The 440833-nt window shown below is 43.1% G+C and overlaps 9 protein-coding genes and 1 long non-coding RNA gene across 32 annotated transcripts; 6 read left to right on the forward strand and 4 right to left on the reverse strand.

Annotated features, from left to right (window-relative positions):
• Positions 1-214: 214 nt before the first annotated feature.
• On the reverse strand, positions 215-73226 carry DCAF5 (DDB1 and CUL4 associated factor 5). 6 transcript variants are annotated; one of them, XM_051791375.1, is made up of 9 exons: positions 72927-73226; positions 63099-63242; positions 59787-59823; positions 57283-57422; positions 52831-52960; positions 32914-33127; positions 18655-18721; positions 8688-8815; positions 215-2262 (listed from the first exon to the last, which is right to left on the reverse strand). In XM_051791375.1, the coding sequence occupies exons 1-9, from the start codon at positions 73138-73140 to the stop codon at positions 463-465; spliced, it is 2874 nt and encodes a 957-aa protein (XP_051647335.1). In that variant the 5' UTR covers positions 73141-73226; the 3' UTR covers positions 215-462. The 6 variants fall into 6 exon arrangements, with proteins under 6 accessions (XP_051647335.1, XP_051647340.1, XP_051647336.1 ...); XM_051791380.1 differs by lacking the exon at positions 72927-73226 and adding an exon at positions 72747-72805; XM_051791376.1 differs by lacking the exon at positions 72927-73226 and adding an exon at positions 72072-72462.
• A 9867-nt stretch (positions 73227-83093) lies between these two features.
• EXD2 (exonuclease 3'-5' domain containing 2) lies at positions 83094-95687 on the forward strand. Of its 7 annotated transcripts, none has more exons than XM_051791420.1 (9): positions 83094-83375; positions 84734-85142; positions 86053-86309; positions 87333-87459; positions 88205-88530; positions 90849-90955; positions 91175-91310; positions 92058-92414; positions 93146-95687. In XM_051791420.1, exons 2-9 carry the CDS (start codon positions 84804-84806, stop codon positions 93360-93362), a joined length of 1866 nt encoding a protein of 621 aa, XP_051647380.1. In that variant the 5' UTR covers positions 83094-83375; positions 84734-84803; the 3' UTR covers positions 93363-95687. The 7 variants fall into 7 exon arrangements, with proteins under 7 accessions (XP_051647380.1, XP_051647379.1, XP_051647378.1 ...); XM_051791419.1 differs by lacking the exon at positions 83094-83375 and adding an exon at positions 83387-83477; XM_051791418.1 differs by lacking the exon at positions 83094-83375 and adding an exon at positions 83428-83553.
• Positions 95688-114554: 18867 nt separating this feature from the next.
• Positions 114555-187667, forward strand: GALNT16 (polypeptide N-acetylgalactosaminyltransferase 16). 2 transcript variants are annotated; one of them, XM_051791425.1, is made up of 16 exons: positions 114555-114950; positions 150046-150221; positions 153046-153144; positions 157356-157423; positions 159907-159972; positions 161005-161126; positions 163199-163286; positions 164231-164315; positions 165330-165433; positions 169494-169620; positions 170545-170637; positions 173685-173768; positions 174767-174908; positions 176276-176392; positions 183946-184085; positions 186513-187667. In XM_051791425.1, exons 1-15 carry the CDS (start codon positions 114747-114749, stop codon positions 184081-184083), a joined length of 1713 nt encoding a protein of 570 aa, XP_051647385.1. In that variant the 5' UTR covers positions 114555-114746; the 3' UTR covers positions 184084-184085; positions 186513-187667. The 2 variants fall into 2 exon arrangements, with proteins under 2 accessions (XP_051647385.1, XP_051647386.1); XM_051791426.1 differs by lacking the exon at positions 114555-114950 and adding an exon at positions 116393-116410.
• Positions 187668-203681: 16014 nt separating this feature from the next.
• Positions 203682-210795, reverse strand: ERH (ERH mRNA splicing and mitosis factor). The gene is made up of 4 exons (XM_051791487.1): positions 210647-210795; positions 207551-207638; positions 206300-206420; positions 203682-204177 (listed from the first exon to the last, which is right to left on the reverse strand). Exons 1-4 carry the CDS (start codon positions 210647-210649, stop codon positions 204075-204077), a joined length of 315 nt encoding a protein of 104 aa, XP_051647447.1. The 5' UTR covers positions 210650-210795; the 3' UTR covers positions 203682-204074.
• Positions 210796-210889: 94 nt separating this feature from the next.
• On the forward strand, positions 210890-229826 carry SLC39A9 (solute carrier family 39 member 9). Its single transcript, XM_051791479.1, has 8 exons — positions 210890-211129; positions 211343-211460; positions 215265-215373; positions 218767-218958; positions 220458-220526; positions 221634-221719; positions 223608-223742; positions 225414-229826. Exons 2-8 carry the CDS (start codon positions 211365-211367, stop codon positions 225642-225644), a joined length of 918 nt encoding a protein of 305 aa, XP_051647439.1. The 5' UTR covers positions 210890-211129; positions 211343-211364; the 3' UTR covers positions 225645-229826.
• A 117-nt stretch (positions 229827-229943) lies between these two features.
• On the forward strand, positions 229944-298129 carry PLEKHD1 (pleckstrin homology and coiled-coil domain containing D1). The gene is made up of 21 exons (XM_051791427.1): positions 229944-239301; positions 247135-247228; positions 248138-248227; positions 248745-248821; positions 253329-253420; positions 256249-256301; positions 258562-258656; positions 259580-259673; positions 260943-261121; positions 261857-261989; positions 263789-263933; positions 265898-266047; positions 266642-268021; positions 274096-274236; positions 277284-277448; positions 293101-293243; positions 293600-293699; positions 293924-294067; positions 294149-294234; positions 295248-295374; positions 297281-298129. Exons 1-13 carry the CDS (start codon positions 239153-239155, stop codon positions 266800-266802), a joined length of 1512 nt encoding a protein of 503 aa, XP_051647387.1. The 5' UTR covers positions 229944-239152; the 3' UTR covers positions 266803-268021; positions 274096-274236; positions 277284-277448; positions 293101-293243; positions 293600-293699; positions 293924-294067; positions 294149-294234; positions 295248-295374; positions 297281-298129.
• On the reverse strand, positions 274128-292151 carry CCDC177 (coiled-coil domain containing 177). Of its 6 annotated transcripts, XM_051791413.1 has the most exons (4): positions 288832-291370; positions 279915-280007; positions 276272-276362; positions 274128-276134 (listed from the first exon to the last, which is right to left on the reverse strand). In XM_051791413.1, the coding sequence occupies exon 1, from the start codon at positions 291346-291348 to the stop codon at positions 289444-289446; it is 1905 nt and encodes a 634-aa protein (XP_051647373.1). In that variant the 5' UTR covers positions 291349-291370; the 3' UTR covers positions 274128-276134; positions 276272-276362; positions 279915-280007; positions 288832-289443. The 6 variants fall into 6 exon arrangements, with proteins under 6 accessions (XP_051647373.1, XP_051647371.1, XP_051647372.1 ...); XM_051791411.1 differs by having other exon boundaries at positions 274128-276362; XM_051791412.1 differs by having other exon boundaries at positions 274128-276362; positions 279915-280023.
• Positions 298130-304263: 6134 nt separating the features above from the next.
• On the forward strand, positions 304264-392552 carry SUSD6 (sushi domain containing 6). Of its 4 annotated transcripts, none has more exons than XM_051791460.1 (8): positions 304264-304413; positions 311499-311591; positions 343663-343844; positions 348326-348355; positions 380361-380558; positions 383535-383673; positions 384834-385255; positions 387051-392552. In XM_051791460.1, exons 3-8 carry the CDS (start codon positions 343724-343726, stop codon positions 387074-387076), a joined length of 936 nt encoding a protein of 311 aa, XP_051647420.1. In that variant the 5' UTR covers positions 304264-304413; positions 311499-311591; positions 343663-343723; the 3' UTR covers positions 387077-392552. The 4 variants fall into 4 exon arrangements, with proteins under 4 accessions (XP_051647420.1, XP_051647423.1, XP_051647421.1 ...); XM_051791461.1 differs by lacking the exon at positions 304264-304413 and adding an exon at positions 304835-305013; XM_051791462.1 differs by lacking the exon at positions 304264-304413 and adding an exon at positions 307817-308889.
• On the reverse strand, positions 369081-373076 carry LOC127472796 (uncharacterized). Its single transcript, XR_007905170.1, has 3 exons — positions 372885-373076; positions 370589-370717; positions 369081-370412 (listed from the first exon to the last, which is right to left on the reverse strand). It is a non-coding gene; the product is annotated as an uncharacterized LOC127472796 (long non-coding RNA).
• Positions 392553-408313: 15761 nt separating the features above from the next.
• SRSF5 (serine and arginine rich splicing factor 5) lies at positions 408314-412927 on the forward strand. 3 transcript variants are annotated; one of them, XM_051791453.1, is made up of 8 exons: positions 408314-408492; positions 408906-409060; positions 409275-409345; positions 409557-409652; positions 410000-410069; positions 411360-411433; positions 411765-411875; positions 412035-412927. In XM_051791453.1, the coding sequence occupies exons 2-8, from the start codon at positions 408935-408937 to the stop codon at positions 412282-412284; spliced, it is 798 nt and encodes a 265-aa protein (XP_051647413.1). In that variant the 5' UTR covers positions 408314-408492; positions 408906-408934; the 3' UTR covers positions 412285-412927. The 3 variants fall into 3 exon arrangements, with proteins under 3 accessions (XP_051647413.1, XP_051647414.1, XP_051647412.1); XM_051791452.1 differs by having other exon boundaries at positions 408323-408492; positions 408903-409060; XM_051791454.1 differs by lacking the exons at positions 411360-411433; positions 411765-411875; positions 412035-412927 and adding an exon at positions 410344-410971 and having other exon boundaries at positions 408322-408492; positions 408903-409060.
• The last annotated feature ends 27906 nt before the right edge of the window (positions 412928-440833 follow it).

Genomic DNA, 440833 nt, shown 5'->3' on the forward strand with positions numbered 1-440833 from the left:
GAAGCAGAATAAAGGGCCCAGAAAAGCTTCTTCCCTGTTTTCCTCAAAAAGAAACACACTCCCAAACTACCACCAGTGTGATCTAATTCCACCATTCTTCAGCCTGCCATGTGTAGTAAGTGTCAATACGGAAAACTTCCTCCTTAGATTAAACCTTAGAGCAGTCATCCTGGTTGGCTGGCTGAACAAATGACACATGTTCACACAAGAATAATTCAGTCAACCATCTTAATAAGGATTTACTTTAAACAGAACCTTGTATGGTACACTAGACTCAGTCTCATTAAGGAGCAAGTTGGATTTTTACACAGCATGAACCACTGGCAATCTAAACAGACCCACTTGAAGAATGGAATGGAGAATCAAACACAATGTTTCAGACCCAAGCTCTATGTGCCTTTAATACTTGCATTTTCCTTTTCTTTTTGAGAGAGTGCACACTACGACAGACATTTGCATTTATCATGTTTTTAACTTCTTTTCTAAGGAAGAACTCTCTGAATCTGCATCTTCCAACTCCACTCTGTGTCTTTTCAGTCCTCCAAGAGATTGAGTGCTCTCACTGCCCGCAGGATGCAAGTCAGCAGTATCCTCTCTTGTGCTCACATTGTAGCTGTTGGAGTCCATTTCAGACAGGCAGCAGTCTTTGTGCAAGGTCACACCCACCTGTACAAGGTTGCCATTATCAGCATTTGAGTGCACCTGTAATCCTTGCGTCACAGTCTCCTGCTCTCCAAAACTCTGTCCGTTGTTGAAACACGAAGGGTGAAGATGCAAGTGGCCATTATTGTAGTTAACACAGGAGGGGTCGAGGCTCCTCTCCTCACTGTCATCAGTCTGGTTTCTGGAGCAGTGACCTGACATGCTACAGATTGTGACAGTGGAGAATGGAGGGACCAGTGAATGATGGCTTGATGCTGGTTGACAATTCTGACTGTTTTTCTGTTCCACAAGTCCTGCAGTCTGAATGCAAGGTTCTTCGGTACAACTATTTAGCCCTTTGCAGTTAGCTTTTCCATTGAGCTTTTTAGTCTCAAAAGAATGCTCTGTACCTCCACTGCTAGTGTCTTCAGATGTGTTATCTTGACTCTCCATCCGTCGCTGATTGTCACATTCATGAGCTTGACCATTACTAGAATTTTCTATCACACCACATTCTTTTGAATTTTCTCTGCTTTCAGCAGAAAGAGCTGAGGAATCTTGAGGAATTACTGAACTTAAGTTCCTAGAATCTTCCTTAGTTAGTGAGCGTGATGCACTGTGCCTTCCACTGGTTCCTGGTTTCCCTTCATCATTCTCTCCATCTCCTCTGGAGGATTCACCATCTTTACTAGCTGAATATGATATGTAAGAATAATGAAGCCATTTGTAAGCTTTGTAAATCTTTCTCTCCACTGATTCACTGTCTGAACAAGGAGACGTCCTTTCTTTGAGAACTTGTTTGTTGGCCGAACTCCTTTCTGGTGAAGAAGCTGGAGAAGAAGAAAGATCATCTACTTTGATCTGGGGGTAATCATATATGTCCTCACCTATGTAGGTGGTTACATTCTCCGTGTTAGTGCTAGTCCTTTCCTCCTTTTGCACCTTCTGGCGTCGCCTCAGTGCATTGCGTTGCCTCATAGATGTGCGTCTTTCATTCAGTTCCTCTTCATCTTCTGTACTGCTGCTGCTGCTGGAACTGCTGGATTCGTTCTCAGGACTCGGGGACGGCGGCCGTGGGTAAAGGTCTGTATCTGGTTCTGCCTCACAGGTGTTGTCATCAGAGTCAGACTCATTGGAAAGGGCCAGAAGACGTTTATCTTGATACTTTCTCAGCGCAGATAGCCTCTGCTGACGGGAAGCTACGTCTTCTCTGGCTGAGGGGGATGCAGTCGATCTTAAGGCCCTTAAGTTATAGGCAGTTTCATCAGACTCTTCAGCCACATGTGGTGGGGAGTGATGCAAAGAGGTGGAGGACTCTGACTCGCTGTAAGCGGAGCGTTCACTTACTCCTGCATGGAGCTGCAGGATTGTGCTCTCACTGAGGTCGCTGTCTGAATCAGAACTCCAGCCCTCGATTTCCCGGCGTACAAGAGAGTCAAAGAAGGCCATCATCCGTGGGTCTTCTTGGACTGACTGGTTGGCATAATCATGGGACAAACCACTACCACTGTTCAACACAAGACTGATGTACTCTTCATGAGTGTAGAGGCAACGTGAATCATCCTCAATTCTACCATCCAGGTCCCCTGTGCAGTCAGGCTGCTTGTAGGGACTCCAGATCTGTAATGAAAAATGAAACATATATCTTTGAATGCATAAATTATTATAAGCTTTTAAAATGAAACAGTAGCTCAAATATCCAGAACAACTGCAAGTTGCAGATTGTTTTTACTAATTTTTACCTCTAAGACCCATACTTACAAGTATTGCAGAGATGCAGGATTTTTACTTCTCCTTTACAAATGTGTTTTTCCTGCATTTATTTCACCTATCCAGAACCTAAAAGCTCTCAGGCTGCAAATCATCCATCATTTCAGTAATTCATTGTATAATAATTTCTCCCAAATTGCAGGGCTGTATTTTTATGTAATGGGGCATGCTTATTCACCAACAGTAAGAATAGTTTGTTGCCTACAATACAATCTTAGCCCTAATGAAGGCACTAGTTTCCCAGGAAACTAGAGTTGCTTGTGTGGTGTAGAGTAATATTTCATCCAGCTGCATAGTCAGTCGCACCTAATGAGCAGGCAAGGAGCTGAATGTATGGGGATGAAAATCAGAGCTTTAGGGAACAGTTATGAAGAAAAGAAAGCCTCCAACATCCTCTGAAGACACAGCAGCAGTTTCAATGGGGAGAGCTGAAGAAGAGTTTTCCTGAAAGCTACTTTTGAAGAGTAATGATTTCACCAATAACAACAGTCTTGACTGTGCTGTTCATCTAGCCTTCTCTCAGTTTTCCTGGTGTGGAGAAGGAAAAAAATAAAGGCACACAAGAAGATCCACCAATATCCCTAAGAAAATGGTAATCCATAGCAAAAAAGTAGTTGGATCTCCTCATCTTTCTCAGTTTTACTCACAGATTTGGGGGCAACGTGATTATGGCAATCCATGGACAACCACTGTCTCTTCACTCTGGATCAGTGGTTAACTGGATGAACAAGGCCTTACCATAAGCAGAGCCATTATGTAGCTTAGTCACAAAAACGCCCTAATGTTCTGCTTATAAAACATCTGATTTCAGTCATGCTTTAGTTTTAACATACTAACAAGCTCAGAGAAAAAAAATTCTATGCCAGCTGTCTGTACCATGTTGGCCTTTTGGGATAAGCTTTGGCAAAAACATCTAACTCTTTTCCCAACAGAAATTAATCAAGTTTTGTTCCAAGTAGACAAAGCTGTTAATAAAAAGAGCGTTTTGCATGTCTAAATGGGATAATCAGCACTTATCTTACAGATGCCTAGTTAACACATGCAACATAATCTCACACTACTATGACAAGCAGTATAAAAAAAGCCCACAAGTAATTATGTAATCACTGAGATTTTCAACAGTGTGCAGTAAAACCTTACACCTTTAATAATGGAAGCAAAATGAAATAAGTTATCTTGCAACTACTTGTCCAGCACAGCCAAATTTAAGACGTACAAGTAAACTTCATTCTGGAATCCTCCCAAACCTGAAAGCCTTTACTTTGCATCCTTTGTAATTTATGTTTAACAGAGCTTCCACATATGATCTAGCTAGATAGATAAAAGAGATACTATTCAAAAACTAAAGTGGGCTGCAGATATAACTTCTTCTGCAGACAATCATCAAGCTGCCTTTCACAGCAAAGGTAAAGGAATTTTACATTGCATTAGTCTGTTCCTAGGAACATGCCTCAATATCAAAGTGTATTTGCTATTGGTACTTAATTGCTATTTTTATTATTTGCAATACTTAAGCAAATTCTCTTCCAGTACAGTTCATTAATATGACATTTGAAACCCAAATGAAGACAGTTTCTGTTGCTTGGTTAAGCACCGCACTTATGAGACACATAGCTCAAGGGACAAGCATCAGGCCCGGATGAAGATAACAAAACCCAGTCTAAGTCTACTATGTACAGAATTCCATGAACCATACTTAACCAGTTTTTTTAACTACTCAAGAGTACAGAAAGAATCTCTCTTCATTCTCTGTTTCCCAGGCTTCACTTTCTAAAGTCAATGTAGGAAAGAGCCTTCTCTCAGTGGATTCAAGAGAGAGATTGCTGATTTGTGGACACACCAAGATTTGGTAGACAAATAGAACTCTACTGCTCAAAGGACTATCCTTGAGTTGCTGCCTTCCTGATGATTTATTTAGCACGTGTTCAGTACCTTCTCTCACAACCTGTTGGATCTTTTCCCCCTTTGTCCCACTACTGAGCATATCAGTAAGCAGATCAGATCTTTTTGTGTTTAACAGCATATACCTTCTTTTCAATGCTTCATACTGTGGGCTTGGACAGACAGGCCAGCATGCCCCTTCCTAAAATAGCAGCATTAGATTGATCACTAAGTTTTATAAAACTCTATTTTTTTTTTTAAGCAAGAGAATTAGATTCTCTATGAACCAATATAAATGAAGAGTGGGAGTCTGCTCTGAAGTCCCTCTGGGAAAGGTCTGTTTTGTCATGAAGTTCATCTAAAAAGATACATAACGTGTGTGCAGAGGTATTCTACATCTTTGTTAGCACTACGACATCTTTCTGCTCACTCTGCATGCATCAGAGAAAACAGAGCAGTGTTAAATATTGACAAGATAGCTACAAAGACTTCACAGTGAGGCTTTTCCCTTCCAAGCTAGATTTGTTCACAGAGAAGGTGTAAATAAGGAGTAAATAATAAAGAGAAGTCAAGAGAATTCAGGAGAATACCTGTTTGTCTCTGGACAGACAGTTGTCTGGAGGATCAGTTGTCTCTGGAGAGACAATCCCTACAATTTAGATATTTTGCTATGAGGGAGTGCAAAGGCCTGCCAGAGTCCCAAAAAGAAACTAGACTAAGAATCTATCCTTGGCAGAACTGGGAGGTCTTTAAACTGACATCAACTGATCCAGTGCTCTTTGTGCATCTGAAATGGTCTTCATTGTAAATGGAATGCCTTTGTCTTTTTCTCATCCTCTGACTGATGCCATGTTGAGGAAGAATGTGAACAAATTGGTCAAAGTAAGTTGGCAAATCATCCCCCTGAAGCAACAATCTATCATGAAGTTCTTTCTCTGTCAGAAGATTGAGGAGTTGAATACTGATTGAGTGATGACCTGAGTACAGACATAAAAATAGGAACAATAACAGAAAAGGGGAATATAAAACTGGTTCTCTACTTCAGTAGAGATGCTTCAGACAGCATCTTTGAATTTTTGGCAACCCCCCAAATTTTAAAACAAAAAAGTAGTTATGCCTGTAGCATCAGAATAATTAAAACCAGCTATATTAGATTATCTGATTAGGCAGAGGCAACTAGTCACAATTATATTAATCTGTCACCATAGCAACATGTTCAAATAGACTTTGTTATCTCTGAGATACTGATGGCTTTTAAACAAATGGGACCTACAACATCTGAGCTCAGTTACACAGTATTACATTTCCAATACAAAACAGAATTTCTTTTTTAAAATTGCTATACACTTCATCTATTGTATCTTTCCTGGAACTGTCTTCTAACTGCAGAATTCTCTGTGTCCTTCCTCTAAGCCTCATACATCAGAACGAATGCCTCATTCATTTCTCCTGCAATTCCATCTGTTTTCCTGCCAGCACATCCCAATGTCTTGCACAATTAATTGAGGGGAAAGTGGTATTTTTCTATTTTATATTGCTTTTGCCCATCGTGGAGAATGCTTGCTGCAAATGTTAATTTGAGTTCACAGCTGTGCTTTTTCATACAATTTTACTGAGGTTCAAGTTTCTGAAATGGAGGGCAATGAGCAATTCATCTGGGTTGATATGTTCAGAAGACACTATATGGATCAAGGCTTCTAGTGTTCTTTATTAATGAGCTTGTCGAGTCTTATTTTTGTTCCTAGTAGAAATCACTGAGTTACTGAATTGTATTCTTATGGGTGCTTTAAAACAAAACAAAACTAAAGCAAAAAAAGCACAACCACAATAGTCAAAACCATTCTTGTGAATACTACTCTTTTCTACAGGGCTAGACCTGAGCTGAATTTCCATCTCATCTGCAATCAGCATTAAAATAGCAAGTGTGTTGGCAGAAGTACATGGAATTATTGAATGGCTTGTCTGTATTATGCCTTCATGCTGGTGCTATTAGTTTCTCCCTTCTTGAAGTACTAAATTTAGGCCAGCTAGTCTAAAAATTAAGGGTTCAGACAAACAAGTACTTGCATACACGTTTTAATTAATCCCAAAGTTTCTATAATTGAGGGAATAGAATACCAACCAACCACAGTGAAGTTATCTTCTGTGATTTAATTTCAGAAATTTTAGAAGACACTTAAAGGATAGTAAAAAGAAGGACACTTCTTAAGAAACTGATTAAAACAAACAAAAAAAAAACCCAAACAAAAATGAACAAAATAAGAAAACATAAAAAACCTAACTACTATTTTTATTTATGGCTCTTCCTCTTGTCATCTCAACTTCTCTAAGCAAGCACATCAAGCATTTATATGGGGGAAAGAAAGACAGCCATGCTAGTGAAGGACTTGTGTTCTCAGTTGTTTTCAATGCAGTAAATGGCCTCTCAAAACTGCTGGTTATGCTTTTCCTGTTTTACCCTTCTGCTAGTGGCAGTTACTAGTCTTCAGCCTATCTATAGAAGTAGCTGGAATAAACAAGAAATCACCATTGTATGGTCACCCACAAACTGCTGTTCACTAAAACAGTACCTTTAAAGACTGAAGCCATGCAGATCAGACAAGAGATGAGCATTAAAACAACCTGATCCCCAAACAAGGCACATTGCAAGCTGATTCAAAAGCACATACAACAAAAAGGTATGACGTTCTGGCTCGCTAATAAACTTAATACATTAAACACCTTTTCCTTAATTTGTTTCTAGCTCGCAGTGTTTGGGGAATTCAGTTCCTTCAAAGCAGCTACACGAGTTCCATTGCACATACTGCGACACAACAGGCGTTCTCTTCTAAGGAAGCATTGAAGCAGAGGTGCTTTGAAAGAGTTACACAACCTGTGACTGGAGCCTTAATCGAACTAACCTTTTAATCACTAGGCAAAACCCTAGCAGAAGTACACAAAAGGAACACAGGGGATGTTTATACCAATGCTAATCCAACAGTCTAAGCACACTCATGCAGGAAGGATTCACAGGGTGAAGGGTCAGCAGATCTAAAATCCAAAAGGGAAAATTTGGGCTGCATGAATCAGGGTCCCAAAACAAAAAAAAATGCCTCTGGCAAAACTGTTGTTAAACAGTGGGACTTTGACTGCTTGGAAATGGTAAAATCAGTGAACTGCTAAGACTGTTCAATGCACTTTTGTTCAAAACCTGTATTTAATAGATTTGTGATCAAACCTGTCAGGCAGACACAGATGAAGAACAAAGTAGAAAAGCAAACCAAAGTTCCAGTGGAAGACAGAAGAGAAGGAAAGCTGAACTACAGTCAGAACCCAAATGTTGATACTAGCTGTAATGGCAAGTGATGCAGTTGGGCACTGGGCCATGGTCCCAGGATTTTGGGCCAGTTCTGCTCCATAAGTTGCAGATCACTAAAACATTCCTTTGCAGGACAAGTTCACTCAGTCAACTTGTAGCTGGCTAAAGCATTTACTAATAATCTAACAACCTTATTTACAGACACATGCAGGTAAGATTTTTAGGAAGTTATTCAACAAATAGAAGCAGGAGCAGTTCTTCAAAATTAAATGGTTATGGCTTCTTTCATTCTGTTGATAGACCTAAACTATAGCAAAACATCTATGGCAGCAGAATGCAAATCACATTAGTATAGCATAATCCTCTGCCTCCCCACCTTCAAATAACAAAAAGATTTCTGCCTTGCTTACACAATATTGACTCTCTTTCTTTAAGGAGTTTCAAAACCTAACAAAGTTTCTTATCTCTTTCAGTTCCACAGAAAAAGGTAAAAATTGTCTAAAAATGGTATACATTGTAAAGGATTCAGAAAAGACATATTGTGAAAGGTGTTAAGAGTCTTGCTTCCTCTGGAAGCAGAGGAACAGAAAAGGTATGTTGAACTGATTCACTGAACAAATATGTACGACAATTATAGAAGGGCTCCTGAGGCATTATTTGGGCCAAATTCAACTGGGTCAGGCTAGGCTAAGGCTCAACGTTAGTCTCTGGAGATATTTTTATAAAATTTTAGACTAGAGTACCAAAAATTGTATGAGATCATGTTACACTTGTGATCATACTCTCCCAAGAAGGACTGTTTTCATGATACTTCAGGTATGTATGGAATTAAACTGGAGAAAAACTCCTTTCTCAAGATAAAAGGCCAGAAAATTCTGATCTTATCTCCTATCTCTGAAACCTTTAAAATTGAAATGAAGTTTAAAGGTGAAATGCCCAATTAAAAATTTGCATTGGTTTATCCAGCAAATGAGACATTTTACAAATGAATAAGATAAGAAGACAGGATGGGTGTGGAAAAGAATGACACTGAAAAAAACCAAAGCATTTCTTCCCAAAACATTGAAAGAACACATTTTTTGACAACTAATCTTACCTTTATAATCTTTTCAACACCAGAAGAACAGATCATGTAAGTGTGAGGATTAAACCGGACTTGGTTTACAATTGACCGATGACCTTTCAATACCATAAAAGCACCATTGACGACCCTGCCAATGCCACCTAGGGGAAAACAAACACACATGGACATGAGTAATTAAATCTTCATATTACTTTCATTCATAATCATGTAAAGTCATATTATATGCGCTTCAGCTTTATTTTTCTATATTTTAAGGCCTGTGTTGGGTGCAGAATTCCAATTTTATGAGCAATGCCCCTGTGAAAAGCTACGAGCTGGCTGAAAAGCATCCTTCCTGCAAATTAGGACTTGGAGGCTCACTTTGATTCATTTAAACAAACAATGAAGGTTTTTGACCTCATATGACAACTATGTGGATAAGAAGAACATACATAATGAACTCACCACTGAAACTGTAGTGCCAGAGGCATGGCACTACTCACAGTTTGGAAATTTGAAGAAGAGACAAATAAAGAGGTTGACTTTCAATAGTTATACTATTTTTCAAATTTATTTTTTAAATCAGCAATGTATTATTGTCACAGTTGACTCTAGTCTGATGGGTAGGAGGGACCTGAAATAACACATCTGAACAGCGGGTTATATAATTCTTTGTCACAAGGCAGTGAATTAGCCGAAGTGGAATGCTTTTGTGCTAGCGGTAAAACTCAAAACAGAAGGCAATTAACTTTTTTGCTTGGTCATTGACTCTTGCTAGGTCTATACACCAAAGCAGAAAACTGTCACACAGTAATTTTTTTATATTCATAGATTTACATGATTAAAATTCCAATTTGTTAGAAAGTACACCTGTGTATCTGAATAAACAAATGTCCATCAACATGCTATGATTAACATCTTCAGTGAAAGAAAACCAAACTTTCAGAAGATGGGAAATAAAAACACTTTGGAGGAAAACCATCTTGTCATTTACAACTTAAGCAGTTCTCCTATTTGGGTAGATTTTTTTCTGTGAAGGTTCAGAGGTACATTCTGCCTTCAGCCACTGGAGCAAGATTTCACCAGTGTAAGTAAATTTGACTGAGAAGTAACAGAGTGGAGAGCAAGTTTATTAAATGACGAATTGGGTTCTTTTGATTTTCTTTTCCACTTTATGAGATTTTTCATGTCCTTTCGTCCTGCTCATCCTGCTAGATACTTATGGCTGATGGCAAGTTGCCCTACTCCCACAGCATTCCTTCCAGCCAGATCAGAGTTGTCAATCCAATTGTATCTGTCAAGCCAAAGTAGATGGTTACATTAAGACCAGTTCTCAACATTTAACTTGACCTAGGTGACAAATGTTCCAGAAAAGAGACCTTGGGAATGAAGAGACAGTTTGCTTAGGAACCATTTCCAAGTCGGGAAGTAATGCCTAAAAAAGTGTTAACTATCCATGGACTCTGACTGCCTGAGTTCTGTACAAAACAAGAAATATGCCCTACAAGTCACTTACAAAAGAGTCAGAAGTTAAAAAGACAAAGAAAGAATTATAATGGAGATGAAATACAAATTTAAGGCATCAGTATCTTGGGCTGCATTTCTCAGTCATTCATTGGCCTTCCATGGTACTGTCAGCAGTGTGAATTAATCCATGGTTATTTTCCTAGCAGAACAGTGAAAAGAATTATTTAATGCCAGAAGACACTTCTTGAATGTTTATCAATACACTAAGAGCAATTGGTTGAAAAGTGCTCAGCATGCCATGTCTAGAACACAGGTCCCTAGGCTGTAGTCAAATTCAGCCAGTGTCTGAAACCCAGAAAGCCAACTGTATCTGGGGCTGCATCAAAAGCAGTGTGACTAGCAGGTTGGGGGACGTGATTCTCCTCTGCCCTTGTGAGACCCCACCTGCAGCACAGTGTCCAGTTCCAGGCCCCCTCGCACAAGAAAATATGTGAAGGTGTTGAAGTGGGTCCAGAGCGGGGCAACAAAAACGATCAGAGAGAAGGAACACCTCTCCTACAAGAAAGGCTGAGAGAGTTGGGGCTGTTCAGCCTGGAGAAAATAAGGCTCTAAAGAGAACTCATGGCAGTTTTTCAATAAAGGGGACTTTCTCAAGAAAGACAGACTTTTTTACCAAGGCCTATAGTGAAAGGAGAAGGGGCAACGGTTTTAAGCTGAAAGAGTGTAGGCTTATATTGGATATAAGGAAGGTATTTTTTTTTTAAATTAGGGTGGTGAGGCATTGGAACAGGTTGCTCAGAGAAGTTGTGTTCAAGATCAGGTTGGATGAGGCTTTCAGAAAGCTGCTCTCGTGGAAGGTGTCCCTGTCTTTGGCAGGGGTGTTGTAACTAGATGATATTTAAAGGTCCCTTCCAACCCAAACCATTCTGTGATTCTATGGTTTTATGACTCTGTGAAGGAACTGCAAAGCTTTCTGATTTAATATTGAAGTTGCCTAAATTCCTTTTAAGCAGCTAACAGTAAATTCAGAGGAAGCATAGTAATAGAACATACCTCACTCCTCTTAAAATGAAGGTGAAATTCCCTACAAAGCCCCTTAAAAGAACTAACTGCCCAATTACATGAAATTGCCTCAGGAGAAGTACAAATCTTAGCAGTCAGCTTTTACTAGTGGTATGGGAGGTTTTAATAATTTAAACCAGAAAGTACTGATTCCACCAATACTTTGATAATCTTTGTGTCAAATATAATAGACTGTCCTAGAACCTCATTGTTGGACAACTTCTTGCTTGATGCAATTTTAGTCTACAAATTCCTATGTAAGCAATTTTAGTCTACCAACTCCTATGTAATCTCTAAGTAAGTTCTTAATGCAAAGCCTTCCACAGCCTTATCCTGACTGTGGTTCCTTCATTTTATAGGAGCCCAGCAAAGTTGGCATCATATTACATTAGTATATGTATGGCAGATATCTGCCTGTGTCCAGACTTGTCTGGAATCCCCCTGGTCTCTCAGCAGAGGTTCAGCTGCAGCCATTCAGCTTTAGCCATCTCACAGTGTGAGTTAAGTTTGCTCATGTCTGCTGGCAAAAAAAAAGTGCATCTGTACATTAAGTGGAAACTGTTCAAATTCCTGAGGCTATCTTCCTTTTTTGCATGTAATAAATTCTATTTCTCTTCGCTGTCTTCACTTGAAATAGTATTTTCATTTGCATTGTTTCAGCAGAATTGACCTCTGCTATCCCAACAACACTCAAATTTTCCTTTTGAGGTCTGGGGTTTTTTTAGGGGAAGAGGGTGTTATTTGTTTGCTTTTAAATTTAATGGCATGCACAGGTCCTGCAACTCTTAGCATGGCAGCTTTTATATTCTTAGCTAGCTACCACAAGTATAAGCAGTGTTTATTCAGAGGCATGTTATTTATAATATATATAAAAAAACCCTTAAAATCTTCAGAGGCTGATTATGCCAATTTTAGAAAGTTTCTAACTTTACAACCTCTAACTACTGGATGGAAGGGATGAATATGTACTGGCTGTTTTTGCAATACTACCCCAAATTGCTATGCTTAATGGCAGTCCTGAGTGGTTTAGTGTTCTAGCTATGCTGATCAATGGGTTTTTTGGTCTGCTTTTATTTGATACACAAAGTGAAATGTCAAGGAAGTCCCTCTTCATCTATAGCCTGCAAATAAGTGTTCCAAAGAGGAGCAATACAAAAATTTCAAAAAATCCTTTAACTAATATCCTATTATGATATCTGACTAGCTGAAAGAAATAACTTATAAAAGGCTAAATCTGAAGTGTATATTTTAAAACAGACTTCCTGTACGCATTTGACAAGAATACCATGGCAACACAAGGCCTATCATACAGACAGAAGGAAGGAATAATACAATGCTTTGAAGTAGTTGATGTCTCCTAAGTAGTCAAAGTGAGTACTTCTTGTTTGCTTTACTATTTTGTGTTTTAAATGTTAGGCTAATGATATACTTCTTAATTATGTGGTTTTGTAAATATTTGTGTGAATGAACTGACATGACATATTGTGAACATGCTGGATGGTACATCCCAACACATTTTAAATAACTCAAGTAAATTGTAATGAAGGAGAGTGAGTTATTTGAACATCATTCTGACTTCCACTACATGAATTCTACAGTATGAAGCAGTGTTTAGAAAAATCCAGAATGAATTATTTGAAGGACAAGGAAAAAGTGAAAGTGATAAATTTTTAGGAAAGTGCTCTAATGCAGAAACCCTGTAAGAATGTAGAACAGTCTCTAAACTAATGGAAGATGCATTGTACCAAACATTAAAAAAACCCGTCAAATTGCCAGAGAACTTGTTGGGATAAGAAACTATCATCCACTGGCTCTGTAACAGATTAATTAAATGACTGCCTTAAGAAGTCCTTTTTATCTAGGACACTGAAAAAGAAGTTCCACTATTTGTTCATATATGGTAGAAAGATGCTCCACAGACTTAAGCAGAACTTCATACAAGCCTTGTTAAACTACGCAAAGTGCTGAAAACTCCTGAGAAGAACCAGATATTTGCAGCTGCTGCCAGTATGCCATAGCATACCATTCCACTGTAGTATTTGGCACTACAGTAGTAGCTCATTTAAAATTAATTTAGTTTTCATTAGTAATAATCCAGGACACATTTAGACCATAGGCCACTGCTTTGCATTTGAATCCTATGAGGTCACGATGTGCTAACAAAGAGAGACACTGTAGTTTGGAATGTAAATGCACAGCACAATGCAAGCCAATATGCATAGCATATGGGGCCTCTGCCTTCAGTGCAGCAGATTATGATTAGACTCCTTAAAAGTCTTTCTCTCGTCACACACCCACCCACCTGTGTTTGTTTCATACAGTGGATGCCAGCAGATGGCTTTGCTCCTTGGAAACCTGTCTGCAGAGAAGCTGGATTTAAACACATGCACTTACTTTTGCCCTGAGAGCACAGGGTGCTGCAGCATACCTTCTACTGGGATTGGGAATCTGACTCCCGCTCTGGCAGCAGTCCGAGGAACCGAAAGTTTCTCAGCAGCACAGGCAAAACTGACTTTGGTCACATTAAATATGGAGTGAGAACAGCAAGGGATGGCCAAGATCCCTTCTCCTCCCAGCATAGTAAAAGGAGACACAAATAGCACTACTTTCCATAAGAAAGCAGGTCCAACTCCATTGTTAGAGCTGGAGCTCCAACTGCTTCTTTTGTCACCTTTGAATATCCTCTTCACCTCCCAGGCCAGGTGAAAGGATCAGCATAGCCTTGCAGAGCTTCAGTGAAAGCACAGGGAGCAACTGGCTGACTTCAGCACCTGCCTCATACAACAAGCTCTTCTAAACAATCAACAACTTTGCCTGGCCTTTGCCTAGAACCAGCCCCACAGTGGTCTTGTACCTCTGTGGAGGTTCCAAAAGCCAAAGAGAAAAGTAATATTTAAACACGTAAAGACAATGCAGAAAGCTGTATGGTAGAGGCTATTTTTGGATGTATATTTTCTTCCTTCTTTTGTTGCTTCTAAATATCTGCCATATCTATCTACACCTTATCTATACCAATCCTCCCACTGTTGTTATCACCAGTACAGCTGAACAACAATATGAAAGCTAAGACAAAATTACTACAGAAATAAACTTTGGCATACCCTTTCCACTCGGTTCCCCTTCCTGGTTTGAGAGACACTGCTTTTTTGGTATGCTTAATAGCATAGGTTGCAATGCTTTTCACAATGTTATTGGAATGATGCAAATTACCCCCACCAATTATGCTTTCTGAACACAACAGAAATAAAGTAAATGAAATTATCATACAAACAATAGCTGTTTGTTTCTTGTTTGGTTGGGTTTTTTGTTTTGGTTTGGTTTTTATGTGGTTGGTTTTGGTTTTTTTTAACAGAAGTGTGAAAACTGCTTGCCTCTGCATTTCTTTTGTAATGGTAGCTGCAAACATGTTCAATACAATGAAGAGGAAGGATCTTTGGTACTATCAGATGGCTAGTTGCTAGGGACTAAAGCTTCTCTAGCCTCTCCCAGTGCTCAATGTTGCCTTCAGTTTTCGAAGACGCTGAATCTTCTCCCACTTGTCCACAGCACTACAAAGCACCCAACACTGCCTTGTTTTCTGATAGATGCCATCTAGCCAGTACATTCCACAGATCTGTGGTATTATTACAATCCACATGACATGAAAACCAGTTTCAATTTCACTGAATACAAGAACCTTTTCTACAGTGCCCCACCACTTACTTCCTGTGTTAATTAAACAACTGTTCCATAGCACACTATGGTCAACTGACTGACCTGAAAAAGAGACAAAATACCATCCTGAAAGTAAACCAGTTTAGATTCCAAGACCACACCTCAAAAAAAAAAAAATCAGATTTTTTAAAAAATACAAACCTTGTAGAGCATGCTCCCTATTGGGTCAGATGGCTTCCCTGCATCCCAACCCATGCATGTGTGCACATATATAAAATATCTCAAAAATAGGTGAAGACGTTAAGAAACATTCTATTATTTGTTATTTGTCTTCACTTATCCACCTGGGACTTTGAGAACTTAAACTGTCTCCAATGAGATAATCCTGTTCAAATATTGTGAAAAGATCTGTTGCTGAATTCTATTGCCTAAAGAAATGTCTGCATTTACAAAGACCAAGGGGGAGGAAACAAAAGGAAATAAAATTGCATCAGTTCTGCTGAAAAAATGTGCAATTACTTTAGTAACCAGACCACAATGACAGGCCCTTTCTTGCTTGCAGTTACAGTCAAGGACAGAATTAAAAAGAGGTTTTGAAATGCAGATTGCTGTTCTGATTTAGTGACAGCCTGCTCACATAAACTGAGGGATCCCCAGTTGTCTTCTCAATCACAAATAAATATTGTATCCCTCACAGAGCATCTTGGAGCAATATTTCAAAAGCAAGAGACAAGCTCTGAGTTGCAGAGATGATTCAGAGTAGCGAGTGAGGAATGTAAACTCCATTTTGCAAAACACTTGGTCTACTAAGCCCTCTATTACCCCACAAGACATGTCAGGTTCTGCCTTTAACTGGGGTTTTTTACCTTGTTTATAGGAGTTACATTTAAATAATGCCTGAAGTGCTTATATATTAACAGGCTTGCTGGGCAGGTCATGTAGGACTGATGTCTCTTCTCACTTACAACCTGCCTTGGAGTCAGGTAAAAGCTGTGGAAACTCAGGACTGCTTTTCTTCTGCCAGACTAATGTATTAACTTTGCTAGGAGGTGTCTCTGAAGAAAACTGGTACACTTTAAAGATGAAACTGGCTAAAAAATTCACCAAACATTTGGCAATTACTTCTGAAGTACAGTGGAAAGAAGGATAGTACTTGGATGGAGAAGAAAGTGGAAATATGAGCAAACTATTCCACCTTTAAGAAACCACAAAAGGTGGTAAAAAACCACCCAATCTTCTTGCATAGGAAATCCTGGCCTATTTAGAATAATCTAAGACTATGGAGAGAGACAGTCAGTAAAACTCTTCAACAGAATAGCTTTCTAAGCAATTTAGGAAATATCTTTTTTCACAGACCTCCCTGCCCAAATTCTACTCGCAAAATACCAACACAGGTAACCATGTTCCTCCAACTTGAAATGTGTTTGCAATTGTCTGACTGGTGTGATCCTTCACAATTTTCTTCATCTTTTGTGCACTAATGCTGCTAACCATTAGATAGCTAGTACTTGGTGCACCTGTACTTAAGCAAAATAATTTATTTCAGAGTTATTGTTAAGGATACAACTCTCTAAAAAGATAATATGTTTGTGAAAAGCTCACTATTTACAAATAACTGATACAATTTAAGAGTTGTATCATAAATATTTATAGCAACACAATGTCTGAATTCAACTGGAAGACAGAAAGCAGATAGAGAGATATTTTTGTTTAAAATACCAACAAATGGTACAGGACATTACATTACCCTGTCTAGTCTGTACACTATTTTAAGTGAAAGACCACATTCCACCGTCCCAGGTCACAGACCCTAAGGCACTCCTATTTTAGCTAGAACATAGGAACAAGGAGTTTTCCGCTGAAGCAAAAGCCTTCCAAAGTCTTCATATCCCTACAGCAAGGCTCTTTATCTAAGAAGAAAGCACAGTGACATCTCTGTCTGACAATTATTCTAAACAGCAGGAGGAGATTTAAGAAAGTGCATTTCATCACATTCAAAACAGGCACAGCCCTTCAAGAAGAGTTGAATGAAGAAAATAATAGCTTCAATAAGCCTATCACAGGTGATTTGGATGGCCAATGAGTTATTTGCCACCGAAGCGGAATCTTTAGGTCTAACAGAACAAAGCTCATTAGTTTTGCTAAAATGTTTCAAAAAGAGAACTGCTCAAGTTACAAGACACTAAGACATACACCCTCCTACGACAGGATCTTCTCATCCATTAAGCAACCATGGAGGGCAACCGATATTTAGTAATTCATTTTGTAATTGAAATGTTGCAAACGTACTGACATCCTTCCTCAGGTTACAAGAATCAGAAACAAAAAAGCTGAACAAAACACATATGACATTGTTTTGTGGTAAATCACATATTAAACTGTAAATTGGTTTGATTAAAATGTATCAGCTATTTGTAAATTGCAACTTTTTTTGTAAGCATTTATCTTTTTCACAGAGCTGCATCCTTAATAACAACTCTGAAATAGATAATTTTGCTTAAGTACAGGTGCAACAAGTACTAGATACAACTCTGTGCCAAAGTTCCAGATAAAAAGTTTGTAATTTGCAGCTGTCTGGGAAAAAGTTTTCAAGAGCATCACAGCTATATAGACACAAAATCTCAAATCCAGAATTTACAAAAGAAGTCTGGACAAGTATAGTGACATGGATAAAATGTAGTTCTATAGTCCACACAATAATCCTTAAGTAGCAGTAAAACAGTGAAGGCCAAGCTACTATATATTTAGCAGGACCATCTTCAGGACTTCTGGATTGCAATATGAAATGTTGGTTAAATAAACAAAACCCCCAAAATTAGAATGGCACTTTCCTCAAAACTCTGCCATTAACCAAATCTTTTAGAGGCTAGTCATCCTCTCAGCTGTGGATTACACAGCTGTGATTAACAACCTTGAAAATGAAACAAAGTATTTTCATTTTACCTGTAACCCAGCTAGTAATTGTCTCTCACTAAAGCACTCCAGATCACAGGATAGCACTCAGTTGTACTTAATACCACTAAAATGTAGAGTTTAAACTGCTAGAGCCATTAAAAATAGAAATACTAGTACATTTTCGAAAGTCTTGACTCTTTCAATTAAGATTTAACACCCTTGTAAAAGAGCAGTGATTTGTTTCAACAGAAGAGAGATGCTGACATTGTATGGTTTAGAGTGTCATACTGCCAAACTCTGCTAGACCATATCAAATTAAGCATTGACCCATTGTGGCATCAACAATACTACTGTTACATCTCCCACACATTGCTGCTTTTCTTTACTCCAACACCTCTCTCCTATAATTTCTTACAGGGCTGTGTCAGTGCTATTTGCTTAGAATGTCTGCCCCAGCATGGGAACGGGTCAGAAGTGAGTTAAAAGATACCATTTCCAACAGCTGAGAGCGCTCCTCCACTCAGAAAGTAAAAAAGCCTAACTCCTTTGCATTGGAAATCCTGGGAGGATTTTGGTGTAAGAGGAAAGAGAGAGAAGGAAGGCCAATGCACTGGAGCTATAAGGAGAACCCTGTGAACATTTTATGTTGCAAGCTTCATTGCAAGCAATGAATCATCATCATATGAGAAGGAAAATAAACAGAAAATCATTACAATAAAACGTTCAAATTACATTGGCCACTGTTACCCAGAGGCTGGATTAGGCATTTGTAAACTCTCCCTTATCCAGCTTTCCACAGAATTACTCTAGATTCACAGGGTGAGTGAGAAAAGCAATTCTTTCCAAAAAACAAGCTAGCATTTGTCAGACACCTGCCCCTCTGCCCCACTCCTCCCACAAATTCTAAACCAACAAAACTTACCTGCTTCTGGATCTGGAGGAATCCTCCACATATACAAATTGAAGTCATCAGAGCCCGAAAGGATGTACTGTTAGGAACAAAAATAAAAGCAGCTTACTACAAAGTATCACCAGAATTATGTTATTCTACTATTGATCTAGTTTCTCCAAACCAAAAATGAGAAAAAAAGGATAATTTGCATCATTCTTTTCACATCACTGATCAACTTACCTTTAAATGGTGGTGAGGTACCAGCACAAAAATGTTGTATGTGTATAAATGGATCAAAATTTAAAAGCATACTTCACTAATGCCTACGGCCCAAAGTATATGTTTGCTTTGCTAAATAAGGCTATGAATTTTAGTTGGCTTTAATACAAGCATGTCTAAATCACACTATCTTGCAGCCTGCAACTCTGGTCTTTTTTTAATGTTGAAGTATTTAATCCTTTTTTCTCATCTCCTGAACTACCAAGGAAAATGTCATGAAACATATACCTAAGAAGAGAGTATGTCCATTACACACAAGCACAACATGTCTGGCTCATCAACTCAGACCACCAAATGTCAGTCACTGAAGATAATCTTAAACACCAAACAAAACCAAAGCTAAATATTCACTGTCAGCAAGCCTCAAGTGATTTAAACCCCCCTCTCACATTTATCACACTATTAATTTTTTTCCTGGCCATAGTAACTCTGAAGAGATGAAAGGCTGCCCTTTTCAACAGTGCATGAATGATAGCCAATCTCTTTATTGTGCAGAACTTCAGGCAATATGCAATTTTAAGTACCTTAATACACTACAAACATGCAATGGAATGACAGGTGACATTTGACATGGTAAAATGCTTATGCCTCTCAGTTCTGAGAGGCCACAAACTGTGCCTTGTCTACAAATACTTACCCTCCAATAAATGACAGGGAGTACAGTTTATTTTTCTCCCAAATTAGAGATGAGATGACATGGCAGGACCTAAAGCAGATTCCAGTTCCAGTTATACTGGTGTAGACAGTGTAAATCTTTAGCTCTCACCTGACTTCAGGCTGCTGCTTAATCAATACAGTCAAGAAGCTGGATTTTTCATTTTATTATTGTCATTACATTAGAGGGAAGGGAGAAAAAGAAAGACATGGAGCAGATTTGTCCCTTTTCTAACCTTTGATACGAAACAAGTTCTGTTTTGCTTGGCAAAAATATAACTGGTTTCTGCCTTTCATTCACCAGGGATACATAAAATCATCAGGCAAACTAACATCAAGAAGTGAGAAGTCCTGGAATAGCACAGGACTGAGAAGCAAAAAATATATGCTAACACTGAGAAAATGGCTATAAATTTGCCATATTCTGTTTGCAATACTAATTACATTAGCGCAGTGTTTGGATGTTTTCAGTCACAAAAATGCAGTAACCAACCACTAAACCCCTTCTCTGGTTTCCTACTATCATAATCCAACCATTTTTTTTTCTCTCATTTTTAAGGATGCAGGATGTGAGTAAGCTCTTATGAATGCAATTCTGCTCATTTGCTGACAGGTAAGAGGCACTGATCAAACAAAAGGTCCTTTAAAAGCTTGTGCACACTAGTTCAGCATCACTCATGAATCCATACTTTCCAAGCCAGAAAGTTATTTCTACAAGTTCAAGCACTTAGGCAGTTTACCTTGCCAAACTGACCTGACGTTGCCAGGAATTTGTGCTTCCCCTTTCATTTGACTGCTCATAAATGTTAGCCCACAGCAGCCTGAGTCACTGTGCCAAAACTCCACATATTAGGGCTCATACAGGAAAGCTCCCAACAACGAGACAGAAAACATCTCTAATACGTTTTGTTAGAGAAGAAATGCTATGTGGAAAAAAAAGTCTCATTTATATAGAGACGTTGCCAATTGTTACTACTTATTACCAAATTGTGTTGTTGAAGCAGCAACCAGTTTGCCAAAGACATATGATGAAAAACAGAGACTTCTAACTAAAACACCTAGAAAGCTCAGTAGCTTGGATTTATGACCATGGCACCTTTTTTCCCCCTCCCCCAAACCAAACAAGTTCAAACAACTCCTCAATATGAGAGTAATTTAGCACTTTACTTCATAAACCAAACAAACCAACAATGACAGGGCCCCAAAGTGACAGATTTCAGATATCCTGCACCAGACACACAACACAGAAAAAACACATGTACATGCAGGGAAGGGAGTGTCTGTGAGGTTTCTTCAAATCTGCTTCCAAAATTATTTGCAGAGGAACACACTATTGTGTAGGAAATCTGGTGTATCACTGGCCACTGAACAAGAATATACTTGCTGCAAAGACCACTGATCCCAGTATATTCTGTCTTGCTTCAGAGACAGTAAAATTTAGAGTGCCTTTGCAGTGATCTGGACTAACGGCAATTTGATGCACTATCAAGAATGTAAACAGAAGGTCAAGACAAGCGATTATTCCCCTCACCTGGCACTTTTGAAGCCACAGCTAAGGTATTGTATCTGGCTTGGGTCTCTTAATACAAGAGTGACACTAACAAATCAGAGTGGACAAGAGGGCTGCTGCAGCTGAAGGCATGTGACCTGCAAGGAAAACCTAAGGGGAACTGGTCTTTTTTAGCCAGAAGAAGAGAAAGGGAAGGGACAGAGTGGACCTCAACAGTTTTTCTCTTGGAAGGAATACTGAGCAGCCAGCCTCCTCTTAGAGGCACGCAGTGGACACTCAAGAAGAAACAGTCACAAGCCACAGCAAGAGAAATTCCAGCTAAGCACAAAGGAACAGCATGTTCAGGAGGAGCATAACAAACACTGCAACTTAGCCCTAGGAAGGTGGTGGAATCTTTACTCATGCAAATCCAAAATTTACCTGAACAATTCCCTGAGCAACCTGACCTAACTTTCAAGATGCTCTCCAGCAGTCAGGTGATCTCCAGAGCTCTCTTCTGACTAATTTTTTTCAAAGATTGCTGGAGTAAAAAGGGAAATAATTGTCTTAGTGGATTGAAGTTGGGTTTTGGGTTATGGGGGAGAGGAAAGAGGAAGGGAGAAGTGGGCAGTGACAGGAAAATGCCCACCTGAAACCTCTACACTCCATCAGATATCACAGCTTCACGAAAACACCAATGGGAACACAAACACAGGCCACAGAGACAGAGACAAAAACTGCAGTTCAGCACAAAGTCTTGCATAAATTAAAGTGATCACAATCGGGGGAATTTAAAGAAAGAAATTTACAAAATGCCTAAAATAGGTCACAAAATCATAGAATGGTTGAGGCCAGAAAGGACCTTCGGAGGTCATCTAGTCCAATCTCCCTGCTCAAGCAGGCCCATCTAGAGCTGATTTCTCAGGACCGTGTCCAGATGGCTCTAGTATCTCCAATGGCAGAGATATTCAATCAAACTATCTCAAATTGAGATAGTTCATACCTACTTAAAAGGACCATGAAGTCCTTCACTTCATTATCATTTCCAAGCCTAATGACATTTGCATCAATCAAACACACTTGGCTAAAGTATTCTGGAGCGAATTAAGAGAAAAATAAGCAGGAATGAATAAAACATCTGCAATGCAATTATATTCAGTCCTAGAACAAGCTCAGTTTGGGACCTGAGCTCTTCTGGAAAAGTACTTATGGCTTTAATCTTGACACTGAGACACCAATCAGTTTGTGTGAAAAGCATCAATTGATAAAGTAATCTACACGAGTTTGATGTTGTAAGCAATGGCCTGCAAGTAGCAAACTTTTTATATATACTTAAATTTTATTTTGATGTTAGTTCTGACAATAAGTACCAGAAATTGATCATATTCCACAAAATGTTCAACTATTTTGTATCCCTGTGATTCCACTGCCACCATGGTAGCAGCCAGCATTGTTTTCTGCTCTCTTTCCCTGTTAGGATACCTCTAGGGTACATGTCTTCCTGCTGTTCTCACAATATAGAATTGAATCCCCAAATGCATTCCTTTTCTGGTGGTCCTTTTCTGTAAGACTAAGGGATGCAGGTCTGAGAAGTAGAAAGCGACTTTTCGGACCAAGACCAAGAGACTGCCAGAAGACCAACCTCATGACTGCAGCTACTGCAAGAACAAATTGCCACAAGAAGCTTTGAGAGCAGACACCCAAGCTGCTAAATTCAAAAACATGCCTCTTCCATGACATTTGAAAAAGAAACTCCATTCCAATTAGTACTCTCTGCACAAGACAATGGGAACATAAGGCCTCTGGAGAGTACAGCTGGCTTGATGTTACTAGGACATTTACATGACCATTTGTGAAAATTTTTCTTTGATGCATTTATTATTAATATAACAATAAGCCAATAGTTCTCCTCACTATTTCGAAGTTGGAGAATAAGGATTAAGAAAACGAAAAAGCCAGTCCCTAGTGCTAGAAAAGTCAAAAGTAATAATTACTATGAAGTGCACCAAACCATAGTTAATAAGGCTGAAATCCTGAGAGAATGGAAGGATTTTTAAAGGAAGGAAAAGAAAGAAAAGAAAAAGAAAGGGTTGGGGTGGGATAGATGAAAGAATGTCATACTGCATAGACTCCACCTTAATCATGAACAATGATTTTTGGTCCTGAGGGGATGTTGAAAACATAAGTCATAGCAGAGTACCTTCAATTCCCTCACTTTCAGAACAAAAGCCCAGATAATTAAATCACAGAGGCAAGCCAGGGGGAGACAAAAACATGTGCATTCACAAATACACCTAAATGGCTGAGACAGCAAGCACTCTCCTCCTTCCACCCTCCCTCCTAAAGACAAGCTCCAAGCAGAACATAACGTCAAGAACCACTGCAGTGCTGAATTAAGAATCAGACCAGACACTGTGCGAGGAGCTCAAATGTCTGGAGGGGACAGAACCAACATTAAACCCACATGTTTCATTGTCAGCATTTTTGCTGCTGTATCTGACCAGGACTTTTGAAATCAACATTTACAATATTCATATGTACATGAGATTAGACAGAAAAAACACTTGCTGTTAATATTGGAGTTTTTTTAGAAGGGCAGAATCAGCTTCTATGTCTAGCTGTTAGCAACAATGACAGGAAAAGGTTTCCAGATGACTATGAGCTGCTGATTCAGAAGTTTGCCTTAGAAGGAAGAAAACTCTCAGGCCTGGTTAGAATCTGCTGCTGGGAGAAAACACAAATTAAGTCTGAGTTTCAAGTACGCATGAAATGCTTAAAATGAACTACCATCAGGAATCTGAGAGAGTTATATTGGACTAGCGCTCCCCACTCATTCCACTGTAACTCTTCTCATTTTTTCTCTCCCCAAGGAAATTACAGCAGTTGATATAAATAGATGGAGATTTAATCTGCTGCTATAGTCTTGTAATAGTAGCATTAGCATTGCATTTTGCAGAGTACCACCACTCTGGAGAATTTCCTTTTTGTTCTCAGCACTGCCAGTTTGAAAGCTTTCAACATCCCATAAGCTACATCTCCTCAGGAGCTACTGAATGGATTATTTCAATAAAATTCCATCTAAATCAAACCTTATTTTACTTTGGAACATCCACATTCCCTGCTTCCATAAAATGTCCTATTACTTACGACATATATCAGAGAGATTTTCGAGCTTTTGGCTCTAGATAAGGGACTAACAGATATGGATCATTTTTCCAAAAGTATCAGCAAGTCTCTTGAATGGCCCTACTAACGTAGGGGAGAATAAGAAGAATGTAGGAGACTTTGTCTTAAATGCACAAACTAAAAAGCACCATCACCATATAATTTTAAATGGATGCACAAGACCATGGGTAATGGCACAGAAATTATCACCATTTAAAAAGTGATTGTTGCTAAGTTACTAACAGTAAAATGCTTGTTAGAGAGACTCAAATCCCATGCTGCTTTTTACAGCTTTGAAAGAGACTCAATTCCCACTCACTTGAGCATGTCTGTCCTTTACTGAGAGGGGCCAATGAAACATGGGGCAGAACAGATCAGAACAGGCAAATTTTTTCTCAGGCTTTTAGTGAGCCATCCCTTATCTTCTTCAAGTAAAAAGCTACATGCTGGGGAAGAAGCACAGAAGTATCCAATTTTGAAACAGTTATGCTGCTATGCACATATCCTTTAAGAGGCAGGATGTACAGGCCTTCCATATATTACCTGTAACATAATATAACTCAGAGGTGGGGTGTAGGCTTTTGGTTCTTTTCCTATGACAACAGATAAAGAATCTGGTTTAGTGGCAGTCTGCTAAGCTCAGGTATTAATTCCTCTAGATCACATGAGATGAGCTGCCTTGCACATCACCTCTGTGGTGGGATATACACTGATACTCATTGAGGAAACCACAGTTTGACATGAACCACCACTGAAGTCTGAAAAATATTGTTTGTCCAAAAGAGATTGAAATTCATAGCAACCAGCACTTTGGAGAAGGAATCAATTTACATGAAGAATATAAAAACTGTGTATTTTTCCAAGGAGGAAAGGTTTCCTAAGTAAACAGGGCTTATGGTATTTTGTTCTTTGTGGCAACTCTCCGTCTCCAAGAACTTTTAAGCCTAATGGCCAATTTCAAATTTGATAGAGGACCTGAGGATTTCAGAATTATGGACTGTTCAGAAATATTCTTTTGCAAAAGGGCAGCCATCACATAGAAGGGAGAGAGACGCGCTGTGATTAGCCACTGAGAAAAAAGCAGTACCATAGTTACACTCCACTAACTAAACATCAGGAAACCCAGATGTGAACTCATCTTTGAACCCAGCAAAGTCTCAGTGATATCATGACAATCTGCTTCCCATGGAACTATTCCAAGAGGGATAAGCGAGCTGTAAATAAAAAAAAGCAAAAATCAAGAAAGGTCTCCTTACATATACATGTTTAGTTACATGTGTTTGTACATATATATATCTCTCACAACCATGAACACAGGTCTTGCTATACAATACATACTTTACATGAAAAGTGTTTGACAAAACACAACCAAATTTTTTTTTTATAGCTGCTTCTGGACCTTTTGTGGTGCCAAGACTGCTCTACGCATCTTCCTTATAAATGAGACTTCCCTTGTTGTTTTTTCCATTTTAAAAAATGGCTGATAAATTAACCGTTTGATCATAATTTAGTGTTAAGTCTGCATTTCCTGCAGGTAGAAAACCCACAGATTTGTTTTCAATTCATCTTTCTATTGCTAGAGTACCCACTAACCAGAGGGGAAACAAGGTAAGGACATAACTGTGGAGGAGGAAAAGACTATTTCCTCTTTAAAAAGCATCAAGAAACAAAGAAGCAAGAAAAGATCAAGACCATACAGCTTGTTTGAGATGGGCAGTATCAGAGGAACTCAAGAAAAAACCAGAATCTCCCACAGAACAAAGCACTCCTTTTCTTAAACAATTAAGAAATAAACAAGAATTAGTCAGGTATTTCCATCTCTTTGCCATTCCTGATCTTTCTGTCAGGCTGGTACCTTTATGCTGATCAATTCACGTTTTTAGTAAAGAGTTCTCACTGAGAATAGCTTGAAAATCTGCTCTAATGACCATTGCTGACCTCCTCCATAGGTATGTTCCCACATACAAGCCTTGTGCCAGCATAGGAGTCCCTGACAGAGCAGGGGTCTGATTCAGTAGCTGCAACAGTAAAACCCCACACAGATTGCCACGAGTCATTCAATATAGTATTCTCACTATGTATTTCAGCCAGATTCTATAGGGGTCAGATGAGTGCGAGTACAGACCAAGGAAAGTACGGGGCCTCTCCTCTCAATAGTATACTGCCTTCTTTGTACCCTCAGACTGCAACTGCAGTCAGAGTGGCTGCCTCTTCTCCTTGTAGCAGCTCTCACTGTTACCAACTAAGAAGTTCTCTCCGAGACAGTTAACCAGGGTGTTCGGCTAGGAGGACAAAGTAAAGAGTAGTCACCCATTCAGGCTACTAACCTCTAATTCCTATCTTTCAAATCAAAAAACTAAAATAGGAAGAGAAATAACTGAGAAAGGTCTCTTTGAAATGTGTTTTCGAATACTCATGGCTAAGAAAATAATTCACCAACAAGAAAGGATATCTACACAAGCTTTTATCTTCCGCTTTTAATAACTTCTGGGATGCAAATGATGTCTTTTTTTTCAATATTTAATAAATTTAAAGAGGGTTCACAAAATTGTGATATTAAGAAATATATTTGCTTTGAAAACATATGTCCTTTTTTCATACTATCCAGGACAGCAGTTTGCAACCTCCACTGTTTGAAATGGTTTTTCAGGAAAGCCGGAACTGGCACAAAGAAGAGCTTAAAAGTTTTCCATCTCAGTCTGAAAATCAAACAGGTATATCCAAAGGCTTTTTCACAAGAGACGTTTTGCTCCTCAGTAAGAAGCATGCCTGTAAAAGCTGTGACACAGCAGACTGGAGAAGTACAAATTGCTTCTAGTACATAAAATTCAAAGCCAAAAATTTGTATTCCCACTCCCTAAATCCCTAATCTTATAAGCAGCCAACTCTGTGTGGGGCAGTTTTAAAAGCTTACAGAACCATCATTGGGAACAATCCATCAACATTTTTACAACTGCCTTTTTGCCATGCAGAAAGGCCACAACGGTAATTTTATTAATGAAAAAAAGCAACCTAGAAATCCTTACTCAGGATTCCTATGGCAGGGAAAATATTCCTATTACATTCCAAAGAGAGTAACCCGTTTATCTGAGCATATGAAGGAGACTCTTCTGTACATGGTTGAAACTGCATGTACCCCAATTGCTCTCTTCTGTCTTCTGCAGACATCTGCTACTTTACTTTTTCAAATATACATTAAATCAAATATTAGTCAAAATCCTCCAGAATTCATAGTTGCTTTTTCAGTGTCTACTAAAGGTCTACTTTTAACAGCTCAACAAGAAGAGCACCCATTGTGTGTCACTTTTAGCAGTGCATTCCTGCTCACTCACCTTCCCTCCCTCTCCCCAGTTGTGTAAGAGGTGCTACTAAACTGCAGATCTCCTGTGACTAGGAGGAACACGTAGTCTGCAAAAGTCAAAGTCTCCTGAATCAGAGTTCCATTCCACCAGAATTTAGCTTCAGTATGGGTCCTTTTGGACTTGTGCATTACTGTCTACATGTCTAAAAACCTCTGTCAAGGTCTACAGGGCTGCAGAAGAGAATGGAGACAGGAAATAGGGCTGGGAGGATGCACCAGGAATGGGAGAAGAGGCAATCAGAATAATAAGGGTTAAAAAAAAATTCATAGCACCTTCTGTCAAGACCCTGATTCTGGAGAGACATTTTCAGTATGACTACCCCATGTCGATTACCAAAAATAATGGGGAAGAAATTACTAAATAATTTCACAGCCAAATAAATCTCATGTATGCATTGTAAATGTATGTAATGTTATGTATATAGATGAGATTTAAACTGCTGTTTAGATGAAGCAAAAAGCAAAATACAATCTCAATAGTAATTCTTGGAAGAAACCAAATTTAAGACAGAGTAAGACACTGATTTTCTTTCTATCCAAGCACAGCAACATATTTGCACACCAAGTGCTTTTCATATTCTAAGAAATGCTGACTGCAATAAGCTACTATTCATTATGAAGTCTTCTGTGCACAGGAAGCCCACAATACATTCTCTAAAAAATAATTCCCTTTCTTCTTTTTAGTTCTTAAATCTAGACATTGATAAGCACCACCTCCCGAGATAAAAGACCTTTAATTTAGATGACACAAAGTACACCACTAAAGAAAAGTTCTATTTCTTTACAAAGGCAATATACCACGATACAAGACCACTGGCACCTATACAGCTAACCTTGTTCTTGGAAGAGTTACATTCGTGTAATAATTCTGTCCTGTGAAAAACTGCCTTGTCCCTAACCAGGGCTATTTAGAACACAGATTTCAACATAATGAAGGCTGTAACTTTATAGGGAGTTGGAGGAGTCTTGCAGTACCATGAGCAGTGCATTCCTGAAACTCTCCTATACCAGTGTAATGTCAACAGAAAAGGCTGAGTGGTGATGTAATGTCTGAGGGCATGCCAGAGTCAAGCCACTTTTTGTTGGATTCACAGGGTACAAGTTATTTCTCCCCACCCCCTCTCTTTTAAAGCAGGCAATAGGCAGTTGATTTTACAACCACAAGTGTTATAGAGCCTCATATTATCTACACGGGGAAAAAAAGGAATGAGCAGACAGCATTCATCATTGTGACACAGGCAACAATTCTTGAGCAAGAAAAGCTTTTGGTCTATTTTAGTTTGGAGGGTGATTGTGTTTTGTGGGTTTTTTTCTGGGCCTGTTTTTGCTGCTGCCCATCACTACGGTCTCTGAGCCTCCTCCACTTAAAAATGCATTTGGGTACCTGAAGCCCTTCAATACTTTCTGTATCCTCAGATACAAGAAGATATTTTCTATACCAGTCTAGCAACTAAAAATCCTTAGCATTTAATCAACATTTCCCAAATTCTAATGCTGACAAGAAGAATAGAAACTCGCCCAGTACCCTAGCATGACTCAAGATTCTCACATATTTAATATTTGTATTTAATCAAACCCTTGTGCACATTAGGGTAAAGTCGTGCACATTAGGGTTAAGTCAGTGGGACTAAGATGCATAAACAAACTGCTTTTAAAATTCTGGACCTGGATGCTCATACCAGAAGGAGGGATAAATTACAGTCTCACACAAATCTCTGCGGCCAACAAAGACAGTGGGAAGCTGAGTCATGCTTGATCCATCTAGCCTACATTACCCTTCCTCCCTTCCACAGCTGTGTGACTCAAGTGAGCTCCTGGACAATGCAAATGCCATACAATTTTGAACCTGTTTATCTACCACCATCAGAGCTCACCTTCAAAGAATAAAAAAAATCGGTTTCATGTAATGAGGTCATTACACTAGTGACATAGACAAAAGAGAGAGTTTGAGGGAAGCAAATGAAGGCAGTTATAAGTGGGTGCAAATAAAACACCAGTTCAACAGTGCCTCGCAAGCTTTGTTTCTCTTTGGGAGAAAAAAGAAAAGTATGGCTGCAGCATTCTTAGGAAAAGTGCTCATATATACTGTTCATTGATTTTCAAATGAGGTTCACAAGGACTAGGACAATAATGCTTTTGGAGGAAAATGATAGTTTGCAAGGCCACAAAAAGAAACAAAGCTGTTCATTCTTTAAGACCCCTGTCATTCAGTTTGTGTCCCAAAATACCTCAAAACCATAAAAGCACTTCAGAAGGCCTTCTTCTAAACTTAAAAAAACAAGAAGATTATTGGCGTTACCAAGTGAATCTTTCTGTGTTTTGTACCATAAAGCATTACTGGTATATAATTTTTTGCTAAGAGATTTCAATCCACTTGCATCAGAGATGCTCCAATAAAAGGAGATGGTATACAGCTTACTGCACACCTTCCCTCTAGAGTAACAAGTTGGGAGTTCTGGATCCAAGTCCTGTTGAGCACCTGTCACAATCTGCGAGCACTAAAAAAATGATACTGAAAAGATTAGTATAGAGTCTAACTGCCATCAACAGACAAAACAATCAAACTGTTCCTCAACTAGTAGTCTGTGCTTTATTTATGCAAAGAAATTGTATTAATTTAACACACGTATCTTTTCAAAGTAAGAGAACGCATCTGATCATTATGGGAACTTAAGTATTCGGTTTCTTAAGATAAAAGGGTGATCTCCAAGACAACTCTTATGTTGTGAGCTTGCAGTTCAAAATCTGCTCATTTCTGCCATACCAGAATCCAACAGCTCCATGTGCAACATGGTGTTATTTACAAAGGCTCACCCAAAACTAAGAGTTACAGGTTTTTAAACCATGATGGTCATGATTTATGAGAAAACTTCCTTTGAGTAAACCATTTTCTATGCACAAACTTCAGAGAAATATTAACAAAGGTTGTAGTTCTATGAGGAATTGAGTCTCACAAAGCTTAAAGGCCATCTCTCCACCTCTCACCCACCATCTGATCCCTTCCTTATATCACATTCAAATGCTCTGAGCCCTCTGAGTGTCAATACAAGTCATTAACCCAGAAAAAGAAGTAAGTGCTGCTGCAAAGTTAGGAAGTTGTATCAGTAAAAGGTCTTACATCACCTCTACTGGATGAAAGGCCTCTCCCTCTGAACAGTTGGGTTTTTTTTCCAATGCAACTGTATTCTAAGCACTGCTGAGTTAAGGACATCCCTCCCTCATTAGAGTTAAAGTATAGAATAGAAATGCAAAATTATCAGATGAACTACCTGTGCAGACAACACATAATAGTGAATACATAATTTTGAACACAGGAGAGTCACATTTTTAAATTACTAGGTTCTGTGTAAAGGGTTAAAACCTAATTAGTTAAGACAACTTAAAAGAGAAAAAAAATTAACTCAGCAGTTTAATAAAGATGAAAAATCGAAGACAGGGAACATCAGAGGTTCGATATGAAAAAATTGCTGAAGAAGCCTTCCTACCACAAGTGCCACTCACAATTTGAAAACAACCTTCTTATCCTTTGATCATTTAAAATAAGCCTTCACCCACACTAAGTTTTGATCCCACAAGGAAATACAAGCAAGGAATTCTATGAAGCTTACTTTGCATGGATCTCAAATAAAAGACATTTTTATTAAGGCATAGGACATCAATAGCAAAAGAGAGAGCAGACTAGAACCAGATTAAATTGGATACAGATTTATTTCTTCCTTTGATGAATTCTGATTTGCAGGGGTGAAGACTCATATATATTGTGCAAAAGCATACTAGTTGTATAGAAGAGCAAAACTCAAAAAATATTGCAATTTTTTTATTCATCTTTTCTATCTTATAGTCGGTTCCAAATCTAATCTTCTTTTCTTGATACACCTGGAATTGGAACTGGGTTCTCTGTAAAAGGCAGTCCTTAAGGACTATCCAAAGTGCTGACAATCTTAGTCACTGAATTTGAACATTACTGGACAGTTCTAGACACATAGAGTTAAAGCATATGTGGCATTTTCTGACTTCATTATCTTTTTTCCTTCCTTAGAAGCCTGTGTCTAAATGTCAAATTCCACATCTCTCTAACATTCCCTATTAAACTTCATCTCCCCTATTAGCTTCACATAGCTTTATAAGACAATATAAATGTCTTTTGCTCTCATTTCCAACTCATTAGCAGCATTATGTGCTGCTACTTATCTGAACAGAAAGTCAGTCAAGCCATCAGAATACCAAGTTTTTTAAAAATGCAGGCTCCTGAAGTATTGCATCAACCTGGTGCAGAACAGATATGTTCTTCCTGTTAAAATAATACCACACCCATAAGAAAATGGCTCATAAAGCAGAGTAACACATACTAGGGCTTTTATCTACATCTTTAGTAGCAGATGAGAAGCTAAACTATACATCAGAGTGTACACAGGTCTACACTGAGTTCCAGAGGAGAAGAATAATGAACCACAAATTGTCAGTGGTTTCCTTCTTAAAGTGTTTTCCCATTCTTTATAGCACTTTTATTTATAGCATTCCCATTAATTTTTTCTAAAGATGGTTTCGTTATCACATTTTCACACTCCTGTCGAAAACTATACAAAACTCAGAAACATTGCTCAAGTTCAGAGACGTAAATGTATTTCCTACTTGCAATCTGAAAGAAGCTCAACTCTGCCTCCTGCAGCAGCAGCAATAGAATGATCAAATTCTGACTGCAGGAATTTTGCTGATGACAGCAAAGAAATTGTTGGATCATATGAATTGCTGTTAGCCACTTTATATGTGACCTATTTATCTGCAATTAGTAGTAGGGACAAAGTCCTGCTTCAGTAAAGCAACAGACTATTCCTTCCTAAGCACCTGCCATCATCACTTACAGAACACTGAGCTACGAAGACCTATCCTACCTGATCCAGTAGTACAGTATTAAAAGAGAAACATTGTAATTTGAAATAAGAATCAATAACTCTATATATCCACAATATTTACATTCTGTGGCATTGCTACAGCACTCAGTAGCAATATTGAAATGCAAGTTAAATGCTTCCTTATTATATGTAGATGAGTAGAAAACATCATATTAATTGAACCCAAAAAGCCTCTGCAAATATTTTCCTTCTGAATATTATCTTCCAAGTAAGTATTAGATTGCATCAAACAAGAGGTAAAATTTATTATGTACTTTGTTATTTGTTTTCCTTCTTTCACAGCTCACATGGCAAAACAGTTCTGAAGAACCCTATATGTGTCTTGTCTCTTATTTTATCCCATGAATCAGAAAAAAGCCACCCTTTGAGGTGTTCTCAAATACTCATGGGAACTCTGGAGATTCGGGACAACATCACTTGCTTATTACCTGATCACGATCACCTGCAAAACAGCAGCTCTTCATAGTACATGAGTTGAAGTAGCCTTGGTTGTCAAACTGGAAGACAGGCAGCCGGCAGTGGATGTCGTAGAGGACTGGGGGAAGGCGCCGACGCAGAGCCAGCAGCTGGGTCCCATTACTGTTGAACCGGACACTCATGGCACTCTGAAGGGAGAGGTTTCCACCATAGCGAAGAAGTGAACTGGGGAAAAACAGATGAAATAAGTGAGATGGGCCATACATATAAACTGAACTGCTTCAAGACAGAACTTTCTTTAAACTTACTGAGTCATTTCAAACACACAAGTCCAGTAAACTATAATCTTATTTAGTTTCTGTTTCAAAGTATCAATTCCTGAAAAAACTTAATCCAAAACTTGAATGACAAACTATCAAAATGTATGACTCTAGAGTCTTCAGAACAATAAAATTAAGGACTATGAGTAGTTTTGTTAATAACAAACACATTTCCTGAATAGGAGCAAAGTCTGACGGAGCACTTAGCCTTAAAAAGGCTGTCCTTGTACTTCTGGGATGTCTGCCTTTGAAACTGACCCTACCAGCACCCAACCCTCTTTGTTAGCTGGTGCTTGAATCCAGACAGTTCAAACTTTTTTTTAACTCTGCTCTGGCACCAGATGGCAATTTCTCCTATTGTAGATGGTATGACCATTATCTCACTTCTGGTTTTATTTACATCTCTACAGGGCATGTGAGGATGTTTGAACTCTACAATCAGTTCCAGATGTCTTAAATAAGGTCATCTTATGAAGGAATTATTGCAAGAAATGCTAAATTAAGTCACTTAGCTAATCTCAAAGTGGCTTCATCTAAAAATACTGCCGAGTAGGCAAGACAATTATGCTGACAGTGTTACCTAAAACTCTCACATGCCTGAATTAGCTAGTTTCCTTGTCCCCTGTAAGGCTATATATTCAGAGCTGGAGTATTTGTATCTGTTCTTATTGACATACAGAAGACAAAAACAAAGGGCCACAGGTTTCCAGGCTCTCTCTTTAAAAAGTAACAGAAATGAAATTTGTTCCATCCAGGAGCCTAAAGATAATCACAGCATACCTGAAATGCAGCTTGTATTGTACAGAGTTCCTGGTTTTTTTCAAAGACTTTGTTCAATCCCTGTACTTGAAATGATTGTGTGTATAGAAAGGAAGACAGAGATGGAAGACATTTTGTCCCTTTTTGTTTAGTGATCACTGAAACCTCCCTAAGAAATACCAGAGCTCAACATTTTGTTAATAGGTTTTGAGCAATACCCATCAAATCTTGTTGGGAGCTGTGACTTTTATGCGCCTTCTGGACCAGAAAAAGCATGCCAGCACAGAATTTGCAAATTCTAGAGGGAAGTTTATTCATAGATTTTAATGCATAATACTTTCTGATGCAGCCCTCTGCCCAAACAACTACGAAAAATGAGTCACTCCACACTGATGGAAAGCCACATTCCATGCAGGTTGAAACATGCTTTATTACATGAGATACTGTAAAGTTAAAAAACCATTGTTCCTAAGCCAGAGCTAAACAAAACCAAAACAAAATAGAAGACTCCACATAATGAATGCACTAGAAATACACTGCTCTCACATACCTGCACTCTGTGAATAGAACAGTCAAATCCAGGGTACCAAAAAGGCACCAGAAGTCACATTTTCAAAGTCAGCTGAATAGTAAGACCTTCAAGCTGGCACCAAAACTTCTGAGCACCTGTATCAACATGAACAGCCCTGGTCTCTCATGTTCTCCTCCTCCCAGGCAAAGTTGCTGAGCTTCTCTTAATAGCATTAAAGGTTTTTAATAGAAACATGAAATAATGTGATAGTAGAAACTGTAACCTTAGAGACAAGGATTTAGGATCCCCCTCATCAGCCTTAGCTTCTGTTATTCAAGACCAATAAAGTATTAATCCAGCTCAAAATACTCAGTCGGATGTTAAAAAGCAAAGTAAAACAAGAAAACCAAAACACACATGACTGTTTTGCCTCCCTCTCTCCTAATATGTTTGAGTAAGCCATTTTTTTTTCCTATGGAAGTTTCCACTTCCTTAAAAATCCTGACAAATAAACTAAAACAACACAACACCCCAAAAACCCCAAACCAACCAAAACCTCAACTAAAAAACCAGGCAGAAGAAATAACCCCAGATTATCTTGGTTGAGAAAAATCATTTTTTCTATAAAAATATGTGAGTTCTCCAACATGGGTAAGAAGGTCATAACATACATGCACCACTCAGACCTAATGTTAAGGTGCAGCCCCTGCTGCACCAAGCTCCTCTACTCATTACCAGTTTTCCTCCTTAATCCAAACAATAACCCAGAATTCTCTCCTGCCTACAAATGAGTGAGCCTACCAGATGCCCTATACTTTCAAGTCTTCAGCCAAAGTTTCCATAGTTACTCTTATTACGCTCTGCCTGAAATAATTTGAGATTATATTTTATAGTAGCAGTACTGTAATATTAAACTAGCTTCCATGCTGCTTACTGATGTTTCACAAAGCTCCTGTGGCAGTCAAAGTTAGCAAAGCAAACACCTCTTGGAGTTGAATTCTGTCTTGTATTGCAGTAACTTTAGCGTAACAAAGCTCTAAAAGAGTATTTTACTTCAGAAAGCAAAGGAAGTAAGAGAGACTACAACTTCAGAAAAAATGATCATATACACAAATAAAAAGTCTAGAATTAAGGAGCTGCAGTGTTAACGCTCCTCAAAAGATCCATAGTTTTGACTACCTCGTACCCTTCCTCTTCCACATGATTGAGCCACACATGCAATGGAAATACAGCTCCTGCTGTAGTTCCTTGCACATTTGGCTCAGACAAAAAAAGAAGAAAACCAAAAACTTCAAACCCCACACTAATACAAAAGGTAGTGGGCTAGTTTGGCTGATGCAAACACTACAATAGTAATTTGTCTTACATTTGCAATGTAAGAGTGCAATGCTGATGACTTTCCCCACTTGCCTCAATTCTCATGTCTCCAAAAGTCAGACTCTATAGCTCCAAGTGCAGCATTTTGCAGTACTATTCACAAGACAATGGTTTTCTGTTTTCCCCACCCTGCTGTGTCTTGATTGCTTCCTCTCTGCCTCGTTGAAAGGGTTTGTTAAATTAACTGCACAGTGTTTTCCTTTAACAAGCTCTGAAAAGAGGGAGCAGGTAGTCAGGTAGAGATGAGATGAACAAACGGACACCAGTCCCTGCCAAACATCCATTTCCTGATCCAAACAGAGGAAAACTATTTGCTCTCTCTCCTCCTAGGACAGAACATGTGAGAGAGATGTTCAGGAATATGAGGTGGGATGTGTACAGAGGGAGTGCAGCTCATGGCTCCATCCTGGTGGAAAAGCTGTGCACCTACTTCTCAAATAGAGGACACATAAAGGATTTGAGAAATCTCTCTTGCTCTGCCTCCTACTGCAGGCAGTGTACATGGTAGCAGTACTGAGAACTGAGGAACCCCAAGACTTCGGTAGCTTCCATCACAATATTTAGTTGATTATAGAACAACCATGCTGGCTTTAGGAAAAAATACTAATTGCCTGAGACATCTTCTAGAGTATTCCATCTCCATAAAAATTGCAGGAAAAGGGCAGTGAGCCATATCCAAGAAAGAAGCTGGCAGAAGTTATTTTTTACCATATTAAACCACTATTAACACTCATTAGTATTAAGGAGGAGGTCTGAATCAAGAAGCCATAGAGATCTTCAAACTAATCAGAATCAGAGCTTTTGCATTTTATTTTTTTTATGTGTGGGGAGGGAAAAGGAAGGGGAGCGCTGTGCTTAAGCATGTTCAGTGCTCAAATTACTATCACCACTTTCCCAGTTGCCCTGTGGTGCTGCTCTATACCTTTGGTCAGTGATGCTTTTGGATATTTTCACATAATAGGGCAGTGTAGATGTGTTTGGATATGTTGCTCATGTTAAAGCCGCCACTTCTGTCTGCCCCTTATTGCATGCTCCAACAAAGAAATTTCAGAGGCAACACCTTCTTGCAGTTATTAAAAAGTTTACTGATGATCACACTCAGTCCTCTTCTCTTGAAGACACAGACCATGACAGCTAGTGAGAAATCTGAAGGCAATCCTAAAGGGACATCTCTGAACAAGATGGACGCCCTTTCTGCCAGAGGCATTATCTTTATGAATCCAGAGCCAGACTACTCGAATTTACTCTGCTTCCAAATTTGGCTCACTCAGACAGCTATGGAATGCTGATGTTGCCTGCCAACTCTGGAAGCAATACAGAGACGCATGCACATCTGAGTTTTTAAAAAAGTCATATTGTATGATTAAGAGAAATATTTAGTCCACAGATGGAACATTACAATCCAAACACACATGTTGGAGCTGGAGTGAGACCGAGGAGGGAGACAATGGACGGTTATATGCAATATGGTCATTTCCATAGCTGGTTATGCTGCACACAGGCAGCACACAAGTGTTAACTAAATACCAGCTCAGCCAAACAATGGAAGGCTTTCAATCCAAGAGTAGACCACTAATGTAAATAAATCAGTTTCTACTGGCAGCCAGTGGGATAAGGGAATAAGTAGTCTAACTGCACTCAGAATTTGCAGGAAATGTCTATACCTGAAACAAGAATTTGTCTCTCTTCCTCTCTCCTCTTTTCCAAACAAAGAAGCTGTTACATCCTTTTTTTGAAAAGTCGACTGCCTGACTGGGAACATAAGCTTAACCCAGGCTATTCAAAAGTGAGTTTGGCAGAAGACAGTGCCCTTTAAAACTGAGAGAAGATTAGTGGCTTGGTAGAAATAAAATAAATAGATGGATTAAATAAAACAATTGAATAGTTCCTACTGATAAGCTACAAATCTGACAATGAACTTCAGTACAGATACCATCCTTGGGAAACGGGTGCCATTTAAGAGGGAAAAGGAAGGAAGAAAATAAGGAAGAAAGTGTTGGTATCATAAACAGCAGTGAGTGAAACTAACTTAATGAAAGAATGACCTTAAAAGGAAAAAATGAACTGAATGCTCATAACTGATACACACCACTGCATACTGTGTTTGTCAGCAATTTTGTAACCACAAAATCGAGGAACTTTTAACTGTGCAGAAAGAGCTGGAATGAAACTTGACAAACAGAATTTTGGCTTGGAAAACTGTAAAAAAGTTAGGGGTTTTATTTGAAAGTTATTGTGTGTGTAAAAAGACACACAATTCATATTTAGTCTGAAGCAAACACTTAGAAAGGGTCAAATTAACCAATAACAGAGAAGTAAGCGCAATATCAATAATCATGCTGACGTTTTTAAAGTAGATTATGAGTCTCAGGATAATCTCAAGATAGTTTCTTTGAAAAGCAGATAAATTGTGTCAAAGTGTATGGAGTTTCTCTATAAGTATTCATAAGTGTTAACAAATCTGAAGGAAGTCCATCAGTGTCTTAAGGTTAAAAGGTACACAAGCGATACTCAAGATTTTATAATTTTTCACTAACAAGCTCATTTTTCTAAATTCTGCCATCACTACTTCTGATTACCTCACTACCTTTACAAGAACTGTTTCCAAGAACTATATCACCCAGCATCCTTAACAGGAAGTAAGAGGTATTTGTTTGGACAAAAGAATAACCAAATAAAATAAATGCTGTGTATTACTAGCAAAACTAAACATCTTTGCTTTCTTTCAAAAAGAAAATGCAACTAAAATAAACTGCATCCACCAAGATTGGAAAAGTACAGAATTCAAGGTGAAGATTCTGCATGTTCAAGAATGGGACATTCCTTCTGCTGTTTACTCTTAGCGTCAGGAATATGTAAACTAATAAAAAAAAAGAATCTCCCCATCATTAATAAACTTTCATGCGTGGCAAGCTCTAAGCTGAGCAAGCTCTAAGCTGAGCAGAAGCTTCACTTCTCCCTCCAAACCAGGAGGGCAATATTTTAATTTTTTTTTAATAAGTAAGGTTCTTATCTGATAACTGTCTTCAGAAACTGGAGCCTCAAAAATGTCGGACATCACTATTTATGTACCCAGAGCAGTCAGAACATGTAATAGCAAAGGCTTTCATGGTTTGGCCCTTACGACCTAACTGAATCACTGAATGTAGCTTCACCAGTGATCTCAGGCAGTTCTCCAGGAAGCATTATGTTTTCCTTTATTCTGCCTTTATACACAGGAAAATAATTCAAGAATTTCAGTATTTTGAGGAAGCTGGCAAGAGCAGAGGTGCAAAGTATACAAAGCTGTCCCTCTCATCTTTATTACTTTTATCCTTTCAGGATTTAAGGCTTACTTCTGCCATCACAGAGATTGAACAGTAGCAAATGATGACTACAATACATAAATGAACAAACAAAAATCCCCTGTTTGTCTGAATGTTTCACATCCTCCTGCAGCTCTAGCTCTAGCCAAAACTAGCACCTGTTTTAATCTTATCACAAACCTGTTCCCAAACACTCTCACTGTCCTAGGCTTGTCCTCACTACAGATCTGCAAGTCAGTGTCCTATTTTCATTCTCTGCTTGAATCATCTAGGTGTTACTGTAATGTAAGTAATAAGTGACATGTAGTAGGTACGAAAATAGTTTTTCAGGAAAAACAAAAGATAACCAAACCAAAACAAATTTAGCCAAACAAAAAAAAAGAAAGTAGAGAATACAATCTAAAAGTCAACTGTCCAACAGCTGCATGCAAGCTAGTTAAAACACCTGATCATTTCCATCCTTTTCTCATCCCTAAATTCTATGGTGAGAGTCCATTATTCAGCCTGTTCAGAAATAGTACCTTGAAGGATGGAGTACAGACTGTGACAGAGAAAACTGCTCAGCTAAATCCAGCAAAACACAAAGGAGTAGGTTCCATCAGATAACTAGATAGAGAAGATGCAAATACAGCCAGACATGGCATGGGAAGATGACTTTTAGGCCAAATAAAGGAACAGGAGCTGTTCCCAAAAGGAAGCATTCACCAAAAGTCATTATAACACAAAGAACAGGGATACCAGAGAATGTTACCTCAGAAAAATAATCCAATTGTAAAAGTTGGCAATTACTCCTGCAGAGTGAAATCGATTTTCACACCTTACTGTCTATGTAAAAGCAGTCACATGTCAATACTGCAGTCCTACAATGCATTTTTTCCTACACATTTATGAGCTGCAATTGTTGTCTTGCATTAGGAAAGCTGAGTAAACATCAGCCATAGACTTGTTCTCTTATCCAATAATTTATATATACTTACTCCCTTTCTTTTCTCTAGTGAAGCTGCATGAATTTTTAATTCTTAAAAGCTACACAAGCTGAAATTAAAGATAAGAGCAGCAACATGAAAGTTGCTTTCTTTTGACAGAAAAAGTGGTAAGATGCTCCTGCAGTAGAAGAGTCCAGTCTTGAATTAGTAAAGCTTTTGTCTCTAGCAGGTAAAAGATGAATGTAAATTGCCACGTAAAGCTAACTGAATGCAACTGCACACATAACTTTGGATATATCAAGTTGGTTCCACCACAATTTCCCTTGGACTGACGTTTCAAAGACTAATTCCCTTGTCTTACAATAGGGTTGAACAAACATTTCAAATGTTCCCCTAGTTAATGCACTAAGTGGATCTCCCCTTCGATTTCAGTCACCAATGGTTTTTTTGATTTTTTTTTTAGCAAGAAAAGGCTTCTCTTTTCATTCCCTCCACATTGAGCTGTAGAGGCGATTATGGCAAGACTTAGATGATTACAAACCTATTTTCTTAAGAAAGCAGGCTATAAAACCAAATTAAATCTGAGATTCTTTTGAACAACAGATTATACTTTTTAAATTTGCATTGGAAGGACAATACTTTGCACTTTAAATTTATGCTTTAGAAAGACCTGGGTGTGAAAGTATTTCAAAGCTAACAAAAAGATTAAGCATCATGAGGTTTTTGAAGTAGGCAGTATTCCCATTTCTCTGTACAGGAAAAACCCAGGGCAAGAAAGGTCAACCAACAGACCTACCCAGCACTGTGAAACAAAATCAGGTTTCTTGACTTCATGTTTACTGCATAAAGTTACACATAGTGTTGAAAATTTTAAACCTGAATAGCACTGCTGCTTCTAGGAGCAAGCTGGATCCGACAGAGTAAAGGGACAGTATCCAGCTTAAAGTGCCTGACCAGAACCAAAACATTGCTAACGTGGGGATGCTGATAGGTGTGAAAAAGTTTAATATTCAAATCAGAAAATCTCTGTGCATCTGATGGAGGGCTAACTATCAGCAATGGATAGTGTGATTTTAACTGGTGAAGTTTTGAGAAAACTAGTCAATCAAGAGGGAAAGCTGAACCAAAGAGTTACCATAGCCCTATCTGAGAACAATAAAGAACTAAAAGCTGAACTACTAACAACACCCACTCTCTTTTATTATAAATTTTGAACCTCAGTTCTCCAAAACTTGGTTGTGTGTCTGATCAACAGATCCAGGGATGCTAGAGAAAAGCCAAAAATCTTTCTAAATATACTCCACTGTCGTGGTTTGAGTCCCCCAAAAATCCAATTTCTGAGTCCAAGCCCCCCTCCCACAACTCACCCCAGTGTGAGAGGGGTTTTTCAGACACAACACAACATGGGGGGAAGGGAATCATATTACAATTATTACACAAATAAATATTATAATACCTTATATACATAATCCTAACTATCTCTCTTATGATAAAGCAGTATTTACATTGGATCAAATCTCTTTTCTCTCTAAGAAAAGTCCAGAAGGGAAGAAGGAAAGATCCTTTCCACTTTCAGGGTAGCAGTGTCTCTCCTCTCCAATGCAGCAGTCGTAGCTGGAGTTGTTGTAGCTGGATCTCTCTCTGCATTACACACAAAGGGGTCCCCTCTCATCCCTCTCAGCCCTTCGACTCCCAGCGAAGGTCTCTCTCCTCTGGACTGTGAAGCAGGGACAAGGTTCGCCTCACCACGTCAAATCACGCAGTGCAGGGGTCTTTGTGACAGTCCCTTCCTCAGGAGATTTACCCCCTGAGTCAGAACGTTTAGGGCAGCTTTCAGTTCAGTCCTCGCTCTAAGTGTTCTATCAGAGCTCCTTTGCTCTGTCTCTAAACTGCCTGTGTGGCAGCAGCAGCAGGGGGGACAAGGCCACTTCCCGCATTCCGTCTGGCTGTCCCGGTCTAGCTTCCAGGATGTCTTGAGCTTCTCAGCTCCTCTCTCCAGTGCTTGTTGCATTTTAGGACTTCCATCAAGTAGGAGTCCACCCCCTCCTCCTAGGAGGGGTCTCAAAGGGGTTTTTGGGGAATTTGATTCAGTTCTTACCCCAAAACTGTCTTTGTTGAGCTTAGTCCTCTCTCTCTCTCTGTTAGACATCTCTGTGTCTCTCTGCTTAGCTGCATGCCGTCCTTGCTGCTTGTTTCTTATCTTCTTGGCTTTCTGCCCCAGTTCTCTGCTCAGTGCTGTCTCTGCTGCTGCTCCTGCTGCCCACTCACAGTGGAGAAAGACTCCCTCAGCTCTTTAGTCACAGAACTTGGTCCAGTTTAACACTGTTTCCGAGTTCCTGCAGCTCCAGCCAGGGCTGGGGGGGGGGGGGGGGCCTTGGCCCCTGACGGGGCTTCTGGCCCTTCTCTCTCTCCTCGTGGTCTCAGAACATGGCCACTACTACTCCAACTACCTCATCATCCTTCTTTTCCGGTCTGGTGTGATATGTTTAAATTTTGCAGGGGCGCTGATTGGGTCAACATCAAGTGACACCATCCCCTCGGGGGTTACCATTTTTTTAACTCCAGGGGGAAAAACACTTTTTTTCCCTACCACATCCACTATGGGAAGGATACCAGCCTAAACATGGAGAAAGCTAAGATAAACCCTCTATCCCAAGAGGACTGATGAGGCCACGCATAAAGTGGGACTGCAAATGATATATGAAGTGTATACATCTAAAACAGAAACTAAGTGAGAGGGCCCGTACCATCCCAGTAAATTCCACAATAAGGACAAGACATAAAGGTGGGAAAAAGAGACTACACCACCTGTTTTTGCACATTTAAATACCAGGCAGTATTTAGCAGACTTGCACAGTTAAGTATTTCCAGACTATCTATTAGGTGGTGCTCACACCAGCAAGAGAAAAGATTTCTTGCTTCAGAGTAAAAATACTTAGCAATAAATTCACTAATTTACTTACTTTGCAACCTTAGGCCCCACTTCTGTCTTTAAAGAAAAAAAAAAGAAGAAAAAAGCATCAACTGACTGAAGGTGACAACCACAGAAAAAAGGGCTCAGTATGCAGGAAAGTCAGCAGCATGACTAAAGTCTTCCTTAATGACTGTCACTATCTCTCTTTGCCCAAAGTCAGAAAGGCTCATTTGCAAGTACTCTCTGTTTATCTTCAGTGAGAAAACAGAAAGAAAGGAGACTACCTTAGATATTTCTAGCCCTAAAGAAGTAATTGATTTTGGCTAAGCCTGCAGCAAACAGTTTGGAGATTTATTTATGGTTACAATAAGAAATAAGCCAAAAGCCATCTCAAAAAAACCACTCTCCCAGATACCATTACGGTTCAAATGTTCTGTCAACACACCTCGAAGATTCCCAGAGAAGAATAACTCAATCCCCTCAAATTTAAGCAACAGTCAGTTCGCTTTCTATCACATTAAAAGAAACTTTTAAGAAATAATGGAAGACAAATAGGGGAAAAAGTATCTAAGTTTAGGTTCTGTGTAATTTGGGGCAAATATGCCAAGTTAGACCCGGTTAAGAGAGCTTCAAATTCTAGGCTGGGAAACAAATTGGTTGAGCTGCCTCAGTAGCCACAGAAGCATAACAGATGAGAATGGTACAAGTGTAGGATGAGTTCTATTTCCAGTGTGAGAAGACAAATAGTTATTTGAACTATTTGAGGTAGTGTGGTTGACCCATACCAGTGAATGCCAAAATAGCACTTCAAATTTGTTATACTGTAACCTAGCTAAATGAATTACTTTGAGCAGGATCAAGTGAGTCAAAATTCACAACAAATGGTTCAGTGGGGAAGGGAAAGAAATGAACTGATAAGCCTGACAATAAAAAAGTGGTTGCCAAGATACATACATTTTTCCTGCAGTCATTAATACAGTGCTCTGCTCAGAGCAGGATTGACAAAGGTTTCCAAACAGAAATATTCAGCACACTTCTACTGTACTGAAATAATTTAAACAAGTAGTTGCCAATTCAATGATGCAGAGAACTCTTCCACCTTCAGGGGCTTTGGGAATCCCAAAGCATTCACACTGGAAGTGATGAGAATCACAAGCTTCTTTCCTTTACATGAAAAGTCAAAACACAAAACAGTAAAAGTAGAACCTTAAATGTCTTCATACTATTCTTGCCATCCCACTCCTGAGCCATCATGTAACATCTACAGATTCTACACTAAGAAAATACCCAATCCACTAGTTTTAGCTGAACTGTCAGAGCACTGAACTGTCAGAAGTAAACTCTGTGGTTGGCCCCTGAATTAATATCCCCTGCAACACGATCAGCAACAATACTGGATCCTGCACTTGCACTTTCCAGAAGCTCAGTATTTCATCCAGCATACCAGACATCTTGGTAACACACAGATAAAACTAGGCAACAGTTCCTTTGTGTAGTGAGCTCAGAAAGGTAAGCTTGAAAGAATAAAACTCAGCATGCGCATGAGCATTTCTCAGGAAATAACTGCTGTCTCTGTTCTTCTGGTATGATCTTTAAGAATCAAATATCTTGAAGGTATGAGCCTAATAACTAAAACTGGCAACGAGTGGAGACCTCAATCTATTGACTTGGACTGAGTTACAATGCTAGTTTTATGACCTTAGAATACCTTCCACATCACCACACAGGTTTTCTAAAGTCCTCTCTATGCAACAGGTTATAAATATCACCTGTGGTACAGAGAGAGATGCAAATGCTCATCACCTCCCTTTCCTCTCTTTTCTTTGCACATCCACTCATCAACAAAAAAAATGTAACAAAATAAACCATGCCTCTACTCAGAGGAAGTACTTGGGTCTCTTTTGCAAAGATGGTCTACCTGACATGCATCTAACTAAACTCCAAAGAACTGTTCCCAAATTGCCTGTACTTCTGGCAGCTACCACTTCTATTTCAAAACTGCAAAGGCCTCATGAACCTGAAACCTAGCTTTTCCAACTACATATCAGGGTGTCAATCTGACATACACCACCTGCAAGACTTTTATATCCAACAGTGTTTTTCCTCTTGCCATCAGAGACCACCGATTCAGAAAGAAAAAAGTAATACTCATTAGGTCTTTGAAAGGCTGGGAACGAAATGAAATAAGTGAAACTACAAGTCAAAGCAATCAGGATTTTCAAAAGAACTGAGTACCTGTGATTTCTGATACATGTGGACGAGAAGTTATGCATTCAATAAAGAGCTTTAAGAGTTGGATTGTGGATTTTTGCACAATGACTAAGCTGAACACCTAGTAATTAGCACTTGGCAGAAAAAGCTCTGTTCAAGACAAAGACTTTAGAGAACACAATCATTTGGAGACCAGCAGCACAGTGCACCCACATCTTCAAAGTCCTCCACACACTGGCAAGATTAACATACCTCAACATTTATAAACATGCTAAGAAGAGTCCTCCCTGGAGATCCCCCTGAATCTAATTAGTCTATTACAGGGAAGAAATTTCCATGTCTATATTTTGCTTACTATTTAATGAGCTAATCACTAGATGATTCACTGATATCTGAAGAGTATTCCTTATCCAGAACTTGGGAATTTGCTTCCTCTAAATTCTCAGTGCAGGAGGCAAATTTGTTGTTGGTTGAAGTCCACTAAGAAAGCTTTCTTGATTGGTGTTTTTTGAGACACAAATATTCATTTAATGTGAGATAAAAAAGTTTGCTAAAATAAGCTCTGAACTGCAGTTACTTCTCAGTAACTGTTTAGTTTTGTCCGTAAAGCCTTGATGGAAAACACTGAAATTGAAACTCCTTTAACTCCAGCTTATTATGATTTGTATGGTCAAATTAGCTTTTATAATATGCCATAAGGTTTACAATCACCAAGGAATACCAGGTGTGCCCAGATTGTCAAGGATTTTTTTAACTCATCATTGGGCTTTTTGAACTGACTTGTAACTATGCAGACAGCACAAGTCTCCTGAACTTTCAGAAGAATCTTGGAAAGGTCTATTGCATGTAAGCATTTATACCTCCCTCAGAGTTGAATTCAGTCCCCCTTGAGTTAGGGGGGACAAATGTATTCCCAGATCCCAAAACTCAAGTCTGGGGTCCTGGAACCCTATGTTGTACTCTAGGAACACAAAAAGTCAAGTGACAAGAAGAAACACTTTGTGCTTATAGTTTATTCTTATGAAACACGCAGCTCTGAAAGGTAAATCACCCCCAACTTTGGTTACGTTTCACTTCTGTTTTGTAAAATGCTTGTAAGGAACAGGCTGATAAGACAAAAAAGAGGAAGGTTAGTGTAGCAAAAGAAACTGAAGCAAGTAAACAGAATGAACAGAATGCCACAAACAGCTGAACATATCTAATACTTCACTGCTCCTCAAACGAGGAAGGTTTTGTTTCCTTCTCATGTACCATTTGCAGCCTTACAGGCCTCACTCTCCTCCATCATTTATGCTATCTACTGGGCCCTCCTCGAAGCAAGTACAACTTGCTAGGGCATAAGAAAGCTACAAAGCCTTTCCAGCTTCGTTTTCTAACTTCTAAACATGATGAGCTGGCTCAAAAAAACAGGTCAAACACAGAACTATGCAATGAACACAGGAATGAGGACCTATCTAGTTTTTAGATAAACCCATCCTAGGCTCACATAAAACGCCCCAAGACATGTATTTATGACCCAAGACTTAGCATTTTAACCCTTGAACTGGACACACAAATGGATCCCAATGTGTATAAAGTACATGCTCAACACTCCTATCACAAGCAGAACACACTTCTGTGAATAGCCTTTTTGTTACATGAAGACCAGTTTAAAAATATGTGATGGTCATTAATAGGACAAGACAATATAATTTTTATCTCAAAAACTTCCAGATTAGTTGCTGTGAGTCAGGGAACATAGGAAAAGAAAGCTTTAAGGGCATAATTATCATATTTTCTTAGAGGAAAAAAAAGCAGTCTTCTGATTTCAGTAAAAAGAAGATGAGCATGGGGCTCCATGGAAAAGGCAAAGGGAGAACATGAGTCCCTAAAAATAAGTGAAGTTACATAGTCTTTGCTTGACATATTTGCTTTTATTCCACCTTGCTGAGTTGCTCCCAGCAATCCTGTAACAATACACATTTGCAATACATATTTTATTGCGAACAATTTAAGAAGCACAGACCCGCCTTTTTCGATTTTCTTAAAAAAAGGTACAGCTTCCAGACCCCATCTAGCGGCACGAACGCCTTACAACAGCCTCATCATCCGAAACCATATTTAAGGCTTTTCAATGGGCTGTTTTTGAAAAAGAAACAATACACGTGATTTCAGTTTAACGTCCACCTGAAAGGCTAGAAATACTCACACGCTCTAAAAATAGCAAAATAATATTTCCTGAATCACTAGTCAACTTGTAATCATGCTGGAATTATATCAGTACTATATTAATAGCCCTTCATATGCTATTTTTGAGGAGCCAGCCTACCACATTCAAATCTTACTAGTTACTAGCGTAGAAGCAGGGAATCTCAATTGCTGCACTGAATCTGAGACAGAAGAGATATCAAGCTGTGAATGAACTTTGAGAAAATGTAAAATGAATCTGACTCTGTATCCTGACTCAGTCAGCAAGACTAATCAAATTATGACTATTTGAAATGAGCTAAACTTTCCACAATTCAGAGTTGTGCAACTGTCTCTAAATTTCTCCACGCATGCCAAGAAATGCTGGCTTTTCAATTACTTCCTTCACTGTACCAGCCAAGCATAAAGCACTCCCAGCTTCCCATTAGAAAGTTAACCAATTCCACAGCATATGAATAAAATCTGCTCATAATCAGGACTTTTTTCCTAGCCCTAAAAGTATTTCAGTTTTAATTTGTAGAGGTGTTTACTGTTGCCTGACTATAGAAGTGGGTAAAATCAACTTTACTGGCTGGAGGCATGTAACAGCAAGCTAAGACAAATTCTCCCAATAACCCAATTGGAGAAGAGCCACATAATTTAGAGCAAAGTACCCTGATGTAAAAATCCTCAGATTTTCTGGATAAATAAGTAGATACAGCTCATTTGTTTCTGACAAGCGGCGGAATCTATATTTGAATTCTCTAACCTGCAAGGACTTCACAACTCCATTCAATATTTTGAAGATTTAGAGCTATTAGTTTAAAAATGCACAACGAGCCATATTCCACTGACTGCCAAACAAGTTTAGAGGTTAACAGCAAATCTCCCCTTTTCTGACAGTGCATTATCAAGCCGAACAGAGTCAAAGAAAAACTTTACTTCACCTGAGGACCCCCTGCTGATTAGAACTGGAAATTCATCATCGAGCCTGATTCCCTTCAAATGAGTGAAATCCTGTGGATTTATCAAACCTCACCTATATCTGTAAAAAATATTGCCGCACCAGTGCTGTTGGCTGCAATACATGTTATGTGAAGGTATTGCTACCTACAGTAGTGCCACTGGCCACAGAAAGTCAGTCTTTGGAATTTCAAGCTTTTAATTCGCTGGATTTTGCAGCTGAGCAACAGCAGGATTCCTCAGAACAGCCTCCAGTTAGGAAGCACACCACATAGTGCCTGCATCAGTCTAACTCTGCCTCCATTCAAGAACTGACAGAGAACAGGACAGTAGTTGGGGTATGAGTTTTACATGAAGTGTTATACTAGCAGCAAATTATTAACTACACAGAGCCATATTTCCTGTACTGGAGGAGGGCTGCAGCCCTGCTTAACCCACTGGAAATTAAGACTTTGGCAATCCATAGCAAACACCTAAAATTATCTATACTTCTTCCCCTTCTTTTTACCCACTCAACCTCTAATCAAAATTCCACTACCACACATTGTGACAAAACAGCTGAAGCTTATCTGATCTACAAATTAATAAAATTTTTCCTCATAAGACATAATGAATTGGCTCAAAATACATTAAAAAACAAATTCCATATTTCTAGATTTGCATATTAGATCTACAGAGATCAGTGGAAGTTTTGGTAAATGCTTTGTTACTTTAAAAAAGACTAAAAATCCAGTCTAATTTCTTTAAATATGAGTGACTCTGGTTTTGGCAGCCCACTAGAAGGACGCGGATTATTCTGAATTGTCCTCTTTCCTGAGAGTTCCCTGGGAAAAAAAATGCAGTGGCAGCAGAGTAATTTAGGGTCATTTTCTTTAGGATAAGCCAAGCATATCCTGCCCACCATGTTTTGGGCACATCTCTATTAAGCAAAGGAGGAAAGCTAATGGCTGTCGCCGCAAAATGGCAGGTGAGGGCAGACTTATCCCCTGCATTCATTTATGTTACAGCTTGCTCAGCTCAAGTCTGAGACTCTAAATATAAGACAACAGCATATACTCTGTGAGGAGCAGCCTTTCTCTTACTATTCACTTTTCTGAAGGTAGGCTGCAGGCAGGAAGCATGTGCCTATTTTACACAATGTACCACATGTAGTAGGTGCAAAAGCTTTAAATTCAGTGTTTAAGGGAACAGCTGCCTGGTACACATGGTGTGTGCCCAGCTGTACAATAAGAGTGTTGCACACATTTTCCTACTTCGGGGAAAGTGGTATGACCTATCCACCTCAGAATTTCAGCTCTATAGTCACATCCACATTAGACTTTTTAATTGGACGGGTTTACTTCGAATAGATTAGGACCAGAAAAGGGTAGCTCCTGTCCATCACATGTAAATATACAAGCTTCAAGTAGTTTAATTTATTCAAGGCCTTTAAGATAACCTAGACATTAAAACATAAGAAACCTTTTCCTTTCTTCTTTCATCATTAAAAAAAAAAATCTTCTGATTTGTCAAATGCTATTAAGACTTTTATACTGGTGCTACTTACTTGCCAAGAAGCAATTAAATTCTGTTGTAATTATTTTATATTTGGCATTTAAAAGAACAATGCCACAATACAGCTAAAAATGCGTGTCCTTAAATTTGAGTACAGACTATTGTCCCATACAACAGTAGCCCCAACTAGCTCACAGTAAGCCTTTCACTTCGTGGTTAAGATCAAGGAAGAAGGCAGGATAGCATCCAGATTGGAGATCATCTGAGTTTCCATGACCTGATAGCTGCTAACACTCCAAGCAAATGCTCATTAACACTTTTACACAAATGATGAGAAACTTCTGGAGATCAGTGTCTTAGTAAGAATAGCTAAATATTATAGAAAGGTACTATTTCTGCTATTAGAAAGCAGCTGTTCAAATTTGTAATAGAAGAATTCCTTACTCAAGTAATGTGCTCCTGCATATACCAGTGTCAATGTTTATATTGTTAATGATATTTAGAATAGAATCATAGAATCACTTAGGTCGGAAAAGACATCTATGAAAAGTGAGTCCAAACATTAACCCAACACTGCCAAGTCCACCACTTAAACATGTCTCTAAGTGCCATGTCTACACATGTATTAATATCTACAGGGATAGATATTCCTGGGCAGCCTGTTCCAATGCTTGACAGCCCTTTTGGTGAAGAATTTTATCTGATATCCAATCTGAAGCTCCCCTGGTACAAACTTGAGGTCATTTTCTGTTGTTGTATCTCTTTTTACCTGGGAGAAGAGATCGACCCCCACCTCACTAAAGCCTCCTTTAAGGTAGTTGTAGAGAGTGACCAGGTCTCCCCTGAGCCTCCCTTCCTCCAGGCTAAATGAACTCAGCTCCCTCAGTTGCTCCTCACAGGACTCGTGCTCTGGACCCTTCACCAGCTTCATTGCCCTTCTCTGGGCACTTCCACTCTTTATTCCTGTTAGCCTTATATAACCTTTCCAGCTACATGGGTCGATGCTATTTCAATTTGCTACCCAAGTGAAAGACTTCATCTAAATTTTGCATTCATATAGGATTTACCAACATAATTCCTTTTATATTCCTACTCTGAGAATAAGTGTCTGGAAAGAGAAATGTTTTGGTGCAACTCCCTTTTGAAAAAGAGACCAACTCGTGGAAGTTCTTTAATCATAGAAATGAGGTAGAAGCTGAAAACCAAAAAATCCTGCAAAACCAGTATGACTTTGAGGGGGCAGGAGGTAGAGAATTCAGGAGTAAAATTAAGCCTTGGGAAAAAGGGAAGGGTGGGGGGAAGGTGGTTTTGAGTTTTTTTTTTTGTTTCTCATTACCCTCTTCTGACTAGATTGGTAAAAAATTCAGTTAATTTCCCCAAGTCAAGTCTGTGTTGCCCATCATGGTAATTGGTCAGTGATCTCTTCCTGTCCTGATCTCGATCCATGAGCCTTTCATTATATTCTCTCTCCACTGTTCAGTTGAGGAGCGGGGTGGTAAAGCAGCCTTGCTGGGAACCTGGCATCCAGCCAGGGTTAACCCACCACAGATTATTATGATAAAAAAATGAAAATTTTAAATCTGAAAGACAGATAAATACTTCAGCAGAACCTTAAATACTCATACATTCCAAACTCTGATATCGGACATTGCATACATCCACTTTAGAACCCAGTCTAATCACATTTCATGCTGCAACCTTATTCTCTTCATTTGTTTATAATTCTATTCAAATCTGGAAGTACATTATACAGCCAAACTGATTATCCAGGTGTCTGTATTGTTCAGGAAGTCATACAAAACTCATAAGCACTGAGTAAAAAGCTGCCTTGACCACAATCAGTCAGCCACTGAAAACTGAGCTGGGTAGGTGTCCTAGTTAGGACAGCTGAGATCAGTTCATCATGGTGGGTGTAACCCAAAACTGTATTCTATAGCCTTCCATGTCATTTCCCAGAAACTAGACTATTGTTGTCAATAGACTATTCACACCCTCTGCCCATAGAGCATGGTGGGTGTAACCCAAAACTGTATTCTATAGCCTTCCATGTCATTTCCCAGAAACTAGACTATTGTTGTCAATAGACTATTCGCACCTTCTGCCCATAGAGCCTGACTCCTCAGGCTATAAACTAGGTGTTAAGAGGCCTGTGAGATAGAAGGATGTTTCTGTCCTCACACCCTTTGTGAACTCCCCGCCCTGAGGAGAGTACCAAGCATTCCTGCCTGAACTGGAGGATATATAATCTTGGAGTTTTGGAACATTTTTCAACCCACTCGTGGGATCCAGAGGACGGCTGCATCTCATCGCTCTCAACCAGACTTAGACCACCACTGGACTGCGATCACCAGTTCTGGCCAGACTGCAGCAGCTCTCCCACCAGCAGGTTCTTCCCCTCTCCCTTTACTTTGGACTCAAACAGGGCCCAAGGAACACCACTTTGTTCAGGCCCCAGGGTACTGGGTTACACATTTGGGTTTTTGTGGGTTGAGACCAATTGTTTGTTTGTATTATTGTACTTACTGTATTATTTTAATAAATTGTTATTCTGACTTATAATCTCTCCTTTGAGTTGGGTTCATTCCCCCTGCTGGTTAACTTTTAAACCAGCACAGTAGGAAAAACAAACTGTAAACCAGGCAATGCCCACTGCAGCTTCTTCCAGTATTAGCAAGCCAGTGCTAAATATAATGATGAGAACTTGACACAACAATCCAAGTTAATCTGCAGTAGTGAGGCCAGGTAGCTCTGAAGAAAATCACTTACCTTAACATGAAGATCTAGCCCCATTTTAAATTTAATTAAATCACATATATGAAGAAGAATGTTAATTATGCAAAATAATCGATAACCAACATTGTTATTAACTTTGTTCTGAATCTTTTCTTACCACCATATGTTCTGATTTGAAAAAAAAAGAGTAGCATGTCATCACCTCTCAAGTGAAAGAAATAGCACAAGATAAGCACAGCCAGATCATACCTCTGAGGTTTACGAATATCCCAGAGTCCCACACCTTCCTTAGAGTTGGCGGTAGCCAGTAATCTGGGTTCTACTGGATTAAACATTACACTGTGAAAGGCTGATGGGTAGTGTGCCAAGCAGAAGGGCTCTGTTGAAAAAGTTGAAATTTCAGATATAAGAACAAACAATGCATACAACTGCTTTGACGCAATGACTTTGGCAGCCTAATATGGAAACAGCATAACAAGATCTGAAGATATGGAGGCATGTTCAAACCATTTCTCAACCTGACACATCCAAAGCAATATAAAACCTGAAGTTTTCAAATCCATCCATGTGCATCTTAACTCTGTCTAAATATGGGAAAGGATATATGCTGAATTTCAAGACATCATTTTGCTTATGGAAGGTTATGAGAGTTTAAAACTAGCTAGTCAAAGATCAAATACTTGAATCTTCTTAAGGTTCACGACCAAATGGTCATCTGATAGGAAGTAAGCATGGGGGGAGCTTCTGAAAGATTTCTGGCAATATATGCCTGAAAGCTTCCACAGTCACTGATGGATGACTGCCCAAACCAGAAATGTAGCAGCAATTGATTATATGGGAGAATAATATTACAAGAAGTGAAATAAGTTTGTATGGAACTCAGCTCAAAGCAAGCTGCCAACCCTGAGGAAAACAGGCTTGCCACCTCCTAAGTGCTGTACAAGCAGACAAGAAGGGCGTTCCTCTTGCATAAGAAAATGTTAACAGTTGGCTCTTACTATTCACACAGAGTAAAAAACATGCTCATTCAGACTCTCTCCTTCTCATCAAGAGTGTGTCCTGCTACTCTACCCTATTCATTCTGTCAAAATGCTGTCTCCAGGAAGAGTGGGGAAAAGCCTTGACTCTGTCATCCTTCTATCTTTCTGCTAGCTTTTACAGCTTTAGACACAGTCTAATTCTCTTTGCTGTGTGTATCTTTTATGGCATGCTGCCACTTTTTCAATCAACTAGGAAGCCAGAATCAATGCCTATTTTGAGCCAGGGATTATGCCAGACTTTCCCATTCACTGTTTGCTTTGATGCAACTCCTGTGTTGCTCATGTGCTTGGGAGGCACTTATCTGAGCCACCACGTGCAGGCACCCTTAGCCCTACAAGCACCTCCAAAGGTACTGAGTTTTCTTTCCTCATATACTCGTTATGGCATATAAAACATGGTTAAACAGACAATCCTCTCAAATTTCCAATACCTTATGAAACAATTGCCTATCAAGCAACTGAGACATAATGAACATTTACTTGTCTTGCCCCACCTGTATCCTCCTCCTCCTCATGTTCTATTGTGGCAGCCATTTCTTCCATATTCTATTACAAGCTTTTTCTTATAGGGACTTTCCTCTTCAGGGTTCATTTAACAGTGATGAAAACAAAGGTCTCTAACAACAGCTGAAGCTCCATGGTGCTATTAATTGTCGTAGGAGACAGAGGTAAAAAGCAGAACAGAAGCCAACTTCTGCTCTGCCAGCCTGCCCCAAGGCTTTAGAAATTGCTGTCAGTCTGCTGGCACTTCCAAATAAGGTTTAACACCAAAACTGACTTTTTTTTTTTTTTTTTCATCATCAAATCAGAATCCTGCTGGGACATAAGAGGCTGTGTTATTAAAATGGCAGCCCCCAGTGAGAGGCAAAGGTTTGCGTTAACTGAGTGGAGAGACAAACAACATCAGATTGCCAAATAAAGGAGTTGTCCTTTTTAAAATAAACTTTCAATTTATGTACATTTTTTTTGTCAAATTATTGTCACTAATTACTGGTGCTTTCCTTCACACCTTTATTATAAAGAGCCTGGCACCACAGTTTTCTTCTAAGACATCAAAAGTTTCAGCCTGTCAAAGGGAGATTACAGGAGCTAAAATAATGAGGCACTAAGTCATTTTAATGAAAAATAGGGGAATTACTTTTTTATTGTTCTTTATGCTCATTCACAATTGTAGCTTTTATACACTGGAGTATGAACATGTTTCTCAAGAGAGCAGCTAAACACCATCTCTAATGAAAATTAAATTGGGTTTATAAAAACTACTGCAAAAATCACTCAGCAGAAAAAGACAGGGAGAAAGAGAAGGGAACAAAACTCCTTTTCCAACCTCTTTTCATGCACTATTTTAAACTAGGAGGTTATTTGTAAGATTTTAATACACTGGCCACTCAGGGTAACTAACTGTACTCACACTAGCAGGTTTAGTGCCTATTCTCATGAAAACACCCATGCAGACAAGGGGATTACCCAGTGACAAGCATTATACTGCAGTAAACACTGGCAGGGCTCACATATAAATGCTGACTCCGAACTCCTATATAAGCATGCAAAAGCCCGTTATTTAAAATTCAGAGAACCTGAGACAGTACTCCAAAAAGCCTCAAACTACTATAACCAACACTGCACACCATATTCACGGGTGCAGCCTTCTCTTTCAAAGTCTTAACAACAGTAAAAGCAGTAACAAGGTTTAACTACAACAAAAAAATAAAAATTTAATTTCGTATAATCTCAGAAATTCTGATTAGATTGGACATTAGCTTACGATACTGAGCAGCTTCCTACAGATGCATTTAAGCATCCAGTCCTCCTGACCGTTGACATCCACTGTAGCAACAGGTAGTTGTCCTAACACAAACAGATCTTTATAGTGCAGAGTTTAGGAGAAGGCAATAAAGGAACATTTCGCCATTTTCAATTTGGAAACCATATTCAGTGTCTGGTCTTATCATTTGGATATTATGAAGACATAAAAGCAGGAATGAAGTGACACTTGCACTTTTTTTTACTTTATCAGAAGTAAAATAGTCACATCAGACTAGTTTAATCTCTTGTTTTGATAGAGTAACTGACCTTTTATACAGGGGAAAAGTGGTATATATATTGATGACTAAATTCTCATAAGTTATAGTATCAAGTTTAATTACAGGTAGTTGACACTAGCAAAGGGAGATGCATGGGGTAAGAAACTGGCTAAAGGGAAGTTAAATAGCACAGTTCACTTTGCTGAGGGACTTATGAGCAAGAGGGGTGTTATTAATGAGTTCATCAAAGACAGAAGAGACAATATAAATATTTTTATTAAAGTCTGCAATATATATTTATGGAGTGTGTACATTTCTTTCAGAATGTTTAATAAAATTACTACATGGGAAAAGAGATAAGGGGTAATACAACTGTGCAAGAGAACTGCACAAAATTGAATGCAGTGCTAGTATATTTAGTTTTTATTTATACTTATACAAAGGCAATATGCCTGGGGTAGGGAAAGTATCTATAAGCCGTCCCCTATGAGTATTCTGGTGGGGCTTAGCAAGACAGACCCAACTCTGGTTACTCATGTTCAATAAATCCTGCAGGATACTAGTGTCTCTAAAAGACTCCTATGAGACTATAAAGTATGTCTTGTTTCAACTTTTATTTCCTAGTCAAAAAGGGACAGTCTAGGAAAGTTATCAAACTCATTAAGTGTGGAAAGAGATAATTCAGTCAAACAGCAACTTTGACCCAACAACGTGTACAAATTGCCACAAAATACATTAAGCTGGATTTCACAGCCATAAACAATTTTCCTGTAAGACCAGTAGAAATTACAAGTTGAGGCAATTGCATTTAATCAGCTTACTAAAAAATATGGAATTTTCTTTCAGCTGTGAAGGAAGGGAACCATATTCTGTACTCCTGCAGATTGCTCTGTGTTCTTTAGGATGAGGTAAACTTGAAGCTTCATTTATTTAAGTGTTACTTAAGTATTCATACACTGAAATTCAATTACTGTGGTATTTCTCTCAAATTTATGTAACTATAGTTCTAAACTGAGATTCTTCAACCTCAAAACTGCAGCTGTAAAAACACAGGTCACGGTGTTTTGAGAAGCTGCAGGTTTGTTATATAAATCAACATTATTCAGTTCTGTTTCAGAAAACAAAGACTGAAGTAATAATTCAATTTCCCTGTTATCACATAAGGGCTCTAAGTTTCCATACAACCAGAAAACATTATGCATAAGTGTCTTAGGGTCACAGGGAAGTATATAATTAGCTTTGGAAAACTATTCAAATCAAAATGACAGCTTTCTAAACATCCAAAATTTCTTTTTAGTCCAGACTATAGGAAAAAAACCCAAACCCCATATTCCTAACTGATAGTAAGTTTTGAAAGATGTTGTCATTCCCTCCACTCCCCCTTTACTCAAGTTAAAACCTATTCAAACCAAGTTCTATGCTAGCCTGCACTATATACTGGTACTTTATGGAGTCATTTAAGACAGCAAGACTGAACTGAAAAGACTTGCCTATCACTGGGCAAAAGAACTATGCCTCACTTTCACCTTTTTCCAACACTCACTGTCTCAACTGTCCCTGATAAACATATTTTTTCTCTTCCCTGCCTTGCACAAACTCTTCCTCAATCAACGATCTTTTCCTTCTGGAGATCTTACCTCCATGGGAAGACTCTCGGATGTCCCAGATAAGAACTCGGCCATCATCTGATGAACTGGCAAAGATGTTGTCATTTACTGGGCTTACTGAAAGGCCGTACACTGCATCTTCATGGGCAAACACATCCAAGGTTTCAGTGCTGGAAAAGAGACACAGTATTATCATTCTTCCTTCTTTTGCTATTGTTTTAAAAAGCAAAGTATTTACAGCTTTATCTACCCAGTAACACTTAGTGATGAAGTTTATGCAACTTCCTAAGAAGACCCTTGTGTACAACTCAAGTGAAAACCAAACAAAATGCCCGTGTTCAGTGACCAAGACATCATGCTATGAGAAAAAAAAATATCTCAGACCAAAACCCAAACATTAAAAACTTCAGATACTGCAAGATGCTATGGAACTCTCGTTGTGTTAGATCAAGTCTGGGAGGAGGCAATGGGAAAGGGAAAGAAGCCTTGGGATCTGTGGAATAAATTTTTACTACTTAATGCAAAAAGGAAAACAAGACAGAAGTACACTCTTTAATACAGGCTTCTGTATTGTCTAGAAGTTCAGTTGAAGCTCACAAAAGACCAACTTTCCAGATGGCTTCTTAAGTAAGTTTTCTTGCTTTTTCTGCATAGACCAGACCTATATTTTTCCATGTAGAAAAACCAGAAAAAAAGAACAAAATTATTCCCCCCAAAGTACCTAGTTTTCAGCCATTCCACAGCTATATATAAAAAAAAGCCCATTCTCCATTCCTTCCCCATCTTTTTAGATCATTTAAAAAGGAGGAAATAGTGGTATGGAGAGGTCAAAAGCCAAAATACTGAGTCAGAATATTCTGGGATTGTTTTATTTCTTTGAAAAAGCTCCTTCATTTCACTAGGGAATACACTTTGTATGCTATCCCTGTACCTCATGGAAGCTCCACCATAGAGATCCACATAAAATCAGTGTTTTACTCACATGGCAATTGATGTTCTTAGTGACAGACTACTAACTCTGTCTCATGGACCATTAATAAAAAGGCAAAAAAAGCAGTAACAGAAAAAGTCATTTAAAATGATGAAAAAACAGTTGATGGACCAAGTGTCATCATTCAAGAAGACAGAGTAACTTTCCTTAGAAATCAATCACAATTTAGTGTGTCAGTCTACTAAGGTTTCTTTCAGAAGATCCCACTAATAACTTTAGAGGAAAGAATTATGTATATGTTACAACTGGACTTAGCATACCTAAAAAACCCCTGACAACAAAAGCACATTAAAACCACATACATATCAGAAAGACTAACATCTGAGCAAGACAGAGCAGGAAAAAATGTGTTATATAGAGAAGTGTCAAGGACAAAGACTTTGTAAAAGCTTAAAAAGTCAGAACGTGATAAACACCAGCATCTAAAATTTTGACATTTCCACATTTAATTAAAACAACAAGAAAAACAAAATGCCAAACAAAAAACATCTCCCAACAAACAAACACCTCTCCCAACCAACACTCATACAAAACACACACTCCCAAAAGCCTTACAACCAAAAAAAAAACAACCCCCAAACACCAAACAACACAATAATCCTAAGAAAGCATCAGAACAGTAGGAAAAAGTTACTTTTGCCCAACTACCATACACGACTTATGCAAGGAGCAGACACAAGGTATGATGGAAGGCAGATGTACACTGAAGAATTCAACGCAAAAGGCTTTGGACAAACATAGCAAGAAATATGTCCAAATTATGTTATTTAAGCAACTCAAAAAAAGTAAGGGTTTATATTTCTCTGTTCTTATATATACCTCTTCCTGCTTTTAATTTATACTTGATTTTCTTGAGTTCATGTTAATTAAATGGTCATTGCTTAGAAGTTATTAGTACAGACCAAAATGTTATAGTTTTTTTATACCTCAAATGAAGTAACCTCAAAAGACATGATGTCTAGAGAATTCCAGGTCAACATATAACCACTACTGTATTATTTATATTTTGACTAACAGCCTAATCTCAATGTAGCACAACAAAGCCTAATTCCCAACTGGTTTGTAATTTTGGTAAAAAGTAAGCATCAAAACAAATCTGTTTCACATTAGTGTGGAGAATCCGGCAGCTGCAGTCAAAGTTTTAAAGCTAATTAGGTAGGCCAAGCACTACCCATCTTAAATACAAGTCAGGTGAGTGTGTTGAAAAACAAAACATCTGTATGTGCCAACACTTGTATACGTGCCAGAATAATCTGGCTCTAAATCTACTCAGAACATACTATGCTGTTTGCAGGAGAGCATATATATTTAATAATCATTCTCTTCTCCGAGGTCAAAATGATACAAAACCCAAGTGCTGGAAAAAAAATGGAATTATGAGGAATACTTCATTCCCAAAATGAATTTAGATAAATAAAAAGCAGGTTTCAGGATTAAAACACCGTGCTCTTATCCTAGACCATTAATTAAAACAAAAAGTGCCTCCAGTGAGTTGACATTAAGCAACTTCTTAAAGCAGTGGAAATACAAACTGTGTATTTACCTTTCAACATCATGGAGTATAACTTGCTCATCATTTCCTAAAAAGAGAAATATAAGCACTTAACAACATGTTCCAGTGGTTAAAAAGCATTATAGTGAAAAAAAATCCAAACCAATTTTTTTTTTTAAATTTTCAATTTCAAAAACAAAACTGAAGCAGAGAGAAGACAAACTCAGTTTCCAAGTGGTTAGCTCTCTGCTCAGTTATGTGAGAGGCTCCATGTCACATTTCCAGTCATGACCAAATGTACCAATACGTTCCATCTGCTACTGCTCAGCAAATAATTCTATTTAACTATGCTACCAATCATTCTTTGTTCAGTTTGAGCTTGAGTTTTGGGACATCTGCAGTAAAGAGAAGAATATTCCATGAAGCAGCAGGACACTTTTAACTCTCATGAAAATACATCTTTCTTCCCACTCAAAGGATACTCCATAAAAAGATCATGGAAGTGAAAGACACTGGGCTCCCAGATCAAATACTGCCAGCTAACACTATCAGCGTCCAGGGTTTTGCAGCCATCATGAAGGCAAGAATGTGACAGCCAATGCAATTTCTTCTATATTAACAAAAACCAAATCAAGTAACCAGACAATCATGTCATTTTTCTTTTATCACATCCACTGAATACAATGGAAACTAACCACATGTGTGCAGGCTAAGAAGGTCAAAGCCACAAAGTAATTCCAATAGCTCATGCAGCGTTTTTCAATCTATAGCAGCAGAATATTTTTCTTTAGTCTCTGTGCTGAATATTAATTTACCTAAATTTGGCACCTCCTCTTTAGAAATATATAAGGACACACACACTTTTACATTTAATTCAGAAGAAAAGAACCCAGAAAGGCCACAAAGTCATATTTTTATGCTCTGTACGTCTTTTTAGTTGTGATATAGAGTTGTGAAGCTTTCCTAATGCACAACAAAGCTAGAGCTATCTGTCACATCAGGCCTTAGGGAAACAAATTCAGTTCCCTGTAGGTTTATTTCATCTTTTCATATACCTAACATTAAGTGCAAAATAGAAAAAGGTCCAAGCAGTTTACTAGGAGGGGATCTTTCATTTCAAATGTTGCTCTACTCTCAGTGTGTGTGGACAGAGAAGGGTAACAGTATTCTTCAGGGATGGGAACTTCTTTGGTACTTTGAGACAGTTTTTCTCCAGAGATTACATGCAAAACACTGTCCACTCAGTTCCTGCCTTCCATTTTTGTAATGGTTACTTGTGGTGCTTGCTCCTTCAAAGGAAAGAGCTCTGAAATTCCTTGGATGCAATCCAATTTCTAGTGAAGTGGAAAATCCCTTCTCCTCCGTTATCAAGAGCTGCTTTAGGGAAAGGTCATCAGATTCTAAGTCATTAGTCATTGGCAGTCGTTTATTTACAGAATAAACTGAGTTCTGTGTGCCTTGTGCTAGTTTCCATACTCTAATTCTTAGTTCTGGGGGTTTTATAAGTATTACAGTTTCCATAATTTAAATACAACTCCAAATTCAGGTGTGGGTGTCTGTGTATCTATGTGATAGATCTATAGTAGACCTTAAGTCCCACAATTATTTCAGACTTTTTAAGAATCTTCCAGAACATCACTGAGTGAATAAATATAGCTAGCCCCATTTTACTGACAGAGATAAAACAGATGGTACATTTAGGCCATGCAGCAAAATGACTCTTTACGAGGGATCCAAGAGTCAGACTCACAGCCCTTGCAGATGAGATCAATGAATCTTGATGGAGCAGCTGAAAGAGTTCCTGACTCCTCCAATGGAAATAATTTCTGGCAGAGGCACAGTGGTTTTATGTAAACTGGAGGAGGAAAAAGAGATGAGAATGGCCAGTTTGTCTGTGCATTGGCTGTCACAGCTCATATAACCTGGCATCTTAGCAAAAACCACCATAATTAATGATGTAAATCTTTAACTGCAGGTGTTAACTTCAGTGGCAAGGTATATTTAAGCCACTCTTTTGCTTTTCCTGTGAAAACAGCAGCCTCTGACAGCAGGGTCCAATGGACAGAGGGCTGAGCTGGATATGAGAAAATACCATTCCAGCTGGTCCAGCAAGATTTGGCACAGTTCACTCCTTGAATATTCATGTAAGGTTCCATTTGTATGAGTTCAAACTAAAGTAAAACAGACTTTTGCCCAAAATTTCATGCAGATACATTCATTTGAAGACAGCATGGAGTGCTCTTTCTCATAAAACAAACGGTAGTCCCCAGAATTAGAAGACAGGCTTCACTATTTGACATTTTTGGGGTTTACTCCACCTGAGAAGTGTATCTGAATCATTCCGTCCTTCAAATTTGACACCATCTTAAGCTTTGTCATGCCTTTTTTTCTAATGGATGTTATAATTTTAACACAGCATTGAAGGATGAGAAGCTTCCATCACTCACATGCACTTGGATTCAATTTCTAGCCTTGATTTACAGTTCACAAATCCTGGTTCAAAAAGGTAGCAAAGGGCTTTGACCAAATAGTCTCATAATATCCTAAAATAAGTCTAGCTGTATGTTAAAGGACATTCTGTACAAATTCTTGTCCTTCTGTTACCATTTCAGATAGAGGAAACGAAGTACTGCAGAAAATGACACTTGACTGCATTGACAGTCTTTTTCTTCTCAATTAAAATTTTCCTCCTTACCTCAACACTTTAAAAATCATGCAGTGAAATGAACCTGAATTATAGGGATTATTAACCCAGAACAAGTTTATGTCCACTTCCCTTACGTTAGTTTTAAGACTGAATTAAAATTTCTGTTAAAAAGCAGATTTATATTAAAAAGAGATGAAAAATATCAAGGCCTATCAGTGTGTGCCAACTGTTCTAAAAGGCAGGCGCTTACCTAGTGAGGACTGAAACGGGGTCTGAAAAAAAGTGATCCACCAATAGATGGCAATAGTCCTACATGAGCTCTCTAAGGGTGCATTAAAATCAGATTGTAGCAGCAAAGATTTTTAAGCATCAGGCTTGAGTGCCAGAGGGAATGCAGGGTCTGCTCTCAATACAGCTAAGAGGGAATATCAAAGACAACATTCCACAGTCTGCAGCACAAGTAGGGGCAAACTGAACCCAGGATTCTCATAACAGTTCAAGACAACAATGCAGTAACACCAGGGTTTGAGAAAAGAAGCATGACAAAATTGAAAATGTTGTGCTAATTAAAGAATTCCCTGTTTCCAAAGAAACTTCGGTTGCTGATTAAGAACACCTTCCAGATATCGCCTGGGGGAGGTTCTCACTCATGGCTTCTACCACAAAGTATTCACAACACATAGTCCTGTGAAATCAGGGTGCTCTTCCTCCCTTACCTCCAGAGAACACTTTTGTATTGCCACTGTTGAAAGCTAGGCAGAAGATATTAGAGTGATGCTCCCCTTTCAGTTGAACTGGTTTGACTCTTGAATGGATGGCTTCTTCCATATGCCAAAGTAAGACCCGGCGGTCATCTCCTCCTAGAAGAAAGAAAGGGAATGAGCATTACTGCCTGAGCCATGTGTAAACTGATGACATTATTTAACTGTGCAGCTATTCATAAAAGGCTTTGCTAAAACCCTATTTAGCATAAAAAATGTATACCTTTTTGGATATATAGACACACATTTACATTAAGATGTCATGCAGTCAGGTATTCCGTTAAAATAAATGAAAACATAGTAATCAGCATGAAAAGTTTGAATTAAACAGCTGCCATTCTGCCAACGCAGAGTGACAACCTATAGGAACCTGGAAACTCAAAAATGTACTGCTACATAAAACTCTGTGGCAAGCTATAGATGAATTACATGCCAGATTAACATATGCATGTTGGCAAAATGCTTCTATACCAACCCCTTGTTGCCAGCCTTGCTTACGCTATTCATAAAACAGAAACTTTTTCCCCCTTACAGTGACAACTATATCTCTTCTAGCAGTCTTTCCAAAGCCTTCATAGTATAGGTTGGCTCAGGACTGACATGTGGCCATAAAAAGATTTTACTGAGGCATTCAGAAGTCTTCAGCATGCACGGTCATGTCGTGCTTCTAGATCTGTAAAGGTTAAGACAGACATTTCTGAGGTGAACTCCTGACAAAGAGAGTACCTGGAGAAAAGAAGTTCAACTCTCTCTTGCTTTACAACTTGCTGTATGTACTTCTAATTGCTTGCCTAGATGCAGTTCTCAGTTCAGAACTCTAAACACAGATATACTGAAGTGCCTCCTTCTCTGTCTGATAAACAGTCAGATATAAAATGAGTATTAGACTGTTTGTGTTTCACTTGCATTAAACTACTATTTATTAGGAAAAAAAATCAAGATACTATTGTATTGGACAGCATTCTCCACAGCAATTTTGAATGCCTGTAAAATCTGAATAAAACTGCTTTAAGTCAGACTTAAAATATTTTTTTGGTATCTCTCTTTAAGAACAAATGAAAGTCATCGCAAGTCAAAAATGCCACTGGAAACATTCTGATTTCAGTTAAAACATTTTACTGCTTCTTTGCACAATCAAAAGCATAAACTCAGAGCCATCTGAGCTGCTATCCAGAGGGAAAAAGGCATGACATAGAGACAAAAAGAAACCAAAATCAATTGGTCTGCTGTTTACTTACAGAAAACATAAATGCATAAACAGAATTCATTACTACTATTGATAATCAGATTTCTTTAAATTTTTCACATCAGATGATACTATTAAGCATTTTTCCCATGGAACTGAGTTATGTCAAACATCCTATAAGTTAACAGTCTCTCAGCCTGTGAGTCTATTAACAGATTTTATGACACTTTGATGGACAGTACAGCTGCCTGTTATGCTTACCCATGCTCCTTGAGATTAATTGTGTATTCGTCTTCCTGATTTTGTACTTCACAGAGCAAACAAGAGTACATGACAAAAAGATTTGTGATGCATTTGATAACTACTGGGAATGAGTCAAATCTGATGGATCCAGAAACTCACAGTAATTTATGGTCAACTAAACTAATGGAAGTTTATATTTCTTTCTGTCTAGAAATAGGAGAGACAGTTGTATTTGCATCCTAGTGATTGCAGACATAATAAGTAATAAGGAGACACAGAAATACATGACCACATCAGTCAAGTTAAAATCAAGAAGTAACTGTCACATTTAAAAGTGGTTACTTCCCAAAGCTGCCAAAAGCCATATCCTATTGTTATCACTACCTGGAAAACAATTTAAGTAACATTTACGGCTAGTGAACACCAACATTGCTTCTATCAAACTTTATTTATTGCCTTCTGTAAAACACATTTCAGGGCAAAACATTACATATCGTTGTTAATTGTTCCCATAGCAAACCAATTTGCAAAACCACTGCAATAAGTTTACACATCCTCCTACCTGACAGCACAGCCAGCTAGGTGTCCCACTTTAACAGCAAACTCATAATAATTTTCACCAATCACTGCCCAGATACAAGAAAAATAATGAAGATATCCACAGAAAACAAACATTAGTGTGGTTTCCAGCACACATACAGTACAGTAGGAGAAGGATAAATTGTAACCTGTGCAGAAAAGTCTTTGACAGTGTGAAAAGTTGCCACTACCTTCTCTTTCAGAAGTTCCTATACCTTAGTGCCTGTTTCTTCTGCCTCCACTTTGGAAAGGACTCTTCCTATTGAATAAAAATGTTTCTCTCTTCCCAGTTACCTAGATCTCCATGAGACTTTGGTACAAAGGGTCCCACTATTGAGTACTCAACACTATAGCGGTCCAAGAACTATGTTTGCCTTTGTGGTGGCACAGTCCGCAGTTTAGGAGCTTTTAAATATTCCTCACACTCACGCAATTCTGTCCCTTCTCCATCTACATATTGTCTTGCACATACTTGTCTTTGAGGACATCTACACCTGTTTCACCCTCTCATACTCCCTGAGACATAAAAGTTTAATAAAATTATAATGTTAATTGGGTTGTAAGTCTCTTACCTTCTAACTCCAATTCAGCTATTCTAGAAATACTTCTGACTTATGACCAGTTCCACCAGGAAGAAAAAGTTACCCTATGTGTTGGGCCATAGAGGATTTATGGCAAAAAGGCACTTCAACAGTCTCTACATCCTCATACAAGAGAATAAGAAGTGTTAAGTCGCAGGTAATTATACCCAAGAAAAGGCAAGGTTTAAGTGACTGAAACTAGGAAAAGTGTAAACCAGCAAATGCAATCTTCACTACCCAAATCTGACTCTTACAATAAGAGGGAGAAAGGAGGGAGATGCACATGTACGGACAGGTATGAAGGGAGACAGCAAAGAAAATGTGAACATGCAGAGTTTTTACGCTCTGTAGAAAGGAACCATGATTCATTGCACACAAAGTGCATGCACATAAATGCAACATAAGTTACAAGTCTGAGAATTATAGGAAACTATAGCAGGTCTACAGCATTCATTCTGTACAACAGAACAGCAAATGCTGATTAACTAAAATGTTCTCCATTTACGGTGAATTTACTGTGCACATACATCAATTCTACGACAACGGAAGCAGAAGCCACTCAACACTTTTCAAAAACCACTGGACTCACTGAACAACCTTGTGATAACTCTACAATACTCCCCCAAAAGGAATAATGAAATAAGTGTGTATGGGAAGAGTACCTTCTTAACATGATACAGGGCATATACCAACAGCAATCCAAGTCCATGGCTTCATAAGAAAATACCTTAGTCAACAAGGCTCCACATGCGGATTTTCTAGAAACTGAAGACCTGCAAAGTCTTGAATTTGTAATTTTTCAGTCTGTGGTGTCAGAAACAGTAAGTCTGACAACTACAAAGTGGAAATAGCTTCACTTTTATCTTATTTTGCAGATTCTGTTTAGGACTGTATGACTGACAATTTGAAAAGTAAAAGTTTGTGTGACCCAGCTAGGAATTATACAACACCATTCTACAGTTACTTTTCTGAAAGGAACCACATTTAAAAGATTTAATTAGTCAAGTACCTCAGTGCTCATTATGGGTCAAACCTGTTTCTACATTCAAAACTAAAGAGAGACAGGAAGAGAAGTCTATCCTTTTGGGGCCTAAAATAGTTCAAAGGGGGCCAGAACATACCATCACCAAAGTAAATCTATTCCAATCAGTGTCTGCATAACTCATGAAACACACGAGTTCTTGAGTACTAACAGAAGCACTTCAAAATCATACCAGTCAGGACTTAAAAACTGCAATTTTAAAGAGTATTAACCTTGCTGATTGCAGACAAAGCTCAAGACCACTACTCCTCTTTGTCTCCCATATACCAGCTCCAGTCACTGAAGAACCTACATGGCAAGTGGACAACACTTCTAAATCATAACAAAAACTATTAGTCTTATTGTTCATACCTACTCCAGAGGTTGTATGAATCACAGAAAGTGGGACTGTATGGTATTTCAAGTTGATCACTTATTTGGCCCTGGACAAAGGCAAAAAGCTAGACTTTGTCAGAATTATTCCCAGTAGATACATCTCTAGTTTGCTCTTAAAAAATCAGCGATGAGGTAGATTTCATACCCTCCTTAGACAGCGTATTTCAGTTCCTCATTATCCTTGTCATTAGGCAGATTGCCCTAATATCTAGCCTGAGGGTGCATTTTGACCTTACATATAATCCCACCCCCCTTTACCATGTGCTCCTGCTATTTTCCCTTTCATTGAATTCACTGACGATTCAGGCAGGGATGAGTAGATTAAAGAAGCTGACCTGACAGAAAATCAACTGACGGACAAAAAAATCTCTTCCTCCCTATTCCATCCCCCTGATCAGATGCTTCCATCATACCAGTTTCTGACTTTAAATTACAAAAGTGCCACATTACAAGCAATGAAGAGGAGAAATAAGTGAATGAACTACAGAATGAACGGTAGGTGTAAGATCAAACAGCATCCTAAAATCTCTCTTCCTATAATTTTGGACTACTTCTTTGTCCTATTCCCAGTAGACAAAGAAGAGTTTACAACTTCATGTAATAATAATTAAGAACACCTTTATGCATCTTAGGACTTGCATCTCTACTCAGCTGTTCTCTCTGTAAACTAAATGGACCCCTTTCTTTCAGTCTTTCATTCTTCATACCCTCTTCTGAATTTTCTCTAGTTTCGGCACATTTTTCTCAAAACACAATGCCCAAAATTGAGCACAGCACTCCATTTGAGGCCCCAACAGCACCAAACAAAGCAGGTTTACTTCACACGCTTTATCACATCTGACAATATTTATGTTGTGATCTATTGCATTTGGATCCTCTTCTCTATGACTATGGCCTAGTTGCCATAGTGTATTTGTACAGTTGATCATTTTTATTCACATGCTATAGTTTGCACTTGTCCCTATCAAAACACATGATATTTTTCCATGTAATATATCTTAATTAACTTGAAATTCAACTCCTATCCTCTGAAATTATTGCTGCCTTATCCTGATATCTTTCCTGAGAAATTTTATCATTTCTCAGAAATTAATTAAAACATGATGTAGTAACTTGACGTAAGATCCTTCCTTACACAGAATTCTGTTGGATACAATGATATTAAAATCAAAGGTGTTCCTCTTTAAAACATACTTGATACACAATCCCCTTATTCAGAAGTAACATTCCACTACCTTTGCTAAAGTCACCTTGTTCCGTTCTTTTAGGCCCATGCTCCTTCAGATCAATTTCCAATACTTTCTTGCATCCTCACAAATTTATGATCATAGAACAGCTATTAATTTTTGCATTATCTGGTAGGAGGGAAAAAAAGCCAAGAGAAAAGGAATGCTGGCATGGATTAAGTAAGCCTCAGATTACAGTACTTCCCAGAAGTTATCTTGAAAGTGCAGTTTAAAGTCAGCAAAAAAGTGGGAGGTTCTGATAAAGATACTCATGTTTGTAAGAGATAGCAGGCATGAAAAATGAAAGATAAACAAATAGGAAAACATATCCACCAAACCTGAGGATGGGAGACAGACAGTCTATTACACAGACCAAGTAAAGTTGATTTTCAAGAAGTTAAATTGCAGAAGGAGATGCTTGGCAAATGTGAGGGAAGAAGTCAGATGCACACCATTGCATGGTGATTTTAATTTCCATGCATGGACGGTCATGTGTTTCTCAAACTGTTAAAAGAAAAAAACACCATCTAGTAAATGAAGCATTGCAAAGACACATTTTGCCCAATAAAATCTTTCAACTCTATCCAGCAACAAGTTTTAACCAATTTCAACCCACTTACACATTTCTTATATGTTAAGCTTTCCTCTTCCCTTGTGTCATTCTACAGATAGGCCTTTTCTACTTGTCACACTGCATCTTCTCCTGAGTGTCCACCTCCTCATTCCATTTATTTATTTTTTTTAAATTCTTGTCCTTATGTCTGTCTCTTCTAGCACTCATGTCCCAAACTATTAATCTCTCTCTCTTTCTCCCCCTCTATAAAGTGACACTGTTGAGTTCCACACAGGCACAGCAAAAGCCTACAAACTGCCCCCCAGCTCAACTTGTAGATCTCAACTTTTTTACTTGAAAATATGGTTATGGACAAATTTAATTACTATTAAATGCGCACTTTCCAATACAAGATTTGAAGAAGATACCTAAAAGTTTCAAACATGCTTTCAGAAGGCCTGCCAAGGCTTGTCTACACTGAAGTTCTCTCCAAAATCCTAGCAGGAAAATTATCTGGAACTGTAACATAAACTCTGTTTAAGCAGTTTAAATTGTTTACTGAAACAGTAATCGTTAGCCTTACAGATTTGCTTCTGGGAGATAGATTTAAAAAAAAAAAAAAAGGTGGGACACATACCTAAGGAAAGCATTCCAGCCAATAGTGATGAGAACAGCACTAATTTGGATGCAGGCTAGCATTTCAATGGCATCAGTATAGCCACTACCAATGCACTGTACCAGTTGCACTTCAACCATCTCTAACAAGGTCTAAGTTGTTAACAAGTCAATTAGCCAAAGCAGACTTCTTTAGATTAAGAATACAGATATTACGTAACACTGAACAACTGAAAAGACTGCTTGCACTCTCCCTTTTCACACATCCCAATATCCCTGTTAACTCTCTTAGCTGCTATAAGCACAGATGGAAGCATCTAACATCTCATCCTTACCTCAGCACGCTGACTATTTTGAGGGAAGAGAGACCCACATGACATCTATTCTAAGGCTTTATCTGCATTTGGAAGTCTTGTAAAGCAACTCTTCTACAAAACTTCAGAGTAGAGGCAGCTTATACCCTTCCTTTACCTTTCATCTGAGCTCTCATCATTGCTTTTTTCCTGCTGTTGCTATTTCTCAGAGCTTCAAGATCAAGTATGACCTTAAAAAGGAGTCTTTTGAGTGTAATTTTAATGAAGCTTGGTCTTATAATGACATGAAATTTAAGACTATTCATAAATCTTTTGACTTTTAATTTCTTGGTTTTGACTGAACCACAGAGCACCTGCTTGTTGTTCCTATGGCACATAAAACATTCTAAATCTTATGGTCACAGATAACATGAACATTTGTTAAGAAGTTACCATAATTAGAGTTCTTCATTTTCTCAGGGCATCAACACAAGGTCATGCTTAAGGTAGCCTGTTCTTGACTACTCCAAATATGTGCACTGCTAATACATGTAAATTAAGCCTTTTTTTTTTCACTTGCTTGCTACCATTTATCTCCTTGCTTGCTATTCATTTATCTACATATGGAGGAAAAGCTTACCCCCTTTGAACACTCTGAAGCTTTAGGAGAAGTTAGGAAATTGAAATCTGGACACTGTTTGAAAGCCTTCCTTTTAAGTATGCTTCTTTAGATGCCCAGTAGCTGGGAAATCTGCCTCCATTCTCTCACTGCACCTACTTTGACTCATGCAGTTTGGACAAAATTAATTCTTAAAAGTCTGTTCCAGTCCTCAACTTTTTATGCTTCTACCTAAAGAATGGATGTCAACATAGGTAAGTGCACTGATGATATGACAAGACCTGAAGTATCTCCTAAAGCCTTCTAGAGCAAGAAGAACAGAAAATACTGATGTTGTGTCCATCATTTATTATGGAAAACAAAAAAGAAACAATAGTTACACTTGAATTCTCTGTAGCACTTTAGAAGTAGAAATACAATGCTCTATTTTCTACTGAAGAAGGACCAGTGCAAACCGGCATGCCAACTCTAGCACAAATGGGAACTTTAGAATAGGTGAATCAGCATTCCCTTCCAATACACATTTATATACATATATATGTGTGCATGCATACACATGTATACTCACAAGATAAATGGATGCCTACCTCATAAGTTGCATGTGCATAAAGATAAAAGAATCCCCGACAGTAACACTAAGACCCTTCATGGACACACATTCCAGAAACCCCTGGACTTATGCTTGTAAATTACTTCAGGTAAGAATGTTAAATTTAGGAAGATTTCAGTGTATCACCTTCCACTCTATGTTTATGCAGTGTTTCTATTCTGTCCTTGCTTAAAAGTAACCAGTCATAATAACTTTTTATTGAATCCTCGTGTTATTTCTGCAGTTAATACTGATACCTTTGTGTGATACAGTCCACCTCTGCCCAGACACCACAAGAAGGCAGTAAGCTGCCCGCCCAGCCATACCCCCATCACGTTCCTTAGTAGCCTCTGTCGCTATTTACAGGGTGGCCAGGCAAAGCCGAGGCCCTCTCGCCCCTCCTCCACCCCGTGGTTGGTAACCAGGCCATCACCCTCCTGCAAGCGGAGAGACCACGCTCAACAAAGCTGCCACGGCCTTGTGCCAGGGAGCTCTGCGGTTCCCCCGAGGGCAGCCACTCCATACGACCAGGAGTGGGCCTTTCCCGCTGCTGCCCGGCCCCGGAGGAGGGAGCTGCCGGCAGCCCCAACCCCAGCCGGGGGGAGAGGGAAGGGAGGCCGCTCCTTCCAGCTCGCTCCCCCTGGGAGTGAGGGGCGGCCGGGACAAGACGGCCCCCGACCGCGGCCTGCGATGGACACCGCACTGGGCGGCCTAGCCCTGCCCGGGGCGGCGCGGCACGGGCGGTCCCTCCCGGACCGGCAGCTCTCTTCCCCCCCACCCGAAGGGTTCTGCCCCCTCGCAGCGGGGCGCAGGGGCCTCGGGTTCGGCGGGAGAAGGGCGCCGCGGCCCCTCAGCGCCGGAGCCCCCGGGGCGCCGCCGGCAGGATCGGCCCGCGATTCCCCGGCCTGTCGCTAAGAGCCGCCCAAGGAGAGCGCGGCCTGCAGCGCCCGGCCAGGCCCCGGCCTCAAGTTGCCTCCTTCCCCCGCCGCCCCTCCGAGCCCGGAGACGGGGAAGAAGGAAGAGGCACCTGCGCCAAGCGCTGCTGGGGTGGGGGGAGGCGGCCGGCCAGCGAGCCCCGCAGCCCCTCCCTGGCTGGGGGTACAGAGCCTTTCCCCGTCCTCGGTGTCGCAGCTGATGGCAAGCCCTCGCCTCCCTCCTAACTGACAGCATCTCCCAACCATGGGTCCCTCAGCCCCGGGCAAGCAACAGGGGGGATCCGAAGTCAAAAAACATCACCACAGATATAATTCTTCCCCTCCCCAAATGCGCCCTGCAAGGGGAGGGAGGAGAAACAAAACAAAACCCGACTCCCCTCCCCCAAAAGATGTGGTGGGGTGGCCCCAAAGTGACCAGACCCTCGATTAAACACATCCAGTTCCCCGCCCGATGCTGAGCGGGACTGCAGCTCCCCCGGCCAAACTCGGGGTCGCCGCCCGCCCCCGGCAGCGATCGCTGACCCCCGGCCCGGGGCACGGCGCTGACAAATGTCACCCGGCGCCCACAATGCCCGCCGCGGGGTGGTTTCGTCTCCGTCGTCGTCCCCCCGAAAATAAGAAAATCCCCTTATATGGGGAAAGACGAGCGAGCCATCAAATAAAAGGGCACCCCCAGCTTCCAGCCCCAGCGCCCGGGAAACACTCTAGTAAAAACTTTGTCCAGGGCTCCCCCTCCCCGATAATAGTAGAATTTAAAACCTGTCAACCATTTTAGATCCCTAGTTGGGAAAACATCATTCCCGGGCACCGGTGGATTTGGGAAACGTCTCTGAGCAGCGCCACCGCGGCTCCCCCCCCCCGGGCCGCGGGGGAGGCGGCCGGGCAGGAAGATGCTTCCTGGGGAGGGGGTGGCGGGAGGGGGCGAGGGACGGGAGCGTTGGCTTTACCTGAGACCAGCCACTGGCCTCCATTGTTGGAGAATTCAATGGCATTGACACAGCCGAAGTGGCCCAGGAGGTCCTTCTTGTAGAGGTTCCTGCAGCCCCGCAGGCGTCTTCGCTGGAAGTCTTGGGTGAGCAGGGGGTCCCCCTCCAAGCCCCGCTGGGACAGGAACCCCACCACCGACCGCATGCTGCCCCCCCGGCTGCCTCTCCTCCTCATGCTGCCGCCTGCGCCGCTCCCCGCCGCTCCTTCCCCCGCCGCCCCTTCCCCCGCCGCCGCCTCCCCTCCCCCGCTTCCCCCCTTGTTATGGTTATGATGATTTTTCTTTAGCCAGCCATGGCAGAGAGGTGTTAGACACTCCGCCGCTTCCTGATCCCGCTGGCTCCTCCCCGCTCCCCTCAGCAGCTGATCCTCAGCTGCAGCCCGCGCCTCTCGGCCCGGCTCTAGCGTGGCGCCGCCGCCGGTTAACTCGCTCCTGGAGCGGCGCGGCGGGACGGGCGCTCTCGCCACCCCGAGGAGCTGCGGGGACGTTAACGTTCGCCACTCCGGGGGCCTGTGGGGACGGGCACGGTCACCACTCCAGGGACCTGCGGAGAGTAGGACACGGTCGCCACTCCAGGGGCTTGCGGGGAGACGGACACACTCGCCGGGAACCTTTGGAGGGAAGGACGTGTTCGCCACTCCCAGGACCTGCGGGAGGGACGTTAACGTTCGCCGCTCCGGGGATCTGCGGGGACATGGGCACACTCGTCACTCGGAGGACCTGCGGGGGCCGGGCACACTCGTCACTCGGCAGCCCTCACTCGGGGCTCTGGCTGCCGCCTGCGGCCCCGCGGCTGGCAGGGAGGTGGCGGCGGGCGGGCAGGTGTTCCCGCGAACGGACGTCGTCCCTGATCGCGGTGAATGGGAAAGGAGCCCTCCGGAGCTCCGGCCGGCCCGCCCGCCGTGGGGTCCTGCGGTCAACGCACCGGAGGGAACATGAGGGGGAAAATACCCCAAGTGCGGGCGCGGTTTGCAGTGAGGCTTGTCCTCTGTAAATGCTGAATGATTTCTGCGGGAATCCAAAGCATTAGACTTCATTTAGAATTCATTTTGTTTAGGGGGTTTTTTTGTTGTTTTCTCTATGATGGTTTTTATGAGGCTGTCAGAGGTTTTACTGCTTGCTTTCTGCTCCTTCCCGAGCAACACTGAAAACAGGAGGGTTGCCCATCCGAAGTGATTAGACTCCTCTGCAGTCCCAGAAGACTGTTGGAAATATAGAAGAATTTTCTTCTCTTACCCTCCAGTATCAACTAAAACTCAAAAGACAGCCAGCTAAATAGGTGGAACTGATCTGATGTCCGCTGTTAAACAACATCCCAACCTTTATGTTTCTGGGGAAAAAAAAATCTTTTATCTTTCACAGGACCCTATACCTCACATGTAATATCTGATGCCATGTCAGACAGCAGGAGTGTCATTCAAAGAGTGATGTCTGTGAGGTGCTGCACAGAGCTCCCAGTCCCACCTTGCAATGTCTGACTGAACACTCTCTGCACACAAAGTCAGCAGCTTGAAACTTTCAGGTCTGCATTTCTCCATAGCCATGAGACATGGGTGAACTGGCACCAGTATCTAGGGGAGATACAGATTTTGGAAGGTGAGGAATTAGCTTGACAGTCCCAGCCATCTTTGTGTGCCGCTGCACCATCTGGGAATTAGGAATCTCTAATACAAGCAAACAGAAAAACCCTTCCTGACATAAACTGTGATATGGCAACATTACTGAGTACTGTTAGACTTCTGCCATGTTCCAGTGACAGTTTTTCAGTAGAAATTAAAATTATTTCATTATAGAAAGTCAGTTAAGTGCTTTGGCTTTCTTCCTGATTAAGAACATGAAATCCTATAAACCATGCCTTTTACTTGACAACACTATAGCCTTACTTTTCATCATCATGGCTAGGCTTTGCGAACGAAGATTTGGGGAGGGCTCTACCCACGTTTGTTACAAGCGCACTGGTGGCTAAAAAGGCCAATACGAGACAGGCACGTCCGGTTGCAAAAGGCACAGCAGAAAGACTCCTTAGGTGGTATATTCTGCAAGGCACAAATCTTTCTGCGTTTTCTTTTCTCCTCGAGAGTGATCCTGTGTGCTTTCTCAAAAGCATCAGCGGCGTTAAAGATGGTGTGTCTCCAGACCTCCCATTTGGAGGCCAGAGTAGACCAGTTATGTTGATCAATATGGCTGAGGCTGAGATGTTGTTTCAAGGAGTCCTTGTATCTTCTCTTCGGGGCTCCTCTCATGCGGCAGCCGGTGGCAAGTTCACCTAAAGCAAGATCTTAGGGAGGCAGTGGTCCTTCATCCTTGAGACGTGTCCTGCCCAGAGCAGCTGTGTTCTCAGCAACATGGCCTCAACACCTGTGACTGCTGCTTGTTCTAGAACAGATGTATTGGTCACATAATCTGACCAGTGGATGTTTAGGATTGTACAGAGACAGCGTTGATGAAAGCGTTCTAGGAGTTGCAGGTGGTGGCGGTAGATGACCCATGATTCAGATCCATATAAGGACGGTACCTACATTCGATACTGTACTGATGGAAGCCTTTTCAACCTAAGGCTACTGAAGGCCCATACTAAGACCTTAAACCATCTGGTCCAGGAACTGCTCTATGCTGATGACGCTGCCCTTGTTGCCCACACAGAAGCAGCCCTGCAGCGTTTAACATCCTGCTTTGAAAACACTGCCGAGCTCTTCGGGCTGGAAGTCAGCTTAAAGAAGACAGAAGTTCTCTATCAACCAGCACCTCAGGAAGTCTTCCATCATCCCCATATCAGTGCTCAAATCAGTCCAGCAGTTTAATTACCTAGGTAGCCTCATCTCCTCAAATGGTAAGATTGACAGAGAGATAGACAACAGGTTAGCAAAGGCCTATAGTGCCTTCGGAAAGCTTCATATAAGAGTTTGGCGAAATAAACACTTGAAGAAAAGTACAAAGATCAGTGTTTACAGAGCCATAGTGCTGTCTACTCTCTTATATGGATCTGAATCATGGGCCTTACTTTTAACACATAACAAAAGTAAATAACAAACTTTTCCTTCTAACTGTGGGGGGAGGGGAGAGAATGTAAGTAATTACTAACATTAACAATGTTAATATTAATAATTAACAATGTTTCATAATTGAAGTGAAAACAGAGGACAATCTCTTCTACATCTGAACTATACAAAAGGGTTTTTCTAGTTACAGTTGTTGATGGCCAACTATTGCTATATATCATGTCTAGCAACCCTCAATATAGAGAGGCAAAGACCTTGTCCATCATGGTTTGTGTTTATTACTTTAGCCTCAGACACAGGTAAATTGCGCTGCTATAAAATCATTTTTATAGCTCTTCTGTCTGCATGTCATGAAATTCTGTGCCATTACAATTATATCAGAAACTGTTGCTCACTTCTGAATTCCCAACACATGGTTCATTTTTTCCCCTTTCCTAAAGTATTGTTCAGGTTGAATATCTTTGAATATCTTTGGTTCCTGTATTGAAATAACACAATAAAATCTCCACTGTTTTTTCTCCATGTTCTGGATCCAGTCTCTAGGAAAGCTGTGTGCTTACATGGTCTTACATATTAATAAAATTATTTCCTAAACTCTCAGGGCCAGCATTTTTAGGAAAAATCTAACTGAATTTTGTTTGGGTTTTGTTTGGGTTTTTTTTAGTCACATTTGTAAGCAGATAGAAAGAAGATGTGTTGTCAGAATTTGAAAGAAAAATAATAGCAGATCGCCAATCTGTACTGCTCAGTGAAATATTCTCTCACATGACCATATCAGTTTAAAAACCAAATTGGTAAGCATTTTTTTCACTCTCTGATTCCTTTGTTTGAATTAATTTTGAATATAACACCTAAGGAAATTTTCATAGTCTATACTGGTAACATCTTGCTTTGAAAATGCCACTGCTGTTACTCTCCAGAACACATACACTGTTGTCCTGAGTCATGCTGAAGTAGCACCAAGGAAGCATCTTTGTCTACTTTAATAGGAACCTTCTGCAGCTTGGAATGGAATCAAGGCACTGACAGTAGTTACTCAAACAGATCTAACTTCATCAAATTGCTGTTCTGTGGGACATGTTAGCATGTGGGGTGCTGTACTGAGATGGAATGGTACAGACTAAATTGGATTGAGCCTGGACAGACTCAATGGGCAGAGGAAGTCAGGGTTTGTTTGTACGTGCTTCTTGGGCAGCTTAGTTCTGCAGGATGATTATAGTCTCCTCCATACCTCAAAACCACCATGAAATAAAGCCCCCCAAAAATGTGTTGTTTGGAATTTCAACAAATAGGCAGTAGAGGGGAGGAGTCAACTGGAAAGGAAATGAGAGACAATTAACAGAGTTGTAGACTTGTTGTAGATGCCCTTGGAAATGAAGGTAAGTAAATAATGTTTGATGCAATACCAAAGAGGGAACTAGGAAAATGCTTCAAATAGGGAAGTGATGAAGATGATCTACTGTCCTAGTTGGGACAGCTGAAGACCAGTTCATCATGGTGGGTGTAACCCAAAACTGTGTATTCTATAGCCTTCCATGCCATTTCCCAGAAATTGTTGTCAATAGACTATTCGCACCCTCTGCCCATAGAGCCTGACTCCTCAGGCTATAAACTGGGTGTTAAGAGGCCTGTGAGATAGGAGGATGCTCTTGTCCTCACACCCTTTGTGGAACTCCCCGCCCTGAGGGGAGCACTGAACATTCCTGCCTGAACTGGAGGATATATAATCTTGGAGTCTTGGAACATTTTTTAACCTACTCGTGGGATCCAGAGGAAGGCTGCAGCTCATCGCTCTCAACCAGACTTAGACCACCACTGGACTGCGATCACCACTTTTGACCAGACTGCAGCAGCTCTCCCACCAGCAGGTTTTTCCCCTCTCCCTTTACTTTGGACTCAAGCAGGGCCCAAGGAACACCACTTTGTTCATGCCCCAGGGTACTGGTTTATACATTTGGGTTTTGTGGGTTAAGACCAATTGTTTGTTTGCATGATTGTACTTACTGTATTATTTTAATAAATTGTTATTCTGACTTATAATCTCTCCTCTGAGTTGAGTTCATTTCCCCTGCTGGTTAACTCTTAAACCAGCACATCTACCTAAACAATCTTGAGTTGCAGTTTCAGATTTGCTTATTCCAAGGCTGTGCATAGTCCAGTCTCCCAGCAGTACTAAATTGATCTGGATCAGGTATGGACACGGTGTCACATTGCTTTCACATTAGCTTCTGTCCATGCTACAGAGTTTTTGTTCTTCCTCTGGAAGGACTGACAATAACTGATCTGGCTTTAATATCTGCTGGTACAAAGTTATCCCTTCAACATTTTTTCTGAACAAATTTGAATTGGTAGAATGAGTTAAATTCCAGTAGTCATTTCCATTTGATGTCTGTGGTATATTTGATTATTAATAGGAGGCCTATGGTCAGCTTTACTCTATTGTCAGATCATGACATTTAGAGCAGTCCATGGCTGTTGTGTTATGAGCTGTGTTGGTTAATGCTGTAGGGAGACGTATCAGGGCACTCTATGTATGTCAGCAAGAGAACTAAACAAGGCTTTTAGCTGCATGGATAGATCAAAGGACTTTGTCTTGGAGCTACCATATAGAAACATGTTTCCTGGGTGCTAGGATCTACAAAGAGGTTTCAGTCAGACCTGACAGTTGACAAACAAGCTTGAGTGGCAGGTAAATGCTATCCACACATACACACAATGAAGATAATAAGAGGGCTTTCAGGGAAGAGTTCTAGCTCTGATAAGCTCTAACTTCCTGCTAGTTATCCACAGAAGAGAGAAAAAGAGTATGATTTGAGCTTGGATAGAGAGAGATAGCTCTGGGGAAAGGAGCAGATCCACAAATCATCTGCAGAGAGATATTAATTTATTTGTATTTCAGATGAGATAACTCAGAGATAATACAAGAGCATAAAAGGAGAAGACCAAGGATACAGCTCTCTGAGAGGCTGTCAAACACTTGGAAGGCTTAAATAGGTAAAAAGAAAAGTAAGTGAAGCATGGTCGATTGTGTCAGGTTAGAGAGAATGAGCTTTAAATACACTTTTTTGAGTTCTGTTGAACTTTTGAATGGCTTTGGTTAATCTGGAGCGGAAACTGAGAAGTTTGGGCACTTATAGTTGGATGTCTGTGGACTGAGTCAGAGAGAGTGAGCATACAATTAGGAAAGTGGAGCAGAGTCAAGGCTTTTATTAATTTGTTTATTTATACTTTTTTTTTTGAAGGGAAATAGAAACAAATGGAGGGTAAACCAAGAAGACTGTATCACATTTTAGCCATATAATTTTTTAAAAATAATTGTCCTTGTGTTATTCCTTCTAGTGAAAATGTGATGGCTTCTAGGCTTTTTTCCTTTTGCTTACTAATTTCATGGACCAGAAAGATAGGAAGAACAAGGATTGTTCTCTCAAATGTATATTTGACTCATGAAAGTGTCCCAATGAATGCCAAAATCAGCACAGGCTAGTCTGGAGCGCCCAGATGAGAGCTGAGTTTTGGGAGTGGGGGGGATATCATACTCTTAGCAGCCATAAACTGTGAGGCTGACTGAATGTGCCTTCTGGGCTGAACCACTGGGATAAGTTAAGTGCTCTTCAAGAAATGGAATTGTGAAATTCCTCTTAGCTTCTACATAAATAGTGAAAAGAGTTAGCAATTAAGAAAGAAATACATTGATGATGATCGACGCTAATACAGCTCATCCTCATGGGATCTGGCAGCTTACATACCTCTGAGAGTGTTTTTTTCAAATTCTTTGCAAACCCTGCAAACTTTGGCAGATTCCTGCAGTGAGCAACCACTGACTCATCTTTTGGCTTAGGATGTAGTTTCACTGAGGTCTGGCTGTATGGTGAGTTACTACAAGGAGTTAAACCATGAGAAATCTCCTTTTTTTTCCTGTGCTAGCTGTCCACTCGCTTAATTCCTTGAATCAAACTGGCCACCAGCGTTTGCAGAAGTGAGGCTGTAGAAGAATGCCAACAGGTAGAAGAGGGAAGCAGAACTGCCTCTTCAACAGAAGCTAAACCTTCTATCCACCTTGTTGCAGTGTGAAACTCCACCTGTAGGATGTAGCTTCACAGTTGATTGAAACTGATCTCATTCTGACTTCTTGAGGAAAGAAGAAATCCTACTGTGCCTCCCCAGTATCAACCCTCTTAAAACAAACCTTGCTCAAAATGGCTTGTTTGCACATGTAGGTACGGGGTTACTAGCATCGACAGGAGAAAGATAAATCACACAAGGAGTTGAAATGCGAGTTCGGTTCTCTTTTGTAGCTTGGGATGGGGCCCCAAAGAGAGTGTTATTAATAAGCTACTGGGGACAGTAGGTACTGGGGACAATGAGCTCTCTGCTCATTGTCTGCTACCAGCAATTTAGTCTTGACTGGAGCCTCTTTCCTTTGATATTCCACAATCATTGATTTTCCTTTGAACACTGAGTCATTTACCCTGGTCTTCTACCTCCTAAAGGATGAGCTAATATAATTATAAAAATAATTTTTTTTCTGTGATCAGCAGAACAAGTGAAGCCTGGTTTCCTATGGACTTGTCCTGATGTGCCACTGCTGTGTGCATTCTCATATGTATATGCAGTGTCTGCACATGCTTGCCATTTTATCAGTGACAGCTTTATTACGACCTGTTTCATCGATTTGGCTTTTCATTTCACTTAAGTTACTTTTGTACAAATTTAGATGGAATTGAGCAATGGTTTAAACATGCTTTCTTGGCAAGAAAAGTGTGGGAAATAATGGGACCCACAGACAGAAACACCAACAGACAGTGTAATTGCATAAGCCTTCTTTCCTTAAGAAATCAGGCTAAAATTGAGTCCTTTGACAGAGACCTCTGCAGAGATCTCAGATTATGCTACAGAAACAGAAAAGTAAATCTTGCTATTTACCATGTAAGGGCTTCCAGTTACCTGCTGTAACAGATTTCTTCTAAGCCAGCAGTTGGTGTTTACTCACTTGGTTACCTTCTCTCAGCAATGCCCCCATCAGGTATTGGGAACTTGTTTTGTTGTTTGTTTGTTTGTTTGTTTTTGCCAGAGTACACTCATGCATCAGTTGCTTTCATTTATTTTTAATTCAATCTTTATACCTGAATAAATGGCTATGTAGGTAGCAAGACAAGCTGTTAAAGATACTTATGGTTTACAGGACTCTCTAATGTCAGTGATGACATGAAAAATAAATGCTTTAAATGCAACCAGGGATATAGTCCTGTTACTTGGAGAAAAGCTAGCATCTTCTCTTTTAGACTTTTATTATGTAATAAATGTTGCGGTATTTTATTGCTTTTTTCTCTATTGTAACTGTACACTTAAACTTCTATTACTTTAGAAACTAAAGTAAAAAATTTGTAAAAGGAAAAACTGGTCTATTTCAAAATTTTGTGTGGATGCCAGTTTATTAAAAATGGGTCTGGCTACAAACAATCTTTGCAGATTTGTTTGGTATTCTGAGCTCATCTTGAGCTTTGAGAGAGTTCTCTTAAGAATGCCTTACCTGCCCCACAACGAGGGACCTGCATCCTGGAGCCCAGACAAACCATCTTCTTAGGTCTCCTTCCAGTCACCTGGGCCTTAAACAAGTCTGTTGTGTCCCCAGGTGTTACCTTTTTCCCTTGAACTCGTTTACAGCCGGATTAGTCTCCGGATTCTCTGACCCATCATTACAGAAATGTGGGTGCTGGAGCAAGGGAGCAGGGAGCGAGCAGTCAAATCACAGGTACAACAGGAAATCTGGGACTATCCTTCCAAGTGGCCATCCAGGTTTATGCTAGACTACAATGAACAAATAGAACAAAGCATTATACCTTGGAGGGTGGGAGGTGTGAAGGGAACAGAGAGGGAAAGAAGGAGGCAGAACATGTCCACCCGACTACAGAAACTCAGTTACAGCCAGACCCCTCTAGTTTTCTCTCCTGAGCATCCATGTGATGCACTTTTCTTCTGAGCACAAGTTGTGTGAGGAGCTTCAGAGTAGTGCTGGCTCGTGCTTGGTGACCTCCATTTCAGCTGGTCAGCTGTCTGGTGCATTGGAGCATAGGGGATGGATGGAGAGGCTGTGTCCAGGTCGTGAGTGTAAGGCAGATGCGGACCTTCCCTGTTGAGGAGAATGAACCAGTGACAAGATGTGCGAGATTGCAATGCTTTGTAACCCCTAGTGGATTAATATAAAAAATGGATAAAAATCTCTTCACTGTAGAGGAGGATTGAGATGCTTTGCAGAAACACTTATTATACAGAAGCTGTAACTCTGAAGTATAAAGCATTTGTGCACTCAAAATACAGATACAAGTCAATGGAAAACAAACTTCACTGGTGTGACCCCACGACCAGTGAGACCTGACATGGTCACACCATGTTGGCTTAGACCAGGTCCTTAGAACAGTAGCTGCTCAACCTTTAATAGCCTTGTCATCTTCTTTCTGATTAAGGGGGAGGGCCTTATTTGCTCAGAAAAGGGCTCTTCTGGAAATCATTTGTGTTCCTTTTGTGCTATCAATAGGTCCATACAGCATTCTTGAGTTAAGAAATAAGAAGGGGGACAATAAAGATTGAGCATTCACTTAAAGATGGAAAAAAAATACTGCTTCTACAGAGATTTTCCCTGATGTCAGCCATTAGCTGCTTTGTTGCACTCCTTGGATAATGTGTCTGCTCAATGCCAAGTCTTTGCTAGGGAGATCCTCCTTCCCTGATGATTGTAAGTGTCAAAGTTAAAGCAACATTTGATGCTGTCAAATTGTTAAAGCAATCTTTCTTGTGGGTTTAATGTCTGCTTCAAACAGACTCTGCTAGCTGGAATTCTAACAGCACAAAAATTGGGAAATATTTGGAATTGTAAAGGAATTGTAAGAAATTGGGTGCTCAAATCCCTTAATTTGCAACAGAATTTGGTCTGGAAACGTGTTTGCTTTTTGACAATGATGGCCTCAAAACTTGATGATCATAACCTTGACCATAGCAGCTGCCTGAATACTCATTGTCCCTGTTCTGCAGTGTCACGTTTCTAACGGTCGTATTTTTCCACACACAAGGGAGGAACAATTGTCATGATTATTCCTCTGTTAACTTCTTGATAGTTACCCCTCGATTTCCCCCCTCTTTGTTTTCTTCCAGTTTGCCACTTCGAGGTGGCTACGCATTCCTATTTATTTTCCTGGCTGCCTTTGTTCTTCCCGTTCTCTCTGGTCCCTCCTGCCCGAAGGGCTCCCCTGTCCTCCGGGTCGGGTGGCTTCCACTGCCCCGCTGCGGCTCGCTCCTCGAGCCCTCCTAATCTCAGACAACAAGCCGCTCTTTTCACTCTCCTGAAAAGAGCTCGCTTTTCAGTATTTTTGCCGGTGCTCGCTGCCCCGGCTGAAGGTACGCTGACGCCTGTCCAGGTACACAGCCGCCCCAACACCAGCTGCCGTACAACATGGCGGCGCCCGCCGCCCGCCCGCCCCGCCGGCACAGAGGAAGCGTCCGCCGCTCTAAGCCTCCCGGTGCGTGTGGCGACTGCCCCGCGGGGGGTTCCTGCCGCCGGACGCAGCCGCTCCGCGAGACGCAGGCAGCGAGCGGGTCGGTGGGCGCCCAGCGAGGCCCGCGGGCGGGCGGCGGGGCCGGGCGCGGGGGGAGAGGCTGCTCCGCGCGTCCCGGGGGCGGCCGCGCCCGCAGGTGCCCCGGTACGCGGTCCGGTGCGCCCGCGGCCTCCCGCCTGCTCCCTCCGTGCCGGAGCGGCGTCCGGGCCTCTTCCCGGGATATCCCCGGGCGAGCCTAAGGCGGGCAGCGCCTTCGCCCTGGAGCCCTGGGCCGGCCCGCAGGAGCATTCGGCTCGGGCCCCCGACCTTGGCACCGCTGCCCCCGGGCTGGGCAGGGTCCGTGTTGTCTCATCGGGGCTTCCCTGCCCCGGCGGGATGGGGCATCCGCCCGAGGGGCTGCCTGGGATCACAGGCGGGAGGGGCTGTAGGGGCGCGTGGCCCTGCTTCTGTTCAGCCTTCCCGCTCTCTTTAAAAGGCAGGAGGGAATTACTGTCACTTCGCAGGCGTTTAGGCAGGTACCCGGCCCGTGATCGGGGTTCTGACAGCGGTTCTGCAGAGCTGTAGCAGCACCGACACCAGAACTTCTGCTTGTGTGGGAGAGTGCGTCAGGGCAGCCCTTTAGAAACTACGCGGTGGGTTGGGAAGGTGGGGATGCAGGGGCAGGATTGATTTCAGTTTACTGAAGGGGTACCAAGCTTTTGTATGATAGAGGGAAAGCTATGTTATGAATAGATGCTTCTTCTTTAGAGCTTTTCAGTGCCTGAAGAGCCTAGTATGGATGTGAATGTAATGGACAAATGCCTATTGTTTACTAATGCATGAACCGGCATGCTTATTCTGCAGCAATTCCATCTTGCCCTTGTTTAGGTTGATCTAGTTCCAAACTGGACTAAAAGATGTTGGTAATAACCATGCCTAGTTTATTTTTGGAATATCAGAGTTTGTGGAAGCATCCAGTTCCACCAGTATAAATTAATGCATTCCCTTTAAGGTTTTCCGTGGTGTAGTCAACAGCAGCATTCAGTCTCCTGTTACTGCTCAATCGACAACTGCAGTGGTCTGTCCCCAGACCCCCCAGTCTAAGTGGGTCCTAAGTGGATCCTGTCAGGATCACAAGTTGTGGCTAGGACCTTGCTATGTATACCATTGCATGTATTTAATATCTCTAAACACATTTAATTAAGTTGTCCTTAATTTCCAGCTCTCATTTTTCTTTGCAGGCCATGATGAAATCCTACAATGCCGTTTTGTGTGGGTGAAGTGAAGGGGTAGAAAAGGAAATTTAAAAAAATGCCCAAGCAAACAGCAGTGACAATAACTTTGGCGACCCTGCTGGGTGTTGCAGTGGGAGGCCTGGTTTTGTGGAAAGCAACCCAACGTCGGAAAGGAAAAGCATGCCATAGTAGTCAGCAAGAAGAAGCAGCTATAAAGTCGGGAGATGAGAAACTCATTAAGACAGAGGATAAGGAGGTGCTTTCCTTCTTCAGATCTCCCACCTTTTCCTGGGTAGAGAGGACCCTTGGTGCAGACATAGTGATAGTTTCAGAGCAGGAGGAGTGGAATCGTGTTGAACCATTGCTGAAGAAGGAGCTGGAGAAGTGGCCGGTGCTTGGAATTGATTGTGAGTGGGTGAGTGATCAAGAAGCGCCTCTCCTTTAGATTGCAAATTGCAACAGTGAGGGTGGGGTGATTCCTTTGTTTAAATGGATTTTCTAGGACTGTTGAAACTGCCTGTGGGATTGTCTATCCTGATAGCAGTGAAATAGCTGCTAATTTTGATTGCTCTTACCTTTAAGTATGCTATGTTTTTAATTAACTATTTACTGAGCTCCTGTGGTAAATCGACTTTACTAAATATAGTGATAATTGTATGGCTAAATATAGCCTTATGTGTTTTGTGTACTAGCTCTTTGAAGGTAATTTACTAGAAGTAGCTTGGGTTTACACTATTTTAAATCCGGCCACATTTTTAAGAAACAATATCTTAAGTATAATAAATCCAAAAAGAAGGATAATACTGATACGTAGATAAAACTCACCGGGACAACCAGAAAGTAGAGTTCGTCTTTTCCTTGTACATTTGCGTGTCTGATCTCTCAAAACAGGCTTTAAGCCATTTATAAAGCCTGTCTTTGCCATTGTTTTGGCTGGAAATTTATTCACCCCACAGTCATTACTACAAGCCACAGTTAAACAATGAATTTGCCACAAACATACATACGTGTGTATATATATATATGTAGTGGGTGGCTTTGTGCTGATGTGGATTAAGAAATGTGTCTGATTTCTTTCACCAGCTCAGCTATGAGGGGGAAGGATGAAAAGGGGAAAGATGATCTTGTAGGAGTGTGGCAAGAAGTAGCTTGCCACAGTAATACTGTGAAACAGATCACATAATTTGCAGTGAAATTTTAGAGACGTAACAACACTTGACTGATGAGTATTTCCTGTCTTCAGTGGCCTCTTTTGCAATTTACTCCAGCTCCCGCATTACTAACAATACTGTAACCTGGACTCCTCATTTTTTATTTCATTACAGGTATCTGTGGAGGGAAGAGCAAATCCTGTATCCCTGCTACAGATGGCTTCTTCCAGTGGCCTCTGCATTCTTGTTCGGTTGCCCAGGCTTGTTGCCAGTGGACAGACTCTCCCAAAGACCCTGTTGGACATCATGGCAGATAGTACTGTGTTGAAAGTTGGGGTTGGATGCTGGGAAGATGCTTGCAAGCTGCTTCATGATTATGGCCTTCCAGTCAAAGGGAGTGTGGATCTGCGGTATTTAGCCATGAGACAGCGGTAAGTGCCTGAAGACAGAGGCAGCTCTGTTGGAGGCATCATTTGAGTTGGAAATATTTTTAAAGTAATTTGCATATGCTGAATGATATCAGTCTGGTAGGTCTGAAGTTCTCAGGGTGACTTTAGAGAATGGGCATTGACAGCTGCAGCCCAAGAACATGTCATGCCTCTATTCTGTGGTCTTAATGGAAATGAAATCTTCATGAGGATTTCAATTGCTAATTGTGTCTGTTAGTCTTCTCATGCAATACCCTTATGCACTTTTCTGAGTATGGTGCTTCAGCTTTTAAGAAGTCCAAGCACAGTGATGTAATGCAGTGAAAGTGATCACTGTGTCAGCAGAATGTTTGAATGCCTAGAAGTGTGGGCTGCATGTGCCCAGAGCATGTAAGTAGAACTGCTGAATTTCAAGATTTCTTGAAAAATTACTAAATAAACCTGTTCTAATTTTCTCTTTTAATAAAAATGCTTCTGTGGAAAGGTTACAATTATGATGCCTTTTTTTTATCCTTCATTCTTCCTAAAACAAAATGTTTTACTTGCCTGTATTCTTCATGTACAGTTATATGGATGTCTAGGTGTGGTATTAGTGATCTGGGCCATGGGTTGGCTGACCTGATAGTGCCTTTTTATCACTGAGGATGGACTTCTTGTCTCTAGTGGCCAGGATTCCTCTGAGTCATTCCTGGCTCTTTGGTTCCTCGTGAATCCCTAGGGCAGGCGGTCCATCACTTTATGATGGAACTCTTTAGTTCAGAAGTGAGTATTTCAGAGGCAAACACTTCAGCCTTGACTGTTTTGCATACTGCAGACGCAAGATAATTACTAAATCTAGAAAGGACATTTTAATAGAGGGGAGGGAGAGGGCCTTTAAAGCTGACAGGAAGCTCTCTGCTGTTTGGGAGTCATGCATCATGTGCATTATGCTCTGGCAGGTTCAGGGTCTATGGGGCCATCTGAATTTATATGAGTGTATACTTTAATTTTTAATATGTTTGTTTCACTTTCTTTGTTAAACCGAAGGAAGGATCTACTTCACAACTGCCTTAGCCTTAAGTCTTTAGCTGAAAAAGTCCTGAACTGCCCACTTGACAAATCTCCTCACGTGCGTTGCAGCAACTGGGAGGCAGAAGAACTGGCACAAGATCAGGTGTGTCTTCCACTTCAGTTTGGTGTTTTGGGAGGAAAAGTAACCTTCTTAGTAGAAAAAGAGGCTTTACCACAGGGAGATCTGAACCCCTTCAAGGTCTGCCTCAAAACCTTATGTGTGACTGTGGTCTAAAGTTAATTTCAGACTCTCTACCTGCATTTCCGTTCTTCTCCTTGAAGATCATTTTCTACTGTTCTCCCTGGATACTTGACCGTTGTTTTCCTTTAGTCCTGAAAGAGCTATAAGTCAAGATCCCTGGAAGAAGTGTTTCCAAAACCTCACCTTTTTCTTACTTTCTTTTCTTCATTCTGTAGCAGTCAGTGCAGACACTGGAAACCTTCTTTAGAGCATTATAGTTTCCCTGATTGCTCAGTTTCTTTAGTCAAGCTGCAGATGTCTGCGATATCAGTGACCAGTAGAGGGAGTGACAGGACAAAGAACCACGCTGAATATTCGTAGCCAGGGGAGGGCTTGGTGGGGTAGGAGGGTGTTTTAGGGTCTGGCCGATCTGAATTTTTTCACTCCCTTGCAGTTCCTGGGGGCACCCATGAGTACTTCAAGTCTGACTGACCCTAAAAATGTGGGGTGTGGTGATGTTATGACAGTGTCACTCAACTGGCAAAACTTTGAACTTCAAAAGGAAATGAATGCAGCTTCTGGCTTTACTGTACCAAGTGTTGAAGACTAATAATGTTTGGCAGTATTTGCTGTTTGTCCGTATCTAGATGTCTGTGCTTTTCTGCAGATTCTCTATGCTGCTAGGGATGCCCAGGTCTCAGTGGCTCTGTTCCTCCATTTGCTGGGATTTGCTGGCCTCCCTGCTACATCTGAAGGTGAAAACTCTGTCGCTGCTTGGGAAAAAGCGTTGGGTAAATGCCGGGGCTTGGTGGATATCCCATTTAGAGGAAGAAAGAGTGGCAGCACAGGAGAGGAGAAGAGTGGAGATGGACACTCCCCTCAGAAGACAAAGAATCGGAAATCTTGGGTGAATGGCCAGCCCTCTGGCAATCATCAAGTGAGAGATCCACGGAGGCAGAAGCGAAAGCCTCTGGGTGTGGGATATTCTGCACGGTAAGTATATGAGCACACTTTACTCTTTGCACCGCAGATGGAAAACTTTGAATGTTGCCTCCTGCTCTATTCATTAAACAAAGTGGGTAATATGAGCAAGAAGGGAAATGCAGGACCTAACAGTCATGGGAGCCAGATCCTGTTTCTGTGTTCCTCATTTCTCTCTAGGTATTAGAAGCGGGGCAGCACTTGGATATGTACTAGGTCATGAGCAAGTTAAAATGTTGTCTTCCACTTTTACCCTTCCTTCTCCTGTGGAAGCATTAGCCAGAGAGAAGAGTCCCAGCAGGAGGTGTTATTCCTGGGGTCCCCTGCACAGGGCCAGGAGTTGGACTCGATGATCCTGATGGGTCCCTTCCAAGTCAGCATATTCTATGATTCTGCTGCCTAAACAGCTGTGCCTTTTCTCCTTCAGGGAAAAGGTGGCAACTGCATAGAGCTTGTCCTTTAATCAGGATCTGCCTTGTGGACTGCTGTTTGTACTTTGCTGTCCCATGTCACTATGGCCACAGAGATGGCAGAGTACTGAGCAGAGATGAAAGCTGAGGTACCAGAGGGCACAGGAAGGAACAGTCTGTGGTAGCCCCTCTGTGTTGGCCTGGGAGAGAGAGGAGGGAATGGTACTACTTTGGACTTGCAGAGGCAGCTGTTGCTGGATTCAGGATCACTGTCTTTGCAGGTGATTTTTGGGAGTGGATCCTAAATTCTTATGGGCTTTTGCTAATGAGAGTTCAAAACTAGTTGGAGAAGTCTCTTTAAGAGCAGTGCAGTGGAAGATGTGGGGAGCTAGTATGTTTAGTTTTGTTGGGATACAATTTAATAAAATTTGTCACTGGATATATGAACTAAAATTGTATGTAATTATCATTGGGAAAGAAAGCCAGACATTTTAGTATTTGTTTTCTCCTTTTTAAGTTTATTGGATTGGCAATGGAGACATCTTAATGTAGTCAATAATATTGATTTCATTAGCAGGCATTAACAGTGTTGTGTTTTACGTAGCAAGTCCTTCCAGGTTTTTTTAAATTTTTTATTGGGAGGCTGTGTCATGCAAAACAGGAGTACTGCGTCTCAGTGGAGGATTAAAATTTAAACAAAATTGCTTTCCGAGTTAAATTGAGATCTCCCCATATTTGTTTATTTATTTTTTGTTTTTAACTGCGCTTGACTTCTTGAGAGATCTGTAGACTCAATGTTTTTTTATAGTATTTACAGCAGTGTGACTCTGGTCTGTAGTAACACTGGATGTGGTTTCAAAAGTAATTTTCCACTCTTCCTTTCTGTTTAAGTCTGTTTAGTTTTAATGTTTATTAATTTAAAGTTGGCATGTACTGAAATTGTCATGGTGACTAAGTTGAACTGTTGAACTGCTCAGTGGAAGGGACCTCCTGTATCATTGTTTTGTTGGGTTTTTTCCCCCTCATGGACCTCAGAAGAAATCCTTCTGTCAGATTATATAGCCTGTGAATCAACCTTTTAGCTGGTAGAGCTCTGCTGACTACAGCTTATACAGTCTCACTGGAGAGAAGAAAGGAAACTTTTCCTCAGTGTTGTGTGATGTGTCTGGCCAGTTCCAACCAGGTCCTCTCTAAGCCCGATCTGTCCACTCTTCAGTTTTGTTTGAAGGAGATTGACAGAGTAAGGAAACACTTTCTCCAAAACAGTGCCCTTCCACACACTGCTGCAAACCACCAGAGACTGCTCCACCAGAAATTCTTGTCCCTACCACAGGTTGGGGCCTGTTTTTGAGGGCCTCAGCTCAGCTTTGTTGTTCTCATGGACTCATGTGTTTGAGTCCCCAACTTTTGGAGACTTTTTGGACCATTTCTCTTAGGTAAGTGAAGTAATTGCTATTCACACTAAGTTTTAGAAAATTTTTCTTAATAAAGGTTTTAAATACAGCCTTAGGCAGCCAGTCCTTGAAACTACTTCGCCAGTAAGTTGACACTCTCTTTGAGCTTACTCTTGGCTCATCATCCTTTGTGACTTCAATTTTCTTTTGTTTTCTAATTTAATTTTTTTTTAAGGCTGTCATAATTGATGGCATCTCTTGAAAACTGTGGTTCAGAGTTACAATTCTGTTGGCAGCAGGAGAGCAAAGATAGCTTAGAGTTAGTAAATCCTAGGTAAGTTTTAGATGTACTGCTTCCATTACCAGCAGCCTGTGCAGTCTCAGCGGCCTCAAGTGTGTGTTTAGGGGCACTCCTGTGATTTGGAGGAGGCTGTGTGAATTGGAATGTGGCACCAATGGCTACAGAGAGCTCTGGGGTTTTTTTGCATGCTATCATAGTTGCTGTAATGCTGTCCTTGTTTCACAGAAAATCTCCACTGTATGACAACTGCTTCCTGCATGCACCAGATGGACAACCTCTGTGCACTTGTGATCGCAAGAAGGCTCAGTGGTATCTGGACAAGGGGATTGGAGGTAGGCATACCAGATTTTCGGGTGGTATTTGAAATACAGCTTCTCTTCTCTCTTCTCTTCTTTGTTTTTTAGATAATGGAGCATGAATGTTTTGTATCCTCTCTTATTGGAAATACTGTTTGGGATTTGCTAGGATGACTCTTACATTGTAGCATTGTTATTTAAGCTTTCAAATTCAAATTTGTTTTGAGTATTCTCTCTTTGCCTTTACCCTTTTAGAGCTAGTTAGCACAGACCCATTTGTTGTGAAGCTGCGGTTTGAGCCTTCAGGACGTCCTGAGTCTCAAGTTGATTATTATCTGACAGTCAAAGAAAACCTGTGTGTTGTATGTGGCAAGCGAGAATCCTATATCCGGTGAGTTCTTTAGTGGATAGGGAAAAACTGCATCTTTTAAAACAGAACTGAGGTCTGCATCTAGTTTGGCATCCATAGCTTGGTTAGTGGCCTGAAACATTATGCCTATTCATGTCCTGGATGGGCTGTCACTATTTGAATGCTCTGTGGTTGTATGTGACTGGGCAAGTTTGAAAGTGAAGAGACCGGCCTTTTCTCTGCGGGGAAGGTGATATCGATCCTAGGAAGAGCAAAGCTCTCATGGAACATGTATATGCTGCAGTTTGAATGAGGGGGGCAGCAGTGTGCTGACACACACTGTTCAGGTGGCATCCTCTTCTGCAAATAGTTGTTCTAGTCCTTCTACTAATTAATCCTTATATTTTTTGAAAGGTTTAGGTGAGCCTGAAGCTCATGAGGTCAAAAGGAACAAGATTTTTGTCTTTGCAGCTGCTACTGATTAGTTGAGAAATATACTTCTCATAGAGCGTTACTTTATTTTTTTTTACAGTATGAATCTTCTTCTTTTTGATTGAAAGGGATGAATCTTTGGAAGGGGAAAAAAGAGAAATGCGGAAAACCTCTAGAGACAACTACAAATAAAAAGAATAAAAATAGTGTCTTGCTGTACTAAGATCTTGATCCTGGTAATCTTTGTTTTCCTGGACTTTTAAGTTTTAGGTAACACTTTGTAGACCAGGAAGAGGAGTAACTGAGGAGTAGCAGCTCCAGACAAATATAATGAACTGTCTGTTTTGTCTTCTCTAGGAAGAATGTTGTTCCTCACGAATACCGAAGACACTTCCCCATCCAGATGAAGGACCACAACTCCCATGATGTGCTCCTACTTTGCACATCCTGCCATGCCATTTCCAATTACTATGACAACCATCTCAAGCAGCAGCTGGCTGAGGAGTTTGGTGCCCCCATCGGCTCCGAGGAAGGTGTGCGTCTGCTGGAGGACCCTCTGCGCAGGCAAGTGCGCTCAGGAGCGCGAGCCCTGCTGAATGCGGACAGCCTGCCTGACCCCCGAAGGGCAGAGCTTCTGCAAAGCATCAAGGACTTCTTTAACACAGAGGCAGTCACACCAGAGATGCTCCAGGAAGCAGCTGGTCTGGAAACCAGGTATAACAAGCCCATCAGTAGGTGTCAGATTTTGGTAATTTATATTGCATTTCTTACTGGTTTTGGTTTTGTTTACATGCTTCTCCCCGCAACCCAGCAGTGATCTGTGAACTGCAGCTCTTGTTTCTTCCCCTCTTTCCCTTCTTCTTCCAGCATCTTCTGTTCTTGCTCTTCATCTTCCCCTCCAACACTTTATACTTCTTTTGAAGGACAGATCAGGAAGAGAGGTTGAAGGACAATTATATCGGAATTCTCCTTCACTTTCTCAAAGCCTCCCCAAATACCTTTTCTTAATGAGTATCTAATCTCTATCTGCATGAAATCGGTATTTTCTCCTTTTTATGCTCACTGTTATTTGTAATATGCCAATGTTATAACTCAGGCAGAGAATTCAGTGGCAGGATCTGGAGGGTCATACAGTTCTTGCCTTGAGAAATTTGCAGTCTGTATCCTAAGGAGCATGTAATGGACCTAAAGAGCTTTGTTTAGTGTTGCTGTCAAAGAAGAACACTCTCAGTTCAGAGAAACCAGCTTCACAGTGTAACTGTGTTCTGGAAAGCAGTCTGGCATTGAAGCAGAGCTTAAAACTCTCCCTCTTGGTTAGCTTACCATGTGTCTGTAATTAAACTCTGCAGCTGAAAGTGTCTTCAGTGTCTTGCTGTTCACTGGAGACAGATCTAGAGTCTGACAGTGGGCTTGCGTGCAACTAAACTCTGCTTATGTCTTGGCAGGATCTGCAATGAGAGCTACATGCCACATGGACTGAAGGTGGTGCAGTGTTTTGCTAAAGGAGGCCTGCGCTCCCTTATGCAGTTGGAAAGACGCTGGCGGCAGCACTTTTTGGACAGTATGCAGCCCAAGCACCTCCCAGAGCAATGGTCAGTGGATCATAACCACATGAAGCTGATCCGAAAGTATGGGGAGGATCTTCAGATTGAACTGTCATGAAACTAACTCCCTGAACTCCGGATAGTGTCTAATGAACATATGTAACTGAAGATGAAAGGACTATTTTTATCTCTATGCCTTCACTAACACCTGGGTCTGGGTTTGCAAGCAGGTAGCAGTAGATCTGCCAGATTTGACATTTTTATAGAGTTAAATTTGACAGTGAGATCCATTGACTTGAACTTTCAGATGGTTTGGAATTTTTAATCCTAGTCTGTCATTCACTAGTTCAGTGCAAGAGTGATATACTAAGGGAACTTGTCTTCTCAAAGTGACTATGGAGAATTATTTTCCTCAAGCCTCCAGGGTACTTGATGCCTGCAGACCATCTCTCAACACAGAGCACAATATATGAACTTTTCCACACTTTCTGACATAAATTTGTGCCCTTGACTTCACCTTTAGAGTCTCTTGATAAAAATCTTTCTTTGTTTTCAGTGCAGTTGTACTCATATGAGTTCTTCTTAGAGAAGACCCCCTGCCAGAGAGAGATTTCTTGTTTGGAACTGGCAAAGAAAGCTTACTTTTTTGCAGATTCTCAGGTGTATCAGCATTGCAGATAGGCCTGAGCAAGTTTCCTGGTGGCAGGTGCCTGATGAGAAGTAACACTGACTCTGGCAGTATGGAAGCACCCATGCCAAGTCTTTTGTTAAACAGCTTCCAGCAACACACAGTTTATCAAAATGTTCTTTCCTAATTCTGCTTGTCTGTCTTGAATAGTGTGCACATGCCTGCAGGGCTGTGATCTTGTTGGCATTACAGAGACAGGGTGGGATGACTCCTATGACTGGAGTGTTGGAAGGATACAGGCTGTTTAAGAAGAACAGGCATGGAGGTGTCTCACCTTCTGTGTCAATGACTGGCTGGAGTGCATGGAGCTCTGGCTGGAGTTCATGGAGCTCAGCCTAGGGATGGATGAGGAGTCAACCAAGAGTTTATGGGTCAGGATTAAGGGAGGGCAGAGACAGGTGACATTATGGTGGAGGTCTGCTACAGATCACCCAACCAGGAAGATTGAGTGGATGAAGCTGTATATAGACAGATAAAAGCAGCCTTGTGTTCACAAGCCTTGGTAGTCATGGGAGACTTCAACCATCCCCATATCTATTGGAGGGACAGCACAGCAGGGCATAAGCAATTCAGGAGGTTCCTGGAATGTGTTGATAACTTCTCCAGAAAGCCAACCCCATCCTGGGCTGCATTAAAAGAGGCATGACCAGTAGGTCAAGGGAGGTGATCCTCCCCTCTATTCTGCTCTAGTGAGACCCATGTGGAGAACTGCATCCAGCTCTGGGGCCCCCAGCACAATAGAGTGAGTCCAGAGAAGGGCTACAAAGATGATCAGAGGGCTGGACAGCTATCTTGTAAAGACAGACTGAGAGAGTTGTTCAGCCTGGAGAAGAGAAGTCTCTGGAGAGACCTTATTGCAGCCTTTCAGTACCTAGAAGGGGCTACAGGAGAGCTGGAGAGGGACTTTTTACAAGAGCACATAGTAGTACAACAGGGAGGAATGGCTTTAAACTGAAAGAGGGTAGATTTACGCTTAGATATTAGGAAGAAATTCTTTATTGTGAGGGTGGTGAAGCACTGGCACGGGTTGCCCAGAGAGAAGCTATGGGTGCCCCATCCCTGGAAGTGCTCAAGGCCAGGTTGGATGGAGCTCTGAGCAACCTGGTCTAGTGAAAGGTGTCCCTGCCCAGGGCAGGGGAGTTGGAACTGGATGATCTTTAAGGTTCTTTCCAACCCAAATCATTCTATGATTCTATGAATAGCTCTTGGGGAGTACCTTTTCAGATCAGACTGAAATAAGTACAGGTGTCTTAAAAGGAATAAGAGGAAACAAATTTAAATTAAAGACCAGCATCTTCTAAGAGAGCAGACCACATATGGCAAAAAAATGGAAAATCTGATGTTCTGTACCTGGATTTGGCATGCGTAGTGGTGAGCAGGTCATACTTGCTCCATTCTCGTTTCCCTACCTCTAACATGGGACTAATAGTAAGTAATTATCTCACAAGGGTGTTGTGAGGCTTAATTAATACATGTGTTTATAAAATGCTTTGAAAATATAAGCTAGTGTGTGCTAATTATTACTGTTGGTTTTTAAAATGTGCTGCTGTCTCACTTTCTTAAATATTAATTTTTTGTCTGGTGCTAGCCTTAGTTAAATATAACTTTTTAAAAATACATACTCGTTTCTGTAAAATCACTTCTGATGATTTTGATTGCATGAGATGAGTGTGCTTCTACTGAATGATGAAGCTCTTATCAACTTTTATATGTCTCTGTAAAGAAGTTTCAGTAAAACCCTTATCTTACTTCACACTACTGCGTATAGCGCAGTTGACCCACATTTTATTATAATGTTTGGGCAGAATCCTGGACCTGCTGGGATCATGGCTGAAACTGTAGCTTATCAGATAATTCAAGAAATTCCACAGGCCAGGGGTGAAAATCCTGTTTGTAGCAGAGACTGGTTAAGTAGGAGCCGTGGAGAAATGGTACATTAATGTCATCCCAGAGGAACTGCAATAGCAGCATGAGGAATCAAAGATTCATGATAAATACTACTTATCAGAGAGCTGCAAATGAGACCATTTTCATTATAAGGGCAATTTTATTTCTTTCCTGTATCACTGGCAGGTCTTAACAAAAACTCATCTAGCCAAATGTGGTTTGTCTCTGTGCTCATTCACACAGCTGATTATAATCTCAGCAAGAACCTCCTGCCTACAGCAGCAGCTTGGATATAACTATTTCTCTCCAAAGCATTTTAAGCATGTGTTCAGATAGTGCTATATCCTGTCTCCATCTGATCAGGGTGTTGAGAGCTCTTTGCATGGCTCAGAAGCTACTTTTCAGTCATCGGGAATATAAGGTGTATCTCACATCTTTGTTCTGCTTTGCTTTTTCTCCCTTTGTTCTGATGTAGGAACTGCTGATAAAACTGGTTTGTTTAATGGAACTGATTGGCTGACCACAGGGTTAGGGTCTTTTCTGTTTTATGAGACAAGAAAATAATGTTGAGACAAGAATTGGACTATGGGTTCTCTATTGTTAAGAAGCCAGAGGTATCATTGAAGAGGTTTCTTTCCAAATCACTTGTTCAGAAATAGGAACTGGCAAGGAAAACTTACTTCACAAATGTTTTATAAACTAAGATTCTTTGCTATTTGTAAGGTACTCTTAACTTGCATCATTTTAAGTCAATCTGAAAGAGGAGAAGAAATGATCTATTTATTGTGCATAAATATATTATTTTTATATTATTATGATTTTAAATTTTCTATCAGTCTATAGATAAAACTTCTTTGTATGTCTTCATTGGTAATTGTTACATTCTGTAAAAATGTACTGTTTTACCAGACTTACCACTTTTGAAGCTCTTTTTTCCTTTTTTTACATGCCTGCCTTTTATTTCTTTCCCTATGTCTCACCCAGTGCTTACGAGTCCATCATTCCTTACAGTAACACTGGACCTCACCCTCTGAGTTTCCCTTTCCAGTGCTTTTCCTGATCTGTGTGTCAGAGATCAGCTGTGGAAGAACCCATGCTAGCAGCAATACTGTACTTCTAAGCAATGGGATAGCAAGTTTGCTCAGGTATGTTTGAATAATGGGTTCAGATGCTGTCCTTGGCCTGGTCATGTTAATCAATCATGATGGCTACCGATCTACATTTAAAAAAAAAAAAACCCCTACTTTTTTCTCAACCTGAGCTTTCATCTAGGTTGCTCCAAGTATTTTACCTTAACTAGAACCCTCCTTCACTTAACCATGCACATCCATTTTGTCTGTGAAGGGAAAGAATTGCAATGCCTCTCTGTATGGACTGGGTTTCACAATATGGGATTTTTCTTTCTGTTGCTCGTCACTTCACACTTGTTTGTCCGAGATATGCTGCCAGAGATGGGGGAGAGGAATCTTCCCTTTTTCCTGGTGCTTTGTGCCACCTGCCTCAAAATGGTTCTTTCAGGTTAGTGGGTACGTGTTTCCAGAGGCAGTCTTCTGGAGTGGGAGTAGCAGCAGCCCCTGTGGCAGATTAGTTTGCCTTCCCCTATGGGCTACAAACTGATTTCTGTCTTCCCAAACACTACTGTTTGTGTTTTTCTTGATTTTTCAGTAACTTAGACATTATTGCAAGGTGCAGGAATTACCGGCTGAGCAGCATTTTTAATAGCCTGTCTGTTGGAGATGCAGTAAGTGCTGCATTTTTGAGCAGATCATATATGACATGTTAATTATGCTGCTGACAGACTTGGCATTTGGAGTGCCTTGGTTTTCCTCCTTTGACAGTCTTTAAAGGTCCCAGCTGTCACATTTGTGACTGACAGGACTGAAGACAACATATCCCTGTGGGCTTCTTGCATTTTTCTCTGTTTGGTATTCAGTAATGGCAAGGATGGGAAGCTCTCTTCCTGTTGCATTTCTATTGCTCTGGCTCCTTAGGGAATATCTGAACTCTGCACTATTTCTAACATGGTTTTGGTGTGAGTTTTTCAGTGAAGGCAATGTGGTTAGCCTTGAGAAGTACCTCATTGCCTTGGCCTTGTGCCTAAATGCCTTTGAGGAACTGGGTCTATTGCATGTATGGAGGGAGTCTCTAATGAGGAGCCACCAGGAGCCCTTGCCAGTCTACAGTGTTCTGTACTGATTTAGAGGCACCTCTAGTCTGAACCAGGAAATCAATTCCCATCACTGCTACTTGATCTCCTCCTTCTATTAGGCCTCCAAAGTAGCCCAGACCTGTATGACCTTCTTCATTCCCACAGGCTGACATAAACTGCATTCTGCTTGGTATTCTAGGGGAGTACGTGCCACTTTTAAAGTCCTTTCTCTCTCTTCAAGTATCATGTTATTTGTACAAGGACTTTTCCCCACCCTCAGGGGTACATTGTTCGGGAGAAGGGCAGAGGCAGTTTGAGGTAAGTGCAAAGACAACATACCCAGCTTTCTCTGGGAGTTGTTAAAGGAGCCACAGTGTGTCCTCTTGTATTAGACCTGCATTAAGGGAGTTTTGTTAAATGCTTTTACAGATAAAGAGGGTAATGCAAGAGCCAACATGGTTAAGCTTAGTAGAGGAAATCCCCCCCCAAAAGCCAAATAAACATGCATGGAATGTAATTTCTCATATTCAAAAGAGATTTCTCTATCACTGTGAATTCTGCCGTGAAGAGCAGGCAGCCCTGGCAAGGATTTTCTGTGCCAAGGTTAGTGCTGCATCCTCTCTTGCCACTTAACTGTAATGGAGATTGTTTCTGTCTTGAATTAGCCAGCGTAATGCTACCTGGGGTCTCAGTGGTGTTGGTCGCCAGGAAACAGAGCAAAACCATCTTTCTTTTATTACTTTTCTTTGCAAGCTATTTGATAAGTTCAGCTTTGAGATGGAGGGAGTAAAAATAACAGAAAAAAAAAGAGAATGGAGGCTTTTACTGTAAAACAGAGATGTCACCTTCAGATAACAAGAAGCCATTTCCTTGTATGGGAAAAACTCCAGCTTCCGCTATAGATGATGGAAAATATGGTTTCTATCTTTCTTTGCTTAAAAAATTGAAAGATTGTGCAGTAGTTAAGGAGCAAAAAAAAAAGAAGGCATTTATATATCTTGACATGAATGTAACAAGTCTGAGAAAAAGGTACTAGGCAGCTGTCAGGAATGCAGGCTTAAGAGAAAAACTGCCTGTCCAAGCTCCCTTCACAAAAAACCTGCTGCTCTAAGAAGCTACTTCACATTGCAGCATGCTCTGTGGGAATTTGACATGTATCTGTTTCACATTGATTAGCAGCAAGTCCTTTCCAATTGATTGTCCTTTGAAAAATGTCAGATAGTACTTTGCATCACCTGAGACCTGCCAGTTGCTTTTCCTTTTTGCCATGACTATGTCCAGGACTTTTAGCCGTAAATAAAAGCAGAGAGACTGACTGCTGGGGCGTGTGAAAATATGAGCAGGACTCTCTTTCAATGCACTATGAATAAAAGAATCATTATCCCTACTTGTCTAGCAAGGGCTATGGAGAGTTCAAATCTGAGCTATAAGTATGTGTGCATAGATTTATGTCAGATTTTTGCTATGCAGATAATGTTTTCCATATGTTGTAAAAGCATTACACTATCTTCTGTCCCCCTCTGGTCCTCCTGTGATATAGGAGTAGCAATACTAGATATTGTTCAGCTGCATGTCTCAAAGCACTGTGTTAGTGTTTTAAAGACCAGCTCCATTTTACAGATATTTTCCCCACACTAGAAGAAGAGTTGGTCCAAGCAGTAAAATTGAAACTTAATAAGTCCTTACAGAGCCCTGGGAAATATCAGATTAGACCGCCCATCTCTTGACAGATTGCGTACAGAGGAAAAAACGGCCTTCAAGTATATGTTCTGTGCACCATAGGTCATGCTGAGTGTTAGACCCTCAAGAATACCCAAATACCATTTTTTTCTCTACCTTGCAAATGAGCATTGGGACCCTTAGTGCCGCTGGGCTCTGGCACCATTAGCTCCATGCCCCCAGTTCTGCTCCACTGCTTTCAAGGTTTCCAGTGTATAGTGAAATATTGGAGCACATAAGTCCTCCTGCAATTTTGGACAATGAAGGCAGCAGGTTTGTCTAACAGGCAGATAAACCTAAGAGCTAAAAAAGGTGGGTTATCTGTATTTCACTCAATTGGAATAATCACCAGTTAAAACAGAAAAACTTCCTGCTACCCACCATCCTTCTGTTGGATGTGTTTTGCTGCCAGCTCTAGCTAGTCAGTGGGTTCATAGCAAAAGCTTATTTTTCATGTTGGGCTGCAGTAGGGGACAAGGAAGAGAAGTTGCTGTAGCTAGCAGGTTTGCACTTGGGTCATAACCTCAATTGTCTCTTGGCCTGCCTCGCCCTAACCTTGGAGGGAAAGGAGCTGAATGAAGGCTGAATGGGATCCTTGTCCTTCTCACTATCTCTTTTGCTGAAGACCTACCACTCTGGAAGTAGAGTCCTGTGCTCTGCAGGGGACATCAGTGTGGAAATGTGGCTTACAAGCAAAGTCCTGAACAACTGAGTCTGTCTAGAGCAAACAAAGAACTGAGAGACAAGAAGATAAATAAGATACATATTGTGGTGAAGAGGAGGGAGATTTTTGTAGTCTGCTTTCTAGTCTAGCTAGGACAGGAGGCTATGGACTTAAATGTCAATGAAGGAGACAAGAAAAGCTTCCTTATGGTATGCATTGTTGCATGACACAGGTCACATTGCTTTCTTACAAGCACACCGAGTGGCTCCCCAGCTGCAAACCATCTGTGCTGCCCACTGACAAACCTGGAGGTGGTAAAAACTAAAATATTTTAGCTAACTCTGTCCATGGACATTCTGCTCCCCTCTGTGCTATGTGCCCTCAGTCACCTGCTGCCAAGACAGACATGCAGAGCTTCTCTCTGAACTACTTTAATTAACGTGCGCCTGCTCTGGATTTTTATAGCTCTTTAAAAAGTAGCTGTAAGTGGTATCTTGTATCAGAGGGAGGTTTTATATCACTGCTGTGAAGCTTGACATTGCTACTGCTGAGGAGGTGACCTTGGCACATGTTCCCTCCCCTTTGCTCCTCACACTATGTGTTAGCACCACACTTTGTACTTCCAGTCGAATGCTTCAAAAAACAACACAGAAGTCAAATGAGGATTTTTTTTTTAATAATACAACTTAGTAGCTTTCCAGTAATCCCCGCTCCCTTGAGAAGAATTATAAAAACAGACCTCCAGACCTAAACAAACTTTCTCTTGTTAAATAAGTGCTCATTTTTTTAAAATCTCAGAACTTCACTTAGGGGAGACAGTGGAGTCTCACCAGCCTTATTTTTCTATAAAATCCCTGTGTGTTTGTTGTTTTTTTGTTTTGTTTTTTTTTCCCTGAGAAGTTCCATGGAACTACTGTACAAAGAAACAAATTGTGCTAGAATCAAGATGGGAATTACATGCCATTAAAACCAGCATGATTTTCTCACTTCTATTCTTAACAAAGATGAAGGGGAGAGCCTGAAAAACACAAATGAAGGGAATTCCAAAAGTCATGGGGCGCTGTGTGTTAGGCACACCGCAAAAAAAATACCCCATATGATCCTTGAGGATGGAGATGTAGGAATTGCTGCGCTGGACTGAAGCTGAAATCTAGTTAGTTTGAGACAATTTCTCTGACCTTGGTGTCAGTAGTGAGAGTCTGGTTCTCCCTAGGTAGTTTGTTTTTCACACTTAATGTTTTCAGGGTGAAAACTGATTGATATTTCCTGTGGTAAAGAGAGCTAGGCAGAATTTTTGTAGCAAGCCTCCTATCACCAAGACGTGGCAGTGGCTGCTTTGCTGGAGCTGAGCTGTATGGTCAGCAGAATTTAATTTCACCTTCCCCTCTCCAAATACATGGCAGTGAGTAGACTCTCAATGAGTTGCCTGAAAAATGCCACCTAAAGTGACTGTATGTTTTTCTACAAACATGAATTCCCAAAATCCATTTAGGGTTTGAAGACGGTGAAGAAAGACCCTGATTGATACAATACTGCTTCAGGTTGCTTCAGAAAGGCTCCTGCATGGAGGGACCGTCATTTAGTTAACAGTGCGTTTTACAAGGAAGAACTTCAAAGTTGTCACACAGAGTGATCTTTGACATGCTCTATTCTCTAGCTGGCTCTTTGTTTTTTTAAGGATGGGAGATGCAGAGAGTAATGGTAAATGTAGTGAGAGTGTGAAATGAAGCGCTGGTGTTCAGGCAGATTTGGTGCTAACAATCTATTTTACATGTTTTAACAATAAAGGTTGGATGCTCTAGGTGTGCTGGTTTAATAAGTAAAAAAGGGTTTATCCACCCTCCTTCCTATATTTTTCAGTGGCTTGTGGTGATAGTGACATAAAAAGATGTTATGGAAACATAACCATACTTTCCAATTACAATGTGTGGCAGAGGAGTAGGAACTCCCTCTGTGTATGTGTGCTAGCCTTGGTGCTCTGCAGATTTGACATGGAGGAGACAAGGAAGGAATTCGAGCTGCTTTTGTGGTCCTTATTGCCCCTACTGAAACTGCCTGCTCATGAACAGCTGCACTGTGCAGACAATACACCTGTAAGGTGGCTTGATGATGTGCCAGGTGCAGAAATGGACAACAGTGGCAAAGAGACAGATGAGCAGATATCACTTGTTCAGTCTTGAGGAACACCATGGCTGTGTCTTCAAGAGTGAAAACTTAAATGTCAGTGGCCCTTACTAGTTGTGCCTGTTAATGCCCACTGAGATGCATCAAGTGACCTATTTTCTAAGCCAGTATAGACTGTCTGAATAGGACCCTCTGGATGCATTTGTCTCCGTCATGATAGGCAGAAATTTAGACCTTGCTTGCATAACCTTAATTATTATTTTGATTAGAGGTAGATTTTTGGATGGTCTTTTTGTTTATCTAACTGAAATTTCATCTGATGCTGTCAAGGGGGGTGCAGAGGCCTGTTATATGTTTAAAGCTCATTGCCCTGGCAATGTAGTGCTATTAACACCTCAAATCCAGCATCTGTGTCCATTCTGAGTGAGCTGCACTGATTTAATGCTATCAGTGTATTAAAGCAGTATTACTTGTATATCAACAAGCTCCTCTCTCTTTTAACAGTGAATACATGTAGTGAGTAAATTACATTTTTCTGACAAAAGAGAAGGCATTAAATCTGTGTCTCACCTCAAGCTCCAGGCGAGGTGCATTTATGCACTGCTGGCAGCCTGGACCCCTGCTGCAACCCAGAAAACTGGTACAAAGGAGCCTGCTGAGGAATTAGGCACTGGAGTGCCACTGAACTGAGGTGGACGGTTGTCACAGCACCAGGGACCAGCCCGCCTCGGGAGCAAAGGAGTAAGAGGCAGTACTGGGGAATGGAGCTCCTCTGCTTCTCACTTCAGTCATTGCAGACCTCACAATTTCACCTTTTGCTCCTGTTCCCTGTTAATTTCATATCAAGGAGACACAAAACACACACAATGAATGTAGGAAGTGTGTCATTGCTCCTTCAGACAGCTCCCATGGGAAAGTCTATTCTTATCACTTGTAAAACCTCAAATCCTTGGAAAGGGCTGCTGATGCCCTTTCTGATGTAGGTAAGCTCATGCTTCAGCAGGTGGGGTGGTGGTAGGGCATTGCATCTCAAGTGCAGTGCAACTGGAAACAGTGTAATATGGCTGGAAAAAATTATTCCCGATTGTGGCACAATAGCTGGATTTTGAGCAACAGAAATAGAGTGAGATTGGGGCATTTTCAGGAGACCAAAATTCTGAACAAGATTTTCAGAGCCACAGCTGATCAGTCTTCAGAGACAGAAGAAAAGTGCTTTCCTGTCTGTCTGTCTGTCTGTGTCTATCTGTCCAAATTTTTCATTTCTGACTTCTCTGGCATCCATAAACTATATTCTGAATTATGCTCAAAGCTGTGAAATCCTGACTTCAATAAATCCATATCCAAAGCATTACACATGGGCTGAGGTCAAGAAACTACAAAATCAGCAGAGGCATAAAATTAAAAGTGACTGAAACCCTTTCTGTATCTTGATACACTGGCTGCAGCTCATTTATTGACTTCTGCTCAGTCTGGGGCAAAAAAAATGGGCACCTAGATGAATGTGCATAGTCTGCCTCAGTTCAGTCTATGGAAGGCAGTGCCAGGTTGCTGGTTCCAATGCTTTATTAGTGAAAGAAATGCAACTGAGCCAAAAATTAATTGCAAATTTTGTTATTTATACTGTAGTGGCCGGTGATCTAACTGGATGGAAATTTGGGTGAGCCCTAGCTCATGATGAATGGACAATGACCTGATGGTGTGATGCCATCACAAATAATTTCTGTTGCAGATGATTTAAAACAACTTCAGATTTAGATGGATATGGTGCTAGTTGCACCCCAGACAGCAGTTCTTCTGTCATCTTTTTTCCTCTCCCATAGGAGCCCATATTCACCAAGTTTTTGTAAGGCAGTTTTTGTTCTGCTTTGTCTACCGTAAGAGAAATCCACCTTCTGTTCTCACTCTTCTTCCTCACCATACAAATAATATTCACTTGCTTTGTTAATTGGACTCTTTCCTCTTTCCAGCAGGCTTGTTCTGAAGCAGCCAGGGCAGTGCTGAGTGTGCCTGTGAGAGGAACAGCCTCCTGGATTTTCCTTGCAATGCATGGGACACCTGACTGAGGAATTCCTGGCTTTCCCCAAAATCACTCCTCTGGTTAGCAGTCTCTTGTGGCACCTCCCACTGAGACTCTGTGAGGCTGGACTTTAATTCTTTAATTTCTAGATCCAATGGATATTTTTTGTTGTGTTTCCCATTTGTCATTCTCTGCTTTGCTGTTCCAGACCTTCCATTTCCTACCTCCTTGCGTCACAGAGGGCCCTCAGACTGTGTTATTTAATGACAGGGCTAGTTTTCTGCTAACAATCAGAAGACACATCTCTTCCCTCACTGTTGATTACACTCTCACATGGCTTATTCTTAGCTCTTTCTTTTGATCCAGGAGCTATGAAGAACATTAAGGAGGATAAGGCAGGAGGAGGGAGATGTGAAGAAGTGGAGTGTTTGTTTCTCTGTGCATGGAGAGGTTGCAGAAGTTCCTGAGAGCTGGAAACATGTCAAAGCAAACTCATCCTTCAGAGCTGGTTGGGGGCAAAATGGCCCTGTGAGACACATCTGTCCTCCTACGGAGCTCCTCCCTGCACCTAATGATAAAGGGAATCTGGTGCCTCCTTCCCTCTGTGTCTGCTGCCCTCAGCTGCCCTTGGGGAAGAGCTGGCATCTGCCAGGAAGGGAAGAGCTGCCTCCCATCACTGGGGACACAGGTACGGGGGCTGCTGCCACCCAGCTGAGGCAGGAACACAGCACATGAGAGCCCAGCATGTGTCTGAGGTGCTGAGATGGTGGGGTCTGAACTTGCTCTGTGCTGGAGTTGGGATAAAGCCTGCCTAGCTGAGCCAGCTGCTTGGAGCAGAAAAAAAACCAGGGAATGAAGTAGGAAAGACCAGGATCACACTTATGTATGGTAACATAACTGTTGGCAGGCTGAGATTGCATATACTGCACATGGGGCTTTAAAACTTGGGCCTATCAATATAGCTATTTTTGTCTGTATAGATTTTACTGCAGTAAAATAGCTTGTAAGTTCTTCAGTATGCCATTAAGCAATATGATTATAATTGTTGCACAGAGCCTTTTTCATCCTCTGTCTGTGGGGAAAAGTATGCTGCAGTGGACACATTTGTGGAGGAATTACATGTGCAAGTAGTTATGTATTTGCTAAAGATGGCACATTTCTTGGATCTCGCTGTGACCTTCAAACAGAAATGGTCATCCTTGCAATGGTTCTTAGCTCCTGTGGGAGATATTTTCCTTGTCTTCAGCCAGCACCAGAAAAAGTGGTGTCTGCTGTAAACTTGAGTTGACTTAAAACTAATCTAAGGGTGTGAAATGTGCAAGCATGCATATGCATGTTATGATGTATCTCTATATCTGGAAATACTGCAGTGATGTGCTGAGCATCTCTGCAGACATGCAAGTGTTCAAATGAAAGAGTACCACTTTCATTTACAGTGGCTTAAGCAGTTTCTCCCCCTTCTCACTCTGTTTTCTGACTGCTGTGCTCCACAGTGACAGCTCTTCATTGCCAAATCATGCATTCAGGTACTGGAGACAATTACAAGGAAAAATGAGGGGTCATTTTTATAGTGAAATTTTTTACTTCATAATTCCTATCCCCTCTTATATGCAAAAGTGGTGGAGGTCATTTTGTTCATCATATCCAAAGCATTCATCTATAGAGGAGGATAAAAATATTTGCCCTAAAATGTGACTATTTAAAGAATATGAATCTCACTTTCCCTATTACTATTACAAATGTAATCTTTATTACATTTCTATATTATACAGTGTGCATTATAGAAGTTACTTCCTAATGATAAAATCCTTTGCCTTTCAAGGACAGATAAAAAGTCTGGGACTCCTCCATTGGGGAAGGAAAGGCTAGCCATGAGGGCAGAAATCATGGAGGCAGTGAATAAGGTGAATGGAGAAGTGCCATGCACCAAATTCCACTGTTTGGGGTCCAGGGGGCAATTGGTGTTGCATGTAGGAGGTTCCTTTACAACATATAAAAGATAAAGTGTTGTTGTGCAACATGTAGTGAAGTGTGGACATTGTTGTCACAACAGGTGGTGGAAGCAGATGCTATTAAGAGGTTAAGAAGGTGAATATGTAAATGTATAGGCTCTATTGCCATAAACAGATCCTATAGGGAATAGAAGGATGGCATCCCATAAAAGAGGAGCAGGTATGCCAGGGGAATATGAAAGGGACAGACTGCAGGAAGGGGCCAGGTTCATGAGTTCTCTCTGAACAGCATGTCTTGAGACAACTTCTGGAGACAGGGTAATAGGACAAAATGAACCATTGGTTTCCCTCAATTCAGTGTAACTTATGTTCTTACTAGTATGTCCCAAATGCTACATTTTCTAGCAGTCCTTTGGGATGTTTTGTAATAGACAGCCTCTGGTGTCAGGTGTCTTCATGGTGAGGCTGTCAGCCAGCTGTCACCAGCACTGGGGGGTTTTGGAGAAAAATTCTGTCCTCAAGTTTGTACCTTCAAATCTCTTTTCATTCTATGGGACCTGATCTGCAAACCAGGGAGCCCCATGTGCCTGCTACAGAAGTTAGGGCTGGAAAGGGTCTGCGAGTGTGGGGATATGAAACAGGGATGATGTAAACTCAGTTCCCTAAAGCAAATGCCCTCAAACGCTCATTACCTTCGGCCGGAGCCAGTTGCTCCCAGCACCTTGCAGCATCAAAGTCAGGCCGGCTGCTGTGGAGGTTACATGTACCTGCACTGAGATCCCAGCTGCCTTCAGGGAGTTGGCTCTCACTAGTGCTTCTCTTGCCACCCTGACTGTCATTTTACTTTTAGTGCTTCATTAACTTTGGGTTGCAATATGGCACAGGTCACCTTGACTTTCTTATCTTCCCATGCTGCCTCAGTGATTAACCTGAGTGTGGGAGAGAAACACTGAATGTTAATACTGAAACCCCAATAAGACTAATAAGAAGAGCTGAGCAAGGAGAGGTAGGTACATGACACACAAGCTGCTGACCTGTCCCAGTACCGGCAGCGGCTGGGGGCTGGAGCTGTGCAGGGATTTAAATTCCAAGTCTTCCCAGGCATAGCTGTCACTGCTGAAGTTTTCCAAAATGACCAGACCTGCATGATCCTAGTTCAAAGGGTTCCCAGCCTGGATGACTTTCTAAAGTCGTGAAAGAACAGCAGCTTCATTTCTGCAAGATCTTCAAAATAATTTAGCGGCGTATTTGTGGAATCTTAGCAATACTGGGATTGCTGTTTATAGAGAGGAATGTTGTCAGGCTCAGATTGTGTACCTTATTCTTCAATCAAAAACGGTGCCATGTGGATGGTGTTGTCTGTTCGTTGCCCCATGAAGCCCCTGGTGTCTTCCAGGCTGACACAGCCGCTTGCTGACCTGCTGCAGGTCAGCAGTTTATACCGGCTGCAACTCCACCAGGGCTGTCATCTCAATAAATATTCTTGCCATCCTTGATGTCTGCTTTACCCACCTCCCTGGGAGTAAAGATGTTCCAGTATAGCACAGATGGAAATGCTAGAAACTTATAAATATTTAATATCTTGTTGTTCCTGGATTGTACTCCTGACATTACAGGCAGGGATGTCTGACGTCCTCTGGACTCCAACCCCTTTCCTGGCTTTTTTATACACTCCAGTTGCCACTTGGAGACAGACTTTGATGCCAGCAGGCAGATTATGGCATCAGGCTTGCTGCAGCAGCACTGCAATGGCTCTGGAGTTGACTGATCCATCACTCCTATTTCTGGCCTCCCTTCAGCCTGGAGTTTCTCATGCTTAGTGCAAGGGCTGGAATGTTTTGGAAAGTTTTCCATTAATTGCCCAAGGCATTTTCAGTAATAGAGCTTCAAAAATACATTTCTGTGATCTTTAGGAAAGTTAAGCATCTTTCATTGCACTCTTCTCAAACCCAGTCTGCTGTGCAGGGTGCAAGCCCCTTTTATGGGATGTGTGAGAAACTGGGTGGGATATTTTTCACAGGTTATTTCCCTGATTGTTGTGTTTTCACATGGAATTCCTCTGTAGTGGAAGACAGGAGTTTCATCATTTTACCAAATGAGCATTTCAAACTGCTCCTCCTTTGCAGCCAAGAAGACTGTTACAAGCACTAACCTGGTAGCTACATTGAGCTGCAAAAGCCTTGAATTTCTATGAGGATTAAATTGCAGTTCAGGTCACAGTCAATGCTGTGATGGGATGCCAGTAAAGGAGAGCAAATTGTCATCTGATTGTAATAAAAAGATTTTATTGTTAATTAATTCTGAGTACCATAAAAAGTGCTATATGCTTTACCATGAAGGTGGGAAATAAATTCTTATCCTAGAAAAGATGCAGCAAAGAAAAGAAGTAAATGATTTGAGGTGAGAAAAGGAAATAAAAGTGGTAGGAGGGAGAGCAAGGCTCACAACATGAATCAAGTTGATTATACATGGATCTCCTAATTAATAAGTTGTATTAATATGTAATTATGACTACTTAAATATTTATTCTGTTTCTGCACTTTTAAAAGATTGTACAATGGGTGTATGAATTTAGAGCATTGTTCTGGGCTGTTGATCATTCCTGTCCAATTCTGCCATAACACCACTCCTCACTAAGGCTGCATCTAGTCTTGTAGTGGCAAAACAGGTGGGTTACCTTGCTTAGAGGGGATTAATGGCACTGTCTCCTAGGGGGTGGAGAGGGTGTCCTGAATCCCAGCTAACCATCTCTGAAGATTTTCCTGGCTCTTCCATACTGTCTTGCCACTGTTAGCCTTCTAGCAGGTGTTTTTCTCTTCATACTTGAAGAGCACAAGTGCAATGGGGAACTGTTAATTACAGCTCACTGGGAATTTTTTTGTAAGCTCTCATTTTCCTTAAGAAACATGCCCATGAAAGTAATGTTAAGATTACAGTGACCTTAAACAACACTTAAGACAATGTTTCATTGTACAATTTAAAGCAACTGAAATCCTGGTTTCCAGTTAACTATATGCTATTTGACTTAATTTGGCCCTAAGTCACTGTCCTCCACCACCTTACTGTTTGCACACTGTCATCTTGGCATTATGGTATGGGTAAACATGTCTCAGAGGTTTATAGGGGTACGATTTGGATCTGAATGAAGAGCATGGTGAGATGTCATGGTCAGACTATCAGAGGGGCCTCTCCTCCATTATGGGGAAAGAACTTCATCTCTTTCTGCCCATTGAGACAAACATTTCCCCTTCTCCCTCATTTTTTTGAACTGAAATCATGGATGAGCTGTGAGTCTTCTCCCTTCAATGGGTAAATTGCTTTCCCCCACTCCTACCAACCTCTTCCTAACACGGAAGCAGACCACTGACCCTGCTTGGGAAAAGACCAGGAGCTTCACCAGGGAGGGTGAGTGTCCAGCCCAGGGATCAGCCAGAGGAGGAAGAAGGAGCCACTTGGTGGCAGCAAGTTCAGAGAAAACATCCTAAGACGTCTCACCTCCTGGGCACTCTGCTCTGCCCATGCAGAAGGAACTCCCCGAGGAGTGATCTCTTGTGAAAAATCCTGGGAAAATTCCTGAACTGAGGCTGCTCTTCCCTTGATGCCATGAGGAGCTCAACTGCTGACTGGCTGCAGGAAAGCAGAGCTGCTTCTCTCTGAGCAAGTCTTCTCATCCCAATTTATCATCGTAACATGCTACACTGGTTTCTCTCTGGAGCATGACCTGCTCTAATCCCTGAACTCTGATGCTAATTTTCTTCATATGTTCTTAGCTAAACTCTGGATAAATTTACTCAAAACAGTTTCCAGAGTCTAGACAGACCTTACATTCATGTTTCGGATGGCACTTCCGTGCCTGGAGGCCACAAATATAGCAGACCTGATTTCTCAGGTCAGAGTAGTGCTAAGAAAAACCTTTTGGTGTTCTCCAGATGTTACACAGTTGAAAGCTCAGTTATGTTTTCTGTCAGATGACTGCAAAAACATGCACTGTGTCTCACCATAACTATAAAGCAGCCATACCTCATTTTTCTGAAGAGAAATCTGGATGATGCTTGTCTTTTCCCCTGCAACAAAGATCACCTCAATTTTATCTGGGCAATTTGGGACACCAGATTTCCTAAATGATGTTACCTAAGCTGTCAAAGACACAAAAATGGCTTCTCAAGAGCACTTTTTAATATTCATAGCTTTAGGAGATCTCTTTCTTTTCTCTTTGAAGGGGATGCTGGTTAGGGCCTTGGTGTTTGTAAATAAAATAAGGTTCTCAAACCTCACATAAATTTCTCCACATAGCTGGTCGTATTCCTCCTCCTGTTGTGTATTGACATCATTCACCAAATACTTAGTCTATCCTTATGCTAAAGAATCAGCCACTTGGGTTCCTTATTCCACTGTACAAAGTTTGTCACAAAATAAGGTAAAACTTAACATTTCTAACATGGAACTGGAAAAGAACAAGTGTGCTGTGGGCTTTGTATAATCTTGATTTGATTGGTTTATTATGTGTCTCAGGTCACTTCTCTTACGGCATTTATTGAATTAGCTGGTGCTTTTGCAAAGATCAGCTGTGAAGTATTATGACTGTTAATATTCACTGTATGTCTACATTGCAGGTTGTGTGGTGTAGACATTTCCATGCCAGACTGTTTCTGGTATTCTTTTCTATGATGGGGATGGTTCTAAAATCTGAATGCAGCATTGCAGCTTACAGTATAGCTATACCTGAACAATTTATATTATCAGAGATCCCTGTAGAACATAAGGTTTGAAGTGTGTTGTCTTTTAAAAGAAAGATGACATTCTGGAGCAAAGTTTGATGATCAGAGATTAAATCATTGCAAGTTCTGGCTGCAGAACATGAAACCTTTGTTACCAATAGCTTGGACCTGAGAGCTAGTCCTCCTGCAAGTGAGGTATTTGGGCCCTGTAGATGAAACATTGCTGTAGACACTTCCAAAGCATGTGGAAGCCTGTGCTGCCTAAGTGCATGTCTTTTCAGCTGTGCTGAAGGTCCTTTCTCCTTCAGGTCAGTCAGCTCTAGTGCCGTGAGCAGCACGCCCTAACTCTCTTCAGTTCAAATAGGTCCCAAAGCTTAGGCAATGTAAATAATGGATCCTTGCAAATCTGGTTTGTCTGTGCTGAACTGGATACCTGTGGGCATGGTGAGCTGCTCTGCCACCAGCTCCGAGGGTGAGTAACTCAGTGCTTTTGCTGTGCCCTTTGCTGCTGTTGTATGCTAGAGCGGAGCTTCCCTACCCTGCTTGTTTCTGGCAATTCCCTACAGGCCATCCCTTGAGAGGGATTTGGGGGTCTTCAAATTAAATGGTTAAATTATGTGGGTTTTTTTCTTCTAAGTAATGAATTAAAGAAGTGATTCTTCACAGGAGAGTTCCTGTCACTCATGTAAGTTGTCAGCACACCACATTACCCAGGTAGAACAAGTAAACTCAGTGGTTTTAATTTCTTGGTGCTGTTTTCTGAACTGCTGGCAATGCTCTGGGAATAACAGGATGTGATGGGGGCAGAATAGCAAAGAGGGCTCGGCAGTATGTTTTGCACGAGTGAGAAGGCACTACTAAGAGCTTGGAAGTCTCCTTTCCAAGAGCTCATTGATGACAGAGAGCAGCCACCAGTACACAGTCAGCTTTCAAGGCTTGTGCGTAAGATGCTTCCAGTGACAAGGGTCAGCTGGATGCAGGCAGCTGCCCACTAAACTGCGCTGTGGACAGTGCCTCCCTACCCTGTATGTACAGTAAAGTGCCAACACAGCCTGAAATCTCTCCTGATACATTCCTCTGGGCCGTGATTGCAGCTCTGAAACAGAGCAAGACCATATTGCACTGCTCCCTTGATTACCTGGCAGTGCTTTGCACCTGCTTAGCATAGGGGTTGATGGCTGTTGCTGGCAGGCGGGACCAGTCTGGTGGGTGTGAACCAGTACTGTAGCATGGAAAGGTGCTGGGATTCATCAGCAGGTGCCAAATGTTAGACTGCACTTGCAAAACTGAAGTTTCACAGGTAAATGCTTTGAAAACATGATTTCTCTGGCCCATGTTCTGCATAGGGAATAAAGTGCAAGGTGTCATTCCTCAGAAGATGGTATCTGCTCTGGAAAGGGAAGCATGCTCAAAATGGTGTCCTTGTAGAATCTGAAGAGTCTGGGAGCTGGTTTTTTTCTGAGCAGAAAAAGGAGATGCTGGGCTGACCCTGCAGGGGACTTGTCAACTGTTAGAGGCTTGGCTGAGGCCGAGATGCTTGTGCAGTGGGGATCTCCATTAGGATAGTTGGAAGTCGAGTAATGTGGTGTGAGGAGGCAATGGTTACTGCATGGCAGCTTATAGGGTGTGCTGGGGGGGGGCAATGCAGGAAGAATGGCTGCAGTGGAAGGGGGAAGCAGCATGCTTGGAAAGGCAGGAGGAGGCAGTCTGCTTAATTCAAGTGTTGGGGCAGAGGATTTTCTCCTGTTTCACACTTATTTCTCCACTGCTGTTCGTAATTTGCTTTTCTGTAGTGAATTTCACCAAATGGTGAGAAAAGATTAAGAAGAAATCAAGCTAAGTCTGGTATGATCTACACAGTGGTGAAAGAGGAGACAGTCTATGGGGCTAGCTCTGCTGTCATGTGGACATGAACACATCTTACTCTCCATCTTTCCTTTTTCTGAATCCTTGGTACAGCTCCTTTGCCTCTCTTCACATACCTCTGCAACCCAGGCAGCTGCTGGATCCAAATGCATGTAGGAGAGCAGATGCACTTCTTTTGGTAGGACTGGGAAAGAGATTGAAAATAGTGGGAGCCCAGCTTCCACAGGTTACTCATACCACTGGAATAGGTTTGGACTGGGTAGCTTGGACTAATTATGTTTTTGTTGATCTCTTGGAGGACTTTGTTTTTGCCTTAAAGTCTCAAACTTCCCCTAGCCACTGACTATTATCAGCTGGCCTGGGAAGCTATGGTGGTTGACAGGTCATTGGGAAAGGTACCTTGGAGGATGTGAGATGCTTTCTAACATCTTTCTGTATCAGGAGTGCAGTGTGCTTTGCAGGGAGGTTGGTGTAGAGCAGTCCTGGAAGTGGTGGTTCTAGAAATAGCATTGTGCCCTGAGTGCTAGCACGTACAAATCTGATGGATGAATTTTATACTGTACTGTACTTCAGGAAACAAGCAGTGTGCGGGTAAACCTGAAAGGGCAATTTAGTAGGGCAAATTGTAAATACATTTAGAGGAATTTGATCAGGAGGAAGGTAGGGCAAAAAATTATTTAGAAGCCTTATTGACATTTTCTGTACTATAATGCAAATCCCCTAATCCCCTCATCAGGTGCCTTGGAAGCACTCACATTTTCTAAGCATTTGTCTTCACTGCTAATTTTTATTGCTATCTCCTCCTGCTCTCACAAGCTACCTTTAAGCTGTAGCTGCACCACAGCTGCACTGTGCCTAAATGAAGCTTGTTTTCTCAAGCTGGATGGTCTGTTGCTTAAGCTGCCCTCAGGGCTGAATTCAGTGAGCTTTTTACTGCTGTAGCTTTGGCAGTGCCCTGTAATGGGGAATTGTATCATCGTTGACACTCCACTGCCATGCTTGCCCTCTTGCAGGGCTTGAAAGGCCTGAAGGCTGTGGTGCTGGCCCAGCTGCCCAGTTCTTGTGCCAGTGTGTGACTGCTGTGTGGTTGTGAGTAGCGGCAATGGGAACTGGTGCTTGGGCAGCTCCATCATCCTTGCTCCTGTGAACCACACCAGCTACAGTACGAGATGTGCTCATCTCCATGGAGTGGATGCCTAGATCCCGTGTGCCATGGGGTGCCACGGTGTATTGGCCGGTTACTTCCCCTACGGACACGAGTACCGCGTGGTGCTGGGGCCAGCGAGGACAGGGACCCGGGCAGGCGGTGCAGGAGGGCAGACTGCTGTGCTACCCGCGTCCCAGCAGCTGCCCCCTGGGGCTGAGCCCGTGTTACCTGCGCCCCGCCACGTGGGCCCTGCCGCCCCCTCCCCGCTTCGGCTGCAGCGCTGAGCGTACCCTCAGCTGCATCTCGCCGGCAGCCTGCCCCGGCCCCTCGCGCCGTCCAGGCCGGGAGGAGGAGGAGCAGGAGGAGGCGCGGAGCCCTCCGCCCCCTGCGGCGGAGCGGGCGAGGCGTTAGGACCCGGTGGCGGCGGCTGGGCGGTGCGGGGCCGGGGCCGGAGCGGTGCGGGGCGGGGGGGGAGCCGCGCCGCCGCCACCGCCTCCTTCTCCTCTCCTTCCTCCCACAGCCGCCCCTGCCCGTCGAGGCAGCGCTCCCAGGCTCCCCTGGGGCGCTCGGCATGAGGAGAATCAGGGCCAATGCCATCGCCATCCTGACCGTCGCCTGGATCCTGGGCACTTTCTACTACTTATGGCAGGACAACAAACCCCGCTCGGCGGCCGCCGGCAGGTCCGCCGGCAGCGGTAGCGGCGGCGCCCGGAGCGGGCAGAGGACGGCCGGCAGGCTGGAGCTCCGCCGGGAGGAAAAGACCATCCCCCTCATCGTGAGTGAGCGGCGGCCGCCGGCATCCCGTCCTGCCGCGGCGGGGAGGGATGCTCGGGGAGGGAGCCGCCGCGGCGGGCGCGGGGTGAGCTGGCGAAGGGCTGCGCTTTACCTTCGGGTTGTTTTCTGTTTATTTTAGCGTTCGCGCTTGTCACCATGGCAGCCGCTACAATCGGGGAGCAGGGTGGGCACGCTCAGGGGAATAGAGTAATGTCGTGGGTAAAGTGTTTGCGAGTTGTCTCCGCCGCTATCACTCAGCCCGGGCTCTGCTCCTCCAGCTGAGAGCGACTGCCCTTGGCCGGGGAAAAGGGCGGGTGAAACAGCTGGAAGGTTTTTGGTTCGCGTTCAGGAGACGCATACATACATATATGTATACACACAGGCATGTATGTGATCACAGTGCTTTGCCGTCAGGACCGGCAAAGAGCCATGACCTCTCACAAGCCCGTCCTCCGGCCAGCCGGGCTCTGAGCATCGGGCCGGGGGATACGAATGGCATTACACTGAGGGATTGTGCAATCCTTACCAGCCTCTACCTCGGCCCCCTCCGTTTGGAGAACCTGGACACCACTCGTGAGTTTTGTCTCTTTTAAACCAGAGACAATAACCTGTGAGTCGGGCTCAGGCTAGAGTCTGGGCAGGGTTGTAGTTGGATGGGAGCCCTCAGGCCTCCTTCCTATCCTTAGGAGTGGTAGCAGTGCCCTCATGTGCTACTTCAGTTTTGTTGAGAGCCGCACACTCTGCCTTCCCTGGGTATCTCTGGGCTCAGTGAGGTGATAAAATCAAGCTCCTGACTTAAGGATGATGAGAATCTTTCTGCTCTGTCTATGAAGGTGATTTGTCCTCCCTTCAGCCTGTATAACAGCATCAGTAAAGCTCTCCCAACTCTAGGCAATAGCTTCATAAAAAATAAACCAGCCCCTGGAGCAAAAAGTGGCCCAGCAATACTGTTCCCGGGAGCTGAAGCAGTTTGGGAACTGCACTGTGTGTCACTCTTTGGCTGCAAATCCATTTGTCAGCTGGTTATGCACACATGGAAGCGAACAAAAGCAGCAGCCTGGTCAGAGTTGGGGCAGGGACCGGGCGCTGGGGCTCTCCACTTCCTCCCTTGACTGGCACTGGGGTTTTTGGCTGTCTCTCTTTTCGCCAGCTGTAAAGTGGGGGTGGAAGATGTATGTATGAGTATTTGGAAAGCCTTATGAATGTTTGGAAAATGCTGTCAGAACACTCCCAGCCTTCAGGCAGCAGGGTGGAAACCCTTCAGATGAGACCCTTGGCCATTGTTTGCAGCTGCCAAAACTCAAAAGTCAAAACTGAGGCTCATGGGCAGAGTAAGGATGTTTATTTCCTGCTTGCTAGGGCCGTGGGCTTCCAGCAGTTCAAGCTGCTCTGCTGTGCATCTCTATGGATCTCTGTGCATCCTCCTCTATGGAGCAGGACTGTGGAAATTAGTACAGTGAGGTGAGGAGCTCTGTGCGAGTCCTGTTATTGCTGTAGCCCTTTAGGCTCTCAGGAAAATGATCTCAGGCTGGCCAGGGCTGAGTTGAATAAACAGAGGATTTAGAGCACTCCTGTCTTTTTGATTCCACCTTAGTGGCAGAGGAAGCTGTCCCTGAGCCCCTGATTTCTTGTGTGTGCTTGAACAAGCTGCTCTGGCAGTTTTATTCTTCCATTTCACTGCTTATCCCTTCTGGGTTTTTATAGTGTTTACTTTACTCCCTCTCAGAGGGCTTGTGAGGTTGCCCGAGTCCATATCATCTGCCAAGCACCTTAAAATCCTCGGGAGGAGGATACTGTGGCAGCGCCACACATTGTTATATTGCTGCTGTTTGGGGGGAGGCAGTATGTGCTCATGGCTAACCACAAAGCCTCTCCTTACAAGATGTAGCACCACGCAACAGCCACTCCAGATCTGGTCCTGTTCTCAAAATGATGTAAAGCATCCCAGCTCTGCTCCATGCCTGAAATCCCTTAGCAAGGAAAAATATTTGTCCTTTGCCTCTCCTCTCCCTCTGTCACTGGAATCCCAAGATGTGCCAGCCCCCTCCAGTATGTCCTGACCCCCGAGCAGTCAGCAGCTGAGATGAAGGAGGACCCTCTCCTGATGCACCTGACAGTGGGGCATGGTGGAAATATGACATTCTGACCTGCCACGATCCATTTACATAGAGAAGAGAAACAGGAGGGGTTTGTGGTATTTGGGCTTCCCCTCATGCATGCAGAATGGTTTCCCTAGGGTTTGGTGGGTTGCTGTGAGAGGCAATCTGGTAAAATACAATATGTGTACTCCTGTAACTATGCAGTGCCATGGCTATGGAGAACTTGATGTGCTTCACTGCGATGCACATAACGAGCCAACTGGGCCATGGCGTCTGCCTGAGCTGCTGGGGCCAGAATCAGGGAAGCGACTGTAGGTGGGTATGGGGTGGGAAGGTTGGCAGGGGCCTGGGGATAACCCCCACAGGGGGTGGCATCTAGCTGGGTCTGAGCAGTTGGTCCTGTGGCTGAGTTAGCTGTGTGAGCCTGCAGGGCTGGTTACACCAGGGCTGTAGCTGTGCACGTGGCCCTCAGCATGGCCCGGCTTCATCTGACTGCCTGACATGTGGGCTGTGGCAAGGCCCACTGCCCTGTCCCAGCCAACATGGAAAATGTGCCACATCAATTGCTCTGCTGGAGACATAACGAATCTAGAGAAGCAGCTGTCCTTTGGCAGTGTAGAGCCCTGGACCCTGAGTTAATTCCCATCAAAGTTAGGTTCCTTGACTGTCGTGGTAATGTGTAATGGCAGTCTTGTGTAAGGGGGGGGCGTGCCTGTGCTCTGCCTGCTTCTTGTATCCCTGAGTAGCCACTGAGACAAGCTGTCCATTTTAACCATTTTTTGGTTTCCTCTGCTCCTCATGAGTGATGGTTTTGGAGTTCAGGTTCGGGCTCATCTGCAAATAAGAGTGACTTGTGACTTATGAGTCTATGGAAAATATTTTTTCAGTTTTTTAAAACTGGCTGCTCTTTTGTCTGGGAAAAAGGAAAAAAAATCTTTCTTTTGGATGAGTGTGTCCAAGAGTTCTGCTCTTGTATCTATGCTATGACATTTCAAATCCTTGGCAAATGAAGGTGCATTGCATGGTTTTAAAAATTGAAGTGCTTTCTGGGCTTGTAGTTTTCTTCTTTATTCTCTCTCAATGTGAAGAATAAAAATCACCTCAGGTAAACACTGTAGTTGATTGCAAGTCTCAGCTTGAAACTGATTTCTTACTTGTTGACCTCATGTTTATTAGCACAACTTTAAACTTAAAATCTGGTTGTCTGATTCCCGGAGTCAGCAAGGGAAATCTTTGAATATTTAAGTTGGGGCATGGGGCTATCAGAAATCAGTGTCTCAGAAGCAGCTCATGTATTGAAAGTGATCCTACAGATCTCTTCTTTATACATAGAAATCTTGACATGTGGTCTCTCTGCAATAGTGTTGAAACAAACAGACCCTAGAGATGCCTGAAATAAAAATTCAGAAATTGGTAAATGTCAGGGCTGACTTGGTGACACACTGAGCCCCTGCATGCTTCCCCTTCCACTTGCCACGGAGGATGGAAACATGAGTGAGTAACCACAGTCCCAGGAATGCATTTTTATTTTGGAGCACAGCTCTGGCAGTTGGTTTGTGTGTTGAGTGTTTCTGAAGGATAGACTTCTTCCTTTTCTGTCCCTCCCAGGCAAAAAGTTGTCCTGTCCTCCAGGAAATTTTCGAGGACCAGAGGTTTTGCAGTGTGTCTTTGGAAGGGTTTTGGCATCTTTCCCACACTGTCTACCTCATACTGCTTGTCTGCTTTAGTATGGCACTGATGGCAGAGCCCATCTGTTCTTCCACCTCTAAAGATTGTGGCATGGGAAGCTTGTCCAGCATACTTGTGTCCTGCTGAAGAGAGCAAGGCTATTGCTGCCGTGTGGGCAAAGCTTGTTAGTGAGAGGGGTGGTTGGTAGTAGCTTTGAAAGAGGAATTTTTCTGTTGGCTGACCGTAAGCTGAGGGTGGGAGTATTTGCTCCCATTTCCCAGTCAAAAGCTGGATGTGAGGCTGCCCATGGGCTTCTCCATCTTGCTCACTTCTCTTAGGTGTCATGAAAGCAGCAACTTACCTGAAAGATGGAGACAGAAGAGTACTGTTATTTAAATGCTCTGAATTTTGTTAGGCTGGTGCCCAGTTGCTCTTTGGAGCAGATATGATGCCTGTTATCTTTGTCAGTTGCTCTTTGGAGCAGGTATGTTGTCTCTTGTGTTTGTCCTGCCAACTTTTGTGACCTGTGTATTTCCTCTGTGACCCCACTAGAGCCTGTTTAGCAGTGGAGAGACCCTATATTGTAATGCTGGCTCAGGTTGCCTGGGCTCAGCCCTCCTGGCTGTTCCCTGCCTCATTGCTCAGCCATGTAAAATGAGCACTGGGGAGATGAGATCAAGGTGTCTTATTTCCTTATAGCAAAGGCTTTCTAAATGCTCTGCAAAACCTCACTGCCTGTGGTGAGACAGCAAGCAGGAGACTCCTCTGGGATGCTTTGCTGAGAACAGGAAGTATCTGAAAGCATCGAAAAAGCTGGTGAAGAAAGATGTCAATTGTTTGATTCCCCCATCTTATTTAGCTAGAGAATCAGCAGTGGCTGGGGTCTACCTGCTTCTCTGAGTTGTCAAACTAGCACATTTAAGCACCATGTAAGAGCCCCTTGATATATGTTCTTCAGACCCTGGTACACCTAACTAACTTGGCCAAACAGTGTGCTCTGCTGCATTTGTTTTGTGTTGCCTTTGGCCGTGGGTATCTGAATCCTGTGGAGCAGGTGCTGTGTTCACTGTGTATTCATGAATGATTTTATTCTCATCCCTTCATCACGTTTCCTCTGTGCATAGCTTTCAGGGGATGCTGTTTTTCTAACAACTGGGACATCCTGCAACTTTCATGGTTTGCTAAATGATACCATTTTCAAGGACTTGCATCCCATTAAGGCTCCCGCATGTGTGCCTACCTGGATGCAGGTCTTGTAGCCTCAGGCATGTAACTCTAGGAATTGAGGTAGATCCTAAATAAATAAAAAACCTCCAACAAACTCAACAAGAGGGGGAAGAGCACTAATTCCTTTCATTGGCATATTGTCAGGCTTGATTTCATGTCCTGCTGTGCTGTGGAGGAGAAGGCCTAATATTTAATGAGATGCCACAGTCCATTTCAGCAAGCTCCTTACCATTTTACTCATACCAGGTTGCTCCCTCTTGAGTCTCCTGCCTTTTGGGGCCAAGATCAGGAATGTGGCTATATGGGTTTCTTTCTGCTCTTATGCTGGGTGGCTGCATGTCAATTTACACACTTGTGAACTCTCCATCTTACCAGTCTGCAAAACAGTTCTGCTCTCTGTGACTGCAAATATCATGAGTGTTAGAAGTGAGGTGGGAAAGAAGCTGTAGGTTGCAGTGCCAATGCTTTTGTAGGTGAAGGTGCTCCTGCCAGTTGTTGGGTTTGTTTGTGATGTTCAGCCTGGCCCATTCCCCTGCCAAAATTCAGCACCTGCCTGGCTCTTCCCTGCAACTATATGGCCTCTGCTCTTCCCAGTTTATATTAGGGTGGGGGACACAGCCCTTAATGCTTGGGGTTTTGTGGCAGCCATTCCTGCTGCGGCAAGACCCCTGCAACACTGATTTTTTTGGATCTCTGTGGGATCTCTCTTATGGCATGTGAGAGGCCTGTGCCAGCTCCCTGGGGAAGGATGACTTGGTAACTGTTTCTCTGAGGGTATTACTGCAGGAGGAAGATTCAAGGACGGTTTGACAGTTTAATATTTTATTTACAGTGTTTATGTTTTAAAAATGTGGGAATGACTGCTGTTTGCCTAAACGACAGAACATTATTTTGTATTCATTTGTCCCAGTGGCCCATGTGGTGCATTAAAAAATAAAATAAAAGAAATGGTTCACAATAGTAATACTAATAAAATCCAGTTTGCAACACTGGCCTTATTTGTTAATCAAAGTGATGCTGTAGCTGCAGTGAGGTAGCTGGGGCTTGGAGAACATGGTGATCTGGGCAGCCTGGGACAGGGTGTAGATGTGAGGGGGGAGCAAGTGTAGTGCTCCTGAAGATGATGTATTTTACTATAGCCTTTCCATTAAACTAGTGAGTGAAACAGTTGCAAGTTTTAGCTAGCTGAAGCATTCTTTAGTATGCAGCTGCTTCCCCAGTTAGATTTGTCTTTGCATATACAAAATTGCCTTAAGATTTAAAAGCTAAAAATTTAGCAGTGCTGCTGGAAATGGAATGCTTTGGGAGACATCTCAGGTTGCTGTTTGATGTTTGAAACTTGGTCCAGACACTTCATCCTGAGGCAAACAGGCTGAGTCTCTTGAAGGTCAAGGGGAGAAAATGTGGTTTTGTTTCACTGTGGTTTTGTGGCGCTGAACTGGGACTGCCCATTTTGGAGTGCTGAAAATGACAATTACTCCTGTTAGAAAAACATGCAGAGTAGCACAAAGGCAATGAAACAAACAGAGGTGAATGTGCTGGGTATGAAGCATGCGTGTCAGTGGAGTTCACTTGTGCTGTGCATTTTGTCCTGTCTGCAGGGGAAGCCCCAGGGCAGAGCCTGGCAAGGTGGGATTTCTTGCTCTTCCTTGGCTCCCCACAGGATGCCAGCTGGTTGTTCCTATTCAATGTCACCTCAGTGACAGTCCCAGGACCTCACCCTCTCTTTCCTGTTTTGGTCATTTTTGCAGCTCCCTTGTGCTCCTCTAGCCCTACCTGCCAGCTCCTGCAGTAGGGCTGTCAGCTCTTTGGGGTTGTCATGTCAGCTGTCCCTGCTGTTCTGTCTGTAGAGGCCTAGCTCAGAGGCCATGATCCACAACACAGCCCATACTACCACATTAAGGGAAAGATAAAACTAAAGTGAAACCCATGGATAGGGAGCTGAACTGGCTTATTGACTGAGCTGCAAACTCATCTTCCTTACAGGCTCTTTACATGCCTCAGTTTCCCCAAAGTCTAAAATGGAGATTTTATCTGCTTCACAGGGCTTTTGGGAGGCTTAGCTTGCAAGTTTTGTAAAGGACTAGAGATGAGAGAGATAACCTTAGCAAAATATTTGGTTGAGTTCTCCCTTTGTATACCTTTGAACCAGCAATGGATTAGCAGAAATGCAGCAGGTCAGGGCCAATCTGCTGCAAGAGGAAAGTATTAAAGGCACAGCATGGACTGCTCTGTCACTGAACAACAGGGTTTATTAGGAAAGTTTGTATCTTTCCTGTTGCTGTCTTCCACTGTGTTTTTATAAGCATATATTCTTGCAACTTATAAAAGTGATAAAGGACTGTAGGGGGACTGTTCACTTCAGATTTCCAGGTCCCGGTTGTGCTGGTGGATGCAGAGACACTGAGATATATAGGAGTTCATTTAAAACAAAATCAAAAACAAAGTAAAAAAAAATATAGTAGTCTCTTGGGCCTCATCTTTGCAGAGAAATTACCTATGTTGTGATGTGCTTTGAGCATATAGGTAGTTTCTCAGTGTTAGTAGAGGCTGGGGTTTTGATAGACAGCTGTGTGCTCCCTTTGGAGCTACTTTGTTTCTGCTACTTCAGGGGCATCATCTCTGCAGAGACCTACTTCAACCCCCTCTGCTGTGCCAGTGCAGGTCTCGCAGCACTGCTGGTGTCTGAGCCCTGTGCGTCCCCAGGATGCGAATGAAGCTGCCACATGGGGCTGCCCCTGGGCCGGGCAGCTGTTTTGGCTGGTCACATAAGGCTTGGTTGGTCGTCCTGCCATGATGGAGCTGTAGAGTTGACTTTGCACTTCAGGCTTCAAGGCTTCAGGCTGGGATAGTGCTCTAACTTCTGACTGTTATAGAATGATCACTGATGACATTTGGCTAAAGCTGCAGAAAATTATCTCCTTTAACCTCTTGTTTTCCTTCTCCCACTTTCCAAATTTTTTGTCTTATAAGCTGAAATATGATCCTTTCGAGGAGACTTTGTTTTAGCGTAGCAGAGAGAGAAAGCACCTGTGCTGAATCCTGCATCGTCCATTTTGTGTGCCTGTGAGGAAAAGAAAGGAATATTTTTCTTCCCTTTTTGTTTTGGATAACAGCCCTGAAACAGTTAGAGCTTGGCTGGAAAACTGCTTCTAATAAATGAAGGTGTCTTCAGAGATTCTCTGTGTGGTGGTTTTTCAAACCACACTCTGAAAAAAATCTTTCTGCAGGACAAAATTGTAAGAAATTATGCTTTCCATCTGCTTGCATGCTGAGTGCCCTGAACAAAGTATCTCGTGCCAGAGTGTGTCATGCCCAGTAATGCCATGCTGTAACTTTGTACCTTTTGGTACCAAGTATGCAGTAAAAAGCGTAATAAATGAGGAAGAGTGTGTAAGAGCTGCAAAAGCAGCGTAGCTCCTTGGGTAACTGGTCAGTTAAGTCTCTGAATGCAGGAATATGGATAGAGTGGCAGTGCAAATGGGAGCCATCACATCCACACAATGAAGTTGAAAAAATTCTGTGTTTCTTATGTAGTTTCCCAAAGTCTTATGAAATTGTAGAAATTAATAGTAATGCATTGAAGTTAGCAAATGTGAATGTTGCAAGTGCTCACTGTAGACTCCTGGTGAGTGTGATCATGCTGTGTTTCCCAGGTGCTATAATATGCTTGTAATTTTTGTTGAGTTTTCTTTCTTTATTCCTTTCTAGGAGATTTTTCAGATAGTAGTAGGAACTACCAGCCACCAGGCTGCTGATAGAGTAGGCTGTATGTGTCTCCCAACCTTCTGACATGTCTCAGTTAGTCTGAACTACCTATTTTATGCCTAAAGATAGGACACAGTCTCTCACAGTGATCTCAGGCTGGGTTCATAGGAACACTGACAAACAGGTAGGTCACAACCCTATCCCTGCCATAGTGATGCTGAGTTGCCACATCCCTGCTGGTGCTACACTTGCAGAGCTGGCTTCCCTGGCAGTACCAGCTGCAGGCTGGGGTGAGCACAGTCGTATTTCCCTCATTGCTCGGAGTGCAATGTGGTGTTTATACTGAACTTGGGTTGGCACCAGAAGGATGGATGCTCTGCAATGAGGTAACCCTTTCAAAAAATCTGTTGGAGCAAATCTGAGTGAACTTGGCATCTATTTGCATCCTCTCTGCATTTGGGTAGTCTAAGTCTGGTTGTGCCATACCTTGAAATGCCAGATTGCTGTGCCATGCCTGCTTGTTGAGTGACCCTGGGGGGCATTTCCAGGCAGTCTGTGTTGGGAAAACTGGACCACACTGGCTGGGCAGTCCCAAAGATACTTTGAGAAGACCTGGGAAATCAGTGTTCCTTGAGGACTAGCTATGAATCTGTCAGTTCAGGCGATGATGATAAGATGCAGTCAAGTGAGTTCTAGCCTTGGAGAGGCAGCCCAAGCACCTATCAAAGGCTGCCTTTGTCTGAGCGTGAAAGGTTTTTTTTAAGTCAGGTCCGTGAACAGATACAAATCTCACGTTAGGCGACCCACAAGGAGGGGGTTTACAATGAAAATAAACACTGTCCTTACAGCACAGGATACAGATTGAGTCACATCTGGTAATAGGAAAAGTCTGCTGATCTGCCTGCATCAATCTCCTTACAGCATTATTAAAAATTATGAATTGTAAATTATTTGCTCATTAATTTTGTTGGGCCCAAAATCTCACCTTCAGGAAAGATGTGCTGGAGTTAAAGGAAACATGATGGGGTGATTCAAATAATTGTATGTGGCAGGGCTAATGTGAAATATAGGTTATTGCTACATTCTTCTTTCTGCTGCTGTTCAGCTGTTAATTGTGTAGTGCTACCCTGTGTGATTGTTACCACTCCGACCTTTGCTGCCTCTTGTATCTGGAAATCAAAAGGGCTGCCTGAGTTCTTCTGCCATCCTCATGGTTTTGGATGCATTAGTCATGGCATGGCAGTGCCATGGCAATAGAGTCCTCTTGCCCACTGACAGCTTCCTCAGGGCAGTGGGTCTTATCAACTCTCGCTTGCACCAAGGAATTGTCAAGGACAGTGTACTGTGAGGACCTTGTTAGAGACATTTGATGTGTGCAAAGCTGAGCCCTTTAAATCTTGGTGCCCTAGTTAACAGGGATTTAGTCCTCCCAACCTGTCACAGTCCATCTCATTTTTCCCCCTCTTTCCTTTTACTTAGAGGATTATAATTGTTGCATTGAGCTTAAAGGGGATTGGAATGCTCTGTATTTTTCTTCTGCTTTTGCCCAATATGTCCTAAGAGACATCATAAAGAAGGAACAGGAAGGGATAAATAGGTATTAGCAGCACTGCAAGTGCTGAAGAAGGGGTGAGAAAACTCTCCCTACCCTATTGTGCCTGTATTGCAGAGTCTGCACAGGATGTTCTGTGACCTCCTGAGCTGTGGCAGCTGCCTGACACACTGGCATTAGTCTGTGTCCACAGATTGCCTGGTAAGCAGGAGCAGGGACTCCTGGCAGTCAGTTGGACAGGACCAACAGCTGCAGGGGGGGAGAGTTCAAATGGAACTGAGTTTATGAAGGGATTCCCTTCTTATTTTTCTGTGTCTTCTGCACCATTAGAACGGGAACCTTGTAAGACATTTTCTAGTTCCCCAGATGATGAGTGCATGAAAGGAACTTGCTGCTGCCAGTGGGCTGCATGTTCAGAAAACCCAGTACTCATCTGCACAGTTCCTTCAGCTCAGCTTCAGCAGAATCCAAAATCTAAACTTTAAATGCAATATCTTGACTTTTTGGGGAGGGGGTGGGTAGAGGGGTATAGGTGGGTGATGCTGTTCACTGTGGAAGAATACATAGAACTGTTAGAAAGCAGAAATGCAGGGTGACCATTTGAACTTCTCTAGTTTATATAGCAGCGAATCTGAGAAATTAGGAAATAATGCTGCACATGGTATTTATTAAATATCCAGGAAATTGCTAAACTTAAGTCTTGTGACAGATTCATTAAGACTAAGTAAATTTCAAGTATCCACAATGCATCATCAATTTACTTATCCAGCTTTCTGTTACTGCTTTTATCGTTCCACTAGAAATACACCTCCCACTGCTGTATTTAACTTGCTAGCCCTGTGTGAATCTTTAGTTGTGGTCTTCACCATTCTCTGTGCCAAGGATAGCCATGAAGCAAGTTGCCAGAAGGTTATTTTGATATTTCATATCTTTATGGTCTTGAGTAGGTGAGTTGGATTTGAATGAAAAATATTTCTATTGAGGTCAGAATTTGCTTTAAGTTTTCTGTTTAATATTATTTCCCCCAAGGTTAATTCCCATATCATTGTCCCATATCTGATAGGGGTAAATTTAGATGCTTTTGGTCACTGCCTGTCGGCTGGGAGCCCTTTGAGAGTCAAACGCTGCTCGGCCTGGGGTGGGCTCAGCTGCATTACAGAATTACTGGCAACAAATATTACTCAATAGGTAGACCTGCACGAGGTTGTGATGGAAGTGACTCCAGCCATTACCCATGTCTGCTTGGCAAGAGCTGGGTGGGGGTTGACTGTGTGCTGAGGATTCAGGTGCAAAAGGAGAGATATGAAGAGAAGCTGGTCTCTGTGAAAACTCAGCCACTCAGGCAGCCACCAGCTTTTCCCCTGCCCCAGCTGTAACTCTGTGTGCCAGGGGAGTGCATAGCGTAGCTCACAGTTGGATGTGTTTCTCTGTAGCAGGCTCTTTCTGTATGTGAGAGACTTGTTTTGGGTCTCTTCTGGGATGGGAGAGTAAGGCATGGAGAATAATAAACTGTTAGGGCCTATCACAGGCCTCCCTGGAGTTATCAGTTGCTGTGCCATCCTTTTCCAAGCAATTTACACATCAGAGTTGCCTGAGATGTCCCATTTGTCTTTTTCCTACCCAAGACCTCACACAAGTCTTATGCTGCTGGATGCTTCCTGATTATCTGCCAATCTCTTTGGATATCCAGACTGGGGGATTTTCTGCACAGGATGAAATGTGAACAGAAAAGATGGCTTCTGTCTTGGAATGTATAGCCTCTGCAGATGAGTAAGGTAAAGAGTTGGGGATAGAAAGTATTCTTTACCCCAGTTCCTGGTGAAGAGCTGAGGTTAAGCCCCTATCTCTGCTGAAAGGAAGCAAAGGTATGATTGAGATCTGCTAACCTCTGGTTGTTAACTCTGCTGAAATTACCAGTGAGGCCAAGACAGCTTGGATATTAACTGTGTACCAGCGCTTATTCCAAGAACTTTCTGCTGGATTCCACCTCTACTAAGAGACAATCAAAACTCAGTTTACCCTCTGGTACCTACTATTGTAACTAGCTGTACCTCACTACTTTTAGCCTTGATGATATATTTGTACCATCTCCCCACCTCTTGTAATTTCTGTGGTCAGTGATGGGTTGGCCACCTAAAGCTGCTTTGGCACTTAGTGTGTGTAACCTGAGCAGGCTAGGACAGCTTAGAGGGAACAAATTTGGCTTGTGGCTGGAGTGGGGTGTTGGGAAATCCCCTCCCCCTGATTACCTCAGTTATCCCAAATGCCAACTCAGGTTTTGCTGTGCATTGCTTTCTATGCATTCATTTTGGAGGAAGAAGCAGCATTTGAGGATAAGCTGCTGGGAGAGGAAATGGGGAGACAGGTTAGAAAAAGCTTCTAAATGATTCCTGTATGTGCAAATGTTAATTATTAAACCTGCTACCACTTAGCAACATGACTTCTTGTCGTGATAAGCTGCCTTTCCAGGCTGGACAGGAATAAATATCAGGGTGTTTTCTGAGCTCTGGAAGGTGGACTTCAGGTTTTCCCACTTCAGCCCTAATACTAAATGGTGTTGAAACACTCCTTAGCAGGCTGGGGTTGCAACCAGCTGAGCTCCCTGGGGCTGATGCTGCTTCTTCAGTATCAATTCTGCTTTTGGAGAGTTAAATTCTCAACTTAATCAGGGTAAAGTGTGGTTCCCCATGTTATATTGTTTTCAATGCCGCATGACGTTGTAACCATTGTCTGGCTTCTAGTTCAGTGCTTAAAGAAGTATCTTCTGTAATTAGATCTTCGGGATGGAAAATACACTGTAACACTTTTAATTGTTCTCTCTGAAGAAGAAGTGTGTTTTCATCTGCATCTATGTTCCTGGTGTTTGTGTGTTCTTGGTTTTTGTCTTGCTACAAAGTTCTTTACACAGATAGATAACAACATGAGAGCCTGGATGCTGAAATGCTTATATGCGTGGCTAGTGGCATGTAGCACACGTTGTCACGGGCAATGCCATCTGACTGGGCATATGGCCTTTTCCCCACAGGTTATTAATAGTCAAATGCAAGCAAAAACAGCAATGTCTACTTTTGTAGCAGCAGAATTTTACAGCGGTGAATTCAGCTGATTGTACTCATTTCCCTTCAAATAGGAGTCTCAATGTAGGGCATCCACTGCTGCTGCTGCATACCCAAATTTGTGTTGAGAAGGGGTATTCAGACTCTAGCAGTCTGAGCAACATCAGATAGATGATGAGAAGTTACAAATGGATGACCACGCATTTACCCCTGTTGCTTTGGCAAGTGGTATTGGGTAATATTTGTTGCCAGCAATTCTGTAATGCAGCAGGCGAAACTTTGCAGTCTAAGAGTGAGGCTCCTGGGGTATAGTCTGCACCTGGGCTGGATAACCCACTCTGTGAGGCATGCTGAAGAGTGTCTCTCCTGATCAGAGAGGTGATGAGTATTGTTTCTAGGTCAGCAGCAACATGCTACCTCAAGGAAGCTCCTGACAGCTGCAAGCAGCTCAGAGTCCTTAGGTAAGTCTGTCCTGTTTGACACAGGCTTGCTGTTGCTTCTCGAGTATCTCCATATGGTTCTATTGGGGTGATGGCTGTGGGACAGAAGTGGTTCTGCAGAATTGGTTTTTCAGAATGGCTCTGCACTGTAAGAGAAATGGCTCTTTAGACTTACTTGAGGGGGAAAAATGGCCAACATAGATCAAAAACCCTGATGATCTAAAGGAAGTACCTTTGCTCCTGAGAAGGGTAAGTCAAAAATTCCCACCTACTTGGTAGGGCCATTCAGGCTCCCTGTAGGCTTTGGTTCCAGAAGAACTATGTGCAATGCTTCTGCCAGTTCAGTACCTCCAGCCTTACCAAAGTGTATGTGAAAAGCAACTGTATGGGAATGTCTTTGATATTAGAGGGTAGCTCAGCTATCTGTCCTCAGGACAGACATCAAGTCTGACAAGGATGAAGGTATTTGTACTGTTCTTTAAGTAAGTGTTGACCTGAAAGAACTTATTGCAGTGCATTTCTCAAAAACCTGTTTAAAAAAAACTCTCTTAGCTTTAATTAAATTGATTTTGTAAATTTCTGAGAGTGTGATGGTGATCAACAATATTCTTCTTGGTTTGCTGGACTAGCTTATCTGAATTTGAGGAGCTTTCTTGGTGCTTCCTTGGGATGAGAAAGGTGTACAAAGAAGCATGGGGTGCAAGGACATTTTTTTCTTTAGTATGTTCTCCTAATACAGAGGGGGTGTGGAAGTACTAAAATATATATTTAAAACAATTAAATGTTTGCTGAAATGTAGGCTCTTAATATTGTCTCTTACCTCGTCACTTCAGCTATTTGAGTTTATTAAAAAAGAAGTTGGGTTTTTTTATTTATTTCCTCTTTACAAGTATTTTGGTGTTTGCATAGGTCACAGAAAGTGGAGATGTTAAAATAACTGCAGCCTCCCTGCAGATGCTGACTGCCTCCTGTAGAAATGGCCCATGAAGAAGCTCTTGGAGCTTCTGACTTGTTTTAGGAGATACAGAAACCATCCAATAGCTCTTCCTTTCCTCTGTCCTGTTAAATAGGTTGATAATATAATATGCAGGATGTACAACAGTGTGGTTTTAGTCTGTATTGAGCCAGTTTGAATGCTCAATGTCTGGAACCAGAAGGAAAGATTACCTTAAGAATGCTGGGATTACAGAGTAGGATTCAATGTGATGGGGCTGGAGCTGGCTGCTCCCTGCCATACAAAGAACTTGGCCCCAACCCCCTTTTTAAAGAAGTGTGATTTAGGAGGAGAGGGCTGCTGTTAGAGAGGCCTATCTGCTCCTTCAGAGCTAAATTAACATCCTGCCTTCCATTCAAGCAAGGGAAGCCCTATCAATGGATTTTTTCCTGTTGTATTAAGTGACCTGGCTGTATGTCATGGCTTACTTGTGTTACCCCAGAGGGCAGCGGGTAGAGGATGACTGTCCTTGAAAGTTTTCTTTGCTGCATTGGGAAGGGGCTGCTCCCATCTGATTCAGCTGCTAGGCAGCCAGGTTTTTCTCTGCTGGTCAATAAACAAACTGCTGTTTTATGCACCAGAAACTGGGGTACTGGCTGCTATAGTTATGACTTAATTACTAGTGTCAGATTAGTTAGGACTTGGATATTGCACCAAGCAAAGAATCTATCTACTAGAAATGTACAGGTTGAAAGCAAACCTGTATATCTACATTAAACAGATTTGTAGCAGCATCAAAAGATTTTTACAGGTAAAACAATCCACAGACAATAACATTGAAATACATCATTTGGTACTTTTAGTAATAAACATTTTTTACATTGACAGGTCATGGGCACTTGACTCTTCAGAAATGTGGTAGATGCTTAAGTATCTTCTTTTACAGATCAAGAGTCTGAGGAAGGCTCAGAAAGGTTAAAGTCTTGATTTATCCTGATTGCTCATTCTCCATTGACTTTCTCTTTGAATGTCTTTCCCACTGGGCATTTAACTGACATCACCTTCCTTAGAGCTTCAGTGCATGTTTAAATAGCCATGGATTTTTTGCAGGGAGAACAGGGGTAATAAGGAAAATTGAAGTGAATATACCCCTCTGATGCACAGCGATAGCATTCTTTGCCCCCAAAGGATGACACCTCTCCTCTTGGGTGTCTTTAGGATGCAGCATTGAGAGTGCTCAGGTCTCTGTTTGCAAGTGGGACATCTTGCAGTGCTGCGAGGTGAAGGCCCTTGTAATGAGTGGCTCAAATGCTGCAGTCAGTAACGAGTTGTCTGGGAATGGTTCATTGGCTCCTGCCTGGCAGTAGGAAATGTGTCCCTGTGATTTGTGCTACGCAGCTGAATTTTATCCTTGAACTGGGTTCCTGGTTTAGACAAAATCCCTCATTTGAAACACATGGCATTTGCACAGCGTTCTTAATTAGAAGAATTCATCATAAACATGGGCATTGTTCTCTTGTTATTATGTCAGGGAATAGAGATTAATTACATCAACAGAAACATGTCTGTTGTTTTTTACTATATGAAATGTGGCAATCCTTGATGTCTGCAGAAGGAGATGAGGTTCCATATGATATTGTTGTGCTGCCACTATTATGCTTTTAATTGCTTAATGAACTACTGATTTTTGAGTTGAAGTAGCTCCATAAGGATTGTTATCTGTTGATTAGGAGATGCTTAAAACTTGAATATTCAAAAATATCTAGATATGCAGGGATAAAGGGGAAAATAATGGTGTGTTTAAATTTTTAACAGCAGCCCTCTCCTAAAATATCTGTTTTCTCCCATACTGACACTAGCAAACAAAGGCATAGAGTGCAAGGAAATAATTTACTATGATAATTTCAAAATGAACAGCTTGGTTTGGGGCACCCTGCTTTCTCTCCTTTCTGCTCTCTCTCAGATGACTAAGGGATACCAGTTTGAAAACATTGAAAGAGAAAGTCCATTGTTTGCAAAGCTCAATAATTTGAGATTAAAAATTGCTTATTGGGTTCTTCTGTGTGAAGCTTAACTTCTAGTGCTGAGGATTAATTGTTCACCTTCGGGTTTTTAAGGGTCTGTGTCTTTCGTAGAGAATAAAGCAAGAATATCTTGCTGGCTATAAATCACATAAGAGTTATTTGAAATGCTTGCCGGGGGGGTACAGCAGAGTCCTCTTAAGCTAGCAGGAACTATTGGACTACTGAAGAATTGATTTTACTAGTTTTTTCAGCCAATAATCCCCATCTATCTCCTTGGGGAAATTTTCTTTTAGCTGGTTTGTCTCCTTTCTTCCTCTCCGAATGGATATCATGGTATAAACAGATTGCTAAGGAGAAATGTTTTCTTCCCTGACTAAAAAGGGAGTGAATGTATGGAAGCTGTCTCAGAGATGAGTTTTGAGCCCTCTTTTAACTTGGCTAAGATTTTGCTCTCGACCCTGGAGCCCTGGGAAACAATGCCAGTGAGTCAGACAGAGGCAGACAGGACTTACAGGAAGAACAGAGTGTGTTTTGAGGAGACCAGCGTGTAACAGTTGGGCACACTTCTGCTGCACTGGGCCACTTCCCACTCTGTTTCTCACAGTATGTAGAAGTTGGGGTTTTCAGCTGCTTCTGTCCTTTAAGCACAAAAGCTAGGTGATCAGTGGTATTACTGGAGATGAATACTTGTCCATGTGTTTAATGAAAATCGGCTCATCTATGAGTGCTTTGCACTGCTGGAAGCAGTTAATTAAATAAACACTGTGGGTTTTAGATTTGAAACGTCTTTTGGGAGAAAGACTTGGGTAAATGTGGAAGTAGGTGTTTGATGAAGCTGTTTTCTGCTTTGCAGTTTTCCCTTTCAACTGAGATGGAAAGGGAGGGTTAATCACTTCTCAAGGGCTCCTCAAGACATCACTTCAGTCTTGTGAACATAATTGTTTGTGTCCTCCGAAAGATCTTGCTGGGGCCATGCAACTGGCAGCTCTGGTAGCTTGCTAAAAGAAGCAAGAATATTTGATTTGAGAGCCTGCAGGCAATTATTACTGCTCCTCTTGCTCTGATAAGGCACTAATACTGTATTTTGCTCTGCGAGTTACAATAAACGACTATGCCGTTTTTCCAGATTTTGCCAACTGCCAGTGGGGACAGTGCTTGGGAGGGCAAGAAATACAGAAGAAAGTAGTCTTACCAAATTATCACTCCATCTGTCTGCAAAGGATGCCTTCATTTTCTTGTCCCTGGGTACTGCCTCCCCTTTGGGCTGTGAGAGAGGCAGAGGCTGAGCCAGTACAGCCCCATACCTGCAGGAGATGGGGGCCCTGCTAGGTCATGATTGGTCTAGAGACAGAGTCTAGTAACTGGACTGAGAAGACACTGTGGGATGTGAGTTGTGTTTGGAAGGACTTTAGGGGGAAACAGGAGAAGCAAAAAGCCATCTTAGCTGGATGCTGGCTGTGGTCCCTGAGGAAATCTAATTTTGCTCTACAAAATCTAATTTTTTTGCCACTGGTGTTTGTACTCAAGGTTAAAGCACTTGAGCGGAGGTGAAGACATCATTCTGGGAATGTTTTGCTTCAGATGGGTTGATTGCAAAGAGAATTCCTTTTGTTAGCCTCGTATTAACCAGGGGCTATGAGAGGGATAATGACTGTTACTTGCCTGGTAATGTGAAAGTGTGCAATGAAGGGTAACATAATGCCATTATTAACTAAAAGAAGTTGAGGGAGTTCCTTTCCCTCTTTGTTAAAAACTTACTTCTTCACACAGGTTAACACAGTGCTCTGGGAAGAAATCGAAGGGGTGGATGTGTATAGGAAGAGAGAGGGTGGGGATGGGTGTTCTCTATATACTTTTTCCATTTGCTACTTCCCTCCAAAATTTATCAGTCATTTGGAAATTGGTTCTGGCAATATTGGTCTTTATGTTATAATAGGAGGAGTCTGTTAAAGGTGTATCTGATGGGTGATGGAGTACTTGTATGAGTTTTCATCTGTTAAGATGTTACCAGGTGGTCGTTTTTGGGAGTAGTTGCTGCATCCCCAGCTCTAGGTGAGCACTGAGTGGAGGACAAGGTGGAAAGGTGCTATTTGGACTAGCAACCTGTAGTTCAGCTCCAAGGGCTGCTGGAGCAGCCTTGCTGGAAATGTCCTTGCAGTTTGAGCCACTGCCCTATATGGCTACATAGGCCAGAGAGTGAATATTAACACAGAAATAGAGAAGTCTCACAACCTCTGACTCAGTGCATCTAAGTGGCATGGAATGGGGAGAGCTTGTAGGGGGCCTGACAGGATGGATAAAGAAAGCTAATTTGGCTGGGAAGCATATTGCGCTGTGGCAAGATAAGACCAACTCTGTTTCCTTGTGCTTTTGCCCCTGGCTCTAGACTGCAGAGAACAGCAGCTATTTAAACATCCCCATAGATCTTCCTCCCTTTTATATGAGGCAAAAAAGGGACAATATTTTTTTAGGAAACCTGAGGTGTGAGTACATGCACAGTTTCTGAATTGAGTTGTCTGGGAGATATGCATGTGTTATTTGTGTGGGTGTATACTGACAGCCTTGTTCTGCAGAGACTTTTTCAGTACGGAGGATTTTCATCATCTTTGTATTTATTTTCCTAGTTTGTTTAAAGTAGTAATTCATATCTAGTTTTTCTCCTACGGCTCTGAATGGTACAAAGGAAATAGTGATAAGCCATTTGGATGCCTGAGCAAAAGCACTGGATGTCAGAATGCCTCCCTGTACTTGCCAGTGGAATTGACATACCTACTAAGAGACCAAACCTGATCAATTTGGCTGATGCACTTCTGTCCCCACCAAGCAAAGATTCGTCTTGAACACCTTTAATTTAAAATCCTCAGAGCCATCCTGCAGAAATGAATGGTGGAGCAGAGGGCTGCAGGACCCAGCTACCTTCCTTCCTCCCGAGCTTCTCTTGTCTGGGGAATCCCTCAGCAGGACTTGGGACATCCAAGAGCTGGGGACAAGCCAGGTTACTCTCCTCTGTGAGGGTGGGCTTGGTCATGATGGGTTCACTCATGTGTACATCCTTTGGTGAAGTAACCAGGGCAGCAGTGATTTGGAGCAGGTAGACCCTGTTTAGCTGGAGATGGTCTCTGAGCCTTGCAACAGAGGCTCCACCAGCAAAAGCTAGTGAAGCACTTTCAAGTCCTTTGATTAAAACCACAATAAATGAGCATTTACTTGTGATGGCTAAGTGAAGTTGTAGTACCTCAGCCCATGAGATTTTGTTAGATATTTTAGTGTTCCCAAGTTAATGAGCCTCCTTGAAATAGGTATGTCTTTTCTCTTGACACCTATCATCATCTTAGACCTGGCAGAGTAGGATTTGAACTGTTGAGACTGCTTAATGCAGAGATATAAATTACTGTTGCCTTCGCTGTGGTGTGTGGTCTGTGTCAGTTGTCTCTCTCAAAACCAGCCATTTCTGAAGCAGTCCTTCTCATGCTACAATTTTGCTTTCAGTGAGGAAAAAATTACTTACACTTCTGTGATGAGAAAAATTATTTCTTCCCTAATCTGTGATTAAAGACCAGTGGACTTTTGAAAAATACCTTTCTACTTTCCTCTAAGAAAACTATTCATTCTCTTGTTCCTCATGACTGACAGATATCTATCAACTCCAGGCCTTTAGTGTTGCAGTACAAAGTTCTGCTGCCTGCATTTAAGCAATTCATTTGCAGGAACAGTACCAGGCAGTAATCCTCTGTGAACAGTCACACAGAAATGGGTAGTGTGCAGTTGTAGCACATCAGCAAGATAGGTGTGCAAAAATTGCTCCATTTCATTATGGATCTAACTTCCAAAAATTTGATGGTGTGAGACTTTTCTGTTGTTTAACTTAACTGATTTCTGATGAAGTGTGCTGCAAAGCTTTTCTGCTCCACCTAGTTGAGGCATTGGTTGAGAAAGAATCAGCTTTCCAAGATTACCTAAATGGACCAGGTGTTTGACTGTTAACAAAGATAAAGGAAATCTTCTTTCTGCTTCTGGAAGGATTTTCCTTTGGATACCCTTGACTCTGAACATGACAATGGTTAGTTATTTTTGAGGAGTAAATGTCTGGCAATCCACTTTTTTCGTCTTTTTCACATTCATTGGAGTAGCCTGTGAATGACATGCTGAAAACCAAGCTGTTGATCAATGTTTGTTGATTGGGAAAACACTCTTATTATAGGTGTTTTAAGGCTACTGTAGATCATTATCAGACCCTGGAGCAGACTCTGGGATTGATGGAAAAGTTTACTTTACGTTATTTGTGCTGGTCATGTAAGCTGCTTTTGGCTGAGCTGTTTAAGGGAGAAGCTGAAAGTGGATGCTCATAGCAATCTGTTGGGTGTTCTGAGAAAAGTTATCACAAGGGCTCCTCGGGAGGTAAGCAGTGCAGAGGTGTGGTGCTCATCAGCGTGGGTAGGAAGCAACACCATGGTGGGTGCAAGCATCAGAAATGGCTTTGGTGAGTGAAGTGGCAGAGCCCTTCAATCACAGTGGGACCAAGGCAGGAGCTGAGCATCTTCTCTTAGCACCCTGCTCCCAGGTAGGAGGCCCTGCCACATCTACAAGCACACTATGAGGTTTCCTTCTTGCATAACAGGGAACTGGCTCTGTTTGCACTGGATAAGAACCCAGCTTTAAAAAAAAAACAAAAGCAACAAAACAAGCTAAAAAGTACTGTGATGCTGCTATGGTAACAAACATCTAGAAATGCAGACAGATCTCTATTAACTGCAGGCTTGGGCTTTATAGCCTGTGCCCTGGTGGTTGCATATGCAATCAGAGACAGAAATGTTGCTGTAAAGGGAAACAGCAGCATGTTTACGATACCTCGGGATCTTTTCAAATATGAGACCTACTGCTCCCTCTGCTTGAGGCAGGCTAGGAGCAGGCTGTTGGTGTGTGTCTGTCATTGCCTGTTCACTACCCACCCAAGTGATGAGAGGTGAGCAGCCAAATGCACTTTGCAGCACAGTTATGGCTAAGCAAAAATGGCTGATTATGGGATTGGCACTGGAATATCCTGCAGTTTGAGTTTGTGAACACCTTGGCCTCATATCAGGCTTTGAGAGAGCTTAAACTAGTTGGATAAAATGGGTATCATTTGCAGCTTCCAGCAACACCTGGGAGAAGGCAAAGGGAGCTCAGCTGGTATGGTGCTTAGTCGTGTGTGCAATGGTTCTGGGTTTTGCTTTGTTTTCATTCTTGTTTTCCAGTTCCACACTGTTTTGGGCAGTGTTAAAATCCCACTAGACAGAAGGTGCCAGCAGCAGAGCGCATTTTGTTTCTGGCAGAGATGGAGCAGGTTCTTCCAAAGCACCCCTAAAGCCATCTTCCTCTCCACAAGCATCTCCTGGGAAGTATGGCAGGACTGGGCAATAGGTAAGGAGAAAAAGGGAAGAAACTTCCACCAGGGCAATCACAGAGATGTAGGGGACCCTGCTATAATTGAGGAGACTGATGTTAGAAGAGGAAAAGACCTGTTCTGATGAGAGGCCTGATGCACCTGGAGGCCTGGGTGATGAGAGGACTGGAGCACCTCTCTTACAGGGAAAGGCTCAGGGAGCTGGGCCTATTCAGCCTTCAGAAGAGATGACTGAGAGGGGACCTTATCAATGTATATAAGTATCTGAAGGGAGGGTGACAAGGGGATGGATCCAGGCTCCTCTTGGTGGTGTGGAGCAATAGAACAAGAGGGAATGGACAGAAACTGACGCACAGGAAGTTCCACCTGAATATGAGGAAAAACTTCTTTGCTGTGCAGGTGACTGTGCACTGGAACAGATTGCCCAGAGAGGTTGTGGAGTCTCCCTCTCTGGAGATATTCAAGAACCGTCTGGATGCAATCCTATGTAATGTGCTTGAGCAGGAAGGTTGGACCAGATGACCCATTGTGGTCCTTCCAGCCTTACCCACTCTGTGATTCTGTGAAAATGCTGCCTCCTTAGAAAGGTCTTGTTTTTCTGCAACCCTTTCTGAGGATGATCCTGAAGGGGTCCTGGCATGTGAAAAGGAAGCCACCTCTTGGAAAACAAGGACTTCTTTGGCTTACTGCTGCTCTGGCTCCCCTTGGGACCAAGTCGCAGGCCTGACTACCATTTCAGGCTTCAAATTTATTAAAGCCACTGACTGTGAGGTATCACTGGGGACTTGATCTGGACACTTTTGTCATGTCACTTGTTTCTGTTCTACTTTGTATGTGATTGCAGGGAAGCAGAGGAAGAACTCCAGGGAGATTGGTCTCCTGCATCAGGACACACACTGGCATGTAATTATGTGCAGTTGTGCCAATTAATGCTTGTAGAGGGCGTGCATGGTAGAAGTAGCTTTGCTTGACACTTGTAATTCAGGATTGCCCTTTTTGCTGAGTGCCTAACTCTACAACCTTAAATATACCTTTTAATATTGCTTTGGGGAAGAAAGAGCAAGAGAGGGAGAACTGTATAAAAAGCTGTATATATTGACAGATTGTGAAGAGCCCTTCATCAGTACATGTTGCTTAAACATCTGTTAATTAGGGAAAAAGATTGAAAAATGCTGTCCTGACAGTTGGCTGGTTCTTGAGCAGTGAGTGTTACTCAGGACATGAGAGCCGCCATGCACACTCTGGCTCGCACCCTGCAGCTGCAGAGACCTCACTGGCAGCTGCCTTTGTGATAATAAAAAATATATTTTATTCATTAGAAGGTGCTCTGCTATTTGAGCAGAGCAATATTTAGAATATTGCTCTTTCTTGACATTGGGTGTGTTGCTGGTCCAAGCACCTTTAGCCTTGGCAGGGACAGACTGTCTGGAATAGGGCATGCCAGTGAATACACTGCCTGGGTGCTGTTCTGGATCCAGTGAATACACTGCCAGTGAATACACTGCCTGGGTCCATAGTTCTGCCATGTTTAGACTCATTATGCAGAATACCTTTTACATCTAACCAGCTACAGTAAAAAATACTTATTCCAGACTGTGTAATGGAGAATTACAAGCCAGTTTCTCTTTCTTATTCACCTTTCGTAGTCTAAGGAAAGGCCTCCCGCATCTGGTGCTGTCTGTCCCTGTGCTTGCAACCACAGCTCTGCTTTTAGTTTTTTGGGGGTTTTTAAATCTACTTTGAACAAACCTGTCAGCACATTTCTTTTGTTCATGTTTGTTCATCTCCACATTCCCTTGTGGAGTCAGAAATGCAGAAACTCAACAAGAGCAAGCCAGAAATGTGAAGAATGTCTCAACATCTTTTTCTATTTGGGAGAAAATGAGTTCTGTTACAGACACCATGTCTCCCAACAAGCTGTTTTGCTTTTAACCTTTATCTTGCCATTGCAACCTCCAGCTAGAAATTTATACATTATTTGTCCTCTGGGTAATGAGGGCCATTTATAACATATTAGTTAAAATGGTTTCTAAACACAAGCCATTTTCCAGGGCAAATAGAGAGTTGTAAGAAAGGGAAGTTCAGTGTGTTAAGCAGTTTGATTTTTCCAAACGACTGAAAGGTAGTAGAAAACTGAGTCTTGGATGAGTACTGTGTGTGTTTGTTTCTCATTGTTTATATTTTTGTTGTGGTGAAAATTCTGTCCTGCTGATGTCACTGGGAGTTTTGCCACTGAATTTCCCTAGTCATTTACAGACACTCAGACTTTCCTGTTATGTTCTTCTGAACACAAATAAAGCCTGTGTGCTTCGTGCAGCTCTGTGCTGAGAGAAGAAAGCAGAACTCACTGAAGAGAGCTCATCCTCATGAGCAACCCTGTGGGCTTCGTGGAACAGTGACAGGACTGGACATGTCTAGGTTTATTTTTCATTCATCTTTAGGAAGGCTCCTGAAGGTGTGGCCAAGATTGTTTGACCATCACAGCACTGGTGGCTTTTTGAGGCTGTGTTCTCTCTCTGGGGAAACAGATCTGTGTGGTGTTCCTTGGGCCATGGGAGGTAGCAAGGCTGTTATGTTGCCCCAAGATGTGAATAGAGGTCACTCAGTCCTACTGGTTATACTCAGCCATCGTACTTTGGAAGAGGAGAATTTTTAAAAAAGCATCCTGTGGATCTTGAGAAGGGAAAACTGTCTTCTTGACAGTATTGGTTACTCTCACACAACACTCCTATGGAAGCCAAAGGTTAGGATCACAGCCCCACCTACCAGAAACAGACACCCAAGTTTTTGCTATGACCCATACCTCTGAGCTTTGAAGAGTGAAAGCTTGCTCAGAGAGTGAAAACTGCTGAGCTGGCGACTGGATTGGAGCCATCTGGGTGTCGGAGGGAGGGAGTTATGTCAGGAGTGCAGGTTTTGTGTGATGAGAGGGAAATGGGACCGGGTTGCAGGACTCTGGGAGCATTCTGAAAGTGAATGAATACGTGGAGAAAAATGTCAGACATATCCTTTCATAAATGAACTCAAAAACAGCAGCTCCCAAAGTCAGCCTGATCAAATTTATGGCTAAGCCAGGCCAAGGAAACAGCTATAGCCCAAGGTTTCTGTAGCACTGTTATTGCTGACCACAAACATTCAAACATTACTTGATTTGAAAATTAAGTGTTGTGTTCTTTACCTTCTGGATTTTGAATTTCTATATATCCACCTTTTTCTCTTCTGCAACTATGAAGGCAAAAAAATGATCTTATTAATAGGAAAGCTGTGAGTTCTCCTAACAACATAACCCAGGAGTTGCATCTTTACAAGATGATCTTACAGTATGGACCTGTGAGCACTGTGTGTGCAGAGTCAGATGATGACTGCCCTTTGTATTGGACAGGGATTGATTGAGTAATGGATTTCAAAGATCCTTGCTATCACTGACTTTGTTTTGCTGCAGTTTGCACCTGCAGAATGAGACAAGTGGCTGTGTAAGGGACTGCGGCACTTTGTGCACAGGCACGTTTCCATGAGCAGTGTTTGTGCCATACCTCTCCTGAGTGTATTTTTGTGATGCCTGCTTCAGTGGTTCTGCTCTTCCTTATATGCCCAACTCTTTCCTGGTTGACAGTGATTAAATGGCAGAGTTGAGAGATTGTCGAGGAGTCCTCTATTAAAAATGTGATTGAAGTCTAGAATGACAGAGGCCTGCATAGCAGAACACAGGTGTTTTTTGTATTTGACAGGCATATAGGAGCCCATTGCATTATTCTTCATTGGTATGCATCCTTGATTAAATTTGCTGTTGGGGAGGTGAATTTAATGCCTTTGCAAATGGGGACCCAAGCAGGAGCAGAATGTGGCTCTGAGGGTTTTGTCAGTTCAAATTGATTGCTGAGTCCTGGAATTGGAGCAATACGGTAACTGAAAAATTAATCAATTATAATGGAATATCATTTGGCTCCTAAACAAAATGGCAACAGCCTGATATTTTCAAATCTTCATGGACAAATAGACAGTGAGTTTTTCCACTGTTAGAAAACAATGTTGCATGCTGCAGGACTGAGTGCATGGCAGAGGAGATGTCTGAGTGAAGAAGGTCTTATACAAAAGGACTCATTTTTGTAATAAATTATGGATCTATATGCACCATTGCTATTGTCACTACAGAAGAAATATCAGTGCAGTCCTTGGGAATAGATCTCATGGCTTCAAACCTCCAAAATACAAGTCTACTTTGTGAGCTGAAGGTTGTTCTTGAACTTCTCTAAGAAATCAGGTCATAATTCAGTGGCAACATGGGGAGTTATATTAAGTCACTCTGTTTAATGTCAGCTTGGTTGCACATTTACAGACAAGTTGCATTTTCATATTGGGCTTGTCTGACTCCCAGCCAATGGGTCCTGCCAAAAGCCTTTCTCTGTCATCTTTAAAAGCTAATGTGAGGAAGAGCTGTGTGGAGCATCGTGGCAAATTACCTGACTCATCAAAGTCACATCCTGCTCAAGTGTTATTTCCTGGGAAGACAAGGTCTGTGCAGGCTCTGGGGCTGTGGGCTAGCCTCCAGAAGTAGCATAGTACTGGGCCCAGCTGGCACAAAGGCAGGAATGTGGCTCCAGAGGCCAGACTGCCACCTGGCTCTGTCTGAAGGATGTGCAGTGTTTCCCACCTGCTTGCTGCAGCTATCTGTGAAAGGCTGTAACAGAATCTATCTGGTAATTAACATGGAGAGAGAGGTGAAAGTTGATGTGGAATTGAATGATATTTAAAATCATGATTTTTTGAGGAAGACCTGCTAACAAAAACACATTCGAGAAAAGTCTTTCCTTGCTGGAAGATGGGGAGAAATTCTTGTGTCCTGCTGGGTTTGTCCCTGGTAGGGTTATGAAGTGTCCTGAAATGTCCCCTTGTCTTACTGGCTCAGCTGTGCATGGGCACAGTGTTTCTTTGGAGTGTGACTGTTGGCTACTTGCAAAACCACGCTATTTTATTCTTAATCTTCTAATCTCCATTTAAAGCACTAACCCTTGAGGATGAATGATTAAAAAGGTACTTCAGCTTCCTTTCTCTAGCCTTACTAAAAAGCCCTTGCAGCGTGGTCTCAAAGGCAAAAAAAATGAACCCTAATCTTAATGTATTTAAATACTTAAATGCTTTGAGTGAGTGGTGCCCACTTCTCAGTGCTAGCTGACCTCTGCTCATCTCTTAGGTAACTAGTTCACTGCTTCCTATGTTAGCAACTTATGAGGCCTAAAGTTGCTTTCTCCTTTTCTGTGAAAATATGTGTGTCAGCATCTGTCACTCTAGACAGTTGTGATTCACTGGGAGGAAAGGACTGAATGTAGGTCACTTGAGTTCAAAGGGAATAGATTAGTACATCAGTGCAGAAGGCACATACACATGTGTCTGTGCAGACAGCGTAGGTGGGGGAGTGGGCATAGAGAGACACAGTTCATGTGACTGATGTTTTATGAAAACCTAGACCACCTTCATTTGAACTGTCTTATTGGTTTTGTGGGTGCTACCAGGTGAACGTGGGGACATCATCTAACTTGATACAGAACGCTGTATGTCAGTCTGTTGTGATACAGGTGCTATAAATCAGGGTTCAGGTAGAAGCTAAGAGGCCACTGAGCATCTAACACTTAGAAGACAAATAACAAAACATTGTTCCTTTTTCTTCCTTGTTTTCCCAATTCAAAATCACTGGGAAACCAGGGGCATTCTTTGCATATTTAAATGCTTATGAAGACTGGGATATTTTTCCAAAAGAAAAAACGCAGCTTCTCATAGTGCCTTTTTTACTCTGAATACAAACCGTGTATGTATGACCTTTAGCAGAGCAGTATTCCTGACCTGTCTAGCTCACATTGGCCTTTTTAGCCACCAGCGTGCTTGTAGCAAATGTGGGTAGAGCCCTTCCCAAATCTTTGTTCACGAAGCCTAGCCGTGATGATTCCTATATACAGTAAGTAACCTAGATGGCTTTTGCTAAGGAGGTTTCCTGTGTGATACTAAACAGATGTCTGAATGCAGACAACTTCACGTCCATGTGACCATCTTCTCTGTGGAAAACCTTCATGCCCAGCGGCACAGTGTCCCCAGCTACGCACTAGGACCTCTTTCTGACAATGCTGCTGTTTTGGTGTGGGTGCCAGCATGAATGGTCAAGTCCCTTAGATGTTCAAATAGTGTACTGTCCTGTCTGTCTTCTCTCTGGCACCAGATGTTGTCTTGGATATTTACGGATATAGAGAGGTGTGCTTGGAAAACAAGTACTGTTTCAGGGAACAGCAACCCCAGAGACCTCACACTCCCCTCTCATTCTGGAACTCTGCAATTTTGAAGACCATCCACTCGCTGTTTTTCGTGGGGTGTTCCACATTGGTTTTCTCCTGAAGTGAAATACAAAAACATGAAGATTTATATGAGCAAAAATGGCATATCACAACGAAGTTTGCCAAATGGGAAACAAATGGCTTTACTCCAGGATATGAGATGAAGACTGAATGAACATAGAAGCCAGATGTATGTGAGTCTTGGCATGTGGGTATTTATACAAAATCAATGTATGTGAATGTCATAAATATATTAAACTCAAAAATTGTAATATAATTTTTCAAATTTTCATAATGGATATCTGTGTGCATTAGACTTCAAACTGAGGGGAGAAATGGGCCTTGGCAACAGCCTTACCTCATCTGGGATCTGGATCTCTATGGTTCTGAGCAGCCTGATTTCCTCTGGTTCCAAACAACCTCATTTCCTCTGAGCTATTTGGAAGAGAGTGCCCTCAGGCATCTGTCTTTGAAGCTCTTCTGGCTTCCACTGCTTTGCTTTATTCAATGGCTCCTGAAAACAAAAGACCAGAAGGATACCTTAGGGCATCATGTCCCCTCCCTCCAGTTATGGTCAATGTCTTCTTGCCTCTGGACAACTGGGCCACAAGACTTTATAGGATCTAGCCCTTGCTAACTATTCATAGTATGGTTCCTAAACCACATTTACAATGCTTTACACAGTTAAACAAAGTATGAATAAAATAGGCCCTATGCTGTCAGGCACAGGCTTTTCTCTCGAAGTACTATGAGAAATTTTTTGGAGAAGTGTACAGACTATTTCATGAGACATAACAAAAGCCATGTGAGCACTGAGGTTCCTAACCCCAACTGGAAATGCAACACACCCTCTAAAACAAGTGCTTTTGGCAACAGGTATTCAGCTCACCTTATCTTGCAGGTTCAGCCCATAGAGAGTAGCTTGCTGCCTGGGAATTTCTGGGGAGTTGCTGTAGCTCTCAGTCCTGCTCTGCCTGTGATCTGAGCCATTCATAGCCCATCCACGTGCCACCATATGGGTTACAGAGCTGAGCAGCACTTGTCTCTGTAGCATCCCCAAGCACTGCTGTGCTTCCCAGCATCTCATTGCTGATTGTGGTGCTGTGCTGTCGTGTCCACTCTGGGACTTGTCTTCAAGTCACTGGGACAGCATATGGAACATGGGGAGTAAACTAGATTTTTCCAGAGAAAAATTTCACACCGCGCAGGCCCCAGCAGCTCCACTGTGGTTTGCAGAGGTGACTTGGCTCTGACCTTTACTCTGAAAGAAGAGTATTTGCTCAGCCAGCAAGGCTGTATCTCAATCCAGTGGGTTGAAACTGGCATTAAACCAGTTCAGAGGGGAGGAATCTGCTGAGACCTGCGGAGCTGGTGGGAGGGAGATGCTGGCAGGGTTGGGGATCATGTCAGCGGCAGAATGTGAGGCTGCAGCAGTGAGATAAGTTGAAGGGGGGCCTGGAAAGGAAAGATTTGGTGAAGTTGTTACTCTTTGGCTTGCTTTGTGTCCATATTGATCAATTGATCAGTTAGGTCTTCCAGGGAAAGACACTTACTGGGGATGGCTTGGAATTGATGCTTTGCATTTCTGGGGGTTTGGCAGAGCTGACACAGTCATGAAAATGAGCTTAGAACGAAGGAGAAGCATGGCAACCCCTGCTCCATTTGTTGTACTAGCACTAAATACTTGTAAGAAGTGCAAGAACTGCAAAGGATACATCGTGTCACATAAAACTGCTATTGGACTAAGTTTACAGTAATTGTAAAATTATTAATTGCATTTACCTCTGAGAGTTTTGCATACCTTACTCTAATTAAGTAACAATTCTTCGTGACCTGTGGGGTATGGTTATTGTCCTAATTAGAACAGCTGGGACCAGTTCATCACTGTATGGGTGTAACCCAAAACTGTGTATTCTATAGCCTTCCATGCCATTTCCCAGAAACTGTTATCAATAGAGCATTTACACCCTCTGCCCAGAGCAGCCTGACTCCTCAGGCTATAAACTGGGTGTTAGGAGGCCTTCGAGATAGGAGGGTGCCTCCTGTCCTCACACCCTTTGTGGAACTCCCTGCCCTGAAGGAGGTACTGGGCATTCCTGCCTGAACTGGAGGATATATAATCTTGGAGTCTTGGGACTTTTGGAACCACTTGTGGGATCCAGAGGAAGACTGCAGATCACTACTCTCAACCAGTCTGCAACCACCACTCTTGACCAGACTGCAACAGCTCTCTCACCAGCAGGTTTTCCCCTCTCCTTTTACTTTGGACTCAGGGGCCCAACAAACACCACTCTGTTCATGCCCCAGGGTGCTGAGTTATACATTTGGGTTTTGTGGGTTAAAACCAATTGTTTGTCTGTATAATCGTATTTACTGCATTATTTTATTAAATTGTTATTCTGACTTAAAATCTCTCTTTGAGTTGGATTCATTTCCCCTGCCGGTTTACCTTTAAACCAGCACAGTTATTCTTTTTGAATTTGACCAAACCTGCTGTTAAAAAAATGCATCTTGGGGCCCTGAATTCCGCAGCTCTGGTTTTAGTGGCTGTTAGCACAATGTGGCAGTTGGTGTGCCTGTGTCTGATGGCAGACAGTGACAATGCACAGAGGTGAATGGCACAGTCTGTATTATAGTCTTACTGTTTCACAAGGAATCAGGCCTCGAGGAATATCTCTGTGTTTGTTAGTCAAGAAATGAGTTTCTCAAGTTTTCATAGATGTGCATGGCATTCATTCCTTACCCTTAATCCCTCGCTAACAAAGTTAATTTCACTATTTAACTAGTGTCTGGTCTATTGAACCGTGTCAAAACACAAATGAGAACACACTTTCAACAGCAGAAGTGCATCTGAGTCCATTCTGTCACTGAAAGGGAAAAACATCTATGAAAATGAAAAAGGACAGAATAAGATTAGAAGGTTTAGAGTATTTCCTGAAATTTTGATATGCAAATTTTGTTGGATGCCTCAGCAATGTTTGGGACAAAACTTAATTTGTGCAAACTATTTTCTAATCCCTAGTCTAGACACTCACATTTCCAGTGCCTATTCATCTTTATTTCTGCTTTCGTGTAGCACTTCTTTTTTTTTTGATCTATCACCGAGCATCAGTCATAAGGAACTGGGGTCTTCCACTGCCCTAACTCCACCTTGTAGTCCCAGCCTCAAGCGTAGGGCTAGAGAGTGTGTAATTACATTACCTGATGAACTGTAGGGATCTGTGGTGCCCCTACTGAATTGCATTTACTGTTTTCAGACATTTTTTTCCCACGTATTGAGATAATTTTGAATTCTCATCCTGTTACCTAATGTGTCTAACATTTTTTCTGGATTTCCTATGGATTTGACATACATACTCTGAATATCCAAGGTACTTATGAAAATACTGAATGGTGCTGGATCCAGAACAAACCCTTAAGACCTGCTCTCACCACAGCTCCTCTGCTCTGGCAGTGAACAGCTAATAATTCTGCTCAGACAGTGGTTTTCCAAACCATTTCACCCATTCTTCAGTAGTTTCACCCTGACTATTATTTTTCTAGCTCGCTAATGACAACATCTTAACAGCCCATATCAAAAACCTTATCAAGGTCATAAAGTATCTTATCTCTTGCTTTTCCACACCCTTGACCCTGATTACTCCATCACAGGAGTGATGTTGATCTGATGTGATCGCTCTTGACAAATCTCAGTTGGCTCTATTTATTACTTTGTTATCTTCATGGTGCTCATAGATGAATGTTTGATTACTTGTTGATTATCTATTGATTAGCTGCCTTTCTGGAAGCTGAAGCCAGACCCTCCTAGCTATCATCCCCTGCAACTTCTCTTCTGCCTGTTTGAAGAGAGCACAAAGAGATACTGTCTGAGATAAACTACAAGTGGGACTTAATTCTTAACTGACAATCAATTCCAAGTACTCTTCTACCACTGTTTGATGTATAAGCTATGTGAGAACCATAGTATCTAGAGGAATAATCCCTGATAGTTCAAGTTTAAACATATCATGGCCTTGAGGTCACTAGTCATGTCCCTGCTCACTTCCCAGGACTCTCACCACCTTGCCCATGGCCCAGGACCCCAGGGTCTCTCAGCCCCTGCCCCAGTGACACTGCAGCAGGGCTGGTCTCCACCTCCCAACAGCCTTGCCTGCCTGGGGCCCCATCCCATCCCGTCCCCAGAGAGGTGCCCCATACCTGGGGCTGGGGCTGCCCTGGTGTCCCTCGCTGGTGCTCAGCTTCTGGCTGGGGTGTGGGATGGTCCCTGGCTGCCGGCCCCTGCTCCACACCATGAGGAGTCCCCAGCCTTCACACCGCCCTGAGAAAAATGTCTCCTGAAAATTTACTGCCAGTTCCAGCATTTTCTAGTATGTTCCTGGCAATATAAACCAAAACGAGGTGTTACTTTTCAGGGGCCTCAGGGGGACATAAGTAGCAGAGGGCAAGTGAGTGACTGCAAAATATTTAAAGGCATGTGATAAGCCGGGCTTTTGCTGCAAATCAGCGTTGTTTTCTAGGGTGAAAAGAAAAAGAGAAATGGAAGCTAAGTTTGACAAAACTCCTAGTATGATTTAGAGAAAGAAAACATTTCAGTTTTTAGAGGTATGAAAGTAATTATTTTCCTCGTCATCCTGAAAATATGATTTCAAGGGAGATTCTAGGTAGCAGGCTGTGAAACCAGCCATAAAAGTAACTGAGATGTTACTGTAACCCAGTGACATGCCTGGTTGGTGAGGTTGTGGCGGTGATGGCTGCAAGAGGTGGGAGAGGATGGCAGCCTTGAGAAGGGGTGGCAGAGCAGGGCCTCTGCCTGGAGGAGTGGAACAGAAGCAGACTTATCCACTGGAGTATACCTATGTGTGTCCTACACCATAAGCATAGGCTTGGTTGTGCAGTGGTTGAAGGAGTTTCTTTGTGTTGAAAATAGGAGCACATTTTTTCCCTGTGAAAAGACATTTCCCTCGTTCTTGTATGGTAAGAAGGGGAAATATGAGCGTCAGGCTGACTTTGGCTGTATTAGGCATAATTTTATGGGCCATCTTCATTTTTTTTCTGACTTCATTCATCTTCTCTACAAATGGAATAGTCCTAACCTCTAATTTCTCTTCATCCTCCAGTAGCTTCCTTCCAGAGACAGGCTTGACAAAACTTGTGCTCTGGCCACGGCTGCTGAGTTGTAACTGATTCGAATAATTGTTCACAATGGTTTCAGTTTTCTCTGTTCCATTTGCAGTGCACTCAATTTGCTGTATTTCCCATCTCGGCAGACCGAGTGCAGGGTTTCATTTGAGCATTCATTTCATGGGGATGCTCAGATCTGTAACCTGAGTGGTCATGGTTCATTTGAAATCCATCAATGTACATGAGTAGTTCAGTTTTTTTTTTTTCTAATGTTTGTTATCTTATACTTCTCCATGCTGAATTTCATTTACCATCTTCTTATCCAACACTCTGGTTCTCCTAGGGCTGCCTGCACTGCAAGGTAGCCTTTCTCAGAGAAAGCTGGAGATATGTAGGTTCTTCTAAGCACTCTCTTGCTTAAGGAATTTGCTGTGGTGGTGGGTCTCTTGAATTCTTTCCCAGCCCACTAAGATGGCTCAAGCAAAATGTTGTGTGATACTGGGGACCACTCTGTGGTCTCTTGCCCTGTATAACTACTAAAAGGAGCTCTTTAACAGAGGGAGAAATGTGATCAAGGCTGGTATTAGAGGGTATCCAAACTATTTTACATAGAATGATCTCAAGATCTGAGGATTATCCAGTGCTTTGAATGAGATGTGTATGTGCCAGTATTTGCCTCTTGCAGCAGTTTTAGGGAGTTCCAGCACTCCCTTGCACAAGGCTGGGAGTATTTTATGGCTTCTTCATGACTTGGTCTACCAAATGGCTACCACAGACAATTTGTTAAACTACTTCTATTGTATGAACAATCTCGATTGCTTTATAATCCAATATTTTAGAGTTTGTATGTTGTTTCCAACCAAAATCTCCTGAATTCAGCATGGGCCAGAACTGTGCCTGTCCTCTCCCCTGGTGACCCTAGTGAATGGTTTTTAGGGGCTGGTTTTGCACTGACTCTATGGCCTCAGAAAGCTAGAGGAAAATTAGGAGAGGAGAGGGATGGCTCAGGCATTTTAACTCTTGTGGGGTACTGAGGACAGTCACATGCAGCTTTCAACTGTATCACGGACTTCTGTGAGATTGGGAAAATCTGGGCAAGGCACAGCAGGGAACTTGTTAATTCAGCTGCCTCTGTGTTTGTATGAAATAGTGATTGTCAAAAGGCTGAAACTGTTTTTCCTCAAAATATTGTGTTTCAGCCACCTTGGCTGGAGACTGCTCTCAAACATGCATCGCCTGGAAGGATTTCCAAATGTCTGCAGCCTCACACATTCTCCGTAACAAGTGCTAAAGGGAATTGACTCTGCCTGTGCTATCAGGAACATCAGCTTTCATCCCAAACTCATTCAGCAAGGATAGGGAGGCCTGCAATTTTCCTCAGAGAAGGCAATTATAAAACCCAGTCTATGAGGGTTTCCTGCTCTCATTTCCAAGCTCTTACCTGTCATGTCTTTCTCCATACCTGAGCCACTTACAGATGTGTGGCAATGTCTGAACTTATTATCTGTGTCTAACCATGTGTAGGCGGCTCTCCCTGATGCTCTGATGCTTGTGTCTGCTCTAGATGACGCGGACTCCCCAAGGAGAGAAGAACAGCCGGAGGAGTTTTGATGAAAAGGCTTATTTGTCCTCAAAGCAGCTGAAGGCTGGAGAAGACCCTTACCGCCAGCATGCTTTTAATCAGCTGGAGAGCGACAGACTCAGCAGCGATCGACTCATTCGGGACACCAGGCACTACAGGTACCCTGCAGCCCTTGCTCTAAGCCATGGCTGCTGCTTGGGGCAGGGAGACCACTGTCCTCTTGTGTTGTTCTGCAGTGTTGACCAAGGATGTTTGGGGTTTTTCTTTGCCAACATTGGTCCATTACTTCACTGAATTGGATGGTTAATCTGGAAGGGTCTCAAATGCTCTGAGACCCTTGACTAATTCAGCCCCAGCCTGTGACCTTTCTAGCATCTCTTTTTCCAGGTCCAAGCATCAACTTTTTTTAGCACAGCTCCTCCATTGCAGCTCATATTGCTCATCTGACAGTTGTTTTTTGCGCAACTCCCATCACAATCATGGCTTCCCTCTCCTACCTGCAAAGTATACCTTTGTTGCAATGTTGCTTTGCTCTAGTGGTCATCACCTGCTGTGCCCTGGCTGTCTGAAGCTGGTTTGGTGCCTTCTTTCCAGCCTGAGCATTACTGTTTGGATGAAGGCTGCTGGGGTGGGGATAAAACTAACTTGCAACTACAGTTTGATGGCTTGCGAAGTCCTGTTGTTCTGTCCTTATTTTAATGGGGGCGAATTTATTCAGCTGAATAAACTCATCCTTAAATTGCTAATAGTGCTCAAGTAATGTAGTTTCTGGAGTACAAAAAGGTAATGCTGTATCTTGAAAAGTGTAGGTTTGATAGGGATAGGATAGTGTCAAACAGTCTACTTAAGTCCTAGACCCTGTCTGTGGTTGCAAAGCAACATTTCACAGCTGCTGGGAACAGCAAACCAGGCATCTAACTTGATTGAAACTGTGAAAGGGATATCAGGAGACATGGAGCTTTGTAAGCCTGCCAGCACTGACAGCCATCAGAGTCCTTATGAAGGGAAGCAGTCGGGACCTTGGTTGTAGGATCCAAGTCTTGTGCTCCTGTTCCCCACCAGAGTACTTGGGATTGGTTTCCTAGTGACTTGGAGGCAGCAGTGCCATGTCCTGTGGTACTGACAAGTCTCTCTGCCATGCAGAATTGCTGTTTTCTGTTAATCTGCTGTCATGTTCTGGCCGAAAACCAGCTCACTTCAAAGGTGAGTTATTGTTTATTTTGATCTGCATTAGCATGCAGAGCATGCTTTTTGTGCAAAGCCTCATCTGTGCACTTCAGTCTGAAGAGCAACATATATGTAATCCCCAGCAAATGTATGGCCATTTCAGACCCAGATTTGCAAGGATCCCCTTGAGCAATGGGGAGTCCAAAGTAGTATATAATCAGAACAAATAAACCTATTTCCATGTTCTTCCCCTTTAAAGGAGTGGCAGTTGGAGAATGAGGGAACTGTGTTTGAGTATCTTGCCTTATAATGATATTGGAATAGTTGTTGTGATGGCAACTCAGGATGAAGACTTATTTCAGCTGATACAAGTTAGGTTGTGGACCTGGCTCTGTGTTTAAGGAATCGGGGGAGTCAGTAGGTCACTAACTTGCTAATTTTTCTTCAGGCACCCAAGTAAAGCACGGACATACTTGACTCCATATCCTACAAGTTCCTTCTGCCTTAGTATGTAGCTGTTTCTTTGATCCAAAGCAAAGACAGGGTCAACTTTCAAGTGCAAACCTTGTCCTTGTCCTTTGTGGTGCTGTAGTAATGCTGAAATCTTTGGATGACTTCCTCAAATAACACATACATGAGCCTCTTCTGCTTTTCCACTTCCTGATTCCTCAATGCATTTTGTATGCATTACATCATAGAGTTATTTTGAAACAATAATAAATATGGTATGTCTCATGTCTGGTCTCACATTTTCCACTTGAGTCTTTATCAAAGATTTCTTCATATGTTTATAAACTGTTGTATGAAGCTGCTGTCCCCTTAATAAAACATTGCAATGAAAAAGTCATAAACCAGTAGGATCAAATGTGATGATAAAAACAGTAACAGTTTAGCAATAACCATAAAAGAATAGTAAGTAAATGTGGAAATACAACTAGTGGCTCTAAGAAGTGATTTGTATTCCCTCCCAGGATGGATTCAGTCTATGCGTGGCCTTGAATTGTTAAAAACAGGTGTGGACTCTTCATCAGACAGGGAATTAGTGCTGGCTGACTGCAGTTTTACCCTGGCTGGAAGTTAAGAAGGCAGACACTTTGGAGGAGCAGATCAGCCCAAATCTGCCATACTTAGCATCTGCCAGAACTGGATTCAGGATTCACATTTGTGAGTTGTTCCCCTCACAGAAACTTTGTTCTCCACAGGGTATGAACAGCCCTGGTGCATATTAATCCTTAGTTCTGAGTGTGAGAATGTATGTATGTACCTAACATTACAAAGTCAGATGGGAAGACATAAGGAATTGCTCTTCACTGCCTGCTGAGCTGTTAGTGTTGAACCTCAGCAACTCCCCAATGCAGATCACAGCACTAGCTTGTGTTTTCCTTTCTGTAAAGTTCAATATCCAAAGAATTTGAAGTGCTTTATGTGGTGATGCCTGGGTGTACCAGCTCCATGCATCCTCAGCATATGCATGTCCTATGCATGAATAAATAAGATTTTATGTGAATCACAGGTAAATGCAGGGACTAGAGTCCATGCTGTTGAATCTTTTCTCACTGTAAAACCCACATGCCCTCCTTAGTGTGCACCTTTGCAGGCTTAGGTATCACAGCCTCAAAACTGCCTTTCAACAGGCACAGTTCTTTTTAAGCTCTGCCAACCTTGGTACAAGATCTGCTGAGGCCTCCCTTGCTGCAGCTCAATTGTGCTGTTTCTGATTTTAGCATATTACTCTCTTAGGAGTTCTAGGTACATTGCTGCAGTGGCTGCTGCTGAGTGATGTTTGTCTTACACTTCTGCTCCCCTGTGTTGCAGGTGCACTTCTGTACGCTATGACGCTGACTTGCCAGCTACCAGTCTCATCATCACCTTCCACAATGAGGCGCGATCTACCCTGCTCCGCACGGTGAAGAGGTGAGTTCAGCAAGGGGTGCTGGGCCTGGATGGTGGAGTCAGGAAGGGTACTGGTGGAGAAATAGGAATTTTCCAGCAGTTAGACAAGCAGGGTGACTGCAGTTCCCCAAGTGCTAGTGTTCTAGCCTTCAGCTGGCCCACTAGGACAACAAGCCAGGATCTTGGATTGGCAGTGTGGGCATATTTTCAAATACAGAGCATATCTGCAGTTACCCACTGTATGGCTCCTTGGGGGAGCAGCATGAGCAGCAGGAACAGGCTGCTGGGCTTGCATTTGCAAGTGAGAAGAGTCTGTGTGAGCTGTTCTTAAACAGTTCAATCCCAATACCCTTTTCATATATTTCTTCCCAAAGTTTTTTGGCTGATCTTTGAGTGCCTGAGTTCAGGCACTCAACAGCCAGAATTGCAAAGATCTCAAGTATGAAAACTTCAACTGGTAATATATATTCTACTCACCTCAAAAGATTAGACCTCTTAAAATGTTTCCAGACATAGAAAATTTTGGGTTTAGTGCTGCTCGTGTCCATCAGTTGTCCTCTTTCACCCCCACTTCTCTTATAGCATCCCCACAGTGTAATTATGATAACAGAACTTGAGAAAAGGCCCATAATAACAGTAGAATCATATTTAACTTTCACAAGATGCATTTCAAATGGTTCATTCTAATTCTCTAAATAATCATGCCCTACCTAGCTTAAGAAAGCTCTTACAGATACAGAGCTCTTACAGATACAGAAATAATGACAAGCTGCAAATCTGACTAGTCAGCAGGTAAGCAGGCAAGCAAGCTATGCAATTTTATGCTTCCTGTTGCTTAATATCACTGTGGTCCTTCACAGACTCACAGCCAGGTCATAAACCCAACAGAACAGAACAGCCCTGTTCCTTTGATAGTTGACTTATCCTGAAGTGCAAGGGATGCAATGTAATTACATAGTATTGGTGCATTGACTGTGTATGTGAATTGAGCAAAAATTACACTCGCAGCAGTAATTCAGCCTGGCACATTCAGATGAGTTTTGCTGAAAGACAGGACCTTCAGGTTACAGAAGAGGCCCTGAAGAGCACTGTGAAGTCTTCAACTCCCTTTCTATAACATCAATGTCAACCTGCAAATGGGACTTAGCTCTATACCTCTTCTAACAGCGCAGCCATGACCTGAGCCTTTACCTTTGTGCATGGTTGTCAAACCTCCAGTGCCTCAAAGGCAAGGCTCCTAGCCAATGCTTGGTTGTGGGACACTCCAAATACTGTAGAGCTCAAGAAGAACTCAGCCGTCGGGATCCCTCACCAGATAGGGATAAATTATTGACACTTCTAGCATGATTTAAGGAAGGAGTAAATCAGTCACATACACTGGCTGTAAACCATCTGGCAATGAAGAGTACAGCTGTAGCCAAAGGTCTGGGAGGAAATTCCATCCACTATACCATTCACAGCAGAGTGCAGACAGTTCTTCACAACAGCACTCCCTCCAGTAGCAGCAGTATTGCAGGGTCCAATCTGAACAGATGGGTCATCCATTTTTCAAGGTCTTTGTTGGGATCTCTCTTCCTAGGTAGGACATAGCTGTCACTCTCAAACCAGTTACTTGCTTGGCATCCTGTTCTCTTTCTCATTTTCTGTGATTGATGTCTACGTGTGATTAGTCATTAAGCGATACCATCACCTCAGCTGCAGTGACCATTCCCACTGAAGGGAAAGTCAACTGCTTTGTTATCTGGTCCCTTTCTTTCCTTTTCTGATTTCAGTCACTATTGCAGGGACTGTTTGATTTTGGTGCAAATGTGAAGGTGAATGGCCAGGCTCTGAGTCAATGGACTCGAACAGCTGTCAGTGGTTCAGTGCCTATGCAGACAGCCTGTAAAAATTCTGATTAAAAGGATGCTATTGCAATGCTAGAGCACTTGGTGTAGCATCTCATTACAATGACAATTGAGATGATGGCAAAAGAGGAGATTATTTTAGAGCAAAGGGAAAAAAGATGCTCTTCTGCTAACATCTGGAATAAACAGGATTATCTGTGAGCTGATGGGGATGGACAGATCAGCAGAGGAGAGAAAGTCATTGGCAATGCTGATGTGATGTCATGTCATGCAAGAGAGTAAGGACACTGATACAAAAAGAAGAAGGAAGCTGTGAAAAAAAAACAAAGTAAGAAGGAAGTCCATGAGATGAAGGGAGAACAGTTGGTGTTTCTGCTGTAAAATGCAATTGTCATTTGAATTTTGGAATCCTAATAATGCGTTTTTGTGCCTAGAAGTAATTGATTGTCATGCCAGTCTCTGTACCTCACTGAAGAGGAATACTAGGATTATTGTGTTCCTTGCTAAAAAGACAAGCAAAACAAAGTGCAAAGAAGATTAATTACCTTTCCCAAGGATCCACAGCAAATTATTGTAGAGAGAAGAACTGGACATTGTACAATGAGCTGTGAACTCCTCAAGGAGTGTGTTCTCTCTACTGGGAAATCAATGGACAGGCAAGGAAGAGAGAACAAAATGTTTGGGGTTTTTTCCCCAGATGTGTTGAGTTGAAAGACCTGAAACTTTTGAAGAAAAGGTGAGCATTGCCAGTAGCCAGGCTAGTGGGAGAATGTGTAGAATACTGGTTTACAGCCATTATACTGCAGGATGCAGTCTGTCTGGATTGTTTTGCATTGGGTTTGCACAAACAAGAATTTCAGTGCAGGGCAACCTTGTCTATAAAATATGCAGATGATGGCTGTGCTGGGAGAATCTGCGCTTAAAATGGCAAAGAGGAACATCCCCTCCACCTCCCACCCCACCATATGAGAGGATTCAGAGAGGTATGTGCCAAGTGAAGCAAATGAGATTCAGCTTTAAAAAATGCAAACTCAGTCATCTAGGGACATGTAAGCTCAAAATACAAATACTATCAGAGGCATATAAAGCAGCATAAATCTGAAATAGAGTGGGATGTGATACTAAGCAGCAGAACAGTCAGAATTTTGCTGTGAGAGACAGCAGAAAATTCACAAACTGAAGAAACTTTGGCTCTGTATGCAAAGGCATTAGTGATGTTACTTAGCAAGATGATAATTTGTTTCTCTACTTCTTCATACCTGAGAGTATGGGATTAGTTTTGCTATCTGTTTCCTCTATAAAACAAAAAAGCCCACAGAAGAGAAAAAAACCCAGCAATCTTTCTGCAGAATTGCTCAAAATAGAAGAGCAGGTGTCACTGAAATGAGACAGGTTGCTAGAACTAGGAGAATAGTGTTTACCTCTGTTTTTGATACTAAAATTTGCGTAACTGTTCTCTACACTGGGGTACCTAAGCATTACTGAGCAATCTTGTTGAAGTTAATGAGGACCTGCATGTTCATAGAGGCATTGGAGGAGGCTTGAAGGGAGAATACGCTGAGTGATGGTAGTAAAGCCAGGGCAGAGAGTTAAAGTTCATGGAAAATGAGTTCAAGCATTTTAAAGAAATGAGAGTGATTAAGAGGTCAGAACCAAACTGCTCAGACTCCAGGGTACTAGAGTTCTTCAACCTCTGAGGAGGGCAGAAGCTTCTATCTCACCCTGTGTGTGAAAGCTCCTGTATCCTGCAGATGCAAACTCACTGCAGTCCTGAGGGTGTTGCAGGGTGTGGTGCAACCACCCTAGGAAAGAGGATGCTTTCAGCAAGTGTGGAGCTGGTTTGAAAGAAGTAACAAGCAAAAGAGGAAAAAAAATCCAAATCCAGAATATTACCAAGGCAGTATTGACAATATTCCTGTCCAAAGAAGGGAACTGGTGAGAAAGCTTGAGCAGGGCTCATCTGTGGCATTAACATAGAGCTCCTTATGGGGGAAAGCGGCTGCTCTTTTTGCTCTCCAGCAATGGTGAACTTTGCCCAGAGCCTGGCAAATGGAAATGACCATCAGACTCTGCATTTCTCCTCTGTGTTAGGAGTCACAGAGCATGCAGCAGCATCCTTTGCTAGCTGGCAAGTCCCCAGTCAGCTTTCTGTCTGTGGGTCCTTGTAAGGTACCACTGAGATGCCACAGCTCTCCGCGATACTCCTGCTTGGAGTTTGGTTCCTATCAATGAATCCTGCTACAAGGGCAAGGTCACCACTTCCACTTTACTGGAGTTTGGTATTCCTGTTGTAATGCATAACATAGCAGATTTTTATCAGTCTTAACATTGTTGTTATTATGGCAGCTCACAAAGTGTGGTTTTTTCCTCCCTGGGTTCTTGCAGTGTTCTGAACCGCACCCCTCCCAGTCTCATCCAGGAGATCATTTTGGTAGATGACTTCAGCTCAGATTGTAAGTATGGATTTCCACTGATTTTCTTCCCTTCTATTTTCCTGCTTTTTGTTTTTGTATTTGTACTGAAAATCAAAATCAAGTGAGCTTTTCCCCTTCTGCTCTGCGGGAGGTTTTCATCCTCCCTGAGCTCGACCCCTCTCTCACAGATCTCCTCTTGTCTGTATGCAAGACAAAAAGGAAAGAAAGGGAGTTTTTCTGTGTTTAAGGTCCATGCATGGCAGAGGCCAGAGCGTCTTCCTCTTTTTTTCTTTACATTGGGTCTTCCTTTTTTGTCTGCTTGGCAGTTTGGCGTAGGTTGCCAGAGATCTCTGTCTAGTTTTATTATGCACCATTTGGTGAGCTGATTAGCACAGATATATATGCAGCAATGCTGTACATGTGCAGAGTGGGTAATTACAGACCAAGAGAGAACAAGAGGATGCAGTGGAACCTACAGAAAATTGCTGCCTGTGGTCCTGCAGGCAGACCAGGGCAAGACTGCCTGCCTGCTTTCATATGTTTAGGATCCCAGGTGTCTCTGTGGGAAGCTGTGGAAAGGTTAGTGCTTTGGGCAGCACCATACCTTCTTCTGCAGCTTGTCATTGGGATGGAGTGTCTACTGCATGAGTTCCACCAGATCTGCAGACTAGAGGCTGTGTACTCTTTCCATCTGTACAGTTGCTCTTGCTCCTGGCTGTTGTGTAGTAGTGGTGAGGTGGTGGGGATAGAAGCCTTCTTGCTTCTCCCATGATGTGTACTAGATTCAAGGACAATCTAGTTATATACCATTTATAATAATTAATAATTACTCCTTCAGAACACTTTACAGATAGCCGCGAATGCCCACCTTGGCCTGCTGAGGTAAGGAAGCAATACTCTTTTGATTTTGCAGCTAAATACTTTACATAGCTTTGGCCAAAAAAAAAGCATTTTTAAAGATGGATGCTGAGATGAGGAATTTAAGTTTCTGAGGGCCTTACAGTGTGATTTGAATAAGTACTGAGCTGTGCCCAGCTGTAGAAGCTCGATGTTTCTGTGTACTTCCAACAAACAATCCTGGGTGTCCTACACTCAGCACCTAAAAATTCAGTTCTCAATGGGCAAAGTGTACCAGATCAAAACTGATATATTTCTGGTACCCGTTCTGCACAGAGCTCATCCAAAAAATTGCATTTAGGCTCCTGGCTAAATAGAAAGATTTTAACAAAGCTTCATCCTATGACAGCTCTCATTTTTTCACTGGCAACTGGATATTTATGGATATAGCCACTCCCCCGGGACACCTCCATGGAGGTACTTTAGCCCGTGTTTGAGGTCTGACACTTTGCTTTAATACCCACCTCAGTTTCTCCAAAGATACTGAGAGTCTGTCTTCTCTTGCAAGTAGCTGCAGGCAGAGTGATGTGCTCCGCTCCTGCAGAGTGAACGAGTTAATAAGGATTCTCATACCTGAAGTTGTGACTTGGCCAAGATGAGATCATTGTCTTCCCTTGTAGCAGAGGTCCAGCAAAATCATGATACTTTGTAATTCAGAGCACCTGCCACTTCCCTTGGATAGTGCAGCAGCTGCTAAAGTGCCCACATAAGAGCAGAATTTCAGATTGCATGTGTCCTTCAGAATGGAAATGCTTGTACAGGAACATGCTAAAAGATGCACTTTGGCTAAGGGCCTTGAATTCTCCCCAGAGTGCTCAGTCTGTGGGAGGATGACAGCGGGAAAGGGGGGCATGAGACATGAAAAGGAATGTGGAATAAATGTGGAAACTGGGGTGAACTTGGAGCAAGAAAAATGAGCAAGTTAGAAATTGTTATGACCTGTACTAGGGCAGGAATAGAGAGCAGATGGCAGAGAACTAACAACTCAGTGCTCATTGGTACAGCTGGGCTGGAGCAGGTAACTGTTCCTCTCTGTCATCTTCCCTGGCCAATGTAAATAAGAGATGCCAAGAGCTTCTGGCAAGCTGCCAGCAGAGCCCTCGGTCAGGCATCCATGTGTTAATGTAATAGTGTCTCCAAGGAAATGGGTCACATCCCTTTGGTCTTTATTAAACAAAGTCAAGCAGAAAGTGCCCTGAGAGCAAATGGCAGGAAATGCCCAGATGAGCCGCTGCAGGCAAAGAGAGAGGATAAGATCACTTTATATGACAGAACTCTCTTATCCTTGTCACTCTGGTCATTTACATTCCCAGCTCCCTGTGTTCCCTCCGTTTCATCGGTGCCCAGTGCCACATTGCCAGCACATGCTCATTGTTCTTGGAGGCCTGGCTGCTCAGAGGATTGGGAAACATAGGCTCAGCTGTCTAAGGACAGCAAGCAGGCAGTGCTCTTCTGTGTACTCTTTAGACAACAGGATTAAGTCCATCAGGCTGATTAATGTGATGCTAAATGAAAGTAGAATTTCTCCTCCCATGGAGAAGCAGGAGAACAGCTAATTGGGGCTCTCTGTTGAAGGCAAATAATTCATGCATGTGTGCCAAATGTGTTTTTTTGCCTTCCCTAAGCTGAGGACTGCCAGCTCCTTACCAAGATCCCAAAGGTCAAGTGTCTACGAAACACGCGTCGAGAAGGTGAGTGTGGAAAGCTTTGTACATACAAAGATTTTGCATATTTTCCCACATGACCCTGTTTGCCTGACAGCTGCTTACATGTTATTTCTTATAGTTGCAGTTTGTTTTGGTATTCTAGTTTGGAGGCTCTGTGGAGGGAGAATGTGGCTTATCAACTCTCAGGCTTCAAGGCTCTCATTTCACACTTTAAATAATGAGAAGTGGAGTCCAGAGGCCTGGCTAGAACAAAGACCACATTTTAAGATCTTTAGGAATAAAGATGTAGGTGTAAGTCCCGTCCTTTTAAATTCAGAGTGCAAGATAACAAGCCATGTAGGAGATGTGGGAGAAGGAAAAACAATCATATATCTATCATAAGGAGGTACAATTAAGGAAAGCTTTTTCTCATATATCTCCTGCATGCATAAATGGTAACTCTGACTTTACCAGCTGCCCTTTAGTTTGACTCACCTGTGCTGGTTTATTTCTAAAGCTGTCAGTGAACAGCAGGCCTGGAGTGAGGATCTAGAAGGAGAGACGGGAACCACTGTTTAGTTCACAAAGAGTGTTCCCACATAGTGGGATGGTCTGTAAGGAGACATCTGAGAACCAGGCTGATATCTCTGACTGCAGGGCAGAATAAAGGACAAATGAGAATAAAGCAGATAAGCAGTAAGAAAGGCAGAAAGAGAAAGTAGAATTTGGTCACGGGGAATTGGTAAGAGAGGGAGCAGGGTGCTCAATGGAAGAGATAGCAAGCAGGCAGCAGCAAGGTATCTGTAGGGACAGCTGGAAGAGAAGGAACCAGATGAAAGTTCTGTGTCATGCAGAGAAGCGATAGGAGAAGTTATTCTTTGTGTGCTGGGGGGGCTCAGCTGACTGCCCCCAGAGGATGCCCTGCTAAAACTGCTCTCTGTTCCTGATGGAGATGTGATATAGGAGATTCACCTGCTCTTCCCTTGTAATGGCCACACAAAGTATTTATTCTGAACGAGGCTCAACTATTTCCCTTCCTAACCTTCCTGCTCCTTTGCTGTCCTTTCCTCACTGTAGGGCTGATTCGCTCTCGGGTGCGAGGAGCTGAAGTGGCTACTGCTGACATTCTTACCTTCTTGGACAGTCACTGTGAAGTCAACAGTGAGTGGCTGCAGCCAATGCTTCAGAGAGTGAAAGAGGTGAGCACCACATCCCCCTCTGGGATGGATGGAGCTTGCCTGACTTGTGCTGGTGGATCCTCTGCCCTCACATGCCATCAGCAGTGCTGGTGAGGACAAAGCCTGCCAAGGCAGGCAGGCTGTTACAGAGGAAAGTACAACCTGAGCTAGATGGGCAAGAGATCCCTAATGGGCTTCTACATTCTGATAGTGTGCCGAGGCAGAAGGTGCAGAGTGATGGGATGCAAAGGTGAACTCTGGAACCATCAACTTGTATCTCATGTGTCCTGCAGGTATCGTGCTTCCTAGTCCTGCTCACTGTACATAGGACACCCACTTTGACAGCATACACTCTGCAACTTTTCCATGGTTTCCACCTCCCTTCTTGCTGCTGGACCCTCCCCTCTGCCTTGTCACTGCCACAATTTTCCTTCCATTAATGTTCCTACTGAGCTGCCAACATACACAACGTGCATGCAGCAGCTTCCTAGCACAGAGGACCCACCCGCGAGTTCAGGGATGTCCCTTTGATGGTTCACTTGGCAAAAGATAGATGTGAGGCTGGAAGAGTGAAAATGAGGCGGAAATATTAGCAGCTGTCACCCTGACTGCCCTGGAGAGCTCGAGGGAGAGACATACAGCTCTGCTGTAAGAGAAGGCAGGGGAGAGGTGATGGGAAAAGTCAAGCCATGCTTGCAAGTGCCTGTAATTGATCCCCTCTGAAAGGCGGATACAATGGAGTAATGAGCCCCAGGAGAAGGGATGGAGACTTTAATGATGCTTTTTGTCCATGTCTGATTGGCTTAATATGAAGGAGCAGAAGAAGATGAAACTTCAGGATTGATAACTAAAAAAGCTTCTGCTTTTTATTCCTGTTCAATAAATTCTCTGTCTCTGAAGCCCGTAAATGTTTACTTTACTATTGGTCTTAAAGTTAAGCTGCAGCAGCAGCATAGGGGTCCCTAAGTAGAAAGAACCTCACTAGTTTCTTCAGTGAAGGATCTAAATTGCAAAATCTTGGGTGCTGACTCTGATATACTAATTTTTTTAGTGAGCAGATTTCAAGTCAGCCTATTTCTGACATACTTCCTACATTTCTGATATGCACCCTAGTTCGGATTTCAGTCTTTCCCTACCCAGTCCTGGCATTGACTGGTGGAGAAGAGGCTGGTGCACCAGGCTGCCAGGTGCATGCTGAGGGGTTCAGGCTGGGCAAACACACTCTCTCTGGGCAACCATCACAGCACAGAGGGGAATGAACATGAATGATGACTCTCACCTAGGATACCCCATCCTGAACATGTGTGCAACATCAGGAGGAACTACTGCAAGGCACCAAATGAAGGTTTGATAGGAAAGGCATGGATGTTGGCAGCTGTTTGATAACAAGGTGCTGTTTGTGGCATTGGCAGCTCGGTTTCATCTTATGTGTCAGCTGTCACAAGACTGTCTTTAATGCCCTGTGCTTTGATGTTGAAAAACTATTCAACTTCTACTTACTAAAAGGATTGCAAAGGAAAACTGTAAATATCGATACCCCTCAATGGCGATAAAGTACTCACAATATCTTAATATTGTAATTTATATATAATGTATTATATGTATTATAATGTTTGCAATATGATTTTTAAGTGTAGGGTCTTGATTCATAGTATTTCTTATGAAGATACTTTATTAGGTGTTTGATAATTCCTAAACTGATGATAATGAGTTAATGCAAGGATGGCTTAACAGAAAGTATGCTGTCGGTAGATATCAAAAGCAAGCACAAAACTTTTGGGACCGTGATTCAAGCCCTGTGACTTGGGTAGGAAGTAAATAGCTGTTTCTTAGCAGCACTGCTGGGTATTGGAGTCTGACTCCATTTCCCACATCCATGGAGTGCAACTGGCTACTACCCACTGTCTCCACATTTGGATGTAGTGGCCACGGTTCCCTTGTGCAACTACCAGAACCATACTGGAGAAATCAGACAAAGATTTACATGTGCAGCTTTGTGTGGCACATTTTGTGTTTTCTGATCTCTGGCAGCTTTACCAGACATTCAAGAAAAGCCTGATTCCTTTTTTTCTCCCTTGCTCTCTCTCCCTCAGGATTATACCCGAGTGGTGAGTCCAATTATTGATGTTATCAGCCTGGATAATTTTGCCTACCTGGCAGCATCAGCCGATTTGAGGGGAGGTGGGTATAATGAATGGCTTGTGTAAGATGGGCCTGAGGGATGGTGCATGAAAAATAAGTTACGTTCTCTTCAGCTTTCCAAGAAAACAGTGATGATCTTTCCTGATGGATTCTCTGTCCTTTTTTCTCTGCAACTTGCAAAGTCCTTTGCAGAGTTAGAACAAAACTAGTGTTTTCCGCTTGAGCTTGCATCACTGTCATAACAGTTTGCAACTTCAGGACTTAGTTAATTGATTAGATGTCTCACCATGCCCTCCCTATGCTACATGTACACTGGAGTCTTGACAGGCACTTCCAGTTGCTGCTTTGATCTGCCAGACTATCTCATGGCATCTTCTTCAAAGCGTTTTCACCTCTGCCCTGCAGCTGAACCCCCTGCAGCTGTTCCTGTAGTCACCTCAGTGCCTGATGCCCTTCTACCTGTTCTGTGGCTGGGGTTCACTTCTGCCCTGCTTGTGGCCAAGGGCTACCTGTTCTCTGGCTACCCTCAACAATGATATGAAGTTAGTGACTGTGCTGTGCTCAACTACCCTCACAGGCCAGCTATAAGTAGCCTTGAAAGAGGTGATATTTACAATGATCTTCAGGCCTTTGTTACCAGAATACATCACATCCCACTTTATTAAACCTCATAACTTTGGCAGATAGAGAAGTGTAAGACACTTCTGGCCGAAATACAATTACGTTTCACGCTGACAGCACTCTCCTGAAGATGTGGAATTAAACTGAGGAGGGGTCTGTAATGCCAAGGGGTGACGGTGCCAAGACAGAAGCTGGTAACATCTATATTAGGATAGACTATTGCCATTTTGGGTAGACTGTGAGGGTGGTCAGGGAAGGAACAAAGAGATAGCTTGTGATGTAAAGGTAGAGACTATCACTGAAGCTAGTAGTATTGTTTTTACAATAACAAAACCAATTTGACGTGTCTTTTTCCTTCTCAGGGTTTGACTGGAGCCTTCACTTTAAGTGGGAGCAGATTCCTATAGAGCAGAAAATGTCCAGAACAGACCCAACTCAGTCTATAAGGTAACTGTCACTGATGGACAGGGTACAGTCCTCCAAATGCCTTTACCAAGCCTTCACCTGTATGGCAAGGAGGGTACAGAGACTGCCTTGCTGAGGACAAAATGCCAGAGAGTTCACTTGATGATGACAAACTCTTCATGTTAGTTTTTGCATGCATTGAGGTCAATACCCTCTGAATATTGTAAGAACAGGAATTATATACTATCATGCATGCCGCCTCTACAAGCCACCTCTTCTTCTATATGTTTGTTCTTGTGATCTCCCTCACTCAACACACTGAATGCCTCAGAAATCCCTTTGGGGTTTTTTAATTACCTCTACCTTTCAAGTGAAAACTTAAGGACTGAAGCAGATAAACAGTCATCCAGCAGGTGTAAAGCAGATTGGAAAACTGAATCTTACTTAATAATGTGGGCACAGAGTTACTTTCGCCTCCTAAATCTGCATGTCGATGGACAGATGAGACAGTTGTTGCCAGCCTCACTGCAGTGTACATGGCTCTGAAACGTGTAGAATGTAACAAATCCTGATATGAAAAGTCACGGTGCTTGTCTGTATAGGCATAAAGCTCCCTATTTGTAATATAAAAGTATCATTTAACTCCTCTGTGTGATTTGTGAGCCTCTGTTTTGCACATCAGAGGCAACCAGCTTGGTAACAGCAGAGCAATAAACGCAACAGCCTGTCACACTGTGTCTAATTGGTGAACACAGTCATCAGACAGTGCCCCTGTCATTCCTTCATACTGTGAATATTTGTATAAATGCAAAAGACACAGCATTACTCCTGTAGTGCTTGCAGGACCATCTAAGACCATCATCTGCTTGCAGGAGAATGATCTAGTGAGATGGATCTCAGAAACTTGCTGCAGGTTCACTTCCCAACTCTACTCTTTTTCTCTTTTACATGAGGTAAAATTTGTCAGGCCTGGATAAATTGTCTGCCCTCTAAAATTAAGCTTGTGGTGCTACATATACTTGTGATTATTTTGTGGGCTTCTGTTTTCTCTTCCAGAACCCCTGTTATAGCAGGAGGCATCTTTGTGATTGACAAGTCCTGGTTTAACCACCTGGGAAAATATGATACTCAAATGGACATCTGGGGAGGAGAAAATTTTGGTAAGTGTAGGGAATTGTCATTCAAGGGAATGGCACACTAATGCAGAACCTCTTCCCAGTCTTCATCACTTACCAGAATTCTTCTTCTGAGAGATCTGGTCTGTCTGTCAGTGTAAGGTTAGGGACATGGCCAGGTAATCCCCATGGTGGTCGGAGCTGTTATTGCTGTCAGCATAAAGTGGAGACATTCTGCAAGCAGGGCTACACTCTCTTACAGGCATATGTGCTATTATACAGGTGCTTCCACAGTACAAGAAAGAAGGAGGAACCTCCTGAAATTTAAATGGTTACTTCTTTTTGGAGAACATTCCTCCAGTTCTTCACATGACAGTCTGTGTTGCTCCAGCTCTGAAGTGGACAGCCACTCCTACAGTCTCTTATATCTGTTCCTCTCTCGTAGATAAGTCCAAGTTGGTCTCCCAGTTTGACAGGTCAGAAAGATATTTTTCCTAATAAAACAAGTGTCTTTGTAAATGAAATTTGATTACAAATAGATTCAGAATGCAAACATTTAGAAGCAGACTAGGGCATCACAAACATATAAAGCATTCAGAGGCCCAGTGTAGTCTGTCCGCTGTAGTGCTGTTATAGGGCATGGTGCTTAAACCTGTGTCCTTGCACTTAATGGCAGCAGAGATATTCCAGGAATCTCTCTTTGATCAGTGTGAAGGGGTGCTGCAATGTCACCAGATGTTAGTGACAAATGCAAGAAGATGCCATGAGAGGTTCATGGAGACCTCAAGTATTTGGGGCATTCATTTAGAAATGGTGCAGGTGGAGCTGAAGTGATAAAAGCCTTATGCTGTCTTGCACTAACTTAAGTAGATTTTTCTGTAGCTAACACTGCTAAAGAAAATTCTATTTCTACAGCTTGCATAAATGTCACAGATTTGTAAATAAAACCCTTTAAAGAAGAATTTGTATGGTATTTTCTAGCACCTGGAGAACCAACTAGGAAGAACAAGCTAGTCAGGAAGAGGAAACTTTTGTTTCTCTGAACACAGCTGTGAGAACTGCTTGTTTCTGAAATGCTTTCTGAAACCAGGAAATAATATTTTGGGCTGATAGTAGAATATCAAAGTACCACATTTTAAAAGCAAAATATCTAATAATAAGTGCTTGTGTCCTCTGTTTTCTCAGGTCTTGCTTCAGTTTTATGATATTCATTATATTAAAAAGAGATATTACATGGGGCTGGCATTGGGATCTCAACAGTGCTAGTAACATCAGCTAAGCACTGTGCCAGGAAGCCTTTACCCAGGCATGAAGATCCCCTCTTCTTTGTCCCTTGGACTCCTCTGCACAGCCAGACTCAGCTCCTTGCTGTCACTAGCCCTGCTTCAGCTGCAGAGCCAGCTACTTGGACATTCTGCCAACCTCTGAGCTGCAACTCTGTAAAAGGTGTAAGCCTCAAGGAGGGAGAAAGAATATTTCTTTAGGTTTTTGTTTGTCTGCTTCTGCCCACCTGGGAGCCCAGTGTTGTTGTTTGGTCTGTATGATATCAGTAGTATGATAATAAGCAGAGCTCTCTGCCATAAGTAGCAGTAAATTATCTGCACACTCACGGCCATTCTTACAGGTAGAGCTGTTCAAAACCTCCACAGAATTGCTTCGTTCTCCTTGAAATTGCTCTTGTAAAGCCTGGCAGTGGCTGGGCCAGGCTGTGTGAGACTCAGCAACATGTACAGGGCTTGCCAGCTTTGCCTTGTTACGTGGTTTTCCTGTAAATTCTGTGTCTACCATCACTTGTATCTTATCCTCTGTTGAGCCTGTTACTGTTGAATGCAGAGGGATAGAAACCAACCTGTATTTGACAACAAGAAATATTAATTTTCCCTGAAAAATTCAGAATGGTTAATTTAGCCTCTATAAAAAAAATGTTAACCATACTTAATTGAAAACTGGGTTTTCTGATTAAGGAAAACTATTAATAATATTCTGAAACACTATTTTTACTTAAAATTACAGTTTTGAGTGGAAAGAAACTGTTTGGATTAGGTCATCATTTTAGATGAGGTGGAAGAGGGGTTCTGACTAATTTGAGTGGGTGGGATGGGCCATTCTCTGCTCACGAAGGCCATTTTTAATAGACTACTTTGAAACTTTTTTTGTGTGAGGAAATAGGATAAGAGAATGTATGGGAAGGGCACAGAGCTGGATGAGCTCTACACACACAGCAGGTACACAAAAATGATCAGGCAGCAATTACCAGCTGCTTAAATATCCTTCCAGCTGGATGTGAGCTGGTAAATCCCCTTTTTTCCACTGTGATGGGGAAAAAACACAGTGATTAAGTAATTTAAAACACATATAGACTAGGTCACTTCCTGAAAAATGTACAGCAAAAAGTTCTATTTTTCATCAGAGGATGGATGAAAGTCCTTAATAAGTTATGTTTGGTTTTAATTTTCTCTGATGTGTCCAAAATCTGCATTCTTTTGCCTCTTCTTTAAAGAGTTTTATCATTTACAAACCTGGACATGCAGTCTGTCTGTGTGTCTAAGATGGCATGAGAAATCCTCTCTTGGGAAATGGACGAGACTTTAAGTTACACATGCTAGACTGAGAGTTATATTTTTGCTGTAGGCCAGAGTGAGTCAGAACCTCATTCCAGGAGAGCAAATGCCAGCTGGACACACCACCAGACATAAACTTATGTCTTGGGCTTTTTTTTTCTTTGTTTTAAAACCCTTCCTCTATTCAAATCTGGAACTCCCTTTTGAAAAGAAACTGAAAATAATAAGCTCAGGAAAAGAGACAAGGAGAGACAAGAGATAGTAAGAAATGCCACAAAATACGGTATAGTAAAATGCGTTTTTTTACTTAGAAGCTAGATTAAATGCACCACCTTCCCCCACCCTGCAACTTACTGTTTAACAACCTCTCTCAGTGTGCAGAGAGGAAAGCAATGGACGAAGATGAAGGTTGGGAAGATGTTAGTGTGTATATATGCTTTCAAACATCCAATAGATCTGGATGCATAATTTCTTTTTAATTTCTAAACATCAGAGCCACATACTTCAGGCATTACTGGAGGGAGATCCCAACTGCGTAAAATTTTTGAAGTAATTAGTCTATACAATCTGAAGCCCTTTTGATAAGGACTACCAAACTACCCAGCTAATTTTCATTTTCCTTCTTCCTTCTTCTCTTCTCAGCACCACATGAAATGTGAGTGGAAAACCCCTCTGGTGTGGCAGTGATTAAATTTGCGAGGACAGACTCATAAGTTTGAGCAAGGTCACATATCTTCTGTGATGCAAATAAGTGCCTGTACATCAAAGCTCCATGTTCTTCTAATCCTTTACCAAAATGTTGAATTTAGCTTCAGGATAGGGTGGATTTCTTCAAGTAGCAGGATTCTCTCCATATTTTTATAGTCATACTATTAGACTCATATCTGCTCTGAGCAGCTTCCCCAGCAGAGGCAACTGTTGACAGACTGTAACACAGTCATCCACTTATTTTCTTTTTTATTTTCTTTTTTTTTTGTTAAATTAGAAATAGACCCAACCAGAACAAGAAGCCATTGTAGGGTGGATAACCTAGAGGTATAAGGGAGAGGACTTTGCTCTAGACATTGAATCTCTATACCCTCATCTTGTTCTCGTCTTTCTCTTTATCTTCTAAACTCCCTTTCTTCCTCACATGATTTGCTTTACACAGTAATTCTTCCTTTTTTAATTCCATCTATGTGCAGGGAGGAATGTTACAAGAGTCCAAAACAAGGTGGGTGTGGCAATGATGTCACTGTTGACAAATGCCATCCTGAAGGCCTGACAGAAACCTCAATGACCTGGTCAGATGCAAAGGTGTCTCACTGAAATGCTCAGGGAACTAAAGAGGAGCAGGACTGGAGAAGGCTAGGAAGTCTCTGAGCCACAAGGGTTGCCTCCATTTTAACGAAGGGAGAACAGTTTCTCTTCTCTCACCATGGCATTGCTTTTCCTGATTTTGCTGTTGCAGGCAATACATCTAGAGCAGAGGGGCAAGGAAGTTGCCCTTTTTGGAACTGCTGCCGATCTGCCTGTATCTGTATGACTCTTGGGGTCTCTTCCAGAGCTCTCTTTCCGAGTGTGGATGTGTGGTGGCAGCTTGGAGATCGTTCCCTGCAGTCGAGTGGGACACGTGTTCAGGAAGCGCCATCCCTATGACTTTCCTGAGGGCAATGCACTGACTTACATCAAGTAGGTGTTGAGTAGTTCCTGGTAGCAGCCAGATCACCTTCATGTTGGATATGTCTAAATAAGCCTGAATTCTGTGTTGTCTTTCTGCCTGGTAACAGAGAACAGCTTGTGGCTGAGCATCTGTTCTCAAGGGAAGGATGAGTTGCTGTTTTCTGTGAACAAAACCCATTCCCTTCTCTGTTTGTATTAGTGCGTCTTGTTCCTCCTCAGTCTGCAGTGGAAGGGGGAACAGTACCCCAGAGTGAGACTCTGGCTGTTCATGGATACTGCCTTATGACATGTACCTGTGTATTGGCAGTCCTTAGTTATCTCTGTTGTCTCTGAGCTGTATGTGCTCTGAGAGAAGCCCTGAGGATGACTTCTACTGCAGGATAGATGGGAAGGGAAGAGTGTTGAGACAAAGTGTTTGACAATGAGAGTGGTTAAGCATTGTCTCAGGGCCCCAGAAAGGCAGTGAAATCTCCATCCTTGGAGATTTCAAAACTCAACCAGTAAAGACACTGAACAACATGACCTAATATGAAGCTAGTCTGGTTTGGGCAGAATGTTAGATGTTAGAAGTGCATTCCAAGCTGAATTATCCAATAGTGTTATTCTAATCTGGGGAAAGGAATACTGTAAATGAGTAGGATGGTGACAGTCAGTCCAGGTGTCTCTGCAGAGGGAGTATGTGTGAAAAAGTCATGGTAAACTATGGCTATTAAAATTTTAACTTCCAAACAGAAGCGTTCCTGCAAGGCTTTGTAGACTTAACACATTCAATCTCTATCCATCCATACTGCCCAGTGTGTTTCATATTTGGGACCATCCCCCACTCCCTCCTGGCAGACAGGCCTTAGTTCTGCTCACCCAGTCAGTACCTGCTCACTGGGAGGGCAGGTTCTCCAACAGCACTCAGCAAATCATCTCCTCATCCCCCTGCAGGAACACCAAGCGCACAGCAGAGGTGTGGATGGATGAATACAAGCAGTACTACTATGAGGCCCGGCCATCTGCTATTGGGAAATCGTTTGGAAGGTAAGCTGCCCCCAGACCTTGGTAGGAGGCTGTGGTAAAACGCTTGATAGCAACAAATAGTTTTTAGATCTTCTCTGGGGCTAAGTGTGAGAAACAGAGATGCTCTAAAAGGCTTGCTTGCCAGGGAGGTTGTAGCTTGAGTGTCTGGCTAATGAGGTTTGCTTCTAATTCCCTTTATTTTTCCCCCAGTAACTTTGCATAAATCATCTGTTAGCAGCAGGCCAGAGGGATCTGTAATGAAATTAAAAGACCAAACATTTTAAGTGGATTGATAGGAATATTTTTTTAACACAACATGCAGCTGTTCTAGAAATGCAAGCTATGCAGTTACTAGAGCTTGACCTGAAGTTCCTGTGTGGATAGAATCTCAGGGCAAGCACAGCTGGCTGGCACATGGGGCAGGTTGCACTTGGTGCACTCCACTCTTTCCTGATGAGTGAATGGGTAGTTTGCCTGGTTTGTAGGGCAGGAGAGAACATGGCCAGTGGTGAGACATGTCATTCAGAAACACAATCTCTGCAGAACTGTGCTCCTTACAGCACCTTTGCTAAAGCTGTCTTCAGGCCACATGGGATTCATTGTTACAGGCTTAACCGTTCTCTGTGACCCAGAAATCAGTGATGGACTGAGATGAGAGGAGAGCTTGCTCTCTGTGCTATCAAACCCCTTTGAATCCCAAATAAATGTAAAAATCCCAGGAGTGCTGTATACCTCTGGGTTGTATCTGCCTGTGAACAAATGGCTATTGTATCAGTGTAAGGACTTGGCAAATGTGGTTGTATCTCAAATGTGTAGCTATGTGCTCTGGGTAATGATGCATGTCCTTCTTATTTGATGACAAGCAGGTCACTTTTTTTGCTGTACATTGTGCTTTATTATCATGATGCATTACATATCTTGGTACAAATAGCTTTGCCTGCCTAATTTATCTGTCCTTGAGCTGACTGCAGCAGCTGGACTAGGGCCAAATAGCAAGTAACCCTGCTGCTTGTGAGGGAAATCGGACTATTGCATTTTGTACATGGATATATTGCTCATGTGTTTTAGGGGCCAAACCTGCAGCTCTTGTTCACACAGACTTCCTAGTGACTTTAGTGGTAGCATTGGCTGAATAAGAGCTGGAACAAAGTGTAAGGCTTTGATTTCAGGCAATTTCTTGACCTGTAGTAACAATCCTGTGAACTTTAATCTAGAACCATTATATCTAGATTTTAGAATGGAAATGCCTTTGACACCATCACTGACAACGGGGCCTATAATGGACCCTCCTTCCCCACAATTTTGGTATATAGAATCTAAGTACATTTTCCTGAGGTGTGTGGCCTCATGTATATGTACAGTGGCCTCTGGGGGCTGAGGATGGCAAGGTGCATAAGTACAGTTGAAATTTGTTCCAACACCCAAGTGTAGTGTTACAGCTTGAAGACAAGAGCTCCTGGTTTCACTGCTCACAGAATCACAGAATATGCTGAGTTGGAAGGGACACACAAGGATCACTGAGTCCAACTCTTGGCCCTGCACAGGAGCATCCCCAAGAGTCACACCATGTGCCTGAGGGTATCACCTAAACGCTTCTTGAACTCTGTCAGCCTTGGTGCTGTGACCACTTCCCTGAAAAGCCTGTTCCAGTGCCCAACCACCCTCTGGGTGAAGAACCTTTTTCTAATATCCAACCTAACCCTCCCCTGACACAACTTCAGGCCATTCCCTCAGATCCTGTCACTGGTCACCACAGAGAAGGGATCACTGCCTGCCCCTCCTCTTCCCCTCACAAGGAAGTTGTAGACTGCAATGAGGTCTCCCCTCAGTCTCCTCTTCTCCAGGCTGAACAGACCAAGTGACTTCAGCTGCTCCTCATACAGCTTCCCCTCAAGGCCCTTCACCATCTTCATTGCCCTCCTTTGGACTCTCTCTAACAGCTTAATGTATTTCTTATATTGTGGTGCCCAAAACTGCACACAGTATTTAAGGTGAGGCTGCTCCAGTGCAGAGCAGAGCAGGACAATCCCCTCCCTCGACCGGCTGGCGATGCTTTGCCCAATGCCCCCCAGGACAGGGTTGGCCCTCCTGGCTGCCAGGGCACTGCTGACTCATATTCAACTTGCCATTGACCAGGACCCCCAGGTCCCTTTCTATGGCACTGCTTTCCAGCATCGCATTCCCCAGTCTGTAGGAACGTATGGGGTTGCCCCATACCAGGTGCAATATCCAGCACTTTTCCTCATTGAACTTCATATGGTTGGTGATTGCCCAGTTCTCTAATTTGTTGAGGTCTTTCTGCATGGCCTCCCTGCCTTTGAGTATCCACTCCAGTCCTGCCTCCAAGTCATTTATGAAGATGTTGAAGAGCACAGGGCCTAAGATGGAGCCCTGCAGAACCCCACTTGAGAGTGACTGCTTGAGAGAAATTCTCTTGTTCAGCCAGCTAAAGCCAAGCAAATCAACAATGTGAGGACTGGTGCAGCAGACAGTTACTGAGATGTTGAATTAGTCTCCCTTTATACTATTCCCTTTCCCCAAACAGCTTAAGAGCAAATAACTAAGTTCTCCAGGTCTGAAACCCAGCCTGAGCCTAGAGCTGCTACCATGAGCTAGACACACTCTTTAGCACACACAGATTAATCATACGTGCATACCTGAGCATAAACACTTTCTAGGCCTTTTCAGCAGCTGATCACTGTGCAACTTTCATGATATGTGTCTGCAGGGGCACTCAGAGGCAGAAGTGCTTTCCTGATCCTACAGTAGTTTTACTGCAATGTATTATTTAACAAGGTAGGACCTGGGCCCTGCCATCACTCTGAGCTAAAGGAAGTGGAAGAAGAGCTTTCTGGAAGAACAGCTTTCTTCCATTTTTGTTTCTTGCCACTTGCCTCTCTCCTTTTCACCTCAGGTCACTGCTAGTGCTCTGAACCAAGCAACAGCTTTGTGGGAGAATGAGTAATGGCAAAACGTCATATAATCTCCCTCAAACCTCCTGGCTAATCTTCACTGTTCCCCTCCCTCCTGTTCACTGCCTTATCCTCAACAACTGCTTTTGTTTCCAGTGTTGCAGACCGAATGGAGCAGCGACGCAAACTGAACTGTAAATCCTTCCAGTGGTATCTGGAGAATGTCTACCCTGAGCTCAAGTGAGTCAGTTTTTCACTTGGAGAAATCTCTGAAGGATTTGGGAGGTGGGTCACAGTGAGAAGCTGAGCCTTGATGGCAGTGGACAAAGGAAAGACTTACGCTTAGAAAAGGTTTTCCTCAATTCTTCTTTTTGGTGAGAAACCTCCTGTGTTTTCCTGGCATATATCATCACAACTCTGCAAAAGGTTTGTTGCTCCTGCCTCTGGGAGCCTTCTGCTCCGCCCCGCATAGCTGTCCCTTGGAGATGTGCAACAGTGGTGTTTTCAGAGGTGCAGGGTGGGGATGAGCACTACATCCCTCCCAGTTATGACTTGGTCTCTGCCTGTTGGATGCTCTGCCTGGAGGTAGTTGAGCCAAGTAGAGCTGGACAGCCTCAGTGCAGAGGTGTGGGTGATTCAGAGAAAGCTCTGATGAATGCCTGTGACTTCACCTGCCCTGGGTCAGGACTCAGTAGTGTTTGTGCCCTTGCTCAGCTGGGAGGTAGCCTGGATAGATCTGTGTTTGTTAGCACATGCTATCCAACACACCTTTGCGTCTCAGTCTGTGGCTAACATGAGTGGAGGCTAAAACATCCAGCTGTAGTCTGGCTTTGACAGACTTTACCTGTATTCCTACCATTGAGACAATGAGTATGTGTTACCAGTAGGGAGAAGACTGAAAAAGGGGGAGGCAGAAGCAGGGTAAATCAGTGTGGATATAACTTTTTGCTGGAAATGGCCTCTTTCAGAATTTCAGAATCAACACATTAAACTGCTTGGGGTATACCTAAAGATCCTGATATGCCTTCTGAAACAAAAAGATACCAGTCCTTTGACCAAGTTCTTCCTTGACTTTTGCCTCCTCCATATATTTCAAATGAATAGCATAATATTGTTCCTTTTCTGTCAAATATAGGGGACTGTGTTTCAGTCAGGGGCCTGTTAAGCCCTTATAAATGTGAAAGTGCTTTGGACATTTCTGAATATGAAGTACCATGCAACTGTCATTTTACTTCAAGGATTCCTGAAAAGGAGTTGATTCCAGGAATAATTAAACAAGGAGGAAACTGCCTGGAGTCTCAGGCACAGGATACCACAGGGAATATATTGGCTGTCATGGGAAACTGTAAAGGGACAGTGAACAATCCACCTGTCACTCAGGTAAGGCACACTTCAGTTTGGTGCTTTGCTGCTGCTTCTACCCTTTTTATTACCTGAGATTGAAAAGGCATTTCTGTCCTTGGTGGGTTTATATGGAGGTGAATGAAGGAAGAATTTGGCCATTTGGAAGAATGATTTTAATCACAAGCAGAAGAACAAGCTGTGCCCATCTCTTTGACCTTTGTTGGCTCAACAGACTCAGCAGTCAGGCATAGTGTAGGAAGTTCCATCACTCAAAGACGAAAGGTAGTGCTTGAATGCCCCGGGGGTGACAAGTTGTGCAGTAGATGTGCAACCAGGGTTTAAGTCATGTAGCTGTTCCCACTCAGATTGTTGCTCGGATGTGCTCTGCTTCATTGTCCAACCCACCAGAATCGTTCCATGGCTGTGCTTGGCTAGTACTTCAGCATGTGGGTAAGAGATTTTCCCAGGATCAGAAACATTCCTTGGTCTGCCAGTTTAGCTGTAGCTGCAGATAACTTGAATTGTGCTGTTTTACAGATGTGTTTCAATTTAAAGCCCAAATAGAGTTTAAATAGCTAAGATCCCAGCTGCAGTAATATGGTGCAGCTCTCCTAACTGCTGTGGAACTGTACTGGTTTATGTGAGCTGAAGATCTGCACTCAACCTCTTCTTTTGGCGATTAAAAGCAGCAGGGAAGCAGCTTGAGAAAGTTAAGGGTCACAGTAGGATATTTTATGCCAGAAAACACATATTCACATCTGTTAACTGTTAGAAACTAGTTTGCAGCCAGCATTCAATGTGCTGTTTAATCTGACTCATTGTTCCATGTCATTACCATTTGAAATCTCTGAAATTTACTGCATTTTGTATTTCTTCCTTGGGGAAAGTACAGTAATAATAGTTGATTGGGTCAGTCATCCCTCTAGTCAGAGGGAAAAATGAAGCAGCTTGTCCTTTATGTGTGCTGATGATACATGGATATGCTTGCATGTGTTTTGCTTCGCTTGACAATCTATAGGTCCAGGATACCTGTTACAGAACATGTCTGCTGTAAAATGTGCAGAAGCAGTTGCACGTCTTGTAAGTCAGGGCTCAGGGTCCTCCTTGCTTTGTAGTCCTGAATCTGTAAAGCTGCAGAGCAAAGAGTTGCATGGGATCCAAGGTTAATCTGACATCTCAGATGGTGAGGGGAGCTAGCTGCAGGCTTTGAAATGGTCATGGTGCACCAAGCCTGAGCATAAACTTCTGATCGGGTGAAGACTGCTGTGGTAGTCTTCCCAGGGAGCCTTTGATAAGAATAGAACAAAGGATAGAGGTTTTTTAATATCTGATGGAAAAAACTCTCTCCCTCATCTGATTGCTGTTGTGATCCTAATGGAACCTTTCTTTTTCTTATTCCAAAGGAGTGGGTATTCAGTGACCCTTTAATTAGACAGCAGGACAAGTGTCTTTCCATTACCTCCTTCTCTACTGGCTCTCAAATCACAGTGGAAACCTGCAATCAAAAAGATGGCAGACAGGTAGGTGCGCCTGTTTTTAATCCCTTCGTTGCCACATACCGGTGTTCCTACATCAGTGCAGCCAGCAGGGACAAACCTAGTACTATCAAAGCATATAAAAGTCCTTTCCATCTCCATCTCTGATGTATTTCATAAGCTTGGATGTATGAGATTGCTCGCAATCAGAGCAGGACGTGCAGTATGTGTGTGTCTGCTCTGCCTGGGCCCTCAACAGCATGGGTAGCTCCAGCTCAGTAGCACCCTAACCTTGCTTCTTGAATGTGGTAATGTGCAGCCAGATTGGTGCATGGATGGAGCACGGCATCAGAGAGAGGTAGGTAAGGCAGATGCTTTGAGAAACCTAAGGGAACAATGGTGTGTGCTATCATTTGTTTGTTTATTTATTTAGAAGTGAGAGAACTGTGTTCTTTGTGCTGTCTTTGGACATGTGAACAGACCTTTAAAACTAAGTGTGTGCAGCTCACTTGAGAAATGCTGACTGGCATAAAGCACTGTATGTTCCACCCAAACTGCTCCCTGGAGGAAAAATACACAGCAGCAATGTTCCTGACAAAATGCTGCTCTGTGACTTATGCTGTTTCCAAGATGTGCATCCCTGATCTGTCAGGACAAATCAATCATTTTGCCTTACAACATTAGGTGAGAGATGGCCTCTGCAATGGCCAGGGTGCTCTCAATAGAGATGTGATGTGCCTTTTTATCAGAACTGGGCAAAACACAAAAGGTGACAGCACAACAATGGCAGACAGCAGATTGGGCTTTTTTCACTCATAGTTGCTGTGCTTCCCTCTGCACCAAGAGAGAACAAATTTTCTGTCATCTAAGGCTATGCTGACTTTGTGCTTTCTGACGTGTCTGTTATTTTGATAGCCCAAAGTTAGGAGAGGGCTCAGCTTGCTACGAGTCCTTAGTAGTATCCTCTTTTGTCAGTACTTTTTAATGCTATATGAATCCTTGAAATTAGTACTTCCTGAAGGAAAGCACTGAAATCCAATCATGCCTGTTTATGGGAAACCTGTGTAGACTTTCCTCTGGAGGACGGGTTAATGCAAAAATGTCTTTAAGAGTTGTCACCATAAATACACAGGGAAACTCTAAGTTCAGATAAGTCTGCAAGGATATCCCAGGTGGGCTGTGCTTGCCTGCTCCTTTTTGTTGGTGGTAATCACTCACCCCCTTGCTGTGTAAATAGGTCACTTAGCCTCCCCTTATGTGCCTTGCAGTATTTTCCTCCCTGGCAGCAGAAAAAACTCTAGCAGCTGCCAAAATCAGCTGTCTTTCCCTGTCCCCTGTCATGGAAGGACAAGGGTCCCTCGAGGAGGGTGGAGTCCAAGCTCTGTCAGCCAGAAGAGAGATTAATTCACAGTAACACAAGCAGGCTTATTCTGCTGTTGGAATAGGATTTATTGAGTCTTGATGTGTTGATTATATACAGGCTCATTATAAAGACATGCACACATACTTAAGGATATGAGCTGTTGTTTTCCATTACCTTATATGAACAAACTGCACTTAAATCAAGGACTTGACCTAGCAGACGATTTAACCAATTGACTGTAAGCAAGGATTTTGTTTAAGCATTTCAAATAGTTAGAGATTGATTTGAATTACAGCTGCCATCCCAAACTACCTTGCAGCTGAAGGGATGAGGTGGGAGAAATGCATTTGAATTTTTAATTTAATTTGGGTTGAAATGCTTTTAAATGTTGGGGTCTTTTTTGTAGTCCCAAACTCCCATTTCAGATTTGTACTTACAAAGCCAGTTCTACTTGCAGTGCTCAAGTTTGTTGTGTTCCTGGGGAATGTTGTTATGGTTCTTCCCTTCCATAAACACAACAGTAATTGTTGCTCACACTGACATTAGATTTTAATTAGCTAGAAGCCAGTCATCTTGCAAACTATCCCATTCTCTCTCCTCCTGATATTTGAGAGGTTGATTTTCAAGAAAGAGCAAAGCTGGAGGGAACAAATGCCCTCAGCTGCCCTACAACTCGCCTATCTCCCCGTGGATACTCATAGCCCAAAGTGCAAGAACTGGGGGAGAGCAGTGTTTCCAAACTGCAGATGGGTGTATCCACTTCTCAGTTCAAGTGGACTTCTCAGAAAGTCAGAGGAGCTGACTGGGGGTGGAGGCAGGGGAGTTGAGCTACTTCAGGGAGCTGGAAGTGACAAGGAAGAGCACTGAGTAGGTGGGCTAAGTGGAAGAGGGTGAGCCTGAAAAACATGCATTGCATGGACAATATCCTAAGAGGAGATGGCAGCATAATAAAAGTCTAGCTTTGAACATCTTTGCTGTCATTGTCATCAGAGATCTGTGGTGAAAGATGTTTGGACTTTTCTGGATCTGGATTTCATGTCTGTGTCTGAGTCATGAAAAAGCAAGATTTCTGACAAAAGATGAGACACGTGATAACTTTGGTTTTTAGTGTCACTGGAGTAGATTAGTTAGATCCTTATGACAGCACCATACAGCTCCTAAAGTTGGTTTCTGCTTTCTAACATACTGAATCCGTGCCCATGCTACACAGCTGTTGTCCACAGGGCAGCTAATTTTGTTGTTAATTTTGAGTGCTGACAACAGTCCCATCTAACATATAGCTAATACTCTAGCAGAGCCCTTAGACTATTATGAGTTGTATCTAGGGTATTACCTCAAAATAAGTCTGGAATTTTGCAAGCAGGAGGATATGAGAGAATAGTTAAACTTTAGATGGTTTTTGGTTCTGTCAGACTGTTCTCCCTTGGGTTGAAAGAAGTCAGAAATTAAATCTATTTGGCACCATGATCACATTGATCATTCAACAGCAACAGCTGGCACTGCTAGCAGAAGACCAGCCAAAAGCTATTCTGCATAATCAGAAGTAGATTTCTAACCAGATGGATGTTATCCATAGTGTTATTTGGGGAATAGAATTTTTAGTTGAATGCACAATAAATTATTGCCTTTAGCTTTATTTTTGGCTCTGACTGACAGTGGGAGTGGCATTTTAATTTGTATTGTAGTGAGGACAAATAGAAGGCAAAGCAAGAGTCAGACACTAAAACAAGAGAATGAAAATGAGAAACATTGGCACAGTATTGCCCAACGGAACAAGAAGCATGCTGAGAAATCTTATTAAACAACTATATTTCATTAAAATGTGCTGAAGGAATGCGACCTCAACCTGAAAATGAGGACACCAAGTTTTCTTGTGAGACAAACAGTATTTGAAGTCCTGTATCCCTTTGTATACAATTAGGAAATTTTTCCCACTTTGCTTCTCAGTGTATCATGTTATCTGAAGTGAAGATTAATGCAACTTTATATAGAGTATCAGAAAAGAGAAGGATTGAAAGCCTGTTTATTCTGAAAGCACTTGACTCAGCGTCTTCATGATAATAAGTAGGTTACTGGCAGTATGCTGCAGCTTGAAAGCAGTTTTCAGGAGACAAGAGTTTCTCTCAATTGTGATTCTTAGTTTTACAAATTTAGGTGCTCAAAGGAAGACAGCAGTTGCTGGATCCTGGTGTGAGCTTTTCCATCACATTGTCTGCTCATATATTTAAAATTTACTGTTCATCATCTTCATGACCAGCTTCAGGCTGCCTATGGCTCTGCAAATACATTCAATTGCAACTTGTAGCATCCTTGGCTATTCCAGTTATCAGCTCTCCATAGATTTCTGTCTGAAGCATCTCAGTCCTCATCAACAAAATCTGCCTTTCTCGACTGTATTTCCTGAGTTGGGCCAACTCTGCTGAGTTTCATGGTCGGATCTTGAGAGAACCCCTGGATTGCCTGGATTATTGGGAGTTAAAAGAAAACATTTGATTATCCTGAAAAATTATACTAGTGTAAACAACTTCAGCTCTTGTATATATTGGGTAGAAGAGGACTGGCTGTTTCTGACTTTTCTCTTGGTAATTTGCACATAGAGTGCTTCTGTCCTGCCACCTCAAAGTACTTTGAAATGATAGATGAAAAAAGATGGAGAGAGATATTTACAAAAAAAGTGTGGAAATTTTTGGTTGACACTGGGGAAGAGGATCAAGACACAATGTTTCAAAGAAAATCTGGATTCTTTTTTCCCCCTCCATCTTCACTCCAAATCTACTCTGACCAGTAAACTGTATTATCTTCATCTGCACAAGAAAGGGAGACCAAAGAGGATTTTCACGCCAAAAATTTTCAGATTTTGCAATGCTTGTGTCTTCCAAAAGCTTTACTTCCGAGTCATAATGTCTTGGTGTAGGAGAGTAGAGGACTCCCTGTAACATTTGGCTGTGTATGCAGAAAGTGTCTGCTCTGTTTATTTTTTGCTGAAGATGGGCATTATTGGCATCATTTAAAATTATCTGTCCAGGCTCTCTGTATGGTCTGTGGAGAAAGCTGGGCTGTGCCAGAAGGTTCTTGTACCTTGGACTCCTCCATAAGTATGTCACGAGGGAACTAGTTTAGACTAAGTTGCCCAGTTCTGAAGTGGCTGACAGTGGGAGATGAGCATCCTACCTCCTGTTTCCACCCATTCCTACTGCCCACCCTCCTCAAGGGTCTGAGAGGGCAGGATGTTGGGCTGTCTTTGGTAATTCTGTGGTCTGACAGTCAGACGGGGGGGGCTTCTGAAAGGTTCAGGTGAAGTCGGGGGGTTGCTCTGGGATCTCGTGAAGGGCAGCAAAGCACAGTTTCTGACCAGAAAGGGTAAAATCCATCATTCTGAATGTACCACTTCTGTGTGAGATGAGGAGCCCTACTTTGGCTTTTACTGTTGGTGTGTTTTATAACAGCTTCATACATGGCAGGGGACCCCTGGTGGTCTAGTGTTTAGGATGCGGCACTCTCACCGCCGTGGCCCGGGTTCGATTCCCGGTCAGGGAACCCCTCCGGGCAGATGGAGCTGGTCAGCCCTGTAAGGCCATCCATCCAAGAGAAGGTCACTCTAAACAAACCTACGTCCTGAGGACCTCACTGCCACCGTCCGAGCTCGCTCGGCCCCAGCAGTTGAACCTTAGGATTAAAGGGTGGGCTCAGTTCAGCGCACACTGTGTCTCACCTAAAAAATCCACTGCGCAGGCTCAAAGGGTAAAGACCTTTCCCAGATCTTCATTCGCGAAGACTGGCCATACTATACTATACTAAAAATACATGGCACCTCCCTGCAGCCCAGGGAAGCCTTATCTTCAACTCTCACCTTCTCGGTGTTCCTCTTCCCCCTTCCCCATCCTTGTCCTATTTTATTTTGAACAAAGGCACCTGGGGTGACTTGAGATGCTATGCTTCTCAGTGGTATTATTCACTGAGAAGCTGATTGATTCGGTGTAGTTTGTTAGCAGCAGCAGATGTGCTCTGGTGAGCGTTTACTGGTGTCCTGCTGTGGCTGCAGACTCTCCCTACAGACTTCACAGTGGGTACCTGCTCGGCATGGACAAGATGCCACAGCAGCAGGTCTCTGATCTGGAGGAATAAAATGAGCAAGCCTCCAGTGGTGCTAGTTTTCTCCTGAACAGCTAAAAGGAAGAAGAAAACCAGTGTCCCTCAGTAATTGCTCTCGTACCCACATAGGGAAAGGTGAAGGACGAGACTGGGAATTCACAAATACAGAGAGGTGGTGGGAGAGTAGAGGACAAGGAACTAGGTGGGCTTTGGAGAAGGTCAAAAGACTCTTCACTGAGTTGTCTGTGACTCTGGGAAACACTGTCATGCAGCGATCGCAGCAGCTGGGCAGAGTGTGCAGCTTTCTAGGGGAGAAGACCTCCTGCTTTACACTCCATCATTGCAGCTGCTGCCTTATGGTATTAACTCTTCCTCAGCTCTTTGTAGGGAGACTTCTGCCAGATGGGAGCCAGATGGCTCTGGGTGTAGACAGTGGGTTGCAGCAGCTGGTGAGGGCGTTGTAGTGCACAGACTGCATTGTAGCTCCCTGTCCACCATCACTGCATTCCTCTGCCCCCTTACCTGTTAAAACCAGATTTTTCCTGCTGCACAAACAGCTCTCCTTTAGTAGTATCCTGTCAAACAGGACTAGCACTACTGGCAAATTGATGCTGCCTCTGGTACTTAGTCTTGAAGAAATATGTGATACAGGAGCAACAGATTACTCTGAGCTTTCCAACTGCCCTGCCTTCCAAGAAACATAACCAGTGCACAGATCTGGAGGGCAGCTGCCAGCAATATATGAACCTAACTGGATATCTTAAACCACACACCATGTGGCAACGTTTTTGCCATGTTACACAAGAATTAAAATGTTTGTAGGTTTTGACATTGCAGGAAATTTTTTAATTCACTTTGCATATAGTTTCTGCAATAGCCTTGAAGTCCACTAGTGTTGCAAATTGTTTATTTTTCTCCATCAGTCTCATGGGTTAACCAACACATATTCATAATATTCCTAAAATGTTTACTGACTGAGCACCCAGATCATAATTCTGTCTGGGTCATCTGTGTGACTGAAAAGAATGATGGGAAAATCCCTGAAGCCTGGACCCCTCAATCCTATAACCTACTGGTCTCAACTGTGTCCCACTGGAGGTGAATGGCACTGCCTCACCTGGGAGATTCCAAACCCACAGACTCATTTTGACTTTTTTGTCTTCATTATTAGCCACAATGTTCCCAGTTCTTTCTAGCAGGGATGGAAGGTACTCAGCAGAATTTGCAGTGCAAGGTTACAGCATATGTTCTGTTTCCTGGCAAGCAGCACAACCGAAGTGGACCTTCAGGAAAGGGTTGCATGTGGGACCTTGTGCATATGCTCTGAGGGGAGCAGACCCAGAGGAAAGCACTGCAGAAAGCAGAGCAATATGCACTGAGAAGCTGTCAAATGCACACTTATAAACTGAAATGTTGACAGGGAAAATAAAATTATGAAGAAGAGACAGCTGAGAAGGTGCAGAACTATGAAGAGCTTTCAATGTAGTGCTCACAAAAATCTTGAATTTTCTGAGAGAAGAGATGAGGGGACATGGAAGAGAGAGAGATCCAGTGAACAGTAGGAAGTGTGGACGTATTTCTTTCTGTGTTGGGAGACCTTTCAATGCTTTGCTCTCTATGGACTGGAAAGAAACCATAGAGGGGTTTCAGGTTTTGACAGGTATCTGGCTGCATGGAGGTGCAGGACAGAGAATGGCAGGGAAACTGCAAATATAATATGCATTTGAAAATGTCACTACTTGCTGATTCTTGTGTTCATAGAATATGCTGAGTTGGAAGGGACCCATCACAATCATCAAGTCCAACTCCTGGCCTGCACACCCCAAGAATCACACCATGTGCCTATGAGCATTGTCCATACACTTTGAAATCCGTCAGGCTTGGTGCTGTGACCACTAGTGTTGTTTGCCTTCTAGATGCTTCTGAATATCTAGCCCTATAATTCAGCTACACCCTAACCCTACCTAACTCCAGATGTCGTTAATACAGGAAACCAGCGATTTGGAGATGCTGTCCATACCCAGATTTTCACTCTCTCCAGTTGTTGAGGTTTACTTGATATTTAGGCTCAACCTTCAGCTTGAAGGCACAGTTGTGTGGTGAAATGGAAGTAACAGCATGTTTTTTCTGTGTCTTCTCACAGAAGTGGAAGATGAAAGGCAGTTTCATTCAACACTTTGTCAGTGGTCTCTGCCTGGAAAACAAATCTGGAAGAATGGTCACCAACCCGTGTCAAGCAGGTGTACCTGGCCAACAGTGGGAGCTGCTACAAGCAACATGATGGTAGCACAGAGATCTCTTCGTTTCTTTGTGCATGAGGCTTTGGGAACAGAGGGGGATTGGAAAGGGAGGAATGGTTTTGTATGTCTGACCCTAAACGCTTTCATTGTGCCCATCAGTAAGCCACCATTTCAGCTGAGCACTTGGTGTTTTTGAGCTTTTCAGAGAAGAAGCTGGGGGTGACATGGATCAGGAGAGTTGCTGAAATCTTCCCATCTGTTGTCTTAAGTTCTTCTTTGTAGCTGATGCCCATGCACAGCTGCACCCAGAGATGGGGGAGGACCCAGCCCAATACTTGGAGTGACCAGAAGTACCTTGCAGCTGTCCCCATCCTTTCCTTTTTCTGCATCCAGATTCCATGACCTTCAGTTCAGCAGCTTAGGCTATGCTTGTACAAACATGGGTAGCTCTTTGGCTTCCCTGGCTTTTTGCTCTAACATCACGCATCCTTTATGTTTTCTCTCATTACCTCACTGTCAGTGAGGACTGGCCAGAATAGTCATCATGATGAGTGGAGAGGCTGAGAAAGAACTAGCAGACCCTGGGAACAGGTTTGTCACCTCTTTGTGGTGGACCCGTTCCATCCTTTGCCCACAGTAGCTGCCCTACAGCCAAATGTGCTGAGGCTGGCACAATGCTGACAAGACAGATGGAAAAGGGACAGTCTGTTTTAGCAGCGTTACCAGGGATTGTTTTGGGACTATTCCCTGTTGAATTCTTCCTTTAAGCTTTTTTACATGTGGAAGGCCAGCCCTGCCTCCAAGAGTGATCCCAGCCTGCAAGTTCAGGGTACCACACTCTGATGGAACCAGTCAGAAAAAGGTACCAGCACTTTGGGATGTCAGGAAAGTTGAGACTGTTCTCTGACTGCTCTTCCTGGTGTTACCAGACACTGCCCACTGCACTCCACACCCCAGGTGATGCACAGAGCTATGTGGGCAGCACACACAGACAGTGACACTGCATATGGCTCAGGCCTGTGACAGGAATCCACCCAGTTCCCCGCTGTGAGAGGCAGAAGGGGACAGCCCCTAGGTCACAGCAGACTTCCTGCTATTGGCTGGGCAGGACCACAGTCCTCGTGCTGGCTCTCTAGCTCTGCATAGCCCTTGTGAACACAGCCTGGCATGACAAGCCACCCAGTCCCTCTATCTGGTTGCTTTTCCCCCTCAGAAAGAGGAGGCAAAAAGGCTGGTGGCTGCCCTACTTTTGACCCCCTCTGTCTTCCCAGTGAGCACCTTAGCTGGTAAAGCCTAAACTGTCCCCTGCACAAATGCTGCCACAGTGCAGGTCCCCCCTGAGAGATCTCTCCTTTGTGTTCTGGAAATACCAAAGACAAGCTAGCATCCCAGTCTTGCTCTCAGTTATCAGTCAGCTCTAGCTGAGTGTGGGTTTTCAGACCTGCCAGGCGACACTTACCTATTGAAATAAATAAAAACTTCCCCACTGCCTTACCTTTTCCTACTCAAATCTGTTAAATTTTCCTCTTGAGCTAGGTTTTGTAAACTAACCCTCTTTTTCAAGAGCCTGACTGGGGAACCAGGTGGTAGGACCACCTTCATTAGGCAATTGCTTGCCTGGGTCCTTTATGATCTGATGTAGAAGAAACAGGTTGTTCATCTGGATTCTGAACAGCTGGCTGCTTTTGATCATGTTTGTATCTCTTTTTAATTCTTTATCTTAGCTTGGTATTAGCCCAAACAGTTGACAAAAGAACAGATACTGTTCTTCATACGTTGCATGTGCTCAGAAGTGCTTGTGTGAGAATGGGACAATGCTTTTTTTTCTTGGTTTTAAAAACTTAAATCTGTCACATGGCAGGAGCTCTTTTCCTGTGTCCCTCTTCACTTTGACATTTGCTCACTATCTTGGCACTGATTAGTTAGAAGAGTGATCTGCCTGCACTGTGAAAACTCATGAGGGAGTTCCGTTTGGTCATTACAGAATGGTGCAGCTGCACTTCCGTGTTGGAATGGGGGCACTGACTCTGTGGTGATTTCTCTTTCCCTGTATAGAGATGCTTTGGGCTGGAAACACTGAGGTCAGAAGAGAGCAGAGAAGGAAGGAAAATAGCGTAGGAATAGAAAGAGGGCAGGACAGACAGATCCATCAAAGGGAGAAATGCCATCCTATTAGCTATTGCATTTTTAATCAAGAATATACGTGAGATGCTACTCCCAGAATGGCATCATTATACAACAGAAAACAGGAACAGCCAAAGTCTCACATACCTGGATTGAAAAATGTTGATGCAAAGAGAGATGAAGGGCCACGGAGCAGGTACTGTACGGATGCTCTGTATACAATGAAGTGCAAAAGGATTGTGTATTTTCGTCAAAATGCACCCTAAGTGGACCATCTGAGCTCCCCCCATTTTACTCTCCAGCAGCTTAAGGGTTGCAGCTAACAGCATGTTCACTCCTCCACCAGGTATTGCTCCTTCCTCCTTGCTCCCACTGTGTGTGCGGCTTTCTTGCAGTTCCTTCTTCATAACCGTTCTGGGACTAGGACCCAGCTCCTCTACAGACAGTTCTCCTGACTGCTGCAGGCCACAGAAGCTCTGCTTTTATACAGTCTCCAAGCTCTGGGCCAGGCCTGATTCAAAGGGCTCTTGTCAGTACAATGGCTACTGCCCTTGACTGTGTGTTTGGCTCCACTTTTGGAGGTTACTGACTGCTCCTGGAGCAGATACACCTGGACTAGCTGTGTTGATTTGTACCTCTCTTGCTACTGCTCTCCTCATGACAGAGGGTTAACTGGCAGCCTTTTGGGGCTGTGAGCTGGCCTTGGGGAGAAAGGGGAAGAGGTGGACATGCTAGATGTCAATATGCTAGATGTCAATAACTCAAATTGTTTCTGGAGTTAGGAGTTAAAAAATAAAACTCTACCTGTTTTTGGACATGTTCTCCTGAGGTCAGCTCCCCACTACTCACTATGCTTTCAGCCAAACAACTGCTCTGTCTAGACACAGAGCTCCCCACACTTTTGGAAGCCATTGGTTTCCTATGCATTTTAGCTGTTCCTGAAAAGGAGGTACATTGCAAAAGTCTGCTTTCAAGTGGGCGAACTGAACTTCTCCTCAGAATAAACAAAGTCTTGTCCAAACTCATTATTAGGATACTTTCCATTTCCCTTGCTTTCTTCTCCAAGGTCCATGCAGTGCCATGTTTTGGAACAGGACTGTGATAGGGTTTTTGACTGAGTCCCCAGATTTGTCCCAGTGTTGTGTTTCTTTAACAATTAGAACAAGCAGCTGCTCACTCTTGTTTTCCTGTTTATTTTAAGCAGCCCCCTACACTGTCAAGACAGAGCATTTGCATTGGTAATGCCTTTAAAGACAGCTGGTTTTGTATCAGAACATCCAATGTAATTTTGTGTGCTGTGAACCAATGGGGGTTTATTTAAGAGGAGCTGAAACTACTGTTGTACAGAAATCAATTTCGAAAGGTTTATTTTCCCCACTCACTTGTAAGTTGCTCTTTGCCAGATGTAATTTATGTGGAACCCAGATTTGTTTTCCTTTTTCTTCATAAAGCATGTGCCAGAATCTGTTTAATGCCTGGAATAAAATCCATTTTGAAACAAGTGTTTCAGCCAGTTATTATTCCCCCTAAGTTCCTCTAATGGAAAAGAGCATCCTTCCTTGCCGGTCCTCTCCTCTGTCTCTCACTGGGTTTGTTCCCCAGACGTGCATACCCCAGTTCTTTGTATGGGTTCCCGGGGTGCTTCTGGAGGGATACTGCTGGAGCTGGCAGAGATACTTCTAGGATACAGTGGCATATCAGTTGAAAAGGACTGAAGAAGTCCTTCTCAGCTGGATAGGAAGACAAATGTCCTTTCTGGCAATTAATGGCCTGACTTACATGCTGAAAGAAATAGGCAGGGGTGGGGAGAATTAATTCTTCCTGTTACTTGATCTTTTCCTCGGATTATCAGCTTGCCTATTTTTTACATAAGCCTCCCAGAGACCTTACTTCTACCTCTGGCTTGAGGGCAGAGAAGCATCACCACCCACAGATGCCTCCTTGAATGCGTGTTGCTGAGCCTCAAATATAGTAATTCCCCAAGGAGGCTGAGTAAGCTTTCCTAACCTCACATTATTTAAAAAAATAAAAACAGCCAGAAATGTCAAGTTGGAGACTTTAAAATCGGGGCTTAACTGCCTGCTAGGCTTTTTCAAACTAGGATCAGCTGAGTCTGCTTCTACAGAAAGCAGCGGTGCTAGAGCATCTCTCAGGAAGGTATTCTGGAAGTTAGCTGGTGTGGGGGGAACCAGTGCTCCCCCATGGAGCCCGGTGGTATATCTGGTGTTTGAGTGCTGTGGGAACTCAATAAAAAGGAGAGGAGTTGTGGCTTCCTCTCTTAGTGCTGCTTCTGTAGCAGAACATAGTTGGGCTGTGTCCCTGGAGCCCTGCCATGCACACCCTGAGCGATGATCTCTGAAGTGTCCTAGAAACCAGGAAGTTCTTAGGCTGTAATGATGGATGGGAATACTTTAATTAGTGCTGTCTTGGAAAATGATATACTGATCTTCTGAAGAGCCAGACTTGGGAGGGGGGGGGGAGGCTTGGAGGGAAGGAGAAATGAGTGAAGAATGAGTTACCCTCTGAGGAGGATAGGGTCAAACATGCAATGGTCTGACACGTACATGATGTATGTAGAGTTGAGTTTGAGTTCGAGAAGAGTAGAGTTGAGTTTGGAGTAGAAACAGGTGTCTCAAAAGGAACTAGAACCAAGTGTGGGGAAAATTATGGAGGAGTAACTTCTTTGCAGGAGCCTGAAAACATACAATCACCATGTCCCCAGCAGTCGTACAGCTGGGTCAAATTTGGTAGATGCTTTGTCTAACAAGGCAAATCATGTGTTATTTGGTTTTGTTGCATGTTTGTTTGTTTTGTTTGGGTTTTTTTTAAATACTCAAATACTTCATTTTAGCACTCACAAAGCAGATTATTTTCTTAAAAATAGAGGTATTCTCCAAACTACATTCAGTAACAAATCTAGGTGCTAAGAGACCATCATTTTTTGCAGTCTGTTAAAAGGGATTTACTTGATACAGAGACCTTGTGGGAATGTCTCTTCATTCTCAAAACCCTCTGCTACTGGGCTGCAGAGTGTGTAGAAGGGGATAACTCTATCCCTCTAACTGGACTTCTTCAGCCTTTTAGAAGTACATACTAAGTGCAGAAAACCTGATTGCTGCTCTTCCTTTGGGCAAGCATCCTAATATGCTTCCTGCATCCTTTCTCGTCTGGTCTCTAGTGCTTGGTGAACACAACTGAAGAGCTCCTGTATCTCTCTCTTTTAGGGGGCCTAAGATTTAGTCCTTCAGTGTGACTTGTGAGCACTTAAAACAGAAGCAAAGGAGCCCTGGAGAACTGCAAATAATGGAATTAGATGTTTAGATATACCTAAAAAACCCCCTTGTTTTCAGTGTGTTTGTTTTGCTGCTATAGTAGCAAAAAGCCAGCAGAGCACTGCCCTGTGAAAATAAACAGGATATTTGCAGCATGCTGGGCTTCTGCTTCTCCAGGGGAGAACTCAGTGCCCATGCGCAGGCAGGAGGCATTGCCCCTGTGCAAGGTAGCAACCATCCACATTTCTAAGGCTTTTTTTCTGTAAGGTGTTCTGCAAATGTCTATGATACAGCCCAGAGCTATGTTAAAAAATGTTTCTGTGCTGCAACATGTTGCAAAGGAGCCACTGGGCAATGGGAGTCTTGAGTACAGGAGCTAAGTGAACAACCTTTTCCTTTTTTGACTGATCTGCATCTGTTTGAGAAATGCTGCTTAAATCTAACCAGTGACTGACCAGTAATTAAAACCAGACCAGAACAAGGTAGTATTTCTTTGCTGAAAATGACACTGGGTAAGTGTTCAGACTTGCCTATTTTTGAGGCATCCCATCTGAATGGAAATAGCAGTTTCTGCTTGACATATTGATTAAAGTAAATCCAGCTTCTTCTGTAGTGCACAGTGCAAAAAAAAAAAAAAAAAAAAAAAGAATAAGAGAAACAGTAACAAAAATAATCCACTTGGGAAAAAATTATGGTTTTAATACGATTCTGGTGGAAACCAGCTTCTCTGGTTTTGATTTCCATGGAAACTAATACAGCAACACTGCTTACCACTGCCTGCAGCAGAGTTGAGCTTCGCTGTAACAACAGCAGCAGTGCACTGGGTGATGAGCTGGCCAGTGCCTGGGGGAGGCACAAATTCATGACCATGAAGTGAACAAAATAGGTTCACTGACCCAAAAGGCCACCCATGGATCCCTCTGCACCTCCAGATCTGTCTCTACTTTCTTTTCCAAGGGCTCTTCTTCCTGAATTTTGTGTTCAGAGCCCAGGGGTGCTTTGCCTTCTCCTCATCTCAGTTTCAATTGATGGATGTATCTCAGTATCCCTCTCTGTAGCAGCCTGAGCTTCTTGTAAGCATGGTGGCTTCTGCCTCCTGGGGTGGTTTTGAGCTCTCACAGGCTTCATCCCAACTCGAGATCCCTTTTCACCTCACGCCCTGGCATGTTGTGTCACTGCCCCATGGGGCTGCCATGGGGTCTCCTGATGGTTGTTTAGTTTTAACTTGTAAACCTGCTGCTGTCTGCTATTGGCTTCCCTTCAGCATCAGGATAACCAGAACTGGCCCTGCAGTATAGCTGTATTTGGAAGTTCCCACAAAGGTTTCAAAGAAGTGGGACAGCTGCATACAAAGCACAGAGAACAGCTTGTTTGAAGAGGTGATCTTTTTATAGTTCACCAGAGTGTGTGTGTATTTCTTTACCCACCAAAACACCTTGTTTCCCAGTCTTCCCAACATATAATGAGGGCAAACCAGAAATCATATCAATGCTGGTATATTTTGAAGGTAATGGCTTGCATTTCACCCTTGCTGAAGAGAAGCAGTGTTGTTCCCAGTGCTGTGGCAAACAGAAAAGCAGTGGAAGGGGAAGTACTGAGATAGGTATGAAGACACACAAATATGGCCATGGTTTCTAGAGTAGAAAAAAAGGGAAGATGCCTGATGAGTGCCTTTCAGCCCAATCAATAGTAGAGCAACAGGATGAAGAAGAAAGAAATGTGAAAGGAACAGAAGTCTTCCTGTGATGGCTGGGGGTGTTTCCAGGACAAGACTGTGCATACACTTGTCACATTTGGGAAACAGACTCAATCAGAATTCTTCCTGCTCAGACTAAATTCCTGAATTTTAATACTGTTGGCTTTAAGAAATGTGAGTGGCTGGGAGAATGCTGCTGGCCAGCCACTGGCTTTGTGGCAGGACCACCAATAAAGAGCTGAACAAAGGCAGGTGTGAGCCTGAGGGCTAGAGGGCAGCTTTGTGGTTATCCTCCTTGGTATTTCTTCAGCAACAAACACAAGGAAACTGGTGATAGAGCATTTAAATCTTGAAGTAGCTACTAGGAAGGAGAGAAATACAGTTAATATTGAATCAGGTTTGCCTTCTGTACTGACAGTGTTCAGGGGATGCTTTGTACAGATCCTCCCTCAGTATCCAGCATCACCTCTCTTCCCCTTTGACACACCCTACCTATCTCAAGTTAATACACTGCTTAATACACTGATACTTCTCTCCATTAAAATCATCTTAATGACAGCAGTAGATGAAGGCTTGACTATGTGGGCTTACCATCTGGACTGCCTCTGCTGCTCAGCATGCTGCAGGATGGGAAGCATGTCGGTGTTTCAGCGACTCAGGTATGGAGGGATCTATTTGAGGCAGAAGTCATTTTTTTTAGGTAATTTCTCAGATTTTTGAGGAAAAGTAGCAAATTGTAGCAGAGACTTGATTCTAAATTGTTGGGTTTACTCAGCCTGGTATATTGGGTTTGCAGGCTGCTTTATCCTTTCAGCCAGCCCTTAGTAGTTTTAAACCATCCCCTGGACCAGGTTTACTGGCATAGTGGAGATATTCAGCTGCTGCAGGGGAGTTGGGCTCCTCACTCTTACCTCCTGCCATATCTAGGATTTTTATGGAGTCTTCACCTGCAAGAGTTTTGTTTAGTCTGAATCACTCAGAGCTGATGATGCAGAAGCCATAACATACTTGTTAATGAAAACGGGGAATTAAAAATGCAACAGATGTAGCTAAGTCTAAAAGCATACCAAAGCATCTTCAAGCTGGGTCTTTCACAGTTCATCTCCAGGCTTCAGTGCAGCATGTTCAGTCTTTTGTATTTTCTCTCTCTTAAACGCTACTGGGCCGAGATTTGTTGTGTGCAGTTCTTCAACTGGAGACTGTACTGTTACAACGCTACTGACAAGGACAACCAAATGATCTCAAAGTCCCTCTAATTACCCAAAGCTGAAGTGTCACCTCTGCTTTCTGTCTGAGGAGATAAAAGCAATGTTCAGAGACCCACTTAATACCTTAGCATTTTTCAAGGCAATCAACTGTTCCAAGCTCTTTTTCCCCCAAGCAATCTAAATGCTAAATAGATATTTTAAATAATTACCATCTCTAAGGCGAGGAGCCATTTTCCCTGCAAACACCTGATGCTCATTAGCAACATTTAACTGTCACACATCACTTCTGTTTACTCTGAGGTTTTGTGGCAGAAGTTTGTCAGGTATCTGCAAGTAATGAGCCTATGCTGAAGAGCTGGGGAAGCCTCTCGAGCACAAATCCTTTGTCCTGAGAGAGAAGGGGTCTGGATTTCTGCAAAACTCTTCCCTATCTCCACTCCCAGCTTCATTTTGATCTTATTAAAAATAAATAGTGCCAAGTGAACTACACCAACCTGGAACCAGCATAAGCCAGGCCCCCAAATCAGAGATCAGCTCAGCCTGGAGGGGCAGGGTGGCAGAAAAGCTGGCTTCAGCCTGTCTTTGCAGCTTCTCTTTCCCAGGTCAGAACAGGACACAACCTAGACACTGGTGGCTGCTTGCAGCATCCAAGAGCCCTTGACAGGACCAGCAGCTGCCAGCACAGCTGTAGCCCTTTGCCCAGGAACCTCTCTAGCACACACTGAACTATGAATCCCACGGGGATTCTGCTGCAAGGCTGGTAGAGCAGCTTTCTCGCCTCAAGCAGAGCTTCCTGCTGGGGAAGTCCATAGGAGGGGTCTGCTCCCTGTACCTGATATGGCTGTCAGGAATCACTCCCACCCTTGTACCAATGCAATATGTCAATGAAGGAACAGATTTTTTGGGAAACTGGGACTGCTCAAGTGGAGCTGTTCTTAGTTTTGCCTGCTAAAGCTGTTCTACTTTGCAGCTCACATGATAATAGAGCTTGGTTTGAACAAAGGATGTATGATTCTAGCCTGGTGGTTGGAGAGCTTCGTGTCTTTGGAGCAAGACCTGGAGCCTGAGATTGCTTCAGGAATTACTTTGCATTTTTATTCAGTAACCATTTAATTTCAAGCTCATAAACAGCCTTTGGAGGTCCTGCGTGGAATGCAGGACCTTTCTGCAAATACCCCAGCTGCTACTAGAAAACTATAATTACTTTCACACTGGTGCAGGCCATCCTCAGATATTCCACATCAAGGATTTCAAGAGATCCTCACCATAAGACAGTCAGTGTTTTGGCCTTTAATCCTTCCTGCCAGCCCCAGACAAGCCTTTACTGTTTGGGGAAATAGAGAAAGCAGCAACTCTTATTTTTCCATTTATTTGCAATGGCTGTGTTTGGAGAAGGCTTATCAAATCAAGGAAAGTGAAGGAACACCTTGTTTATGAGTTCCCTTAGCACTTAGTCTCAGAGGTGTCTGAACACAGCTGAGATTAAAACACTTCTGGATAGGTGTTGAAGCAGATCCTGAATTGTGAAGACTGAGATGTGCATATTTGAGGTGAATCCAGCTTTGGACAACAGTTGAACAGAGGCTTTTTGGATTCCAGTGTGAGATCTAGCAATTCACATCGCACCTACAGCCTTTGGATCTGGGCTTTTGGACACCATCCGTTGTCTGGGGTACAGCTAGAAAAGAGTCTGAAATCATCTGACTTTGAGTGCTGTGTTTTGGCTAGGATGCCACAGATACTTTCTAAAGTTCTTATTGAAATGTCTTATTTGAATAATGAGTGTTTTATTACCACAGGGGTTCTTATCCTGTGATATACTGCAAACAAGGCTGAAGGTCTCAAGTGAGTGGACCCTTTGATGGATGTGCTGTGCATGGTAGTGCTGTCATCTATGACCTCTGTGAACTCAGTGCCTCCAGATACCATGTTCATTGGTAAAAAAGATCATAAAATCTCAAAGGGGATTTTTGGTGTTGCTCAGAGGAAAAGCAAGCACTGCTGTAGGAATTTCCTCTGAATTAGATAGTAATAAAACCTGACCCAGGTGACTGTAAGCTTGTGTGAGAAGGGTTATCTGGGGGCTCTCCCTCATAACCCAGGGTCCCCACCACCTGATCTGTTCAATCACATCTTAATTTGACCATAATCCCTGCAAGCTAATGAAAGGGAAGTGGCAGGAGAGGCTTGGTGCCTGCTGCAGCAATGAGTGACCAAGCAGATCCTGAAAGCTGTAAAAGCTTTTAAGGAGATCAATATTCCCTGTGCACTCATTTCTAATTGGACTTTATTGCAGGTCTCTGATTCATGTAGTTCATTAAATGGACTCAGAGTTTCTATAACTAAGTTTATACTCCTAGGGCATAGGATCAAAATAGCAGCAGCAAGCAATTGCCAAGGCCCCTAGAACTTATCTGGAGAAGTAATTGCAAGAGTGCTGAAGTATTAGATTTCAAAGAAGCGTGGATATGGCTAAATCAGTATTATTAATTACTTTTAAGTTTACCAAAAAAAGTTATCTGCCATGTTAAGAGTGACTTTAAAAACCACCCAGTGCCATGAAGTAGGTATTTCAACTGATATGTAGTACCTCTTGCATTCTGGGGCAAGTATTTTCTGAGTCTTCATGAAGCCCATGAGTAAGCAGCTCCCAAACAGTAACTGTATCCGGTAGAGTTATACCATCTCCAGTTCTCTCATTTTCATGACACTCATACCCAAAACACCAAACTCTTGGAAACAATGAGGAAAATATGTACAAAATACATGGAGAAAAACCCCTACATATTGCAACTCCTTATCTACCTTAGGTCTGCATAGACACTTTCATCTTCCCTACAAAGCATCTGTGGAAGACGTTTGTTAAGTAAAAAGAAATACAACACAAACCCCCAGTATCAGAGTGCTTATGTGCATCTGATCACATACAAGTGCTACATAGCCCATTCACCTGGTTCTGTCAGTGACACACACCAAGTATCTAAGGAAAAATGTGAGAACAGGGCAATTGTGTGGTGCTGTTCTCCCAAAACACACTCAGAGCCCTCAGTAACCTCTGATGCATTGACACCCTCATCCTTGGATTTAACAGCCATGATGGATTTCTTTTTATAAGGCTTATCCAAGTAAATAGGAAGAGGGTGTGTATCAATTCTCTGAGGATCCTCTGCATCAACTAATTAGCACTACTTACTTAGGGTGAGTGTCAGTTTTTGATGGAAGGTAGGACGGGAGATATCAGTTGGGTCAGTGCATGTGTGAGGAGGGAAAGGGGGAACTGGACCAAAGTGCTCAGCTGGTATTGGCCTGGGACCTGCATTTTATTCTTACATTACACTACCAAAGGAGAGTCTAGGCTAGTCACATAGGTAGCTTTTTTCAATTTGAATTATGTGCCAAATGCCTTTGAGGCTGGACCTTCATTCTCTCTGCAACTAGATTTAAGTGATGTCTAACTTCTAAAGACAGCATGCCTGGAGGTAGTAATGAATTTTCTACAGGAACAGTTTAAACAGAGAAGTCAGATTTATGGAGCTTAAAATGTTTTATTTGAGGTGTCTTTGGGGGCAGGTGGAGGCTGATAAAAATTCTACTGGCTGCTATTCCCCTACAAGAGGAATCTGAGCCTCTAAGTGAGCTGCCTATGCATCCTGTACCTAGGGAGAATGGGGTCTGAGGAGTGGGACAGACAGTGGAGCCAGCATGTGAGGAGAGAGCTGCTTAGGTTATACAACAAGCTAACAAAATGTTTAGTCCATTAATTATAAGATGGAGGGAGGTACCTATATACCTCCTGGAGCTACAGCTGACCTGATTTGGTGCCGTTCTGCCAAGAAGCAGAGCAATACAGTTTTGTGGTTAATGTAGCTCCTGCTCTGCTTATTTCAGACAGGCTTTGAATTCCCTGGAATATCCAAGGCGAGTGTCCTCATTAAGATCAAATACTTGGTTATTCCCATGTGTTTCTTCCTCAAGCTTTCTAGCTGAAGTTATTTCAATTTGTACAAATAACAAATGCTTTTACTTGGAGATGATACAGGCAAGGAATAGAATGATCAACAAACAATTGTGTTGTAAACACAAAAAACCCCAAATGCAATTTTAGGAGGCATTAAAGGCTTTATCTGATTAAGACTGAGATATCATTACCACAGTATGAAAGACTGGTAATCTTCATTTAGAGCTGCAGGTGCAGTTGTTTCATTGAACTAAGTTCAATCAAAGACAAACTTAGGAAAACCTGCAGAAAACCGTCATGATGAGCAGGAAGCAAACATAAAGTGGATAGAAATTGAAATTAAACTCACCTGACCCAGAATCTAGAAGGATACTAATGAGCTGAGAAGTGTGTTGTAGAAGAGCATTACAAACCAGGCAAGGAAAGCAGCCTTGTTTTGGCACTGGCTAAACTTCTAGAGATTATGAGAATGGAGAAGAAACAATTCTGGATTTGAGAAATGCACTTCTTTGAAGAGAAGACTTGGATGCTGACTCAGCTTGCTACACTCTGGTTAGTGCTTCTACTACATTCCAGTGGAATAGATGAACAAGCTAAGAATCACCTCAGAGAACAAGTTAATGTGCTGAGAGATATTCTCCCTGCCCCCATTTCCTTCCTGCTCAGAACCTGAGAGAAGGCATAACTAAAAATGAAATTTGGAGCAAGATTTATGTCTAGTCCTAGCAGCGCTGACTTTCCTCTTTCCCCTGCAAGTACATTACTGGCTACTGCATTAGGATGCCTTTGTCTCCAATGAGATTTGCAGGGGATTGAGGTGGAGGCACAGGTTGTGATTGTTTTTCTTCTCCATTGCCACACATGGCCCGCTTCTTACTTTCTCCTGGCATTTTGCAATGTCCTTCAGCTTTCCTCAGCAGTACATCACAGATTCCTGAGGCCTTTTCTCTCTTACACTGATTTTTCTTTTTTAATTTATTGAGGGCTGGAAAGAGGGGGGAGTACAGATGCATCTGGGTGGCAAGTCTGATGACCTCTGGGGACTAAACCTCTGTGACAAGGCATTATTCTCAGAGTCCCATATGAACCTTCATTCATACAAAGAGAGTATCAAAACAGAATCAAATCTGACTATTCTGCACCCTGCCTTTTTCACTGGGGAGCAGCTGCACTTTCTGTAGCCTAGTGAATACTATTCTTGTGTCACCTATATCCACTCATGGATACTTGATGGCCTGCCATTTCCAGCATTATTCTAGGTGGCCTGGGGAACACTTCAAGTGCCTGCATGAAACTGGTCAGAGTAGGGACTCAGATTTTCTTTTTTTTCATGATATGGGATGTTTCAATAGTGAGTCCAACAGAATGACAGATAATTTAGGTTGGAACAAAGCTCCAGAAGTCATCTAGTCAAAGCCTACTCAGGGTGGGTCTAACCAGATCAGATTGCTCAGTGCTGTGTCCAGTCAGCTCTTGAACATCTCCAAGGATGGATATTTCCCAGACTCTCAGAGTAAGAGGCTTGTGTTCAGTGTGTGTGAAACCCAATCCCCTAGGTAACTAAGAAGATAATAAATTGAATTTAGGAGCTTGTTTCCTGCACAGTTAATGAAGCAATGCAGAAGCAGGAATGGAAGCACACTAGACGGAAGCACAGGTGCACTAGGGATCTGGGCTGTATAACTGCTGTATTTAGTCAGTGGTAGAGTCCAGAAACACAGCCTCTAAGTATACAGCCAAATTTTTCACTTCTCTGGGCCTTGTTGACTTACCTGACACAAACACAAGGCATGCAGAAACTACAGAGTTCCAGAAGCTGTGTCTGTGTCACTGATGGCTGATGCTAAGGCAACAGTCCATAGTAACAGTCTTAGTTGGGAGGACTGTGGAGACACTGCAAGAGGTACAGCAGCAGATCAACTAGGGTGTGTACAGAATTGCTAACAAAACCCTTGCTAATGCTCCACCAGGAATGGCATATGCAGCATACAAGTTTTACTTGCATGTCATTGCAAACTCAGCATAAATAATTGAAATAAAACCTATGAATTGGACCTGTGCCCAAACTTCATCCAGATAAACTGTTCCTACAGAGATAATTCAGATTACAGAAAACTAATTGCTAGAATCCAATGTTTTTCTGTAACAAATCCAGACAGGTCTTACCTTACCTTTAATCCCTTTCAGACACAGTGAGGAAGAAGCATTTATTAATAGGTGAGAATAGAGAGCTGCCTTGCTCTACGCAAACCCAAACACCTCCATTCAGTGAATTTCAGTGGCAGATTAATTCCCTTGCTATTGCCATGAATGGTACATTATATTTGACCAACACTAAGTAACATTATAGCAGACAATACGTTCAGTGTAGAAAACTTGAGAGAATTGACTAATATGACAGGTGTAAAAAAATTTTCTATTTCAACAGATTTACTCTTGCAGTTTATATATAGCTAGTACAAGTTATTTATCATTTTACCTTGAGGCAAATGCTGAAGTCAACACTTCTGGACTTCAGAGGCAAGTGGGTACCTAAGGCAAGTTGCTCAGATGCTCAGTGAGCCTGAGAAAGATGCTGAGAATCTCCAGCCTCCTCCATAGCCTGTCTCATCCTGGAGAATTGTTAAATTATGCTACCTGATCCCCCAAATACTCCCCGCCCCCCCAACTTATGATAGTGGTAAAGCAATTTGTTTCAGTGCTCACCAGGGTCTAGAAGACACTTAACAGCTTCATAGCAGTCAAAAGCAGGAGCTTGAAATTACTCTGTACTTGTAACCCAGCTACCCTCGATTTTACTGTTTATTACCATTCTTGATGGATTGTTTGAGTTTTCAATGTAGCTGAGTTTTAGTACAATCAGGCCCTTACTCAGTGGGGATTGCAAATGTATGTAACTGTTTATATACTCTAAAGCAAAGCAGCTGGAGCAGCGCATCACAAACTAGTACAAATTGCTTGGCATACTGTAATGGGATTACAACCAGCAAATTTGCAACTTTCTTATGCTTTTCTAATGCAAGTGAAAAATCTAGTGGTTCTTTCAACCTAAAAAATACTGTGGGTAGTCAAGTCTCCTTTTGCTGTAACAGGTTTATTAGTTACTAACAAAGATGAGAAGGTGGTCTTGCTACTACTTAGCTTTTCTCCCCTGTACATGACAACAGTGTTAAACACAAGAGCCAACTGATCTAACAATGGAGATGCTGCTACTTTGCCGCTCTGCTCATGATGCATCGTGACGGATGTCAAGATTTTAGTCTATTTTAAAAGAACACAATCATAGAAATAGCAGTTGTCCTAGTTAGAACAGCTGGGACCAGTTCATCACTGTATGGGTGTAACCCAAAACTGTGTATTCTATAGCCTTCCATGCCATTTCCCAGAAACTGTTATCAATAGAGCATTTACACCCTCTGCCCAGAGCAGCCTGACTCCTCAGGCTATAAACTGGGTGTTAAGAGGCCTGTGAGATAGGAGGGTACCTCCTGTCCTCACACCCATTGTGGAACTCCCCACTCTGAAGGAGGTACTGGGCATTCCTGCCTGAACTGGAGGATATATAATCTTGGAGTCTTGGGACTTTTTTAATCACTCGTGGGACCCAGAGGAAGACTGCAGACCACCACTCTCAACCAGACTGCAACTACCACTCTTGACCAGACTGCAACAGCACTCTCACCAGCAGGTTTTTCCCTCTCCTTTTACTTTGGACTCAGGGGGCCCAACGAACACTACTCTGTTCATGCCCCAGGGTGCTGGGTTATACATTTGGGTTTTGTGGGTTAAAACCAATTGTTTGTCTGTATAATCGTATTTATTGTATTATTTTATTAAACTGTTATTCTGATTTATAATCTCTCCTTTGAGTTGAGTTCATTTCCCCTGCTGGTTTACCTTTAAACCAGCACAGCAGTAGACAAGTATTTTAACTACCTAGCTTATTTCACCATCAAAGCAGGAATACAAACTCACTTTTGCTTTTCACAATTCCCCTTCAGCATACTGACTACAGAGGCTGCAGAAAGGGATTCCTGTAAGACAGAGATCCTGTTATTATTGCGTTGTCAAACAGAATTCAGATTCTAATCTTAGGGAGGTTACTCCCTGATCCAGTGCATTACTGACTGGCAGAAGCATGCAGTGGTAGATAAACTGGTCCCTGATATATATCCACCAATTTATCTACCATGCTTGCTTGTTCTCAAAATCTCAAGTTGTTTTTTGGTTTTTAAGTGACCAGCTACTCTGCTTGTCAGTGCTGATTGGCAGTCCTGTTCTCCCCTTCCTCACAAACACCCAGTGTCTCTTTTGTACATAGTATGAAGTACCATTATGCCTTTCAACAGCAGGGAACTGCTAGATCAGCTCAGCCATTACACAGTACTTCACCCTACTTAGTGAACAGCCATGCCAAGAAATTAGAAATGGTCCAGTCATGCATCAACTTGAAATCCATAACAGGCAATCCAGAGACTGTGGAAGGACCTCCCTATTCCATGATAAGCAAAGAAGCAGCATGGTTCCTGGCTCCACCAGACAAGTAGAAGTCAGGCAAGCACCTCTGCACTCCTGGCAAATGGATGAGGGCTCATACATCTCCTTGGCCTGAGGCTAGGCTTGCTTAATGAACTTGCTTTTAATATTATTTCCACACTTAGAAATACTAGGTCTCTGGATTCCATTCTTTATCCCTGTTTTACAGTACCATACCACTCTCCTACAGAAACAGCCAATATAATTTCCTTTATCATTTACTCCCACACTGTAGCAGGCATGACCAGCACTGCTACTTGTGCCTATCCTTACGCAAGAAACACCAGACGATTTGCTGCAGGCAAAGCACCCATGGGATGGCAGATTCTTTTCTGACATACTTTCTGTAATCATGCCATTTTTTATGGCTTTACTTGTAAAATGCTGCTGCTGAGCCTCACTTTTAAAGCAGCTGAACTTGGGAAAATGATCAATATCAAATATCAAAGTGCTGTCTGATGCCTCTAAGGAGAGGTGAAACTGCAAAAAGTAGTAAATGCCCTCCTGTCATCCTTTACTCAGTAGGAGCCAAGAAGCAAACTGGAGAGTCATTTTTCACCTGGCCTGCCAGAGCAGACTACCTTACTAGAGTGCCAGCCTACTGGCATGTAATAAGTTTCCAAGGGTTCATAAGCCTTTTCACTGTATTTCTGAAGGCAGTGATTAGTTGGAGACAACTTTCCAGATTCTTCTTTCTAGCTAGTTGCACATCAGGTTGATGCTGCAGCATTTTTTTCTTCCTTTCATTGTATTTGGTCAGCTGCTCAGTTAAGCCACAAATCCCATTGTTTCATGAATAGTTTATCAAGTAAAGCCCAACTCTAAAGGACTGTGGAGAACATCAGCTGAAGAACTATGTACTACAGAGTTTTAACTAGTAGCTTATTTCAGAAAAGAATAAAAGCCTTGTAGCTGGGTGACAAGGGGGAAAAGAGGTGATGCCCAAGTGCCTTGTCTTAAAGTAGCCTACAGACTGTACTTTTTTATCGGCAGAAGGCCAAGTCTGACTCCAGAGGTATAAAAGGAACATTTACTTGCATTTTCCAATTCTGTGAAAACTTCAGTTTCACAGAGATGACCACAGAACTTTGTCTGCTAAAAAAACTGAAGTGAATTAACCTTGAAGTTAAAGCTTGCTTACCACCTTCTACTTTTCAAAAAACTAAAAAACATACCTTCACAAAGTCCCTTTCAAAAAGCTTATTACCACTTGCTTTGAAGTTCCTTCTTCCTATTTTCTGCTCTAACACAAGAAATTCATATTTTATACTTGTTTACTGGTCTTAGTTAGCAGTTACTATACTAGAGCCAAAATCAAGGAAGATATTTTTTTAATCAGATCGAATTTAGGATACCTCTGAAGGAAGAGCTATGTTATGTTCCAATTCCTGATTACTAGGGATTCAGCATGCTCCTTGCACATTTCACAATAAGGAAAGAGCCCAAATTGCTGCTTTTCCTTGAACTGAAAACAAGTTCACAAAATGAGGAAAATATTAAATCACTATTTTAAATGTGATAGGTACTGTCAAGGGATGTTTATTTGGCTTAATTTAAAGACTGCAAAATTGCAGTCTTTGCAGTTAAAGACTGCAAAATTTAGCACCTTGAATAATCCAGCATGAGAATACCGGAATTTTACCAAAAAAAAAAAATGAAGTTAACCTCAAACATGCTAGGAAAGACATGTTATTCTACTATGTGCTATCCAGGAGGATAAACTATACAAGCTGTTTAAATAACATTGCTTATATTAAACCAGATTGTTATTAGAGGGGCAATAGTGAATCTTTTAAGTATTACTTACTGTGTCAAGCTGGATTTAAAACTTCCATGCCAAAGTATTTATAGATTTAAGTAACCATCGATGGATTAATATACTTCTGACTTACTAAATTTTGAAAATCACTATTTATTATAAAGGAAGCATGTTTTGATGTTAGCAGATTGAATTTATTCCTGGTCACTATAATTCTAGAGCTAGTAGGTCTAATCTTCAACCTGTATTTGTGTTGACAGAAAAGTTTAACACCCTCTCCTGAGTATCTTTCTAAGAACTTGTGTCTCTTCAATAATTCAATTCCCAGTCTTCAGCAGCTATTACTTACCACTTAAATGAAGCTATTTTCATGAAAGCTTATTATAGACAGTCAATTTGACCTCAGATTCTTTTAAGCCAGTGCATTTGCTGTGAGATCCATCAGAAACTACTGATGTGTATTAGGAAGTGAAGTGCATTGGAGAGAATTGCATTCCTGTGTCAATCCTGGAACTGCTCTTGGTTGAGTATACATGTACAGTCTGTGACTCAAATATGTACCTATAGCAGGTTAACTCTGAACTAACACAAAGGAACAAAGTACCAATCCAGCCTTGCTTTTCTACCTGCTCTAATTTTTGGTCTAATGAGTCCTTCAGTCCAAACCTTTTCCGTACAGCAAAATTACAAAGACGTTAGCGTTCAAGAGAGACAGGGGCAGATACAATTTTTCAGTGTGTGTAAACAGTTAAATCCTTACCCTTTATCAGGGGAAAGTTGTGAGTAGACTAATTCTGTGATGTGATACATTCAGCCTGCTCTTGTCCATCACCTATCCCAGAGCAGACACACTTGAATACAAATGCCTCATATAAAGATCAAGTATCAAGAGTGCAAGAGGGTTGCTGTGTTTCCCAAAGATCCCCAGGGAAGACAGTATCAAGACTAGGCCAGAATTTGAGCTGTTCTGTAATACAGCAAATAACTGTTGGTTCAGTCCACATGACCTTTCAAGCCCTATTCCTCAGATAACAGGGAAAAAAGATTTGTGGTTTTTGGCAAAATCCATAAAATTCAGCACTCAAATTTAACCAAAGGGTAGTTTTATTTCCCATTAGGACCATCTCAAGGATGTAACTGAATGTTGGAAAGCCCACAGAAGGGCACATACAGCAAATGTGGTGAAGTACAATGTGAACAGCCCCAAGGGTTCAAATAAAGTAGGACCATTAGCTAACTGGAGGAAAAAAACCCAAATTAAATCTCCGCAGAAGATGTTGTACTTTCTTCTCCATTTACACTGAAAAAAAAAGACAAATCCAACAAAATCCTTGTATCTCTAACAATACATTCAGTCCTGACTAAAGAGTTTATCAAGATGGCAACAGGATGACTATAATACAAAACGTTCACTACTACACTCTGTACACACCTGTTGTCCAAGCCCTCCCCCAAACCCATGTGATGATGGTGCCCCCATTATTTGCTTGCTTGCTGGGCCTGCCTGCGAAGGAGGACGTAGATCTTCTCCTTTATCCAGTCTTTATTGTACGGTTGGTATGTCTGAGTGTCAGCACGGTAACTGGAAAGAAAAAAAGAATGAATGTTAATCTGCCCCGCAGTACATTTACCGGAAGAACTTCACAAACAATTAAGTGTCCTCAAGTGTACGAAGCAGAAAGTTGTGTACAGATCATAAGTAATATCAGAAGTAGATGGGAATTGCCACTTATCAAATGGATTTATCCCGTTCCCTAAAAAAGTTACGCAGCAGATCAGTCTGACCCTGAAATAAAACTATATGTTCCAAGGATTATCGAGTGACTGGATCACAGTGTGTTCACATTTTAATTCATGAATACAATTACTTATGGGAGACAACTAATGGAGAATCTTAGTACTCTAGAGCTCGGAATGAAGACTAGTTCCACCAGGGAACGATCGAATTTGTCTTAAGGAGCCAAACACTTCTACACTTCTTTATTAAGTTTTTGAGTGTTCAACTTTTGTCTGGAATTTCCTGAAAATTTATAAACCCAAATTTTTCCAGGAGCAAAGGTAGACTCAGAGATGGATGACAAAGGATTCCTGCCAGTTGGCAGTGAGGACAGGCTTGCATCTAACAAGGACACTTCATAAAAAGCAAACTGAAAAAACCCCATGTGTCTTCTTTGCTGCTCAGGAATAGTTGATAAAAGCAGTTTCCTAGCAAGACTAGCAGGGGCCAGAGAATTCAGTTACCCAGGACACTGCCGAATTGAAGCAGAATGAGACTGAAAAATGAAAGCAAATTGCCTGAAATTGCATCTGTGTAGATTCATGCCTTTCTTTCTCCCTCATTCATTAAAGTTTAATATTTTCTTCATGAAGATGGTACTTTCAGTGAATGCTTCAAGAACTACTAAAATCCTGATCAGTCTTTAAATCTTGGTACACATATTTCTGACCAGGTAAGAAAGGTGAGATGGTCATTGGTAAGAACCTTAATAAAAATCTGAAGTTAACTCAATCCAGAACAATTTACAGTTCTTACCTAAGGAAAACACCCTAAGCACACTGTTTCTAAGAAAGCCTTGTTATTTAAACTTCAGCATGACTTGTTCAAGGCCAAAGAGTTTATGCTGATAGAGCAGTAGTTCTCGTGCAGTATAAGAAATGTTAGTTTCAGGAAAACTATCCCCCACCCCCAAATCCACTCACAATGCCACACCACAAGATCAGACAGCAAGTCCTTCAGGAATCTCCATGAACACAGGACATGTCTGATACACCTCGTGCTAAGTATGCCATCTGGTGGAAAACTAAAAGCTGAAGTAGAATTTGGCACGACACTGAGTTTAGGAGCCTAATTAACAAAGGCACAAGACTGTACTAGAAAACAGTTGCTACCTCCTAAAGCAACTGGCGAGCTTTAGTCTGTTAGATAAACTGTGGTTTTCAAAACCTGCATCAGCCCAGCAATATGACACTTGAAAATCAAAGGTGGCAGAATGTCTAGGGTCAAACTAACTCTGCAGAACCTGTAAGCCCATTTTACTTATTCTACTCAAAACTTTAGCAAATGGCATTTGTAATAGGTCATTATCAGTAAGAAATTTTGTACTGTACATCAGAATACAAAGGAAAACAATCCGATGCTCATTTTTTAAAAATAAATTATTATTTTAAACTGGAATTAACTGGCAAAGTCTGTTCACTGTGCAGCTAGACAAGTACTTGCACCAGGATTTCAGCCACAGCAGTACAGCTGCAGGAATGTCTATACCAGAAACTCACGGGCTTAAAAACGTTCTGGAATTTTGAGATTCAAAAGCCTAATACTGTGTCTTTTGTTACTTGAATATGAGATTTGTATCCTTATTCCTACGGAATTTCTGCAAAGTTGATACCACTGTCATACCAAACCATTACCTTGAAATTTATGGTATGGAAAGTACTCAACCTAACACTAAGTTTTGTTGGATTTCAGTATCTGAAATGCTGTAAGCTTCAATGTGACTAAAATCCAACTGGAATTGTCATTTTCTAAGCCTTCCTTAGAGATTTCAATGCATATAATTGGAGCAGGCAGCATGTTATGGCAGCTACAATACTGTTGCACTACAGTTATTGCAAAAAACACTCAAATAAAACACGTAAGAGTTTAGAGGGAAGACTTGTGACTTCCCCGAGTCAGTGAAATGGATTCATACAACTGAACTTACACAAGACAGCTGAGGTCTGCCAAGTCATCAATGAAGTCAAACAATTGGCTGATATCGTATGTAATGGATGGACTGTTGGGATTCATTCTCTTCAGATGCTCTTCATACATTTTACAGACTCCTACAGAGAGACAAGTTTAACAATGCAATGTTAAAAACTGTATTTGCTGAAACTTCTTCAGCTATTGATCCACAAATATAAGGAAAGTTTAGAGATGAATACCATAAAAACAGAGAGACAGTCAAGATTTTGCAGAGTTGAAATTCTTTTGTTCTAGCTATTTGCATTGAAACATAATACTATAAAATCAGGTAAGATGCATGGAAAAAAGAGTTTTCGTCATGTAGAGGAGAAAGTTTTAGCTCTAGCAAATATATACCTTTCCATGCAGTAAGCTCCAATGGAAACCTAGAACTCCTAATAATTTTAAGACGGCAATTACAACATATATTTCTACTGTACAAAACACCTGAGAAATAGAAGAACTCATAAGAATGATCATTATTCATCACAGAGTCAAACAGGGCTACTGAGGTAAGACTGACAGCACAAACCTAAATAGTTTAATTAATTTAAATCAGTTTTATTTATTTAAGCTAGCCCACAAATAGTTCAGATACATTTGAGAAGAATGTAATATTAAAGTGAGCATAGAGGCTTTACACAGTCTTTATTATGCTTTTGTTTGCCTCGCAAAACTTCCTGGAACATTAATGTTAAGTGAACTACAGCTCTAGTATGTCAATCTTCTTTCCAAGCTCATTAGGTGACTCAAAGTCTCACAGGATCTTTACTCTGGCACATACACTGAAAGGCTGTAAGTTATGTATCAACTGCACACAATCTTTTATTTAATATATTATATCCAGTAGTAATCTTTCCTTTACAGTGCTACCACAAAGATTAGTGAGAATTAGGTGCTGATCCTGCAATAAAATGAACTGAAGCAAGTCTGCTGCATGGCCTTGCCAAGAATATGGCATACTCTCCCAAACTGAATGTGACTTCATCTAGTTAAATCAAAAACAAATATGTAAGATTAAAAGAAAGTTTTAGGAACAAATAACAACTAGTTGCTCATTTGCTAGAACATTAGCAAACTAAAAGCATGAGACACTTTTTCAAATTTTTTTTTGTGAATTACCTTTGCAAAACATGAAGAGCAATTTATTTTCTTACTGAGTAAGTTTGACAGTATGTCAAAAATGGTAGTTAAAAACTAGTGTTTAAAACCCCTTGTCTTCACCCACCTTCCATGCACTCATTCACCGATTCATAATCAGCATATGTTCTGCCTTCTGGCCTCTTGGTAGGCTGGACAAGTAGAATTGTGTGAGACTGGAAAACAAAACAAACATCAAGAAAACAGGTTACTTGCACAATTTGAATGATTTGTGTTTGATTCAAGTAATTTATCTGAAGGAAGCACCAAAAAGCAGCATAATATTAAAATAGTGAACTAGCAATCAAGGACACATTTTCCAAATAGCATTTACTATTCATATAAGCTGTGTTAACTTTTGTTTCCAATCAGTCCTATCAATCCTTATAGAATTTTAAAATGTGTAAAATCACCAGTAAAGCAGCTACTGTGTTGAAAAAAGATACCACAGAAATAGTAGTTTCTATCTAGACACAAAAGCAAAGCAATAGTCAACGTATAAAAGCTACGGCATTAGTGCATTTACTTATTTTATTCCAAATGCAAGCTATTAGTAAGATTTCAAATGCCCCAATTAAAGTGCAAGGAGGGGATTCAACTAAATCACATTGTCAATCTCACCTTTAAGATTTTAACAGCAATAGCTATTTTGAGTTATTCATTTAATTTCAAGGGAACACAAATTATATAACAAATCTGCACTTAGTATCCAAGATTATTTCCTGCAAAACAGATGTACTGGGTTTTCACACTTCAATGAGTTTACTGAAACAGTAATTATGGCACAGAAAACTGTTGTAAATGTTGGAGTATATAAGCTTGTTCTTCTGCAGGGAAGACTTAAATGATTGTACACTCTGTGGCTTCCATTATTTCCATAACATTTTTCACTTTGTTACTGCAAGTAATTTGAGCAAAGAGTGAGCAAGAATTTTTCAAGTGTACACAATCTGTGATCTAATTAAAAAGGTGCATAGCACAGAAAGTTCGCAAGCATGCTGCAAAAATGGCCATTTCCAGTGCTGCTAATTGGATCCAACATTTTCAGTGCTAATATAAGAGGTGAGCACACAACTAAGAGGAAACTGCAGAGTAAGACGTATTATTTGGCTTAAATTAATCAGCTGCTGACAGAAAAATCCTGAACCATACTTTGGGCATCAGTGAAGACACCAGTTCAGTGTTTATCGCATGCCATGACAGAAAATAGAAATGGCAAATATTAGGATTTACAAGAAATATATAAGAAGAAAACGGGACAAATTCTTGTCCCATGACTGACAGTGTTCTCATGCTTGGAATAAACAGTTTTCAGTTCTTTAAATTCTGTCTCAAATAACACAGCAGTTGCAGAGTCCGAGAAGTCCAGGAAAAAGTTACACGGAGTAAAAGAAGCAGCAAGACTTCTCCCAGTCAGAAGCGGCAGAAGAGGGGAATTGAGAGCTACACACTGTAACAACAAGAATCATACAAAGGAGACTAGATCATTTAAGTCCACTCTCACGTATGCCAGAGGACTGGATTTGACAGGAATTCCCCAAGGGGGCCGGTATTTGGCTGTTCCTAGTGCACTGCACTTGAACAGGCTTGTCTTGCCAGGGAGTCCAAGCAATTTTTGCAGCACTATCATTTTAATTAGCTGGTCACTGAGGAACATTAAATTAATCATATATTTTGAAATTATCCAAATCTTTAGATTGAAAAAAATTTAAAAATCAGTGAGCCAGACATTTAAGCCAGTTCTTTCAGAACTTCACAGTAGAAATTATTTGGGCTTCTGACTTTAAGCTGTTTATCACTTCAGACACTATACAATATCCATATCAGATAGTGGCCTGGAAAATAGTAAAATTAATGCCATTGGGACCATCTGTATTGTAGAATTAATGCTTTTCAAACATTTTTTGGGGGATCTTCATGTTACCTTAAGGGGAAAAAAAAAGAAATTGTTTGATTTGATAAAATTGCTGGTCTGGCCCTACCACGTAGGCACAAAAAATGACAAGTTCAGAAGCCTGCTGGAAGTTTCCTCTGACTATTATTACCTGCCCCACTTGCCTAGGTGACACAAAACCAAAACAAGGGAAGATCCATAAACCTTTTTGCATTAGCACCAGGTTATCTGAAAAAGCCCAATATGGACCCTTCCCTGCATTTTCTTTAAAAGCATAGGTGGACTGGCTGTTAAGAAGGACACGTAATGAGACACCATACGTTTATATCATACCAATTCTGAACTTGTAGAGAGAACTTTACAAATTGCTCTTGTTACTCAAGGCAGAACCCTGTAAAATTGGTTAAGACATGGCCGACAGCCAAACCAGAAGGACTTAAAAGCTAGGCAGCATGTGTGCAAAGAGGCTTCCACCAATTGTAGTCTATTAGACAATAAAGAAAAAAAAAAGGCTCCAAAACAATAAAAAAGGAAGATAAACACGGATTGCAAGGGTAAGATGTGCAGTGATACAACTAGCAGTAGCACACTGCAAACACCTAAATGCCTTTTAGTTCCCTCTTCTAGGCAGAAAAAGTGGTCTAAGGGTCACCCTTCACTCTGGACAACACAGACAGAGCTTGTAGCTGCTCATCCTGGCCGAAGCCAAGTGCTTCGATCAAGTGCCAGGCAGATATGGAGCTTCGCTGCAGACCCAGAAGGAGTTTCTTCCCGCCGTGAGGCAACAACTTGCTGCAGCGTATCCTAATTCATTAGGTGAAGGCAACAAACCACGACGAGGGAGGCCTTCGAACTTCAGCGTGCCATTCCGACAGCCCACCAACGCACGCTCCCGCCTTTCCCTTCTCCGACCGGAGGGAAGGAGCAGGGACAGCAGCATGGAAAGCGCCAATCAGCCATTTAAGGCAGACTCGCTCGACGAGCGAGACTCGAGGGAAAGAGACGCGCTTCCAGCGGCGCCCTGAGAAAGGGGCCTGAGCTGCCGGGGGGAGGCGGGAGCCCCCGGTCCGCCCCTCCACGAGTGCCTCTGCCGCCTTTGTGCCCCCGCCTCGCCCGGCCCTGCCCCGCCAAAACGTGCTGCCGCCCGCCCGGGCCCGCACCGCCGGCCGCAGCCTTCCCGGCCGCGGCCACCCATAGGAAGGGAAGGGAGGGGAAGGGAAGGGAGGGGAGTACAGCTCATGCGGGCGCGGTGGGTCCCGTCCCGCCCGGCGGGTCCCGTCCTGCTCTCACCATGGCGGCTCCGCTCCCTCAGCACTGCCAGGCAGAAGTGGCGCGCGGCGATCCCCCACAGGCCTCCGCGCCCGCCGGAAGCGCCGTCGCGCCAACGGCCGACACCATAGAGCCGCCCGCGCCAGAGCGCCGCTCGAGCGCGCGCGCGCACGCGCCCACAGGGCCGGCGGGGGAGGCCTCCCCGGAGCGGCGGGGGCGGGGCGCGGCGCGCGGCCATCTTTGGTGAGGGTCAGGGTTCTCCCCGCCAGCCCGCGGCCTCGCCCGCCATCTTGGGGCCGGGAAGCGCGCGGGGCTGGGCGAGGCGCGGCCCGGCCCGGAAGGGGAAGTTCGGACGTGCCACTCGGGCAGCGGGTGCGGGGCAGGAGCGTCGGTCCCGCAGCGTCCTCCCCTCGTCCCCGCTGTGAGAAGCCGCTTGGGTGCTCGCTGTCCCCTCCCGCCTCCCCTGGGAGCGGCGCGGTGCGGGAGAGGGTTCCGCTGGCTCAGGTGAGGGCCGGGCCTGCCCGCCGGGGGCAGAGCCCCCCCCGCCCTCCGGCCTTGGCGGGTCTCCCCGCGCACCCCCGGCTGGGGGCACAGCCGGCCGGAGCCGCCGGGCGACAGAGACATGGCTGAGAGCCTCTCCTGGGAGCTCGGTGTCTGCACGGGCTAAGGCGTGCGGCCGGGCGAGGTGGAAAAGTTGCTGTTGAATTTCACTTCAAGGGACCGCACAGAAAGCGGCGAAATGGATGACTTCCCCTCCATCTGCCTGCTGTCCCTGGCCATGCTGGTTGCCTGCTATGTGGCAGGAATTATCCCCTTGGCGGTTAATTTCTCCGAGGTAAGACGGCTCCGCCGAACTGCTCGTTGGTTGCTAAGGGAGAAACCAGATGGGGAGATCTCCCAGTAGGAGTTAACGCTGTCCTTTTGAAAGTCCGGCAACGCTGTTAGGGGCAATGCTGTAACCTTAAAAGGTTTTTAAGGAAGTTGTGAGTGCGATTTTAATTTTCATTCAAAGTTGCTGTGTAAAATTATGCTGGTTTCAGAGTGTGTATAAAAGCCATTTAAACATGCTAAATTCGAGTCGAACATCTCTGCTACAGGTGCAGCACAGTCTCAGCATGGAAGGACATGAATAGGAGTTGGACTTGGCTATTCTTAGAATTAGAATTAGAAGCTTGTGTAAGAAACTGCTGAAGAGATTATCTCTTCTTATGTGCCTATGGGCTACTCAAATTAAGGCTTTCAAAAACGATTCCAAGAATGTTATCAGAAAACTTTGACTGACAGTTTTGTTCACAGCTTGCAATGCTGAAAATTAAATCTTAGCTTTTTGATCACAATACAAGTTCAAGTTACTGCCCCGGGTAACTCAAAGCATTCTTTTGGAAAAAAAAAATCTTGGATAAATAAGGTACTGTTGAGGGAGAGTGAGACTTTCATAGATTGGGTGAGTTTTCAAAACAGTATGGGATTTCATCATTAAGTGTATTTGGTCATTGAGGTGATGATGATTGTTACATTCTCTGGAAGTCTTCTAATATCCTCTGGTGCCTGAGGGGTTTTTCCTCTTTCTCAGTGATGGTTGTTGTATAGAGGTATGGTGTGAGAATTTAGTTGTTCTAAGGTAGTAAGAGTGCTCTTATGGGAGGTTTCCTGTTTCTCCTGGAAGCAGTGCTGCTTTTGGGAAGCAAAGTGCTGGAAGAGATGTTACTTTTTCTTCCATCGAGTCAGAGGGTGGGCTGCACCTGTCCTTTGGTCCCATTATTTCTAGGAGGCTTTGGGAGCAGTAGACCCTGAGCAGCATGGAAGGAAAGGCTGTTCATTTCAGGAACAGTACAAGTCAGCTAAATGAATTGAAACCTAACAATGTATTCTGAAGTCTTCACATAAATATTTGCAGAGTTCTGTTTTGCCAGTGCTTCCTCTGATGCTTTGATGGACCTCCCCTTATGTGTCTTCAGTGTTGTTGCTTCCAGCATCTCACTCTTCAAAAGTCACTTCTGCCCTGAAGCCTGTGAAGGGTTTTCTTGTGAATTTGTTGAGAGCACTGCCTTGCATGCTAATAATGTCTCTTTTTTTATTTAATTTTGTATTTTGTCATGTATATGTTCAATAGTCACCTGTTTTCTCTGACTTTATGTTCAGTGTTGTTTGAAGATAGGGTTATTGATCTGTCTTTATGTGGTTTATTTATATCGTTGAATTAGTGGTCTCCTAAATCTCTCAAGGCTTTCAGCAGTGCAGGAATACAGATCTGTTGTGGATCCAAAATTCTCCATAAGCAGTAACCATGTACTTATTAGCCTTTTGTGTGTGTGGTATTTTACTATCAATGCACATGTGTGCAATCGAGTTTATTGTAGTATCTTAGGTTCTCAGAAATTCTTGACTCGGTTTTACTCTTGATTTAAATTGGGTGTCTTAAGGGTTTGCATGCAATGCTGGTTTAAAAGAGGAGAAGAATATTTCTGCAAATTATATACAAATCCTAGCTAATCCTGGAAGTGTATAATTAGAAGTTAGAATGGTTTTGTTAAAAGTGATTGCTTAGGATTCTGCAACAAAGACAATTTCAAACTGAAATGACTGGTTGGACTATGCATTCTATTGTTTGCAAAAGTTTTGCAGGTAGCCCAAGTTAAAATGCCTCTTCCCACTGGCCATTTATAATATTTGAGTTGAAAACAAAAGTGAATGCTATACATAATATACTCCAGATGCTGGAGAACAGTGAAATTATTCATTAGTGTTATTACATTCCTTCAGATGAGTTTTTTGCCATTGAACCTATTACTTGTGTTCTGATTTCATGCTGGTTTCTATTACTGTAATTAGATTAGGATATCCTTGAAAGTGTAAAACTGGCAAAGCCAGGTATGACTAAACATTGGTGGTAAAAAGGTGCAGATTGTACCGAGCTTCGCCTTACTTCTGTGTGCAGATGTACCCTTTCAGCTTAATCCTGACTTACAGGACTCTGTTGGTCTAATTTAGGGCTAGAAACAACACTGTACCAGTTCTTGAGGCTAAGTCTTAAGTTTTAGTCTAAACGCAAAAGTTTAAAAAAAAAGAGTTGTAGCAATTCGAATGTTTTGGTGATATAAGAGAGGCCAGCAGTGTTGTCTGTGAAAGTAGGTATGAGTTTTTTTGATATGTTCCAGTAAAAGTTTCAGTGCCATGTAGATTTAAAATAAATACTGAGTAGTGAAACAGCTTGCTAATTTGAGGAATTTAAGATTTTTCCCATGGATTTTTAGCACTGTTTACTCTGCTGCTCTTGTTTTTTAACAAGAGACACACAAGTGTGTTTCACTGAAATTGTTTGATTTCTTGGATAAAACTATATTGCTTTTGCTTGTCTGTGTAGGCTGTTATTAAATTTCTGTATTTGCCCCATCTAAATATTTTGTACTGATAAGGAGATGGAGTCTTATCTTGAAACACTAATTTGTTAGTGTGTATTATTTCCATGGATATTCAAAATTCACAGATGCCCAAGGGAAAGCAAGCAGTACTCTGTATTTGCAGTTGTAAGAAATCAGTATTACTTTTGACACTTTTTCCCTTTTTTTATGGACGTATGCAAAAGATACTATAGTGTTGCAGGTAAAAATAATTTTTTTTCCCTTGTAAGATACTATGTTTTTGCAAAATGATTATGAAAAGTGGATGTTGAAGGTTATCTTTTAACGTAGATTGCCACTGCATAACAATTTACCAAGTATAGTTATTATATATGGCACTATAAGGTGCATGTTTGCAGAAACTTTACAGGTGTTTTCATCTCTTGCATATTACTATTTGAATTTTCCCCAGTAATGCTGCAGTTGTTTCCTTATGGCCACATTTGGCTTGCTTTTAGAAGGTTAGCTATGCATTTCTCTAGAGCCTCCTACTTCTTCTGTGCAAGTGTTGCCTGTTTTGGTGAGACTGAACAATTTGTGTCATGGTGCACAAAGGAGGATGGATGGCACAAGAAGGGTATGTGGCAAGTGGTTTCCTGTTAATCAGACACTGACTTCTGCGTCCAGGTCCTCAGTAGTTAAAGTTTGTATTTTGGTAGCATTGAGCATGGGAGATGATGATGATGGCTCTGCCACAAAATATGTGCTACGTGGTTGTTATGAGGACCTAGACTCCCCTGATTGCTCCATGTGATATGAGGGGAGCTCTTACAGAAATTGTGAGAAGTGGCCTCTGCAAACTGTTGTATTTTAGAGTCTATTAGATGTTCATGTAATTGGATTTTAGTACATGGCTTTGACTTAAGCCTGTCACAAGGAAATGAATTGGTAGTTTTATTAATAGAACATAATATAGTGAGTTTGGGAGGAGTGATAAGTCTCTAAGCTTTTTGCCCCAAATTAGAATATAACTAGGAAGATAACCCTAAGTAACAGTACAAGTACTGATAAACTATGTCTGTTTTTTAATCTTGTAGAAATTCTTCCCAAAATATGAGTTAAACTATTATTCTTTGCTATACTGTAAAACCATTTTTAGGTATTGTTGTTAAAGTTTAATTGCAAATTGTCAATACTAATGTAACAAGTAACCCCCTGTCCCAACCTCTGTTAATAAGGGAGATTAAAGAAAGCATTTTTATTCCTAAAGATGATACTTGTTTTGTACTTGCTTGCAGGAGAGGTTGAAGTTGGTGACTGTTCTGGGTGCTGGGCTGCTATGTGGGACTGCCTTGGCTGTCATTGTGCCAGAAGGAGTACATGCACTTTATGAAGATATTTTGGAGGGTAAGAACCAAACCCAGATGGCCTCGCTCAAGGGTTTGCTCTCCATTCAAATTTAATTCTGAATAGACTAATTTTCTCCTGTAATGTTATGGCTAGTAGTGAATACAATTGCTGTGAACGTTTGCATTTTTTAAGTTTTTTTCACTAAACAGGGCATACTGTTCACATATGACATCTACAGCTTGCAGTTTAGAGCTACATGGTCTGTAACTTTGTTTAGTTTGTGGAGAAAGACCATTACTGCAGAAATATTCCCAGAAGTATTATATTAGTAATATCAGAAGTATTTACCTAGAAAAAAAAGAATTTGTCTGTGGCTTCAGACTCCATGTCTAACTCACAGTATCATGTCTAAAGACAGTCTATCAATAAAGATTTTTTTTTTATATTTCAAAGGGTCGAAATTAAAGGGGTATTACAGATTTAACTACAAAAATTATTTCTAGTATTTTTCTTAGAAAAGTAGGATATTCAAAGTTAAGCTTGTGAGAACTTAACAGCTTTCTTTTGTTTGTTTTTTTTTGTTTGTTTTTTTTAAATTCACCTATTTACATAATTAAACCTAGAAAGGTGCACCTGAGGGAAATATTGAGGTGTATTCATAGAGCTGGAAAAACAAAAGGAAGAAGGTCTTTGTTTTCCCATTTTCAAGTGTAACTTAAATCTGAGACTGGTTGCTTGCTATCAAGCATTTGAGTGTTTTTCATTGATACAAAAGTAATTTACTGTTACTTCTGTATTTACCCGCAGGCCACAGAATAAATAACTTCTAATTTTTGACCTTGCAGGCTAAGAGCCAACAATAAATCATGACTTGGATTATTCTTTGATCATAAACCTCTGTATGTGTGTATTGAAACCTTGGTTTGAGTGCTGCCAGCAGATAAAATTCTTTTGCTGACATCAGTCCTTTGTTTTGACTCATGAAACTGTATAACCACTGTCAGAGAGATTGCCATGAGTTACACACTATGTTTTACAGCTTGAAATGATCTGAAGCAAACTTAACTTCTTAATATAGATGACAACAATCTTGTGTGGTCTGAAGTAATTTTTTCTTGTTCAGCGAAGATATGTTTGAAATCTTGCAAGGGGTACCAAGCCTATTCTGGTGTGCTTTGTAGCAAAGGCACTGTGACAACATTTTGTACAGTGGGATGAATGTACACTTGTGTCTCATCCAATAAGATATGTGAATACTCCAGCAAGAATATGACTTGCTAGAGTAAGTCAGATTTTTGGCGTTAGTGTCTAAAATGTCTGAAGAGTAGTGGCCAACCAAAAGACCTCCCCTGACATAACTTCAAATATCTAACATAAACCTCCCCTGACACAACTTCAGGCTGTTCCCTCAGGTCCTGACACTGGATCTTGAGGTTCTTTTCTGCAAAGCTACTTTTCTGATTGTTGTCTCCCAGCATGTAAAGGTACCTGGGGTTATTTCTCCCCATGTTCAGATCTTAAGAGAAAATGAAGTTTCTGATCAAGGATTTGAACATGACAAGAGTCCTCTTCATGGTATAGTGCTAACAGTTGCTTTGTGAGGGAAGAGAAATTAATGTGCATCCATATCACCTGCATCCTTATATTGGACTGTGATGCACTGGAGCTTTGCACATGGGTTGTCTGTTTTCACTTCTTACTCAAAGAATAAATTTTTCTTGAGTTTGCATGTAAATACAGGAAAATTGCTTCTGTGAATAACTGTGTTCTAAGTGTAGGGAAAGGACAGGAGACTTTATGAAAACAATTACCATTAATGATGCAATACCATCATTAGGTCTATCAGAGAAACACAGAAGAAACATTGTCTTAGGAGCACATTAAAAGGGTTTACAAATGTTAATTTAGCCTGCCAAACATGATTATTAAGCACTGTCCCTGTTCTGTAGTGGAGGCAACTTGTACGTGAATGGTAGGTAGTTCAGGGCTTTGCAGAACAGCATGCAACTCAAACATCTGGCTTGAGATATCAGTTGGGGAAGTAGATTTACTATCTCTTCTCCCATTGGAAACACTTGAGTAATACTGTTTGCAAAGCACCTTACCTGCTGTGGAAGTACAACTATGTATAATAACAAGATTGCCAAGGAGCATTAAATGCCTCTTCTGTATCACTCAAAGGGCTTTCTAGCCTGATGTCTTGTCTCTGCCAGGGACCATAAAGGGAAATACAAAAAAAGGAAAAGAATATATGGTTTAGGTGAGCAGTGTCTGAATCCAAGAGGTCAAATATTACTATGCTCTATATGGTAGTTGAGAACTTAATTCAAAATTTTCTATTCCTGATCTTTGGTTGTACCTTTTTAACAGTGTATTTCTGCATGCAGTTGGGAGAAGAAGGTTTTGCCATGATTATTCACTTGTATCAGCTGGAAACAATACCTAGAATTTTGCTAAAAAATAACTGTATTAAATCTCTTTCACATAAATGTATTAAGGCAACTCTTACCAATCTTTGCTGGCCAATACTAAAGAAGCTATGTACTTCTGGACATCTCCGACTGTCAGATGGGATTGCAGAAGCAGATGTTTCCTATGGTCATAAGCAAGGTTGGAGGATCTTGTGCATCTGTCTTGTGAGCTTCTAGGCCAAAGACTACTAGAAATGTTAAGTGCACATGCTGGAAAACTTTCTCTTTTAAGCCTGTGTAAATGCAGAGCGAGTGATGCAATTTATATTGAAATTGGTGGGAATTTTGTGTGGTATTTGCTCGTGATAAAGATCACACATGCTGGCTAAATGGCAGTCTGTAAAAGTTGGTAAAGTTATAGTATTACATCTCTGCTTTTTAAAAGTCATTGCAGGTGGAGACATTTGTTGCTGTTACTAATCTATGAAATATTTGAAAATGTTTTAAAATTATGAACTGTGCACCAAATAAAGCATTTTCTACAAAGAAACTTAATTAAAAACCTGTTGAGACATCATCTTTTCCATTCTTAGATTTTAGACTCATTTGGAGCTCGTCTGATTTCAGGGTAGCTCAGTGAGATGAAGTAAATGTCGTGGGGAGGGCATGGACAAGCTTTTATTTTCTCACTTAAATGAAGATTATGAAGTAACTGCTTGAGAGTATCACTGAATATTGACAAAATTGGCAACTTCAATTAAAAGGGAATTATACAGCAATTTTTATCAATTAATTTGTATTTAAAGTGCAGCATTTAAACAAAGTAGCCTAGCTTATCATGTGTTAATGCTTTACTTGCTTTTCCATGCTGAAGATATATGAGGAGAGACCAACCAGGCTTCCCAAAAAAGAAAGACCTTAAATAAGGACTTCTGTGTATTGTCCAAGAAAGTGTAAGGAAGGCTTTCAGCAAAGGAGGAAAAAGGTGGCCGTGTCATGTTTAGTCCCATCTCCTAATCTGTTTGCTTGCCTGTCACAGGGAAGCATCACCCGGCGAGCGAGATGCAGCGAGTGATTGAGTCTGAGAAGGTAGCAAAAGTCGCGGTTGTACCTGAGCATGGCCACGACCATTCCAGGTTGCATGCCTACATCGGTGTATCCCTTGTCCTTGGCTTTGTCTTCATGCTTTTGGTGGATCAGATAGGCAGCTCTCATGTGCACTCTACAGATGGTAAGTAAAGATTCAGTAAGATTGAATTAGATTTGTTAATTCATTTTAATTACCATGTTGTGATTTATTTTTTTTTTGAGTGCTACCAGATTTAATTTGTCCAGAGTGTTTCAGTAGGTGCTTTACAAACATAAATCGGGGTCCATGTGAAATGCTTATGCTGGAACTGTATCCTGAAATTCAGCATAGTTTGAGAGCTTGCTTCTCTAACATGAAATAAGTGTGAGCACATATGGTGTGGGGGTGAAGGGTGACTTGACACTTGAGTTATTGCCTGTTTTACAGTATCACCCATAGGGGATTTCTTTGGCTTTCTAAAAAACTTCAGGTTAGTCTTATATTCATTTGGGTTTTCCTACATAATTGTCATACATATAGGTAAGCTTTGCAAAGAACAGGTTATCTTAAGTAAGAATGCAGAAAGGATTAGAGGTAAGCTCTGGTCCTTTACTGCAACTGCACAGCTGGACCTCCCACACTAGTCTAGAGCTTCACTTTCACTTACTTTAAAATATCTCCTGCTTTGTCTAAAGGTTTGTCAACTTCTTGCAAGACTACAGTTGCCTTTGTTTACTGCCTGAGGCTTAATACTCAGACTGTCACTTGAAATACACCAAAGGTGTTCTGTCATTTGAGAAGATATTTTATTGCCTTTGGCTGCTCATTTTCTCCCACATAATTGCCTCTAATGGTGGAATTTGACCCTCAAAAATTAAGGAATTGATCTTAAAGGAGAAGTAAAACATACAAAGGAGAGGGGTGATATGTTTTGGTGGGATTCTTGGCAGTTCACAGTGTAGCTGTGCAAATGCTTCTATGGGGTTAGTGTGGTGGGACAGATGGAAGACCAGTGCAGGGGCTGTGTCACCCTTGTGCTCCTGAAGAAGTGTAAATGGAGCCACAGCCATGGCTAGCTGATTTTCAAAGCTTTTAGAAGGAAACAAGGGCAGTAAGGATGTCAGGAAGACGCAGGTGAGCAACTGTCAGAAGAATCCTTGGTTTGTACAGGTTATAATCCTTTTCTATGTTTCTGATCATAGCAAATACCAGAAGAAAATTTAATTGTGTCTGTGTTAGATATGCACACTATAAAATAGGATATTAAGTAAAGTTTTATCTAGCCTGTACCTCTGTCACTGGAAATGTAGTGGGTTTGTTATTTTTTTTAAAGCTGCTGGAGAAAAACACTTTTCTCTTGAAGCAATGTCTTACAGTTTTGTTATCTCCCAAATGGCTACATATTACTTTGTCTAAATTAGAAAAATTCTGTAGGCCAGAATGGAGGTATAATGTAAAATGTGATTCTCTTTGAGTGTGTTTAGTACTGGTCAATCCCAAACAAATTTAAAGGAAATGTTCTTAGTGAGTGTCTCCTCATGTTTGACATGAGTATACCATTGCTGTCAGCCAAGTGCAGCTTATGGAATTAATTTCTCATTCTTCCAGCATCATTTGTGTGTTTGATCCCTTTATATTAACTTTTCTCATGATTGTTTCAGATCCAGAAGCTGCAAGATCAGGCAACTCCAAAATCACCACAACACTGGGACTAGTAGTCCATGCTGCAGGTAACGTGGGATCTATTGCTAGTGCTTGACAAGGACATCCATTGCTGTGTGGGTCATCTTTGGATGTGATGGACACACTTGGGTTTTGCATTTGAAGGTCGCTTTTTATTAAAAAAAAAAAAAGGTAGAGCAGAGAGAACTAAGGATATTCCCAGAATTAACTGGGAAAATACCAGTTCTCAGATGTTCCACAGAGTTTTATTTGGGTATGGTATTTTCACTCTTTTATTTTTCCCATTTGAAAAGTTGTGTGATGCTCATTCTCTGCCACTTCAGTTCCTTTGCTGGCTCCTCTAGCTGCTGAATTTCAGTACATGCTAAGGCGTTTGATAAGTAGTATGAAACACCTTTGGGTTTGCTTGTTGGTTCACCTGTGGTTTTTTTTAAAAATACTAATTTAAAAAATAGTATCTTGTAGGAAAAAAGACGTAAGGTGGAGCACAAAGATTTAACTGAAACACAGTGCAACTTGCAAAGACTGACTGTGCATGTGATGCAGTCAACCCATGCAGAAATAATTAGATTGTTTTTATTCTTGATTGATATGTAGTATAAATATGATGCTTTTTAATCTTCTGCTGAGGGTTGCTGTCTAGAGAAGTCAGATGTTGATCAAAAAGATACTTCTTCACTTAACAAAGTGTCTATATATTAAGGAATAATATTGTATCCATTTTCTGTTTCATTTGGACAATACATTTATGTTAAATGATAAAAAATTATTTACAATAGTTATATTTGAAAAATCATTTAGAGGGTAATAATAAAACTGATTTTTTTTAATTTAGACAGGAAGCTTGTTCTACTACAGAAGACTAAAACAACTAAACTTGTTACCTGGTTCTAATTTGAAAGGATGTATCAATACTGAGTAGATTCTCAGTATGGTTTTCATGGTCTTGGGAAATATGAGACAGCTCCTGTTGAGGGTTGTCTGATATTCTGAAATCTTGTGGCTTAACAAACAAAGGCAAGTTTTGAGTTGCTGTTGTTAATGGCATTTTGAATCACAACTTCTTAAATCAACATGGTTTTTACTGTCAGCCGTTGAGGGGGTGGGGAAGCTCATGTGGAGGAATAATTAATGAATTTGCACTCCTTTTTCAGCTGATGGTGTTGCATTGGGTGCAGCAGCTTCTACTTCTCAGACTAGTGTCCAGTTGATAGTGTTTGTTGCAATTATGTTGCACAAGGTAAGTCATCATCTAAAAAAAATCTTACTTGCTCTTCAAAAGAGTACTAAAGCACAGAGGAATTGCTAAAGATCTAAAGTTTCCTCAGTGATGTAATGCCATTGAAATAAACAGGTTAATAGTACAGTTTCAGGGACCAAAAAGCGCTGGTATGATGTATGATGGAAAAACAAATGATTGATGCTAAGTCTGAATGGGGTACAAATGAAAGAGAAATCTGACTGCCTTCTGCCTACCTTGGTTGCAGTGGCTGGGACAAGTCTCCCAAAAGTGAGGAGAGAATAATAACTCATGAAGAAATGTCAGCTTCACACTTCTTCAGAAGCTAGTGTGGTAGTGTTTGGTTGTTTTAACAAACAAAAGCCCTATAGATTCTTACTGCTGTAAGAGATGTATCCAGAGAAGTGAAGCACAGAAATATATGCTAGGGCATTAAAGGAGGAAAAGCAGTTTTATGCTGATTACAAATCTTTTGGTTCTCTGATGTTCTTAAGAAAATGGAAAGGATATTTATTTTGAAGGGTTTTAGTGTTTAAAGGGTTAGTCTTTTGAAACCACTCAATATCAGTGTACTAAATTACAACTTCTAGTTACGTCTGTTATTGTAGTAGTTTCAACATCAGTCATATGCGATGACTGCAGGAAAAAAAATTAAATATGTTTCTGCTGGTAACAAGCAAACAATAGCTCTTGAAGATGGGAAGATCTTTCCTTAATACTTGTGCAAATGTAAAGGCTCTAAATATACATGTGCAGATGCCTATTTGCCTTATGCTAACACATGGATGGATTACAGTAGTTAGTCATACATTATTGAATAACTTGCTTGTATAATTACATGTTCAAAATGTTAGGGAACCCACATCTAGTATGTCTTTTCTTCAGTGTTCATACAAGAAACTGTGGCTTATGTAACCCTCTTCAGAGGTGGTGATGTCAACGTTGCATCTTGTGTGAAGCTTAATTTGTGGCTGTTGCTAATTGAAACTTTTGTTATTCTTAATGTTCAAATTAACTGACTTCTGAAATTGTACAAATTTAGAAGAGGAAAATTACTCCTATGAAATATTTGGTATTTGAAGGCAAATGTATTTCTTCCCTGGTGTCTTTGTCCTACTCTTATCCTGACTGATGCTTTTGTCTTTCTCATCTTTTTTCTTTCACTCATGGTTTCCATCCTCTATGTTTAAAAAAAAAAGATTATGGATAAAAATGCTCAGTGCATTTTAGCGTCCTACATAAAAAATGTAGGACATAAAAAATGTCATGCTTGCTATTGTCTTTATGCAAGCAAAGATATAGTAAATTTCATGAGTAGTAGGACAGCTATGCCTTTTGGATAAGAAACTGGATGTCAGCAGAGAGAGAAGGGATTGTTTGTTTGCTACCTGATGGGAACAGGAATGAAACTGAATGATGAAGTAATCAAAAGACCTTTTAAGTCTTTGTTAACATGGAGGCTGACAGTTACCTGTCTTTGGGCAATTTTTTCCCTCCTCGTGTTAATTTTAGAATTTTTCTGCTGTAGATAAAGAAACTCTCTATCTAAGGATGTGTAGTAGTAACAAGAAAAGAAATTACCAAAGTTAATGGAAACTTGGAGATTATAGCAATGACTCAAGTCAGAATGAATATTTTAATATTTATAATGACTACACAGGTATGTGTTTTCTGATAGCCAGAGTGTGAGTTTCCATTAGGTACAGTTATTAAGATGGGGTGGTCTGCAGAACTGATGGTTTATTTGGGTTAGCTGCAACATACTAGTGCTCATCCTGAATTTCTTCCAATTCAGTACATTTTATAGTAAGTTGTATTTCAACTTTTTCTCATATTTCAAGGGGTTTTAGAATGTATTGTATTACCAGTGTGTATTGTTTTTTTGCAGGCACCAGCTGCCTTTGGCCTGGTCTCCTTCCTGATGCATGCGGGGCTAGAACGGAATCGAATTAGAAAACACTTGCTGGTCTTTGCATTGGCAGCACCTGTTATGTCGATGGTGACATACCTAGGGCTAAGCAAGGTAGGTCTGTGATCTTGTTCTGCCCAAAATCTAGCTTAGTGCTGGAGTTTGGGGAAAGGAATATCATGATTTTCATATAACAAAATTCCAAACTGCTTGAAAAATTTAGCAGAATGGAGATTTTAAAAAAAGTTGATGAAAAGGTAGCAACATGAATGCACAAAACAAATAACCCATGCTTTCCATCACAGTGATATAATGCCTTTACAGAGTTTTGTATAGCTTTTTTTAAAAGTCTGATTTCTGTCTTTTCTACTTTCTGTTGCTCCCCACTGAGAACAACTTACTCATATACCAGGCTTTATCAGATGCCTACTTAACTGTGTAATTTTCAGCATTGTTGCATGCATTCTTCTTTTAATGTGCAGGTAGAAAATAATCTTTGCTAGTTTCCCCTACCATCCCAGAAGTGGTCCTCTGTGTTCAAAGTCTGTGTCAGAAGTTGAATCCTCAGCTAGAACAGCCTTTTTGCCTCTCTTACTCCTTAAAGCATAGTCTTGTCTTGGGTCTATACAACAAATGGCCTGTGAAATGAGCCACTGCACATGGGTTTATCATCTCTGTCCTAACTAAATGTTTCTGCTTCTTATAGCATATCTTTTGGCAGTCCTGTATTTCCAAATTGCTGTGGGTCATGCTGGTGACACACTGTGGGCATGTGTTGTAAAGAGTATAACATGATCTCACAAAACCCAAGGCATGAGAGGAAAGATTAAATAAATCATCTGGGCTAATCCCTTTACTTGCCAGAGAGGAATTATATTTGACATTACAGTGCAAGAGGCAGCAGAAAAAAGGGTTGGGTTTGTAAATGGAAATAAGAATTCTGTTTGAGCATTCTTTTGAAGCATGCTCATCAAGAGTTGGGTTTGCATTTTGCGCTTCAGCAAGAACAGAGAATTGATAAGGCATCAGGGCTGTCACAGGAGTTTTATAGTTCCAGATGAAGATGTATCTTTGCTCTTTGAAAAAATGACCCAAGAATGTACCAGAGAACTAAGATCACACCTGAGCTGAAAAGTGTTCAAGAAGCATGTGAATCTGATATGAGTGGGTTTGCATTTCATTACATTTACTGATGTGTAGCGTGATCTTAATCCTAGTATGAATGTGAAGAGGTGCTCAGTTTTGATCCAGAAGTTGCATTTCTTCATGAAGTTTGCATGGAAATTCTGGAAAAGTTTTAGGGGTTTCCTTCTACATACAAATGAAATATTGAATGAGTGATGATTTGGGACTTGGCTCTGAACACCAGATATTTAAAGACTAATATCTTATTTGAACCCTTTGTTTAGAAAAAGGGGGGAAAAAACCAATCTTGAATGTTCTTCCTAAAATTTTTGGCTTTGCAATATCAACTTTATTTTTTTTCAAAACATGTTTTGTATGTTGTGAGATGGTCAAACAAGATGCTTCTGCAGAGACTGTGACTTTTTTTCTTTTGCAAGAAGTCCAAAGTGAAGCAACTTGGATGAGGAGTGTCTTTCTGCCCCCCCCAACTTTAGAGTGCCTGTTACTACATGTAAGGTGCAAGACACAAAAGAACATGCTTGTCATTGCGAGAGAAGAGAGTTCATAGAAATCCTGTTGTGTCTGGACATATACAGAATTTTTTTTTGTTACCCATTGAAGAACTTCCGCTTATCCTCACTTTTGCTCTTTGTGTTTCAGAGCAGCAAAGAAGCTCTTTCAGAAGTCAATGCCACTGGAGTTGCTATGCTGTTTTCTGCTGGGACTTTTCTTTACGTTGCCACAGTTCATGTCCTTCCAGAAGTAGGAGGAATTGCTCATAGCCACAAACCTGAAACAACTGGAGGAAAAGGACTCAGTCGTCTGGAGGTGGCAGCCCTAGTATTAGGATGCCTTATTCCTCTAGTTTTGTCTATTGGACACCATCACTAAAAGCTCAGATTTCACTGTTCTCCTCCTCGATCTGACATGAGCAGTAAAATGTCGGCTGCTCCCTTTACTATTGTCTCTTATCCATCATCCATCCCATCCACTGTATGGAGTTCAGAGGGAATCTTGATTGCAAAATGAGGAATACTAGGAAAGTTTTTAGTGTAGCAAAATGTACTTTGGCAGCTTGACGTAAATTCTATGTAACTTTCTCTTCTGAAGACATTTGCTATTTTAATTGCTACTTCTGGCCCTATTCTCAGGGAAGATGGAATTTGAAGTTTAAGGAAGGTAAGCAGGGAAGAACATAGCAACTCATCACGAAATTGCAATCACCAAAGTATCCTGCAGTTCAGCTTTCACAGCTGAGGGCAAAAACCATGGATTGCTGCATTATGAAAGGTTGAAGTCTTACTGATGAAGAAGGGGGCTCTGCTCTATCGGTTCTGCGCTGTCCTGGCAACATAACTGGTCCTTGTGTTGTTTGTCACTAATTGTATTGCAGCAATGGGCTACACTTGGAACTCTGGATAACACTGCTGTTGTCACAGAAGAGTCACTTGATAGGAAAGAAATTATGTAGACAAAGTGTAGGATTAGACTAAGAATCAGCCGGTTAAGAAAGTGCAAGTGAATTTTGCAGTGTATTCCACTATTTAAGACAAAGGATAGAAGCAAGGAGAACAGTGTTTTGATTGTTTATCCAATGGTTAATAAATTCTAAAAAGGCACTTTTTCTTGGGAGATGGTCTGCTTCCAAGTCAGTCATGTGTTAAGCACCAAAAATGTTAGCAGGAATTACATCTTGGGTACTATGATTACACTACTGCTTCTATTGAGAGAAATACCCATAGTGCCCTTTGAAATAGAGCTGTTCTGGGCTCTGGGGAGTAGAAATCTGATGGAGACAGCAGTTAAGGGACCAGAGAACTTTACTAGCTCATTTTCAAAAGTCCGAACTGCTGAAATCAGTGGAGGGCTGTGTGAGTTTTTCACTAAATAAAAGGTATAAAGGATAACAAAACTAGTTGTTTAGTTAAATATTTATGCTGCAGATAGAGTACAAAGTGTTTCAAAAGCAGTTCTGAACAAAAAAACCCCAACAAACAGAAAACCAAACTGGTGGGTTCCCAGTGGACTTGTTAGACATTTTGTTCTTCCTTTGGGAATTGTTCATTCACCTCTTATTGAGAAGCATTAGTTTTGGTGAATCTACTGAAGGACTTATTGCCAATTCATGATGTCTCTCACTGCAGAGGAGTGGTGAAAGAGCCCTCTATTTCCCAGGCACAGCTTTGTCTTGTCAGGCACCATTTCTCTTATTCAGAATATATTACACTCTAGTAACTGTAGTGCATTGAAAAGTCAGGAGTTCTTGACATGCACAGGATCAGCATAACATTCTTTCTTTAGGGGAAAACTTTTTAATGCCATACCTGTTTTAAACTGTACTTTGTCTGCACTTTTTAAAGATAACATTGCCAAATATATTTTTCTTTTTGATTGTTTTTTTGTTTGAAATGAATTGTCAAGGCTTGAAATATCTTCTTAACTGAAGTGCTTCTTGTTTCCATTTGAATGAGTGTCTGGTTTTGATGCCATTTATTACTTATACTACGCAGCCCATTGTGCCTCATAACTTCTTCCCATTTTTGTCATTGTTCTGTTTGTCTGTTAGTTCAGTTATGGGTTTGGCCTGGCTCTTGGACTGCTGGTTGCTCTGTCTGTTGGCTTTCTAACAATACGGGTGTATCCTAGGATTGAACCTGGTATTGATTCCCAGGACGGCTTGTTTATTTGTGTCTTTTACTACATAAAAATCCATGCAAAATTATTAAAAATCATTTTTCCCCATGAGACAGTATTTTCAGGTAGAATTGGTGTTTTAGGCCTAAACTAGGATTTTTTGCATTAGGCCTTCAATACTGTGTTCTGAAAAGCCACTGCAAAATTAATGACGTGGATGAGATCCTCTCCTGTGCATTCTTATATGGTTTTGTTTGGTTTTTTACAACATATATATGCAATTAGTAAGTTACTGGTTAAAAAAGTTCAGTGAAACAGCTTTCTAGCATGTGCAAATGATACACAGGGATGTTTACACCAGAGATCCCAGTGTCCTTCCTGATTTCTCACTAGTTAATTTCTTCCTTGATAATCTCACTATTTTACCTTGCTTAATTTTTCCATATAAGTGTTTCCAAACCTGGAGGGTTTGCAAGAGCAGTAACAGAAGCAGGAGATAGCTTAGTGCAGCACTAGGTGCTGATGTTTAGTAAAGCAGTAAATTTTTATTCTTTAAGCTCTTATCTGTCACTTGCATGTGCACCTTGCCCTGGGAGTTAAGGGGGCATCCTGACTACATTCCACTTCAGCCTCATTTTGTGTATAACAATAGCAATGGTTTAGGGAGGTATATAACTAAGGTCCTATTCTATGCCTTTTGTTCCAGTGTTAGAGCATGTGGATAGTACCTTCTTTTAAGGATCAGTGTGTATTGACCAGGACGTGATTTCACTGCTAATATAACCTCTGACACATTAATTGTAGGTGCCACTGTTAAAAGATCTTGTCATCCTTCTATTTTCCTGTCCTTCAGATCATGTTTCCAGTTTCTGGAGCAACCATCAGAAATAGTAATACTCAGTTTAATGATTCATGAAGTACAGAATCCAAGTTATAGCAGCAGGTGAGGGATTTGGAATGAAAACATTGGCAACTTAAAATTGGCACAAAAATTTTGATAACATGCTTTTCATTGTGGCACTTAAGTGATAGAAGACTTCTGTGGTTTTTGCTTTTTTTCTTTTTCAGAAATGGCAACAGCATTTTGTTTTGGCTGCCTCTGTTATCTCTGTGTGGAATTATTATTTTAAATTCTGTAACTGAAACTGCAGTGACTAAAGAAATTTTTGGTTATGTGATAAGGAGAATGTAAAATTTTGAATTATCAAACCTTTCCAAATTGTTAGTACCAGATAGAGGATTATTTTCTTGAAGCAGAGTATTTTAATGAGTTAAAAGAAATGGCCCATTTTATTATAACCTTTTTTTTACCTATCTCCCCATCTGTCACAGTAAATCCAAGCATTGAGTGTAGTGAGGGCCATCTGGTATCATTTTCTACTCCTCAGGGGACCTTGGTACAAACAAATTCCTCTTACTCTCTCTGTAATAGCCATCTCTGCCTGTTTTTTCTTCTGTGAGGTAGATGGCAGCAAGTCTAGCAGGTAATGTTTAAATGTCTCCCTTTCCTTCTGTAAATCCCTCCAGGAAATCCATAATCTTGTCATCACCTGATTTTTTTCAGTTAATGATTTCTTAATTGGCAATAGGAATTGGACTAAAGCTATTTCTGTTGATCCTGATCTGTTCAAGTACTTTCCCTACTGTTCTAATGCTTTTATTATTCCTTATATAAAGAAGGGAAATACTTCTTTTCCAGCACTCGATGACAGATGCAGAAGCTGTACTGACATTAATTTAAGTGAGGATGGCAGAACTGTCACACCTAGACAGGACTTTTTGATTTTTGTGGCTTGTCAGATAGCTGAGTATTAAACACAGAAACCCACCGTTGACTTCAAAAAACCATTTCCAGGTGGATTGTGTAAAAGGTTACTATTATCCAAGAGGCCCAGGAAAACCACTAGTTCAGAGCCTTCAAGGAGCTTTTGATGGTAGCAGTTGCGTCCGTGTGGCATCAGCTAAATGCAGAATAAGAGAGATGCTGTGGAATAAATGTTCCTGCTGGTTCCTTCCTGTTCTATGCTGGGACTTGGGAAGAAGAGGAGGGAAGCATACTTGTATTCTTTTGGGGGTGGAGGGAGGAGGAGAAGTGATTGCAGATTGATGGGAAAGTTTATGATGAATTTCAGATTCTTTATGATGAATTTCAGATTCCTGTTCACATCAAACTTCTTTTAAAAAATAATATTTTTTCTTACTGTTCTTATATCTCTCAGCAGCCTTGGCTTTCCAAGGAAAAACATTGCGTGGTCATTGCTGTTTACCTGACTCCATGTATGGAACTGTAATTTTAATGTCTTTTTTCCAAACCATTTGTACACAAAATCATTCCATGAATGGCTGCCTTATAATTTTTCCACTTTAATTGTGAATGGTTAAAATAATGTTGCCGTTTTCAATTTGTTTTATTATATTAAATTTTTACTAGGTGCAGTGCTTTGGAGTTGGCTTGTCATTTACTGCATGGGGTTTTGTGATAGCTCTGACAAAGAGAAATTAAGTCTTAAATGGGATGTGAGCGATGCAGACAGTACATTTTATTTTTGTGCTTTTCTTCATGATGTTTGAGCACCTCCTGGAAGCCTGGACTGAAACTGCATGTTGGGAGGCAGTCTAGCAGGTTGATTTGGATATAGGTATGAATGGGTTTAAAGGTATTGATGCAGACATGATTTGACAGCTCTGCTTGAGAGGGACATTTGGCAACTCCTGTCTCTCCCAGGGTTTAGGAGTTGGCATTGCCCCAAAGCTGTCTTCCCCCACCCACAGGGAAATCTCTCAAGCTTACTAGGCAGAGACCTCTTTGGAGGGCCACAAGGAGATGATTGCTGCAACGTTGCTCCGTGCCACTGTTTAAAGGCTGAAGGACTCCAACCTGTGCTCTCAATTGTGTCAGTCCCAAACCCAAAATGCAAATGCTAAGTCCCTGCATTCTTTTTGGGGACTTTGTGACAAAGTAGCCTTTCACATACATATATGTGCTTTTGTGGAATTTGGATTAAAAGTCAACTTTGAAACCCACCCCACTTTTTGTTCTTGTCTTACAGGCGAAACTGCTGGTGAAATCTTTCTTGCCCCTGTTACATGGTTTGTTGTTGGGTATTTTGCCTCCTATCTTCTTGTTGTTTCCAGGCACTGAATCAGTGCTCAGTTTTCCTTGTTGCTGCTCTGTGATCCTCCTGCTTACTGTTTACAGCTCCTCAGTGTTTCTCTGCCTTCATTGTTAATGCAGTTTCTCTGTTAGGCAGCTCACCTTCCTCCTGCAGCCTGTTGAGCCATAGCTAAGTGTTCCTCTTATGCCAGTCATGGTGGTTGTAACTGAGAGGGGATTGTGCTCTTGCTGTGAAGAAAAACTGTCTTCTCAGGCTTCTGAATTTCTCTGAGTCTTATTTGGCTCTGACATAAATTTAAAGTGGCAAAGTGTAGTAGGATATTAAATTTTTGTAGTGGTCTCTGAGGTGCTCAGGCAGGGGTTAGGAGGAGTGCTTGGAAAATTAATTCTGTTTTGTTATCAGAGCTAAAGCTTGCAGGGCAGTCTGTGGTTTTTTTCCTATAAAACACTTTATGCCACATTTTTAGGGTTTGCAGATTTTATTAAGAGATTTTTGAAAAATCCAGTGAGTTACACATTGTGTGCTGTCATTATAAAAGGGGCAAACTTTTAGAAAAAGACATTTAATGGTTTATGTAACAAGATGCAACTTTAAAGAATGGCCACAGTTAGGCACCTTTGACTTTGTTACTTTCCCAAACTTGGTTGGGACTAGATTTAACATTTTAAAACACATGTAGGGCTGAAATCAGTAGATGAATTGGAAGAGCAAGGGTGCTTGTCTCTTGCCAAAGCATGTCCCATTGTGTGTATTATATTAGGGTTTTGCAGAAGAAAGTTATTACTGCTGCAGCATCCTATTGCTACTGCCAGGATTTAGGGCAAGGATGAGAATCAGAGTTGGGATACTTGGAATAACTAGGAAGTGGACTCCCTGTCACAAGGCAGTTCCTAAGGAAACACCTGCATAGGCATTTCAGATCTGTAGGTGGGTCTGTGGGGCTTGGGTTTTGCAAGCGAGGGATCTGAAATTTTGTCACTTGACCTTGCATGATAAAACTATCAACTGGAGCAATGCAGGAAGGGGTAATAGTTTAAAGCAATTTTAGAGAGTGAGACAACCCCTTGAGCAGCTTAGGAACAGGCTGGTCTTCACCTCCATGCTGTGGCAATGGTACTTGCCAGTGTGCCAAGTTCCTTAGCATATTGTGGGGAGGCACTAATTGAATGTGGTCTAGAGCACTGATTGCAGAGTGGTTGAGCCTGGAAGGGACCTCCAGAGGTCATCTGGTCCAATAACACCTCTGCTCAAGCAGGGCCACCTGGAGCCAGTTACTCAGGACTACGTCCAGATGGCTTTTGAGTATCCCCAAGGAGGGAGACTCCACAACCTCCCTGGGCAGCCTGTGCCAGTGCTCAGTAATGCTTGCAGTAAAAAACCTTTCAGGAGGACTCTCCTGTGTTTTGGCGTGTGCCAGTTGCCTCTTTTCCTGTAACTGGGCATCACGGAAAACAGCCTGGCTCCATCCTCTTTGCACCCTCCTCTCAAGTATTTGTATACATTGATGAGATGTCTCTTGCAGCTGCTGAGTTGACACAGTTTATAGATACAGTTCTCCATAATTTCCAGCTGCCCTGTAAGCAGGATCGGGTTTTAGACCTTCATTTTCATAAAAGAGGAAGGGGAAGGTTATAGGATGAGTGATGTATACATTGCAAACGTCACACATCCATTTAAGAAATACCCTTGGTTGAGATGATTCGTAAGCAATTAATTAAAAAAAAGAATCTATGTTTTTCTCCTGGACTTGCTATCTACAGACTTACCTAAGATTCTGTCACACAGTGTTCTAGGTCTTTCACTCCAGCAATAAGCAATCCTCTCAGATAGTTGCTTACTTTTGATTTTTCTGGTAGTTCATAGGACTTGTGTCATTAAGAAAGAGTGTAATCTCTTTATACTGGCTTAAACACAAGAGAATATGATTAAAGTCAGTAGGAGAAGCAAATGACAGTGGTGCTGTTATAGCTACTACAGGCAGATGTAAGGCGGTAAGGATGGGAAGCCATTATTTTTCCCCAGAAAAGTTCTTGGGTTTTTTTGGCAAATAAAATTCAGTTTTAATAGTGAAGTATTATACAGTATATTAGCATTCTTTTAGTGTATTTAGTAAATATGTCACCTCGGTAACAAATTTAAACCACCATAGTCTGTGGTAAATCCTTTTGGAGATGTGAGGAAGTGTTTTTTGGTCCATTAATGTAACAAGTCTTACCACTACAAACTAAAGTACTGAGGAGCTGTGGTGGTGCAGACTTCCTGACGATTGCTGTAGTGTTCCTTTATTTGTTAAGGAAAAAAAAATGTACATGAGCATTTTTATGAGAGACTCATTAGAATGAGCACAGCAGCAAGAAGATGAGCTGTCATTTATTGTTCCATCTTACAAATTAAGTCTTTCTTCTACTGTTATGTGCAAGCCTTATCCGAGTATCCCTGCTGGCAGAATTGCACGACATTCCACCCTCCTTATCACAGCATTTCTCCCTCTTGTCTGAGTTGTCTAGAGATTAACAAACCCTTATGGTGGATGGGGGGGGGGGAGGTGGATAAAGAAAAATGCCTCATTCATAAAAACTTTTAGAGCTAATTAAAATTAAGCTGTATCCTACTGACTGGCACCAAAAGGATATAGTATTTAGAAAATCTAAAAGCAGAGTGAAATCTTAAAGGAAAAAAAGCTTGTTCTGTATCTCTATGGCCAACCAGTGTCTGAAGTGGTAATTACTTTGATATATGATTATAGCTATGTTGAAGTCTGGGGGGGGGGGGGTTAATGGGCTTCTGCTATCTGAAGAAACACTTTAAATGAGATACTTATGGCTATACTGGGTTGAAGAGGGCTGCTAAAAACCCTGCTTACAAGCCTTGCTACTACTTGGAATGACTCTTACTGCAACACCTCTTAGTCAAGCTTTTCTTGCCTCCAGAGTATGATGCTATCAGTAGAACAAATTGGTTTAGGGCTGCAATGCATTTCCCATGCTCTGTTCTTCCTTTATGACCTTGAACAAAACTTTGTACTCTTGATACCTCTTCAGATGCTTCTCATGAAGGTGATTGGGTGCACATGGAGGACTAGGTAGTGGGTGTGCCCAGGAGTTTTGCTATGCTCATTCCTGCAACCTGAACTTCAGCAGTATGAAAGAAGCCTGATCTACAAAGGCTGTGTAGTAGCATGGCTCACAGGAGAAAAAAAGGAGATGGGGGAAGGAGGAGATGACCCTCTTCACCTGCTGTCTTTTGTGGAGAGCAATGTCTTTGATATCTTTCATTGCCAGGCAGTTTATCCTTCATGTGGCTGATGATTCTCCTCAACACAGCAGGGTTTACAGTAGAGCTCTCATGGTCTGCTGCTGTGATAGATGGCACCAGTAGATTTTTGTGCCTTTGTAGTTAGATAACCCCTTGATAATGTGGACAGGGAGGAGGCAAGAAGTATATCTTGTCCTTGTTAGTAATAAATTTAAAATCCCCACTTTGAGTCTGTTTTGCCCATGATGGTGAGCAGTAAGTGACCTCTCCCTTATCTCAACTCATGAATCCTTTGTTGTAGTTTTCTCTCCTCTATCCAGTTGCAGAGGTGGGGGAGAGAGTGGCTTTAGTGGGTACCTGGCATTCAGCCAAGGTCAACCCACTACATCTGGCTAAGCCATCTCTGCTCAGCTGTTTCACCTGGTCAAACCATGTACTTGGTAACTGTCTACTGTTGCTGCTGTCACATTTGGGATTGAGTTGTGTAGTGTTCATCACAAGCAGTTAAGATGTAGGTAAAATTAAATGCTCTTGGAAAGGTAAATAGATATTGCTGTGTGCCAAACAGCAAGGTAACCAGCTCTAAACACTTAAGAAACTTTCTTGGGGAAAGGTTTGTTCTTTCCTGTCCCTGTGTATGAATGTTCAGCTGCCCTCTCAGGAGAAGGGGCATTCCTGCGGCCACTGTGCTCCCCCACAGCCTCAGGAATGGGACTGGGATGTGGCTGGCTGGGGCTGCTGGAGCAGTGCAACTTGTGGGCGTGCAGCACTGCCCCTCCCCAGGGAGGAAGGGAAGGGAGTATGTGCCGGTGGGTTCATCATCTGCAGGAAAAAAAAGGAAACAAGTAGAGCTGTATTTATTCACTGGTGTTGAACAAGCTGCTTGTTAGAAACAGCCTATTTAACTGTTGCAGCTCTAAGCATTTTCTGTCAGCCGTGTGATCACTTTGGTGTTTAGACTTGATGGGGGCAAAACTGGTGTCTTGCAGAAGGCTCTGTACTATCTTCTGGAGAAAGCTTTCAAATGTAGCTGACCACTGTAATGTATGCTGAAACCCTGAAAAATAACTATTTAGCAGAAATCTTTATTAAAAAAACCCAAAGGACCAGAATAAATGAGCTTTCTTCCAGAAGAGATCTCTTAGTAGAATTTAAAAAAAAAAGAAATTAACTCCTTTACATGCTAAGAGAAATAGTCTTTGACTGTGGTGTCAGTTCCTGAGAAAGCCACCCCCCAAAAGCCAGGCTATGTGTGTGGCTGCTTGCTATCAAATTTCTTTGCTTCAGTAAACTGATGTCTTACTTTCTGTCTTCTTGTAAGATTCCTGAAGTAGTGCTATATCCACACCTAATAGTTGGATTAATATAACGCCTGGGCTATCCAACATGGATCTGGGTGGGTCTGAAGGGCTGGGACCAGTGGAGGTCTTTGGCTGGAACAGGTGACTAAGACCAAGTAGTTCTAACCAAGGGATGATGTCAAATGGGATTATACATCTGTATGGGTGATGTCAGATGAGGCTGCAAATCTACAAAGGCACTTGACTTTAATGCCTGTTTGCTGAGTAAGTAACTCTTTTCTTTGAGCTCTACAGGACAGCTCTGGCTTCCCATCTGACACTGAAAATTCAATCATGTGCAAAAGAAACATGCTCTGTCAGTGTATCAGACTAGAGGTGGATTGATGGTGGTTTCTTTTGTTCTGTTAAAAATAGCCTCTGCACACTGCTGTGCGTCTGGGAAGCTGGAGCATCACTTTGAGGAATACATGTGGCATTTTGTCTTTGCAAGAATGATGTATCATAAATAAAACCTGAGCTGGACTTTATTTCTCTACATTGTTCCAGGTACTTGCTAATACCTTCCATAACTTCTAATGGTTCTCTGGACTGAAAATGATTACGGAACCTATCAGAAGCTGTAAGAGAAAAAGGAATCCATACTGGAAGGCAAGACCTGAATCTTTCCAACTCCACAGCAGCTCTGATCCAAATCTTAACTTACTAGCCCCAGCCCAATAAATAGTTTGTTCTTTTCTGCACAATGTACTATTGTAAGGCTGCCCAGAACATGAAGGTATAACTTCTCACTTAAAAAAAAAAATACAAGCCTCCTCAGCAGCTGCAGTTAGCCATTATTTGTATCCTTAAACTGATAGGGAGCATCTTCCAGCTGGAGGGTGATGAAGGCACACGGTGTGATTCTTGAGGATGTCCTGTGCAGGGCTAAGATTTGGACTTGATGATCCTTGTAGGTCCCTTCCAACTCAGAAGATTTTGTGATTCTGTGAAGAAGTGTTACTTCTGTAGAGCTTGCACTGGTGTCTGCTTCAAAGGTTTTATTTTTAGCAAAATTTTATTGGCTTGATGTGTAGGGAAAATAGAGACAACATATTAGCAAAATAATTCCTATGCCAGTGCAACCTGTCATTCCACAGAAAGGCCTTCTAATTAAAGCTCCAGTGCTTTCTTTCCAAGATATACAGCTGTGTTTCTTTCCCTTATGAGCCATCAAGAGTGAAACAGCCATCTACAATCTTTAAATTATTATTCTGAAACAAAAAGATTTCAGAGAAGGTACGTGAGCCTAGTCTGTATCCCTGGAAGGTACCGCTACCCCAGGTTGTTGTGCACGTAGTGGACCCCACCAAGTAATGGCTTTCTGCCTCTGCTGCTTGTTGCATAGCAATTCCACAATCCTCTTCCAGCAATTGTTAATTCCTTTCTCGTTTTTTCATGACCAATTTAGGCCAATTTGTTTTCTTGCAAGCATCAACCTTTACCAGTACATTAAGAGGGGAAATAATGCCTAAAACTAGACAGCAGTCAAATTTCCCCCTTTGCTCTCATTTAGACAAGTGAAGTCCTTTTAGTCTCCTGTCATACTGTGGGTTAGCTATACCTGTGACCATCTGGGTTTTATGACACTGTTTTCTTGATCCCAAAATTTATGGCCAGAAAAAGTAGGTTTTGCATCTGTCAGAAGTAGCACTGAAGAACCTTTAAGCTGGCCCTTAGGACATTACTCCTGTTTGTGAGGCAGGTTGCTTAGACTTGTTCTGTTGCTCTCTACTCTTTCCTTTAGACAGGCCCCCAGCTTCATTAGAATAGTACAGACATAAATAAGATGTTAACAGAACAACTGTTACTACAAATTATTGTCCAGACACCGCTAGTTACAAAATTCACCTTGCTGCTATCTACTGCCCTAGCATTGCTGCTTCTACCTGTGTTTAACTCTTGGTCACTTGACAAAAGCAAGTTGCACTTTCCCACCCTCAGACTGCTGACTTTAAAGAACTTGCTGTAACTACTCAGTCCCTTGCTGAGTAGTGAGCCCCTTCCCTTTTCACTCAGAGGAAATTTATCTCAGTTTTTTGATGTTCAAATCTAGAAACCTCTTTATTAGTCTGTGTAAAGTAAAAACAAGTAAAGAAGCAAAGGATGAAAATCTGCTTTTCCTCACTGTAGGTCACTGCTGTCAGATCTTTGCATCACTGGTGCAGTACAATGGCAGGGGTGCTGGATCATCCTTACATGGGAACTCTGGCTTTTCACTGCACTCTTGTAAAGTTATGCCATTGAGCCCAGAATCCTTTTTACTCTTTGCACAACATAATTCCAGGGAAACTTTTCCCTCTCCTGTTTATGAGTAGTATTTCCTTCTTGGTGCAGTGTGTGGAATGGTGTCTACAGCATTAATGCTTCTCTTCTGCAATGCAGTGTTTTATTCAAGAGTTGGAACTGAGGTGGGACACGGCAGTATCTGCTGCTCTCCCCTCTTTTCCACCCTCTGCCTTAGTGTCACTCAGTGATGGGCTTTGCTACTGCTCGGGACATGTCCTGTCTGGGACCAAAAAGTCAGTCAAAGCCAGGGTGAGAGAAAGTAACAAAGCACTGAGTTTGCTGACTCTTTCATCTAGTGATCAATAGTGACTTTTATCAGGGACCTGCATCTCTTAATTTCTCTGATACCAAATGCAGTCTGTGAGCTTGAGACAGGCTGTCTGCATTTCCTCTATTTAGGATGCCTTGCAAGTGCCTCTGACCATATAAGTTAAGTGAACCTGTGTCTGGTGATGTGATCTAGCCTACAGCGTGTCCCAAGTTCCTGATCCTTGGGGATGAGAAAGGACCATATGTCTGCACTGTGTCACTTCTGAATAACTGCATTGGGAAGGGCTGACATCCAGCAATTACAGCTTCAAAATCGATACATGGAGGATGGCACAGGTTAAAACAGGAGCAGATGCCTCAGCATCTATGACATACATGCCACGCAGCATGTATGTGTCTGTATTGGTTATATAATGCACCAAAAACCCAGATGCTTTAGCAGGCATGATTCTTCCACAAATTCTAATCCTGGAGGGGAGGCAGGACACAGGAAGGAACAATATGATGCTAGTGTGCTTTCCTGTGGGCATTACAAAATACAGGGGTTCTTTTGCAGGACTTTGTATCTATGCAAGGAGGAAGGGTTTCAAGGGAGGAACAAGGACTAGGGACCCAGATTAAAAAGCTTATTGTGGGAGTGCTAAACAGGAGATGAAAGTAGACTCACCCGAACTGTGGGACATATTTCTCTGTGTCTGTGTTGTGGCCAAGAAGGAGCTGGTACCTAAGATGCAGAGCAGAGACTGTGCTTGCCACATCTCCAAGATGCAGCAAGGCATGGAGGCGTGCAGAATTTTGTGTTCTAACTTTGGTCAGCAATGGCCCTTTAAGGCTGAGCAAGGCATGCAGCATGGATGCTGCCCAGTCCAAACCCAGCAGCCACGTGAACTCTCCCCAGGTGGGCAGTGCCAGGCTGGCACAGCAAAGCCTCCCTCCCCTGCCCTGATGACAGAGGGAATCTGATTGAACTTGCTGGCTCGCACTCACTCTGCCCCCATTTTCCTCAGGACAAATGAGAAGAACCTGTCTCCAAGTGCAAGATTTTGGGAATATGTGTCAGAGATGCCTGAAAGTAAAACATCCGTCTTGCCCTAATTTCTGCATGAAGTACTGCAATGTCAAGTGAAGTAACCTTCCAAGCTGGCTCTGGTGCAGAGGTATTTTGGCTTATGTTATTGCTGAGAGCTTTCTCTCTGATGAGCTCTTTCTGCCTCTCTCTGTTTCTGATATCTGACTCTCTTCACTCATTTTTTCCCTTGGGCTGGGATGTGTGCTGTTTGTAATGCATCAAGAAGTAATACGCGATGAGGAAACTCTCATCATCTGTGCATCAGGGAGAGAATTACTGACTGAGTGCTGAGCAGTCAAGTTATTGATTCAAACCAAAGCCCAGTCTCTCTGTCTGCTGGGCTGGTTACGTCCTTCTGGTTCATTGCATTTAATCGGATTCCCTGAGCTGCCACACAGAAGGGGAGAGTTAGAAGCAGATTCATCTATAATGTTCTCTTCAAAATCCAGTTCGGTATCCCCTTCTCCGTCCATGGAACAGGCAGATTCGGATGCTCTGGACATCAGCACCAAAGTGCAGCTGTATGGCGTGCTCTGGAAGAGACCCTTTGGGAGGCAGTCAGCCAAATGGTCCAGGAGGTAAGCCACAGTTGCTGAGGGATGCTTGGGTAAAATACAAAGCCTAAGGGTTGTGGGATAAGTTAGAGCCTGAGTGTGGCTAGCCAGGCAGAGGCTAGGGCTAACACTGTGGGCATAGCTTCCCTCCTGTTCTGAGTCAGCTTTACACACGTGGTACCCCATTGTTCTCCCTTCTTTATCTGTCCGGACCTTGTGCTATGTGCGCTTCAGGGAATAGGGACTAGCTGCCTCCTCTGGATAATTATCTTATGATAGTTGCACAAAAGAGGAAGAGTCAGCTCATATATTTTGCCCCTAAACTGCTTGACTTTGTTCTTTAGCACTCATTAAAGCTTTGAGCCTTTGGGTGTGAGATGGCTGGGCTGAACTGACTGTGCATGTGAGTCTGTATGTGTGTGTGTATGGTCTGCAGGGGTTTGTGGACCAGCATCAGAACGGCTATGCTGCCTTATAGTGATGGCACACTTGGAACAGCACATGAAGACTCTTCCCTGGGAAGAAAGTGGCACTGAATCTCTTCCATATGGTGTTAGAGAGTTGTAAGCTGCTGTGCTGTCTGCCAGCAGCCCAGAAGTTTGGAGCTGGAAAGCATTTGCTATAACCTTTTACCAAGGGTAGAATTATGTTCTATAATACTGAAATGATGAGTCAGTTTTAAGTTTAGAGTTGGTGTATTTCTCTATGTGAATCACTGAATCTCTGGTACTTACCTTTTGTGGTTAAGTACTTACTCTTTGCTGCAGTGTGCAGTTTGGACACAGACAATCCATTTCTAAAGCCAGCTTTCCCAGTTTTGCTCTGTGTAGTAACCACAGTGCTGTCCAATCTAAACCTGTGAAGATGGCATAGCCTGGAAAATAGTTAAACCTTCCTTGGGAAGCAGTTTTATGTTTGTAGCCATCTTTGACCTGTGTGCAGGTTTTATTCCCTTCCCTTCCTCCCCCCAGTGGCCTATTTTCATCCAGGAATGAATTTGTGCTGATGCTCCTACTCAGTTCTCAAATATTGATATTTAAATGAATTATGTCTGGAAACTAAAGTGACTGTATTACGGAAAAGAAGTGGACAGAATAACGGAGGGGAACATAATTTGCCATGGAGGAGACATTCTTAAAAGGCTTTCTTCCTAATAAAACTTCCTTGCAGGCAAATGGCCCATTTCTGCTCTCTCTGTCATTATTTATTTAGTGCTGCTCTATTCCTAGAAGTCACCCCCATCTTTGGCAAGTGGTAAATATTTTAGTGCTAGCAAGTGGGAAGAGATGGGGAGGTGATGTGGGGCAGGCATGATATGGAAGATAAGTTGCAAGCACAGCAGCAGAGGTCCTTGGGGACCAGACACAGGTCAGTGAGAGGTGAGCACAGGGAATCTGTAGGGTTTGGAAGGAAGTGGGTTCTGGAGTTAAAAGACTGGGACAGTAGGAACAATATGTTTGGGTGTTTTTTTTATCATGGGAGAGACTTGCTTTTAAATAAAGTACCCTTGCATGTTATTATAAGTCAATCATTATGTGGGGATAAGGAGCAATTCACCATTCCCCCTACTTATCCCCCCATTCCCAGCAACAGATAGCTGGTCAAAGGCTTTTTTTTTTTTTTTATTGAATGAAGAAGAAATGTTTCCCACTCCAGTTAAATAAAGAAAAAAATTTTACTTTTGCTCGATGTAGTTGAGGATCTGATCTCTGAGCAATGTAGATTTTGCCCTGACATCTTGGACTGGACAACAGTCTTGGTCCCAAGGAAAATCTTTCCAAGATACGGGAGATAAACCAGCTTATAAGGGGAGGATTGATCTCATCAGGCCATCAGCCATGAAGACAGGTTTATGTGGCTGTTGGGAGATGCATAAAATTTACTGGCTTGATCCCATTTATTTGGCTGTAGCAACAGTGCTTCTGGAGACACTGAGAAGAAAGTCATGTGTTTAAGGGAAAGATGGAGTCTGACTAGATTATGGATCAAGGTAAAAAAGTCCAGGCATGGTGTCCAGTGCTTTGGTGATTGAAATCCCAAGGCTGGGAATTTTGCAGCAGTAGAGGTTATGCTGGGAAAAGGGAGGTATAGCAGAGTCTTGTTGCAGTCAAATGGCACTTGTGAGGACAGCAAAACTTGACATGAGGCAGCTGTCTGGAGCACCTTCTGTCCTTTCGTTTGCTCACACAGGTCTGTTCTGAAGCCTAAGTATTTGCATGCCTGTCACACCAGGTACTACCCTAGAGCAGGCTGGGTGCTTCTGACACTGGGTCAGTGTGGCTGTGTTTATCTGCCAGGGCTGACATCTGAGCATGCTGCCTTCCAGAGCTTGATTTTGAGATGCCATTACCACTATCATAGTACCTATCTCCAAGATAAGAAACGCTATCCCTAATGTGAATTTTCTTTCCCTGTAAAATAATATCCTTTCAACAGAAAAGCAACTATCTTCTAAGTTTACTGATGTTTTTGACCAGTCTAAGCCTGGCTTCTTGCTGGAATGGCTTTGGCAAATAATATTCTCAGCCCTTGACGTATGGTCCTCTTCCAACCAAACTGCACCCCATTCTTCCTTTCAACAAATAGCAAGCAATTTATTTTCTCCTACTGCAAAAGTTGTAATTACAAAACTGGTAATGGCATCAGCCTGTTGTGGAAACTGCAGTGAAATGCACAGTGTGTGTACCTGCCCTGGATGTGATATGAATAGTTTTCCAGGAAGGAAGTGGCACATTCTTCTCTGCTATGAATAATCCCAGTCCCATACAGAATGTCAGGCTCTAAACTGTCTGTCACCATGTAGGTGGGAGACTTGGAGGCTCAGTGAGACAGTTCCAGGAGGGGGCATCTGCTCTGTGATCAATCAGAAAAGCAAGGTGGAATGTGAGAAATTGAAAACAGGAGAGAACAAAACACAAAATATTCCTATATTTCTGAGTAAATCCATCAGGGATGACAGGTTGCTGCTGGAAGGAGGGAAACATAGCACAGTTAATAGAGAGATTTCATCTTCTCTTGAACCGGTCCTGGCTGTGGCATTGCAAAGTATGCGTGTAATCTTATTTTCCACAGTGACTACTAACAGTCATTGCATGTGGTCACGGAACAGATGGAAAGGATAATTGTTTAGGACTGCTTTCCGCTCAAAAAAAAAAAAAAAACCTGAAAAACACACAGCCACCGAGAAGTGTGTGTATGCAGCACAGGGGCAGCAGGAGCTGCCGAGACAGTGCGGCTGCGAGTCCAGCACACCATGTGGTTCCCTCTCGTCCTTGTAAACTTCCCACTTGGCTGCTTGCTGTCGGGAAGCATACAGCTCTTCCCGCTCCCTGCCTGGCTGGGCGTTGCTCCTGCTGCCGGGCACCAGGGCAGGAGGCAGGAAAGCAAGCGTAAAGCTCCCAGGAGAGAGGAAGAGTGAGGGACGGTACTGCGACCTCTGAGCTGATATGCTAATGAAGAACATTTGCCCGTTGGTTTCCTGAGCTGTCCCTAGGGATACGGAACTGAGCTGATCTAGCAACTGGGATTCACTGCCTGTGCTCCTGGACTGGTGCCCAGAAAAATACCGTTGGAATGAAGGACCAAGGAGACTGCTGCAGTTTTATACTGTAAATACTTAATGCGGGCTGTTGTCACATCAAAAACTTTTACAAATATTAGCTAATTAATTTCATTAGCCCTCTGTGACGCAAAGAAAGCACTGTATTCTCAGAGATCAGGTATCTCTACTTGTCCAGTATAGAGTTGTTTTTTCTAATCCTGGCCGGATCATGGCTCTGGCTTTACCTCCAAGTTATGCAGATTGTTACTGTTCCTCTGCTACTCCAGTTTAATTACACTGTGGTTTCAGTGGTTTCTTAGTACAGGACCCAGCAGCAGGGATGGGTGCCTCAAAGCAGTTGACCTCATGTGAATGGCTCTTGTGTTACTTGTGCTGCCTGTGGAGTGTGGGTGGCTGTCCCAGGCCATCTCACCACTCTTACCTTCACTGCTGCTCTCTGGGCTTTTTGAACTCTGCTCTGTTTTTAAATAACTTATTTATCTTGGTTTCTTGTTTGTATTCAAAATCTTCCCCTGCCTTTCCAGCACTCCCTTTTCTTATGTTCTCATGCTGCCATATCTGTGCCTACTTTAGATATCTGTTCAGTGTCTCTATCCTCCCAGTCACAGTCCCAACTGGGTGTTTCTTCCCATTCTCCCTTGGCCATCTTTCCCCTTTCTACTCTTGCTCACCTAGCTGCTGCTTTAGTCTTCAGCTTGCTCTTGAGTCATATAACTCTCTCCCCTGATTCTTTACTTCATCCCTATTTTCACTGTGCTGCATCAACTATCCCTGTATTGTTGTTTGGAGACTTTGTCCTGAAGGTCAGTTAAAGTGATGAACTTGGTTGCTTAGGTGTTGCCTTCCAGGTAAGGATATATAGATGAGGGAATGTGATCTGAACATAAATACATTATGTCCAGAAGCTAACCAGATTTTCAATGTTTACCTTCATTACTTGCACTGGGATTTTGTTCTTATTACTTTTTAAACCCTTATTTTGTACATTTTCATTCCAAATTTCCCCATCTGTGAGGTCAGGGATCTAAAAGTTCATTAATCTGTGAGAGACATATCAATTCTCAGAGATTTGTGCTATGTTTTGTTCTTGTTTTTGTTTTGATTTTGGTTTCCACTGGAGCATAATCTATGTTATGAGGATTAGCAGCACTGAGCAACAAAAAGTATGTATCAAACTAAAGCCTCACTTTAACTGGGGGTTAAAATTTAGATTAAAAATTATGGAGTTAAAGATCTGTATGTTTACCTGTCTTGCAACTATTTCTTGAGGTTATTCAGACTGAAAAGAGTGTTGAAAATGATGAATAGACTTTCTCCATTTCATGTGTGGTGTTGACTTTTATTCCTTAGGTTCATATTTCTGCATACAGTAGCTGATTAACTCACTGGACCAAGCACAGGAGCACTGACCAGGCAGAATTGTTTTTTTAAGATGTTATTTCTGTATTTATTGTGCAGATAAGGTAACATTTCCCTCTAAAAAATCAAATTCTCCTTGAACTAAGCATTAGAGACATAACATAAGAAAACTTTTTTATAGAGTTAATGATCAGAGGTGGGAGGAAAAATGAATCAGGAAGGCTACTGTTCACAGAAGTGACATGGACAGAAGGAACCAGAAACAAGCCTTGTGTGCTCTGTGGAGGTTTCTCTGATATCTGCCTTGGCCAGGGTCAGCTCTGAGCCTGCTGCAGAGGTCATGGCTGCCTTTGCCATTAGTGCAGATATATCTGAAAATCCCAGTCCTTGTTTCACACAGAGGTGAGACCTCGGCGAATCCACTCTATCAGTAATGTGTCCCCAGAGATGTGCCTAATGCATCTGCTAAATGGGCTGATATCTCAGAGTTGGACAGCCACCACAGGTAGGGTCACACCTGGCTTTCCCAACTGAGGGAATGATGCAGCTTCTCTGGGAGTTGCACTGGAACATGCACGAGTTCAGGCTGGAAGGGAGATGGTCACCCAGGTGAAAGGTGAATAGTAATTTCTCCTACTCAGATCACCTGCTGGACAGCTGCACTGTGAGTGAGCAGCTTTTCAGTCCTCTACCAACTAAATAAGCTCAATGCAGAAGAGTGATTTTTGCACTGAGTTGTGCTGTTCTGCTTAGAGCAGTTTTGCCAGGCTGTGGTCAGGAACAAGAGGTGAGGTTGGGCAGTCAACCATGATGTTCCCAGAGTATCAAATAAGGAGACAGTGTCCTGCTGAGGAAGCAAGCTGGCTGCTTCTCCCTGCCTCTGATGCCAACATCAACAGGTATAGATGAGCGGGCAAGAAGAAGAAAAAATTTGGGACACAATAACTGCTGCTGGTGTTTGTATGGTCTGAAGATTTCTGGGTGTAAATATGTTCAATGACTCACTTTTACACTTTTACACATTTTGGAGAACTTGCAAAGTAGGTCCAGAGCTTGTGTTTGCTACAGTCATTCAGAAGTTTAGCTTTGTTCTGAGTTTTTTGGTTGCTCTGAGAGCCCCATGCACACATATTTCCATGGCATTTGGCAATTTCATCTGTGTTGCCAAACCCACAGCAGAAAAGCAAGAGATAGAAGCTGATGGAAGTGGTAAAGCTTTTGCCCAAGTATAATTATAATAATTATTGTTAATAATTATATGCATAATTTTATTATTATAATTATATATCATAATTTTATTATTATAATATTCTCTGCCAGCTTTGACTTCTTTCTTTAGCTTTAGGAGCTAAACTGCTAAACTAAATTGCTGTGCTTATCTGTACTGGAGGCAGTGCTTGGCTACATCTGACAGCCCATCCACTTCAGGAGAAGACTGCAATGGGATGGACATGTGAAGGCATTAGAACTGTCCTTGTGGATCAATCCCCTGAGCCTGTAGCCCATCACTGATGGTGGCTTCAGGGAAAGGTGCAGGAATGCTCAGGCTGCAGAATTGGACAGCACTACCTGTAGAAAGTCTTCTTCTGATCCCTCCCAGAAGCTGGAGGGTTTTCTGAGAATGTTCTTTTTATTCAAAGAAATGCCTTATCCTTTCCAGTTTCCTCATGATCTCTTGTCCTTGGGACCAAATGAAAGTGATTTACACAGCAGTGTTTTGTGCAGTGTAAAAAGGCATTCTTTAATAATTTTCAACTTACTACCTTTCACTTTCTTTCCAGTTCCCTGTTTCTCATGTCAGAAAATATGTACAGAACAGTGCAACATATTTTCTTTGTCATTTACTCTTTTGAAACCTCCCTACTAAACTTGTCCCCATTTTTTTATTCAGCTGCTCTTCAGAGTTTTTGAGTGCTGCAGAGATTTAGACCAAATTGAAACTAAGTCATATATCTCTCACCTGTACCACTGCCTGTAGAGTAAATGCAACCTCAATTTTTGAAGAGAGGAGGGACTCTCCCAGGGGCATTTTGAAAATCCAAAGAAGTTAAAAGTGGAACTCCTTTAATCATAATTTTGAGGGCATGCTCCAGTAAATTAGAGGCTCGGTTTACAGAAATGGTGATATTTTGTGGCTACTATACAGTGATCATCAGAGCGTACCTAAGGCTAACTGAGCAGAGCAAGGCATATCGGCTAATTGAGCAGAACAAGGCATAATTTAACATTACACATATGAGAAAAAAATATTCAATTTCCTTTGTAGTTATGAAGGTCAATGACAGAAGACTTTGCCAGGAGCTCTGCTTAGAAATATCTCTAAAATTTATTTCTGCTCCTGAGTGCTCTGGTGGCCAGTTTTTTGCCTCAAGAGTCACTTGCAGATGCTAGCGTGTGACTCTCCCTGCCATATGACTCAGTGTTAGAGTGAAAACACTTCCCTTCTGTCTTACTACAAGATGGGAGGAAAGAGGGTGGCAGGGGACAGATTGCAAAAATAATCATTTAGTTGGTCTTAGCCCATGTGTGAGACCCTTAAAAAAAAGAGCAGCTCTCTTCCAATGGGTTGAATCCAACCTACATGGGCTAGATAGAGCGCAAACAGTTAGAGGTGCCAAAAATCTTTGGTCCTGTCTTGGACAGAGAGTGCTGTGAGTAAATGGTGCTATGGTTTGCCTTCAACACTGGTGCGTGCATGCTGTGGTGGTAAACTGTAAGCACAAAGTGGTGGAAAACTGTAAGCACAAAGTACTTAAACTTGATGCTTGGTGTTAAGCACTAGTTCTTGACTATAAGCACAAGTGAGGCACCTCACCTGAGATGGAAGTAGTAAACTCTTCTGCTCAGAAAGTAGCTTTAGTTAGGTGGAGATTTTCTCATGCTGTGAACCACAACCTCTGTTCTAGCAAAATTTATTTCCTTTTTCTGTCTTAAAGGTTCTTCATAATTAAGGAAAGTTTTCTGCTTTACTATGCTGAGAGTGAGAAGAAGAGTTTTGAAAGCAATAAATACTTCAATATCCACCCCAAGGTGAGCAGCATTTGCACAGGGAGGGGGTTATTCTCTTTCTATCTCCCCCCTCCCCTTCCTCCATGGACCCAGAAAGTGAAGAAGAGGTAAGTCACAGACTTCACCCAGACCCAGAGAAGCCTCAAAAAAGAAAGAATCATGTCAGTACCTTTTCAAGATACTTAATGATTCAGCAGTTACGTGACTTCCGTATTTTTTACCTAACGGTAGATGTATCCCCTTGTTTTCATGATCTCCTAAACAACTAATCTTATGGCTGTAAAAATACTGACAAAAGCTGACAGATTTGTTTGCTGCTTATTCCTAACCTGTACTTGCACTCATTAGCATCTGATAACCCACAAGCCTTCAGTTCTTAGGAGTGGCCTCCATAGCTCTGCTGCCTGGAGATCTCACATAGGGGCCTTGGGCTCTGAGTCTGCTTTTGTCCTCTGTAGTCACTGGAGGCTGATGAGGCACACATTCTTCCACACATCCTGCTTAGCAGCAGCCAGCTGCCTGTCCGCCCCCACACAGCACATGTGGGGTGTTGACCTACTGGTGGTGACTGCAATGGATGCACAGCCTCTCTCATGATACCACACTGTGAACCTGCAAAACTCGCCCCTGTTGGGAGATCACTTCCTCCTTGATAACAGAGTTCCTGCTTCCGTGTTCTAGCTAGCAGTCTTCTCTCTGTGATGAATACAGGACTGCCATCTTCACCTCCTTTCAGATACCAGTTGGAGGGGTTTCCTGGTGGTGGTGGGAATCCCTCTGCTTTTCAGAAACTGTGTGTATTGCCCCTCCTGGTGTAGCCAAGGAAAGGCAGGGCTCCACAAGTGACCAAGGGTGAAAGTTCAGCTCCTGGTTAGTTAATAGTTATACTTGATTTTACTGACTGATTGGAGTGTTCTGGTTTATCCCTAGGGTGTCATACCCCTGGGAGGCTGCATCGTGGAGCCCAAAGAAGAGGCCAACATGCCTTATGCCATAAAAATCTCTCATGAAGACTTCCATGTAAGTAGATTTCTTCTAAAAACCCCCAAACACCTCAAAACATGTTAATGCTGATGAGCAGAGCTAGATTGGCAGTCTTTTCCCTCCCCACCAAGGTATGCCTACCCTCTCTGGGCAGACTATCCTGAGAGAGAGGGTGGCTTAGCATCTCAAGTCCCCTCAAGTTTTTGCTGCTGCTACTTTGACAACCAACAAGAAAACTTGCACTTTCTGACACCAGGTATTATGCTACTAGCAGACCAGTAGACAGATACTCAAGAGCCCTAGAGCTCACGTTGCCCTATCATTTTATTTCTACCATGACTGTTTGCCATATGCACACTTTCCAATGTGTGGTAGACCTGGGTCATATTTGCTACCATGTGATGCTTCCTGTGGAGGTGGAAGACTGTGGTGGGCTTTCCTCCCTCCACAGCTGTGCTATCTGTGTTCAGTTCATGCCCTGAGTGCACAGAGGTGCATAAGGCACCAGCCTCTCTAATCTGGGTTTTTTCTCCCCTCCCCTCCCCTCTTCCAGGGTAACATTGTTCTAGCAGCTGAATCAGAGTTTGAGCAGGCTCAGTGGCTGGAGATGCTACAGGAGTCTGGAAAAGTGTAAGCTTCTTTCTATTCCTTATTCAGTTTGATCTGTTCTGTAGATGTGTAAAGGATAAAGAGGAAGAAGCCTGACTAGAAGGACTATGGGAAGTCAGACAAGCTCCTCAAAACTAGTAAGAGCTTCACTTGTCTCCTGGACCTATCCTTTCCCTAAATGAGAATGCTCTAAAGCTGACACAAAGCTTCCCACCTTGGTAGGCAGTGTGGTGTGCAGTACGGCTCTTTGCTCCCAACCCCAGGCTGTCATCTGTCAAATGCTGAGGTAATGAGTGCCCTCTGCTGTCCCTCTCTCTTACCTCTGAAAGATGGGACCTGGGCCTGAATGGGAGCCCTTCTGGTCCATTCCGTGTGGGTTTAAAGGTCTGTGGGCTTGACAAAGGTGAGGGTTAGAAAACTTCCTTGTTTGAATTTGGGGTAAAGTACGAGCAGAACAGGTAAGGCACAAAGCTTGTGAGCAGCTGTCCATGTGGCTCTACATCCTGCTAGGGGCAAGGACCTCACCAGCACAGTACTGGTCATGCCAAGATGTCAGTAACAGCCTCAGAGAAATTGTGTGTCCTTAGAGTGTGCATCCCTTCTGCTCAGATCTCAGGGTGCTCAGGCCACACAGCAGCAGGATTTGGCCTCTCAAGACATTTAATTCTGAAATGCAGAGGCAGGTTAAATCCCAGGAGAGGAGGTGTTAGCAAAGCATTTCCAGCCCACCTACAGGGGTGAGAGGGTTTGACTGCTGTATGCATACAATACTGAGCTCGCAGTCTGCTGAGAATGCTGGAGAAAGATTTGCAGTTTGTTGGCCTCCATTTCTGCAATTCCTCAGCACCCAGGAGCTTGGCAGTGCAAGGAACAGCTGTCTTGCAAAACCAGAGCAGGCTCCTTCTAAATCTCAGCTGGTGCAGAAGACATAACACTTAAACAGGGATTTGACTTTCCCAAACCAGATATAGAAACTTTCCAAGCAGAGCAGAGCCTACTACTCACCTGCAAGGCTTAAAGCAATGAGCGCTTTGGTCTGCCCTTCCTGGCTGCATTACAATGTGTGTATGTGGTCTCATGTCACTATAGGGACAGATGATGTTCTGTTTGTAATACCAGTGTGTACATGGTAAAGGCAGTATCTCAGTTCATTTCAATGTTGTGAGGCTCAACATGTTAATTTGTATTAATGAGGAACCAATTTTATGGTGGATCAGCACAAGCCAAGCTCTGTGCTACTGCAGTGTGCCTGGCTTGGGTGCTGGGGCAAGCTGTTACCCCCACAGTAGTGTATGAACTGCAACACAAAGCTTTCCATTAAAGTTTCATGGGAGCAGGAGTCCCATGGGACACAAGACCCAAGGCAGAAGTCTGTCACCCACTCAGCACAAGCAGACTTGACCACTGCAGGGAAGAAGAGGCACAGATTTAGCCTTTGAGCAATCTGGAGTTTTTTATTCAGTTAGCACAGGCCTGCATTTCCCTTCACCAGTGTTAAGCTAAATTATTGCCAAGGGCAATAATTTGGGACCAAATTCATCTTTCAGGTGTGTACGGGAGGGAAGGAGCATGGCAGCACAGCTCCAGAGGTGTGCTCACAAGCAAGCCCTGCACAACTGTGTATGTCAGAGAGTCAACCTTTTCTTTAGTCCTTGCTTCAGTATTCCAGCAGTAGTGTTTAAAAGAGGAGCTAGACAGTGGCTGCTATCATATAGCAGACTACCTGCACCTAACTGAAAATCTACCCAAGACACCCCCTTCCCTCCCCTCTCTGCTTCTGTTCTTGTATCAGAGGAGAGCAGTGCAGCTCCAGTGCCAGCCTCACCTGTGCTGAGAATAGCCTGCATGTCAGGAAAAGCACAGATTATGTGGTTTATGCTAGCAGGGTCATGTTGGGAGCTAAGCAGCGGTCAGAAAGGCCAGCATGGGCCAGTAACTTGATCTGCGATGAACAGGAAAGCTAAAAGGATACAGATAAAATATTCTAGACAACCTGTTTGAGTGCCCTGTTGTTCCTAGATTGAGATTGCACTGCCGGTGGCACTGCAGCACTTAGTTGTAGTCATCCTGCAGTCTCCCTTATTATTTAAAACCAACCAAAGGAAAAAAAAACACATAAACATCCTCAAAAAACCCCTAAAACGAATTCCATAGAGTGAGATACAGAAATAAGGGAAAGAGGAAAAAATTAACCCAATCTGGAAATGTCCTCTATCCTCTCTCCTTTGAGTCAATTTTGTCTGCTGTCTCTTTGGTTGGGTGGGGGGGGAGTGTGCCTGCACAACTGCTTATTGCCTCTACCATCATAGTCTGCTCAGTGATATCTTCAGCTCTTCACTCCTTTGCAAGAATCATGGTTTGATAGGGAAATGGCTTATTCAGTGCAGAGGGGAACCAATGGTCTCTCCACCCTTCTAACATGTTGTGGCTTGGACTTACCACACTTGCCAGATCTGGAAAGCTTTTTGGAAACGCACAAAGCCCTGACTCCTAGACCACCAGGCTCTCTTCCCACCCAAAGAGGCTTTTTCTTCTGCTAGTTAGGGAGAGGGGCACATGTAACACTCTCTCTGTCCACAGCTCTCTTCACTGAGCGTTCCTTGAATTCGTTAAAAGTAGACTTTGTGGGCAATGGAGGGGGCAAAAATAACATAGAACATATATCCTGTGGACCATGAAGTGCTAAGTGTCTCCAAAAATTGCTTGTGGCTGTTCCCAAGAAAGGTAAAATGCAGGCAAAACTAGAGAGATGTTCCCAGTGCTGCAAAAGGACCGGAACAGACAATGGTTGAGATGCATAACACATGCAGATAACTATACAGCTTTGGGGGTTCTTTTCTTAGTAACCTTTGAGTTACAGACAGGGAAACATCTTGTTAGGCTGGGGAAGGGAAAGGGCCCTGGAAACATGAATCTAATAAACAGACACCTTAAAGGCTACAGCTGTTTTGAAACTCTCCATGTAATCATATGATAAACTCTGTCGTCTCCCCCACTCCCCTCTTGAGATCTTTTGCTGTTGGCTTCTCTGGGATCATATTCATCTTGTATGAGACAAGGTTGGTGAAAAAACATATTCGCACCCACATGTTCTCCCTCAAGATGAAGATGTCTACCTGTGGGCAAAACAGCACCTTTTTAATTAGTGTTCTAATTTCCTCTGCACTTTAGAATGATCCTCATCAGCTGAAAAGAAGCACAGCTATCTGCAAGGAGCACAAGACAGTGCTTGGGCTGCTGGAGCTGTGAGCTGCCTGGTCCCTGGGGTGGCGCGTGTTTAATTTATTTGTTTGTTTTTTGTAAGAGACAAAGTACAAGTTGCCTTGAAATTGTTATCTAAAAGGTTGCCAACCTAATGGTTTCCAAAAAGCTACAATTTCAAATGGTTCACAAAGAGGCTTGGTACAGGAAGGCTTACAGATATTTAATATTAATAAGCTCCCTCAGGATTTAACAAAGACGGCAGAATTTCTGGGCAGCAACTGCTGTTCCTGTATGTACATCTATATAAATAGATTAGAATCAATTGTATGTATGTTTTAATGTTATGCATTTCTTGTGTGTTGATTTTTTTTTTCTAATGAAACACCAATAGAATTGAGCAGCAAGCTCCATTGTTGGTTCTGGTTTTGATTTGTGTGTCCTTGTCCATGGTATTCAATATCTGTGCTTAAGCCTATCCTGCCCATCAGCTCAGTCAGTAATGGGCATCTGCTCCACAGGCCTTTCTTGTAGCTTAGCTTCATGAAGTGTTTAAGTGACCTTGAGATCCTCTGGCCAATGGTCCTAAAATAACACAAGATGCTCTTTGAATATGCCTGCTTCCTTTAACATTCCCTACTTGCCAGCATCTAGTCTGGCTTTTATCTCTGGTTCTTTTTTGTTTTCACAGGAAGAGGCACTTAACTCACAGTGTAGGGCCAGACACCAAGTCCTAGTGGCTTATAAGTAGCAGAGGAGGGATTGATTGGTTCCAGGGTGGATGGTGGATACCAGAAAGACTGAAGATAGAAGGCTATGGGAAGAATTCAATAGATGGTTAATGTTTGAAGGGGAAGAGTGACTCTAACAGCAAAATACTGGAAAGGTTGCAGAAGACAATGTTGTTAGCGATGGGAAGTTATTTGAGTTAAAAGCTAAAATCTGGTCCTAAAGTCTGTCAGGATCTATTTAAAGGGTTCCAGATGCATCCTGTTGCAGTTGGAGGCTGTGGATGTGCTGAATTGGTCTGGAGAGTCCTTAAGCTTAAGATCAGTGTAGGAATCTCCAAAACACTGAAAAATAACATTTGAATAGTTGTGAGGTGTTAACATACAGCTCATGTATTTAAAAAAGAAAAGAAATATTACTTAATGTCAGGGAAATTTCTCCAATTCATTTGTGGAGAAAAATTTAGAGAATCACTGTCCCAAACGATGAAAGTCTGCATGTTTGAATTACTTGGTGGCTTGCTAGGCTGAGACCCCCGTCTCAATCTGTAGGACCCTTAGCTCCTTTACATTGCCTGCTTTGTGTCTGCTCTCCCTAGGACATGGAAGAATGCCCAGCTGGGAGAGGCTATGATTGAGAGCCTGGAAGCCCAAGGACTGCAGCTGGCCAAGGAGAAACAGGAGTATTTAGGTAGGAAACTCTTACTTCCAAAAGCCATAAACCCCAAAATAGCCATTTTGCTTTTCCTGGAGTTGTCAGTGTGGTCAAGCCAAGCAGCTACAGGTTTTTACTGTACAAAACCTGTTTTTATAGGTTTGACTGTTACTGGATGAAGCTTTTGAGTAGTCAGCAGCTGAAATTCAGGTTTGAAGGGGGTCAAAACATGCAATGGTTAAGGTAGGATTTGGACATCTGTTTGGAGTGTGAAAACAAGAATGTGCTTTGGCCAACCTGCTGCAGTCTCGTGGCTGGTCTGTACAAATGTTTGCTGCCCCTGAGATATTTGGATGCGCTGGTTTCAGCTGCTTGCCAGGCAAATAACCAATACTTTTGTCTCCCTGAATCACACAGGACTGATACTTCTGAGGCTGATCACAGCTTTTCATGCATGAGTTTTCTTCAGCTAGCTGGGGGTTTTTTTGGTCTTACTCTATTTGATCTTTGTGTTTGCTCACACTCTTCATATTGAAAGTGGGAGCATTTACATGGGCTTGCTTGAGGTGTCTAATGGCAGTGGCTAATTTGTCAGTGCTGTCTCCATGGACAGTGCAGAGAGAACAGTTTGTCCAGATGAACATAGAATAATGTAGGTGGAAAGAGACTTCTGTAGGTTATCTAGTCCAATCCCCCTCCAGATTCTGGATGGCAATACCTTGGATGCTATGACTGCCTTGGGAGGTCCAGCTGTCTCTTCCCTGCATTGACCATAGCAAGAGCCAAGGGAGAGTAGTCATTTTAACCCAGATGCCCTCCATGTTAGAGCATTCGAAGAGCCCTTCTGATCTGGGGGCTGCTGGTCATGTGTGGACCCAGTGACTTGTCTGGACAGTCATCTGCTTTAAACAAGCTGGCAGCAATTTGGGTGCTTCAGGTTAGTGATGCCTTGAGCAGAGGCTCATAGTGTCTACTCCTAATCACCAAGGTACTGAAGGAATCTTGAAGAGCTTTTTGCACTTTTGCATCCATGATGATCAGGGGTGATCTCACATGCAACAGTGATAATAATTCAAGTATCAAGGCATGTTCATTCTGGCCATCTAAGCTCCATTCACACATGTGAGTTGATGGATGGGCTTGTATGTGAGGCAGGGAGGGAGAGGCGGCTCCACGTCTGACAAAGGGATAATGGGGAGTGCTGAAAGGAGGACCTGGAGGGACAGGAACAGGAGGAAGATTAGAAACAGGAAAACTTTGTCAAAACATTATTTTGCAACCACCAGAGCAGACTAAAGAGCCTAAAAGACTGAAGAGGTCTTTAGTACGATAAAAGACAAAGTGATGGAGGAATAGAAGAATATACATTCTGTGGCAAACAGGAGATATTTGGAATATGAAATATATATTTCACTGGGTTCTTTGGTCCGTGACAGGAACATTCAGAGCTGGTCAATTGTCACAGTTGGTTACTTTCTTTTGACAGCAACTGTCTATTTCAATATAACTACTGAGGCTTCTGCTTCATTAGCCTTACCTTCAATGATCTGTGTCCATCCTCTAGTTAAAACTTTGAGGTCAGACACTGTTCCTGGCAGGAGGTCAAGGTTCTCTGGAGGAAGCAAACACTGCTCGGGGGAATTCCCTGAATCCACACTGAGTGGATCCCACCTTCCTCCCACCAGGTTAGGATCCAGGTTTCACTCTCAGACATGGACTTTACAGAGGGCCATCAAGTCCAGGGCTTGGGCCCCCTAATAGGGGCAGAAGGGGGAAGGCAGAAGAGCCTCTGTGTAATTACAGTACGTCTGTGCTGGGTCCTGCCCAGGAGAAAGAGGTCAAGAGTGGAAAGGAAAGGCAGCAGTGGTGGTCAGCAGAGCTTTGGTAATGTAACACTATTTCTCTGGCAGCGGGAGCCCTGCTGTGGGCAGGAGGTGAAATCTGTGTTCCTCCTAGCAGTAGTACTCCTGCCAGCGGTAGTAATCTCATCAGGTCTCCAGTACCAGGGAAATCAGTAGCATCCCACTCACCTGATATGGGGAAAATTTAATCTAAAAGTACTACAGTGAATCTGCCCTGCTCACATGGCAGCTTGGTGGCAGAGCTGAGAGCTAAACCTTAGGCTTAACTGTGAGGAGTGTGTTTCTGTCTGGCTTCCTCTAAGTGTGACCAAGAGCTGCCTGAGGGAGAGCCTTTGAGGTTAGGGCATAGCACAACAGCAGGCTGCAGGGTAAGGAGCAGAGCAGGGCCTCTAGTGGGTGTGTATCTTCAGTAGACAAGAGCAACTGATGTTGAGGGGAACTGTTCTGTATAGCAAAACTTTTGTGGCTAGGTTAGGAGATTGATTTCTGGCCTTGGCTGGAACATCCCAAGGTGACAATAGGGAGCTGGCAGTGATGCCCAGAGGGCTAAGGAGTAAGGAGAGGATGATGTGCTAGGCAGGTGGGGATGAGGCACTGAGCTGCAGGAGAACTGACTGCTAGTACCTGGTGTGTGACCCTGTGCACCCACTTAACCTTTCTGTGCCTTTGTTTCCTCATCTGTGAAACAGAGATAAGAATATTTTTCTGACTCAGCTAGAGGATAGTGGAGGTTAGTTCATTAATGTTCTTTAAGAGCATTGAGAGGAAACCTTAGAAGGAGTACACAGCAAGGTGGTTGTTTAGTTTATTCAGTTATTTGGCAGGAGGGAAGTTACAGAACATCCCATTATGTGCCATCTTAGACTTTGGAGCCTCTCAGACAGATGCACACAAAGGAATAGGGAATGCTTCAGAAAGTTAGTGTTTCATGTTTGTAAATATCCCCAGGATATAAAATGCTTTTCTCTGTGCTTTCTCTGGCCTTTGTTTGTGTGCTTGCAGATAAGCTAATGGAGGAAACAGAAGAGCTATGTCTGCAAAGGGAGCAAAAAGAGGTGAGTGTTCATCCCAAGCCAATTTCCTTTAAATTCCACGTGGCAGGACTGGGATTTTGGGAGTTGTTGGTTTGAAGGCATGTCAGGGTTCAGGGAGAGGGGCTTGTGGAGCCACAAGACTCTCCAGCCAAACTCTGGACCCCATGGATGAAAAGAGGAATAAGACTTGTGCCATGAGATGGGTCTTGGAGGTGTACCCTTGCTCCCTTTCCCTGTTATTTTCCATGCAGCGTGCTTGTGATTATATCTGCAGGAGGACCAGGGAGGAAAATGAAATGAAATTCATATTCACTGGATTGAATGACACAATTGTTATTTGGCAGAGAAGACTCTGGCAATCAAGACTTGTCTCCACAGTTAGAAAGCAAGTAAACAGACCTGACATGGTTCCAGTGTAGAGATACTGTTGTGAGAAAAAAGGAGCAAAAAAAGCAATATGGTTTGTTTTTTGGACACACCAGAGATGGGGAGAATAATAAATATTGCACGAGAGAAAAATCAAGAGAGCACCCCCTAAGAGGTGACTATGATACCTTAATTTATCTTAGAATCATAGAATGGTTTGGGTTGGAAGGGGCCTTGAAGATCACCTAGTTCCAGCCTCCCTGCCACGGGCAGGGACATCTTTCACTAAACGAGGTTGCTTTATCAAGTTTATAATTGTTTTGCGACAAGACACGTGTCTTGTCAATACCACCTAAGGAGTCTTTCCGCTGTGCCTTTTGCAGCCGGACTTGTCTATCCCGCATTGGCCTTTTTAGTCACCAGCGCGTTTGTAGCAAATGTGGGTAGAGCCCTTCCCAAATCTTCATTCACGAAACCTAACCATGAGATAAGATGGGAATTGTTTTCCAAACTATTCCTAACTTATGGTTGCTTAGTATAGTAAGAGTAGCTCATTCTCACATTTCCAGCAAAACGATACTGATTTTTATAGCACCATCATAAAGTTATTGCAAGATAGCTGTGCAAATGGATTGTCCTATTACACAGTAGAAAAGTCTGCATGGATGTAGAATACCATGTTACAACCTTGCAAAGTGCCTCATGTTCTATTCCAGTTAATCCAAAATGACCATTGCCCCTCTTTAGGAAAAGACGGCAATGCTGACCTTGGCTTCTCAGGCCTATGTATTTCTTGCATACATTTTTGGAGAGCTAAAATCCAAAGATAGCTTGGACTCTCCTTTAGGGCTAAGCTACTTGTGCCTTTACAGGGAGACATCCCTTTCTGGTGAAGTAGCCTGCTGCACAGCCCACAGCCATGGGGAAGGAAATGCCCTTGTCTGAAGATCCTGTAACAAATCTCTGCTATTAAAAAGCCATGCACAGTAACTCCATTGCCCACAAAATTCAGATGGGGCCAGGTTAGTCTGAAGGAGTTTGGTACTGTGAAGAACTGAATGTAGAGCTCACTGAGCTGTGGTAGTCTGACCTGTTGAGAGCCTGAAGGCTCCAGAGAAGTATGTTGGGAAGGAAGCTTGAACCATGTATCTGCACTATAGAGCGAGACGCTTAATATTAATTTATTCAGTGTTAGTGCTGTTTTGTGACTAGCCTGGGCCTGCAACAGGAGTTGTGCTTAGCAGCTATAGCTGCAAAGGGACCTATCTGGGAGCAGGAGCCTTGTTGTATTTTGTCCCTGTCTTTCTCCATCTGTAGTAGGTCTCAGTACAACTGCTGCCTCTAGACTAGGGAAAGAGGCTGTTTCACTGCTTGAGACAACTTGTATTTCGTGCTCTTTAAACATGGTTTTATCAGCACAAAGATAGTGACAGGCTGATTAAACTGTGCAAAGCTGTAACTGAACAGTTTGTGTTTTCCTGCCCCAGTGGGGGTGGAGAGCAAGGCAGAGCTAGTAATAAAATCACACTTCAGGCACAGCAATTCTGGGGCTGTCACACTCCTTCAGGACTATCTGTACCTGAACATGTGGGTGCCTGGAAATGGTACATACACATGGAGTCCAGCATTCCCAGGGACCTTCTGTATATATGCATCAGAGCTGACCTGTGCAGAGAGCATGTCTGGGATTTTCGTGTGCTTGGTAACCTGGCTGGGGCTTATGGATGTCTGAAAATCCTCAACTTACTTCAAATCCCTTCTAATTGCTCCTGGACAAAAGCGTGGTGTGATCAGACGCCTTGTGGCTCTACATAGCTCGGGTTAAATGCCAGGTTTAAAGTCCCAGGCACTGTTAACAGGGAAGCCTTGCCTAACCGTGTAGGCAGAGTACATTCCTGTCTTCTCTTTGGGCCAGGAACTCGAGCGCCTGAACCAGATGCTGGAAGCAGAGAAGCAGCAGTTTGAAGAGGTGGTGCGGGAGCTGCGGCTGGAGCAGGAGGAGATCAGACGGTGAGGCAGCAGACTGTGCAGGGCAGGAAAAGGACACCAACTCCCACACCAGACAAAAGTGCCACTGTCGTGGTGAATCAAAACAGTTTGTAAAATCCACCTATTTTTGTGTGTGTAGGAAGGAGAATAGATGCTATATTGACCAAAACAGGAATGGCTGTGGGCTGTTTACCTGCATTTGCTATTGCTTGTGTGACCAATAGAATACAACTTAGCTTCATTTTGCATTCAGGGCTCCAGCAATTTATTTTCAAAGGGCTTGGACATGGGCAAACCCCAGATTGGTTGGGGAAGCATGGCAATGGAGGTGCTAGAGAGGATTTCAAAGAGGCAATTACTTTGATTGGCTGATCAGCCCTGTGGGGTCCAGACATATGGATCTGGTTTTCCACCATCAGCTAAATGACAATGGGTGGATGATGATGTTGCCTCACCAAGAATTGTTTTGTTATTTTAAGAATTACACTATGCAAAATGTAAGCGGAGAATGTATTTAGAAAGGGAAGGATCAAAATGCTTTGCCCTGAGTGTTGAAAGGGCTGTTTAGCCATTGCCCTCTTTTTTTTTGTTTTCCTTTTCTCTCCCTAAATAACATCTCGGTGTGATTTTGCAAACCATTTTTGTTTTCATAGATCTACCTCTGCTTAAATATGACTGCCCTGTTTGAACTCTTCCAGTTGCAACCATGGCCCTGTCCTTGCTAGAGAAGCACACTGACGGTTCGGTTTGGTTTGACGATGAGGAGGCACAGTAAAGTTCCTGAATGCCCGTAGTGTGTTCAAGGCAGGATGTGATGCTTCCTGGCAAGCTCCTGACTCTCCAGGACTGCCTTCACCAAGAGATCCACAGCCTGCGCAGTCTGAGCGTGGTCCGTGGGGCTAGTGTTCCACTGCAATAGCTGTTCCCCCTTTTTGCTTCTTTAGGGAGCTAGAGCTCACAGCCCGCTCCCTTAAAGGAGTGGAGGAAGAAAAGAAAGAGTTGCGAAGCCTGACGCAGTCCTTACAGAACACCCTGGAGGTGAGTGACCACTTCTCACCTCTGAGTGACAGCATTTTAGTGTGCTATGGAATGAATCTAATATCTGCTAGTGCCAAAGTTAAGTCCTGTACAGATAAACAGGTTCATTTGGTAGCTGGTATGAATGCCAAAATCCCCCATGGAAAAGGATGAGAAGTGATACAGAGCCCAGCAGAAGCAAAATTTTCTCAGTCATAGCAGGTGATGTGATGATATCTGAAAAACCAAAAGTTGCAGTTTGGGAAGCTCAGGTTGAACACTAGGGAGAGAATTTTCACCGGATGGATAGGCAGGCAGTGGGAGAGCCTGAGGAAGCTTCATCGTGGAAGGTTTTCACAACTGGACTGTAGAAAGCCACATCTGACCATATCCTACTGTGCTGGCAGACCAGCTCTGAACAGGAGGTTGGACTTGAGCCTGCTGGAGGGTGCCTTCCAGCCAACATGGCTGTAAGTCATGCACTTTTTTTTTTTTTAAACTGCAACTCCCTAAGTTCTGGTGGAAACTGGAGCAGGAGAAAGGCATTCCTTGTTTGCAGAAGAGAGCATGGTGTTCCCAGGGAATCCTGTACCACATGGGAATATAGGAAAAGGAATATTGATGTATTAAAATCTTTCCTTACTTGGTATCACTCTGGTGGATTTGTGGAAAGTGTCTTTTCTAAATGCACATTGTGAGATTTTCATACAGCCAGCCTTTGGAAGCCTCAAGGTCATTCTTAATGTTTTGTCAGATGCTGCAAGTTTGTCCAAAAATCTGTTCCTTTGAGCTCTTCTCCTTGCCTGAAGTTATGGGAATGAAAAAAGAACTGGAAAGATAGTGAAGGACTGTTCATGCTCTAGTTGCACACTGAACCAAACACTTCACAGGCAAACAGCATGATATGTCTTATTGCCCTGCAGTTAGAAGTACCACAGAGGGGGTGCCTCCAGTTCCCATTGAGGAGCAAGCCAAAGCAGGGAAGGCAGGGAAGCGGGCTGCATCTGTGATGCACTAGGGAATCACAAGGCTCCAGTCCCTGAATTGTGTCCTTACTGGCATATCACATCAAAGGAGCCTGCAGGTTCTCTCCCCCTTCATAGCAAAGGCTGTGGTGGAGGCTTGCTCCTCATGAAGCAGGTACAAAATGAAAACCTAATTTTGTTATTTGTGTTTTTAACCTGAATGAGGCATGTAAGGGTGGGGGGACTCAATAGGGAAGAGCCAGGCAGGAACAGGAGCAGAAACATTAGACTTAGCTGATACTCACAATCTCTGTCCTTCTTCAAGGAGCTCTCCCTGGAAAAGCAGCAAATGCTGGAGATGCTGGAAGAAAATGAGAACCAGGTCCCACCTCCAACCAGCCCCAGCAAAGAGCAAAACCCCATCTGGGGACTGCACTGCAGCCTGCGACAGATTGAAGAGAAGATGCAGCAACTTCTGCAGGAGAAACTCCAGGCAGAGAAGAGGTGAAGTGGGGGCAGGGGTTCTTGAGGTGGTATCAGGAACAAGATGTGATCCAGTGTGAGGAGGGTGGTGTGAAAAAAAGTAGTTTTGCCCCTTGCAGGTGGGAGGCATAGGGTTGTGGCTAAATATTTGCAGGCTTAAAGTGATATCACTTCAAAACAGTTTCCCTGTTTATCCTGAGACCTGCAGAGAGCCAAGATCCTTTATAATTTCCATTCTTGGGTGTGGTAAAGGGAAGAGGGCACTTCTGCCCTGCTCAGGCTTAGGGGTGCCAAATGATGTGACTGTCGACTGTCTGCTGACTTGCTTTTTCGTTGCCAACACGAGACAAGTCTGGAAGATTGTCTGGTTCCCACGGCAGGAGTTTAGGGTACCAACACTTCAAAGGAGACAGAATGAGGCAGGGCTGCTGAACTTCTTGCTCCCGGTTGGGCCTTCTCCTTTCAAACCAGGATTTGGGCATGTGAAGGTGTTCATGGCCTGTCCCTAAGGAGTGTTTGGTGCTTCTGGGCCTCATCTAGGGGTTGAGAGTGTTCTGTTCTAGAACTGTCCACCTGGCTTTCTCCAGCAATGCCTGTATTATTGGAGTGAAGCACAGACAGTGCTCCTGTTAGCACCTCTTTGCTCAAGACAGCCAGATAGTTAAGTATGCCCAATCACGATACTGAGCTTCTTTCCTTCCTGTCAGTTGTGCTGGGGTGGGAATGGTCATCTTTCTTTGCTGTGCCATGCATCAGGATGAAGGAGAATGAGGAGCGGTCCCGAGCACTGGAGGAGGAGCGGGAGTTTTACTCTTCCCAGTCACAAGCACTGCAGAACTCACTGTCAGAGCTGACTGCAGAGAAACAGCAGGCAGAGAGAGACCTCAAGGTATTCCCTGCAAATGTTGTATATTGCTGTCCCTGGGCCTAAAGTGCTCTCATTTTCCTTCTCAGTTCATCCCCCATCAAGCCAAACACTTTATTTCGTTTTCATGTTGTGATCACAAATCTTAATTTGCTGTGCTTCCTATTGCCAACGGTATCCTGGGCTGCATCAAAAGCATCAAAACCAGTAGATTCTGCCCCTCTACTCTGCCCTTGTGAGACCCCACCTGGAGTACTGCATCCAGTTCTGGGGTCCTCAGCACAGGAAGGACATGGATGTGTTGCAGTGAGTCCAGAGGAGGATCACAAAGATCATCAGAGGACTGGAGCATGTCTTCTGTAAAGACAAGCTGAGAGACCTTGGGTTGTTTAGGCTGGATAAGAGAAGGCTCTGAGAAGGAAACCTTACAGCACCTTCCAGTACCTAAAAGAGGCTACAAGAGAGCTGGAGAGGGAATTTTTACACGGATATGTAGTGATAGGACAAGAGGAATTGGCTTAAAACTGAAAGAGGAGAGGTTTAGATTAGATATTAGGAAGAAATTTTTTACTGTGAGGGTGGTGAGGCACTGGAACAGGTTGCCCAGAGAAGTTGTGGATGCCCCATCCCTGGAAATGTTCAGGACCAGGTTGTATGGGGCTTTGAGCAGTGTGGTCTAGTGAAAACTGTCACTGTCCACAGCAGAGGGGTTGGAACTAGATGATCTTTAAGGTCTCTTCCAATCCAAAACACTCTGTGACACCATCATAACACATGAAGTTGCCATGTCGTATCTATGTAGCACTACTATTTATTTTCTCATTCTGAAGCCTGATTAAATTGTTTAGTGCAAGTCTTTTAGTTTGCTACTATGACATCATCATCTAAAGATGAAGGGAAGAAAAAAGTAAAAGAGTAAAGTAGACATGAAAAAGAATAAAGATTATTTCAAAGAAATGTTAACATGGACATTGCAGAACTGAGCAGATATCTTACCTCCTCACTTGTGCTCAGAAAATCAATCTTAAGATGTGCAAATCTTCAGTAACCTCTGCAAGAACTTGAGTTGAAAAGCAGAGGAATGCAGCTGAGGAATGCAGCTGAGGTACCAGCCCTCCTTTGTAACAGAGGATACTTTGTCCAATTACCTTTGCACAGATTAATATATGATATTTTATTTAAATCCAAATAATATAAAGGTTATGTTTATTGTTGGCTGTTTGACACTCAACCTGCTTATACAAATATTTTATCCAAAAAAACCCCAGTTCTTCTTTTTCCTGCACTTCCAATATTTTTTTTTTACCCTGTAACCTTCCACTTGGCCAAATGGAAGCTGAGTTGAGCTAAGCTGTATTAGTCATTCTGATTTGCTAAGATACTACTTCAGTTCTAAATTTCCTTGTGTTTTGTTCCTGAAACTCAGTACTGTACATCCCTTTGTGGGAACTGACTGCCTCTATCTCAAGTCCATCTCAGCTGGAATTATGTCCTCCCTTTCCTGCTCATCTGTAAATACTTGCATTAGCACAAATTCGTATGTTGAAATATCATCTCTGATTCCATATGGTTTATACAATGGGAGGAAAACTGCAGAAAATGAAAGTTAGAGTAAAGGAGAATTACTAAAATAGTCTGGACTTCAGATTCTGACTGAAGATATGAGGAACAACTTTTATGTTGTCTTACAATATCTCTAAGGATTTTCATCACTGTTGTCTTTTTGTTTTCACCCATGGTGAGTCCCTCACTGACCTTGTGGGTTACCAGGATGATTATTGAGACACAAGCCAGTTTCCAGCAATTCTTTTTCTCTTCCTCAGGCTGAGGTGAAGGTACGCATGGATCTAGAGAAGAGACTGAGAGAAGCTGAGGAAGCATTGCAGAGCTTGGAGCAAGGCTTAAATTCTCTGCATTGCAACAAGGAGAAAGAGGAAAAGATGAAAGCAGATGTCAGTAACTTGAGAAGTAAGTCAGTCATCCATCCTCTCTCCTGATAAGCAAAGTCTGAGAGAGAAAATATTTCTACCCATCTTTCCAGACACACAAAGAAGATTCTCAGTGCACATAATGTGCTCTTCCAACTTCTTGTACCTCCACCACACCTCCCATTTGAGGAGCCATAATGTGCTAAGTGGGCACTTGGTATTTTGCCCTCAAAGGAGGGTGAAATTATCCTAGCCTTCTTTGTTGGGTGCAAGACAAACCTAAAGGTAGAGATGATCAAATGCTTTCCAAAATGTCAAAGGGAAGCTGTGGCAGAGCTATGAAGACTGACTAGGCCTGAGTTATAAAGAGTCTTCTGATTCCCCTCAAGACATTATTTTCTCAGCCTTGGTTACAACAACATCAGTTTAAGGAGGACTGTGGTTGCTGTACCAACGTGCTGGTAGGTGACCCAGCAGGTGAAGTTTGGATCCTTACTTGGACCTGAATTACAGCATCAGCACTGCTGTGCTGAGACAGCTGCAGTCCACAGGTCAGGTGTAAGACTCATGTCCTCACAGGTTAACCTTATTTCCTTGCCCTTTTTGTGTTTATTTGGGTTGGAGATTTTTGGGTATTTTGGAGGGGCATTTCCCTAGCATTTGGCTTGAGTTGGGTCTGGGAACTGACATTAGCAGCTTCAGTTGTATGAAGTCTTGCTTATTTTCCATCCTCAAGTATAGTTCAGAGGGAAAAGGTTGTGAAGATGCTGTATTTGTACAGTTAAGGCTTCATTTCAGTCAAGGGTGGATGTACTGGGCCAATACAGAAAAGTCAAAAAGTTCTGTGGCGTTCTGAGCACAGTTTACATAGAAAGAATAAAAAGAATAATAAGAAAAAATAAATACATGTATTAATAGTTTTATATCTATTCACATATCTATACTTTTTATATATTTAAATAAAATAAATATTATTCAGTAGTTTCTACATAAGATTTCTAAACTGAGGAAAACCAACATGATTCTGAACTTCATCCCACTGTCTCAGAGCCATGGTGAGAAAACAGAGCTAAAGTGGATATGTTTATTGAGTTCAGCATTCAAGTAGAGCTGAGCTATCTGCCTGGGGCATAAGTGAGTAACCTCTGGTACTGAATGTTTCCTGACATTTCCAACCTTAGATTTTGGGGGATGTTTTCTTCAAAAGAGTAAAAAGGAACAGAGCACTAGAGAAAATGAGGGACCACCAATGTTTTCCTTAACTTTGGTTAAGATTGCATCAGTCCTTCCAAGTGGTTCCTGCTGCTCTGCCCTGCTCTGCCCTTTCATATAAAAGTTTGGGCACATTAGCACATGATGCCTTTGAACAGCAAGGGAGGGGCCAGCAACAGGCAGAAGGACAGCAAGACTGGAATGGCAGAAGAGATGCTGGTTAGACCATAGGAGGGGAAACAGGCCAAGAAAAGCAGCCTATGTGGCAGATCAGGACAGAATAACATTGTCAGAGTTTGGATGTGGGGCTTTGCTTGGAGCCTATAATGTAAATATCTCTGTGCTATGCTTTTAAGAAATTCCTGGCCATGTATGGCCTGGAGGTGTGTACCCATGCCAGTGTTGCCAAAACCTCCCTTTCCCAGTTAGACTTGACTGGTTTTAGAAGTCCTTCAAAGAAAGTATGATGAGTGAGGCTTCATACCCTCTGTTGCAAGAGAGTTGAGACGTTTTATTACAGTATCAGAGGCAGTTGAATCATGAGCAGTTGTGTGAATGATTGATGTGGAATGTTCTGCAGTTCTCTGTAAAATTTGAGTATGTATTTTTTGGGAACCAGAGGTTTTTGTCACTGAAAATGTTCATTTTGATGATGTTCAGGAGCTTCATAGATTATTGTTTGTGAAGATAATCATTATCTGGCTCAGCCCATTAACAAGTGCAGTCCCTTGTGACTGGTTCATTGCTTGGAGTGCCTGTCCCATCACTCTTACACTGGTGTCTTTTTCTCAGAGTTCTTTGAAGAGTGCATCCGCAATGCCGAGCTGGAGGCCAAGATGCCTGTGATCATGAAGAACTCCGTGTACATCCACAAGGCTGCCACTCGTCGCATAAAGAGCTGCCGCTTCCGCTGCCGGAGAACCAGTACTTCATGGAATGACAGTAGGTATCAGGCAGCTTTTTAATCTGTGTTCTGCAAGAGCAGATACGTGCAGATGGGGCTGACAGAACAGTAAAGTCTCCAAAGATCATCCGTATTTCGTATTCCTTAGTAGTAGAATGGAGCTACAGTGCTACTTGGAGCTTCCTTTCCCAGAGAGGAGGCACTGAGCCTGTGTACTTGTTGCCTGTTTCTTTATGTATGTTGAAAGCTAACTGCTGTGATGGTTCCGGGCCCCAAAAAAACATGCTTAAATATGACTTCATTGGAATGCTTAATCACAGACTAAGTTAAGTTGGAAGGAACACCTGGACATCGTCGAATCCAATCTGGTGCTCAGAGTGGCTACTTGCAAGGTTAGATTAGGTTCTGTGTAGCACCTCAAATCAGAGGCAGCTGTAAAGAAAAGTGTGTTTCCATGCTGCCAGCAAGTCCTCCTCTGAACACAGTAAGGTAAAGCTGTTAGAGCAAAATGGTTAGCTCATCCCCTGCCAGGTGATCACATGGCTTGTGTGCTCTAGAGAAGCTTTATCTTCAGTTTGTGTCCCTGATGGAGAGTGCTGAGTGCTGACCTTTCTGTGCTGTTCTTGTTTCAGTGAAGCAGTCCCAGTCCTTCATCTTCTCGCATGCTGAAGCTGAAAACATTGAAGAGCTGAAAGAAGCAGCCAAAAGACTGAGCCGGGACCAGCGCTTCAGGAAAACTATCTATCAAATCATGAGGTCGCAAAAGGATTCTGCTTCAGGGGACAAAAAGTGACTCTTCTTGGGAGGGGGCTTCTGAGCTCAACTTACCATTCAGCTCCGCAAAAGTTATGCCCTTGGGCACTAGGGTCAGAAGGGAGATTTGCCCTTTGGTGGGGAAAGTGGGGTTAAGTTGTGTGTAGGCAATCCCCTCAGTTAGTGGCTTTGCTTTCATTTGAATGCTCCTTGTAGCCTGGCAGGCCTTCTCTACTGATCACTCCAGATCTGTTTGCTTCAGCTGCTTACTTAAGGCGTGTTTTGCCAAGATGCCACAGTCAGTGTTAAAGTAAACCACAGACCATAGGTTAAGAAAGGCCTCTTCTTTCCTTTCCCATCTAGTCTGTCTGCCAAACACAAATGCTTCTGAGAAAGCCCTTTATCAGCCTATGTTCCAGCTAGTGTAACCTCCCCAGCTGGACACAGCTTACCCCTTTCTGCCTGATCCCCTCTAGGAAAGGGCTTGCTTCGTACCCCCAGTCAATCAGCACTTCTGTGGGATACAGGCTGAAAACTGCAGCAGTCCCAGCGTCCCAAGCACAGGCAAAAATATCAAACACAGGGCAACTTCTTGTCTTGATGCTACATCATTTCAAGCAAACAGCAGCAACACAAGGTGAAGACAACCTGAGGATGCTGAGGATTTGGCTCCAAGGAGGATCATGTACAGAGAAGAGCTTATAGGTAACTCAGTGGCATGGATGCAAGATGGAGGGAGGGTTGTGTTGTGTTGACTGTGGGCAGAACATTCTGGGGCCACCTTTGCATATTTTTTGCACTGGGACATCTAGCTGTGTTGGAACAGATATGTGCTGCAAATGTTATTTATAGGCAGCATCAGTGTAGAGAAGCCCTTGACTCAGTCCTGATAGTTTCATCAACACCTCTGTAAAACAAGTGGGAGGGCAGGAAAGTGAGGACTGTCCAGCAACAAAACCCACTACCACTTCAAGAATTAAACATTGTCAGCAGCAAGCTCCTACAGGGCTGTGGAGGTGGGGAAAGTCACCAGAGGAGAAGGGTTGATGCTGGGTGGAGGAGCATACTGTGAGGGTGTGATGATCCTGAATGGAGTCACTCTGGTGTGACCCGAGGAAAAGCATTGAAAGCACAGCCTGTACTTTCCATTTCAGTCAGTCACTGACCAGTATCCTTCTGCCAGGCAATGGGAGGTTTTAAAGAATCAGAAGATCCAGCACTGAAGGCTGACATTTTTGTGATGATTGACAAGTGATGTGGTAAGAATTTCCAACCTTCCTTAGCATACCTGATCCTTCTGTGTTGTTTCCACTTGTGCTTGTGTGCTAGAAAGCCACAAATGAATTCTGGCTCCTACAAGGCTGAAGGGCTGTGAGAAAACAATACAGAGCTGGTCTTCCCCTTTATGCTGTTCTCACATCATCTCTAGCTATTTTCCAGTTACAATATCTATATTATATGATGCTCGTAGGGACAGAATAAAGGACAACCAGGGAATGTATCTGTAATTCAGGCAGTTAGGAAAATCATCTTGTGGGTTGGAATGCAGGACCTTTGTTCTATTACCATCAAAACCACAATATCAGACCTTACAGAAGTATTGTATGCAGGAGGTAGCCACATCAGGTCTTCCTTAACTGTGCATATTGACAGCAATAAATAAATAAAAGTTATGCTGACACTAGAATGAATTCCTGTGTGTTCTTGATACACTGTCACTGAAATGATGTTAAATTGTCTCTGCAGGAGTTCAAATAAATTCTGACACACTTATTTACTGCCAGTGCAATTCCTCTGCTTCACTGAGTTTTTGTGTTACGTGGTGCATGTGAAAAGCTTTCACCTTTGCTACCCACTTCCACTTTTAAATGTGTAAAAAGTTAAAGCACCAGCCATCTCTCTGTGTAACCAGCAAGGCATGCCCTAAGCCACCTGTGATGAGGTGCTTGCCATCAGTCATTCTTTGCTGCACAGGAATCTACTACCCTGTAAGCTCCAAGCTCCCTGGCAGAGTCAACATGGAGGTGGGTCTATGCACCATAGCATCTTAATTAAGTGACTCTCTCCTTATTCTGGTTAAAAGGACACAGAAATTATTGATTTCAATGTTATCTGTGTATTTTTAATGCAATGCAGTAACAGGAGGATGGCTTAGGGAGCAACCCACGTCTGTTCAAACAACTTCCACTAGTAATTCTAGGTTAGAGTGCTTTCTCCTCCTGGGAAGCCTGGGAATGAGATGAGAACTCCCTCCACTGAGAGAGTTGTCTAAATTGTTTTCTTGTGTCTGAGGACAGGAGAAAATATAGGATGGTTTGCACCTCTAAGATTTCACTTCTGAAGTTGCAGAACAGCTAGATTGTGGCCATTCTTCCACCACCTCCACCTTCTGGCTAACATCTGGGAAATTCTCTTCTGTCTTCCCTGTTGTCCCTTTCAGAGACACTTTAAAATTTGTGGACACTGCCAAACGTGAAGCCTTCTGATTCTTCTCTGCATTGTCTTGCCTACTTTTCACAGTGTGAAGAGTGGTTCCCATTAAGGTTTAACAAACCAATTTAAGGGTTAATTTCATCCTCCTTGTAAGACACACAGGCTCTTTCAGTCTCTAATGAGATAGAGGGATTCCTGCCCAAGGCCAGGGCTTTGGCAGCTCCCCTGGTGCCCACTGCCCCAAGGCTTTACTCTTGCACAGAAGTAAATGGCAGAGAAAGGAAGGCAACCACAGCCCTATTGCCCCCCCATCTGTGCTGCTTCTAAAGCAGAGAAAGTGGATAAGAAACGGAAATTGCCCTCGGGGTCAGAAGTCAATAGTAAATGGTTGCTGGTGCGTGTTATGTATTGTTGTGCATGGCACATAAGTGACACAGGCTGGTAGCAGTTTTCAGCTACAGAGCATGGCTTTTTTTTTTTTTTTAGCTCCAGATACTAGGCAGGCTTTCTGCTTAGGACTTAGTGTAATATTGGCATATCTCTATGGAAATAAGATGATAGTTTTCTGTAGAAACAGTCTGTTTTGAATGCTGTTCAGCACAGTCACTTCAGTTGTGTTTAGTAAGGAGAAGTTTGATCCCAGGAAAGTGGTCATGCTTTGAAAGTCTTGACCAAGGCTGGGGCTTGCCTGGACAATTAGTACTCTTGGTTCTCCCCTGGTGTGCCTGTGAAGGGTGTATTATTTCTAACATCTTCTATCTGGTGCACTTGGCACAAGAACAATTCTGCAGTTTTTCACCTAGTCTTTGTACAATTTTTTACCCACCTAGTCTGAGCATGGCCTTGAATGGGAGAAATGATCAAGCCAGAGGAACTGCTGTAGTTAACTCACCTGAGAATTGGGTCTGAGGTGGACTGTTGGAGTGACAGGTCACCATGAGCTTGGCTACAACGTGTGGTTTGTTGAACAACCTGCAGTGTCTCTTTGTGCCCTGAGATAACATTCCTTTTACCATATTAAGTAACATTTCTTTCTTACCGCAGGCTTAGCTCCATAGCCAAAATGCAGAAAGATCTGACTGAGTACTCAGTCAGGTCGCTCAGTCCTTTCTGCTCCTTGCAGGATACGCTGTAGGGCTTGAACCAAAATGCATGGTTTTGGTTGTTTGGGGTTTTTTCCCAGTGTTGGCAGATCTGGCACTTCAGAGGAAGAAAAATTATAAAGGCCATTTTGTGAGGTAACAAAGGCACCTTTTTCTAACTCAGAGGTGTTGCAAATAAACTCAGCAGGATCATGTGTCCTTATTTTGCTGTATCCTGAAAAGCGCAAACTTTGCATTGCTTAAAATAATAAGTGAATTCTGCTTACTCTTCAGTTCTTCTTGACTGCACCCCTGCCTCAAACCTCCCTGTGGAAACCACCCAAGAAGAGAGGAACGTCTTCTCCTAGAGCTGCTGCTCCCATCTGTTTCTTCATCATTAATTTTGGGGGCAGGAGGGAGCTCCTGTTTTCCTGTTCCTCCATACATCAGTGCCTGCCTGCAGGAGATGCAGCCCCTGCTCCTCTGACATGAGGAAAAATAGGTTGTTTTTTGTTGTGGATTTTTTTCCTAAGTTCTTCAAAACAGAAATAAATATTTTTAGCATCTCCCTCTTAATAAGGAGGCTTGAAAACAAGCTGTTTATGGTGGGTGTATGGCTGGAGGCTTTTGTTAGTCACTGCTGGAAGCACAGCCATGAACAGGGCTATAGCACGTTTGGCAGAGCTCTGTCTTTGGGACAGTTCACAAGCACTCCAGGTCCTTGAGTGACACAGGTAAGCTGTGCTCTTAGGTGCACTCATCTCAGCAGCAGTCAAAACAAAACACCAAGAAGGTGGGAATGCTGTGGCTTTTGTAGCAAAATAGAGAAGCAGGCTTAATGCAAAGATTGCCAAAGATTGATTGGATTACAACTTGCTTGGGAGGAGCCACTGCTTTAATTTCTCCCTTCTTTTCCTGACTCTGACAGAGGTACAACATGTGTGCTTGCTGAGGGTGAGGGGAAGGTGAGGAGGCTTCAAGAGGAATGATATTGAAAGGTAGGAGTGCAGCAGGTGTGACTAAAAACTAGAGTGCTGCTGATAGTGAGTTGGTGTGTTTAAAAAATAAACAAAGTTTGTTCTGTGGCAAGTGCATTTCAATAACCAAAATATAGCTGTTCTATTTTTCAGTAATCAAAACCTACTTTGGGTCCCAACTGAGGAGTGTAGCCCTAGGTGCTCAGAGAAAAGGGGTATGCGGCTAAGGCCCTTTTTTCCTCTCCCCAGCTTGCATGGGGCATGGCCCAGCTAGGTGATGCAGGGATGTGGCTTACTGTTGTTATTCTTTGTGGGTAGCTGTGTGTATGGAGAGGTGGCTTAGGCAGGGGAGAAGTCAGTCTTTTGATTCTGGAAAGCTTTTGGGTATCTCAGCATTGCCTGGAAGAGGTTGGATATTGCTGTAGCTCTCAACAGATTTGGATGTTCAGAAACTCCTCTAGCCTGGAGCAGAAGCCTTCTAGATCCCTCTCTGATCAAGTATGTAGTACATCAGAGAGATGCTGCAACCCATGAAGGGATACAGGGAATAGCAGTAAAAGCAGACGCTCAGTTTTCTTTCTGCTTCTGCTCCTTCTCTTAAAATTCTCTTGTAGTTTCCTCCCTTTCACAAATACCGGTCAGGTGTGGTCTGATGTGCAACTTATTTTAGATTAAGAAAAAGAATGTGCAGGCAGAGCTGTCTTTTATTCCCAGTATAGGGGGAATGTGGCTCCAAAATGAGGACAGAAAATTCTCATCCATTCAAAGGTACTACAGCTGGGTAAAATAAGTGTGCTTATCACATGTATCAAGCTTGGATGAGGGGGAGTAGTGAGACCCACTGTACTTGAAGCTTGGAGCCAGACTGCAGTAAAGGAAAATTAGTTTGTTTGGAGATGTTTTAGCCCCTTGCTTTGGCTGATGCTGAAGGAGCTAGAAGAGAAGGTGCACACCAAGTCCACTTCTAGTGTGTGGCTGGCTCCTGGTGCTGGCATGGAATTAGATTTGATGGCTGCTCACTACACAGAAAATCCCTCCAGCTGTGACCAACTGCTGCTGCATTACAGCCTTGTTCAAAAGCAGTCATGGTGGTTGTGGCTCCAGGGAGCACTCTCAGACCTGTATGCCCCAAAGGATGTGCATGACACCCCTCTCAACTAAACTCACAGTGACTCAACATCATGGGACTCTTTGGCTTCCCCTTGCAAGTGGACATGAGCTCAGTTTGCAGCTCTGTGCTGCAACCCAGGAGCAGAGAGCCCTGTGGCCACTGATAGAGCTGCTTCTGCATCTCAGCCTCCCAATGCCTCTGACCTGTTGGATTCCAGCACAATAGGGCAGACCCTGCCACTGAGCTTTTAGCAGCAGAATGGAAGGAGGGTGTTTAACAAGGCAGCCTTACGGAAGGTCGCTGGGAGCAGGCGTGGGAGCTATCCCATTCTTTTCCCGAAGAGAGAAGAGCATCTCCTGATTCCCTACTTCTATTGTGCTCTGCTATAAGCATCTAGGTTGGCTCCTAAGTACAGTGCAGGGAGGATCCAGAGGCTGGATGTCAAGGGAGCTGCACCTTAGCTCTGCTTCATTCCCAGTGCAGGAGAGAAAGGCAACAGAGAACAGTTGCTTTCCAGGTGAATGGGAAAGAAAGAGCAGACTTAGTAGGGAAGAAAAGAATAACTATTGTGGATAGCACCTTGTCAAGGAATGAAGTGTCTTGATTATCTTCTTTTTCTTGTCCAGACAGGAGTTTGCAGGCCTGAAATGCTTCTGGGCCTTGGTTCTGGTGCATTCCCCATACCAGGAGTTTCAGTCCTGTCTGTACTTAAGAAGGGTCACAAAATTAGCAAACAAAAACTGCTTTACACAGCAAATGTACTCTCCTCCCTGCTTATCCAACTCTCCCTAGCTTTGAGCAGGATTGTAAGGGGCAGGCTGGCTTCTCCTTGCCTTCCCCTCCAGCCTGCTCCCTCAGCTTTCTGTTTGTTCTTTGGCTAACTGTGGCTAACTGTATCTCCCTGAGGTGGAAATTAGCATCACCCCGGTGGGCTTTGTGGCACCCGGGAGCCACAGGAGGACAGTTCTGCCCTAGACAGAGGGGAAGCCCACCCTGCCATGGTGGAGCTGGCAGGGCTGCTCTCCTTGAAGAGAGCAAAGGAGGTGAGACATGGCCTCAGAGTTGCTCATGGTGTTCTCGTAACACTGGTTTCCTGTCCAGAAATATTATTCATCCTACTCCAAAGTCTTTCAGACTTGAGCGTTTCATGCAGAAAATGCACAGTGATGGGCAGTGAACACCCCAGGCTCTTAACCGGGCACTTTCCTTCCCTGCTTCACAGCCCACCTCACACATGGTTCTGGGCCAAGCCCTTGAGTGCAGAGCTGGGCAAGGTGTTGCCTGGTGTCCCCTCACCTCGGACCTGCAGCGTAGGCCCTTTCGGGGTCTGTGGGCCAGGTCCTGTCCCAGGGTGTTTCACAGGGGCGAGAGGCAGGCTGAGGAACCAGTGCATCCACCAAACCAGTCTGAGCTTTCACTGGGAGGCTCAGGGGGCCTGTATTTAGTGAGTCGCTGGCATCACGTGTCCCTTGCAGGCTGCTAATGAGCAGTGAATCCAACTCACCTCTCCACACTATACATATACATACATATGTGCACATGAGTGCATATATAGATACACACACACACATACATTAAAGATGCATATGAAATGTGTATATCAAACATATGTCATCTATCTAAAGAAATATTTCATAATGAGGCTTTTCTTTTTATTTTTCTTGTTTTCCCTCAAAATAATTTGCCCAAAAATAATTTGTCCAAAAGTAATTTCTGATTTTTCCTTTTAGGTGGAGAGAAGACTGGAAAGTTTTACCTTCAGATGAAGCTTGGTGTGTTTTGTAATTAAAGGTGACCCTGAAGGCTGTCTCTCTACTGTAGCTGCCATTGCCAGACTTACAGAGAAAGCCATGTGTGGGCAAACAGCCCTGGTAAGGACAACAGCCTGTTAATCCTGCATTAGGGACACTTCTGCGCCTCCACCTTGCAGCAGCCAGGTCAACTGTGGCCTCAGCTTTTCCAAGTCTTTCAGCAACCTGCTCAAGACAGACAGCTGAGTGTTTTTCCAGCTGCCCTGCATGAGGGTCACTGGTGGTGGCAGCTCCCATCACGGCCAGGCACACAGCTCCAATGTGCAGAACAGTGCTGGAGAAAGGGGCAAGCAGCCTGTTCCAGAACAGGGGCTGGAGCACGAGGCTTGGGGCTGACGCGGGTTTTGAAGCCAGCACATAGGGAGCCTGACGTGCCCTTTTCCTTGCTGCTGCCTTTCTCTGGATAAACAGTCTCAGATCACAAGGACTATAAAACTAGTGCATTTCCTAGCATCATGTAAATAAGTCAGGTCAGACAGCTGGTGTGCCAGAAATGTCCTCAACATTTTCCTATCCGCATGATTTAACAAACTGCAACTAAGTATCCTAAGAGCCCTGGAAAAACATTACCCCTACATGCATCAGAGATGTTTTAAGTATCTCTCAGTGTCACTGAAAAGAAAACAAGAAACTGTTTCCTGGGAGGCAGTGGTGTGTGTCCAAGACAGTGGGCTCATGGGGAAGATGGAGGGACAGAACTATTGAGTTCTTGTAGCTGCAGTGCAGCAAAGAAGAGGTAATGTTGTAAAGAAAGATTTGCTGGTTTAAGGCACTGAATTAATTTGAATTGTTTTGCAGAATAATTGGCTTGCACTCTTACTACTGCTGTAATGGGATAGCCAGAGAATCAGAAGCTGTGGCTGCTTCTGCAGTAGGAGACATGAATTATGGAAGAATGAGGCTGTGTTGTCTAAGGTCAGGAGACAGTAGGACAGACAGGATTATATTCTGCTTTTTCTCTGCCTGTCCATATGATGTTTGCTGTGGTAAGGTGTGAGTTCCTGAAGTAACATGAAATGAATTCTGTCTCCTTTCTAAGGAGAAATGGGTCGCTATTTGCCATCCCCACAGCCCTGATACCCCAGCCTGCCACATTATGGATGCTAATTATAGTAGTAAAGCCATGACTTCAGCTCACTTTCTGGAGGGTGCATGTGGAGAAATGTGAATTATGCAGCAGTGGGATGTGGGTACTCATCTTTGGATGGACAGCTGTGTCAAATGCAAATCAGATTTTACTTTATGGAATCTGCTTTCTCCTTAATCTTCAGAGATTTATTGAAAAGACCACTACAATCTCTAATCTCTTCTCCTGCCTGCCACAGACAAGTACATTTCACCTACTTACCATTGGGTAAATTTTAGAGTCATTCTTAATCTGTGGTGAAAAAGGCTTGGGAATAGATCTGTAGCATGTCATCTCTGGCACTCACTAGGGATTTCCCCACCTGTGTTAAGTGCTGCCTGGACCTACACACACTCCGGCACAGACCCTCCAGGAGGTATTCAGGAGCAGCAGCTGGCTGGGGAGCAGGTGGGCTGGCAAGCCTCCATGGCTTGGCTGTGCACTGAGAGCTGGAAGGCAGATGAGTTCCCAAAGGAAACCTGGCAAACACAGTTGGCAGCACCAGAGCAAGGGGAAGGAGAGGAATCAGGGCGCTTGGTGGGAGGGAGCCTGCCTCACATAGCAAGAAGAATCTTGAGGCCACACCATTTTTCATGGAGCTAGCACTATTAATAGGGAAAAGAAGGAAAGCAGTGGCTGGCCCAGGCCCTTACACTCACTGCTGGAGAGACTATATTTAATTACATACATTTTCCAAATATATAAATATATATGGATCATTTTTTTTGGGAAGATGAATTGTTATCCAGGCTAGTCGCTGTAGTCTTTGGAGGCTGAGGGCCGGTGAATCCTCTGTAAGAGATGATCCTCTTCCTGGTGGTCATGCTGTCATCTGGAGCATAGTGGAAATGTAGAGATGTCATGAATAAAATCTAGTTGTAGGGAGGAGGTGAAGCTCAATGAAATGGGAAGATTAGTAACTGGAGCTCTGTAGGAAGAGAAGGGAGCTCATGCCATCCCCCAGTTGACCTGGTGAACTTGTGTAGCCAATGGCCTTCTTGAGAAGCAGCCTATAGCTTGACCAGAACAAGTTCTGGGGTGCAAACCCACAGCCACGTTCCTGTGGAGAGAAACACATACAGGACAGGTAGAGCAGTGTTTAATTTCCATGTGGTTAAAAGGGGTCCTTTCCTATATGTGCTCTAGAGCAGAGATGTGGTTTTTGTGAAGGCGTTGTCCAGCTTTCTGCTATGGACAAAGTGACACTGAAACCTGGGTTGTGGTGGCTGCAGGGACAGGGCCATGGGAGGGACACTGGGGAGAGGCCCCTGGCAGAGAGTAAGGCAAACAGTTCTCAATGTATGTTCCCCCGTCTCTGTTGTTGAGAGTCACTTAATGGAGGGAGGGATTTTTTTTTTACTAATTAAGAATACAGAAAGATATGTAATGTCAGATTTCCCCAAAGGCAACAGAAATTCAGGTGGGAAAGGGAGGGGAGTTGAAGAGCAGCAGTCAAGTGGAAAATCTAAAGCTTTATTAGTGTTCTGTTTTCCACATGGAGTACTGTGGGGTTTTGTCTCCTTCGCCTGAGATAAGAGGTGAGGAAAAAGCACCTTTATTTGTAGCTAACTCATCCAGGTCCCTTGCAGGGCAGGCAGGTTCCTTACTCCACCTGCCAGTCCTGCCTGTGTCTCTGCTATGCCTTAGTTGTTAGGTTGGAGGTGGGTGTATGGAAAGGGCACTGATGTCTGTGCCCTGCCCCAGGAGAATGAACAGCACACACATAACCTCAGTGAGTCCTTTGGGGGACACACACTCTTCAGATGCAATGCACTCAGCTCAAAAAAGCTTCAACTACAACCTGTCCATCTAGCTTGCTTTCCTACGAAAATGAGGTGTTGGCAGTTGCTCACTGTCTTCCATCTCCCCACACTTGTGACCTCTGTCCACCAAGCTTAATAGAGACAGAGATCTCAAAGATGATCAGACCCTTCCTGTTTCAACCTGAAAGTAATAAAAACATTTTATTTTTTATTTATAGCTGAAGAACAGTGGAATTTGCAAAGCAGGCTCTGGGTTAATCTTGTGCTTTGAGGTGGGAGCTGCTTCTCTCACATCCCACACCAATGCTGCCAGAAGCATCTCTTGCTGGAAAGACGGAGGAGAGCAGCGCCTCTGGCTACAGCATAGCCCTTGCTGCCCCCAGGTAAGGCACAGAGACTTGGCAAGGTGTGAATGTTTCACGGAGAAATGATAACAGCTATGGCCTTTAGGGAGCAGCTGGACTGCAGAAGGCGAGATGCGCTGAGGAAGGTGACAAAATGTCATTTGATTGCTTAGCTGCTTTTGAAAGGCACAACAAGAAAGATTTACCATGTGTGTAATTTCAACCAGTCTTAGGGACCTGGCCTCTTGACCAAAGTGGAGAGATGAGGATTCCTCCTCTGCAGTTACTGCTATATATGTGACTGCGAAGGAGTCACCTGGAGAGCTGTAAGCTGTTTGTATCGCCCAGCTTTGGGTAGAGAGCCTCACCTTCTCAGCCTTTTTCTGTAACCTCAGCTTATGCCTTCCCCTTCTATGAAAAGGGGCTGGTCTCCAGTGGCCACCAGGCAAGAGACCATGGCTCATTCTTCCTGGCTGCGTGCAGAGGGTCTTGAGGTGCTCACAGCACAGCTGCTGGAGCTGATGCCCTGTGCTAGTTCCTAGTAAGAACCTGGTTTCATAGCTCACTGTGTCAGGAGTTTTCCTCATTCTTTTATGGTGGCAGCAGACCTGAACTCTTTATATTTAAATCTCAAATGAAGAGTTTTTCCCCCACTGGCTTGAGTTGCCCTCTGGCAGCTGTGTGGTGAGCTGTGGGACTGGCAGGCCTTGCAGCTCTGCCCCCACAGGCTGGCTTATGTGGGAATGGGACTTCCCACCTTGTGATGAAACTGAAGCATAGGATCTATGCCTTCTGAAACCATATTTCTAGATAAATATATTTCCCCCGAGGTCACTTCTCTTTTGGCCCTGTCTTAGTGCTCAGTTAGTTATTCACAGTCTCTTTAGTACACAGTGCCAAATACATCCAACCATCAAAACCTTTCGCTCTCAGAGGGACAGGTTTGGCATAGGAGGTGTTTATGGGAGGGGGATGTGTGTACACAAAACTGTGTACTATTTTTCCTGTGTTTATCTTTCTCTGCCACCAAGAGGCATCTTGGGGCATGTGGGAAAAGTCACACTACACTTTCATAGCATCCTAGCAGCATTACTCCCCCCGGAAACAGCAATAAAGCTGTGGCCTGTGGGCTTGCAATGACAGTTCAGCTCCTCATTTTGTTCCAAGCCGTGGCTGCATTATCTGTCAGGAAGATAATTCCCTGACCTTGTGCTCAGGGGATGAGTGCTTTGCTTAGTGATTAAGCCACTGCAGTAGATAGCATGCTGTGCTTAATCTCTTCGGTAGCTGGTCCCAGGGAGGGGGGGTAGGAGGGGTTGCAAAAATACAGCAGCTTGTGATAGGTCTGGAGACCTCAGAAATGGTGACAACACTGCAGAAACTGTGGCTGTATGTGCCCATCCTCCTAAGTTCATTTGGTGGCAGACTGGAATACAACCAACATATCTAGGGCACCATTTTATCAAGTGATAGAGCCATATGGTGCAAAAACCCCACAGTTGTCTGAGGGCTTAGGCATGTCAGAAATCAGGGAGTCCCTTTGCGTATTGATCCTGTCTGCTAGCTGGCATATATAAAAAGAAGGTTCATAATTATTTTTCCTCCACTCTGTCAATGGGGGAAGGGACTCTGAATAAGCAACTAATCCTGATCTGAACTGGGAAGGATGAGATACAACCTTTCCTGCTGGGATATGGCTGTGAAGCATGCAACTGGCATGCTGGAAAGCCCCACAAACCTGCCTTAATGTCCAAGCAAGTGCAGAAAATGCATCAGAGCATGGATACATGACCAAAGTTCAGGTTGTACAAGTTGAGGGTTGAAGCCCAGTCTCCCAGTGATATTTAGGGTCCTGTCTGCAAGTGAAATCACAGCGAGAGCTTTGATTGACAAGGTCTGACCCAGGAGGTTTCATCCTCCCAGACAGAATTCTGTCCCCCTCTTTTCGCTGAGATTCTGTCTCTTGCCCCTACCAGAGAAGGAGAAGATGAGGACATGAGTCCACACCCAGCTTGCCAGCAGTGAAAACACTATCTTCCTTGAGAGAGAACCCTTGTTTTTTTTTGAGCAATCCTTTCTTCCCAGGCTGTCACTGAATAGTTAAGGATTATGATTCCCTTTTAATCTGGCTTTTCCCTTTCAGAAGGTCTCTGCCCTCTTTGGAAACAGCCCCAGCCTCAGTTTTCCTCTGGCTGTGGTGTCACCTCTGTTGGACACAGGAATGTGCTAATTGTCACCATGTGCTTGCCTTTGGGCAATTGACCTTAACAGGCATAAAGCCAATCCCGTGGTCTGAATTGAAATGGTTGCTTACAAATAAAGCCCTGTATTGATCTGGTCTTTGTGCAACACTGCCAGCCATCAATCCAGTTCCCTAAAGAGAACTGGACTATATTTCTTTGCTGTAATGCCATCATAGGTGGAACGTAGTCTTGAACAGCTTTTCTACAATTCTCCACTCCAGCCAACTCCAACCCATGTTGGAAAACACCGTTCCTTTCTTACCTGAGGTCCTCAATACTTCCCACCATTCTTCATTCCCTGAGGGTATCCAAAATGTATGAAGCTGTTTGGTCATGTACATCTGTTACATGAAACCTGTAAACCAGATCTCCTATGATTTTAAGGTTATTTAAAGGTCTCATTTTGTAATTTCTTTCTTCTCGTTCACATTCAGCAATTATTTCCTTTCCTCTGCAGAGTAATTCTGCCCCTTTGCATTTATGCCTCCAACTTCCCCATAGAAAATACTTATGTTTAAATTATACTCTATACATCTGATACACAGATTCCCTGGCCAGCCTTGCCTAATCACAGGATGCCTCCCTGGACCTGAGAACATTGCGGTGTGTTGTCATGGAGAGGACTCAGACAGTATTATTAGGTTAGCAGGTACTGTACAGCATGAGAGTTTATACAGCAGTGGCATCAGGGTAGACTGGAATGGCCCCTATGGATTCCAGGAGACTCTGCAGAAATTCCCCTGGTAGCTTACAGTAAATTTCTGTGCATTTGGGGACTTGCAGCCTGCGACTGAATCACGTGGCATCTGCATTATAGTACAGTGTCTTTGCAGGGAGGGATCTGCAGGTTCCCTGAGACTGCAGGAGCTGTAAGAAATCTCTAGAGTAGCACAGTGTAGTGTGGTCAGAGACACTCAGAGAGTACAGTAGCTCTGGGTATGAACATCATTGCCTTCAGGAATCTCTACTTCTACAATTTTTTGATGGAACCATAAATAAAATGTATTGAAATATCTGATTCTGCAAACAGATACATGCAGGTTCTTTGAAATACTGTAGGAATCAGAGAAACCTTCTGTTACAAGACAGAGTGCCTTCTGCCTGGAAGATATTAGGACTCACAGCATCCAAGAGACGTAAGCTGGAGTGACAGCTACCATGCAAGTGATACGTAGTGTACCTACAGCTAACCTAAGATGTCAGGTGCTCTAGTGTTACATAAAGCCCTGAAGCCCTCAGCTTGCCTACCTGCCTAGATTTTCTGAAAGCAGGCAGGTCACCTCTGGTTTACTGAAACAATCCTCCCTTGCTTTACTTCCTGCTGAGCAGCGGCAGGTGAAACTAATAGCAGAAAAAGCAATGCCATGACTCAGATGTTGCATTATATCTAAAATTCCTGTCATGACAGGTCATGCAGGCCTATATAAGCTAATTATTAATTTACTGGTAGAATTCAGGTCATAAGGAGAAGCTGGTGATGGTGGTGATAGGATGGACGTATCTTAGGATGCCAGCCTGTCCCCAAAGCACCTGTGCATGATATGATGATGATTGCAGAAAGGAAAGCTTCTCTCTCATGTAAGAAGGGACACTGCTTCCCATGACAAGCACTGGTCTAAGTGTGGAGGGCAACACTTAAGCACTTCTTCTGGGGCTGCTAGTGCTCGACCTGTTCATGGTACACTGTCTGAAGTGTAAATTAGAAGTGGTATTGATAATCAAAAATAAAACAGTAGCATCCCTTTGCTATGCTGCAACACCCAAGTCCTTCTCTAGATGTTCGATCTGCACTACTCAAAGCCCAGACTCAGACAGTTCCTGTAGTTGCTCACGCACAGACATGCCCCAGATTAAGGAAGAGCAAGGCAAATTAGTTTGGTTGAAGCCTCTACAGATAAGTGGAGACTTGGCTGCACCCTGTGGTCAGCTCCCCAGGTACCTTGCTAGAGGCAATGGGAGCAGGAACTCAGGATTAAACTGGCTAGGAAACAAGGACAGCTTGAATCAGGTGGGAGCTGAAAATGGTGCAGAGGCTCCTAGACAGTGCCTGGCTGAGGGTTGCTGAAATTTGATGAGAGCAAACTATCACTCTGCCATCAGGGTTCATGTCAGATGTGGAGTGAGTCCACCCAGGATGGCTGTTCAGTGGTCCCTCTATAGTGAAATTAGTTTCTTTCTGTTCGTGGATCTCATCTATTCCTTGAAATTCGAAGAAATAACTGTTACTGGGAGGTAAACATAAAGCCTGTTTTGTCAGCTTGTACAGGAGACAGGTGCACAGGTAGAAAAGCTTGTGAACAGAGTGCCCCCCCTCCTAGGGTCTAAGAAATTGCATGCAACTTGGCACTTAACAAAACTCTCACCTGCTGGCACAATTCTCACAGGTTTTTTTTAAGGAGGGAAAGGAAAATGTCTTTCTGCTTTACCTACACATTTGTGTTTTGAGCTCCCTTCCTCATTTATTTTCCCATCTCTTATAAATCATTAAATAATTGTCAAAAATAGCACAGCCTATTTTGGAGGTGATTAAAAAAGAGAAGAAATTATCCCATCACCCTCTTACAAACCAAAACATTCCCATAGCACCCAACAGACACAGAGCCAAATCTCTTACTCCCTACTGTTTAGCTTGCTGTCTGACAAGATACTTCTGTGCCAGCTGCTCTTTCCCTCAGCTGCACTGAGCTGCTAAAGCAGACATTGCTTTGTAAACACCCAGGAACACAGCGTCCAGCACCAGGGTATTGACAAATTTGTCACCCAGTCTAAAAATATCAACTGTTATGTGACCCTCCCATCCCATTGCCTGGGTACTGTTCAGGCAGGGGGAAATTTCCACCAAGTTCTTGGAAGCATAAGATATCCCAAGCCACTGTGATTTGCATAAATAATAAAAGGTTGCATTCATTCCTGGAACAACTCTGCTGGCCCTAGAGAGGTAACTAATGGGATGAACTGGGCCCTGTAAGTTTAATGTGCTGAAAGAAAGTGCTATTTCATGCTGTCATACTTAGACATATAAGTGATTCTAGCTAGCCAGGATGGTATAAGGATACTCAGTCCATGATTACTCTTTCATTTAACATTTCCATCTGTAGTTCCTGCCCATTTTAGCTAACATATCTTCTTCTCACTGTGCCTCTGTCACAGGCTCCCAGTGTAGCCCTATCTCATCTTCAGGCCCCCCATTTAAAACTGTTTCAAGTTTTGGAGGCAATGCCCAGGAGTGGGAGCTGGTGGCTTAAAACCTTCATCCTCCATGAAGCACCAGCTGCAAAACAGGAGCCAGAGGAGCTGTCACGGCAGGGGCACAGGCATATCCTTCCATTGCAACCAGGAGATGTTAATTAGAGGGCTGCATGGGGATTAGAGAGGACTTGAATGAGAGCTCCAGCTAGATCGGGGTGGCCAGCATGGCCCAGGGCAAGTCACATCAATTCTTTCTGCTTCAGTTTGCTTGTACTTAGGCTGGGGGCGATAACTAGTTTACCTCACAGCCAGGTCCTGAGATTAGATGCGGGGAGCTGTGAAAATCACATAAGAACAAAATAGCACTGGCAGTTTTGTTTTGTAACACAGAATAATTCTTACTGCCAGAGTGGTTCTGTAATGCAGAGAATTTCTTGCTGAATGGCAGGGACTTAGGAGATGAGTGCAAAGTTGCCAGAGAATGATTTGGGTCTTTTCAGACTAGAACCTTACAGTAACAGCTCATGAGCCTCCAGCAAAGAGCCATGCTCAAAGAATAGTCTAAGGACAAAGAAGTCAGACCTAGAACTTAATTTTTTTCATGCCATAGCTTTAAGAGGCATGTGGGATGTGGGGCCTATTCCATTATGAAGGCTCTGAAGACTGACATCCCCAGAGTGCTAGTTGCTCTCCATAAATAGAGAATGTGTTTCCAGGTGTCTCATGTGGAACAGTTTTGCATTTTTTTCTTCTTCCCAGTGTTTTCTCTTCAAAACATGACCTAATAATATCTCACCAAAAAGAAGGGCAGAGCTGTCCCCGGCCTAGAAGCAGAAGCATTATGATTTTCTTACCAGGTCTCAGTACTGGCTCTTTACAGGAGTGCCACTTGCTTGCCAAAGACTTGTGGGGCTGCACTCCCAAAGTGATTGTATTAGGGCTCCATTGGCTCACACTAGAATATGCCTGTACTGCACTGCAAAGTAAATGTCACGGGGCTGATTTCCAGAGGGACTGGGCTAAACCAGTGTCTTCCTCTTCTTCAGCCTTCTTTTACAACTATGAAAGCTAAGTCCAGTCCTAACGAACTAAATTCCCTAGGACCTTGACTCAGCAAAGCATTAGAGTTTACATTTGCATGCTTTGAAGGGATACTGTGTGATCTGTGAAGAAATCACAAAGCACCTCCCAGAGCACCTCTGCTCTCCTGGATGTGGCTGCTGCCGTACTAAACAACAGCACAGTTCCAGGTCCACAAAGTAGAACTTTGTGCGAAGACAGTCACAGTCATCATCTCTAATGTGCTGCCTCTAACTAGCTTTGTGTCTCATCCTTACATCTCCCTGCATCTGCTTTAAAACAAAACAAAACTCCCAACAAAACAAAAACAAACAAAAAACCCCAACAACAACAAAAACCAAAACTAAAACCAAAACAACAAACCACTTTCAAAATGGCATTTCAACTACTACAGTTTTGCCTTTACCAGCAGAGGAAGAATATCCACAGCTGAAAGCAAATCTTTCTTTAATCTAACAAGTGAAGTGATGAGAAGCTGTCCTCAGGTAGGATATGATCAGCCTGGCTCTCTCTGAGGTCAGTAAGAGAGCAAAGGGTGTCACTTCCCTGATGAGAGCTAGCAGGGGTGGCTCTGGAGCTGTTCTTAGCTGAACTTTTGGAAAACTAGTGGCTGATGGACTTTGTATTGCAAATTTTGTGTTTCCCATGTCTCCCTGTCCAGGCTTGGCTTAATAAAGACATGCACACCGAACTAAGTCCCCTTCCAAACCTGTGTGCACTGCATATTCAGCATTTGTCTAATGAACAGAATTCCCCAGGCATCAAGAGAAATTTTAGCACAGAATGAGCCTGGAGCTCCATAACCATCATAAGAGAAACACAGTAGGTAACCAAGGCAAGAAATCCAATCCTCACACCCCTCTTATGTATGTGGTGAAAGAACTTATTATAAACTGCCTTAAAAATTACCTTGTAAAATATTAACTAGTGATGGTGCAGCTGCTTCTCCTAATAGCTTTTGAACGTATCTGCAAAATTCAACCTTGACAGAGAGATCATGTTTTAGTGATGAATTTTGTGTGAAGAGGAAGAATACAGATGAGACTGTTGGCACTCTCTATGCCACTGAAAGGCTCTGGTTTTAGCCCAGATGCAGTTAAAAACTAGACAATCCACAAAACCAGGACAGTTTGTGAACATGCAAAATGCGCTCCATTGTGTTTCAAAACTCATCCAGAGCTCAGGCAAAAGAAACTGCTCTTTAGCCAATGCTTCTCCCTCATGTGTGAGTTCTCTGATGTGTAATACAAGATGAATTCATCCTGCAGCCGAGGTTTCACTAAAGTGAGACTCACAGAGCAGGTGCCCTAGGAAACCAGACTTCACTGTTCTGAGGCCTCTGAAATTACGTGCCTATTCTGCTGTAGTCATCAGCGTGACAGACTCCTCTTTTCTGATACTGATTTCTGATATAGAATTCTGATACAGAATGCTTGATCATGTTGTCTCATTACAAAACATTAGTATAAAACGATAGGAGTTTTGCCTGAAAAGAATCCAAGGACTTGGTCCTGTTATACTTTTTAGAACATTTAAATGATATTGGAGTCTTTCTTCTCCCCCGTGCTTTAAGATCTCAACTTCGGAAAAACTGTAAACATTCTAAGTGGTTTCTAGTAGGTCAGCTTCAAGCAGTAGTCCTAGTCAATAAGCAGCAGTAAGCAGTGCAGTGGTTTTCAAGTTGTGTTAGAGCTGCATCCACGTGTCAGTGCTTGGCATTAGAACTGAATGTTTAGTGGCACTAGCTTCAGATTTGGGGTGATCCCGTTAAATCTACGGGATCCAATGTGAAACTACAGCTAGACTCCCAACTGCTTAGGAATTGAAAACCAAGAATTTAGGAACTGAAACGCAGGAATTTGAAGATAGCTGGATCTAAGATGTGTTACCAGTCACAGAAGTTTCCTGGTAATTGTCCTTTTGTTGTTGCTTTTAAAGTGCAGGTATTTCAAAGCTTAGTGGTCATTATGTGGCATGCAGGCAAATGGCCTAGAAGCAAAGTCTTTGTTATAACCTTATGATTATAATACAGCGATAGCCTAAAATGTGTTTTCTAATCCCAGGAGAGGACCAAACTAAGTTAGCTTTCTGCCGGACCTAAACAAATGGTATCAGCTGCTTCTCTGCTCTAAGTAAGCCACAATCTACTTCTGAGCTGTTAGATAACATGTTGCTTGCTTTTAGTTCTCCCTAGCCTGCAGCTCAATAGCAAAACCACCAATTAATCCTCATCTAAAAGGGCCATATACTTTTTACATGTGTCCCAGGATTTAATTTCTGTTCCTACAGAAATCCAGCAGTAAAACTCCTCAAATAAATGGAAGCATAAGCAGACCCAAGAAATACCTCTCACGCCTCCACCCAACTTGCTGACTTAAATTTTCCATGCTGCAATTTTAAACTCATGAACTCCAGCAAATTTCATGGACTTTGGACTGAAACCAGTAGACAAATAAAAAATATCCATACACAGATTAATGTCTTTTGAAAAAAAATATTTTTTCTTAGACTGCACATTCAAAACTCAAACTGTACACTGCACAGTATAGGAACAGTAGTTTGCCAATCCAATTACCATCATGTAGGTTTGTTTTGATTAGTTCGGCTGTAGCCCCAAGGTGTCAAACTCAGTCAGCAGCAGGAGATGGACCCTAGGTGTAATTACAGTCAGTGGCCAAGACATGTCTCCTAGGATACAGAATGTTCTCAGTCTGCACTGGAAATGCCCTGTCAGAGGGAGATTTGGACAAAGTCTTCAGGTAGATTGCAGTAGACCTTTACGGAAAAAAAGCTGTTCCAATTAGAGGCTGTCTGCTCATTTGCCCACCACATTTTGCCTTCTTTCCACTGTTTCCCAGCTTTCCCTATTTTCCTTCTAAATGGAACAAGCAGTGAATTTCAACCACAGTGTAATGACACAGGAAAGCAGGGGCTCTCACATCTGTGCTGGCAGGCTTCTAACCAGATGAAACACGGGCTGTGCTGGAGTCACTGCAGGTTTTATCCCAACTCTAGTGCTGCCAGGGAGCAAGGGAAATTTAGTGCTGGCTAGATTTGGGCCACTGGCCAACTCTTTTCTAGGTCTTTGCAGCTACAAGGGCACACACAGATCACTGCAATGTGGACAACATGTGGAGAAGACTGTTTTTGTTCAAGGATCTAGTCCAGTGTTACAGCAGAATTTTTCACTGTTCAAACTGCTGCTTTGAGGACGAGGGTCAGGGGACAGACTGCTTGCTGGGAACAGTAATGCAGCTATCTTTCCACAGCTACCAGATTTTGGTGTTAATTAGTGCTTTTCACCAAGGGATGTTTTACTTTAGTAACCACTCAAATAAATAAATAAATAAACAAACAAACAAACAAATAAATAAATAAATAAATAAATAAATAAATAAATAAATAAATCTTTGTGCTTTGTTAGCATCATTCATCCAAAGTCTTTGAAGTGCTTTGCCAAGCCAAGTGTTACTATTTCCTGTAAGTCCCAGCAACCCCAAGAGCCCAACTCTGCTTCCATTTATATTAATAGGGGCAAGCCCAGCCCCTGAGGACTTGCCTGGTGTTACACAGTGAGCCAATGGCTGACATAGCAAACATCGCTCAGGAGCCCTAATTCCTACTTTCATGCTGCCTGCTCTTAACACCTTCAATTGTACCATGATTCAAAGAAGAGCAAGTTCCTTTAAAATAAAAAAAAATAAATCCCTACTTGCTCCATTTTCAACACTGTTCGTATAATGTCTCCAGCCTTGCAGGGCACCAGGGTGTGCTTGGTCTATTGTTGTTGCTGCTGTTCATTTAACACCTTCCTTAAAGTCTTCTAAGAGGGTTTTGACCTGCTGTCATCTTCTGGGAAATTCTGGTAAGCAATCTATGCATGCAGGATTGCGTGTCTGTTCCACATGTCAACCTTCTCCTTGTTTTCTCTTCTACTGTGTGGTATGTAAGAGACATCCATAAGGAAACAAGATCCTGTCTGTTCTTGCTGCTTCTCCTCCATGTTCCAGGTCTGGCTGCCATCACCAGAGCAACCCAGCATGGCGTCATGGATGGTGGAACAGAGAGCTGATGCTGTCAGCAGCCAGAAAAAAACAGCAGAAAGTGCCTGCTTTGAATTTGTGCTTGTAACTCCAACCCAACAGAGAGTAAATGTGGAAACCTGCAGCAGAACACTGTCTTACTTGAACACTGTGCAGGGGGTATAGGTAGGCTTTTCACATTTCCAGTGCATTTAATGGCAGGACTCAGTTCCTCTAAACAGTATTGAGTTAAGAGTTATAAAAAAGGCATGATCCTCATCTAAAAGAATCTGTAATGTACCTCATTTTCTGCATCTAGTCTTTCTTGTGCCCTATATGAGAAATCAACTGTTAGCACCAGTGGACAGAGAAATGCTCCTCTGCTCAGTAGACGATGATAAGAGCTGGGTGAATGTGTTGTATGCAGCTCATAGAACAATTAAGCTGGAAAGGAACTCTGAAGGACATTTGGTCCAACATCTTGCTCAAGGCGGGCCCAACTAGCTAAGGGGCTGAGAGTCTCCTTGAATTTTAAGAATTCCCAAGGGTGATTTCTCTATGCAATCTATGCAATCACAGATTTCCATTTACAATTGATCCCCATATTTCCCCCTAAGTCCAGATTTCACAGGTTCACTCATTTTTATATCACAATGAACAAGTGTGCTATGTGGGTGCCCATCAGTTTGTGACTCACCCACATTTTTCTCTCCTTCTCCCCTTCTTCCAAAAGAAAAGAAGAAATTCTACAGATGTTTGCAAGAGAAACTTGAAAAGGAGAAGGAGAGGTGGGGATACTTGGGAGGGGCAACAATTACAAATAGCAAAAATGAAACTGTGTTTGTGAGCACTAACAGCTTCTGCCCAGCTCTGATCATGTCTACTTACATGGCCTTGATCTGTGCTTTCTCTAACTTGGTACCAGCAGCGGGCAAGGGGCACCCGGGGCATATGGAATTCTGTACTCCAGCTTTCCTCATCTTCAGCATGGAAGTGCAGCAGCTTTGAAAATGCAGTCCCATAACTTAAACCAAACTGCCTGTCACTCAAGGCAGAATCAGCTCAGATGGTTTTGGTTTTTACTTAGTAGGCTCTAATAGTTAATTGCCTCTGTTGCCTGCATTGCAAACTGAAAAGAATGCAGCTGTAGTCATCTCCGGTGTAAACAACCCATCAGTACTCACAGGCTTCAAGCAGACTTCTTCTGCAGCCCTTTCTGAAAAATTGTGTGTGCTTGTGGGGTGGAGGACACAAAAACTTGCTTCTCCTCTGGAAAGATGACTGAGGTCAGTCCTTAAAACACACCCAGAACAAAAAATGTATTTAAAACAGTACGTGAAATAGCTGCCACAATTTTGTGCGGTACCCTGCTCCCCCAGAATAAGAAATTAGGGTGGATGTTGATTGTTGTTGTTTTTCAAATGTTCATGTGGAGGAGCTTTCTGATGCATTAGGATGGACAACCGGTGGTGTACTCCCACTCATCCATGACAAGATCTTTCATTTCTTGTTAAGGTGAGCATGCAGTTCTGCTTCAAAGGCCATCTTGTCAAAGGTGCGCATGTTCGTTTCCTCCCGTACTTTTTCCCGCACGTGGAAGGATGCCCGAGCGACAGATCTGGCATTTTCTAAGACAGTCTTCTTCTCCTTGAAGATCTGCTCGCTTCTCTCCAGCTTCCTCTCTATAGAGAGGAGAATTTCTCTGCGTCGTAAGTCTTCATACTGTTCCACCTTTTGTTTGTTCATCTTCTGCACTTTTTCCTTCTCCAGACGACTCAAGACTACCTTGCGAGCTTTTTCTTGAACGGCCTCTTCAGCCACCTGGGCAGCATGCTGGAGCTTTCTCTCTGTCTCTCTAGCCAGTGCCTCCAAGTGCTCCTTCTGCTCTCTTTCCTTCTTCTCTGCTGCCAGTTTAGCTCTCTGGATTTGCATGTCCTCACGCCTGGCCTTCTCCCTCAGCTCCTGGTTTCTCTTCTCCACTAGCTGCTCATAGTTCTCCTGAGCCTTCGTCAAACTCATCTTCAGGGAGGCCTTCAGCATTTCCTTCTCTTCTGCCTCTTGCTTGGCCAATTCCTTGAGCAAGGCCTCGTGCTTCAGCTTCTCTGCTTGGTTGAACAGTCTCTTCTCCTTCTGCAGCTGCACCTCCTTCTTCAGCCTCTTCTGTGCAGCTGTGGACAGCTTCTCTTGCAGGAGCTGCTCCTCTCGCTCCTGGTGTTCCTTCTTGACCTCCTCCTTTGCCTTCAGGTTGAGCTCTTGATGGAGCTTCTTCTGCTTGTCCTCCTGGATGGCCCTCTCCAGCCTCTCCCTCCGCAGCCGCTCCTGCTTCTCTGCTTGCTCCCGCCACCTCTCCTCACACATGAGGTGCTGCCTCTGCTTCAGCAGGGCAGCTTCCTCCTGCTCCTGGTACAGCCTCCCACGACGCTTCTCCACCTGGCTCTCCCACATCCGCTGACCCTGCAGGAGGGCCCTCTGCTTCTCCTTCTCCTCCTGCTCCTTACGCTGCTCAGCCAGGCGCCGCTGGCTGTCCCACTGAAGATGGGCTGCCTGCCGCTGCTCCCGCAGGATGTTGGCCTCCTGGTGCTTGGCAATCATCAGTGCCGCAATCTTCTTGTCCCTCTCAGGCACCTCCGAGAGGCCCTTCTTCCTCTTCACCTCCCTGACGATCCTCTCGACCCTCTGGGCAGTCTGTGGTGAGTGGCTGAGGTCACCCAGGCTGAAGCTGCGCCCCAGAAAGGACCCGTTGGCAGTGGCTGCCCCCCGGCCCCGGCCGCCCACCTTGCCCCCCCGCTCCCGCAAGCTCTCCCCGCTGTAGGAGGACGAGGCCCCCGACTCCGAAGAGGTCTTGCCCCAGCTGCCCTCACGGCGCTTCTGCAGCGAGTCCAGGGAGTGGCTCTTGCCCTTGGCACCCCTCGACGCCCTGGCCTTCCCCCCGCCATGGGTCCGGGGCCCGCCGGCAGCAGCAGCGGCGGCGGCAGCGCGGGAGGCGACGCGGGCGGCGGGCGAGGGCGGCAGGCTTCCGAGGGGCGCGAGGATCCGCCTCTTCTCCTCCCGGATAATCCTCTCCCGCTCCTCCCGGCACTGCTGCAGCTTGCGGCGGCGCTCCCGTTCGTAGGCCTCGTAGAGGCCGGCAGCCACCCGCATGGAGCGCCCGGGCGCCTCCCGCAGCAGGTCCCCCAGCGCCCGCGGCAGCAGCTCCACGGGCCGCACGGCGCAGCGGGCGCAGGCCTCCAGCGACCGCGGGCTGGTCAGCACGTACCGGCTGCCCTCCGCCGCCGCGCAGTCGAAGTTGTACAGATCCAGGTGCAGCAGCGGCGACTGCTCTCCGGGACGGGCTGGCTCTCCCCCCGCCGCCCCCCCGGGCGCCGGGCAGGGCTGCGGGGGAGGCTCGGCCGGCGGCTCCACCATGGCTCGGCCTGCGGGGCAGAGAGCGGCGGCGGGTGAGCGGGCGGGCGGCGGGCGCACGGACCCCTTTGTGTCCCCGTGCAGGGGCGAGGAGCGGCTGGAAGGGGGCGGCGGGGTCTGCACCGCCAGTGGCTGAGCAGGGCTGTGTCTGTGCAGGGAGGGGGCAGGTTGCGGGAGCTGCTGGGCGCTGCGGGGCAGTGTCCGGTGGCGGGGAGTGCCCGGGGCGGGAGCTGCGTTTGGGCGGTCTGCGGGGTGGTGGGAGCGCCTGCTCGGGAACGGGGGCGTGATGGGGGAGTCTTTAGGACGCGCGGGCTGTGCACAGTGGTGTGCGTGGGGGCGTTTGGGGTGACGGGGGTGTTTGGGGTGACGTGGGAGGCGTTCAGAGCCCCTGCGGCAGGTTTGGGCAGTGGGCGCGGGCTCGTTCGGCAACGAGCAGGGGTGCTGGGGGTGCTCGGTGTACGGCTGGGCCGTCTGGAAGGGCAGTCTGGGCTGAGGGTGGCCGGGCTATGAACGAGGATGCTTGCGGTGCGCTGGGCTTGGCGAAGCGGCAGACGGGAGTGTCTGGGCGTGAATGAGGAAGGGGATGTTCGGGGGTGTCAGGCAGGGCTGGCTGCGGGACCGGGACCTCCCCCCGGCCTGGTGCCCGCGGCGCAAGACGGAGCCCCCCTCCCTCCCGGGCCCCCCGCGGCACTCACCGGGCGGGCGCGGCCGCAGCCCCGCGCTTTGTCTCGGTGCCGGCGGCCTCGGGGATCAGGCGGCCGGCGGCGGCGGCTCCTCCATGGCACCCCGGGCCCCGCGCGGCGCCCCCACCTGCGGGGCGGCGGCGGCAGCGGGCACGGCCGCCCGCAGGCTGCGGCGCCCCGCGCTGCCCGCTGCGGCCCCGCGCGGGGGGCGGGCGGAGGCGGGCGCGGGGGGAGCCCGCCCCGCAGCCCCGCGGCGGTGCCGGGCCGGGCCGGGGGCAGCGCTGCGGCGGGCGCGGCGTGGGGCTGGCTCGGGCGGCGGGCGAGCGCCCGGCCCGCCTCGCGTGTGTCATTCCCTGCAGGCGTCCCCCCTCCCCGCGTGCGCATCCCTGCATCCTTGCATCCTGCTCTGCACCTGCCCCTCCGAGCGCTTATCTTTCCCTGCAGACCTTCCCCATAGGAGCGGCACTTTCACGGTCGTGCCCTCCGTTTTGCGCTGGGCCCGCACACAAACAAGCCCGTCTCTATTTACCGTTAATATTGGTAAGGATAAAAGTGATGTAAGAAGGAGGAGGGGATGCTAACCCAGTTTTACAGATGGCAAACTGAGCCACAGGGAGATGAAGGTGCCTGCCTTGGACCGCCTAGGGAATTCAGAGATGGAAAGGAATGGTACAGCTCTCAGATTTCAGCTCAAAGCAGTTTCCATCCATGAAACCCTATTCCCTTTAGTGCTAATGCAAGGTATTGCTTGACGCAGGGATGTGTCAGGCAATACAGTACACCTTTTTGGGTACCTACTCTGAACATGGTGCTTGCAGTTACTTTGAAATTTCCCCTGTTTCCACAGGGTTCCTGGGCTCAACAGCCTCAGTGGAGTTGAGAAATGCTCTGCTCTGGAAATAGCAGTCAGCAGAAAGAGGATCATTGCTGCTTGTGGAGCTGCAGAGCATCTGTGCCACATAGTGGAGCAACTCTGATTTTGTCAGGCAGAGGACGAGAGTAGTCAACACACTATTAACCACTGTGTTATGAATTCAAAGTTTTTCAACAATTTCTTGTTTAACTTCTACAGGTGCAGCTTACTATGCTTTACTTTAATAAGGAAGGACATGGCATTCACCAAAGGACTTGCAGGATGGCCCAGGACAAGGATACAGAGGAACAGGACACCAAAAAGGCCTGAAGAGTTCTTGGGATAAAGCTGAGGAGCTGCAGGTTGGTTGTGATTTCATATTGTATGGGCAAAGACTTTGAACTGTGTTTATCCCCATGCTGATGAGTACACAGAGTAATGATGCATCTACAGCATGTGGGCAAATTCCACCAATAAACCATATGGACTAGTCTGATCTCATTCATTCATCATCATGATAGTCTGCAGGGGATGGTTATAAAGCTTGGTAATTAGTTATGTGAAACATCCTCAGTCCAGGGAACAGCTCTCTGCTGGGGCTAACCATTCATACTTGCTGTAGCAGTGTAGCCATGGCTGTGCTCCCTCCTCATGGAAAATATTAAGCTGGTAAGCATATATGCCAGGTAAGGTGTGGGCTTCTCCAAATTTTTGGCAGGTGGCTATTTCAACCTTCATTGGGACTGTATCTGGGCTTTGATCTCCTCAGGTTTCCTTGTCAATCTTTGGGAGCCTCATAAGGAGGTGGTCTCCCACAGGTAAGTAAAAAGGGATTAATCTGGAGTTTTTTAAAAGCAGCTGGATGTGACTTTAGGAGACATTAACACACACTGTCCAAACATGGAATCATATCCCTACCTCATGAAGAGTAAAGGAGATTTGGGATGGGGCAGGAGGATATGACTGGATGAGTTGAAGAGGATCGCTGCTGCTGAGTCATTTTTACAGACGCAATTGTAAAACGTAATTCTCTGTTGGCTAGGTACGTCTAGAAATCTATGTGCTCAGGTGGAGCAGTGCTATAACGTTACGTTCCTGCTTTAATAAACATTTTCCTGCTTTGCATCACTGCTAATGATAGCAAGAAATGCAGGACAGTGGAAAATTGGGACTACAGATTGTGCAGGTGGAAATATTTTTATCACTTCAACAAATTTTTCTGTATATCCTTCATTGCTTATGTATTAATTACTTTCTTCCCATCCAGATTTAAAGCTGCCCATACCTGGATTCCTTCCTGCTCTTCTTGTGAGAGCTATTTCACAACCTACTGCAGCTCATTGGTAAAATCTTGTAAGTCACTTTCTGCTTTGGTTTTCTCACTCTTCGTTTTATCTTCTCTAGTAAGTAATTTGCACTCCCTCCTGCTTGGGCATATGCCTACAAATGTTTGTAAACTGTTTCCATATCCCCTCAGAGACAAGGAACTCATACTGTCATCACAAATCAATGCCTTGTAGTTGCACAAGGAGCTATCACCTTTCTTATCTCCTCCCAGTGTGTCAGGCTCTCATGGTAGCCACAGCCCTGAACAGAGCAGTGGGCTTCTGCCCAGCACTTCCCTCTGTGCTGCCTTGGCATAGTAGCTGTGTGCACAGTCCTAGTGCCTGTGTGTTGCCTTTCTCTTCTCTGACTAATCTCTTTGTGTCCCCTTCTCTGATTTTCTAGCTCTCCTAAGGTTAGATCAACACAGTTTGACTTTCCAGAACTCTTCTCCCCTCTGCCAAGAGGAACTTTAGTTAGTGAATTATTATTCCTTGCTAAATAGCTTTTGTTTTCCAGGTTGAATCCTGTCTTCATCCAATTTGCAATTTCTACTCTCTGTCTCAGGCTATGTTTACACCGTTGTTGGGAGGATCCCGACCTAGCTGCTCAAGCTCACAGCCTACTCTCTCTGTTTAGATTCTTCCTGCTTTTGCACTAGAATATTCCTGCACCTTCCCGAGCCCTGAGAATAGGGGGAAAGTGCCTTGGGGAGAGGAGAGTAAGGAGCTCTTTGACACAGCTTTTGCTGGTGTCTCCTAGGCATAGTGTCCTTCTCTTCCTAGCTGTTGCTGGGGTTCAGGCACCAAGCATCTGCCCAAACATGTCCCTTCCCTGCCCAGATACAGCTCCTGCACCTCTCCCAGCACACACCAGAGCCTCTCCAGCACAACCTTCTTCTGCCAGCTGGATGGTTTAAGCACTAGTTTAAGATTTTATTGAGGCACTCAATCCAAGGCCTTACTGATTCCCATCGCCATTCTACCCTTGGTCCCTTCCCTCTGAACAGCCACTTGTCACATGCCATAATCCTTTGTTTACAGTCCTGCAGCCCATCCACTTGAGTGACTTTGCAGCCTGCTAAGTGATAATGCTGAACATAAAGTTCCATGAGACTTTACACACTGAGCTTGCCTGATAGCCAAGGTCCAAAACCCAGCATGCCACAAGGTCAGTGTAACAACCTGACAAAAGCCAAAGTTCTCCTCTGTGAGATTTCACTGTTGCCTCCTTTTATACATCTTTGACTTTGATCTTTGTCACTCTGTGCTTCTTCTCTGCCTGCACTCCTAGCACTGCCTGGCTTTCCCTTCCTCCATTGGTGGCAGGATGGGCATTTGCTCTCCTGCTGCCACAGACTGCCTGCTGGGGAGATGCAGGCAAGGCCTCCCTCTTCCCCTGGGTCATAGGTGCTGTTCTTCAGCCTTCCTTCCAGCCTGCTCCTGTGCAGTGAAGGAACAGCACCCTGAGCAACTTCAAAGTAACTGCCCAAAGCCGAGGCACTGTCCCCATCGCTCACAGCCCAGAGGCTCTGCTTAATGTGTCATCTGTGGCTGGGCCTCAGCCACTTCACGTGAGTCTCTAGGGAAATAGAGCTTCTGGCTGGGGCAGATGCACAGAGCAGGGAAGCAGAGAAGAGATGGGATGTGAGGAGGTAGCTGGGGATGGTGACATATGGTGAGGGGCAGTGCAGAGGGCTACTGCCAGAAGCCAAATGTTTGGCAGCCACTGGGAACAGACTTGCACTACAAATACTATATCCTTCACTCTAATATAAAGCTGGAGTCTAAGGCCAGTGTGCTGACAGTGAGTTGTTATTTGTGTTCATCTTGCTGGGTAACACCATAGTGTATGGTGTTTACTGTCTCATCAAAACCAGTTAGTCCTCAATAATGAAAAGGTTTTGTTGATCCCTGGTTGAAAGGATTTGCAAAGAGTTGTCTCTCTGTGTATTAAGGACTGGAAGCAGTGTTGCTGCATGGATGCTGTCTTGGGGTCAGACTGAACAGCTCTCTTGTATTTGGGAGAACCTATTCAGTTACCAGGGCTGTTTGAAAAAAAACATATGGTAGGCTGGCAAAGAACATGAGGGGAAAAACCTTGTCACTGCATATTTCCATGGAAACAAGTATAGATGTGAGAGAAGATTTAATTTGCTTCTAGGGATATTCTGTTGCCAGTGGTTATTTCTGGAGAAATTAGAATACTGGTGTATTTTTGCCCAAACCAAATCCCAGATGTGGCTGTTGAGCCTCATGCACTCAGTTCTTCTGGTCAGGCTTGGCTTTTTATAGAGAGCTCATGGGTCGTGAGTGAGTTACAGAGCCCTTGCACATAGTGATAGATTTGGCCCCGTGGGCATAGAGCAAACTTAAGATGAGGTAAATGGATACCTGACATTAGTACGAGGATGTCTTTGGTATGAGAGGTCAGAGTACACCACTGGAGTGATCCATGCAGGACTACAAACTACATGTCCATGAACTACTATCCATATACAAATAGTGCAGTGACCCAGAATAGTCTGTAATAAGCAAGTGCCATTGAATGTAAACTCAACAGGAGTTGTAACCAGCATTAGGTTTTCAAGCTGAAGCTGAAATGCACTTACATTCCATTCATTTACTTGGAAACTGTTGGTTTTGAGCAAATGATCAGTCTTGCATGCTGCTTCAGTTTCCAAGCTGCGCTATTTATTCTAGCACAACCTGGAAATCACAATGTGAAGCTATTGAAGAACAGTGGGGAATATGACATTGCTGGTGATGCACTTCAGGGGAAGTAAAATGCAAAGTGTAATCAAACAGAACACATTGTCAGATTAAGACTGGAGATTTTAAATTATTTTAGTTTTAACTAATCTGAGGTGTTTATTAGCTGAATAGTAAGATTCTTTCTCTTTTTGTATGATTTCTACCTTCACCACTGCTTGGATTTCATCAGTTATGTATTTTTAGAACTGCAAAAATCTCACATCACTCCTCCTTCCCCTGCCGGAAGCCACATCAGAATGTAATATTCTAGGATATAGTATTTAATGTTCTGGTCTAAATATGAGCTACTTTTCCATTCCTAGACTGTACTTGGTTTTGCCTGGTGGTGCTGTGCCAAGGAGCTGGCAGACAGGAGGAAGAGATTTGCTGTTTGCTTCTGCTCTCGTCTGGGAGTGACACGCAGCAGGGAGCATGAGAGAGGGGTCAGGAATCAGAGTTGGCCCCTTGTTTTGTTATCCATACACCCATGCTTATGGAGTGTAAAAGAGCTATATGGGGGCTTTGCACTCAGCCTGCATTGGTGTCTATCATGGCCTGAGGAGAAAGGCAGAGAGGTGTTAAACCTGCCTACTTCCTGAATTCAGGAGAACTGAAAGACAAATATCCCACTCTTGGAGGCAGACTGAACATACATGGACAGAGTCACATCACTCACCCACATTAAGTCCAGCGAGGCGTTGCCCAGGGCTGAGTTGCCCCTGCTGTTTGAACAGTTTGACAACAACCTGAGCTACCAACTCTGCCTTAACTGCAGCCACAGCCCCTTATGAATAATTCTACTTAATTACGGGTGAATGTCTGAAGCTGAAGCTACTTTATAATGATACGATTACATTTATATTCCTCAAATTATACCAGACTTTGGAGGGGATAAACTCTATTATTCTTCTGCAGCATGAGCTGGGATTCTGAATTATTTAGGCATCAGAGAACATCTGTCCAGAACCCCAGAGGCCATATCAGTTCCAGTGCAGTTCAGACCCCATCATCTGAATTCCACATCCACAAAACCTCCCCAGGACTGGAAACTGTTCTACCTGAAGAATGAGAAACTGCAACTGGAGATACTGCCAAATAGATTTTTCTTTTCCATTGGGCTGATATCTGGGAATAAAGCCAGCTGGAAGACTGCTGGAAGAAAATCTTGCTAACTCTGATCATATTTGCAATCAGTTTTTATGCCAGATGTTGCCTCAGAAAATATGAAAGTCAGCAGACAGTAGTTTTAATATGCAGCTTTGCAACTTGAAGAGGGCTGAGTTTTATATAAAGGAAAGAAAATGAAGTTTTGCTGCTTTCTTGAGGTGTACAGAGTCACTCTATGTAGCCAAACAAAATCATGTGGAAAGAACAGATGGGAATCCAAGAAGTTAACAAATGCCCTGTAACAAAAACCTACTGTGTAATAGAAAGACTTCTACAGATACTTTAATTTTGAAGAATAAATCAAGAGATGCCTGACTTTCTTAATTTAATTTTCAGAATTGATAGAGGAGAAGCTGCGAATAAATCAAGCTACTTTTTGGGAAATCCTGGAACATGAAGTTGTCATTGGAGAGAAAGAAGGGTTGAGTACAATGGGTGTTAGACAGGGACAGTTTCAGTTCTTTGCTCTGTCACTTTATTACTAAATAAATTATATGAGTGGATATCTATGGGATCTGTGCCTCCCTCTTCCATCTGTGAAGAGAAATAATAGCACCCCTCAGGCAGTGCATAGCCAATGTGATAATGAAGCAGTATATTAAATATATTAGATAAACTTGGCAGCATGAGGATGGTTGGAAAGTAATTTAAATTAATCACAGGATTTTATGGTGAAAGAGATCTTGTCCTTCCTCTTCTTTGAAACAAAATCCCACAGACAAGCTAGAGAGGGTCTGCTGTACCTCTTTACTATAGCACATAGGCCATGATGCAGCTACTGTATCATTGAACATATGAAAGGGGACAGGATGGATAGTTTCCCGTAAGTTTTGCAGAATTGCTATTTCCTATATATGTATATATAGGTCAGATCCTGCAGTTTCTCTGCTTGAACTAACAGTTTCACTGGATTCAGTGATTTGGGTTTTATTATACATTTTTTTCTTTCTAACTCTCATGGTTTTTTAGCACAGCTTAGGGATGAGATTCATGAGATGGTGCTAGTACAGGTCCATGGCACTGAAGAATACCATGGTGAGATACCCATGCAGGATGTCTGCTGCACAGCATCAGTGTGCCCAGGCAAATTGTTCTGCTAGGACTGGGTGCAATTCTCTTGGACATGGGGTAAATGCTGATTGTAGGGCAGCTTTGAGCTACCCAAATGAAGCAAATGCTAAGAAGGCAAATGTGATCTGGTTTATTGGGCAAAGTATCTCTGGTAGAGGTGAGGGAGTACACCACTGGTTTGCAAGGTACTGAGAAGACCCTGTCTAGAACACTGTGTGTTATTCCAGGGTTGGGAAATCCTGCAGGCAAGACTCTGGTGTTAAGAAAGATATTAGATTGAGACAGCAGGGCTAGTTAGGATGATCAGCAAACCAGTAAGGTAGTCTTAGGACAGGACACTAACAATGCTTCTATCTTTGAGCCTGTAAAATGAAATTTGAGGCAGGATGTGGCAGACCTTTAAAAATATGCAAAGGACCAGGCAACTTGCTTAGCTGGTGCCTTTCATATATCCTGCATTTTGTTGTGCTAACCCAGGGGCATGTCACAGTCAACCTCAGAAATGCAGATACTGAAGAAACCACTCCTGTGAAAACCAGCGTGGTTTGGTTGTTGACTTCAACATGAGCAAGACCTACAGAAAATTCCCTTTTCCTTGCTCTGAATATTTAGCCCTTAAGTGAAGTGGAATTAATACCATTGTGCTGTGTGGCTTGAATCTAGCACAACTGGAGCAGAAGTCAATTTGCTGTATTTGAAAGAAAATTAATTAAGGCCTCATTTGTTTCCCTGAGAGAGAAAAGCTCTGGGTAGTTTCCAGGAGATGATTTTTTTTAGCTTCTCTGCTACAGGCCTATATGTACAGAACAAATGTTGTACAGCTTCAAGCCCCAAATCCCCATAAACTCCAGGTTGTGAGCTGAGTCTTTTGGCTCCCATGATGGCATGAGAGCCCTGGCAGCTGCTCCACAACTGCATGTTGCATTTCAAATCACAGAAAGAAAAAATCTACTAGTGCAGTGAATATTTGTAGTACTCTGAGAAGGGAAATGTCATGGGAAGGATGATACTCATAGCCTGGTTTAGCCTTACTTGTCCTTCATCAGCAGGCTATAAACTTGAGTGCTCCAGTAAGGTAGGAGGGTGGATGGTGTGCCAGGATTTCTCTTTTGTTGTTGTTTTTCCCATGTTGCTTCAGTAGTCTTTTGGAGATGAGCTGCTTTATTTACATCTACTCTGAATGTTAATAAATGAGTAATGCCCTGCTAAACATGAAAAATGTGCATGGGTTCCAGTGTATGAACCTGGAAGTGTAACCAAGGGCTAGCAGAACAGGAGATGTGTCTGGAAGGAAATGGGAAAAAACCAAAGCAAAATAGGAGAGATAAACTCAACAAGAGGCTAATGGGCTGTGGGAATTTTGGAAGCACTTAAAAATTGATTTACTCCTGCACAAACCTCATTTCTAACAAGTTGTCAATGAATAGGTCACAGAGGTGTTATCAGCAAAAAGGCAAAGGAGCAATAGTGTGCGTGGCTGTCACATGTGCCCAAGTGGGAGATGCTGTTTGCTAGAATCACGCCTGGCATGCTGCCAGCTCTGAGGAACAAAAGGCATCTCTGGTGTGATTCCCACCTCTGGTGTGAAGCTACCAGCTTTCCAGGGCCAGGAGAGGAGTGGGGTCGAGTGGGAGGGGGGCACTGATGGAAACAGCCAAATGTGAGTAGCTCTCCTGCATTTTAACAGTAAGAACTTACTCTCTGAGAAGAAAAAGTTTGTGAGAGTCCTCTGAAGCCAAGAAGTCTTTGATGACTGAGCTGGGAGCTGAAGGGTCTGTGTAGCAGCTTGTCCTTGGAGTGAAACTGCTTCAGTCTTTTGGTTTGCTGGCTGGGCAGCAATGTGGAGGAGGGAGCAAATGGCATGAGGCAGGTACAGCACTCCCTCCTTGTCTGCAAGAGCACATAGTGCTGGGGAGGAGGAGGTCACACAGGATGGTAACAGTACCAGGGCTCATGGCCAAGGATGGGTTGTGTGACAGCCTGAGGTAACATTATATCTTAGGCTATGTTTTTTTTCCTCTGATAGTGCTTGGACTGTCATGAGACCTTTTCCAGCTGAGCACTACCATCAGGAATCATATTTTATCTGTGGCTTTTCTCAGGAGTGAAATTACCTTGAAATTGGGGTCATGTGAGATGTGTCCTGAACAGACATCGATAACCTGTAAAGTTCGTCATGGGATGGAAGGGATGGGCAAGTGTGTGCAGGAAGGTGAAAGGTACCATTTGTTTTCACAGGATGTGAAATGCTTCCAGCAGTTTGAAGGACGCGATAAGAATTTCATGTCTGGGATTAAAAATATGTTTCTTTTATCTGAATAATCCAGTGGCACGTCTGGATCTGGAAGTCAGCAGCTCTCCCTGTGGAGGCTATCAAGGCGTGCAGAACACTGTGTATTTGCAAAACTATGAGAAATGCTTTATATTGCTGTAAAACATGTTCTCTAGCCCAGCCTCCACTGCCAGGTTTGCCAAAGGAACAAGGGTAAGATGTCTTGTGGGGTGTCTCAGTGCCCCCATATATGAGTTGCCCTTTCCCCCAGCCCTGTGCCAGTGAGTCTGACCAAATCCCATCAGTGTCTTCACCAGGAAGAAGGGTAATGATGGGCTAAGATTATGTGATAGTAATACTTCTTCTGTGGAGTAAAAGTAACATCCATAACCATCAGATGAGAAATTAATTGTTTAATTAGATGGGGCCACACAAAATAAGCATGCTTTGACCTTCCAGTGAATTCTGGCAGCTTTCATGCTTTAAAATTTCTACTACCCGAAGTGAAAGTTTCAATTAATTATTTATTTTAATTTCTTTTCAAGCAACCCAAAAGTGAACATCAGGAAAATTGTGCCAAACTACCTTGGTTGAGACATTATGCTTTGTGCCTTGGGGAGAGGCGCTCTGATGGTGGCAGCTCCTGATCTTCCTTTATTGACATGTGTAATAAAGGCAAAATCTATCACCTCCCTGTCCAGAACCTGGAGCCTGACAGGAATGGAATCAGTAGGTCACAAGCACTGGGCTGGAAGAGAGTTGTAACTGTTTTGCAGGCAGTTAGTGGCATTTACTTCCTCTGAAGTATTGGTGGTTGGCTATTGCTGGTAACAAGATGTTGGATTAGACAGGCTGGTAGTCTGATGCAGTATGGCAAATCCAATGTAAAAGGCATTAGTTAAGGTCTGTGTAATACTTTGGATATAAAAGATAGTCTGTAAATGCTGATTTCTGTGATTCCATGATTTAAAAAAACCCATCATATTAGTGTATCTGAGGCCTCAAAGAAGAGCATAGTGTTTTTAATTATGGTTTAATATAGTTATAAAAAAATTCTGTATGAATGAGAATTAAGGAAACAAAACATAGTACAGAAATTAAACCTCTAAATGTTTAAAAACATTAGCTGGTTGGACCTAAGAATGTGATGAACCAGCCCTCAGGGAGAGGTCATTTTAGTGAGAATTTGCGGGGAGTTGCACCTTTCTGTATTCATTTAATGACATGAGCAGAGGGAGCAGCATGGCAGCCTCCTCACAGCTGTTTTCTTTCAGAGGTACAAAGGTTTCTGAATTTTTCCTCCAGGTCTAGGACAGCTGCACTAACTGGCCAAACCACAGCAAAATGCAAAGGTGGAAGGGACAGAGTGAAAATACTGGCCTGTGTCCGAGATTTCATGAAAAGAGCAGCTGTGTGAATCAGCAGGTTTATGTACAGCTCTAGCTCCCACTCCCTTCCTGCCTTCAGGCATGTTTTCCGGATGATGATGTAGTTTTTTTCCTGCTTTTTAGTTTTGAAGTGCTTACGAGGGGAGTATTTATAGGGAATGTTTTGTGGTGTACCATATTCACCTCCTATATCTGATGAAGTGATGGTAAGCCATTGGTAAGCTATAACCTATTATGGGCTTTTGCTATGAATGATCACTGTGCTACTGCAGAAAAGTAGGAAAAGTAAGCTTCCTTCCACCTCTCCAGTAGAGCTACATATGCTTCCTTCCCCATATAAGAGGGAGAACAGCTCACTATCCACTGCAAAATATGAATGTCACAGATCTATAGAAGATAAGTGTTAATCCAAGGAATAGAAACGAAAGCTAAGAAAGGAATCCCTCGTTTCCCTGAGTGCGCTGTTGGATACAGAAATGTCGTCTTGGGAGAGGCTGTAAATAGATGGAGAGGAGGCGGCAAGAAAGTGTAGAACATCCCCCTACATCTCCGTGTACTAAACCCCTGTGAACGTGCGACCTCCTGCAACAGCTCAGCCTTAGACCTTCCAGCCAACAACCTGGCTCTGCTGGTGGTGCACAGCAGGACCGAGCCAGCCGTGGCTTGTGCTCCCCACAGGCCTGCCACCGGCGGGGTCCAGCCGGGAGGGGAAACGAGGGTCTGCCAGCAGGTGAGCTGGGGGGATAGGGCCAGGGACGGGCTGGCAGGTGGGCGCCTGCGGCAGGAGCATTGGCGTGGCTTCTGTGCCGCTGTGGTGTGTCCGCGGCAGCGCGCCGATGGCCGAGCCTCTCCGCCGCCCGGGCTTCGGTGCCCTACACGGCACGGCAGAGGCACCGGGCACCGCACCCACGCCCGGCTGACAGCAAAGAGGGAACGGCCCGAGCTGTGCAGCGCCCTCCTCCCCTGCTCTGCGGAGCCGCTCCTGCTCCGGCACAGAGCGGCACATGTCCGGACAGGGTACTCCAGCTCCGCTCACCGCCGCTGTTCCCCAGTGCCGGGCCGGCAGCGAGCGCCACGTGTTCGTGCGGCCGCACCACCCCAGGGGGAGGGGAGGGGGCTCGCAGCGTTCCCGCCAGCCTCCGACAGCGACCGCCGCTGGTTGCGGCAGGGCTTCCTCTGCTCCGCTGCGGCTCGTCAGTCAGCGGCTCGTCAGTCAGCAGCAGCAGCGGCGGCGGCGGCGGCGGCAGCGGCGGCGCCGGACCCCTGCGCCCCGGGCCCGCCCCCCACGGCGGGCGGCACGAGGCCGGCCCGCAGCGCCCCCTGCCGGCCGCTCCGCTCCGCGCGGCCCCTTTAAGGGCCGCCCCGCCCAGAGCGCTCGGTCCGGCGGCGCGCGGGGCGGGGCCTGGCGCGCGGCGGCGGCCGGGGCGTTGGGCGGGCGAGACGCCGGGGCGGCCGGGGCGCGCGGCCGCCGAACTCAGCGCCAGGGCACCGCCGGGCACCGCCGGGCACCGCCGGGCACCGCCGCCCCGCCGAGCCCGCCCGCCGAGTCACCCGCCCGGTGAGCAGCAGCCGCCGCCGCGGGGGAGGGCGCGCAGCACCGTGCCGGGGGCTACGCCGCCGAGGGGCCGCCGGGGCGCGGGGCGGGGGCAGCGGGCTGGCTGCGGCGGGGCGCGGAGCCGGGCCCGCCGCCGGGGAGCGGGGAGCGTGCGCGGGGTGGGGGCCGGGCGGCGGGGTCGGCGCCGGCAGAGGCGGATGGTGTCGGCGGCGCTTCCCCGGGCGGGGAGCGAGGGGAGCCTGGCCCGGCGGCGGCCCCGCATGGCGCTCGGGGCTGCGGCGGGAGCCCTTCCCTGGCCCGCTCCCTTACATAATGTCACCTGCGGTACCTGCGGCTCCCTCGTGTCACGGCAGCGGCGGGTCGGTGGTGACGGCAGAGCTGGGCTTTCTGTGAGGTCAGCGATCTCGGTGTGCATTTAGACGTGTGGATTCTCTTGGCGCGGAGTGAACCTCTAGGATTTAAAAACCCGGAGAGTAACAGCAGATAAGCGTTCACGGCTGTCTTCTCTTTTTTCTTTAATAGAGCTTATGGGTGCATAGAGAGACCCAGGGAAAGTGTCTGAGATTAAGGTGTTAGTGGACGCACTGCCGCGGGCGATTTAACGTGAGAAACTTTGTTAAGATTTCATCGTTGGTTTCTTCTTTACGGTGCTTTAGCAGTGACCAGAGGTTAGCGCTTCCCAAGCAGCTGCCTTTTACACGTGTGCAGTGCTTAGGCTGAGCCTGTACGTCCACGTATAACAAAGCTATGGTAAATCCCCTGTGGAGGACCTGGAACTCAAAAGTAGGCATGCTAGGCTTCTCAGAACTGAAAAGCAGTAATTGTTCCAAGTATTCCTAAAATTGGGTAACGGATGAAAAAATACCATAATAAATAGTTCTTATTTCTAATATACTAATGGAAATAGTGACACAATTTTTCATCCTTGTAGTATTCTTTTAAATAGATTAATGCAAATACAGTGGTTTCCAGTGGGCGTATTCTCAAGGGGGTTACGTTATTGTGGGGAATGGACTTGATCTCAGTGTAGTAGTTACAGTAATACAGATTTTGTTGGCTGGAAGGACGTGAGAGGAAGTAAGTGTATAAATTAAAAATATCCTGAAGTAGTCTTTGGAATGGTCAAGAGCTAAACTGAGCTGATAGGCAGAGAAGGTTTTGCACTTGTCTGTTTGCGCTTCCTAGTGGCTTTTTGTGTGTGTTCCTGTAAACGCTATTATGTAATGGTGCTTCTCTTGGCAGGAATCTATTGTCACTGCAATTCTTAAGGCTTCTGGAGCAATGCAGCTTGTTCAGGAGAGTCGTGGTCAGAACAATGGGAAGAAAAGTTCTTAAGAGGAGGTTTTAACCTCTTTAATTTTTCAAGTCATAGGACTAAGCTCAACACATCTGGAACTCATCCAGATTATCTTTACTGTCCTCTGTTGTTCAGCTTGTCTTTCTCTTCTCCGCTGCATTATAGCTGTCGGGCACCAGTTTGCCGCTTACATCCTGCATCAGAGCTGGGAAAACATTGACTTTCTCCTTTAATAATATTTGTTATACTTCGGGGTTTTTTGTTTGGGCTTTTTCCCCCCCCTCTGAACAGAAGCAAAAGTGATATAGTTAGACACTTAATTGAGAGTTAGAGGCTTACTTAGAAAAGTATTTGAGATAATGGGGAAAAGGGACTCTCCCAGTTCTCATTTCTAGTTCCAACTTGTCAGTATACATCAAAGGGAGACAAAACGCCTAAGCAGAGGGGGAATTTACATATTAAATGCCAATGTTCTTAAAGATCAGGTCTGCAATTTATCGTTGATTTCATCTTCCTCCTCAAGGTGTTTGCCATAAATCTCTTGCAAGTCTGCCTCCTTTTTTTCTTTTCACACTATGCTATTTTTTGGGGGTACATTTCAATGCAGAGAGAATACTACTTTCTAGTATTGTAATCTGGTGGCCAGTTGTAGCACTGACAACTGTACAGATCACACTTCTGTCTTTTTGTAACTTTCATGTTGTTTCTGGTAGTGATTCTGTAAGCAAACTTGGAGAAGAAAATTTTTTTTTCTAATTTGGAGTTTCATCTGCCCTCTTACATTGGCATGTCCTGTTATTTAAATGACTGTTTTATGTACCACTAGAGAAGAGAGTACCATCTGAAAGTAGGAAGGTATGTTTCTTTAAGGGTGACTGGGTGAAGGAAATGTGCCTGAACGATGTGCAGCCTAATCTAACTAGATTTTAAAATTGAAGATCACTATAAGGCAGAGTAGCACATCATAAGGGAGCCATAACCTCCTCTTAGACAAGTCATTGTCAAAACCCAGGTGTCTTCATATTCCCCCTTTAAAGGTTTTGATTTTTTTTTTTAATACACAGAGGATTCAGTGAAGTATGACTCTGGGACAGTAATGATCTCGAGGCAGAAATTTCCCAACCACAAGTGTAGCAGAGACAGAACCAAAGTCTCTGCTTCACTTGTGGTTGGGAAATTTCTTCTCTCTCTTCTTGTCATGCAAATTGACCACCTGTAGTCTGAGGAGGATCCAACATCGTTGAGTTGTGCAGTGCACTGTGTCTCTGCTGGAACAGTTTCCACACAGTTATCAGCAGTTTATATTTAGTGCAGCATGTGAAGGTGGACTGAAATGGTTGCTTGAACTCACGAGCTGCCTGGGGAGTCAGTGAGCAGTGGTTACTGAAGCCACTAAATGTGTGTCCTGCCACTAGTGTAGTGGTTTTGATGAAATTAGTTCTGACCCATGATCATGGTTGTTTTCAGCTACTTTACTCCTGCTTGGAAAATTGTTCCAACTCTCAGTAAGAGCAGCCTGCAATGGTCTTAATCTCAAGTGTGCAACCTCATAGCTGCAGGTTTGGGTATCTGTGGCTCTTCCTGTTGCATCACTTCTGCTTGTTATGAGTGTACTTGATCACACCACAGCCATCTACTGCTGTACCACCCACGTAGGTCTCTTGCTTGTTTTGCTTTCCTGAGCAGACAGATGTAAGTTGCTGGTCTCTGTCAGTCCAGGAAGGTTTGACTATACTGGGAGTCTGTGTTAGGCCACTGCTATCTTCTCTTTTTTTTTTTTTTTTTTTTTTCCTTTTTGGCCGTTTTGGAAGTTGCATCTCTTATTGCTTCTCTGAGATGCACCTGGAGAAGTTCATTATCTACCAATAACTGCATGAAAGGTCAGTAGCTTGAAAGCCTTGCTTCAGAGTTTCCCAGACTGTGTCCTGTTGTGCACTCTGCTTGGCACAGGGACTCCCTGCAGCTCCCCTGCCCTCTGAGCCACTTGTCGGCTGCTATAACCAGCTGATCCCAGCTGATCAGGCTTAGCTGGGAGAGAGGCATCTTTTACTGGCAGGGTTGGTTCTACAACCCACTTGCCTAAAAGGCTGGGAGGAAGGGAGGAGAGGCAGCATGGGTTGAATTCTGCTTTAGGAGTATGTAAATGGAAACATAAAAGCGTTTCCGAAAACAGTAAGAGGGGAAAAATTAACCCACACGTAGCAAAGGTGTTCATGTTGTGGTATTGATCACAGTAGATTTCTTTTGCTAAAAATACCATAGTCTATAATTATGTTTATGTAGCTGTCATCACAAGTGTCATGTCCTTGCAAGTGCCATCCATACATGCTTAATCTCTGCCATGAAGCTATTCTGGGTACAAATGGAATTACTTCAGATGTAACAATTTAACCCTCAGCTCGGGACAGGTAGATGACATAAGTGAAGCACTCTGTCTTTGTAAGTCCATCTGTGGAAGTCATCTGGCTTTGCTATTGTGTATTTATACAGACTGTATTTTCCTTGACTCTGATAGAAGTTGTGTTTAAGTAGCTGCAAAAATTGATTTTAAGTTTAACCAGTAGAAATGCTTCCCGTAAATGTCAAGAAGTGAGCTTCTGTATGTAGCAAAAAATGTTTTCACCTGCCATTTGTATGCTGGCTGTGTTGTTGCTGAGTAGCGGCAGCTACTGCTCTCTCACAGGAAGCTTAGTGCTGTTGCATGGCTTGCTATGTGATGCAATCTGCAAAGTGTATTTTCAGACTAAGCCTGGTGATGCTAATAAGGGACCAGGGAAAAATTGGCCTATTGTTTGCTTATTTATTTTAAACTGATGATATTTGTGTGTGGTAATTCAAGACAGTTTTTTGAGGAAGTTCACACTGAAGAGCTGCAGGACCAGAAGTTAGAGATATAAAGCCCCTACCTCCTTCCTACTGCCTGAGTTGTCCCTTTTCCCCCAGCTTCTGTCTTTCTCTCTCTCTGTGTTGAACAGTGGGCAGGCTCTGAAAGTGGAGCGTCCATTGAGAACCTTCTCTGCAGTGCAAAGGATCGATGTGTCTCTTGTCGCTCTGGTGATTCCCTGAGGGGAACTGCTATCCTCGCAACCAGCCCACCAGCAGTAAATTTGCTTCCTGGTATAAGTGAGTGTTGAGTGGAATGGGTTGGTCATCACCACTGCCGCAGTAACCTTGTGGGCAAGGTAAAGCTCAGCTTTTGTAGCTGGTAGAGCAGGGGAAAGGGAAACTAGCTTCTGGAATCACTTTTATGTGGCAAATGAAACACTGCATCATATTTGTGCTATAGACTAGGATGGTTGTCATTCTTGCAGTGTACACTTGCCATAGGAATGACTTCCTTGTAGATGGTTGAACTTTACAGGGCTGAAATGTGCACCATTTTAATCTCATGCTCAGCAGTGAACCAGCTTCAATACTCTGTGTCTCTGTCCGTAGCTTCCTTAGCTTACGCTTTAAAAGGGCCAGAACCATTTTGAAAACTTTAAAGCTGTTTACATTTTTCCTCAACTGATTTTTCCTTCTAGTTTATAATTAAATGTTGCTGTGGTTTGATGCTGTTCCTGTTTTTTTTTCCCTGCATTGATTTAATGGGATTTTGTAATAAAATGAGAGGGAATTGAAAGAATCTCTGATCAAAACCAAGTTTTCAGCTTGTTTGGGAATGAAGATAGAAGTTACGTTGGTGTATTGGAATCTCTTTCTGCAGGACTTCTAGGGGAGCATAAGTTTAAAGAGAGAAATCCTGTTGATACATTTGCTTTCAAAAATGTCCAAACAAACCAAAACCAAATGACACCCTTCCCAAATCCCCACCCAACTTCTGTAAGTGGGCTTGAGAATTATGTTCTTGCTCTATGTAAAATTACTGATCTTTCAGTATCTAAACTTGCGAATTGAATTCTAACAGTAGCTATTAGAGACTGCTTTGAAGGGAGCTGTAGTCTGTATGTGTAGTGTTAAACATATAAATTAGTGAAATGTTTGAATGTCTCTGATCTATTTAAGCTGTTTGGGTTTTCTCTTCTCTGTATATAACTTCCTAAAAGTCTTCAAGGATGATATGTTAGAGCAGCTCACACTAATACAGTTGTACTGGGGGATATGCCAGAATCTCCTTTGGGTATTAGAGCCCATTTAAAAAGGCATTTTATTTGTTAGACCTAGTAAGGTGCTCTGATGTTAATTAAAACGCCTTCCCCACTGCCCCCTTTAAAAGAAAGGATGCATACTGGGTATGTGTTGCTCTCTAATTAGCTAAAAGCCAGCTGATTTGCAGTGAAGAAAACTTAACAGCAATTGATCCTTCTCTGCTGCATGTGAATTCATTATATTTGAAGGCTAAAACAGAAACTGCCTCCAAAATAGCCTGTATAGGTTAACCTTTGGTATTGGTGCTCAGACTGAGGAGAACCCCTTCTGTGCCAAAACACCAGCCTGGAAGGGTGATTGACATCTCTGCTTTTCCAGAGAAGTGTCAAAATTGCAGAGCATTACTCGGAGGTTATGAAACCTTCACTTCTCCATCTGCTGCCACATATGCCACTGGTGAGCCAGTGGCCATATGTGTGATCATCCTGAAAGCTTTAAAGCCAACTTCTCTCCAAGGGCCCCTCACTCCTTTTGGAAGTCCAAAAAAGGCATGCTGCTTGCTTCAGGAGAAGGAGGCTCCTGTTTTCCCCTTAGGAAAATTGAGTAGCGTCTTTAGAAAACTAAAGCATTATTGCAAAGAGCTGTGTGATCCTGAAATGCTGCAAACTGGTTCTGTGATGTGCAACGAAAGTGTGCTGGAAACTCATTGCAGGCTTTGCCCTGGTATATGGGTAAACTACGAAACTATACAGGCTTACTAACAGATCTATTAAACATTTCGTGGGTATGGGGAGCAAGGTTATAAGATGAGGGGTTGTGTCTTTGGGTAAGCATGTGAGAGATACGAAGAGCAGTTTGCTAGGTTTACTTTTCATTTCATTAGCTATGAGAATCTCCATCTCAAGTCTGTTTCTGGTTTCCTGTTTTGCAGGGCTTGCACACATCTGCGACTTAAAACGCTGACATTTAAATATGACAATAAAATGTTTAGCAACAAAGGATATCTTTAAGCAGGCTAGACAAAAATTCCTTTCAGCTGCATGGCTTTTACTTTCACTTGGATGACCAGTTCGCCCAGTTCTCAGTTTGTTGTACTTTCTGAAATGGAGGAGGTTACCTTATTGATAACCATCTTTTTAAGTACTGAAATTTTTAGTACTAATGCTGGATAAAGAGGATGTGTGGGGTGATAAGACAATAAAACATACCCATGAATTTTGGCACTGTAGAAATAAATTTCCTTTCTCCTATACTTATTTGGGAAGTATGCAGTATTGCAATCTCTGATATGTGTGTATCTGATGGCTGGACTTGATGCGGTTTTAATGTGTGTATTTTAGGTAACTTTCGGGGAGTTTCTGTCCCACTGAAAAAAACCCAACAACAAAGCTTGAGTGCTGCTGAAAAATTATTTTGGTAACACTCTGCTATGCTTGAAACTGTTCTCTTCTCATACTTGAGATTTTTAAATGGAATATGTGAGGGTAGATTGCATATTCTTTGATTCTGAGTAACTTGTGCAGTATATCTCAGACCCAGATCTGAATTTTGTGCATAATGTCTGTACCTGAAGCGTAGCTATGTGCCTGTGTCCTAAAAACAGTAGAGCTACTTCTACCCCTCAAGCCTCCTGCTCTTTTATGTGAGAGTGCCCTTCTCACCCCCTATGTATTCACAGCTAATACTTACTCTTTTTGTGCAGTCCTAGGTGTGTGAATCAACCTATCCTCACTGAATCGTCAGTTTAATCTTGCTAACTTGACAACCATTGTATGCCAGCCTGTGTCAACACCAGGTAAGATGAAAGCTGATGCTGTTACTGTTTTGCTTTTTAAACCTGCATTTTGTCCAAATACCATGACTCTTCTGTAAACTAGTGTCAGAATGTGCTACCTTCCATGTTCTCCTACAGCGAGACAACCACTTGCTAGCATCACTAGCTTTCGAAACAGGAAATATTCTAAAATGTTCTCAGGGTCTGACTCCTTTTTAGCCATGCGTTAGTATTTTTCCCGACACCTCTGTTAGCCTGGGTTTTGTGGTGTTCAGATATGATAAGCTATGGGTTTTTTCCTTGTATTCTTCACTCCCTTACGTCTCCCTGGTTTAGTTGTAGAAACTGTTAAAAGTCCTTCCTGCCTTCCAGAGTTAAGCATGCATGATAAAGTCACCTGTACTATCTGACCTTTTCTCTTGAACAGAAAATGGTTTTTGTTTTGATTTGATTTTTTTTTTTCCATACCTGCTCCCAAATGTTACCTTTGAAAACCTTTCACAGAGGGATCTTACTTGTGTATTTTATGTTTCAGTTGTAAAAAAAAAAAAAAAAAAAAAAACACAAAACAAAAAACCTGGTATGTTTTTCAGAGAATTAAACAGAAGAATTTTTGGACCTCATCCTTTTATCCCCCTTTAGAGAAGGGATGTAGATTGGAGGGGGGTGAAGTGGGGAGGAAATCCCTTTAATGCTTTAAATGAGGTTATTATCCACTGCTCTGGGAGAGTCCTAGTGCTGACAAACTAATGTGAGCCTTTGTTCTGATGCTAATCAAGATAGGGCTAATTCTTCTGACTACGCCCTGTTCCCCTCAGATCCCTTTAGCAGTGATAAGGCATTAAGCTCCTTTGCTACCTCTCTTTTTCCTGTCCCGCCTGTTGTCCTTGTTTTCTGTAACTGCTACCTTGAGTGCAAAGACTCTAGTTTTAAGAGGGTCTCTTTAGGAATGATCATTTAAATATTTTGAGATTTTATTTTTTTTTGGGTGCTCCTGGGTGGTATTTGTACACTTCAGTTTAATAGATATCTTGGTGGCTCTGTATGTGTTTATTTTTTGTATCATTACATAAACCCCCCCAATTTTCTGTTGATGCAAGACACATTGGACTTGTATATAGTGGCATCTTTTGGTACATGTTGGAACATGTCACTGATATTTAGAAGTAATTTTTCATTCTGTCTCTTCTTGGCCAAAGCAAATAAATATTGTTTCTCAGATGCTTTTGAGTACTCCTTAAGAGACCAACTTCTGATCACTAGTCCAAAGAGCTCTATAAGTTTTCTAGGGTGTGTGCAACCTACATACTGTTTTGATTATGCAGATTATCTGTTCTCAGTATAAAGATAATCTGCACAGCAGCAGGGAGATGAGCTTGAAGCTTAGGTGTACAGTGAAATATGACTCTGCACGTGATATAACAAAAAATAGTGCCTCTTCACTAAATCTTATGTGTGGCTATGGGGAAAGGTCGGTGGTGAAAATATGATTAGGTCTGATGTGAAATGCTTGCATCAGGCAAAGCTGTTAAAAAATATCATGCAGATCAAGAAGAGAAGGGAAGAAGTGTTCTGAGTTAGCCTCTTTAGCCTTTCCTTAGCAGTAAGAAGCTGATGAGAAGCTCATCCTTGGGCTTCTAAAAGCAGGTGTGCTAGGATAGCAGCGTGGTTTGTGATAGTGGGCTCTCTGAGGATAGATGGTGGCAATCTTCTGTGGATAATCTGTCCTGGGTCTGGCTGAGCTGGCCTTCCAGTGCATTTGTAAGGGAGTTTGCCATCTTTGACTAAAGGCTGTTATCTCTGCAGGGTGGTTCAAGACCCTCTTTGGTATCAGTACAGAATAGAGGGATAGGAGGGATTTAGGCAAATTAAAGATCCTCCCTAGAAGACAGAGATTGTGTGTGTCTGCACAGGTAGCATATGTGTATTGGCACAGTGCTCTCATGTTTCATTTTGATGGAGAGTGTTTTTTCCTAATGCAGAATTGGAAAAGTCCTACAGTGATGATATAAAAATCTGATCTCTTTGCAAACAGCACGATTTTTGCCTATGTAGGCATATAGAATGTCTAGATAAGCTGAGCTCAAAAACGTGTGCGAAATGGTGATGGTGTGGAGAGAGTAAGGCTCCATCAGAAGATGCTCGTCTGAGGAGACTGATTGAAGTGCTTTTTGCTAGTGACTGTGCACAGATGGGGGAGTGTGCATTTCAAAGGTAATCCAGTGTGGCTTCTTGATGTAAACCTGTGTGGAAACATTAGCTGTAGGAAGGAGTTTATCAGCACTTTCGAACAGTTCCAGTGTTTTTTAAGGTTGATTCTGTTGACAATATCCTGAAAAGACATCACTACCACATGTTATGTGGGTAAAATTATGGGCTAGGCATAACTGCCTTTGCCTAGCACTATTAACCCAACAAATCTTAAATCCCAGAAATGCTCATTTTCAGAGTAAAGATTGCTTTTATGACCTGAAAATAAAAACAGAAAGACATAGGTGGTGTTGGTTTTATCTATTCTCTACTCTTGATTTGCTTATGCAGGGCATTTCCTGCAAATGGGTGCCCTGTACTTAGTTATTGTATTCTACTGGTTTTCAACGTCCTGATCATCTTCTGTGATTTGAAACAATTATAGTGAAATGTGTGTATGAGAGACTGCAACAAGTTGCAGTACAGAACACGGGATTCCTCTCTGCTGTTATTTTAATCCTGTGAAATGAAAATGTTTTTACTTTCTTAGTTTTGTGGCCGTTTTTTGGGTTTGGGGTTTTGTTTTGGTCCAAGGTAGATCATCCTTTTCAAACTCCAGAGACATATGGCACTTTTGGTATTAAAAATTAAGGAAATGGTACAGAATTTTCAAAATGGATTTTTTTTTTTTCCTCCGCAAATACTTTCTTTCTTGTCCACTGATAGGAGGCCATAGGGAACTTCCTCTGCCTGTTTCTTTGTGTATGACCTGAGGTGGTGTGACAGTAGTTCGGGTTTTTAGTGGGGATTTTTGGTGTTTCTTTTAAAGTAACTTGTAGACCAGCTTAACCCCTGTGAATCTTTGGTTTAATCTCTGGTAGACAGGAAGGAATAGAGGTTTTCAGCAGCCACCATGTCCTGGAGGCAGGATATTGTTTCATTTAAGTGACGACAGTCACTTCTTCCCACCTCCCCCCAATATTTTGTGGAATGGACATTTGTATTTATCCCTTATTGTGAAGACAGAGTTTTAATTAGCACAGCTTAGTCATCAACTAACATATTGCAAAACAGCTCTTTGACTTTTGATGTGACAAACCACTTGCTGTGTGTGAGGGGAAGAGATTTCTCCCCCCCCCCCCCCCCCCCCCCCCCTCCGCCACATAGCCTTGTGCACTGTGGCTGATTCCCCTCTGACTCAGTTACCTTAACAGCCAGTTGTGTTTACAGGTAGAGCTGAGCATCTTGGGAAGTGCTTATGTCAAACTAGCTGGTGATCAGGTGTCTCACCTAACCTTGGAGTGGCAGGTTGGAATCCAGCACTACTTGTATGTATTATTTTCCCTGTGACTGTAGTAGAGGATCAGGCACTGACCATATGCTCCTAAAACATATGTTCCAGTGACCCCAGCTGGGTTCAACTGGAATGTATAGATTGAGGTATTCCTTCTTTACAAGAATGGATCCTTCAGTTGAAAATGAAGGCATGCTTGAGGGAAAGGGTGTTGCCTATGTCCTTGGCAAACAGTGGCTGTTTAAGGAAATTGGCAGTATAACTGGTCTACTATCACACTTGCTCAAGTTCTCTCTTCTCTTCGCCTTTCTAACAGGAAGGACCCTGCAGTTCATGATAGAAAGTAGTCTTCACTAGTTAAACAAATCTGTTTTAAGAGTCACAAGAAAAGACAGCTATTTGTGGTGGGCATTAGAACTGTTGATATGTAACTTAGTTCTGGGACAGGGACTTGTCTCTGTGTTGGCAGAGTGGCAGTTTTATGGCAACATGAGCCTGGGGTGAACTCATCCATATGAAATATTCATCTGAAAAAGAATTTGCTACGTCAGATCTACTATTTGAGAGGTATGTCACCTGAAGATAGCCTTGTTGCAGTATAGGTTGGAATCTGTCAGTACCTCTTTTTTAAGTTTTAAATGATTCACAGAAAACATCTAGATTTTTCAGAACGATTTGTGTGTTGGTTTGTTTTGTTTTTTTTTAGTTAGAAACAGGCTGCCTTTCATGAAACGTGTGGCAGCACAGGAAGTTGGGAAAGGATATGTGTATTGTACTTTCAAGACTTTTGAAAGGGCCTGAGCACTGAAGTTGGAAGAAATTGAAACATTTGAGTGGCTGAATGTTAAGAGTTGGTACCAATATATTTCTGACCTCTGGCAATATGGCTGAGGAAAATAGTCCTGGTTACCCCTTGTAGGTTGATCTCTGTTGCCTTGGTTGACCTGTGTACCTGTGCCCAGTGTTTTTTTTCCACCATTTCCAGCTGTGTACTGGTGTGTTGGTTGGTGCTGACAAAGTGAGGACTTGAGTCAGAAATACTGCTTTTTACAGAATGATGAACAGGCTGCAGCCTCTCCAAACGTTGCTCCAGACAAGCTGAATTTGAGATATATCGTAAGATTTATTTTTTTTTCTCTGAGGTACTTGGTGACAAGCAACTGTACTTGGTAAAGCAAGCTGTTTGTAGTCCTCCTGCATTGAGCATTTAGTTGCAGTGTAACCGATTCCTGCTGTGTCAAGCATACATTGATTTTGGTTTTTTATGCCAACATTGATTTTGCTTTTTCATGCCAATTGTTTAACAGGCTCCCAATACATAGGGAAGTTTTGCACCCTCTTTCTACTTTTGGCACTCCCACTGACTGTTCAATTTGTTTAATCCCCATGAGTGGTTAACTTCACTGAATGGGTACAATAACAGTGGGGGGGTTTTGTCTTTCATGCCATGAAGATCAATATCAAGTGTAAAATCAGTACATTTTATCTAGATATTTTTTCCTCCAGGACTTGCAATTATCTTAGTCTTTCTTGTCTTTGAGTACTTCTCTATCACCCTCTTGGATATGGAGCTAAAAATTTACATGATAATGGTAGAATTTTCTCTAAGTGTAGAAGGCAGCCCGTTTTTCAAATTGAAAAAAATTTTTGCATGTAGGTGAGGTTCAGGAGGAGCCAATAAGATGTATTAAGCTAACGTCGCGACGGAAAGCTCTAGACACCTCAATATGAGAATCCAGGAACTTCGTTTATTGTAGATTGACAGTAGCTTAATATACACTCTATAATAGGTTCATGAATATTACAGAAATCAGGCTCATTATTGGTGCTCAGTTAGGTGGTGATATCATCTTAACTGCTTCCCATTGCTTACACAGGTGGCTCGTTAAGTGCCTTTGTTTTGGTAATGCCTAGCTCTGTTTCCCAGCTCAATTTAGGATACCCAAGGACACTGCCGCTTTCTCATGGCCCTGCTATCTCAGACTTTCTCATGGGCCTAGTCAGACTGCGTCTTATACTTTAGCAGCTCATCCATAGCCTTAGCCATGTTCATATGTCCTCGCATTTCTAACCAATCCACTACAAATTCCCCCGTTTTTATTTCGTGCCAACAATGCTTTCTTTGTCGTAGTATTTAGACGTCTAGTAATACAAGAAAAGGCAACACGAGCTATTACTAAGATTACAATAACTGTCAATATCCATTGTATAACTTAGAGCCCATTCAGAATAAGGAATCACTATGGTTCAACAGAATCACGTTACACATCTCTAAAATCTTGACACCGGCAGAAAGTATTTTTAAGTTTACACATTCACACATTCATGTAGCTTTTTTCTTTCATACAACATTCAGGTGGCCACCTCAGACACACTCCTCAATCACACACACATTTTCAAGTGGTCATTGGCTGTGCACTTCTTGTCAGTTTCATAATTCAAAGGAAATTTATGGCATAGCCGCCATCAGCAATCTGCAAATCCTGCATAACTCTCCATGTAAAAGACAAATACAGTAAGAAAGAACAGAATATTATCTTGGAAATCTTCAACGCTTCTTATAGAGCAATGATATTTTATCATAAAGGCAATAAAGCTACTTTTGCAGGGGGAAGACTATATCCCCTTCTGTCTCATCGTTCCGTCTCCAAATCTTCTACCTGCACCCTGCCCCTGGAGGAAACAGCCAAATTTCATGTAAGAGAAGCAAAATGGCAAACTATAGGAAATTCTTAACAACCTTCTGCAATATGCAAAAGCTAAGCACGGATGTCGCGTTATTTCTAATCTTCCTTCAAAGGATTTTTCGTCAGTCTCCCTTTCTGTTTTTGAAGAAAACATTTGAAAATGCCATGAGCACACTGCATGCTTAACACCTATTGCTGTAAAAACAATGCAATCTTATTTGATTTATAAGTTGGGATATTGTTAATTTTAAGTTGTTTTTTCTCTTTTCCCTTTTTTCCGTGTTTTACCGTCTTTGCCTCCCCCCACGCTCCTCATTGCCGAAGGACGAAGGAGGGGAAGGAGGGGCTGGGCTCACCCAGAAAGATCAGCAGAAGGAACTTAATCACAGGGTCTGCTTAAGAAAAGACAAAAACATAGGAGAGGGAGAGAACAGCTGCAAACAGGCACGTTTCAGAGAAGGGGTGATTGGTGTAACGGGGAAAAAGAGAAACAGCTTTCCCCCTCCCCCGACTGCACCCCCCAATGTTTTTGCTACCGTCATTAACTCTAGGAAGAGGAGCAGCACCAGGGAAAAACCACTCGCTGCAAAGAAGGGAAGGGGAACGCACACCCCCCGGGACCATGGCTGTCAGCAGCGCGGGGAACACAGAGCCCCCCCGCCGCCCGCCGCGCCCGGGGCCGCCGGCGTGCACGCGCGCGGGCGCACCGCTCCGAGCCGGGGCCGCGCACCGCTCCGAGCGATATCACCGGCCCCCGGCTCTGCGGCATCCGGGAGCGCTCCGAGCCGGGGACACGCAGGCGGCGCGACCACCGCCACTGCCCCGCTGCCCGGCGCAAGCACCCAGCGCCATGAACACAGCCACAAATGTGCAGCGCAGTCCCGCTGCACAGTTCAGATGAAAAGCTGGAAGTGTCTTAAGGTGGAACTCAGTCATAGTGTTCGTAAAGTTCGTCCCTGGTCCATCAGCAGTACTTTCACGCCGCAGCTGTCGTCTCCAATCGTCCTGGATATGCATTGCCGAGACGCCAGCACCGCGTTCATGTTGGCGGGGCCGCTCCGTTGTTTCCGGCCCCGTTCCGTGATCTCTGGTCCCGCTCCGGCTCCCTTCAACTCCGCTCGACTCCCTTTTTACACGATTTCTCCGTATGATGGTATCCAGTAGCATCCTAATGTCCTCAGACTGTGCTTTAATGCCTTTGACTGTTCCAGATAACAATCGCCAAATTGTAAGGAGGGAAGCAGCAACTTTTTCTCCCTTACAGGCAGCAGTAAAGAGTTTATCACTAAGTTCTTTCCAAGTAGAGATAGTAAAGGCAGTTACAGTGTTCGCTTCATATCCCTGGCCCTTACATGAAAGCAGCATTTGCCACAAAGCCAGTTCGTCTTAACTCCCCGCTTTCCCAGAAAGCATTGGAGCAATGATAGTGCCGCCTGTCCCTCTATTACCTAAAAAACGTGTTACCACGCTTTGTGCAGCCCTTACCACGAGACTTTGCGGCTTTGTCGGCGGGCCTCCTTCTTCAGGAGTCGTCCCGGGCGCCGGGCCCTGGAAGCACGGAACTTAACTCTTTCGCCGTCCGAAATCCCCGAAAGGGAGGCGTCCGGCGGCGGCAAGTTGAGCTCTTTTTCGTCCAGCCCTTTCGCCTTCTTGTGCTGCACGGCAAGACCGACAAAAACTCCTACGTCCGACCACGGCTGCGAGAACCCGACTTGGCTCTCGGGAGTCCGACTTGACTCCAACCCAGGAGATCCGACTTGACCTCCTAGGGACCCCCACTTGGTCCCTGTCCACGGGCGCCAGTATAACGTCGCGACGGAAAGCTCTAGACACCTCAATATGAGAATCCAGGAACTTCGTTTATTGTAGATTGACAGTAGCTTAATATACACTCTATAATAGGTTCATGAATATTACAGAAATCAGGCTCATTATTGGTGCTCAGTTAGGTGGTGATATCATCTTAACTGCTTCCCATTGCTTACACAGGTGGCTCGTTAAGTGCCTTTGTTTTGGTAATGCCTAGCTCTGTTTCCCAGCTCAATTTAGGATACCCAAGGACACTGCCGCTTTCTCATGGCCCTGCTATCTCAGACTTTCTCATGGGCCTAGTCAGACTGCGTCTTATACTTTAGCAGCTCATCCATAGCCTTAGCCATGTTCATATGTCCTCGCATTTCTAACCAATCCACTACATTAAGCCAGCTTCAAAAAGCCTGCTTAAAATATTAGTATACTAGGATGATCCCATGAGTTCAAGTAGAGTTACTTCAGACTTGCACCGTTAAGGGTGATTGTTGTTACACCCTCTGTACCTGATGTCTAAAAGACTACTGCAGAGATCCTTTCCCCTTTTTGAGGGTGGATCAGTTTCCTCAGTATGCATTTGTCTGTAATGGAGAGGTAATCTCCATTAAATGAAAAAGCACATAAAAATGTAACTAATTTAAATTGAACTAGCCTGTTTCTTTTACATGAAGTTACTCTTAAGAAGTTGATAATCTGAGTACATTTGGAAAGACAAACCTTGCAACAATCTACCAGTCTCCTGGTGTCCAGGAACTAGTTCTTGGAATGAGATTATGTCGCCTAGCTTCTGTGAGGAAGAATTATTTGGCCATAGGTTTTTGCCTTTAGGCTGTGTTTGGCAAAAAAAGTGCTAGGTAAATTCCAAATTCAATCCAGTTTGCTTTGTATTGGTATTAAAAGCTTAAGTCCCATTCTTTCTCCTTGGTCTTGAAGAATATATTGGTGAAGAAGATATTGCTGGGGTGGTGAAACTTGTGCTTGAATAACTTGTCAGTGTTCTATAGGTAACTCTGTAACAAAAGATGAGCTTTTTTGATGTCTTCTGGAACAAGAAGAGCTAAAATAGCTAAAGTACAGAAGCAAAAGCTCATTGAGTAAAAATTATTTGTGAATTCACTTCCACAATTAATGACTGTTTACAGTGTAATGGGGTGTAATGTGGGGCTGCACATCTTGTACTGTGGTGTGCAAATTCATTATGTTGTGGTTTTCCCAATGTGTGGCTGTAAGGCTGCCAAGCTTTCAGCTGCTGGTGTGAGGATGTGCCAGCCACACCTGGCACAAAGGGAGGTGGTGACCTTGTAGGTATGCAGAGCATGGGCGGCCGCGGGGAGGAAATGAGTTTAGGTACTGCATGGGGCAGGATGGCAGGCATTGGCATTAGTGTAGCTAGACACAGAAGTTGTTACTCATTTAGTCATTCACTCCCAGGTAAGGTACCAAACTTGGGAATATATGGTTGCTACCTGGAAAGAAAAACAAAATCTTAATGTGGAAATGCTGTTCTTGGGTGGAAAATGTTAAGGTAGAAAGAAGCAGAGAGGGGGTTTCTGCTTCTGTGTCAGTAGTGGCTTCTGGAGTGCTATGCTCCTGGAGGTCAGGCTGTGAAGGTGCACATTTTGCTGTAGTGGGCATTAAATAAACCACACAGTTTATCCAGAATGCAAACATGCAGTGATAGCTATACTACAGAGGAAGATTTGTATGATTCTCTGTTGAACCCCAAGATACTTTGTCCTGTGTTTTTGACTTGAGATACCAAATTGTAGGTATTTTTCCAACCGTTTAGGTTGGAAAAGACATCTGAGATCGAGTCCAACCATTAACGTAGCACTGCCAAGTCCACCACTAAACCATGTCCCTGAGTGCTCATCTACGCATCTCTTGAACGCTTCCAGAAATGGTGATTCCACCACTTCCCTGGGCGGCCTCTTAAAATGCTTGACAAACCTTCTATCATAGAAATTTTTCCTAATAGACAGTTTAAACCTTCCTTTATGCAATTTGAGGCCCTTTCCTTCTGTGTTACTGCTTGTTACTTGGAAGAGACTGAATCCCACCTCACTACACCCTCCTTTCAGATAGTTGTAGACGGCAATAAGGTCTCCCCTGAGCCTCCTTTTCTCCAGACTGAAAAACCCCAACTCCCTCAGCTGCTCCTCATAGGACTAATGCTCCAGACACAGCTTCTTTGCCCTTTTCTGGACATGCTCCAACACCTCAATATCTTTCTTGAAGGGAGGTGCCCAAAACTGAACACAGGATTCAAGGTGCAGCCTCATCAGTGCTGAATACAGGAGGATGATCAGTTCCCTGATCCTGCTGGCCACACTATTTCTGATACAGGCCAGGATACCATTGGCTTTCTTGGCCACCTGGGCACACTGCTGGCTTGTGTTCAGTTAGCTGTTGACAGCACTCCCAGGTTCTTTTCCTCTGGGCAGCTTTCCAGCCACTCTTCTCCAAGCATATAGCACTGCATGTTGTGACCTGAGTGCAGAACAAATGTCCAAGAGGTTGTACTTGTCTTTCTTCTGGAGGAAGGTGAATTTGATGATCTCTTCCTGAGCTAGACCTTACCTCCTTTTGCATCAAACAGAAGCACTTCCTCGCCAGGCTTCATTGGGCAGGATTGCTGAAATATTTGGTGTTCCGAAAACAAAAAAATCCTGTTGCTGTGGGGTTTCTTAATGCCTCATGAGCAGTAACTACATAAAGGGACTTGGTCAACTGGAAATTCCTATATTTGAAAAAAATTTTCAAATATTCATGTAAGATTATGAACAAATTTAGGGGGTGAAATGTTACCTTCACTTTTCAGGTCATAGTGTGCTCATTGACATAGGTATTGTCATTTTGGTATCCCAAGAATAAATCTGGTCCCTCCAGATTTGAAGGCTTGGCTATGCTTCTACTTTTCTTTGTGCTGCATAAGGTAATGAGCAACTGAGTTGTCCTGTATCTAAAGTTCAGACCTTGGCAGAGGAGCCTGGGGACATTGTTAATACCTGAACCTTCTTTTAATTTTCAGAGGAAAAAAAGTCCTTTAATTACTGGGTAGATGATAACTATGAGGATCAAAGTGAGACTTTTGAGGCAAAGTTTAGCAGCTTACAAGGTAGAAGTAATAATGGCTCTCCTTGCTAATGAAATTTAATGTTGGGACTACAGAACTGAGGACAAACTTGAGAAAAGACAATCTAAAATTTTATCTGTCCTGTGATATACCAGCCTTTCTCCTTAGCAGAGGGCAGGTGTCACATGCAGAGGCATTTCAGCCACTGCTGCTTTCTGTAGTCCTGTGTGCTTGTGTTGGAGTCTCACACACAACTGCTGGTCTGCTCTGACCTTTTCTTCTCAGGCTTCCACATGCAAAGGGATCATGGTGTCCAGCTCTGGATTCAGGTAATCCTAAAAATAGATCATCTGTCCCAAGATTTGCACAGGAAAACAAATAGATTTTGTTTGTCTCCACAAAATCTGCTTTTTCTGGAAACTGTAACAAGACTGCTACAGTTTGATCGCTGTTACCCACAAGCAGGGTTAATTATACTAGACAAAAAAGAGCCCAGGAGTATTTGTTATGGAAGTCCATATTGAATCTCTTCCAGTGCTCTTTGGTGTACTTAAATCTGTGCTACAACCTTTCTGATCTCCAAGACTGTTGATTGCCCCCTGTGTCTGAAAATACGTTTAATTCTGCAATGCTTTTATAGGCAGTAGGTCTTCCTTTTCACATGGAAGAAATGGAGACTATAGATCATGCTGCAAATTGATTGTGATGAACTTCTGGTGACATGGAAAATCTTAAATAAGAATAACTTAAGCCATTTCCAGAAGCATGAGTTGCAGAAGGCTTTAGAGTCAGCAGCCTGCATCCATCTTTCAGCTTCTGTAGAAGGTTGCTACACAATGCAAGTGCACTGTTTCTGCTGCAGTTTAGTGTGAAATGTATCCTTTTATAGTAGGATCATCAGTAAATGATGGAAGGCAAAACATGTAAGAAAATGACACTTTGTTCTACAAACTTATCATCAAAAGCCAGCTTTTATAAGCATAAAGATGAAGCTTCTGGTTCTAAGGTAAGACTGCTAGCAACTTCTTGGTATATACTTAGTCTGACAATAGCTAAAATTCTGATACTGCATCTCTTTTTGCCTCTGGCACTTTCTGGCTGTGGAGCTGTTAGCTAGATAGTTGCTGTCTGCGTCTCTTCTGTACTGTATTGGTTTTTCCACTTGCTGCTTGGGCACAGGCTGAAGAAGCCTTGAACTCTACATGAGAGCTATACACTGGGTACCTGGGAGACTGCCTCTTCATCTTCTTGTAAGCAGATGCTTGGCTCTGCTAGAGACACTTTTGGATTACTCTGTGTAGGAATGTTCATCTCTGGCTTGCTTGCCTTAATTCCCTTCTACAGACAGAAAGCAAATAAAAAGTGAGATGTGTGGGTCAGGGCAATAATATGCCTGGACTCAGACTGGAGTGTTTTAAAGGGATGGAGAAGGGAGGCTGGAAAATATTGTGACCTGAATGGATCTGGGAAGTAATGCTGGCAGTAGTTAATCTGGCCTGTCATTTTCCATTTTACTTACTCCTAGCACTTAATTGTCAGAGTAAGCTTTTATACTGTGTTCTCTTTGTGGCTTAGACTGCTCAGCACTGCTGCAAAATCCTTCTAATCCTTTTTGCTGTCTTTTGCAATGAAAATTCTATTGACAGAGTGAATACTTGAATTCCAGAGAGCAAGTGTGGATTCAGACTTGGGAAAAATGAAGAACCAGCAAATATGGCAAGATCTTGTTGGGAGGGAAGGACTCTTACAGAGGTGAATTAACTTGTGTGCTATATCTTGACAGCTGTTTGCTAGTACCAGTGGTCTTTTCTGCTTTCACAACTAAATGGTACCCACCAACAGGTGTTCAAACAGAAGAAGACCTTATTGATCTGTTGGTTTGGGTTTTTTTAAGAGAAGATGAAGATGTGTTGATTGTCCCTCTTGCCTTGTAACTTTGCTGTATGGCAGACCCATGTGTGGGGTAGCACTGCAGAAGTAGAAGCTTTCTCAGCTAGCATGCTTGTGTTCTGTAGGATGTTAGAAGACGTTGCTGTCATGCATCTGGCCTCACATTTGTCGAAGAAAGATGTGTTTCTGGGTGCTCTGATTGGAACCGACTGTGTTAGTTGCAATTCTGAGCAGTGCTTTCAGGGACTGAAGATGGCTTCACGATAGCAGTTGAGACTTACTGTGTTAATCGTGCTTACTGCTGCCAAATGCCTTGCAGCTCCAGAGTGTAACTGTGATCTGCTGGTGACAAAACTGGTCTTTGTGTTGCCGTTCTGACTGGGCTGTGGACAAACCAGGCTTATGTTAGGATTAAGCAAAACTCCTACATGAGTGTTCTCATTCTCCTCTTTCTGGCATCCTAACATGAAAAGTGCCCTGAGCTTGACTGCCCAGGCCAGAATACTGACTGCATCAGTTCCTTGGAAAGCCAGATCTAGACTGCGAATGATGGGACTGTAACAGGGAAAGGGGAACAGGCATTTTGCCTCTTAACTTGGAAGGAATGACCTATTACTTTTGCTTTTAAATATGAATGAACTCATTCTCCTTTCCTCAGATACTAACCATATGTTATTCCTGGTAAAAGCAGCAGATGTTCCTCTCCTGCTGTGTTTTGCTTTGTTACACAAATTCTCTTTGTTTTCTTTCTATCCTGTCTGCAGTGGGCTGCAATATTATTCATCTTCACTGTATGAGATTATTGCCCTGAATTTCTAAACATGCATTTACAGATAAGTCGGGGGTTGCATGAAATGTTGCTTGGGTGGTGGATCTAATGTGTCTGCATGTATAGGTGGTAACTGAACCCTGTGTTCTGGTTAAGTATGCTCAGCTGAATAGTTTCTCCTTCTGTTTTGCTGTTACTTATGGCCTCTGCAATTTGTTCTTCAACATAAAACAGAATGTTCCATCCCCACCTTCTTTGTGGTAGTTTGGTTTCAGTTTGCTAGTGAATGCAGTTTCTTTGCAAATCTGCATCACTTTTTGTCCAAGAGCAGCTTTGTTCTAGTGAGAGAATGGAGATATTTTTGCACTTAAGTGGTTTTTTTTCTATGTTCTCCCTGCCAGTGTACTCCTCTTGTGTACTCATGAGCTGCTGTTCCAGTCTACTGAGGAAGAGTAGGCATATGGAGATGGACTGCAGCAGACAAATGTCTATGAGTGCCAGAGAGACCATGGCATTCCATAGTCTGGATGCAGGAATTTGAGGATTGCACCCATAAACAGTTGTCCTCTGTTGTGTCTTTGTTTGGATGGAGTATGAAGCACTTGACAAAACACTCAAGCTTCAGTCCTTTTTGGTGACAATGACTCAGGTGTTGCTGCATTGCATTGTATTCTTAGGAATCCTCATATGGGAAGGGGCATGTTACTTTGCCATTGGAAATCTGTTGCCCTAAGGCAGTGTATGAGGCTGGCTGAGCCTGCACTGCCGTGCTGACCTGCAGTCTATCACACATGCAGCTGAAACAGGCATGGTTATGAACTGAGCTCTTCTGTAGGCTATTTATGTGGGCATGGTTGAAAGCAGCTTCTTTTCCTTTCCCTGTAAATCTAGCCATGGTCAAAATTTATTTGTTTTCCCTTTTCAGGGACCCTGCCTGCTGGTGTTCTATGCAAAGATAAGCACATGTCAGTTTTGACTAAGATTTATGTGTCATATTTACTAAGAAGGGTGTCAGACAAAGGAGAATGCAGTGGTAGATTTTTTTCAGATTTCTAGAGTGAGAAGGATTTGCTGTTAATATCAAGGAGGCTGTCATGATTTAGCAGTAAAAATTTGTCCATGGTTCAAGTGAGGTGATGACATTGCTTAAGATGAAGCAATTGCTAGGTTTGTCTTTCCTTTTTGAGAGAATGCAGATGGCAATTGTGGAACAGTTCAAAGTGTGTGTGGTTGGTTGTGCTCCCTGATTAATGCGGTACTTAGAAGAGGCACTAGCACAAGTCTTGTGACCAATCCATTGGTATCTTGTCTCTTGGTTTACTTTAGAAGGCTTATGGCAGTGATATGGGTTGATTTCCCCTTTGGGGAAAGCATGAACCTCTAGAGGAGGGATTCTGTCCTTCTGGTGAAGAAAACAGGTGGGGAGGTGCTTATCTCAGGGCCCAAGGGGTTTGCCTCAGACCATGCACTGAAGAAACCTGTGGTACAGAACTGCCCTTCCTGTCTGTGTTCAGAAACCACTAGGTCCTTTCTGGAAGACTTGTGTCTAGGTACTCTTGGGCCTTTTGTTTTCTGTTTGATGCTGTAAGTCACCAGTGATGGTGTATTTGTACACTCTGCTTAGCATGTGAGAGCTTGTAGTTGCTACATTCAGTGAGACAAGGTGGTCTTGTAGGCAGCTGTAACTGCAAAATACAGTCACTTGCGGGTATTTCCAAACTTAGTGTGATCCCTTGGCAGAGCCAGTCAACAAGCCACTCTGTTTTAAACATCTACTTGTGAAGGAAACTGAAACCTAGAGTACTCTAAGTGGGAGGGAGAGTATATTTGAGGATGGTGGGATTAATGATAGAGTTATTCAGTAATGATAGATGGCTCTAAAATTTTAGTGCTGCTCTTAGTAGAAGACAAAACCACAAGAGTGAAACCTGCTGATAGCTGTGTTTGGAAGTAGACTCAGGTTCCCTGAGAATCCCACTGGGCCCACTTACAAGGATGCAAGGAGGCAGTGTTTTCATCTTTGTCCAGAATCAGAAGAGGAACAGCTGCACTGGGGGTGATAAAATGCAAGGAAAGGCTAGATAAATGCTAAGACATCAAGAAGAGACAGATTTCTTTGTAATAGTCTCATTTGTATTTACAGAAGTTACTACAGTCTTTGAGGTGCTGCCAGAATGTACATCCTATAAGCAACAACAAAAAAAAGATTCTTAAAGATCAGTGTTCAGGATGACTGGAGATGTTATGTAGCAAACCTGTGTTCTCTGTCCCACTGCTCTCAGTAGTTTACCCTGCACTGCCATTGCAGCACCCCATGGTCCAGGCTGCAGGAATGCTTTGGCTTAGTATCAAGCTCTGAAAGATATGTTCAGCAGCAGCTCATGATCTCAGCCAAGGAGGGGGTGTATGCTTGTGTATAGGTTCTCTCTCTTAAGGAGGCATGACTAAACTGGGAGCAGTTAAAAAAAAATATAAAATAAAAAAAACCTCCACACCCCACTCCCATCCCTTCCCCCCAAAACCACAAAACCTGCACACTTTCTAAAAGTACATCTGGCATGGGAGAAGAGACTGTTCGCTCTTTTTCCTGGAGCAGGAGATTCCTGTGTTCCCAATTGTGGTTGTTTAGGGAAGCCTTTTGCAGGTGTCTGTAGGGTGGTGATAACCCCTTGCACAAAGGAACATGGCCTCCAACACCAGAATGCATTTCATCGCTGCACTGAGCTCCAAAAAGTAAGAATACTGCTCAGCTCTTGCTGAGGGGGTGGTGTGCCCGTACAAGTAGCACTAGGTTGCTGCTGCTGCCGCAGCCGCACTGGACCTTTACAAAATGCACAAAGTAACTGCCCTCAAAACCTTGCAAACTCATTCCTATTTGCCTAGGGGTGATTTTTTTTTTCTTCAGTCGTGGGAAGTCCTGGAGACAATGAGTTCAGCTGAGGAAATAGCACAAGGAACTGTGGGAGAGGGAAGGCTCGGTCTTGCGTGTGAAGCGTGAATTAGAATGTGCAAAGAGGGTAAGGAGGCGTGGTAGTAATCTTAAGAAGGAATGAAAGAGAAATGAAAGCAGAGGTGAGGCAGTGTTAAGACTTGAAAACAAAGGGAAAGAGCTGGAAACTGGAGAGTGTACTTGCTCTCCAGTGTTAGTCTTTACTCCTTTCATAAATCTAGTTTTATAAATCAGTAAGTATCAAGCTCATGTCAGGGACTGTAGCTACAAAAATAAAAAAGGGGTTAAATATTTACTGATAAGAATTTGAGGAAAGCATGTTTCCAAGCAGTTTTGCCCTTTGATTCTTGCTACTGAGCTAAATTATTGGCATGTTTGGGACAGCTCATGTATCTGAGTGACCTTTTAATTTCCTTTTCAATCTTCTGAATCTACTGTAATGAACAAAGAAAGCATTAAGAACAGGCGTGGTACAGATTTTATTGCATGTTTACAGTAGACCAAAGAGCTCTGGATTTCTCTGGGTGTGATGTGGCAAGAACCTGCCCTGAGAGAAAGATCACTGAGAACCAATGGTTGTTCAGATTAAAGAGGTGTTTTCTCTCCACACTGTGGTAGCTCCTGATATCCCTGTAGCAGTGGTCTTGTTTTGCTCTGTGTTTATACAGCACCTAGCACAGCATGGTTTGATTTGTAGGCTTCGATTTCTGCCTCTCTTTGCCTTGCTAGTGCTAAGGAGGCAATTAATGCTTGTGAAGGGCTTTTTTTTTTTTTTTTTCCTAGTCACATACCTGTCTGAAGCAAAAGTTTGGCATGTGCCCCAGGTTTCCTGTCTGCATCTCTTCCCTTGCGTGACTTCTGTAATGAGTCACAACAAGTAGCTGTTATATATGAAAAAGGATGTAAAAAGCCTGTGCTAAAGAGAAGGGATGAGAAATGACGTTTCAGCCAAGAGGCTTTCGTTGAGTGAGGGGGACGAGGAAGAAGAATTCAGCGGAGGAAGAAGCAGCATGAGATCAGTGGACTTTTTATTGCACAGCATGAAAAGATCCCACAACTAAAATCTGATCTAACCTTTGCTATGTCTGACAAGAATTGTTTTCCATGTAAGGCAATGAGAGCCTGCTGTAAGAAAGCATGTGGCTGTCATTTATTTCAGAAAATGTATCAGCATTCAACTGTAGGAAGACAGACCAGATAGACCCGTGGTAGCTGCAGCCTTTATTGCCCACGTTTATGCTATTTAAAGACTAGTCTTCTCCAGCTTGATTCTAGTGAAATAGCAGGTTTGGCTTGCCTAAAGTCTACTGGCTACTTGTAGGTGAGCAGACTAAAACAAACATTGCTGGGGATAGGCCTGACATTTCTCAAGCCAAAATAATTGGATTATCCAGTTGATGGTAAGCCAACACCCTTCCAGAAGGCTTCTAAAGCTCTAGTTTGATTGTTGATAAATGATTTCTTATGCAAGTCACCTATACAAAGCCGCCTGCAGTTCAGTTGTGGTTTTAAAAAGAAGTGTTGATTATGTTAATAACTTCTCTGAAGTTCTTCAAAACTTGTTCATTCCTGATACCCTTTTCCCCCTCATACATTTTCTTAACTTACAAAAGTGGAGGAAAAAAATTCTATCTAAGAAATGGGGGTTTAATAATTTATTGGCTGAAGAAGCAAAGGATTCCTTTTTATGTCTTGAAATGAAGGTGTTTGCAGACCTTGGGATAATCTTCTTAATATCTAAAAAATAGTTTCAACTCTTAACTGTAGCTAATTCCATGAACCAGACCCTCCCAATATTGATGAAATTAAGGCAGTAATGTAGCATGTCCCCTGTTCCAGTCTCAACTTTTTTTTTAGGCTTCTGCAAAGTGAGTCTCATTGTAGGTTGTGCATCTTTCTTTTGTTGCAGTGTCTTTCACGTTACTGTGATTGATCTTAATCCACCAGTCTCAAACCTTTTGCATTTTGTATGTAGGCCTGGGTGAACACTTGTAGTAAAAGTGAATTGGAATTCCTCTGTGTGTTGTCATTTCTTGATAATTGGTTTGTAGTTGAGCTCTGTAGCTGCTCTCAGGAATGTGCAGTGGGGATTGAGTGTTATTGTGCGCTGAAATGATACAGCCCTCGCAAGGCTGGTTCTTTCCTCTTTCTGCATTTCTTCATGCCCATCAAATCAGGAGTCCTTCTTGCAGTTAGGAAGTCAAGATTATTTCCCTAGAAAAGAAAGCAAGCAAAAATTTCGAGTTGGGCATCGTGCAACTGTTGATGCTTCAGACCACCACCTGCTCTGTTTCTCCTTGCAGGTGGAAGTACTTGCAGTGTTTGCAAGGAAGTGTCCCCCTGATGATGGTGGTGTTGAGGGTGTACCTGTAAGTTCTCTTGAGAGCCTTTGTCTGTTTGGGAAGAGTAACTTTTTATGTTATGATTTTGGAGATTGAAACATGCTGTTGGTCTAGTGACAAAACCCAACGGTTTTCTTTGGTTAGAAATAAAAATTTATCGATGGCAATTTGTCTTCAAAGAACTGAAAGTCCTGCCTTATTACACCTGTTTAATAGCAAATGTAGCCTAAATATAATTAAGTTTTTCATATTGGATTTGTCTGCAAGGAACCTGTGAAGACTGATGCCTTTGTAAATAAAGTATGGCTGTGCTTGGCAGAGATGATGAAACTTAGCCTTGGTCTCTCAGGAGTACATTGTTGGTCTGTCCTCACCAGCAGATGATCCTACTTTTCAAAAGGACTTGTAGTAGCATTTTACTGGAATTTCTTTCCATTTGCAAGGGTGGTGTGAAGCAGCCTTTGCAGTGATTTCCAGCAACTGTACTCAAGCACTTCTGAGGAGTGGAACTCAGAGGTGGTGGGGAGGCTGGAAAAGGAGGTGGAGGCTGTGACACTTGCTAGAGGCCAGGGAAGGGGGATATGAGTGTTGGAGAAAGGGCTTCTGATAGCTATTGTGCTCTATAGTATGCTGTAAGGAGGGTGGTTTCCTCAAAATGTGCCCTGAAAAGTCCTGTGGAGCCTAAATGGAACTAGTGATGTTCCACAATGCAGGCTTCTCTTTGTCCTCCCCCCACTTTCTGCGTGTGAAAGAGTGACTCTTGCTTCAGGAGGAGTGCAGATCCTGAAATGCAAAGGGAGGTAATAGTTTGTTGTCCAGAGCCAACTGTTGCTTACATCTGTTAAATGTCATGTTCAACTTACCCAGAAAAGCAGTCTTAGGTGAGTTAGAATGTGTATAAAAGCAGGCAGAGGGTATGCTTTTCACAAAGTGAAGCTTGTAAGTGGCTTTTTAAAAGATGGTGATAGAAGTCTGGATAGCTGTAAGTGACAGACCACCAACTCCTCTGATTACAGCCAGTGTATGTGACACTCACAATACAATCTTTCCCTGAACTTTATAGGTGGAGCTACAGATTATATCTGGTGTTTTGTTGGGTTTTTTTTAACAGTTGTTTCCCTGCATTTAGTGAAGTTATTAGAAAAAATTCCTTGTCAGTTTCTATGCAGGGTCCTTTTCTGAAAACTTTGCATAATGTGGGGTTTTTTCTTACGAATAAGAATGAGAAGCTCGGTTAATGTGTGCATATAAGATAGTTGCTAGTCTGATGTTTATGTTTAGACCTTTCTGCAATATACAGGGGTTTTTGTTTGTAAAGCATGCCTTAATTTAAATGGTTGCTCTATGTCTTTTAAACAGTTGCACCAGTGTCATTGTTTTCCTGTTACTTCCTCTTGTCTGTTCAAGAGATGACAGGGAATTGTTGCGCAAGTTTCTCATTCTGACATCTGTCTGTTTGTGTTCCTCCATATACATTTAGCATTAGTAGGAACTAACTTATCTCTGTATGGTTTTTATTTAAAATGTTTGGCTGTAGAGGAAAAGGAAATTGGTAACACTGAAAGATAGTGCAAGTGGATTTACCCAGTTGTTTTGCAGCAAAATCTTAAACTGCAGAGGTGAATGGAAAACAGCTTTGGTGAGAACCACTGCTGACTCTTGAACGACTAAATTGCATGTCAGATTGATAAAATGGAGAAAACAAATCTAATCTTAGAGTAAAAAAACGTGCATTTCCTTTGAGAAACACTCTTGAAAATAGATTAAACAAACATGAAAATCCTCTGCTGTTGAAAGTAGTTTTAAATCATCTTGCTGTTTGATGGGTCTTGCATATTAATTTCCTTACTCTCTAAACTCTTGTAGCTGATCTCTGTGCTGCTGCTTGGAGCACTGTGTTACAGATGAAAATATGAAGAGCGTGACTTTTAAACTAGCTTGCTTTACACTAATTTTAATAACCTTTATTTAATCAATTCAGTCTGAGGGGACCTTGTTTTCAGAGACAGGAAATTGCTTGAGGATTACTGGCTGTCTCAGGACCTTCAAACTTATTTGCAAGATTTCTGGAAAAAAATAATAATAGAATCAGTCTTCCTTTAAAGGCAGTTGAAACTGGAGTTGCTGTGCTTTTCCTGTGAGACTGAGTAGAGTTCACTGGGAATTCTGTGTTAGGATTTTTTTTTCTTGACAAATAGTTTTATGGCTTAAGTGTACTCATGCAGGGTGCTTGGAGACACATCAAACCCCCAAGAGAAGCAGAGTGACCTGTTTCCCAAGTGGATATACTGTTCACTTAGCTGCTAGTGGCTTGACATACTTATTTCCTACCCTCAGATAGTAGAGTTATATATGCCTGCTCTAAAATGCACTTTTTAGAGGGATTGGAAAGAATCTTCCACTTTTCAGCTCTGTGTGTGTAAGAGGAACATGGAGAAGAGGTATCTGGGGAAACATGTGTGCTATCCTTCGTGGTCATGTGCCCAGCCTGTTGACATTTGAATAGACATATGCCCATACAAGTATGGATAAGTTAAAAAAAAAAAAGGGGGGGGGGGGGGCAGAAATCCAGTGAAGACACTTTATTCCCCTTCTTGCTTGTGTTTCATGGTTGCTTGCCTGGCAGCTGGCCCATTCAGGGGTGGAGAACTATGACTAGAGCCAGGAGAAAGGCAGCACCTGGGAGTGGTGTGCTTGGCTGAGGGACAACAGGCAGGGAGGCAACTGCCCAGGTTGCTAATAGGATGCTTTACCTCTAGGTTCTGGGCCCTGTGGTAAAGAGACATTACCTGTGGCTTTTTCCAGGGTTTATCTTTGCACATGTGAGTATCAGGGGGGAATCTGATCTTTGGAAGGGTTTTCCCTAGAGTTTTGAGGCAGATTGGACAAAGCCTAGCTGTGCTTCTGCAGTCCTGGGTGGTCTAGCAAAAAAGCTAAAGTGTGAGGTAGAAGGTTAATAACCTGTATGCTCTGACTTCTGGGTATATTTCCTTCTGACCTAGCATTGGCATGTGTGTGATTCTTGCCTGGTGCAGCACCACTTTGTAGTCTTTCTCACTGTTGCACAAAACTGTAAGATTTACTGCCAGAGCAATGTGCTGACTTTTGCTGTTCTGCTTTGTGTAACCTTTTCTCCTCTTTCAGCTTTGTTTTCATTTGACTTCCTCTAACTAAGCAAGCCTGTGTTACCTTTGGCTATGGTGGAGCACTCTCACCCAGCTTTTTGGCTTTTAATCTGCATGGAAATCAGAATACTGGAGCCATGATTGAGGGGAAGGGTTTAGATCTAGAGCATCTTTATGCATAGTACATTATTTCTTCCACACTTTAATGTGGATTGAAAATGGAGCCGGTTTTAGGAGCAAGAAGCCTGTGTAACTTCTTAGGTCCAGCATGTTAGACTGCTCATTTGAGTCAAAGGGGGGTTTCGCACACTTAGGGTTTTGGCAGCAAAACTCAGGTAGGAGTTTACTTTTCCCCAGCTGCTCCTTCCACTGGCCCCAGAGCTGTCCTGGTGCAAGGATTCAGTTTCCCCAAGAAGCTCCTGAAAGATGCATTAGCATTGTGGGGGGGATGGATAGCTAGTGGGTGTGGGAGCAGCAGGATGGCGCTGTCTAGGAGCAAGGAATCATCCTTCAGCCAAGGTAGCAGCACAGCCTGTAAGTGCTTGGGTGGTGGAGGGGCAGGCCTCAACCCCAGCTGGCTCTGCAAAGTGGAGATGCTGATGTACAAGAGGCAGACTAGAGCGTAGGTCAGTAAAGGCTGAGGAACCACTGCTATATAAACAAGGTGCCAAAAGCTGCTGGACGAGCAGTTACTATCAGGCATTGCTCCTTGCTTGCCTCAAGACACTTTGCTTTACATTGTTTGAGTTCGTTTAGTGACAGCTAGACAGAGGCCCCTCCTTGGGGAGCAGAGGAGTGGGAATCCCTCTGACACTTGCAGGGTGGGTGCAGAAGATTGACTGTGCTCCCCCTCCTGCTGCAGGTCAAAGCATCCTGGGTCCCACCTCTGGGCTACCCTAGTTCCAGCTAACAGTGATTAATTTTTTAAATATTTTTTCCACTAATAGCCATGCTTTGTAAAGTCTAAATGTCACTGAGTCAGGGTAGACAGAAGCTGAAGCTTCAAACTGACCTTCTATTGAGATACAACTTACAGGTTTTATGACAGATTTTATTCTGTGAACTCTTACTTCTCTATGCTCCTTTCTGGCATCCTTCTCTCCCGTCCCAATTTAATGATGGAAATGTTTAGCACACCATATAAATCTTTAACACACAATCTTTGAATGATGGCTGAGGTCTTGGGAAGATGGTTTGCCAATCTGTTAGAAAGGGACCCATCCTGGGGATTCTGCTTGGAGCATTTGGCCTCCTCCTGGTGTGTATGTATGTCCCCTTGTGACATATAATGAGCCACCATCCTTCTTAGAGTGTCTCTGGCTTGATACTTCTAGCTTGTGCTGCTCAAATCAGAATATAATTGTAACTGATCCCTTGTTAGAAAATCAAATTAGGCATAGCCTGTTCAGGGAAGCCAGTTAGGGGAAAAAAGACTGTGAGGGTCTTCTGCATAGTGATATGTGCTCTCTCTGAGCTGGTAATTGCAAGAGTGATTTAATAGAAAGTAAACTGTTCAGGCTCCTTTTCCCCACTCCTTCTTCTCTTGGCCGTGGAGTATTGACTTTTGAGAGTAATTTATGTCGCCTTGCCTGGAGTCAGAAATCCTCAGGTTGAGTGTTGGTGTGCCTGCTGCTGATAAGAGTGCCCAGTTGGGGATCCTCCTGGGACACCTTCTGCAGCCTCCCTAGACCGCAGCCCTGTGGGAGCAGGTCTGTGTGCAGGCAGTGTGCTAGTCATGCTGCAGCTTCATCTGCAAGGGGGTTGAATGGGAATACAAAAATTTTCCTTTCTTAGTTGTGCATTTGCAAGAGGGATATAGCTCTGTGGAGTGAAATGTGCCCACTACCACTGTGATGGGTCTCTGCCACCGTGAGTGTTTGTGGCACTCTGTGTGCATCTGTGCTATTAGCACAGTGCATCCGAAGTAGAAAAAGCAAAAATAAAATCTAACAACTTTGCAGCTACTAAAAAACAAAAGTAAAGGGAAATAGTGAGCTAGTAGATACAAAACTGAGCCATGATGCTGAGACCTTTTGAAGGCCTACCCTTTTATTCCCTTCTAATTGAGATCTATTGAAGCAATTCTCTGCTGTGTTAGAATCCCAAATGCAATCTTAAAGTCAGAACGAGAATTTGAAACTGTGCTTTTTAACTTTCTCAGTTTGGTCAATGATCTGTGTTGTTGGAAGATGAAGTTTTCAGAGGACTTAAGAGACAGTCTTATTTTTCAGAGTTTTTTTGTGTTATGGATTTATCTTTGAAAAGACCTTTGTGCCGACAGGCATTCAGACATCAAGGATTTGTTAGCCTGGAATGCTCTGATATTACAACATATCTCTTGTGAAGAACTTTCTATATAAGCTGGGATGAAAATAACAAGTACTGTACCACATTTGTCGTCACTTCTTGAAAGTGGGTGAGTAGATGTTTTAATATCTGGGAAATGTGATAATTTTAAACTAGAGTTGTATCTCACACCTGTGCTTTTAGGAATAAATGTAAGGGATTCTCTATCTTCTAGTATAGTTGCTTATTTAAATGTCAGGCTGGCATTTGATAGGAAGACTTCCAAATGGATGTCCTCTTCAAATGGCTGTGCTGCCTGGTGATATTGCAGCTGCATGTATAGCAGACTGATGCTTTTAGCCACATTAGTTGAAATGAAAGCACAACACGTGGTAAGGATGGGGAGAAACATGTTCTAGTAGTGAGGGATTATGAAATAAGCCTTTACTGTACATGGGCCTTGTGGGGCATACTCTGAACTAGATGAACACAGCTGCATAAAGGAGAAAAGCACCCTAGATATACAAGTGACCTTACCAATCCAGTGCTGCTTTGTGAACCCTGTTACTGGAAGTAACATTTCAAGCTTGGATGTGGTTTCAAGAGGTTGTGCCTTTGCAGGGCTTTTCCTTATTCTCCTTCCCTGAAGCAGTTTCACTTTACTGTGAGTTTTCTTTTTCGGGACTTATTATTTTTGGAAAGCATTCTGGAACATTTTGTGCATATGGTCCTCTGTAAATGTGCTATTGTACTCATTAAAGCTGAAAGTATGAAACCTAGCTTTTCTGATGCAGTGTGGCAGGAGGAAAATGCTGAAACAATAGTTTCCAAAGGGAATACTTTTCCAAATAAACATGTTTAAAAAAACCCCTAACAAAAACTCACCCCAAAACAAAACTGGGAAAGACTGAGATGTATTCTCCACAATACCCCAGTCTCTACTTTCTTCCATAGATTGCATAAATGACAGTATGTTTAAAATAAAAATCCTTTAAAGCAGATCCAGCAGGTTTTTTTAATAACTGTTTTCTCTTCATTCACTGGTGACATGACCCTCCTTCTATAGGCAATAGTACAGAAATCTGCCATGCGTTGAAGTTGCATGCATTAACCTGTGTAACTTTCCCTGCTGCTCCTCTGCAGCTCTATTTTGTTTCCTCCTGGTTCTTGGAAGTTCACAGCCTGCCCATAACTAGCTTCTCCTTCCTTATTTGGAAGGACAGTTGGATTTTGATCTCTTTTTCTGTTTTACTTGGGAAGAGGAAGATAAGTTTCCAGTGAAAATCCATGAATTTAAAGGAAACTTCTTAAAATCTGGGGAGCTAATGCTATTTAGGGCTTTTTCTTGGGCTTACCAAGACAAAGAAAATTGCCCTTTTTTTAAATCATAAAATTCAAGTATCTTCTGTGATGGTGTCAGACCTGGCATGACAACCACAGTACATGGAAATGGGGAAGGTCACTAAAAGACTGAGACTTGCCTCTGATTCTGTTTCTAAAAGTATGAGTGATGAACCCTGCTTGTCAGTTTTTAATCCACAACTGACTTGAGCATTTCCATCCTGCAGTGGACAGAGAAAGGTACTGAATACCACCCCTCTTCCCCTTGGCAACCTTGCACCTCTTCCTTGCATGCCTTGAGAAGTCTGTTCCTTCATTCTTACTTGCCTCTAAGGTGACAGTTGGAGTTGAAGCTTGTTTGGTCTGCTCAGGAATACCAGTGAGCCTGCTGTCCATTTCTCTTTGGGCTGCAGCAGGGAAGAAGCTCAGATATCTATACAAAGTCTTGCCCCCAGCTGCTAGCATGGAAGAGAAATAAACGGAGGAAGGAAGTGCTCCCTGCCTTTAGCCCACGGAAAAATATGCTTGGCTAACCTCAGGATGAGTTTCTGAGGAGCATCCAGTGAGATAAGGAGGTAAACAAGAGAGAGGTGCAAAAGCATGATCTGGGTGCAAATAGTACTTTAGACTGTGATAGGAAGGATAGAGAAGAGGAAGCTGGGTAATTAGCTATGCAAATTGGTGGATCTCAGGTTTATTCACTTGAGGTAGGAATGTTGGTGTGTCTTTCCCAGTTGTTAGGGACTAGTTATCCAGCAGGGAAAAATCCAGTTCCCTGACTTAAAGCTTGAGTATGCCTTGGCGAGGCTGTGGAGAGTTAGGTACGTGCCATTTATCAGAGATTAAAATGGAATTTCATATTTTAGCCTGTCCACCAAGCTTCTTTCTGAGCAAACTCCAATGTTCCTTCCTGAAAACAGGAGTTCAGTATCACCAACAATTGTTGTTTTAGTTTTGGGGTTTTTTGTTTGTTTGGGATTTTTTGCCTTTTTTTTTTGTTTGGTTTTCTGTTTGTTGGTTTTGGGTTTTTTTTAAATTTTTTTTTTTAAGAAGCATTGTAGAAACCTTCATGAGAGAGAGGAGGTAAAAGCTAAAGCGAGACATTTATGTGAAAGAAACAGCTGAATTTGCAGGTCATAGGCCAAACCCTTGGCACAGTTGGGGAATGAGAAAGGAAACTCAACTATTCAGGTTCCACTTCATGTTGATTCCAATGTCCAGAATAAGCAGCTCGGTCTTTCCTAGTGATTCTTCTCTGTAGCAGGGAATATTTGCAGTTCAGTCCTCTGCTTAATCTGTGACTGTGCTATGCAAAAATCTGCCTTTTTGTAATTCAAATATGGAGGTGTAAAATAAAGCTACTAAGCACATCATCTGGTTACTGGACAGGGTGTGGGGAGTGTTACATGTTATTTGGCTTTTCTTATTTCCTCTTTTCCTCTTTCACGTTTTCCAATTATCCTGCATAATTGAGAGTTGGCTGTGCTGAAAAGTCAGATTATTAAGATTTTTCTGAACTGCTTGCAGGTAACTTAAAGGGCTTTGGTTTTTATCTTTCTGCCTAGTTTAACTGAACAGTGTAACTGAACTGTGACACTAACCAAAAATGTTAAAAATACAATTCTCTTTTTAAAAGCTTTCAATTAAACTGATTTAACTACAGAAAGTAAGTAGAATTAGGGATTTCTTTTGTCTGCTGCCAGTTGGAGTTGATTTTTCTGGATTTTTTTATTTAGCAGCCAAGAAGATGACTTTTTTGTTTTAAAGCTTGACTGCTCTTTGAAAGCAAACAAAATAAGGATACAACAAAACCAGCAACTAAGGGTGAAGGTTAAATCCTCTGAACCACATTGCTTACATTAGATTCCACTTTCAGCGGGACCATGAGGCAAGAAAAATGCTTAGCTTTTTCAAAAGGTGTGCTGTGCACACCCATCACTCATGCCACTGCTAAGATGTTTGCTGTGTGCATTCAAGAGTTAGCAAACAATTCCTGAGTATAATTCTGTGAGGGGAAAAACTGTGGATAAAATAGAAGTTTCTGCTGCGCATGAGGATAACTAATTTTCTTCTGGTAAGTTCCAAGTATGGTATTTAGAAGCAAGCCAGTGGCATTCCAAACATACTGAACACTTCCCTAAATAAACTTTGAAGAATTCAGGTTGAAGACCTGTTTTCCAGCCACAGTGACACAGGACATAGCTGTGCCAGGAATCTTGAGCACTATAGAGCCTCAGACTGACCAGTTTCTGGTTCTTTTTCATGTCCTGAGCATATGACTTTCCAAGAGTGCTTTTTCATGGGGACCTAGGAGTCCTGCTCTGACAAAATAAGAAAAATAAGAAAATTAAGTCATAGTCCTGTGAAAATTTATGCATGCTTACGAAGGGATCTTAAATCAAGGGATTTGAGTTGGCAGCTTCTGAAGGTCTGGAAGATAAATGGCAAAGGTCTCCAAACAGCTTAGCTTAGAGAAAGCTCCTGCCGTACATGAGTGCGTCATCTTTGGAAAGGGCTGCTCGTGGTTTAAGAGCAAGCAAGAAGTCTGGCCTGCATGGCTTCAGTGGAAGTTGATGCCTGTTTTGGAGACTTCATGTAGAAGCAAACTACTGCTTGTTGTGGAAGCAGAGCTGGCAGTGCAGCAAGAGGGGACTCATGCTGAAGCATCACTGTGAAATTTCCTTTATGTCAAGACTTGAAGGAAAGAATGAGCTGGGGATGGCTGTAACCTGGGAGCACTTTTTTCCTCATTCATAGCATCCCCTGCTCTCTCACAGGCTATTACCTGTGTGAATATAGAGGATGGTTTATTGTCTTATCCATATTTAGTAGGTGTTTTCAAGGTTCACATTAAAAACAAAGCAAAAAACCCACCACCTTTATTGACTAATGTACTTTTAACAGAGAAGAATCTCTTCTCCCCTCCTTACTCTATTTATGGGAACTGCTAGCTATACTAAATATTATCTTTGAAAACATCTCTGTTTAATCATCAAATAACCCTTCAGCGCAGGCTGCGGCATGTGAGATAGGTCTGAAATGTTCTTGCTCTGCATATTTGTGCTACTTACTGTCAGCTTCTGCCTCGTTTCTTGCAGAAATCAGCCCATTCCTTAATGCTGTGTGTACACAGGGAATTGCTTTGATTCACATGAGCCCATGAATTATTAAGCTCTGTCCCCAGGAGTATGTCTCTGACAATGTGTGTGCTCTACAGTGCACTCCAGTTAACTTCTGGCGGTGGAGGCCTGAAGAGTTGTTATGAAAACTGCTTCCTCCTGAGCTGCAGGTATAAGGAATGTGCTAAAACAACAGTCGATTATCAGAGAATTGAATGTCTGTCTAAATAGCTTCCAAACCACCAGCTCTTCTCTGGGAAGAAAAGGATACTTTCTTATCTAGTCAGAATCTGTTTCATCTTCTAATTTTACCAAGGAACAGTCAAAGCTGGGAACAAGTTCTATAACTTGGCTGAAGCCTAAGGGAGGATCCTTAAAAGCGGTACCTGTGCCCTTTGTCTCATAACAATTCTGAGGGGTTTATCCATGCTGTTGTCCACTAAATGGGCCAGCTACCCTTGGGTCTCCTTCAAATCCCACACTGAACTAAATCAGCTTAGTGGGATATTACTATAGGCATAGCAGCAGCAATTTACAGCATTTCTGGTGGGGCAGCCCCAGGCTTTTGGCAGAGAGGATTCCTCATAACCTGGGATTTGAGTGATTTGGTAGCTGAAAAGAGATGTGGAAACCATGGCTGATTTTAGAAGAAAGGAGAGGAGCAGTGCTATGGTTTGGAGCAATCTATTAGTGAATTGAGAATAAGCAGTAAATGATTCTCTCAGAAGATATTCTTGGTTTAGTTATCTCTAACTTGTTTGCTGTTCAGAGACCAGAACTGGACTGCTGACTTCCAGGTGCAGTCTTTGGGAGAGGAAAATGCTTCTGGGACAGGGTAGGACACCTCAGGTGGCTCAGCAAATTCTGTGATAATTACATGCCATTTTCCCTACCTCTCCTTCTGGCCACTGATATGTCACCTGGCATGCACTGTTCCAAGGGCAGGGAAGGCCACCTTTATAAAAGATACCTTAGCAGGACTTTCAGAGTTTGTTATATTAATGAGACTTTGTTATATTGGAATGGGGAGGACAGACCTGTCTTGATCTAATCAGAAGAGCATTTGTTGAAGATGGTGCATTGCTTTGTCAGAGCTGTAATTCTGTGTTGAGCAGTGACTCTTGGAAGTAAGCAGCCATCTGTTGGCCTGGAGTATAGGCCAGATGCTGGCTTCTTCCAGTTGAATATGAACTTGAATTCCATGTGAGAGATCTGACTTGAGAGGAGGGGGCGGATGTACAGATTAACTGGCTTAGCTTTCTTCCCATGGAGTAGTTCTTCATTCCATGGTCTAATTGTTGCTGAAGGAATTCCAGCAGGTAAGTGAAAGCATCGTTATTCCATTCTGCATGGTGGGAGTTTGGTGAACAAAGCATTGGCTCCTTATCCATGGAAGACGTGAGAAATCTATAGGCTGTGCTACAGGCAGAGTGGGATAGATTCACTTCTCTCCTTCACCCTCCAAATGAAGCAAGAAACAAAAGGGGTAGACACAGAGTTTATTTTAGTAGTAGCTCCAGACTTGCCACATGACACTTTAAATATCATCTTGAAATGACATTTCAAGGAGGGATGTATGCAGACAAAGAATTCTTCTTTGATAGAGACTAATGGACTTGAAAGATCCAAATTTTAAAGATAACCCTTTTGTGAAGTAAATATGAGCATAGTAGTGACATGGAACTAAGGAAAAAAAACCTCTTTTCGCTAGGATGATTACCAGGTTTAATGGCAAGTCTGCCTATTCCCTCCCATAATGCAGCTACTGTTTTGCCTGAGTAATTGGAAATGTGAGTTATGGCTGTTTAAGTATGTGTTTCTCTGGTCAGTGCTGGCTTATTGCTTTCATCTCAGAAGTACTTAAGGATCTGAAAGTCATACTGCCTTCCCCAGTAGTGCCAGGAGTGCCAATGCCCGTGTCCCATCCATTCTTACAGGATACAAAATTGTAGAATACCCACCTCTGCACTTCTCAAATCTGTTTGGAGTTATCCAGCAGTTTTGAATTTCTTTGGGAAACTTGGCCAAATAAAAAATCTAATCCCCCTTCAGTATGAATATTCATTTATATGAAGAAGCTGTGGCTGAATGGGGTGTCCCTCAAAACTAAGTTATTCCTGTTGTCCAGTGTAAAAAACCATTAATTTCTGCAAATTTGTTTTTACCTGGGAGCTTTAGATGTGTAAGGAATAGCATGATAAAGTGTTGAAACGTGTCTCCAAGTGAGGTTTTTTTGGTTGGTTTTATTTTGTTGGTTGATTCAGTTTTTTGTTTGGTTGGGTTTTTTGGTTGGTTGATTTTTTACTCCATCATTCACACAGTTGTCTTTATACCAGTGCTCCCCTTCAGTACACACAGATTGTTAGTCTCAACTTTATTTTATTAGTTTTGGATTTATGCATGGCACTATTATTTCATCCAGGTCCAAAGTTATCATTGGAGGTTATGCAGGTTAAAACCATAGGTTGGTGGAATACGTGTTCGGCTGGACCTTAATTAAAAATAAGGCTTCGGCTTTGTGCTTTCTGTATTTCCCAGCTGTGCTTTGTGTACGAGTCTGGCTTTGCTGTGACAGTGTCTTCTAGTCTATTGGCGAATCCCTCAGTCCTCAGGTATGAGCAATGTCATATCCTGCAATTTTAATTGCTGTGCTCTATACTGTCAGAACATTATACCTGAGGTTTGCCAGTTGTTTTACATTCCTCCTTGTAAGTGTGTGTTTGCCTGCTGGCTGGCTGTCAGGTTTGCTGTGCCTCTCCAGGTGGCTGAAGAAAGATTTGATTTATTTATCCTAGCTGTCTAGTACAGTCTGCTGTGTCTTGGAGACCTTCTGAAAAGTGGTGGGAGACTGGCTCTCTTGAAGATATTTTGAGACAAATCCTCCAGATGCTATGTCCTCTGGGGCTGTCTTGAAAGGAAAAGCTAAAATTAATTGTGGGGTAGGCAGTCTTCACATCTGAAACATTAGCGGGTAAGTGAAAAGTTATGGTCTCGTATCTATAATGCAGCTCCTTTTAGTATTTCATGTGTAGAAGATTGCCTTTTCTGCTCATGTTACCTTGTGAACTGTGAATACTTGGTAAGATTTCTAAGTGCTAGAACATGTAAAAGGTTGCTTTTTGTTTCTAAATTTCTGCTTTCCCTCTCCAGGGTTATAGGTGTTTGGCTCAACACTTACTGTTTCTTGCGTTGTCTTTGTTTTTTGTTGACTAAGGTGCTGCTGATCAACCAGATCCATCGGATTTTTTTTAAAAAGAAATTTTGGTGGGTAAAAGATGTGCCATGGAATGGTAGCACCAAAGAGCAACACAGGATCGTCTCTTGCCTTGACTAACCATGGGTTGTTTCGTCTGCTAATTATCTTTGGTACCTTTATCTTGGAAGCCCAGGCCACGGGTAAGTGAAACCTTTGTATATGCTTCAGGGACAGGGGGGTGTATGAGGCTGGCATTTTATTGTTATGGGAAAGCTAGTGATGGTTGATGCATTTGTACACACCTCTCAGTACTCACAGGAAAAGATTCCATTGCTACTTGTTAAGCAGAGCACGATGTCTGAACTGAACAAGTCTTGCATATTAGTAAAGTGCTTGTCCTTTATCCTTTAGTTTTGATTCCCACAGCTTTTTTCCCCTTCTGTTTTCATCCCTTCACTGTAGCTGGGGGCACTTGGACCATCTCAAGAGCATGGGCCATATTTTGGTTGAATGAAATTCTCATGTAGACAGTGTTATCTGTGTGCCCTGTAGCAACTGCTCACGTGAAGTAATAGAAGCAGAGACTGTCTTCAGCTCTTTGCACAGCTTATGAATCTGTTCAATGTTTCCTTGTATGTTGTCTTCTGACACCTCAACACCTGCTACCTACATCCCTCATTTGGATCCTCTTTTCAGCTTCAGTTTTCCCTCTCCCCTTTCTAAATTCTTGATGTTTCTGTGATGGTTAAGTATTGTGAATAGTGTAAATAGCACTGGAATGGGATGATATATCATCAGGGATGAGGGATCTGTGTTTTAGAAATGAGTGAAAGAAGAAAATATGCCGGATACTCAGAAGATAGTACGTGATATGAAGTATGTGCTTGTTTACTCAGTGTACCCTGAAGTGTGTCTTCTTTTCCTCAGACCAACCATGATTTATTCTTTGTCTGTAGAGACATGCCTGGTCATAGGTGGCATGAGATGGAAGGAATAACTTTGTGTGCTCTTACACAGAGCTTTGAAGGAGGTTAGTCACAAAAAGGCACATAGATTTGACTTCCACAGCTGTTGCAATGTGGAACAGTAGCTTGCTTTTTAAAAGGAAACCTCAGTTCTTGACATAACTTTAAAAGGTCCTATTTATCTGACATATCATGGCACCTGAAAAGGTTGCATGACCAACACTCCTCAGCATCAGTGAAGATTGAATTGGCCTCTGTGTGGTACAGCAGAATAAATGTCAGCTGCCACATGCACTTAAAATTGAGGTGATCCTGTATGGAAAAGCCTGGTGGTGCTTAAAACTGCTAGACGAGTTGTTGATTTCCTTTTAGTATTTCTGGCTCTTTGAATTGGAAGGGAGAGGCTGCTGCAATCAGGTATCCCAGACCTGTATGTCTTACTGGTCTGATTTTGGTTTTGTAGGTAATGCAGAGTGGGGGTGGCACATCTGAGAGTGACAAATTGGCACAAACAGTTACTGAGAGTAGCAAAGGCACAAGGTCTTTTTGGTTCTGGTCTGTCCTTGTTTTTTTTTCTAGCCTTGTTGTTGGTGGTGATAGTGTCACTGCCTCATTTCAGATGTAGGCCTATCAGATGTGCCTCCCAGCCTGGGTCTGGAGTGCACCTTCCCCATCTGAAGCTCCCATTACACACTGCAGCACCTTCAACTGAGTCTGTAATCAGTGTGCAAATGCCTTGTGCTGCACACAGCTGCTGGATGGGGAAAAGCTGCCACAATACTTCAATATAATTTTTGAGGCATCCAGTCAATTACAAAAGCACTAGTTGAGCATGTCAGAAGACCCAAGAGTGGTTCTTCATTGTGTTTCCCTTTCTGTGTTTTTTGCTTCAGAATCTGAGACCAGCTGTGGTGAACTGATGAAGGCAGATCATCAGCTAAATAGGATTATAGTGGCTAGGCATGAACTGCTTCCTGTAGGGGAAGTGAGAAAATGGAGGGGGGCCAGGATCATAGCAGAGAGCAAGAAATGCAAGGTCAAAAATCCTGGGGAAGGGCTTGCTGAGGAGCGCTTCCACATGCGGGTTTTCTGAGACTGGGAGGTAGCAACCCAACTACCAGTTGCTGGGAGGGACAGGGGTGCTCAGCGATGCGTCATGGGCCCGGGGAGCTGCACCTGCAGAGCACGCCAGCCATGAGTAACATTAATGAGCAAGTCAGCTGAGGAGCACAGAGCCAGATGGAGAAACAAAGAGCACTGTTGAGGCGCTTGTAAAATCATCTTTCCCTCATCTTTGTCCCCCAACCACCTCGCCATCCTCACTTTATTACTTTACGTAGCAAAGTCATTCAGAACAAGCAGAGCAAAGTGATGTTAACATGAAGCAAGATATTGTATTAAATCTCTTGGCCAGTAATGCTTATCTTGAATGTGGGGCCAATGTGACATGCTCACAATTGCTACAAAAGCTGAAGAATGTTCTCATAAAAAGACAGACAAGCATGGAGACAATAGCTGACTCAGCTCTGAGTGAGAAAGCAGAGCTTGTGATTCCTATATATAAAACCATGAGGTATATTGTATTGCAGTAATTTTGCTTGAGTTCCAGGAAGTGTAGAGATATATTCATGATCTGGGCAGGAATGTATTCTCTTTGCCATGTGCTTAATGCAGAGGGCAGACTCATTTTCAGTCAGCAAGCATTTACTCTGTCCTCTGGTAATGAATTGATTTTATTTATGCATGGATATTTAAGAAAAATCCTCAACACTTTTTCTCAAGCACTCTATCCTAATATTCTCGAGTGCCATGAGACAAATATGATAAGTTGCTTAGTCACTAAGCGCACTGCAGAATTTGGGGAAACTGTTCCCTCTTCACAGGAAGATATCCACGAATATAAAAATAACCGCTGCACATATTTAACACAAAACAAATGCAGCATCTGGTGATGGGCAAGCAGTGCAGCTATGCCAGAAGAGGATTTGTGGAAGCTTGTGTTGTTCAGAAATATTTTTTAGCTTTATCACTGTTGTACTTTTTTTCCCTATCTGGCAAGTTCTCAAAGATTATTTGGGGGAAATAATGGAGTGACAAGGCAAGGAGACTTGGAAAGCTCCTCAGGAATACTGAGTCTTAGTTCTTCCTCTGTCTCTTTTGTTTTCTTTGAGGGTTCATCTGGAATGTAGCTAACAGCCAGGACACTTAGTAGATAGAGATGGGGAATTTTTAAGTGTTGGAGAGGAGCAATGACAACCTTTTTGTCTGCATTTCTACAGATAATGCTTCTCCATTCTTTCTTTGTTGCTGTGATTTTTTTTTTTAAATTCCCCCCCCATCTTCCTCCTGTTTCTGTCTCTTAATGTTATCCCCAAGCTCTCAAAGGCCTTGTGTTTATATCTCATTCACAATGAGATGAATGTCTGGCCAGGCTATTTTTGGAAGAGTGACAGTGGATCAGATTAAGTTGTTCATTAAATTTTAACATATAGTCTCTAAAATACTCTGAAAGCTTCCTATGATTTACGTTCCAAATGGTGTAATCTTTCTTGGATGCATAACTAGCGCTGTCAGAAACCTATCAAAACATAAGTTGGGCCTTTCATTATTGATAATAGCATCACCTGGTCCTGGGAAATGCAAGTAAATGTGTTGGTAAAAGTACTAAACATCCTGAATTAAGCAAATATCAATACCCATAAAGGAGAGAGTTTAAACATTAACCTTTAAAAATTAACAGTAATGCGGGCTCAGGGAATCTAAGTCCATTTAGATTTAGACACAGCCTGATTTTTGTTGACTGCACTTGTGAAATGCTATAAAGTTAGCTCTTTAATTTTTAGAATTGCCATGGAAGTCATAAACTGAGCTTGAATAAAGTGAAACAACTTCATTCCTGTGTGTTGTCTCTGACGCAAATGCAGGCAATCTGCTGCTTGCTTTTGTAAGGTCTTTTCAGTGCCAAGGTTATTCTGCACAGAAGCTCTTGGATACCGCTGGTATTTGTTTGCATTGCTTAGAACAGCTTGTTAGAGCGCACTCCAGTCTTTGAGCAGATTCAGACTTGTTCCTATTCTCTGGGAATCTGTGCAAAGCAGAGGTTTTCTTTGTCTCTGATTATGCATCTGAAAGGAAGGCATTGATGCAGCTAGGGGTGAATTCAGTGGTCATGAAAACAAGGACACTATAGCATTGGATGGCCAGACAGAAATGTGGGGTGGTGTCATGCATGAATAGGTGATCCTGATTCCAACCTGTATGCTTCACGTAAGTGTGGGATTTGAGAAATTACAGGGTCATCCCAAAGCAATGTGCTGTTCTCCAGGGAGGGAAGGAGGAACATTTTCAGGTGCAATGCCTCTTTCCAGTCCCTTTGGAGAGCTTAATAAGAGCAGAGTGGTATGGAAGAGCATGGTGAGGAGCTGTGGAATAAGCTCCAGGCCACAAAGGTGGCTAGGAAGCAGATATAGACAGGTCTAGAATTAGACTATCCAAATAATAATATTCACACTGCTACCACACTGATCCATGCAGTGTTATTTAAGTAACTGCCTTGAAGAGAGTAATAGGGATCTCAAGAAACCATGTAACTTGTTTAATTTTAACCAGTTGTAGTAGTTGAAGGATGAATTAAAGCTTTGTGATGTTTAACTAACTACTGGTTTAAACCATGATAGCTAAATAATAATCCTGAATTTTCCTTTTGTCTCTCCTAGATTGGCTCAGAAAATCCAAAGGACCTGCATGTGAGTCAACTTATATTCACTGCTGTACTGTGAGAAATGAGTGTGCTATATTACTGGTTAATATAAGCATCTGTGAGCTAGGATTCCCATTATAATTCTTGTTGTGTTGGATAGGCTGAGATTCATCCCTATGTCCCATTGCCGTTTTTGACCCTTGTATTTGGGAAAGATGGCTGCTCTCAGTTTGAGAGGGAGATCAGCTTCATATGTTTCACTGTGCTTGAAGGGATCCCTGTGCCTTCTATAGTGTTTAACTTCAAATAACTCAAGAAAACAAGAAATCAGAATAAATGTTTCTTTGAAGTGGAGAGGGAGATGCTGCTTGTGAGAGTTTTAAGGGCCAATAGAGTGTTGAGAGGACAGGCAGGACAGGCTGAGGCAAAAAAATCTTTTTTTCCTTTAATCAAGAAAAGTGAACATCTCATCACAGACCATGAATCTTGATCTTTTCCATTGTATACTCCTGCTTATTGTTTCATGTGCTCAGAAAAAGTCTAAGATGTTTCCAGTGTGCATGTTATGGATGAATGCCACTTTGGAAGGAGTTGGAAAGCTTATTTGGCTTCCTTATCTGTATATATATATACAGATATATATATATATATATATAATATATATATATAATATATATATATTCCTTATCCTTATATATATATAATTTTCTGTAGATCCTTGTTAAACTCTGAAATTTGATCTGTTCAGTCTGAACTTTCCCTTCTCCTCCAAAAAAAAAAAAAGAAAAATGCATACAGGAACAAAGTCTGAGGGGAATGGATTGATAATGAGGAATTTAAAGGTGTGAGAGAGAAATTTTACCACCTACCAAATTTTGGTCTTTAGAAAGTGGGAGTTAAGAGCTGATGGAATCTTCTGAACCATCAACTTTTATCCAATGTCTGAATTTTACTCCTGAGAAGAAGAGTGGTATCACACATACATAGTATTAAGGGGCTTTCAATTCTTGGCCATGGTTGCTAGCAGAAAAATAGCTGTTTTTGGAAAAATCTCAAGAGTTGTCTGGTCCAATTCACCTTAGCTTCTTGGTTTAAAATGAGAACGATGGAAACTGGTAGGAACTTCGTTGTACAGGGAAGCAGAAGGAGTGCTGAACGACATTTGTTCTTTGAGAGAAATTACTTATGAATTACAGTGCAGGTTCTGACTCATCATCGTCCTGGTGTCCTTTGACTGCTGCCCGCAAGGTTGAAGATGCAAACTTCTCTGTCTTCTTATTCAGCTTCCTTCTATCACTGAGTCCTTCTTTATCTGCTTGAGCCAATCATTTGGGAAGAGTTTGAGTTTCTTCCTCATATCATGGGAAAAGTCCTGGCAGTGCGATAGAAGAAAGTTCGCTTGCTATCACCTTGTGCCATTTGACAATTCCTTTCCTACTTCTGTCCCTTTTGAATCTTACATTGGTTACCATTGCTACTGAGACGTTGTTTTTAGGATATGTGGAATGTTTTTTGTCTGTCTAACCCATGTCTGCCATTGCTTCTCCAGCCCTTATGTCTAGCTGTAGCACTACAAGCAGTGTGGTGTTTATGCTGCCAACTGTTACTGATTCTGCAGCGGGGATGGCAGAGCAAGAAGTAAATCTGCTCTGGAACTGTGGCAAACTTCAACCTGGGGTGAATACTGCTGGAATAGCTGGTGTGTGTTGTGTAAAGCTGTGGATATGTCCTCAACAATCTGACATGGGTGATAAGGAAGAAACAAGTGGTAGGGCAAGGTGAAAAGCTGTAGGCTGTTGAGTCTTCAGCTTTTGTTGCTGAATCTGTCAAGGCTCTGTGTTAAACCCATCAATCTGTGTCTCCATGAGGATTGCTAAGACACTGCTCATAACAAGCTGCTGATTGTCAGGAGTAGGATAGGATAGGATACTAAAGGCACTTGAACAGCAAGCTCAGAAATGTTTGTACCTTTGTGAGAGTAATTGGAACCCAGTGACAGGATTATGGCTTTGTCTCAAGAGGTTGTACCTGCTTATCTGTGTGTGCTGATCTGCATCTAAAAACATATTTTCCTTTTAATGAACTGAAACCTCTGGGGAGTGTTCATCTTCCTCTGCAAACAGGAATTCCCCTGAGGCTCTACCTCTGCAAAGTGTTTTACTGGAGTTAGAGGACTATTGAATTGCTTGCTTCCAAATGTTGTTGAAGGGATTTGAAGTAACTCCTTAGGTATGGGGCTGCTTAAATGAGTTATAGGTTGTGCTAGGTGGATTGAACTAGAGGGGGCTTGTTGCTAAACGCTGAAGAATAAGATGAACTTTTGGCCCAGACTAGTACAGTGATCTTTTTATTATGTAAGGGGGAGAGGAACTTCTGGAGTTCCTGTGCTGAGAAGACTGTCTAGTCCCTCATTGCTTGTGTACCTTGGCATGGCTGGTGCTGGATGGAGATGCCTCCTGTGTTCCTTCTCTATAGGGCCATGCTGTGAATGCAAGGGTAAGTGTATTTATCCCCTTGGCATAGTAAGAAGCATTTCAATGGCAGCAGAAGCCAAAGAATTGAACAGTAAGGTTAAAAAAAGAGCATCTTGAAATCCTGTAAGCTCTGCATTTTAGGTCTAGCAGTCATCTTAATTGAATTGGGAGAAATCTTTCTTGTTTGAGAGCAGAAATAAACATTACTGCCGCTTTTGAGATACATATTTTATTTGTCAGTACAGGGAGAAGTATGTCTTATTTGAAAAATGTTACCTTGCTGTGTAGTGAGATAAGCACCTCTAGTGGATGTTGTTTTGAGTTCTCAGCCACAGTCACAGACAGGGAAGGAACAGGGTAAGCCTTGATGTGTGCAGTGTCATAACTGGAAAGTCAGAGGCTGTTGCTGCTTTTCTGGCTAGAAAGAATATTTTTTATGTCCTGAGAAAGACTAACAAGGTGTATAAAGAATGTTGTGTCAGACACACCCATAGGTAGTCATAAAACTGTCCATCAGAAAGAGAATAAAACTGTTTTGTGATCTTACCAATTTCGTTGTTTAGACAACTTTTTTTTCTTCTGCTTTTTTGGCAGAGGTGTCAGCTGATGAGACAACAGGTGAAGTTTTTCTGTTTTAGGTAGAACTACAATATCTTGAAGGAAATGGATCTGTCTGGTGACTCGGCAGGCATAGAAAAGGACTAGATGCAAATGGAGATTTGTAAGAAGGTGATAGAATAGATTGAAGGTGAATGAGGATCAGTAGAGAATAATATTCTGGGAAGGAGAGCAGGGGGACAGGAGTGCAGTAAAACAGGAGGGTGAATGTTTCCAGAGGTGGAGTTGTGAAAAATATCCTGGTGGTTTAAAAAGCCAATTAGTGGCTTGGTGGTTAAGTGCAAATCCTAAAAGAAGGTAGTGTTTTAGTTATGCAAGCAGATTACAATGCTTGAGAATAGTATGGCCTTGGGAGGGAGGACTCTAGTAAAATATCTATATATATGTGTTTATTTTTTAAGGGTTAGGTAAGAGTATCTTAATGCAGGAGTATGCCTTTACAACATCAAGGTTTTGAGGCTTTTCTGTATGCCACAGGACTGACTAGTGAGACACTGACAGAGTTTAAGAACTACAGGGTTAAAAAGCGTGTGTTCCTTCCAGGGCCTGATGCTTCAATGCAGAAATCCAAAGGCAGAAGCAGAACAGGGTAAAGATGCCAGTTACTGGAGCACTGGCTGTGCCTGCCTATGAGTGCTCTAATGTCGTGGATGGTGATCTGAGGAGTGAGAAACTGTGGAAGACCATATAGCAGTTGTGTGTGAAAGAAGATACAGGGAGGAATTTCAAGTGGAAATTGCTGCCATGTGTAGAGTAGTATCTAACTTTCTCAAAGTTCAGCTTTTCTTAGTTTGTATTCAGTTTTATAGTTAAAAGCTGCTTTGCTCTTCCCCCCATCCTGCATGTCTGTTTCACCAACTCTAGAGAACCCTTTTTGTAAAGAAGATAAGCCTATTAAAGCTGCCTGACCCTTGTCGACACTCCTTGCTGATGGTGGGGTCTGTCTGTTGCTGTATGTGTGGAATGAAATTATATTAGAGTGGGTTAGGGAATTCTGATGCTGCCTTTATTCTGGACCACCAGCATCCTGGAGATTTATCTCTGGGAAACATAGCTGATGCTGCAAAGGCCTTTAGGAATGTGCTTCTGGTGTGTCCTACAAAACTCACAGCTGCTGATATAGCAGTTTCTATGGGACCACTCCACTTATATCTTCAGAAGAGCTATCTTTGAAACTTGGAGACTCAGGGATGCCCCTGTTGTGTAACCTGCCTCCAGTAGTTCAAGTTTTAGGTCTTCTGATGTGCTTCTTGAAAATGACCAGTACTGTAAGAGTTGAGCTGAGCTACACATTATGCTGCAGCACATCTTTACTTCTCTTTTGCACAGGCAAAGTATGTAAAGTAACTGTAATGCTATATATTATCCTAAAGCTAGTACTTCCCTTTTGTCACTCCTTTTGCTTTCCCTAGCAAAAGTAACAGTTGAATGCTCCTGAAGAACAATGTTCAGGTTTCATTGTAAACACTTTCTTGAGTGTAATTGACTTAGTTTATAAGATACTAAGAAAAGATAAAAGCTTTAGGATATGAGTGTTTAGGTTCAACTGTCACTTTTCTCTCAAAAGAGGAAACTATTAATTTTTGATATCTAAGCTGAAAAATCTGAACGTAGTCACAAACTGTGATGACTGCCTTTGAGTACAAATCTTAGTGAAACCCGTGAAGGGTGGTAAGTTTGTTTTTCCAGTTTTATTGTTTTAGTCCTCTGCTTCTTTGCTGTTCCCAACAAACTAGTCTTGCTGCAAATGTTATTGCCATTATCCCACAGTAGGGTTGACCTTTGAGCCTTCCCACTTTGTCTCTTTATTTGCATTTACTTCTCAGAATGTTATCTTTAAGTTGACAGTTGACAGTTGTGGTTTGATGGTGACTGTTTCTTCCACATAATTTAGTAAGCTAGACTCCACTTTTGGAATACTTGGAGGAGATATACGGTGCTGGGAGAGCTGAGCTCTCTATTGGTACAGGATTCTTGTTCAGTTTTGTCACTGGAGCGATAGTGAAACAAACAGAGGCAGAACACAAGACTAGCAGTCAGGCAGTGTTGGTGCACTTCGGCTGTGTGGGAGAGGAGGTGTGTGCAGTGGGGGCCAGATTCTTGTCTGCTGGTGTAAGGCCATGCCTCTAGTGGGTGAACACACTGGAGGTGCAGTGTGGGTGCTGTGCTGAAAGAGGTTAGCTCCTGTGAGTTCTGCCCCCTCTTAGCACTCTGGAGAACTGACTGCCTCTTGGCACATGCCTCCAGCTGTGGAGACTCCTCAGGGTTGGAGCACTTTTCAGAGCACTGTTTTTGTGTTTTGTTTTTTCCTTTTTTTTTTTTCTATATTTTTTCTGTCAGTATTGCCTTGGTCATGTTTGGTTCCACTTTAACTGGGTCTTTTCAGTCATGAGGTGATCCTGTGTATGAGCTGAGTCCTTGGGTAGGCAGTGGTGTGACAGTGTGGGGGAAATGGGACATTGCAGCATGTCATGTGGTACACGGGTAGGGCTGCTTTTAACATCTTTGATTCTTGCTGTTAGTAAAACAAAAAGGGACTGATGTAAGCTGCTAATTAGGGATATTGTGACAAGATTCATTCTCTGACAGCAGTCAAGGTGAGCAAACCTCTAACTATTTTACTGCATACCTCTGGCCACTTGCCGCTTGTCTGTGGCAGTTCAGGAGTATTTCATGCTTGCCTGCATCAGCTGCCATGGAGAGATTTGAAAGGATGAAAATGAATGTCTGTTCTACATCCTCTGACAGCAGGGAAGCATCTTATCATTAAGTCTGTTTCCATCCGCTGAACTCTTGACTTAATTAGTTGCTTCATATGGAGGAAATTTTTCTCCTGACTTTGGTTAGCTAGTAGCACCAAGGGAGAGTGCCTGCAGAACTGGAGCTTTTGTGGTTTTCTTTTTAAAATGTTGCCACCGAAACCAGCATTTCAAAGCTGCTTGCCAGTGTGCACCCTCACAAATGAAATCAAACACATCTCTTTTTCCAGAGTGGTCTGTCACCTTTCTTCTTTCTGTGGCAGTAGAGGCTGGCCTCCTCTTTAAATGCAGCTACTTCTCTATAGGTAGGAATTCAAACACCTAAGTAGCAGTGAGATGACCGAACTTGTAAGGTTTCTTTTCCAGCAGAGGGATTTGGGGCTATTATATATTATTTCATGGAATCATAGAATATGCTGAGTTGGGAGGGACCCATCAAGATCATTGAGTCCAACTCCTGGCCCTGCACAGGACACCCTAAGAGTTACACCAGGTGCCTGAGAGCATTCATTGTCCAAACACTTCTTGAACTCAGACAGGCTTGGTGCTGTGACCACTTCCCTAGGGAGCCTGTTCCAGTGCCCAGCCACCCCTCTTGGTGAAAAACTTCTTCCTGATATCCAACCTAAATCTCCCCTAACTCAGCTTCATGCCATTTCCTCAAGTCCTGTCACTCCTGAGAGTGAAGAGATTGATACTTGCCCCTATGCTTCCCCTCATGGAGTTGGTGACCTCATGAGGTCTCCCTCAGTCTTCTCCAGGCTGAACAGATCGAGTGACCTCAGCTGCTCCTCATAAGCTTCCCTTCCAGACCCTTCACCATCCTCGCTGCCCTCCTTTGGATGCTCTCTAACAGCTTGGTGTCTTCTTTATATTGTGGTGCCCAAAACTGCACACAGTACTCAAGGTGAGGCCACACCAGTGCAGACCAGAGCAGAGCAGGACAGTCACCTCCTTTCACTGGCTTTGACTGTGGTGTTAGAGTAGCTTCACTCAATCTCATGGTGAAGTGGAAATTGCTGTAAATGCAGCAGTGTTTGTGAATGGCAAATGTTTCAGTCTGTAATTTGCTTTTCCAGTTATTTCACCTGGTGTAAAACTTAGCTTGATTTACTTCTCAACCATTGTGGTGATGGTCTGCTTTTTCTCTTGTAGTGGGAGGTTCCCTGGGAGATGGTAGGAAGTGGCAAGTTGCAGGAAACACTACTGCAGTAAAGTTTGTTTTCCCTGTTGATTCCCTGACTGGTATCGGAGGCAATGAAAACTGAACACGGAATTGAAAACAAAACGAAAGCCCTCTGGTAACCATCTGTCAGTTGTTACATAGCATGTGGTGGCAGGATGAAAACTTGTGCCCAGTCTGGTCTCTGATCTCCCCACAGCAGCTAGTTCCAGTTGCTTTTACCAGGGAAGTTGACTGCTCTCTGTCCTTTTGGAGTAGCTTTCTCCATGGGAGGGGTTCCTTCCTGAGGCTGAGCTGCTTCCTGTCATGTTAAGGATAGATGTATTTATCTTGATTAGTTTCTTTGAGCTGTGCTCTCCGATACTGATATCTGTTGTGCCCAATTTAATGACTAGTTGTAATGATTTTTACTGTTGTGCAATTGTTTTTCAGCTGTAGCAAGAGAACAACTTTGTCTTTTTTCAAGTCTTCCCTGAGCCTATCTTTGTCCTGGCGTACTCGTTTGGAGAACACAAGGCTGCAGCCGCCAGCCCCAGCCCCACACGCATGAATTCATCAGGTTGATCTTTGCACCCCTGCTCCTCGGGAGGGTCGGATGGCAGCTGCAGCTCCTGTCAAGCATGATGCCGGGCAGGGAGCTTTGAGAAGGAGGGTTACAAAAGGCCCAGTTTAAATCATCTGTGTAAGGGCACATCAGAGGCTCTGTCACCCAAGCCCCTCCAGGCCCCACTGCTTGTCTTCTGCTGCTATGGTTGTAATGACATTAGCATTTCAAAAAGGGGATTACCACAACCCCCAGGTTCTGAGGGGAGGGTATTTTGGCTTGAAAAGCTGCTTTCTGGTTATCTCTGCCTATTTTTCCCCCTGCAGTGGATCCTGAAGGGTTGGCGAAGGTATCCACACCATGATAAAAGGGGATTGTTGTTGTTGAGAGGAAACTGGTTGTTTATTGGCCTTAATGTGGGCTGGCAGATATGAAGTTGTCGCTGACAGCATTCTTTCTTGCTGATTGGAAGTGACTGCCTGAGAATTTCCTGATGGAAAAGTTAAAGGGTCTGTGTTGGGATCACAGCTGTATGCTAGAGAAGTATCCTGAAGTCATGTTTACAGGAAGGAGGTATGGTTGTTATACTAGTTTGTCTAGTGTATTTCAGTCAAGGGAAATGGGGAGCACATGCATCCTATTCATCATCTGCCTTCTACACCTCTTGTGGTGGCAAAAAACCTGTTCTGTGCCCAGGCACAGAATTTTAGGGTGGTTCCTTGGGAAAAGTGATTGTATTCTTACAAGGTTTTGTTTAGCAACAAAAATTCTGTAGTGAAACTTAACTCCTGACTCTTGCAACTCTGTTTTATTACCCTTACCTCTGATTACAATTCAGTTGATCATTTTTCGTTAAGTTTGCTTTCCCTTTCTGATGCTACTTGTGCTGGAAACTTGTGTTAAGGCTTTAGATATGCTGGGCTCTAGTGGAAAATCCCTATGTTTGCTATCTCCTCTCCACTTCCTTTAGATATAGAAATGACAGGTCAGGCCAGGCAGATTGTTTGTCTGGTCCCTGGGGCAAGAGAACAAAGGGATTTGTCTTGTTTGCCTACCAGTGAGAGGCAAGAGTATTTTGTGCTACCTCTCCAACCATGTATATGGACCATAAAATTATTAGCTGATCCGTGGTGTCCATAACAGGAGCCCCTTGACTTGAGTGAGTACAGTTAGAGGGTGTGCAGCAGAAAACACTGGTGGTTGGCTGGAGCTGTGTACTGCTAGTGCTGTGTGTATTGTAGTATTGAAGAGGAAGGGAAAGGTGTGTTTTGAGGAGATGTTACTATATGTGTAGGTTGGAGTGTTCACAGGCCTTAATCTTTGTGTCTGCCCATCAGGATTTCTCTTGCATGCTCACATAGGGCATAGCTCCCCAAGTGGTTCTGCAAAGCAGTGCTGATGGAGTCATAGATGTCCCTTGCTCTGGGTGCTGCTGGGAGCTGGTTTTTTTCCCATGACTCACAACTCTTGCACGGGGACAAACAGACAGAGCCTGGCTGGAAGAACTGCTATAGTTGCAGCCTAAGCCATAGATAATCTGTCCCACTGGGCATCAGGGAGTAGCAAAAGTAGCTTCCTCTGTAAACACAGTGCAGGGTATTTGGCATGCTGAGAAAGGGAAGCATTTAACTTCACTGTGTTAATACACAACTCCTTCCAGGAATGTTGTGGCTGCTGACAAGGTGTGTACGTGCTTATTCAGTATATTTCTAACTCTGCCAATATCCAGGCCTGTTCTAATCTGCTTATTTCTGTAGAGCACACATCTGTCTATAAAGTACAACAAGGATGGAATGTCTTAAAGACGTTCAATTGAACCTGCATTGAGTGAAGGTGGGATATCTGGGTGCCCTGTGCTGAACAGAAAGCACAGGGTGACAGAGCCTCGAGTCTCTGCGGTCACTCTGTCTTGTCCTCTCCTTTTTTCTGTCTCTGCAAATGCATCAGCAGACACAGCTATGCAAAGCTGCCAGCTGTCTCCTTAGGAAGTTAGTCACCAAGTTGCTGTGCAACCAGCTCTGGTTGCACAGGCTTTTGAATTTGCAGTTAAACTTAGCTACTGTGCATCTGTGTGTGGCTGGTTTTGGGATGTGTGAGTTTCTGCATCTTCTTTTCAAAACACTTGTAGTGATGATAGAAATGAAATATTCAGTATTATGATAGAAGCAGGCTGGAGAAAAAGTAAAATTGTAAATCTGTGAACTAAAAATCTAAGAACTAAAAATGCAGGAAACAACAAACAGCCTGATTTTTGAGGGGCTGATCAAGTTTTATATTTACTGTGGGAGGAACCCTCTTTCATTCTTTCCAGTTTCAGGGCAATTACTGTTTTAAGGCTTGCAAGAGAAAGATAAGGACAGCAAAAAGCAGAATGAATAAGTGCTGGTTGTAATATTTAGTGGGTTAAGAGCATTTATAATTATTATGGAGTAAGAGGAGGGGAAAAAGCTTGAAGGAGAAAGTAGTTTTATTTCCCTTGGTCCCTGTTTGGATTAATGAATTTAATTACTTGGAAATAGCTAGTAGCAAACTTGTGGCTTTTTTTCAAATGTACTTTTAACAAGACTGCAAATTTTAAAAGAAGAGGCAATTCAGTAAAAATAATTGGAGACATAAGACCTTAACTGCTATATCCCTTATTGCAAGTGCCTTGTGTCAGTAGATGTTGAGAACTGAATTAATATGCCTCTGATGTATTGAGAGGGGAGAAACCAGGGCAATAAGATGCAATTCTAAATGCAAGGAAGCAAGTGAGATACTGACTTTCAAAGAGATCCTTTTAATAAAGTTGTTCTTTCTTTTGTTCCTGTCAGCATAAAATAGATACAAATATGGAAAGGAAATAGCTGCCCAGAATAATGGGATTCTGTATAACAAGCGGCAAGAGTGCATGAGGTGGGAGAAAGGAGATGGGGCAGAATGCCAGAAAAGGATCTTTCTACAATAAAGTTTGTGTCAGAAATTCCTCACTTCTATATGGTATAGTTTAGATTCCACTAAACTGTTAGTTCTTTTGTCAGCGTGAACGGGTCCTTATAAAGTGATATAGCAACTAAGCAAGTAAATAGTGAAGAAAAATAGCATTGTATCTTTAAATTAGGAAGATATCTGGTGGGATGGCTCTGATGTTGGGTGCATTTACCATCAAATGAAATTTTCCAAAGTGCTTGTGTTCCACTGGTAATCAGTTGGGAGAGTATGTCTCAAGTCATGCAAACACTGCTAAAATTTTGCCTAATGTGTTTACAATTTGAAAGAGGGATTTAGTATTCTGCTGCTTAAATTTATAGGCAATACATTAGTGAAGGAGAGCTGCAAACTTCCTATGAAAACTAAGTAGCATGAGATAACTGAATAACAGAGCAACTGAGTAACATCTGGAAATCCATGAAGAGACACTGAAGATGGTTTTTTCAAAAGGTTACTTGACTGTAAGCAGATTGAGGGAACATTTGGAAGAAGACTCAAATCCATTCAGTTAAGCAAATTGCAGTGGTGGCAGCCCATTCTGAGTTGTTTCAGGAAGGCAAGGTAATACCATATGCCTTTTCTTCTTCGTGGGTATATACCCCTAGACAAGACTAACTGTCAGTACTAAAAGTCTACCAGGAGTACAAGAGAGCTTCATGTTACCAGTTTGTCCAACTCTGTGACAAGAAAAAACATGTTGCCAGACCTGGCTAGGCCCTGAATACTGATGGAAGGAAGCTTAATTCTCTAGCTGCAGTTCTACTTGGAAAGATGCTTCTATGTTCCCCGTTTTCCCAGTAGCAACAGGCTCTTCTATTGTCTTCAGCATTATTATGAGCCCCAGTGTGAGTGCTCCCCAGGGCATGACTTATTAGAAAATAGTATGCTGAATAAAGCAGTTTTATGCAGCAATGGTGAGACACTTTCTTGTGGTTTTCTAAGCAATCCTTTTTGTCAAGTCATCAAGAGTAGTGTTTGAAAGCAACATGCCATGTTTGGTTAGTCTCATCAGGTGATCAACCATGGAACAAGCATGGTCCCTGACTGGATCCGATACAGATGCCATAGGACAGAAGTAACTGTTCGTTCTTGACCAAGGAGCACCTCTTGTAAATCCATCCTTCCTGTTCCTGTGGGCCACTGCAGCCCTGGAGATCTCCTTGACTGCAGTATAGCTCTGACTGTGCAGGTATTTTGCACTTCTAGACAGGAACTCACTACAGTCTAGTAGGCGTGATTCTTCAAGAGGATTTCCATGTTATGTTCCCGTTCCCATGAACCTTGGTTTTGACCATTTTTACTGAGGAGAGCAAGTCACTTAATATGTCCAAATTTTGTACGTGCAGCCACATGACCTTGTATCAGAATGGAGCATTATGGGAAAACTACTTTTCTAGGAGCTTTTTGTGGAGTCTAGACTGGAAATCTGTTGCCAGTAAATGTGCTAGACTGGGACTAGATGTTTCCAAGCAGTGGTCTTCAGAACACATAATAATGGTCCATGTTGTTCTGCCTGCCACATGATGACAGCTTCTTACTTTGAAACTGCTTTAATTGTGTTAAAATAAAGCTTTGAATGTCTTTTTGCTTTTCAGTGCAAGCAGTTTCTGTAATTGGCAGAGGTATGTGCCTCTGAACAAGAAGGTATATATTCACAAAATGCTTCTGTTACAGAGGAGTGCTCTTGTTGGAGTGTGTTCTACACACTGCAGTAACTTTCATTACTGATAAGGGGTTTAAAAAGAGCAGGAGGAGAGAACTCCAAAAAGCTCAGCTGTTAAGAGGGAAACACTGGTACAGTTGGTAGCTGACTCTTCCCTGTGGAGTTACTGCTGAAAGGAATCTAGGCCCGGCAGTATGGTTGTTGCAGGGTAGTGTGGGATCAGTGTCCTTCCAGAGCAGCAGCAAAGGTATTGTGATTTGGTTTCTGTTTACCCTGTGAGCTAAAGAGTAAATGTCAGCTGTCTGGTTGTCTCTTCTATCCTGAGAATAAGAGTGACAGTGCCAGCTTTGATGTGCAATAACTAGGTTGCTGTGATTTGCATTCATGGCTTTAAGTTCTGATGCTTGTGGGGGCAGGGCTATGAAAGTAGAGCATGGCATTTAATATAAGCAGACACTTCCACCCTCCTTATTAATAAAGACATACCAACTGGAAAGAAAAAGGGGGGGAAAAAGTCCAGTGTCATAATCTGAGTGACTTATCCCAGTGCTTGAGAGGCTCTTGCCCTCTTTGTCTTCAGGCAAGATCTGAAGAAAAAGAGAATGGAGAAGAACAGTGGGTCTATCTTTTGAGGAAAACTCTAGTTTTCCATACATTGAAATCTGTTTCTATTTCTAGGGAAATCACTTTTACTTCTGGTGAGAGTTGATGCAGTATAATGGTGTTTAACCACAAAATGGCCATTGCACAATTGCAGCATCAGGTTAAGGACTAAGAACCGATTTTGAGGTTTGTTGCTGGGTGACTATGAGAGAAGAAAATCTATATCTTGACAGTGCTAGGTCTTGATCATGTGTTTTAGAAATAGTAACTTTGAAATGTCTAGGTCCTTGCTGAAAAGATCTAATCCAAAGGTTTTGGAAAAGGGCTTTTCCGACTTTGATACTAGCATATCTCTTGTGAGATTTTAGAAGGCTCTTGTGTGCATGCACGGGAGGAATGTGGTGTTAGCTGGAGGACATGTTGTCAAACTCCAGTTGAGTGCTCTGACCAGTAAGCAGTGATTTGGGAGGAGAGACCCTTGTATGTTTAGATTGTGTTGTTAAGTATTTCATTAATACCCTAATGAAAGATACAGATTATTATGAGGAAGTCCAGTTGGGAAGCAGGAACTTTTAGCACTTCTCCCTTCTTTCCCAAACTTGAGTTACTTTCCACAGAAGCTGAGCTGTCTGCTAGGAGCATTGTCCTCTGCTCTCCATGTCAGCTGCCAGAATATAGCTGTTCTTGTGAGTAGCATCCTCATGCTAAGTGTGGCTAAAGTAGCCTTTTCTAAAAAGTGAATAGAAAAGACAGGGGATGGACAAGGGGCAGAATAAAGGGTGGTTCTGCAGGCTGTCTGACGTGATCGGCTCTGTGAAATGGAACGCAACAGCCTTTGGACAGCCTGACTATAGTTATGTTGGCAAGAGGAAGAAAGTTCTGACAGTGTCTGTGTGATGTATCTGGTAAGAAAGAGTAACTCCTGTGTGCTGAGCAAATTGTATGGGGGTGGAGGAGATGGGAAGAAAGGAAAATTACCAGAAGTTTCTAAGAAGGGGTTGTGGCATTTTTTACTGCCTTTTGTCCTAGTAGCTCCCTGCTCCCTGATTAAATGCATGTGCTATTCTCTGTAATTTTCTGTATCAGTATGAAAAAGAAATCTGTTACAAAACAGTAACTGATAAGTTTAGTAATTGGACTCCTGGTTTTTCTCTGGAACTGTATTTTACAGTCTGGATGTTAATTTATCAGCATCAAAATAACTTCCCTCCAAGCTGTTTTTTCCCATTAGTTCTCAGGCATAAGATTTTGTTCTCAAGGAGTCTGCATACACAGTTGGGAGAGTTCCCAAGTGTGTCTCTCTCTGGGGGGCAGCATTTTTGCTATTTTTAGCATGATTTCTTTGAGTCTTCCATTTCCTTTTTGTGAGAAACTTTACAAACTGGAAAGAGATTGAACCATACAGTAAATGGATCTCAAAGTTACATGGGAAGTTTTCACTCCCCTACCAAGAAAGCTATAACCACTGAGCAATTTGCCAAACTTTCTGGTAGACTGAGCTACCCTGAGTAGCTGAAGAGACATCAGCCTGGCATAGAATTACTACATCTCAGAAACAATTGGTGTAGGGACACTGTGTACTGTTTATTTTCACTGTGTCTGGGGTCTTCATTTTCATCAACTGATAAACTTCATCTGGCCATAATAACACTTGGTGGTTTATTGCCTCTCTACTGAATTATAATCCAGAAGGTGTGATGGAAGAAATTTGAACATGTGTTGCAGGGAGAAAGAAAAACTGCATTAACTGGTGAATGTTTAAATGAGAAGGAGAGATTTCTTAGTTCAGAGAATTCATGGAATATAGAAAGGCCCTGAATTTCATAGGGCACATGGATGTAGGGCTAGGTGATGATCTGGGAATGGCAGTAGGGTTGTTGAATTAATTAGCATGGGAAGTGTTCATATGTAGGCAGATGTAGGTGACTGAGAGTGGTCTGAAGTCAGTGGCCTCACATCTGGCCTACCCTTCAGCTGCCTTTTTGGAAGGGTGCAGAGCTCCTGAAGGGCCTGTGCCATATCTTCCAGCTTTGTGTGGGTGTCTGGTGCCTCAGAACTAACTGAGCCTGAATTGAACCCTCTGTCTGGGGAGTCTCATGCAGGAGTGGCTTTCTTCAGCTCCCTGAAAATGTGACTTGGGAACATGCATGAGGTCAGCTGTTAGGATGTGGGCTGCCCCATGTGTTGGGGGATCTTGCGTTTTTCTTGAAAGTGTCCAACAATCTGCTTGTGAGCTGCCTCCTCACAGATATGGGGCTTGCTGAGTCAGTGGGCAGGGCCTGTATCTGCCTCGTGTCAGGACTGATTGGCAGAAACCAAGTGAGGACCAGGAAGGTGTGTGTAAGGCATGTAGGTGTGTGTAAGGCATGTGTTCAGCAACTGGGTCTATAGAACAAGGGAGCATAACCTCTGTCTTCTCCCGTTTTAAGCTTTTGTCATATAAGTACTCTTAGGGGGGACAAAAACAGATCCAGAGTTTTGGGGTTTTTTTGATTGCTTTGGTTTTTGTTTTGTTTTTTTTTTTTTCCCTAGGTTGAGGGAGTATTAGATGGGAGCACTGATATTGGGGAAGAGTTGGAATTTGGATGCTTGCTTCCTACCATTCTGCCATTGTGTGTTCATGTGATGACATGGGAGGCAGATCTGAGTCCAGCTGTAATGTGAGTCTGAGTGCTCACCAGGGTGGTGGTCTCAGCATTCCTCTGAACTCTGGCCCCAGCTCTGAGGAAGCTGGGAACACTCAGGAATTTTCCCCTTTTGTGCTTCCTGTGGCATTCAGGCATGCTGCGACAGCTTCCTCTACTGCGTTCTTCCCCAGAGAGCATCTGAAATACTCTTTTTTTTTTTTTTTTTCTGCATAAGGAACTTGAAACTGCTTTGTTCTTGCATGATTTGGGAAAGATTGTGTTGTTGTTTTTAACTGACAGGCTATAACTTCTTCTGTCTTGGTCAGTCTTGCTTACTGTTTCCCTTCCAAAGCCTGAGTCAGGTGGTGGTTGTGAAATCTGCCTGCTAGATCAGTGTCTATACATATGTATTCTGTGTTGACCAGGGTAGTGGAAGGGATTTTCTTCTCTGAATCATGAACCTATAAATAAATAAATCCTTTAAATAGTTACCTGGGGGGGTTTTGAATAATCTGGCCTTCCCACCTCATCCTCTTTCTCAGAATATCACAGGATTGAGCTATTATAATGACATTTGATAATGTAAAATCAGCATTTCATTCTCATAAGCCTCTCTGAAGATAACATGGTTCTGCAGGTCTTGAAACCAAATTTAAAATGTTGTCCTGCTGGATTGACAATTTAGACAAAAAGGCGCAAGTACATTTTTACCTAAATGTTGCTGAAATGTACAAAATGTACAAAAGCTGTCCTTGTAGATAAATGTTTAAAAAGTCTCTAAAAACCTATAACCTGAAACACCCACCCCAAAGAAAACCAAAACAACCCCCCAAGCCCCAGCTAACCACACTATCTCTGATGGAGCTAGGGAGTTGAAATTATTGTCTGACGCAAGAGAATGCTGGAGCTGAGCAGGAATTGTCTCATACACATTTGGTGGAGGATGGCTGTGAGGAGGAACAGTAGGACTTTAGAAAGGAGGAGAAAAAACTGTAAGAAGCTCAGGAGGAACTTGAAAGTAAATGCTGGCCGGAAGGTGCAGAGGAGAACAAGCAAAACGGTTTCATGTTGTTGTTTTGGATCTTGTGGTATTCAAGGAAACAGTGTTTTGTAACAGCATCTGCCAATCAACTGAAATGTCTGGAAGAACCTGGGCTGCAACAGTCTCTTCTTTTCAATAAGGCCCTGTCCTAGACCCCAAGGTCTGGCTGGCTGGAAATGATAATAGTATCAATCAGGCTTGGTCTGTCAGAGACAGGAATGATCCAGGTAAAATGCAGTCACTGAGGTGTGATTCTTGGTACTTTCTGTAACCAAAACTCAATCTAGCATTTGCGCACTGTTGTTATCCTGTTAAATTACATTGCCCTGAGAAATACTCATGCTGGTTTAGCAAGAACTACTCTGACATGACTGGTGATGCTGTGTAGATAATATGTAGCTGAAGGAAGCCACTTGAGAGTGCTGAGCAAATAAGCGCCTCAGAACAATATATGAAACTTTAATGAAATGTCACAAATAATATAAAAAACCCCCAGTTGGCATACAAGAAGCAGAAGTGGAGAAGAAAACAGACAGTAGCACTGCAAGATGGTAATGCAGCATATGGATCTTCAACCACATGATAGTCCTATTTATGACAGTATAGGTTGAAGTAAGTTCCTGGCCAGAGAGACCTGTGTGGAAGAACTGCTGAACTGTGAAATCCTGCCTTCTGGGTTGGCTTTCTTGGTATAGAAAAGGAAGACATGAATAGTAAAGCAGTCAAATTAATCTGTAAGTCTTTGTTATTGAAAATAATTACATGGCTGACAAGAACCCTTAAATCACCACATAGAGTGCTCCAGACTAACTGAAACCATATATTCACAAGGGCAGACAAGAAACCCTTCTGAAGGGGCAAGTTGAGGCAGGGAGGCAAAACCTCAGCTTAGTTATCGGTGGTGTGTTTCTCTAGGCCTAGGTCCCTTCTGCCTAGGCCTTAGTTCCAGTCATTAAGCTGCATCTCCCACCTGAAAATGTCAGCCTCTGGTGTAAGGATCCATAATCTCAACGTGATGTGTTTTGGCTGGCTCTGTGGCAGTAGGTAGAAGCTCAAGTTGTGTGCCTCCAAGCTGGATATTTTGACATGCTTGTAGTTTGATTCCAGTGGCTATAGTGAAAGTGTCAAAGGACAAGCAGTATTTCGAAGGGCAAGAACTTCTTTAACACATCTTCTCTGAACACTTTTCTTGCCAGCTATGGAAAGAACTTGTTTTTTGAACAGTTACCCAATCCTGGCTTTTTTTTTTTTTCAGTTCAGCTATGTTTACCCTATAGGTGTTTGAGATGAGGAGCTAGAAAGACAGAAAGAAAGAATTCATGTTTGCTGCTAGGTTTGCTTTTGACAATTTGCTGTGTCATGTCCATTGGTTTGCTTAGAGCTGTTGGTAGGAACTGGGAAAATGGAGATACAAAACCAAACTCTTTGAAGTACATCTGTATAGCAGTACAGTCTTCTAAATGAAGGTGGCTGAAAATCTGATTTCTTCTATTCACTGCATTTATGCATAATACTAAGTTACCATTTACTTTCTGTGTGCCATTTGATCCCCAGAAGACTCTGAGTGGGTGGAATGTGTGGGACTTTGCCTGTTCTGCCAGAGCTGATGGTGTCTTCTGTGACTGATAAATCAAAGTAGCAGCAGCATCCCACCAGACCTTGATGCCTCTTGCTAGTCATGCTCTAGTCACAAAGCAAGCTTACTGATAGCTTCACTGGGTTTCCTCCCTTCTTGCCAAAAAACACTCTCTAGTTACTTGTATTGCTAGTAAATAGAGAAGACCACTTACTGAGTAAGTGTTAAGTTTCAGTGCAGGTTATGAGGGTCTGACACGACTTTTCCTACTACTGCCTTGCTAGCTCCTAAATTGCCCAACACTCTTAAAAGTGTTAGACAATTTAGAAAGGTGTATCATAGCTAGCTCTTCTTAGTAGAAGAAACTTCTTACTTTTCTTTGAAAAGTAGTTCTTCAGCTTCACTCTGTGTGTCTTAGAGCTCTTGAGTTACTAGAGTCTGGATTGAGTCTGTATCAGCTAATTGGTTCAAGCAAGTGTAGCTCAGAATGATTGAACTTGCATAAGTGGGAGTCTGTAAGACTTTGAGGTCTCTGGAAAAGCCAAGTTTGTCATGTGGAGTACTTCTGTCACTATATAGAATAGGATGACTTGAAGAGTGATCAAGTGGTTTGTTTTGGTTTTTTCTTTTTTTTTCCTGCCAGACTCTGCAGAGAAGTTGTTTGTGGTGCTGAGCTCCTCTAAAGCCAGTAAAAAAGATGACTTAATACTTTCAGCTAACCTAGCACATCTAGAGTGAAAATACGAAGTGTGCTTAAGAGAGAGGCTTTCCAACGAGACAGGGCTAATAAGTCTTTGCAGTTCTGCCCAGCCAGTGGTAAATTAACTGAGTGCTTGTTCTGACAAGTCCCATGACACAGATGAGTCATTCTTAAAGGATAAAAAAATCTGCCCAGATATTAGATTCTGTTGGGTTCAATGGTCCTGACCAGTGCCAAAAGCCAGAGGATATATAGCATGGCAGGATAAAAAAGTATTCTCACGTTTGTTGGCGTATCAGTTTGAGGTTTTGGGATCACTGTCCTCACCAACCTTTCCCTAGCAAAGCTGTCAGTAGACTTACCTCAGAGGGAAGCTTAAAGTAACCCAGGGCTCTGAGCTTCCCAGTTCAGTTTCCACACTGATGAAAGTGGAACAGCATTTAGTGCACAGTGATCTCCTGTGTGCGTGCCATTACTAGATCAGCCTTGGCCAAACTTCCAAATTAGTACTTTTTGGATAGGCTGAGTCAGAGGCAACAGCTGCTGCTACTGAAAGGATGAAAAATGAATCAGCTGCAAAAGGCTCATTAGTGAATGAAGGGGGCCTACCAGGTCAGAGCTTTAAAGTGACTTGTCTAGTGTATCTAAACTCAAAAATTCTTACTTCAGAGATTCCCATGTCCCTTTGGAATTTAGGACTGCCTCTTGAGCAGATTCATAACTGTGCAATGATCTGTGTCAAGTCTCAGAATAAACCATAGCAGAACTGGGGTTAGAAGGTGGGTATGGGCTGGCCTCTTGGGTAAGGGGAAGCCTATTGTTGTGTTGTTTGGTGATGTCTGCCTGAGTTCCACCTCACAGTGGAAGGGAAGCAATGTAGAACACTACTGCTGTTAGTGTTACCAGCCAGGTGATATGTGCCATCCAGAGTTTGACTGGCCATGCTGGAGTCCACAACAGGGACATATTGTGGGAAACTGCCATAGCAAGAACTTCTAAGGCCTTATTGAAGAAAGAAACCTAATTGCTGTACTAGGCTGAAGTTTCAGGAGTGGAAGTGTTTTATAGTCATATGGAAAACCACAAGAAAGTTAAGCCTCCTGAGGCACTGCTAAATTGAAGGCCTCCTGTCACTTTACTGGTAGAGATGAGTTTTGCTCTTCTGTATCCTGAAGGTATGTCCTCACCTAACATCAGTAGGGGGGCTATATTTATTTCAGTCAGGCCTTAACAGACCAGTCAGTGCAGATCAGTCATCTCTGTGGTATCAAAACCTGGTGTCCAAAATCAGCATGAACATCATATTATTCTGAACAACATAGTTATGCTTTTTCCTATACTGTCTCATTGTTTTTGCTGAAGAGTCATGTTTTTCATGATACCAGAGGCCCATGTGTGTGTCAGACTTTTATCCTAAAAAAACACCCTTGGTGTATTACTGTATGCAAATTAAAAACCCACCTAGGAACAAAGAAACAACAGGGTATATGTGCAGGTTACTCCTGGGACCAGTTTTTAATTTTGTAGGATTTTGGGAACAAGTGATCAGGACAAGATGACAAATCAAAGTTGTGTGATATAAGTAAGTTCCTGCACAGCTATCTGTTCCTTTTTTGTAAGACCATCAAATTATTTTGACAGTTCTTATTCTTTTTAAATATTCTCCTCCTTGTTGCAATATCAAGTAAGATTTAGAATTGAAAGAGCTGTCAGTGAGAGGAAGAGAGGCCCCAGTGATTGTTAGCTGCCTTTGCCCCATGTGGCAAACACTTTTGCACCCTTTATATTTCCTGATAATCAGAATTTCAAACAAAAACCCATATGCACCTATCTTAGAGAGACCCTCCTACTCCAACTTTTGAAGGGGGAGGAATCCACAAGGCTACTTACAACAGTGGGCTTTGGGTTTCAAAAGCAGAATCTGGGACCCTGCTCATTATACAAAGTGTTATTACAGCACTTGCTTATTTCCTTCTTGGAACATGTGGAAGTAATTAGGGAGGAGTTGGAAGAAGGCACAGAGAGGCTGGAATCGGCCTTGGAAAACAAAAGCAAATGAAATGTGGGCCACTTGGAAAGCTGTGCTGTGCCCATAGGTGAGAGCAGGTTTCTGTATCACATTGGCTTTTCTGGGGCCACTATATTGCTGACTCAGGTGCAGCCCAGATGCAAATTATTTATGCTGTCCTGGCAATATGGGATGCTGTAAAGTACTGGTCATTTGGTCTTCATCTTTACTGGACCTGAGCAAGCTTCGTGAGCTTCCACATACATCAACAATTTTAATTTATTTGTGTGTGTGTGTGTGTGTGTGTGTGCGCGTGTGCAACTATAAGATTACTTTATCAGAAGATCTTAAAAATATTTCTGCAGTTGTTCTGATTTGTTTCTTCCTCCTTGTTAGTGTTTCCCAAAATAACTTATCAATCCTGGCTTTGTTTAAAAGCACCAGGTTTTTGTCTTATAATTTGGTGTTACCCTGATGTTCAGGATGCCTAGTGCGGATGAGAGCCCCACTGCAGCCAGCCCTGTACAAACATAACGCAGAGCCAAGTCTGAAAAACTTGGCAATGTTAGTCTCGGAGCCTGTCAGGCTGAATCATTTGAGAATGTATCTGAGGGGACCACGTTACAGGTGGGCCTGTTGCAGGGAAAATAATACAGTTGTCATAGTGAGTAGCATTCTTCTGGGGAGGCAGATCTGCTGCTGGAGTGCAGTTGTGTTTGGGTTGCTGCTTTCTGTCGCAGAAAGCTTCCTTTCGCACTTGTGGTTTTTGTTAGCCCTGGAATTTGTGTCTTGGTTTTTCAACTGCCTAGCATACAGCAAAGTCTGTCCTGTTTTGGAAGGGGAAAGAAAGGTATAAAACTTTATTTTTCTGCTAAAATTTCAGTGGGAGTGGGAGTTGCTTAACTGAAGCAAGGCTTTCTAAGGGGCATAGAGAAGTACATTTTATATCTAGACAATCTGTATCACTGTAGAAGCAGCAGTGGCAGCTTCATATAGCCTAAACATTTTGACTCTTGTAAAATGTAAATATAATTTGCATTTTAGAGCAAGCTTTGATGCTAATGGTTTTTATTTTAGGAGAGAGATAAACTGCTGGGGAAAAAAATCATATTTCTAATAGACAGACAAGACCCATAATTAATGTTGCACTAGGAGGCTTCCTCCATGGTTGGCTAATCACAGCTGAGTGTTAATAAGCATAGAGTTTTTTAAATACTTTTGTAACACGTTAATTAAGATAATTCAGCTCCATGTGTCTCTTGAGTTACCAGATGGCGACTGCATTGGTGGAAGGCTGCAATTAGAGTCTTTTCTTCCTTGCTTTTCTTCCCTTGCCCTAAGGGAAGAAAAAAGGGGGGGGGGGGAAGAAAGGCAGCTTTGGTGTGTATGGGATGACTGTGAGGGGTGCCTGTTACTGTACACATTGTAAATGCTTGTGTCTAATTATATAAATGCAGAGCTATATGATTGTATATACAAATCTCTTTGCTTTTGTTCTTCTCATTTACTCACATTATGACATAAAGAAAAATAAGCCTCCTCTTCAGAGTATGCCCTTGCTGGGGAAACTGCAGTTTCCCTGTGAAGACTCCAGTCCTGCTCAGTTTGCTCTTCTGTCGTTGACTTCAGAGTAAGCAGCATCTGGAGCCAGTAAAGACAGAGAGCTTATTTTTCAGTGGACTTTGGCTTCTGCTTAATACACAGAGCCCAGAGAGGGTTATGTTTTGCAGTGTGTTTTTAGGGAGGCTTAAAATATTTTAGGGGCAGAGTCGGTGAGAAGTGTGTGTGCTCACAATGGAGGCCTTTTAGTGACTTCTGCCTTCTGTAAGTTAAATATAAAGAGGTCCTTTAGCCTCAGCTGTTGTGACTGGGCCCCGCCAACAGCTGCTGGATCCCTCTGGGAAATGATCCATCTGCTCATGTGCTAGAGAAAGCCAGAGTGCTGAAAAGGAAAAGGTTCAAAATCTGTTCTCCTGTTTCCAGTCCCCATCTCCACCCCAGAAATTACAGACCAGTGGAAAACCCGGGCATCTGGTAATCTGTCTTTTATGGAGTAAATGCTGTCTCCAACTAGAAACACACCAAATTCTCAACTGTTGCCAGCTGGCAGAGGACAGCTTCAGTCTGGGTCCCTTTTTAGATCTTGGATCTGCAGCTACTGTATTTGTATAGTTAAAATACAAAGGTTAGCAGACTTGTGGCCAATAAACAAAAAACCCCCACCAACACCCTGAGCTACCTGAAAGGAGGAACAAAGCATGCTACACCTCAACTGGGAGTGACCCACTTGTCCTCTAGGGATAAGCCTTTCTAATGACTGTAGGAGACATTTGTGTTGGAATTTTGTTCCATGGGCTAAAAAATGTCCCCAAGATGCTGGAAGAGGGTAAAATCTCAAATATTATTCCCAGAGCAGGTCATTGTTGTGCTTCACAGAGCCAGGCTGCCAAGTGAAATTCTGGTCTAAAGCACGTGGCCCTTTGTGTTCAGACAAACCTACTGTTACAAGCAGTGACTGTCCCTGAAATACTTGGTGAGCCATTTCCTAGCCTAATACTAATTCCTGTTCTCTGTGTGGGGAGGACAATGCAGGAGCAGAGGGTGCGTAGTAAGAAGCTGCTGTGCTGAAAGCTTTTGAGCATATCCATGCAAACATGGTTAGGTGGAAATCTGAAGATATTTAGCACTCAGAAATGGAGCTGGCACTCATGCTGGGGAATGTGGGTGGAGGTGACTGCTTTTCTATCTACCAGTAAAGCACATCCCCCTGTCATTGCTTTCTCAACAGGAAGGAAGGTGTGGGTGGGGCGCAGCAGTGCTGTTGATCAAAACTTATCAAGGTGCCTTTTCTCTGCAGACCAGCTGTCTCGGAAGTGGTTTTTGCTTTGGTAAAAGATGGTCTTTAGTTGAGGAAATTAGTCTAAAAGGGGTATGAAATGGTAACAGACTTGCTTCTTACTAAAACCAAATTGCTGCTGAGGGAGGGGCTGCCAAAAGCGGCTTCTGCTGTTTATAGGCTGGTTTGTATGCACAAGGGAAGAGGAAAATCAAGGATGTTGCCTGTCTGGGTTTCACACTGAGAGCAAAGCTGGGTAGTCATCTTCCCTCATCATCCCCCACTGTAGAAAACTTGTGGAGCCAAACACCAGTCCTGCCTCAGGCAGAAGAAAATCTTGTGTGACTGAAGGCCCTGGTTTAAGGAGAAAAATTCCTGACTGGAAGAGAAACTTGTGGAATTTTTTTGTTCTGCAGTCACAGTGTCACTGCAGCCATGGTGTTTTTCCCCTGCTTGCCCAGAGAATGACACAGCAGGAGGTTTGGGTTACGGGGACATGACAGATAGCTGCATGTTGTTTGAATAAAATAGGTGTATATTTTTTTTTTTAATCTTTTTTCTCCTCAAGGCAGCAAACCACCTTTAGCCGAGACTCTTCAGAGTGTTGGGGATGAAATGAAGTTGACATGAGAAAACCAGTTAACTTGGACAGTTAATTTCCTGTTTGCTAGTTAGGAAGGGTTTATAAAATAAGTGCTTGCTATTGAAAACTGTATGTGTGCCAGTTGTATGTGTGCCTTTATTTTTGGTGCTACTTTGCAGGTTGTTTTCTCTCAGTAGGTAGTGGAGTTTGAGTTCATCATATGCTAGGTAGGGATCTGTCCTACCCTAGCAAATGTGGAAAGGCTTGAGACAACTCCTTCTCTAGGAGGAAAAGCTAAGTTTAAAAAAACCCAACCCAAACCAAAAACCAAACAAAACAGACCAAAACAAACCCCCAAAAGCCCCCTGACAAACAAATAAGGTAGTTACTTGCATGAAAACTTGAAGAGCGTGTTCCTTTAGGTGTGAGCTGAAGCACTGTAGTTTGTCTGCAGCACTGGAGGGTTGTTATTGCTCAAGAAACTGCTCAGTCAGCTTCTCACTGTGGCTGACTACGCTGCTGCTGTGGGTAAGGACAGTAGTGACACTGTTATCTGGTTGGGTCACATTCATGCTTCTCTGAGTACCAGAGACAGAGGTTGGGAGTATATCCAAGAACCGGGCAAAGGAAGGGGTAAATTCTTTCCTTGTTGGCTTACTAAATAACCAGGAGATTAGTGGAGAGGTTGGGTGAAGAGGTCTTGTCCTGCTGTCAAGAACTGAAACTCTGCAAGGAGAGAAAAGAATGTTTCTTCTCCTATTAGCACAGAGGGCCAGAGCTCTTGTTAGCAAATTCATTCAATTGCTTCCTAAGTGAAACTAATGTTCGGTATCAGCCCTGAGTGGGATCCTTGGGCAGCACTCTGCTAGAATTGCCAGACCCTATAGAAGCTGAAGTGGGCATTCTTGATTGCTTTGACTTGCACTTCTAGCCTGCTGACTGCATCAGGCTGTCAGGGTTTTATTGTGAAAAAGCATTGTATGGCTTCAGATGCAGCTGGTGTTTCAGACCACCCATTTAGCTGTGACAGGACCTAGATTGAAGGTGGGAGTAGAGAGGAAGGATTACTCTCAAGGGTGTCCTAGAGAGTTTGGGGCTCTTTGGAAGGTCCTTGCCAGAAGTAATGTAGTAGGAGCTTTTGCAGTTCCCTCTGCTGTACTGAAGCGATGCACACACGAATTTTCCAATTTGAAAATTAAAGTATCCATAGCAGGGACAGGTAACTGGAAGATGGGGATATTTTCTGTTTATTTTGGATGCTTTTTCTGGATGTGCTATTTCTAAGACTAGTGGCAAGTCCTGTCGGAGAGAATAATGGTGGCAATGTTTTGGAGAACTGACTTGGACAGAGAAGTGCTCCTTGCCATTGTGGAATGTGCTGAAGCACAACTTGGAAGAGAGTGAATAGGCAGTGGCAATGACTGTGACCAGGAGGAAACTTTTGTATGTGAAAGGAGATATGAGAAGAGACAAAAAGATATACTTTGAGGCAAGCCAACTTTTTATGAGCTCCTCTATAGAAATCCTACTGTAGGGCAGTCAAGGTAGTACAAAAAAGTTATGATGAGGCTTCAGAGGAAACAGCATGAAAGAAATGGTATGGCCTCTAGCACTGGAACAATTTAACTGGGTGCTTATGTGTTCTGCTTCACAAAGGTGTTCACTCACCAGGTAGGTCATGCTGGCATGAGACAATCATGTCAAGCTGAACCAGACTAGGCGGGGACATGTTCAGCTTGATCAGGAGGGTGGGTTTTGTTTATAGGGTGTTTTTCCTCTGTGAGTCTTGATAGTATCTGTTAAATGGATTAAATCTTGTGAATGAAGAAAGAGAAGTACTGAGCTTAGGATCTTCCATTTCCAGTCTTATCCCACAGAAGTTGTGGTATGTCTAAAGGCTGGAGAGTTTAACATCCAAATAGGGGGGCACGTGTTCAGGGCATCCAGCAGAGCAGTTGTAAACCCAAATGGTTTCCAAAATGCTTCAGTGCTGACATGTAAGGTTCCTCTGACACTGCTCTGAGGATGGTTAAACCTGCTAGAGCACTTGTGTAGTCAGTGAGGAATTTACCTGAGGCTCAGTCCAACTTCCTCTTGGAATTGCTGGGATTTGAGCCTGACTCATATAAAGAGTAACTATAATTTGTCAGAATTGTTCCTGTCCTAGCTTTAGTGACCTTTGTGCCCTGCTGTGGAGAAGAAGAAATGTTCAGTGCAAAACATCCCTTCGTTAAGCAATGCTATACCCACATGTCTGCCCACGTAAGGTGAGCAATGCCATGATTTGTTCTCCCTCAGTTACAAACCTATAGTTAGGCACTCTAGTGATTATGATTAGAAGTTGTCCTGTTGTGGGTTTTGTTGTTGGTTGTTTGTTTGTGGGGTTTTGTTGTTTTTCTCTTTTAAGAATGCATTTTGTTAAGGAGGATTTTGCTGCCCAACAAAACAGGTGAGTGACCAAAGTACAGTTCAGTTGCTTGGTGCAGAAAACAGGGGTGTAACAGCCCTGACAGGGTCCATAAATCTTACTAGTTGAAAAAAGAAAGACAGTGGCAAGCAAAGATTGTAGAGAGGTCTTAGTCTCCTGTTTGGTGTTGTGTCTGGGCAAAGAAGGTTAGTACTGGGGAACTTTTATAATTCCGTAGCAATTATCCAGTCAGATTAAAGTATGTTTTAATCTTTCATTGTACGTATAAGTGGAGTGTATTGTGCTTGATCCTTACCACAACAGGCTAATCCTGCTTGAGCTTTGGAAATTGTCTGCTTATCTGTGAATTTCACTCTTAGTGATGGAGGCTCGGCTGTGCTCCTGGGGTTCATGTTCTGAGTACCTAAACTCCTTACTTTCGTGTCAGCACACAGCATACCATGTGCTTCCATCTGTGGCATTATATATGACCCTGGCATGGATTTGTGTCTTTATTACATTATGTTAGAAATGCTTTGTAATTCTGCATCAGGTCAGCAGTCAGGACCTAGGCTCAGTTTCACCTCAGCCCAGACATGGAAGGTCCGCTTCATCCTATGGTGATTAGGTTGATCATTTTAGCCAACAACATTTCTTACTGTATCTAAAACAAGCTAGGTTCCAACACCTCACACCTGTCTGTGAATATGGTGGACAAGGAAGCAAGTGGAGCTTACTGGTATTAGCAGAGTCATGGAAAAGGGAGCTGGTAAAGGTACAGTGTGATGGATGATGCTGTCACTGCAATAAAAAAGAAGTTCCTTAGTGTTGTGATTCTTGTCAAGTTGGTAACAGCTATTCAAAGAACATAAGAGCAGTTAACACTCCTTGAAGTGATTGAAGGTGATTTGGTGGGAAATTGGGTGGAGGTGCATACTGACTTAGTATTTTTTCATTTGCATATTAAAAAGTCATCTATATGGTAAATACCTCATGGTTTGGAATGGCATTTGCAGAAACTCCATTGCATAACTTAATTTGTGCCTGTCGATCTGAAAATGACTGTTTCTTTACCTCAGAACAGAGTTCAGTGATGTTCATAGTGTTTCGACCTCTATCTAGTTGTTATCTCCTCCCTGTTTTCCAGCAGTTTATGCTGGCAGAGCACCAGCTCTGTCTGGAGGTGTCATAAGCTTCAGTACCACTTAGAAATAGGGACTTCTGGAGTAGAGTTTTGTCCCCTTTGCACACAGTGCAAGAATGTTTAAAACCCCCTTCTGTGCATCCTCAAAGCTTGATAATCAAGATGCTGGCAACAGCTTTGCAAACCTAGAATGTCAGTAACCCACTAGGAAGTTAGTAACTTCTCTAACTTGGCTCTCTTATTCTTCCCTGCCTGGCATGAACATTTGTTTTCAGATGTCTCACAAGCCCTGGGATACTTCCAAAAACATGTGTTTCGGGGTGGGAGTTGATGAAATTCCTGCATGTTTCTTTCTATTTCAAATATGCCAGTGCATATTTGACTGCGAGTCTAGGCTGATGCTATTGGAGATGATTGTTACAATATATGTACTTAGTGTCCCACAAATTTAAAGGACTTTTTGTAACCTTGTGGGAAGGTTAGTGTATCCACTGTGTGTACCCACTGTGTGTCACACCCCCTTGAAACTTGGGAGGGGTAAATCCCAGGGCGAAGGGGAGAGGAGGGAGGGGATGGGGACAGGAGGGAGGGAGGATGTCACAGTTTTGCTGTGTCCTGTGAAATCTGTCAGGCTTTAACTGGGGCTGAAATAAAGAAAAACCATCCTCCAGGGTTTAGTTCATGTGTCTCAAAAAGTGTCAGTGTGCCAAAGTAACATCCAAACAGCAGTGCAGCCTGGAGCTGGACCACCGTAGCAGCATGCAAATACTGCTGAGGGTTGAATGTGAGCAGCCCACTGGGAAGCATGAGCTGGAAGGAGAGCTGGGTCAGGCTGGTCCCAAACGCAGTAGTGAACCAGTATGGCACAGCCATGCTCTGGAGTGCTAATAAACAGTTCACACAGGCAGCTATTCCCATCCATCCACACCTTCTGGCTGCAAACTTAGCCAGGAGTGGGCTGCTCTGGGCATGCTTCTGGCAGCAGTTGGCACCCAGCTTTTTTCACCCCTCGTGTGTCAGTAGTTTATTCTGTGGAAAGCAGTAAATGGGATGCTCTGCCTGGTTCTATATAGCTGTGGATATACCAGTGCTGCAAACTTCGGGCATAAGCTTTGCTGCTGGTGATATAAAGGATTGTGCAGAATCAGACTCGTACCTTTTCTTCTGTTAGTTCCAGTTTAGAGTGCACATACAGAGGCAATTGAAGCAATGGAGCATGTGAAAGCTGAGAGTACTTAGGTACGAGAGGAACAGGTCACTGTAGTGGAAATCTGCGTTGTCTGTCCCAAGCATTCTGGGTGCCTGTGTTGCTGTACTGGACCCTGATTTGCAAAGGTGCTGTGTTCTGTCAGAGATGCCAGGTCCAGCAGGGAGTAGAGGTGTTTGACTTTCTCAGTTTTTCAGGCACCACCAGTCCATTACTGTACCCACCCAAGCCTTGCCTGGGTCAGCTTCAGCAATTTTTAATTCCATCAGCACTGACTAGTAGACCTTCCCAAAGCTATATCCTCCGAGGTACTTTGTTCCCCTGAGGCTGCCTTGCAAAGGACAGTTCAGGATCAGTTCAATCATGTTGAGAATGGAAAGTGTTGATGTTCTGGCTACCTGATCCAGACCTTTTTTATCTGTTTCCCCAGCACATAAACGGTGTTCTTCCATCACATTTTAAAATACTTGTGACACTCTTGGATGCTGTGATGGCAAATGAAGGTTGGGAGTAGGGAAAGGGGAGGTGACTAATTCCCTTCCCTGTTAAGAGAACAAGTCAAGGACAACTGCTTGAAGAGACCTATCAGCTGCTTCTCTCCTTTTGTGTGCCAAGTGGCCTGTGGAGGTGAGGAGGGAACCAGTTTGCAGTTGCATAGCTGTGCATCGCCTGAAGCCCTTTCGTAAGGAGGCAAAGTAAGGGTTCTGCAAGTGCCCAATGTGGTGGTGTTTCCAAGCTTTTGAGAGTGCTACTGCAATGTAAATGAGTGCCTGTTTCTTGTTGGGTGCTGTTTTTTTGTACATAACTCAGAAACGTCATCAGTATAGGTGGCACTTTATGATAGAAGGGGAACCAAACACTGAGCTGCTTCCATGTGCAAAAGGGCTCCTGGTGCAGTGGCCAGGCTCACACGTGAGTGCAGCTCAGGAGAAGGGGGAACAGAGGGAGTGAGCTGTTTACTGCAATCAGTTAGCAGAAAGATGCTGTGCGTGACTCCCAAGCAATTCCAGGTACCTGCTGTGGTATAAAAGGTGTAGAGAAGTTGTCTTCTCTGCTCTTGAGTTTTGGCAACTGCTGTGGCAACAGTGGCTTTTATCCACAGCTCTCTACCATTGCCTAGAGAGGTACATGTTAAACTGCTAAAAATATTTCTGGTGCTCAAATGGCTCCTTGCAATTTAGCAAGAAACCTCTTTGCTAGACTGCAGATGAATCAGGGCATTTGTACCTGAACGTGAAATGTGCCATTAATCTGTTGCTTTGGCTGATCCCAACTACTCCTAAGTGTTGGACAGGCTTAAAGTGTAAGCAAGTTTTAGCCTTATGGTGAAGGGTTAAAAATTAGTTACAAAATTATGGCAGAAAGAAAAGATAAAAAAACACAGAAGAGGTAACAGTTAATACTCATGAGGCACAGGGCAGTGGCTTCTCTGAAGCTTATTTAAGAATAATCTCCTCAAGAACAAAGTCTTCTTGAAAATCTACTGCTTAGACCCCTGTTAACCTTTTCTCAAGAAGTAAATTGAATTGCAGTTATAAAACTGGCAGAACTCACACCAGAGGGTTTTTGGCTTTGCTCAGCACTTCATCTTGGGGTTTATTGGCATTTACAAGGCACCATCTATGCTGCATTCACATGTGATTAGGTTCCAGGGTCACTTGCACTGCAGCAATGTAGCAAATTTTTCCAAAGTGAATGAATCTCAAGTTTTGTTTTGCTTAAGTCTTTCCCAAAATCCAGTTACTTGAACTTTGCCCAGCTGTTTCTCATGGTTTATCCTGCAGTAAGTGGGACCTTTAGAGGCAGAACATGGGAGCGCATGCTCTGGGATTTAAGGGCAGGCTTCAGTCAACATGCTGTGATGGAACATGGTTGGCTGGTTTTCCATGCTCCAAAATATCTCAAGAGGGATCTATGATGTATTTTCTTTTATGAAGTTTGAGAAGCTGATGTGGATTTAAAGGGAAAAATCTGGATTCTCCATCTTTCAGCCAGGCAGATGCATGTCATCAGTGGGAGATGCTGGCACTGTTCTGCAGGGTCAGTGTGACCTGCCAGGAGAGAGGAAGTTCTGAGCAATGCAAATACTCTGTTTTCGGTGCAGTTTCCTCATTTTTTATTTGGTTTTTTTTTTATTTGAATGACTATTGAAAATTGTACAAGAAAATTTCTGGCATGTGCTATGTCTATACCCACTAGTCAGGACAGTGGAGGTGCAAGGAGGAATGTGAAGTGCCTTCAGCATTCCAGAGTTCACATAGGTAAACAGAGGTTTGTTTAGAAATGTTTTTGTAATATAATGAATTCCTTTTTAAAAGTAGACTGGAATATTTGGTCTTCAAATAGAACTGTAGAATCACTAAGATTGGAAAAAATCTCTTGAAATTATTGAGTCCAACCTTTGACTGAACAACACCATGGAACTAAGTCATAGCACTACATGCCATACCCTGTCATTTCTTGAACACTTCTAGGGCTTATGATGACTCCACTCTTTCCTGGGCAACCCATTCCAATGCCTGACCACCCTTTCAGTGAATTCTTCCTACTGCAGAAAAGCTCTGTTCCCCATATTGTTGGTGGTATATCTCCATGAAATAGCCAAAATCAGTATGCTTTTACAGGCTTCCAGGGTGCCTCGTGGTGGGGTACCTTAACACCATACTCATAGTATAGAGGGATTTTTGCATTCTGCATTCATTTCAGTAGGAGGTCTCATGCATTTTCCATGTCAGGCTAGTAGGAAAGCCTGGTTGTAAGGTTCCCCCCAGTCTCTAGTGAAAGCGCTGTGGGGAAAAGATAGCATCAAGGATTTTCTGGGCCTCTCAAATAGAATCTCTGTGTCACTGTTCAAAAATATCACCAGACTGGTGCCTGCCAAATATATTGTACTACTGGGATGACAAGAAGTATTTAGCCATCACAGAAGACATTTCAGAGGTGAAACTGAGCAGTGTTCTCTGCCATTGTGTAATAGTTTTTCTCCTTGGTTTAAGTAGTTTAATTTAGTGAGTGTTCATTGGTAGAAGTCTGCCTACGTGTCATATATATTGTGTAACAGGTGTCTTCCTCTGAGATGTCCTTCATGATGCTTTCTTTTTTTACAGATTGTCCCCAGCCACCACAACCTGAGAATGGAGGCTATAAATGCCACCCTAGCCCCTGCAACAACCCTCTGACTTCAGGCAGTGTCATAGAGTATCTATGTGTCGAAGGCTACATGCTGAAAGGAGATTATAAGTACTTGACCTGCAAGAATGGAGAATGGAACCCAGCCATGGAAGTCAGCTGCAGGCTCAGCCCAGGTGAGTTCTCCCTGACTCTAGAATTGCCCTTACATTGACTTCAGATTGTCCCTAAATGCTTAGTCAGTGTGACACTGAGGAAGTCCATGTGGCTGTCTCGTGTTGCTCCAACAATTTCATAAACACAGCTCACAGTCACAGCTCTTTATTAAAAATGTCTTTTTAGTAGCAGCCTATCAGATGCAGATAATACAAGGAAACAACCCATGGAAAAGAGTATAAAGGAGGCAACTTGTTACTTATGTGGAGCCTTTTATTTTGATGGCTGTCATCCCAGAAAGGGAGGAAGCCCTAATTGAAGCATTTTGCATGCTGTCTGGTTTTGCTTGGTGGGTTTGATGGTACCTCTCCCTCAGTGGTGTACCTGTCTGTCCACATGTGCACTTGTATGTGCATATGTAGAGTTGATCTTCTGTGCAAACAGGTTAAGTAACTGTTGGCTTCTTGTGGCAAAGAACTCGATGGTGCTGCTTTTCACTGCACTGGCAGGAAAGGACATTGCTGGCAAATGACTTCTGCTTCTCTCCAGATGAAAGTGGACAGCTTTTATTTTGTCTTTCTCTCGAATCTGAACAGGAATGCCTCCATCAAAGTAGGAAAGCAAAAAGGTTTGCAGGAAAACGTTCATAACGTTCATCTTAGTCTTAGTCTTCCTATGACTATGACGTCATAACTCTTAGTCTTCCTATGACTCTTTTGGTTTTAAAAGTGGGCATAATGGGTAAAGGGGGAACTCCCTCCCCTCTACAAATTTGGTTGTTCATAGAGCCTTACTTTTCAATCATCCTGAGTCAGCAAGAGGTACACTCTGGAATTAATCTCATAATACATAAAGCAAAATGTGTTAGCTTAATTGGAGGAAATAGAGAAGTACTTTCTTCAAGCTCTTTATGGAACTCACTGCATATCTGATCTCTGGAATATTCTGTCCTGTCCCAAAGACACTGCCTTCTCAGTGTTTCTGCCACGGCCACTCCAATAGCCCCTTGCTATGATGTGTAAGGAAGGGATCTGGGAGTTTACCTGGCAGCGACTAGATCCTGAAGAGGCTTTTCAAATTTGATATAAACTTCCTTTCCACAGTGATTCCTCCTTCCCCTTGCTGAACCCAGGCTGGAGAAAAAAGCTGTGCTATTGCAGGTAGTGTTCCTTGGGGGGCACTCCTGCATGATGGCACTTGGTCTAGTTGAAGAATTGTGTTGTGATGAGCAGAAATCCCTCAGATTTCTTTAGCATCTTGAAGGACCAGTGGCCTTACCAAAAATATGATGCATCAAACATCTGACTCAGAGAAAAAAACATTGCTTTCACAACATAAGTTTTGAATCAAATGGTCAGGGTCAGAGACAGCTGAGTCTTAACTAGTGGGTGTCATTCGCAGAGCTAAAAGGAGAAGGAGGTGGGAGACACTAGAGAGAAAGACTGTAGGTCTTAAAATGATTGGTAAGGGTAAGATTCCACCTGCTCCATATAGAATAAATGAAATCCCTAGCAGTAATCACATCTTTTGTGTAGCTCTGAGCCTGTCAGTCCCATAGCCTTTTGGCAGATTTTTGTATGAGTTAGTGAGCATCTTTTCAGCATATGAGATAGTGAATGCTCTGGAGTGTACCCTGGGTAGTGAGCAATTTAACAGCATCATGTACTAATGCTGAAAATGGAGCATCTCTATTTGCCTACCCTCATTCTTGTTGGCATACTCAAAGTACCCTGAGTAATGCTGAAAATTAAAATCCTTACTCAGCCCTATTTGCTATAGGGAAAAATGTGCCAGTCACTACTTTTTTCCCCTGGTCAAGCTACTTCTAAAAAATTTCAGAGAAATAAGTTCCAAACAACAAAGCCAGTAGGTTTCACCCCAAGGGACGATGCAGAAAATTTCACACTGGCTTTCCAGCTTAAACACCTGTTTTGGGCATAGATTTCAGGCTGTAGGCTTAAAAACAATGGTTCTCCAGCTTTTTTTTTTCTTTCTGTTTACCTATTGCTCTTCCCCTCATCCCTACTTGCATGGGTCTTGAATTCCCTCTGCAGTTTGAGACCTGTGCTCCTGAAGAATGTGTTGAATGTAGAAAAGAGGAATTGCATAAATGGCAATGTCCTGAATGTGAAATGGACAATAGAATTTGCTGATGAGTAGGTGAGGCGTTTCAGATCTCTACCAAAGACCTAAATTAGGGACAGAAGCAACACATACAGACAGTTATTTCCTCTAGGGAGGTGAAAGGACTAGTGTAGTCTTCTAGGCATGACATGCAGTGCTCAGTAATACCTCCAGGCCATTCTCACTCTGCTCCCAGTTTATTCCTGTACAGGTCTTTTAAAAGCCAAATTAGTTCCCACACAGTACAGCTGGAGAAGGGTAGGAAGGAGTAATGTCAGCAGGGCACATGGGTCCAACACTGAAAGCTCAGCATTCTGAAGCAACATCTGCCTTCCCTCTCTGTTCTCTTGCATATGTTTGTGTGAGAGAGAAACTGAATACTTACTGTGTCTTAATTATACCCAGCCAGGTGACTTCTACTCTGCTTTGTGAGGCTGTTATATTAGTCAAGAAAAACTGTTATTTGGAACTTTTTCTATTGTTTGGCCTGCTTATTGTGTTAGACAATTATTGGCCTTGGGGTGACATCAGGACATTTTTTTAGCTTTTGCTCAGCCAGATCTATATATAACATGACCCTTAGCACCATCTGTCAGTTCCCATGGCCTGCTTGCACTGCTTTTCTGTTTGCCCTGTTTTTCCAAGGGAAAAACATGTGCATGTGTTCTTTTAGGTTCCCTCTACAGAGAGGTGTCAGCTGGAGATCTGAACTGAGATAGCTGGTGTGCCTTGACTGTATAGGAAACTTGGGCTCCTCACATGTGCCCCCAGGTGTAACTCCTGATAGCAGGCAGTGTGGATGTTTTTCCTTCTCTGTGGCAGTTATTTAAGGGAGTGGATCATTTTACCTTGTGTTGCCCTTGGTTTTGTAGAAAAGGACTCTCCTCCGACAATTGGAGTACCCACGCTATCCATAGTAGCCTCCACAGCAAGCTCTGTCGCCCTGATTCTGCTGTTAGTTGTGCTGTTTGTTTTGCTGCAGCCAAAGCTGAAGTCGTTCCATCATAGCAGGTAAGTGTAGCTGGGGTTTGGAGGGGCTCAGAGGCACCTGTTTCTTTGCAGCAGAAACTCATTAAGGTATTTGAGTCAGGCCTTCTTTATCGAGCAACTTACCCTCTTGGTTTTTTGTTCCTATTTTATTTACCTGAGTGACATCTCTGCCCCATACTGCTGGTCCAGCAGTAGTCTGAAATGCTGGTCTGCGATACTCACCTGCAGTACCCATTCTTATATTCCACCCAAGGGGTGGCTTCCTTGTGCATTTCCCTTGACTCTGAATGGAAAAGGTTATGATCCTTATTAGCCTGGCTATAGATCAGTCTGCTGCCTCTTCTGGCCTTGGATAGCTACTGAAGTATGTGTCTGGGTATATATATCTGCATCTCCCCCGGTCTATTTGAGGTCCTGTGGATGTGAATTCAGGCAGTACTGCTCATTAGATACACGTGCAAGCCTGCCATCCTTCCCTGCTGTGGGAGGAGAACCTTCTGGGTTTGTGGATAAGGGGAGGCATGCAGCCATAACACTGCTGACAGCTGAGGTCAGCAAAGCCACTGTGGATACTCCAGCAGTGGGGAAGTTTAGAGGTGGGGCCCTGGAGTCTGCCCTTTTCTGAAAAAGTCCAAATCACTGGAAAAGAAGAATGTACTCTCAGGCCTCTGCCTCATGAGGTTTGGTGATTCATGATGTGCTAGAGCTGTCTTCCCCACCCTGCCAGACATCATCTTGCCGGCAGCAGAGGCGGCAGAACAGACAGTGCTGGGCATTGTGGAATAAAGCAGTGTACCAAGCTGGAATCAACAGTGGTCAGAGCACTTTGCCAACAGCACAAGGCTCTGACTCATGATCTTTGTCAAATTCAGCTATGAAGGTAAGTGAGGGTGGAAGCATTGTAACCTTTTCAGCTCTTGCTGCTAAATCCATCGGGTGCTGTGAATTACAGCCCCTGCTTTTTTTTAATGTCAATTCACAGTAGGGCTGCAAGACTATACTTGCTTCACCTTGTTAAACCACCATTCATATTTGTCTGTTCTCCCCTCAATAAGTCAATGGTGAGAATTAGAGTTCTGCTGTGGGAGGTTACTGGAGTTCTTGTTAACATATGTATAATAATATAAATGCTCAACTCGATTTATTTTTTCTCCTCCCCCCTCTTTGTTTCTTTTTTTGAGGCGAGACCAAGGTGTGTCCGGAGATCAGGTATCTATCATGGTGGATGGTGTCCAAGTGGCCTTGCCGTCCTATGAAGAAGCAGTGTATGGCAGCACAGGCAACTGCATTCCACCCTCGGACTCCCGGGTGCAAATCGTGCTCTCGGAGGGAGCTGGACAGAATGGACCCGGAGAGATGCAGCAGCCGGACCAAGGGGCTCGCAATAGCTTTGAAAGAGAAGATGAAGCCCCTGGACGTTCTGGACTCTGTGAAGCCAGTAGCTCTCAGCGCTCTGAAACTGTTCTTGTGCATCAGGCTGCTACCTCTTCCTGGGTAGCTGGCATGGCTAGCAGTGGACCTGTACACAAAGAGGTCCAAGATTCAGAAAGCAGTGACATACAGAGCCTTTTATCACTCACTTCCTCTGAGGAATACACAGATGGTACGTGACTTGGGCAAGAAACACTAAATGAGAGTGCTTACTTTTAAGAGTAGGTTCTGCAGTTGAGTACCTAGGAATGACCCTATATGCATCTGCCACTGGAGCAGCTTTTGAAAAGAAGTGTCCCAGTCTCCATGGTATATTTCACAACTTAGACATATAAGCAGTATTTATTATCTTTCTTTGAAGAATTCGATGTTCTCAGACTGGGAGACCAGAGTAGTCTGAGAAAAACTGTCTACTGCTCACTCTTGTTTTAGCAAAGGTTTTGCAGAGAAATCCAGCCTCCAGCATCATAGTGCAAAAGCAGTAAAATAACTGTGTGGAAACCAAGTTGGTGGGAATGGGAGGACATACTTGGAATACAAACCCTTTGTGATGTTTAGGTTTCATTTTTAGACTGTTTTAGTAAGCAGCTTCCTGCGAGAGTGCATACAGTGCTACAGCCTTAGCAAGCAAGAAGATGTAAAAGGGATGTGCTTGTACTTATTGTACAGGCTGAGGGGCAAGTCTGTTAAACAGTCAGTACATCCTACTTTCCTCACTTCTATGCTGCCACGAAGGAGTGGCTTTGCAGTGCCAGAGCTGATGTGAAGGTGTAGCTTCTGCAGACACTGCTGTGTCTTAGGCAAGAAATGTAACTGGCTTGTAGATAGCTCAGGGCAGAACTTCCCTTTTCCATGGTGTCAAGTCCTATAGCCATAGTAATGCCATCTGGAACCCTGGCAGTAAAACCAGTTAAAGGGTATTTCTGCTTAAGGGCAGAAATAACAACATATTTTAAGATGGGCATTAAACTTCAAGTGCATAAGCAGCAGAAATCCCAACTGTGAAGCTTAACAGAAAATGTCTGCAGTGCAGAAACTAAAGGATGCCTCCTGTGTCACTATGTCATTTTTATCTCTGCTTGGAAACATGTATTGCTTCTAAGGCTTTTTGTGCAGTAGCAGATTGCCTCTTCCAGCAGACCACTGTAAAACTTGTGCTTGTGGCTCAGAGTTGAGGAAGCTGCAGCTACTGGAAGAGTTTGCATTTCCTCAAGTTAGATAAGGGCAGGTGCGATCCTTCTATTTCCAACCATCCTTGTCACAGTAAGAAACATATCTTTGGCATTTTAAGGACTGTAAGATTGATAAGGTCATGGGAAAGAGAGAAACTGTCATTCTTAAGGGAAGTTATTACCTCCCCTTAAGCAACATGATGAGGCTTTACTGGGGATATTGTATCTTGTTGTGGGAACCCCCAGTTCAAGAGATATGTGAAGAAACTGGGCAGGCTGTGTTGGAATCCTGCCAAGATAGCAAGGGGCTTGTGGGGAGTGACTGAGGGAACTGGGTTCATTTCATCTGGTGAAGAAGCAGCTGAGGGCCAAACCAACGATTAATTACGATTACTTAATGGAGAATTGGAAAGACTGTGGAGCTAAGCTCTTCTCAGGCAGATGATATAACATGGGGCAATGGCTACAAACTGTAACTTGACAGATTCACATTTGGTATTAAGAAAGTATTTTGTGCTAGTAGGGTAATGCAGGACCAGATGGACACCCAGTGTGGTGATGGAGTCTCTGTCCTTAGCGTTTGTCCAGGCTGGAGCTGGTGATAATCTCATTCACAGGGGCAGCTTGGAGCAGAGTCCTCCATAGTTCCCTTCTGCTGTGTTGTGATGACAGGGAGACCACTGCATTATCATGTTATGGATGTGGGAGCCTCTCTTGCTTTCAACAGTAGTTTTTCTGGTGTGTGTTGAAACTGCAAAAGTTTGACTTTTTTTTTTTTCTCTCTCTACCATTCAGATATTCCATTGTTAAAGGAAGCATGAGGTCTGCTGTGTTTGTCTAGCCTTCTCCATCTTGGATTTCTTCCTCCTCCCCTGCCCCTGCCTTTGGGACAGAAGCACTCCATGCGGTCTTCCCTGTCCTCGCGAGCTGTACCCTGGATACCTCCAAGAAGAGATGCCCTCAGCTGAAGATCCAAAGGATGTCGCCAGGTTGCCTCCTGGATGCACCAGTGGAGTTGGTGCAGCGCTGGCTTCCCCATTCCATCAGCATCAGGGGCTCAAGGAACAAGTACATTTGAGCTTTCCTCTCCTCTTCCCCAGCCAGATGTTTGACAGCAGTCTCTGAAGAGCTGCTCTTTTCTTGTGCCTTTCTCTTTCTCACACTGGCTTGTTGCAGCTTATCAGCCTTTCTAGCCCTTCTGCTGCCCAGAGAGCAGGGGCTAAACCCGCTTGCTCGCTGGGTGCAGACACAGTTTAAATATACATATATATGTTATATAGGCTCTTCTTCCAGCATCCTCTTTGTGATAGGGGAGGAGAAAATGCCTCACTGGGACTGAAGTGAGGCTTGGGAGGGATCCCAGTTAAGGGGCAGGTTGTCATGTCTAGAAGCGCCTCAGATGAGATGGGCTGTGTGTCAACTTAGCCGTGCAATAACAGTTCACTGAGAATTGCTAGAGTGCTGAAGGCTAAGAAGTCCAACATGTAGGAATACCCTCTGTCCCCATCTCTGCAGAAGTCCATTTCTGAAAATTACTTTTGTCTTCTCCTTCCTTCTCTACAGGTGTAGCACACTGGGAGTGGTTCAGGTCTTTGAAAATGTTAAGAGAAAAAAGATGCCTGTAGGTAGCAAATATCTAGTGCCATCGGTGCAATCCCAAATTCCCTTTGCAGCCACAGTAGGTACTTTGGTACTTGAGGTAGTAGTTGCCATCTCAGAGGCTAGTGTGTCTTCCTAGCTTCATACAGCAAGGGTCTGCTGTTTTATCCTGTAGGGCTCCAGTGGGCCCAGGGAAGGGCTCCTTCCTTGTGGCTACGGGCAAGCAGCATTTGTAAAGTCTCTCCTAAATATAGTGGCAGCCGGTTGGTGTGAGGGAGGGTTGGCTACATTAACAGTAGGGCTAGAGGACACCATAGCTTATTCCTGAACCTAAATTTTAAGGATTGTTTTCAAGTTCTAGTAGTAGGGAAAAGAAAATTCAAAAATATGTATACCTCTGCCACCCCCTCCCCACCCCCCTGGTTATCTGCAGCAGGTCGGAATATCCTGGTTGCTGTTAACAAGACTGTTTCTGCATGAAGCCACATTTGTCTGGGGTATGTGGTCTAATCACAAAAGCATTGTGGTGGTTGTAAGGTTCTTCACTGGGGAGGTCTGAACACTGTACCATGAGATTGGTTTCAGCAAGAAGAGTTGGCTTCTTAGATGCATGTACCTTGTCATAATTGTCTTGAAGTAACCAGGGAAGTGTTTGCCCTGTGAGAAGCTCCTAAATTTTTGAGTTGAAGGAGCAAAATGTCATGGCCTTACACATCGTGTGGTAATATACAGGTAAATAGGGATGCTGTCTTTGCTGCTTTGATTTTGGTTTACAGTCTTTACCATCCTCATTGTTGTTGCTACAAGAACAAACCATTACAGCACTTGACAAAAGTGACAGAACATCTTTACCTATAAAGTCACTGTGCTTAGCTCCAGTTCCTGGAAATGGGGATTGGCCATAGTAGGTATCTGCTGTTCTTCCCAAATAGCTTTTATATCCCAGACACATGGGACAGTGTGTGCCTGTGGATGGAAGAATCCTTTTTCCCTAGCCTTGTTGCAGAGGGATGTTAATTTAAAAATACAGTGTTTTAAACTTTTTTCCCTGTTGCTCATGTTACCTTGCATTAACACAAGGATTTGATAAATCCCATTTGGGTGGTTTAGGTATTTTTTGTTCAGTTTGGATGGTGAAAATCCCATGTCATTTTACAGTGGGCTGTGGTGTCTCAACTTCAAGCACTGTAGAGGTCAAATGTTGTTTACACATCTGCTATTGGAATTTTAGAAAATAAGCATGGGAATGATTGTATTTAGTTTTTTTACTCCTATGTTGAAAATGGTCTAAGTTTGAGCAAATTCTCATTCGTTGATTTATCAGGGCAGATGGAGGGATTGAGCGAGAATAGTGGTAAGGAAGTGTGGAGGAAAGACTATGTGACTTCTTTCCTGCTGCCTAACCAGCTCAGTGCAGGAGTTTCTTTATGCATTTAAGGTCCTGTCTGCTCAAACTCACCCTCAGCAATTCTAGGTATAGAAGTTGGAAATGTGCTACCTTCCTGCAAGAGGCAGTGCTTTAACCCAGTGTTAGCACTAGGTTGGTGGGAGAAGGTGGAAGCTGATCCCAAGGCCTGGCCTTGATCTGGACGAGCATTTGCACTGTCAGCAGGAAACACATATTATGTGGCCCTGCCTCCTCTCTGCTGTTGTAAAGGAAGCAGCTCCCAGCTTGGGAGAGAAAATTCAGTTTGGGTGGGGAAGAAAAGGAAGCAAGCTGCACAAGGAGGGAGGGTTTCAATTTTGTTTCATTTATAAAAATTGTTGGAAATGGCTTTTCTAAGGAGCGGGGGAAATGCGAAGGTGGAGGGAAATATGCAAGTGTAGCTCTTGTGATCAGGCATAAACAGACAGCTTCTGTTGGCTTGCTGAGGGTAAACTAGCAGCTCCCAGGCCAGTCTCTGCTGTGCTGCCTGCTAACACCATCTGATGATTCCAGCTTCTGCAGAAGAGCTCTGTCCCCTGCAGCAACACTTGTGGGAACAGGCCCCATGGACCTGTGCAAGCCAGAACATGGAAAACAGTTTGGGGGCATAACCTTGCTGTTGTCCACATCCTCAGCTTCATATAAAATGAGGTAAAACAGCTGGGGAGGAATCAGAGAGATGTCTGACAGTTTTTTCAAGGCCATAGGAGAGCAAGGCCTCGCTTTACTGATTATCAAGTGATCATTACTTATTCATGTTTGTTTAATTCTGCAGAAGCTGAAGGATTGGGAAGTGTTTTGGGCAGAGATGTAGGAAAACCCACATTGCACAGTCCTGTCTTTACTTTTGGGAGCAAGGGCTGAAACTTAAAGATCCCTCAGCTGTGAACTCCTCTCTGTATCAGGAGTGTTCATTATCTCTGAGCAAAGAATGTGTTCTCTTCGTATTTTGCCAAAGGTAGATGCGGCCTAGATCTCAGTGTGGTGGATGGGGAGCACAGGGGCTCAGCCTTGCAAGATGTGACACAGTAAATTTTTTCTTTTTTTTTCTTGATGGGGCCACAGTCTCTGCACCCTTTCTTCCCCCACCCACATCTGACAAAACATTTCAAAGGGAGGCATTTTTACTTACTTAACACTCCCAACATAATCATCTCATGCTCTGTCATATATGCTGGATCCTGTGATATTCAAGAACATTGAAACGATTTAATTTTATTTGGAAAAATAAAAATAGCACTTATTTTAAAGGTTTCTGTTGGTTTTGGAGTCTGATAGGTTGGGGAAAAAAGGGCATTTCAGAAATTCAGGATATTACGTGCAATAGAAAAATGTTCTTGCTCCCTTTCAGTTGCATAGTTTTTGGAAAAATAAATGCAACCTACTGCAGTGCTTACAGCCCAAGTGTTGCAGAACTGGACCAGCCTGAGAGAGCCAGAAAGTGAAGCTGGCAGAGATCCATGGGGAAGTGGGACAGTCTCCTGTCAGGATCTATATCATGAAGCTCACCTGAAAGGATGAGACAGCTAGAATTGTCAGAGCCTCCTGTCACCTTGAAGGGTGTCAGCAGCACTGGTTGAGAGAGTGGGGCGTTTGTTGTTTTAAATAGCTTGCATCTCCCCACCATTAACTGCAGAAGAGGTAAAAATGAAGTCAGGAGGAGAGATGTGCTGCAGCATGCGAGCCTGTGGAGTTGCTGCCGAGTTAAAACTTCAGGAGTTTGAGAGGGAGAAGAGCTTAATGCATTTTTATCCTTAACCACCAGGGAAGTTGCTGTGTAGCAGAATCCTTACTCAGCAAGCAGGCTGCTTTTCACCCCTTGGACATCTCCCTGGTGGTTTCTCCTTGGCCTTTCAGCTCCAGCGTGGTGAATAGTGTAATGCATCTGCAGCCTTTATTTGGCCTTTCAGTGTGTGGAGAACTCAGGTGTGTTAGGAAGAACTGGTCCACATGTTTTGGGAGGAAACATCCTAAGGTGCTCCCAGAGGTGGGTGACTGGGGTCAATACTGAGGAGTGGGGCTAAGAGAGCAACAGGCTCTGCCACTGGAAATAATCTGGTATGGTTAGGTCATTTGCAGCACAGAAAAAGGAATGTAAGGAGTCTAAGGAAGAGCTGTACTGAAAACAGAGGTATGCTGCAGGCTAATGAGCTAATGCAATCACAACCAGGTTTTAAGGAAGCTTGTGCTTTGTTAGATGATTTAGCATACACCAGCACGCTTGCTGCATAAGAAAACTGTTTGGACACACTGAGATGTCCTTGCTGAACTTTTTAGAACGTATTTGCAAACGTGGTTTTACTGTTCTGATAGCAGTTTTAAAAAAAACCTGCCTTATTACTCTATCCAGATAACTATTTAAATAAATTTCACTTTGGTTTTTTGTATATAAAGGCAATAAATCCCATTCATTTTGCACATCCTGCCTCACCCCATCCTCACCCTTCAGCCCTTACCAGGGAACGGCAGATTGAATTTGCTCTTTGTGAAAACCTTTGTTTGCAGAAGGACTTCACTAGAAAACATTTATTCTCTATGATATGCTATGAAAGTGCAAAGAGGTTTCCTAGAGCAGGCTTCATTTTTAAGATGTATTTTTATACAGGAAATAAGCCTTTTTCCAGTCCTACCACACCAGGACAGAGCATGCCACTTCCCACACTTCAGGGACCTGTGATCAGCACTGCTTCCAAACTCGACCCTCTGCAGATGATGTTCAGATCTATGTACCCACCAGAACGTGTTCTACTGATGCTCTGCATATTCTTTCAATAAGCTGTGCTTTTGCTTCTGTCCTCAAGTGAGCAAGAACAGAGGCAACTGAGTTGTGCTGGAAAATGTTTTAGTTCAGATTCTCAAATTTGCTTTCTTCCAAAAGAAAACAAAGTGAAGTTGTCTGTGAAGCAGATGTCCTGTGACGCGGTGGGTAGACTGCTGGTAGTTGCTGATGCAAGTGCAAGGGGAGCTTGATTGCCTTTGTGCATTAATCCTTTCTTCTCTCCTGTATGTGTTTTCTTTTTATCTGAATTGCACCACTATGGAATTATTTGCAGAATGGTACTCCATATATATGTGGGACTTCAAACCATAATTGATGCTGTGCAGGATGTCACTCAATTGATTTTATTTTGCTTTATTTTATATGTATTTTCTGGTATCCTGTACATTGCAGTGGGTGTGAAGATAGTATTTTAATATTTGTACAAAGTTTAATTTAATTGTTCTATGTATATAACTGCATTTCTAAATTAAAAAAATTCTTTTGAAGTGAAGCTATAATTTCTTGTGGAGTTTTTTTTTAGCTGTTTAAGCCTTGTGGACTGGAAATCTAGCAGACCATTAATTATATTATATTATATTACATTATATAAATATATTATATTATATTAATTATATATTATAGCAGTGCAATGCCTTCCATGGGAAGATCAGGATGAAGGTAAAGCTAGGGATGCTCAAAGAGCTTGGGGAAGGGAGGTACAGAGTGGGCACAGTCTTAGAAGGATCATCTGTTTCCAAATTCAGAAGCAAAGGCTGCCCTGGGTGTGCTTGCATGGAACTGTATGAGGAATGAAGCCAGGCTGGTTCAAGGGCTGTTCTGGGAGGGCTGTGGTCACTCGAGTGCCTCCTGGACCTGTTGTCTTGTCATTGGTGGGGCCCTTGGGAACAGTAAGACCAGGGAGACTGGCCAAGTTGTTAATGATGGGAATGGGCAGGGGTAGAAAGGTTTAAAGAAATCATGTGTGGTATCAATGGATTTCAGAGAGGAAGAAGGGGTAAATATAAATGGCTAATAATATTGGAGGCTATATAAGGAGAACAGTATGTATAGGAAGAGAATGCTATTTTTTGAGAGAAGATAGCTCTCACTGGGGAAATAATAATCCCAAGTGAGCAGGACAGTATAGGAGACATTAGAGAGACCTTATAAATACAGGGGTCTAGACTGCATGTGTGAATGCAGAGCTGAGGCTGGGTGCAGGCTGTGCTCTTTTCTGGGTAGTTGTGCTGCCAGGAGGATGGCGGAAGCAGAAACTGCAGAGGAACAGACACCCATTGTTCTATTAGTGTGATATACAGTCCATTGCTATTGTTACTGTCACTAATGTTTGCTTTGCTTACAGACCTAAGGTAATATTGCTCTTTTAGGCAAGTGTACTAATCAGTGTTCCTTTCTTTTAATGAAATCTATTGGTAGTGTTAATAGGGGAGGGAAGGTGAGAGGGTGTCCTATAGGCTGACTTGTTCAAAGTGAAGTCCTTAATGATGTTATGAGATTTTTGTATACTCACACACATGATTTTTTATCCTCTGTGGAGGAACAGCCAGGTTAAGAGAATGGAAGGGGTGACACCTTCCCCCCATTTCCATTTGTTCCTAAAATTATACCTACACAGCAAGCTGATTTTACTGTAATTATACTGCTGCAAAGCTGGAGCTCTGTGGCCTGTGCATGCACATGGGAGTCATTTGCCTTCAGGAATTGTTTTTAAACTCTTAGTTTTTCACTGAGCCGTGGTGTCCTGCCACACTATTTCTGGTAGCCAGGAATGTGCCCTTCTTGACACGTGTGAAGTGATTTGTCACCTCTGGCAATGAGAAATTACTGTGTAAGGCAAGCCCTGAGGGAAGGCAGCCTGAGGTGGGTGGTCTGGGCAACCTTCCGTAACAGTTGGCCCTTCACCTGAAGGGCAAAAAGGCCAGGTGGTGCAGGAACATCTCCACTTCAAGAAAAGACCCCGCCACAAAGCTGGTTTGAGAAACTTTGCAGGGAAGGGCTGCGAAGAAGGATGAGCTTCTGCCTTCACCAGGTGTCCTGCCAGCCGAGCGACTACACTGCTCGGCTCCCAGGCAGGATGTTCTGAACGGGTGGATTTCCCAGGAACACACCAGCCCCAGTACAACCACGTGCTTTAACCCTTTAACAGGACCGAGTTCTTCGGTCCTTGCTGTGTGATGCAGCGCCACCATCGGAAAGCTTTGTGGAAGGGTTGCCTTATCAAATCATCCATTGATATATTGTGGATTTGGCCCTGCTGAGACCTTCCCCTACATTAACAGCTCCCCCAGCTGCTGACCTGTTTTTAAGGGTGTCATGAAATACAAATTCACCCTCCCAAAAGCAGAAGAATGCCAGCAGGCTACGTGCCAGCAAAGCCCTGTGCTTTGCAAAGCAAATGTTTGCGCACTTCTCCTCACCTGCCAGGGCCATGCAGAGGCCCTTTAGAGTGCTGTCACAGGAGAGGAGAGCACGATTTGGCCAGCATACACTTCCAGCCTCCATCCCTCATCAGCTGTGGTACTGGGCAAAACTGTAATGGTGTCTCAGCACCAAGAGGGGTGCAGGGGAAGGGATGGGCAAGCACACACAATGGACTTCCCAGTTCTCTCTCTTCTCTTTTACAGGAGGATGATGTTTACCAGCAAACTCCTCACCTTAACCTTCAGTGAGACACAGACTGAGCTGAGCAGCCCTGAGTGTACCTCAGCATTAGGTGGTTGTTCTTTGACAGCTCTTTGTCATCTGGCCCACACCATCCCCGTGGTGGATGTGTGGGACACAGCTCAGGCTTTTCATGTCACATCCATGAGAAAAGACAGACTTTGGGGCAAGAAGGAACAGACTGGTGCCAACATGCTGGCATTCAAGGCACAAACACCCTTGTCTCCTTTTCTGCTTCTCCAGACATGATGTTCAGATCTCCTGGCCGCTCTTTTCAGGGTTGGTGTTTGAGACCACACTGTGTTTAGCAGCACTGCCTGGCATGCAGGATTTATTTTCCAGGCCCCTGAGGCTGGGGGACCCACTTCGTAGGGCAGACAGGCTCTCCCTGTCCCCGTATGTGTCAAACCACAGCACCCAGCAGCTCAGGAGCAATCAGGCACCACTGGGTGCAGGGCTGATGCTTTCAAGGAAGGAGGAGGGAGCCACTGTGGCCTGGAGCATCCTATGGATACAGGAGAGCACAAAGGAGGCCTTGGCAGTCCTATTCACTGGGTTCGGTGGCAGTTGGGGGTGGGAGAAGGATGGGTGGGAGAGCTGGCAGTGATGGTGCATGGCCTTCCTTACAGGTCAATGGCAGCTGGGGGATGCTGTTAGCTGGACCGGGCAGAGCTGCTGGCTGCAGCTGGCACACAGCTGGATGTGTTTCTGCATTGGCTGTGCCCATCAGGCAGATCCTCCCTTAAGAGGGCTAATATGCTACCCATATTTAGAAAGTACATAATGTTCATGTTGAAAAGGCCTCATGTTGAAAAAGCCAGGGGCCAGATCTGAGAGTAGCAGAGTTTTCTAGGGAGCCAAAAGGGGAAGCCTAGTACCCAAGGAGTGATGATGCTGGGTTTCCCATCTCATACTCTTGTCCCTGGGTGTTGCAGGGCACTGTAGGGCTACCTGTGAGAGAACTCCAATCTTGCACAACTTTCTTCCATCTCCCTGAGCTGCCTGTGCAGGATGGCAGAAATATCTCTGTAACAGCTGTTTCCAGGAGACTTATCACAGAATCACAGAACTTGCTGAGTTGGAAGGGACACACAAGGATCACTGAGTCCAACTCCTGGCCCTGCACGGAACCATCCCCAAGAGTCACAGCAGGTGCCTGAGGGTATCATCTAAACACTTCTTGAACTCTGTCAGGCTTGGTGCTGTAACCACTTCCCTGGGAAGCCTGTTCCAGTGCCCAACCACCCCTGGGTGAAGAACCTTTTTCTAATATCCAACCTAAATCTCCCCTGACACAACTTCAGGCCAGTGCCTCAGGTCCTGTCACTGGTCACCACAGAGAAGAGATCAGTGTCTGCCCCTCCTCTTCCCCTCACAAGGAAGTTGTAGACTGCAATGGGATCTCCCCTCAGTCTCCTCTTCTCCAGGCTGAACAGACCAAGTGACCTCAGCCACTCCTCACATGGCTTCCCCTCAAGGCCGTTCACCATCTTTGTTGCCCTCCTTTGGACTCTCTCTAACAGTTTAATATCTTTCTTACATTGTGGTGCCCAAACCTGCACACAATATTCAAGGTGTGTCATCTGCAAACTTGCTCAGTATCCACTCCAGTCCTGCATCCAAGTCATTCAGGAAGATGTTGAAGAGCACAGGGCCTAAGATGGAGCCCTGTGGAACCCCACTAGTGACAGGTCACCAGTCTGATGTTACCCCATTCACTAGTATGATCCTGGGTTCAGCTCTGCAGGCAGAGTTGTTACCATTCTACAGTCTCTGTTTCCCCCATAAATGTAACCTGGCTCCAAATAATTGCTTCCTCCAGGAAGCTTTAAAATGGTTGATTTGTTACTGAAACTATTCAGTATTTCTCTTACACTTCTCTAGTGCTTTTTTTCAACAGCCTTATAAGTAACTGGGAATTTTATCTTTGTGGCATCTTGGTGGGAAGCCCCATGCTATCCCTGTTGATGGAGGGAAAAAACCCAGAGAACTGAAGTAACCTTCTCTAGGTCGCACCAGAGGCTGTGTTGCATGTGGGGAAACAAATGCTCTTTATAACACCTTCCACTTGTCTTCTTCCAGACCTCTGCTTTAGCTGTGAGCTCCTCTTTGTTTTGCACATGGAGATCCAGCTGTCACCCCAAGGGACAGCCCCTTTATTCCAGGGCAGGCTGTGCCTGAATCGAATGACTGCAATGGTGATTCAGAGATATTGATTCTCCTCATTATGGAAGCCTAATGCCAAGGGTAACACCTGCTACATAATCGCTCTCATCTTATTCTGCCCTGTGGCTAATGGGTTTGAGATAAACCAGTCAGGGCCGTGCCCTAGGGTATCAAATAGAGGCCCTGCTGTTCCCAGCATAAGAAAGGTCAGTGGGGACTCTGTGAGAATACAGGGAGACTCACTTTCTTCTTTGCTGCCTTCTGGCAGCAAAATTAGGAATTTCAGAAGAAGCTGATAAAAATGCAATTTAATGGAGTGTGGGAGGGCTCTGGATACAGGGGCACATGGTGCTGGGATGCCTCTGAGGCACTGGAATAAGGTTTTCTTGCTTACTAGTGCCAGTAGAGAATGAAATGTGTTGCTGTTTTGGTTGGTTTATCATTTGTTGGGCTGGTCCTGGTCCCTGCGAGTTGAGAAGTGAGGATTAATGCCTTGTAGTTTCCCCCTGCAATTGGCAAGGACAATTATGAGAGATCCAAAGAGATTAAACATTTCTTTCTTTGCTTTTCCCCCTGTTCTGCATTTGTATGAACTCATCTTCATTTTACACCAGTGATTACTTTTTGATGTTTTTGAGGATGCCAATCACCATTGCATTTTGACCCTTCCCACAGGAGCACAGACCCACTCAGCATCATCTTACTGCTAACCCCAAGCCAAGGGGATAAGGAAGGGATGTAAATGGGGAAGGGAAAGCAGTGTTTCCAGTCTCCCTCCAGCAGTGTCAGGGTGACATGCTGCAACCCAAACATGATCTTTTGGGGCATAGGGTGCTTTGCCACCCAGTCTAACGACTGAGGTAAATAAATTCTCCAGACATGATGCCCTTCTGGGCAATTTATGCAGTTTCCTTTGAAATTCTGAAAACCACAAAATTTTTTGGTTTTTAAAGTCCAAAATTTTTTTTTTTAATTATTGCGTTCCATGACTGAGAAAAAGAAATTATTTAAAACTTTTATGTGTCTCCTTTTTAATCTGGTGAGGGAGCAGGGGGATATTACTGCTTGAGGGGGATTCCCTCCCTCTGCTGCTTCTCAAAGAAAGCTTGCCTTGTTTTAGATGTTTTTCTTCTGCCTGTCTCCATAGCAAATATTAGGGATATGGGGTCTGGTATTTATTATAAATTCCCAACAGAGAGTAAGATCAATGAAACTTTAAATAAAGCAGCTGTGAGCCAGTATGTTACTTAGCTGTTGCAGTTAAAAACATGCTTAACAAAAACGGAGCATAATCATTTGATGAGGGTCCTTATTCCCTCTTTCAGAAGCCTGCTTGATGTTGTCTTGTGGCTGATGCTTCATAGTCACCCAAGGCAGATCTTGCCTGAATTTTTGTTTGTGTACCTACCTGTCTACTAGAGCGTGGAGCCTAGATCATGAAGCACTCAGCTATTACATAGCCATGGCTACTTTCACCTTTGAAACCAGGGGTGCCTGACAGTTTAAGCACAAAGCCACCTTTTTTCCCCTTGAATGTGAAAAGAATTTGGTAAAACAAAAAACCCTTAAAAATAGGGAGTGACTTTTTTTTAAAGTCATTTTCTTTATTTTCTTTTTTTCTTCTTCTATTTTTCGAGCTTTGGAAAAAAAAAAACCCACCCAAAATAGAGCCAAATGAAGCCCCAGTGCAGCTGTCTGGAACACTTTAAGTTTCCCTGTACACAGTTTGGTCACTGCATGTTACACTCCCAGTGCAGAGCTTGGCAGTGTTTTCCCCGAGTCACTGTTCTTCCCTGCCATGAAGCTGCCTGGAGAGCCAGTCTTTATGTCCATATTTCCATCTCAGTCGGACAGCTGAGCTAGGGTCACAGAGAGCACTTTTACCAGACAGGAGGTTCATTTTCCTTCTTCTCTCAGCAGTGCAGCCCAGAGCAGCAGAGGTGATGAGGCCAGCTTTGTAACATGAATTCAGCCCTGTTTGACAGAAAGTCCTCTGGGCTGTCAGGAGATACCCTCCTACCAACAGAGGAGGAGGAGGAGTGGGAGGCACCCATGGGAGCAGCAACATATTTAAGCATTGTGATAGTTAGAATTTTTATCAGCTGTTATTGCGGCTGAGTCTAAGACACAGGAAAAACAGAGGAAAAGTCACACAAGAACAATGAAATGATCAGAGACTGGGAGGACTTCCAAGAAAAGATGAGAAATTATAAATACATGTATCTCAGCTGTGCAGGGACAGCTAAGGAGGGTTGATACTACTAGGCAAAGGGAACAGTCCCCAGGGAGGAAAAGAGAGTCTTTAGCCTACTTCAAGGGCTTGTAATTCAACGTGACAGGAGGTATTTTGAATTGTAAATATGGGTTAAATAGACAAAAAAACCTGCTCCTTGTAATGTTATTTGTTAAACTGAAGTAATTTCCCACAAGGAGCAGCAAAAGCCCAGGCTCTTGGCTGGTCTGTATGCTAGGGAGGGGGTGTATTTTCCTGTGCTTTAGGAAAGGCAGGAGGCGGTGGTGAGGAGACAGGGCAAGTACTGAACAATGGACTGACCTGCCAGGTTCTTTGTCTTCCAGCTTTCTGCCTCTCGGAAATAATGGCCTGTGCCTGTTACTTATCCTATGTGCCATTCAACGCTTGAACACTAACAAAAGAAAACTCTTCTGCTTCTGTATGTGCTGGGAATTAGCAAACTGGGGATGTTGGAGGGTTATGTAGCAGTGTCAGACCCTTGGAAAAGCTGATGTGGCTTTATTTAATGCACTGTGCAGCTCAGGGGGCTGCATAAGAGATGCCTTGGATGTTTCAGAGTTGCAGAAGTGTGCCAAATAGAAAAGAGATTTGCACAATCATGTCTTTTGTTGCTGGCAGACACATGGTCAGGACGCTGTGGTGGCCAAACGCTTAATTCTAGAGCAATAGGTGCAATATGTGCTTCTGAACGCATATGTGGGGGGCCGGGGGCAGGGGAGAACAAATAGATAATGTGCCTATTCCCCAAAGCACTTAATCTTACTAAAACAATTTAAAATGTGATTTAAACAATAGACTTTCTAGCCACTGCATTCGTAAGCAAAGCCCAAAAAATGTCAGAACAAAGAATTTATCTTCACCAGAAGGGATGTCCTCAGCTCAGTGCTGAAAATAGTAGCACAGCCACTGATCTGACTGTAGCATTTGGGAAGGCAGCTGCACAGTCGCCATTTCCTTATGGGAGATTATGCCAGTTCCTGTGCCAAGAGAGCAGGCGTTTTCGACCAAGAGCTGTGGAAGGAGCAGAGTTAACACAAACAGATAATGATTCACTGGCAGGACCAGACACCAGCACTGCTGGCCTTGTCCTCTGCAGTGTCCCAACAACGCTGCAACACCTGCACTTGTTTTCTAAGCTGAAGAAGGAAAGTTCTGCTCCTCTCTGGCTCGGTAGGGAGAAGCCACACTCTGGCAGGTCCAGCACATGGTGCTGGCAAGCCCAGGGCAGTGCAGGTGCTGCTGGTGAAACATATAGGAAAAAAAGCTCCCCCTTCTCTGGAGCAGGCAAGTCAGGCAGCAGCTCTGCCACTGCCTTGTGATGGTCCTTGTGCCCAAACTCTGAGCTGGAGGAACGCCCTGTCTCTGAGATTGAATGTTTAATTAAGTTCTGGCACCAGGTTAGCAGGATGGTAGATAATTAACCTGGACTGGGAACCAGGCTGAGATACCAAGCCACTCCATGTGAACCTAGTGCTTGGCTAGAAACTTACTATCCAATCTAACTAACCATATTAGTAAACTGCTTAAGGAGGCAAAGGTTTGATAATGCTGGCGAGCTCTGTGTGCTGCCTCTGCTTCCTTGGCCCCAGCTGGGTGACAACCAGCCCTCAGATGCCCACTGAGGTGACTGAGAAGGGGAGGCAGTGCTGGAGATATCTCTGACCTTGGGTTATTGCATCTTCCCCTGAGCCTTTCAGCTGTTGCACCCTGGGGACTGTCCCACCTTGGCCTCTATATTTGCTGGTGTCAATCCCTCCTTAATGCCTGTAGATGAGAGTACTTTGTAGCACCAAACGCTCCCTTGCTGATGGAGTGCTTCTTGCAAAAGAGTCTATGTATGAGGATAACATAAGCCAAAAATCTGCTGAATCTTCTCTTATACTTAAACAACCTTTCCAGCACTGGTGGCTGCAAGAGAAATATTCAGAGAATTGTCTTCCTGAGGGCTTGGCTGGCTACCGTTATGAGTTTGGGGAAGAGTGAACTCCAGTGTCCTCACTAATTATTCTAGCTTTACGTTGTTACGCTTGTCACATAGATCATGGTATGGTTTAAAGCTCAAGGACCTGATGTTACATGGTGGCATGGTGCCCAGCAGGGAAAGAGCACTTCAGAGATAAGTTCTCGTGGATATAGTGGGATGTGGATCTAGTTAGTACCCCTCTGACAGCAAAGCCCTGTCAAGGGGAAAGAATGATAGTTCTAGTTTAAAAAACAGAATAGTTGCTACTACAGTAGCCCTGAAAGTTGAGTTGGTACAACAGGAGGAGACAGAGCAGAAAGTGTGAGAAGCTGGGAGCAGAAACCTCCTGAAACAAGTTTGTCGCTGAATTGACTGTAGCATCAAATCATATCTATAGAAAGACCATATATACCTGTATCTTTAGGCAATATGCAAATAAAGACCTCTTGTGGTGGGGGGAAACAGTTTTCCCCCTGAAGTTATAAAACGGTAAAACCCCAGGGGGTGGTGACCCTTGAAGTTTTGAGGTTTTACCCAATGAGCGCTTCTGCAAAATATAAGCATATCACAAGCAGAACGGAAGAGAAGGTGGTTGTAGTTGTTGTAGAGGAAGTAGCCATATTGTAGAGCCACGAGGAGTTGAGAGCAGGAGCCCCCCTGGGGGGGCTCTGGCCCCCCAGCCCCTGGCTGGGGGCTACAGGGACTTGGAACAGTGTTAGACTGGGCTAGGTGCTGTAACTAGAAAGCTGAAAGAAGTTTTCTCCACCGTGAGTGAGCAGCAGCAGAGACAGCAGTGAACAGAGGCTATGGTTGAAAGCCAACAGATAAGAACTGAACTGGAGAAGCAGCAGAAACAAACGTGCAGCTGAGCAAGGAAGACACAGAGTTGCCTTAGAGAGCCGAGAGAGAGCCAGCAGCAGAGAGAGAATTAGGCTCTACAGAGAGAGAGAGGAAGTTGGGGTAAGAACTGAAATAAAACCCCATACCCCTCTGAGACCTCAGAGAAAGGAGGAGGATGATGGACTCTTACTTGAAAGAGTCTTGAAGTGCTACAGCACTGCAGAAAGGAGCTGAAAAGCCCCCCCGCTGCTTGAGACAGAGCACAGCAAAGGGGGCTGTTTTTCCCCTGAAGATACAGACCGTCACGAAGACCCCCGTGCTTCGTGGTATGACCGAGGTGACACGACCATTGTCTGGGTGAACGCAGCCCATGGAAGAAAAGACCCTCGCTTGAAGACGAGTGGCCGAGGGGCTTGGATACCTCCTTGTGTGTACTGGCAGAGATCCAGCTACAGCTGCTGCATGAGAAGAAGAGAACCTGCTGCTTTAGAGACATTGCTGCTCTGAGAGTGGAAAAGGATCTTTTCCTACTTCCCTTCTAGACTTTTGTTTGGAGGGGAAAAGAGATTTGATCCATTGTAAATACTTTTATGTCATGGTAGAGATAGCTAAGATTGTATAATGTATTGTAGTATTTATTTGTACAGTCATTGTAATATATTCCCTTTCCCCCATTCTGAGTCTCGTGTGGTGTCTAGAAAACCCATCTCACATTGGGTTGAGATGTGGGAGGGGGCTTGGACTAGGGAATTGGATTTTGGGGTTCTCAAACCATGACACCTCTGTATTGGTATGAGTACTTTCAAAGAGTTATAATGCTTATATACACATTTTCAAAGTAATTATAGTGGCATAAAAATTCCATGCAAGGTAGCCATAATTGCTGGATGGTAAAACAGTCATGAAATAACAGCTTAATTTTCAGCAATATCTGTCAGAAGGCTGGAGGAACCAGGATGTCATATACCTAGGTAAGATTTGTCCTTTCTACTTTGTGCTTTAACCTGTAATGTGATATCTATTTTAAACAGCTTAGTGTTACAGCTTAGTGACAGTTTTCCTGGACTGTGCAAGTATATGGTATATGTTTTAATGTTGTTTTTCCTTAGTGTAACAGTTGCCTAAAAATAAGGAATAAAACCACCAGTGATGGGACATGTACTATCCTCCCCAGACTTGAAAAGCATGTGAAAAGTAGGTGAGATGAACATGACAAGACACAGCATTGGTAACACTCCAGTCTTCCACAAAGGTTTGACTTCTATTTCTTAAAAATAGCGCAAAGCAATATATACTGCTCTTCATGAACTGTGTGCCTTTGTGAGTGCTGTTCACTTCATAACTTGACCCTTAAATATCACACCCGCTGTTGCTACATCCCAAAATAGGTTTTACCTGTTTCTGCAATGTCAGTGTATTTACTGAGTTATTTTCAGATTGCAGTCTGCTTTAGCTCAAGCCTTTATAGACGCTGACGCTTCCTAAATGGGCATTTCTAGTTAGTACTGGTGGATCAGACACAGTCTGCCCTTGTTGTTGAATTATTCCTGTAGTTTCTGAGACTCATTTCAAATTTTTCTTCTTGTCTTCAGAGTGTTTGAAACTCTTCCCTGGCTGATTCATCTGCATGTTTTAACACTGCATATTCTAATCTGTTTAACAAATTATTAATGCAGGTGTTGAACGATCCTGTGCTAAGAAGAGATCCCTGATTCCCCAAAGGAATTGTCCCCAGGTTTGTCAAGGAGCTATTTTGAATGCAAACTCTGAAAAAGTTGTACTTTCAGCTTGGCATTTTCCTATTTGTTTAAAAAATGGACTAAAATATTTATTATAGTCAGGTTTAACACTTCTCTCTTTTTCCCTCCTTGCCTGATAGTTTAGTTATTCCAGTAAGGAGTACTGTATTCATTTGAAACAGCTTGTTCTTGACTGCCTGCTTTGTTGGCATGAGCAGCTTACCAGTTTGCTGAATGAAAGTGCGTACAAACTGACGATTTAATCTTTTGTTCCACTGCCTTTCTGACCTTTGAAGTCTGCCAATCAAAAAATCACTGCACCACCAGGAAATTAGGCATTTGGTACGGTGCTAGAGATCTCTCAGAGATGGTTCATTAGTTACTTCATGGAGTTTAAGGATTAAAAGTGCTGTCTGCTTGAGAATCTTAATTCTGTTTTCCCCCTATTATGGCCTATGTTCTTCACACTGTTTTTAAGGCGAATACTGTTTCTCAGTTAAGGAAAAGGTAAAGATGACATGACATGATCTGCTGAAAACAAAAACTGTTGCCGATGTTAGTCCCTGGGTCTGTGTAAACAAAGAAGATGGTTTGTCAAAACAGAGACACAATATGATTTAAGCTGCTTGGAAATGTAATGGCCGACTATGGCCGTGAGAGCAGCAGTTGTGTTTGGGGTACATCTAACATTAGGTTAAATCAGAAAGGGGCTCAGGTGGCTTTCAGGAAAGGTCTGAAAGAGCCAGGGCGAGGAAGGACACATGATCCTGCAGAAGATCTCCTGTTACTCTCTGAAGATTTATAAATATCTTTGACCCCATAAGGTGTTTTTGTAGCAGTCTACAGCTTGCTCTCACAGTGTCGTGAGATTTCCTCACGTGTTCAGATTCAGTGTCTAAAACTAAACACACTGAGCTGGTGTAAACTTGTTCTGATCATTCAATTATTAACCCAAGGAGGAAAAAAAATAATCTTCTCCACTTTGTACCTGTAATCTTCATGCTGGACCAGGTTCCAGCTTTCTGTCTGCAGCTGGCATAAGTTCTGCATAAAAGCTAACCTGAACTTTGTTGCACTTACTAGATAACATAAAAAATGTGATGGTGGGTAATGCCTTATCATTATCAAATCTCTATTGGGATGTGATCTGATGTGATGATGCACATTCTGATGTCAATCTGCCTTAACTGCTTCACACAGTGGCAAACTGCACAGTCATAGACAGCGTCTGCTCCTTATCCTAGATGGGGTGATCAGTTCCTGCCTCTACTGCTTTTTCCTGAGCCACAGCCATTAGCACAGCCCTGAACAGACTCATGTGAACTCAAAGGTAAAGTCTGCAACTTCAGTGATGAGCTACAGATCCCTCTGTACCTAAGGTACCTCCAGGAGTAACTAAATACTGCTGCTGAGGTACAATTAATAGGATGTTAGTTTTTCTGTTTGGCTAGGAAAGATGAGCGTGAGGAACTGTATCCAAGGGGTTCTGGTAGGAGCCAGCCGAAATGAGGCTGGTTTGGCAGGAAGGATCTGTTTGGACTGTGGAAGAGTAGACCTCAGTCATGCTCCCTAACTCTCCTGACTGCTCAGTAACACAGCACCAGTGCAGCACATTTCATGCTGAATTACTCACTGGCGAAAAAAGGGTTCTACTGCTAAGTATATTTCTGGGTGGTGGGCAAGGACTCTCAGCCTGACACCAACATATAAGAAATCTGTATTTTTAGATTTGAGTAATTTGAAAAGCTTAGCTTTCCTGAAAGGTGGAAAAATAGGAAAAAAAAAAAAACAGTGACAAACTTATTTCTGAATGTCTGTTATTCTATTATTTCTAGGTAAATTTCCATTTTCTTTTTTCAAATATTTTGAAGAAAAGCAATTGGTGATCAAAGATTAAATTCTCTATTTGTTTTTGCCATCTCCTTGAGACTTTTGTAAAGCAGCTCTTGAGGCCTCATTGCTGCTACCTTTAAGAGAGCTATACTTAATCTAGGAGTAACAGAAAAATGTTAGTTTAGTTAGTTATGGAAAAAAGGGATAGAGTAGGTGTATAGTAAAGGAGAAAGTAAAGAAAGGTAGAGGGAATTAAAATGGATAACCTTTGTGAAAGTAGTAACAAATACATTCACCAGTAGGAGAGGATGCAAGCTACATTTCTGCTTCCATTCACAGACCTCCTGCAGAACTGGGCAAGTGCTGAATCTTTAGCTACGTGGCTTACCTAGCAACTTCACTGTGGTTCTGAGGGATGGTAGTTTTTTGCAAAGTGTGCAGCAATGGCAGGTAGAGTCTCTGAGTTGGTGCCTCTCTCGAACTCTCTCACTCCTCCATTTTTTTTCCTGTTTCCTCCTCCTCCGTTTTAAAGCTTTCTGTAGGGTGAGAGCATAGAAACTTCTTGTCTCTAGAGCATCCTCCAGCAAGTTATGCCAGAGATCTACTACCAGTTGGTGAAGAACCACCTCCTTTTACATATTTTGACTTGGACTTCATTAGTTTAATTTGATGACCTTTTTTTAAGTAAGAGACAGCAAAGAGTTAATCCTTATCAACTGTTTTCCACAAGCAGTACCAGACATTAATGGTGTCTGGCTGGGACTTGGTTTCATCTTTCATTTAGTCTTCTGCTGCCTCCGGACCTTTTTGCTTCCAAATAGCAACTGTATTTACCTAGTTACCTTGATGAATTAACTAGGAGGATTTTTGCCTGCTTGTGTGGCTCTCAAAAAACCAGAATTGCAGGGAAGGTAGGAGTGTGGATAGTGGGCTAGCCAGAGGCAATAATATTAACAAGTCCTAGGTGGCCTTCAAACACCACCTAGGAAATACTCTACCCTCTTAACATAAATCTTGGAGAAACTAGGTAGGAATTAAATGTGCTTGCTCATGACCCTCATGTGAGAAGCCCATGTGAGTAAAAGAGTGTGACCTTTATATCAGCAACAGACTTAGGTAACACAGGAATGTTTTAAAGAGCGATTGTTGTCTCCTGGATCCCCTCCTGATTTTGCTTCTTTTCTCCTGGTGTTCAGACAGTGACATGCAGAGAGGAAATTCCTGCTTTGCAGTAACAAGAACAAGGCCTCTGAGGCTGCAGTTTTGCACTGCTAAAATGAACAGCTCTTCCTTAAAACGGCACTCCCGCCCCTTCCCGTTCTCTCTGTTCAGTGCTAACCTTATTTTCATCCCTGTACAGGCTGGTTTTCTGGGAGTTAAACCTTCAGACATCTGTTTGCTACCTTTTCCAGTACGATTTTTTGCTGGTTTAGCTTTGTGCACAAGCTCAGTGTGCAGACTGGAGAGCACCAGTGTTGACAGGAACAGAACTGCATGTTCCCAGGGTGGCACCTGTTAAAGCACTGTAACTGATTATGAAATTAGCAGTGTTATATGTTAGACAGCACATCTGAATGTATCTTCCTCGGCAGGCAAAGGCTATGAATCACAGGGGTAATCACAAGCATTGTCTTTCATTGTTCGGAGTCCTCTCTGTACTGCAGCTTCTCTTCCGTGTGCATCGCCCTGGCTTTTCTCATGGACGCAGCTGCTCTGCAGGATGAAAACACACATCTTTATAACACAAGAGAAACACAGGCGATACTGACAGTTGCCCTTGCCAAACACAGTAGCCTTTCTCATCATTGCCTGCGTGCAGCAGAAATCACTTTCCCGTTCGGGGACTCTGCATGCTGTTGCAGTTTCAGGAGTGAGTGTGGGGGCAGTCATGTAAAGCTATGATGTCAGTGGCATTACGTGCAATATTGTTTCAGGGAAATCTGCGGTCCATGACTAAGCATGAAAAAGAGAAATTCATCCCATAGAGGTCACTAATAACAGACCCTGGGTGTAACAAAGATGGTCCACAAGGGGACAGGGGAGGGGGTAGGACTCAGGGGAGCATGGGATTCCAGGTGACAAATCAGGAAAATGCTATCAAAAGGATCATACTATCATCATCAAAATGCACCAAAAGGGGCAGCCTGATGCAGCTATAACTGCTGGTTCTTTGTGTAAAGCCAGCTGACCCACAGACAAATCTGGCAAGGACAGTCACACAGCCAGTATCAGATCACCGTCTGTATTGGAAAACTACTGGGTGTATCTTCAACTTCCAGATGTCTTCAGCATTTCAAATAGCCCTTGGGATAATCCACTGTCTTTACTGCAACCACCTAGAAGCCAAGCTGTGATACAATTCTGTAGAGTTATGTAAAACAGAGATGAAGCTCAGCTATCTACCTTGTGATTACATACTTGGTTCCAAATGAGGATGCAAGCAGATCAGGAGCACCTCACATATTTTTCTCCTAATTCTTTGCTGATCACAGTCTGTTTCTGCAAGACCTTGCCTACTCTCGCACCTGCCTGGCACACAAGAGCAGCACAGCTTTTTACTGTTGTGTACTGTATGAGTAAAAGAGTCCCGGTGGTTGTCTTTAACCTAACAACTCAGCTTTATGACAGCCCCGTGTTAGACCTCACTGTCCCCTCACGATTGCTCACACCTCCCCTACACCCCAAAATGGCTCCCGCAGAGTGACGAAGGGCCACAGCCCCGCCCTGCCCTGGATTCCCCGGGGGGCGTGGCCGCCGCCTGGGCCAATGGCCGCGCGGGGCAGCGGTGACGCGCGGGGCCGCCTCCATTTCCAGGCGCAGCGCTGGTGTTGCGCAGTAGTTGGAGTTGATCGCCACACGGTGAGGACGCACCGCCGAGCGCTCACCGCACTGCACCGCACCGCACCGCACCACACCACACCGCACCACACCTCGCACTCGCCAGACTTGGTCCGCACCGAGACCCGCAGCCCAGGTTCGTGACAGCCCCTGCGGCTTCCTTGCGGAGCGGGACGCCGGGGAACTTAGCGGGTGGGGTGCGGCGCAGGGCGCTTCCGCTGCCTGCCCGGCTGGCTCATAGCGCACGGCCGGCGTTCTCGCCGTGCCGTTTCGCTCGGTGCGCGCCGCGTCGCGGTCGATGCCGCAGCCGGGTGCGGCACGGCCGCCATTTTGTGGCGGAGCGATGGCGTTCTCTTTTCTTCCCCGACTCGGCGGGGGAGGGGCCGCGGGTGGAGCGCCCCGCTTCCATTGGCGCGGGCTGAGGCGGCGTCCACCCGGCGCTCTCCCATTGGCCCGCGACAGGGGCGGGGCCGGCGCGCGGCGCAGTGCGGCAGCGCCGGGCGGTGCTGAGTCACCCGCGGGGCCTGACGCGCAGTGTCTTCGCAGCAGCGCCGCGCTCACACAGAACGCAGACAGCCATGAGCGGCTGCCGTGTCTTCATCGGGAGGCTGAACCCGGCCGCCAGGGAGAAAGATGTGGAGAGGTTCTTCAAAGGATACGGCCGTATCCGCGACATCGACCTGAAGAGAGGGTTCGGGTTTGTGGTGAGTGTGCCCACCTTCTCCTCCCCCTTCCCTAGCCCTGCAGGGTCCCTCGCCCTCGGTACTAATTCACGTTTGATGTGCACGACGCTACTTTAAAAAAAAAAAAAAAAACAACGTTAACGTGCCCAAGGAGGTATGCCATGTGACAAATAAGTATCTGTTCTTTTGTTGGAGATGCAGTTTCATACTGACACTTGTTGTGGTGGTTTTGCAGGAATTTGAGGATCCGAGGGATGCAGACGATGCTGTCTATGAATTGGATGGAAAAGAGCTTTGCAGTGAGAGGTTAGGTATCCTATTTCATGTTTATGCCATCTTGGCTGTCTATAATAAGCAGTGAGTCAACTTTAGCTTATGTTGCATAATGAGTACTGTTCAAGCTATTTTGTGTTTGTTTGGTCCATGTGTCTTCGTGCCCCCCCCCAATTACTGTAACAGGATACATAAGAAGAAAAAATGTAAACACATGTGGTTTTCCGTGTTTTTCTTTTCCCAGGGTGACAATTGAGCATGCCCGAGCACGCTCGAGGGGTAGAGGCAGAGGGAGGTACTCTGACCGTTTCAGTAGCCGCCGGCCGCGCAGTGACAGGAGGTACGTGTTGCTTTGAACTGAGGCAGTTTAAAAAAAGGAACGCTGTGGGCTAATCCCATCCAAGAACTTGAGCTGAAGTGAGCTGTTAAAAGGTGTTGTGTTTTTAGTCAGTCATTTGATGTGGCAGTAGGAGATGGAGGATTATGGAACTGCTCACATATGCTCGTCATCTTTATGCTCCCTCCCAAAAGTATTTACTGCCTGTACTACATTGCTCAGGGCATTACGTAGTTCAGCTTGTAGTGCTAATGATATGCCAGTACTGGTTCTTGGTACAGCCTTAGTTAATATTAAAGTGGTTATATATTGTTTGCTGGTAAAAGTCTGAATTGTTTATTTCCAAACAGAAATGCCCCACCTTTAAGAACAGAAAATCGCCTCATAGTGGAAAATTTGTCTTCCCGAGTCAGCTGGCAGGTTTGTTGAAACACGATTAACTATTTTGATTTAATTTAAAGGAAATGTTATATAATGTAGTTATTTTGTAAAATAATTAATTAAAATTAAATCTAACTTATTAAAATGTTTATGTAATTAATATGATTTTTAATGTAATTTAAATATTTTGAATGAAAACTAGTTAATTTAAATTTATAATAATAATAAATTTATATATTTGAGGATATATATTTACTTTTTTTCTTGTTTTTAAAATCCATTTTAACCACATATTAAACCCTTTATTTGCCAGCCTATCTGTGTCGTTGGCCTTATGACGAGGAGTGCCTGTGGGTTATCCTAATCGTTCTGTCTTGGTCACTCTTGGTCGGGCCTGGTTGACTTTCCAGTCAGCTCCTACAATGTCACTTGGCCACCTCTAGATCTGTGTTTGCCGGTCTAGACGTAATCGATGCACTCCTTAAAGTGCCACATTGCAGCGATCCCAGAGCGTTAACGAGATCTGATTCCTAAGTTGAGAGCTGTTCTTCCTGTAACGCTTCCGAATAACGAGGTCCCGGTCGAAAAGAGTTGAAAGATACGAAATTAGGTGGTCGTTGGAATCCTGATCGCAGTAAAGTGGTCCTTGGTGACATCAAGCATAGAGAATGTCTGGATCCATCCATAGTCTCCTGATAGGGAGGGCAGTGCGATTAATGGCTTCCATCGACTGGGTAGTGTTCGTCAAGTGGGTGGCGAAGAGCCAGTCGGGCATATGTCATGACGGTATCTCCGGTCGCTTAATGCAGTTTGCTGCTTGGCTAGCCTAGGGAATTGTTAATGAAGGTAAAGTAAACTATATTTTTAATGACATATGGGGCACAAAATAATTGGCGTTATGTAAATGTAATTCTATATTCGTGTAAGATTTGTAATGTAAATGGAGACTGAAATAATCCAAAAATATATGGGTAGTATTTCACACTCAATCCAGTATGTATACAAATGTGCTTTTTTATTTCTTTCTCTCTCTCTCTTTCTCTCTCTGTTATTTAATCTGTAAAATCATTGTAGACTAATATTTGCCTTATTATTAAGACACTTTATTAGCATTTTGCTTAAAGCAATATGCTTTTTTTCATTTATTTCGTGCCCTAATATAGATAATTCAGTATTGATAGAATACAAGTATGGCAGTTGCCATGTTTGTGATTTACCTAACATCTTCTCTTTCAGTAGTCATAAGATTCTTTTGTTTGTTTTAAACTACTTTTGTATAGATAAGTATTAATTTCACTTCTGTGCATAACATAAGTGGTCTTGTGTTAGGATCTCAAAGACTTCATGAGACAAGCCGGGGAAGTAACCTTTGCAGATGCACATAGACCTAAGTTAAATGAAGGGTAAGCTTCTCAAATCACCTCTTGAAAGCTGTAGAGTAATAACCTACGTGTAATATTTGGGGAGGGAAGCTGGCTGCTTTCAGTGTCAGCAGCTGTTCCTGGTTTACTTTCACTGCCCTTTGAAAATGCATTCAGTATTTAGGGAGTGGAATTTTCCATGCTTCAGTGATAACAAGGGATATTTACACTGAGCAGTGTGTTTTGCAATTTGGTTTTTTTTTTTTTTTTAATTTTTCCCCATTTTTTCAGGTTGTAAATTGTGCTTGTGTTTATAAATGCAACTTAAAATAGTAATCTTTGTGTTTGGGGATTTTTTTTCTGTTTTCTGTAGGGTGGTTGAATTCGCCTCTTACAGTGATTTAAAGAATGCTATTGAAAAGCTTTCTGGTAAAGAAATTAATGGAAGGAAAATCAAACTAATCGAAGGCAGCAAAAGGCACAGGTATGGATTTCTGTTCTCTGGAATAATGCTTAAGTATTCATGGAGAAAGCCTTGAAGTCAGTGACCAGGCAGCTGAACTCTGGAGCCCAGTGAATTGCCTGGTTATTGCCGTGGTCCGTGGGATTTCGTTGCTCACACTGCTGCTCTTCATTTCCACAGTAGGTCCAGAAGCAGGTCGCGGTCGCGCAGCAGAAGCTCATCCGGGTCTCGTAGCCGTTCTCGTTCCCGCAGCCGCAAGTCTTACAGCAGGTCACGGAGCAGGAGCCACAGCAAGTCTCGGTCAGTTAGTAGATCTCCAATGCCAGACAAGAGCCAGAAGCGTCGTTCATCCAGCAGATCAAAATCTCCATCATCTGTGGATCGGCAGAGGTCTAGATCAAGGTCCAGATCTGTTGACAGTGGCAACTGAACTATAAGTAACTTGCCTTGGGGCCCTTTTTTAAACCATACTTGCTAAAACTTGTGGTAAGTATGTGACTTTCTGTGGGGAAGGGTTTGGATGGGGAGGGCGGGGAGGGATGGGAGAACTTTGTAGATGTGGACCATGGTGGGAAGGGTTATTGACTAATTGTATTAAATGTTTTTTGATAACCCTTTTCTTGCTCACATTTTTTTGTGAATGTCTGATGTGTATAGTTTGTGTATATTGGCAGAGCTCTTTATAACTAAAGCAGAAAAATTTTTTTGTACTTAAAAGTCATCTGAACACTTAATTCTCAGTATATTCGACTGTGAATAGCAACTCAAAAGCATTAGTTTAATATCAGACTAATAGCTTTAGGCATCCAAGAGCTCTATATGTGCTGTACATAAAGCTGTATTTCAGAAGGTATTTTTTTGTGCTTTTGAGACATTGTTTCAGTTATAGGTCAGCAGATAAGTGCTGGTTGGTACTGCTAATAAAACTTTATTTTAAAATATTTTCATTTAATATGACTTGCACTACACTAAGAAAATGCCCATTTCACTGCCCTGTGGTAATAATATTCTATGAAGCACTCTAATTCTTGATACCTAAGAATGAAATAGCTCAAATAAAGTATAAAGAAACATTTCTGTGTCTAGTTTGTTCTTAGTGTTAATAAAGTGTTTGTAGCTGCATCAAAATGTTTCTTAAAGATGGGTCTGTGGCAAAGTGATGACTGTTTTGGGCGTGGGGGAGAAGTGGCGTCCTTTTAAATACATCATGCAATGTCCTTGAACGTCTGTGTGTTCTGAAAGAAGAACAATTATGCTTGTCATTGTTCATAGCAAAAAATGGAACAGATGAGTCATTTAGCTTTTAATCACTTCGGATAATAAGCATGGAATGTTAAAGATTCATGTAGTCAGCATGCATCATTAGTGTGTGTGTGCAGATGCTTCTGAGAACGTTGAGATAAACCATTTTTATAGGCATTAGTCCTCGTTCTGGGGCAAGAGGCATTTTTAAGTTGGTGGGTGGGTGTACAGCAGTGGTACCCTGAGGCTTTTGCGTTTTAGTGTTCGTGCCTTCTAGGGGCAGCAGTTTTCTGCAATCCCTGCATTTCTCAAGCCCTCACCCACAAGAGAGCTTTAGAATATAATTTTAAAAATAATGTTTTCTCTATAAAGTGCTTTACAAAGCTATTCTAATAATCTGTTGAAACCTTTAAAAAGGTCTTTGTAGCCTAGGCTGGGATTTGGATAGATCATAGGAAGTGTAAGGGGGTTCCTTTAAGAAAAAGGTCTGGCCTCTGCAGCCCTGCTGCCTTCTCTCCTTGCTGTTGCAGAGTCCTTGTGTACTGAGGTAACGGAGGGAAGAGGGAGGAGCTTTTGTGCCTTGTGGATCGGAGCGTTAAGGTGGTTAAGGTGGCAGTGTACCAGCCGCTGCTGGGAGCAGGCATGGAGAGGGGCTTAGATCCATAGTTAACTGGATCTTTACTAGTCAGCTTTGGAGAAGGGGAGGCTTCATTCTCACAGGCTTGGGATCTGATGCTGGATCACCCCAAGAGGTGTGGAAGAAAGGGCTTTAACTTCTGGGGATAAAAGCAGCACTGACAGGGGGGTGGGAGGTTAGCTGTGTTGAGACCTTAAGTGAGTTGATCCTGCTTACTTGGTTTGATGATGGGCATCTGTGTCCCAGTGGGAGTTAGCTTCAACTGGAACCTGGGTAGCTGAAGGCACCTGATGATGGGAAGGGGGTGGTATGTCAGACTCTTCTCTCAGGCTAAACATGAAATGCCATCTGCTGTGTAAATAGTTGTTCTGAATTCTGTTTCTAAACTGCACCGCTTACTTGCCTTGCAAGTGGTGTGAGTAGGTGTCTGCATATTCCCTGGGGAGCTAGCTGTTGTGATGAGGAACTTCCATTTTAAAACAAACTCCCAGGCTTTGCATCATGGGGGATTATGTTGACTTCTGGCCAGAAATGATTGTGCTACTCAGTGTAGGTTCTTGGTATGAGCCTGTTTATCCTTAGTTAAGGTGGATTACTTGAAGTTACAGTGCATACTTTGGACATTGGAGGTGTTAATGCCAATCCTCAGGAGTACTGGTGCATGTACTGTCACCATAACTGGGTGGTGTTCTCATCAGGGGTGCTGTTGAGTGCACTGACTGATAAAAGGCACATTCAAGGTTCATGTGTTCTCAGAGGTACGGCTTGCTGGGCACTGACTCAACATACTAAGGCAGCCATGGTCATGGTTTTTGTGGCCTCTGCTGTGTGGAGAGAGTGTTGCTCAGGGTTTGCAAGATGGGAGCAACCAGCAGTCCACAGGCTGCTCAGCTGTGCACTGAATCTTGCTGGTTTCTGCACAGAGAAACTTTTCACGCCTCATTTTGGGTCTTTGTTACAGAAATTACATTAATCTTCGGTGATGTCTTCAGCAACCCCTTCCAACATGTGCCAGTGGGACAGTTACAAGTAAGTGAAATTAAAAAAGGGAACTGATGCAGGCAATGATTTTCATACAGGCAAAACTGGGGGGAGTCACTTGGGACCATGGCCCTAAGCTGTCTCAAAGGGTTGTCAGAATGACTTGGAAGTCACTGAATGTCTCCTTTCTGGTCTGGCAGAATGTCTCCTTAGTCTGGAGCAAGGTCTTCAGAAAACAACGTGGTGGGTGCAGGTAGCTCTGTGGCACTCCCTTTCTCTGGTGTAAAATGAGCATATAGATCAAAGTCCTACACAGAACTGCTGGAGACCTGTGAGCTGGCTGCAGAAGGTGCACCTCAGAGGGTTATGATAACAGCTGCTGCAGAATCCATCTACTGTTTCCCTGATTTCCTACTGTTTCTGCAAGGTCCTGACACTGGTTTCATCTGTTTAGCAATAACTGTGTCTGCACCTGCACAGATCACTTGTGCTGTATCTGAGGAAAGAGAAAAATGTGAGAATAAGCAGTTCTGAAACCAGGTTATGGAAAGATTGTGACACAGCTACAATTGGTATTGCTGGGTGATTTAAAGCAAGAGGAAGGAACTTGGAACTCCTACCAAAAGAGTGAAGCTGTGTTGTTTCCAGTGATTTACGATTTGGAGCCTAGAAAGCCACTTTTTTTAATTGTAGTCTTACAAGCACCTGTACAGCTGTTTTGAATGTCAACTGCTTTGCACTGAAGGCACACCTGAGGATCCAAATGAGAGCAAGTTTTTTTTCCCCATTAGCAGTTACCCTTCCACATAGCTATGAAATGTGGTAAAGTAATACTACAGCAGCTCTGTAGCAGCTACTCTGCTGCTGCTTTGTTTCCAGGGACTGCAGAAAGCTGGACTGGAAGCATCAGAGGGGTGACTGGTGCAGGATCTCATTCAGCAGTGCATTCTTCAGCCATCATTGCAAATAGACAGCCGGGCTTTGGCATTATGGACCTGCTGAAGTTGGAGAAGAGTCTATCTTATTTCTATACGAATACTGCATATATTTTTAAATTAAGTTTTGAGCTTTTTATGTACTTTTCTAGCAAAGGATCCAAATGTTTCCTTCCTTCAGCTGCAGTACTTGGCAATTCTGTTCTCTTCTTCCTCCCCCCACTCCAAAAGTGACAACCTTGACAAGAGACTTGTTACTGTAAACTGGCAATAAGAAACCCCTAAAACTCAATTTGTGAGCGTTAGCGGGCAGGCATTCCTTTATTATCAGCACCAGACACACAGGATGATAGCTCCTCTAATCGTGTATGTCCCATTCTCGGCTTGCATGTTCAGTAAATGTCTTACACGTTCACTTCTTATAAAGTTCACACATGTTAATTAGGTATCTCCATGATGACAAAGAGGACCATGACAAGGATTGCATTCAGGGCTTTGTCCATGGCCTGCTGGCCAAATGCAAATGGTGGTGCCACACTGGTCAATGAGGTTCTTTGCACGCAACTTGGGCTCCAAAGCTCTGGGCTCTCAAAAGCTCACTCAGTTTTGTTCATCCGACCGAAGGGTTTAGAGGTCCCTTCTTCTGCAAGTGGCTGGGAAAGTGAAGGAAGGCTTGAAGAAGTCCAAATAACATTCAGTTAATGCAAGCAAAACATGAGCTCTCAGGACACTGCTCTTACCCTTCAGCAGCCGTTGAAACAGAAATCCACGTTTAAAGCAATCAGCCGTGAACTCCATTCACTTCAGAAATATGCTGTGCAGTTTGTGTAACTTCTGCTCTGGTCTCCCACCTCTTCCAGCATCCAGCCTCACAATGAGAACGAGAACATAGCTGGTGGGAGAGGGAGACCTGTTCAGAAGTTGTAAAGACGGACACTTCATACAAAGGAAAATGAATCAGAACTCTTGTCCACAAGATATTGGTAGGGCCAGTGCTTAAAAACACGATGCATCCCAGGGTACTTTGTTTTTAATGAGCGTTATAAAATACTTACTCTTCTGGCCATGAAGCAACATCTTGATAGGAGGTCTAGGAAGAAACTTCCTCCATGGGTGAGTAATTTCTCTAGTAAATTCTTAGGGGCTTTCATGTCTCTTTTCCTGATGTGCTAAGTCGGACACTGTCTAGAAATTTTTTGGTTGCATATAGGAATTAATTCTGCAAGCCTTAATATCCAAAATATTATTCCATCTTTATCATTGAGGGGATGTTCTGCATAGTAGGAGCCTCAACTGACCTCTGCAGTGCAGAGTTGTGCTCAGTGGGCACAGCAGTGCTGCCTTCAGCACCATGATCCAGCTGGGGCTGCAGACATCACCCGAGCTCTTCAAGCAAATCCAAATAGGCAGCTTTTACCCACCCCTGAGTGGTACCTGCCTTATGCTTTCAGTACGAGGCTGCATGGCACAACATGCACTCGGTGCTCTGGCATGGGGGGAAGCAGGAGCTGAGCAGCTGATGCTGGGGCAGGAAGAGGGACTAGAAAGGTGGTTGATCCTCCAGCTGCTGCAAGGGTGACTGCTGGTCATCCTGCCACTGCTCCACCCCTGGCTGCATAGGGGATATGCTTCCCTATGCCTGCCATGCTGGGGAATGGCACATTGCCTGCCCTGTCCTAAGGTGCCGTGCTTCCTGATCTCTTCCTCCAGATTTTGCCTTCATTTAAGACATTTATTGCCTTCAAATTGTCCCTAGGTCCAGGGAGAGACTCGAGAAACATAGCTGAACACATTAGACTAGAGCAAAGTGAATGTCATTACCCCACATGCCTGTGGATGCAGCTGTACGAGGCTTCTGTCAAATCACCTGCTACTCCATCCCTTCCTGCGTGAAGTTGGTGAGTAATAGCACTCTTCACTCCTTCTGCATCAAGAAAGTGTTTCCCCTTTGGTAGAATCCTGTCCTCTGCTTGCAGAATATAAAGCCTGGGTTTAAAAGAGCCTCACAGATAGGGAAGTTGTTATAGGATAGTTGTGTTGCAGTACGGGGGAAGAGATTTTAATCAGGGAGGTTTGCTGCCCTAAGGCTGAGTTCTAATCCCTATGTTGAAGGGCATTATAATTCTTCAGTAGCATGTCCATTGCTCCTATTCATCTGGGAGCTCAATAGGCTCAGCTTCTCCAGCCCTATTGCTCTGGAAACGCTGCTGGCAGCAGGAAGGAATGTAGGAGCTGGTCTCCTTGTTCCTCCTCACTCGCTCTTGCTTTGGTTGGGAACTTTGTTTTCCAGGCTGGCAGCCAGGCTAGAAAAGCCCCAACAACAGCTCAGGAGCCCAGCACAGGCATCCCTCATCAGGTGCAGAGGAGCAGTGCCTGCAGCTCCCAGTGGCTTTGCACATCCATGCCCAAGGCTTCTCCTACATCTTTGTGAGTACCACAATGCCATGCTTGGAGGCAAGGCCCTTCCCCATAAATCACAGGTTTTGCCTTGAGACTTCTGTGTTACTGACAACTGCCTGACCTCATTGCTGGGCCCTGGCTGAGTAAGCAGGAGGAGGTGGCCTACAGCACTGTATGTGTTTCATTTTTCCTTGGGCATCTGCAAGATTTCTAGACACAAGCAAAGGCTGCCAAAGTAGCACATGAGCAAGATCCATAGGAAATAAGTGAAAATGTGTGAGTGAAGCCCACAGCAATTCCTTATCTCTTTCTACTCCTCCCTTCAGGTTTTTCTTTCCTGCAAATCCTCAGTCTTCCTAAGGAAATGTTTGTTTTTCACTGCATTTGCCTTTTAGCTGTGCACTCAGTTTTGTAAGAGGTGAGAAAAGGGTCAAGACAAGCAACTAAGTGTCACTGCCTCAGCAGCACCTGGAGCCCCTTCCTCAGTGCAGCTCAGGTTCTTAAAAACGACAGTGTTCTAATGCTCTCACCCTTTGTCTTTGCAGGGCTGTAGAAGAATATTTCAACTACCCTAATAGTTAAAAAAACGCCTGCTAGCTGTTTATTGTTCAAGCATTCCTGCTGCTTCCCAGTAGTTAATGGAGGAAATGCCATGGGAGCCAAGGGAGAAACTGGTCAAGGGAAGCAGAATAAATTAGTATCATTGTTTCACCCTGGCTCATCCTGGGCCATCCAGTTGTTTCACATGAGCATTGGAGCTGGGAGTTTGCATTCAGGTGTGGCCAAGAGAACTGGATCTTGGCTCTAAAGCTGCTGCTCCCTTCGGTGGGATGCAGGAGGTGGGATGGCTGAAGGGTATGGCTGGAGAAAGGAGCATGCTCCCATGCAGCGGGCCTGGGTGTTGTGTGAGCATACTGCTGGTAGCCTGCCAGGGCTGCTGCTGACCTGGTGGAGAAGCTGCCTGTTTCATTCCTAGGCAAAGCACGCCTTTTCCTTCCTTCAGCCGCTTCCTGGAAGGTCTTAGTTCCTAAAAGGTAAACTTCGAGCTGTTCTTCAGATGTTCTCCGCTTTTTCTCTCTCAACTCATATGTGCTCCAGCAGCCAGCCCCCGGCGCAAGGGCCTCTGCGTGGATCCGCGGAGCTGCGCGGAGGGTCCTGCCCGGCTCCCGCCGCTGGAGGGCAGTGGCCGCATGCCCAGCGCCCCGGCGCCCCCGCGGGGAACAGGCCTCCTGAAACAGTCTCACCGTAGGTTCCCTAGGTCGCCTTTATGAAGTCAAATAGTCCCAAATTCAGAGATATGGCCTAATACAACAGGCATCACGGGACACTTAACAAACTGGAGGCATTAAAGGAGGCATTTAAAAAATGAATAAGGAAACTAATACAAGTTCGCAGACTTCCTGTTGGAGCTCAAAATGAGCTGTGTTGTGGACTTCCTTTTTTAAAAGGAGTTAGTGGTTCATGCTTTCATAATGCAGCTTTATAAATTTATCTGATAAATAAAAAATGGCTTATGTGCTTCTTTCAATAGTGAGAAGCTGAAGTCCAGTTTTCTAGTTTGCAGCTGCGATCATTGTCTCTTCTGTGTTTTTACAGAACTTAATATAACTTGAGCTCAGTCCTGTAGTTGCCCAAAGGCTCTGTTCCATCAGATGTGCCCGACAGGAGCAGTGGTGCTTGATTTATGTCAGATTTCACTTTCTCTTGGCCCACAATACCAGGCATGACTTCAACATCTTGTGTCCATATTTTGCTCAGGTAAGGTTTGAGAAAACAATGAGAACTGTACAGTTATGTGCTTGGGTAATCAGTTTGCTCATTTCTCTGTGTTTTTGAGGTTTTGCCCACCACAGCCCTGCCCACATGTGGGCACTATGCTGGAGAGGCTGTCAGGGAATGGAACAAGGAGCTTCTTCAGAGGCAATCATGATTTGTCATGACTTGTTCCAGCTGTGGCTCCCTCACACCACAGTTTTCGTACTCTCCATATTTTTTCACTTCTGTCATCACCTGAAGATGAGTCCCATTTAGATGGAAGTTTTCTATTTAAAATCTAGGTCTATTCTGTCCTGTCACAGGAAAAGTTCTGTGTTCGGAGTGGTGGTTAGCACTGCTTGTGTCTGAGCCCCCTGCAATAGGGTCAGAAACAAAAAGAAGTTGAATGGGCTGGTCTTGAGATGCAAACCATTCACCACCTGGCATGGAGCACTCTGGGCAGAAGCTGCTGTGTATCACTGGCCGAGATCAGCTGTAGCCTGATGACACGGTGATGGCCACACTCCCCTCTCTCCTCAGCCCCATGCTGGGTGCTAGTGTGTTGCCACACCAACTCCACTATGGCAGGGACTATCCAGCATATCACAAGGAAGGAGCACATATGGAGGGGGGCTGGAGAGGCTCCCCCAGCTCTGGATGGTCCTGCAGGGCTCCCTGCAGCAAGGCTGAAGGCCCTGTCATGATACAGGGCGCATACCCTGGAGACTTCCTGCAGCCACTGGGAAGTGCCAGGAATGGACAGCACTGTGGACCTGCAGTTCATTGCCCAGCTGTGTCTGCTGCAGCATTCCAGCACAGATGGTGGCCCCATCCGGCACCCAATGCCAGGGTGGCTGGGACCTTGCACCTCTGCCTTCCTGGTGGCAGCTGTGCCCTGTTCCCCACTGCTAGGCATTTGCTGGCTCCCTACCCTGGTGGTGCTACTCTCAGCAATCCTGAGCGTAGACAGGAGTCAAAGTTGTTTTTATTTATTCAAATCTCATTTAGCATCCATCAAGCTTAAAAATCACATGATTACCTCTTGTACAATTTTGTTTCATAGGAAAGTAATTAATTTACCAATTAAGCTGTGCCCAGAACAAATGATGTAAGAGCACTCTGTGTGGGCTAAATTAGTACCTGCTGGGACACAGTGCCAGCATCTGTCTGGTTTAGTGACATTTATTTTAAACAGTCAGAGTGGAGATGCTGCACCCTGTGTAATTTTACTGATGGCTTCATCCCAGCCAGAGACCCAGAGTCGACTCAGTAGTGTCTGCTGGAGCATGCTCCATTTGGTCAGCAGTGAAAAAGAAGCTTACTCTGATGCCTCTTCTCTGTGTCAGGGAGGGTGTTTTAAATTTGAGTTTGCTGGCCAGGTGGGCATTGTTTATGCCTCAAGCAGTGTGGGAAGCTCTGGAGAAAGAAATGCTGCTCCTGAGAGTGTGAGGTACTTCAGCCATTTAGATGAACATTTCTATTATATCAGTGCACTGAATCTTCCTCCAAATTTCTAGAGCAAGGCTTTTTACCAGCACTGGAAACTGCCAAAAGGCCTGGTGGGAGGGAAGCGTCCTGCCCCATTCTCTCAGTGGTGTTACTACCCTAAGGGATCTGCTCCAGACAGAGAGCTCCGCTTCTGGAGAAGGGTGATTTTTATGGTAGGCAAACACAGGTTGCCATGGATTTCTGGCTGCTGAGGTACATTCTCTGTTTCCCTAAGGAGCCTGTAGCAGCTGGCAATGTGGTGTTACATGGGAAAGACTCTGTTTTCCCTTGGTGGGAAGAAGGCTGCAGGTCTGGGGCAGAAACCCTCCTGCTGATGTGTTGAGGGGAGCACTGGGGGCACCCCACGTTCCCAGATACAGAAGGTGTTTCTGTTTTTGCTGCCTCTGCCCACAGGAAGGGTGTCAGCATGGTGTTGGAGTAGAATCACCTTAAAGGCATATTTTTGAGAGGAAATTCTATAGAAGGAAGTGTGTTTATGTCTGTGATGCTTATTTTTCTCTGTAGGAAAAGAGATATTGTTTAATGTAGTTACTTGTTAACTATGTATTTAGTGGGTCTAGTTAATCTTGACTGTTTCATTTCCTAGGGGACCAGACGTCAACAGCTTCAGAAAAATATGACAGCTTAAGTTTTCTTGCAACTTTGATAAAATGCTGTCAGCAGGACAGCAGAGCATTCTTTAAGCCTGTCTCCAATCTGTATAGCCCTAACTATTGCTCTTAGTTTCATGGGAGAAATGAACCTTGTCTACTGTTCTTTTGACCTTTGTGGGGTGATAACTATACAGAGAATGATATGTTTTCTCTGGGTCATACGGGAAGACTCTGACACGAGCTTGGGAGAGCTGATCTGGGCAGCAGAAGGTTACCCAGTCCCTTGCCTAACTTCCAGCTGTGGATGCTGTACATCTACAAAGGGCAATTACACCTTCAACTGAGGTGAGTGTGCTTTGTTTTTATCAAAACTTATACTTTAAATCATTTCATTGGGTAGATTGTGCTCAAGTTCTGATGTCGTAGCTTTAAACTGTTGTTAGTGATATGAACTAGCCCTCCTTCCTACATAATGAATAGGAAGATTTAATAAAGGTTAGGGAAGTGGAAAGTAAGAAATAAGGCGATCAAGAATCACCAAGGATTAATGAAAGAGTCCAAGACCCTTATGTAAACCCCCAGGGAGAGCCAGGAGGTCTATAACAATGTAGACTCATCACCCAGTTTTTCCCCTCCTGCTGCTCCCCGAACTCCCATATGAAGGGCAGCCAAATTGCCTTTATAAGTGAGAGAAATTTCCATGTCCAGGAGAAAGCCTTGAAACTACTACCACGGTTAATCTTAAAAATGAGTCCCCAGGTGACTGTGTGAAAGACTTCTAAAAAGCATGAGGAGGAAAAATCTTTTTTGGAGAACAAAAAGAAGAAATAATTTAAGTAATCCAGTCCAAAACAGATCTGTATTTAAATGCATGCCTGACCTTATAGGACCAAGCTGACCTTTTGGAGTTGCAGGGCTAATAAGTAGTATTATTAGCCACTGTGATGCCACTGTGGAGCCTGTGGCTTTGCCTGGTCCTTGTCTGCTCCTTCAGCATTCTTGTATCACTGACTTTGGTGCCTCGAAATGACCTTGTCTCTCTTCTTTCTTACACTTGTGGTTACTCATGGACTTTATGTGGAAGCTGTAGACTGTGTGTATTAGAAGGTCAGATTTTTCTCTCTCCCATGGGTGTTAAGAGTTTCAAGAAGAGGACATGTTAGTTACTTAGCAGCAAAGAGCTCCCTAAGAGACAGAAGTGGCTGGAGCCACACTGCACTTCTTCATGAGGACCAAAAAAGCAATTGAGGGGACGGCTGGGATCAGTCTAGGTCTTGGTCCTGCTCTATAGCCATCTCCTTTGTGGGAAAAGCAGTGGGGAAGCAATTTGACCTTAATAAGCAATAAGCATAGCGTGTTCTTGCTACAGTTTTCTTTTAAGCCTGCTTCTGTTTTCAGCATCCACAGAAAGGCTGGTGTGAAAGCCTGACTCCCACAGGCCACTGGGGTGTCCCAAGTGTGCCAGCCTGAGGGCACAGGGGACAGCAGGAATTCACAAGTCAGCACCATAGCTGAGATGGGGCTCTTGAAACCATATCCTAAGGCATGTTTGAAGTCTGGTCATCCCTGGGTAATCCTGGAGTATTGACCAAGCTCTTGTTATTCACAATCCATCAGTGGAGTAATCCTATATAAATATTTGTGTGTACAGCAGTACTTGGATACTTTTTGTTTACAGGGCAGGCTCTGTGAGTGCTCAGTGGTGTGGCTGTGCCACTGCTTTTTATTTTGGATTTGTGGAGGCATTTGTTGTTTTTTCTTCCCCACTTATTTTGTTCCTTTTTCTTCAATTTGCACCTGTTGTGACTGGACCCTGATTCAGACTGAAGAGGCAGCATGTGCAGAGCTTATGGTGTTCACTTACAGGAGAAGGGAGCTAGACCTATTTTCTTGCTTAATGTCCTGCTGTGGGACACAGGCAAACCAAATTCTGCCTCCCTTCAACCATCCTGCTACAGCTGTTGCCTTCTGCCTGAACTGAGCTATTGGCCTTTCTGCATGGTGCAGATGTGCCATGAAAAGTTCAAGAGGACTGTTAAAAAACCTTTGATAATTTGTGTACTTTACCCATCTGCCATCACCTCTGGCAGCTTATTAAGCTCATGTGGGCTGAGCTCTGCCTAGAGGAGCAGCCTCCATGTAGCTGGATCCCAGTTTGGGTACCAAACATATTCCTTGTCTTCATGAATGTTTTGCTGAGTTTCTGGGCTGGTGGAAACCTTGTGGTTTTGAGTTCCACTGATATATTAGGCACTGCTGTGCTTTGGTTATTGGCATTCCTGTGGTCAGCCCTCATGCCCGGGGCTTGTCCGAGCACCCAGGCCATGGCAAACCAAACCCAGCAGTGCAGTGTTTTTGTCTTGTTTTAATTAGAGTAGGACATAATTATTAGCAGCATGTTTTTGTTTCCATTTGTTCATTCTGGCAGCAACCAAAGGAGGCCATTATCTCTACAAGAGGATGTTTCAGCACGTGTTACCATAAATAAAGCTAACAGGATCAGTGCAAAGAGAGGATCACATTCTCTTAAGGACAGCAATCGATAATCAGGCCGTTACATGCCAAATCCTTTCAAGAGGCACGATAGCAAGTTTGCACTCAGATCAGCCTTTAATCTTGCAGGATCACTGAACTCTTTACTGGCTGATACATTTCCCACAGCCTGTCTGCCTGTAACACAGGTCTCCCTGTAAGACATGGCAGTTTGAAGACAAAGAAAATAAGCTGATGCCTTTTGGGCAATATATTTCTGTATGGATCAGGCTAAAGATGGAAAGTCAGGTCTGGGTTTGACCAAGGTAACATTTCACAACCTTCCTTGCTCTGTGAACAGCAGCAACCTTGAGCACACAACATGTTTCTGGAAACTGTGTGCTTCTCTGGTCCCCTTAGCCAGGGACAGCAGCCTCAGTTTTAACTTTTCTGCAGGCCTTGGCTGCAAACAACATTATTCTTGGAAGCAAAATGCCACTGAAGACCTGCTCTTCATGCTGGCAAATAAAGTACTTAAGCAATGTGATGTTTGTTAAAACAGCAAAATATCTTCTAAAAGTGTTTTTGTGGAACATTGGGGGAAAATGATAAGATGTATACTGGAGGGTGTTCATTCCTGAGATCTCCAGTGTTTCCTATAGTCCTCATTTTAGTGTGTCTTTTGATCTTTGCTGTTTGCCCCAAAGCTATGGGCATTAGGTGAGCTCCTCAATTTTATTTTATAAAAAAAAAAAAAAAAAAAAGAAGAAGTTCATAGCCCTCAGGGATTTGCAGAAAAGTTTGAAAATGTGATCATAAACTTCAGGAAACCAGACTGCAATTAGGAAAAGCTCAAACATTTATAATTTTCTTTAAAAAACCAGAACAAAACCCCTTGCAATTTTAAAGCTGTGATTCTCTGGATCTTGATGCATAATTTTTGAGTATGTGGGGTTGGCAGTGCTGGAAAGGATGCTTTTCTCTGCCCTGATCATGTTTTTTTCTGCTGGGAATTTTATTTACCAGCTACTTTAACTGTTTCTGCACCTTTTTCTTGGCTGACCTGTCCTGCAGCTGAGGAGCCCTCTCCATCTCTGGGGGCTTGGAAGGGCAGATGGAGATGGTGGCAGCGGTCAGGATCACCGCAGAGGCTGCCCTGCATGGGTGCATCTGGCCATGTGGTTCAGACCTGCTGGGCAGCAAAGCCTCTCCAAGGTCTTAAAGCCTGCTCTCCTGGTGAGGAGAGTCCTGGGGAGATCACCTGGGACAGCAGCAGCTCTTGTCCTCCTCTCAGTTGCAGCCAAGTGCATGGCTCCTCCTTTGCAAGCCAACAGCTTGTCTTGGAGGATTGTCTCCAGTGGGCAAAGCTTGCTGTAGGGATGTAATCTTCCCTGAAGGCTTACAAATGGAAGGGGCTCTTTCCTTCAGGTGCTTATTCTCATGGTGTGGTGACTGCTGAGAGCGGGGCCCCCAGTGTGACCCTGCTCTTTGCAGGGCATGGAAAGGCATGGTACCTTCCCAGAAATCCTGCAGGGATGCAGGAACACCGTTGGGCTCTTTCCTCTGCTTCTTCCTTCCCAAGCCACTCTCCCCTGGGCACTGCTCTTTCATATTTTTAGAAAGTACAGTTGATGTTTTTCGGCTCTGAATTTGCACGTCAGCAGCCATTGCACAGTGAATTCTCAGGGGCCTCTTTATTTCGCAAGCAAGGGTCGTACCCTGAGACGGTGTTTTCCACCACATTGTCAAGAGCACCCTGGGCTCTAGCTGCTTCAAAATGGCAGCTATTGTTTGGTGTCCCACGTCCTGCTTGAAACCAAGCCTCCCCTGGACCTGTTTTAATAGCTCCACTTTGTGGTCTGTTTATCCCCACATGCTTTCAGGGTGAGTGGGGAAGGCTCATTCCTATTTTAGGGACAGATGCAGCAACATGCTGCAAGCAGCCCCTTTTTCTGCCTTCCTCACAGTTTTGTGGGGTAGTCCTAGTTTAATCCAGCACAAGTCCCTTGCAGAACTGGAGCACCTGGAGACTGGCCATGGTTGCTACACCAAGCTCTGTGCTATGAGGGCATAGCCCATTGCATCCTTTGCAGAATGATGCCTGCAATAGGAAAATTATGCTTCGCCCTGCTCAATTATGCTTCGCCCTGATTTGAATTCATAAAAAGTGAAATATCAGCCCTCTGGGTAGAGGAGGGCAACAGTGAGCAGAGCTTTGTTTCACAGCTTCAGGATGATCATGGAGGTGGGGGGAGTCGTTTATCACTTTTGGTCAGAGAAGATAGCAGGACCAGTAGAAAACTTCAGAGGCTACAACCTGGCTGGGCAAAGTCCAAATCTCCTCCCTCACTACCCAGGATCTCCTCCTTCACTGTCTGGGCATGGGGACTCTGTGTGTTAATATGACACACCCATATTAAGATTGTATACCCATCATTTCCCACAAAAATACTTATTACAGGGAGTTTGTTTCTCCACCCCCCTATTGTAAGCACTCGTGGATTGTGTGGATCCTCTGAAACCATCTTTAGCTAACCTGTGCCGTGTCCAACTAATCCTGCAGGGCTCTGAGTGTTTTCACATTTTCCTAGCTGGGGTGAGCGCCCTTCCAAACCAATAGCCTGAATGCCACCCATGCGTATTCATGTTCCCTGAGAAATGCAATTGTAACTATTTCAATTATGAGAACCCTCAAACCCATAAATGTCTCCAAAGTTGCAAAGAATGCCCCAGCCTGGAACTGAAATCACCCTGGCTCACCAAAATTTGCCCATTACATTTTCATGAGTTTGCCTGTATCCAATGTTTCAGCTAGAACAGTGTTCTTACTTCCAGCATGTGCATGTGTGCAAGGCACACTATCTGCTTACCCTGACATGATGTCCACGCTTCCAGACTCAACCAGGTCTCCTTTCTCCCACTAAGTCTTCTCCCTAGGTAAACAACTCTTTTGGTTTGTCCTGTTCATACCTGTATTTGCTAATCCACTTTGAAAATAAGCTCTCCATAACCTGGGATAATATTGGTGTTTATTTTGGCTGGTTCAGGGTTTTGCTAGCAAAATTCTTGCGTGGTTCTTAGGCCAATGTGCTTTACTTCAGACACAAGCAAACTTTAGTCGCACTTAGCATGTGCAAGTGGCTGTGCAGCGCTGCCTTCACATACAGAGGTAAATAAAGGGTAATGATAATGTTGCCCAGAAGGCTTACACATCAAAGGCCAAGGAGCAGTTAAAATGTATTACGAGCTGTTGGCAGCGATTGTGGGGGGTATTCGTGTGTTGCTGATTTGGACAGCCAGAGTAAATGAAAACCCTCTGGATTAATTGGTACCCCAAAGAGATTTAGAGGAAAATAAAGGCTGATGGAAACTGACAAACAAGGGAAAACACAGATAGCTGGGTGTGTTGACCTGCAGTGGGGCACTGCTGATTCATTTGCAGCTCCCTACTGTGCCCTGGGAAGCCAAGCAGAGCTGGGGGTGCCCTGCCAGCAGCTCACCTAGTGCTTTGGTAGGAGCAGGCTGAGCCCCAGAGGCAGCATCTGCAGTGCTGTTATTTCAGCACATCCAAGTGTGTAGTTAAAGGTGAGACTTACCGGGTGTCTTGTGACACCTGGACACAGGACAAGAGTTTAATTACTTTTAATGATGTGGGGTGCTAGGGGAGGAGGCCTGGTATCACAGAGCGACTGAGGCTGGGAACTTCATGATTGATTTGCACAGAGACTGCTGGCTGAATCAGATGACAACCAATATGGGGAATATTGAACAATACACTCCCATCTTTTACTAGGATACCTGTATTCCAATTACTATTATGTGGTTTATTATTAATGCTTCAATTTTACATAAAGGGTGTTACACTGACAGCCATGCAAACTCCAGTCGTACTGGCTCACTCACTTTTTAGTTGACCAGATGGAGCAGGACCACTCAACACAGCACTAGCTGAGTTGTGCCCTTGCAGACCCACCTCTTTGACGGATGGGGCAGGGTACTCATGCTGATGACAGTGCGCAACTGGTGCTGACTTGGGGGTCTTTTACATGTCCACACTGGGGCTGGAAAAGAGGGTTCTTGTCTTTCCCCTGATCAGCAGCTGTTTTTGCCAGTGAGTTTCCAAAAGAATTTGGCCAAAGCCAATAGGCCACGACTTGTGCTGGTATCAGTGATGTCTCATCTGGACATCACACGGTTCATCCTGTCGAGTAATTCCTCAGTCCTCTTGCCTTGGTCCTACCTACTCATCACTGACTCTGGTAGAGACACTTTTTTATTGCTAGTCTTGACTAGACACCTCACAGTTTGTGTGGTTTCCTGTTCTGTTACACCAGTTCCCCTGCAGCTCAAGAGTTTGCTTCATTCCTGTACCCAACTCCATGCTTTGCATATTTCTCTCTTGCAGATTTGAGGAATCCTTGTCATGGGAAGAAAAGCACAGAAGGTGATGTGCTTCTGGTCACCTGATGACTTACAAGGTCTCTTTCTTCTCACATTATCCTTTCAGTGCATGGATGAAAGGAAGGAAAAGGCTGCTCAAACTGGCAGGTTCTCCTAACCATGTGTCCTTCTGGCAGCTGTGGATGCGATGGGGATAGAAGGTAAAACAACAATTCCAGAGGGGCCTTTCTCAGTCCTTTTCCTGAATATACTTATGAGAACAATAGATGAGTAAGGTTGGCAGAAAGACAGAGAAGAAAAGCAAATTGTTGTATGCACAGGTAGGATTGCTCATGTCCTCGAGACCTTGACCCAAGTCTGTCGGGCTCCTGTCTTGTCTCCCATCTCATTGTCACAGATGATTTAAAGCATGGCTCAGCTCTGCAACCTTCGTCACTACCCATCCCACTGTCCTTCTGCTGGCAGTCTCCTTCATTCTTTAGGTGTCACAGGAAAAACCTTGCTTTCTGCTTGTGCTGGGGAGCACTGTAGCAGGGTGGGAGAAGCAGCAGTCTTCTACACATTTTTAATATAGTGAAACCCTAAGAATGAGCACCACCGACTTATTTCTGACATGTTCCTGAAAAATTCCTTGCTTCTCCCATAAATCCGAGACATATATAAAGAATCTGCTTTCAGTCTTAAAGCTAAAAACAAGCATCAATTTTAAAATCTATTTTTAAAACAAATTGCATTTAATTTATAATGTTAAACTGAAGTTTTTAAAGTGCTGACATCCTTGAAAAAAAGAGAACCCTTCATTTTTTGGTGACTAATGATGAAATGTTTTCTAAAGGTGACTGAGCATAGCACAAAGAGTCCTAAATATATTTATTAGCTTATTAAACATAATTAATTGAATCTGGTTGCTAATATTGACTATGACTTCACAAGTGAAAAGCACTTTTGGTTAGCTAGACAGTTACTTATGAAAGAACAAAAATTCAATATTAAAACATATGCAGCTTACTGAATAATCATGTTATTTGTCAGACAAGCAGAAGAATCATCACTGAAGTGCTCCCTAAGTGTCAAATTGGGTAATATACATAATTAGGCCCCTTTGATTAGATATGTGCCCATGCTAACAGCTGCACTCAAGATCCACATATTAGTACAGCCTTGAAATAATCTTCAAAGGGATTGATGGCAACAGAGCACTTCTGAAGCTTCACTGGGGAGGCTTTTGGAACATAACCTACACACCAATTTTCTCTGTTCCTCTGGTTATTCTTTATTTTATCTTATTATCTTCTATTTTTAAAACAATGCATGCCTTGGTTCTCAAAGGTGATATACTGCTTCCACGAAGTGTTGCTACACTTCTATCCCTAAAAGGAAGATCTCTTACTCATCTGCATCATATTTTAAAGCCTAAAACCTTCCTATATTTAGGGATGAAACTCAGCAATTGGCAAGGCTGCTGCAAGCTGTTTCTAGGAGGTGGCAACGATCATTACCTGAAAGACAGCCTGTCTCAGATCCACTCTTCTCTCTCAGCCCAGGACAGCCCAGTGATGGACAAGGTCTTCTGGATGTTCTTTTCGGTTTTTGCAAAAGCCTTGTGAAGAAACTGCAAGGTCTCAGCAAGAAGACTGATTTTGCATCGGATCCAAGCCTCAGAGAGCCTCAAGCCCTGAGCTACTGCCAACCCACAGGGAATGAGTCTGAAGGGTACTGTTTGGCAACAGTGGAACCCAAGAGAGTGTTTAGCTGTAGATGCAATATGAATTGTTCCTGCAGTTTATTTTTACATGCTTAGAGGGTGAATGAGTTTGGAAGATTTGGAGAGAATCAGAGAATTAGCAGAATGAATCATTATTGGTTATTAATACAAAATGAGAAATATATTTCCTGGTAGAACATTGTGTGTCCAGGGATGATGAGAGGTGCTTTTGCAGAAATGCTGGTGGGGAAATATTTAAAAGAAGATTTTTTTCCCCAATAAGGAAGAGACCAAGATACAGAAAAGTTCCCCAATATGGAGGCACCATGGAAAGATTGGTCTGTAGCAGGGAAACCTAGGCAGGAGATGCTGAGAGTCTGGCAGGAGAGGACTGTGAAGCCCCATTCCTGGCCAGTTTGGTTTGGAGGGCTAAGGTATATGTGGCTAATCTTTTAATGTCAGCTATCCCACTGTGCAAGAGAGCTATAGTGTACCCCTATGAGGACATTTCACCTGTAGAAACAAGATAGGACCTGGCACCAAGAGACCCTCTTTGGAAACACGTGGTAGAGACAAAATCAACACTGAAAGACTGTGAAAAATAAATGTACAAAGATGTTCTAGGATGCCTTTTAGCTTTTTGAAAGAAGAGGGATATCCTAAGCAAATGGGTAAACAGAACAACCAGAAAGCTTTGGTAGGCATGGGAGGAGCACAGGGGAAGACTTTGTTCCCTGTGCTTTTAGCTGCTTCTTGGCACAGAAAATGGGAGCACTTTCTCCAAGGGGCCAGTGACACAGCCAGCCATGTTTGTAGCCTTCAGCTGCATGGCAAGAACACTGAAAGTAGTGTCCATACAAAGTCATCAAACTGTTACTGGATGCAGCATTAGGATCTCATCTACTGAAGCAAAAATAGGCATGTGGATCCACCTTGGGCATGCAGTACATGATTAAGAGCATGTCGCCTTTCTCCATATTAGCGTTTTTAACCATGCTCAGTGGACAGGATCATCAGAATATAGATTAACATTACTGGTCAAATTATATGAAAGTTGTGAAATTTCTAAACCCTTCCCTCTTTTCTCTAAGTAAGTGCTGGTTTTAACATTGCTTCTCAAACAAGGAGATTATTCAAACCAGTTTCTCGTTAGTCACATCATCACCAAACTATGAGGTCTGAAACAAGTCAGACCAAAGCCTGTGTCTGCCCTACTTGAGAATAGGAGGAATCTAAAGGGACCTGGATTGTGTGCAAACCCTGTGGTGATGGTAGTGCTGGCAGTGCCAGCCCTAAACATTCTGTTTTTAAGGTATCTTGTGGACATCCATTGCTTATGTTTGACAGTGCACTTGTATTGGGTATTCCCAGGCACATGGGACCTTCTACAGACTGAAGGGCATCCTCAGGTGATGGGGCTGGAGGCCTAGCAGCTATATGGGTGGTGAAATCAGCCTGGAGAGAGTCCGAAAGTGCCACGGGGGAAAGACACAGTGGATGTGCTGTGCATGTGAATGAGAGTGTTCACACAGACACATGTGTGTATATGCAATATTGGTCCCTCCTGTGATAAATGGCTCTAAGTGAAGCTTTGTGAAATTTTGAATTTCTGTTTTTCAGAACAGAGCAAACTGTGGCAAAAAACCAGGAAAAATTGTTTCCTGGAATTAAAACAGTCATGTTCAGAAATGTTTCCATGTTCCGTTTTGACATTTTTTGGATCAAAGTGAAGCATTTTGACATTTGTGAGGTAGGAATGTTTTGTTTCAATTTGTTGAACTGACATGAAACATTTAGTTTCGAGTCTGCTTAACATTAAAGTAGGCAGCGCCTTTCCTTGGGTTTGGGTCCCATTCTCTCTTCTGGGCTGTGCTCCCTGGGAGCTCTGCCCAGCTCCCATGAAGCTTGGGCCAGGTCCATTTTGTTCTCAGTGAATGCAACTCAGCCGCAAGCCCCATGCACAGGAAAGAAGAGAGGCCTTTTCGGGAAAATTCATTTCAATGCTAAACTCAATTGAAATGAAAAATTTTGGGACAGTTGAAGCAAAGCGCTCTGTTCCAGATCACCTCCACAAAACACCATTTCTTGTCAGCAGCATCCCTGAATTCCCAGAGGCACTTTTTGTGTTGCAGAAGCTGTGCTCTGATTAAAAAGGTCACCCAGTGAGTGCCTGCATAGGTTTTGATGCGATCTGATCTACACCAATAAGCTCCTGGGGGTCTGCAGACTGGCCCCCTGGACTTAGCGACAGAGCTGCCCTTTAGTGTCGGTCAGGCAGATTTCCCGACAAGCTAAAGATCCCCACTCATCCTCTCAGAGGCTAGCAGGGGCCGGGGCAGCCTCTGGCTTGGCTGTCCCCGAGGAAGGTGAGTGGGCTGCAATAGGGACAGGAGTTTCTCTTGGCAATTCAGCAGACTCCTCTCTTTTCTGGAAGTGGCTGTAGGGTCTTCCTGGGATTTCTCATGAATTTTACCTAAAAGTAAATTCAAAAGTTGCATTGGCTCATTCTCAACAGCTCTCTATAAGACCAGGCAGGTCCTACGACTTTCTGTGAGGGATAATTGAATCCCTTGCCCTCCCCCTTTCCTGGGCAACAGCTTCAAAAGATCTCTGATTTTGCTCAGCAATCAAGCAATCTCATTTGCAAAACAACTGCAATGGCCCTGCAAAAGCAAAAGGACAGCTCCTTTGTTAAATAGTGCCTTTTGGTGACACAAAAGAACCATAAAGGTGATGAAGCTGCAGCCGGGACAGCGGCGTTTCCTGGACTGTGCAGTCTGGCTTCCCTCCCCCTCTCGGCTGTAATTTCAGACTCCGAGTCTAAGAATTATGCAGGGCTCAAACCCAGGGAGAACAAGGTGCATTGCAACTATTCTTAGCTCCAAAAATTATTCCTGGCTTTGCTTTGAAATCTGAACCAGGGTTAATTTCTCTCCCCCTTCCCCCAGTCTGTTTCCTCTCCTCTTTCATGTACCTATTTGCATAGACTGTCATCGTAAGAATCTCCATTAAAATTGAAAGCCTCCTTCCTGCATGTCACCTCTCGCAGCCCCCTTCCGCTTGCCCTGCATGACTTTTGGAGGGCTGGAGAGCAAAGGTCCTGCGCTAGCATCGCCTCCTGAGCCCTGCATTCCCCCTGCCCTCAGTCCTGCTCCTCTGTTGCTATAGGAACATCCATCAACTTGGGAGTGCCAGAGAAAAAGAACAGAGAGTTATCTTAATTATTTAATGATTGATTAATATATTTTTATAGAGCACTTCAAAACCATGCATAATTTTATGAATTGTTTATTAACTGGGCAAGTGGTATAATTTACTGAACATCCTCCACTCTCATTGTTTTCAGTGGGAGGAAAAGTCGGTAGGCAGCTTGCAGGTTTTGTGATAGTTACATTACTAAGTGTACTAGTAGTTCTGCTTCAGGGAAATAATTTAAGTATGAGCCTTTGCTTCACGTTTCGTAGGCAGGGCTGCTCCCAACACCTGCCACTGAGGTTACTCAAATGCCTCCATTGTAAAGACCTTGTTCAGCTGGTTTTTAGCAGGTTTTACCCATCTGGAAAGAAGGATGGTGCTTACTTCTCCTTGAGGCTGAATACAGAGGGGAGGCAGAGAGTGCTTGCAGCTGGTGGTGCAGCATGGCTTGTTGGTACAGGGAGCCTCCTGGCTCAGCTGCTCCTCTCTGCTGAGTGACTGTGGTTTTGTTAGGAGGCCTTGGAGGCTTTTGCTAAAGTTTGTGTGCTTTGTGCCTGTAGTAGCAGGTTGGAAGGACAGTATAAGCAGGGTCTGTTGTCTGGGTGAGGAACGGTGGAAAGAGGAGCATGGTGCTGGTGTTGTGTGTGCTGCCTTGTTCCCATGTCCAGTTGAGGATGTCAGCTAGAGCAACGTTTGCTGCCCATGCTGGTTGTAAATCCTGGTCTCTGCCCAGCCTGACCCAGGTAAGCTGCTGAAGCCAGCCTGTCTTTGCTCTCTTCAACCTCCCCAGGACCTTCTTTGGGTCTGACTTCCTTGATGCCTGACTGCTCTCTGGCTTCCTCCCTCTCCTACTAACAAGCTGAGACTATCCCACAGTGGGATGCAAAGTAAATGCAGACTGACCACCTGAAGAGCTCTGCATCTCCAAGCATGGGGTGAGTCTGTGACATGCAACACACACTGCCATGCGTGCTTGGGAACTGAGACTTGCAGTTGGAATGCCTTTGCTATGAGCTGTCGCGTACTTTGCAGAACCATAGGGCTGCTATGACCTCGGGGTCAGGCCTGACTGTCCCTGTAGGTGCAGGAAGTGAGACATGATGATGCAGTAGGATACAGGCAGCTGATAAAAGCTGGTGCTCCCTGCCTGACTTGGCCAGGCCCCTTACCTGAGTAAGGCCTGCAAGACCACGGCTGCTGTGATGGAGGATGATTGGGAGGGTATATATATATATATATATATATATATATATATATAGCTGGTGTTCTTGGAGAGCATTTCCTCAGGTAATGCTTGTTATGAAGCACTAAAGACTTGTGATGCAATGGGCTGTGTGTTGATCAGGTGTGTGATGTATGCAGCTCCCTAGCTTTTAAGAGGAAGCACAAAATGAATAAGGAGACTTGCAAAACAAAACAGATTTACTTTGGATGCTCACTGGTATTTAGGAGATATTAAAGCCTTGTTCATTTTAAGGACTCTTGGATTTCTCAGCCCCTGTGAATCCATCTTCCGTAGAGTAATCATTCCATAAAGATGCCTTCATATATGGCAGCCACCCTTGAGGTTTTTTTCTGGATTTTAAATATGGATTGTTGCAGAAAAGTCTCTCCTCCACCTGAAGAAAGCAGTAGCAGAATTAGGTTGTTATTCTGTAGTAGTTCAGCACTAGAGGGGGATGTAGCACATGCTTTCCAGCACATTTCATACATGCATGTAACAATATTTTACAGTGGTGTTTATAAGGAGGCTGTTTCTATAATTGCCAACATGAAGATTTTTGTCTTGCAGGGGCAATTTTCTTGCACAGGATAAAAATCAGAGAGGCTGCTATTTGCCGAGACATAAAAGACTGTGCTTGTAGTCAATTAATTTTGTTATGTGTTATGTGTGTCTTGGATATTGGGGCCTCAGAACTTCAGGCAATTCTCGTGTCTTTTTTTTTTTTTTTTTTTTGGTGTGTCTGACATGAGAAAACAGAGGCTGTTCTTTAGCTTGGCTGTAGCTCTAGTCCAGGCTGTTGGCTGGAAGGGGCTGAGCTCTGCCCTTCTTACCACAGTAGTGCCCTTCTTGCTTGTGGTATTGAGTCCTGCAAGTGGCTGAAAAAAGATATAAAGCCAAATCCACCCAACTACACTTGCTTGGAAAGTTGCATGTTCTCAACAAAAATGGCTCTTTGACTTTGAAGACATCTGAGTAATAAAAACCTGTTGTCCACTTCATGCACAAGTAAAACACTTGGAAAAAAAAGCTGCTGCCTTGAGGTTTTGCAGAAGCTGGTCAAATTTCTGTCCTCTTCTCTTGTTTTCCTCCTCACCTCCAGTGAGCTATTCTCATTCCACGTTTTACTCGTTTTACTCAACAGTGCAGAAGTGTGCCAGCGTGAGGAGACTTGCTAGCCGGTTAGGCCAGGGAATTTCTCCTGGTGTGTTTGGGTATGGTATCTTGGGAGAAGATACCACAGCTGGTGTACGCCACATATATGCACAAACATGGCTGTAGTAGAAAGTGAGAATGTCACTTGCTGAAGAAAACTTGTATTCAGGCCAGTGTGTAAAGACTGTCACAGATCCAAATTTTGCCCGTTTGCTCTGTGGGAGATCTTCGTGTGCGCCCCCGTGTCCTCCTCTCCTCCTTGTACCCTGGACATTGCACGGGGCTGCGGTTCCCACCTCGCACCGAGGGCTAGCTAGAAAAGATGTCCCCATTCACATTTCCACACAGAAATTTTTCTTTCCCTACTTTTAGTGCCTGTAATTACCTCTTTACTCCAGTGCCAGCAATCTTCCATCAGGCATCATTATTAACAGAGAGAAAAGGGAAGGGGAGGGAGGGAGAGAGAGAGAGCGCCACAAAACTTAATTTAATCGCAGCACCCCATGCTCAATTTAACAGACACAACAGCTCAGAATGGGGTCCCTGTGCAACGGGAGGGCAGGCAGTGGAGCGTCCCTGGAAAGAATTAATTGTGGATGACAATGTGTAAACAGTGCAGATGAATAGGGCATGCAGGTGTGAGGCACCGGGGCCATCCCGGGGACTTTTTCACACGAATTTCAGCTCCTTCACTGCTGACCTGCTCCCGAAAACGTGATTAGTGTCGGCGTTGGGAAACCATTCAGGGTGTCAGGATTTGGCACATATTAACTAGCCCTGGGGGAGAGGGGAGGGAGCGCATGGGGGCTATGAAAGGAGGAAGTCTGGCGGACAAGGGGATTGTTAAAGGGCCAGAAAATCCTCATTGCTCCGAGGCGCCCTCGCTGCTTGGAGGAAAATGGAAGAGAGCTGAAGCAGAATAGAACTCCAAGGCACCCTAGTCCTTACTGAGCTATGTGGAAAACAAGGCAATGCATTGCGGAATATTTTTCTCAGAATGTTATAAATATTAGTGATGTTTGTATTAATGACTTTTTTTTAGCTGTCACTTTCACAGTTCTAGACACTTCAGCTTGAGAGATAAACAGTCAAAACAAGCAGGAAAGTTAATGACACAGCAGCACTGAGAACAGGAAATGTCTCCTGCGTATATGGATGTTATTCAGCATGCAAAATTCCACTTCATCAATATATACTCTATATGTACAGTGATACAGACAGGGGTTGTATAATGGGCCCAATTTACCAAGCATGAGGTTAGACACTCTTAAATTATGTTCCCTGTGCCAGCCTGGCCCTCTGCATCCAAAAAGAGGAGTTATGTGCAGAGAGTAGACTACGTTACTGATGTCTTTTCCCACTCATGAGAATGATGCAAGGGGAAGGATAGAACTTGATGAGGACTACCATGAATACCAGTGCCTCTGCCGGACTCTGTTATGCTTTTTCTTCTTTGCTGGAAATCCTTTCCCTGCCTGTCTTGTGACTTGGGCAGCATGGCAGGGGTGCTGTGTAGATGCCTGCTGAGATTCTTAGCTTTGCAGTCCCTCCCTAGATCACTGCAGCCCAAAGGCTTGGGCCTCCAATAATGTATCAAAAATAAAAGTATCTATGTGAACGTACCTATGGATGTGAAGGTGAGGTTGAATTCTTGCTGGCCTGGTGATGAAAAAGGGTATTGCCATTGGTGCTGATTTGGCAGTGCAGACATCTGTGTGGGACGCAGGATGGACCAGCCCCTTCCTGGGCTGTTTCCCATTGGAGAGATTAAATAGGTGGTGAGAAGGGGACACGAAATATCATCACAGAAACCTTGAAGGCCAGTATACCCAGGACAAATCACACCTCGGATTCAGAGTTGCACTTAGTCACTGTTGGAAAATTAGCTACTTTTTTTGCTCACTAGCCCACACGTTTGTGACAGACTAGTTCAGCATCCTTTTGAGGAAAGTCTGATGGTGGCTATCACTGCCTTCAAGGGGTATTGAAGGGCTGAGGTCACACAGGGAATTTCCATGCTTTGGCAGTGGAAGTTATGCCTTTTGTCCTAATTGTGGCAATTGTAAATGATTTCTCTGGTAAATCACAGCAATGACTATGTGGGAAAGGTTGTATGCTCAGTTAAAATGTTGGCAGAAGAGCAAAATTTGTTTGCTGTTAAGCCCAGTGATATCTAGATTCATAAGAAACAAGAAATAATGGTGTAGGCTTTATGCAGGGCAATCCTGCAGCTCTTGAGCTGGGACTCTCCCTGCCTAACAAGTTTCCCAAGAGCAGGATACCCAGCTGAAGCCATTCATCTCAATTCTCTCTGTGACTCCAGAGTGTTCAGCACCTCACTTATCTGACATGCCATCAGCAGAGATGAACAACAGTTGCTTCATTGCCATCTGCTTGACTGACTGCTGTTTCCAAAAATGATGATCAGCGCTACTAGAATTCCTTCCCCTGGTCTGCTCCCCCAAATGTTCCTGCCTCCCCACACCAAGAAATCTGCCCTCTCAGAGTGCAGCTATCCCTGTGAAACTGTATGCTGAAAGGACTTCCTATGAACTGTACAAGGTAGTTCTTTTAAAAACCATCAGAATTAAGTTAATTCTGTAATGGCTGTTCTTGCCAAGATGAATGTGATGTTTTCCAGCAGAGTTTGTTGCCCAAGACAAATTCCAAGATACTGGCTTTCTGCAGTTTTCAGGAGAGGGTGTTGCATTTGCTGCAGTATGGCTGTTTCTCAGGGCCAAGTGCTCCTCATTCTTTTAAAGTCTTTTTTTGTTTGTTTGTGGTTTTTTTTAATTATTATTTTGAGAGATATTTGCTCATCTTTCCAATTTTGCTTTTCAAGGAAGAATAATTTGCTCACCAGTTACATAGCTGGTAATTTATCCACTGGAAGGGAGAGGTCTGCAGGAGCCAAAGAAATCAGCTCCACAGACACCTGACCTAGGGACTATTGCAGGACTGTCTCCAGGTAAGCTCTCTATATCCTACACTAGGAGCTAACTGTACCCTGATATACCTACAAAGACTGGCTTCTCAGTAAGGCTACAATACTTCATCAGCCAGAGGACCCAACAAATGTTCTTCATTTGTACTTACAGTTGGATCACTGGATCTTCACTTGTACTATATTTAAGCCACTAGCTGCTATAGAACCAAAAAAGGCATTGTTGAATTGTATTAGTTCAAGAGTGGAGGAGATGGGGCTAAGGGAAGGTAAGTAATTTGCAGGCAGTGAAAATGGGACAGTTGAAGAAGGTGAGGATGTGGGTCCCCAGTCAGTTGTGTTAAACTTAATACCATAGCTCCAGCTCCAATTTCCACAGAATCTTCACACCATGCTAAATTGATATTGCACACAAAATATGCTCCTGTGGTGACAAATTGCTCTTTCTTGTAAGGATCTCTGACTAGTGCAGAGGTTCTCAGTCCTGATGAGAAAACAGAGCAAGAAGGGGCTCTGGAAAGTTTAGAAACTGCACATGGATGTACCTCTTCTCCAGCCAGTTCTATTGCTGTCTGTGTTACCAAGCATGGGATCAGAGCCTGGCCAGGGTGGTGGTGAAGGGGCTGGGCTTCTGGGCACTGTGACCTTTGCAAAGGTGCCAGTCAAGTTATGGTGCAGGTGGGAGGATCTACTGCCCTTCCATGCTGCAGAAACCCTTACATACAAGCTTATTGTGACTGTGAATTGAGTGGTGGGTTTACCTTCAAAAATCTGAACAGTTTACATCAGAATTCCTGATGGTATTCCTAAAATTATTGTGCAGTTCATGTTGCTCTTCTTACTGCTTTTACCTGACATCAGCTGCCCTTTTTCAGGACTGTCAGCTTGTTGATCAAGCCTAGACTCCAAAGCCTCCTGAGCCGTGTCTTATGATCCATCCCACTAGTTAACTGGGGGAAGAGGTCTGCTCTGGAGGCAGATGTAGCTGAAAATCAACTTGGCTGCTTGACATTTCTTTTTAATGTGAGAATGTAGCTTGATGGGACAAAAAGAGAAATGTACTCTTCCCCCAAACCAAGGCAATAATATTGAAAAATCTCTATAACAGTGAGGAATAAAAACTCCAGGGTGGCAAAACAGATTTTGCTTACAATTAAATAAGAAGTCAACTGGATCAATAGTTCAAACTGTGTAGAGTTCTTAATGGTGGTTCATTTTCCCAGCTCTGCTAAAGGCCCCCAGCATTCTCTTCGTTCTCACAAACACCTCTGCAGTGGATATTGGTTAGCATATCTGATGAATTTGATGATATGGAGTCCAGCTTTGCACATGTTTCTGTTCAAGAGGAGAGTATTCAGCAAAATACTTAGCTTCTTTCAGCCCCCTGCAAATGTCTGGGCAACATGGAGTTTTCCAAAGTACTCTTAGATACAGAATCTGAGTAACTTGTTTTCCTTGTGGTGAGGCTGGAGCAAAAGATGCCTTCAGAAGAGGTTACAGCAGAGGGCAAGGAAACAAGAGCTCTAAAGTGAGATGGAGCGGTCTGCCTTAGGAAAGAAGAGCTGAAACTCTGGGTGCACAGGGCTACTGGCTTCTCTACATGAGGTCCGAGTTAGGACAAACCCTGGACCTGCCAGGGGAAGGAGACCTGGGAACATGGAGAAAAGGCTGTGAGGGTAAATTCAGTGCTCAGTATTCAGGCCAATGTTTCACAGCTTAATCTCCACAGGGTCATTCATCACCTTTTCTAAGCTGGTCTGCTCACAAGTAGTGCTGGTGTGGCTGCACCACAGAAATGCAGTGGTATGGCAACACCAATATGGGGAAATTACG

The sequence above is a fragment of the Manacus candei genome, unplaced genomic scaffold (assembly GCF_025592945.1).
Source record: "Manacus candei isolate 608988 ecotype Guabito, Panama unplaced genomic scaffold, ASM2559294v1 h1tg000033l, whole genome shotgun sequence".
Taxonomy (NCBI): domain Eukaryota; kingdom Metazoa; phylum Chordata; class Aves; order Passeriformes; family Pipridae; genus Manacus; species Manacus candei.

What these genes read in the sequence shown, in the direction of transcription:
- DCAF5 (XM_051791375.1), bottom strand. Translation starts at nt 73,140, where the DNA reads ATGAGGAGGAGAGGCAGCCGGGGGGGCAGCATGCGGTCGGTGGTGGGG. An exon ending in ATACTCCATGATGTTGAAAG is followed by an intron (nt 57,423 to 59,786) that starts GTAAATACACAG and finishes TCTCTTTTCCAG; the next exon opens with CACTGAAACCTTGGATGTGT. An exon ending in CCGAGAGTCTTCCCATGGAG is followed by an intron (nt 52,961 to 57,282) that starts GTAAGATCTCCA and finishes CTTTTTCAACAG; the next exon opens with AGCCCTTCTGCTTGGCACAC.
- EXD2 (XM_051791420.1), top strand. Translation starts at nt 84,804, where the DNA reads ATGCCCAAGCAAACAGCAGTGACAATAACTTTGGCGACCCTGCTGGGT. An exon ending in TTGGAATTGATTGTGAGTGG is followed by an intron (nt 85,143 to 86,052) that starts GTGAGTGATCAA and finishes ATTTCATTACAG; the next exon opens with GTATCTGTGGAGGGAAGAGC. An exon ending in AAGCGAGAATCCTATATCCG is followed by an intron (nt 91,311 to 92,057) that starts GTGAGTTCTTTA and finishes TGTCTTCTCTAG; the next exon opens with GAAGAATGTTGTTCCTCACG.
- GALNT16 (XM_051791425.1), top strand. Translation starts at nt 114,747, where the DNA reads ATGAGGAGAATCAGGGCCAATGCCATCGCCATCCTGACCGTCGCCTGG. An exon ending in CTGCTCCGCACGGTGAAGAG is followed by an intron (nt 153,145 to 157,355) that starts GTGAGTTCAGCA and finishes GGGTTCTTGCAG; the next exon opens with TGTTCTGAACCGCACCCCTC. An exon ending in ATCAGCCGATTTGAGGGGAG is followed by an intron (nt 163,287 to 164,230) that starts GTGGGTATAATG and finishes TTTCCTTCTCAG; the next exon opens with GGTTTGACTGGAGCCTTCAC.
- ERH (XM_051791487.1), bottom strand. An exon ending in GGTGAATGAGTGCATGGAAG is followed by an intron (nt 206,421 to 207,550) that starts GTGGGTGAAGAC and finishes GTCTCTCTGTAG; the next exon opens with GAGTCTGTAAAATGTATGAA. An exon ending in GCAGACCTCAGCTGTCTTGT is followed by an intron (nt 204,178 to 206,299) that starts GTAAGTTCAGTT and finishes TTTTCTTTCCAG; the next exon opens with TTACCGTGCTGACACTCAGA.
- SLC39A9 (XM_051791479.1), top strand. Translation starts at nt 211,365, where the DNA reads ATGGATGACTTCCCCTCCATCTGCCTGCTGTCCCTGGCCATGCTGGTT. An exon ending in TCATGTGCACTCTACAGATG is followed by an intron (nt 218,959 to 220,457) that starts GTAAGTAAAGAT and finishes TGATTGTTTCAG; the next exon opens with ATCCAGAAGCTGCAAGATCA. An exon ending in TTGCAATTATGTTGCACAAG is followed by an intron (nt 221,720 to 223,607) that starts GTAAGTCATCAT and finishes GTTTTTTTGCAG; the next exon opens with GCACCAGCTGCCTTTGGCCT.
- PLEKHD1 (XM_051791427.1), top strand. Translation starts at nt 239,153, where the DNA reads ATGTTCTCTTCAAAATCCAGTTCGGTATCCCCTTCTCCGTCCATGGAA. An exon ending in GGAGAAACAGGAGTATTTAG is followed by an intron (nt 253,421 to 256,248) that starts GTAGGAAACTCT and finishes GTGTGCTTGCAG; the next exon opens with ATAAGCTAATGGAGGAAACA. An exon ending in GAGCAGGAGGAGATCAGACG is followed by an intron (nt 258,657 to 259,579) that starts GTGAGGCAGCAG and finishes TTGCTTCTTTAG; the next exon opens with GGAGCTAGAGCTCACAGCCC.
- CCDC177 (XM_051791413.1), bottom strand. Translation starts at nt 291,348, where the DNA reads ATGGTGGAGCCGCCGGCCGAGCCTCCCCCGCAGCCCTGCCCGGCGCCC.
- SUSD6 (XM_051791460.1), top strand. Translation starts at nt 343,724, where the DNA reads ATGTGCCATGGAATGGTAGCACCAAAGAGCAACACAGGATCGTCTCTT. An exon ending in AAAATCCAAAGGACCTGCAT is followed by an intron (nt 348,356 to 380,360) that starts GTGAGTCAACTT and finishes CTTTTTTTACAG; the next exon opens with ATTGTCCCCAGCCACCACAA. An exon ending in CTCTGAGGAATACACAGATG is followed by an intron (nt 385,256 to 387,050) that starts GTACGTGACTTG and finishes TCTACCATTCAG; the next exon opens with ATATTCCATTGTTAAAGGAA.
- SRSF5 (XM_051791453.1), top strand. Translation starts at nt 408,935, where the DNA reads ATGAGCGGCTGCCGTGTCTTCATCGGGAGGCTGAACCCGGCCGCCAGG. An exon ending in AAAGAGCTTTGCAGTGAGAG is followed by an intron (nt 409,346 to 409,556) that starts GTTAGGTATCCT and finishes TTCTTTTCCCAG; the next exon opens with GGTGACAATTGAGCATGCCC. An exon ending in CTTCCCGAGTCAGCTGGCAG is followed by an intron (nt 410,070 to 411,359) that starts GTTTGTTGAAAC and finishes GTCTTGTGTTAG; the next exon opens with GATCTCAAAGACTTCATGAG.